This window comes from Mus musculus, chromosome 15, assembly GCF_000001635.26.
Source record: "Mus musculus strain C57BL/6J chromosome 15, GRCm38.p6 C57BL/6J".
Classification (NCBI taxonomy): Eukaryota; Metazoa; Chordata; class Mammalia; order Rodentia; family Muridae; genus Mus; species Mus musculus.
In genome coordinates, this window is record NC_000081.6 from 7681362 (window position 1) to 8168534 (window position 487173).

At 42.6% G+C, this 487173-nt stretch overlaps 3 protein-coding genes and 3 pseudogenes across 9 annotated transcripts; 5 read left to right on the forward strand and 1 right to left on the reverse strand.

The window, feature by feature from the left end:
- Positions 97587-98120, forward strand: Gm19227 (predicted gene, 19227; annotated as a pseudogene).
- Gdnf (glial cell line derived neurotrophic factor) lies at positions 128687-156219 on the forward strand. 4 transcript variants are annotated; one of them, NM_010275.3, is made up of 3 exons: positions 128687-129753; positions 134228-134404; positions 152987-156219. In NM_010275.3, the coding sequence occupies exons 1-3, from the start codon at positions 129693-129695 to the stop codon at positions 153469-153471; spliced, it is 723 nt and encodes a 240-aa protein (NP_034405.1). In that variant the 5' UTR covers positions 128687-129692; the 3' UTR covers positions 153472-156219. The 4 variants fall into 4 exon arrangements, with proteins under 4 accessions (NP_034405.1, NP_001288261.1, NP_001288262.1 ...); NM_001301332.1 differs by having other exon boundaries at positions 134228-134326; NM_001301333.1 differs by lacking the exon at positions 128687-129753 and adding an exon at positions 132366-132716.
- Positions 156220-191693: 35474 nt separating this feature from the next.
- Wdr70 (WD repeat domain 70) lies at positions 191694-417848 on the reverse strand. 3 transcript variants are annotated; one of them, NM_001081402.1, is made up of 18 exons: positions 417758-417848; positions 417595-417660; positions 412315-412398; positions 401101-401221; positions 397799-398003; positions 365069-365128; positions 361350-361483; positions 354370-354523; positions 338228-338304; positions 295607-295781; positions 242847-242946; positions 240708-240792; positions 239126-239264; positions 207715-207815; positions 205968-206047; positions 204202-204318; positions 202920-203082; positions 191694-191892 (listed from the first exon to the last, which is right to left on the reverse strand). In NM_001081402.1, the coding sequence occupies exons 1-18, from the start codon at positions 417780-417782 to the stop codon at positions 191805-191807; spliced, it is 1974 nt and encodes a 657-aa protein (NP_001074871.1). In that variant the 5' UTR covers positions 417783-417848; the 3' UTR covers positions 191694-191804. The 3 variants fall into 3 exon arrangements, with proteins under 3 accessions (NP_001074871.1, XP_017172190.1, NP_001345717.1); XM_017316701.2 differs by having other exon boundaries at positions 397799-397911; positions 417758-417825; NM_001358788.1 differs by lacking the exons at positions 191694-191892; positions 202920-203082; positions 204202-204318; ... (10 more) ...; positions 397799-398003; positions 401101-401221 and adding an exon at positions 410316-411754.
- On the forward strand, positions 212426-212913 carry Gm7686 (predicted gene 7686; annotated as a pseudogene).
- Positions 293688-294387, forward strand: Rpl19-ps6 (ribosomal protein L19, pseudogene 6; annotated as a pseudogene).
- Positions 417849-427901: 10053 nt separating the features above from the next.
- Nup155 (nucleoporin 155) lies at positions 427902-478498 on the forward strand. Of its 2 annotated transcripts, none has more exons than XR_003951358.1 (35): positions 427902-428241; positions 430922-431059; positions 432283-432379; positions 434118-434188; positions 435069-435161; positions 435873-436039; positions 436621-436726; positions 437818-437891; positions 439073-439164; positions 440102-440199; positions 440695-440847; positions 442862-442962; positions 447047-447217; positions 448764-448874; positions 450101-450195; positions 452714-452802; positions 453302-453364; positions 454397-454544; positions 455272-455338; positions 456493-456608; positions 458490-458587; positions 459868-459998; positions 461607-461798; positions 462690-462828; positions 464127-464262; positions 465782-465935; positions 466137-466241; positions 466936-467090; positions 469397-469526; positions 470352-470465; positions 471755-471875; positions 472104-472389; positions 473555-473691; positions 475325-475431; positions 476265-476469. XR_003951358.1 is itself a non-coding variant. In NM_133227.3 (35 exons), the coding sequence occupies exons 1-35, from the start codon at positions 428085-428087 to the stop codon at positions 476401-476403; spliced, it is 4176 nt and encodes a 1391-aa protein (NP_573490.3). In that variant the 5' UTR covers positions 427952-428084; the 3' UTR covers positions 476404-478498. The 2 variants fall into 2 exon arrangements, 1 of the variants encoding a protein (NP_573490.3); NM_133227.3 differs by having other exon boundaries at positions 427952-428241; positions 472279-472389; positions 476265-478498.
- The last annotated feature ends 8675 nt before the right edge of the window (positions 478499-487173 follow it).

Consider the following 487173-nt stretch of genomic DNA (forward strand, 5'->3'; position numbering starts at 1 on the left):
TGAATTTAAAAACAATTTGTAAGTTACTTAGAGCTCCATAGAGATAGGAAAATATATAAATACATGGCACTACTATTGCTGAACATACTTAAATATGGTTAAGCTCACTCACTTGCATGCATGCTAGCCACACTTGAATATTTAAAGTTTTACACAGAGAGAGATTACCTGAAGATTTCTTAGTGTTTTCTCCAGTCAGTTTTTCAAACTGCAGAATGGTTAGCATGATCTGGAATCTCACTATTTCCATATAGATCAGAACTTGGGATACATTTAGAGCACCTTTCACATCAGTAATAATGGAAGAAATTTCAATACAATATGTCTATTCCCACACACCCACACCTACCACATTACAGTATTTTTTGGAAGTGTTGTCAATGTGAGACTTCAGTACAGAAAGTCTGGTCACCCAGTGGCTGGTATCGTTGTTTGAACTTCGAAGCTGCTGCTTATGGTTGTACTGGTGTAGATGAGCCTTTGGGGACGGTGTTGTACTGCACTACCCCTCCATCATACCTAGCTCCTTCAATACCAGAAGAAAACAGTGATGTGGGATAAAGGATGGGAACCGTGAGCACACAAGGATATGAGAGTATCCAGAATCTCTAGAAAAGGACATATATATTCACATAATAGTTTTGTATAATCTGTATACAAAAATATATTACATGTGTCTATGTAGAAACTATATTGCATTTGCCCACATTAATGATATACATTAACACATATATTATATGGAAATATTCACTGAACCTTAGTACTAGGCACACAATACAAATTCCATAGATATTTGTAATCAGTAAATGAAAATATACAGGGTATTATGGCTACACACAGTGGTAACGAATCCCTGTTGATCAAGATAAAGACAGATAATTGTTTAACTTCTTTCCAGTCAAAAACTCTCCATGGGCTTCAAGAGACTATAGAAAACCAGTCACTGTGATCTACAAACATGACCATTAGGTATGACCTAACCAACATGGATGAAATGCTTTGTAATGGATATCAGATAGTCATTTTTAAAAGTCTGTTCCTGGAACTGGTGAGAGGGCTCAGCTAGTGAGGGAGACTGCCACCAAGCCTGTGGGCCTGAGTTTAAATCCAGGACCTAAATGGTAGAAGGAAGAACCACCTCCAACAGACTGACTTCTGACCTCCAAACATGCCCCATGGTTCATGTACACACAATAGTAACAATATAGAAATTTTAAGTAAAAACTTCTATCTTTAATTCTAATTGTTTTTTATTTTGTTTTAATTTTTTAATTGTTTTAAAACTTCACAAAGACAAATCTATGTTGTCCTCATTGTCTCCAATATAACTTACTCTCTAACAAAAATGGTTATCAAGAATGGAGGGTTATCGGTGCCTGCTCAGTTCTCCAGGACCTTCTCTGATCTTGCCCCTTTCCTACCAACCCTAACTGGCTGTTCTATAAACTGCTTAGTTGGATTTAATAACTCCTTAAATCCTGTTAGGTTGCATATGCGTTTTTCCAGTTATTGAATTTATGAACACCTGACTTGTCATATCAACACAGGTGATCTAGCCAGAAAATATAACCAGGAAGTAAGAGGGAAATGGAAATACGCTGACAAGAAGGTATAATGTACTTGTCAATCAAATTTTCTGTTAAGTTCTGAGCAATCAGAAGAAACAATAAATGCAGATATCACAGCTTTCATGTTTGGGAAGGAAACGTTCTTTTCCTTGAGCAATAATGTCTGTGGGTGTCATCTCTGGCCTGGTGAAGAATATAGGGTAACCTCAGACTCACGGGATCATCTTCTCACCCCCCACCCCACCCCCCAAATCCTGAGTAAGGACTAAAGGTTCAGGTGACTCCATTTCTCACGGCTAGTGACAAGTCACCATGAGGTCACCCGGCTCCACATAACCAAAGAAATCAGAGCCCAGGGACATTAAATAATATTTCAGAGGCCACCCAAATAGCCATGACCGGCAGACAGATTAAAAACTTGAGGGTTCCTGACCTCAAGGTCAGCCCCTGGTTTTAGGTTACACTGTCTAGGGAGGAGGGCAGCTAGGTGCCCATGCATGAGGCTCAGTGTGTGGAATCAAGATGCACACAACCCTACAAGAGCTGAAAGGCAGCGATGCGCTAGGGACTTCGGAAGCGCATGCATGCTTCCTTTCTCTCTGCTCCATTCCTGTCACCACAGTTTGGTTTTAAACTGATGAATTAAGTGTGAGGCTTACTTCCTGTCCAGTAAAAAACTCCCCACACCCCAACTAGGCCAACTAGAAGGCAGAAGGATCAAGGGTGTCTGCAAGTTGCCACAGGGTGTTGTTCAAGACACTGATTGGTGACACCTTGTGGGAAAACTACAGCAGGTTAAGGGCTGGGAAAACATCTGTCTCCTGTGGAGATAGTGACAGCCCCCCACGAGCCTCAGACACAACCCAGGCCCATCAACTCCCAGCTGAAGAAGGTATCTTATCTCCCAGGGGAGGTGCCTCTGGGGGATGGGGTCACCACAACAGCGTGACCCAGAGAAAATAATGAAGAATACATTTGACAGCAATTTGTAGGAACAGCTCCCTCATGTTCTTAGTTTCAGGAATAGAGTACTAAAGTGCCTCCCTGGTAGAGTGAATTTTCTCTGATCTAGGGCTGAAGACGGGAGAAAGTCTGAGAAAAGTAATGGGACGCTGACTGGTCTCAGAGACAAGCCAGCATCCCTGTATTACCCTGGAAAGAGGTTTTTGTTAGGTTATTTAAAAATCAAAATAATTTGCCTACCTTTATCCCACCAGGCAGCAGGCACAAACCCTTTTAATAAGTTTCTAAAATGGTCACTTTACATCCATATTATTTGTAGTGGGTACTAAAAATGAGAGGAGTTTTAAGGGCCTTATACTAGAAAAGTAATGCATATGTCGTAGCCAGTTTTCAAAGAGAAGAGGGCTTGGCTCTCCCAACCCTTCTTTTGCGGTTCTCTTGTTACAACAGACATTTGCTGCATGCTTAAAAGACAATAGAGAACGTGGTCAGCCATGCCCCAGCTCTGAAAACTTCTGGCTCAGAAATGACATGCATCCTTTCCATTCACATTCCTTCAGACATCTAAGCAAGTCACTAGCCATGACCAATTTCAACAGGCAGGCATGGGTTATCCTCTCAACGAAAGGGCATGAAGTGTTCGTGAGCACGAAGATGCCCTCCATGAGATCCCAAGCCTTGTTTAGGACCAGCACCCGAATCCTCTGGGAAAAGCAGCAGGCACTCCTTCTTCCTCCTCCCGAGTGGGAAACATGCTGAAAACACACACACTAATGAAGAAGGCAGGCCTGGCACTTAGGATAGAAATCCAGGAGTCCTTTAAGCAAATGACCTGAAATGTTCCACATATACCCAAATGTCCAACCAGATGCAAACATCTGTTTCTAAGGATGAAACACACCATCGCAGTACTGCCCCTAGTATTCTAGAGCCCAGAACTCGGGTGGCTGTTTCTCTACTCTCCCCATCTTCCTGTGTACACCTTTCCATTCCTTAAAATATACCCATGGCTTCTCATTATTATTTTTTATTTTTTATTATATAATTTCTTTATTTACATTTCAAATGTTATCCCCTTTCTGAGTTTCCCCTCTGAAAATCCCCTATCCCCTCCCCTCTCCCCCTGTTCCCCAACCCACCCACTCCCAATTCCTGTTCCTGGCAGTCCCCTATACTGGGGCATAGAACCTTCACAGGACCAAGGGCTTCTCCTCCTATTGATGACCAACTAGGCCATCCTCTGCTACATATGCAACTAGAGCAATGAGTCCCACCATGTGTTTTCTTTGATTGGTGGTTTAGTCCCAGGGAGCTCTGGGTGTTCTGGTTAGTTCATATTGTTGTTCTTCCTATGGGGCTGCAAACCCCTTCAGCTCCCTGGGTACTTTCTCTAGCTCCTTCCCTGAGGGACCCTGTGCTCTGTCCAATGGATGACTGCGAGCATCCACTTCTGTATTTGCCAGGCACTAGCAGAGCCTCACAGGAGACAGCTATATCAGGCTCCTGTCAGCAAAATCTTGTTGGCATCTGCAACAGTGTCTGGATTTGGTGGTTGTTTATGGGATGAAACCCCAGGTGGGGCAGTCTCTGGATGGTCCTTCCTCCAGTATCTGCTCTGAATTTTGTCTCTGTAAATAAATATATTTAAAATTTTTTTCAGCCCTCGCCTCTCTTTTCTCTTTCAGTGCCTGGCACACCGTTTTTCCTCCAAGCACTTGAGTCTTCTCCAGCCATAGCGTCCTCCAACGTGATCCACTGTCTAGACAGCCTTTCCTGCCCTCCTCATCGGGTGGCTTCCTCTCTTTAGAGCAGTGGTTCTCAAGTTTCCTTAACGCTGCGACCCTCTAGTCCAGTTCCTCGTGATGTAGTGACCTCCAACTGTAACAGTATTTTGTTCTTACTTCATGACTGTTAATTTTGCTACTGTTGTGAATCATAATGTAACTGCCCCATATGCAGGATATCCGATATGGGGACCCCTGTGAAAGGCCATTCAATACCCCGAAAGGGGTCGAGATTCACAGGTTGATGACCACTGCTCTTGATCTTGCTTTGCTGTGATTGTCTTAAAAGTTTTCCTGACTCTCCTTGCAGCAAGTCGATGCCTAGGTTTTTCATTCGACAAATTCCCATTGAAATCCAAGCAATGTGTGAGCAGCTAGGCGCATAAAAGCAATAGAACAATTGGCCTATCAGAGAGGGAAAGTAAAGAGACAAGGAAAATAAACTCTGAGGTCTGAGAGGTGCTAAGAGCCACAAATATGAAAAGTAAGGATTAAAGGGAGAGCACAATTTTAATAATGTGACCCCCCCACCGGGGAAAGGAAACCCATTCCTGAGCCCTAAATGCAGAGTGAAGTGTAAGCTATGCTTCCTGGGGAAGTGGGGAGTACCAGGAAATGAAGTACAAAGATCTTGAAAACAGAATGTCATGACTACAGTAGTTACGATTTACTTTAGTACTTTGCAGCTTAGTTCACTGCTATCAAAAAAATCAAATAATGCTCTCTTGGGTTATCTGATTGACACACCTTGCTCCTCAATGGTGGTGTTCCTAAAGGGATACGGACCTGTGGTTTTTAATTCCATGTTGAGCATTGAATTCCCTGGGTTGGCCTGCCACCTAGCACCTATCAGGTCCTTGATGGTGAGAGTTTGTAGAGTAAATGAAAAAAAAAAAATGATGCTTAAGTGCGAGATCAAAGTAGCGAGATGATCACAGACCGCAGGTGTTGTCCGGGCCCCGCCCCTGTACATTCAGAACGTATCTCCACGTGCTAAAAGCTGCTTCCTGACAAATCTCCATCGGTGATGTTACTGGCAGTGGTGGCAGCCATGGCGGCGGTGGTTTGATGGTACTGGTGGTTGTTGTTGACCTGGATTGTCACACAGAGAAAAAAGGAGGGAGATTCTACTTGTGTAGAAATCAGAGGTATGTTCGCTATTGAACATCGAGCAACCCCAGAGATGGTTGTCTGCAAGAGAGACTTACCCATTCCACCGCAATCACCACTGGTGCTGAGGTGAAAAATCCTGCCTCCAGTTCCCATCCTAGCAGCTTCCCAGCATTTCCCAGCTCTGGTTGCTCAAGGTTTGCTACGCATCAGTTACCCACTTTCTTCCCTGCCCAGTCTCGCTTCCACACCCTCAGGGGGTGTTTCCTAGGATCAACTACCAAACAAATCACTTGCCTTTACATTCCGTTTCCGAGGGAACCCTTACCGTGACCATCCCTCCTTGTCCTTCTCAGCAGCCACCCACTCTCTTCAAGCCTTGGATCTGCCCTAGTAGGCCCCAGGGAATATGCAGCTATCACAGACATCTGAAACAGACATCAGGAAGTCAAGGAGAGCCCGTGCATCCCCATGGAGACTCTAGCTCATTGGAACTGAGCCTGGTTCTTACCTGGAGTCAGCCTTACGGTAGAAGAAAGACCTGGTCTAGAACAATATAAAGAAGAGTCTAGATAGGAAGATGGACATATTTGATCCTGCCCCTGGAGGTCACGAAATTCTTCCTGTGGACAAATCACACACTTGAATTTTTCTCGGCTTCCCTATGTCTTGCGTGAGTTAGCTGGTTATTTGCTTGCTGACGATTCTTTGAGTCCTAGCGTCCTATGACCATGAAACAACTAAGCATACAAAACACTACCCTTCCATGTCCCCAGCACTGTGACCAGAACCCCACCCCTGCCACGCCCCGATTAGTCCCAACTTAACAGTACTTTAGTGAGCAGCATCATAGCAGGGTTCTCTGTCCCTTCCCTCTTGGCATGATCCATCCTTGTGGTTCACTTCAGATTTAAATTTAGCACGGCTCTCATTTTCACTCCCTGGAGACAAACTAAGAAACGAGTGTTTGCCCGTTTTCTCAAGATTGAAAACTGTAGAACTCAGTTCCGAGCCCATAAGCTCCCCATGACTCTGCTCCCGTTTGAACACATGAACAAACGCATGCGTGCAGGCTCTGTACTAGAATCAAAATTTCAAGGGTAAAAGAGAAAAAAGATTTAAATTTTACTCCTATATAACAAAAACATTGATGCATGGGATGTCTTTTCTGACTGAGAATTACCAACTTTATTAAGAAGTGTCTTGCCACTGTAACAAATGTCTGAGACAATCATTGTATAGAGAACAGGTCTGTTTCTTGAGTTTACAACCTGTGGTTGCATGTGTGGGCCATGTGGAGACATGGTACAACAAATAGGAGTACCTAGCAAGACAGAATTACTCACCTTGTAGGGAGAACAAATGGGAGGCGGGGGCAAAGTCCTGAAGTCTCCCTCAGGGCATGCCATCAAGGATCTAAGAGCCCCCCACTAGACCCCCACCTTCTAAGTGTTCCATGGTCTCCCAGCAGTATCCCTCCCACCCCCAACCACGGCTCTAACGCAGGAGATGGCAGCAAGCATTCAACATCCAAATTATAGCATCTAGCATATGGCACACAGTTGATCAGTTTTAGAATTTAGAAAACAACTAGAAACTAGAAAATAAAAGTCTCATTGCCTTTGATCCCACACTGAAGTAAGTTTCCGGATGGTTCTGTGGCTTTTCAGGATTGCAGATATAACCAAAATGCTTGTCATTGGTTTAGCCCCACACCATTTGAAATTTGAGTTTTCAAAAGACTACAAGCATCAGTCAAGGCCACAAAATTAGGGAAAACAAATATTTCTGTGCCCTTTTTCCGATCAGAAAAATAAAGTGTATTTGTCTGTTTTATATTTATTCTTGACAAAGGAAGAGTTATTTAATAAGTGAAGAAACATCAAGGGTAAAATAGTCTTATACAGAAGTTTAAAGTACTGTAAACATGTTTTTTTAATTTGGAAAATTTATAATTAGTAAAATTTTAAGACAAGAAAATAGAATGAAGTTGCCTATAAATGCAATATTTATGCTTTTCTGGATATTTTCTCAATACTTTAATATATTCTAAATAAAAACTGAGGATATTACTTAGTATGTACAGTTTTGTGTCTTGCCTTTTAAATTTTTGTGTCATAAACATTTAAACAAGGATTCTGATTCTTTTAAAATATTTCATAATTGGGGCTGGAGAGATGGCTTAGCAATTATAAGAACCAGCTGCTCTTCCAGAGGACCCAGGTTTAATTCCCAGCTCCCACATCACAGCTCACAACTGTCTGTAACTATACTTTTAGAGGATCTGACATCCTTGCTCAGATATACATACAGGCAAAACACCAAGGCACATGAGATAAAAGTAAATTTTTTTTTAAAAAATTTAAATAAATATTTCATAATCTCCCTTTTATTCTCCTGGGAAATTTTGATTTATCCAGACACTCTTGCTAGATGACTCAGTGAATCTGATCTATAGAAATCTCCCCAAATCTCAATAAATCACCAGAAAGAAATGGTTTCATTAATGACTATAAATACCTACAAGGTTAAGGAACAAAGCTGAGGAAACGTGTAATCCTTCTCTAATTCATCCTAGACTTCTATCACGATTAGCCTGGTCTTAGACACAGATTTGACAGATGTTTCTTCCTTACCTTGAACTCTGATTTTGGAACTAGTCTTCCTTAGATATTTACCTTTTATCAAACTTAAAGTTTTAGGGATGGAGCTATAGCTCAGTGGTAGAAGGCATGCCTAGCACACATGGGGACCTAGGTTTAATCCCCAGTACCACAAACAATAAAATTGGAGTTTAGGATATTTTCATTAAGGGGGAAGTAGACTTTTGGTATTTGTAGTACTCTCTTGGTCCAGCTGGGATGGGAAATACATATTGTGTGAATATTCAAGGATCTCTATTATTGGGATTGGGGCAATACTATTTATTATTATTATACAGTGAAAGTGTCCTTGGAAGAAAGATTCCAATGCCTCATAAAATCATTATTATTTTCTCAAGTGAGTCTCAGTAGCCATGAATCCTAGTTGCCTTGGGAATGAGACTGTGTTATTTGAAAACCATGCCCTGTTTTCAAATTAAAAGGGTTATAGCCATCATCACCTGGCCTTAATCATTCCTGCTAACATCTGGCTGAGGTAACTCTTTTGGATGGGCATTTTGATTTTTTAACAAACTTTGTTCTGAAGAACCTGAACGGAGGAGCACAGAGCTTTTGGAATGAGATTCTTTCTTGTTCATACCTCTTCTGGTTCTCTCACCAGGGGAGTAAGCCATCTGGACCAAGCCAGGCAGACACTGGATTTAGACTCTAGAATTCTTTTTTTTTTTCAATTGAATATTTTCTTTATTTACATTTCAAATGTTATCCCCATCTACCCCCAAACCCTCTATTCCATCCCCCTTTCCCCTGCTTCTATGAAGGTGTTCCCCCAACCACCCACCCACTCTGGCCTCCCCATCCTGGCATTCCCCTACATTGGGGATCAAGCCTTCACAAGGGCCTTTCCTCCCACTGATGCCCACCCCGGCCACCCTCTGCTACATATGCAGCTAGAGCCATGGGTCCTTCCATGTGTACTCCAGTTGGTGGTTTAGTCCTTCCAGTCTAAGCCTGTGTCCTGAGCAGACCTCGGGTGCTGGCTCCACACCCAGTCCCACAACACCCAGAGGAAGCTTGACTCCCAGGTGCTCTAACATGCCCAGGAGTCTAGAATTCTAAATATAAGAACTCTGAAGGTATATCCTTTGACACATTTATCAATATGGAAGCTAGCTGATCTGCTGTGACAGTCTGTGCAGCTCTTACTTAGGTGAGAAGCAACCACTAAGCAGGGTATGTTTCCACAAGTAAACAGCTGGAGAGGACAGAGTCTATGGAGTCCTATGTTCTGGATTCTTGTGACAGCTACTCTCACATGTCACTTTGGCTCAACAGAGGTGTCCAGTTAATTCATCAAACACCAATTTAGGTGTTACTATGAAGGTATTTTTCTAGATGTGGCTGATATGTGCCGTCAGTAGACTTAAAATAATGCAGAGTTCCCACCATGAGATGAGCAGGTTCCATTCAAGCAATGGAAGAGCAACTTGTAAGAGCAAGTACTGAGGTTACTGTCTCAAGATCACAATATATTGCAGAAACCTTGCCTTACATTTCAAGCTGCCAGGCTGTCCTGTGGATTTGGTACTCCAAATTATAATATCAAATTTTTGGAAGTTTTTTTTTAATTATGGGTATATGGAGCTGTAGGGACAGCTCAGGTATTAAGAGCATGCAGGACCCAAGTCTGCTTCCTAGAACCCATACTGGGCGACTCACAACCACCTGTTACTCTAGTGTCAAGGAATCTAACTCTCTCTTCTGACCTCCAGAAACACTGCATTCATGTGTACAAACCCACACACAGACACCTATGCTTACATAATGAAAATTTTCAAATTATGTGTGCATGTGTATAACTGTATAGTTGTGTGCAAATGAGTGTGGGTGCTCCTAGAGGTCAGAAGAAGGCATTGGATCCCTGGAGCTGGACTTAAAGGCAGTTTTGTGAGATGTCAGGCATAGCTGCTGGAACCACTGGATATCAGATGGGAACCGAGCTTGGGTTCTCTGAGAGATCAGTGTATGCTCTGAACCCCTGAGTCATCCATCCACATGTATTTTATTACCTCTTGCTTGAGTGTTCAGCCCACTGGCCTGCCCTACAGGTTGGAGCTTGTTAGCTTCTAAGTACTCATGAGTCATGAGCCAATCCCCCTTGTTTCTCCCTCTTGCTCTGAACAAATGAAGAGGGAAGGAGAGACAGACCCTATACCATACACACACACACACACACACACACACACACACACACAATTACATAATGCATGTGCATGAGTGTGTGCGTGCGTGTGCGTGTGCGTGTGCGTGTACGTTCTCTGCAGAACTCTGTCTAGTGCAGCCCCTGAGACTCAGAGCCCCTCTAAGGGCAGGGTCTGCTAAGGAACCTCCTATGCTCAGGCCTCTCACTGGAAGAGCAGAGATTGGGGACAATCCAAAGGAGATAGAAAGCTCTCAAGGCAGGACTCATTTTCCAGGTCTTTGTAAAACTTCTAATTGCTAATGCAAGCTCATAAAATGGGCTATTTTAAGAAAATAACCAAACAGAAAACATAAGACTTTGGGGGACAGGATCTAAAAGTGATTTAATGATCATTTTAATCCTTTAGAATGTGCTTTTCCATGCAGGATTCCACCGAATCTGGAAATACCTCTCAGGAATATGGTCATAAATTCAATTCTTATTAAGTTCTAGTTATTGAAGTCATTGGAGTAAAAGGAGAGAAAGAATCAGGCTGTGCTCCACCACCAAAGCCCTTGTCGTTTCATCAGAGTTCTCTGGGTCTCCGGGATTTGTGCTTTTTAAAATAATTTATGTCATTCAATGATACTAAAGCAAAGTGGATATCTAAAAATAGTTCAAACAAGAACGTGATGTTTTCATGAGCTGGTCCAGAGTTTAAAATAGTATGCACACACACACACACACACACACACACACACACAATTACATAACCCACTTTCCCCCATGCTGTATTATACCAAAATAAATGTGTCATGAATTCATATAGACATATGTACACTCTTATGAATTATCATCAATCATTTTCTTTCCTTCACTTCAATCCCTTTGATTATTTTAACAGAGTCACATGAAAAATGTGGGCCCAACCACCTCCTTTACTTTGTGAGTCCCCTGAAGACTCAGACAAGCAAATCTTTATCACCTCCAAAATGGTGATGAATCTCATGCAATTTCCACTTTCTTCAGCTCTGAGAGACTCTCCTTGACAATGTGAGATCTTGTTATTTTCTAGCACCGTTTACTGTCAGGTCTGCCTTTGCCCTGTTGGAATCCTCTCCTCACCCTGACAAAGGGACACTTCTGTTCTGGCCTTTCCTTCTGTTAGCAGTTGTGTGACTCATAGGGAAATACTGGTAGAGTAGCCCCAAGTTATCAGCTATTTGTGACAGTGATGACATCTTTCATGAAGGGGATCCACAGAGGAAAAGAAGGAAGAGGAAGGGACCAGAAAGAAGTGGAGGAGGAAAGGGAGGAGGGGGAGGAAGAATATGGAAGAAGAGCAAGTCGGAGAGAATGGAGCAAGAAGCAAAGAAATCTGCAATTCTCATGCAGACAGGACCCGGTCTGTTCACCTTTGAGTCCTTACCTATTGATGTCCTCCCTAGAACATAGGAAGTACTTATGCCATTTTGGGACTGCTATGTAAAGAAGGAGCAGAAATGGAAAAGAATCAATCTATAGAAGAAAGGAAGAAGGGGGGGGAACGTAACAAGGAAGAGGAGGGGAAGAAAAGGGCAGGACAGGACTTGACTATTACTAGCAGTATGAGGAGACACTAAGTAAAGCACATTTTCTGGATTCATAATAACTGGCTTAAATTCCAATCCTGAAAGTCACTGTCAGTCACCTTGGGCAAGTTTGTTAATCCTTCTCATCCCTCTGTCCCCATGAGTAAGATGATTACTATAGCTCCTACCTCACTGGGCTGCCATGAGGATTAAATTTGACAATATGAACAAATAACACCCAAACAATGGGAATTATTGTCCTCCCTCTCATCATGTATCTTCGCATCAGAGTGAACACATCTAGACTATTACATCCCTTGATCTTGGAACTGGCTCTCTCATTCTGGAAATAACCTTGATTTTGTAACCTGTAACTATTGAAAAATCTATCAGGAGGGTATTTACAAGCTTAGGAGGTAGTTTTAACAAGGTAACTTCATGTCAAATTGTGCTTTAAAACATGGTGAAGTATACTAAAAGTTACTGGTTTGTTATAGTTTGAATAATTTAACCTTGCTTCGCCATGTTCATGGACCATGAAAAAAGATGTATCCTTTATCACAGAATTGATTGACAGCAGAGAATTTTTCAGTCCCTGAATTAAAAGTGGAATGAGGTTTCCTTACATCCCAGAATATTTCCCAGAGTCCAGACACACATTAGTCAAGGGAGGCGCTTCCTGGCACTCACTTACCTGACAATCACACTTCCTTTGTAGCATGGAGGAATTCCCTTTCTGTGCTTCAGGGGCACACCTGCTGGGCTGGGCACAGGCTCAGGAGCACCCAGGGGAAATGATCCAACAGGTATGCTCCGAAGCAGATGAGCACCATCCCCGTCAGAGTGCAGGGAGCTCAGGGATTGGGAGGTGGGGAGGACAAAGGGAAGAGGAATTATGGGAAAGTGCAGAAGGAGGCCTTAGATCTGAAATTGAAGTCTATGTTCAACATAGCTTTTCCATTCTACCCATTCATTAATATAATAAAGTCTTGCTTTAAAAAAAAAAAGAGAGATGCTGACTCACCATCTAGTCATACATCTGCTTCACGAAGTCGATACCCTTAGGCTATAACTTTTTACTGGTCTCTGCCCCTCCCATGCATCTCTTAGCCCATGGCACTAGTCTCATTACATAACTTTTCACCCATATGAAAACTAGCCAAATGATCGAGACTTGTTTTCAGAATGAAAGAAAGACTAGCAACCGCCTGTGTCATGACAAATAGGTCTTGCAGACTTTAGAAAAGGCACGGCTGTTCATGTGTGTCTGAATTTAAAACCTTCTCCCTAGGTGGGCGAGAGAGATAGTGCAGTGGTTAGGAGCACTTGCTGACCTTCTAGAAGATCCGAGTTCAATTCCCAGCACTTATGTCAGGTAGCTTGGCTCACAGAAGCCTTTCACTCTAAATCCAGGGAGATCCAACACCTTTTCATCCCCACATACATCTGCACACAACCTAACAGACACATACACGTATACATAAATAAACATCTTAGACAGGGCATGGTGGTATATATCTTTACTCCCAGCCCGACTTCAGGGATGGAGCTGTGAGTGGCAGCAGCCTGCCTTAGCTATACATCATAACTAGAAGAACAATAGATAGATAGATAGATAGATAGATAGATAGATAGATAGATAGATAGATAGATAGATAGATAGGTATAATAAATATATAGACATATAGATATAATTTTATGTATATGAGTACACTGTAGTTGTCTTCAGACACACCAGAAGAAGACATCAGTTCCCATTACAAATGGTTGTGAGCCACCATGTGGGAATTGAACTCAGGACCTCTGGAAGAACAGTCAGTGCTCTTAACTTCTGAGCCATCTCTCCAGCCCAAAGGATAGCATTTATAGCTGATGAGTTCAATTTCCAAGCAAAGAATTCCATTTACATTTACACTTACAAGTATAAGAAAAAAACATAAAGAATAAAAACTAAATGCTTTGTGGCTAGGAGATCCATGAGAGAGAACTCTCTTTTGGCACAGATGGGCAAGGTGAGGGCTGGCATGGATCTAGGATCTCCCAGAGGCCTGCCCTCTTCACCTGAACTCTGTTGGAAAAAAGATAATATCAGAGGCTATTCACTAAACTAGCAAAAGCTATGACTTTCAGCAAAAACAACTGAAGATGGCTTCATGGCAGAAGCAGCCTGAGTCTTTAAAGGACAGAGATCCAAGCAAGTGTGAGGATCGAAAGGACATGGACGGTACTCTTACCCGGAGGGCAAGTCATTAGGCGCAGAGGCCGAGTCACCGATGTGGTAGACTCTCAGAGCCTTCAGTTCAGATATCCACTGGCATCTTACAATTAACAATTTATAGGGTCACATTTTACATGATAGTGTTTTGGGGTTTTTTGTTTGTTTGGTTTGTTTGTTTGTTTGTTTGTTTGTTTGTTTGTTTTTTCGAGACAGGGTGTCTCTGTGTAGCCCTGGCTGTCCTAGAACTCACTTTGTAGACCAGGCTGGTCTCAAACTCAGAAATCTACCTGCCTCTGCCTCCCGAGTGCTGGGATTAAAGGCATGTGCCACCACGCCCAGCTCTTTACATGATAGCTTGACTAATGCTAAAACCATACAAGTTTCCAATTGTCCTCTTAAGACCTGTGAACTCCTGTCCACATGAACTGACCAACAATTCTCCCAATAACCCTTTGTGCTGTCTTTAAGATCATGGAAGCGGAGGTTCTTGATACAAGGAATTGAGATATAGCAACTGTATCTATGATCTGCTGTCGTAGAAAGATCAAAACTGAACCACCCCCAAGGTGTCTCCCTCCTCACCCGTGGGAGCTTTGACTTTATTACATTGTGTAACAAGGAGAAATTACAGCTTGAAGATACAATTAAAGCTGATAATTATTTTAGTTTAAATTAAGAAGTAGGACTGAGTTTAGCCCCCAGCCCTGTATAAGCAGGCAGTTGTGACACACCTGTAATTCCATACTTGGGAAATGGAGGCAGGAAAATCAGAAGTTCAAAGTGATCCTTGGTTATACGGTAAGTGTGGAGTCGCCCTGGGCTACATGAAATCCTCTTTCAAACAATAAAAACTAGAATAGATGGCCTTAGATTATCTAAGTGGCCAGGGTACTAAAGGTGACTAGGAAGGCAGAAGATTCGGAACCAGAGGGACGGGGCATCTAAGAAAGCTTCAAGAGACTGCTTTGGTTGGCTGCTGGGCTTTCAGATTCAGTAGTTCTGAGAGAAAGTCAGAGATTTTGCTTTCTTAGCAAGTCCTCAGGTATTTTCTGTGGCTGTTGTGACAAATTAGCCAATCGCTGCTGACTTTGAAGCTGGAAGTGGCATCCTGGGACAGGAGCCACAAGATGGGTGTAGCAGCCCCTAGAATCTGGCATATTAAAGGAAACAGAGTCTTCCCAGAGCCTCCAGAAAGGAAAATATTCCTGCCAATCTGACCTTGGGAGACCTATCTTAGACATCTGACCTCCATAAATGTAATAAATTAACAGTGTTTTAAGTCACTAAGTTTGGTAATTTGTCACAGCAGCAATAGCAAACTAATACACTGAATATTTTTGTTTGTTAAGAAAGACAAACTCTTTGGCTTCTCCTAAGATCAATTAAATCAGAAGTTTGGCGGGTAGGGCCCAGTCTGTCTTTGAACAAGCCTCAAGGGCTTTTGGTGCATGCTAAAGTCTGAGACGCACGCACTAGACTAAGCAATCATAATCGTTCTCTGAAGAAAATCCATCCAGACACAAATCCCCTAGGAAACTCAACACGAGCAGTCAATGACTTGATTAACCGTGATAAAATCTACCAGGCCCAGTCTCTGCCTTGACACGCATGCTGCAGAAAACCCAACCAAATCTCTGATGATTCAACCTCCTTGGGGCTCCAGGTCCTCATCTGGAAAACCATCCCAAAGTCTATCCTGGAAGTCTCATTTTGAACTTGTTTGTTATCCTAGCTAGAGCTTCAACAATGGCAGCCACTTGCCTCTTCCTCAGGTTAGAGGATCCAAGATTTCAGATGCCCCATTCTTGGATGGAGAGGTGGATTTAAGAGACGGAGACATGGAAAACCAGAAATTTGGGGGTTTGTTTTTCATCAGTGTGGTTGTGCCTATCTATCTGTGTGAAAGTGCATGTGTGTGTGGAATGTATGTGTGGAAGACAATCTCCTGTACGGTTCCCTAGGAGCTGTTTGTTTTTTTAAAGTAGGAACAGAGTTTCTCACAATCATGGACCTCACCAAGTAGGCTCAACTGGCAGTCCAGCAAGCCCCAATGATCTGTCTGTCCCTGTATCTCCAACACTAGGGTTACAAGTGTGCATCACCTTGCATGGCTCTTTTATATGAGTTCTGGGGATGAAACTCAGGTGTCTGGGCTTACAAGGCAAACACTTCAACAACTGAACTATCTCTTCAGTCTGGAGTAAAGGCTTCTATTGTCCACAAAGCTGGGTCTTCCATCATGAGCCACAGGACAGGGTGTGCTTGCCCAGTTATCTCAGCATGGTCCCTAAGTGGTCAGTCTGCCTTTGCTTGAATTCTCTAAAGACTTCACCACCTCCAGTGACACACTCTTCCATGCTGAGAGCTTCTATGGTCTGATGTCAGGTCCCTTTATCTGGTGAACAATTTTCTTTGGACCTCACGCTCAGTTTTATTTGTACCTACCCTGTGATTTCAGGTGCACACTCACATGTAAGAGTGAACTATGACTAGCTTGTAGGCTCACTGGGTACATCCGTGTGTTTTCTCAGGGCTGTTGGCCTCCATTGACCTCAGAGGGAGGCATGTGTGTAAGCTGGGCAGGAGGTAGGCATGGGCCCTGCAAAAAGCAAAGTGCTTTAAAAGCCTTTGATGAAAGGCATTAAGGCTTGAAAGGGTTGTTTCTGAAACACTATACCTCCCTTTTAAGAACTCTTAAGATCTTGAGGGCGATACTCTCTCACCCCAGAAGAATTCAAGCATGAATGTTCTCAGAGCCTCCAATTAAGAGTCCAATTCCATGTCCCCAGATGCTCATTTCCGCCAAAATTACCAACTTGGGCCTTTTTTTCCCCCGTTAAGGAAGAAACTAAGCAATACTGAAAAAGATCTCAGAGCTAAATAACCATTACATGGTATTAACAAACTGAGATATAAAAGCCCAACAGCTCCATCTAATATGTATAAAAGGTAAATAGAAAGAAAGCCCCAAGGCACTCTTCCATTACTAATTTATTAGCCCAATTGTTTTTTTATAACTACTATGTGTCAGACACAATATTTACCCTCCTGGGCCTTAGAGATTCCAATTTAATGTCTACTTACCTACATCCATATAGTGTTATGGATTAAACCATCTCACAAAAATAATTTAGAGAAATTCAATTATTACACTGGAATGGACTGGATCCTTGACTCAGATAGCCACATAATATCATTTATTATCTTTAGAGAAGAATGCTAAAAATCTAAGAGAAAATACTAAGTTTTCTAGTTGTTGCATGTTAACTACATAAAGGAATCTTGTTATTATCCATATTTTTTGAGGCAGGATCTTACTATGTAACTTTGTTGCTGTGGAACTCACTATTGTAGACCAGGCTAGCCTCTGACTCACAGACTCTCATATGCTTCTGCCCTTACGTTGTGGAGTTAAAGGTTGTCTCCACCATGCACAACTCCTTACCTATTTTTCAATGACTTGCCAATCAAGAAGAGATAATTTAGTAGAGTGGTTCCACTCTATGTTCATGCCATCTAAAGTTTGGACTTGGTAGCCAGGGTCACTGGCTGATGGCAATGGTTTTTGAACATACATCATTTCTTGTGACCTACTCCTAGGAGCCAGGGGTGCTTACTCCACTCAGTGGGGAAGTATAAACAATCAACCAGAAGCATCACAGTACCCCACCTCCTATCATTACCCCCAAAGGGCTATTCTAACCGATGGGTTGATCTCTGCAGCTGGTTATGAAAAAAATCAGAAAATGTTTCAGGTGTCAGAATTCTATGAAAGGAGAAAACTATCCTGTTGATCATGATGCTGACTGTGACAGAGATCTCAAGAAAGGCCTTAGTGTTGATAGATTCCTTCTTTTGTGGGAATTTTTTGAGCATCAAACTTTTTAAACTTCAGCTCAAACAAATGTTTCATAATAAAATCCAGACAATACCTCAGAGCTTTCTCCAGTCTTGAATAGTGTGAGATAAAAGTATATTTTCCGACATGGATCAGGACTTCTTTATATGACAGACATTGTCTTTCATATTAACCTAGCTTCTTCAAACCAGAACCAATCTATTATACATATAAATATATTGAGAGAGAGAGGGAGAGAGAGAGAGAGAGAGGGAGAGAGAGACTTACATTCATGGGTTAGCTACTATGATTATAAAAGCTAGAACATCTAGAATCTTCAGGGTAGGTCAACTCACCAAAAGACTCCAGGATCTTTGACATTGCTGCTCATGCGCAAAAGCAATTGGGAGATTTCCCTTTTTCAGAAACCTTAGTCTTTTCCTTAAGACCTTCAACTGATTGGTTGAGAGCCATCCACATAATAGAGAGTAATTCACTTTACTCAAAATTTACCAATTTAAATGGTTATCATACCAAAAAGAAAAAGAAAAAAAAAGAAAGAAAGAAAGAAAGAAAGAAAGAAAGAAAGAAAGGAAGGAAGGAAGGAAGGAAGGAAGGAAGGAAGGAAGGAAGGAAGGAAGGAAGAAAGAAAGAAAGAAAGAAAGAAAGAAAGAAAGAAAGAAAGAAAGAAAGAAAGAAAGAAAGAAAGAAAGAAAGAAAAACTGTATTTACGGGAACTTTTAAATGGGTGCTATAGATACTTTGACCTAACTGTTTAAATAACACACAAAATGATTGTCACATCTTACAAAGGATAGTCCTTTAGAAGACCAGAATTCGTAAACTCTTTATGGCTGCACCCTCCTGACCTTTCTTTCCTGAGCTGAGTAAGACTGCCCCGCTGACTAATAGATAGCAGTCCCTGACCCCCCCCCCCCAGTCCTCACCTTCCTGCATTCACACTTTTATTTCTCTATAGCTTTCTAGTCTCTAATGCATTTGTTGCTTTCTCGTGGCCCAGTGTTTGGTTCAAACACAAAGCATCATACAAGTGAGCCCAACCCAGTCTTCTATACTAGAAAACCAGTGTTTTCTACTTAGTTACCAGAGCTCTGAATTAGTTGATGGGAATTTGCTGGCTTTCAGGAATTCGATGTTCCTTTTCTGCAGTGTACCCAGTACCTAGAACCTGTTATTCTAACCGAATAATTTGTACATGATTTTTCTACAAACTCAGTGCCTTCATCTTTTTTTAGAAAAAGAAAATAATAAGTTGTTTCTTCTATCATGTTATATCTTGAGGAAGAATCTAGGCTAAGAGGGAAAGTGGCTAAAAACATCCTCCTTATAACTAGGCATTGTGTCCTGGGGGTGCTCAACAGCTCTGTAGCCCAGAGACAGAGAGCTCCATGTAGAGAGGAACAAACTCTCCAGTCCCACCTTGCCAATTACACGAGTCAACATTTTGGAAGTAGAGCATCCAGCCTCTGTCATGCCTTCAAAATGATTCCTCAAACCACCTTTAAGACATTATTGAGCAGAGACAAACCATTTATAATGTGCTCCGTCTGAATCCCTGACCCATAATAAGTAACTTTTATATACTACATGCTATTATATAATGTACAACTGTGTGAAATAACTTTTTTGGGGGGACAGGGTTTCTCTGTGTAGCCCTGGCTGTCCTGGAACTCACTTTGTAGACCAGGCTGGCCTTGAACTCAGAAATCCGCCTGCCTCTGCCTCCCAAGTGCTGGGATTAAAGACATGCGCCACCACCCCCAGGCTTGTGAAATAACTTTTTAAAGACAAAATTAATAATAATAATAATAATAATAATAATAATAATAAGATTGGTTCAAGGTAAGAATTATTTCTGTAAAGGACAGAAAATAGTGAGACAAAGATTATTCAGTAATTAGTGAAGCTTTAAGCTTTCTGTGGGTAATATATTCACTAGATTGGATGGATGGATAGGTGACAGACAGACAGATTTTGTAGGGGTCAGTAATAATAATACTGTGAGCCATGAGTGCGTATTTAATACAAGTAGACTGCATTAACCTGACTTTAAGTACTTGTGGTCCAGCAAATTGGGACTTAAATTTGACCTAGTAAATTTTAAACGTGTTTCTATCCTTCATTCAACATGACTACTTCTGAGTTCACACCCTGGAGAAGTTCTTAGATCAGAAGACAGATGCAATATGAGTAAAAGTATTTCACAGGCGCAAACAGCCAACCTCATAAATAAGTACCTACAGATGTGCATCTAAAAGAAATTCCCACAATGATGGGATGCTCAAGGACCTAGTGTGGAACAAAAACAACAAGATGTAAAATCACTATATTTCTGTAATGTAATGCCAGTCAAGAACAAACAAGATAGTGGTTAAAGTTCCCAAGTTTCACCTCTCCCTGCTATCTATATAGAGAGCCCACATTTATAAACTAAATATTCTATAACATTATAGCAACACACCTTCATACAAGCAGCTCCCTAAGTCAGATTTGTGTGTCTGCTGGGTACAATGTGTAATTTCACAGAGTTCAATGAACAAAGTATTGGACTAAGCATCAAGGCTGGGTGCTGGGTGGGGCTGTAACCTCCCACGCCTTGGTGAATTACTTCTCCTAGCTGAAGCTCTCTAGGGTTAACATGAGCTACTGTGTTTTTAAATGGCTGTTAGCTAGATTTCCTGATTGGCTAAAGAAGAGGTTGTATGCCTTTTTAGAGGAGAGAAAAAGGGACTGCAAAGATCTTGAGTGAAATGATAGACAAGTAACCTTTCCCTTTGCTATCTGTTATTTTGCATTTTGTTTGAAAGCATAGCATATATTGTTAGGCCTGGTATAGTATCAAATGGTTAGATTTAAAACATCTTAAAGTTAAATCTAAGCCTTGGCATCCTACAAGAGAGATCTATATGTTTATTGCCAGGATGAAGTAGTTATCTCAGAAGACCTGACTAGGTGCCTACATTAGTTATGTTTCTCATTGCTGCAACAAAATGCCTGACAAAAGGAACTGAAGCAAGGAAGGTCTGCATTGACTCAGTTTTAGGATATACAGTCCATCAGGGCAAGGAACAATAGCACCAGGCATGTAGAGTAGCTGGTCACAGCATGTCTACAGTTAAAAAGCAGAGAGTGGTTCCCGGATCCCGCCGAGACTAGTCTGCACAGGTGAGAGTGTGGACTACAGAAGCTAACAGCTTCTGGGACAGGCAGAAGCCACACAGCTTCTGAGACAGACACCATTTCGGGCTCCAGACATCCAGGCACCTTCCCTGCCAGAGGAGAGGTGTCCATCCAGTCCAGGAGGGCTTTGCTGAAGCACCTGGGGGAGCCATCTTGGTACGGGGATCCCTCCAAGTCTAGTCTGCGCAAGTGAGAGTGTGGACTACAGAAGCTAACAGCTTCTGGGACAGGCCTGTTTTGGGCCTTCATCTTCTGCCAGTAGGCAGGTCCAAACACCACTTTCATCAATGGACAGATCGTGGACACAGAAACTAAACAGGGACACAGTGAAACTAACAGAAATTATGAAACAAATGGATTTAACAGATAGCTACAGAACATTTTATCCTAAAACAAAAGGATATACCTTCTTCTCAGCACCTCATGGTACCTTCTCCAAAATTGGCCATATAATTGGTCACAAAACAGACCTCAACAGATACTAATATATTGAAATTGTCCAATGCATCCTATCAGATCACCATGTACTAAGGCTGATCTTCAATAACAACATAAATAATAGAAAGCCAACATTCATGTGGAAACTGAACAACAGTCTTCTCAATGATACCTTGGTCAAGGAAGGAATAAAGAAAGAAATTAAAGACTTTTTAGAGTTTAATGAAAATGAAGCCACAACATACCCAAACTTATGGGACACAATGAAAGCATTTCTAAGATGAAAACTCATAGCTCTGAGTGCCTCTAAAAAGAAACTAGAGAGAGTACACACTAGCAGCTTGACAACACACCTAAAAGTTCTAGAACAAAAGGGAGCAAATCCAAGAGGAGTAGATGGCAAGAAATAATCAAACTCAGGGGCAAAATCACCAAGTGGAAACAAGAAGAACTATTCAAAGAATCAACCAAAGGAGGAGCTGGTTCTTTGAGAAAATCAACAAGATAGATAAACCCTTAACCAAACTCACTAGAGGGCACAGGGAAAGCATCCTAATTAACAAAATCAGAAATGACAAGGGAGACATAACAATAGATCCTGAAGAAATCCAAAACACCATCAGATCCTTCTACAAAAGGCTATACTCAACAAAACTGGAAATCCTGGATAAAATGAACAAGTTTCTAGACAGATACCAGGTACCAAAGTTAAATCAGGATCAGGTTAATGATCTAAACAGTCCTATATCCTCTAAAGAAATAGAAGCAGTCATTAATAGTCTCCCAACCAAAAAAGGCCCAGGACCAGATGGGTTTAGAGCAGAGTTCTATCAGACCTTCAAAGAAGATCTAATACCAGTTCTTCACAAACTATTCCACAAAATAGAAGCAGAAGGTACTCTACCCAATTCATTCTATGAAGCCACAATTACTCTGATAACTAAACCACAGAAAGACCCAACAAAGACAGAGAACTTCAGACCAATTTCCCTTATGAATATCGATGCAAAAATACTCAATAAAATTCTCGCTAGCTGAATCTAAGAACACATCAAAACAATGATCCATCCTGACCAAGTAGCTTTCATTCCAGGGATACATGAATGGTTTAATTTACGGAAATCCATCAGCATAATCCAGTATATAAACAAACTCAAAGACAAAAACATCATGAGCATCTCATTAGATGCAGAGAAAGCATTTGACAAAATCCAACACCCATTCATGATAAAAGTCTTGGAAAGATCAGGAATTCAAGGCCCATACCTAAACATGATAAAAGCATTCTTTTAACGGATAGTTGTGATCAGACACTCCAGAGATTCCACCAGAGGTTTTTTTATCCTTGAGCAGAGTTTTTGCTATCCTAGGTTTTTTGTTATTCCAGATGAATTTGCAGATTGCCCTTTCTAATTCGTTTGGAGCTGAGACAAAAAGATGGACCATCTAGAGACTGCCATACCCGGGGATCCATCCCATAATCAGCCTCCAACGCTGGCACCATTGCATACATTAGCAAGATTTTGCTGAAAGGACACTGATATAGCTGTCTCTTGTGAGACTTTTGGGATAGCATTCGAAATGTAAATGAAGAAAATACCTAATTTTTTTTTAAAGCAGAGAGCTAAATGCTTGTACCTAGTGGCCTTCATTTTTTTCCTCCTTCTTAAAAATTCATTCTGGGGAATTGTCAATAGGATATGGTACCCATATTCAGGGTGGATGTGAGCATCTCAGTTAAACTTCTCTGGAAACACTAGGAAATATGCTGACAGGTGTTTCTCCCTGGTGACTCCAAGTCCAGTCAAGTAGAAAGTGAACATTAATCACCACAATGTCCCAGCGTTCATTGCCTTCCTTGCTCCTACTTCAGAACCACATGATCACGTCCTACTATGGGGCTATGGCTGAAGTGGGCAGGGGATGGGGGCAATAAATAAAAACAAGCAAACAAACAAAACCACCCAGCAAACTCACCAATCACTAGCAATGACAAATCATGGGGCAGGAAGTTACCGTTTAAGGATGTTTTCTGCAAGGGACAGAAATGGATGGAGATATTCACAAGAACTCTGGCAGCCTACAGTTCCTTCTCTCACCTGACAGTGTCTTCAGCACTCAGGGAAGAAGGGCTTCTCTGCTATATCAGCCTCAGATACTTCCCTCACTCTCCTCCACCCAGTCCACTTGATCAGTTTTATGGCTTAGTCAACTACATGTTCACACCAAACATTGTTGCTGGACCTACTTCCCCAAAATGTCCTGAGCAAGGTAAATTTTAGGTACCAGGTAGCAGTGTCCACTGAATGCAAAACCCTTTTGTTCCTCTATACAAAAAGTTATTCCTGCCTACCATGATTGGTTATCCAGTACTCAGGATTACCTGACAGGAGGACAGAGGAGATGTATCCTCTGGCCAAGTGTCAAGCAGAGCATCTTCAAGGATTGGCCACTGATTTTTCATCGCATTCTGGAATTTTTCCCTGTGTCCCAACACATTCTCATTTTCAACCTTGCCAGCCCCTGCACTAGAGAATAATGGGAGGGAACAATTTTTAGAACACGATGTAGGCTTAATAGTCTCCCTCTAGTTCCTCCAACTGATCCTATTAATGAGATACTGAAGATTCAAAATCACAGAGACTTTTTACAAGGTGCAGTTTTAGCGCATACTTCAGACATGTGCTTGCTCTGTGGAAATGAAAGCTGTCATTCCTCCCTATTTCTCCCTCCTGTGCTTCTCCAAGGAGATCAGAACTCCCAGGAGACCTGTACAGCCCTAACGTGTCGATTTCCAGACAGTCACACTGAGTTTTAAATGGGAAGATTTTAAGCATTAGCAGGAAAGATAAGTAATATTCTCCATGGGAGAGAGAAATCAGCCCAGGAAGAAGCAAAATGTCTCTGCTGCAGCTGGCCCTGAAAGTCTTAGTTCCTTCAACTCACAAAACTGATTTTGCTCAGCCTACTCCTATTGCAAATAGCTTCTTCATTTGTTTATGGGATCGCTACTAAACATACTAGCTTTCCCCACCCATGGTCTGGAAAATAATTCTCTTGGATTTTTATAAACAAGTTAAGTGGAAGAAGCTCAAAGAAATTCTCTCTTCTCTCTTCTCTCTTCTCTCTCTCTTTCTCTCTCTCTCTCTCTCTGTATGTGTGTGTGTGTGTCTGTCTGTCTGTCTGTCTCTGAAATTATACCCAGACCCTAAACCTCAGCATGCTAAGAATTCAAACTAATCCACCCCACACTCAGTGCTACGAATGTTGTTGCATATGCTCAGAACTGAAGGAAATGGGCTCCATCTTCTCACTGAGCCTGTCCATACAAAGTGGGTAAATACCTTCATTTTCCTATGCAGTCACTTAAGAGAAAGAATGCAGAATTTGATGGTTTTAGATTCTTGGAGAACTTTAAACCATTCTCTTTCACCCAGGATTCTGTTCTCTTTATGAATACACCTTAGAGGCCAGGGTGTTGTTACTCCCCACAGCTCCCTATGCCTCTGGCTAGGATTTGTCTGCATCTACTACTTACCTCTTTGTATGTAGTAACCAGACAAAAGCGTATTGATAATGTCTAAGAATCAGAAATTCTAGAAAGGGTAGCCCAAAGTAGGTTTTCAAATTCGGAATAGGGTCCTCATTAGAAAAACAAGCAGCTCATATACATCTTCACTGAATTGAGGTCAACAGTAGAAAATGGGATGTCATCAAACTAACACATAGCAAAGGAAACAATCAACCAAGTGAAAGGGAATCCCACAGAGGAGGACAGCATCTTTGCCATCTGTACATCTGGTAGAAAGTTAATATCCAGAATATATAAGAACTAAACACAGTCAGGAAAACAGGAACAAATGAACAATTGAAAAACTGGGCAATGGGATCTGAACAAAGAATTCTCAAAAGGATAAATAAAAATTGCCAAGAAATGTTTTTAAATGTGCTCAATATTTATAGCAGTAATAGAAATGCAAATGAAAACTACTTGGAGATTTCATTTTTCCTGAGTAAGAATGGCAAGGACCAAAGCATCAGACAAACATACTGATGTGGATACAGGAAGGGCGACTCTCAGTCACTCCTGGTGGGACTGCAACCTCCTGTAGACATTAAGGAAATCAGGGTGGAGAATTCACAGAAAGCTAAAGGTTCATCTACCATATAACCTAGCCAAGCACTCAACATCCATATTTGGATGAGTCAAGTTCACTGGCTCTCTATTCACAATAGCTAGGAAATAGAAACAAGCTACATATCCTTCAACTGATGAATGGATAAGGGAAATGTGATATTCATACACTCTGGAATTATAGGCAGCTGTAAACAAAGTGAGATCAAGAAATTGAAGGTAAATAGGTGGAACTAAAATTCATTATACTGAGAGAGTTAACTTAAGCCCCAAACCATAAATGTCATGGGTATCTTATTTGTGGCTAGTAGCTCTGGATCTTTAGATGTCAGTATAGGGTTGAGAATCCTATGGTCAATTGTTCTCTGCACTGGCATCCATTGTGGATTTTTGTTATAGTCTCTGCTGCAAAAAGAAGCTTCTTTAATGAGAGGGGAAATTTCCACTTATCCATAACCATAAGGATAAATAAATTATTGAGAATAAAATGTTGGCCTAGGAAAGTGGCAATAGTAGGCTCCTCTAGGGTCCATGGGTAGTTGGCTAGGTTTATAGTCTCAGGTGTGAATTCCCTCCTTTTGAATGGCCCTTAAGCTCAACCAGTCAGTTGCTTATTAATTTCAAGATAAAAATGCCATGATTTCACCACTGGGAACATCTTACCATCCAAGCATCGCTGGGGCCCATAGGCTGGGTAGGTACTGGTTGCTTTTTCTTCCCCAGCAGCTTGCACAGATGCTTTGCTCCTGAGAGCAAGTTCTTGGGAGGAGATGTGCAGTTCAGTTCCATCTCTGTACCTCCAAGTCATGAGTGTGAAGTGTGTGATGTCATCAGTAATAGGCTCTTAGCCTCAAGTTCCAGGAGATAACAATGAGCACTGGCAACAGCCTATATTGTTTGGGGAGTCTCTTGGACTCCCATTACTAACACTCTTGAGTTGTTGGTCATGCCTGGCACTAGAGTTTCTGAGAAGTTGTCTATGGCTCCTAGGGACAGAATTATCACTGCAAGTGTTGTAAATTCATTCAGATTGTGTACACACACACACACACTTAAGTGCACATATAAAATATAAGATCCTTAGTGTTATCTATCTCATCTCTTCCTGTCCCTCCATATTGTCCTCCCTCCCTCATTTCCAGAAAAATCCCATCTATCTCCCCATTTCCCCCATTATAACACCTGGCTACCACTCTCCCTCTCTCTAGAGTACCTCTGCTCACCACATGGCCTCCTCCTACTTTCTTGTTTCTGTGGTTATTTTAGGTTGAGAAGTTGTAACAAAATTAAAGGTAAGAACGAAAGGACCTATAAAGAAACAGGCGTGATCCGGGCCTCTCTGCCTCTCAGAGGCTCCCTTTGGGTTCTCAGAATGCAAGCATCTCAGGCTCACCATGACCTTTTAGTTATTTCCTTTAGTATCAGCTCACATCCAACAAGCCAAAACATGTCATTCTTGGCACCCCACAATTCTCCCCAGCCTGTGTGAATTTTAATTTTGGTATGACATCCCTGAAATATTTCTATTATAAAACACATCACCTTTCCCGAAGGAGATTCTAATCAAGATGCAGAAGAAAACAATTATGGGGTTATTCGAACAAGAAATACACGGCAGGTCATAAACATAAATCTAGTTAATCAAAAGAAAAATAAAATTTAATGGGGACAAAAAGGAAAAACAATACAAGGACTCCTTGTCTGTAGAGGAAATAAGAAGCCCCTCCACTCCATTTCCAACTTGCATCCAACACCCTGCCCTGCAACACAGGGGTATGCTTTGGTGAGACTTCACTTGGACCACTTCTAGCAAGTAAAGAGAGTTCATGAAGGGACAAACTGATGACCTGGCTCTGAGCGAATAAACGCTCTGATTTGTGATGTTTGCTCAACTCCAATGGAATGAAAACTCCCACTGTCCACCTATTTCAAATTACCAACAGTTTCATAACTGGCCATTGACATTCCTGAACATATGAGCTAGCTCCTGTACACGCTGCGTGCCCTGAATGTGAGCAGCTGCTGCTCCAACCCTAGCTCGCCATCAGTAGGTAAGGAACAGAGCCTTTGGATGGAGCTGGATAAACCTTGAGACCCCAAGCTAGCACATCAGTGATGGTGTGCTTCTTCATTGCTGTAAAGAACCCGAGGGTGGGATCCACTCAATGGCTTTGGGAGTGGACTCAAGAAGAGGTGTACAGGAAGAAAGCAGGACTCCAATGGGCATTGTCCAGACACTGCTGAGCAGAAAAGGGGGGGGGGAGGTGATCACAGTGAGTCTGTGGGTACAGAGGAGAGAAAGGGGGCTTATAAAGGGAAAGATGGGGGCTAAGAGGTGAAGGAAATACAGCATAGGGAAGCGTCCTCATAGAGGAGCCAAGTATAACTGACTTCTTTCACAGCTTTACCTTCAACCCACCTGTCTGTGTGCTGCTGAGCTCTCTGAGAAGTCCCACTTAGTTTTCAAGAGAGGCAGCCATAGAGAAAAGTCTCTGTCCAGCGACCTGCCCCTAACCCTGAGAACCTCAATCACACCAGAGTGAACTCAAGGGCTAAGGCAAAGTCACCCAGCATGCCACTCAGGAGGGTAAAACAGGAGGACTGACTACAAAGACTTACTACAAGGCCAGCTTAAAGTACAGAGTGAGTTCCTGAATTACACTCTGTCTAAAGGAAAAAAAAATAAGAATGTGAACTCAAGTTGATAGTACGTCTTTACACATATGGAACAGTTTTGGGATGGGGAAAAACTTTTTAAAAGACCAGAGGGAAAAATGTCCCCAAAGCAACTTGGCTTTATGTTAATAGATTTGATGATCTGAGGGAATGAGGAAAAAGTGACAAAAATAGGTCTTTGAATCCTAAGTCTTTTTTTTTTCCTTTAATAGGGATTTGCTATTTAATAAGTAAAGTTTCCTTTCCAGCCCCTGGGCCCAGGAACTGGACCCCACTTCTCTAGACACTCTAAAGAAAGTATGGCTCCCCCAGTTGCTTCTCAAGTGACTGCCCACTCACCCCGCCCCCATCACACATGCCTTCCTCTTATTTTTAAAAGACATTTACTAGATAACTCAAGGAATAGAAGAATTGCTTTGAAAAGGACCTCTAAAAAATTTTAGTTACAGAAAGACATTTTCTTAAGACAGAAGTTACTATAAACTCCTAAGCACCTTATCTTTTGGGGGAAAAACTTCATCATACTAGCAGGTTGGTACTTCCTGTTTATGCATCTATTTATAGAGACTGCCTTGTCATATTTAGAATCATTCAGTAGAAATCTATCTAAATACTGCATTCTACAAATTGTCTAGCTCATTTCATTTTTCCTGGTTATAACTTTTACTGAATTGGGTTTTTTAGAGACACAGAGAGAGAGAGAGAAAGAGAGAGAGAGAGGGGAGAGAGAGAGAGAGAGAGAGAGAGAGAGAGAGAGAGAGAGAGATAGCAGTATATATGCCAATATGCCAATGTATACATGCCATGGTGCAGGTGTGCAGGTCAGAGGACAACCTCAAGTGTTCATTCTCATCTTCTGCCTTGTGTGATACAGGATGTCATTTTAGTCCCCCTTTGCAAGCTGGTCCAGACCTCCCAGGATTCTCCTGTCTCTACCTTGTCTTGCTATAGGAGCCCTAGGGTTAGAAACAGATGGGGCTGTGCCTAGTTTTCTCAGGACTAAAACTCAGGTCCTCATGCTTGTACTGTAAGTGTTTTCCCCACGGAACCAACTCCTCTGTGCCAACTTGTCTTTAATATAGAAAGTTTAAATTTAAAAAATTTTATCAGCAAAATGAATGAAAAGTGAATGAACAAATGTGCCTATCAAATACTCATCTCTTCTCTCATATTCCCTACTCCTGTTCTAAGAATCCCTAGTCTCTCATTCTGACTGAGCTGCTGGGATGTTAATCTGAAGTAGATTTAGCCATGTACTATTGCCAGGTCTACTGGTATTTTAAAGAACCTGTTTGCGAACCTTCCTACTATAAGTGGTATAGTTTTCAAGGTTCACTCACAAATATATATATATATATATATATATATATATATATATATAGAGAGAGAGAGAGAGAGAGAGAGAGAGAGAGAGAGAGAGAGGAGGGTGGAGGGAGGGGGAGAGAGAGTCATATTTTAAGGAATTTGCCTACTCCGTTGATGCAGCTGGCAAGTCACTTTTGTCAGGTAGACCAGTAGGCTAGAAACTTGACAGTAATTGATACTGCAATTCTTGAGGTAGAATATCTTCTCATAGAAACCTCAGTTCTTGCTCTTGTGGCTGTCATCAGATCAGATGAAGCCAATGGATAGCTTCAAGAGTTGTCTTCCTTAAAATAAACTGATGGCAGATTTCAAGCACATCCACAAAACACCTTCTTAGCCATATCAGGAGTAGTGTTGAACCAAGTAGTGTGGTTCAGTGGGAACATGCTCAACAACTCCCTATCTCTAGTCCCGAATTATTCTACCACGTATGTACCCCACCCCAGGGTCTGTAGCTGAATTAGTTTGCGAGTTGCTACATTAGGCCACATCACATTTACTCTCTGTGGTTCATTTCTCCCTGTCTCATTATGAAGAATGGCTCCGGCTTTTCTGGAGGCTCTGTCTCGCTCATCTTTTATCTTCATTTATGTCTGGGTCCATAGGGACAAATTCAGAGAGGAAAGAGGAGGGTGATCACATGCCACAGAGCACATTTTAAAGTCAGAGGACAGCTTGTGGGAGTCTATCCTTTCCTCTTGCTGTGCGAGTCCTAAGGATCACACTCAAGTTGTCAGGCTTGAAGTCACGTGGCTTTACCCACTGAGCCCCAATTCATCTCCTTTTAAATCACTGTAATAGGCAACATTGTTTTCTTACATGTCATTAAACTCTATTACTGAAGTAAGAAAGATCCATCTCATCCTGTTTAAGTAATTAAGAAAAGAAAGGTGGGGAGCTAGAAGAAGGAAGCAAACATCGTAGATTATTACAGCCATCCTGGAAAACTAGCCTACCATGATAACTGCTCCATTGCCAAGCTCTCCACTGCCTCCACAGAGCCAATGGGACGCCGTGTGCCCTCCTCCTGTGGAACTGATGTCAAAAATATGTGAGTATAGAATGTGCTAGGAAGTTGGGGTGGTATGCATGACAGACACAGCACATAGGGTAGCCCTGCCTAATAAGATGGCACCTTCAAAAGCCTGAACATTACCACAGGCCATCACCTAAGGGTAGATGCAAATTCTCAAACTGGGTGGAGCCTGTGTTCATCTAAGCTGGGAAGGGGTTTCCTGGTGTTGAATACAAGAGTAGACTATGTACAGCCCTATCAGATGTGCAGTTGCTAGATGCTCTGGGATATTTTTTCTATAAACTCAGATAGGAATATGAGTTCTTAAGACCCAAACCTTCCTATTGTCCAAAGAGAAGGAGACACACAGGTTTTCTGAATTACTTTATGAATTATTGTATGTCATGTCAAAGGATAACAAAAAGCTCTTTTTAAAACTTGTTTTTAATTATGCATATCTGTATCTGTATGCATGCACACATTTGTGCAGTGCCTGAGGAGTCCAAAAGAGGGCACTAGATGCCCCTCAGAGCTGGAGCTACAGGCAGTTGTGAGCCATACACGTGAGTGCTAGGAGCCAACTTCCAGTCCTCTATAAGAGCACTATACACTCTTAACCACTGAGCTATCTCTCCATCTATAGGTGCCAGCTTTTATGGTTAATGTGTTGACTGGATGGCACAGGAGGTAGCCATGACAAGGCCAGACAAAGCCAGCAGGCTTGGTCTGGAATCCCCTCTCACCTGTGTGGTAATCCCATTCCTAAGATGCACCATCCTTTGTTAGGCTTGTTAAATGACTCAATAGCACCCCATTTAGCTTCTAAAGGTATCTTCTTGGCATGCATTTAAAGAAACATTAAGTTTTCAACAATCCCATTTACACACACTCATAGATGCCAGTGCTTTAAGTCTCCCAGAGTATCACTAGCAGAAGGCGCTGGAAATCATCCTTAGGGAGAAAGCAAGAAAAAGAGCCAGCCTCTAGTGTTGCTCCTAGGACCACTCCCACTGGGCTTCTCTGAGCATTCAGGCATACTCCTACTTCCCAGAGCACACAGCCTAGCTACCTCCTAATCCCACTGACTGCAGCTCCAGGCAGTTCAGACAGCAACAAGCGCTCGAGAGCTGCAGAAGCCCTGGATTTCAGGCCTTGCCTTAGGTTCTGGTGAGTGCCCAAATTGGAAGCTTAGCTTAAAGAGGGAGGGAGGGGGAAGAGGGAGTCAACCCTTCCATTTGACACCAAAGTCTAATAAAGGAAGTATAGAGCCAGTGGGTGCTAGTCCAGACTCGAACTTCCTCTCCCTTGCTCAGCCTGGGGCTAAACTCAAAGGCCTAATTACCACCATTCACATTCCAAGTGCCTTAGCAACACTGAAGCTGCCTCGAGCAGCAGGTGGAGCTAAACTAGCAATAAAACCCAAGGTACAGCAGCAGATTAAGTCTCTAATCCATCAGCTACCAGCGGGATGGCCTGGGTAAGGCTCTGAATAAAGCATGAATGATAACACTGAACCCAGGCTGCTGAAACAAGGAGTGTATGATACAAGAGCCCCTGGAATTTTCTAGTCCAGACACTATAGAGAATCGCTTCTACTTGTACAGGTATTGATCATGTAGTCTTTATGATTTCTATTCTATGCCTGCCTTTCTATCTTGAAGGTGCTCATTGGCCAGCTAAGGCCCACCCTCCAAGTATACCTAATTCCTAGAGATAGCAAAAGCTGACATTGCACGCCATGTTTCCTATGCAACCAAGAAACCCTCCTTTACTCTCATCCATCTGACCCCCACCTGCCACGTCGGTTCTGCTCCTAACCTAAATCACTGCAGCCCCCCCCCCAAAATTATAGCCCAGTGCCTACCAAAATGATTCAAACTTATCAACTCTAAACAGTTGACCATGCCCTGTCGCTCTTCAGGCTGTTTTCCCCCTCACATTCTGCCTCTTGACCCATCCTGGTGCTTCTTCTCCATGTGGCTGCGTGTGCTTTCATGTATCTCCTCTTCTTGAAAGTCATTCTAAGATCTTCTTTCAATATCATTTACCCCTCACCTTTCCTATTACAAAGGAAACACCCTTACTGCCTATCACTCACTGTTCACGATCAAAACTCGAGAACCAATTAACTTTAGAAATTTTACTACTCAAATCAACACTTAAATATTTGTACCTAGCAAAGGATATTTGAATAGAAACCCCAAAATGCTCAGACATTAAGAGCATTTGTTGCTTTTGTAGAGGACCTGGTTTCAGTTCCCAGCATACACATGGTTGCTCACAACCAGTTATCATAACTCTAGTTATCTAGGGGATCTAACACTCTCTTCTGACTTCTGCAGACACAGGCATGCACATGATACACATACATACACACAAGCAAAACACTCTGACAAATAAATTTAAAAAAAAATTTTTTTTAAAGAAAAAGCCAAAGTCAACATAGAGACAAGTGTAACAGCTTAAAGGAAAGAGATCATGGCCAAACCTTAGATTCACACCAACCAGAGAACATACTCTCAAAAGTTACCTCTTGTAGTTTCTTCCAGACAGGAAGAAACCTGTAGCTGGTAGATACTGCCTTTCAGCCCTTTGCTTCAGATTGTATTGCCTCCCTCTCAGAAGCTCTGTCCAGCCTTATGTGCCAGCCCTTTTGCTGTAGTCATTTCAACAGCCATGGTACTCAGAGCCATGTCTCTGGGAGACTTGTAGGGTGTTCATGAGAATCCACTCTTGGCCCACTTCAACTATCCAGCAGCTGCCTGAATATCCAGCTGACATAGCCCCAAGGGAATACATGGGGTGGGGGGCGGGGTGATTCTGGAGCTAACAGTTATGGCTAATGGCTGATGTCTTGTCATTCTTTAGTAAATATTTGGAGACTATTAAGAAACCTACTCCAGAGGGCAGCCTTGCCATTGAGAGTTGGGCTAGACCAGCTGTGCTCCCCAATGGTTTTTGAACCTGCTACAGTTTTTGTTTAGTTTTTGTTGACTGTGTTATATATGGTTGGCTTTTTCTCAAGAACTGGAAAATTTCTAAAGAATTCTCCATTTCCCATCAGATACCAAAAAAAAAAATGTGTTTCCAATTTTGGTTATTTATTTACTTGACTCATATTTGATTTGTTCAATGCTTGTTTTATTGTCCTTCACTAGGTTCATGACAGGAGTGTGTGCCTGGTAGACAGAGGTCTTTGTTACTCCTAAGACACCGTGACATGGAATGAGTGTAAACTTAAAACTCACAACTCCTGGGGTTTCTGTCATATTATATAGTTATATTGAGTAAATCGCCTAGTATCCCTCCATAGGGTTGAGATTAAATAACATTAAATAACATGTATAAAATACTTACCAGAGTTACAGGTACATATAGATGTTTGAAAAATTATACTTTTAAGTCCTTTTCTAAAAGGGCTTAAAATATGCAACAATTGGGGTCCTTAGCTTCAGGTCAATAGTAAACTGATTAATAATTGGCTATTTGAAGGGATGTTAGCCAGGACTAGCCATTTATGTTGTCGTGACAAAAATCCCAATATCTCAATAGTTCAAAACAATAAATGTTTCTTTCTCACATTATATTAATAATTCATTGTTAGGAGCTCTGTTCCACCTCACCCCTGTTCAAAGACCCAGGCTAACAGAGACTTCACCACACGAACTATCATACATTGTCTTGGGAGAGCAAGGTAAAGCATTTCATTCCTGGTCTTAAATATGCTTTAGCACAACTCCATTCACACACTAGCCAGACAGAGACACATGGTATACACAATTTCAAAGGAACATGAAGATGATCTCCCTATACACCCAGAAGTAGAAGAACCAGATGCTGATGAAAGTGTTTGTGCCTCATGCAGAAGGAACAGAAAGTTATCTAAGGCAGATAGAGGGGCTTCCATGTGCTAGTTCTGAGATCCCAGAGCTGGTGCTTCCTGGATTACTCAATGTTATCACTGTTAACAGGAAAGAAAAAGGGGGAGCCAGATGAGGTAGGAAATGGGAATGAGCTGGTGACAGATCATGGATCAAGGAATTTAGGCTTTATTCAGGTTTTACTATGTAGATGATGGAGCAGCTGAAGAGGAAGATACATTGAAAGATTCTGTGCAAAGGAGTGACAGGGTCAGAATTACTTGCTCATCTATTCAATTGACCTTTTTTTGTTTGTTTGTTTCATGGATGTCTACTAAGCACAAAGCATTATTGTTGGAATACAGTGGGGAATAATCTCGCCATTTTAGAGTTCAAATTCTAACATCAGGAAAGGCATTCCAACAGGGTGTGGGGATGAATTGGAAGAGGCTTGTTGAGATGGGAGGCAGAAATGCCAGGGAAGAAAGTATGGTTAACCACAGATGAGTAATAATAGCATCAACCTGAACAATAGCAGTGGGGCTCAAGTGGAGGGGGCAGATGAAGGAAGTGTCAGAACTCAGTGAAAGAATAAAGAAGTATGGGGACTTACTGATGACTCTGTTTCCTTCCCCCTTAGACTTGGATGTCAGTGCCATTTCCCAAGTCAGAACCCAGAAGCAGACATGGTTCTAAAGGATGGTGGGGTTTGCCAGTGATGAGCTGACTTTTCCCCCACAGGAATTCTGATGTATCTGGAATTCAGGTGGCTATACACTGAAAGAGTACACTTGGAAATAAACAGAAGGGAGGAACTAGCACAGTGGTACTCCTACACCACATAGTAGGGCATCAGGGGTATGGCAACTGCAAAAGTAGTAGCAGTTTGAGGAGATTGTTGGTGACTAATCATTTGCATATTTCCTGAGCTTAAAATCTGAATCTACTGGAAAAGAAAAGGTACTATAAAGGATTCCATCCAAACATGTGCAGAAGCAGCGGAGTGTCGTGTTGATAAATGCTCTCCAAAGAAAAAGAAAGTTGTCACAAACAAACACAAAGACCCAACCTTGATAAATGTGTGTGCAGAACAGAAATTGTCATGGACCATAGAAAATACTTAAGGAAACAAAATGCTCTTGGAAACCAATAATAGTAGCTCATGAAACAATCACTGGGAAAACAGAACATTGATGTTAAAGACTTCCCCCAGCAAGTATATAACAAAGCAAAGAAGATGAAAAGATTTTATTTTTTCAAAATATTGGACAATCAATTCTGGAAGACTGACTGCTGACTTTTAGAAATTCTAGAATGAGACTGGAGGAAATTATCAACAAACAGTCCCTCAAAAAATTCAAAACGTGCAGAGCAGTTTTCTAAAACACAAGGATCTTCCTTAGTAGTTATATAGTGACCGCATGCAACCTTGCATCAGACAAAATAATGGTGAGATTGCATAACATCTAAAACTAAGATTCCTATGGCGAGAAACAAACTAACATCAATGGACTGAGGAAGGGCCCTCTCTAAGAAAGAAACAAGAATCATGATTTTATCAGAAGGTGGATCACAGACTAAATAGCAGTATAAATCAAAGATTCCAGAAGAAATCATTTGAGAAAATCTCTGTAAACTTAACTTAAGCAAAGATCTCTTTGACAAGGGACAAAATGCACAAACTGTTTTTTGTTTGTTTGTTTGTTTGTTTTTTGTTTTGTTTTGTTTTGTTTTTTTTTAAATAAATGTACTGGTCTAACGTGGCTTTGAAACACTGTCACCAGAATCTATACACAAATCAAAGCTTGTGACAAGAGTCTCAGCAAGTGCATCTGGCATATGACTTGTACCCTTATACAGCATACTCCTTAAAGAAAATTAACGTTTAGAGGGTGAAACACAGACACTTTACGAACCAGTGATTCATAAGCACAGGGAAGTGTTTGAAGAATTGCTTACTAAGAAATGCAAACTATTTCAAAGAGCTCACAAGGATGGCTAATATTTAAAAAGCTGATGGTGCAGCTACTCAGTCCCTAACAATAGAAACAATGGTTGCTGTCTCTGGGAAACTATCCAATCAGTAAGAGTATCTGTGACTTAGTCCCCAATTCCAAACCTGAGAGAAAAGAATACAAATATTGTCTAAAAGACATGTACAAGAATGTTCACACCTTCATTCACAGTAAGCCACATCTGGAAAAAACCCAAATATCTATGAAAAGAACAGATAAACTGTGGAATACAACACAGCATAAAAATAAATGGGCAACTAATATTCATAACAACATGGTAAATCTCAGACAAAAAACATGAATAGACTGGAGTTGAATAGCATCAAGATATTGCTAGCAAAGTCCATTAGCAAAATCAGGCAGGCTCAAAAGAATGGAATTTCATATTTGAATTAAGAGTAAAGCTTCCAACCACGCAGTGCACTCTTATAATCCAGCCACTCAGGGGGCAAAGGCAGGAAGGTCATGAGTTTGGAGACAATCTGGGCTACATAGTAAGACACTATTTGCAGACAAATTGAAGAAAATAGGAAATAAAGTAATGAGTGAAATAACCCAGTGGCAGGGGGAAAAAAATCCCAAATATTCTATCTTGTTTGTAGATGTTCTTTCCAAATATTTAAATGTGAGTATATAACTTGAAGTAACCCCTAAAACCAAGCAAGGACAAAGGGACAATGAGATGGGGCATCTCTAGAGAGAGGTGATAGTAGGACATTGGGTACTATAAAGTGGGGATGGGAAAAACGGAGAGCTTCATATGAGAAGTGTAAATGTGTGTGTGTGTGTGTGTGTGTGTGTGTGTGTGTGTGTGTGTGTGTGTGCTTGCGCGCACATATTTTAAATGGAGCCATGCAACATGGGGTGATAATGTTTTCCCCAAGGGCCACAGATGATTTAGCAAAAGCCCCCGGGACAAGAATGGTAAATCTCTTTTTGAATTGTCATTCAGGGAAGACTAACGGGCTCTACAAACAAAACAGTCTATTGTCACTGCCCATTGTTGCCTCCCAGAACTTGAGGCTGAGAGCTTATTGCTGATAACATCACACACTTCACACTCATGACTTGGAGGTACAGAGATGGAACTGAACTGGACATGTCCTTGAACTTGCCCAAGAACTTGCTCTCAGGAGCAAAGCATCTGTGCAAGCTACTAGGGGAGAAAGAGCATCCAGTACCTACCCAGCCTATGGACCCCAGCAATGCTTGGATGGTAAGATGTTCCCAATGGTGAAATCATGGCATTTTTATCTTGAAGTTAATAAACAACTGTGAAGTTGAGCTTAAGGGCCATTCAATTGGAAGGAATTCATACCTGAGACTATAAACCTAGCCAACTACCCGTGGCTGGGGACTCATGGACCTTAGAGGAGAACCTATTATTGCCACTTTGCCAAAGTAGCTTCATTTCTAGCTGTATTCTAAACACGTATCCCTATACCTGTGAATACGTGTACCTCTCACCCCTCATTAAAAAAACACTTATCTAGACCATAATAGAACCTCTGATTGGCCAAGCTGTAGAGAATAACTGACCATGGCATGATCCCCTGTAATTAATAGATTTAGGAAAATCCAACTCACCACCACTGGGAGCACAGAGTGAGGCCAGCAAAGTTTAACACAGCTCTGCAGGCAGAGCCCTGGGCTTAACTCTGAACAGTGAAAACTAGTCTTGAGAAGTTTCTTATTCTGATGTAAACCCAATGGTGTGTCAATGAAAGGGGAAAAAAACTATAAAGTATACTTCAAAAAACTGAGTCTGCTATGTAAAAGGATTTATACCCATCTTTAAGAAAATATTTTTCATAACCACCTATGGTGATTTGAATGAAAATGGAACTCCATAGGCCCATAAGGAGTGGCACCATTAGGAGGTGAGGCCTTGTGAGAGTAGGTGTGGCTTTGTGGGAGGTAAGTGTGATAGGCTTTGAAGTTCCAGAAGCTCAATCCAAGCCCAGTGACTTACTTGCTCTTCTGCCTGCCTTTCCAGAGAAAGAAATCTCTCCAGCCCCATGTCTGCCTGCATGCTACCATGCTACCATGCTTCCTGCTATGAGGATAATGGCCTAAACCCTCTGTACTGCAAGCCAGCTGCAATGAAATGTTTTCTGCCATAAGAGTTGCTGTGATCCTCCTCCACTGCTGGTGGGATTGCAAGCTGGTACAACCACTCTGCAAGTCAGTCTGGCTCCACTATGTTCATAGCACCCCTATTTATAATAGCCAGAAGTTGGAAAGAACCCAGATGTCCCTCAACAGAGGAATGGATACAGAAAATGTGGTACATTTACACAATGGAGTACTACTCAGCTATTAAAAACAACGGATTTATGAAATTCTTAGATAAATGGATTGATCTGGAGGATATCATCCTGAGTGAGGTAACCCAATCACAAAAGAACTCACTTGATATGCACTCACTGATAAGTGGATATTAGCCCAGAAACTTAGGATACCCAAGATACAATTTGCAAAACACAAGAAAATCAAGAAGAAGGAAGACCAGCACGTGGATACTTCATTCATTCCTCCTTAGAATAGGGAACAAAATACCCATGGAAGGAGTTACAGAGACAAAGTTTGGAGCTGAGATGAAAGGATGGTCCATCTAGAGACTTCCCCACCTGGGGATCCATCCCATAATCAGCCACCAAACGCAAACACTATGGCATATGCCAGCATGATTTTGCTGAAAGGACCCTGATATAGCTGTCTCTTGTGCGGCTATGCCAGTGCCTGGCAAATACAGAAGTGGATGCTCACAGTCATCTATTGGATTTAACACAGGGCCCCAATGGAGGAGCTTGAGAAAGTACCCAAGGAGCTGAAGGGGTCTGCAATTCAACAATATGAACTAACAATATGAACTAACCAGTACCCCCAGAGCTCATGTCTCTAGCTGCATATGTAGCAGAAGATGGCCTAGTCAGCCATCATTGGGAAGAGAAGCCCCTTGGTCTTGCAAACTTTATATGCCCCAGTACAGGGAACACCAAGGCCAAGAAGTAGGAGTGGGTGGGTAGGGGAGCAGGGTGGGGGTGGTGGTGAAGGGTATAGGGGACTTTCAGGATAGCATTTGAAATGTAAATGAAGAAAATATCTAATAAAAATTTGAAGAAAAAAAAAAGAGTTACTGTGATCATGGTGCCTCTTCACAGCAATAAAACCCAAACTAAGATACAACCCATATGTGACCATGAAAGACCAGCTTAAGAGGCAGTTGTCCAGCTGCAGCCAGATGTACCTTTAGATAATTCGGGGTAATAGCGCATCCAAAGACAACCCCCATCCAAGCCACATTGAAAAGAACCCCCACAGTTTTGTTGGCATCAGCAGTATCAGAGTCCTCATCCTGCATTGTTTTCAAATCCTGACTCATTTGAAAATCAATCCAAATGTCCCCCACCAGTCTCTCTCCCTCCTAGTAAATTTTATTAAGCAATAACTTCACATCAAACATTATTCACTTGGAAACTTCAGACAAAACCAGTCCAATTCACTGTACTGTGGGTCTCCACACCCCCCCCCAAATCAACATATCCCATATTTCTTCACAGAGAAAGTTTCTGAGATCTGTTGTCCCCAGGGCATTACCTCCTCCAGGAAAGGAGCTTAGTAACAACATAAAGCAATACCCTTGCAGAGATGAAACTTCAGCATTAATAAAGTCATGTGACCCTAGCCATGCTCCAAGCATAGTGGGCTCACAACCTCCAGTTAAGGTTGGCTCCTAAAGAGAGATGCTAGCTTTCATGCTGAAGGCCTAAAAGGCTTAAAGCTAAAGTGCTTCCTGCCCTGACTTGGCCAGTACAGAAGGGTACATTGGCGATGGTGGTACAGAAGCTGCCCCCATCTTTGCCCGGGTGTTCTGGAAAGTATTATCCTACCCAAAAAGGATGAAAGTCTCTTTGAAAGCATTTATCCTAGTCTACTTAGGGATTGAAGACAAAACCCATAACACATGGGAAGGGCCAATATCCCACTCACACTGACTGATACTATCTGAAGTTCCACTTGCAAAAAATTTGCTTGTAAAAGAAAAATGTGTTCCCATCTCCCATTGTCCCCAGAGCTAGTCATCTTTTCTTTCATCTTAAAGACATCATCTGTAAAATGAAGAGCTCATTAAAATGATTGTTGATCTCCAACATCACCTAGGAATGACAACTGTCAAAGGGGATTGTGTACTGGAATTTCACATGGTTTAATACACACATGCATTCATCCCACACGATGCATACAATCTCACAAACATTTATTCATTTATTTGATAATGGTTGTTTTCTATAACAAACATTCTGGTCCTGATGAAATACTAGAAAACAACATGAACAAAGACCTGCTTGCATCCAGCTTACTTTTCAGCAGTGATAAAAGTAAAAATAACAAACAAGACATGCCTTGTGGTAATGATGGCTACAGAAAGACATAAAGAGATGGAGACAGACAAGAAGAGTCTAATAGAGTGGTGTGTTACATTTAGGACTAGAGAGGACAATAATAGAGTGTAATAGAGCAGAGCTGGGTGAGAAGTGTAGTAGAGGCGGCAGTCATTGGATACATTTGGCAAGAAGGTTCTAAGTAGGAGCAATATCATGTTCAAATATACCAGAAAGACTCACCTTAACCTGTTCAATATCCAAGGTGAGAAAAGTCAGGAGAGCATTACCAAGGGCTTGAAAGTATTGCTCCCACTCTGGGTAAGATGGAAACCCCACGAGGGTCCTGAGCTTTGGTGAGACACAATCATATATACCTGTCGTTTTCAGTTCTCTGTGACAGAGGTTTATGCAGACAAAAGTAACAGCAGGGTGACCAGGCAGGACATTATGTCAACAATCCTGTTGCCAAAAGATGGTAGTTTGGACCAAGTGGTGCTCGTGAGACTCATGAGTGGGATCTATCTTGAACTGATCTCTCTAGATCTATCCGGTCTGCAGCTGTACAACTGTGAGGTGAGAGAGAAAAGGGCCAAAGACAACGTCAAGATTTTTCATGTACATGAGTGAAAAGATAACATGTGTGGAACTGGGGAAGATGTGGAATAAATCTACTTGAGGGAGGAGAAGCTGGGAATCTGAATGTTTGATTTTAGATACATGAAGTTCAAGGTGGCTTTTAGACACTTTGTGGGAGAGCCATGTTGACACCAGCAGCTTCAGACTCTTCTCTGAAGAACGGAAATCCAATCTCCTCTGAAAATGCTCCCACTTTTCACTGAAGAACTTTCTAGAGACTACCTGTGCATGAGGCATGCTGGGAAACTGTTAACCGCCTGCTTTCCAGTGAGAAAAACAAATCCCCAATTTGCAATATCTGCCAATTTTCATGGTGTAAACGTTCCCACTGCATCCTACCAGGGAATGCAGAGAAAGGGAGATCTTCCTGAGCTGGGAGTAGAAGACTCAGGCATGCTCCCAAGGTAGTTCCTTTCCCTAGCCCTCCAGCCTCCCCCCAAAAGAGGAGGAAGAGGAAGCAGCACTGCTCGGGGGCGGGGGCCTGGTGGCTTTAAGTTGTTACCCTTTAAACACCTTTGCTGGGCTTTGGAAACACGAGTTGTGAGAAAGCCCAGGGCATTTCTATTATAAACAGCTGCCTTATTGTAACACATAGATTTGAGATCTGACTTTAATTATCTCTAATGCAAAACAAATTTGTTCTCAAATTTCAGTGGGGGGTAGAACAGGACAGGGGAGGAAGGGACCCCTAGTCCTCACGAGGGTCCCCTCCCATCATTTATGAAAAAAGAGAACATCCTTTATGCTTTTTTTTTCCTGGTTTCTGAACTCAATATTCCTTTCTGAATGAGTCAAGGAAAAGTTGAATTGCTTGTTAGTTTGAGGGGGAGGGGGAACTGCTTTAGGCTCTAACCTGCCCTGAGAGGAGAAGGACATTAGGTTTACATTAGCAAGCTCTGTTGTCTGGTCAGCAAATTAATTCTTAGGCAGGGCTTTATTTCCTCTCCCACCCTGGAACAGGGATCCTTATCCGCTCTGCATTTTATAATCCAATGGGGATATTTTAGAGGTTCATGCAGGCCCCACATTGAAAGATTCAGGTTTCACCGGTCTACAGTAAGACTGCCCCAACCCCACATCCACCACCCCACCCTCTTCTAATTCTAATGTGTAGCCAGACCTGAGAACCTCATTCTAGAAGCTCAAGTGTTTGGTTGGAATCTACCTGGTCAGTCATCTCAGTTCTGAAAACAGCAATCACAGACATAGTAAGTGGCTGGGAATTGGCCAGGTTCTCATTCTGTTTCTGCCATTTGATTTAAAAACAAACAAACAAACAAACAAAACCTATTAAGCAATATAGATTTTAGAGGATAGGTAGCCATTTGCAAATAAAATTAAGGGAGCGATGTCATAGGACCTCACCTGGACATCTGCTCAGGAAGGTTTCTGCAGAACTGAAGCAAGAACATGTACTTGGGAACAATGGCAGCCACGCTGGTTACTGATTGTAGCTAATCAAGTATGGGTCAAAGGATGGGACACGAGGCTAGGCCAATGATACACTGCACATGGAATCTGTGTTTGGCACGGAGGAAAACATGGATACACGGTCTGAGCCTTTGCCAGTTGTCACACCAGAGTCGTTTCCTGCTTTTTCTCTCTCACAAGAATGCAGCAAAATGAATGCTCTCCAAAACACCCAAACTCCACATAGATGCTGACCAAATAAGGCAAATGACTCCTAACTGCCCAGTCTTCTCAGTCATGAGCAGTCGACAGTCAATTGCATCAAAACTCCCACAAAGTCTATACTGTCTCTTCCCTGGCCCGTTCTTTCAATCAGAACAATCCTACCTTCTCTCTCTAGTACCTGCACACCCCCCTCACCCTGCCCACTCAGATGGATGTCACCTTGGGGTGGGGGGGTGAGGAATCACAAGAAAGAACACACTATAGAAAACAGACAGAGTGGATGCAGAAATGAATGTAGGGACTAATGCTCCAACAAAGACCAAGGCCTAGAAAATAATCACAACAACTCAAGGACAAGGTTATAGGAAGCTCTTTAGCCAAAGGGTTACAGCTCTCCCCAAGGGCATCCCACAGGGTGTGCTGCTGATGCACCTGAAGGGCAGCATCACTGAAGGAGCCTCAGATGTCTCCAGGAAAGAGTGGCAGCCTCCAGCCTATGTACCAGCCACTATCCATCCTAGCTCCATTTGGGGGAGGAGGGCGGGGAGGAGGAAGGAGCAATGAATGAAATGCCAGTGAGGCTTTAAATTCAAGGAAATAGAATGAATGGAAGCTTTGTCTTATAAATCTCCCCCAGAAGAATAAGAAAGAGGGAAAGGGGAGCTGGAGAGATGGCTCAGTGGTTAAGAGCACTGACTGCTCTTCCAGGGGTCCTGAGCTCAATTCCCAGCATCTACATGGTAGCTCACAACCATCAGTAATGGGATCCAATGCTCTTTTCTGGTTGTGTTTGAAGACATCAACAGTGTACTCACATACATGGAATAAATAAATCTGGAAGAAAGAAAGAAAGAAAGAAAGAAAGAAAGAAAGAAAGAAAGAAAGAAAGAAAGAAGGGAGGGAGGGAGGGAGGGAGGGAGGGAGGGAGGGAGGGAGGGAGGGAGGGAGGAAGGAAGGAAAAGGGAGAAGAGAAGGGAGAGAAAAAAGAGAAGGGGAAGGAAGGAGTGAGAGAGAGAGAGAGAGAGAGAGAGAGAGAGAGAGAGAGAGAGAGAGAGACTGTCTCTTAGTCAGGGCTTCAGTCTGGAAGACCAGATGGGGGGAAGTAAATAAATTCAATGCTTCTAACAAGAGAGTGAGTCAACGCTGCCAAATGAGACAGGGGACAGGCTTCTCTGTTTTCCTTACCTCTCTCTTCCTCCAAGAACACACGTTACAAATTTCATGGAAATAGATGGTGCAATGAATCTGTTCCAGCCACCTGTTAACCCTTTTCCAAACACAGCAGCAGTGTAGCTGCTGTGACTTGTGTCTGTGCTGGGTCCTCTGTCTTCTGCGCGCCCTCATCCATCAGGAGCATGCTTTCATGTTGTCTCCCTTAGGGAAGCTCCTGGCCTCTCTGAGACAGTCTGTGGCCCAGTCCTGAGACTTCACCCATGCTTTCTAAAGACATTTTGTCATATTGTGATCTAAGCATATGTCCGACTCTCCAAGTACACAGAGATCCAGGAAGAGGAAAGCCAGGCTGCCTTCTCATCTGTACCAACTAATACATCCCCAAATGGGGAACCGGAAGAGAAGACAGACACAAAGATGCAGGAAGTCAAAGGGGCTACTGCTCAGAAAAGGAATATTCATCAACAGGAGGGCTGTCACCCTTGAGACAGAGTTTCCTATAGGCAGCGAGTCATCTTTTCTGGAAGTTTAGAAGAGCTGTCAGCAAGATCTCTGCCAGTCTCCTCTGTCTCTCTCTATTTATACCTTGGGGCCAGGACAGGAGGAGGCCATCTGAACTTAGGGACAGTGGTCACCAAGCAAAGCCATCTCTGCAGTTTTTTTTTTCTTGGCAAGAAACCCCAGAGTTTAAGTTTCCTCTAGAACTTAGTCACCAAGAGAGAGAGAGATTCTTCAAAAAGAATTCTGCTGTTTCCAAGGAAATTGACAGAAATTTTAAAAGATTGGCTGTGTAGTCCATAAGTCACCAAAATTCACCCGTAAGCAAAGTAACTGGAGCTGACTCCGAAGGTTGCAGTCAAGTGTGGGAGGGTAGAAATCAAGGAGTAGAGAGTTTTTAAGTTCAAGTAAGAGGATTCGAGAGTACCAGCTTTGCTGTACTTTAACTGTACAGTGAGCCAAGGAAAAAGAAGGCTGAGCAAAATATGTGGGCTTGTAATAATGGGGCTACACACACATACAGAGAGAGAGAGAGAGACAGAGACAGAGAGATAGACACAGACAGACAGACAGACACACACACACACACACACACACACACACACTACTTGTTAAAACATTCAACACCTTTCCTTTTGAGAAATGAAGCAAAAGCCCCAGGAAGCATGCATGTGTAAGTGACAGACAGACCTCATTTGAATCTGACTCCATAAAGGGCTACCAGTGTGACTCTGAAAAAAAACTTCCTTGTTTACTTAGCTGTAGAGTGGGTTTTCTGTGCTCATACAAGATCTTAGGCCATGCCAGCCACAGGAGGGAGGGAGTAGCCATAGGGTCACTAGCAGAAGCTTCAGAGCCTTTAGCTACGTCAACATCAAAGCAAGAAAGCACTGAGCATCCGGAATCCAGCTAGGGAGGGAGAGACTGCACAAACAAGCTGCTGAGTTCTCTCTCTCCCACAGCTGCATCATGCTGACCAAACACCCTGGGCTGCCTTTCTGGGCAATCCTGAATAATCAATAATCAATAATCAATGATCCAGTGGGTATGCTGGATCCAAGAATTTACCAGGAGGAACACATCCCTTCAAGCCTCTCAGTCACGTGGTTGAGACAGAAAGGATTTTTCTGGTGAGTATTCAGTTACCAGCAAAGTCTCACAACCTCAGCGTGTACTTCTGTAGACTCAGAGTTGCTCACTGGCTGCAAGAGGCCTGAAGACCTGCTAAAAACAGACTTTACTGCAAAAGAGCTTTTACTTGCCAGGTCTCCCAAAGTGTAGAGGGGAGGACAGAGGGGAGGACAGGGGAAAGGACAGAATGCATTCAAAATGAGGCCTTAGGGGGCAGTCAGTTTTACAAAATGCCAATGTCCAATACCAACCCCAAGTTCATGGACTTTACTATCTTGAGCTAAACAGACTGTTCAATCAGTAGGACTAAGTCCTCCCGCGTCAATTTCATTATAGTTTTGCAATACCAATTCGAAGACATAAGCACATGGTGTGAGGCATGCATGTGTCTATACATGTGCTCTGGCATCTGTGTGTGCACAAGCAGCAAGAGTGGGTGAGAAGATCATGATATGTCCATACCTGGATCTGTCTGCCATGTTAAGGCTCCTGCAAGCTTATGTAAATCCGTTCACCTATGATGAGAAAGAAAGAAGATAAGCCATCTTCAAGCCGTCACTGAAAAGATGCAAATAAATTCAAACAACAATTCAAATTACTACACCCCTCACTTTTCTCTGGCTTTAAAATGAGGAGTAGAGATTGGTATTTGGGTCAGGACTTTTTTTTTTTTTTCTCGCACAGAGCTAATCCATCTTCAGTTGTTTTCATTTTAAATAGAAATTATAATATAATTGTACTGTAAGGCCAAGTGGTGATTGACAAATTGTGTCAGTAAGAGAAGGAAGCCATGCTTATATGACAAATGTGCTGGATAAAAGAGTGGATAATGGTAGACAATTATGGCTCATCATTTGTCCATCTCCACATTACAGATGTGAGTTTGTATAGCTCTACAGGTATAGGTAACAAATGAACTCCAAATTTGTGTATGTATGTACAAAACTCCATGTGATTGTCTTTGTTTACATAGCTTTGCTGTGACAAAACACCATGGCCAAGGCAAGTTATAAAAGAAAGCATTTAATTGACCTTAGAATTTCCAAGGGATCGACTCCATGATTGTGGAACAAAGGTTTATATAAATATGTATTTGTATAGATTTTTACATACAGATTGCATATGTGCACACATGTATACACTCACACTTATAAAGGCATTGAACCATCAATGCATGTGTACAATATATGTGTGAGCTTATGAAGTTTCCTCTTCACAAAAAAAGTGTCTCATGAGCCTGTCTGTGTTGATGTATGATCTTGTTTTAGGAAACATGTTTTCCATTTACATGGTTGGTTATCCCCTGGTTCTTTCTTTCCTCAAACAAAGAAACCCTAAGTCTATAGCCCTTTCTCCCCTCTACATCACCTGTCACTTGGGAAGGCCAAACTCCCCAACATTCTTAGAGGACTACCACTCCCACAATTCTTGTCCGTAGATGTCTCAGAGCAGCCCTTCTCAGCCTTAGGTGGCTTGCTGTGGGGATTAGTCTTTCTCCATAGGGTTTCTCTCTGCACTAGCAGAGAAAAGGTTTTGGTGGGAAGGCTCATTCTTTATGGAACATGGAACATCTGGACCCAATAATGCCTTGCAATGAAGTACCACCTCTAGCCTGAGATCAAGTCACACCTCCACTCACAGGGGAGGCCATCAGTCTCCCTACATTACAGGCTCTTAAAGGGTATGGACTTAAACTCTGTCTTCTCTACAAACAACCCTGGTGCCCTTGAGGAAATGTGGGAGATGCTCCATCTGTTGAAGGACTACGTCTTCTATCAGGTCACTCTCCCAGAGCTACTTGTGTGGTCAGCCTTCCCTGAACACTTATCTCTCCTATGCCTGGGAGATGCCTTGTAAGCAGAGGATGGAGTGCTCTCGCAGGGAAGAATGACTCTGCTGCCACACCAATATTTCTTTTCTAGTCACACTCTAAGTGAGATCAATAGCTTTCCCTAGTGCACCCTAGGTGAGGTTATTAAGATATCATATCCCCCATCACCTTGCCTGTCCTCTGATACCTTCTCCAGGGCCCTTTCTAATACTTCAAATCCCAGCCTCTGTCCAGGGCCCTTCCCATGTCCTGTAAAACCCAGGATCCTGATGTCTTCTCCTCCTTTCTCATTAATCTTCAGCAGTCTTCTAAGACCTCTATTCCTAGAGGTGAAAGGCTATGATGTATTAGTTGTCAGATAGTTGTCTAATTCCTTTTCTAGCAAAAAAAAAAAAAAGTTATTCTTTATCAAGAAGAAAATCTGTAAAGGGTAAAAAGCTTACTAGAGATTCCAAGAACTCGATACGATATAGGCTAAAGACAAGATGGTAGAAGGCAAAGGGATATTTTGGCTCTCCTATGCCACCCTATATAGCTGGATACCAACTCCATATCCAGCAAAACCAAATAAGGTCATGGACCCCTGAGAAGTATATTTTTCCAAAGACAAACAAGTATTCTGGAACTCTCTCAGAACCACACATGTGGATGCTTTTGCTCCCATGTGGTATCTGGGTTCTTTGTCTAGCAGCATGGGAGTCCAGCAGACAAACAGCACATCAGGGCCCAGCAAGCCTTCTGAGCTTTCCCTGGGGGCATCACCAAGGAGCCAGAATGCATGAAGCTCAGAGGCCAAGTAATCAAAAACACTTTTGGCAGGAATACAAGGGCCATTGGGAAGCTAATTTAGATCCTGCCTGGCTGACTTGAGTCTGGAAGGAACAGAGAAAGAACAAGAAAATTATGCAGTGAATTGTTAGAAACCAAGAGAGACCCAAGGCCTTGGTCTTAATCAAGTTCCATGAGAAGAAGTTCTGGCGTGGTGCATGCCTGAGACCTGCCAAGCCTTGAGTAATGAGAACGAACAAAGGAGGAAAGGGGGGGGGGGGGGGCTAAGAGCAACTGGTGGGGAGAGGGAAGTTAGGCCATGTCTAGGTGGTGCCAAACATCTGGGTAAACTGTAAAATGTTTAAGCCAATAGCTGGCCATTTTGTCTACCGAACAGCACACACCACATCTGAAAATGTCTAGGTCATATCATGATGAATTTAGGCAGATACCTGAATGTTGCTCAAGGGCCTACCTAAGCTTTATTTACTTCAGGTGTCTCCATTTAGTACATGCTTGGTGCCTAGTAGGTACTTCTGAATATGTGTGAGGAAGGAAGGAGACAGAGAAGACACATTAAGAAGACCACCATCCTCAACTCAATAATAATAAGTTGACCAAAGAATTCATTGTTGAAACCAGAAGATGAGAAACCTTAAGATAAGAAAGTGCTGATACTAGCCCCGAAAAACATGGTCACTCTAATAATGATCAGTTTTGTGGGGATGAATGAAGCATGGAGGGACATGTTTTTGTGGTTGTTTTGCCAGATACTTTAAGTGAGGCAAGTTTGGCGTACACATGGAACAGCAGGAGTATCAGTGTGACTCAAATAGAAAGGAGGTAGAGGAAGAACAGGAAGCAGGCAAGATTCACAGGAACTCCACTCCATTTGGACAGTAAACAATGCAATCTCATTTCTGTTTCAGAAGACCTGTCTGCAGCCCTGTGGAAAACAAGTGATAGGATGCACAGGCAGATCTGTCAGTCAGCGTTCTGTTACTATGACAAAACATCTGAGGTAAAGAGTAAAGCTTTATTCTGGCTCATGGTTTCAGAGGTTTCGGTCCACAGTGACTTGTCCTGTGTTACGGTAGAACATGATGATGGGGAGCCTGAGGTGGAAAAAAGGTGCTCTCTTCAGAGTGAGAGAGAAGCAGAAAGAGAGAAAAAAGAAATGAGAGGTAGTATAGTTCTCAAGTTATATCCCCCAAGAGCCCTCAACATAGGTCCCATCTCCTAAGTTTTTATTGACTTAAAAGAGCTCCTCAAACTATGAGCACACCAACAGACTCACCCATTGATGAAGTAAGAGCCCCCAGGTCTAATCACTTCTCAAAAGCTTTGAGCACTGCTGCATCGGGACCAAGCATTTACACATGTGCCTTTAGGACACATTCCAGACCTAAACCACAACATTAGCATCAGGCCACACTGTGGTTGTCTCAAGAGCTGGGGCTGCTGATGGCTATTGAGAAGGATCACAGATGTGGAGGAAAGAAGGGACTAGTCTTAGCATAACTAGTTGAGACTGAGTTGATAGGGCAACGTTGACACAGTAGTAAAATAAAGGATGTCTGCTAATGGCTATGCCAGTGTGTATGGTGACATCTTTTACCAACCTGAGAACATCCAGGGAAGTCAGAAGCCTCAGAACATCTTCAGTGACCTCCCTAGACACAAAGTTCCACCACATGTGGATGCTTTCTATCTCTTCCCGGTGTTGATCTCCTTCATGGCTCTTGTCCCCATCTGTAATTATTTATGTGCTTATCTGGTTAATAACCCCCTCCTTCAGCAGACTGCCAGGCAGTTGAAATCATGGATTTCCCCATTTCATCAATGTGTCTTTGCCTAACACTACTTGTCTAATTGTGCTTCGTAGTTTTTAATACTACTTAACTCTAGAACATCTTCAGGGTCTAGGAAGCTGGAGACACTGGCCAGGTAAGTCACTGGACCTCTCTGGAGCTTATCTCTCATTACAATGAGAGACCTAAGTAAGATGCCTAAGATCTCTTCCATCTCAAACATCCTAGCACATCTCCTTCAACTTCAGGACCACTCACGTGCCCAATGTCACCATTTTTCCAGAGCACATTTGCTAGAGAGCAACCACATTCTTTTTCTACATTTCTATTCCCACAATTCATGTTTGACACATGGCATCTATGCAAGAAGCCAGATTGCACTAACATTGACTAATTCTGCAATATTCCAACCAAAGAGTTCACTGGTTTATTCGCTCTTCTCTTTCCCTCTTCCAGCTCCATATCCAAGAGGGAGCTTCAGAAGGAGCTCATGAAAGCTGCCAACAACTCTATGATCCCTGGACCTGCCTGGCCTTGCTTTGACATCCTACAGTCTAACACTTCCCTGACCTTTCCTCTCACCATGCTAACAGGAAAGAGAGAGTATGATAAAATGAAACTGACAGATAACCCCTAACTCCATGTTAGTCACTAATTAAAACCCTTTGAGCAGCTAATAAGACCCAGAAGTCTGCATAAAAAAATGTTGTGTTCAGGCTGGATTGGTAGTTACAGTAGTTTCTACTGCAGCTGTGTGGAATCACATCCTGTGCTGAGAGACAAAGCTTACCCAGGAAAAAAAAATCCCTGAAAGCCAGGGCAGAAACCTGAGTCTGTACTTGACTCTCATGGGCCATAGGGACTGCTGGGAGGTACACCCTGCTGCAAGCTCTATCCCATAGCTGCCCATCTCTGGCCTATACTTCTTAATGTGATAGGTGCATTTGCACTAACTATGCATGGAGTCAACAAAAGCCAGTCTCCATTAGAGGCCAGCTCTGCCCCATTTTTATGCTCCTCCCCTGTTGTCTTAGTTAGGGTTTTACTGCTGTGAACAGACACCATGACCAAGGCAACTCTTATATGTACAACATTTCATTGGGGCTGGCTTAAAGGTCCAGAGGTTCAGTCCATTATCATCAGGGCAGCATCTAAGAAGACATGGTGCAGGAGAAGCTGAGAGTTCTACATCTTCATCTGAAGACTGCTAGCAAAATACTAACTTTCAGGCAGCTAGGATGAAGGTCTTAAAGCTCACACCCACAGTTACACACCTACTCTAACAAGGCCATACCTTCTAATAGAGCCATTCACTAGGACAAGCATATACAAACCATCACACCTATCTGTCTTCTAACCTGCTTCCTGATCTCTTTTGAGATCTATCTCTGATCTATCTCAGGCTAATCTGAGACAGGAGTCTCTTCTCCCAAAATCCTATGTCCAAGTTCCAAGGGAAACTCCGTTTTCTCAGTGAAACACTCTCTTAGTTAATTTGCTGCTCCTAAGTGTGTCACTGTGGAGAGACTTAGCTAAGTCTCCAAATCTCTTTAGTCTTGCTTTGCTCAATTTGAAGAAAAGATTAACATAATTTGTAGTAATAAATGCATTCTCTGGATGTATCCACTACCTTCCAGCTCTGAACCCCCCACCCTTCTCTCCCCTCACCTGCAGCAGGGCCTAGGTATGTCTGCCTCAAAGCACGGATAACTGCTCTTTCCTAGATTCAGATATTCTCCATAGCTGTGATTCTATGGAAGCAGAAGTCTGGCCATGTCATGCCTATGCTCAGAATCCTGCACCTTCCTTCCCATTCATCCCAAGGAAAAAACAAAATCCATAAAGTGCCCTAGAACCCCTCCACTACTGTAGTTGTTTTAGCCTAACCATGCTATCATAACAACACGCTGAGACCAGGGGATCTGGAACACAAACACAGCTTCTCCCGTTGTTCTGAAGGTCCCAAGATCAACATGCCAGCAGGTTTGCTATTTGATGAGATCTGGGTCTCTGCTTCCAAGACAGAACTTTAACAGTTGTGTCCTCTAGAGGAGGCAAATGCTGTTTTCATATATAATAGAAGGGAAGGGACAGAAAGAAAGGGGGCAAAGGCATTCCCTCAAGCCTTCTAGAAAACACTAAGTCACAAGGACACAACCCTTGGCCTAGTCATCTCCTAAAGAGTTCACCTTCAATTGGGGATGAATTTCCAACATAAATTAAGAGACACAGCATACAAATCATACATAATTGTAGCAAATAACTTCTCTATCACCAGGCATGCTTCTGCCTCAGGGCCTTCACATTCAGGAATAGCACACTGGCTTTTATTCTCTGCCTAAAATAATATTCTTGGGATAACAGATAGCTTACTACCTGCATGCCTTCAGATCTGCCCAGATGACCATGGCAGAACCCTCCATTTACAAATGTCAACCTCCACCGAGCTCTCCGATTCCCCTTGCCTCAGACTTTCATTTCTCACATTCTAAATTGTGATAATATTTATCTACTCCCCTCTATTTCTATGTTCTCTGATGAAATTTACATGCCAAGAGGAAAGGAAACTGGGTCTCTCTTCTTCAGTGTGCCTAGACCAGTGACAGCCACTTAATATGATTGAAGAGATTTCTTAATCAGAAGCTCACCAAGTGCCAGGGAACCAGCCCAGCTAGAAAGACCCTTGCCTTGCAAGCATGCCAACATGAGCTTAGTACCCAGAATCCATATACTTTGTTTGTGTTTTGTTGTTATTTTTCTTTAAGCCAAATAGGGTGGTGAGTGTTTATGATCCCAATTTTGGGGAACGGGAGACAGGTGGATCCCCATACTCACTGGATCTACTATTTTTTTTTTATGTTAAGTCAACAGGGGCTAAAGTTATTTGGCAAGCAGGAGTCTCAATTGAGAAAGTATTTCCACCAGATTGACCTGTGGGCAAAGTCTAGGGTGCATTTTCTTGATACATGTGGGAGAGCTCAGCTCTCTGTGGGTGGTGCCACCCAGGGACCAATGGTTTCATGTGCTATAAGAAGACCAGCTGAGCAAACCATGAGGAGTAAGCCAGAAAGCATCTCCCATGACCTCTTCATCAGCTCCTGCATCCAGGTTCCTGCTTTGACTTTCTTCAGTGATGAACTGTGCCATGGAACTATAAGCTGAAAAAAAGCCTTTCCTTCTTAAGTTGCTTTTGCTCATGGCATTTTTTCATAGCAATAGAAACCCTAAGATACTGGCCAACAGTGAAGCCTACTGGGAGAGTTCTAGGCCTGTGATAGACTATTGCTAAAATAAAAAGGCAAATGGCAAAATACAAGGTTGCACACATATACATATACATATACATATACATATACATATACATATACATGTTGTCATATTTGCACACAGAAATATGTACACACACTCAAGGATAGGAAGCCAGAGGCAGAGGCAAAGGGAGAGAGAGATACACCAATAATTAGAGTCTATATAGTTCACCAACAGTTAAGACTCAGGCTTTAATGCTAGATTTGCATCGCAGGTTCACTTTTAACTAGCTGAACAATTTTAAGTTTCTTCTTTGTTTACACTTCAATGTATAAAAATGGAGAAAATTAACTAGAGCTAGTTTGTAGGATTATTTTCAATGAGAAGTCTTTGGAGTCCACTCAAACCAGTGCCTGGAATATATGAAGTTCGCTGTGCATGGCATCTTTATCTTCAACCTTGGTGAGTAAATTAAGCAATTAAACAATCAGAGGGCCACCTGGACTGAAGCTGGTGAATAAAATTGGTAACTAGTGTCCATGTCCAAAAGCAAGCTGGGAGGAGAATGCAATATAAGTGGTCAGCCCTAAAAAACAATTCCGAGAAAAAAAGAGGGTGGGACAAAGAGCTATACTTCTGGCTGAAGCAACATATCTGAGTGTTATCTATCTGTAAGTGAGAAACCCTCTCGGCCTACATACATTCTATAACACTTATGTGTGGGTCCCACGGGGCCCTAACAGTAGCTAAACATACCTGTGTGCTTCTGCTGTTCCATGTCCCCCTTCATGGTGCTTCACTGTCACAGAAAACCAACTATATCTGAGTATCTGGGTCAAGAATCTGTGGGGAGAGCTTGCCCACTGTGGGGGGAGGACAAAGAAAGTGAACCAGACCAAACAGTAACATGAGTATCCTGAAGGTCTGGAAATCCAACACTGGAACAACAATAAGACATGTGGATGACTCCTTTGTGGAACAGGCTTTCTGGGGTACAGAGTGAGGAGTGTAGACTCCTCTCAGGTGGACTAGACTACTGAACCCCATTAGTGTCTACAGCCTTCATCCTCTAATCATTTATCCCATCAGAAAATAAGGGTAAGGATCCATGGGAGTCTAGGGTGACACTCAACATGGCTTACCTAAGATGTCAAGTGTAGGACTATTCCCATTCAGTTCTCCTACCAGCCTCCAACACCAAAAATATTCTTCAAATTGTATCAGAAGCTCAAGGAGGGACAATAGACTCTGTCCTCCTTTGTTTTAGAAAGGAAACTGCTGAGTCCCATAAAGAAGAATGTTGGTGTGACAGTCATCAATGGTAACCCACTCATGTCCCCTATGTCCCCCTCAGAGGACTCCTGCTGACAGTTCTACTGCCGGTGACTTCCTGCACTATTATGTCCAGGGGTATTCCCCAACAGCAAGAGAGTGCTCAGCCCACAGGCAGAATACCTGATAATAATGTAAGATGCCTCTATATTTTCTTACAGGGTCTCAGTTCTAGGCATGGTAAGGACTTGGCAGTTCCCAAAGGCAGATTTGCATATAGCATCCTCTCTGTTAACTTTCCTCCCTTCCCTGGCTCACTTCCTCTCTGCTTGCCGGGTATCAGCCACCTATTACCTCAGTGTGCTATATAAATACAAGTGTCGGAATGAACTGCCACTGCTTTCAAGAGAAAACCATAAATAGTCAATTTTGTTAACCTACTACTAAATAGAACTACTATCAAAATCAATTTATGTGAACTGCTACAGTATGAATATCCTCCAAAAGCTATGCATTAAAACTTAATCCCCACTGTGGTGGTGTTAATGGAGAGCCTTTGGGGAAGTAACTAAGTCATGAGGTTGGAGCTCTCCTACTTCCTTAGAGCCTTTTTCAGTCTTCTGCCTTCCACCACATAGTATACCAATTGCCTCCATCACAATGCAAGGACACAAGAATGCTCTCACCAGACATGGAAAGCCAGAACCTGTTCTTGGACTTCCCAGCCTCTAGAACAATGAGAGATGAATTCCTATTGTTTATAAATTACCTAGTCTGTAATGTTTTGTTATGAAAGCACAAATGGGCTATGACAGCCTGACAACTATATTTCAAACAATAATAATAATATATAATATATAAATATAAATATAATCAATATAAGTATAAATAAAATAAATAATAATAAATATTTACCACAGTCTAGTTACTGTGTTTTTCTATTACCTATGCTCTAAGGTTACTAGCACAGACTATATGTGACAGAACACACACACACAACTGAGATATATTCTCAATGCATATGCCAGTTCCACATTCAGTGACTTTGCATTGGTGGCTTAAAATCAGCCACAGTAAGAGTATAACACTGAAAATGAGCAAATGCTTGAGCTAGTGCTTTTTCAAGTCAAAGAAGAAAAGAATATGTTAATGATATAGATTAGACTTTAAAGTGCCGCATACTGTAGTCCTTACATTGCAAATAAGGACACATCATTCCAATTTGTGGAAACTATTGTATGATTCTGCAAAGAAATCACTCTAGTGATTGACCCATGGGTGAAGTTTTCAAGAGCTTAGAAGTTCTGTGATAGAAAGCAGTGGAACTTGCTGATGAGCGACTCCAAACTGGGTTCAGTACATAGTTCCATTCTTCCCTGAACACTTCATCCCTGAGGAGAATTAACTCTTAGAGAGTCAATTGCTCCCCAGTCTGCAGGACAGAAAATCCAACAAGAACTTGGAGCATCACATTGTTTCAGAAGGCATTGAAGAGAAGGATGGGTTTCATGTGAAAAGAAGAAAGAAGTCAGTACAAATGATAGGCCATTGACCAAACCAGGGACAATGTGAATATCAGAATAAATAGGTAATTAAAATGCAAGCCATTATAGCATTTAATTGAACAGAGATGGAAATGTGGAAATCCTTGCTGATTAACCATTTTCTCTTTGTCTTTTAATCGGGCATCATAATTTCTCCACTACTAACTAAAGTATAAAGAACACAGTAAGAACTGCTGTTGAAAGAGGATTGACAGGGTTTTCTCATGAGAGCCATTTCAGGAGTTCAACTTCAACTAGCACTGTGCTTGGGCTAATGAGTTCTGCCCTATTGTTTGTCTTTTGTTTTTCTGTTTGCTCTGTTTGAGCCACAGGTGAAGACTGGCTTTTAACTATGCATTTTCTTGCTTCGCCTCCCTACATACCAAGATTACTGGTGTCTTCATCACACCATATATGTATGTATTTTTTAAATTTATATTTCTTTGTAAAATAGTAAGAAGTAAACTTTGATCAGACTAATATTTCTATATAGTCTCCACACCACATTAGATAGGAATTTTGACAACTAATGAAAGTGTTCTGGTTTCACTTTCCTGTGTATAAAATGGAGAAGAGCATTAATATGGCACAGATCACCACATATATTATGTAAACTATTGTAGGCAGCACCCCTGCCAATTCAGGAACATATATGTGTTCAAATAAACATCCACTCTATCTCAAAAAAATAAATGCAAGCCAATCAACTAGAATAGAAAACCTTAAGACTAAACCAATGTGAATGAGTAGATAAGTCAACTGAATGTTAGATAAGAAGTGAAATGTTTATGTGGTTTCAGAATACCTCCTCATGAAATGTGTATCAGTTATGCAGAGGTAAAAAAATTATCTTGGAAAATCCTGATCATTTTTGCTCACTAAAATGACATTGGTACCACTTGACAGAAGGCAATGAAAAGAACAAACCATGCCCTCAGTGACATGACTGCCAAAACACATAATCTGAAAATAGTCACAAGGAAACATCATACAAATATAACCTGAGACATGCTATAAAACAAGTGATACTTCTATGCCATGGTGATAGAAGTCAACTATGTCCTAACCTGAAGGAAACCTGAGTATGGCATCTCAATGTAGCCTGGGGCTCTGAATAATGGAGGTCCTTGCTGTTGGTACATTATTAACACAATTGCCATAACATGAATGATGTGTGAGGGTTAGATGATAGGAAGGTGCCGGTCAGCATTGGTCATGTTTTCTTTATTTAAGAAATGTCTCATTGTAGGAGATGCTGTCTGTAATATTGTAGAGTTACAGAGGAGAGGCTCTTGATAGGATTCAAGAGAAAAAATTGTCATACTGGTCTTCCAGCTTCATTGAAAGTTCGGGATTATTTCCAATTTTTGAAAGGAAGAAAAGCTGCTTCTATAACCTGAAATCCACAAATTGCCTCATCAGAAGCAGAGATGGGAAAAGTGCAGAAAAGATTAGGAGGCAGCGTATCTTCAGAATTGGGACATAACATTTAAATAATCATGTTTATCTCCATTTGGGAGCAGGAAAAGATTCCTCTTATGTACTTGAGATGCAGAGAATGGATTTCTCTGCCTGAGAGGGAGGCTGACATTTCACCATCCTCAGTTACAACCTCTACCCCATTAATAGCAAGACTAACGGAGCACTTGATGGAAAGAAAAGTGACTGGCAATAGCTTGGTAGGCAACCCAGTAAAGAAGAAAACAGAGATGGCATCCGGGTTCCCCACCACCATCCTGCTGATTCCTCAACAAAGCCCCTCAAAAAGTGCCCCTCACTGAGACCCAAAATGCAAGAGACCTCAGTATCACTTCATTGTTCCTCGGTACGGTATGTTGGTCTTCATGAGCACAAGGCATGAATTTGTGCCCCAACTTCATTTGAGGGTAAGGAGTGAGTGGTAGCCACTAGGAAAGCCCAAAGTGAGCAGCAGACACCAAGGGAGGATAATGCAAAAACACTGTTATTTTGCTTGTAGTGGCTACCTGAGAAAACCACAGCTCTAGGGAGGATTAGCAATCAGGGGTGGGGTGCTTCTTACAGACTCAGAGAGAGCACATCATCAGAGAAAAAGGACCCAACAAGAGGGGAAAGCCAGCATTGGGGATGGTCATAAGCCAAGGCTTTTGCTCAGTGGCTGGCAACTACACTATATATGGGCATTACCTAGAAGAGGGGAGTGGCCAAAATCTTTATACCTACACCCTAAATGTAGAGACTGGAGGTACTGGGGTTTTCTACAATCACTGCCAAATTCTTACATACATCATAAGCTAGGCATCATAGCTCTGTTATGATGGGCTTTGTTATTAATAATCATGAGAAAATAGGACAAGAAATGTTTATCTGAACAGGAGTCTGAACTCTGATTAACATGGAGTAATATACAAACACATTAGTAAGGAGTGAGGAGTGCATTCATTTGCTGGGTGTAAGAATACACACAAGGATAGACATAGAGACTATTCGTCACTTCACCTTGGTTCCTCCTGCAAGGAAACACACATTAGGTATCAAGATGTAACAGAAAATATCAAATCCAGGGGACCCTCCAGGGTATTGATCAGGAACATTCATTTATAGCCTTGTTCTTAAGCCAGCTAAACCTAGTCATTAAGCATCTATCTGCCCACTGGCAACTATGTCAATACCTCAGAAAGCAATCAGAGCATTTTTTCCAGAATCACCTCATTGTTCCTCCATATATTAAGGTCTTCACATTATTCAGCCTAAATATTGCTTTCAACTTTCATCCTGCTTTCAAATTATTTCTAGTGTTCCCCTGTTATTCGTGTTAAAAGAAACAAGGTTTAAAATTGTCTGCTTGGAAGCCAAAGTCCCTTGGTCTCTGTCTTTCACTAAAGTAGTGAAACTCACTATCCCACATTTTCCTGACATGATTCATCATCTACAAAAGGAGTTTTGTAAAAAGTTTTCTTTCTAAAAGTAATTATTCATAATTGTTTTCCTACTAAAGACAATAATGCATGCTTAAACACACACACACGTGTGTGTGTGTGTGTTGTCTATTGATTACAAAGAAAATATCAACCATATTGTCAACAGCATCTTAACAGATTGGTTTGCTAATGTCTCTAAGCCTTCGTTTGCAATGTCAGTTGGCTACATATCAAAAGAGAGAGCATGTCCCCTATTCCTTATCTCTAACTTTGGCCAATGGGCAGATGTGACTCAAGGCAGAATTCAAACCAGGGCTTTACAGGCAGCATTCCAGTGTCTCCACATGTCCTACTCTTCTGTGACAGCTTGGCTCTGGGCTTGGAGGACAAGCAGCATACGGACCAGGGACTCTAACTAGTCTACAGCCAACCAATACCCAGACAAGTCAGAGGAGAACTCAGTTGATGTTAGAACACCCCAACCAAGTTCATTGCAATTCAGCTGAACCTTACACCTGCCCAGTGAGCCCAGGCTGCACTTAGAATTGCCCAAATAGGTTGCCCTAAACTGCCACTCTCATATTCATAGGTTTAGTAAATACTGATAGCTCAGCCACTGAGTTTTGAAGTAGTTTGCTGCATAGGATAGTCTTATTACAGACACCTTGTGTAACTGCCCTCCATAATCTACACTGGAATGATTTAAATGAGGTGAAAAGACCTGGAAAAGACTAAGTACCTAGTGTTGGGGGTGAGGCTCTGCTGTGCCATTCTTCACTTTGTCTGGCAAAGGACAGTCTAGGGGTTCAATTATATGTGCTGAACAAAGGGAACATCTGGTCTTAACAGATCCTCTGTTCCTATAGTTCCACAGAGCTTCCAGACAAGGAAAAATAAAAAGAAAGAAAGAAAGAAAGAAAGAAAGAAAGAAAGAAAGAAAGAAAGGAAGGAAGGAAGGAAGGAAGGAAGGAAGGAAGGAAGGAAGGAAGGAAGGAAGGAAGGAAGAAAGAAAAAGAAAGAAAGAAAGAAAGAAAGAAAGAAAGAAAGAAAGAAAGAAAGAAAGAAAGAAAGAAAGAAAGAAAGAAAGAAAACAGGGCTGACCCATCGCTACATTTACTTTTGTTTATTTTCTCTATCCAAGTCAAAATCATTAGCCAGTGCACATAAACTACACAGGAAAAACACTATTTCTGCAAAAGGTTTCCCCAAACACTGGGATGACTCTGGTCCTCATAGGAAGCCATGTCTCCCCAGCTGCCAGGCTGCTTCTGTGAGAGCCTGAGAGTAGCCAGCTACAGTAGCTAGTGTAAAAGCTAATCTTAGAAGACAGGCATCACTTTCCCAGCCCCATAATTAAGACCAGAAATCTGTAACTGAGACACCCATAAAATGGGGTTTGCTAAGTGCCAGCTTTGCCTTAGCAATTCTTTAGAATTGGACAAACTTGAGGAGGCCTGTCCGGGACAGGGTGGGCAGAAGACTGGGCTCTGAGTGATCAATGAGCTAGTGAGGAAGTCACAGCTTGGTACCTTACATAGCCTCCTCCCCTCCTGGGCTCATGGCTCAGTCCTTCCTTATCAAGTGCCAAAGCTGACTGACTCCTAGCAAATCAAGAGAGGAATGAAATCCTAGGGGTAGCTTTTTGGAGTTCTGCTTTTATTCATGCCTCCAGTGGCCACTCATAAATGAGAAAACTTTTAACTTCTTCAAGGATATGTCTACTTCACCCATGTCATCTTATGCAGATGGGGCCCATTTCAATCAACGTTTTCCAGTCCCGATCCCTGGAATCAAGTCAGAGTCAGTTATTGAACTTATTTAGACTATGCTTATTACTGAGTGCTGGTTTATTAACATGTTTACTTAGACACGGGTCTAAAACAGGACAGGAAGGTACAAGCTCTCCTTCTCAAAATGCAAACTTCGCTTCTGACTCCAGACCTCGCAATTTGTCTGGATGAAGTGCTGATATTGGCAGGTTCATCCTGGATACATTTTAGGAGTCTGTCTTTGATATCGCTATGAGGGCAAAACTGCTAGATCCACATATGTCTCCAATTGCTAGGATATTCATTTCCCTGCTTCCTACCATGGAGACTTTTTCAATCTGTTTAATACTAAGAAGGAGCCAGGTTGCTATTTTGGATTTAACTATGAAATATTTATTGAGCTCTAATTTGCCCAGAGCTATTTGAAACCCTTCAACCTTAGGAATTGGATTTTCTTTTTTAAGGAAAAAAAAAAAGTCCAGAAATTGATCACATGATGGGAGGAGCGAAGGAGGAAGCCAGCGTGATGTGAAGGAACTGCACACAGGAGTTTCTGGATTAGAAGCATCTCAAGGGCAAGACAGTAGCTTTGGAGAATCTTGTACACTTCTCTGCACAGACTGTGCACACCAGAAAGCATTCTTGAACTCCTGGGTCTCAAGCTGGCCTTTGACATGATGAAGATCAGTAGCCAAGCTGACAGGTAGACAGGGGTAGACAGGGGTAGACACGGGCAGACAGGGGTAGACACGGGCAGACAGGGGTAGACAGGGGTAGACAGGGGTAGACAGGGGTAGACACAGGCAGACAGGGGTAGACAGGGGTAGACAGGGGTAGACAGGGGCAGACAGGGGTAGACACGGGCAGACAGGGGTAGACACGGGCAGACAGGGGTAGACACGGGCAGACAGGGGTAGACACGGGCAGACAGGGGTAGACACGGGTAGACAGGGGTAGAATCAGGACTCATCTCTCCCCTCATTAAAACTGTAGCAACTGGCACAACTGGCGGTTATCATGTAGAAGAATGCGAATTGATCCATTCCTATCTCCTTCTACTAAGGTCAAATCTAAGTGGATCAAGGAACTCCACATAAAACCAGAGACACTGAAACTTATAGAGGAGAAAGTGGGGAAAAGCCTCGAAGATATGGGCACAGGGGAAAAATTCCTGAATAGAACAGCAATGGCTTGTGCTGTAAGATCGAGAATCGATAAATGGGACCTCATAAAATTGCAAAGCTTCTGCAAAGCAAAAGACACCGTCAATAAGACAAAAAGGCCACCAACAGATTGGGAAAGGATCTTTACCTATCCCAAATCGGATAGGGGACTAATATCCAATATATATAAAGAACTCAAGAAGGTGGACTCCAGCCAGGCGTGGTGGCACACGCCTTTAATCCCAGCACTTGGGAGGCAGAGATAGGCGGATTTCTGAGTTCAAAGCCAGCCTGGTCCTACAAAGTGAGTTCCATGACAGCCAGGGCTACACAGAGAAACCCTGTCTCAAAAAAAAAAAAAAAAAAAAAAAAAAAAAGGTGGACGCCATAAAATCAAATAACTCCATTAAAAAATGGGGCTCAGAACTGAACAAAGAATTCTCACCTGAGGAATACCGAATAGCAGAGAAGCACCTGAAAAAATGTTCAACATCCTTAATCATCAGGGAAATGCAAATCAAAACAACCCTGAGATTCCACCTCACACCAGTCAGAATGGCTAAGATCAAAATTTCAGGTGACAGCAAATGCTGGCGAGGATGTGGAGAAAGAGGAACACTCCTCCATTGTTGGTGGGATTGCAAGCTTGTACAACCACTCTGGAAATCAGTCTGGCGGTTCCTCAGAAATTTGGACATAGTACTACTGGAGGATCCAGCAACACCTCTCCTGGGCATATATCCAGAAGATATCCCAACCGGTAAGAAGGACACATGCTCCACTATGTTCATAGCAGCCTTATTTATAATAGCCAGAAGCTGGAAAGAACCCAGATGCACCTCAACAGAGGAATGGATACAGAAAATGTGGTACATTTACACAATGGAGTACTACTCAGCTATTAAAAAGAATGAATTTATGAAATTCCTAGGAAAATGGATGGACCTGGAGGGCATCATCCTGAGTGAGGTAACCCAATCACAAAGGAACTCACACAATATGTACTTACTGATAAGTGGATATTAGCCCAGAAACTTAGGATACCCAAGATATAAGATACAATTTGCTAAACGCATGAAACTCAAGAAGAACGAAGACCAAAGTGTGGACACTTTGCCCCTTCTTAGAATTGGGAACAAAACACCCATGGAAGGAGTTACAGAGACAAAGTTTGGAGCTGAGACAAAAGGATGGACCATCTAGAGACTGCCATATCTGGGGATCCATCCCATAATCAGCCTCCAAACACTGACACCATTGCACACACTAGCAAGATTTTGCTGAAAGGACCCTGATATAGCTGTCTCTTGTGAAACTATGCCGGGGCCTAGCAAACACAGAAGTGGATGCTCACAGTCAGCTATTGAATGGATCACAGGGCCCCCATTGGAGGAGCTAGAGAAAGTAACCAAGGAACTAAAGGGAACTGCAATCCTATAGGTGGAACAACAATATGAACTAACCAGTACCCCGGAGCTCTTGTCTCTAGCTGCATATGTATCAAAAGATGGCCTAGTTGGCCATCAATGGAAAGAGAGGCCCATTGGACTTGCAAACTTTATATGCCCCAGTACAGGGGAATGCCAGGGCCAAAAGGAGGGAGTGGGGTGGTAGGGGAGTGGGGGGTAGGTATGGGGGACTTTTGAGATAGCATTGGAAATGTAAATGAGGAAAATACCTAATAAAATTTTTTTTAAAAAAGTAAAAATCATTACATGCAAAAAAAAAAAAAAACTGTAGCAAATAACTATAAATGGCTTCCACTTAAAGCAGCTCTCAAGCTGTGGCTCGTGACCCACTTGGGTTTGAATAACCCTTTCACAGGAGTTACATATCAGTTAGTTATCCTACATATCAGACGTTTGCATTATGATTCATAGCAGTAGCAAAATTACAGTTATGCTGTAGCAATGAGATAATTTCATGGTTAGGGGTCACAGCATTAGAGGTTAAGAACCACTGGGTTCCACTGGGTTTGAGGCTGGAACATAGTGACCCATGGGTCAGAGTGCAGCATCTCAGCGTTGCTTAACTCAGGCACCAAGCTCCACACACTGATATCAATAATGGTTCCTTACATACAGAGGCTCTTCAAGAACTCATGACGTACAGTAGAATTTCTTAGTCTCTGCCAGATGAGAAGTTTTATTGGCATACGTTTATCCATAAAGGCAACTTTGTTCAGCTATATCATACACTTTGACCATGTCCACCCCAACAACCCTCCTTTTCTCCCTCCAACTCTACTCCTCCCACTTTTCTCCAGTTTCACTAAGCTTTCATGTCTATATATGCACCCATATGGGGTCTAAGGCCCACCAATGTGATATCAGTCTGAGTGTGGCTTGTTTCAATTAATATGACCAACTCTGTTTGTATCTGGTTTGGAGCAAATGACACATAACTTCCTTCTTCTTTATGACTGAATAGAACACTGTTGTGTTTCTTATCCCTTCCATTACTCCACTTCCAAAAGAGCCAAAGGGCTCACTCCATAAATAGGCTAGTAAGCCAATTAAACATTTCCCTAAAGTCCAAAAGACCAATAAACTTGTGAAAAGAAATGTTCAACATCCTCAGCCATCAAGGACGATGCAAATGCAAAGTACACTGGTATTCCATCAGAATCTAGTCAGAAAGGCTACCAAAATAAAAGCAAGTAACAGCAAAGGCAGGTGGGAATTCCCAAACTCTCACCCACGGCTGGATGAGAGCAATGTAAATTATGACAACCACTGTTCACATCTCCATGCAGATAAAGGCTTTGGGTTCTTGTTTCTCAGGGTCTTCAGCATCTAATAGCTTCTGAGTGATTCTTCAGACAGACCTCGTCAAATCCCTCTATTGCAAAGCCATGCAACTTTAGGGTCATTGCTTTAAAGGGAAATCTACCCCAATCCAGCTGTGAGTGGCCTGATATTTGTGTGTGGCATATATTTGTGTCGACATATATGTGAGTGCACATGTATGTGTACTGCACATGTGTATGTATGAACATTTGTGCCTGTGGAGGCCTGGAAGTGCTCTCCACCTTGTTCATTAATCAGGGCCTCTCTGAATCCACTGTGTCCAGCAATCCTAGCTTGCCAGCTTGTCTCCAGAGTCCCGTTCCTCTGCCTCCTAACTGCTGGGACTGCAGGCAACACCATTCTTGCCCCAGCTTTTTATGTGGATTCTGGCTATTTCGACTCTGGCTCTCATACTTGCATAGCAAGGAACTTATCTACAGTACTATCTCCACAGCCTCTAACCTTCAGTTAGCAAAAGTCTTCTGAATATTTCTGATTTTGTTCAAATAATTTTTTTTGAATTTTCTCACTTGGAATACATGTACATACGCTTTTCCTATGCATTCCTTTGGAAAACTCATAGCCTCAAGAGAACACTGAAGTCACAAACAGTAAAAGAAATGCCTCCAAGTTTAAAAAAAAAAAAAAGAATAAGTAGAAAGGCAACCTTGTTGACAGCTTAGCAAATGTTCTATTATTGGGTAAAGATGCCATGACCACACCATCTCTTATAAAGGAAACCATTTCATTGGGGCTGGCTTAGTTTCCGAGGTTCAGTTCATTATTGCCAGAATGGGAAACATGGCAGCGCACAGGCAGACGTGATGCTGGAGAAGTGGCAGAGCTTTATATCCAGTCAGCAGGCAGCAGGAGGAGAGAGAGACACCAGGCCAAAGCACATTCCCAGTGACAAGTGTGTCACCTCCAACAAGACCACATCTATTCCTAATCCCTGTCAAGTAGGACCACTCCCTAATGACCACGCATTCAAATATATGAGCCTATGGGGGGCTCTCCCTATTCAAATCACTATAACTGATGTGTTACCAAGCTCCAATTCATTCAGATTTATGAGCAAACACCTGGGGTGCATTAGTTTGGATGCGCCTTTCCCAGCAGCAGTTATAGAGAAATGAACAAAGGCCCTAGGTATTTTACAGGCCCAGCTTCATTTCATTGCAAAGTCCCATTGGGAAGCAATGCCAAGAGTCTCTGGGTCATATTACAATCTGTAGTTCTGTCCAGGTCTCAGTTTGAGGTGGTGTGCCTGAGACACAGTCAAAGGCACAGAGCCAGGCGACAGTGTTCACTGCAGGGTCCAGGTCTGTTGCTCTCTACTCAGAGAAGCATGCCATGTACCCGGCAGATGATGTTTCAGATTTTGTTTCTGTGTTGTTTTAAAATATGGCCCAGTGAGGAGGAAAAACTGGTCTGGTGAGGGCTGAAACTTCAGGGAACACTGGGAAGGTAGTTAGCTGTAGTTGGTGAGGACTGGAAGGGTCGGACGGAACAGGGGCATTCAGTTCTCAGTGGAAACAAGAATCCAAAGAAAAGCAGGGACTTACACATTCTCTTATTTTCACAATCTTCACATTTAGGGAGTCAGAAAGGACTTGAAGTTAGTTATTTGGGATACTAAATACCAAGCACACTCTTGCTTATTCAGGAGTCGGTACAAGAGAGATCTGCTGAGTGATGGTCCAGCCTGGTGGGTTCTGTACTGCCTACGACCACAGACCTGAGGAGGGAAGGGCCAGAGCAGAATCCAAGGATATTTCAGATCTACTTTCCTAGGAAGCTCTCAGAAGTATGGGGACAGAGGGCTCCAGCCACAGTGAACTCACTACAGGCTGCCAGATGCAAAGGGACACTCAAAACTCAGGGATGGACTTAAAGTCTCTGCTTGCTTCAGGTAAAAACCCATAAATATAGATACAGAAAGCAAGATCCAAGGTGGGGAAACTATATCAGCCCTGAGGAGACCTGGGAAATGACCTTCCCAGGAACTAGTAGGAGGCTTGAAGGTGGACCTATTCTCCAGCAAGACCACAGGCCAGAAAGAATGGCGAGCTCAAAGACCCACCAAGCTCTTCAGATTTCCTTCTCTCAGAGGGCAGTTACTACCTCTCCAAAAAAATCCAGATCCACAGCCTTGGACTATGCAACTTCCTTTCACCTGCCCTTCCCTAAAACTTGGATCCAGGCTACTGTTGCATATCTTATTTCAGAGGGGCTGGGGAGCGAAGCACCTGCTTAATTACAGTCCCCGAAGCCCTAGACCTCTGGCTGGTTATGGGTTTCTCTTGGGCCAGCAGGTTCCATGACCATTTCACAAGATGGAGAGGGCCCTCCAGATGTTCCCCGACAGCAGCCTCGAGTGCAGGTGCTTTCTTCGGTACTGTTTATACTTCCTAACAGCCCTGCTTATAACAACACAGCAAAGTGCATGTTTATAAATGGGGAAACTACATTTTGGAGAAGTTAAGTAATTTGCCCAAGTTACATAATCCGTAAGTAATTTGGCTGGGAGAGTACCAAGTCTAAATCTTGGGTTCTGCCTATGACAGTAAGGGATGTTCAAGATCTAAGAAAAGATGCAATGTTTAGGACAAGTCCAAACAAGATGCTAAGCCTCTCTGATGGGTATTACAAGCCCAGACCTAGCAGCTGGGCCAAAGCCATAACGCTTCATGCCACCCACCATCTTGTTGCCCGGGCTTCCCATGGCACCCTGAAAATAACCCCAAAGTGTAAACAAGTGCACCCCCACCCCTTAGCCTGACCCTCCATCCCTGACCTCAGAGCTTCAGGATCTTGGACCTTCAGTGCAACCAGCTACTCAAAGACAGCCAGCTCACATCCTAACCCCAGACTTTAAGGTCAAAGACTGCAGAACCTTCTTGTAGCTGTAAGGCCAAAAGACAGGATTAACCTGAACCTCATTTACTAGTTCCATCACGGCTGATGTAACAACTTACTCCAATTTAGTGGCCTGTTTTATTCAATTGTGTGATCTTACGGTTCTGTTTGAGAGACTGGCACGGTTCTCACTGGACTACAGTTGTTAAGGGTACTACTGCCTGAAGCCCTGGCATAGAAACCTTTGCCTTGTCTTTGTTCAGCTTTGAAGCCGTCTACACTCCATGGCTCTTGGCCCCATTTCTCCATCCATCTGTAAAGTCAACCACAGTGAATTGAATTTCTACCTGGCATTACGCTCCTTCCATGGTCACGTGATGCTGCAATGTCCCTCTGTATCCCCTTTCATTTTTAGGGACCTCTGATAGTTCACTTGGGTCTTTCCACTCACATCCCTCACATCAAACCCATCTACACACTCCTTCCACCATAAAAGGTAACATGTTCATGAGGCTCCGGAACTAAATATTGATCTCTAGAGCCCATTGGGTCTGACCCCTCACAAACCCCTGAAGGCTAGAAGCTCTCCTGGGTCATCCTTACACACAGAAGGACTGATAGTTCTACAGCTCTGGCCTGGAGCCACCTTGGCCAAAGAATTAATAGAGGTCAGGACCATCCCTTCTTCATTAGCCAATGTTGGACATATAGAAGGCACTCAGTGCCAACATGTCCAGGGAAAGGCCTCTCCCAGCTGTCTTTAAACCCAATGACCTTGATTGCGCACACCACCCCTACCCCCACTCTCACCCCTACCCCCACCCCACTGGCCACGAGTCCGCACTCTATCCTGGCAGGTGACACACAGCTCAGGTATCATTTTGCCCAGTTGAGTTCATCAGCCTTCAGTAGAGGCAATACCATTTGCGATAACCAGCTTGTAAAATGATGCTGCCTCAGGAGACTTGTGTAAACATCCTATAGATGAAACTGTGCCAAACCATCCTTCGTCTCAGGCACTCACATCCACGGGTGAAGTAACCTCCCTCTCCGGGAAGCATGGGGCGGCTCAACATTGGGAGACTGACAGGGTCAACCTGCAAAACTGGCTAGATACAAAATGACTCTGACAAGGGGTTGTCATAGGGAGAACTGCAATGCCCCTCAATGTCTGGGGCCTGCCAGCTCTTCGAGTCCCCTTGTACATTGCCCCAGCCTTCTGGTTGTGATGAACTACCACAGCTTGCCCTGGCTCCCAAGGGTGAGTTAGTATTTTGATGAGTCAGAGTTAGTAAAGACTCAAGTCAATAAAGAATTGGCCCGAGGTCAGAGAGCTTACGATGAAAAAGCAGAGCTGAACCAAGTCTGACTCACGAATTCATGTATGTCCTACATCATTGTGCATCCTACAGAGAGTGAGGACGCCAGGCTTCTCCAGGCAACCAGAAGCACCCACTAAACTCAGAGCCACCTGGCATGCCAAGGCACATACATCCTAGGCAGCCCTTTCCCTTCCATGCCCCCTTTTGTGTGTGAAATTTGGGACCCATGTTTTGGGGACAGAAGTTGTTGTTTTCTAAGGTTGCATTATCTCAAGATTTGAGTGTAAAGAAAGGGCTCTGGTCAGGCACCTAGAGGACCTCGCCCAAACTTTGAGGTCTGGGCTATAACTGTATTAAATTTCTGATACCTTTGGAGAATGAGATGGTGAAAGAGAATTACTTTCCTTGGAATTCTTCATGCCAAGTGGTGAATTCATATTATTCACTCTAGACACTGGAAGAAAGATACCTTGCATCTTCTGCACTGCCCTAGCTGGCCATTCCTCTGAAGATTCACATACCCCAGGTGCCTGTCGTAGGCCCCAGGAGGACAGGCTAGCTCCTGCTGCTTCTCCAAGGGAGTTGATAAACCAGGGTCCTCAGAGTGGCAATCAGAGCCACTGGGACTACTCAGTAAAACACACGTTTCTGGCTCTGGCCCTGTTTCTCGTTCAATAAATATGGGATGGGAAGTGGACATGTGTGTTGCTTGCACAGCCCCGGGTGATGCATCTGATCTGGGATCACACTCTGGGAAGTGCATTCCTGGATTTAGGTCAGATCTGTGCTCCCTCCCATCCAATAGCCTATGACATTCCCCAGGATCTATGAGATGGCCCAGGATACTTTTCCTAGCTTGTCTTCAAACTTCCTCTCCAGGTCTTGTTGGGATCTTTCATAAAAAAAGACTTCACTTCATCCCCCTCCATACCTCCTCTGAGATAGCACCTGGCTTTTCTCTGAAAAGACGCTAATCCCAAATGCTCACCCAGGATGTGAGCTGAGCTGCCTGTTTACCGAGCTGCCTTCCCGCTTGGCACTGAAGTTTGCTTAACCATTGCTCACCTGTTCACTTCTGAGGATTTTCTTGTCCCACCCTTGGCCAGCCTCAAGTCTTTCAAGTTGAGTCCTGAATGTCCCTCCTTATTTATCAGTTGAGAAGTGTTTTCTTCCTGCATCTACTGTCTTCAGGAAGATCCCTGACTAGGGATGTCCTCTACCACACACCTGAGCCAGACCAGAAGGTAAGGACAGCTTCCACTTCCTGCCCCGCAGATGAAGGACTTTGTCACTGACAGTTAGAATTGTTGGCATATAATGAAACAAAAAAGCAGTTAGTTTGAGTTCATTGTATCTCTTGTTTTTAAATTCTCTCTACAAGTAATTCCTTCAAAATTGCCAATACCTGACATGGGCAGGGTCCTTCCCAACACACACCTGGTGGCACTTTTGCCATACAGGGCTTCTGTTCTAGAAATGTTTAAGAACCACTGGCACAATGTCTAAGGAGGGATCCACCTTTACAAAGAGACGGGATGTTACCCTACCCACACTCATCCTCAGGCGCTCTCAATGCCTTTAAATTCATTAACATGCTAGCTCCCTGCTCTGGACACGGCACTACCACCTACACCTGCTGGATTGGTGGGCAGGTCTGTTCCAGTCACTCTACTGAGGTCCCAAGGCAGAGCAAGCCTTCTTTAAGTCTAGACTTTACCAAAAAGGCAGGGCCCTAGGAAGATTGGTATCTGCTCCTGAAAGATCATGGCTGGTGGTAGCAATGAAGCAATTCAAGGTCCCAAGGGAGTTGACATGGGGAAGGTACACCCTGGCGAGGGCCTCTCAGGTCTTCTTGTGACTATCCTAGGACACCATCTTTCAATATGAAACTAAACCACTTGAGGCCCATCGCATGCATGTGTAGTGCTCTCTCTTTCAAACCTCTAAGGCCTGAGGGGCTTGCATTCACTTGGCCACATCACCTTTAAATGCTCTCTTCCAGGCACTCTGGGTCTGCCTGTCATCCCACATGTATTGCCGCTGCGTGCATCTGTTTATAACTATCACCTATGAGCACTTCCCATTCTCCACAGCATTCCCCAAATAACAAAGAACCACTGCTATGCTCACTCATGGGTTTACTAAATTTTAGGTAGAACTCAGAACAGCAAATACCTTAAAACGTAAGTATTAGTTATCAGTGTTTTTATAAAATTGCTATCACTCACATGGGGAACTAAAGGCAACACACCTAAGGCTGAACATTTGCTCTGCAAACAGGAGGAGTTGAGTTCAAATCCGAAGAACTGATGTCGGGTTCACTGATGGCTGTATGGAAAAGAGAACCTTGCATAAACAGCGGAAGAAAGAAAGAAAGAAAGAAAGAAAGAAAGAAAGAAAGAAAGAGAGAGAGAGAGAGAGAGAGAGAGAGAGAGAGAGAGAAAGAAAGAAAGAAAGAAAGAAAGAAAGAAAGAAAGAAAGAAAGAAAGAAAAGGAAGGAAAGGAAAGGAAAGAAAAAGAAAAAAGAAAGGAAAGAAGGAAGAAGAGAAAGGAAAGAAAAGGAAAAAGAGAAAGAAAAGAAGAGAAAGATAAAAAAAAAAAGAAAGGAGGGAAAGAAAGAAGGAAGGACCTGTCTAACAAAGTAGAAGGTAAGAACTCAGTGTTGCCCTTTGGCATTCATGGCTTTCATGCCCATGTGGAAGCACTTGTGCATACATGCACACAAGATCAAACACTCAGTATACCTGGATGCAGAATGGCGATTCACCAGAATGGCGATTTATACAGGTTGGAAAGGGGAGGTGGATCTCAAGGTGGTATTGGATCCTCAGTTCAATATGCAGCGGCAGAAATGCCACATTGAGCATACGCAATATTGAGTAAGCACAAAATTAAAATTTAAAAATAAAATAAGTTACTGGTTCACCTCTACCATTCTCACCTACTCCAGCCATACCCCTCTTTTCTCATGTTCTCCCTCTTCCAAATTATATTTCCCCCCTCCTATCCCCTACCCCCTACTGCAGAGGGGAACGGAAAACTCCTGCTGTCACTATAGACATGCTTAACTCTGAACTCTCTCCTTTCTCAGGGATTGTGGCCCTTTTTAACTCATCCGTTTCTTAAGGCTTCCTTGGCAGAGAAGCATCTCCCTGGAAGGAATTCCATTGCTCCCTGAGCACAGAAGAACTGAGAGTCATTTCTGTTTGGAAATATCCCTGTCATATAATCAGTTTTCTCTTCTGCCTAAAGACTCATGCTGATTCCTAAACCATAAGAATTTTCCCTTAATGCCAGTTCATTTTTCTCCATTGCCCGCAAATACATGTGGATTCTTATATCCGGATACATCACATCAAACCCTTCATAAATGATTGAAAAAACAAAACACAATTGCATGCCTGTTAACAGCACATCCATTTTCAAAGGCTCCATCCCAGTCTGTCTGCCCACACATATTGTTGGGCCATTAATATTTTCTGCTGCTGCTCTTTCGTTTTACATGATACTAGTTCATGTCTTCGTTGCTATTCAAAAATGTTGTACAACATTCTTCTCAATCATTGCTTCGTTTTAGCTACACACTTCTCTTCCTGAAAGCAGAGGACTTTGTCTACCTTGCTTACTGATCACATGCGGTATTTTCCTCATTGTAATCAAGCAAGGGGAATGGTTTATTTTGGCTCACAGTTCAGACAGATGTAGCTCATCTGGACGAGAAGGGAGAGTGGGCGGAGCCTGAGGCAGGCGGTTACATTGTATCTACAGTTACAAAGTAGAGAGAAGACAGGAAGTCGGGACCAAACCTCAACATCCACCTGTAGAGAGAATCTCCTGTGCAATGTATAGAAGCATCACCTGTCAATAAAATGCTGTAAATAGATAGGTGGAAATTTGGGTACAGAAAGAGGATTTTCTGGGATAGTCGGGTAGGAAGAACTCACCATGAACTCTGAGAAATGCAGTTCCATGGAACTGGAGAAGCGGTAACTAGCCACATGGCATATCTTAGACTAGTTTAAGTAGGATGATTGAGTTATGAGCTAGGAAAATGAGCCAAAGCTATTTGCCTAGGCATTTATTCATGAATAAGGAGTCTCAGAGTCATTATTTCTGGGAATGTAGGCACAGGTGGAAAAGCCCATGGTTACACCACCCTTAGGGATCAACGTCCTCTCGAAAGGCTCTACCTTCTAAAGGTTCCACAACCTTCCAAATCAGTGTTATCCGTTAGAGACCAAAGGTTCAAATATGGTGCTCGACATGGAGTCATTTCATACTCAAGCCACAACATTGACATATTCCAAATGTGATATGATCCCTGGCAGACAGAAGTAGCTCAATATGTCTTTGTGAAATGGGTGAATTAGTGAGACAGGAGGACTAATTTCCCAATGCTGACAAGATGCAATAGGAATCTTTATGTATATAATATTTTTCTCTGACTTAATTATTTCCCTGGTAGAGATTAATACAAGTAATAACAGTACCACCACTAGGCCTTTTGGCTAAGATCAAGTGTTGAGAAATGACAATAGCATCAGCAGCCATTACAAATGTGCTCTGGTCTCCTTTCTGCTGCTGTGATTAAACACTCTGACAAAAACCAATTTAAGGAAGAAAAGTGTTTACGAGGCTCACACTTCAAGGTCACAGTGTGTCATTGAAAGAGGTCTTAGCAGGAACTTAAGGAGAGACTAGGCAAGAAAACCAATTTGGAGTTTTCTCAGGATCCTGTTTAGTTGGCTTTCTAATTCAACCCAGAACCACCTACCTAGGGATGGTGCTGCCCATAGTGGATTGAGCCTCCCCGTATCAAGTAACAATTAAGATATTAATTTCCCACAAGCTTGCCCCAAGGCCAGTATGATCTGGACAACTTCTCAATTGAGGCTCCTCTCAGATGACCCTACTCTGGGTCAAGTCACCAGGAAACACTAACTAGGCAAACCGCTAATATACTGAATGGGCATTTCATGCCAGACTCCAAGCTACGCCCTTTACCTCCTTACCTCATTGGCTGCTCACAACATCCCTACAGGAAAGGTGCCAATTATCTCCTTTGTACAGATGAACACAACTGATTCATTTGCCCAAAGCCACACAGTGGCTTTGGTTCAGGGAAGAGACATAATTTTAACAAGGCTTATCTCAGACCAGACTTAAACCATTTAAGTGACATAGGCTCAAAGTGTGCTGATGGATGCTTAACTCTCGGCACATACAGCCATGTTGTTTTTGGAAAGGGCTCTGGTTTTCAATGACAGAAATTAAAGGATTATATGTTCTTACTTACTTGTAAAATGTATATATTGTTTTTTAAATCTGGTTGAATAACTATTACCTTTCAATTGCAATATAAAGTTTATCATTTAAAGTAATCATTGCCCTATTTGGATCTAAACATAGCACTGAACTATTTGTCTCTTGCTCTATTCTCTTTATTTAATCTAGGTTGATCTTATATTTTTAATTTCACCTTCTCCTTTGGTTAGCTAGATAGGCACATAATCTTTGACTCGTTTTAGAGTCTACCAAAAAAAAAAAAAAAAGGTTTCTATTATCAACTCCTCTGACTTCCTTCCAATAAGCACTAGGAATGAGCTCATGTTTCTAGACATGAATGGTCCATAGCCAACTGAAATCACTTGCATCCTGGGGCCAATTCTGCCCAGACAGCACTGGGGGCACAGGCTTAGATGCCCTGGGTAAAGGCAGTAGAATTCCCTAGGCACAGACACTGCCAAGTGCTGCCTCTAAAATATTAAGCAGCTCCTGTCGTCCTCAGGGGAGCTGAATCCAATACAACCAAGCAGGCAAAGCACTCTATACCCAAATGCAGATGCCATCAGTCTAGAGACACAACCTGAGCATAGGCTGATGACAGAGATAGCCCCAACCCCAGTGCAGCCACAGGCAAGCGCCTGCCCTGTGATGGCCTCAGAAACCCTGTAAGGACTCTGAGAAACAGAACCATTCTTCTGTGATCTGCTCTAAAGTATTGCTCAGGCCTGACTGTGTGATAGGGTGTCTCTTCAGTCCAATCATTGGAAGAAGAATAGCCAATGGTCCCTTATTCTTATATTTAGACCAGTGGTTCTCATCCTTCCTAATACTGGGACCCTTTAATACAGTTCCTCAAATTGATATTTATAGTTAAGTTGTTCTACAATTTTTAACATAAAATCATGCTGCAAACAGAGCAAGGAGGGCTTGAAAATTACCTCTAAGCATCCCTTATCCTCTTTGCTCCCTTCAGTATGTATAATATTAGTGAGCAACATGTATGTTCAACACTTGGTATGGAGCACCGTTCATTAAAGACCCAAAGTGCAAAGCACACATCACAGCAGTCAAGGAACCCAGGAATCACTAAAGATACTCTCAAGCACGTGTGTGACCATGGACACTAATGATGGGAATGGAAACACAAGCCTGGCCAGCCAGCTTGCAAGCAAGGCCTTGCTGCCTTGTCTGGAATCAGAAAGGTCAGTCGAGGTTAAGCCCAAGTGAATGGCCCATCAAGAGATAAACACAGCACAAGCAAGAGCAGTGTGCAGTGTTGTTCCTTCACCTTCTTCCTGGAATTTCAGAGATCGTACAAAACTCGAAATACCAAAGTGGACAAGAGAACACATCAGACCAAAATCATGCCTATGGAGAGGACTACACTTAAGATTCAAAAACAAAGAAAAGAATCTTACTTTACTTTTGGCTGTGGCTCCTTCCATCCCTCGTCCATAGACTTTTCCCTCCATCAGAAAGGATAGCCTAGAGTTATCCTTACTTTTCTCTTTCTCTACAGGATTTTATTATTTCTTAAACTCCTTCTCCTAAGCACAGACAGATAAAGAGCCATTGGATGATCTATTGGATAGGAGAGTGGGAAAGCCATTAAACTCAGAGCTTTTCAAACTTTACTAAATACAAAAAAAAAAAAATCTTCCTATGAATAAATCTTAGTTGTAAGCTCTATCAGACAGCAGCTGCTGCAATATTTCCATGTTAAAAGCAAGCACCCTGAGTAGAACAGTGTATAGCAACATTTGTTGTCATGTCATCATAACTGAACATTGTCTGCAAGCAGTCCTACAGGAATTCTAGGGGAGAAGCTGTAGTTCCTGCAGTCAGTGACACTTGGGGCTGTTCCACAATCTTTGCAGACTCAAATGCATTAAAATTTCAGTCTTTAAAATTTCCAATCTCTCTCAAATTCCAAAATCTCTTTTCAAAGTTCAGTCTTTCATCTGTGGGCTCCTTTAAACAATCAAAATTAAATTAAATACCTTCTTCAAGAAGGAAGAACCAGGGCACAGCTCACAGTATAAACCAAGCAAAACCAAACTCCAGTTTAAATAACTCAATGCCCAATTATCTAAGATTCACAAACAATCTTCTGGGCGCCTTTAAAGGGCTTCGGCCACTTCTCCAGCTCTGTTCTCTGCAGCACACATAGCTTGTCTTCTTGGGCTCTGGCCAGCTCCACTCCGCTGCTGCTGCAGCTCTTGGTGGGCATACCATGGCATTGCCATCTCCAAAATGGCTCGGGTTCCTTGCTGTAGCTGGGCTGCACTTTTCACCAATAGCCTTTCACGGGCTTTCTTCCTGGTGCCAAGCCTCAACTTCTCTGCATGACCCCTTCAGTTCTGGGCTTTCAACTACCACCAAGACTGCAATTTCACCAATGGCTTCTCCTAGCCTCTTACAGTGACGAACCTCAGCTGCTCTCCATGACTCCTTTATGCCTTCAAAATCAGGACCACCTGGGTGGCTCTTGCCAACATTACCAAGTTCAGCTGCTATCTCGAGATACAGCCCTGGCCAGCTCTGGAACACAGCTTTTCTGTGCTCTCAGAAAACACTTTTCCAGAAGAATTCACCGCAATGCTGCTGTTTTCTTTTCAGTCACCATTAATCTCTCAGCTCCAGCTACCTGGCATCAATTGTTCCAGTAATACAAAGGTTTCACTCCCATGGCTCTGATCACTTGCTAATCACAGCTGACTCCTCAGCCCCAACTGGCCAGAATGGCAGAGTCTTCATTCAAAATAGCAAACAGCCCTCAGAGAGTCTTCACACTTCCCTCTGAAACTTCACAAGCCAGGCCTCAATCTTTTGGACTGCTGTCAACATTCTTATCTTCCAAGCTCCTAGAGGGTATCCCACTGAGCTCCTGACCTGCAATAGCTTTTCTACCCCATAAGTCCTTCCATAATCTTCCCCAGAACATGGTCATATCTACCACAACAATACCTCCACAGTCCTGTTACCAGTTTGTCTTAGTGAAGGTTTCCATTACTGCAATGAAATGCCATGACCAAAAGGCAAGTCTTGGAGAAAAGGTTTATTGGGCTTACACTTACATATTGCCATTCTTTATTGAAGGAAGTCAGACAGGAACTCAAACAGGGCAGGAACCTGGAGGCAGGAGCTGAAGGCAGGAGCTGATGCAGAGGCCATAGAGGGTGCTGCTTACTGGCTTGCTTCCCTTAGCTTGCTCTGCCTGTTTCTTATAGAACCCAGAACCACCAACCCAGGATGGTACCACCTACAATCACTAATGAAAAAAAAAAGCCCTACAGCCTGATCTTAAGGAGGCATTTTCTCAACTAAGTTTCCCTTCTTTCATATAACTCTAGTTTGTGTTTCAAGGTGACATAAGACTAGCCAGCCCTGGAGTGGAACTTAAGGGTTCTTTGAAAAGTCAGTTATATTGGATGGTGTTTTGCTTCACATGGGGCAAACATGTGAAGGAACATTTCGCTGAAGCAGACACAGGTGAAAGGCTAAGACAGACTCGTTTAGAAGGATTCTCTGCTAATAACACACATGTATTGATCCGCCTTATAATGTGTAGTTAACTCAATTTGTCTGGACTCCATAGGGAGGAACACACCAAAAAACTTCTGGGGTTATGTTGCAGCTTCTTGCCACCTCTGTGAACTCAGGCAGATTGACAAAGTGATGTCAGCTGAGACAGATTCATGTGCTAAGATAAGATACATAGTAAGGCAAGACCCATGGAGGTCATATGATGTGTGGACAGAGTCTAAATAGGACTCAAGTGCCTGTGAGAGGAGCTTGGCTTGCCTGTAGAGCTAGCTGTACAATGCTTGTTAGTCTTGCATCTTCACTGATCTTCAATTCGCTGAGAAAGGCACCGCCAAAAACTTTTCCTGGCATTCCTATTGACCTTGGTCCCTCCTACTGACTCGTGCCAATTTGGCGGAGGCCTGGTTTTTCCTGCTAAGTCGTGCCACCACTGCTACTATCCCCACACTACTGAAGTGGACTGCTGCTATATCCATAAAGTGTTTACAAATAGATTAAGCTGCCACTGCTGACCTGTAAACTGGGCTGCTCCTGACAACACAGATGGGATTTGCTCCAAAGAACAATTTCTAAACAGGTCTACTTCCCCTGTATCCTTTCTTTTCCACTACCTCTGGTGGGTGATAGGCTAACAGAGAGGTTAAATCATTTATGAATCATCATTAAAAGTAGGCTTTTTAAAAAATTAAAGGTACACAGCACACTTATCATAGCTTGTCCACAATCTTAGGCTATCAGGAGTGAAGCCAGGAGTTGGCAAACCCTCTCTCTGAGTTTTCACATCTGACAGCTGGCATTTTTCACTTCTAGACAGCATCACCAGGATTGTTAAAACTGCATAGTCTACAGCCTTTGAAAAGCAGTTGCAGCTGAAGAAAATGCTCACCACCAGGTAGCACAGTCGATAAAGAAAAAGAAGAGCCATGGGATTCTGCCCACCTAACATCAAATTACTCATCTAGCAGAACAGACCTCAGAGTCAGCCACTCCCATTCCTCCCATCCATTCTCGGGCAGCTACAGCAGTGACAGACAAAAACACAAGAGAACACACTGGAGCTGCCTTCTAAACAAACTCCTGATAAAATGTGCAAGTGAAAGATTAAAATAGAATCGTATTTCTATTTTGTTGTTGCTGCTGTTTGTGTTGTGCTGGGGATTGAACCTAGCAGGGCTTCACACATGCTAGGCAAGTGCTCCATCATGAACTAGATCTGAAGCCCAATTTTTTGATGGCTGCTTACTTTGAGGGCATCAAACAGACCTTTGGCTATGGTGCATGCTTGTTTTAGGGCCAGCAACAGGGGTTCTGGCCCTGTTGAAACTTTAGTCCAGCCCTCTCGCAATGGCTTGTGACTCACAGGATTGCACCATCCCCACTGCTAACTTGGGGCTGGGGCCTCCCTTTCACAGATACCTTGGGTTTGTGCATGTTTTCTGCTGGGTGGGATCTGAGGGTGATTTCTCTTTTACCTGTACATATGCTAAGTAAACAGAATTTTAAAGGCAAAAAAAAAAAATATGGAACGCTTCACGAATTTGCGTGTCATTGAACCCCTCAATTTTCTGGAAAGCAGAGCATCTGTAACTCATAAGCAGCAGAGGCTCTGAAAGGAACACCATGGTCAAATACAGCAGCTCTCAGCCTGAGGCAGGAGTCACACATCAGATATTCTGCATATCAGATATTTTACATTATGATTCATAACAGTAGCAAAATTAGTTATAAAGTAGCAGCAAAATAGTTTTATGGCTGAGGAACTGTATTAAAGGATCGCAGCATTAGGAATGCTGAGAAACACTCTTCTAAGGAAACTAGCCACCAAGGAGAACCAGCAGGTCCAAATACACATATCTGATTTACAACAGGACTATTCCCCAATGAGCCATTGTGTATTGAAATACAAGCCTGAATACCATAAATGCATCTACACCAACACTGCCCACTCCCAGGAGTGAGCATCACATCACTTGTCACTAGCCAGGATAGGATCAAAATGAAACAGCACAAGTACAGTTCCTATTGGGTTCTTTAGGCAGCATCACGAAGTTAGGAGAATCCCAGATAGAATCATCCTAAGTCAAGGGCTATCTGTAGAGGAGTTAAGCAGGAACGCCTGCCAGAAACAGAATGAGGTTGACTCCAAGAACAATTGCCACTTAGGGGAAGCAAGATAGCTTGGCAGGTGGAAGCACTTGCCGCATGAGCCGGGCAACCTGAGTTGCATCTGGAAGCCACAGTGGAAAGAGACAACTGACACCTGAAGAGAGCCTCTGACCTCCACACATGTACTGTGGGGCATGTATGCCCTCAGTCACCCATATACATCATATGCACATTTGTGTGCACACACGATAATAACAAAAAAAGAAGACTATAATCACAGTGACATCGGAGTGAGGCTAAACATCAGGATCCTCAAGATGGCCAGATGTTCTCAGCCTTACTATGGCCATAATTCCAAAATAAAATGGGTTCAAAATGTTCGCCTTCATGGTCGGAGGACAGAGGGGTTGAGATGAACTGGCTAACCTATTTGATCTGAGCCTGCAAAAGGGGCCCCTTGTCTAGTCCTTCGGTGAGTGGGCTCAGCTCTGGCTAACCTTGCCTTTCCAAGCTTAGACTGTTAGCGTGCACTGGCCACCCCACCCTTAAGCATTGAACCCCTCTAACTTGTGTGAGCACGTCACCATAAAGACTTGGCTCAGAACTAAGCTGGAGTTAGATTTCCCATAATTCCCTTCCCCCATGGCAATTAAGATTGGAAAGAAAAGAGATGTCTGCAAGAATTTTGAAGGGGTTCCTATCCACGTTGGGACCTACAATCCTTCCTCTTATTCTTCCGCAAGAGTCCCCAAGCTCCATCCACTGTTTGGCTGTGGGTGTCTGTATGTATCTGAGTCAGCTGTTAGGTGGAGTGTCTCAGAGGACAGCATGCTTCCATCTGCAAGCATAACAGTGTCATTAATAGTGTTAGGGACTGGTGCTTGCCCATGGCGTGGGTCTCAAGTTGGGCCCATTATTGGTTGGCCATTCCGTTAGTTTGCTCCATTCCCCATCCCTGTATTACTTGTAGACAGGATAAATTTGGGGTTGAAAGTTTTGTGGGTGGATTGGTGTCTCTATCACTCCACTGGGGTTCCTGTCTGGATGTAGGAGATGGCCTTTTCAGGTTCCATATCCCCAGTGTAGTGAATTACAGCTAAGGTCACCGCCATTGATTCTTGGGCACCTCCTTGTCCCAGGCCATGTCTCATCCTGGAGATGCCCCCCACCTCCTCATCCCCATCAGTTACAAATGTCCATTCATTTTCAAGGCCATCTGGCCCTCTCTCCTGTCCTTCCCAACACCTGATCCTCAATCCCCCATTCCCCTCCCTGACACCGCCTCGCAGTTCCCTCCCTCCATCTGCTTCCTATGACTACTTTATTCCCTCTTCTAAGTAATATTCAAGCTTCCTTGCTTGGGCCTTCCTTCTTGTTTAGCTTCCTTGTGTCTGTGGAGTGTAGGATTGTACCTGTATTTTATGGCTAATATCCATTTATAAGTAAGTACATACCATAAATGTCTGTTTGGGACACCAATGTCACTACCAACCCACCACCACCATCCTGAACATCATCACTGTTAATGCCATTACATGCCAAGGACCAGCATCTCCTTATGCAGCCATGCTCGACTCAGCTATCACAGTCACCAGCACAAGTACCATCATCAACATCCCATCACCATATCACCATACCACCATCATATTGCCCACATGACCACAGTCACATGACCACCACCATCCCTAACACCACCACCATCACCGTTAACATCACCAACATACAACCACCATCATCAACACCCCATCTTACCACCACCACCATGGTTATCACCATCACCACCACCACACCACCACTGCAGCCACCTCTTGCCGCACAGTCCCCACTAGAATGCCATATCCCCACCATCAGCACTGCCATCGCCACTGCCATCATGGGCATTGTCACTATCCCGACTGCCACCACCACAGCTATCTCCTTCAGTCAATCCCCATAACAACAGCACCAGCTTCGTGAGATTATTCCTGTTCTACGAATAAAGAGAGAACCATTGAGTGATCAGCAGCTGAAGAGGAAAGATCAAGCTCATACCCAGCTTCAAACTTCCCATTGTTTTATTATACTATACTGCCTCGGATGCTGTGTTTCTCAAAGCAAAAGAAGCGAATCAGCAGTCAGTAGACAAAGGGTTCAGGACGAAGCAAATCTGTGCCAATCGATTATGAGAGGCTAGGAGGCATTAAGGAGTACAGACTAAAGGGCTTTTATGGGATCCCTTGGAGCAGAGATGGGGAGTACCCTACAGGTGGCAATTCCAACCCAAGCCTACTTAGAGATCAATCAGAACATGGGCTGCGTTCCTTCAGTTCCCCAGAGGAAAAGTCATCCAGTGGAGGCAGAAGCTGGGGTCCGAAGGGCCGGAGAAAGAAAATAGATGTGTGTCAGAAATGGTCCCATAGCACCAGCAATGCTGCTGGGTTCCTGGGTGAAGTTGGAGCACGCCTCTGGATACATTTTTGAGAAGCGAAGCGTCCAGAGAGCAACTTGCAGAGGCCCAAGCCACGCCCTCAGGGCCGCAAGCCATGCCCTCAGAGCCGCAAGCCACGCCCTCAGGACCATTGTGGTTTTTTTTTTTTTAATTAGGTATTTTCCTCGTTTACATTTTCAATGCTATCCCAAAAGTCCGCCATACCCACCCCCCTAGTCCCCTACCCACCCACTCCCCCTTTTTGGCCCTGGGGTTTCCCTGTACTGGGGCATATAAAGTTTGCAAGTCCAATGGGCTCCTCTTTGCAGTGATGGCCGACTAGGCCATCTTTTGATACATATGCAGCTAGAGTCAAGAGCTCCGGGGTACTGGTTAGTTCAGGACCATTGTGGTTTTTAATGTTCCCTTAAAGTGCAGGAAAAATGGCAATTCCCTTGTGGCAGAGCCTCGGGAGTTCCTTGACACTGGATTTTGGTTAGGTGGACTCTTGCACTAAGTGTCTGAGGATGTCTGATAGGAGTAAGGCAAGTGGGCTGATTTCCTAGGATGGAAATAAGGTGCACCCAGCTTTGGACCAAAGGATCTATGTGCGGTTTATTTGGGGGAGTGATGAAGTAAGACATCCCCCAAGCTGAAGCTATAAAGAAAAACAGCAAACTGAAGGAGATGTACTGTAGCTTTGTGAGAGAGTGACCTTGACTCCTCAGGAGGTGAAGTTGAAATGTCCAAAGACTTGATAGAAGAGAAGAGGGAAACTTAGAAACAGCAGCAACAGCTGTTAGCTTTTGCTTAACAATCAGTGTATGCCAGGTACTAGGCTAAATTCTGTTATGGTTTTATTTTCAATCGTGTGTGTGTGTGTGTGTGTGTGTGTGTGTGTGTGTGTGTGTGTGTGAGTGTACACATACAAATAAGTGCAGGTGTCCTCAGAGGCCAAAGGAGATCATCATATCCCCTGGAGCTGCAGTTATAGGTGTTTGTGAGCCATCTGATATACACATGGCCATAAGGCTTGGGTTTTTTGTTTTTTGGTTTTTTTTAGTGTGCCTATTTAATGTAGATAGCTGTGATAATTGTGGTGGTAGCGGTGACAGCAGCTCTTGCACAATGCGAGCATATCCCATGTACCTTGCCTATTTAAACTTCACATTCACTCTAAGTTGGGTTCTCCCATTAAAGTCTAGACATTGATAGGCCTTTACCCACTGTCACGTAGAGGTGAGCATTTGAACCCGAAAAACCTACCCAAACACTGTGGAATAACCAATTTTTTAAAGATTTCTTTTCTTTTAAATTACGTGTGTGTACACATGTGTGCAGGTGTTTAAGAATCTCCTGAAACTGGAGTTACAAGCAAGCTGCGCTTAGGCGCTGGGATCAGAACTTGAATCCTCTGCAAGATTAATGTGTGCTTTTAACCACTGGACCATCTCTCCAGCCCCTGGGTTAAGTTCTTTACATATAGGAGACACTCAAAATCCTCAAGGGAACCCTATATGGTGGACCCTCATATTGTCCCATACGACAGCTTAGTTCTTAGACACTCCCCTGAGGCCCAAATGCACAAAGCTTTGTGTCTGCTGTTGGGCAGTGTTGTTGGAAGGTCCCGTTGGAAGATGAGACTTAGTGGAATTTAGGAGATTAGGAGCTTGAATGTGAAGGGAATATTTGAATTCCTGTCCCCTCCCTCTCTCTTTGTTTCCTACTGCCATGGGCCCAGCAGAACTCTCCTCTGAACACTCCTTGCCATAATGTACAGACTTGCCACAGGTCCAAAACACTACGGCTGGTTGAGCACGGACAGAGACCTCTGAAACTGTGAAGGAAAAACTAAAGCTTTCTACTTTGAATTTATCTCAAGTATCTGTCACTGCAGTGTAACTCTGACAAATATGTTCCATTGTACAGACTGAGAAAGCATGAAGGGACTAAAAAGCTTCCCAGATTCCTACAAGTGTTAGAACTAAAGGGCTGGATCCCAAGAACACATCTTTAGAGGCCATACACCTGGACTCCACACATCTATATTGCGGAGACTACTGTAATAAATTACTGTGCTTCTTTCAGAGATGAAGAAACTGAACTTGAAGTTCTTCCTCAAGTTACCCACGTTTCCCTATCACAGCCTGGATTTGTGGATCTACAAATGGAATATTCCAGAGAAGCCATGGTACCACTTGGCCTGGAGATAGAGGCTTGCAAATGCTCACCTCTTCCTCAACATCTCTCCAGCCTTCATGGGCAGAAGTCCCCGCTTCCAAATAGTCACACGTGATGGCCTTCCAAACAGTTGGATATATACCCATCCGTCTAAGACCCAAGCCAGCACTGGCGTGTGAGCTGAGCAAGAAAATGACATGTAAATAGAAGGAAAGGGTGAATCCAGCCACACTCTAGGCCGGGCAAAACATCTCAGATTATTTATTTCAAGCATTTTGCAATTGGCAAGACCCAAACCACATTTTTCCAAGCAATCCCTTTCCCTCCACTCCAACAACAACCCTATTTACATCCCTGACCCATGTGTATTTCCCGCAAAAATATGGTCCATATGTCTCTGATCCATTTACACTTAACTCATCAAATTATTGTATGCTAAGAGGAGTGTGGTATCCATAAAGCCTCCTAGACTGTCTGTGAGGCCATTAAGAGGGCTCTGGTCTCTTTTCTTAGAAACAGGAAGCTGTGTTTAGCCAAAGGCAAAGGAAATTGAAAAGGGTGGCAATGGCTGCGTGGTTCACTGAATGTTAGGACCACAAGGCCTCTGGAGGGGCATTCCGAGATCCTGGAGCAGCAGCCCAAGGTTGGGCTCAATTTTGTTTTCAGCCTTGTTTGTGGTCCTTCTCACTGCCGCAGTCCCTAAGGTGATTGATAATGGAATAGAGAGCAAGTAGAGCCCTTGACCTGGGTCATGGGTGGATCCTCACAGTCTCATGGATTCGATTTCAACCATGGCAGCCTAAGAACTTGCAAGGCCAGCTTTTCTATTTTCCTTCATATGCATGCACACAAAGATTCACATGCAAACACTCTCTCTCTCTCTCTCTCTCTCTCTCTCTCTCTCTCTCTCTCTCTCACACACACACACACACACACACACACACACACACATGAGAATACAAGCACACAAAAACATACATACACACACCAAGCCAAACACTTCTCAAAACAAACAATTACATCTGATATGGTTTAACTCATCCATATTTTTTTGGCTTTAGCAAAAGAGATCTAGTTTAGTTTTTTTTTGTTTTTTTTTCTAATTGCTCGAGTTCAGCTAACTTAGTGTCCCATAGGAAAACTGATCTATGTAAATGGGATTTGACTAAAGGAGGGCTGATCATTGCGCATATGTTTCCCATTTTCTAATCACCCTGCGCTCTGTACATGGTAAGCAGACAGAGAACGATGGTGGTCTCATTTCAACATCAATTTCTATCCATTTTATCTCTCAAGAATGCTGAACGATGCTGGAGAGAATATCACTTCCTATCTCCAGACAGCCAGAAGCCAGGATTCACGGAAATTTGGGCAGTATGTTAAACTGAATGCGTGGATAGAAGGCCCAAAGGAAGATGGCAGCTCTCTGTCATGTCTGCCTTGTTACAATTGGCTAAAATATTAGTCAAGATTGATTTTAAATATTATACTTCCCTGACTCATGTCAACAAGCATTTACAAATTGCAAACTGTATTAGTTTTCTTGCACTGTGTGGCGAACAACCACAACTTCTGTTGCTTAAAGCAACCGGTGTGTGTTACTTCCTAGTCTTTGAATATCAGGATCCCAGGCAAAACTGAACCTCTGCTGGGGACTCATACAATTAGAGTTGAGGTGTCTGTTGGCTGTGTTCCCATCTGGAGGCTTGACTGGGGAAACCACTTATAAGCCCATTCGGGAGTTGGCGGTGCTTATTACCCTGTGGCTAAGTAGCAGGGCTTCCTTTTTTCTTGCCAACTGTGGGCTGAGAATTCTTAACTCTTGGAAGTCTCCTTCAGGTTCTTCCCTGTGGTTCCTTCCATGGGCCCTGTTAAACCACGGCTGTTTGCCTCTGCAAAGCCACCTGAAGCCATTTCAAACTCTGTGAAGAAGGGCACAGATCTTTTTAAAAGTCTTTCACCCAATTAAGACATGGTAAGGAGACAAAGAACGATGGTGGTCTCATTTCAACATCAATTTCTATCCATTTTATCTCTCAAGAATGCTGAACGATGCTGGAGAGAATATCACTTCCTATCTCCAGACAGCCAGAAGCCAGGATTCACCCACCGTCACTTCAAATTAACCCTACACCAACTTATCTGAGGCCTGAATTTTATCTTCAAAGCCCCTTGGCCTTATCCATATAATGTAACCAAGTCACAAAGTAACAGCCCCCATATTCCCAGATCCACATTCACATCCGCATCCAAGGAGACGATATCTTACAGGGTATGCTGCATGGGAGCTGTCTGAGAATCCAGTTCTTCATATCTCCCCTCCTTCGTGCGAGCATGTAGTGAACCTCTTTGTAAATCCTACCTTCAAGTAGCAGATGGGGTAAGAGAGGTGACCTGCAGCCATCACTGTCCTATGAGATCCACCCTATAATAGAGTCGTGTTTGGTGCTCAGCAATAGTGCAGGGGAGGCCTTGGTAAGAAGGCTACAAGGCAAATGGCTTTGGTAAGGGAATAGGTGGGCCAAATACTGTTGGCTTAAAATGGAATGGAGGGCTTAACAAATCACCATTAATTCAACTTTACTAAGATATCAGCAATGGTTTGAGTATTCTTATGTGATTTTTAATTTTTGGCTTCTTTTGAAAACAAAGAAACTAGTGATCTCAACGCCTACTTTGTAGACCAGGTGTATATGTGTGACGCATTGCACACTAAGTATAATAAGCAAAAGACTCAAGCTCTTTGGGGAAGCACACCCCTGTGCCCTTCTGTAGAAATATGCCCTTCCACTCATGAAGGAATCGTGCCCTGCAGAAGGGCAAAAATGAGCCCATGTCTGTGAGCACAACAACACCAGCTGCCACGGTGACTCCAGATTCCCCAAGCAGCCACCAAAGTGGAGACAGAGCTAGATGCCTCACACCCCCTTGAGGGTCCCGTGACCAACTTCATATAGGGAATGGTCATGTCTGTCACTTGACAGACACCGTTCATAGTTTTCACTGCTACAATCTGTATATGTGTCTATAGAAAGTAAAGTAGCCTTATGCCAACTCCCAGATATCTCTGGAATCATGAAAGATGACAACACTACAACCAAAACTGAAACTGTCCCACAGACAGCTCTGGCCTGGGTATGTCCCTTTCCTGCCAGAGCTGGATGCCTTTTCCAGAGAACACTGATGAATGGCCCTACAGCCTTCCTGGAGAGCCGTATGGCAGAGACAAGACATGGAGCTATAATGCCAAAAGGCCTGGACCCCCGGCTCAGTTCAGTTTCTTCTCTCATCTCCAGCATCATTGGATAACAAGGGAATTTTCCACAGCGTGGAAAAGTGAGTTTCGCAGACAACACAAGATGTTTGGTAGCCACAATGCATTTGGACTTTTATTGTTTAAATATGGACAGTTCTCCTAAGATGTGGAATCCATTAAGACCATGGGCCCTGCAGCCAGGATTCCTGAGTTTGAATTCCAGCCTTACCACATGTTTGCTGTGTGGTGTTGGGCAAGCGACTGAACATCTCTGTGACTCTGTGAATAATTATAGCTCCTATTTCATAAAATAGCCGTTGAAGGTCAAATAACTTTAAAATGTTGAATGCATACATGGGATCTGGCGGGGAGAAACCACTTCAGTGCAGGCTTGACAGATAGCTCAGCAGTTAAGAGCGTGTGCTGCTCTTTCGGGGGCCCTCAGTTCAATTCCCAGCACTCACATAGCAGTCACACAACTACCTATAACTATAGCTCCAAAGAATCCAGTGCCTCTGGGTCCCCCCAAATACCTGCATGCACTGTATACACACACACACACACACACACACACACACACACACAATTAAAAATACAACTCTTCTCTACAGAAATCATTTCAGCATTACCATTTTATCATCAAACAAAATTATCAGGTTGAGAAGATGGCTTAGCAGGTAAAGGAAATGCAAACCTAAGGACATAAGTCCAATGCCTGGAACCCAGGTAAAGGGGGAGGAAAAGGACCTGTTATACAAAGTTGTCCTGTGGCCATCACACACATACTGTGGCATGCATATATGCATATATGCTTATACACATGGGGCCCATCACATACACATGCACACATGTACACGTATGCAAATGCTCCCCCATAGGCTCATATGTTTGAATACCTGGTCTCCAGTAGGTAGAGTTATTTGGCGGAATTAGGAGGTATGGCCTTGTTGGAGGCAGTATGTCCCTAAGGGTGGGCCTTGGGGCTTCAAAAGTGTACACCGTACCCATTTAACTCTTTCTCTACCCTATGTGTCCCAAGATGTGCCTCTGTTACTGCTCCAGTGCCATGCTCCCTGCCATGATAGTCATGGATTCTACCCCTCTAACTGTGAGCCCAAATTACATAAGTCCCCTTTGTCATGATACTCTTGCAGCAATAGAAAAAAAAAATACTTAAGACACCATTTAAAAGATAAAATGTTAGCTAGATGAACAGTTAATGTTCAGCCATGAATAAAGTGATGTCACTTCGGGAGCTGGACAGAACTGTACATCATCCCAGTCAGCAGTTAAGCCAGTCTCAGAGAAGAGGATATTACGAGCTTCCTCTTATACAGAATATAGAATTCTAAGCTAATGCTATATGTGAAATATATTTGAGATGCAAATGTTGAAAGAGGACATCTTGGGAAGGGGAAGAGGATCGATGGACAGACAGCACACAAAAGAGGGTAGTGGGGAAAGAATGATGGTCAGAGTACATTATATATGTGCACTAAAGTCACTCAATGAACATGCCAATAAGTGTAAGACAGAAAGCACAAGTGAAGCTTATGTGTAGAAGCTTATATAATATATATAAATACATAAGCTGGCATAGTATATATAAATATACTTACTATACACAACTACACACTTTTAAACACATATGTATTCACATACATAGATACACATGTTTATACATATACATGTATATGCACTATATGTGACTATTAAAATGTATTAACCTATTCAATAAAGTATATATAAATGTATATATAAAAGCATGAACCATCGACAAATATTAGGAAGGTAACACTGACCTGAAGCAACCTCCAAGGGTTAGCTTTGTTCCTCATTGATCTGACTGTGGGTGAGTCTGATACCATCCATGATGAGCTGTTCTATTCTTCTGGGATTAGGAGACAAGATGACACTGCATCAGGACAAGGCTAAACAAACACGCAGATCTTGGAGGCCACCTGGATGCTCGATGCATGGCTTTGGTGTCCCTGCTTTGGCAGGTCTGAGGACAGCACTCAGATCGCTTTCTGGATCTTCTATACATTCTGAATCTGCTCCACTAGGGTGTGTGGAGAAAGGACAAGAGGGGCTGCTTAGTAAGGCTCTGGCTCCCTCTCCCATATCAACTGGCAATGCTCTGCTAAATGTTTTACACAATGGGAGAAGCAAAGGATGCCATGAGAGGAAGGGTTGAACCTGGAATCAGTAAATGAAGCTGAAGACCCCTGAACCAAAGCATTGTGTTTGGCAAAATTAAACACACACACACACACACACACACACACACACACACACACACATCTGCACGCATGATCTTTAATGTGTGTGTGTGAAATACTCCAAATAAAGAACAAGAGGATAATGAGCCACTACACCACTAGGAATCGGCCATCACAAGAATTCATATGAAGTGCTGAGGCTGGGTGTGTACAGAAAACACCATCGTGCCCCACACACACACACACACACACCTGTGTTTGTGTCTGTATGCTTTATTAATGAACTTAGGACAGCCCACATCGATCACAAAGCCATGAAGCTGAATATAAACAAATGTCAAGATCATTATAACTATAAGAAATCTAAAATGTGAATGATGACTTCAATGGACAAGACTGAGTGAGCTACATGGTTGGAAAGAGCTGTTAGAAATGATCTGCCATGCCACAGCCAAGAATTGGAACCAACTTGAGTTTTCATCAACTAATGAATGAAGAAAATAGATACCTTTGGAACACTTGGTGTTCTGTCAGACGGAATACCATTTGGTCATAAAAATAAGATCATGTCTTGTCATTTATGGCAATAAGGTTGAACCTGGGTAACATCAAGGTGTCACATGATCTTACCATTATGTGGACTCTAGATAAATTGGCACATGGGAGTTGAGAGTATTACGATGGTTGGTAGGAGCCAGGGAGAATTGAAGGGCAGGGAGAATTCAAGAACAGCTTAACAATGGGTAACAAAGAGCTATAAGACATTCTGGTGTTTCTCTGCACAGAAGTTGGCAAAGAACTCTATGTTTTAAAACTCCAAATATCTTTACTCTAAAGAAATAATGTTTGAAGAGTTAGGTATGCTTCCCTGGTTTGATCATGACATAGCATACGTATGAATTGAGACACCAGATGGTGTCTGCTCATGGAAGTAATTTTTATGCCTAGATTTTTTTTTGTTTTAGACTTAAAATGATTAATAAAAGAATGATTCTCCAGAGCTCACAAAAAGCTGATACCACACTTCTAGTCAGATCTCCCCCTGTTGTGAAGCTGGAGGTCATCCCATGATGCAAGTCTCTCAGCAGCATGGAAATGCTTCTTACTGTAGCGTTCTCTGTCCTCCTCAGTCTGATTCGCTCTGTCCTCACCCCGGCGCCCTCAGAATTGTTCCACGGCATGCAACAGAAATGTACTGAAGAGCAGTCATTTCAAGGGGATGGAACTAAGCAAGAGAAAGTTATTTCTCTCCCACAGTCACCAAGTCTGGAAGTCATTAGTTCAGGTCTGGTGTGGCACTCTGCAGTATCAGAAACCCAAGCCTGCCCTTCCTTACTTCTCTGCCACGAGGGCTTCCCATTCTCAAGGTCCTTTCTGGCCCAAAATGGCTGCTAGATCACCAGACATCGTGATGGCTGCAATCTAGACAGCAGGGCTATGAAGAAGAGCAAATCCTCCTCCGAGGAGGAGGAGACTTCTAAAAAATGTCACACTCCCCTTCTGCTTTCATTCTGTCAACCACAGCTCAGTCACATGACCACACATAGCTTCATAGAAGGCTGGCAAATAAAGTCTCTATTCCAGACAGTTCAGTGCACACACAAAAATCAGTTATTGAAAGGAGATGTAACAGAGTTTGGATGACAAGAAAGATCCCCCCACCCCCGCCCCGTGCCTACTCACCGAATGCCGTTCTGCCTTCCTGAGTGAACCTACGCTCACAGAAGAGAGTTGTACCCCGTTGTCTCATCTCCTCTTCCTAATTATATCTTCAAGGATTCACCTTTCAGGTCTGTGAAAAGAGAGCAAGTAGCTGCTGGGGGTTCATGCAATGGAATACTATTCAGCAGTTAAAAAGAAACTATTAGTCTATAATGCATCAGTGAGTCTCTAGGCAAGCATGCTCAGTGAAAAAGAAGCAGACCAAAAATTAGAGAATGTGTGTGTGTGTGTGTGTGTGTGTGTGTATAAAATTCTAAAACTATGAAAGTTCCCCTGTAGTGACAGAACTGGACCAGTGGTTATCTGGGAACGGTGGGAGGAGGTAGAGAAGGCTAGCATAAGTTCTTAAGAGCACGTGAATCTGGTGGGTGTGTTCACAACCTTGACCATAATATTGGCTTTCTGGTTGTAGATGTTTACCAAAACCCATCAATTAGAACTCTTGAAATGTATGTGGTTGACTCTTTGTAATTGTTTTTCAATAAAGATGCAAACTTACTTTTAAGACAAGGCCCCCACATGTCTGCCCCTATGCTAGGAGCGCAGAATGAGCTATGTCCTGACTTCTGGTGTTTCCCAAGTCAGCAGATTATCCTAAGGAATAAATCAGGGATTCTAGTGTAAAGGGGGTGAGGTGTAGCCCCTAATCCCCTAAGCAACTCTGAGATGAATTGAACCAAACATCTACAAGTTGCTGCCCCCAAGCCAGCCCCAAACTCCAGTCAGGTGTAAGGGTTTCATGGCCAGGAGTAATTTTCAGGCACACTCGACTGCCCAGAGCTGTTGCTACAGGAAGCTCCAAGTGCTCATGGGGATAGGGTGTTCATATTTTAAACATCCCATGGTAAACTGTATATTTTCCACTTTTAGAAATGCGATGCGATGGCATGCTCTCTTCGTATTTCACATCTGTGCTGCAGAGCCGGGAAGGATTAAATGACAGAGACAAGTAGCCAGCACAAACGAATCCTATGAAGGAATTGTTAGTGGGGCAGCTGTTCAGAATCTGCTCTTTCCAATGACCAACATACTCATGTCTCGACATCTCTTGGCCCTGGCTTTATGCTTGTGTAAAAGTGTATGCTAATTTCTGGAAGCCTCAGATGTTGGTCCCAAGGCCAACTATGGAGACAATACTCCATTTTCTCCCCAGTTTTCCCATCTGGCTCCCATGACGGTTGGGACCTGTCCTTCCAACACAAAGTTCTTGCTCCTTCCTTCCTCACTGAGGAAAAACAAAATCACAGAGGCAAGTTCAAAACCCATGTCGAAGAAGACAAGCTATCTTTTTGTTTCAACTTCCTTGAGCCTTTCCTTGTTGGTCTGTGTAGTCCGGCCACTACTGAATTCGTAGTGTCCTGAGTCGAGTTCTCTGACCCCCCCCCCCAACAACCCAAAATACTTCCCCACTAGCCTGATACATGCCTGGCCCTCATTTAGATAACGACACTGGAGTATCTACCTACAAGGCCCATATTACCCAGGAAGCCTTGCAATGTCAGCAATTCAACCTCTGAGAAGAAGAACTGGGCAGATATAGGCAGGTCCACATGGCCTCAGAAGACCAAGTGGCAGAGGACATATGAGAAAGGCGAGGCTGTGGCTAGAAACTTTGGTAAGGTCAAATATCTCCAGGAGCTAGTACAATTGACTCAAAAAGCTAGCCTGGGTGCAGTGGCTTGTCCCACATCAAATGCCCAGTCATCTTCATATATGTATATTAAGTAAATTCTTAAGGCATGTGATTCAGAGCACTTCTTTCACAGGCCTGCTGTTGGTAAGAGCAGGTCTGCTGAATGAACTGGTATGTGAAGTGTGTTGGCCTGAAGGTGCAACTGCCTTTGTCACCCCAGAACTTCTCATGCCGAGGACCTCTGCATCTACAAATGATCCCCTAACTAGTTTTTTTCCTTTTGCTGGATACCCCAATATATTCAAACTGCTTGTTCTCCCTCCTAGATAGTGACTAATAATTGTTCAAAGTAAGAAGTTTCATTCCAAGGTATGAGGCCTTCCTGTATCTCTCTCTCTTTTGAGGCAGGGTCAGCTGGCATTGAACTCATGGTAATCCTCCTGCCTTATCTCCCAAGTAGTGAGATTACAAGCATTCACCACTACATCATGGGTTTTTTTTCCTATGCGGGAGAGGGAGGAAACTGTATACTTTATTCATTGTTGATTTCAGCTGCCTGTGTTACTTTCTTATAATTTTCTCTCTCAGAGTCAGTTGATGTTCTTTTATGCTCCTGTGTGCTCTGCCAAGCATCCACAGCTCCAGCATCATAGGCTGTATTCTCAGCACAAACCAGGAAGGGTTTTCTTAGTTCTCACCACACTTAACCTTGTCCTCTCGGGTTTTCTCCTGAAAAGTCAGTTTCTTACATACATCATTTCCTTGGGTCATCTTGGAACTGGCCCAAGATGCTTTGTCAATGAGACCCAGAGCAGCTGCTGAAGGTAAGAGACAGAGAGATGAACGATGTCCATTGTTTGTTCTTTGAATGACAAGCAAAGTCTTTGAATGTCCCTCCTCAATAGACCACTCCTTCCTTAGCTGGTAGGAGTACATCTGTGAGACAGAAGCCTGTAATATAGTTTGTGCCCTCATACTTCTGAGGGGCATAGGTGGGAATGGAGATGTCAGAATGAGTCCATCCAAGCCCAGCTTGGCAAAGCCACAATTGCACATGTCTCAGAGGCATATCACTGTTTACTACGTCACTTCTATAACTCTTCCCAACATGACTACACCTTGTGCCTTGCTCTTTGCAATATAGACCAATAATAGTGTGTGTGTGTGTGTGTGTGTGTGTGTGTGTGTGTGTGTGTGTGTGTGTGTGTGGTGTGAGTGTGGTATGTATGAGTGTGCGTGTGTGTGTGTGTGTGTGTGTGTGTGTGTGTGTGTGTGTGTGTGGTGTGAGTGTGTGTGTGTGTGTGTGGTGTGAGTGTGGTATGTATGAGTGTGTGTGTGTGTGTGTGTGTGTGTGTGTGTGTGTGTGTGGTGAGTGTGGTATGTATGAGTGTATGTGTGTGTGTGTGTGTTGGTTTATTTTTTTTTTTGGTTTTGAGACATGATCTTATTATGTAGACCTGGCTTGCCTAAAATATACTATGTAGTCCAGGCTTGCCTTAAACTCACAGGGATCCACCTGGCTCTGCCTCTTGAGTGCCGAGATCAAAGGCATGTCTGTGTTTGGTGGTTTAAATGGGAATCATCTCCCATGGGCTCAGACATTTGAACATTTGGTCCCATTAGCAGTTTTGTTTGGGAACATTTTGGAAGGTATGGCCTCACTGGAGGAAGTGCATCACTGGAAGAGAGCTGTAGGTGTTCATAACCACACAGTAACTCTCATTTCTCTCTTGGTTTCTCACTTGATATTGATGTGATTCTTAGCTTCCTGCCCCTATTGTCATGCCTACCAGACGTTGCCACACCTCCCCGTCATGTAGGGCTCAGCCCCTCTGGAATAGTAAGCTAGAAGAAAAACTCTTCCTTTCACAACTTGCTTCTGGTCATGGTATTTTATGGCAACAGAAAAGTGACTAATACAGTGGATGAGCTCTGAAAAGCAAGGACATGTGCACTTCTACTCAACAGCAGTGTGGGCAGAGCTGGACCATTCTGCACCCCTGTGGGGAGCCACCTGCTTCCTCTGGCTTCCAGAGCTCCACTGCTGCACACACTAATGCTGGGATGCCAACCAACTGGGGGACTGACTGTCATAAGCCAATCCATACTCTACCTTAGAGTATTTGCTGATTTTCCCCCAGAGACATGTTTCCTTGTGTAGTTCTTGTCTAGCTTTCTCTAAGGCTTTTCATTTGAAATGTTGTTTCTGGAATCTCCACCTTCCACGTGGGCCCACATTATTCTCTCAGTCACATCCACTGACAGTCTCTTAGGCCAGCTTTACACGTGGAAGAAGCATTGCCACCCTCAGAAAGAAGCAAAGAGATTGGGAAAGTCCTGATAGGCTGATGGTGTGACTGGGCTTCCATACCACAGAAGGCTGCTGACCAAAAGCAAGGGTGTGGCTGAGAAGAGCATCTTATTTGTCTTTTAAATGCTCCCCGGTTTCCCATAGTGTTCCCTAAAGCCCTGCCCCCACCCTGCCCCCAACAAACCAGGTCTGTCCCATCAGCTCATCCCTCACTATCCCTCACATCCATTAAGGGCACTCCTGAAATACTGATAAAAACATCTCATCCTATACGGCAATGTTTACTTACCAGAATTCCTCACAGAGAATATATTTGGAGGAAATATTTAGGTTAGCTACATGGATAGGAGAGCTGTGGTCTCAAAGATGCCCTCATTCAGCAAACAGTGGCCAATGAACTAGCATTCATAAAATAAGAGAGAGAAAAGTCTGTGGCTAAGAGGAGGGCGGGCCACTGTTGGCAGGACTGACCTGGTTCGTCATTACTGTCAACTTGGCAAAGTTTGAAATCACCTGGGAGATACACTTCCCGGCACGCCTGTGAAAGCGTTTCCACAGGAGTTCAACTGAGGTGAGAAGATCCGTTCTGTGGCTGTACCATTCCACGGGCTGGAGTCCCTCGTTGAGCAAAAGACAAATCGTGAGCCAAGGAACAGCATTTATCTCTTTCCTTCCTGACTTCAGACAGAACCCAAACAGCTATTCCATACCCCTGCTCCCCGCCCTCCCCACCATGATGGACTGTACTCTCAAATGATGAGACAGAATAAACCTTCCACCCTTAAGTCACTATCATCAGACATTTTTCCTTAGCAAAAATAAAAGCAATAAAGAAACCAAAGCAATACTGACAAAAAAAAAATATCAGTTATCTGCAAGCATTTGTAAGTCTCGCACTGCTGCAACCTCCATTTATTAACTTGTATAACTCTTACGGTAACTCTATCTAATCTGTCATCCCTATTTCACAAATGAAAATGACAAAGCTCCTGGCCAAGCTCCTGCCTTGACCAGGGTTACCTGACACTTAACTGATAGAGATAGGAAACAACTGTCTGACTCTAGAGTCAGGGCCAGGAGCAGGTCCGCTCTGTTGCCTCAAAGGGAAGCCTCTTATGTCAGTAGAAGACAGCAGACAAAGACTCCAAGGGTGTGACCAAATATAAGCAACTAGAGGGCTAAGACGCCACATTCTTTAATGAACTGCAAGAAAGGGAAACAGAAGTTACCTCACAGTGAGAAACTAGACATTCCCGTATGAGGAGACACAGTGTAGAAATGAAGATGGAGTTAGCTAGGAAGCTGCTCTGTAATGACACCCTCCTCATCGCCCCTTTGAAATCTTCGCTCATGTTGACATTGCTCATTTGGGGAGGGGGAGGTGTAGGACCCTTGAGGGGAGGTAGCAGCAGGAAAAGGCTTGTGATGTGTTTGTGTGTTTATCTGTGCATCTGTGGACAGTTGTGGGGCAAAGACAATACTAGACAGTTCCGTTTTTACTTACTCTACCTTTAGTTACACAAAGAACACGCATATGAGAGACAGCTTCAATTTTGCAATATATATGTATATGTATATGTATATGTATATGTATATGTATATGTATAATATCTAAACACACTCAATGAAAACCCATAGGAAACATCAGTCTGCCCTGGAAGCCACCACTCCTTCCCCGTCTTTCCTGCAGGGACATGTAGCATTATAGCAGAATAATCCCTTCACCAACAGCTGGAACCATCAGTTCAGGATCCTTGGGATCAGAGTCCACAAATGTGGCTACCCTCTCTCTAGGTCCTCTGGATGCCCCAGCCCCTCCAAGGCAGATCGATATAATTAATTCCTGTGTATAAGGATTAGCCTTGCTGGGCAAAAGTCTCTTTCCAAGACGTGAGGTGGACAGACCCATTTGGCGGATCTGGAGGAAGTATAGAATCAGAGCCTGCTGGTTCTATTCAGCTGTTTGCTGTTGTCCCATTACTTTGTTCTGTGACTTTAAAGTCAGATGACCACCCAGATGATGCTTACAAAATAATATACCAAACCTTAGCTGCTCAAGCCATCGTTGTCATCCTTTGAAGAACAGAATCACATTTCTCAGTCACCTGTGTGTTTGACTGATCCACAGAGATGGATTATAAACCCCACATTCCCATTACCACTCATACCATACTTCAGTACATACGTCATACAGTACGTCACACGCCATTACCACTCATACCATACTTCAGTACATACGTCATACAGTACGTCACACGCCATTACCACTCATACCATACTTCAGTACATACGTCATACAGTACGTCACACGCCATTACCACTCATACCATACTTCAGTACATACTTCATACAGTACGTCACACGCCATTACCACTCATACCATACTTCAGTACATACGTCATACAGTACGTCACACGCCATTACCACTCATACCATACTTCAGTACATACTTCATACAGTACGTCACACGCCATTACCACTCATACCATACTTCAGTACATACTTCATACAGTACGTCACACGCCATTACCACTCATACCATACTTCAGTACATACGTCATACAGTACGTCACACGCCATTACCACTCATACCATACTTCAGTACATACGTCATACAGTACGTCACATGCCAGGGAAATGAACAACTTTGGGGATTTGTTCTCTGGACATCAGGCAAAAGAAGAAAGAGGAATTTGTCATCAGTCTGCTACATATCTGAATCATACAGCTGAGGACACTGAAGCTGACAATGTGAACATGTGCAGTCCTGGTGGATTTACTAAACAGACAGCTTTGTGTGATGGGATGGGTCGTAGGCCATCAGAAAACAAAAAGAAACAGAAAAAATAGCAGCCAACAGAGACTGCAATGGCCTCCGGGAGAACAGTCAGTGGAAGGTGACTTGGAGCTCACTTTCTAAAATGGAGCTCACTTTCTAAAATTAATCCCCCGCCCTGCTCCCACCTCCTGAACCTTTGACACGGCAGAGAGACAAGGAAAGGCAAGTGACATCCAAGCCAGCACATGGTCCACCACAGAAAGGTCATGGGAGACGCTAAATTTTCATTGTGTATCCATTGTACCTGGCACTGTGTTATGCAAAGACACTGTCATACATGTTAATATGTTAAATATATGCCCATATATCATAATCATATATGATAAGTACATGGCCAGGTCCTTCTAGTCTCCCCTTTCTCAGCCCTCACCACTTCTTTGTCCTAAGAGTTTTATTTCTGTTTTCATGTCATATACATGTATCTATATGAAGTCTAGGAATCACAAATAAGAGGAAACATGACACTTCCTAAAGCTGGTTTGATTTGCCATATGGTCTCTAGTTGCACACATTTTCCTACAAGCGACATAACTTCATCCTTTTTTGGTTTGTTTGGTTGGTTGGTTGGTTGGTTGGTTGGTTGGTTGGTTTTTGTTTTTTGTTATTTTTCGAGATAATGTTTCTCTGTGTAGCCCTGGCTGTCCTGGAACTCACTTTGTAAACCAGGTTGGGCTCGAACTCAGAAATCTGCCTGCCTCTGCCTCCCAAGTGCTGGGATTAAAGGCGTGCACCACCACGCCCAGCTTTCATCCACAAGTACCGGGACACTAGATCCACTCACCAAGAGGTCACTGAATCATTCTAATGATTCTAGCCTAATCAATGGAATAATACACTGATGGATTCATTTGCTACAGAGGGATGCCCAACTTGAAGGAAGTAGTTTCCTGAGAAGACATCCTAGTCCTTGGATGCCATCTTGCCTAGCTCTCTCTCTCTCTCTCTCTCTCTCTCTCTCTCTCTCTCTCTCTCTCTCACTCTTACTCTCTTTCCCTTTTCCTCCTTCCCTCCTCCTTTTTTCTTTTTCTCTCTCTTGTCTCTCCTCTTCCACCATTCCCAGACAGCACAAAATGAACACCTTCACTTTCAACATCTTTCTGCTATGATGCTCTGCCTACTTCAGGTCCAAAAGCAATGGACCCAGAGATCATTCCATGTATTCTGATAGCAAGAAACAAAACAAATTCTTCTTCCTTTTAGATGGTTTCAGCAACAGAAGGTCCGAGTAACAAATTGAACAGTCTTCTAGATCATTCAGTCTCATGGGTTTCCTCTCTGACTTTCGCATCCCTCCCCAATATAATTCTTGAGGAAAAATTGGTTTAATGGAGAGAGGAGAGAGGGCTTAGTCTGCATTGTCCCACCCTCAGGCCCCTATAGCATTCCCCTTAGTTTCTACTAAGAAAACCTTCAATGTGGAAGTCTACGGCTGAGCAACATTTTCAGAGCATTCTCTGGCATAGCCAGAGACCTGCTACCTTGGCCCTCCATGAACTACCCACTCTTATTATCTCTGGCCCATGTTTTCCATTTCATATCTATTCCGTCAGTCCCTGTGATGACAGCTTCTTGGAGCATTCATCAGCCAGAGCTGCCCATGGCACTCATAGCACACTCGCTCAGTGGGTTTGGGTGTGACTTCTCATTGCAGGACCCTGCCAGCCACGACACTGAATCTGTCATTCTGGAGCTATTGGTGATCCCCTAAGAGGCATATCTCTTGGCAGCGTTCTGTGCTCAGGAGACAATAATCACCTGAAGGGTAAACATACCCATTATACACAGAATCTTTATTGTATAATCCTGCGATTAATCCTAACAGAGCTAATAAAGATCATTATCCAAGTACATTAGCATGTAATCTAGAACTTGTGGAAATCCAACAATTTTTAATCCACGATCACTTCAAAATCATAATCATAACTAGCAATCTAACTCCACCTGAAGGATCATGGGAAAATGCAGAGTTCCTAGACCTGCATAGAGAACAGATTACCAGCTACCACAAGCAGAGGGACACCGAGCATTCTCAAGTTAGATACACAGCTAGAGTTGTCCTTGGGCATCAGTAGTGATCTTGCTGGCCTGGCCATTTTGGAAGTGTGCCATGGCCCTCACACCATTCAAGCCACCTTCTCTCACCTTCCCAAAGTCTACATACTACTTGAGCACTCAAGCTTGGTAGTGCAAATGGGTAAATGAAAACCTGGGACCTGTCTGTGTTGGGTCCAGCATTTGCCCTGGATAAGATGCCTGGACGTGTATACTTCAGAGTAAAGTTCACTCAAATTCTACCTGTAGAAACATTTGCCACTATGGTGGTTATGGCATGGGAAGTCACCAGCCTGGCATATAAACCCTCAAAGTAATTCTATAAAGCAAAAGGCAGGATAAAGGAAGAATGTTGCTGTGGGTTGGGAGGGGTGGTGTAAATACAATACTCATATATAAAATCCTTCCCAGAATTTATAGCACAGACATTTAGCAGTCACTGATTTTTTTTTGGTTTTTTTTTTTTTTTTGCAAATGATCTGAAAGAGATGTAGCCTAAGAACTTGTCATCAGTGGTGATGTTGAGGAAGCTGCCATGGTTGACTCCAGGAGAAAGAAACATCTGCAAAACTGGTCCATGGTTCAATGCCATCTACATATGAAGTGACATTGGCAAATATTTATCAAATACCCATTAAAGTTTGATAAAGAGAGAAAAGCAAGCTCTCAACATTGAAAGAACATGTCATCAAAGCCAGTGTTTCTTAACGGGAGATAATTTTTCCCCCTGGAAACATTTGGCAACACAGAAAATGATTTTAGTTGCCACAGTGAGGAGGGTGTCCTATGGACATCTAGTGGGTGGTGGCCAGAGATGCTGCTCAGTAACCTACGAGGCACAAAACAGACCCCAATAACAAACATTTATTTGGCTAAGAATGTCAGTAATGCTAAGATTGAGAAACCCCGAGCTGAAGACCAGAGAACTATAAACAGTGGCGCACTGGTAAACATTAACAACAGGATCTCTGGGGGAGGGAGGCAGTCTCCATTTGCAATGTTTACCAGCTTACATGGTATTCAGACTTCAACCGTGGCTGATTTCAAACTTACACGGGGTGGCATGAGATGCAGAGCTAAGAAAGCAGGACGCAGCAGGGCTCGACTGCTTGCCACTTTCTCGTACAGTCACAACAGGTCTAAACCAGCCCGGGGGCCTATAGAGCAGTAAAGTCCTAAGAGGAACAGATGATGGTGGATTCCTAGCATTCTACTGTGGTTTAAGATGAAACTCATTTAAACGTGTTCACGTAATTCATTTTTATAATGTATTTATTGAATAATTGGCTTAAAAAACTACTAAGAATTGAATGTAGGCCTCTGTGAGCCCACAGGAACCTTTGAAAGCATCCCTGGATAGAGATAAGAGGGCTGAAGGGGGCAAGAAGCCAACATACAATATAAAGCGGTGCCCTGCACCAAAGCTGTGACTAGTGGAGAGGTCCCTTGGGAGATGTCCTGAACCATGTGGTACCTTGTGAACTAGGTAAGAGCCACCCAGAAAAGGAAAGAGGTGGGATGCACTCCCTAATGCTGGACCCCACTGCCTGTGCTTTAAAATGTCTAGACTCAGCCTTCCTGTGCAATTGCATCGAATTATAAAAGCAAAGAGGAGTCCCATTTACCATACATGATAATGTTTGCTGTCGGTGCCAATTTGGATAAGCTAAGGGACACCTAGACAGCTAGTAAAACAATTTTGAGTATGTCTTTGAGAGAACTGGCAAGAAGAAAAGGCGCAGAGGAAAGGGAATTCTCCCTCTTCTGACGAGGGGACACTTATTTTTCTGCCCTTAGGCATCAGAGCTCCAAATGTTCAGACCTTGGTCTAGGCTGGGTTTTACCACTGGCTACCCTGGTTCTCCATTCTTTGGATTCAAATTGAATTGTTCCACTGGCCTCCATGTTCTCTAGCTTACAGACAACATGTTGAACGACGTCTCAACTTCCATAAGCCAGTTCTCATAATAATCTCCGCATCCATCTACTTACCTGCCTCCTATTATTTGTGACTAATACACTATACTAAAAACACAGTACTCCTCCATTCCCTCCCTAATGCAACAGAAAAAAATAGATTTCAAAAAGGGAAATATTGATAAGTTTAATATTGATATAACTATTGATAAAATTGATGGTTATCAAGGCCATTCACATACTTGTATCACAGCTCCACATTACAGTCCACCCAGGGCCACCTGCTCACAGGAGAACCTCTGGACCCTCTCACATCAACCATCAATCAAGAAAACATCCTACATACTTTTCTTTTTTTTTTTTTTCTGGGATGAAGCGTTTTATTTTTTAGACAGTGGTATCTAGGATGACATTGTTACTCTGTCATAGAGTAGCAATTTTAAATCTCTGTCTTTTTCTTTTTTTTCTTTTTTTTTAATTAGATAATTTCTTCATTTACATTTCCAGTGCTATCCCAAAAGTCCCCCACACCCTCCCACCCCACTCCCCTACCCACCCACTCCCACTTCTTGGCCCTGGCGTTCCCCTGTACTGAGGCACACAAAGTTTGCACGACCAATGGGCCTCTCTTTGCAGTGATGGCCGACTAGGCCATCTTTTGATACATATGCAGCTAGAGTCAAGAGCTCCGGGGTACTGGTTACTTCATATTGTTGTTCCACCTATAGGGTTGCAGATCCCTTTAGCTCCTTGGGTACTTTCTCTAGCTCCTCCATTGGGGACCCTGTGATCCATCCAATAGCTGACTGTGAGCATCCACTTCTGTGTTCGCTAGGCCCTGGCATAGCCTCACAAGAGAGAACTCTATCTGGGTCCTTTCAGCAAAATCTTGCTAGTGTATGCAATGGTGTCAGCGTTTGGAAGCTGATCATGGGATGGATCTCTGGATATGGCAGTCTCTAGATGGTCCACCCTTTCGTCTCAGCTCCAAACTTTGTCTCTGTAACTCCTTCCATGGGTGTTTTGTTCCCAATTCTAAGAAGGGGCAGAGTGTCCACACTTTGGTCTTCGTTATTCTTGAGTTTCGTGAGTTTCACAAATTGTATCTTATATCTTGGGTATTCTAAGTTTCTGGGCTAATATCCACTTATCAGTGAGTACATATCATGTGAGTTCTTTTGTGATTGGGTTACCTCACTCAGGATGATGCCCTCCAGGTCCATCCATTTGCCTAGGAATTTCATAAATTCATTCTTTTTAATAGCTGAGTAGTACTCCATTGTGTAAATGTACCACATCTTATGTATCCATTCCTCTGTTGAAAGACATCTGGGTTCTTTCCAGCTTCTGGCTATTATAAATAAGGCTGCTATGAACACAGTGGAGCATGTGTCCTTCTTACCGGTTGGGACATCTTCTGGATATATGCCCAGGAGAGGTATTGCTGGATCCTCTGGTAGTACTATGTCCAATTTTCTGAGGAACCACCAGACTGATTTCCAGAGTGGTTGTACAAGCTTGCAATCGCACCAACAATGGAGGAGTGTTCCTCTTTCTCCACATCCTTGCCAGCATCTGCTGTCACCTGAATTTTTTATCTTAGCCATTCTGACTGGCTACACACTTTTCCTAAATGCACACCTATGGAGGCATTTTCTCAATGAGTGTTTCTTCTTACAGGATATGGTGAAGTGATGCAGGCCTCTAATCCCAGCACTTGGAAGACAAAGATAGGTGGATCTCAGTGAGTTTGAGGCCTACATAGTGAACTCAAGGCCCCTAGAGCTGCACAGTGAGATGTAGTACCAGCAAAGAGTTCACTTCCTCCCAAGTGATCCTAGTTTGTGTCAAGTTGGCATAAGAAAATAGCAATCAGAATCCCCAGGAAGGCTTTTGCTCTATGCAGAGGGGGCAGCACTTCATGATCCTTCCTTTGGCCTCCTCAACATTGCCAAATGTCCTCTACCTCCGCAGTAAATGCTGATAATGTCACCACCTAGGCCCTTGTCACATCAGCACTGAGTAGCCCAGTTGCTGACTGTCAACACCAGCATGTCTTCTGTAGGACATCCTGGGTACTCCAGAGCCCACGACAGTGACAGCACTCATGTGACTGGGAGGAGCAGGGAGAGAGACTCTAGCCCACGCACTCCTGGGACAATAGAACTCTGAGAACTAGCATCTACACTGGATCCCAGAGGGATAATTCTCTGGGTACTTGGGGCTACTTGATAACAAACAATAGAGTTCATGGGAGACAGGAGTCCAGCAAGGTCAGTTTCTTTGCCCAGTGCCCCTTCTAACTGCTGTTTTAGTGCCTTGTTCCCTTATTGGATATTATGAAATTTCCCCCTTGTTCCTATGGCCTGCTCCAGTGAATGCTTCTTCAGAAACAACAATTTCACCTTGCAAGCTAATATTTGTTATTTCTTCTCCTTCTTCCCACAATGGATGGCAGCAAGACTCAACAGTGAAGCAAGAGAGGACAGACAATAAGCACTCACTTAATGCTCCCTCCTTCCCACAAAGGCCAGTAAACATAGTATACTCTTGTGGATGTTGTCGGAAAGTTTCCCAAACATGGAGGCATGATGACGCCTCATAAACTAAATACAGCATCTTCTTCCAAAATTTTTGTATTGACAACACCTCCAACGTTTGACAAACCCATTGTCTTCCTGTTTTGTTTTGTCTTTCAGAAGGTGAGATATGTGTCAATAGCCCTGATATGGGCATAATGAAATAAAAACTGTGTCCTAAGTATAGAGAAGGCAGAAGTCAGACCAGACAGTTGTTCATCTGGGCAGCTGTTTGCAGTTAATAAGCACAGCATTTCTAGAGTCTCTTTGCAGATCATCCATACACTGGCAAGTTTGCTTGTACTGTTCACCAACTGATCTGAATCCACAGCTGAACACCTGATATTGATGTAAGTGTTATGTAGTGCTCACAATGTTAAGTCATTTTCTCCAGATTCTGGTGTAAACATTTCAAATGTCTGAGAAGACGTCTTTGCTGGAAAAAAAAAAAAAAAAAAAAAAAAGACACAGAGAGGCTCCAGACATGCTCCAGGCTGCTCCCTCTTGCATTCTGTTGAACTGCCGATCTCTAGGCAAGAGTAAGTTATCAAGCAATGTATAGTCAGTCAAGAAAGCATGGAAGAGCATTGTCTAATGTGACATAAAAGCTAAGTGAGGATAAGAACCTTGTGGGGTTCGTTATCATACCCCTGCTACCTAGTTCCTAGACTGGGACGTAGCAGGCCTCCAACAGAACACTGTTAAATGAATAAAGCAGTGGGTGAACAGATAGGGGGAGGGCACTTAGTGAAGGACTCAGCAGATGCATGATGTCATGAAATGAATAAACTACAGACGTATGCTAGGAAAACACAAGCCAAATTCCCACCTAAGAGTGAGTGACAAGAAGGTGCAGAGGAAAGGACTGACCTAACTGGTCTGGTGATTTTGCTGACATGCTGATGTGGGGGATAGCTTCATTTTGAATCTCTGACAAAAGTTTTTGCAGAATATACTGTTGCAGGATGCAGGTACAGAGTCCCTGGAATATGACCAATAGAAAGTAAATGCTTAAAGACTGAAGAATGCAAAACAAAAAAACAAACAAACAAACAAAACCTAAAATCCTGCACAATGCTTTGGCTCCATAGTCCCTGATGAGACGCTTGCCCATCCGACTAAGCACGTGGCACCTGTGTATTTCCTCATCTTCTCATGTGTCCTTGCTCACAGTAGGACCAGCCCCCACAGACTTTCCCATGTGTCCTTGCTCACAGTAGGACCAGCCCCCACAGACTTTCCCATGTGTCCTTGCTCACAGTAGGACCAGCCTCCACAGACTTTCCCATGTGTCCTTGCTCACAGTAGGACCAGTCCCCACAGACTTTCCCATGTGTCCTTGCTCACAGTAGGACCAGCCCCCACAGACTTTCCCATGTGTCCTTGCTCACAGTAGGACCAGCCCCTACAGACTTTCCCACGTGTCCTCGCTCACAGTAGGACCAGCCCCCATAGACTTTCCCACGTGTCCTTGCTCACAGTAGGACCAGCCCCCACAGACTTTCAGAAGAGTCAAGGATCTCTTTTCCCCTTCCAGGCCTCAGCTCTGAAACAGAAGACCCAGTGTTTTGCTTTGTCACAGACTTTTCATTTAGAAGATGCCCTGTGTTCTAAATAGACAGTGAGATCTAGGCTGTGTGCTAAAATGTAGACTCTAGAGCCAAGACGATGGCTCAGTGGATAAAGCAGTTGTCCTACAAGCATTAGGGACCCTCAGAGTTTGGGACCAAAGAACCTATGCAAACACTGGGCAGGCTCCTCTGTCATCCCAGAACAGATTCAGCGAGAATCTCTGTTGCAAGCTCGCTACACCAACCAAACCAGGTAGCTCCAGATTAAGCAAGAGGTTCTGCCTCACAATGGAGAGGACGGGAGAGATGGCTCAGCAGGTAAAAGCCCCAGCCGCACAAGGTTAACAAGCCAAGTTCCATCCCCAGATTCCAAGGTGGAAGGGAGAATCAACCCCTGGAAATTATCCTCTGACGTCCACATATGCATGACCACTCCTAACACATCCTCCTCCTCATCATCATCATAATGTTTAAAAATTATAAAGAGGGAGAAATTGAGGAAAGTACCTAGTATTATCCTGTAACTTCTATATTCAAGAGCACATATGCACATACACATACATGCAAATACACATATGTACATGCATATCAAACACATCTACACACCAAAAATGAATAAAAACAAAATGTAGACTTTGGGGTCTTAACCTCAAAAAGCTGGAAATTTAGGACCAGGATACAGCCCAGAAGTCTACATAGTAAACATATCCCACCGTGATTCTACCCTCAGTAGTGAACGATTGGAGGCACCACAAGAGAAAACCATTCTCGACCCAGAAAACGTTTCATTCCAGAATACTTCCAGGGAAGCAATTCCAACATTGGGGTAGGTGATGCCATCCCGGGGCGTCCCGGGGAACCTCTCAAACCTTCTCTGAATGGACTTCACCTTACTGTTGCCCAAAGGGGAGGGCGGGACACATATTCTCTCTTCTCTATGATAGAGGGGATGAGAGAGAGAGAGAGAGAGAGAGAGAGAGAGAGAGAGAAAGGCTTTAGCAACTGAAAAATGGGCCCTTAGGTGTAGTTTATGCAGTGCACCTCTCCCTTAATGTAAAATCTGGAATTTAAAACTACCACTGGGAAGGGAGTCTGGGAGATTGCCCAGTCAGTAAAGTCCTTGCCTTACCAGCACAGTGACCTGAGTTCAATCCCCAGAACCTACAGAGTGATGTCACACATTTGTAAATCTCAGCAGTGGGAGTCAGAGGAAATGGATTCCAACACTCATTGGCAAGCCAGCCTTGCCTCCTTGGTGTGTACCAGGCCAGAGAAAGATCTTAAAAAGTCAACAGTGCCAGCAAAATGCCAGTCAACGTTCTCCTCTGGCCTGCACGTGCACACCAGTGCACACACACGCGCGCGTGTGCGCGCGCACACACACACACAGAGAGAGAGAGAGAGAGAGAGAGAGAGAGAGAGATACCAACATGCACAGACACACATATCATAGAAATGAAAAGAAAGAAAAGCAGTTGGAAATGTTGATGCTGAAGGAACCAGGAAACCCCATGGAGCCTTTGCTATCCGAGTTGCCCTCAGGGGGAGCCTTGATTCAGGGAGGGCTGAAGCAGAGGGAGAGCCCACTCAAGTACTGGGATGGCAAGTTCCTGCAACTCCATGATTTAAAGACTTGTAATATGCCCGTCCATACCATAGCTGCTCTGAGAGTCAATGGTGTATGCCTGGAAGACAACCTGGAAATCTGGAAAAATCAAGACAAACGGTCTGTTAGCGTAAAGGATCTTGGTGGTTTAAATCCTTGATATGTCCTGCCCGCATGAAAGGCTCTCTCTGTAAACAGAAGCAAGACCACACTGTCTTACACCAAGGCCTTTCAGCTTGTTTTAAAGGGGGCACTATTTTCCACTGGGCGTATGGTTTCTTCACAGTGTCTCACACACACACACACACACACACATACACACACACACACACACATACTGCCTACGTGTGTAAATGGCAGGAAGCTCTTTGGCGGGTTAAGTAGTAAACTCCTGCTCCTTTTTTGATCCCACTGGAAAGCCTAATGCTGCAGACCAGCTGCTTCTTCAGCACCATTTAGTGACCGCTCTCTGAATGAGTTAGCTGGCAACATCCATTCTCTCTGTGCCTCCCTCTCACATACGCAATGGTCTACATGGTTTTAGGACCACTCTGGGTAAACAAAAGTACTTACTGCTCCCTTTGCTTTCTATCAAATCTGTTTCTTAAAGCTGACTGGTAAATGTATATCACTTTACATCAATTATGTAATATATGAGCTTCAAATTTATTTCTACTGACTCCCAACTCTTAGGCAAAGACCTTATAGACTGGGGCGTGTTCGCACAGATGCTGGGAGGACCAAAGGCTAGGGGAGGACTGAAGTCAGAACAGCTATTTTGTGCTGTGGTGACACCCCTATGTTAATCTGGTTTTTTCAGTACTATCATGAAATCCCTGAGGCAACTTAGGGTACAAAAATATTTGTTTTTGTTGTTTTGTTTTTTTTTGTTTTGTTTTGTTTTGTTTTTTGACTCAGAGGTTTGGAGATACCAGTCCATGACCAACTGGCTCCATTACTCTGAGTCTGTGGAGAGACAGCATATTATAAAAACCAATAAAAGAGCAAAACCTAACAGCCAGGAATAGGGGAATGGGAGAGAACAGAGAGAGAGACAGAGACAGAGTTACAGAGGCAGAGACAGAGTCACAGACAGAGACAGATAGACAGACAGAGACAGAGAGATAAAGAAAAACAGAAACAGAAAGACAGACAGACAGAGACAAACAGGCAGGCAGAGACAGACAGAGAGATAAAGAAAGACAGAAACAGAAAGACAGACAGACAGACAGACAGACAGACCACTGCTGCAGGACATAGTCTTCCAAGGACTTGGCAGGCCAATTAGTGCAAGTCTCTTGCCTACATGACCTCTTTTAGTCAGTTTTATATATATATATATATATATATATATATATATATATATATATATATATATATATAATTTTATTTATTTGTAATTAAATGCATTGTGTCCAGACAGAGATGGGCACATATGAATGCAGTACTTGTGGAGACCAGAAAAAAAAGGTGTCAGATTCTCTTGAGCTGGAGTCATTGTGAGCCACCTGACTTGGGTACTGGGAACCAGCTTCCCCATCCTCTGCAAATGAGCTCTAACCCTGAGGCATCTCTGGAGCCCTCAGGCAGCTTCTGCATAGTGTTTAGGCTTCCTTTAGGGGCGTTCCATGTCATTAGCACCTCTACTTTCCTGGGGTACCTCACTCAACTTCAACTGCATCTTCATTCCCACTCTTTCGCCTGCCAGAGGCTACTCACAGGATCTGCCATCCTGCCACACACTGCCTGGTTTCCCAGACTTCCCTCTGAATTTTCAGTGCCACCCTCCATGGTCCCATAATTCTCACATTCTGCATGCCAGCAAACCAACATCATGTGAGTTACAGCAGGTTTTATGCCAACACCAGCCATCTTGGGCATCCTAACCACAGCTGCAATAGCTTGTCTGTGTCTTGCTGGTTGAACATGTGAAATCATTCACTAGGAACTCTTAGGTGGACGTCGCTCTCCCCCTCCCCCCCACCAACCCCAAGCAAGTATGCCTTGAAATGTCATTGAGAGAATTGTTTTATTTCTACATTTATGAGCAAGAAGACTGAATGACAAGTCTGACCCAGCCTTAGTAAAAATTATTTATGCATGCATCCTTGAAGGTGAAAAAAAAAGAGAGAGAACCCAGAAGCTAATACTAGAATTATTTTCTAATATTAGAATTATAATTGTTTTCAGCCTAGTGAAATGCATTATTCACCCATACCAGGATAAGTTACATTTACAAACCTGACAGGGCCAGTAACAGGACTCAGAAGGTAAAGACACTTGCTGCTAACTCTTGTAGCCTGAGTTTGATACATGATATGCACCTGATTGGAAGATGGATTCCATATTGTCCTCTGACTCTTTGAGTTGCATATAACATAGCACATGTGAACACACACACAGTACATATACAGTACAGTGCACAGATGGATTAATGGATGGATAGATAGATAGATAGATAGATAGATTTTTGAGGACTAGCAATATAAAGTATTGGTAAGAATGAAGAGCAACCCCAGTTGTCATGAGTTGCAAGTAAGAGCATAGAATGGCAAAACACTTCAGAAAACCATTTTGTTTCTTTAAATGTAATTCCACTTCTAGATATTTATTTCTAACAAATTGATACATACATATGTCCACCAAAAGACTTGTACAGGGATGTCCATGCTAGCTCAGATTTGTACCATGTCTCCTTTTTCTGTGGTGAGAGATTTCCCATCACAAGGAGGAGTCTGGGGACAGGGAAAACTTGCTTCCCCTGTTGAAGTCTTAGGCAGAACTGACACACAATTGCTTCTGTCCTTTGTATCCATCAAAGCACTTTCTGAGCATCTGCTACCAGGCTGACCTTTGAAAACAGTTTAATCTTCGCAAACATTAGTGCCATGGACATAATCATTATTCCTTTACTGAAAACAATTTCCAAAACTTGTAAATACCAAAAACTGAGTGCACTCAGATTCGGGTGTCCTCTGCATTGAACCTGCAGAGTCACTGCAAGAATCTGTTGTAAGCTGGGCTTACATTTTTAGATGATTTAAGCTGCTTAATCTTACTGGCCTTCTAGTTCTTCTTGTATAAAATGGAGTTAAATTAGCTTTATCTCTAGTCTCATTCCCAGGTAGATGCTTAGTGCCAAGAGTCTGTGAACTCAATGGGCCATTTTTCATTCAGTCTGACAACAGCTATAAAGGGACACCATGCTCCCTCTCACTGCAGTTCTGGTAACTACACTCTTGGAGGTCTCAACGAGACTGTGATATCCTTCTACATAGAACAGATACTAACCTAGTTCCAATTTAGGCTTTTTTTTTTAAGTTTGCTTGGGGGATAATATACTAAAAGCACTAAGGAAAAAGTAATTCACTGTAAAATTAAATTCCTCTGATAATGTAAGAACTTTCTTCAATTCATAGCTGCAAATTTCCGTTCTCATGGGAGCACTGTAAGCCTGTTGGTGGCGGACTCTCACCCTCTGCATGCTGCACCTTCCACATGCAAAAAACACAGAGGGAGGTCAATTCCCAGAAGAGCTGCCTCTAGGTATTCACCCAGACAAACCTCATTGCCACAGGAGTGAAGGCAAGTGCTGAAATTAACTCACATATCCTGTTGCTTAAAATATCTTCCTAACATTTTCTGAGAAATTTTAAACAAAATTTGACCTCTTCAAATGAACTTACAGATTTAGAAGCTATGATCTCTACCTATTTGTTTCTCTGTGATGACTTGTTAGTGTATGCTAAAAACACATAGGTGTGTGGGTAAGTGAACGGATGGATGGATGATGGACAATGGACAGATGAATAAATGGATGGATAGGTGGATAGATGGACAGATGAATGGATGAGCAGGTAGACATATGAATGGGTGGGTGGATGGACAGACAGATGAGATGATGGATGGACATACAGATCAATGATGGACAGAGAGGTGGGAGGATAGACAGATGAATGCATAAACAATTAGGTGAGCAATTCCTTTCAGGAATAGAAATGTGTTTTTCATCCTACTGTGCCCCTCCCACTTTCTTAACTTCTGTCACATTCTGGTTGTCAACTCAAGTATTACTTCCTCAAAGAAGCTCCCTCTGACCCCCATGAGAATCAAGTTCTTCCATTTTTCCCTGCCCTAAGGCAGTGGTCCTTGCTTTAGAATGTTAGTATTACATACTCATGCATTCATCAGGAGAATTACTTCACTTTTAATGTTTATCTTTTCTGAGCTATAAATTCCTTAGCAGAGACTATGTCTGAGATTTTAAACAAATGAACCAATGGTTGGATAAATGTATGAACAATGGACTTTAAATTTGGAACCTTGGTGCCAAGATGCTTCTACTATAAATGTAGAATGTTAGTATATTAGAAGAGAGACTAAAGGTCAAAGACATTTATGGAATAAAAGAGTCTCAGGGGCTGAGGGGACTTCTATCCAATGGAGGAACACCTGTATTGTAGTATATTTGATCTGTATGAACAGTTTGACTGGCCCTTGTGATACTTTGGGAACAAGAACTTGATTCCTTGGAAAATATCATTTGCTGTATAGTCCTTGAAAACACTAAGATGTTTGCTGCATATGAGTGCATACCTTACTCTAAGAAACTTTACTCATCATTTTTCATTAATCAGTTTGTAGGTCTTCTTAGCTCATTGTACTAACTGAGCTGTGTCTGTATCTACATCCACAATTTATACATACATGAACATTAAGTAACATGATGTCGCATTTATTAACAAAGTCATTTTAAAATGTTCCAAAATGTTTTAGTACTAAAGAGGAAAATCAAAGTCATGTAAAGTGAGGAATAGTTTAAATTTCAAATGAGTTGATGTCTAACTTGCATCTCATGAGTTTAGATTTTTGGATCTAAATGTTCTGAAGACAAGGAGGGGGCCAGTGAGATGGCTCAAGAAGTAGAGAGTTACTCACACGAGCCTAACAAACCGAGTTCAAACTCCAGAATAGACATAGCGGCTATGGGGAGAACCTACCCCATAAAGTTGCCCTTTAACCTGCACATGTGTGCTCCATGGCTTGTACACATGCCCACACATATGTACTAAATCATCTCCACAGCACCGCTATATTTTCTAAGCTTTCAGGGAGCTACAGCGACAACTCAATGGTTAAGAGTACTTGTTGCTCTTTCAGTAGATCCAGGTTCAGTTCTCAGCATCCACATGTTCACTCCTAATTATCATAGCTCCAGTTCCAGGGAATCTGATGCCCTCTTCCGGCCTCTCCGAGCACCACGCATGTACATGGTGCAGACATGTGCAGACAAACACTCACATACTCTTTTTTAATCTCTTAAACAAAATTTTCTGAGGATGGTACTCACCCACAAAGCTATTCTTTTCTAGTACAAGATTTTGCAATGAAAATATTCCTTGGGGCAATGACTGTGGATCATTTTATCATCGCATATATTCGAGTATTTAATTGCCTCTGTCTATTGTGCTTCAGAAACCATATGGAGACAACGTTCAGATATCTCCCTTTGCTTCCTTCTCAGATTCGTCCAATCTGATGTGGAGATCCTATCCACAAATGGGGGATGTCTCAACTCCCAGCCTAGCCCTGCCTGCTGACTACAATCCCTTCATCTACACATGTCTGTGAAGACAGCTTGTACCACCCCTGGAATGATCTCAGGAAACACAAGCATCAGTAATCCTCTCACCTGGTGCCAGGAACATGTTTTGAAATAGGGAAGAAAAATCATGTACAACATCATTGATTGCTACACCCATCTTCTTGACTGTCCAGTTAGTGCAGGGCCTGACTCGGGGAATTCACTGTTCTTCCCACTTGCTAGTTATTGGTCTAGGTGGGGCCTCCTTTAATCAAGGGAATGTGAGGTGAAGTCTGGGGGAGGGGTGCTACCAGAACATACTTTCTCCATCAATTAAAGAGATCCTCTTCCACTCTGTCTTAGTCAGGGTTTCTATTGCAGTGACCAAAAGGAAAGGGTTTATTCAGCTTACACTTCCACACTGCTGTTCATCACCAAAGGGAGTCAGGACAGGAACTCAAACCGAGCAGGAGCCGAAAGGCAGGAGTTGATGCAGAGGCCATGAAAGGGTGCTGCTTATTGGCTTGCTTACCCTGGCTTGCTCAGCCTGCTTTCTTCGAGAACCTAGGACAAGAGCCCAGGGAAGGGACCACCCCACCATGGGCTGGGCCCTCCACATTGATCACTAATTGAGAAAATGCCTTACAGCTGGACCTCATGGAGACATTTCCTCAACAGCGGCTCCTTCCTCTCTGATGACTCTAGCTTGTGTCAAGTTGACATACAAAACCAGCCAGTACACTCTCTTCATACCCCTCCATGTTTTTGGATCACTATCATGTGAAGACATGGTTCATGAAATTATGACTATATAAATATTCATCTTGCACTGTAAAAAGAACTATCATCAATATCTATGTATTAACAGGATAAAAACAGCAAATGTCATTGGTAAGCCTGCAAACGTGTACATCCAGCTAAGAGAACCTCAGGCATTTTTCTGGCTTCAGCCACCATTAATCCAGGCCTCAGCTACTTGTAATGAAACCCACTCCTGATTCAAGTCATAATATAGTCGGTATCTTACATCAGTATGGTGCTCTACGGTCTCCAAAACACATTTATATCCACCACCCTATTCAATCCTGCCAACAGCTTGGAAAGAGGCACTATAACCAGTGTGAGCCTTCATAAAAACAAATATAGAAATTCAAGATATAGAAAGAACTAGACTCTTTGCTTCTGCCTCTCTTGGAGTTCACAAACTATGATCCATGAGCCAAACAAATAGATGGATAATTTTTGCATTTCCTGAATAGCAAAAATTTAAAATGTGGAAGACACCATTTCTTGGCATGACCAGTTTAGCATTGGGGAACGGCTACATGTGATCATTCCCATGCTGTCTACGGCTACACCAGAGCTACGGTTACAGAGCTAGGTAACTATGGCAGACTGCATGGCCTCACAGCCTGAAATAGCTATTCTCTAGCTCTCGACAGAAACTCTTTAGAACCCTGTTTTACCCTTGTCATAATCACTGAAAGAAAGAAAGAAAGAGAGAGAGAGAGAGAGAGAGAGAGAGAGAGAGGAAGGAAGAAAGGAAGGAAAGGAAAGAAAGAGCAAGCAAAGGAAAAGCCTCCTATTCCAATAAAAACTGTATGAAGTGGTTGGGACAATGTATCGTGCACCCTAGCACAGTTATCTAACTTTTGGTTTGATGTTTGTCTTGGGTTTTTTTGTTGGTGGTGTTTGGCTTTTTGTTGGTGTTTTTGTTGTTGCTGATGTTGGTTGGTTTGGTTTTGGTTTCGGTTTTTTTGTTTTGTTCTGTTTTTTTAAATCCTCTATAATCTATGGACAGGACCACAAGATCCAAACTGCCCAGAGAGGAGCAAGCAAATGCCTTGACTGATAATCAATCAGCTTGATTTGTAGTTTTCCTTTAGTAAGCCTCAGGACACACCTGTTTAAGACAGAGTTTTGATGTAATGGCCCCTCAATCAAAAACAACACTCTAACATCCCATGCGGGCCAGGTGGCCGCAGCTTTTTTCTTCTCTCAGATTTGCCATCCTGTGAATGTCGATTAATTGGCTAAATCTGGTAAAATGCTCACAGAGAACTTCCTGGGAGATTATGGGCTCCTGTATTATGTAAACAAAGATTATACAAACCAAACATAGCCGGCAAAACAAGCAAATCATTCTATTTCTTAACTGACTTCTAGTTTCCATCCATGTAGCATATCCAGTGAGTGAAGCATTTAAATATTCACTGGGCGAGAACATTTTTATCTAAACGTTTAACACAGAACCTGATACTTCTTTGTTTGTTGTTTGTGGAGTTTTGTTTGCTCTGTTTTGTTTGAGCCAACTTCTCCCATAACCCAGGCTGACCTCAAAGTCCCCCTGGAGCTGAATCTAGACTCAAACTCTTGATCCTTCTTGACTCCACCACTCAGAGGCTAGAATTTTAGGCCTGCGCTACCATAGCTGCCTTCCCAATACATGTGTTACATTCATTAAAAATTAGTTGAAGGGAGCTGGAAAGATGGCTGTGTCTGCAAGCACTTGCTGCAGAAGCAGGCAGACCTGAGCTCAGATCTCCAGTGTGTGTGTGTGTGTGTGTGTGTGTGTGTGTGTGTGTGTATTCTTTTTGATTGAGGGGCAGTTACATCAAAACTGCCACAATCTGCCACATGCCTGTAATCCTAGATGCTGGGAGGCAGAAATTGGTAGATCCTGGGGGCTCGTTGGCCAGCCAGTCTGGCTAATAGGTGAGCTCTACATTTAGTGAGCCACCCATCTCAAAAGAACCTTTCTGACAACTGCAGAAATACATTCATACATGCATGTCCCCCTGAGCACACACGTATGCATAAACACACACACACATACACACACACACATTCAAGTTAATTGAAGGCTGGAATGCTACTCAATTGCTTGCCTAGCATACACGAGGCTTTGGGTTTTATCCCCAATGCCACAACAAAAAACAAAAACAAAAACAAAAAAAAAAACACTCTCAGAACAGTAAGAGAAAAAAGAACAAAAGGAAAGAAAATAACAAATTAATCGAACCTGAAAGTTCATGAACCTTGAGGAAGAGTATTTTAAACTACTTATCAATATGTGTATATATAAATGTATACATCTTTAGCACATAAATGCTCAGAGTCTATAATCTTGTAAGATTTAACAGAAAATTTGTTTTATATTATTATGGCTCTGGCTTAAACCATTTCACAGATCCTCTACAGGTCCCTTGAATGATAGCAACTTAATCCCAGAGCATGTCAGCCGTTTTACCAGCTTGTAAGTCTTTTTGTTGTTATAAGGCAGAAGCAACTTACTGGTCACTAAGGAGGTTCTTAAGCTTTTTAAATTAAAATTACACTTGACTCATTACTAGCCACCATCAGACTGAGGTCACAGATCCTCCAAGGTTCATTTCAGTGTGTCTGAACTCCCAGCTCCCTGTTGCCTGGAGAACTTGGTGTTCTTAGCCTATCAGCTGTCTAGCTCTGTGGTGATTACCAGGACCCTGGAGCTGGCCTGCCACCTCATGTGATACCAGTATACAGCAACAGAACCAGCCCAGACAGCTGCATTAATTCCAGCAGTTTTGACCTTGCACAGGCTAAGAAAGAGTTGTTTAATCAGAAGGGGACAACTTCGGGGAGGGGGGGCGAGGGGGGAGGCCCTTGAGACACACAAACAAAGAATCAGGCTGCACCCAACTGTCTCTACCACCCAACAGAAAAGGAATTGTAAAATTGTAAAATGTATAGATATTTTTTAGTGATGGTTTAAAATGCTTTTTGCCTCCTACATAAACACTCATTTTAATGATAGTATATTCTCTGAAAAAAAGATTTTTAGGAAGACAGGAAGCTGGTCATTGTGTTACTGGAGAGATGAAGGTTCGGTGATGATGTGAGAGACTAACTCTTTTATAACTAAAACGGAAAGATGGTGTGTGTTTGTGTGAACTCTCATCAAGTAATTGTCCTACTTAACTAAGAGCTACTCGTGTTTTAATACTACAGGTTACAGGCCAGATATGATCTTTAAACTAGAGTTAGTAAAACGCACAATTGGAGATCTGACCTCTAACCTGCGCCTTGATTCTCTCATGTGCTAGTAACTACTGTCTATGTGATAGGCATTACAGAGGCACAAGAAAAAGATGTGGTCCCTGCCTGCACCAAACATTTTGTTTAATTAACAGAGCCATACATTTTATGCATCCAATCAAGTGACCACACAAGTACAGAACACAGGGCACAAGAAGGATGCCCAGTAAATACCCTACAGGTGCGTCTAGAAAAAGGTCACCTAGAGACAGCATTCACTTACTAAAGGAGTATCATGAGAGTTCAACACTTAGAGGTCTACTCCTGTAATCAGTGTCTAAGCAGTATCAGTTAGCTACTGTCAGAGCAATGCTGAGGAACAGCCACAAAGTCCCAGTGGCATAAGTGTTTATTCCTCATCTACCCTAAGAGGCCAGAGAAGCGTCTCTGCTGATCGTTACAAGACTCACATGTCTGGAGCAATGGGGGACCATCAAATGACTGTCTAAACTGACCTTGGCTGTAAAAGATGGAGCACCACTACTTGGTTTTAAGTGTCTTACAGCTCCCACCGGGCTAGTCTGGGAGTGCTCGCAAGGCAATGACAGAAGTTTTAAAGAGCAAGCAGAAACATGTCAGCCCCGTGGATCTTGCCTCAAATGGGCACACCCTCAGTGCGACTTCATTCCACTGGCCACAACAAGTCCCCGTGCCAGTTCAGATTATGGGATGGAGAAACAAACACCACCAGCTTTAGTTTTAGTACAAGGAACTGTAGTCACAGGACAAGGAACAAACACAGTTGCAAAAAAGGAAAGGAAAGGAAGGAGAGAGAGGGAGAGAGAGAGGGGGAGAGAGAGGCTGCACCACTGTGATTTGCCACTAAACTGTGCCACTAGAGCGGCCTCTGAAGAACCTTCTGTTAGTTTTAATCATGGTCTTTCTTCCACTGGAGTTGATTTCAGACGATTTGGTTTATGCCAGAAATTAAACCAATCCTCAACCTCAAGGTGGTTGTTCCCTATGCATGGGCAGATGCTATCTCACATTTTTATGAGTCCTGGTAACTGCCAACACAGAATCTTATGAAAAGAAATGCCTAAGGGGCGTTTGTTGGATAGCTGAACAACCATGAATACATATCATAAAAGCGTTTTGAGTGACAGCCGCATATTAAGAATCATTTGCCCCCCTCAGGCAACCATTTTGACGTGGATCACCCCAATATATGTGTCCCTGAGGAGTGTGTGTTTGTGTGTGTGTGTGTGTGTGTGTGTGTGTGTGTGTGTGTGTGTAGGTCAAAGGTCAACATTGGCTATCTTCTATTATAATTTCTTCACCAAGCTTCTAAATAACTGAATCATCTCCCCCAGCCCATTCCTGAGTCTATATTTTTAAAAAATAACTGATTGTATTCAAATCCTACTCTGACCGTCCAACATTGCAGAGACTAGTATCCACCTTACTGCTCCAGCATTTGTTTTTACCCCACTTTCTAAAGCCCTCTTCCCATTGTGATGCCATTATTTCTCATGAAGCAAAGTCATCCTGCAAAGGCACTGCGTGCTGACCTCACACTGGGGACATGACAGTCTGAGTGCCACTGGACACGGAGCTGACCTCACACTGGGGACATGACAGTCTGAGTGCCACTGGACACAGAGCTGACCTCACACTGGGGACATGACAGTCTGAGTGCCACTGGACACGGAGCTGACCTCACACTGGGGACATGACAGTCTGAGTGCCACTGGACACGGAGCTGACCTCACACTGGGGGTGTGATGGTCTGAGTGCCACTGGACACGGAGCTGACCTCACACTGGGGGTGTGATGGTCTGAGTGCCACTGGACACGGAGCTGACCTCACACTGGGGGTGTGATGGTCTGAGTGCCACTGGACATGGAGCTGACCTCACACTGGGGGTGTGATGGTCTGAGTGCCACTGGACACGGAGCTGACCTCACACTGGGGACATGACAGTCTGAGTGCCACTGGACACGGAGCTGACCTCACACTGGGGACATGACAGTCTGAGTGCCACTGGACACGGAGCTGACCTCACACTGGGGGTGTGATGGTCTGAGTGCCACTGGACACAGAGCTGACCTCACACTGGGGGTGTGATGGTCTGAGTGCCACTGGACATGGAGCTGACCTCACACTGGGGGTGTGATGGTCTGAGTGCCACTGGACACGGAGCTGACCTCACACTGGGGGTGTGATGGTCTGAGTGCCACTGGACATGGAGCTGACCTCACACTGGGGGTGTGATGGTCTGAGTGCCACTGGACATGGAGCTGACCTCACACTGGGGACATGACAGTCTGAGTGCCACTGGACATGGAGCTGACCTCACACTGGGGGTGTGATGGTCTGAGTGCCACTGGACACGGAGCTGACCTCACACTGGGGGTGTGATGGTCTGAGTGCCACTGGACATGGAGCTGACCTCACACTGGGGACATGACAGTCTGAGTGCCACTGGACATGGAGCTGACCTCACACTGGGGGTGTGATGGTCTGAGTGCCACTGGACACGGAGCTGACCTCACACTGGGGGTGTGATGGTCTGAGTGCCACTGGACATGGAGCTGACCTCACACTGGGGACATGACAGTCTGAGTGCCACTGGACATGGAGCTGACCTCACACTGGGGGTGTGATGGTCTGAGTGCCACTGGACATGGAGCTGACCTCACACTGGGGACATGACAGTCTGAGTGCCACTGGACATGGAGCTGACCTCACACTGGGGGTGTGATGGTCTGAGTGCCACTGGACACGGAGCTGACCTCACACTGGGGGTGTGATGGTCTGAGTGCCACTGGACATGGAGCTGACCTCACACTGGGGACATGACAGTCTGAGTGCCACTGGACATGGAGCTGACCTCACACTGGGGGTGTGATGGTCTGAGTGCCACTGGACACGGAGCTGACCTCACACTGGGGGTGTGATGGTCTGAGTGCCACTGGACATGGAGCTGACCTCACACTGGGGACATGACAGTCTGAGTGCCACTGGACATGGAGCTGACCTCACACTGGGGGTGTGATGGTCTGAGTGCCACTGGACATGGAGCTGACCTCACACTGGGGACATGACAGTCTGAGTGCCACTGGACATGGAGCTGACCTCACACTGGGGGTGTGATGGTCTGAGTGCCACTGGACACGGAGCTGACCTCACACTGGGGGTGTGATGGTCTGAGTGCCACTGGACATGGAGCTGACCTCACACTGGGGACATGACAGTCTGAGTGCCACTGGACATGGAGCTGACCTCACACTGGGGGTGTGATGGTCTGAGTGCCACTGGACACGGAGCTGACCTCACACTGGGGGTGTGATGGTCTGAGTGCCACTGGACATGGAGCTGACCTCACACTGGGGGTGTGATGGTCTGAGTGCCACTGGGCATGGAGATATGAACACTATCACCTTTAGTAAGAGAAAAAGCACACAGGAGAAAACACAATCGCACACACAAAAAGTGTCACATTAAACCACATTATTATAATGACAAGAGAATGACTATAAAAAGGATGAAATGATTGAATCAAAGCTTTATTCCTGGGGAAGAATCTTATAAATCTTATAATCATATATATATCATCTTATATATATCTTATAAATCTTATAAAGAATCTCCAGAAAAATTTGTAGTAGACATTTTGGTCCTTGTCAAAAGAAACTTCCTGAAACCATCGATAACTTTCTCAGTATCAGGGTTAGTGCTGTACCTCACGGAATCGCTCAGAGAAGTTTACAGGATGGATTCTTTGAACAATATCCTGCCGAGGTGCGTTGTGTACTATGAATTCTCTACACTTCTAGAGACTGCCGGCACTGCACATATGGTGTGTCAGTGTGAACGATGCCCTGGTGGACGGATGGAGAGAAGCATGAACTCGTTCAGCCGACTATGCTTCCACCCAGAACACTGCTGCGGGACAGTAATTCACTAAATCGGACCCCGGTGGCTGGGAAGAACAAGAATAGTATGATTTATTCCCGGAGATTACTTTGCAAACTGAAAATCACGTTTATTACCTCCTCTGTTCACACAGTATCCCAGTCAGAGGGAGAGAAGTAGCAACATGGTGAGGCAGGGAGGAGGAGGTGAGGCCAGGATGCTGCCTTTGCTGTAGCGGCCACAGCCGGCTAAGGGCAGAGCTGCCTCTCTGAGTACCTGAGCATCCTGCAGGACTTCTGCCCAGTTGGGATTTGGGGCTTTTGAGTTCAACTTTCAGCTAAATGGGGCTAGCATTCCAGTAAAGTGAGTGAGGTCCCAGGATGTAAAATAAGGAACCCCACTCCCAACGTTGCTGCTCATTCAGCCTCAATCACTCAATCACTCAAGGGAGATCAAAATTCCATTTGTTTCTATAAACCCAGCAATGTTTACAAGGACTCATTAGGTGGTTAATTCACATTTTCAGCATTGAAGAAAAGCAGAGAAGGTCTTTAGGGGAAGGGGTAAGGACAGAGAGAGGGTCTACCCTAGCGTTCCTTGCCTACTTTGGTATTGCGGCCGGCCTGCAGCTCACAAGGAACGGTTCAACTGAGATGGCAACTCGGGCTGAAAGAGAAGAACTAGACGGGTGGAAGAAAGAACGGAGCCAAGTCAAAAGTCACTCTGATCAAAGCTCAATTTTTACTGTTGCAACACTCAGTTATGAAGGAAGGGGAAGGGGACCCGATTCCCGCCAAATAATCTCGGAGTCCAGTAGCAGGGTGAGCAAGTGATGGCTTCGGAACAGCAAGGCGGCAGGTTCCAGCAGTGGGCGTGGCAGAACGAATGAGCAGGAAGCTCCACCCCAGAGCAAGCAGGTTTCAGGCTGGGGGAGGGGAGACTACACTTTGGAAATGACCATAAGTCATCCATTTTCCAGAAGGAGAGATCAGTCTACATTGAAGTCTGCTTACTATGCAGTTAACACATGGCAGGTTTAGCTTGAGGATCTACATACCAACTCCCTATCTCACAGTCAGTTTCCCATAGTGGCATTACTCTCTAGCTACCTTGTGAATTCTGGCTTTGAAGGAAGGTGCCAACTGGTTTGCAACAGGCATTAGAGACTCTGCAAAACAATAACAGACTGGGAGGCTGCAGCATGAAGACTGTCACAAGTTTGAGGCCAGCCTAAGCTAAATAGTGAGACTCTGTCTCAAAAACAAACAAACCAAAAAGGAAACAGGTGTCTTGGCTCTCTACTCACAATATCTACTTACTGTACTCAAATCTCCCTGCTCCCATCGCGTGCGCGCACATGCGCGCACGCGCGCGCGCACACACACACACACACAGAGAGAGAGAGAGAGAGAGAGAGAGAGAGAGAGAGAGAGAGAGAGAGAGAGAGAACGTTCAGTACTCTCTGTGCTCTACTTGGGAACTTTGCTACTTTCTCAGCATCACAATCAAACAATTGACCCTGAGATACCCCACCCTAATAGATACAATCCAATCCCTATCCTAAGGAGAAGTGGTTGGAAACATTGTGAGACTCAGACCAGTACGCCTGCTTCCTGGTGGCATCCTCCACAAATAACAGGGAAATCGCTCCCAAGAAATCTCAAAACTACAGCCACCTAAAGAAGACCTACACAATGACACCAGTTGACAAGGCAGCATGAATGGGGAAATCTCACAAGCCCTTTCCCTGAATAAAAAGGTATAGGAAATTAATGGCTACTAAGAGAGAAAGATTTCAGTTTTCTCTAAGGATGAACCCCTGGTGTATGTGTGTGTATACATATACATATACATATACATATACATATACATATACATATACATACACATATACATATACATACACACAGAAGTATCACTGAACAGGGCTCAGCAGACTATATTTAGGGGTGTGTGTGTGTGTGTGTGTGTGTGTGAAACAATAATTAATGAAGTCAGGACGTTGAGAGGGAGTGGAGGGCATGAAAGAAGTTGGAGTGGGAAGAAGATATGAAAATTATGTAAATGTCATACTTATATAAGAAATGCTAAAAAACAAAAACTCAGTTCAATTTTTTTAAAAGGCAACCATCAATTCCTTGTCAAAAGTTTGCCCCCCATTCAGCTTGTCATCAAGTGCTGCTACCAGTAATGACACCAATTGATTTCTGTGGAATCTTGCTTCAACAAATTACACTAAGTCACAAGTTCAAAAACAGAGAACACCACATCCCTCTAAGTGCCCCCTCCCATACATCATATATACATATACATATACATATACATATACATATACATATACATATACATATACATAATCACGGAAGCAATTTAACCATGCTTACTCAGATGGTAGAACTGGGTTCTTTACCCAGTGTGACCTTGAATCTACCTCTTAACCACGCGTTGCCTCTACTCTCTGGGTATAATGCAGCGGCTGGACTGGAAGACTCGGCCTTTCCACCTCAGCATGTCAGGGCCCCACTTTCTGTAAGCACAGGAACAATGTGAACATCACACTCTCTGATCAAAGTCTTATCTCTGGGAAAAGGTGAGTCTCTTAAAGTAATCTCAAGAACCCAGAAGAAAATGAACAGAACATTGTCCAATCTGATCCTTGTCGAAGAAACTGCTAGACCTCATCAGTAACTCTTTCCCAAAGCTATAACTGACTAATTATGAAAACCAGTTTGCTCCAAAGAGATTGTCTTATTTCAGCGTTTTGGAAAAATAAAAATAAAAGACTATTGCAGTACCTTTTCCTTTTTTCTTTTTTAGGTGGCCTAAAGACAAATTTATCTTCTTGTCATGAGTAAGAATATCTTCAGGGAAAATGGCAGGTCAGGAGTAAGCAAGCACGGGACAAATCCCTGCCCCATAAAGCAATGACTTTGAAAAGGAAATTGCCCTGCTTAATGATGGCTTCCATTTCAGCCATCACGACCCCAAGTTTCCAGGTACTCAGGTCATAGGCACAGCAGCTGAGAAATCCCATTGAGAACTCTCCTGGGACTGTCTGTGAGTGGCGACCACAGGCTTGCCCACCCCTCTGCTCTACAGCTCTGAGTAAGAACGCAGGCACAGTGTGTGTGAGTCTTGCTTGCCTTCCTCTGAGAGAGTCTTACTTGGCTGTGGTCTTTCCATACTCACGTGCTACACTGACCTAAGACCCTGGAACACAGACCTTTGTTTAGGTATGGTTCACTTAGAGATCCAGAGAAATCCCCAGGAAGGTAGAGTGACGTAGTAAGTTAGCCAGGGCTTCAAATATTAGCCAGAATAAATGTGAACATTTATTCCTTCTGATCTTTAAGCAGGGTTTTCTAGATGAAAAGCAGAGATTTGGGGACAAAGTAAGAATTCACAGCTGCTGTTACTGCTGTTCGGTTAGAGGGCATTAAGGAAGCCAGAACAGTCCTGCAAACTGGTGTCTTCCAGACAGTGAGGAGGGCCAGGTTCAAATCCAGCATACCCTGTGTCCTCAAGATGATGGAACCTCAGAGCTGTGTGTCTTTCCCTTTCAATTTCTTGGGGTGCAGAAGTTATAACATCAAGCCATATACTTATTCCCAAGACACCAAACGTCTACTTCTAGCTTTCCTGTGTCTGAAGTGTTCATTTCAGAAGAAAGTGCTCTGCTCCTGTGTACCTGGAGTAACCCTGGACATGACTGGTGTTGAAAATATTTTAACTCTAAAGCTAAATGCTTTCAGTTTCGCCAGGCATAATGGCACATGCTTTTAATTCCAACACTCTGTGAGTTCAAGGCCAGCCTGGTCTCATAGTAAGTTCCTGGACAGCAGAGAGACAGTGTCTCATAAAAAGAAAAAAGAAAGGAAGGAAGGGAGGAAGAGACGGAGGGAAGAAGGAAGACAGAAAGGAAGGAAGGAAGGAAGGAAGGAAGGAAGGAAGGAAGGAAGCAAGCAAGCAAGCAAGCAAGCAAGCAAGCAAGCAAGCTTTAATTTTAAGAATAGTGGATATTCTTCCCGAGCCCAACACTCTATCCTGGTGTATAGCACCTCCATACACACAAACAAAAATCAAATCAATCTTTAAGCAGGCATAGGGGAGATGTTGAATTCTCCACTCCAGGGCCTAGGGCGATCTGAGTATGTGCTGTGCTTTCTCCAGGGCTTCTGCCAGCAGCATACAGTACAACTCCAGCACATGAGCCCATCATGTACACGCCCATCAAACCAGTTCTCACTTTATTTTCCACACCAAGTGCACATGTCTGTGGATGATGCTATGGTATGAGTGTAAAAGCCCCCACCCCCCAAAACCCCTGTGTTTAAACACTGGAAGTTCTATTTTGAGAGCTTGTAGAACCAACTGGACTTTATGCCCAGTTAAGCAGGGCAGGAATACTGCTCTAGTGTCATAAGAATGAAGCTTGTGGGCTATCTCTGCTTCCTGATCCACGGATATGTTATGCCTCAAGCTCTTGCGACCATAGCTAGAGCCCCAGCCACGGTGCCTACCTCGCATAAAACCAAAATAAATCCTTCCTCCCTTAAGTTGCTTCTTGTGAAGCATTTGGTCTCAGTGATAAGAAACTAATATGAACGGGTAAGCTTATGAAGGAAGGAAGTTGTTGAACAGAGGAACAGCTAAGACTCCAAGTGTCTGCCACTGACACAGCTTTTTCTGTGTGAACAACCACTGTACAAGGAAAGTGGAAAGGGACCCCAGACAGGGCCCTCAGCAAAGGGCCGAAGCTGTTGTTTCTGAGACATGAACAATTTGGATTCAGATGGCTGGCCCAGGCATTGCACCTGATCTGAGGTCTGCGCATCTCCAGGGCGACCTGGCATCTCCGAGGAGGCCTGATTAAGAAGTTCAGTCCAGCTCAAATGTTTTGTGAGTGCCTAGCAGCAGATACTTGCACTAAAGAAGTTTAAATGGGAGATCAACAGAGAGCTCTGCAGTTGGTAGCAGGAGCAGAAGCCAAAGAACACCAGGAGGAAATCAGGGAGTGAGCGAGGAGCTGAATAGTCCAGGCAGCTAAGCCCCGTTAGTAGGGACAGGCAGATGCCTGGTTTTGAGGGGGCAGACGGATAACCCCAGCCCAGAGCTGCATCCTGAATGACCTTCCAGTTCCTGGACTTCAATCCAGTTTTCGTGAGGCCTGGCTGAGTGGCCTTTCCGGAAGGCTTTTGGGTGACACGTGGCTGAGTGGAGGAGATTCCGGTCAGCCTTCCTTCCACAGTTAACTCAGTGGCAACTGTCCCCTGGAGCCCCTCACCTGATCAACACACTACTCAAGGCCTAGCACACAGCAAGAGCTAAATAAGTCCAGGCGTTTTGTTGTTACTGTTGCTGTTGTTTCGTTTTGTTTTGTTTTCGGGCCTGCCTAGTGAAAAGCTTTAAAATGAAAAATTAAAAAATTAAAAATCATATATGATTTAAAAAAAAACCCAGCACTGATTCAAGTCAGCTTTGGATTCCAAAATAATGCTGGACTGAACATGGATACATTTTCCCTCAGCCCATTTCTAAGCCCATGTACACTGCTACTATGCATCTATCAAAGAAGGAAGCACCCATCACACTCTGTAGACAACAGAGAGCATCCTTGCTTCCCTGCAAGGTGTTGTTGAAAGAGCTGGTTTGCACTAGGTTTAATCTCTCAATCACAGTAAGTTAGAAAGAACAATTTCCCTGCCCACAATAACTTCACTGATAAGCCTCTAAAGTGGCTGATCTTTGACTCTGGGTACTTGTAATAATATGTCATCTTCCCCCCCACATTGCCACACACATTACCCCTATCTATTGTCTCAGCTTCTTCCAGAACACATACTCCCCAACAACTGGATGAGTCATAAGAGGAGAGGGGTGTAGATGTCAATTGAGCCTGTTTATGCTTTCACCTTCTCCGACTAATAAAATTAAGGAGGTCCTACTACATTCAAGCCCGGTCGGTGGCTGCCGGTAAACAGGTTTCCCTAGCAGAGACCTACCTTATTTAGCACATATCAAAGACAGACCGGATTCCATACCTATGTGGATGGGACGTATTTACAGTTCAGCCATATGCAAAGGGTGCAAGAGCCTGTCCTCCTCTTGTCCTCTACAAAGAAGGCTCCTGGCTTCTGGTGTTCAGCTAACCAACAGGAGAAAATGCAGAAAAAGGTCTGTCCTCTCCCCCTTTTTTCAGAGCGCTAGAAGGAAGGCTGAGTCCCTCTCGCTGGAAACTGCACCCAGTCCTTGCTTAGGTTCGCCAAATAACTTTTTCAAAACTCTTGAACAAAGGCAGGTTTATGCCCTACCTTCCCTGACCTCTCCCTGATCAAGTGATCTTACGCCTCTGGAATTGTGATTTTGAATGTATGTGCCTACCCCACGTCTGGTATTGTATTACAACAGCATGGAAATGAAGCCTAGGTCTGAGAAGCCGGCCAACCTCAGAAGCCTTCTTCATTGCCGGCCATGTAATACATGATATGCAAAGCCTCTGACTTCAGCCAGCAGATATTTGGAGACCGTGTTGGCCCTAGCCTGGGGACTAAACTAATGTGTGTTTAGGTCAGAAAGCGAATCAGAAAAGCCACTGGAGGGCACGTCACGCAGTGAGAGCTCTATAAATGCATCCCCACTTGCAGCGTGCCCTGGCAAACACTCTGTTCTCCTCTCTCGGCTGTTCCGCGCTTCTTCTTCTCGGTGCTGGGAAAACTTCTCGGTGCAGGCTGCTTGTCTTCTCGCCCCTGCCTTCTGTCCTGCAGAAAACCGGGAGGGCAGGACACTCGGAGGAGGAAGGACAGCCTTCGAAGGGGACGAGGAAAGCGCCGAGGTAGCCTCCAGCAGGCAGAGCGCCCTCCCTCGGAGCGCCAGACGCTTTTACCAAGTTGCGATTGCCCCCTGGGGCTGCTGTGAGCCGAGCTCAGCGCACGTTCCTGTGGATCTACCCTGCTAGAAAACGCGAGCCCCGCCGCGGTTCCTGCAAGCCCCGTGAAGAGGCTCTCGGAGTCACCCACTCGCACCCCGCACCGGGCTCCCGCAGCTCCGGTGCCTTTTGCCCGGATCTCCGTCCCTCCCCCACACTCAGGCCGCCGTTGCCGCCGGACCCCCTCCCCTCCCCCCTCCCGGTTCGGCGCCCCCCTACTCCCCAATCCCGGCCCTCTGGCCCGGGCTCTCCACGGCCAGCCTGCGCTCCTGGCGCCCTCATGTCTTCAAGGGACTGCCAGCGCGGTTTGACGTGGTGTCTCGTTCGGATCTCCAGGCAAGACCTCGGCAGCATCAGACAGGCCCGCCTCGCACTCGCAGCCACCGCGCCCCGAGGAGGTGCAGAGTGAGGCGACCGCCTCGGAGCCACCCGCAGCGCCCGGGGCCCCGTGCTGCTCCAGCCCAGAGCGAGCGCCGCGCGCGCAGCCGTGCCACTCCTCAGCCAAGGCAGGGGCGGCTGCTCAGACTTAGTCTTCTTGGGGTCCAGGAGGCCGGTGTGCGAGGTGTCGGCAGCCTTCGCCCTCCTCGCGGCGGCGGCGGCGGCGGCTGGCACGGTGGCCGCCGCCTCCTGCGTGTCCTCGCTGCCCGGCGCGACCCCTGGATTGCGTGCTCTTGCTCCCGACCTTCTGGGCGGGGCCCCGCGCTCCTGCCCGAGGTCCGGATGGGTCTCCTGGATGGGATTCGGGCCACTTGGAGTTAATGTCCAACTGGGGGTCTACGGAGACCGGATCCGAGGTAAGAGAGGGAAACGTGCTGGAGGGGACAGGGCGGGCGGCGGTTGCGTCGTCTGAAGGCAGAAGGGCGCGGCTGGACCCCAAGCGGGCGACCGAGTGTAAAGTAGGAAGGCTAGGAACCGGAGGGAGGCTAGACTTGCGGAGGATAGGTTGTCTTTTCCGCTTGAACAAAAAAAGTACAGACAGAGACCCTGGTGTCCTGGAACCCTGAAAAGCCAGAGAAGGGTAATTCCCCTACCTCGCTCTGTACAGTCCTGGAACCCAGCGTGCGAGACTTGGCTAGCTACTAACCCACCGCAGCCAGCGTCTTTTCCAGAGTGCAACTGCAGCGTTATCATAGCTCGGAATGTTACTTACTGTTGAGCTTGTTTGGGTCTGTTCTGGGAGAAAGCTAAGCCCTGGGAAGGAGGGCTGCAAAGGTGCTGTGAACCTAAAAATAGAGGGCTCGCCTCCTCTAGAGAGATTTTGCAAAGCGGAATTCCTCCCCTCCTCTGGCCTTTTGCTTCAACTTTGTAAATGCCCTTATGCGGGGTCGAGATTAGGGAAGTAGCTCCTTACAGCGAGCGCCTCGGCCTTAGGATTCTGTCTGGAAAGACTCTTAGGAACCCTCCAGGTCCCCGCCAGGCCTTGGGGTGATTGTTTTAATTACCTCTTCCTCTTCTCTTTGGCACTCTGTGTCTCTTCCCCCAACACCCCCTCACCCCCACCCACACACTACTTTGTACCACTTCAAGGCAGATTTTGAATGGGGATGGTTTCCAGCCCCACGCAGGGAAAAGGAACCCATGAATCGGGAGTAGGAAGGCACTTTAACAGGTTCCTCCCTGCTTGCAATCTTGCCTGTAGCAGAATCTGCCTGCAGGGCGGATGGGTACACCACGGGAAGCTTGTCTAACTTAGCCCTGAGTTCGCCAAGTTTGTGCTCTTTGACCGGGATAAAGGCAACTCTGCCAGTTCCTTTAGGGAATATGTTAGAGAGCGCTCGACTCACGCTTCCTCGGTGTTTTGAATACGTGTTTAAGATGCAACTAGCCCAGTAATTATGCTCCTCCTCTCTCCAAACCTCCAAAGACGGATTCGCAGTTTCTTTCTTGCCCTGACCATGCCCTCCCTCTCTCTGAGCTTTGGTGGGGGAGGTGTCTTTTAAACAAGTGACAAGTGTGTAGTGTCCGGTTAGCCCGCGGCGTTTCTAGCCCGCATCTGCACGAGATTCTTGTGCTCTGGGGCCTAGAACTCTACCTTGGCTCCTCTAATAAACAGAACCACCCCTGGCTTTTTTCCCCGGGAAGCATCCCATATTTTCTCCCTTTCTCCATCTTGGGCTGGCCACTTATAGGGCAGTGGTAAGAGAATGCGTCCTCAGTCAAGGACACTGAGCACAGTGAATACAAGCAACAGATCTTTTAGTAATTTCTGCCCAGACCCTACAGGAAACACCCGAATTTATAGTAAACTCTCCTCCCAGGCCACCAGGTCTTGAAAGCAAATCCCAGACAAACTTTCCAGCCTGCTAGCCCCAAAATGTGCGGGGGGGGGGGGGGCACTGGTGGCAGGGAGCGGCCACCCACTGCAGAGTTTTCTAGGTGATAGAGGATTAGGGGGTCTAAAAGTAGGTTGCCAACCACCTCAGGTGAAATGAGGAGACAGGATATGGGGAAAGAGAATCAAAGAATAGAAACCCGAAAAGTGAGGATTCACATAAGGACGTCTATAGGTCCCTGCACTAGTATGGGGATATGTGGTAGAAACATTGGTTCTTCTACTGTTTTATATTTTTAAATGACAATCCAGCCTACCCGCCGCGGGAAGACAAGGCCCGAGCGGTTTCTAGTGCCCCCTGGTGCCGGGAACTCAGAATTGGTGAGCGGCGATTTGGCAGTCCCTACCGCGGCTTTTCTGAGCATCCTTCAGCCCCCGTCCTAGGTCCCACCTGGTGCCCAAATGCACAGAGCGATCCCTCTGCCCCGCTGGGATGAGTTGATCCCAGATGCAGAGTAGAACCGGCTTTCCAAGTCCGAGAGAGAATGGGGTTCACTTAGCAGAGTCAACCTCGGAGTAAAAGCTTGGTACCCCGCGCGGGCCGGTGCCTTAAGCACGCGCAGCAAAGGCCACGCGCGGCGGGAACTGGTCTGGCCAACGCTTCAGGGTAGAAATCGGTAAAAAGAAAAGTAGGGATGCGGGGCGGGGCCCAGATGGACTCCTTGGAAGAGCATCCAGGGAGATGCACACCCCATCCCCACCCGGGTGTTGGGGGGGAGCAAGTGCCACCAATTAAAGAGCGGCTCAGAGAGGAGCGAAGAGCGGGTCCCGCGTCTCTCAGAGAAGAGTGTTCCTGCACCTCCTCGGGATTGGGGGCGGGGTGCTTTCGGGAAGCCCGATGCTGCCCGCTTACAATAAGATGGAGAGTCTCCTTTGGCGAGGCAGAGAGTGAATGTTTCAAGTGTTTTCCTCCTTTGCCAGCGTCGCCTCGCTTCTGATCGAGGCTCGCCATGTCCAATTTTAAAAGCTTTCCGTGAGCCAAACTGAGATAGATAAATAAATAAATAAATAAATAAATAGGAAAACCCTCTTAATGCGGAAGGGAAATCTGGTGCCTCCGCCGCTTCCTGCCGACCGGCACGGCGATCCAGGACCGCGCCTTAACCCCGCGCCTCCCTGCCGCTCGGGACTGCCAGCCATTTCGCACGCACCCGAGAGCTGGCAAAGCTAGCACCCCGGAGGCCTTGCCTTCCCCCCCCCCCCCCGCTCCCCGCTCGCGAAGCGCCTCTCTGCACTGCTGCGTGAGGGGCGGGAGCCAGGGGAGTCTTTTTTTTTCCCCCTCCTCTGGGGTGTTCGAGCCAGCCCGCGCAGCCGGAACCCCGGAGCTGTGTGGTTCCGTCGCTTCCCAATCTCCGAACCCAACAGCTGCGGAGAAAACAGACGCCCAAGGGATGGAAAATGAATTCGTCTCCGCAGCAGTGGGAGGTGGCAGCCGAATTAAATGCTTTCCTAGTGGCCTTATCTAGGGACCTAGACTGGAATTCTGGGTGGAGATTGTGAGGGGCGGGAGGGATGTACCCCGGAAAGGAGAGAGAAGCAAAAGCCTGGAGACTAATAGGAAAGGTGCAGGGAGGTGTGTGTGTGTGTGTGTGTGTGTGTGTGTGTGTGTGTACCTGAAAACTGATTTGCCCTCCCCCATTAAAAATGTCAAGACTGTTTTCTCAAAATGCATGATTTACCTGATTTGAGAATGCTCCCCAGCCAATTCCCCATGCTGGAACAACGGGACTTGTGAGTGACAGAGTACCACCATACCCGAAGTGATTCAATCTCTCTTCCCCCGTCTCTTTGGATGGGACTTTTCGCCAAGTGAACATAGCCTTCTTTATTAGCAAGCTCACCCCAGACTGCAAGGCCTTCTTCCTTTCTAGAGATGTGAGGTCTTAAGAGTCCAAAGGACTCGGTGTTCAGGACTCTTACTACGGTCCTGGGTCCTGGAGTAGCTAGGGGAACCGAAAGATAGCATCTCTGCTGAGAGGGACAGAATTAGGACCAAAACTTCACAAAGCTGCAAAACTAAAATCAAGGGCGTGTTCGGGTATACCACGGAGGGCTTTAAATGTCAAGATAGATCCAGTCGCCGCCTACTAACAGTGGTAAAACATTTATTGGGCACTTTCTGGACTTGTTCGTGAGTTAATGATCCTAAGAAGTGGAACTGGTATTTTAAGCCAAACCGATGCTTCCGAAGTTAAGTGACTTAACTTGGCACTTTTATGCAGGCCAGAGTCTGCAAAGTCACATGAACTTGTTCTGGTGACATTTTTTTCTTTCACTTAGCCAGGATGTTTAAAAGGTAGACAGAGGGAGGGCAAGTGTTTCCACCAAGCCTGAGCCTACACCCTGCCTAGTTAGAAGAAAGGTCCAGCCTGGGACAGATAGGTGAGCTTGATTTTAGTCCCAGAGGTAAAAAGCCTGTTGTTTGCATCAGCGAAAGGATGGCTTCCAGAGCTCACATATGGGAGTTGCTGGGGAGGGGAAGGGTGGTCTCTGTCTGTCGAGGGCCGGGCAAAGGTAGCCAGATGGGGGCTACCCCGTGCGCCCCCGCCCCCCGGGAATATGGGATGTCGCGCGAGCCAGTAGAAGCAACGGGCCCGGAGTTGTGGTATAAATTTATGTCCATAATCTGACCTCTGGAAGTTGGAGGCTGGAGGACCGAAGAGTGGTCAGCAGTGCACCCGTTGGGAATGCGAGCTGCACCTGGGGTGTACCAGGGATGAAGGAAGATGGGCGGGCAGTAAACCAGAACAAGGGCGGGGTGCTTAGGGAAGCACCGATCAAAAGCAGTGCGGGCGGAGAGGCTGTGAGTTGGGAGCAGGTTGGGGGGGGGGGCAGGGAAGTGGTGAAGAGGCTGCCCTGCAGTCAGCACCAGGGTCCTGGGCGTCTGAGCCTAACTTGCCTGGTGCGGTTCTCTTCCCCGCTGCCCGCCCGCGCAGGTGCCGCCGCCGGACGGGACTCTAAGATGAAGTTATGGGATGTCGTGGCTGTCTGCCTGGTGTTGCTCCACACCGCGTCTGCCTTCCCGCTGCCCGCCGGTAAGAGGCTTCTCGAAGCGCCCGCTGAAGACCACTCCCTCGGCCACCGCCGCGTGCCCTTCGCGCTGACCAGTGACTGTAAGAACCGTTCCCTCCCCGGGGGCATCATCCGGCGGACCCCAGGGCACCCTACCGCAGCATGCACGCACGCAGTCACCCGGGCCAGCCGGGAAGGTTGTGCGCCTCTCCACTAAGTGGGAAGGGCTGGGAGGCCCTTAAGGGTACTCAGCTGCATGCCGCTGCCCAAGGGTTTCCAGGCGCCTTGCAAATACAGAGGATGTGGAATAGTGTCCCTTTATCATTCTCATCAACAAATATCCCACTATCGCCACCATCACAACCACAACCAGGGCACACACACATTGCCCCCAACCCCTTACTTCCCTGCCCCTCTAAGAATACACAGCAGGATCTTTCTTTTAAGGCTATTTTACTGTGCCTTGCTAAAACCCTCTTGCATTTTCATCCTGAACTGCACTTGCAAGGAGTTTTGTGAGAAAGGCCAGCCAGAGAGAAAACACAGAAGGACCTCCATTTCCAGAGCTAGCATCTGCCTAGTGTCAATTCTGTTCAGAAGAGTTCTGCTATAGGAAGAGTCCAGGGTGACTAGTGCAAAGTGGACTGAAAGGGAGAAACGTTCAGAATGCACAGTGCTAACTCAAAAACAACAACCACAACAAACGCAGGGTACTCTTAAAACAAGTCTGTGATTTACTGCTCCAAAGCTAATGCCTTCTAGAAGCGAGCAATTACAACCTATCCTCCAGTCCTCAGAAGTCCATACGGGTAAAGTCAGATAGACAGGAAAGGAGTTACAGAGAAAATGAAAGTATCTAGGTTAAAAGGTGGCAACAGAAAAGTTGATACAATCTCAAAATACTCAGCGGCCACCCACCTCACCCCTTAGAACGAGTGGCTTTGAAGGTTTGCATTTGAAGTGCCCTGTGGTTATGACCACCAGGGAAAGCTTGAGTCAGCCCAGGACGTACAGAAACCCTTGGCCCTGGACAAGAAAACAGGCAGAATGTGGCAAGTGTTTCATTTCAACAACAAAAATGGCTTCTTGTATAAGGGTCAAAAAGGGGCGGGGGGGATAGAATTTTATAAGGATTTTGGGAGTGATTTGTGGTTTAAAAGGAACGTAGTTGGTCCCTTGAAATTCAGACCCAGACCTGTCAATTAAACTCATCTTTAAAGAGCCTCACTTCAATCCCAAGCTTAGGGCGTACAAATATTTCTCTGATTGAAATTCTAAATGCCCTCTGTTGTTGTCTTCATTTAACCATTGCAAAAGGGCAAACCAAAGGGACAGGGGCAGAGTGGCAGATAATAATAGTTCTCAAATTCAGGTATCAGTGGAGAGAACTCTGACTGTTTGATTGCATTCTGATTAATTCATGGGGGTTTAATTGCTATATTAGTATCCTGTCTACCGGGGCTTGCTTCCCACTAATTCTTCCAAGTTAATGGCTTTAGAACTCAGTGTGAACAGTTTACAGCTCCACGGAAGGAATGCCTTTCTTCTCCCACGTGCCAGTAGCTACCAGGATTGCTCCTTGGCCTCCATACTCCTGTCCTAACCATCCTTGGAGAATAGACTCATAAAAAGAGAGTGGAGTCTTCTAAGAATGCTAAAGGTTGTTGATACTGGATTGCATGCCAGGAGTCTAATTTAATGGGTTTGAGGTGTAGCCTGGGTGTTCAGACTTTTAGATGTTTCCCAGGTGTGTCTAGTGTTGTTCCCAAGGTTGAGTCACCAAAGTTTGATAACACCCTAGGAAAAACCTGAGGCTTCTGTGGGTTAAGCAGCCGTTTAGCAACCAAAATAGTATTGAATCCCATTGACTGCCTGGATCCCACTGGGAAGTGGGCAGGATTGCATCTCCCTTTCTCAAATGATACTAAAGCATCTATGGACAAGATTCTGACTACGATTTTGTTCAGGACAGCAGAATGCATCCAATTCTGCTTTGTCTATGGAAAGACCCAGTAGAACCTAGACAGAGAAATTACCCAAAGAGAAACTGAGCTGTGTTCTAAGCCAATTGACTTCTTTCCAGGTATGTTCAATTCGGCAGCAAGCTGTCAGTGCAGGGAAGGCAAAATAACGACAGTGTGCAGACTTTAAATATTCAACTAATGTCAGCACACCCCTAACACAGTGCTGACATTTATATCCTCACTGTACACAGAGCAACTGGCTAAGTCTTGTGTAGAAAACCATTAAATCATTGCATTTCATTTGAAAATAAAAGGTGCTATAAATTTTGGTCACTGTAGTTTCCTTCGGGTGCTTGGGATTTCATAATTAAGCAAAAGAGCCTCTGTCACAGTGACAGTCACTGTGCACTTTCCATAGAGACACTGGAACTGTGTCTTCCACTGCACACATTCACTCTTGAGACAGCATCTGTTCCCCTGGGTCCAGGACAAGTTAAACATCCCAAGTTCTATTCCAACATAGGAAAGCCAAGCAGATAGAATTAATAACTGACTTGCTTGTCTTGAGGTTGGCTATAAAATAAATGCCCCATGACCATTTTTAACTTACTCGGAAACTTGCTTGTAGCTTGCTTTTGGAAGCATCCAAGACTTTGTCTCTAGCCCCCTTGTTCATTTGTCTTTCTTCCTGCCTATCTTCTCCAAACGAAGATTAGAGATTGTGTGAGAGGTCTGTCGTTCAGGTGTCATAGCATTTTAAAGCTGAAACAAAAGGTTTCTGGTTCTGAGAGCTGAAAACATGAAATCCAAAGTGCCAAGTACCCCCGGTGGCAGTAGACAGGTCTTGGGACTCCGAGGCCAGTGTTTACCCAAACCACTAAGATACATTACGTATGGAAGGAACTCTATGGGGGTGGATGCCCTTCAACCAGTGACTAAAACTGATTGCTCAAGATTTTCAGAACTTATTGAAGATTCATTCATTATCGTCTTATGCTACATCTTGACTATCACTCTAACAACTAAAAGCATAAAATACGTACAATTTTAAATGTTTACATTCGTCAAATAATGTGTGCCTGTTCATTCCAGAGACTGACCAGAGTGCCACAAATATCTGGTATACGTAACACAGAGATGTCTCTGACTGTATAGAACATCCTTCCATGAATGTACATATTTGGTTCCAAAAAAATTAAGCATGAAGGAAACCTGGGCAGGTAGCATGGACTGAACTTGATTAGACACCAACTGGGAAAGGACTTATTAAGTGTGGTGGTAGGGCTATAGGTCAGTTGGTAGAGTGCTTGCCTCACATGCAAGAAAGTCAAGTTCCTGGGTAATTGGGAAAGGGCACCCAGTACTTAGAAAGAGGCTCTTGAAACTAAAATCTGTGAGGATAACTCTTTTCAGAGACACTGATCCCTTATTTGAGATCAGAGACCAGTATCTTCTTTCTTTTTTTTAATTAATTAATTTTTTTAATTAGGTATTTTCTTCATTTACATTTCAAATGCTATCCCAAAAGTCCCCCATACCCTCCTCCCCCACACTCCCAAAAAATAGTTGTCCAGAGAAATTACTTTCAAGGCTCACTTATAATCTGCCAGCCAGGGGACATTGCGTGTGCCCGCCATTATGCTCAAATGGGTTAATACTGGCTGATACAAAAGTGAAATGTTGCTGGTACTTTCCTTTCCTTACAGTAGGACCTTGTTTCTCCAGGGCTCGTGGTCTTCACTTAATGAAGACACTTACTATATAATTAATCATTTCAGCTCCAACAGAAGCCATCTCATACACCTCTCACATGCCAGGCATGGACAGCATCCAAAAGGCAGAAATTAATCTAGCTGTAAATTATAAGTAGACAGGCAGGCAGGTGGACAGGTGCGTGGACAGGTTGTTACCAGGAAAGATAGACACATATATCCTTTGGCTAGAGTCATACTGTAATGAACTCACTGGGATGTGGCGAGCAGGAGAGGGGGAAAGTTCAAGGGAGTGGGATCTGAGCGGTGCTTGGAAGGAAAGGGAGGGGAACAGACTAGAGAGCAGCAGGCAGAGTTTGTAGCCATGCAATCAGGGAGGTGGACATCAAGGAGGACAGGGCAATGGGCATGTGGGTGATGAGGTGCTGAGGCAGGGGAATTGGGAGACGTCTTGGGAGAAGATTGTGTAGTACGCTCCTGAGATCTAGAAAAATGAGTTTGCCCCATTTCCTATGGCAGGCAGGTGACAGCAAGTGCCGCCTGCTACACAGCCGACATGTGCCAAATAATAGCCAGCTACCAGAGGGTGGGGCATTCAGCACAGGCTGTCCTTACTCGGGGCTTTGGGCTCCTGTTTTCAAAAGGCTTCAAGGCATGAGCGCAATCAAACCAACCCACTCACCCTCAAGGGCACGGAAACATAAACACCATACTAAAGTTCGTGTCCCTTTTGACTATTCAATGAATAACCTAGCTGAGAGCAAATTTTTAGCATATTTTTGTAAAAAACAAAACAAAACAAACAAACAAACAAAAACCCAAAACTTTGGCCAATTTCACTTCAACTCTTCCCCCAATAAAGATAAAATAAAATAAAATGAAACAAAACCTCTCAAACTAATGAAGTCAGATTAACCAGCTTTTTGATGTTAAAAAGTCTGACTTCATCATTCAAATGTATGTGCTAATAAGAACTCCACAGTGGAAATGCCACTTCTGGATCTGAACTATAAGAGGACTCAGTGAATAGACAGATAGCCTTGCCAGCTTGGTCAAGAAGACGTATGGACCCTCCTGCCTCAGTATTCCTGGGCTTCTTCAATGCAGACCCCTTCCTGAGAAGCATCCATAGAATGGAGGTCATCCATCCACCTCTCAGGAAGTTTTGTCTCTTTGGAGCACTTTGCCTCTTTTTCCCCCTTCAAGCCATCTAAGAACACATTAAGACAGTCACAGCATTAAGTACTTTCAGATATTCCCTCCAAGAGCAACACAATGTCTTACACAAGCACAGTTCAGCTACAAAATCAGGAAATTTGACATCAGTGTAAATGCACTTCCAACCGATGTTCCAGCTTCATCAGGCCCGGTGGGAGTCTCCTCAGTACTATTTTTTGAGCCTAGAATCACAAGGTCCATTTGCTTGCTTCCTTTATTCTTCTTTAGCACCTCCCCCTGCAACCCATGATGCTGGAGTAGGGTGCATGGGGTGGCTTCTTTGTCAATCCTTTCCCTGACTTTGGACTGATCTGATTATTTCTATATGATTAGATTTAAGTCATGCCTTCAAGTGAAGTGCACCTTACACCATAAGGAATTAGAAGGGCTCAAAAGGGCAGAGGATCATCGACAGAACTGTCACAGGCCTGGTTAGGGGCCACAGCAGATGTGGAAGTTGAGGAATAGACAAACCCCCTTGAAGCTAGCCCTTATCCCCAGAGCAATAGAAAGCTTTCTCCTAATACTCCCAGAGGATATGTGCACCCAGATGAAGACAGGAGAAATCCCATTCGCAGCAATCTATTGAGTCCGTTGTTGCATGGAAAGTTCATTGTCAGCATGTCTAGGAGCACAGAAGAGGCAGCACACACACACACACACACACACACACACACACACACACACACACACACACACAGAGCACATACCCCCCAAAACAGTTGGTTCCCTCTGCCCACAAATCACTGAGCCGGGGCCTGGACAGAGGTTTCTCCTTTGAAGAAAATGCTCTAGAGTCTACACCTTGAGGAGAGGCCAAGCCTGGCTCCCTGGGGCTTTGTTTAAAGAGGCACAGTGGCCTTTGTTACCCTGCCTCCAGTGTACCTATCAATGAAGAATGATCGCAGACACAGTGCGATTGTTTCCGTGCTCCTAGATCAAACCTTTGCTTTGTTAATCTTGACTGTTCCCGTCTTAGGACATCATAAAGAGAGGACCTTCTAGAGGAACCACAGACCCAGGGTCTGAGTCTGGGCAGCCTGAGCTCATATTCACTCTTGTCCGTACACAAGATTACAACCTACTACTCCAGGACACTTACATCTAATGGCAGAAGGAAAGAAGGAGGAAGGGAGGGAGGGAGGGAGGGAGGAAGGGAGGGAGGGAGGGAGGGAGGGAGGGAGGGAGGGAGGGAGGGAGGGAGGGAGGGAGGGAGGAGAGAGAAATGCAGCACTGAGGTTTTGCAAATGTATTTATCTCTGAGTGATCCTTGTGCCTGGCTCTCTGAAGTCTTAAAGGTTTCTGTGAGCTCATTCACAGGCTAGGAACTCCTTCCTCATATCCAACTAGAGCAGTGGTTGTCAACTTCCTAACTCTGTGATGCTTTAATCCAGTTCCTTATGTTATGGTAACCCCCAACCATAAAATTATTTTTGTTTCTACTTTGTAACTGTAATTTTGCTACTGTTAGGAATGTTGATGTAAATAGCTGTATCTGCCAATGGTCTCAGGTGACCCTGGTAAAAGGGTTGTTTCACCCACAAAGGGGTCGAGACCCACAGGATGAGAACTGCTGAACGAGAGTAAATTCACCCTCTTAACTTGACTGCCATCTCCTCTTAGTCTCTGCTTGTTCTCATCTGTGTGCCTAAGGTCCTCAAAGTTACTCTTATTCACTTCTTGCCTCTCCTCCCCACCCCCACACCCCCACCCCAGAAGATCCAGTGGCTCATGGTGCTTTTTAAGGTCCTGTGGCCCCTTGCGACTAGAACAGTGCTTTGCAAGATGGAGAAAGTAGAGACTTCCCACCAAATTCCTCTGAAGCTCCTCCCTCTGTCCCCAGTGCCACCTGCCACTGATAATGCCACAAAGGATTATTTTTCCTAGTGGCTTTTTTGCCAAATTAATTTTACTGGGTAATTTCTCCCCACCCCTTGTTAAGTCGTTGTGTTTTGTTTTTTGTTTGTTTTTTTTTTAACAGAGTTCATGGTGTGTGCTCATTAGTGTGCTGTATTTATTGATAGCTGTTAAGTGCTTTTAGCTCACACCAGGTGTTCATGGATTAGCTAACAAATGGGCACCCTGGTGGGTATTTCCCTGACTTAAAAGCAGAGAGTGGTCATTCCTCCACAGGGAACCATTATTACAACTATAATAAAAGTACAAGCCTCATACATAGAAATCAGAGCAAGTAGAATAAGAATAATGAAATGAATATACTGTTCCCTAAGTGGGTTTTTTTTTTTTGGCTACTTGTATTCCTGTGCAGTTATTATTACATTTTCTTAGTTGCATTGTAGACTAACAACTCAAAATTTGTATCACTAATAAGTATGTGCCATATTGGTCAAAGTAGATGCAGATCTGAGTAAAATAGCCTCTAGGTGGGCAAGGTGGCTTTTAAAATATACTCTGCACTCTTTTCCTATATTCTGATGTGGCATACATTCTGGTTCGTCTTCTTCTTCTGACTTGATAGTATCCAGAAGTCCCTTAAAAGAACTACAACAAAACGCTGGTGTTTTTACTGTGCAGAAAATGCTTTAAATAAACCAGTGTCACCGTTGGTCATGAGAAAAGAACACCAGTCACTCTGGAAAGGCTCGACTGCCTTTGTGACTTGCCTCAGCTGCTGATTGTCTCAGGAAAAAGAGATGCTCTTGAACCCCTTATGACTTAACCAAGAATAGCTCTCATTTGGATGATCTATTCTGTGCCCCAAATCAGAAAGAAAGGACGGTGCTTAGATAAAGGAGAACACACCAACATATTCTCTCTCTCTCTCTCTCTCTCTCTCTCTCTGTGTGTGTGTGTGTGTGTGTGTGTGTGTGTCTGTCTGTCTGTCTGTCTGTCTGTCTGGTTCAACTATGTGATCAAACAGTGACTTTTAAACAGTACCCAATGAATTATAGAGCTATGTAGAACTCTTCGGTGCATTGAACATTGTTCTACGCTCTTAGCACACTTTTCAAAGGTCCCCCAAAGGCAAGCAGGAACAAGGGTTGATGGACAATCTCCTAGGTCTAGGGCAAGTTGTGGAGCACCCACAACCCCATCCATTTTTTTTGTGGCAGTTGCCATGAGCGGTCCACTGAAGCAGTGAGCTGGAAATGGCTCAAACAGATTTGACACACAAAAACACATGGATAAAGCTGAAAGCTTTAAGAAAGTATCTGGCTTTTAAGTGCTAAGAGACTGACGTATTGGTGCATCCTCTAAGAAGCCCATGGGGCCAACTCTACCTCTACAGATAGAAAATGTTTAGCAATGCTTGGACCCAGGGCACTTGCTGGTACAAATACAGGATCCTACATGTCTTTCTGGGTCTTTTCAGATAAGGGGTGGGATGTGACTTGGTTTAAGAGAAGATTAGCAAGGCTTAGTTAAAATTTCACAGACAGGTTCGGCTGAGCCAGAAGGTAAAGTGAAGAGGCCTTCTAGACCCCAGAACGCCTCCTGTGGGGCTTCGCAGTGTAGGGGGATGGGGGCCAATTGTGGTAGCTGAGCTGGATGCTGATCCCTGCATAGGTGGCAGCAAGCCAGTGCCTGCTTGCACTTTCAAGCCAAAGCTCAGACTGTCCACATCTTAGGGCTTCCGAGCTAGAGAGCCCCACAAGACAGCAAGTTGCCCTCAGGAGGGCTAAGCCACTAGTCCAAGGTCACACGCTGGTCAGGGACTGACCTGGGCCTGGAATCTCAGGCTCTGTCCCCAGCTCCACGGCAAGAGCCTGGTCGCTGGTGCCAGACTGAGTGCGAACAGCTTCCGGACATGGGGCCTCTCTGTCTGAATCTGCCCCCACTGCTGGCTGCTGGCGTTCCGGTTGTGACTTGGGAATTGGCAGATCTGCCTCCGAGTGATATACAAGAAGAAGATGGGGGAGAAGTGCCCCCAAAAGGCATGGCTTTTTCCTTCTCAGAGACTCATAGCTCTGTTCTGTGGCCCATGGTGGCCTAACTTTGAGATCTACTTAATGTACCTGAGTTCATACTGAATTTTTCCCATGGCAGGTGTATTTTCCTTGTCCTGTTCCAAGTCTTAAAACTGGCATATCTTACCCTTGTTTCTGTATTAGCCAACATCTTCCACCAGACTTAAAAAGCAGCATGGTAGTAGAAATTTTCTTAGAAACAAAAAGGCAGCATTCAGGACAGCCACGTTTATGCTTACTATCCACTTGGTCTTAAGCAAACATGTCTCCTCTTAGCCGTGGCTTCTCGGTCTGTAAGAAAGTGTGCAGAGATGTTTAATCCCAAACTAACAATCAGATCTACGGAGTGAGCATTCTTCAGCCATCAGAGCAGGTCTTTAGTGTAGCAGAAGCAGCTCTCCCCAAAGGGGCTGCTTCAGGTGATAAGCGAGATGACAAAATGCTCCCCAAAGTCATGCAAACTCTGAACTGTAGAAATGAACAACGACAGGATAGGAGCAAACTTAAAGAGAGATATTAGGATAGTATGTTGCTGGCAGTGATAGAGTCAGGTTTCACCCTTACTCACTGCGAGACTGTAAGCCTCCTCTCCACCTTGATACATCGTTACGTGCTTCAAGGAAGCTATGATTTAAGACAATACTGTAACATGAAGAGTTTTTAATGTAATAATAGCTGTGGACTTCTTGTAATTGTCTTTCAAAATGGGTGAAAGAAAATTGTGCATGTGCCTTTCTAAAAGATACCAAATGACTTTAGTCTTACTTAAGACATTACACTGGTCCTAGGCTGAGGTCTACATAGAAATAAGCATTTGTGTATGAGAGCACACAGTAAGCCTATGCATGTGTGCAAGAGTGCATTTCTGTTTCTCAGACATAGCCTACATAGAGATGTGGGTAGAGGTAGGTTAGGAACTTCAGGTGGTATCGTCCTTCCCTGAGGGGTTTCTGTGTCCCCTGCCTATGGAGGTCTCTTGTGGGTATCTGCACACATTACCCAGCTTCTCACTCCTCAAGCCAGGCACTCCTTACCTCCAGGCTCTGAGTTCTGCCATATTTCTGAACTATATGGCCAGCTAGGCCTTGTGAGCTCAGCACATTTGTCCTCACTGCTCCAAAACACAAGCTGGAGGCTGTGCAGTGCTGTAGGAAGGCAGGTCCTCCCACACAATGTGCCCTGCGCCTTCCATAGCAGACTTGGCAGGTCTCAGTTAGGCCTGGAAAATCTCTTCTTTCATAGAGACACTACAGTGCTAGAGTCAGCCCCTCCCCCTTTCCTGGAACATCCCTAGCTGCAGAAACCCTCCGCCAGTCTCTGAGTCCCGTCACCAAGTGGGAAGGAGCCACGTGCCAATATGTTGTGGACAGCCTTCTGTTACCTCCCTCTCAGACACAGGCAGGAGATAGCTAAAAGTCTGGCCGAGATTGCCAGCCTCGTCAGCATCAAGAGGACACACAATTACCAATAAAAACGTGATCTTTTGGTTAACATACAGTTGACCTACAGCTTGAAAGAAAAATTTGACATTTTAGCCATCTTAGCCAAGATAACACTTTGAATTTTGTAATTTTTTTAAATTATTATTTTTTAGCTTAGTTACAAGGAATGTCCAGAGCTGTCACTACTGTTCTGGTAAAAACTCAGTTGGCTTTACAAAATGGTGACTACCCCAGTCCTTAGTTCTTCAGATGACATTACTATTTTTCTCCATAATCAAGGGAGGCATAGCCTTTGCAGTGAGCGGTTTGTTTCCAGAGTCATGCCCCAGTACAAGGTTTCATTTGTTTAAATAACACTGTTTATACAAAGGGCACATCAGAGTTAAAATATTTGAAACCAAATAATGCCAAAATATTTGGTTATACTCTGAAGGATGACTTAAAACAACTGAGAATTTTGAGATATCAAAACTTCAACTTTCAAGCAGACATATTTTTCAAAATATAGCCCCCACGTGTATCAGGGAAATAAACAAGTTTTTTGACCTGCTTGCTTTCATTGTTTTATCTATTTGCATGACTTTTTATTTTATTTTGTTTTTATTGGTTGTTCAAATTGTGGCCTTCTGTTGTGGTTTGCAAGTATTTTACTGTAACGTTAATATTAGTAGGGATCTTTGTATAGCTGACACTATTCTGTAAACTCTTCATAGGGTAAGAGTGTGCTATACCATTAGGCCAGACTATAGGACATGATATGAATGCAAGCCCCTCTTTCCTTCCCTCAGCTTAGCGAAGCCCTAGAAGATTAAAGCAACTGTGGGTCCCTGAATTCAAGATGTGGTGTTACTTGCCTAGACAAGGCTAGAAAGTTCTGTGGAATTCTTTAGAACAGGCTGGGGAGGTTTACCCAGCACCCTTCTACAGAATCATATGGCTACTAACATCCGTTAAATGCTAAGCATGACAAAGTGAGCTTGTCTCTGCCAGTGAAAGTCAGTGTATGTGCACGCGTGTACTTTTAAGAAAGATTACACCAAAATTCATAGGAAGGTACAGAGGTTTTCCACACACCTTCTGCTTCCATATACACAAGTCTCCTCTTTTATCAATATAAATTCCTCTCATGTGAATGGTATTTGCTACAATCACTCAAAGTCCATAGGTTACACAGGAGTTTATTCTCGGGGTTGTACAAGATGTAGCTTTGAAACAGGTTATTATGGGATAGATTCAGGATGAACATGTAACCTTTTAGCCAAGGTTCTACCCTGGTTCTGTGGAAAGGCCAAGGAGAATTTAAAATTAAACTGTCTCATAATGACATATAGCTATGTCCTAAATATCACAATATTTGCCCCATGCTAGATTTGGAACTCTTGATTTACTACTATGACTACTACTATCATTATTATTATTATTATTATTATTATTATTATTATTATTATTCAGTGTTTATCCCAGATGCTAACCTAATTCAGCATCCCATGCTATATCTGCTGACCCCAGTCTATGACAAAGCTGTGCAGTACAAGGTCTCGAAAACAGGGAGATTTTTAAAGAAGATTGAAGATGTTAGAGCCAAATTATGTCACTGGGATTGGTTCAAATTGTGTCTCATGTACATTCATTAGTTTCAGAAGCCAAAAAACTTAATTTTTTTTCTTTTTTAATATTTTTATTAGGTATTTTCCTCATTTACATTTCCAATGCTATCCCAAAAGTCCCCCATACCCTCCCCCCACTCCCCTACCCACCCACTCCCACTTTTTGGCCCTGGCAGTCCCCTGTACTGGGGCATATAAAGTTTGCAAGTCCAATGGGCCTCTCTTTCCATTGATGGCCAACTAGGCCATCTTTTGATACATATGCAGCTAGAGTCCAGAGCTCAGGGGGTACTGGTTAGTTCATAATGTTGTTCCACCTATAGAGTTGCAGATCCCTTTAGCTCCTTCGGTACTTTCTCTAGCTCCTCCATTGGGGGCCCTGTGATCCATCCAATAGCTGACTGTGAGCATCCACTTCTGTGTGCTAGGCCCCAGCATAGTCTCACAAGAGACAGCTCTATCTGGGTCCTTGCTAGTGTATGCAATGGTGTCCCTGTTTGGAGGCTGATTATGTGATGGATCCCTGAATATGGCAGTCTCTAGATGGTCCATCCTTTTGTCTCAGCTCCAAACTTGTCTCTGTAACTCCTTCCATGGGTGTTTTGTTCCCAATTCTAAGAAGGGGCAAAGTGTCCACACTTTGGTCTTCATTCTTCTTGAGTTTCATGTGTTTAGCAAATTGTATCTTATATCTTGGGTATTCTAAGTTTCTGGGCTAATATCCACTTATCAGTGAGAACATATCATTTGAGTTCTTTTGTGATTGGGTTACCTCACTCAGGATGATGCCCTCCAGGTCCATCCATTTGCCTAGGAATTTCATAAATTCATTCTTTTTAATAGCTGAGTAGTACTCCATTGTGTACATGTACCACATTTTCTGTATCCATTCCTCTGTTGAAGGGCATCTGGGTTCTTTCCAGCTTCTGGCTATTACAAATAGGGCTGCTATGAACATAGTGGAGCATGTGTCTTTCTTACCAGTTGGAACATCTTCTGGATATATGCCCAGGAGAGGTATTGCAGGATCCTCCCGTAGTACTATGTCCAATTTTCTGAGGAACCGCCAGACTGATTTCCAGAGTGGTTGTACAAGATTGCAATCCCACCAACATTGGAGGAGTGTTCCTCTTTCTCCACATCCTCGCCAGCATCTGCTGTCACCTGAATTTTTGATCTTAGCCATTCTGACTGGTGTGAGGTAGAATCTCAGGGTTGTTTTGATTTGCATTTCCCTGATTAAGTAAGGATGCTGAACATTTTTTTCAGGTGCTTCTCAGCCATTTGGTATTCCTCAGGTGAGAATTCTTTGTTTAGCTCTGAGCCTCATTTTTTAATGGGGTTATTTGATTTTCTGGAGTCCACCTTCTTGAGTTCTTTATATAAATTGGATATTAATCCCCTATCTGATTTAGGATAGGTAAAGATCCTTTCCCAATCTGTTGGTGGCCTTTTTGTCTTATTGATGGTGTCTTTTGCCTTACAGAAGCTTTGCAATTTTATGAGGTCCCATTTGTCGATTCTTGATCATACAGCACAAACCATTGCTGTTCTATTCAGGAAAATTTCCCCTGTGCCCATATCTTCTAGGTTTTTCCCCACTTTCTTCTCTATAAGTTTCAGTGTCTCTGGTTTTATGTGGAGTTCCTTAATCCACTTAGATTTGACCTTAGTACAAGGAGATAGGAATGGATCAATTCGCATTCTTCTACATGATAACCACCAGTTGTGCCAGCACCATTTGTTGAAAATGCTGTCTTTTTTCCACTGGATGGTTTTAGCTCTCTTGTCAAAGATCAAGTGACCATAGGTGTGTGGGTTCATCTCTGGGTCTTCAATTCTATTCCATTGGTCTATTTGTCTGTCGCTATACCAGTACCATGCAGTTTTTATCACAATTGCTCTGTAGTTCAGCTTTAGGTCAGGCATGGTGATTCCACCAGAGGTTCTTTTATCCTTGAGAAGAGTTTTTGCTATCCTAGGTTTTTTGTTATTTCAGATGAATTTGCAGATTGCTCTTTGTAATTCATTGAAGAATTGAGTTGGAATTTCGATGGGGATTGCATTGAATCTGTAGATTGTTTTTGGCAAGATAGCCATTTTTGCAATGTTGATTCTGCCAATCTATGAGCATGGGAGATCTTTCCATCTTCTGAGATTTTTCTTTAATTTCTTTCTTCAGAGACTTGAAGTTCTTATCATACAGATCTTTCACTTCCTTAGTTAGAGTCACACCAAGGTATTTTATATTATTTGTGACTCTTGAGAAGGGTGTTGTTTCCCTAATTTCTTTCTCAGCTTGTTTATTCTTTGTGTAGAGAAAGGCCATTGACTTGTTTGAGCTAATTTTATATCCAGCTACTTCACTGAAGCTGTTTATCAGGTTTAGGAGTTCTCTGGTGGAATTTTTATGGTCACTTATATATACTATCATATCATCTGCAAAAGGTGATATTTTGACTTCTTCCTTTCCAATTTGTATCCCCTTGATCTCCTTTTGTTGTCGAATTGCTCTGGCTAGGACTTCAAGTACAATGCTGAATAGGTAGGGAGAAAGTGGGCAGCCTTGTCTAGTCCCTTATTTTAGTGGGATTGCTTCCAGCTTCTCACCATTTACTTTGATGTTGGCTACTGGTTTGCTTTTATCATGTTCAGGTATGGACCTTGAATTCCTGATCTTTCCAAGACTTTTATCATGAATGGGTGTTGGATTTTGTCAAATGCTCAGAAAACTTAATTTTTTGTAATGTCAATGTTTTATTTTTAACTTCTGTTGAACATTTTGCATTTTGTCCTCACTTTTGATTAATCTTCAGTTGATTAGTAATCAATCTTAACTTTCCACCTTCCCAGGTTCCTAAGTTAATCATCTACCTAGGAATTTTTAAATTGAGCCTGAGACCTCATAGTGTGAGTCCTTTGTTAAACAAAATCTTTTTAAAAAATTAAAGCAATGCTATATTTAAATTAATCACATCAATGGCATCTATTTTAGAAGTTTGGATTTCTTATAAATATAAGAGAAAAATATCATATAATTAAACACACATTCATTTATTTTCTCACCAATTTCTTTGTGAAAAAAATTTTTAAAGCACAACCAGTTCATTTTAAAATCAGTCATTTTCCACACTGTGGCAGAATAATTTAAGGATCTGTTTTCTTTTTACAAAAACTCCCTGACGGAAGTGCTATGAAAAAGTGGTTCTGAGGAGATGGGAGCCAGGTGCATGCTTCTGGTCCAGCCTCTGGAAATGTGCCCCTTATTCCTCTTGAGGAAGTCATGGCTTAGAGGCCATTGCCTAGGATTTGAAGCTGTGGGGAACGGGGGAGTGTGGAAATGCTTCCCTACCTCTTAGGCCTCACATATCAATGCTGCTCTTGCCTCCACCAATTCCTGAGATTTGGGTTATTTTAGACACTTAGAATTTAGAGCCTTTCATTTCATGAAGATGCAATTTCCCACAGAAGCCATACCATCATCTTGAAAAACTAATTTTCTTTCCCCCCTCTAAACACGACCCCCATCCCATTATCAAGGCCTCCAGATTCAGAGTCCCGCCCCAAGCACTTGCCTATGATCAATCAGTTCCCATCTTAGTGGATCTCAAACTCAAGGTCAGCCTGGGCACAAAGCAAATGTGTGCCAGCCCAGACTACAAGGCAAGAACCTGTCTCAGAAAACACAAACAGTTCCTGTACCTTCTCATTGCTGTCCTCCTAGAGACCATGGAGAAGAAATGACCAACAAGACCAGTGTGGTTAGCATATAGGGGACCACAATAGGGGTGAAGGAGGAAGGCGTGGAGGGAGGGGTTAGAGACTTGAGACATTGAATTTTCAACAAAGGTGTCAGCAAGGGACATAACAAGCCATACTTACAGAAGATGTGGGAGAGGCTTAGAGTGTTGTGAAGAGCCATGGTCCAGGCAGAGACAGCCCCACAGAGGCCTGTGTTTGAGCTGTACTTGTTAATCTGGGTGATTTAGGCCCTGTGGACACTTGGCCACATCTAGGGACACTTCCATTGTTTTGTTATTAGCATGGAGGGGTGGCATTATAGTTGGCTTTTCCATTGTTGCTGTGATAAATGCTATGACTGAAAGCATCCTGGGGTGAAATGGCTTACTTCATCTTGTAGGTTATGTTCTAGCACCTAGAGAAGGCAAAGCAGGAATGAGAGGCAGACGATGAAGCAGAAACCATGAAGGAACCCTACTTCCTGGTTTCCTTTCAGGCTTAGCTTCAGCTTCCTTTCTTATATACGTCCCACCTACAGGGTGTGTCTTCCTACATTAATCAGTAAGAAGAAAGGAAGAAAGAAAGAAAGAAAGAAAGAAAGAAAGAAAGGAAGGAAGGAAGGAAGGAAGGAAGGAAGGAAGAAAGAAAGAAAGAAAGAAAGAAAGAAAGAAAGGAAGGAAGGAAGGAAGGAAGGAAGAAGAAAAAGGAGGAAGGAAGGAAGGAAGGAAGGAAGGAAGGAAGGAAGGAAGGAAGGACCCCACAAATATGTCCACAGGCCAGTCTGGTGGAAGTAATTCTTCTAATTGAGGTCCCTTTTCTCCAAGTGTGTCACATTGGCCATCTACATGGTACTACTGGCATAGCCTGGACAGAGGCAAGAAACTCAGTTTGGTGTCCTTTGTAAAAGACAGCTTCCTAAAGCAAGGGATGAGCTGCCCCAATATGGCAGCAACACATCAGGAAGTGAGAACGCAGAGAAATAGATAAGATCAAAGAGAACCAAGTCTGGGATGTGGCAGAAACCAGGTCAGGTACAATCTTTCTGCCAGTCTAGGCTTTGGCTCTTATGTAAGGGGGCTGACAAGCGTTGGAGCATTCTGGACACATAGAAGACATGAGTCTAAGAGTTTACCATTGAGTGGAAAATAGAATCATAAGAGGCAAAGGGAGTGAGAAGATGCTCAGCCGGTAGTGTGTGCTGTGGAAGCCTGGGTATTTGAGTTCAATCCCCAGTATGCATACAAACCCTGGGACATGCAACACACCTGCACTCCTGGTGCTAGGAAGAGGGGGATGGGAGGATCCTTGTATCTTGCTGGCCCAGACAGCATAGCCCAGTTAGTGAGTTCCAGTGTGTCCCAAAAATAAGATGGCGAGCAGCTGAGGAAGACACATGTGTTGACTTCTGGATTCCGTGTATACCCTATACTTGCTCACACGTGTACACAGACATGTACACACATCTCAAAAACAAAGGTGAAGGTAGGTAAAGGAGATGGTTTAGGGGCCAGGTTAGGTTTTAGGCAAGAGATAAAGGGGGGCTTACGTTAGTTCTGAAGCAGTTTATCCCTTACAGGAGCTAAGCATCCAATGCTAAATTGCACGAAACAGTTTCCAGTCTTTCTTATCATGTATCACACTAAAGGTGTATGTGTATGTAAAATCTAGTAACTGAGCTAGGCAGGTAACCTAGCAACACACACACACACACACACACACACACACACACACACACACACACTCAGATTCTTGCTGCATTTCAACAACTAAATGGGTTAGGTTTATGATAGTGTAATTTGAGGTAGAATAGACACAATGTAATCTTTCTGAGCTTGCCAAAAACCAACCAGCCAACCAACCAACCAACCAACCACTAACTCTTTCTAACAATCCTTTTGAAGTTTATTTTTCTAAGGCACATACAACCCAAAACTACTGAATTGCATGAAATGGGATGAAATGACCATAAAAGCTTAATACTTGACTTCAAAAATGAGTTGGGGGAGCTAGATTTCCCCTCCCCTTGATGTGTATTAAATCATCCCAATGACTGTTTTCCCCTTAGTTAGTCATACAAGACAAATGCTGGAATACTCAGAATCTCAGATAATTGTAAGCCTGTCTTCCCCAGAGGTTTCAGACTTCTTGGTTCACATTCCCTCTGTGGGGTACCCCTAGAACTCACAGCTCTTGTCCTGTTTGTAACCACACAGGGGGAGCCCTGTGGCAGCTGTGACATGGACTGGTTTTACCCCTAGACCCAGGATGGCATCTGTCCCCAACAGCCTCTCCTTTGTATTTAAATCATTGTACCCTTTCATTAGAACCACCATTTGCCATTCGTTCATGTCAGTGAAATATAAATATAGTCTACTTTTCTGTTTGGGGGATGGGTTTTAAAATAGAGTTGAGTTTTAGAGCTCTTTGTAGGTGCTGTTTGAATCTGGTCCTGCTCAGCCAGGTGGAGTCAGAGTAAACTTCCAGAAAAGTAGCAAGGCCGGGAGCTATCACATCTCCTCAGCCTCTGAGAGCTGGTTTCTCAGTTTGCTATGACACCCACATACATCAGAATCCTGCAGCAACTTAATAAAATGCAGATACATTCATGTCCCCAAACCCGAGCATCGAGGTGTCTAGGCATGGAAGTGCATCTTAACCGCAATACCCTTAAATGTCGCTGCATTTCAGGGAGCATTTGAGAGTGTGTCCAAGTGAAAGCTGTATCCAAGGCTATAAAACAAGACATTAGAAGTCAGCCTGGTTAGTCACGTGTCTATGTGCTAAACCTGTCAGATGTTGTTCACATGAACAACTCACTCTTAGAGACTCATTTCCCACAGGGAACTGTGTCTTCCTTACCACATGTCTCCTCTCTTTTGACAGCCATATTTTGCAAAGTGTTAGAGCGTACATTTTAGCCTTTGCTTCTAGAGGGCCACTGTGAACACTTAGTGTTTGTCAGTGGATAATCATTTTGCCATGGGTCGGATTCTAGCGAGTTCCCGTGACTTAGAAGACTGCCCGAAATGATCATTGTTGTCTCACTTGACATTTCTGTTTTGTTGGACAGCCAATATGCCTGAAGATTATCCTGACCAGTTTGATGACGTCATGGATTTTATTCAAGCCACCATTAAAAGACTGAAAAGGTCACCAGATAAACAAGCGGCAGCGCTTCCTCGAAGAGAGAGGAATCGGCAGGCTGCAGCTGCCAGCCCAGAGAATTCCAGAGGGAAAGGTCGCAGAGGCCAGAGGGGCAAAAATCGGGGGTGCGTTTTAACTGCCATACACTTAAATGTCACTGACTTGGGTTTGGGCTATGAAACCAAGGAGGAACTGATCTTTCGATATTGCAGCGGTTCCTGTGAATCGGCCGAGACAATGTATGACAAAATACTAAAAAACCTGTCTCGGAGTAGAAGGCTAACAAGTGACAAAGTAGGCCAGGCATGTTGCAGGCCGGTCGCCTTCGACGACGACCTGTCGTTTTTAGATGACAACCTGGTTTACCATATTCTAAGAAAGCATTCCGCTAAACGGTGTGGATGTATCTGACCCCGGCTCCAGAGACTGCTGTGTATTGCATTCCTGCTACAGTGCGAAGAAAGGGACCAAGGTTCCCAGGAAATGTTTGCCCAGAGTGGAAGATAAGGACCAAGATGGCGGAGGCAGAGGCAGAAGAAGAGAAAAAGAAGGAGGAAGGTAGCCACCGTGGGAGCCTGGTGGAAGAAGGCCCAGCTACAGAAAACTGGATAGGAGTGAGAACAGCCGTCTGAGCACTTCAGGGTGGCAGCTGATGTCACCAGAAGCTCAGGGCTGGTGTCCTTACTTAGCTGTTGCCAGTGTTTATCTGATACAGTCCATGGTCACCGATGGCGGTCCGAGTCGTGGATGCATGCAAAGAACCAAGCCAGTGTATCTCCTGTGGTTTGTTTTCACGTGTTTGAAGACGCCAGGGAAATGTGACGATTCCGGTGTCACCTCTTGTCACTACATTTTACTGCTGAAAATAAGAAAGATGTATTTTCCTGTCACTCAATGGATTCATACCCTGGAAAGGAAAGGGGGTGGGGAGGACAAAGGCAGAGACGATAAAAAGATGACAACCTTTGAATTTGAAAACCGGGGCCTGAGGTCTATTACATCCAGCATTTTGGGGGACGCTTGGTGGTTGATTCTGGACACAGAGTGTGGGGGTATGGAGAAGTTGGCTAGGAACCCAAAAAAGGCTGTCCTCATACTTAGAAACAAACCTGGAGGCATCTCCTTCGTGCCCTCAGAAACAGGAAGCAAGTTGTGGTTTTCGGCAGCATTCTCATAGGAGAGCCAATGGGGAAAGCCCCCAGCTGCCCCGGCCAGGGAGACCCCGGGGCCTGTTGGTTTACAAAGACGGATGTTACATACACAGCTCCGTTCATGCGTGGTCACCAGTGACCACAGAAGCTCCTCGATGCAATGCATCTGTTTCAAATACAGAGATATAGAGAAGATATTTATTGAGATTTTAAGTTATTATTATTTATTACCATTCACTAATGAATATCTTTTTTCTTCCCTTATTTATTAAAGTCTCTTTTCAAAGGTGCCAAAGTATATGTGCTCACAAAATACAAAGGTGACAGAGGAAATATTAACATTGAGAACAAGGGTCCATTCTCTTCAGAGTATAAGAGGGTTTTTGCTAGGCAAAAAATCACTTACTTTATAAGGCAGTCCTTCACTAACTGCCACAGATTTCAGCATTTCCCTCCCCCTCTTTCTGTGGACAGGATCTCCTGTAGCCTAGGCTGACCTTGAACTTACTGCTTGGTCAAGGACGACCTTGGCCTTCTGATCCTCTGACTTCCTGTGGTCTTGGCATGGCAGACATCAATCACACCGTATCCACAGGACTAAGTATAGAATTCAGGGCTTCATCCATGCCAGGCAACTGTAGGTACCAACTGGGTTACACCCAGCCCCTGCTTTCTATCTGCTAAAGGAAAGGGTCAGGAGGGCCATCTCAGCTCCACCCCCTCACTGGGAGTACCAGTGGGACTGCCACCTGTTTGCATCTCCTCTTCTATCCATCTGAGCAGCAAGGCCCCAGCTCCACTGCCCATTGAGTTCAACTCTTTTTCCCCCTTCATCATGGGCAATATCATAACCACGCATTCAGAAGGCTGAACTGCCCTTGGAAGCCCTGAACATATTGTCACCTGAAAGTGCAATGAAGGCCCCTGACAGGCAGCCAGGGTTTAACAGCCCCCTCACCCCCCCGGGCAGGTGGTACCTCTTCCTCTATCCTTGCCCACCTGCTTCGTCCCTATGGTTACACAGACAGGAGAACATAGGGGAACTGTGCAGGGAGAGGCCATCTGCCTTGTCCTTTGCCAGGGCTCAGTTGTCACCTGGGCTCAACTTTTGCTACCCCCTCAAACCCAATGGATTCCAAGGAGAAAGATGGACAGGAAGAGACATCTGACTGGCCATAGAACAAAGAAGAGGCCCTCCCTCATTGTTTGGAGGGAAGAAGCAGAGGGTGGGAATGGCAACTCTCCCTGCACCCCATAATGTCCTTGTCTGGCAGCCAACAAACAGGTCATGCCTTGAGTCCTATGTTAGAGCCTTGAGTCCTATGTTACAGATTTCATAAATGGAATTTTTATGTAGAAGTTAATGTATCACTCCCTTTGTGGCTGCTATCCCCCGCCCCCAGAGTAGGACAGATAGATCTAAAATAATAAATGACCAATTAATTGGCCTCTCTCGAATAGTCATGTCAAATTTTCAAAGTAACCAAGAGGTAAAAGTTACTAGGTATCCTTTCCCCTTCCGTGGCCCTAAAGACCCACGTTTCGCATGGTTCCACACCCTCTGCAGGACTGGGAAGTGGAGCTACGTATGCGCTGCTCTCTCCGCTCCTCCTGCTCAAAATTGTGACAACCTCAGCTGCCCAGCACATTTCAGATGTCGTTCCAGACCCTCTGTTCACTCCAGAGAATCCTGAAAGATGTGGTAGCTGATGCTCCCAGGTCCAGACACAGCCTCTAGCTCTTGGGGGAATCCCTGGAGAACTCAGCATCTCGAGCAGGTTCGAATGGGAGCAGGCTGCCCCACCCAGTCCGCAGCAGGGTAAAGTTTGCGACGGTTCTTTACTGTTGTGATCAGCATCTGCCCCAGTAAAGAGCACACTTCTTTGGAAGTTCTGACCTCTCTGATGTCTCGGTCGTTTGTGTTATACAACCAAAGTTCTCTACAAACTTTATTTTTGTACAATATCATTTTGTAACTTTTTACAAATAAAAGCTCATTTCTATTGCTTTCTGTGCTTTTGTATGTATTTCCTCAAGAGCCAGCAAAGTAGGCCTTGGCCGGGCAGGCATCAGATATTGATCAAGAACTGTGCCCTTCACCACCATTCAGTGCCATGATTGGTCAATGACCATACTCCCCCCCATTTCTCAGGACCAGTCACTACTCAGGTGGAATAAGGCTTGTAAGGTTGTTCTTTACTTATTCATTCAACAAATATTTATGGTGTGCCTACCTTGTGCCAGGTACCATTCAGAGCACTGGCAATCCAAAAGTGGCAATACATACATACATACATACATACATACATACATACATACATACATACATTTTTGGCCTTGGGGAACTAAGATTTTGTTTGGAAAAAGACATGGTAATTGATATGGTAGTCACCAATGCAATGGCTATTATCAGGACTGCAAGCAGGACATTGTGGTCAAAAATAACAGTAGAGCCCACTTTACAGGTAACCTTGGGGCTGAATATAAGAAACAGTGTCACCCAATCAGAAGCATCCCAGCAGAAGCAGCAACTAATGCAAGACCCTGAGGCAGCCAAGAGCAGACAGAGCTCCTGACTGGCACAGGATGCTTCCACATGGCAATGCAGCCGAATTGCTAGAACTGTGCAGGCAGCCTTCGTTTACTGTGTTCTGGTAGGAAGAGACTAGAGAAGACATGTGACCATCCTGGATTGAGTGAAAGGAGCAGACAACACACACACACACACACACACACACACACACACACACACACACACACACACACTGTATTTGGGCATTGTGGTTTCTGGCTCACCAAGAAAAACAAAACAACCAGTAGACAACTTGGGAAATGTCATTCAACCAAGAAGAGTGGGTGTGTTGAAAACTGGGAAAACCTTAAAAATAAAAAAGGAAACTTTCACCATACCTTGTAAGACTCTCCCCAGGCCCAAGCTGTCTCAGTCTAACAGCTGGTTCTCTTCCAGGTGTGTGTCCTCGGACAGAAGCTGCTCTGTGACACCAGGCTCTTCATGCTCATGTGACCATCTTAGGAGGGGTTTTCCTGGGTTAAGCAAGGAATCTGGGGTGGGTGCCAAGTGCAGTAGGTTTAAAATCACTTTTAAAAGAATGAGTCCACTCTTTGCGGTCTGTGGGGGCATGTGCTTTTAATCTCATCACTTTCTGAACCCGAGACTCAAAACCAAAAAGGAGTTCTGTGTGAGTTACAACCGAGTCACTTTGGAAACAGAATCTCCCAAGGACAGGGAACCTGAGACGTTGCCACCACCACCATCATATAGCCCACACTTGCAAATAGCAGAGAGGGATTCGGGTCTCAGCTAGGGGCCTCTGGCTTTTTTCCCCTGGGTGATGACACCGTTGATTCCTGAGTGTCTTGTTGAGACACGTTAGCTGGATTGCCACCGTCCTCCCATGCAATAGTTAACTCATCTTCAGCCTGAGCCACACGACATCCTGAATGAAATTAAAACCAAATGCTGCCAAGTCATCTCTGCCAATAAGCCGAGAGTTGGGGAATCAAGGGAAAACACACACTTAGTCACACATAACTGCTCATCCCCTGCCACATCCCTAGGCCATGGCAGGTGAATGTAATGGAGATGGGACTGTAGACAGGGGGTGTGGGGACCAGCCAGTGACACTCCCCAGGGAGTACGGACATAGAGACGTAAGTATGTAGACAGGAGCAACATTTAGACCAAGGGCAGAGTGAAAAACACTACAGAATAAGGTTGTCAGATAAAATACAGGCATTCTATCCTGCGAAAGTTAAATTCAGATAAACATACATAATTTCTTAGTATAAGCATGTCTCCTGCAATATCTGAGATGTGTGATACGTAAAACATACTCATATTAAGAACATGGATTATTTACCTGGAGTTCAAATTTAATTAGGTGTCCTGTAGTTTAATTTGTTGAGTCTGGCAAAAGAAAGTAACGTTGTAGCTGGACCTAGGGTGTGGGTAGGGCTGGGCAAAGAGGGAGGCAGAGGCAGAGGCAGAGGCAGAGGCAGAGGCAGAGGCAGAGGCAGAGGCAGAGGCAGAGGCAGAGGCAGAGGCAGAGGCAGAGGCAGAGGCAGAGGCAGAGGCAGAGGCAGAGGCAGAGGCAGAGGCAGAGGCAGAGGCAGAGGCAGAGAGGCAGAGGCAGAGAGGCAGAGGCAGAGGCAGAGGCAGAGGCAGAGGCAGAGGCAGAGGCAGAGGCAGAGGCAGAGGCAGAGGCAGAGGCAGAGGCAGAGGCAGAGGCAGAGGCAGAGGCTGGGCTGGGCTGGGCTGGGCTGGGCTGAGAGACAGACATTTCAGGCAGAAAGGATTGTGTCACCGCAAATGACAGAAAAGCAGTGTGTGCATTCCTGTGACAACGAGGAGACTCAAGGTAGACTGCCATTAGGTAGAGCTGATGCACTGACCAGGGAACACAAGTCTTTTTGGAAACCCAGGGAATATTTTGATTCAAGGGCATATTTTAAGATCTATTTTATTTTTGACATAATAATAAGTGTGTATGATTATGAATCCAACCTGTATTAAATTAGTAGCTATGGCAAGACAGGAAAATATGTTTTTTTTAATATGGAAAAGAGGCTCACAAAGGTACAAGTGCCTAGAGCCCACAAGAGTCCTGCTGGAACCTGAGTGGACCACGGGCAACATCCTTTCCTATCCTAGCTCCCATTCCTTCGGGTTTCCCCTCCTTGTTAACTGCAAATCCAACCTCATCCTTGACAAGGCTTCTTCCCATCCTACAGTGCAGACTGACTTCTCAAGAGATTTGCATTTATTCCCCACCTAGGAAAATGCAGACCTAAGGACAGGTTATTAATATCCAGACTTCATTCATGAATTCGTTCGTTCTTTTGTTTGTTTGTTTTGCAAAAAGCCAGAATAAATGTTCTAGGACATAATAGCCACTGAGGGAACAGAAACTAGGAGGCAGGTCAGAGGGAAAATGAACCCTGGATGTGAACAGTGACCGAGGTTGAGAGAGGAAATGTGCCCCAGGACATTGGATCACCCTAGAGTTGTATAAAGCTAGAAAGGGGACAAGTTTCTGAATGTGCAGAATAAGGTCTTTGAACTTGGGAAATTCCATAAGTGTGTAAGAAATTTTAACCCAGTCCCTGTTCCATTCCTGATTCTCCATTGCTCAATTCATTTGTTGGGCATCTATTACCTGCAAGGGGAAGATACAGTCACCTGAAGACAACGCCCTCTGGGGCCTACCAGATTAGAAGAAGCATCATGAAAACCCTAGGGGGCCACAGAAATATGAGGTCACCAGTCAGGTGAGCCAGGTGGGGTGGAGAAAGCAGTCAGGGATGGTGTCCTAGAGGTGACTGCCTAGATGACTACTAAAAGATATATAGAAATGTTCCAGACCGGAGCGGGCCAGAACAACTGAAGAGTGCAGCCATCAATTCTACCAACACTTTTGGCTGGATCTGGGCATGGTATCAGACTGTGGACTTTATGGAGCAGGAAGGGATTAAGCAGCATCCTACAGTCAGGACGATGAGGTGGGGCATAGGGCCATCCTTGGGAGAGGATCATGTTTGGTCTTCCCACCTGCCTCTCTCTCTCAGGCTCTCTACCTCCCCAGCTGTGAGGGTTTAAAGAAGAATGGTCCCCCATAGGCCATTCCAAATATATAACTATCTGAATGCTCATCAAGAAGTGGCACTATTTGAAAAGGATTAGGAGGTATGGCTTTGCTGGAGGAAATGTGTCACTGTGGGAGATGGGCGTTGAGGTTTCAAAAGCCCACATCTGGCCCTGTGGGATCTTTACCTGGAGATCCAGAAGTAGCTCTCAGCTACTGCTCCAGTGCCATATGTGCTGCCATGCTTCCTGCCAGGATGAAAACAGACTAAGGCTCTGAAACTGTAAGCAAGCCCCAATTAAATGCTTTCTTTTCCAAGTTTCCTTTTGCCTTGTTCAGAGTGTCTCTTCACAGCAACAGAACAGTGTCTAAGACACAAGCCCTTACTCTCCTAAGGTCTTGACTGTGTAACTTTCATTCGTTCATGTGGTCTCTTCAGTTAGGAGAATGCTAGGGTTTCCAGACAAGACTGTCTAAACGGTGCCCTTGAGCTATAGAAGGCCTCCAGAGACTCAGAGCTTCTTTGATTCTAACAGTGCAGTAATCCTGTCATGTCAGTCCAGTCTGAAGAGACATCTCCATTAGAGTGTTAGCCAGGCTTCTAAGGAGGCTGTGGGGAAAAGATTCATTTCATCTCATTTAACACCAGCATTTCACAATGCTGCTTGACCAAGGAGTGTCTCTGTCTTCTAATAGAAGTGTTCTGGTGGTTGCAACATAGGAAATACTATCCTGGAATCAAAGGAATGTCTCTCTCAGGGAAGAACCACAGAGAGACTGCAGGTTACTTCTGTGTAGAAGACTCTTCCCAGAAGCCAACCAGAGTTGACAGAGTTGACAGAGAACAAAAAGAGTCCGGGAAGAAGTGTCATGTGTCTCTTTGGAGCTGAGCATTTCATTGCTATTATGAGCCCTCCCACCCCAAGGCCTTTCCCTCTGTGCTAGCAACATTCAATAGGGAAGCTATTCTGTCCATGTTAAATGACTGACAGGAAGCCAGAAGCGTGCCGATCCATAACTGCCATGATAACAGAAATGAGAAGCAAAACTTGGTTTTTGTAACCCACTGAGATTGGGATGTTGTTTGTTACTTTGAGTACCTTGACTTATCCACACAGGTACACACATTTATGGTGATGAGGTACCACAGGACCATGAAGAAAATCGAAACCACCCATAGTAACAACTGGGCCATAGTACTGATTTAAGATTTGATATCAAGTCTGATGGGAAGACGACTTCAAGAAAGTGGGACATTCTAAGGCTGCTGGAGCTCAAGAAAGGGCTGGTCCTCCAAAACCAAAGCTGCAACATCTCAATGACACGGGGCAACAACAGGATATCCGAAAGGAGTCCTGGTGTCCAGTATTGATGCTGTGGCAGAAGCCAGTGGCCTTGAATCAGACCAATGACTCATTGCAAGGGACATTTGCAAGTAAAACTGTTGGGCAAGGGTGTACTGTGTGACACACTGCAGCTTCCGTGGTGAAATTTTTTTCTTTAATTTTATTTTTTTTTCTTTTGAAGGGGGAGGTTGCAAAGGTGGAGGGCAGATAGGGAGGGACTTGGAAATGAGTGTGACTGGGATGCATGATGGGAAATCCACAAAGAATTAACAAAACATTTTAAGAAATTAAGTGGGACCTATCTAAAGAATTGTTCCAGCTGCTTTGTTGAGGTTAGATGGTAGAGATGACAAAAGAATCAGGGAGGCTAGCTGAGAGAGTCCATGCCAGTGGCAATAATGACTTGGACTAGAGCCTAGACAGGCTTGCTCAAGGACTGGGTGTGAGGAGAGCTGGGGTGCCAGGAGTTGATGCCGGACCTAAAGTGCATGAGTCTGACACCAGTGCAGCGATGCTTTTCATGTGGGTGAGAGCTGGTGTCTCACCTTGGACCTCTTGTGTTGGGAAGGTCAGACCTTCCTAGCATTCTAACCCCAGGTAAAGCAGGGGCCGGTACAAGGCAAGGATCTGAGAGAGCCTGCCAGGCCAGAGCTCTGGAATGCCATTAAAATCATGCATGCCAGGCAGGTTGACTAGGGTTCTGGGATGAATCTACCACTGCTCCCTCTGACAATGTTTAGCATGAAATAAAAAGTATGGCTTTCAAACATTGCCACATGAAAGAGTCTTGAGCAAATATGGCCAAAGCTTGTCTGCAGAGTCTTCCCAGTGGCTGGATCCCAGTCACCACTAGACTTATTTTTCTGTCTGGTCGTTCCAAGTCCTGCACCATGGTTCAACAGGACAACTGATTGCCTCCTAGTAGTCAGATTCTCCTGCCAATCAGATCATCCAATCCATCAGATCCCCCACAGCATAGTCAAAGAAGTATTTTCTTTGGCTAGAAGTTGCTTTCGGCCCCAACTCTTCCCCCTTGAACTTAAACTCTGTATGTTTACTTATGAATGTTCCACAGAATCTCAAAACACATGCTGAGCTTCTGACCCTTTGTCTCTGTGGCATCATTTTCCAAGGCATGCCTTCTTCTAGAAAGAATGTTCTATCATAATGCTCCAACCTCTTCAGCTGGTATTTATGACTCTTTGCTGGGCTCCTATGATCATCGCTCTTCATGTGAACTGATCAATCCGATGACTGGACTCTTAATAATTTCTTGGCACATATAGATAAAATACACACTGATCTTGTGTTCTCTGATCTGAGGATCCCTAGGAGAGGGGCCAGTTCTGTAGAGTCCTGAGCACATATCTCATGTGTTGCACATGCTCAAAAAATTACCTGTATTTGTCAGGACTTTGGGTTAAGTGACATACACATAGTACAGCATGTTTATACTCTAAATGAGAATGGATGAGCTCAAACAGCTCCGGAAAATGTGATCTCATGGTGCTATGAGGCATGGCCCCTCTCGAGCTCTCCCAGCTCACTAGTTTTCTCTGTGTTAGTTTCATTCTCAAGCTGTCTTTCCCAACATGGGAACAGAGATGTGTGGTGGAAGCTACAGGCTTATATCAGACTCTACACTTCAGTAGAGAGAGTCAACTTCCCAACTGATAATTACTGAAAGAATCTTTGGGGAGATGCTGATTGGCCAACTAGAACCAAGCACTAATTTATTGATCAGTCGGGAGAGAGTTGATTTTTCTCTTCTGGTCTTAGGGCATGTTTCTGATGTATAAAGGTAGATTCACTCTACCTAAATCACATGGACTGAGAACATGTAATGGGCTAGAGGGTAGTCTGGATGAGAAATATATGTCGTAGGCTCATGTATTTAAATACTGGGTCCCAAGTTGGTGGTACTGTTTGGGAAAGTTACAAAAATTTTGTAAGGGTCCATAATTTGCCAAAGAATGATAACCTGGACTCAAATAGTATGTAAATGCAACGAGTGTTTTATTCTGCAAAAGTCCAGCATGCTGGGGTCTACACTCTGCAAAAATAGAGATGCTGAAGTGAACTCACAGGCCCGATTTAAAGCACATTTGGGGAATTCTGGGGAGTGGTAAGTAACTTCTATCTTAATCTGTTTGCTCTATCTCTAGGGACATTCCAGAACCATTGCTGGGGCATGGAGGAAGGGGGAGGCTGGAAACTTGCTAGGGAAGTCTGAAAACTGTTGCTAAGGAAGTCTGGAAACTGCTGCTCACCCATGTCCTTGTCTTAGGCCAGGTGTCGGGCAGCTCCTGAGGTCTAGACTTGCATGGATTTGCGCAGTTCTTGGAAACAGAGATTTAGGTCTAGTCTCCTGAACTGCCAACTTGAAGCCTGTCATGAAGTTAGCCTGTCTCACTTTTAGAAGGTAAAGACTTGCTGAAGGAAGTGTGTCACTCATGTCACTCAGGGTAAGTCCTTTGAGTTTCGTGGCCTGGCCCCATTTCCTGTTTTTTTCCTCTCTCTTCCTCTGCATCTTGGTCTGCTTTCTATTGCTATGATAAAGACCATGACCATCATTGAGGAAAGTCAAGGCAGGAACTCAAGTCGAAAACTCCAAGGCAGGAACTGAAGCGGCTGCTATCTCATATCAACTATTAATCAAGAAATTGCTCCCAAAGACTGTCCATAGGCCATTCCGCTAGAGGCATTTTCTCAATCAAAGTTCCTCTTTTCCAGATGGAGCCTGGCTAGTATCAAGTAACAAAAAACTAACCAGCACATTACATATGGATGAAATACACTACAAAGAATGAAACAGCTTCCTGTTCATGCTGCCATGTCTACTTGCTGCTTGCCATGTCTTCCTGCCATGGTGAATTTTATCCTTCTGGAATTGGTAAAGTGTTTACTGCAGAAGCATGTGGACCTGATTCGAATCCCCAGCACCTATGTAAAAAGTCAGGTGTTGTAGTGGGCACCTGTTATCCTAGTCCTGGGGAGGCAATAACAGGAGTGTCCCTGGAGCTTAGTGTCCTGCTGGTCTTGGTAACTCAGTGAACCTCCAAGTTCAGTAAAAGACCCAGTCTCAAAAACCACCTAACCACCCCCCCTCTGTCTCACACACACACACACACACACACACACACACACACATACACACACATACACACACACACACACACATACACCAAAGGGAGTGAGACTCTGTGAAGGAGATTTGACACTATGATCAGAAGGAGTAAGAGATACCAAGGATTCAAGAAGAGCAGATGTCCATAACAGAGTCAGGTTTTGATGATGACATATTCCAGTAAAACAAATTAACAGTTCCCTTTTCCATATCACTTTTGACAACCATCTGCTCAAAGAAAGTAATGTTATCATCTTGGATGGCTGATTTGGCCATAACATAAAGTTTATATAACAATTCAACCCGATCAGCAGGGAATAGGGCAAATGGGTAGGACACATTTGAGATAAATATAAACATTGGCCCCCTTAATTATTTTCTGTTACAAGAAAATAGAGAGACAGACAAGAAGGGTAGGAAGGTGGAAGAAGAGGAGAAGTTGGAGGAAGAGGAGAAGAGAAGAAATCCGTAAATGATGGGTGGATGGATGGATGGATGGATGGATGGATGGGTGGATGGGTGGATGGATGGATGGATGGATGGATGGATGGGTGGGTGGATGGATGGATGGATGGATGGATGGATGGATGGGTGGATGGATGGATGGGTGGGTGGGTGGATGGATGGGTGGATGGATGGATGGATGAGAGAGATAAATGGATGAAGAAGAATTTACCTATTTGGTTATAGCATTCATCATAGTAAAGTTCTGTTCTAACAAATCCAGGTATAAAGACAATTCAGAGTACTTTCAATTAATAGAAAACTCTATTAACCCATCTCATTTATATTTGTAAGCATATACGTGGTATATGCCACAGTACTAATTTCATAGGCAGGTCTATCATTGGTTGTTAAAATAAGTGGTCAGATGTTGTAGAAGAAAGTCAGTCGTCTGACAGCACAGAATGCTTCCGAGAGCAGCAGAGAGGTCCGCCCGAGTGGAAGCTTCCTGACCGTGGTCACACTACGCTGATGCTTTGTCCTGACTCATTTGTGCTGTGAGATGTGGGAGCTGAGCCCTTGAATTTCTTACATAAATATGTCATCACGCATCAGCTCTTCATCACTAGTGACCTGAACTTCCCCATGATCCAGGAAAAGAATTTGAAAGCCTCATGTCACATCAACAAAATGTATACAAATCATCAGGAGCTGGGAGGAAGGGAAGGGTGACCCTTTGCCCTCTACCACAGCTAATCACTCCTCCACTGAGGGATAGGTGAATTCTACTTTCAGTCTCCCTCATTTCTCCTATCCATTGGGAAGTATTTGTATTTCATGTTGGTATCTGGAAGGCCAGAGACTTCCCTGTGCCAGATCAGAAGATATGCCTCAAAGGACTAAAGCAGTGAAGTCTTGCTTTCTGTAACATGTGGTAACCAAGACGTGGCCTCTGCCCTCGAGGTCACTGGATCTCCAGGGAAAGACCCAGGGGTGACTATTCACAATACAGTATAAAACCAGAGGCTGAACACAAAGGTGCAGGAGCCCAAAGGAGACCGATCCCTATGGTCCTGGCATTGTAGTTCTTCCTCATTACTGGGAGTGGTCCTAGACGATGCTTTAGGAGCAGAAACCTGTGCTCCTAGTGCCCAACACAGACTTGTTGCATACATATGTTCTAGGGTAAATGAATGAATCATCACCTTTGTAGTCAGTTCAATCTTATTCTTGGGAAAAAACCACATCCATATAACCAAATTGTAAGTCGACGAAACTTGAGCTCTTCTCACTGCCCTGAAATTTTTATCTCTTATCATCTTTTTCCTTTTAGTTGATGTAAAACAAAAGCTGGTATAAAAGTAACCATTAACATGTGCAGCTCTCTATCATTTAGTTGTATAATGGCCTTGTCTCTAGTTTCAAAATGGTTTTAGTACCTCAGAAAAACAGTCTTATTCATTAATAGTCATCTCCCAGTGCCTCTTCTGCTCATCCCTCGTTGGCCACTATCTGTTTTCTTATCCCAGTTGTACTGGCTGGCTTTGTGTGTCAACTTGACACAAGCTGGCATTATCATAGAAAAAGGAGCCTCCCTTGAAGAAGTACCTCCATAAGATCCAGCTGTAAGGCATTTTCTCAATTAGTGATCTAGTGGGGAGGGCCCGTTGTGGGCGGTGCCGTCCCTGGGCTGGTAGTCTTGGGTTCTATAAGAGAGCAAGCTGAGCAAGCCAGAGGAAACAAGCCAGTAAGTAACATCCTTCCATGGCCTCTGCATCAGCTCCTGCTTCCTGACCTGCTTGAGTTCCAGTCCTGACTTCCTTGGTGATGAACAGCAGTGTGGAAGTGTAAGCTGAATAAACCCTTTCCTCCCCAACTTGCTTCTTGGACATGATGTTTGTGCAGGAATAGAAACCCTGACTCAGACACCAGTGATTTGCCCGTCTTGGATGTTTCAATAGAAAAGGGGTGCTTCTTCCACAGGACCTGTTTTAGACGTTCATTAGTGTTGCAGGATGTACCAGTCTTATGGCTGAGTGACACATCTTTGTATAGAGATTTACCTCCCTTTGTCCCACACCCATTAATGGACAGCTAGGCTGTCTTTACTCTTGTATAAAGAACAGTCGTGCTGAAAGCATTTGGATACAAGCTTCTGTTTGGACATATGCTTTCTTTTCTCTTGGGTCTATTCCTTGAAATGCAATTTCCAGGTTGTATGGAACCTCCTGACTTTCTCAGGTCTCACCAACAATTTTCCATAGCAATTTCACCCCTTAACTCTCCAGTATTGCCATCAATGTTATGATTACAGCAGGCCCAAGCACTATGCTTTAAATTAACATTATGAGGTTAACATCATCATTGTCCTCACTTTGAAGATGAAGACCTAACATCACTTGCCCAAGATCATGTAGGTAGGAGGTGTGTGTGTAGGTAGAAATCTGTGTGCAGATAGAAGAGTAGTCAGAAAGGCAGGAGATGTGTAGGGCATCTTTATAATGGAAAAGATCCTAAACTAAGTCTTGAACATTACGTGAGTATTTGTCAGTAGCTGTGGTGGAAGTCTACAATCTCAGGAAAGCAGCAGAGTTGAGTCAGCAAGCAAAGGCTCTAATGTTTGGGATAGCCTCAACCTGTGATCAGCCTGGGATAAAGGGATGGGTGGAAGAGCCAGTCTCCTGTGGGTCCAGCAGGTCATGTTTCTTTTTCTTGCATTCTCTGCCAGATGTACTGCATTTAAATGCCCACTGGACATGGTGGCAAAGATGAGAGGAAGGCAGTTAAGTCCCAAGGAGATAAACAAAGTTGTCACCATAGCAATGCTTCTAAAAATCAAAGAGTCCCAAGCTGTATAGTAACTCAGCCCTGAAATCCCAGCATTTAGGATGCTAAGGCAGGAAATTATTTCAAATTTAAAGTCAAGCCTTGTTTCAGAGGAGAAAAACAGAGTGAGCAAACAAACAAACAATCCCAGAAAGGAGAGCAGTTGTAAAGAATTGTTCACCCTGGTAATTGTCTCAGCAGAGTTGCAATGCCCTTCTGAAGAAGATTGGTTGCAAGGTGGTTAGGAAATGAGGATTTTGCAAGGAAGTCATCAAGGAATAATCTGATTAGCAGGGTTGGGCTGGAGGAGAGCTCTTGATGCTCCAAATGCTTTTTAGTTACTGAAGAGATGAAGAGCAGGCGGTGAGGAGAGGAGCCACGTCACAAGGTTGGGACAGAACCCAGTGCAGACCAACTCAGATTTATGGGTCATCAAGAATCTGACCTGCGGCAGCGGTCGCCATCTTGGTCCGGGACCCGCCGAACTTAGGAAATTAGTCTGAACAGGTGAGAGGGTGCGCCAGAGAACCTGACAGCCTCTGGAACAGGCAGAAGCACAGAGGGGCTGAGGCAGCACCCTGTGTGGGCCGGGGACAGCCGGCCACCTTCCGGACCGGAGGACAGGTGCCCGCCCGGCTGGGGAGGCGGCCTAAGCCACAGCAGCAGCGGTCGCCATCTTGGTCCCGGGACTCCAAGGAACTTAGGAATTTAGTCTGCTTAGGTGAGAGTCTGTACCACCTGGGAACTGCCAAAGCAACACAGTGTCTGAGAAAGGTCCTGTTTTGGGCCTTCTTCTTCGGCCAGGAGGAGGTCCAAATACAAGATATCTGCGCACCTTCCCTGTAAGAGAGCTTGCCAGCAGAGAGTGCTCTGAGCACTGAAACTCAGAGGAGAGAATCTGTCTCCCAGGTCTGCTGATAGACGGTAACAGAATCACCAGAAGAACAATCTCTAAACAGAGTCAACTATAACTACTAACTCCAGAGATTACCAGATGGCGAAAGGTAAACGGAGGAATCTTACTAACAGGAACCAAGACCACTCACCATCACCAGAACCCAGCACACCCACTTCGCCCAGTCCAGGGAACCCCAACACACCTGAGAACCTAGACCTAGATTTAAAAGCATATCTCATGATGATGGTAGAGGACATCAAGAAGGACTTTAATAAATCACTTAAAGAAATACAGGAGAACACTGCTAAAGAGTTACAAGTCCTTAAAGAAAAACAGGAAAACACAATCAAACAGGTAGAAGTCCTTACAGAAAAAGAGGAAAAAACATACAAACAGGTGATGGAAATGAACAAAACCATACTAGACCTAAAAAGGGAAGTAGACACAATAAAGAAAACTCAAAGCGAGGCAACACTAGAGATAGAAACCCTAGGAAAGAAATCTGGAACCATAGATTTGAGCATCAGCAACAGAATACAAGAGATGGAAGAGAGAATCTCAGGTGCAGAAGATTCCATAGAGAACATCGGCACAACAATCAAAGAAAATGGAAAATGCAAAAAGATCCTAACTCAAAATATCCAGGAAATCCAGGACACAATAAGAAGACCAAACGTACGGATAATAGGAGTGGATGAGAATGAAGATTTTCAACTCAAAGGTCCAGCAAACATCTTCAACAAAATTATTGAAGAAAACTTCCCAAATCTAAAGAATGAGATGCATATGAACATACAAGAAGCCTACAGAACTCCAAATAGACTGGACCAGAAAAGAAATTCCTCCCGACACATAATAATCAGAACATCAAATGCACTAAATAAAGATAGAATACTAAAAGCAGTAAGGGAAAAAGGTCAAGTAACATATAAAGGCAAGCCTATCAGAATTACACCAGATTTTTCACCAGAGACTATGAAAGCCAGAAGAGCCTGGACAGATGTTATACAGACACTAAGAGAACACAAACTGCAGCCCAGGCTACTATACCCAGCCAAACTCTCAATTATCATAGAGGGAGAAACCAAAGTATTCCACGACAAAACCAAATTCACGCATTATCTCTCCACGAATCCAGCCCTTCAAAGGATAATAACAGAAAAAAACCAATACAAGAACGGGAACAACGCCCTAGAAAAAACAAGAAGGTAATCCCTCAACAACCCTAAAAGAAGACAGCCACAAGAACAGAATGCCACCTTTAACAACTAAAATAACAGGAAGCAACAATTACTTTTCCTTAATATCTCTTAACATCAATGGTCTCAACTCGCCAATAAAAAGACATAGACTAACAAACTGGCTACACAAACAAGACCCAACATTTTGCTGCTTACAGGAAACTCATCTCAGAGAAAAAGATAGACACTACCTCAGAATGAAAGGCTGGAAAACAATTTTCCAAGCAAATGGTATGAAGAAACAAGCAGGAGTAGCCATCCTAATATCTGATAAGATTGACTTCCAACCCAAAGTCATCAAAAAAGACAAGGAGGGACACTTCATTCTCATCAAAGGTAAAATCCTCCAAGAGGAACTCTCAATTCTGAATATCTATGCTCCAAATACAAGAGCAGCCACATTCACTAAAGAAACTTTAGTAAAGCTCAAAGCACACATTGCACCTCACACAATAATAGTGGGAGACTTCAACACACCACTTTCACCAATGGACAGATCATGGAAACAGAAACTAAACAGGGACACACTGAAACTAACAGAAGTGATGAAACAAATGGATCTGACAGATATCTACAGAACATTTTATCCTAAAACAAAAGGATATACCTTCTTCTCAGCACCTCATGGTACCTTCTCCAAAATTGACCACATAATAGGTCACAAATCAGGCCTCAACAGATTCAAAAATATTGAAATTGTCCCATGTATCCTATCAGATCACCATGCACTAAGGCTGATCTTCAATAACAAAATAAATAACAGAAAGCCAACATTCACATGGAAACTGAACAACACTCTTCTCAATGATACCTTGGTCAAGGAAGGAATAAAGAAAGAAATTAAAGACTTTTTAGAGTTTAATGAAAATGAAGCCACAACGTACCCAAACCTTTGGGACACAATGAAAGCATTTCTAAGAGGGAAACTCATAGCTAGGAGTGCCTTCAAGAAAAAACGGGAGAGAGCACATACTAGCAGCTTGACAACACATCTAAAAGCTCTAGAAAAAAAGGAAGCAAATTCACCCAAGAGGAGTAGACGGCAGGAAATAATCAAACTCAGGGGTGAAATCAACCAAGTGGAAACAAGAAGAACTATTCAAAGAATTAACCAAACGAGGAGTTGGTTCTTTGAGAAAATCAACAAGATAGATAAACCCTTAGCTAGACTCACTAAAGGGCACAGGGACAAAATCCTAATTAACAAAATCAGAAATGAAAAGGGAGACATAACAACAGATCCTGAAGAAATCCAAAACACCATCAGATCCTTCTACAAAAGGCTATACTCAACAAAACTGGAAAACCTGGACGAAATGGACAAATTTCTGGACAGATACCAGGTACCAAAGTTGAATCAGGATCAAGTTGACCTTCTAAACAGTCCCATATCCCCTAAAGAAATAGAAGCAGTTATTAATAGTCTCCCAGCCAAAAAAAGCCCAGGACCAGACGGGTTTAGTGCAGAGTTCTATCAGACCTTCAAAGAAGATCTAACTCCAGTTCTGCACAAACTTTTTCACAAGATAGAAGTAGAAGGTATTCTACCCAACTCATTTTATGAAGCCACTATTACTCTGATACCTAAACCACAGAAAGATCCAACAAAGATAGAGAACTTCAGACCAATTTCTCTTATGAACATCGATGCAAAAATTCTTAATAAAATTCTCGCTAACCGAATCCAAGAACACATTAAAGCAATCATCCATCCTGACCAAGTAGGTTTTATTCCAGGGATGCAGGGATGGTTTAATATACGAAAATCCATCAATGTAATCCATTATATAAACAAACTCAAAGACAAAAACCACATGATCATCTCGTTAGATGCAGAAAAAGCATTTGACAAGATCCAACACCCATTCATGATAAAAGTTCTGGAAAGATCAGGAATTCAAGGCCAATACCTAAACATGATAAAAGCAATCTACAGCAAACCAGTAGCCAACATCAAAGTAAATGGAGAGAAGCTGGAAGCAATCCCACTAAAATCAGGGACTAGACAAGGCTGCCCACTTTCTCCCTACCTTTTCAACATAGTACTTGAAGTATTAGCCAGAGCAATTCGACAACAAAAGGAGATCAAGGGGATACAAATTGGAAAAGAGGAAGTCAAAATATCACTTTTTGCAGATGATATGATAGTATATATAAGTGACCCTAAAAATTCCAACAGAGAACTCCTAAACCTGATAAACAGCTTCGGTGAAGTAGCTGGATATAAAATTAACTCAAACAAGTCAATGGCCTTTCTCTACACAAAGAATAAACAGGCTGAGAAAGAAATTAGGGAAACAACACCCTTCTCAATAGCCACAAATAATATAAAATATCTCGGCGTGACTCTAACGAAGGAAGTGAAAGATCTGTATGATAAAAACTTCAAGTCCCTGAAGAAAGAAATTAAAGAAGATCTCAGAAGATGGAAAGATCTCCCATGCTCATGGATTGGCAGGACCAACATTGTAAAAATGGCTATCTTGCCAAAAGCAATCTACAGATTCAATGCAATCCCCATAAAAATTCCAACTCAATTCTTCAACGAATTAGAAGGAGCAATTTGCAAATTCATCTGGAATAACAAAAAACCGAGGATAGCAAAAACTCTTCTCAAGGATAAAAGAACCTCTGGTGGAATCACCATGCCTGACCTAAAGCTTTACTACAGAGCAATTGTGATAAAAACTGCATGGTACTGGTATAGAGACAGACAAGTGGACCAATGGAATAGAATTGAAGACCCAGAAATGAACCCACACACCTATGGTCACTTGATCTTCGACAAGGGAGCCAAAACCATCCAGTGGAAGAAAGACAGCATTTTCAACAATTGGTGCTGGCACAACTGGTTGTTATCATGTAGAAGAATGCGAATCGATCCATACTTATCTCCTTGTACTAAGGTCAAATCTAAGTGGATCAAGGAACTTCACATAAAACCAGAGACACTGAAACTTATAGAGGAGAAAGTGGGGAAAAGCCTTGAAGATATGGGCACAGGGGAAAAATTCCTGAACAGAACAGCAATGGCTTGTGCTGTAAGATCGAGAATTGACAAATGGGACCTAATGAAACTCCAAAGTTTCTGCAAGGCAAAAGACACTGTCTATAAGACAAAAAGACCACCAACAGACTGGGAAAGGATCTTTACCTATCCTAAATCAGATAGGGGACTAATATCCAACATATATAAAGAACTCAAGAAGGTGGACCTCAGAAAATCAAATAACCCCCTTAAAAAATGGGGCTCAGAACTGAACAAAGAATTCTCACCTGAGGAATACCGAATGGCAGAGAAGCACCTGAAAAAATGTTCAACATCCTTAATCATCAGGGAAATGCAAATCAAAACAACCCTGAGATTCCACCTCACACCAGTGAGAATGGCTAAGATCAAAAATTCAGGTGACAGCAGATGCTGGCGAGGATGTGGAGAAAGAGGAACACTCCTCCATTGTTGGTGGGATTGCAGGCTTGTACAACCACTCTGGAAATCAGTCTGGCGGTTCCTCAGAAAATTGGACATAGTACTACCGGAGGATCCAGCAATACCTCTCCTGGGCATATATCCAGAAGAAGCCCCAACTGGTAAGAAGGACACATGCTCCACTATGTTCATAGCAGCCTTATTTATAATAGCCAGAAACTGGAAAGAACCCAGATGCCCCTCAACAGAGGAATGGATACAGAAAATGTGGTACATCTACACAATGGAGTACTACTCAGCTATTAAAAAGAATGAATTTATGAAATTCCTAGCCAAATGGATGGACCTGGAGAGCATCATCCTGAGTGAGGTAACACAATCACAAAGGAACTCACACAATATGTACTCACTGATAAGTGGATACTAGCCCAAAACCTAGGATACCCACGATATAAGATACAATTTCCTAAACACATGAAACTCAAGAAAAATGAAGACTGAAGTGTGGACACTAGGCCCCTCCTTAGAAGTGGGAACAAAACACCCATGGAAGGAGTTACAGAAACAAAGTATGGAGCTGAGATGAAAGGATGGACCATGTAGAGACTGCCATATCCAGGGATCCACCCCATAATCAGCTTCCAAATGCTGACACCATTGCATACACTAGCAAGATTTTACTGAAAGGACCCAGATGTAGCTGTCTCTTGTGAGACTATGCCGGGGCCTAGCAAACACAGAAGTGGATGCTCACAGTCAGCTAATGGATGGATCACAGGGCTCCCAATGGAGGAGCTAGAGAAAGTACCCAAGGAGCTAAAGGGATCTTCAACCCTATAGGTGGAACAACATTATGAACTAACCAGTACCCCTGAGCTCTTGACTCTAGCTGCATATGTATCAAAAGATGGCCTAGTCGGCCATCACTGGAAAGAGAGGCCCATTGGACACGCAGACTTTGTGTGCCCCGGTACAGGGGAACGCCAGGGCCAAAGGGGGGGAGTGGGTGGGTAGGGGAGTGGGGGTGGGTGGGTAAGGGGGACTTTTGGTATAGCATTGGAAATGTAAATGAGCTAAATACCTAATAAAAAATGGAAAAAAAAAAAAAACAACAACAAAATTTCAGGGGTGAAAGGCTTTAGTGCTCCCATTTCCCACATAGCTGTATACAATCCATACAATACAAGTCATACAATACAATCACTGTCAAAGTCAGAGGTTCACAGGCACCATGGTGCATAAGACTGGCTTGTGAGGTGGAACTCTAGAAAGCCCTAGGAAACTGAGAGATAATCTAAGATCTAGTTGTCTCCGAACATAGAAGACTTTTGAAATATAACCTAGGAACTTGAGGCCCATGCCACGAGAGGGAGCCCACATCTGGCATTGCCTGGATGGCCAGAAACCAGAAGTTTGATAGCCCAGAAACCTAAGAGAAAACCAAAAATTACTGGGAAAAAAAAAGGGGGGGGGAGGAAGGAGGGAGGGAGGGAGGGAGGGAGGGAGGGAGGGAGGGAGGGAGGGAGGGAGGGAGGGAGGAAAGTTAATGAAATAATTCCTACGAATGTTCTGCTATTCTCATAGATTGGTGCCTAGCCCAATCATAATCAGAGAGGCTTTATCCAGCAACTGATGGGAGCAGTGGCAGAGACCCACAACCAAACATTAGATGGATCTGAGAGAACTCCAATGAAGAGGGGTAGAGGATTGTAGGATCCAGAGGGGTTAAGGACACCAGGAGAAAATGGCCCACAGAATGAACTAAGCAGGGTTCATAGGGGCTCACAGAGGCTGAAGTGACAACCACAGAGCCTGAATGGGTCAACACTAGATCTGCTCCATATATGTTACAGTTTTGTAGCTTGGTGGGTTGTGGGACTCCTAAAAGTAGAGGCAGGAAGTGTCTCTAACTCTTTTGCCTACCCTTGAGACCCCTTTCTTCCTACTGGGATACCTCATCCAGCCTTGATATGAGGATCTGTGCCAGTCTTACTGTAACTTGTTAAGCTGTGTTCAGCTGATGTACCCAGGAGGCCTGCTCTTTTCTGAAGGAAAACAAAGGAGGCATGAATCTGGGGTGGGGGGCGCGGAGGGAAAATGGGGAGGGAGGCTGGAAGGAGTAGAGGGGGGAGAAAACTACGGTTGGGATATAATGTATAAGAATAAGTAGAAATAAAAAAAAAAAAAAAAAAAGAAAAAAAAAAAGAATCTGACCTGCGAAGGTACACAGATGCCAGTGGAAGGCTTTAATCTACCCATTTCCACCCCAAGTTCTCCAAGGGAGCAACTGGCTCGTCAGAAAGGTGAAGTGTGGGTTTTCTTAGACTGGTCCAAGGACTGGTGGTAATCTAAGTCTCTGTCCAGAGTAGTGACGGCGGACAGAGCTTAGGGGTGCTTAAGAGTTGGATTGTCCAATGTGATAATGATTGGATATGAGAGGAAAGAAAAACGGAAGGAAATCAATATACTGGGTCTTCACTGTGAAGGTTCAGCTCTGTCCCTCCCAGAGTTGCATGTTGGAAGCTTAATTCCTAGGACAGTGGTGCTGGGAGTAGTTGGGTCTCATGAGTTCTGCCCTCACAAAAGGATGAGTGTGTTACTACAGAAGAGGGTTAAAGACCATGGAGTGGGCTTCTGACAGATGGATCAACCCCAGCCTTGACCCCGACCTCTCTCACATGTTCACTCTGCCATGGGAAGATGCAGCAGAAAAGTCGTTGCCAGGTACTGGCATCTTGAGATGGGACTTGTAAGCTTCCAGAACAGTGGGAAATGGATTTCTTTATAAATTACCAAGTTTGTTATGGCAACAGAAAACACACTCACCCAGCCAAGACTGTTGGTACCAGAACCCCCAATTTTCAGACAAAACAAACCTTTGGAAGACTAGGTGACCAAGTAGTTAAAATGTGGGTTTCCCAACCCTCTCGACACTTGAGCTGTCATTATTTCAGGTACGTATCAAGTGACTCATTCTAAGGCTGTCATTATCTCACAAAAAACCCCATGGCCTGACCTCACATGTTTTGAATGCTGGCACACCGTGGCAAAAGCCATATAATGAGAAGGCACCAGAGAGCGCGAACGACGTCATGAGCCAAATCGAGTCGCTATTCAAACGTGCTCTGTGAACTCCTTACGTGATCGCCTAATTATAGCTCCTGAGGAAGTGCCGTACAATAACATGCTGCACAGAGGCCACTGAACACTTGTCAGGGGGCCAGGCAGTCCTTCTCATCCAAGCTGATATTTGGAAGATAATGGGTGACGGGTTCAATGAGGCACTTGCTGAATGGCTCATCACTCTTCCACCTCTGAATCAAACAGGCCCATCCGGCTCACAGCTCACTCCCGACCGGACAAACGAGCATGACCAACACCACAGCTGACCTACAGATTTCTCTACCTGTGTCTCCATGAGAGAGAGCTGAGAGGTCAGAGTTCACGTAAATATGTGTATATCGGATATGCACCAAGACACCCACATGCCCATGGCTCCTCTGGGTCACTAATTAGGTAGGATGGATATCAATTTCTTTCCAAACAGTTTGATTTTAGTGACTGAAATGGTGACTTAGCTCCCTCACACCCCCAAACCTGATGCCAGGTTTCGAAACCCAGTCTCTCTCAGCACAGAACCAGGAGTTTCCATGGCTCTATGCTGCTTTGCAGCTGGCGAGTCATCGGGTTCTTCAGCAGTCCCTGGACACTGTCCCTCAGAGCACCAGGGCATCCCACACAGGGTTTGAATTGAGGCAATGGTCAATGCAACAGACTGCATGAAAATCCAGCTGCAAGTCCACGTCTGGGATAAGTCCTATGTTCTAATATGTTCAAAATGGGAGACACTGATGTTGGGGGGGTGGTTACACTAGTGTGTCTGAGCTACTGTTTAACATGAACAACACACAACAAGCTCTTCGATGAGTAAAATTGTACTAACTGTGTTTGCTTCCCCCTTATTTCCCTGTATAATGCTTTCTTTGTGATTCTTCAGACCCTCCAAGGTCTTGTTATGCTTAAAATCTGTGCCGTTTGTGTAACATGCCAATATTATCAGTGTGGCTGGGGACTATTTTGTGCCTTCTTATGCCCCTTAGTGATGGGTACTATTTGTACTGATGAGCCTTGAGACTCTGGCCCCATAAGAATGGAAGACACCTTAGTCACTGCCAACATGTATTATAGTTCACATTATTGCTGGAACCCTCCAAGTTCCACTTAGGATTCTTTGTAATAAGAGCTATTCCCCCACTAAAAAAAAAGCCTCACCTGTGGGGGAAAGAAATGAAGGACCATTGACTCTGCTTCAAGGGTTCAGGGACATTCTCAAAGAGTATGCCTTCTCCTCAGTTTCGTAAGGAAGATGCAAAGTTAACCTTCTCTCCAGAGGGTAAGATATGAGCTCATCCTGCCTAGTGGGAGGAGAGCACCGTGCAACCACAAAAAGAGCCCCCTGAATCCCGCTGTGACTTAGTCACATTTGCTTCCACTTTAGATAAACATAAGAGAGGCAGAGCTGGCTTCTCACCATCTGTGGAGTCTGGCCAGGCCCGGCCTCTTCTCCTCACCTCACCTGACTCTCCTCGGTGTATCACTTTCTTTCACCCTATCCTTAGCTCCTGCCACCTAGAAAACTTTCTTCAGATGGGAACACTGGCAATCAGTACCCTGTCTTGTGTAATCAAATAGCTCACCCTGAAGACAAGCTCAGTCTCCCTGGCCATGGCCCTCACCAGCCCAGTGCCCACTAGCCTCACAAGAATGGAACAAGCCTTTCCCTGGACACAGAATTTCTTGGAGGAGAAACAGCAGAAGCCCCTAAGGGTTAGCCCTTGAGTCACACACACTGATGAACCGTCTGAGCAAAAAGGCAAGAGGTCTAGGGATTTGAAAGGCCATGTAGATTTCATTGAATTATTATTAATTACTACAGTTATTATTTTAGCTGTACAGCTACTACCTGAGTCTGACTACAAAGAATTTGAATATGTCCCTTGTGGCATTCCATAGACAGGGTGAGGGTGGGAGTGGGGGTAGAAATCACATTATTTTAATGGGTTAGAGCTGAAAAATAAAAAATAATTTCCTGTCTCCCTTAGGCTATACATTTTTACATAAGCCTCTGTAGATTGGCCATATTCAGAATCATGCTATAGAAAAGTCAAAACTTTTTTAAAAAATATATTTTTTTAATAAGCAAAGTGTTGGCATGAAAATCAACCTGAACCCTGAGGCTATTTAAGGTTGAACCCAACCCTTGCTCATGGGCTTCTCCACATCACTGCTCCATGAGCCAAGAATGGTTCAGTCCCCGGGTCACACACAGATTTATTCCCTAAAGGCAAAGGCAACTTGCTTCCAAATACTTACAGCCATTATGAAGCCAGGCCAGGACTAACAGGTTATTGTGGTGTGTGCCTGTCACACCAGTGCTTCAGAGGTTTCTCACAAGTTTGAGGCCAGATTGAATGGCATAGTGAATATCAGAGTGGCCAGGACTAGGTATTGAGACCCTGGCTAAAAATGTGAGGGTGCTCAGGGGGCAGAGTGAGGGGAGCATAAATTGAATGTTGGACTTAGCACTGCACTGGAGACCTGGGGCCTCTGTCTTTCCAGATGGATTTTTATTATATCCAGATTGTGGCGAAGTAGGCAGAGAGGTGCCTTTGACAAATGACCTGGAGTGGTAGGACACCCTGGGAGCTCGGAAAGCTATTTGCCAACCAGAGCAGAACTATTTCACCAACTCACAGCTTGCACACTGGGGCCAGGACATGCCCACTAATATCATTCCTGCCCAAAGGGACCAGAGAAGAACAGAAATGAGGGGATAGCCATGACTCAGCTCCTGCCTACAGCTGATGAGAACTTGTTCTCCTACAAGATGCTAAAAAGTCTGTATTTCAATTTAGCAAGGACTCCATGCTCAAAAAATGTCATGTGAGTCACACCAAACAAGCTTGCCATAGAGCATCTTACTAACTCCAAGGGGTTGAGACCACCTGGGCCAAACCCTACCTGGAAACACAAGCCCATCAGTTTGTTCACAAAGCCCTCCTTTTCCCTCCATGCCATAGCTTTATCCTACGATGGGATACTTCATGACTCACCCATTTGATCACAAGACTGTAAACAGATGATCTTTTCTGAATGCATGGCCACCTCCTGCATCAGTGACTTGTGTCATCCAGAGGTGCCGTTTTATTATTTACTGCTGTGTCTGCAGAGGCAAGCAGAGCTTGACATTCAGAGGACAGAAAATGAAAAGGAAGGAAGGTATTCCATTATTGTCAGGTCTTTACTGTCATATCACACAGTAGCACCAAATGGCATTATGTGGTCCTACAACCTAGCTTGATTCGACTCTGAACATAATTTGCATAAATATGAATAACGGTGTAAATATTTCATGTCAGAAGAGTCTCAAATGGAAAATTGCAACCAATGCATCTCTGGTAGACATGGCCTTCATACTGACTTCTTTTTTTTCAACTAGAAATATTGAATACTTTGTTAAGCATAAGAAAATAGCTCCAATTAGTAAGCTTTTTGTTTTGTTTTGTTTTGTTTTGTTTTTGTATTTTTACCAAACTATCAGGAATTGTCTTGAACAGAAATGGTCAGGGAGCCACCCAGCCAGTAAAGTTTTGCTAGCGTGAGGACCTCAGTGTGATCTCTAGAAACCATAGGAAAGAAGCTGCTTGTAATGGCAGCACTGGGACATGGAGAATCCCCGAGGCTTGCTGCTCAGACAGCCTAGTCAAGTTCCAGACTAGTAAGAGAACTGCACACAGAGAGAAAAAGTGTGGGCGGGGGGGAAGAGAGGATGGTGCCTGAAGCATGACACCTGAAGTTGTCACTGACCTCCATAAATATGAACATACATATATACATATACATATACATATACATATACACATACACATACACATATACATATACATAAGGACACATACAAACACACATGCACACATAGTCACTCTCTCTCTCTCACACACACACGTACACACACACACATGTGCACATACCCATGCACATGCTCACACACATGTGCACACTCATGAACACTCACACACATGCACATACTCTCACATACTTGTACGCACATGCATGCATGCACACACTAACAAACAAACATGTTCAGACTTGGCTGTAGTCCAGCATGTGTGGACCCTCTGTCCCATCCCAGCATGACAAAAAAGGACACAGTCTTTGTGTCACAATGATGTGATTATATTTAACATTACTAAAGTTTATATACTTAGAAAGTGGTTAAGATGGTAAACTTTATGATGTGTTTTTATCATAACAAAAAAGTGGAACACATACACTTCTAAGAAAACAAAAATGGTTCCCAGTCGCCCTTCTTCAGAGGAGGAAGCTCACTTCTTCAACACCAACAGAAGATAAACCAGGAATAAGACATTGAGAAGAAGTCTAAACCCTTGGTGCTGAAACTCCATGGCACAGTCATGGGAAGCTACATTGAAGGAAAATTGTTTACTCCTCTCTAAGTTTTTGCCGACTGACTCTTCAGGGATAAAGTAACATGGAAAACGTCAGCACAAGATTCCAGAAGACCACCCCACCCCTATCCCCTACACCCAGCCGTCACCACAGCCAAACACCACAAAGTCTTCAATGAGATCATCACACAATAGATTCTCCAATAGCCATTTTCAGATCAGGTCCCCAGGACATTTTTCCAGACCGCAGGATGCTGCTGGCGGTCACTACTGACTCTAGAACACATCTCTGAGCCTCCATTTCGTCATGAATGAAATAATTTGTTGTAACGTTCTTGAGGAGGTGAAGTGGCCATCCAAAGATAAAGTCAAAGCCAATGTCAAGTGGTGTCTTATTTTAAGACAGCACATATTTTACTCAATATTGCCACTACCATACAGCACCCTCAAGAACCCAGAGAAAGAACTACTTCATTCATAAAGCCAAATTCAAGAGGTTGCAATGGGACAAGGTTGAAGCATCACTTGTGCCTCCTCTCGAATGCTCAGCCATATCCCTGCCAGGTTCTTGAAAGGACCTGAATAAATACATCTCATACTTAAGTTCAAAATCAGAAAGAATATGAGTGCTGCACATTGTCTTGATTGTGCTTCTTGAAGAAGTACCTGTGACATCCAGTTCTAGCATCATCCAGGGCTCAGGTTGAAAGTTAATTAGCTGGGGATGGGACCCAGGGTTGGGCATTTCCAATCATTACCCCCAAATGACTAGTGCAGCCAGAAGCTTCAGAACACAGTTCTGCTTGCGTTGGCTCACCTCCCTGTGCTGAGCCACTCCTCTGAGGGACTGACTGAGTGCACAGCTTGTCTCTAAGAGCCTCCCTCCAGGCAACAGTTTTTTTTTTTCCCAGCAGCTTGTAAGATTCCCACAAGCCATGAGAATGGGCTGTATAAAGAAGAATATCACTGATGGAATTTTGGGTTTCAAAAGAGGGAATGACCCAACTCCTATTTCTTGAAGAATGCCTGCTACGACAAATGGCTGACTGTGAGGTTAGCAATGCAGCCATGACCACAGCTATGTGCCACCCAGACAGTGTCCATGAGGATGACTTACACCCCAGTCACGACTTTGACTTTTGCGGGGTCTCTGGTCTGCATTCTTCTGAGACCAGATGGCATTCCCCATGTTTGAGATATTTATGAACAATGCCCACAAAATGCCACCTCGGGGCATAGAAGCTCTTGATCACAGAGTCAGCTTATCCACACCTGCTCACTTAAGTCTCCTGGTAAGTCCCGGTGCCTTGGTTTCTTTAGAAGCAAAACAGAAACTGTGCTGCCTTGCCTCTGAGGAGAGTGGCCGGGATCAAGAGACAGGATTTGCAAAAGGCTGGGTGGCACAGTGGAGAAACCTCAGCCTACATTCAGATGCCCTTGTGTGAATTACACTCTCCGGGATTTGGGTGAAATTCAAAGTGGGCATGTTATGCCACCTGCTGTGCCTCAGAGGCTGGGTCTTGCCAACACACTCAGGGAAGAGAACTGAAGAGGATCCAGCTGCTGCTTCTCATCCTACACAAGCATTTCCGAACTTGGCCTTGGGCTGTTTGGATCCTTCCATACACTAATTCAAGAGCCCACGTGCCCACCCATCTGGAGCCATCAGCCTAGGATAATGGCTGCTGTCTCCAACAGTGAACAATCCTGGAGGAAGGGCAAGGGTCACTTCAGGGGACAGTACCGGGAGGTGACGGCTTCATAATCACCACTGAGACATTCTGGATTTTCTTCTCTGCTGCTTCTGGGCAGTGCCTCCTTCCTCATTTCTAGACTTCCCTCTTGGGGTGCAGTGTTTATTTCACCCCAGAGGGTGGGGAAGGGGATGGCTTAAAAAGCCAGCAAAGGCAATCGCTTGGGAGAGTGACCTTTGCTCAGAATCCTGCAGAGTCTGAAGTCTTCAAAGAGGTCTCAGAATAATTTGCATTCACCAATGTCTATTTTTAAAAGAACAATCTGAATGTTAAGTAGACTTCTGAGCCACGTGAAAAGACTCCGATATGACTAATTACGGCTGAAAAAGTTATCAGGATAAAATGAGGAGTTGGATTTCAGTTTCTCTGGTCTGCGTTTAAAAGACAAAGGACTGACTCTACAATTCTTTCAAGGACCAATAGAAGGCAAACGAAAACCACGAGAAGATGGAGAGTTCAGTCCACAATTACAGGCAGGGTCATTTTAGTTAGGCCAAGTTGATATTACAGTGGAGAGATTTAGGTCTATTTTCCTGACCCTTTACATAACCAAATCACTGCTACTTGCTGTCCTGGCCTACGGTTAAGTCTTTTTCTTAGGTTGAATATCTCATTTGATTTTGACAGCAACCTCCGTGAGCTCAGCGTTCACATCTCCAGTTTTATGGGAAGGGGGTTACATTCACCTTTTAAGGCTACTGTAGGAAACTGCCACAGATGGGGTGGCTTTACCCCCCAGAAATGAATATTTTTGTCTCATGGTTACAGAGGTGTGCTAGAAGTCAAAAATTAAGCTGGTGGCAGGTCTGGTGTCTTCTGAGGTATCCTTCTCCCTCAGGGTGTCCTCACGTGACCTCTCCAGGCATGTGCGAATGTCCATCTCTGCTGTCCTTTCTTGTGTCCAAATTTAATTTTTTGTAGGGGAAGGCAGTAATTCTGAGGATTGACTTCAGGGCTTTAATCATACCACCCAAGTGCCCTACCCCTCAGCTCTGTGTTCATGTATGAAGAAGAAAAATGTTTATATTGGCTCACAGTGCTAGAGGTGACATTGACTGGTCTCATTACTTGGGAGACCATAGTAAGACAGAACATTGTGGCAAGGATGCTATGGTAGAACAAACTGCTTATCTCATAGATGCCAAAAAGACTGAAGAGCGAGCTGGGGTCTTACCCATAGCTTCTTTCAAGGGCATCCTCCCAATTACCTGGAGAGCTTCCTTAGCAAGACTTTCCTAATGATGTCACCCTGGGAACCAAACTTTCAACATGTAGGACTTTGAAGGAATCTCAAGATCAAAACCCTAGCAAGGCAACATTTGTAAATAGTTACAGTCTTAGGTACTGGGGTGAGAGATTCCTATAAATGTATAGATGGCACAATTCAGTCCATGATAGGGGCACCGAGGCTCACAGACAGACAGAGATAACTCAATTCAGCTCACACAGTACATGACAGAGCTGGGATTCCAGCATAGGCTGATAGCATTCCAATGTATGATTAGAGAACACGGACCCAAGGATGGAAAAGCTAACAGAACTCTGCATAGCTACTACAGTATATCCTAGTACCAGTGGCTGAGTGCCCCTACCCACTCAGGGACTCCTGTTTCTGGTCTTTAGAACACAAGGGCTTTGAGAGTAGGTTTCTAATGCTTCCTCTAAGGCTACTCATCTTTCTGACATGGATTTGCTTAGACACAGCATTTTGGAGACCTTTTTCTGCCTTTGCTGGGTTTCATGAGACATGAAGATCCTAACTATGACTTGCGCAATGCCCAGTCCTTGATTGCCTAAGCTCCCCAGTTATAACATTGTTCTTATAGGTAAATACAACCTGCTTGACAAGTGTCTGTCTGCTTTGCCACAGCACATGTTATGATGCAATGCTCGGGTGCACTGAGGCGAAGATGCCTGCCAAATATCTCAGTGATAAAAGATCATCTGTTGTTTTTGTGTGTGTGTGTGTGTGTGTGTGTGTGTGTGTGTGTGTTCTGCTGTTTTGTTTATACTTCTATAGCACTCTATAAAGGAGAAAATTGAAAGATGACTTCACATAAATTAAAATAATAATGCTTACTGTTGAGTTTAGAATGACCCAAATCTTGGAAGACCCAAATTCCAGTCATAGTAAGGTTAGGATTTCACATCTGGCCTTGAAGTAGATGCTTTAGGCTTCACTGTCAGGCAAAGGAGAGTTAACTCTCTTAGTTGACAGCCAGTCTGAGATCTGAGTAGAGAAAAGAACAGAAGAGAGAAAGGCTCAGGGGATGGCCCAGAGGCTAGCCTCTACTTCCTCAGAGGCTCCTTGGCTCTGAGAAGGCCCTGATCAGGAAGAGGCTAAATTCCAAAAGGACTACACACTTCTGAAGTGAACAGGGAGGTCTATAACATGTCTTTGTTGTGTTTTCTTATTTCAGATCACACACATATTTATATTTAATTAAAAAAATACTGAATTAGAATCTCAGAGGGAAAAAGCCTATGTATTCTTCCTGCTGGGGTCTCTCTTCAGAGAGACATAGAATTAGATCATTTGTCACCGAGGAGCCATAGAGATTATATAACTCACCCAACCTGGGAGTTGAACCTGGGTGCCCTACCTCCAAAGCTTTTCTCTATACTTTGAACCTCAGAATGATAAGGACCTCCCCCCGCGCGCACATATACACACACACTGAAGGAAAGCCAGATTTCCTATTTTCCAAGCAAAATCAGGGGAAGAAACAAGTCTCTGTACTTCAGAGGCAAGATTGCTGCTGGCCATTTGTCATGGTTAACTTGCTGTTTTTCAAAAACAAGAGGCAGTAGAGTCAAAGGGACCAAAGAGCTCCCCATGAGAAGAGCACAATACTTGTTCAAATGGGGAACAAAACAAGGGCAAAAAGAGAGAGGCAATATCAAAATAGCCTATGAGAAATGCAGAAGACAACTTTCCCATTATGCTAAATTTGGAAAGGTTTCAGATGTTGTCACAGCCGGCATCGTGAGGTCCCTGGTGTTGAACATGGCCAACAGTGGGGCTGATAGGCACTGCTAAGTCAAGGTCCCAACTGGCTCCCGGAGAAGCTGGATCAACCAGACCAGAACCTACTCAAGACAATCTTAGCTAAGTCCTGGATAATTTTCACTGAATGATAACCTCTCAAACATACGGAATCCCAAGTTCCCTGGTAACAGAGCATCCTCTTGGCTACCACAACACATTACGACTATGGGGTTGATACAGACTGGAATTGCTGTCCAAAAATAGGACTTTCATGCACATTTACTGAGATATTAACAATATATAAGCCCCAAAGCCAAAACTACTAACATTTCATAATTTGACAACCTCCCTATATCTCCTTCTTCCTTTCTCCTTTTCTTTTAATTAAGCCGTAAAATATTCTTCTGGGTGCTAAAGCGATGGATCAGGGGCTGAGAACATGTATTGCTCTTACAAAGAACCTGAGTTTGGTTTCCAGCACCCATGTCAGGCAGCTCACACATGCCTATAACATCAGCTCCAAGGGATCCAATGACTTTTGACTTTCATGGGCACTTGCAATCATATGCAGATACTCTATCCCACAGGCACAGGTATGCACATTATCAATCAGTTATCATCCTCATCATATAGTACTTTGCCTGAATGCAGATCTGTGTACCACTTTCATATATGGTACCTGGGAAACCAGAAGAGTGCATCAAATCTCTTAGAGCTGGAGATGCAGAATGTTGTGGGCTACTATGTGGGCATTGGGAATCAAATATGGGTCTTATGGGAAAATAGCTAGTGTCTTGACAGCTGAGCCATCTCTCCAATCTCCAAAATTAAACTTAAAAATATATGTAAAACAATCTTCCTGGAAGTTGACTCAGTGGCTAATACTGTGCCCATTGTACAGACAACCTGAAGGATCATAGTTTGTCTTTAATAGCCTCACACAATCATGACACAGCAAATATGCATCAGTCCCAAACTCATGATTTCCGATTTCAAATGAATTCTAAGACACCAACCATGCTACTTCAGACACCTTGATTAATGGAATAAATAGAATTCTTCTTTCACTGTGGCTGATGGACAGCAAAGATCTGAGGAGAGGCACCAGGTATCTGGTGAGGACCTCTCTGTCAGGCAGCCTATGGGAAGAAAGTGTACTTGTTGTCAGGCACCCATACTTCAAAGTAAATTATAAACAGTAATACCATCTGTAGTTACTCAGCAGCGAAGATTTGTTCATAGGTTTTGAATGAATCTTTGTCCCAAGGATACTGGAGATTAGGAAACTCCAGTGTTAGCTGTGTACATCCCAAGGATACAATTAACTGCAGAAGCTACCATGGCTTCTGAACCACGATCCGGTAAACTAGTGGGGTTTGTGCAAGTGAGGAGAGGAAAGGGAAGGAGACAGCAAATTTGCTGCCTTAAAAGAATAGAAAGAAAGAAGAATACAGTTACCTTCTTGAGCTATAATCACCAGGCCAACCCAAGTCATAAGACTGATGAAAGTTGTTCTATCCTGGAGAGCAAACGGTCTAGAGGTGAGCTAAGTAATCAAGTTACATTGCCATAGAAAAATTCGTAGTGCATCACCTCAGAAGACTGAGCAAGAAGTACCAGGCTGGGGCTATGTATTCAAAATGTAAGAACAATCATGCAAACTTGAAAATGTATTGTTTGTTGCTATATAGCAAAATTTCATCAAGATTTAGTGCATTAAGAAAATCATTATCCAAGCCCACACTAAAGGAGATTGGAGAGAAAATTTCTGAATCTTGATGTTGGATGCTAAGTGTCTCTTGTATGTGTTTTTGTTTTTATTTTTTATTCATTCACTCTCTTCTGCGTCTTTCGTAAAGTGGTGAGACACAAACCTTGTGTGGCCTCATCTGGATCCAAGCTTTTCCTCATGGCTCGTTGCTAAGTGTACTTGTTTTCTAGGACTTGCTGAAAATATTACCACAGATGGAACGGCTTAAAACAACAGAAATTCCCTCAAAGTTTATTCTCTCATAGCCCCGGAGGCCAGAAATCAGAAATCTAGGTGTGGGGAGGGGAGTGCTGGTTCTTACAACTCCAGGGAGGAATCCTTCCTTGCTTCTATGCCTCTTCCTAACTAACTTGTGGTTGCCAATCCTTGACTAGTAGCTACATCACTATAATTTCCTTTGTTTTTTCCAGTCTTTTTCTCTGTGTATGTGGCTCTGGCTGTTTTTATATGGACACTAGCCATTGGATTGCAGGCCTTCCTTAATCTAGTATGATCTCATCTTAATTTAATATCCGCAAAGAGTCTTCCAAATAAAGTCATATTCTAAGGTTCTGGGTGGATATGGACTCCAGAAGGATACTATCCAATGCACTATGCTAGCTGACCTGCCCAGAACCATCTTCCTTGATAGTTGGGCATCCATTGGCAAAGCACTAAGATTGCAATGATTGTGTTTCACAAAGATGAGACAATCTTCCTGAGCTTCCATAACTCCATTTTTTTGGTATCAGCTTCTAACAAAACAATTCTAGCATGAATAAAATGCTTAAGACATGGAGCCATTGTAGTCAGCATTATCTTTAATAGCCAGTTTAAAAATAATCTATATTTATAGAACAGGAGAGTAAAGATGATACATATATACATAATGGACAAAAAGCTATATATACTATTTACATACTGTATACATACATATATATATATATATATATATATATATATATATATATATATACACACACACACACACATATATATATAAACTATATAAAGTTTGTAGTACTGCAAATTCTACATGTTTAACAAGTAGAAGATAAGTATTTTATTCCAATAATAAGTACGTTATTGTAATTAAGCTTTAAGAAGCAGAAAACCTTAACTCTCTAAACTCCATTCAAGAAAACCATTCAGTTGCATCATCAGAATATTAGTGCTCCTTGTGGTCTACCGGTTGAGTAAAGCTATTCTAGTTGTGTATTTCTGTATCACAGCTTCACAACTCAGCAGCTCCAAGCAAGGCCAATCAGTTATCTTGCGCATTAATTTACATCTTGGTCAGGAGGAGTCTATATGGGCTGATCCTCTCTGCTCCATGTGATCACAGCTGGTATGACTCAACCGGGACCAAATGATCTGTTTTATAAAATAGAATAGAAGCCCAAATGTGGTAGCTCACATCTATAATCCCAGTGCCAGGGGAGGCCGAGGCACCAGGATCATGAGGGTTTGGCCAGACTTGGATATATAACACGATCCTTCCTAAAGAGAAAAGGCGTTCTGTCAGATGGGGAGCTTGGTTGTCAGCAAGCCTTTACTTCCTGCCCCGTTTAGAGTCCTTACCTTTTCTCACATCATGGCTACCTCATTGTTAGAAAAGAGGTCCCAAGAGAAAGAATGTGCAAACTTCTTAAGGCCAGGGCCTCACCTGGGTCATGTTTAACTGGTCAAATTGGTACAGAGCCAGTACAAATATCAACAAATTGTAGTCATGTATTTGTGAGTAGAAAATGAGTAGTTAAATCTATCAGTATGGCCTATTTTCCTCCATTTTTCCCATTTTATTTGATATGTATGAGAGTTTCGTATGCATGGATGTCTATATGCCATTTGTGTTCCTGGTATTCATGGGGGGCAGAAGGAAGCATTAGATCTCCTGGAGTTATACACACACACACACACACACACACACACACACACACACACACACACAAAACTTCACAAACCCATGCACGTGTGTATAAACGGAGGTGACAGTAGGAAGGTACGTGCGCAATCATGAGAGCAGAGGAAGAGACTGCTCGAGTGAACCATGCTCAGGGAAAATGATATGGACTCCCACCTCTAAAATCAGTAAGAAATTCTCCAAGCAGACAGGGAAGGGAGAGGGTAACAAGGGCAAGGATTCGGGAGTTGGAGGTTAGCATACCTTCTGTACAGAATGAGGCTGGACCTCAGGAATATGTGAGATTGGTAGAAGTCTATACAAGGAAGGCACAAGAATCTCAGTTGTCTATGCCACACAAATGGATGAGAACTGCTGACTCCGAAAGGTTTCTGGCAAAGGAATAAGATGACAGATTTAGGGTTTGAATCGATTTAATTTAGCCAGATTTTTGGTTTAACTCTGAAGTTAATCATGGATAGACTTGAGAAGGGCCAGATTGAAAACAGAAATTAGTTGGGAAGGAGACTCTGGAGCAATGCTGATGGCTGAAAGAGGGTCTAAATTGTAGTTAAGAGAAGGGCAAATGTAAGAGACTTACAGAGCATGTGCAGAAATGGTGCATAGTTAATGAGTTAGGAAATGGGAGTTAGCATAATGACAAGGGCTTCCAAGTTCCTCCTTCGAGCAAACAGTTAATCACAGTAGGGGGCATAAGGTTTTATGGTAGCAGGCAATGAGTTCTGAGGCTTGTATAGTTGGTCAGTGATGTCCTGACAGAACCTCAGGTCAAATGAACACTCTCTCTTTGTTCAGTCCTGGTTCTAAGGTCCTTTCTCAAGAAATTCAAAGCTGAAATCCTTATATGTGTGCCACCCTTCTAATGGAAGAAATAATTCTCTACTCAGCTCCAAAGGGACACAGAATCTCAAACACGGAAAGGCCCACCCACATGTGAATAGTAGTCAGAAATTCCTGCTCACGTTTGTCTTTCTCTGTCCTGCAGTCAGAGTAGATGTTGCCATGACCACTATGATCAAGTGTTTATTCGCACTCAGGACCACCTCAGCAATCTCTGGATGTACATGCTGAATACGGTGTGATGTTTACGTTGGCCATGGGGTGGTGGTGGTGATGACATTATGTGGTAACCTTTGATAAATTTCATCCTTGATGCAGTAAGTTTATAAATTCTAAGCATGTGGAACAAAGTATTGGTCTGATATTGAATTCAGATACAGTGCATCTCAATGGGAACAGGAAATTGGAGGCATTTGTTAATTACTCTAGAGAGAGACCCCAAGTCTTCACAAAGCCCTCCATGGCTATGACCTTGTATAGACTGACTGGAATCCCTTGTAACTCATCAAAGCTGATATAGTAGTTGTACCATCATGAGGTTTTTGTGGGAATCCAGCTGTTTAATGCAGGAAGGCATGGTAGTACTTACCTTGTATCCCATATTTAGCCAACACTAGTTCTTTCTCTTATCACCTTTGTCATGTCGTTATAGGCTTAAGTCCCAAGGAGAAGAAGATGGGTCGTAAGTGAAGGTAAAAGGACAAGAATGAAGTCTCTAAAGTTTTATCTTTTGATAAAACATCTACTCTGGTCTATGGCCACCACCATCCTTGGAAACTTTAGTAATAAAAGAGCCAGGTACAAATTTGCTAAAATAGATTTTTTTTTTTTAAGAGGAGTGGGATGAAGTGCAGAGAAACCAGGATTTTGGGGCATGCTTTTGGCTTATAATGAATTTTATAATTATTTAATTCACTAGAGCAATATAAAAACAGGAAGGTAAAAGACAAGAATTAAAACTCAATTGCCTAGTGGGGCTTACTTAACATGCAAAAATGACCCATGTGTATGGGAAAGTAGCCCACAAAAGTTTATTCTATTGACTCATTATTACTTTGGACAAACTACCAACATTTGTTTTCATTTTTTACTCACAAATACAACTTTTAGAATGATTCTTGATTTTTTTTTAATTTCTACAGCCCTTGTACTTTCAAAGCACTCCCATGCCTTTCTAATTGACTACTGACAAAAATATAAGACAAAGTGATATTGCTAATCATATCTGAAAATAGCAAATATTTAGTATAGATTTACTATACTATAGGTGCTGTGCCAAGCCTCTATACCAGCATTTCCTTTAACCCTCCTGACAAACCCACGGGGTAAGTATTACCATCATGAGGCCAGAAGAGAGACCCCCAAGGCAAAGCTCCCCCCATCCCCCTCCCCCCCTCCCCATCCCCCCGCAGTGGTCTGACTTCAAAGCACACTCTTCTGCTCTAAGCATCGCAGGCTACAGTGAGGCATAATCAGATGCATGCTCTTTCCTAGCACAGCCATGGGCCGGTTTGATCTCATCTAATTATTAACAGTCATGTAAACAGCTCTGTGACACTGGATGGAAATATTAAGCCTTTTGATTCCCTATTTCCATATTATGTTCCTAGATTAGTTCAAGATAGACATACAGCACATTTGTACACGTTCCCATCAATGGGAATCTGTACAAGATCAGTAATTGTTATCAAAGACTCAAAATACCTAAAATACTTAGTAATAGGCCGAGTCTGTTCTTTTTTACATGGAGCACAATCTAATGATCGTAGCTAAGAAATGTAAGAAAAAGCAGCATCAAGACTTATAAATCTTTGAGCAACTCCATAACAGAAAGGACAAAATCTGTTTGTAAAAATGTATTTTTATTTCATAAGCATTGGGGAGGGGGTTGAAAAAAAAAACACTGTATCCTATCCTGTTGCTCCATGCAAATAGCTCTTCAACGAGATTCTTCAAATTTTACGTTTTTTCCATTCTGGTTCATTCTTTGACTCTTCATCATCAGACTCCACTTGGGCAAACATGGTTTTTGGCTGAGTTCTAAAACAAAAGTTAAAAAGAAGAGGAAAACGTGAGTTGGTTCTTGTATTAGATATTGTCTCTTTGATCAAGCAGGAGCAAGTCTGGGGCACTGATTGCATTTCAATTATTAAATATAAATCATTAAACTTCTGGCAAAAGAAAAGCATAGTGAAAATTTAATTATGTTCAGGAAAAGAGCCAAATATTTTTTGAAGGTTTTCCCTCAGTGGCAGACACTTTATGTTTGTCTTTCCCCAGTGGACCCTCGTGCATCTCTGCCACACTGAGCCCAAGTGTGACCATTTGGAAGGATACGCCATATGGTCACCACACAAGACCCTACATGGCACTTACCTGCACCTACCCAGGCTTTTAGACTTCAGTAGTGCACGTGACTGTGGTGCAAATAGGAGAATTTGAAATCACAGTTTTCTTATCTGGCAAGTTTCAAATAATAACAAACATGCAGTGGCTCATACTAGTAAAAAGTGAAACAAATGGGCACCAATTGATTCTTCTGCCCAGATCAATGTATGGAAATGCCAAGCACTTAGGACATATCATGCCATACAGTGTCACTGCTAAACACCACAGCAGCCATCAAGCCAGCCTCTGGCAGGATCTCCAGTGCTCTGCAGGCTCCATGACATTCCCATTTCTCCATTCAAAAAAAAAAAAAAAAACCCAGGAGAATGGCAAACGGTCATAGTGTAGCTCCCCTTAGCTCAAGCTCCCTCCGCCCCTACAACTCTCTGGAGCCAAGGCTTGCCCCTTACCAATCCAATCGGTTCACCTCCTAATTACTTCAAGGCACTACTAATTACTTTATGGCATCTACACACAGGTCTAACATTTCAAAAAACAGCTACGGACTTTCATAGACCCCAGTTACTAGAAAGCAGGGCCATGGGCTTTCAAATGTGCCACAGCCAAGCAAGCAATTTGGTGTTTGCTCTTTTACCTTCCAGCAAAGATGCTGGTCCCTGAACAAATCCACAGAGAAACAAATGTGTAAGCTTAAAAGAGCCTTTGAAATAAATATTTAACTTCTAAGGGTGTGTGTGTGTGTGTGTGTGTGTGTGTGTGTGAGAGAGAGAGAGAGAGAGAGAGAGATCTAAGGCTATCTGGCTATATTTCACAAGTCAACTGTAACGAGACATAAGTACTGAGATGCAGCAGTGAGCCCCTGGAGATATATTATTAAATGAAACTGCTATGGCGGACCCCAGACAGAACACCTAGAGCTGCTTCACTGCAGGGCTTGCTTTGACATAGTCCACCACTCCCAAAAGTACTTGAAGAAGGAAGGCTGGTGGCTAACCTGGCAGGGCACAGAAAAACAGCAGGCAGAGAGTCATGCTGTAAAGAAGCAGGAGTCAATGCTCTTGTGGACAGAGATTGAAGTATGGGTTACACACGTGTGTATTTCTGCCAAAACTTGAGACGGCTGCACTTTACACTTTACTGTATGTAAACTCTGTCTCAATAAAGTTGATGAGTGAACATAATCAAAACAGAGCAAAGCATAAGGCGGCTCAGCACCAAAGGATGATGGGATGTACAACAACATGAAACTTGGCACTGGAAGCTGAGAAGACAGCTCTATGGGTAAAACTGCTTACTGCAAAAACATGAGGTCTAAGTTCAAATCCTCAGCACCATGTACGAGCTGGACACAAGTATGCAGATGCTACAACTCAAGTGCCTGGCAAGTAGAGGGATGGGGTGCAGATACAGGAGGGTGGCTGGGATTGCTGACTGTTAGTCAAGTTCTAGGTTCAGTGCCAGACTCAGTGTCAAGGTAACAAGGCAGAGAATGGTATAACAGGACACCTGACAGTTTCTAGCCTCCAAACATATACCTGCACACCTGCACAAATGAACATGCCTGTGCATGCACATACATACATACATACATACATACACACTCACACACTCACAAAACATAGAAGTAGGAAGGGAATTTGTTGGTAAGAAGGGTTCAGAGAGAACTAGGGGAGAAGAGAGGTGACAGGGATGAAGATAACCAAAATACAGTATATACGCATAAGATGTTATCAAATAATAAACTAAAATATTTTTTAAATATTTTGTTAGATTCATCAAATGTATCAAAATGCTAGAAAATATCCTAAGTGCTTACTCTGAAGCCCTCCAGTTTCCTCACTGGACAGTGGACCCAGTGGTCACATCCAAACCCTCCACCCTGTTCATAGAGTGGGAAGCAGAGAAAACAGCAGGACTCTGCAATGAGGTAGATGCATAAGACCACGGCTCCTTAACTGGAGGCGTGACTAGCTCCAGCTAGGAGGAGGTATTTCTCCTCTGGAGAAGCTGTAGGAAACTACTATGACAAGGCAGCCCGGGCTTTGCTCTCGGGCCATCTTTAAGGAGTGCCCTTTCTTCTGGAGAGTGCACCATAGAGAGTGCTGGGAAGTGGAAGGCCCAGCTCACAGAAACAGCCCATTCTGCCCCAAACCAAAACTCTAAAAGAATAGTTTAGAACCTTTAATAAGAAAGAGCTCTTTGTTTTTTTGCTATATAAAGACGAGGTCCTTTAAAATCTTTTTTCCCCAGGTAGCTCTCGGAATATCTATCTCCTAATGAATGTGCTTTGCAAGGACAAACACAGCAAGACAACCTGGCTTTCAACCTCGCAGCTTTCTTCCAAGCAACTGTTGCCTGAATCCGTTTCCACAGTTATTCTTTTTAAAAACTTTGTAACTCCACACATGAGAATGATCTTAACAATTCAATTCAGGTCTATCTTGGGGCATTTTAAACAGTTTTTTTTTTCCAGTCACCGCTTGACCAAGACAATGAAGAACAGGGGCGATTGTGCAATCACACAGTTAAGAATAGAACGAGCAGAGTTCTTCTCTAGGGAATGGCCTAATTTTCCCTTAGCACACGAAAGCACTATAAAAATAAATCAACAATGACAAAGAAGAGTGATGTGAACATGCAGACAGACAAAGTGTTGATGCATTTGAAAACAACTTAAAGCTGGTCTAGAAACCCCACTTTGGAGCCAGGAGGGGACGAACAGCAACAATACCTCCTTTAGGCCTGTTAAGTGTGGATTCTTTTCTGAGCTGCTTACACAAATGGAATCAGTACACTGCTCTTAGCACAGTCTCCATCCTGTATGTCCACGAGAGACAGTGTGGCGAGCCAAACCACATGGACAATGAAAACCCAGCAGCAATTCTGAGCTACATACGTACATGACACAGAGTGCAAGAGAGACATTCTTCAAGAAAGCATTTACCATCATTCCTTATCTTACACTTGCTTATTTTAAAAAGATGTGTGTGTGTGTTTTCCCTGTATGCGTATCTGTACACTATGTGCATGCGTGGTGGCTGTAGATGCCAGGAGAGGACATTGAATGCTCTGGAACTAGGGTTCTAAGTAGTTGTAAGCTACCATATGACCTGTAGGAATTGATCCTGGGTCCTCTGGAAGAGCAACCAATGCTCTTAACCTCTGAGCCATCTTTGTGGTCCCTTATTCTCTAATTATTAGTAGGCAGTTCCTTGAACTTACAGCCTCAAGACAGCTTCATCTCCCTTGCCCTAACTGAGAACAGATAAAGGCAATGGCTTAAAAGAAAGGGAGATGACTCTGTAATCCAGCAGATTCATAGGGATGCCGCAGTTTCAAAGGAGAACCTGTTTGGTGAGTACTTTACTCAAAGCAACTTCACCCAGTTCTGCCACTGCCTAATAGTGGCCATTTTTATGTGTTAACCATACAGAGGCTGATGTGGAACTTACATCTTCCAGTTTAATGAACTCTTTTGAGTAAGAATTTTTCATCTGATTAAATTTGGTAACAGCTCACTGGATTATTAAGGACAGTTAAGTTTTAGTATAATGACTGTTGTCAACCTCTAAATAGACTATTCAAAGGAATGCTTTTTTGGGCTTTGTCTTGCTCTGTCATGTTTCCAGTATATCCTGCATTTCTTACATGTAAATATGATTTCATGAAGCTAATACAGGAGCTTATGCAAATGTCTACCAAATCTACAAGGTGTAATTTGGTGATGCTTTGTGCTAATTTTTCAAAAAAAATTAGTCTAAAACTTTTCTATCACTTATTTTTGAAATTATAATATAATTACATCATGTACCCTTCCCATTTCCTCCCATAATGCCCTTCAATATACTCTTCCTTGTTCTCTTTTACATTTACGGTCTCCTTTTTCATTAGTTCTTATTATATGCATATATGTACATGTATATGCTTCTATATATCATCTGCTCAGGTTACTCTTCTATGTTTTCAGGGCTGACCACTAGGTATTGGATAGCCATTTCTGGATAGCCAGTGGTGTGCTCTTCTCTGGGGAAGACATTTCTCCTGCTCTCAGCATTCCTGAGTTGGCTGAAGTTCTTTTTGGGAGTTAGTATACAAAGGCTTTCCCCGAAGCATCTACATGGTACGCATCACTACACTCAATTCTTAGTCGTCTCCTGCCCTGTGACCCGGCTCCCTTCTCTCTTTCCCCCAGAGTAGCCTTCCTCCCTGCTTTCGTGGCTCGCTGACTCTATCACTCCCTTTGGTACTTTAAAAGAAATTCTCCAGATTATTTGTACAATGTGAGTCATGGCAAGTGCGCGCTCCAGCACAATGACAGGAATCCAAGGAAAGTGAGTGCCCTTCAGGGTTTCCAGCCAGAGCAGCCAGTGAGAGCAAACCCATCCCCACCCACCGCAGTCTTCTAAAGGGTATTTAGAGTGCACTGTCTGTGTCAGAGACTCAAAGTGTCAAGGGGACTTCTATTTTCTTCTGACTAAGCCCTAATCTATGCCTCTGCAACTCCTTCTAACACTCAAAGCAGAGTGAAGTCATCAGTGTTTTCGGCTGCGATGCAAAGTCCGCGCACGGGTCACAGTCTCTCTAATTACGGGTGTGCTTCTGCTGTGATTCACCTAAGATGCAGAAAGCAAGCTCGTGGGTGATGGGAAGAATATGAGGGGAAATCACTTGCAATATTTAATCATGAGGATGTGAGCACAGACCACGAGGTCTCTTGGCTCGGGGCCCGTTGTTTATTATGAACGAAAACCTCAAAGCCAAAGCCAATAATAGCCATGACTCGACAATCTGACACACTTGTTAACCCCGTTAACATGAATCCAGCCTGGCTGAACTCTGACCCAATCATCACAATTGCAGAATTATTGTGATTAAACAAAAGGATTGACCAAAAAGATTCAGCTTGAAATGGCTGCTTCTATCTGTGAGTACCTAACCAAAAAATAAAATAAAAAATTTAAAACACTGGGCATGTGTAAGAAGCTTCCAGATAAAGCAGTAGATGCCTTAGATAAAGAATCTTCTTCAGAGAGTGCAGACATAGCATTTGAGAAATAAACACTTCTTGAAGTCATAGAGTGCAGCACGCTATGTTTGAGAATTCAGCAACTAGAAAAAAGAACAAGTGTGAGATGTGGGTGAACAAATGTGAAATGTGGTATGGAACACAAGAATGAAGGACCCAGAAGAGTCCTGTAATGTCTCCACTAGCTCTTTTACTATTAAGTGGTACACAGGAAAGAAGACTGAGACTTGAAAACAGTAAGCGGAGGCGGGCCAGGTTCCCCGAGATCTTTCTGATGTCTCAGGTACACATTTCTAAGGACCGGTACTCGGGTGTGGCTGGATCCTACCCTCCTACCGTGTGGATACGGTGAACCGTGAACCGGCTCAGTAAGGCAAGCCCTGCCCTTAGCAGGCTGTAGCAGAACTGGAAGTACACTCAGGACTTCTGACTCTTAGTCTAGGGTTCCCTCTGCTAAGCCATGCTGGCTCACACAGACATCTCAGCATCCCAGTAGCTACTATTAGCTGCCCATGAGGAGAAACAAGCACAGGGCATAGAAGGCAGCCTCTCTGTACACAGTCCTAAGTCGGCCACCTGCTACCTGTGGGGCACTGGTCAAATTACACATTTCCGTTCCGTCATCTACAAGGTGGGGACAGGAATACTGTCTACCTCGTGGGTGATGAGGATTGTTATGCTAACACATACTAAGCTTTCTAGCAAGTCCATCACGGTGTTAGTACAGAAGAAGTGCCACGACTGTTTACATAACACGTTAGATAACAGGGTTCCTCGCCTCAGATGATTGACACCTTTTCTAAAGTCCTAGGTATAACATACTGAGCATAAGAATTCATGTGTTAAGTACAACATTGCAACATGCTATGTTCTCAAATCCTGGGGAGATTCTTTTTCTATGGAAATGATTTGCTATGAGTCTTTTATAAATGAAGCTGTCTGGCCTTTAAGCATGAAGTTTCTTAATGAGAAATAGTTTCTGATTCTGAGTAATTATGTTATTTCCAAGCATTTGTGTGCAAAATCATCACTTTAGGCACTTCTTAGAATGTAGATTCTCAGACGAAATCTCTCAGGGTCTATTAGTCTGGAGTGGACCTAGAAATTCATTCACATTTCAGTCCTCTCCCCAGTACCCACCCCCCAGCTGCCTACACGACAGGCAGTTCACAAAACTAGTCTATGAAACTGTCCTCCACAAAGCAACATGGCAGATAGTGACGATCAGCTAATATTAAATATTAGCTAATATTTGAAGATACTTAGTGCGTGGGGGAGGGGGAAGATATTTTTCTCTCTTTCCTCGTCTACAATGACTGCTTTTAATTTGGCTTATGAACTCAATATGACTTTTAATAGGCTCTTTATAGGTGGGGACGATATACATACACACACAACACATCTTAGACACATCCTCACATCTTGTATTTCAAAAGATATGCACAGTGAAGCTAAAGTGACTGAACCGGCAATAATGGCAGCCATGGTTGACAGAGCTGTCATCCTGGCAGGCTGCTGGCCGGGCTCCGAGCTCACACACACATCTATCCTGTCTGATGTGTAAGCTAATAGCATTCTGGATCTGCATCCTGCCCCCTCCCCAGCCAGCTCTCTCCCTCCCCCCAGCAGCATCTCTGAACAAGAAACTGTAACTGAATCTGCCCGTGTGCGGCTGAACAAGAGTCCTCTGTAATCCTGCTGTGTTTGAACACTTTCATGGCTATTACACTGCCAGTGTCACACTGGGGTTTCGATCCTCAAGTGACTCCTGTAAAGCATCCAGGCATCATCGGCACTCTGGAGAATATAGGTGAGTATATGCTGTGCGTAGCACGAACACTTACGGAATGTCTTTCTGACGACCTGCTTTTCCCTGTTCAAGCGAGACACAGTAAATACACCTTCACTTCATCACTGACAGAAGTCAATTGCAGTGGAGAAAAACAACCAGACACACGTTCTCAGTTACCGTGACCTTTAGGAAAAGATCCTTTTAAATATTAGCTTCCCTTCACATGCTTTGCCACTTGGCAGTAAGCAGTATCCTGCAGCAGGTGAACATAGGATCCCAGCTAACACACTACAGGCCACAGATGGGCAATGCCTTCAACTGAGTTAGCAGGCAACAAATCTAAGGCAACAAGAACGGGTGGGAGGGATGAATGGGAAGAAAACGCAGCAGAAAGGCGGACACCCGAAAGAGCACCGTGCTGGGGCCAAGGCACTGAGCTGAGGGCTAGCCTCAGGCCCTGGGGCTGCAAGCTCCAAGCAGCAGTCTTCTCACGAGATGGGCAGCATGGCAGCAGCTCCTTCACACCCAGCACGTACATAAAATAAAAATAATCCACTTACAGTGAAAAAAAGCAGTCTCTAGGTAGCTGAGCGAACACCGTCAGCTTCAATGACCTCTATTTAAATAAACTTGAAAGCCAGGATGGATGACTGACCAAGACATATATTAATTATGAAGCAGGCTTGTGCTGCAACAGGAGAAAATGGGACAGGCTGGACGGGGATGGTGGATAAAGACATTACTCTCTGCTCTGCCCTCCACCGAACAACCACACTTTGGCAGTTTTATAAGGTTTATTAAACATTTACAAAACAGGTAAGCTGTTTAAAGTTATTTTGTCAGGAAGCCGGGCTAACAAGTAGGCAATGCACTACAGGAAGTCGGTGTCAGAGGTCCTCACGTGTAGGTTTAAGAAGGGAGATCATGTCACCACTTCAATAGAGATAAAGGAATTAAAAAAAAATTTAAGGGGCCAGTGAGATAGGTAGAAGCAGTCACCATTTAAGCATGATGACCTGAGTCCAAATGCCAGACTCCAGGGTGGAAGAGGAAAATCTACTCCCAAAAGCTGTCCTCTGACTTCCACACATGAGCTAAGACATGAGTGCTCACAGTCACACATCATGATGATGATGATGAAGAAATAATTTTTAAAATAATTTAAAAGTGGCTGAAGGAATGAACAGGAGTCAGTACACAGACATGCTTGCCTCTGGCCTCTGCAGGCTGCTTTCTCTCTATGGGATACTCATTCCCAGGGTATCTGCAGGTTCCACCCCTCTACTTCAGTCAGGTCATGACTCTGACAGCCATATTTAAAATAGCACCTGGGGCTTGCAGCGATGGCTCAGCAGTGAGGAGCACTGGCTGCTCTTCCAGAGGACATGGGTTGACTCCTAGCACCCACATGGCAGCTGCCTACCATAGGTAACTATAGTCCCAGAGGGTCTGAAGCCCTCTTCTGGACTCTGTGGGTAGTGCACACACATGGTGCCATAGACAGACAGACAGACAGACAGACACACACACACACACACACACTCACACACACACCTGATCACTCTGGTCCCCTTTACTTCCTGAGTTTCCTTTGTAGCATATCATCTGACATTGACAGAGTCCTGCATTGCCTGCCACTGAGTATCACAGCATGGGTCCGTGAAGACGGCTATGGCCCCACATCCTACAGCACTATCTCACACGGAGGAGGCTCTCATTAACTGTCATTAAGTGAATGAATGAAAGAGAGCGATGGGCTCTTCCTTAAACTCTTACGGGCGTACTCTCAGAAGTCTATTTTATATTTTACGGGAAAGAAGATGAGATTAAACAATAGGAAGCTGCTGGTTGGATTTCCTCAAGTACAAGAAGGAAAACTTCACAGTTTACAGGACTCTTTCCTGCTAAAGTTCAAAGGGAGAAAGGTCTGCTCACTCCCAATGACACAATTTACTACTGCTTGGAAATACCAAGGCAATTCCATGAGAAAAAGAAAGACAGGTATAAACATTAGACAGGAGGAGGCCAACACCACTTACATATAATTTTACACCTAGAGATCCCAGAATTTTGTATACAAATTATTTAAAATAATAAAAATACAATAAGCAGCTGGACACTTTTTTATCTTTTCTTTATCTTTTGACAGAAAATAAAGCAATATGGTTTTTATAAGGGATATCAGAGGTAGAATAAATGGAAATGATACCAAGAGTAATAAAGTCCTAAAGGTTATAAACAAAATTTGTTAACAAAATAGGAGGCACTGTTCATTAACATTTCACCCACCGAATGATTCCTTAACACAGGTAGACAGAACACTGAATGGAGAGGGGGTTCCAGAGGTCAGATGATGCAAACGCAGTTTAGATAAAGCTCACTAACTCCAAGGGGGATATTTGAAAAGAAATCCTACTCATAAAGACATTGTCAGGTTTAACAGTTGGCCAGGGGTGGCTACTACAGAGAATATTAAACTACATTACGGTCATGTAAGGTATTAGAATGTGCCAAAGTCTAAAACTAGTTGTAGTAAAAAATTTCAAAACTCAGTAATTAAAAATTCAATAAGAGTACTTTCCTTGGTGTAAATGTGGGTGGTGTGGTAGCACTGAAAGCTGCTACATACTCACTCAGGTAAGACTGTTTGAGGAACTTTCTAAAAGGCTGGATTCATTGTACATGGATATATGTATGTATGTATGTATGTATGTATGTATGTATGTATACACACATACACACACATATGTATATATATATCCCCTACCTGAGAACTAGCCTAGTCAGGAGCAGGAGGATTGCTGCAAGTTCAAAGCCAGCCTTGTTACACAGTGAGCTCTCAGCCAGCTGGGACTTCATATCGAGACTATGAAAAAGCAAAAAGACACCAACACACAACACCCCGCCCCCAGTTCTTCTTAAGAGACAGGCAGGTCACGCCTCTTTGCTTGCTTTTAACTCCCCTCCACTGAGAAAGACAATCACTTTTAAAGTCTCTGGAAAGAGAAGCACACAAGGCTTACTCTTGGCTTTAACTATGACAACAAACTATTACAGTTTTAAAAATTTCACTGTTTTTAGAGTCTTAACAATATAAGCAAATGAATTCCAGCTGGGTAGTGGTGGTGGAAGCCTTTAATCCCAGCACTTGGGAGGCAGAGGCAGGTGGATTTCTGAGTTCGAGGCCAGCCTGGTCTACAGAGTGAGTTCCAGGACAGTCAGGACTACACAGAGAAACCCTGTCTTGAAAAACCAAAGAACCAAGGGGGGGGGGGAGAGTTTGAATTCCCAATTCCACTGTTGTTTAAACAAGAGCAGGGCCTCTCATAGCTCAGGCTAGCCTTGAACTTATTCCATATCTTCAGCTATAGCTCAGGCTGGCCTCCAATTCACCCATGTGCAATCACCTGTTAGATGCTTGGATTGCAGGCACTGCTAATCATACATAACAATTCTTGGTATCAGACCTACAGATCTTGGCCCATTCTTTGTGCTCAAATAGAAAAGAAGTTAAACCCTCAAAATACTATTGCTATGTTCTTCTCAATTCATTGGGAATAATAATTTCTCTATTTTTTTATTTACCTTTTTTGGCTTAAATTTATAGCTTTGTAGACACTAAGCAATACTCTACCACTGAGCTACACTGCCAGTCCCATTTTTCTATTTATTTTTAATTTATTATTACTATCATGTGGGAGAGGTGTGCATGCGTGCATACACGAATATGCCATGGCCTGTATATAGAGCTCAGAAGAAAACTATAGACTCAGTTCTCATTGCACCTTTTCGTGGGTTCCAGGGATTGAACTAAGGACGCCAGGCCTGTAGACCAGTGCCTTGATGACTAAGCCATCTCACAAGACCCCACTCTTCTGTTTTAAACAGCCTTTTCCTTACTTGGAATATGCTGGCGAAACCCAATATGGGTTATCTTCTGCTGCTTTGGCATGGCGCAAAATGGCTTCCCGGGGATTGCTGTCGTCGGTCTTGTCCAAAGCGATGTTCTTCACAATGTAGGAGGACAGGGTGCCCCCGTGGGTTCCAACTCGGCCACCACGACCTGTTTCAGAGAAAAAGCCCCGATTAGAGAGAACATGAACAAATCTGTGTCTGCTGTGTCCTGAGCTCAGATCTCAACAGTGCTTTATCATCAGCTTGTGTTGTCAAAGCTAAGAGCCATCTGCCTTTAACATCCCTTTAACATTTAATAACAGGAAGAGACATTAAAAAAAAATGCTCTGGCTGCTTAATTTACAAAATGATACTGGTTTTTAAAAGGTGGGGAAAAACCCAAAACATTTTCTTAAGGACTGTACTAAAAACTGCCCTGGCATGGACTTACTGATATTCAATACAAAAGGTAACTTCTAATCATTAGCTGCTATTTTAGCTGTAAACAAATATATTTTAGAGGGTTACTCCTTGTATATTATAGGTACTTTGCTCTCTGTCCTGAGGGAAAACAAGCCATGCGAATGCACGGACTCTCCTTACTTTTTTGCTACGACTGCCTTGGCAGACAACAAGCTTAGGGGCGAAGATCTGTGTCCTGCTGGGTCTCTCATAACAAAAAAAATGGGCTGGCATTTTAGAAAATTCTTTTCAGAAATGATGTTTAGAAAGATAAACACATGACTAAACAAATAACACTAGAAGATAAATTTCCTTAATTAGGAAGAAACCGTTTTTTAAAAGACCAATTGCTACCGGCTTTCTGTGCCAATAACTACCAGGGCTCTCAGAAGGGAGGAGCCGGCCCTGCAACATCTCCTACTTACGGTCTTCCTTCTACCTTCCAGTGACATGGGCAGCTCCTCCATCTTACCACACGGAGCTAAGCCATGGCTACTCTCTGCCTCGGGTGAAACCTAATCCAGCTTAAGCCACTACTGAGAGCAGCAGTTTTAGCCCTGGCTTCCAAGGAGCCCCAGAGTTCAAGTGAGGTCACCGAAGGCTCGAGCTAGGGAGGGTAAAGCCCCACGTATCTCTCTGTTTCAGCACTACATCCCTGGAAGCTCTACACATTGTGACTCCGGTGCTAGCCGAGAAGACATCTGAAAGCCACTAGTGTCCCTGAAGATCAAGAAGATCTCAGGCCCTGAAGCTCTCTCCACCTCCGTATCAATGACACTACCCTGACCCCTCCTTCCCCTGCAGACAAACCGGCTGCTTCAGTCACCTGGGCCTGCTACAGGAGGCTCTGGTTTGTGGGACTTCAGGGGGTCCAGTCTGTCCTTCTCCAGCTGTTTCCTCGTACTTCGCTGGCGGGGCTCACGGAACATGGGCAAGGCATGAGCTGTGAGGAGTCACATTTGAAAATTTTCATTATAATAATAACCCTTCATCCAAAAACATAGCTAATGCATGACTAACTGAAACATGAAATGGAAATCATAATGACAGCCTTCATTTAATAATAAAAGACAGGCTTACTGTAACCAATTAGCCAATTCTGTTTGATACCAGACTCCTTGTTCACCTCGGCTGGCAGCGAATGACACTCAGGAAGCGCCATCAAACACTGTCTTGGAAACACTGGGAAGGCTCATCTCCCTAGCCACGGAGAAACACTTCATAGAATCACTTTCTTATTTTTGCTTAGAGGGCCCAAATATGAGTAACCCCAAGAACGTGCCGGTCAGTCCTTGAGGTTCTTCAGAAACCTAATAAATGCCGGAATCACGTCACATGTGTCTGAGGTGTGGCCCCCTCTCGGCAGAGGCGTGAAAACACAGAGGAGTAACCACAGAGGAGAGCACTTAGCCCTGCTTCCACTCGGCTGGCCCATAGAACAAGGGGGTGACACAGGCACATGTACTCAGCTACTGTCAAGCGTTCAGATAAAAAGAATATGGACTTAAGGGGAAACATTTAACATTTGGGAGGATAGGGTTATTGTAGAGTATTAAATAGCTATCTTCTTCTTGACCTAGAATTTCTTCCAGCCATTAGATATAAATTTAAACATGTTTTAAAAGAGAAAACACTTTCAGAGAACTGGAAAAGACAGGTTATAATCTAAAGGAAACATCTCCAAAACCCTTCCAGTCCCCATCAGATCCTCTGGCCCTACTTCTGATTGCAGCCAGGCAGTACCACTCACCTTAAACCGTGCCTGCCATGATAGGGAAGCTAAGCACATTACTCCCCTTACTCTTGTCAGGCCGTGAGACACGCAGTCCTTTTAGGTGGGAAAATTGCCTTTTACTTCCCATGACTGGGGGCGGTGTGTGTGTGGGGGGTGTGTGTTAAGAAGGCCGCATGTAATCACATGAGCTGGACTGGCTATGACCCCAACTTTAACACTTCTACTCTTGCAAAGAGTGTCTTGGGATCTCTTGACCGACCACAAGCCCCGTGGAACTTGGTCTCACAAGAGACCCATCACCGGGAAGAAGGCCAGCAGCAGAGCACCCTGGGCCACTCTATTACTCATCTCTGTGGCATCCGAGATTTCCTTCCTGGCCTCTTACAGGTCTGAGGCTGTGGTTTTCAGAACATAGACCTGTCGGATGAATAGGGTTGTATGACCCATCTGAGAAAAACCATTCTGCCCCAGACAGTTCGTTTGATACAGAAATTCCTCCAAGTATGTTAGTACATGGTCATAGATTCCTTGTCTAATCTCCCTGATGTTCAGAATCACACTGCAGGCCTCCTGAATCTTGTTGATTCACAGAATAACATGTTAACCTAGAACACTGTAATAGAATAGTGTGTTCAGCTCAGGAAGGCACTTCCCATTTAGGCGAGGAGTTACATGAGGCAAGCCTCATTTTTGTAAACGACCAAGAAGCTAAAGTGATGCTGTCATGTGACTTGTACCTGTGTCCACATGACAGGACATAATGTAATAGATGCCACCCTTTCTGATTTCAAACCAAGTAATGAACAAGACCACAGAGAAGAGCACCGGAAGACAGAGGGATGCTGACAACAACTTACGGGTGATGATGTAGTCCTGGGTTAGTGTCTCAGCTTGTTTTGCCTTCCTCTGGGTTTTAACCACACATAGTTTTGCTCCCCTACGATGAGTTGGAACAAATTATTTTCTTTAGTGCATTTTAGGAATAGGTAGAGGTGAAACACTAAATTTCTGGTCCCATCAGAGAGTCTCAAAGCTCCCTCCTCTCCCCCTCCCCCTCCCCCTCCCTCTCCCTGTATGTAGTAGACCCCAGCAGAAATTACTCTATGATAGATGCAGGAAACACTGGAAGATCTTGGCCAATTCATTTAAAAAAATTTTTTTAACCCATGCAAAACACGGCTGTAGTATTTTCATTAATCGAGAGATTTTTTTAATCTGTGCAAGACCCTGCCTTTCTGAGATGGGGTCTTAGTGACAATGAACTTTCCAGAAATTCACATCTACCAGTGTCACCCACCAAGTGAAAGATTGGGAGAGGTACCAAGGCATTCAGGACACTAAAGAGAAATCCACAAAAGTAATTTAAGAACATAAGGATGTTAAAGAGATTTTGCAAGTTAAGCAAGGTCACAGGATTCCATGTTTAGCCTATGTTCCAGATGAAAGCAACCAAGGTCCTCCACTCAGCGGGACCTAGCATGGTGTATGTCCATATCTCAAATACGCCGTTTTGAGTGTCTAAGCTGGAGTATGCTTTGTGGCATTGCTCAGGAGCTACAACCTGATTAATGGAAGGTCTATTTAAGATCTTACCTCACCTTAGTGGTACAGAGCTCTGAAGAAAATATACATAAGCAAATCTTATAGATCCCAAGTAAAGATAGCACTTTCCAAATGGGTGTCATAATATAAGGCTGGCATTCTTTTTGAGTGGATTCCATTCACACTAACTAGCATTTTTACTTTATTAACAAACAAAATCCTACTTCTTCTTAGATATCATTTTATAATGTTATTTTATAGGACAAAGGTTTCAACACGGGCTCAGGAACCTCTGAAGACAGGATGGTCCACTTCTTACTAGAGCAAAATTATGGTCAATGAAAGTTCATTCATAAAGATTAGCTTTACTGTCCTTAGAAAGCATGTAGGAGCTCAAAAGAGAAGGGCACAGGCTCGGCATGTGACTCTGTATACAAACCAGAACAGGAAGGACCATGCTCCTTGGGGTGGTAGCCCATGTCCATCTCATGGAAAAGAAAGTGTTAATACCTGAGGAGCTAGGTGAGCCTCTCCCAGTTTCCAGACCTTGGGATTAAACTGGTATGCTTATGTCTGACCTGGGGCGAGCTAAGGGCCCGGAAAAGTCCATTCACAGGCTATCCCTTTCAGTCGATACAGCATAGCCTCATCAAATACACAAACTAGTAACTACTAAAAGCTCCCCACAAAAGGTAAAACAGGCAAGCTGCTGCTGTGTCTTGTGAGTGGCCACTCCTGTTTGCTAATACCTCACATGCATCTCTGCTGATGCCACTGTCCGGGGAGTACACGGAGCAAGCAGGACTCCCCCCACCCTGCACTCAACATTTCAGCCAAAGGACTGCAAATCCCTGGGCAACTTTCCCTTTGAATTTGATGCGGATCAAGGGTGAGATCTAAATCCCATTTAAAGCACAATGCTAGGAGTCTAAGGCTTTACTGGGTACCAGCTGCCTTTTCTAAAAGGGCGGATCCCCATCAAAGGGGGATGAATAGAAGCCAGGGTGAACCCAAGCCCTCCCCAGTTGTCATCCATCTCAAACAGGCTTTTCCAAGAAATACCTCTGACTCTTGTTGGGGTCGTAGTACACTTTTGCCAGTCCATTTCCAGTTCCAACCATGATCTGGTTCAGCTTTGGATGCCACAGGCAGCGGACCACACTCTAGAAAGAACAGCCATACAAGTCAAGTCAGGTGACCAAATAAAAAACTGAGGGGGAGGGAAGAGTCCTGCTGGGGCTTTGATGGTCAGTTTACTAGGGAGTCAAGTACTGGTGGGAGAGAAACCCATAACTTTCCAGATCTAAATCATAGCATTGTGTTCTCTGTGAGTGAAATCCATACCGCCTCTTACCACCCACTCAAAGTCCCACAGAAATACAAGATGTTCATTTCTGGACCTGACCCTGTTCCTGAGAGCCTTGGAACCAGGGCTGGGCAGTCCAGTTCCGATGTGAGGCTGGCACTATGGAGCGCTGGCTTCCTGTGACGCTCCCCACCGCGGCAACCTTAGATCTGCTGTTCATGCTTTGACACACACAATATGTTCCACTGGCCTCAGACTGAGGCCAGGTGCTTATTGTTTTTAGTTCACAGAGATCCAAGTCTCATTAAGATCTTTTTTTTTTTTTTTTTTTACAAAGAGCACATATTGGTAGACAATTAATAATCTCTCCCACCTATGAGACAAAACAGCAACGCCATGACAGAAATAAAGCAGATATCAATTGCAGAGCCTTGATATTAACCTGATGGGAAGCTATTTAAAGAGGTGCCTCACTGGAAGCTATGGTCTGAATTCATGTCTGGTGATGAATAACTGGTACTCTGGGGTCCCAAAGAACCTGAGTCCTGAGTTCTCACAAGCTGTTTTCAATTTTCTTGGGGTTAGGAGGAAAGATGGGAGGGACAGCATAAAGCGAATCAAGGGGGGAGGGGACCATGAAGCTGACACTGGGAAGCACAAATGCCACACACTACATTCTACAAACCTCATTTGGAGCAAGAGGAGGGGAAACATGAATTCATCGTTGACTAACAGCCCACTTCCTGCACGCATGCACACGGACTAAAGGGAAAGAGGGACAACTGACATCTGAGGTCCTCGAGAGAAGATCAAAGCACTGCAGCCCTGTCTGCTGCACCGCAGCCCTGTCTCCTGCACTGCAGCCCTGTCTCCGCAGGCTGGCCTTCTTTAGCCCTTGCCTCTAACATCCCGCTCTTCCATTAAGAAGGAAGACCTGCAAACTCTGAAATCCCTTTGGTAGAAACTCTACTCTCACCTGACTGGTGATGCTTAAATGGCTGCAAACCCTTTTCTGATACTCCAGAACTATGGAGAAAGCTACAAAGAGCCTGCAAGTTGCTAATTCACATCCAACAATACTCCAAGGTGGTTTGTAAGCTGTGTGCCACTGAAGTGGGCTGAGTCATTCCAGAGTCAGTGTTGGCATCCTCCTGCCCCGCCCCGTGGAGGTGAAGGTGGGGGTGGGGCGGGCTGAAAGAACAGGTCTCCACATTTCCTTAGCTTTCCTCAAATCTGGGGCGCTGCTCTCCAATGTCGGCTAGCAAGCAAGTGTTAAAAAGCAAATCAAACAACAGTGACAGTAGACACACTTGCCCCATTTGAACCACTGGAGTCCTTTACACTTGATGGCTCAGTTTTCCTTCCTAATGTTCTCTCCTCTACATGCATTTGGTTAGTTATGAGGAGGGAGGATGTGTGCACCACAGTGCATGTGCAGAGGGCAGAGGGCAGAGGGCAGAGGGCAGAGGGCACAGGAGTCCATTCTCCCCTACTCAGGCCCTAATGATGTTACCCTTTAAGCCCACTTTATTTAAAGCCATGGCCCTTTAACTCCATTCACTCTGCTTCCCTTTCGCCATAGCATATATCTTTAATACAGAATTTGATTTTTTAAATTAATTTTGCTATGCCTTTCTCAACTAGAATTCATGTTCCATGGCCAGAGATCTGGATTAGCTTTGTTCAGCAGTATATTCCGGGTCCTTAGATTAATGTCTGGTACTCTTCAAGTAAGTTAAAAGCTATTCCTGAATGGGTTACTTTGTTAAGCAGAGTTGGAGACAATTTTCAATTTAAAAACTATCCTTTTCCATCAGGAAGAATTTGATGTCTGTGTATTATAACCAACCATCATACAAATCCAGCAGGGTTGATTCTTTCTGTAGTCCTGGAGAGAATAGACACCTATGAACCAGAGAGCAAGAAAAGGGGCCAAGGGGCTTTCAAGTGCCTTCAGAAACCCCAGCCACCCACGAATGGTCCCAGGACAATGCTAGCGACATGGCTTTAGAGTTCTTTCTCTTCCTTGGTTCTCTACAGGTCTGGCTAAGCAGTTACTGGTTCTCAAGTGAGCAGGGTGCAGAATTGGAAAAGATCCACAATGTAGGCCTGATAAATTCCAAGACACCCAGCCAAACAGGCAGTTTCCAGGGGCAGCAGGTTACTGTTACTCTCTCCCTTTCCACAGAGGGTGTAAATGTTAGAGAGGCGACTGCTCAGGCCAACAGACCAACGTCTGGTTGCTTTCCAGGGAGTCTGAAGGCATTTCACCTCTATTCCTGCTCCAATTCTTTATCTCCAGAGCTCCAAGACACAGCCCACAGGACTGCCCAGCAGTCGCTGGCAGACAATCACATTTACCCGCTTCTCACGCACAAGCAGGGGATTGCAAGTAAGAGCCCTTGACCTAAACAGTTAGTCCAGAGACCACTCCACTGTGGCAATGAGTCACCCAGGCAGCCAATGGGAGGCCGGCGAGAAGATCAGCTTAGGCACAGGACACTTGAGGCTCAATTACCTTAAGACTGGTTATTAATCAAATCCTACAGGGATTCCAAAACACAGAGTGAAGAAACAAGAGTTCAAAGTCAAAGGTGGGTGGGCCTTTTTTGTTTATTAATATTTATTGTATGTGTTTAGCTGACCTTTGCAAACTTTGCAGCTAATGTGCCTCCATACTTTGTCCTGTCAAGGAAATGCATCTTATAGCAGAGAGCTGGCCATTTGCCAAACCAAACAATCCCTGAGTCCGGCGGCAGCAAGCAGAGTTGCCACACTGCTAATTTGTCAGACATATACACTGGGCTTTGCTCAACAACAATGGACACGTGCCTGCTAGGAGCCCAGAACCATCAGAAGACAGATGAGTTATAAATACAAAGAAAGAGAGTGCAATCACTCATTTAGCCAAACAGCCCAAGCTCCTTCATCCTCTCTTTAAGAGATGCCTCTTTGGTTAACATGCCTGGACCTTTGACATGTTCTGAACAGTGCTGCAAAGCAAGGGAAAGACATTCCCAAATCAAGGGACGAGAGACAGTCCCAGGAACACCAGACCTACAATACCAAAGAGACAGCCTTTACCACAAACTGCACTGGAAGGACTTAGCTCTAGCAGCTGGCACCAAGAGCTAGCAAGTAATGATGGCACTCATAAGCAAGATGGCCATGCTCAGTTACAATACACAGATGTCCTCAACACAGAGATCTTCTATCCCTGCAGATACCAAAAGGAAGAGGGGAGATGAAGAGAGTGGCGTACACTACCAACAGTGTCAGGATTCCAAGGCAGCGATTCTGGAACTACGCCTTAGCAAAAGTGAGATGGCCACAAAAATTCCAAGTAATTATTTCTATGGTTTTCTGGTTTACTTTAACTGAAACCATGGAGACGAGCAGGGGAGGAAAGAAGAGCAGGGAGTGAACGTGAATTTTAGGACATGTGAGAAAGGAACTGTAGGTACCTGGAATTTTATATTATTATTCATTTATTTTTATTACATTTACTTGTTTATGTATGGGGGGCGCATGTGCTATGACAAAAATAAGAAAGTCAGAGGATAAGTTTTGGAAGACAGTCTTCTCTGTCCACCGTGCGCAGCTGGGGTACTGCACTCGGGCCATCAGGTTTGGCGGCAAGTGTCTTCCCACTGAGCCCTGGAGGTCTTTACAAAAGTAGTAACCTCATTCATCTCATAGATAAAAAACACCAAGCAAACAAACAAAGTAAACTGAGACCGGGAGAGGGCAGTGCTTGCGTAACTTACAGAGGGGAGGGAACGGGTACCCCGACTCTCTCGTTTATTTCCTTATGCTATGTACTATGCAGTGGAGCCTTGTATTGAACAGTGAACAAAACTGGGAGGTTTTAAATCGTTCCCAAACCTTTGCAACGTAGAACTAGAATCTTATCAAGTTGATTTTTGAAAGGAAAAAGGAGGCTGAGACCGTGGCTCGGTGGAAGAATGCTGGCCCAGAATTCAAGTGCCTTCCACTGAACCCCAGCAACGCCAGGAGACGGGGAGCAGATGGTACCAGTAAATCAGGGTTCACAAACGTTGCTATAAACGAACTCAATGCCTGAGCAACACCTTACATGTGTGTGATGCATATATCTAAACAGAAGACAAGCCCAGCATCCTTATAATTTTATACCTTAAACGGGATTATGTTCAAACACCACTTCCTGGTCCTTCCTAGCTGCTGACCCTCACTGAACACCACACACCATCTGTGATTTTCACCTTTGGTTTCTGTCTCGTGGAAGAAGGACAAAGAAGCAAACCTGATTCCTTGGAAGAAGCAGCAAGTTCAGTGACTTCCCATAACCCACCTGGTACCTATTTGGAAAATAGATGTGCACAGTTGTGCAGCCCTGTGTATAAGAAGCCCTAGTGAGTCTGCATCCCTGAGTGTGTGCGCCTGAACCTTAGTCCCCCCGAGCAGCCCCATTTCCACTCTGACAAGATGAAAGAAACGATCATGAACCAGGAAAAACCCACCAAGTGTGCATTGGTGGGAAAGGAACCCCTCGGAGAAAGAAGAAAGTGGTTCACACAACAGCCATAGCAGACGATAAAAAAACAACAACAAAAACAAACAAACAACCTGCATTTCTCCTTAAAGAAGTTAGGGGTAAACAGTATCTCTGGTGTTGAAGAGGTGAACATGGTAACAAACCAAGGACCAGGGATCCATTTTGTCAACCCTACAGTTCTGCAAACATCTCCACCATTACAGGCCATGCTGAGACAGAGCACCTCACAGAGCTACCTCCCAGCATCCTAAAGCAGCTTGGTGCAGATGGTCTGACCAGTCTAAGGACAGTGGCTGGTGCTCTACCAAACACTCTGTGGACGGGAAAGCACCACTTGCTCCTTGGAGAGAAGAATGATGGTGAGGTTCCAGATCTGGTGGAGAATTTTGAAGATGCTTCTAAGAACGTGGCAAACTGAATTGAAGCAACTTCTGAAGAAGTTACAGGAGCTCCTGTTTTATAACATGGCTGCTTATTTATTTATTTATTTATTTATTTGCTTATGGATCTGACAAAAATCTAAATCTCTAATATTGTGAAGCCCAAGCCCCCTGGACACTGTACCTCTTTTTGGTTTTTGCTCATACCTGATTCATTCTTAGCGGCAACTTAAGCTGAAGAAGCCTGGGAATAAAGTTTGGAAAAGGTTAATAAAAATCTTTGCCTAGTCTAAAAAAAAAAAAAAAAAAAAGCCTTAGCACTGTGGGTGGCCATCCCCAGGACTAACCACTACACTTAACCATGTGTCCTGATCACGCTGTCAGCCCCAAACAAATGAAAGATGACAGATGCAAACAGGAAGGTACCAGAGGAAAAGCACTTCAGATTCACACACGCCCATGACTCATTTCACAGAGAAAGGAAATGGTCTTCTGTATTAGAATACTGGGCAGGGGAGGCAGAGGAAGAAAGTGGGAACTGCTTCAGCTCTTCCAGGCTATTCATCTCCCACAATGCCAAGGACCAGCCTTGGAGACAGGTTCTGAGAGAAAGAGTGTCTGGGAGCAGCGAAAACAAATGGGCCCAAGCTAGCGGCCTATGTTCTGCTCAAGATGGCTCCTTAGATAACTCTCTGTAGATAGCTCTTGGCTCTGAAGTCTGCTCCAGACAGCCTTTGAGATTGCGCTCTCTCTGTCTCTCTCTGTCTCTCTGTCTCTCTCTCTCTCTCTCTCTCTCTCTCTCTCTCATGTGTGTGTGTGTGTGTGTGTGTGTGTGTGCGCGCGCGCGCGCACGGCACGCGTGTACGTGTGTGTGTGCGCGTGTTCTGCTCTGCTCTGCTCTGGACAACCCTTTCTTGCTATTCTAAAAGACTGATTGAGACAGCTCTCTCTGCTAGTAAAAATTCTAAAGCTCTCTAGATAGTTCATGGGCTTTCCAACCAAAGTCAGAAAAGCTACTATAAAAAAAATTCTTGGATTTTTTTTTTTTTTAGACCAAGTCAGAAAGCCTGTTAGAAAATTTCTAAAAGTAATTCTTAGGTTTTCCTATCAAAATCAGAAGGCCAGAAAAAAAATTCTAAAACTGTTATGTTCGCTCTTCAGAGAAGCTTCTCTGGCTAGCTGCTAGGAAACACTCTAAAACAGCTGTGTCCGCTCTCTAAGTAATTCGGAAACCTGCTGGAAAAAATCTAAAGAGCTATGAAAAATCCTAAACGACCTGAGTTCACTCTCCAGAGATCTCCAGACAACTCAGTTGTTGCTTTTGGTCTTTTGAGACAGGGTCTCGCGGTGCGGCCCTGGCCTGGAATTTGCTGCATATCCCAGGCAGCTCTCACACTTACTGTGATCTTCCTGTTTCCACCTCTCAGGTTCTGCAACCAGAGGTGAGGCCGCCACAACCGGCTTCTATCCTTTTATTAACGTACACCCCGATGTCAAGACAGTCCTACCATAAGCCAGACTTGTCATTTTCCTTGGCAATCTTTTCCTTTCTCTGTTCCAAGTAAGTTTTTTCTTTGATAAACCAGAGAGAAGCCTGATGGTGACAAGAAAAAGGGCTGGAGCAGCTCTCACGTGGCAAGAGAAAGGAGTGGGATGGTGTTGTTCTGCATCTGCTGTAACACCAGATAGTGCAGAGGTTCCCAGCATTCCCAGTGCTGCGACACTTCAATACAGTTCCTCATAGTGTGGTGACCCCCCACCCCCAACCATAAACTTATTTTCATTGTCACTTTATAGTGATAATGTTGCTACTGTTGTGAATCATAATGTAATTATCACACTGTGTTTTCTGATGGCCTTGGGTGACCCCTGAAAAAGGGTTGTTGAAAACCCACCCAGGGGGTCATGACCCATAGGTTGAAACTGCTATAGATACTATACTTTCAATTTTTCAATAATCATACACTAATTTCCATCACACCCATGGAAAACATATCTATTATGATCGACTTACTTTAGATTGTGCTATAAAGTTGAGGTAACCACTAAAGCAGCAAAAATCTGGAACCTGGTAGTTGTCCTTGATACTAAATGAACCACATCTGTATCTGATAATAAGCTTGCTTGAAGAATTTCATCACAAGAAAAAGTTCTCAGAGAAAATAGAATGTCTCTTGGGTAAAACAAATTAAATAAAACTTCCCTCATCTAATTCAAAACAACCAATGCTGGTTTGCTCCAACTGCAGAACTTGAGAAGAAAGTGTGACGACAGAGGAGGAAAAGAATTATTGGAGGAAGTCTGGTAATTGCTTTTATTGATGAGAGCTGGGGAGCAAGAAACAAGAGGACCCTAAAGCTGCAACCCACGGGGGCACAGATGGGTGGTCTGCCTGATCGGTTCGGAGACCAGAGGCCCTGACGGGGGGTTGGGGGGGACCGACCTCACACATCTCCACAGTGGGCATGGCATGGGCTACTGATATTCCAGGATGTGGAGGCCTCTCAGACCTGAATGGCATTTGAGGTACTGGAACCTCAGGGTACTCACCTCTAGCAAGGAATGGTCACATCTCTGGGTAGTACATGTCACCATTCATGAGGACCAGGTTGCAAAGGGGACAGTCGATACCCTCTGTTTCCCTGAAGGCTACAAAGCTGATGTTCATACTCTTCTAGTTGAAGTGAACCAAATCTAATCTTTCACTATTTTTTTTAAATCTTTCTTTGTGAATTATGTTTTTAAAATGTGTTTTCACTTTATTATGAAAATTTGGAAGTAAACAAAAACATCACACACCCAAATTAGCCAGCTCCAAAACCGACGATACGACATAAAGAGCTATGTGCAGTAAGAACTGGTCCTGTGGCTGGTTTTGCAGCACTTCCTTATCCTGGAGTATGGTTCTTCTTGTAATCAAAACTTTCCAAGTGTTTACAACCTGATCAAAATTGTTCCAACCCAATCTTCACAGACCCAAGCCCTTTATCTCTCATTTGCCACTATTTAGAGATAAACACAACAACAACAACAACAACCCTCAGGCCTTTGTTTATCTGAATAAAACACAAATGTATAAAGCATACTAAATCTCTAGCCACTAAATAAAAATATATGTGTGATCAAAGCCTGGAAATAATTGAGCAAGAAAAACTTTCAAGAAATGAAAAGAGAGCAGACTTTTGCTGAATAGGTGAGTTAGACAAGGTATTAAAAGAACAGCACTTATCCAGTAGTACAAGTAAAGGTGTTCTAGATATCAGATTGTTTTATTTAGCCTTCGGGATCTTGGAAACCCTTTCAATGAGACTATTATCTATGATTGCAGAAAAGGAAAACATGCATGAGATATGTGCTAACTATAGACATCTTCTATATTAAGTGAACGTTTGGCCAGAGGTCTGATAGAACAGCTAGAAAATGGGTTAGCACATTAGACAGACCCTTCATCGGGGTGGAGAAGAAAACCTCAAGAATCCCTACAGGACAGCGAGCCCCTCGCTGGCCCACAGTGAACATACAGTATGGCGGCAGCTGACTGAACAGGCTATCATATACACCTGTGCATTATTTACAGGCCAGCACCTTGCTCACCCCTGAGCATCTGTGAACGGAGATGCACTGATGCATGCTACCTGCACACACGTGCTCACAGCCACACAGTGGCTACCTGCACACACGTGCTCACAGCTCACAGTGGCTACCTGCACACACGTGCTCACAGTGGCTACCTGCACACATGTGCTCACAGCTCACAGTGGCTACCTGCACACACGTGCTCACAGCCACACAGTGGCTACCTGCACACACGTGCTCACAGCTCACAGTGGCTACCTGCACACACGTGCTCACAGTGGCTACCTGCACACATGTGCTCACAGCTCACAGTGGCTACCTGCACACACGTGCTCACAGCCACACAGTGGCTACCTGCACACACGTGCTCACAGCTCACAGTGGCTACCTGCACACACGTGCTCACAGTGGCTACCTGCACACATGTGCTCACAGCTCACAGTGGCTACCTGCACACACGTGCTCACAGCCACACAGTGGCTACCTGCACACACGTGCTCACAGCTCACAGTGGCTACCTGCACACACGTGCTCACAGTGGCTACCTGCACACATGTGCTCACAGCTCACAGTGGCTACCTGCACACACGTGCTCACAGCCACACAGTGGCTACCTGCACACACGTGCTCACAGCTCACAGTGGCTACCTGCACACACGTGCTCACAGCTCACAGTGGCTACCTGCACACATGTGCTCACAGCTCACAGTGGCTACCTGCACACACGTGCTCACAGCCACACAGTGGCTACCTGCACACACGTGCTCACAGCTCACAGTGGCTACCTGCACACACGTGCTCACAGCTCACAGTGGCTCACAGCAGCTACTGTGTGGGTGCTGGGAATCAAACCCAGGGCCTTTATAAGAAAAGCCAGGGCTCTTAACTGCTTAGCCACTTCTCCAGGACCTCTTTGTCTGGTTTTACAGAGTAATTAAGGACGTTTGTCCCTATGGTGTCTGGTTCTTTATCTGGCTTTGCCATTCATGGTCAGCATGTCTACACAATGAAATGTCGCCAGTTTAAATACATAGCTGCTAAGTAAAACAGAAGCTTTTGTGGAAAGGACAAAATAAAAGTTTCTACTTAATGAAAAAGAAATAATGCTTGCAGGTTTTGGAGGCCTAGAAACAGAAGCAGAAAGCATTTCCTTGTGAGTACTGGACGGGAACTCTGGCGAGCAGCTCTACCATCCATCCAGTCAGCGGTCAAAGGCCCCAGAAGACTGACAATAGGGGCGGGGCCTCTTTCTCCTCTCATTCCTTGCAGGCTGCCATCGGCTCATCTCACCGGGGCCTTCTACAAGGACGTTACTGTCAATCCGAGGACCCTGAAGTCACTCAGCTACAGGATTAAATCTGGATTCTACAGGAAACACTATTGCAAAGGAAAATGTTGAGGTTCTAATAAGTGCACGTGAATTAAGAATTCACTTGTTAAAAGACACTAAACATTGTCCTTTTAAAGGAGACTGAGGAAATGGTGAGGGGACAATCAGGGATTTGTCTCCTAGTCTAAGAAATAAATTGATTAGATATTTTAATTTAAAAAATCTAATTTAATGGGTCTTTTTAAAAGTATGTCTGTGCACCATGCATATGCAGTTCCTACAGAGGCCAGAAGAGGGCAGTAGATCCCCGGGGACTACAATTGTGCATTGTTGTGAGCAGCAGTGGAGGCTGGGAATCAGGCCTGGTCCTTCAGACCTGCAGCTAGTGGTTTCAACCAACGAGCCACCTTCCCAGCTCCTTGACTAGACACTGTAAGATGTCAAATGCTAACAATATTTACTTCAAGCTCAGCATGGCGGTGCGTGCATACAGTCCCGACACTCAGAAGAATCATGAATGTGAACGCAGCAAGAGCTATATATGATTTCCCCCCTTTTCAAACCACAGCGGATTGTACAATAGCTCACACTCATTAATAGTTTAACAACCAGAGCAAATTATGTTAAACAGAGTTTAGATTACCAAGATTTTTAGCATCTGGAGAAAATTTAAGTTTCTTCCACTGAACTCAAACACAGCTATTTTAGCTACGTGTAAAAACCGATAATCACTGTCAAATTTTAAATAAGCAGACAAAACCAAATGTGCACTTCTTTAATCAAATCTATAAGTAAATATACTTATGTTGTGACATTCCAAAGTATTTTTGAAACTATTAAAAAATAAAAGCAAAAGAAAGTGAGAGGGATTAGAACATTTAATGCAAAACTTGGTAAGAACATTCTAGAATCAAGTAGGATAAAAAGTAAAGCAAGTTATTTAGCAAACACCTACCATATGCCATGTGCTGTGCTAAGCAATAAATGGTGTGCACTTCCCACACTCATAGCACCTGCAGCCCCAGGGGCCTTCCCAGCCCAATGTGGTCACTGAAAACTTAGAATGTCTGAGAAAAAAATATCAAAGATAATGGAAGCACCGAGAAAAACTGATCCACAAGGAAAAGGTTTCTTTTCTTCTTCTTCTTCTTTTTTTTTAATGTTTGGTTCACTTACACAAGAAAAGACAGAGCATCGACCTTATAATCATCAAGAAAGCAGAGGATACTGACCAGCTGTTCTCCAGGTCCACGAGGACTACAGTAAAGGATGGAGGCTCGGAACATGAGAACGAGAGGCTAACGAGAGGGGAAAGGAACTCTGCGGGGAGGCTGTAGCAGGGAGGCTGCAAACATATTCTGGAAGTGCAGCTCTAACTTTTACACAGGGCAGCTAGATCATAGTCCTCAGGCAGAGACATGGGGTACTATGGAAAATCTGCAGGAACATGCTTGATTCCAGACAGCTCTGGGGTGGTACTGCTGCGTCAAGAGAGATCCCGCCAGCGTCAGAGAGTAAGTCGCAGTGAGATCAGTGACATCGTCTCCTACCAAGGCACATCATCTCCTAGCCTGCCCTGGGCACATCTGCGAGGTCTGTACTGTGTCACACTGTGCTTTCTTTCCATCACCAGTGAACTGACTGTGAATTTAAAGAGCTCCTGTTTGGTTTTGGATAGGACAGAGGAAACACACGCATACTGCTCAGCCTCTCCCTCTGAGTGTGGTCACAGACAGACAGATAGACAGCAGGACTCAGGGAAGTAAGATCAGTAGGTAGACCTGGGATAAAATTCAGAGTTCAAAATAATTACTAAGGCAAAAGTGGCCCTCCACCAAAAAGTTAGTAAATAACTAATAAATAACTAATGCCTGTGATCAGCTAGTATCAATTTTTTCGATGAGGTGAGAAGCAGTCCAGCTGAGCTCTTCTTCACCTCAGGTTCTAACTCTAGCAGCATGTTTTGTTTTGTTTTGTTTTCTTGTGTTTCACTTTGATAGGAACCACACCCACAGCCTCCTATGTGCTAAGTTCAGCCCTGAAATATACATAATCAAGATAAGTACCTCCATGCAACCTTTTTTTTAATTCACAGCTTGGCTCAGTTGGTAATACGCTTGCATACAGCCTGGGTCTCAGTTGCCAGCACAGCACCATGCCTGTGGGTGTTCATTAGTAATCCTAGCACTTAGGAAAGGAAAGCAGGAGGGTCAGGGGTTCAAGGCCTTTCTTAGCTGCATAGAAATTTTGGGGTCAGCCCAGGCCACATGAAAATTCCATCTCAAAGTAAAAAGAAAACAAAAGCCCAACTGAATATAAGAAATACACAATGTATAAAATACTGAAAAATTTAAAACTATTCTATTTTAAAACTATTCTATTTTTAAAAATAGAACCAATCATGCTATGGGATGTAAACCTAAATGTAAAACAGAAAACTATACACCTTGTAAGAGAACATCTGGGAGATCTAGAGTTAGACAAGAAGTCCTTGGAAGTGTCACCAAAAGTAGAATCTATTTCTAAAAATTAATACATTGACTTGGTTTCAACAAAATTTTAGACTTCTGCTTTCTTAGAGACAGTTAAGACCTGGCAGTTGAAAGTCCTTGACTTCCAACGATGCGACTCTGAAGACCTGAGCTTGATGCCTGAGACCTAGGAGGAGGTGGAGCAGAGAACTGGCTCTACAAAGTTGTCTACGCACGCGCACACACACACACACACACACACACACACACACAGACCGGGGTGGGGGGGGCGCACTAGGGGGGTTGACAGAGGGAGATGTTGAAGGAGAGAGAGACTAGGAGAAAATGTCTTTAAATCACATATCCCACAAAAAGTCTGGTATCTACAATATAAAAAGACAATCCTAATCTCAAAGAAATGAATCTTTACATTAATTCAAAAACCTGCATTACAAATGCTTATATAAGCCGGGCATGGTGGTGCACGCCTTTAATCCCAGCACTCGGGAGACAGAGGCAGGCGGATTTCTGAGTTCAAGGCCAGCCTGGTCTACAGAGTGAGTACAGCCAGGGCTATACAGAGAAACACTGTCTCGAAAAACAAAAACAAAAACCAAAACCAAAACAAAAACCAAAAAAAAGAAATGCTTATAGAAATTTTATCTACAATTTCTAAAACACTGAAATGATAAAGATCAGTTAATTATGCTGAATATGGAACACACTATTGATACTCATAACCATCTGGACTAATTGTAAAGACATTCTGTTGAAGAAAAGCCAGCTTCAAAAGGTCACACCCTTTATGAAATTAAGAAGACAACACAATACTAAGATAGAAAAAATAGTGAATGTCAACCGTTAGGATGGGGACGGGAGAGGGACACAGACGGGGATGGAGCATAAGGAACCGGGTTCTGGGGAGCTGATGGAACTGTCCCGTGTGCTGATTGTGTCCTGCTGAGCACATAAACCCACACGTGTTGCAGGGATTCCCTCCCTGGGGAGATAGAAACCTCTTCCCCTCCTTACACAGCACCAAATGACAATCCTAAGTATGACTCCATCAATGTCCAACTTCGCAAATAGAACTACTTAACAAGCATCATAAGGGGGGTTATTTAAAGAAATGTGAGTGAGTCTGGAACAGCCATACCACTGAAGTCTCACCCCCGACGGGTGATGACTTCTCCATAGACACATAAATGGGAGCGCCACCCCAGTTAATGCTTCACAGCTTATAAAGGAACTACAACAAGCAATGCGTCCATTCTCAGGGGTGTCTTGCAAGTGGCCATAGATGTATGATGAAGACGTTGGCTCTTAGGCTCGTATACAGTATGTCTTACAATCACTCAACTATCTGTCCTCCTTAGAAAAACAAGGTGCATTCATTGTACAGTAATTTTTAAATCAGTATAACAGAATCAGCCCTGGTTCCTATCATCTTCCTTTTGTAAAACACTTCAAGACTTGCTAAGGCAGACAGCAACAGACCAGAACTTTACACCCTGTGTACTGCCGCTGCAGAACACCCGCAGAATGATACCCTCAGATCTTTACACCCTGTGTACTGCCGCTCCAGAACACCCGCAGAATGATACCCTCAGATCTTTACACCCTGTGTACTGCCGCTGCAGAACACTAGCAGAATGATACCCTCAGATCTTTACACCCTGTGTACTGCCGCTGCAGAACACTCGCAGAATGATACCCTCAGATCTTTACACCCTGTGTACTGCCACTGCAGAACACTCGCAGAATGATACCCTCAGATCTTTACACCCTGTGTACTGCCGCTGCAGAACACCCGCAGAGTGATACCCTCAGATCTTTACACCCTGTGTACTGCCGCTGCAGAACACTCGCAGAATGATACCCTCAGATCTTTACACCCTATGTACTGCCGCTGCAGAACACTCGCAGAATGATACCCTCAGATTCTGTGAGAGCAGAGAGGTCATTTTATCAAGTCTTAGTGATGCTTGTCCTTTTTGGATATTAGGAAGTGTCTTAGTCAGGGTTTCTATTCCTGCACAAACATCATGACCAAGAAGCAGGTTGAGGAGGAAAGGGTTTATTCAGCTTACACTTCCATACTGCTGTTCATCACCAAAGGAAGTCAGGACTGGAACTCAAGCAGGTCAGGAAGCAGGAGCTGATGCAGAGGCCATGGAGGGATGTTCCTTACTGGCTTGCTTCCCTTGGCTTGCTCAGCCTGCTCTCTTATAGAACCTAAGCCCAGAGATGGTCCCACCCACAAGGGGCCTTTCCCCCTTGATCACTAATTGAGAAAATGCCTTACAGCTGGATCTCATGGAGGCATTTCCTCAACTGAAGCTCCTGTCTCTGTGATAACTCCAGCTTGTGTCAAGTTGACACAAAACTAGCTAGTACAATTGACCCCTTGTCAACTTCATACACAAACACATCAGTAGTAATCCTCAACCCTTAGTTTCTTATTCATCCACAAGACCTAAACAACTTTAAAAGTCCCACAGTCTTTACATACTAAAAGTTCAATACTTTAAAAATATCCAGTATTTTTTAAAATTCAAAGTACTTTAAAATTCAAAGTCTCTTAACTGTGGGCTTCACTAAAAAACTTCCTTCAAGAGGGAAAAATATCACGGCACAGTCACAATCAAAAGCAAAAATCAATCTCCAACTGTCCAATGTCTGGGATCCAACTCACAATCTTCTGGATTCCTCCAAGGGCTTGGGTCACTCCTCAAGCCATGCCCTCTGTAGCACACACGTTCTCTTCTAGGATCCAACCACCTGTACTCTACTGCTGCTGCTGTTCTTGGTGGTCATCTCATGGTACTGGTATCTCCAAAATGCTGCTGTCTTCCACTGTAACTTGGTTTCAACAATAGCCTCTCATAGGCTCTCTCCATGGTGTCAAGCCTCAACTCCTTTGCATGACCCCTTCAGACCTGGGCCATCAATTGCAACTGAGGCTGCACCTTCACCAATAGCCTTCCATGGCCTCTCACAGTGCCGAGCCTCAGCTGCTTTGTGTGACCCCTTCATGCCTTCAAAACCAGTACCTCCTTGGTGACTCTTACACATTACCAAATCCCACTGCAGCACGAGGTACAACCTTGGCTATCTTTAAAATACAGCCTCTTGTGCTCTCAGGAAACACTTCCCAGAAGATGTCACCTCAACGATGCTGGTCTCTTCTTAATCACTGCTAATTTCTTAGCTCCAGCTAACCAGCATCAATAGTCCCAGTAATGCAAACGTTTCACTTTAGTAGTTCTGGTATCTTGTTAATCCCAGCTGATTCTTCAGCCCCAGCTAACCAGAACCACAGAATCTTAACAATCAAAATAGCAATGGCCCTGATAAGAGTTTTTAATCTTCCCTCTGGAAATTTTACAAGCCAGGCCTCCATCTTCTACACTGTTCTCAACATTATCTTCCAAGCTCCTACACAACATCCGACAGAGCTCTTAACAACAAATGGATCTTCTAGCCCAAAGTTCCAAAGTCCTTCCACAGTCCTCCCCAAAACATGGTCAGGTTGTCACAGGAATACCTCACTATGCTGGTACCAATTTGTCTTAGTCAGGGTTTCTATTCCTGCACAAACATCATGACCAAGAAGCAAGTTGGGGAGGAAAGTGTTTATTCAGCTTACATTTCCACATTGCTGTTCATCACCAAAGGAAGTCAGGACTGGAACTCAAGCAGGTCAGAAAGCAGGAGCTGATGCAGAAGCCATGGAGGGATGTTCTTTACTGGCTTGCTTCCCCTGGCTTGCTCAGCCTGCTCTCTTATAGAACCAAGACTACCAGCCCAGGGAAGGCACCACCCACAAGGGGACCTCCCCACTTGATCACTAATTGAGAAAATGTCTTACAGCTGGATCTCGTGGAAGCATTTCCCCAACTGAAGCTCCTTTCTCTGTGATAACTCCAGCCTGCGTCAAGTTGACACAAAACTAGCCAGTACAAGAAGCTACCTAAGCAGGCAATTCAAGCTAAGTTCTAGCTCCATACAAATATGTGTAAGCATGTTCCTCCAGGAAACCCCAAGAAGGCATTTGGTGCCTGTCTCATGGCCACATCGTTCATATTCTGAAGGCAGATAAAAACCAGAACACTGTCTTTCACTATAGATCTGATAGTATCTTTCTGCTTTGGCGATTAACACCTACTCCTAGATAAAATTGTACTGACTGATCACTGTGGCCATAGACAGTGAAACACTGTCCTAAGAGACATGCTAGATGTTATTGGTTTCTTGCGCGCGCTCGACTGGCCAGGAAGAACGACGCTGCAACAGGATCCTTCTGCACACGTTTATTGGGAGAGCTTGATTGTAGAGGCGAAAAGACCCTGAGCCCAGAACTGGCGCTGCTTACATAGGCCTAGGAGAGGCGTGTCTCACATCTGATTGGTTAACTTGTCTTGGCAAAAGAACCTTCACTGCCTATGTAAGTGTAGTGGCCAGCAGTAGCCAACTGCCACTCTGCAACTGCCACTCTGCAACGGCTTCCCACATTGGTTGACCAAGAAAAAATAACGCTAAAGAAAGCATGCCAGTACTACATCAACAGATTTATGCTAAATATCAGCATCTTCTATCCACTCCCAGGTTCTTTATCACACATCCTGAAAGATCAGAAAACAACCTTGTAAAACCTGGCTTTCTGCAGGGTAAACTGCCCCATCCCTAGGCTGTGGGCAAATATTACAGACTCTATTATATACAAACATGTTGGTCAGGTTCCTTCAAGGGTTTGTATTCTTTAATTCTTCAAAAAATGAATCAAAGTGAAATGCCATTAAGCTGATATCATTTTATTCAAAAATAATACATAATTCAAAGCAACTGCTATTCTCTAGGCAACCAGCAGCCTGATTGCTCTATAATAGAAATCAGATAATGGAAAGCTAGTTAATTCAAAGCCCACGTTTCCCCATGTCTTTGTGTTTCACACTAAGAAGGTTTCACTATATTCGAGAAGGCAGATAAATGCCAAATGCAGTCATTAGGGTTTCACTTCTGGTGGCATCTGCACTGCAGGAAGCTCTGTGTATTACTCCTCACATGATCCTGACCTGGCAAAAAACGCTTCTCCAATCCTGAGCTCGTAGAAGCTTTCAGGGTGGAGCAATTCTGCCTGAACTGGGAGTCTGTGTCTGTAAGACAGGATTAGTTTATTCCCAGTAGCAAAGGAAGAACAGATGGAGCCCCTTGCTCCTCCTGAGACTAGCTCTCACATGTATGGGCTTCAATAATTTGTTTGAAGTGAACTCCCAGATCACATATATCTATATTCAAATGTAAGAACAAAGACACATTCCGAAGCCAACTCTGTGCACTTCTGGAATATCCATTGAGTTGAATCACCTTCCTGCTCTCCTCCACAGGCATAAATAACAGAAGCTGACTACAGTCTGAGTGGTCATCACTTATAAATTAAGGCAAATAACTAGCTTCAGGAAGGGTCTTTTATTTTATGGCCCTTTCATATTTATCTTTTCTTCCTCTTCAACCTCTTCAAACTTGACATATAAGTGTTCTCCCCTAACAAGAACACACATGAAACAAAACTGTTACATACATGTTATATATAATATGATATTAAATATATTGTATGTAATACTTTTACAGGATATTGGCATTTTATATGCTTAGGTAATACATACAGCAATTTTCTTAAACATCAATGTTATTAATTTTAATTTCACATCTGGAATAACCTATGGTAGTGGGAGTACTTTCTTCATAATCTTCTGTCTTTTCTAAGATTTTGTATATACTACTTTCAATAAGAAAGGGGAATTAATATATAAAAAGTGATCTTATTCCAGTTGGGATGTGTCTGAAGGATTAGATCTTGTAGGGTAAGGGAAGATGCAAGCCCAAGTTCCCTTCAGGAATTCACACAATTAAGAAAGAGTCAGCCAGTATTCTTGTTGAAAACATTAGTTTTTAAGACAGGGCTAACTCTGCAGCCAGGCTTTCCTGGATCCATACAGCCCAGGCTGGCCTCAACTCACTGTGATCCTCCTGCCTTAGCCGCCCCAGAGCTATGAGCCACTATGCCCGTCTCTCTTTTTGTTTTATTAAAGAGAATTCTGTAACTTTCTTCTCAGTAGATGTAGAGGACAATTTCCAATATCAGATTAATGGACCCTAAGGAAGAACTCTGTCTTTTTCCTTTGGTTAATCAGATGAACTCTGACACAACAATGATAGTGAAAGTTATAAATAATCCAGCCAATATTCGTGAAAGTGAGACAGTGAGGCGAGTCGATAAATAAAACCCTTCTTGTGGAAAAGCCTCCCGGTCCCCCTTACTGCACCTGCCCCCAGTAGCTGAGGTGAAATGATAAGCTGCAGGAAGGCAGGTTCAGGGCATCTCCTTCCTCAGACCCCAGATGTCGCTCATTCCAGGTAAAAACCACCCTGGAGCTTCAGATCCATCCCAAGTACTCCATACTCACGTACCCTGGGCATATGGAACTGCACATAGAGGGTCTACACTTCAGTTCATTCGGGACGTTGTGGAGAATGGCAGACGAGAAGGAAATGGACACCTAGGGTAAGCCTTGGCCTTTGTTAGCCATTCTCTCTAGTGGCCAGAAAACATCCCTTCAAATATTTTACAAACCTGTACTCCATTGAAAAATATAAAAGAAATGGACACATCTCTAGATTCTTTCAAACCAAGAAATTAAACCAAGAAAAGATTAATGACTTAAACAGATTGGTAACAAACAAGGAGTCTGAAATAGTAGGGGTTTTTTGTTTTGTTTTTTGGGTTTTTTTTTTTTTTGTTTTTTGTTTTTTAAAAAAAGAGCCTTCTAAGTTAAAAAAAAAAAAAGGTCTAGGCCCAGACGGATTGATAAGAGAATTAGACTAGACTTTCAATGAAGCCAATCCTTCTTAAACTATTCAGAAAGAAAGAAAAGGAAGGGAAGGAGCCAAGGAGAGACAGGGTGGGGGTGGGGGCGGTAAGTGGAGGAAGGGAAAAAGCAAGGGGAGAGGGGGAGAAAACTTTCTGAATAATTTAGAAAAGAATGCAAACACTACTCTGCTATACGGCAGGTAAGGATGCAGCTTCTAGCACTCCAGACCAATATCCCTAATGAACACAGATTCAAACACCGTCAATAAAATATTTGCAAACTGAATATAGACATGCATCAAAAAGATTATATACATCACGACCAAGAAGACGCTATTTCAGAGGTGCAGTGACAGTTCAGCATACATAAGTCAGAAAATGAAACAAATGATATAAACGGAATTAAAGACAAAAACCATATGATCATCTCAAAGGCTTTCGCAAAATCCAATATTCCTTCATGATACAAGTTCTAGAGAAAGTAGAACTAGAGGGAACAGACTTCAACGCGATAAAGGTTATATATGGGAATCTGACGGCCAACCTCATCTGAAACAAGGGCAGACTTGAAGTAAGCCACTGAAATCAGGAATGTCCACTGGCCCCACTACTCCTTTTCAGTACAGAGCTTGAAGCTCTGGCTGGAGCCACAAAGCAAGAGAAGGGAAGTAGAGGAATGCAAGCATGAAAGGAAGTCAGAGTACATTTATTTGAAGATGACATATTATACATCATAGATACCAAAAATTCTACCAGAAAACTTCTAGAAACTATCAGTAATCTCAGGCGGGTGGGAGATACAGAGCATCAGATGCTGCCTTTTATGAAAAGCAAAACTCAACAAGAAGCTCCTCACTATACTGAACGAGGAATTAGGAAACGAATAGTGAGTGCTGGGTGTTTTTAATGCCTTACAAGATTTATTCATATTAGTAATTGGAGACTTTGTCAACTTAATTTTTCATTCATTCATTCACTCACTCATTTATTACACTCCAGATTTTATTCCCCTCCCTGTCCACACTCTGACTGTTCTACATCCCATACTTCCTCCCCTGCTGGGGGTTTTAATGACAAAACAATCATGCAATAAAAGAAGTGGTCCCCAAGGGACTGGCGAGATGGCTCAGCAGTTAAGAGCACTGACTGCTCTTCCGAAGGTCCTGAGTTCAAATCCCAGTAACCACATGATGGCTCACAACCATCTGTATAGCTACAGTGTACTCATATACATAAAATAAATAAATAAAACTTGGGTCTTTAGCCCAGTGCCCACTCTAGTCTCTATTCCAAGGATGTGTTTATTTTCTTACATTCCAAGGAGACAAAACTTGAAGCAACAGGTCACAGGGCAGTTTAGAGCCCCTTTAGCCTAATATTCTACTATATAAACAGACAACTAAGCTGTTTGGTGTTAACGATACCGCCCACAACCACTACCACTCAATCAATGATTTTAACAGACCTTTCTTTCCAAGCTGTGTGGATTTGTCCAGGCAGGTCTCTATGTCTCTCTCCATCTGTCTATTCAAACAGTTCTGAAAACCTGTTTCTTAGCTCGTCCAACATCATCATGTATACTTCACTTAGGGAACCTTTTCCTTGTTAATGTCTCTTGGTTTGCTCATTCCTCTTGTATGCTATTATTTAAGGGTAATCATTTCAATCCTCTATCAAATCAATCAGCCTTTCCCATTAAATCCATCAGGAACCAGCATTTCCGTATGAGTTATAAATGATTCTCCCAAAACTGTATGTACATTTTCTTATGCCCTAATCTGTTTATCTGTAGTAAGAACCTATACACAAAATATGATAAAAAAAACTTAAATATTTTTGAATCAACAATTAGTACTCAGTGTCTTTCCTAGAAATACAGATATAGGTAATACATAAATTTGTTTTGGCAGTAGGGTTTCATGTAGTCCAGATTAGCCTCAAAGTCTATGTACAGCTGAGAATATCCTTGAACTCCTGGCCTTCCTACCTTCACCTCAAAATTAACTGCTGGAATCCCAGGCATTCACTAGCATATCCAGTTTATACCATTCAGTTCTGGGTACTGAACCTAAGGATTCATACATCTATACAGGCATACCACTAACTGTGCCATATCCCTAGCTTCAAGATAAGTTATTATCTCAAAGAACATTCACTAAGGTTCCAAGTAAGAAACCTCATTTCAGGGGTTGGGGAGATGGCTTGGTGGTTAACAGCACCGGCTACTCTTCCAGAGGACCCCGTTTCAATTCCCAGCACCAATACAGCAGCTCACAATTGTCTAATTCCAGTTCCAGGGAATCTGATACCCTCACACCAATGCACTAAAAGAAAAATTAAATTATGAAGAAAACCATTTCATATACTAATGTTCACCAACCATTATAAATCTATGTTGGGAGCCGCGCCCACATTCGCCGTTACAAGATGGCGCTGACAGCTGTGTTCTAAGTGGTAAACAAATAATCTGCGCATATGCCGAGGGTGGTTCTCCACTCCATGTGCTCTGCCTTCCCCGTGACGTCAACTCGGCCGATGGGCTGCAGCCAATCAGGGAGTGACACGTCCTAGGCGAAATATAACTCTCCTAAAAAAGGGACGGGGTTTCGTTTTCTCTCTCTCTTGCTTCTTTGCACTCTGGCTCCTGAAGATGTAAGCAATAAAGCTTTGCCGCAGAAGATTCTGGTTTGTTGCGTCTTTCCTGGCCGGTCGTGAGAACGCGTCTAATAACAATTGGTGCCGAATTCCGGGACGAGAAAAAACTCGGGACTGGCGCAAGGAAGATCCCTCATTCCAGAACCAGAACTGTGGGTCGCGGTAATAAAGGTTCCCGTAAAGCAGACTGTTAAGAAGGATTCAACTGTATGAATTCAGAACTTTTCAGCTGGGGAACGAGAGTACCAGTGAGTATAGCTTTACGAGGTAAGCCTGGCCTTGAACTTTCTAAGGAAATTCAAGACAGTCTATCAGAAGTAAAGTGGAAAATGTTTGGCCTTGAATTTTTTCTAGTGTTAGAAGCCCTTTTGTTCCTTTTCACATGTTATCAAGTGGTTAAGGCAGGGAGGATTCTAGAGGAAATTCAGGACAAGCTATCAGAAGTAAAGCGGGGAGAGAGAGTAGGAGCAAAGAGGAAATATGGTACACAAAATAAGTATACAGGCCTTTCCAAGGGTCTTGAACCCGAGGAAAAGTTAAGGTTAGGTAGGAATACCTGGAGAGAGATTAGAAGAAAAAGAGGAAAAAGGGAAAAGAAGAAAGATCAATTAGCGGAGGTCTCTAGGAAAAGGAGCCTGTGCTCATCGCTGGATGGGCTCGGGGAGCCAGCTCTTAGTAGCTCTGAAGCAGATGAAGAATTCTCCTCTGAAGAAACAGACTGGGAGGAAGAAGCAGCTCATTATGAGAAAAAAGGGTACCAGCCAGGTAAAGTGCTAGCTAATCAGTTAAGGAAGCCAAAAGCGGCTGGCGAAGGCCAGTTTGCTGATTGGCCTCAGGGCAGTCGGCTTCAAGGTCCGCCCTATGCGGAGTCCCCGCCCTGCGTAGTGCGTCAGCAATGCGCAGAGAGGCAATGCGCAGAGAGGCAATGCGCAGAGAGGCAATGCGCAGAGAGGCAATGCGCAGAGAGGCAGTGCGCAGACTCATTCATTCCCAGAGAGGAACAAAGGAAAATACAACAGGCATTTCCGGTCTTTGAAGGAGCCGAGGGTGGGCGTGTCCACGCTCCGGTAGAATACTTACAAATTAAAGAAATTGCCGAGTCGGTCCGTAAATACGGAACCAATGCTAATTTTACCTTGGTGCAGTTAGACAGGCTTGCCGGCATGGCACTAACTCCTGCCGACTGGCAAACGGTTGTAAAAGCCGCTCTCCCTAGTATGGGCAAATATATGGAATGGAGAGCGCTTTGGCATGAAACTGCACAAGCGCAGGCCCGAGCAAACGCAGCTGCTTTGACTCCAGAGCAGAGAGATTGGACTTTTGACTTGTTAACGGGTCAGGGAGCTTATTCTGCTGATCAAACAAACTACCATTGGGGAGCTTATGCCCAGATCTCTTCCACGGCTATTAGGGCCTGGAAGGCGCTCTCCCGAGCAGGTGAAACCACTGGTCAATTAACAAAAGTTGTCCAGGGACCTCAGGAATCCTTCTCAGATTTTGTGGCCAGAATGACAGAGGCAGCAGAGCGTATTTTTGGAGAGTCAGAGCAAGCTGCGCCTCTGATAGAACAGCTAATCTATGAGCAAGCCACAAAGGAGTGCCGAGCGGCCATAGCCCCAAGAAAGAACAAAGGCTTACAAGACTGGCTCAGGGTCTGTCGAGAGCTTGGGGGACCTCTCACCAATGCAGGCTTAGCGGCCGCCATCCTCCAATCTCAGAACCGCTCCATGAGCAGAAATGATCAGAGGACATGTTTTAATTGCGGAAAGCCTGGGCATTTTAAGAAAGATTGCAGAGCTCCAGATAAACAGGGAGGGACTCTCACTCTTTGCTCTAAGTGTGGCAAGGGTTATCATAGAGCTGACCAGTGTCGCTCTGTGAGGGATATAAAGGGCAGAGTCCTTCCCCCACCTGATAGTCAATCAACTGATGTGCCAAAAAACGGGTCATCGGGCCCTCGGTCCCAGGGCCCTCAAAGATATGGGAACCGGTTTGTCAGGACCCAGGAAGCAGTCAGAGAGGCGACCCAGGAAGACCCACAAGGGTGGACCTGCGTGCCGCCTCCGACTTCCTATTAATGCCTCAAATGAGTATTCAGCCGGTGCCAGTGGAGCCTATACCATCCTTGCCCCTGGGAACCATGGGCCTTATTCTCGGCCGGGGTTCACTCACCTTGCAGGGCTTAGTAGTCCACCCTGGAGTTATGGATTGTCAACATTCCCCTGAAATACAGGTCCTGTGCTCAAGCCCTAAAGGCGTTTTTTCTATTAGTAAAGGAGATAGGATAGCTCAGCTGCTGCTCCTCCCTGATAATACCAGGGAGAAATCTGCAGGACCTGAGATAAAGAAAATGGGCTCCTCAGGAAATGATTCTGCCTATTTGGTTGTATCTTTGAATAATAGACCTAAGCTCTGCCTTAAGATCAACGGAAAAGAGTTTGAAGGCATCCTTGATACCGGAGCAGATAAAAGTATAATTTCTACACATTGGTGGCCCAAAGCATGGCCCACCACAGAGTCATCTCATTCATTACAGGGCCTAGGATATCAATCATGTCCCACTATAAGCTCCGTTGCCTTGACGTGGGAATCCTCTGAAGGACAGCAAGGGAAATTCATACCTTATGTGCTCCCACTCCCGGTTAACCTCTGGGGAAGGGATATTATGCAGCATTTGGGCCTTATTTTGTCCAATGAAAACGCCCCATCGGGAGGGTATTCAACTAAAGCAAAAAATATCATGGCAAAGATGGGTTATAAAGAAGGAAAAGGGTTAGGACATCAAGAACAGGGAAGGATAGAGCCTATCTTACCTAATGGAAACCAAGACAGACAGGGTCTGGGTTTTCCATAGCGGCCATTGGGGCAGCACGGCCCATACCATGGAAAACGGGGAATCCAGTGTGGGTTCCTCAATGGCCCCTATCCTCTGAAAAACTGGAAGCTGTGATTCAACTGGTAGAGGAACAATTAAAACTAGGCCATATTGAGCCATCTACCTCACCTTGGAATACTCCAATTTTTGTAATTAAGAAAAAGTCAGGAAAGTGGAGACTGCTCCATGACCTCAGAGCCATTAATGAGCAAATGAACTTATTTGGCCCAGTACAGAGGGGTCTCCCTGTACTTTCCGCCTTACCACGTGGCTGGAATTTAATTATTATAGATATTAAAGATTGTTTCTTTTCTATACCTTTGTGTCCAAGGGATAGGCCCAGATTTGCCTTTACCATCCCCTCTATTAATCACATGGAACCTGATAAGAGGTATCAATGGAAGGTCTTACCACAGGGAATGTCCAATAGTCCTACTATGTGTCAACTTTATGTGCAAGAAGCTCTTTTGCCAGTGAGGGAACAATTCCCCTCTTTAATTTTGCTCCTTTACATGGATGACATCCTCCTGTGCCATAAAGACCTTACCATGCTACAAAAGGCATATCCTTTTCTACTTAAAACTTTAAGTCAGTGGGGTTTACAGATAGCCACAGAAAAGGTCCAAATTTCTGATACAGGACAATTCTTGGGCTCTGTGGTGTCCCCAGATAAGATTGTGCCCCAAAAGGTAGAGATAAGAAGAGATCACCTCCATACCTTAAATGATTTTCAAAAGCTGTTGGGAGATATTAATTGGCTCAGACCTTTTTTAAAGATTCCTTCTGCTGAGTTAAGGCCTTTGTTTAGTATTTTAGAAGGAGATCCTCATATCTCCTCCCCTAGGGCTCTTACTCTAGCTGCTAACCAGGCCTTACAAAAGGTGGAAAAAGCCTTACAGAATGCACAATTACAACGTATTGAGGATTCGCAGCCTTTCAGTTTGTGTGTCTTTAAGACAGCACAATTGCCAACTGCAGTTTTGTGGCAGAATGGGCCATTGTTGTGGATCCATCCAAACGTATCCCCAGCTAAAATAATAGATTGGTATCCTGATGCAATTGCACAGCTTGCCCTTAAAGGCCTAAAAGCAGCAATCACCCACTTTGGGCAAAGTCCATATCTTTTAATTGTACCTTATACCGCTGCACAGGTTCAAACCTTGGCAGCCGCATCTAATGATTGGGCAGTTTTAGTTACCTCCTTTTCAGGAAAAATAGATAACCATTATCCAAAGCATCCAATCTTACAGTTTGCCCAAAATCAATCTGTTGTGTTTCCACAAATAACAGTAAGAAACCCACTTAAAAAGGGGATTGTGGTATATACTGATGGATCAAAAACTGGCATAGGTGCCTATGTGGCTAATGGTAAAGTGGTATCCAAACAGTATAATGAAATTTCACCTCAAGTGGTAGAATGTTTAGTGGTTTTAGAAGTTTTAAAAACCTTTTTAGAACCCCTTAATATTGTGTCAGATTCCTGTTATGTGGTTAATGCAGTAAATCTTTTAGAAGTGGCTGGAGTGATTAAGCCTTCCAGTAGAGTTGCCAATATTTTTCAGCAGATACAATTAGTTTTGTTATCTAGAAGATTTCCTGTTTATATTACTCATGTTAGAGCCCATTCAGGCCTACCTGGCCCCATGGCTCTGGGAAATGATTTGGCAGATAAGGCCACTAAAGTGGTGGCTGCTGCCCTATCATCCCCGGTAGAGGCTGCAAGAAATTTTCATAACAATTTTCATGTGACGGCTGAAACATTACGCAGTCGTTTCTCCCTGACAAGAAAAGAAGCCCGTGACATTGTTACTCAATGTCAAAGCTGCTGTGAGTTCTTGCCAGTTCCTCATGTGGGAATTAACCCACGCGGTATTCGACCTCTACAGGTCTGGCAAATGGATGTTACACATGTTTCTTCCTTTGGAAAACTTCAATATCTCCATGTGTCCATTGACACATGTTCTGGCATCATGTTTGCTTCTCCGTTAACCGGAGAAAAAGCCTCACATGTGATTCAACATTGTCTTGAGGCATGGAGTGCTTGGGGGAAACCCAGACTCCTTAAGACTGATAATGGACCAGCTTATACGTCTCAAAAATTCCAGCAGTTCTGCCGTCAGATGGACGTAACCCACCTGACTGGACTTCCATACAACCCTCAAGGACAGGGTATTGTTGAGCGTGCGCATCGCACCCTCAAAACCTATCTTATAAAACAGAAGAGGGGAATTGAAGAGATTTTACCCCAAGCACCAAGAGTGTCTGTGTCTTTGGCACTCTTTACACTCAATTTTTTAAATATTGATGCTCATGGCCATACTGCGGCTGAACGTCATTGTTCAGAGCCAGATAGGCCCAATGAGATGGTTAAATGGAAAAATGTCCTTGATAATAAATGGTATGGCCCGGATCCTATTTTGATAAGATCCAGGGGAGCTATCTGTGTTTTCCCACAGAATGAAGACAACCCATTTTGGATACCAGAAAGACTCACCCGAAAAATCCAGACTGACCAAGGGAATACTGATGTCCCTCGTCTTGGTGATGTCCAGGGCGTCAATAATAAAAAGAGAGCAGCGTTGGGGGATAATGTCGACATTTCCACTCCCAATGACGGTGATGTATAATGCTCAAGTATTCTCCTGCTTTTTTACCACTAACTAGGAACTGGGTTTAGCCTTAATTCAGACAGCCTTGGCTCTGTCTGGACAGGTCCAGACGACTGACACCATTAACACTTTGTCAGCCTCAGTGACTACAGTCATAGATAAACAGGCCTCAGCTAATGTCAAGATACAGAGAGGTCTCATGCTGGTTAATCAACTCATAGATCTTGTCCAGATACAACTAGATGTATTATGACATATAACTCAGCTGGGATGTGAACAAAAGTTTCCGGGATTGTGTGTTATTTCCATTCAGTATGTTAAATTTACTAGGGCAGCTAAATTGTCAAAAAGTCTTTTTCAGTATATGTTACAGAATTGGATGGCTGAATTTGAACAGATCCTTCGGGAATTGAGACTTCAGGTCAACTCCACGCGCTTGGACCTGTCGCTGACCAAAGGATTACCCAATTGGATCTCCTCAGCATTTTCCTTCTTTAAAAAATGGGTGGGATTAATATTATTTGGAGATACACTTTGCTGTGGATTAGTGTTGCTTCTTTGATTGGTCTGTAAGCTTAAGGCCTAAACTAGGAGAGACAAGGTGGTTATTGCCCAGGCGCTTGCAGGACTAGAACATGGAGCTCCCCCTGATATATGGTTATCTATGCTTAGGCAATAGGTCGCTGGCCACTCAGCTCTTACATCTCACGAGGCTAGACTCATTGCACGGGATAGAGTGAGTGTGCTTCAGCAGCCCGAGAGAGTTGCACGGCTAAGCACTGCAATGGAAAGGCTCTGCGGCATATATGAGCCTATTCTAGGGAGACATGTCATCTTTCATGAAGGTTCAGTGTCCTAGTTCCCTTCCCCCAGGCAAAACGACACGGGAGCAGGTCAGGGTTGCTCTGGGTAAAAGCCTGTGAGCCTAAGAGCTAATCCTGTACATGGCTCCTTTACCTACACACTGGGGATTTGACCTCTATCTCCACTCTCATTAATATGGGTGGCCTATTTGCTCTTATTAAAAGGAAAGGGGGAGATGTTGGGAGCCGCGCCCACATTCGCCGTTACAAGATGGCGCTGACAGCTGTGTTCTAAGTGGTAAACAAATAATCTGCGCATATGCCGAGGGTGGTTCTCCACTCCATGTGCTCTGCCTTCCCCGTGACGTCAACTCGGCCGATGGGCTGCAGCCAATCAGGGAGTGACACGTCCTAGGCGAAATATAACTCTCCTAAAAAAGGGACGGGGTTTCGTTTTCTCTCTCTCTTGCTTCTTTGCACTCTGGCTCCTGAAGATGTAAGCAATAAAGCTTTGCCGCAGAAGATTCTGGTTTGTTGCGTCTTTCCTGGCCGGTCGTGAGAACGCGTCTAATAACAAATCTAACCCTTCCATTTCAACAAGAGTAAACAAGTCTAAAACTCAGATCCAAATGTGTCATTCCTTGTTTTTCTTTAAAAAGGGGGGGCCCACAAAATAAAATCATTTTTATATTTGAGTTCAATTCAATATTCCTGATTGTAAATGCCTCTGTCCTGTTTTTACTCCTCAAAGATACAACTTTGTTTTACATTATGCATTATTGTGCTTTTTAAAAGTTATCTATGCAGCAGACCCCAAGGATTCTGCAGGGAGGAAAACAATGTTTCTACATGCATGTGATTCATAACCTGGTCGAAGACATGAAACACAAGTAAGTATATAACACGAGGTGATGAAAGTCCCACGGAGAGAACACTGTAGGATGGTGTGTTCTTCCAACAAGCAAGTGAAGCCCAACCCGGCCACTGTGCAGCCTGCAGTTACTCGCATTCCAACCCTACCTGCACTTCCTGCAGTTACTCATATTCCAACCCTACCTGCACTTCCTGCAGTTACTCTATTCCAGCCCTACCTGCAGTTACTCGTATTCCAACCCTACCTGCACTTCCTGCAGTTACTCGTATTCCAACCCTACCTGCACTTCCTGCAGTTACTCTATTCCAGCCCTACCTGCAGTTACTCGTATTCCAACCCTACCTGCACTTCCTGCAGTTACTCGTATTCCAACCCTACCTGCACTGCCTGCAGTTACTCGTATTCCAACCCTACCTGCACTTCCTGCAGTTACTCGTATTCCAACCCTACCTGCACTTCCTGCAGTTACTCGTATTCCAACCCTACCTGCACTTCCTGCAGTTACTCGTATTCCAACCCTACCTGCACTTCCTGCAGTTATTCATATTCCAACGTCCTTAGAGTTGAAAAACGCCACACCAAGAATGATATTGAAAATGTACAGTCAGCCGGGCGTGGTGGCGCACACCTTTAATCCCAGCACTAGGGAGGCAGAGGCAGGTGGATTTCTGAGTTCGAGGCCAGCCTCGTCTACAAAGTGAGTTCCAGGACAGCCAGGGCTACACAGAGAAACCCTGTCTGGAAAAACCAAAAAAAAAGAAAGAAAGAAAGAAAGAAAGAAAGAAAGAAAGAAAGAAAGAAAGAAAGAAAGAAAGATTGAGAGAGAGAAGAAAGAAAGAAAGAAAGAAAGAAAGAAAGAAGGAAGGAAGGAAGGAAGGAAGGAAGGAAGGAAAGAAAGAAAGAAAGAAAGAAAGAAAGAAAGAAAGAAAGAAAGAAAGAAAGAAAGAAAGAAAAGTTGTACAGTCATTTAAGTTGGGTACATCAGAAATACTCAACTATAATAATTTTACATGTTTAAGGTTTTTTTGAGAATTTCATACATGAGTACTGAAGTTTCACTTTTTGAGATTAAAGTTGATGCAGTCAATTATTTCTCTTAGACTCTAGTGGTTTTGGTTGGCTCTCAGATGTACCCCTACAACTGTATCGTGAGCTCCAGGCAGCTTCTGTAGCGCCGTGGCACTGGACTCCATGAGAGCTGAGTGCACAGCTAGAATCTGCTTCTCTGCTGCTAACACTCTGTCACCTTGCTTGTGACTCACAGTCCAGCATGGCTGCAGACTGGGCCGACACACTACTGTGGTGCTGTAGTTATAGCAGACATTAGAGACAGGAGCTCTGGGATTCAGAGCAGTTGTTCGACTGTCTGAGACACTCAAGTGTGTGTCTCAACTGACTAAAAAGAGCTGAAACAACTGGAGAAGGTGACAGAAGAACCCCGTGGGAGCCGAGTGTTACTAAGGCTGGAGCCAAAGGAAAGTGACACAGACATTAAGTGCCCTCTTTCACACTCAGAAAATTACAATGGTTTGCTTTACCATCTAAATAATAAGATACACCTTCAAAGGATGCAAGGTTCTTCTTGGAACCATCATCACTACTCCAGTCCACAGTGGCTCCAGTCTCAGGATGCACGTGTGTGAATGAATGAATAAATGAATGAATGCTAATATTTTAATGTTCCTATAAGTATGCCCAGAAAACCAGAGGTTCTGGGTCTTTTTTCAAAAATGTGTCAGAGTTAAACATAAATGTTTTAATCATCCAAATACATAAAGCTATGAAGTCCACTGGATGGTGGCCTTCTCTTATTGCCATGGTCTTCACACACAGGATCCTTTCAAAGTTTTAAAGGTGAACTTCCTTCTGTCGCAGGGGATAAGCTTTCACAATTGCTCAGAAATACACAGGATATGAGCAGCTCCTCCTATGGACTGCATGGCCACCAGGCTCGTCCTTTCTTAACTAAAGGCTGGGCCCCTGGGAAGCACTGGGTTGGGGGAAGGGATGGTGTAGATCAGCCAGTCTACAAGGCCCTAACAAGTCTTATGGAGAGAAAACAAACAGAAACTACCACTAGACTGTAAAGGCCAGAGCTTATGTTCTATTGGAAACAAAACATTACAAACATCAGATGCAAACTTCATTTCATTGTCAAGACTAGGGAAGAAAAAGAAGCTACATACCGCATCTGTGATGTGGATTTCATAGACCCTTTGGAAAGTCCTGCGCTCCAAGAAGACAAGTTTGCCACTGCCACACCCCCTTTGGACAGAGGTACCGGTAACTATGAGTTTGTCGTCAGGGCTGAAGCAGCAGTCGGTCCTATACACAGAAGAGTGATGAGTACAAACTCGTGGCTCTAAGACAGCAGGCAGCATTAATGAGTGAATTTAAAACATACAAACATCCCCTCCAAAGAGCTAATGCCCAAAACAATGTAGACATCAGCGTTTTAAGTAACTGGATGGGTCTTCACAATAATGTTATGAGGTTGGTGTTCTCCTCACATACTAATGAGGAAGCGGAGACAGAGAAGTTAAATACGCCTTGCACAGTGGCATCCAGGATGATACTTCTGGGGCTCAAATGTAGGCAGGTGAATGGAATCTTTGCTCTTAACTTCCACATTAGGACATGTTTTAATGTAAAACGAGTATGAGAAATGTTCATTCCAGGGTACCCACAGACAGACAGACAGACAGACAGACAGATCTGATAAAGCCCTGGCCACTCTTAAGAACTATCTGCACTTGCTCCATCACCACGATCACCTTCCAGAAGTCAGTGATATCAAGTCAAGCCTTGTGACAGAAGAAAACTGCACTGTGGGGAACAAGCTGGTGTCTTTGATGACACGGCTTCATTTTAGGAGCCTTGGCCACTTAATTGTGAATAATTGACATTTTACTCAAAGAAGTTATGTAGTAGGCACTGTTGTAGCAGGTGTGATGGCTCAAAGGCTCTTGTGTCTATTCTAAGCTGAGGTTCCTCGGTGAGGTTTGTTATCAGGCGACAATGCCACAGGCGGTGGCTCTGCTGGAGTGGGCAGGCTGCTACCACACAGTGTCTCATATTTGATGTGTCTATTACCTTCATACCCTCCCTGTTGGTCATTATTTAACACAGATGTAAAGTTTTACTTCTTCCAAAATAGAAACCGTTTCCTAGACACCGATTCCAGGACTTAGCAGTTAAACCCTACCTCAGCTGCCCCAGAATAATCTCCAAAAGCTTCAGTTGCCAAACTTAGTGGCCTGGACATAATGTGTTTGGCCATTCCAGACAAGACAGTGTGAATGACAAAAGGACCTCGTGTTTACATAACAAATATACACACAACATCATGGACAAATCAACATCATTTGCCCCCAAAACAAATACACAAAATTTAAAAAAAAACCAATAAACAAACAAACAAAAAAACCAAACACTTCTCAAGTCCCTTCCCTAGAAAACTTAAAATGCTCGATGCAAGGTAACACTAAAGCAACTGCTTTTCCATTCTCTTATGTTAACTAAATAACAAATATGCTACTTGAGGGGCTGGAGAGATGATTCAATGTTTAAAAGCACTGGCTGCTCTTGCAGAGGACCCAAGTTCAATTCTTAGTACCCATAGGACAGCTCACAACCATCTGTAACTCGAGTCCCAGGGGATCTAATGCCCTCCTCTGGCCTCCTCAGGTCTCAGGCACACATGTGGTGAACAGACAAAACATTTACACACAGACACATTAACAACTTAGAAAAGATAATATAACTTACATTGGGAACAAGGTAGGAAGGTCTGAGGCTGAAAATAATGGCTTATTAAATTGCCGGACATCCCATAATTTTAATGTATCATCGCCTAATTGAGAATAAAAGAGAAAAAAGGACAAGTGAATTTTGTACAAAAGATCTCGGGCCAGCTTAAAGTTTGCCCAATAGTATATAACTATACAGAAGGGAATATGGAAAAAAGTAAAGAAAAATGGAGAGGGGGAAGGAGGGAAAACCCCATGCACCTAAGTATATTTCCCCTTTTAATTGTTTAGGGAGTTGCAAAAAATAGTATAAAATTATATGACGGTGAGTTATCCTCCCAGCAATTACTTTCCGGATTGATTAGCATCTGCCGGCAAGTCTGGAGAATGCACACCAATGCACTGCATTGGAGCAGATGGCGGCTCCCGGTGCTATGCGTGTATAACCTGCTTCCTGCGGAGGCCTTAATTTCAGAGCCAGCAGGACTGAGAATAGTTCAGCTCAGCACAGATTATTTTCCATTAGCACGCGGGTGGAATGCTCCATCGACACTACTGATCTAGGCCATGGTGGTCCTTGCCCCTCAGAGTAATCCCGCCCTGGCTATTACTCTTCATTTTGCTGGGAAAGTACAACTTCCCATGCTACTTAAAGAGTAATGAATATTCTTCTAAGAATACTGTTTTTATATTTCTATAGAGCTACTCACAAACCCCTGACTAGAACAAGAGCCAAGCTCAATGTCTTTGCTGTCCTTTGTCCCAATGCCCATAGCCTACGACTGGCCTCAGCCCTTTGGGTCCAATAAGGAATAGGATCAGCTGTAGTTGAGAGTGGAGAGTTAATAAACGCCTCTGTCCCCAGGGACTCTTCCTCTGAAACCTGGCTTTGGGCAGGGACTAATCTGTAACTTGTTGAATTCACAACTTTGTACTCTAAGAACTTCCTAAAATTCACCTTTGGAATGTCACCGTATTGTCACAAGTGAGTTCTTGGGCTGCCCCCATTGTTCTTCATCCCCTCTGCTAACACACTGTCTTACCCATGTGAACTGGATATGGCAAATACCAGGAACAACCAACATGCAACCAGATGAGTAGATATAAGCTGATAATCCAATAATATAGAACAAAGCATAGCAGTTAGATACTAGAAAGTCTGCCTACAATACTAAACTGTACTAGTGTTTAAACTCAGAAGTGGGGCGCATACCAATGGCCAACGAACAGAGGATTTGAAATACCAGGCATGGAATGATAGAGTAGGAGAGAACAAATAAAAGCACATAGCTGGGCAGGTGGATATACATTTGTGTAGCAACCAGCATCCGAAGGAAACAGGGGAATTGAGAGTTTGAGGCTAGTCAATTGAGTTCCCACCTGAGCTAACTGACACCATGGTTTACAGACGTGACTCAGTGGTAGAGTGCTTGCCAAGAATGCATACCCAGAGAGTAAAACAAATGTGGATGATCATTTACAAAAGACGACCAAAGACCAAAGCAAAAGCCAGACACAAAGACCAAAGTCCTATTAAATTTGATGCAAAAAAAAAAAAAAAAAAAAAAAAAAGAGCTGGGCATGGTGGCACACTTAATCCCAGCACTCAGGAGGCAGAGGCAGGCGGATTTCTGAGTTCAAGGCCAGCCTGATCTACAGAGTGAGTTCCAGGACAGCTAGGGCTACACAGAGAAACCCTGTCTCGAAAAACAAAACAAAACAAAACCCTAAATGAAAAAACATAATTTATAAATTTTGACTGGTAATTTTTTATATTGTTTCTTTATATATGCACTTCTTTATTTATTGCATGTATGTACAAGAACAAGCATAAGCTTGCATGTGAAAGTCAAAGAACAACAATGTGGAGTTGTATTCACCTTCCATCACACAAGCTCTAAGAACAGAATGACCTTGGTTAACAAGCTTGACAGCAAGCACTTTAATTGCTGAGCCATCTTGCAAGTCCAATTAGCAACTATGGATGCAGACAATGCTGCCAAGTTGAAAACACGTTTTCATCATCATCATCAGACTGACAAAGGTACATTAACAAAAACACAGTCCCACTAAGCCTTGGGACATTAGTGTGACATTTGTTAAGAGTTAAAATTATCTTCTTATATACAGGAACACATAGCAAGAGCTGGTTACCTACCTCCACGAGAGGCAAGGACATTACCATCATAGGAAAAAGCCACACAAGACGTGTCTGTGCCAGGGTCGTGAGCCTGCTTGTAGTGGAATTTAGGGTGAACCTGTGAGGAAACACAAGCAAAGTGTTATCTTTTTTATATTCAGGCAAGACTAATTTTGTGCAAAGAACATTTTATTTTATCATTCAGGAAATTTTATACATATTAGATAAAACACTAATTTCATCTGATTATAGTTTTGCTCCTTTAAAAAAACTGAAAGGCTCTAACAAATTTTACTTGCTTTAACAGAGATAAGTCTTAGCAGGAAGCATTTTTTTTAAAGCAACAGGAAATAACAATTTTTTTGTATTATGCTTTTGAAGGTATTGAGATCATTCCCCACCTTACCTGAGAGATATTTAAATAAAATATCAAACAACCATATTACTTATTTAATACAAAATGCCCATTTTATTCTTAGTATATTCCAGACACAGTGCACACAGCTGTGGCCCTTGGACTAGCTAATGTGCCCATTTGGTGGATGGTGGATGGTGGATGGTGGGTGGTGGGTGGTGGTGGTGGTAGCAATGGTGAGGATAGTAAGTCTCACACGATGCTTAGCATATCCTAGGCATTGTGTCTACAGTGTCACTGACAGAGTCTTAAACACATCAGCGTCTGAACGTCTCAATCATGGTGGCATCAAGAATGAGAGAGTTTCCATCCAGTAGCTTCTAGGGTTCTCCCCCCACTATTTGGGAGGCTGAGGCCTCATTAGTGGAGTGAGACCCTGTTTGAAAAACAAAACAGAATAAACAAAACCAAAAATTCAAAGGACAAAAAGCTCTCGAAATGCTGAAAATAAATAGGAGGATGGAATCAAATGCTTTAAGTAGAGAAATCTAAATAAATTAGATAAATGAAAATGGGGAAAATTATTAGCAAATACTGGTTCTAGAGCAGGGTTTCTAGCCTCAAGTGTGAACCTTACCAGTTTACTGACCTTTCAGATACACACCTATGCCTTTCCACCATTCACCCCAACTCATTAAGAGATCAAGTCACTCTGAATCTACTAGCTAGCTCCCTTCCTGGTGTCAGAGCCACAAGCTTAAGAAAACTAAAGCAGATACTACTTCCTAAAAAGATGGTGAAGCTCAATTATGCTGCCTAGATGTAGATTCTGAGAGTAAGAGGAAGCAAGCGCTAGGTTAGCTCACGAAGCGAGCTTACTGACATGTCCCTCTTTCTAAGACCCTTAGTAAGTAGCAAATCTCTTCTCACTGGAATCTATTTTCAAGTGTAATTGTGAGCAAACAATTACTTCCATTCTCCTAGGGTGCTCAGTAGTGCCCCAACTGGTAGAAATGTCACCAGAAGTGAATTGCATGAAATGACTGTCCTCATACATGCAAAGCAACAGGAAGAAACCCTGTCTACAAGACAACAGTATTGGTTGGTTAGTGCTCAGTTTCACTGACACTCTGAAAAGACAAAGTGAGAGAGGAAACCACAGGACTGCTTCAGCAACTTTCAAAGAGGGCTCCTCTTTCAGCAGCAGAGCGAGCTGAGCAGTATACACATTTAGCTCTCCAGATAATCTGCTGTTCTCTGGTCAGGGCTCTAGCTGGGAAAGTCTGGGACCCTGACACATAACTGGATATTTGGCTTGCTATCTCATAGAAAGCTATAGATACCCTGCCCCCAAACTCCGGGAGCTCTCTGCTTAAAGACTCATGTCTAGGAAGATCAAGAATGTTTTGTGTCCTAGAAGACGCTGCAAATGTCATCCCCCAATAAGACAGCAAATATTTCTGATTAGGATCTGCCCCTGCCTCCTATCTTGGCTGCTAAATCAATAGGTAGGATTAAATCTCAGTATTTGTCAGCTGGTGAAGTGTTGGGTCTAATAAGGGAGAAACTAAAAGAGCTGTTGGCTAGCAGCTACTGGCAGGGGTCATGGCATATCTTGACTCTGGATTTGGGAGATGCTTAGTCAAGGGAGCTGGGATGCAGGACTAGATAAACAGCTCTTTGTTTTATTTTTTTTTTTTTTTTTTTTTTTTAGAAATAAGATCTTTTTTTTTTTTTTTTTTAATTAGGTATTTAGCTCATTTACATTTCCAATGCTATACCAAAAGTCCCCCTTACCCACCCACCCCCACTCCCCTACCCACCCACTCCCCCCCTTTGGCCCTGGCGTTCCCCTGTACCGGGGCACACAAAGTCTGCGTGTCCAATGGGCCTCTCTTTCCAGTGATGGCCGACTAGGCCATCTTTTGATACATATGCAGCTAGAGTCAAGAGCTCAGGGGTACTGGTTAGTTCATAATGTTGTTCCACCTATAGGGTTGAAGATCCCTTTAGCTCCTTGGGTACTTTCTCTAGCTCCTCCATTGGGAGCCCTGTGATCCATCCATTAGCTGACTGTGAGCATCCACTTCTGTGTTTGCTAGGCCCCGGCATAGTCTCACAAGAGACAGCTACATCTGGGTCCTTTCGATAAAATCTTGCTAGTATATGCAATGGTGTCAGCGTTTGGATGCTGATTATGGGGTGGATCCCTGGATATGGCAGTCTCTACATGGTCCATCCTTTCATCTCAGCTCCAAACTTTGTTTCTGTAACTCCTTCCATGGGTGTTTTGTTCCCACTTCTAAGGAGGGGCATAGTGTCCACACTTCAGTCTTCATTTTTCTTGAGTTTCATGTGTTTAGGAAATTGTATCTTATATCGTGGGTATCCTAGGTTTTGGGCTAGTATCCACTTATCAGTGAGTACATATTGTGTGAGTTCCTTTGTGATTGTGTTACCTCACTCAGGATGATGCTCTCCAGGTCCATCCATTTGGCTAGGAATTTCATAAATTCATTCTTTTTAATAGCTGAGTAGTACTCCATTGTGTAGATGTACCACATTTTCTGTATCCATTCCTCTGTTGAGGGGCATCTGGGTTCTTTCCAGTTTCTGGCTATTATAAATAAGGCTGCTATGAACATAGTGGAGCATGTGTCCTTCTTACCAGTTGGGGCTTCTTCTGGATATATGCCCAGGAGAGGTATTGCTGGATCCTCCGGTAGTACTATGTCCAATTTTCTGAGGAACCGCCAGACTGATTTCCAGAGTGGTTGTACAAGCCTGCAATCCCACCAACAATGGAGGAGTGTTCCTCTTTCTCCACATCCTCGCCAGCATCTGCTGTCACCTGAATTTTTGATCTTAGCCATTCTCACTGGTGTGAGGTGGAATCTCAGGGTTGTTTTGATTTGCATTTCCCTGATGATTAAGGATGTTGAACATTTTTTCAGGTGCTTCTCTGCCATTCGGTATTCCTCAGGTGAGAATTCTTTGTTCAGTTCTGAGCCCCATTTTTTAAGGGGGTTATTTGATTTTCTGAGGTCCACCTTCTTGAGTTCTTTATATATGTTGGATATTAGTCCCCTATCTGATTTAGGATAGGTAAAGATCCTTTCCCAGTCTGTTGGTGGTCTTTTTGTCTTATAGACAGTGTCTTTTGCCTTGCAGAAACTTTGGAGTTTCATTAGGTCCCATTTGTCAATTCTCGATCTTACAGCACAAGCCATTGCTGTTCTGTTCAGGAATTTTTCCCCTGTGCCCATATCTTCAAGGCTTTTCCCCACTTTCTCCTCTATAAGTTTCAGTGTCTCTGGTTTTATGTGAAGTTCCTTGATCCACTTAGATTTGACCTTAGTACAAGGAGATAAGTATGGATCGATTCGCATTCTTCTACATGATAACAACCAGTTGTGCCAGCACCAATTGTTGAAAATGCTGTCTTTCTTCCACTGGATGGTTTTGGCTCCCTTGTCGAAGATCAAGTGACCATAGGTGTGTGGGTTCATTTCTGGGTCTTCAATTCTATTCCATTGGTCCACTTGTCTGTCTCTATACCAGTACCATGCAGTTTTTATCACAATTGCTCTGTAGTAAAGCTTTAGGTCAGGCATGGTGATTCCACCAGAGGTTCTTTTATCCTTGAGAAGAGTTTTTGCTATCCTCGGTTTTTTGTTATTCCAGATGAATTTGCAAATTGCTCCTTCTAATTCCTTGAAGAATTGAGTTGGAATTTTAATGGGGATTGCATTGAATCTGTAGACTGCTTTTGGCAAGATAGCCATTTTTACAATGTTGGTCCTGCCAATCCATGAGCATGGGAGATCTACTCAACAAAACTGGAAAACCTGGACGAAATGGACAAATTTCTGGACAGATACCAGGTACCAAAGTTGAATCAGGATCAAGTTGACCTTCTAAACAGTCCCATATCCCCTAAAGAAATAGAAGCAGTTATTAATAGTCTCCCAGCCAAAAAAAGCCCAGGACCAGACGGGTTTAGTGCAGAGTTCTATCAGACCTTCAAAGAAGATCTAACTCCAGTTCTGCACAAACTTTTTCACAAGATAGAAGTAGAAGGTATTCTACCCAACTCATTTTATGAAGCCACTATTACTCTGATACCTAAACCACAGAAAGATCCAACAAAGATAGAGAACTTCAGACCAATTTCTCTTATGAACATCGATGCAAAAATCCTTAATAAAATTCTCGCTAACCGAATCCAAGAACACATTAAAGCAATCATCCATCCTGACCAAGTAGGTTTTATTCCAGGGATGCAGGGATGGTTTAATATACGAAAATCCATCAATGTAATCCATTATATAAACAAACTCAAAGACAAAAACCACATGATCATCTCGTTAGATGCAGAAAAAGCATTTGACAAGATCCAACACCCATTCATGATAAAAGTTCTGGAAAGATCAGGAATTCAAGGCCAATACCTAAACATGATAAAAGCAATCTACAGCAAACCAGTAGCCAACATCAAAGTAAATGGAGAGAAGCTGGAAGCAATCCCACTAAAATCAGGGACTAGACAAGGCTGCCCACTTTCTCCCTACCTTTTCAACATAGTACTTGAAGTATTAGCCAGAGCAATTCGACAACAAAAGGAGATCAAGGGGATACAAATTGGAAAAGAGGAAGTCAAAATATCACTTTTTGCAGATGATATGATAGTATATATAAGTGACCCTAAAAATTCCAACAGAGAACTCCTAAACCTGATAAACAGCTTCGGTGAAGTAGCTGGATATAAAATTAACTCAAACAAGTCAATGGCCTTTCTCTACACAAAGAATAAACAGGCTGAGAAAGAAATTAGGGAAACAACACCCTTCTCAATAGCCACAAATAATATAAAATATCTCGGCGTGACTCTAACGAAGGAAGTGAAAGATCTGTATGATAAAAACTTCAAGTCCCTGAAGAAAGAAATTAAAGAAGATCTCAGAAGATGGAAAGCTCTTTGTTTTAGGTTTGGGTTGGGACCTCTATATTGAGCCCAGAGACGCTTTCGCTCCTTCCTTCTTTCCTAAGGGCCTGGGTCACCATCTGTACTTGAAGACTATCAGCCTCGTCTGGCTCCTTTCCCATTTTCCTTCATTGGCATTTTGGAAATAGATTTCTTAACTGTCTAACCCTGCACTGGCATCTGCTTCCCAAAGAATCATAATACATACAGACATTAGGGAGCAAGCCAAGCAGAGGTTAGTGAAAGCATGCACGGCCTTACTGCTTTTGAAACTCAGTCAGTGGGTGAGAAAACATCCGCTACCTTCCTAGCTGATCAGAGACATGCTCCCAGCTAGCTTCTTAAAGCAATGGTTCTCAACCTGTGTGTTTTGACCCCTTTGGGGTTGAAGGATCCTTTCACAGGGGCCACATATCAGATATCCCACATATCAAATATTTACATCATGATTCATAACAGTAGCAAAATTAAAGTTATGAAGTAGCAATGAAATAGTTTCATGATTGGGGAATCACAACAACATGAAGAACTGTATTAAAGAGGCGCAGCATTAGGAAGGTTGAGAACAACTGCCTTACTATCAAGAGGCATGTGGGTCAGGGGTCAAGATGAGTGAGCCATCCTAAACTCCGTAGCTCTGATTTAACATCTAGCTAACCACAGAGCCAAAACCCAGCCTGGAAGAAATCAGCTGTGCTGGCCCAGACAAGTATTGTCTGGTGCCATACAATTTTCTCAGAATTCAACATTCTGCCAAACCATATTCATCATAAACTGGTCCTGTTTCCCTTCGGTTCAACGTAACTGTACTTCAGTGTGCCTCGTACTTAAAATGGTCATGGCACCTGTCTTTTGCCCATTTTGTGCCTACCTATGGGAGTAAGAATTCACTCTAGCAATGTTTGTTAACTCTGGCTATTGTTAGCTTCAGATAACCATTATCTCTAGATGTTGTAGTTTATTTCCAGTGATTATAGTCATTTCTTTTATACATTTCCTAATATCAGGTTAACATAATGTAATATGGATGATTAAACAGTGAGAGAAGAGATTGCCTGGAGACACCTCATCTGAAGACATAGAAGGATTCACCATACAGTGCTTTTCTTTATGGTGCTAGGTAGACTTTGCCTCATATTTCTGACGTTTCCTTTTTGATGTTTTTCCTGTCTATTTTCCTTTCTCTTTTAGTTACCTATTGCTGTGACAAAATGTCTTAACAAGAAGCCACTTAGGCAAGGGAGGATTTGCCTTGGCTCATAACTTGAGGTTACAGCCCATCATGGCAAGGAAGCTCACGGCAGCAGGAACAGCTCGCAGATGTGGCACGCCACACGGGTGGCACTAGGAGCTTCCTCACATTTGGGATGACCATAAAAGGCAGGCCAACTGGTTTTATCCTTTTTAGCCCTTTCATTCAGTCTGATGCTCATATTCTGTCTCTGTCACTCAATTCATCCTATCTGGAAAGGCCTGCCCTCTGAGACACCCCAAAATGTGCCTCACTAATTAATTTCTTAATCCAATCAAATTGAGAATGAACATTAGAGATCAAACATTTCCTCCTACCATTCATGACTCCCTTTTTCTTTCCTTTCTTTTAAAGAAATGATTTAGAGATAAAAGACAGTCATGGTGATGCAGAGATGACACGGGGGTTAAGTGATTGCGGTTGAAGCATGAGGACAGAACTTTGGATTCCAGCACACATGGATAAGTGCTACATGCTGTCCATCAAATGACAGTAGCCAACAATGGAGGACACCGAACAGTCCACTTATCATTCCTTAAACCGTGAAATGAATCAATGAAAAATTCAGGACCTACATTTACAATGCAATAACATTTACAGAGATTCCTTCATACATATAGCAAAGAACTAAAGGTAAGACATGAGATCTTCTTGACCTGATGAACCATTGGGAAGGCGAACACATGTTTGGCCACCATTCTACGAAGCATTTCCTAGTTTTAAGTCCATCAGGTCTGGAGTGTGACAGAATGCTTAAGTACTGATCTTGAGCTACTGGTGAGGAACTCACCCAGAGAGAAGGAGGACATACTTACGAGCAGGACTGCACCTCCCAGCAGAGCTCTAACTTAGTGCAGGGTCACTGCTGCAACCACCACAGCCCCACAGCAACCAGTGCGATCGAGCATTTGTTTTCTATCTGGGTTTGGCAAAAGGACAGTCCAGCTTTCATTCACAAACAGGCTATGTCGCAATGATATGCCTGTTTGGTCATCTCAGACCACGTGACTGCAGTGTATGACTACCTAGGGTTCTATCTGGTGGCCAGCTGGAAACTGCAGCTGCGGAGAACGCTCAGCCACTGAGCTATGTGAGTCACAGGCAGAATATGACGCCAGTGCTCTGGAATCTTCTGGCTCCCTGCGTGCTTGCAAATTGAAATTCAAGGTGTTTACTTTAGTCTATAAAACAAGCCCCTTAAGGCTAGGGCAAAAGCTACCTTCACATTAATCTCCTCTCTTATAAACCCTAGCTGAGATCAGTTGTTATACCAGTTAGGTGCTCTAGATTTATGCTTTAGAAGTGTGGGTGGGTAAAAAAAACTCACAAAGGGTTTGTACTTTTACATTTTCAAGAAGGCATGAAGTGAAGAAACAGCTTGTCTTGGACTTTGAGATTCTGGCTCATAATCATGAGATATCATAAGAATCATTTGAGTTGGGGATAATGTCTGATTAGATTGAATATGTGACATGTATGTTTAACTGTTCTGATTTTAAGCAAATACAATTTTGATTAGAAAAATGGGGTAACCAATACAGAATTCCAGAATCTTGTACAGGTCTCCAAATGAGGCTATCACTTAAATCACTAAGAGGAATGATTTAATCCTCCCAGAGACAGTCCAAGAACAGGGTTTCCCAGAGAATGAATGCTGTGTGTAACATCATCGTATTGGAGGGCCATGGCCAAGCAAGCCTGGGAAACTAGAGTTTATTTGCATACCATGGCCTCATCTTGAAGATTCACAATGCACATCAGTATATTAAAAGCCAGAGTCTTTTAAGTAACCGTCCTGGAATAAATCAACCTCTCTAACATTCCCCTAAGTTTGACTACGGAACTATTTTTTCAGATAACATACACCAGCATGGACTGAACTAGTACTCTCTGGTCCTTAAGTGGGAAACATGCGTCTTGAGCAAGGCTTGGTGGACTTGCCTGGAAAGGATAGATCAAACAGTAACTATTTTAGACTTTGAGAACTTTACAGATCCTGTTACAAGGACTTACTTCTGCTGAGTACCACAGACAGACACAGTACGTGGACAAATGGATACAAATGTGTGTCAATAAACAAAAGCCCACAAAACAGCATCCACACAAGGAGATGGCAAACTAGATTCGGCCCCAAACTAGCTGATTTGTGGATTAGAAAACATATATAATGTTTAAGGAAAGTCCTATGCTTACGAGATCACTGTTAGCCCAAAGGAAGGTATCCCTTGTAATTTAGAAATACTCTTAACTTGTTATACTGGTGGTGACAATAATAACACAAAGGATGATGATAATAACAGTAGCTACATTTATCTAATATGTTGCTACTTGGGACAGCTACACTATATTCGCTAATTTCCTCCTCTCTGAACTACACATAATTATCTCATTTGGCCAACAAGAAAACTTACCCATATATACATGACAAGAAACTGTCAGAGCAAAAAGTCAAATACTTGCCTCTGGCTCCAGGAGAAAGGCTACTCACTCAAATATCTACTTTTTGAAAAACTGTCATGTTCCTTCTTTGAGTATGCATGGGACAGCACAATAATAATAGCGCTCAGTGAATCCAGTCACCTTACAGCCCCAGGACCAGCAGTGTAGCTTGAGACTGGTAACACGGAGTAACTGTTCCTCCAACTATGTAATACATCACTTTACACTATTACACACTCATTGGTCTAAGGCAGATACTACCCGTCTCTTGTCTAAACAGGGGCAATAAAACAAACAAGAACAACACACACAGACATAGCTATAGAAGCTATCAGCAGCTAGCATTACTGTGAGCTACACGCTGTGTCTATTAAGCCTGTTCACCCATTGCATTTCCTCATCAGTGCTGCAGGTGCTCTCATTGCCAGCTGCCAAGGAGAGAATGGGATGCATAATAAGGTAGGACTAGCTGTCCTGGGTCGGCTCCTCCTGACACTAATGTGGATCTGGACTGTTCTCAGCAGCATCCTACTGGTCTCTTCCTAGGCTCTTTCTCTCTCAGAACACCCAGGAGAATTGGTAGGTGAGAGGTAGAGAGATGCAATAAGAACAAAGTGTGGCCCAGTGAGCACTGCACCCCTTTCTAGAAACCAATTAAAGTACCCCTCACAGGTCTATGTAAATTTGGTACATAAGCAAGCAGTGACCAGAATTTATTCAAGATCATATGGAAAGTCTCTAAAGTAACTTAAAATTTGGCAAAGAACAGAAAACAGGGGCTGACAATAAGAAAATCCCACTGTGTGGAATATTATTGTTTCTCCTGTAGCTCTTCAGTTTGGGGTGGGAACTTAGAGTGTCACAGATACAAATGTGAACACAAGGGTGACTCCCGATTCAGCTCTTTAATTGAAGGGGAACTTGGAAACCGCCATGCCAACGCCGGAAGCACAGTGCCATGGAATGACCTGCCTAGACAGGAGGGAAAGCCCGTCGGTGCCCCCTTTGAAGTCCAGCTGCCTGAGATTCACTGGCAGCCGACCTTCAAAGAGAGCCGACGCTTCCTTCCCTCAGCCTGGCCGCCAAGCTTCCCGGGCAGCTGGGCGACTTAGCCACTCTCTGCCCAGCTGTCTGTGAACTCTGGCAGTCAGTTCAAGTGAGGGATAGTGAGGTGGTGGAGAAGTGGGGGCGGGAGAAGGAAGAGAGAAGGCGGGTGGCCGGCCCAGTGGCGCCAGGGAAAGGAGGATGCTGGGGTTTCCTGGGAGTCAACCTTATCAAAGTCAGTCAAAAGACCACGCTTCCAAAGAGAACGCAATCCAACTACGCTACCAAACAACCTGCCAGGGACCAGAGAAATTTCAAATCTGCATGCTTACCATCACTAAGTAAAGCTTAAGTGTGCCCTTCTAAACTCTGGTCTGGTTCCTACAGAAAAAAAAAAAAAAGTCTACTCCCGAAATGGGGAGACAGGGAATCAAGCCAGCAGCCAATCAGCACTGTACAGCCCTTCCCTGATTCTGACTTTCCAGCGGTATGAAGTCAATGCCTCTTGAGGATGTTGGGGGCTGTTTGTTTTGTGACAACCCTCTGTTCCCCCGGCAGCCAATAGCTGGAACAACTTTTTTTGAGCCTGTGCAGCAGATGCCTGGGGAAGATTGGCTCCTTTAACATAAACAACACCAGTGTCCAATGATGTTTATCCTCAGGGACTGTGTTCTAGACACGGAGAAGAGTGTTATCAGTTACAGGTGCAAAATGGATGCTAGCTGAAAATAAGCTCTAAAGAAGTCTAACCAAGAACAAAAAATAAATCTGAACTCAGTAAAGACAGGAGACCATCAAGATGGCTGAAACCATAGATGAATGGGAAGGAAAACGTACAGGCTATGAGCACAGAAATAAAGAGAGGGATCTGCAGTTTAGAGGTCTCTGCAAACTAGAGATTAAAGGGAGAGCAGTGGTTAAAAGCTGGTGGGAAAGTTTGTAAATTCACAGAAGACTTTCTCTAATTTATTACAACTTGAACAGAAAAGAAATGCATGGATGGGCTGATCCTGGACACTACCACAAAATGAAGGAAAGACCTAAATATTCAGAGGGACTAGCTCACTAAGTTACTAGCTACAACATCTTCCCTGCTGAAAACCAGAACCAAGCAACCAGCTTTCAGGTTGTCACTGTTAGAGACATATAATCCAAAACGTATTATTTGGATTTTAAGCTATAATACTAAGGCCACTAAGTGGAGTACCAAACAACATTTGGTGGAAGTCGCCCATTGCACAAACACTTGTGTAGTCCTTAGATTCGTAAGGCATGCCAGGTATGACAGGTAGCAAGATGGGCAAGATGGCTCCTTACTAACAAGGAGCTTTAAAAAATACTGACAATAAACTGCATATCAAATAATAAGTTTAGAATAAACTGTACATTAAATAACAGCAGTCTGCACAAGCTATAGTAAGATCAACATTTGACGGACACTTCACCACTGCAGTATAACGGAGCTGACTTGTGAAGGCAGGAAAGAAAAGCCAGGCTAAGCCTGATAAGGATGCTTAGTCATGGTCTTTGAAACATTAAACTATACGAGTACAGAAAATACTGCTACACTTGAAGATCAAAAATATCAAAGATTCTGATGTGTGACACAGCCCAGTTCTTTGGGCATGTGGGTGGGACTCCACAGTGCTGTGGAAACAGACAAAGCTGTAGGGCTCTCATCATCCAGGACCTCATTTGTCTTTGCACAGAGCTTGGATTTTCACTGTGGGTGATGCTGACAGACCATGTGATCATATCAGTATCGTAAAAGATCACATTGTTGTCGTTAAGAAAAGCAAGCGGAGTGAAGGGAGACTGATTGCAAGGAAATAAGTCAGAGATGCCCACTGTGGGCCAGGGGAGGGCGTGAGTCTGAGCCCTGGAGAAGTAAGGATAGAGCACTATTGATTTCATCAAATTAAAAAGAAAAAAAATCCAGTCAGAGGCTTGGGTACAGTCAACTCTGGTTAACTTGTAAAGGGGATCCAACAAATACAGCCTGCCACAGACAATGGAAGGCCAGCGGCAATGAGGTGCACAGGAGAGTCCAGCAAAGCTTGGGGAAATGGACATTCATCATGACAGAGTGTGCTGAATAAGAAAAAAAAGAGAGGCTGCCAAGATGAGGAGGATGAAAAGAAACATGTATTTAGAAGTCTGGAATAGGATTAACCTGAAAACCAAGGGTTTCTCAAGTTTGGCTTACAGTCAGAGCACAGGAGAAACACACACACACACACACACACACACACACACACACACAAAATAGAGTTTCAGAATAAAACAGAAAAATAAGTACTGCTTTAAAAGTATAATGTAGAAGTCAAATCATAAAAAATAAAAAGAAAAAAAAGAAAAAAAAAAAGAAGTCAAATCATCTTTTTCTTGTCTCTAGAAATTGTTCCAGAGTTAAAAGTATTAAAAGAGCAATTTTGCCCCAAAAGTCAAAGATGTGATCAGTGTAATACAATTTCAATCTAGTACTTCTATTAAAACGTTATACCCCCCGTTTTTTAAATGTACAGCTTGCTATAGAAAATGTCCCTATTGCAAATGCATCTGGAAAAATGAAAAACCTAGGATAGCAAAAACTCTTCTCAACGATAAAAGAACCTCTGGTGGAATCACCATGCCTGACCTAAAGCTGTACTACAGAGCAATTGTGATAAAAACTGCATGGTACTGGTATAGCGACAGACAGGTAGATCAATGGAATAGAATTGAAGACCCAGAAATGAATCCACACACCTATGGTCACTTGACCTTTGACAAGGGAGCTAAAACCATCCAGTGGAAAAAAGACAGCATTTTCAACAAATGATGCTGGCACAACTGGCGGTTATCATGTAGAAGAATGCGAATAGATCCATTCTTATCTCCTTGTTCAAAGCTCAAGTCTAAGTGGATCAAAGACCTACACATAAGACCAGAGACACTGAAATTAATAGAGGAGAGAGTAGGGAAAAGCCTCGAAGATATGGGCACAGGGGAAAAAATTCCTAAACAGAACAGCAATGGCTTGTGCTATAAGATCAAAAATTGACAAATGGGACCTCATAAAACTGCAAAGCTTCTGTAAGGCAAAAGACACCATCAATAAGACAAAAAGGCCACCAACAGATCGGGAAAGGATTTTTACCAATCCTAAATCTGATAGGGGGCGAATATCTAATATATACAAAGAGCTCAAGAAGCTGAACTCCAGAAATTCAAATAACCCCATTAAAAAATGGGGTTCAGAGCTAAACAAAGAATTCTCAACTGAGGAATACCAAATGGCTGAGAAGCACCTGAAAAAAATGTTCAGCATCCTTAATCATCAGGGAAATGCAAATCAAAACAACCCTGAGATTCCACCTCACACCAGTCAGAATGGCTAAGATAAAAAATTCAGGTGACAGCACATGCTGGAGAGGATGTGGAGAAAGAACACTCCTCCATTGCTGGTGGGATTGCAAGCCTGTACAACCACTCTGGAAGTCAGTCTGGAGGTTCCTCATAAAATTGGACATAGTACTACCAGAAGATCTAGCAATACCTCTCCTGGGCATATATACCCAGAAGATGTTCCAACTGGTAATAAGGACACATGCTCCACTATGTTCATAGCAGCCTTATTTATAATAGCCAGAAGCTGGAAAGAACCCAGATGTCCCTCAACAGAAGAATGGATACAGAAAATATGGTACATTTACACAATGGAGTACTACTCAGCTATTAAAAACAATGAATTTATGAAATTCTTGGACAAATGGATGTATCTGGAGGCTATCATCCTTAGTGAGGTAACCCAATCACAAAAGAACTCAAATGATATGTTCTCACTGGTAAGTGGATATTAGCCCAGAAACAGAACACCCAAGATACAATTTGCAAAACACAAGAAAATCAAGAAGAGGGAAGACCAATGGGTGGATACTTCATTTCTCCTTAGAATAGGGAACAAAATACCCATGAAAGGAGTTACATAGACAAAGTTTGGAGCTAAGACGAAAGGATGGACTATCCAGAGAATACCCCACCTGGGGATCCATCCTATAATCAGCTACCAAACCCAGACACTATTGCATATGCCAGAAAGATTTTGCTGAAGGGACCCTGTTATAGCTGTCTCATGGGGCTATGCCAGTGCCTGGCAAATACAGAAGTGGATGCTCACAGCCATCTATAAGATGGAACACAGGGCCCCCAATGGAGAAGCTAGAGAAAGCACCCAAAGAGCTGAAGAGGTCTGCAACCCTATAGGTGGAACAACAATATGAACTAACCAGTACCCCCAGAGCTCATATCTCTAGCTGCATATGTAGCAGAAGATGGCCTAGTTGGCCATCACTGGGAAGAGGTGGTCTTGCAAACTTTATATGCCCCAGTACAGGGGAACGCCAGGGCCAAGAAGCGGGAGTGGGTGGGTAGGGGAGCAGGGCGGAGAGGGGAGTATAGGGAACTTTCGGGATAGCATTTGAAATGTATATAAAGAAAATATCTAATAAAAAATAAATAAATAGAATAAAAAAAGAAAATGTCCCTATAAGAACTAAAAATTAGAATAGCAATATGTTGTTTATTCTAAGCATTGTGTTAATTTACTTGCTGAAAAGCAGTTCTAACTTCACTGGTTTTTTTTTTTTTTTTTTTTTTAATGATTTGCGAATCTGGAGAGATGGCTCAGCAGTTCCAAGCACTGGGCATTCTTGCAGAGAACCCAGGTTCACTTCCTAGCACCCACATGGTGGCTAACTCCCGTTCCAGGAGGCCTGACTCCCTTTTCTGGCTTCTGTGGCATCAGGCAAACATGTAGCATATACATAATATGTAAGCAAAATACCCATACTCATACAGTAAAATACAAAAAAAAATTCGGAAAAGAAATTGATTTGAAATGAACTTATTTGGTTTCATAAGAAGGAGACAAAATCCTAATGTCTGCTTTTAAAGAAAAAATAAACTTTATATTATTTTTCTAAGTCTTTTAATAATATTTTTCAACTGTTTTAAAAACTTCTTACAGAAAACCACAGCCAATGAGAATGCCTAGTTGTGCCGGCTAGCTCAATTGGACACATCTACAAAACACTTCACCCTTACAAAGAACTATAGGCAACTGTGGCAATCTGGGAGCAGTGGAGGTGGTCTTCCCCTGGGAAGAGCGCAGTGCCTGTTGCTCAGCACCAAATGGTCCTGGAAACATACATACAGGTAACATATGGGCGGAGCAGGGAATATTCAGGAATACATACCAACATAAATATTCATATATGCATGCAGCGACAATCAAAGAAGAGGCCACAAATTTGAAGTAAACTTGGGAAGGGTATATGGAAGACTGTTGAAGGGAGTAAAGGCAAGGGAAAAATGTTACAATTATATAATGATCTCAAAAATAAAAAGGAGAGAGAGGAGAGAAACTTCTTAAATATGATTATCCTGTGTTCAACCCAAATAAACACACATGTGGAGTACCTAAGCACTTCCGAAGTCAGGGCTAAAGAGGGCACCTATTTTACAGAATCCACAAGGGAGTTGCATGACAACCAGGGGTTCACACCACTGCCTAGTAAGCAAAGGAAGAAGGGGCCTAATTCTGCTCAAGGGGCGAGTGTTTGCTTGTTTGTTTTACAAAGGTGGCAGCCTGTAAGCAGTGTCTGATGAATACTTAGTGTCTTAGTCACTGTTCTACGGCTGAGAAGAGATACTATGACCAAGTCAGCTCTTACAAATCATTTGACTGGAGGCTTGCTTACAGTTTCAGAGGTTTAGTCCATAAGCAGCAGGCAGGCAGGCACTGGAGCTGGAACTCAGAGCTACTTCATGATCCATAGGCAAAGAGCGGTAAGGCACTGGCTTCTGAATCTTCCAAGCCCATTCCCCAATGACACACTTCTTCCAACAAGGCTCCATCTTTTAATCCTTTCAAATCATTCTACTCCCTGCTGAGCAAGCACTGGAGTATATGAGCCTGTAGGGGCCATTCTTAGTCAAATAACCACAATGACTGCACACAAGTGATTATGTACAGAAAAGGGGGAAATGCACTGTAGGCAAAGGTAATAGTAGATCTCTTTCTTTTTTCTTTAATTTTTGAGATTATAGCATAACCACAACATTTCTCCCTCTCCTTTCCTCCCTTCAAGCCCTCCCATGTACCCCTTCCCACTATTGTTCAAATTCATGGCCTCCTTTTTCATTAATTGTACTTATGTACATATATATGTATGTGTGTATGTGTGTGTGTATGTGTGTGTGCATGCATATTGGATATATATATATATCCAATATGCTTTTTTCTTTGACAAGGAATAGAAAGAACAGAGGATTTAGACACAATAAGTAATTGTTTAGAAGCCTGCTATTAGAGCTCTTTTCACAATTATCTGGGCCTAGAAAATTAGGACTAAATACTTGAGCTTCAACTTAAAAGGTACCTACTATGAATATGAGCCTTTTAAAAACAGTGGTTATAATGCTTTGTGCAGTAATGAAGACACATGAACCTAAACATAAATCTTCAACATAAATACCAATCTATAGCCACATTAACCTATTTGGATGATTTGAAACTTATCCATATTAACTTTTTAAACAAAGTGACTCACCGAAACAGAAACACATTAACTAGAGTAGGCTTCCTGTCTATGGTCTACCTGGCTTCTAGACTGACTCCGGGTTGAAACTCATCTCTTGAATAAACACATTATACAAGTGCATTGAGAACTCTATATAACACAATTAAATTGTGCTAAGCCATGGCAACTGTCATGAAAGGGTGTCCTGGGAAATCAGGCAGTCATCTTAAAGGAGATACAATTAAAAGGTATCCCTTTAAACTTGGGATAAGACAGTGGCTGTTGCTCCTCTATAACACCTAAGTGCCTACTCAGCTACACTACCATACAAGCAGTGAATCCGCCTATGAGTGAGGCACTATGCCAGATGAATAGAAACCCAAGGGACTATGAAAGCATTCTTGATCACTCTACCTTACAAAGATGACCAACTGCACACAAATGTGGAGAATCAAATCACAATATACAATAGTAACCATAAGACAATATTTATTCTTACAAGTACATTTCCAGCTTGAACCCTTACAATATTTTATTTTAAATTCATATACCCCCATTTCACAAGTGAAAAAAAATAGGTTGTATAGTTAATTAGATGCAATTAATTAAAAACTTAAATCTATCCAGTTTAATTCTGATGTGTAATCTGTTACCTAACACTGATGGAAAATGTTTAGGGAAATTAAAGAAAGAACCATCACTTCTTCCCAAGACACAGACACCACTCTCATTAGGCCTTGAAGGAAAGTAGCTGCTCATAAATGTGGGAGGAGCTGCTGAAATTGAGGGAAGTACCAAGTCAGAGGTCTATGGTGGGAATCACACTGCATGATTAGAAACAGTCCTTGGGTAGGACACAGAGCATAGAATGTAAAGCAGGAAGATTAAGCAGTCAGATTACAAGGGCTTTGACATGGCAGTTGGGACGACTGCATTGACTGCTAGGGGACTTGGATTCTGATAACTCTCTTGTCCTGGGTCTACTCGGGTAGGCTATTCTTAGCTTCTAACTCTCAAGCAATGTTTAGCAGCAGGCTTTCTGAATCTGCAGAAGAGGAAGCTATCCAGAGATAAAGGGCCCCTCCTCCCACTTCCAAATCTATTGGCAAACAGCTGGTTAACTCCTTTAGCACTTTGACCCTATAAAATAAAAGAACATCTGTTCAAAAAGTGTTGCTGTTTCAAGGAAGGGTTTAAGGGATGAAGAAAGGATGGGTGGATGACGTACAGGGAGTTAGGAAGACCAGTTTCCTTTCTTCCTTAGGTAGGAAGCTGGGTACAGTGCAATCTCACAGCTCGGGAGCAGAAGCAGGATGACTGTACCAAGTTCAAGGGCAGCCAGAGCTATACAATGAGGCACATGCACACACAAACAAACACAGCTATACAAGGAGGCACATATGTGCACATAAACACAGAAAGACAGAGGGGCGATTTCAATTATTCATGATGTACATAATTCTCAAATTTCAATCTCACTCCAGTCCATGCCAAAAGAAGACAGCCACACAAACATCATTCCACCTCTAACAACAAAAATAGCAGGAAGCTACAATCACTTTTCTTTAATATCTCTTAGCATCAATGGACTCAATTTCCCCAATAAAAAGACATAGACTAACAGACTGGATACATAAAGAGAACTCAACATTTTGCTGCATACAAGAAACGTACCTCAGTGTCAAAGACAGATACTACTTCAGAGTAAAAGGCTGGAAAACAATTTTCCAAGCAAATGGTCCCAAGAAACAAGCTGGAGTAACCATTCTAATATCGAAAAAAATCAACTTTCAACCAAAGGGTATCAAAAAAGATAAGGAAGGACACTTCATACTGGTCAAAGGAAAAATCTATCAAGATGAACTCTCAATTCTGAACATCTATGCTCCAAATGCAAGGGCACCCACATTCATAAAAGAAACTTTACTAAAGCTCAAAGCACACATCACAACTTACACAATAATAGTGGGAGATTTCAACACCCCACTGACCAATAGAAACAGAAACTAAACAGAGACACATTGAAACTAAGAGAAGTTATGGACCAAATGTATTTAACAAATATCTATAGAACATTTCATCCTAAAACAAAAGAATATACCTTCTTCTCAGCACCTCATGGTACCTTCTCCAAGCCTGACCATATAATCGGTCACAAAACAAGCCTCAACAGATACAAGAAGATTGATATAATCTCATGCATCCTATCAGATCACCATGACTGAGGTTGGTCTTCAATAACAACAAAAACAACAGAAAGCCCACATACACATGGAAGCTGAACAATGCTCTAGTCGATGATAACTTGGTCAAGGACAAAATAAAAAAAAGAAATTAAAGACTTTTTAGAATTTAACGAAAATGAAGGCACAACATACCCAAACTTATGGGACACAAGGAAAGCAGTCCTAAGAGGAAAACTCATAGCTGAGTGCCTCCAAAGAGAAACCGGAGAGAGCACACACTAGCAGCTTGACAGCACACCTGAGAGCTCTAGAACAGAAAGAAGCAAATACACCCAAGAGGAGTAGACGGCAGGAAATAGTCACACTCGGGGCTGAAGTCAACCAAACAGAAACAAAAAGAACTACACAAAGAATCAACAAGACCAGGAGCTGGTTCTTTGAGAAAATCAACAAGATAGATAAACCCTTTGCTAGTCTGGCAACCTGAATGCATTTTCTGTTAGAACAGCCACCCCTCCACTTTGTACCTTTGCCTAAGCCATTGGTTGAGATCTTGACTCTTTCTTCTCTCTTGTACATTGTAGTCCAGACATCTTTTCCTACATGGCTGTCTTCTAATGTAAATGCACAGTACATCTTAAAGTGTTTTCCCTTCTAATTTGACGTTTATAAAGTTAGACAAGAAACTATACTTTTTGAAAAGACCTTACCAATGAAAACTCAGTGTTAAGTCTCAGATGCTTTCTAGGGTCATTTCAAACACCATGCAGAGTCAACGCAATGCTCCTACTAAAAATGTACATTAATGTCTTTTTAAAGTTAAAAGAAAAATCTACTCATTTGGGAAAGTACAGGATACAGGCAAGGGCACACTTTTGAGATCAGGGGACACCCTGCAGAAGTTGGCTCTTTCCCTCCACCATGTGGATTCCAAGGACACAGCACAGGTTGTCAGGCTCCACAGCAAGTGTCCTTACCCGATGAGACAGCTTGCTGGCCCTAATGTCCCATAGCAAAAGTTTAATGGAACCAATTGAATTTAAAAGCAATAAATGTTTAAAACTTGAGCTTGCCTAGTATAGAGGAACTCCTGAGTTTGATTCCCAAGCACCATTTTATTAAAAAACAGGTATGATGATGATGATAATAATACTAATAATAGCAAATTATTGCTTCACATGATTGTTTTTATAAATGAAACAAGATTGCATTACTTTTTCCTTTAATAAAAAAAGGCATATTTATTCTAGGCATGACTCAAAAAAATCCCATGACTAACAAACTGCAGAAAATAGGAGGTATTCCACTGTCTTACGTTTATGGATTGGTTATTCTGGTGCACAGGAGTGGAGCTGGTACACAGCACTGAACCTAGGACTGTGAACATGCTAGAGAGTGTGCTAGCCCCAAGCCGCACTCCAGCCCACAGTGGTGTGTTATACAAAGCCAAAGAAAATTTCCAAATTTCCAGTTTTGTCCAGTAATTCCAGATTACCAAAATGGTTAATCTGATGTTTTATTTTATAGACACTTCTCACAGTTGAGCTGCCAAGAGACTGACATCACAGAAGTTCTCTTGTGTGCTCTCTCTCTCTCTCTCCTCTCTCTCTCTCTCTCTCTCTCTCTGTGAGTGTGTGTGTGGGGGGGGTGCATAAATTTTTATTTTAAAATGCAAAATTTTCATTATGTAGTTTAAGTCAATACAGGAATAAATCCTACTGGGTTTTTAAGTGATGGCATCACTCTTTATGGTGGAGTGACTTCCTAAAGGTAGAGGGATAGGTAAGGAACTTAGGCATAGAGTGGGAGGAAACTGGCCAAGCTGAAAGTGATGGAATGAAGATTTTTCAGGAAGGGCTTGGGGCTGGAGCTACAGAGCTGACAAGACACGCACATTCTCCATTTTTATGGTACTCATTGCACATCCTGAAGTAATCTGCCCTTTAATTTGGAAGTAAAATGCTTTGCATGCCTATTTAAATTATTTTAACATTAGACTTAACATATTCAAGACAGCAGAGCCCCGTCCCTCAGCCTTTGACCATAGATAAAGAATACAATGGATTCCTCCCATCACACATCCATCTCCCATATGATGGTTTAGAATGTGAACACGAGCTATCCTTTTGAAATATTCAGAGTTAGTTCACATCCCAACACTACATAAGATGATAACAAATTATAGAATATTTTAAAACATGTTCCACATAAATGGACAAAGTAAGAATTAAAAGAAATATGGCAGGTGACTAAGTAGCAAAAAAAAAAAAAAAGAAAAAAGAAAAAGAAAAAGAAAAAAAAAAGCACATTACACAAAAACTGATGACCTAAGTTCAAAATACACACGCACCAACTCCCACAAGCTGTCCTCTGAGCTCCTCATGCGTGATGCACACCCACACTTGCACATGCACACAGATAACAACAGCAACAACTTGTTTTTGTTTTTGTTTTTCAAGACAGGGTTTCTCTGTGCAGTCCTGGCTGTCCTGGAACTCACTCTGTAGACCAGGCTGGCCTTGAACTCAGAAATCCGCCTGCCTCTGCCTCCCAAGTGCTGAGATTACAGGAAGAAAATTAGAGTGGGATGCTTTCCTTAGTGACAACTGTATCTTCCTCTCATGTGTGAAGCCCTGAGTTCAACTCCCCAAAACTATGACATGAATGAATGAATGAATGAATAAATAAATAAATTAATAAATAAATAAATAAATAAATATCACTAAGCTAAATTGTGATTTCTAAAATAGAAGTTACTAAGAGCTACTAGGAACTGTTGGGGTTTGCTCTGTTGCTGTGTGCTGTAATGTTAAATACTGTCACTGGTTTCCTCAGGGATGAGAGAATCTGCACTTACACCAAGTAATGCTATGTGAACTTGCTCCTTAATTTAAAATGCTGGGATGAATAAAGGTGCCAGCAGCTTAGAGCTTGACAGAAAAGAGGTAGGTACATTTACACAATGGAATACTACTCAGGCATTAAAAATAATGACTTCATGAAATTCACAGGCATGGAACTAGAAAATATCAACCTGAGTGAGGTAATAGAATCACAAAAGAACACACATCATATATATCCACTGATAAATGGATATTTGAAAAAAAAAAAACTTGGATACCCAATGATACAACTTACAGACTATATGAAACACAAGAAGAAAGAAGACCAAAGTATAGAGGTTTCAGTCCTACTTAGAAGGCAGAACAAAATACTTATGGGAGGTAGAGGGTGGAAGGAACTTGGGAGGAAGAGAGGATGGGGAGAGGAAAAAGGGGGCAGGGGCAGGTTTGTGAGGAGACAGAGGAGATGGAAAGAGGGTCAAGAAACTGAACAGAGGTATGTAGCAATGGGGAGGGGGAACAGGGATAGCCAACAGAAAGTTCCAGACTCCAGGAAAGCAAGAGGCTCCCAGGACCCAAAGGGGATGACATTATCTGAAATACCCAACAAAGGTGAGAGAGAACCTGTAGAGAAATATCCACAGGTTAAACATGACCCCAGGTTGAGAAATGGGGTCACCCACGCTTCTCAAAATTTAGATGTAAATTCTTCTAATGATTTCTATTATTTATTAACTTCATCCTCAAATTGAGATAAGATTCATTGTCCAAATTCATAAATATTATGTATATATATATGTATATGTATACATATATAGCATTTACTAAAGACAATCTCAGAGAGAATGGGACGTTTTCTCACACTTTCTCCTGCTTCTTATTCATTATGCTAGGCTGACCCATGGCCTTCTTCCAGTTACTGTCTTTAACTATAGTACCATACTTTGGCTTTGTGAAATGTATGGGTACACTATAAAAGTGCTGTATCGTTTTGATTCTGGATACTGCTGTCTCAAAGTTTTGCATAACTATTTAGTGTTCATTGAACCCTAAGAATATTATTTATTTTTATTTATTTATTTATTACGTATTTTCCTCCATTATATTTCCAATGCTATCCCAAAAGTCCCCCATACCCTCCCGCCCACTTTCCTACCCACCCATTCCCATTTTTTTGGCCCTGGCATTCCCCTGTACTGGGGCATATAAAGTTTGCAAGTCCAATGGGCCTCTCTTTCCAGTGATGGCCGACTAGGCCATCTTTTGATACATATGCAGCTAGAGTCAAGAGCTCCGGGGTACTGGTTAGTTCATACTGTTGCTCCACCTATAGGGTTGCAGATCCCTTTAGCTCCTTGGGTACTTTCTCTAGCTCCTCCATTGGGAGCCCTGTGATCCATCCAATAGCTGACTGTGAGCATCCACTTCTGTGTTTGCTAGGCCCCGGCATAGTCTCACAAGAGACAGCTCTATCTGGGTCCTTTCAGCAAAATCTTGCTAGTGTATGCAATGGTGTCAGCGTTTGGAGGCTGATTATGTGATGGATCCCTGGATATCGCAGTCTCTAGATGGTCCATCCTTTTGTCACAGCTCCAAACTTTGTCTCTGTAACTCCTTCCATGGGTGTTTTGTTCCCAATTCTAAGAAGGGCACAGTGTCCACACTTTGGTCTTTATTCTTCTAGAGTTTCACGCGTTTAGCAAATTGTATCTTATATCTTGGGTATCCTAAGTTTCTGGGCTAATATCCACTTATCAGTGAGTACATATTGTGTGAGTTCCTTTGTGATTGGGTTACCTCACTCAGGATGATGCCCTCCAGGTCCATCCATTTGCCAAGGAATTTCATAAATTCAGTCTTTTCAATAGCTGAGTAGTACTCCATTGTGTAAATGCACCACATTTTCTGTATCCATTCCTCTGTTGAGGGGCATCTTGGTTCTTTCCAGCTTCTGACTATTATAAATAGGGCTGTTATGAACATAGTAGAGCATGTGTCTCAAAATTTTAACCCAGAATTGCTCATGTCTAAAGGAAATACAGGGACAAAGAGTGGAGCCAAGATTGAAAGAAAGGCCATCCAGAGATTGCCTCACCTGGGGATTCATCCCATATGCAGCCACCAAACCCAGTCACTATTTGTGATGCCAAGAAGTGCTTGCTGACAGGAGCCTGATATGGATGTCTCCTGAGCGGCTCTGCTAGAGCCTTACCAATACAGATGCTTATAGCCAACCATCACAAGCACAGGAACCCCAATGGAGGACTTAGAAGGACTGAAGGAGCTGAAAGGGTTTGCAACTCCATAGGAAGAATAACAATACCAACCAACTAGATACCTCCACACACAGCTCCCAGGGACTAAAACACCAACCAAAGAATACACATGGAGGGACCCATGACTTTAGCTGCATATGTAGCAGAGGATGGCTTTATCAATGGCATCAGTGGGAGGAGAGGTCCTTGGTCCTATGAAGGCTTGATAGATGCCCCAGGGTAGGGGAATGAGAGGGTAGGGAGGTGGAAGTGGGTGGGTGGGTGGGGCAACCCCTTAAAGAAGCAGGGGTGGGAGGATGGGATGGGGTTTCCTGGAGGGGGAAAGAGTGAAAGGTGATACCATTTGAAATGTAAATAAAGAAAATATCCAATAGAAAGAAAGAAAGAAAGAAAGAGAGAGAGAGAGAGAGAGAGAGAGAGAGAGAGAGAGAGAAAGAAAGAAAGAAAGAAAGAAAGAAAGAAAGAAAGAAAGAAAGAAAGAAAGAAAGAGATAAAGAAAGAGATAAAGAAAGAGGTAGGTGAGTTTTCCAGTCCTGGGCTTTGGGTCTGAGGAGGGGAAGGAGAAGAAGGTAGAAAACAGAGAAGATGCCATGCGCTTTATAGCTTATTATTAATATAAAGGTTTTGTGTCTTTTATCTGGGAACTAGATGATCTATGAAACCCCGGATTGAGAATAAATATTTACTACCCCCCCCAAAAAAAAGAGCTAATGGAAGGTGGCAGTATTAATGTAGCTATCTTTTAAATTTTTTACTCTTTCCCTTAAATTTTCATACATGTATACAATGTATCTTGACCATATCCAAGGGAACTCCTCCTGGCTCCCTTTAATCCCCCCAACATCCACCATCGCATGTCTTTCTCAAGTTCCTGTCTTCATTTAACACACTGAACACAAACGGGGCTGCCCATATGCACATGGATGTGAAGTCATCCCTGAGGCCTGGGGAAACTCCAATGGCCACAGGTCTAAGAAAAACAGACTCCATCTCCTTGCAGCCCTCAACTGCCAATCGCTCTTCAGAGAGTGTGTCAGCCCTCGGGAGCCCCTCCAATGAACACACAGAAGCTGTGGTTCTCTTACGAGACTGTACAAGAGCAAGCCAGTTAATGCGGTTATTTTAAAGACAAACGAACAAACCAGAAACATAAGATTTTGGCTTCTGAACTGACTAGGAATCCAAGTCTAGATGTGTTGACATTTAAAATTAGTGTGCTTTTAAAATTCTTGGACATAAACATACAAGTGACATATGAACTGAGCAGGCTGCATATGTATATTGATAAATACAAAATGACTATTTCAAGTAAAGATGTTTTAAGATTTCCATATATAAATTACCCACACCAGAATCTTCAGAAAGGCATTATCAGCATTATTACCAAAAATCAAATTCTATTAACTCAACTCTTGTAACGGTAACAATCAAGTCTAGACTAAAGCTTAGAGGGTACCTCCTGAAAATCTGGTGGGCAACTGAGAAAACTGAAGTTGCAGAACTCCACTGAGAAATAAACACCAAGTAGAGCCACATTTGGCCAGGATCCTGACTGGTGCTGCCCAAACTGTAGTTCTCAGGCACAATGCCAGCATTAAACTTATTCTCTAATTGGCAGTACTTTTTATAAATAAATGCTAGTAGTGACTAAATTTCTTTTACTAGGAGGCATAGCTCAGTGAAGTTGCAAATACCAGCAGCTTATCTGAAGTAGAGCTACGCTCTTCTTTTATGATATTTTAAGCTACCTAAAAAAGCAAGCATCAACTCTGACTTCAGGCCTCCTGAGAACTATAGTTTGGGCAGCACCCTTTCAGGGGGTGGGTGTGGTTACAGTCTACAATGTCAGGATGGCCACACACTATAGAAAACAGACTTGCCTATCTCACTACTTTCTCTGAAATCACTTACAGGCAACAACCACTGAAAGAAAGCTTCACCTTTCCACTGAAAATGCTGGGAAGGGGTTTCTTGAAACCCTGTGTAGCCCTGGCTGTCCTGGAACTCACTCTGTAGACCAAGCTGTCCTTGAACTTAGAAATCCACCTGCCTCTGACTCCCAAGTGCTGGGATTAAAGGCGTGCGCCACCACGCCCAGTGGGAACTGGTTCTTACTCCTTCTCTTCACTTTAGGAAGAATGAAACCAAACTATTATTTCCCATAATGCCAAAAGAAGCTATAAAAGTTGAAACATGACAATTAGGAAAGTGTTAGGTTAGCATACAGTAGTAGGTTTCGTCATGACATTTTCACATATACATGTGCCACTTTACCTTGTTCTCACTTGCTCCCTCCCTCACTGTCTATCCCATGCCCCTCCCATGCCCCTCCAGCTGGTTCCCCCTCTTCTCCTAGTTAGTCTTTACATTTTCTGGTTATGTATACTCCATTACTCTATTTACCACATCCCTTGACATGCATTCCTCTCCTCTCAAGACCCCTTTTACGGTTTTATGACCCACAAACATATACATGAACACACACATGCACACGCACGCACGCACGCACCACCACAGACAGAAAACACCCAGCATCTGTCTTTCTGAGTCTGGCTTATTTTACTTAACAGAATGAGCTCACATCCAGTCATTACCTCATCCTTCTCACTGCTAAACAAAGTCCACTGCGCATGTGCACACAGTTTATCTGCTCATCTGCTGATGCACACAAGGTTGGCTCTACTCTCTGTATGTAAGTATCTGTAAGCTGTACTCCCAGGTAGTTAGTGCTCACCACAACCAACCATTTCCAATGAAAATAATAAAGTCGGTTTTGAAGTACTTTCAGTTTTACCTGGATCAAAATCTTAAGAAGTCAATGGGTCTAGTAAATATTAGTTTAATTAAGGATGTTGAATCATTTTATCTATTAATAAATATTTGATGAAACTAATCTAGTAATAAGGAAAAGATCAGTTTAATAAACAAATAGAAATATTTCCAGAATGATTCTTTTCTACTCTCTTTTCACTGAAGCTCTTCTTCCAATGTCCTACCTCCTACTCCTGCCTGTCTATTTCTTATAAGCAGGACAAAGGCAACTTTCTCACTTTTTCTACTTTGTCAATCAGTATGAAATGTGTGCTCACTGTGTACTGCTAGCTTTTGTGATTCCAACAGGGTTCTTATTCTGATTCTAATTATACTTCCCAATCTCCGGGTTGTCCTGTGTACCTGGTACTTCATCTATATAATAACATACTGGAGACATTCTTTTTTAGTCTATTTAAAGTAGAAATCCTTAAATATATGGGCATAGAAATGCCTATGTGTTTCTGTGCTTTCAATTTTCATAGTCGAGATTGCAGTTCTATACACAGACACAAAACTTGGTGAATTTATCAAAAATAAGGTGCCTGTAGGTGTGTAGACTCATTTCTGGGTCTTCAATTGAATCCCATTGAGCAATATGCCTGCTTTTGTGCCAAAACCATGCTGTTTTTAATCACCACAGAACTGTAGTGCAGTTGGAGATCAGGTATGGTGATTCCTCCAGCAATTCTTTTACTATTCAGGGTCTTTCTGGATATCCTGGGTTTTTTGTGTTTCCCTCTGAAGCTCAAATTTTTCCTTTCAAGATCTGTGAAGAATTGTGTTGGGATTTTGATGAGAACGGCACTGAATCTATAGATTGCTTTTGGCAGGATAGCTTTTTATTATATTAATCCTTCTGATTTGTAAGCATTTTCTGATATCTTCTTCAATTCCTTTCTTAAATGTCTTAAAAGTTTTTATCACACAAGTCTTTCACTTGGTTGGTTAGAATTAACCCTAGTATATATGTGCTACTATAAAAGGTATTGTTCTTATTTTCTGTAATAATTATTTTCTCAGTCTGTGTCATTTGTATGTAGGAAAGTTACTGATTTTTGTATCCTGCTACTTTGGTGGTAGTGTTTATCAGCTGTGGGAGTTTCCTAGTGGAAATTTTAGGGTTACTTATTCATACAATCATGCGTCTTCAAATAAAGATACGTTACCTTTTTCCCTTCCTATTTCTATGACCTTAATCTCTTTGGTTGTCTTACTGCTCTAGCTAAGACTTTAAGTGCTACGTAGAGTACGTAGGCAGAGAGTGGACAACTTTGTCTTATTCCTGATTTTAGTAGAAATACTTTGATTTCTCTCTCCAGTTAGGTTGGCCTTAGCTGTGGACTTGCTGTAAATCACTTAAGATATGATACTTGTATCCCTAGTTCCTTCAATACCTTTATCCTGAAGGGGTGTTGGATGTTGTCAAGGCTTTTCTGCATCTAATGAGAGCATCGTGAGGTTCTGCAATTGAATTTAAGGCCCACTCCATGAGAGGGAACCCATCCTTGACACTGCTCGGAGAGCCAACAACCTGAGCCTAGATATGCCAGGGACCTAAGGGAAACCAAATACTATTGTTCTGTAAAAGAAACATAACAAGAAAAGTGCTCCTCACAACACTCTGCTCTACTCACAGACCTTGCTCAGCCATCATCAGAGAAGCTTCCTTCTGAAGTGGATGAAACACAGAGACCCACAGCCAGGCAATGTGCAGAGAGTGAGAGACCTTAGAGCACTCAGCCCTAAATGAGATGCCTGCATCAAATCCCGACCCTCAGGGCTCAGGAAACTGCAGAAGAGAGGGTGGGAAAACTGTAAGGGCTGTGAGGGTGGAGGACACTGAAGAAACAAACAGGTCTTCTACACACATCGGGGCTGAGGCAGGTAAGAACTCAGAGAGACTGTGCTCCACGCAGAGGTCCAGAGCAGGTCTGCACCAGAAGGACCCAGAGTAGAAAGGAGAACACAGAAGCTATCTACAATTATTAACCACGTGCACATGACGCCAACAGAGTCTCATTGGGGACTTAAACTACTCTTAAGAAAAGGTCTCATGCCCAGCAGAAAACAAAGGCCACAGCATCCTTGCAGGTATGTCTCATAATGGTTAGTCAGGCTTCTCTACCGGACCCACATCTGTGTCTCTGCCTGCCTGACTACCTATAAGTTTTTTTACATATATTTTATGGCTTCTGGTTTTATGTTGTTACGGGATTTCTGTATCTGTGAATATGTATGTCTCTGTATCTCTATTGTGTTTCTTGTGCCTTTTTATTTGGCTTTTTTCCTTCTGCTTGTTTTGTTCTATTCTATTTTTTTTGTTTTATCTCATTTTATTTTTATTATTATTATTTAGATGCCTATTTGTTTTCTAACTAGAGGATGAGGCTGTGGGTTCAGATGGGAGGGGAGGTGGGGAAGATCTTGGAGAAGCTGGTATTTTATGAACTACACTGTATTAAATATATTGTATGAAAAATATATTTTCAATAAAAAAAGAAACTTGAGTTAATATTTTCAGTAAATAAAGACATGAAAGATAGAGGAAGAAAGGAAATAATAAACTCTGCTAACCATTGGAAGGAAACTATTGTGCTAGAAAGACCAAGGACATACAGGGTGCCTGGGGCTGTCCAGCGCTAAACGGTGGCTGAGACGCAAACTGAAATGAGCCAGCCACTTACTTAATTGCTCTTGAAATAAATACTTGCTATAAGGTACCCATTATCAATCTGCTAAAAAGTGCTTAGTTATCAGAAGTACTAGCAGAGAATGCTTATTCATACTTGCTAGACCTAGACTGAATGGGCTAGAATGGTATGAGAGAGAAATCCTACATATAAGAAAGTACACAGTGAACGAAAGAGCTGACGTCACGTTTCTCAAAGGTCAGCGGTAGTGATCACAGTAGAAGTACTGAGAGCACAACTCAGTCCAGAGATGAACAGCAGTGTGCTTGTCATGACTACAATCCCAGGAAGCAGATGGACGAACAGTTATGCTGGCTCAGTAGGGTAGCCCATGTTAAGTAGGTAGCACACATCTTCAGACTCCACTGTCCTCTGGTCCAGGAAAAGTAATCCGAAAGAGACTCTTAAGGATATTACGTATAAGTCAATCTTCTTCCAGTCAGTGTCAACCTCTGTGCTTTGTAAGTATCGGATAGTTCTAGCTGGGATTCCCTGAAGGAAAGCTCCAGTTGCTTTTAAGGCAATGGAAGTGCCTCATTTGCTTGTTTAACTTTCTCATCCCCTACACTTTTTTTTTTTTTAATTTGAAAGGACAATTTACAGCTTACTGAAGTCAAGAATGAGCACTGCTTTAAGATCAAGAGGTAAGCCGACACAGAGGGCAAGAATCTGGTCAGAGTTGAAACCAAAGTGTGAGCTACTCTCAAGACATTTTAGCCTAGAGGGACAGTCCTCAGATCTAAATGTCAGCATGGCCTTTTAAAATTATTTCTGTGATTATTTTTAACTCCATCATTCTCTCAAAGGAAAAAAAAAATACAATATGGTCTATGTGCCAGGACTAGTGGACACATCAGAAAAAGTAAGACATCTACAGAATTATCTAGGAAGATAAAAAGACTAAGAATCTACAGAATTATCAAGAAAGTAGAGTGACAATACAGGAATATTCACGGTATGTTCCAAATGGCACTGGCAATAAAAACAAGTTTTCATTGTAGAGTCTTTCATTTCCTTGATTGCATTCATTCTTGAGGGAGGAGGGGGAGGGGAAGAGAGTGTTTCACTGGTATATGGACTTGTACATGCCTTGGATAGTTAATCCTTATAGCCACAGAGAAGTGTAGCTCTCATCCCCATCAAGAGACTTCTTTTTGCAACAAATACAAAACATCACAAACCCACAAAACCCCTCAAAATTGTGGCACCAGTCCCAGTGAACACATATCTAACCCACATGCAAGGTTCAGGGATAAGACAGTGAAAGTCAGAAGATCTGGGACTTTGCTGTGAGACTGTAGCTCCTAGGAATGTCAAAGGCTACACACTGAAAGTTTTACTAACATGGCTGTCTACACATGACATGAGTGAGGATGAAGGTCGATGGGGGAAAACCATGAGGCCTCAGCCCCACACAAAGAACTCCAAGCAACTAAAGAGCACTGAGAGTGGGAGAAACGTCTTCCCAGGGAGATGACACTAACTGGTTATCCTATTACCAAAAGGTCATCCCTGAAAACAAACACACAAGAAATATTATACAGGCTGAGCAGGTTATATACAGGAATACATAAGCATAGGCATGTAACACAATTAGCAAAAAAAAAAAAAGCCATTCATTTCAAAGAGAGCAAGGAAAGGGATATGGGAGACCTTAGAGGGAGGGAGCTGTACGTGTGCCACAATCTCTCTGAGTTCTTCCGTGCCTCAGCCCTGCTGTGTGTTCATGGGTCTTGTGCTCACTCTGGAGCCATTGGAAGACTCTGTTCTACGACTCTTCCAATGGCTCCACCCTCTACTTGACTACGATGCCGGCATCTCCTGTTGTAGAACATAAACTCCAAAGGGGTCGGTTCAACAGTCCTCCGGTGGTGAGCATGGGGAAGAAATTGTTGCATTTCAGGGACAAAGGAAACCCTGACTCCTGACTAGCATGTTATGGGGATAATAAGGCTACTGTTTCTCAAACTCACCTACTTCAAATTCCCCGTGTCAATATACATTGAAGGATGTGGTATGGTTCGGGGTAGAGCATTTCACTGCAAATGTAAGGGAATATCCTTGGCATACAGAAGTGCTCACGAGCATTCTACATTATCATGTTGTCTAGTCCAACAACTACTGTTATTAGTCTCAGTTTACAAGTGTGAAAAACTAAGTATTCCAAAGGAGTCAAGCCTTGGTGTGGCGGCAAACACCTCAATCCCATCAGACATGGTAGGGAACCATCAGCTACACAGTGAGTCTGTATAGCCAGGGCTACACAAGACCCTGGATCAGTAAAACAATAACAAAGCTCTTAAATACTTGTTTACTGCCATACAACCAGCAAAATCTTTATACATGAGAACCCTAGATCTAGTTCACTTAAAGGCATTGGCTTCAACTAATCTATCATAATTTTCTTTGAGTCCTTGAGGACACTTGCTAATGACTCCTTTATGTTTCTGAAGTCTGTACTTAAAGAGGGACACATGCACACCACACACACACACACACACACACACACACACACACACTCTTAAGCCAAAAGTGCAGTTTGCATAACTAGCCTGCTCCGAATCACACCTTAACAGTATGCTGCAAAACTTTATATGCCCCAGTACAGGGGAACGCCAGGGCCAAAAAGTGGGAGTGGGTGGGTAGGGGAGTGGTGGGGAGGGTATGGGGGACTTTTGGGATAGCATTGGAAATGTAATTGAGGAAAATACATAATAAAAAATATTTAAAAAAAAAAAAAACAGTACGCTGCAATACACAGCACAGGGTGCTTCCTGGTGATCAATTGCTGATGGAGGACTGAGCGCTCTAATGCCCATACCAAGGGAGAGGGTCATGCTGCCAGCTCATGCAGACATCTCTCCTCTGTCCCCACACTTGTTAGCACAGCTTCTATTGAATGCTGATTGGACTCAGGTGGTGGGAGAGTCGGAAGCATTCCATGTTAAACATCTAAGGCAGGGGCTGTCTGCCTTGGGTAAGAAGTCCACTTTCTAAGAAGGTAGCTTCAAGAATACAATGGCTCACTTTTGGCTTATAATTTGTGAAATAAAATTATTCATAACTCATCAATGTACACAAAAAAATGACTATGGTAACTGAAGAAATGGCTCAGTGGTACTAAGAGTTCCGGCTGTTTTTACAGAGAAGTGGAGTTTGATTCTCAGTACCCACATGTCTGCTCACAGCCAATGGACCTGACACTCTCTTCTAGCCTCTGTAGGCATTGCAATGCATAGAATGCACAGACATACACGCAAATAAAAAGCCAAAATATATATAAGAATTTTTTAAATTTTTAACAAAGTAATCATCACGAATTTTGCTGTGGCCCCTTTTTTGCTATAGTCAGTGAGCTGTCTAAGATAGCCTTCCCTTGCTGAACACAATTTATGTGTGAGAAAACATTTATGCCCCATCCAAGTATATTTAGTATCTCCATATGTTTTAACTCACAATTTGGAAGGCTTTGTTCTGCTACTAAATGCTTTATAGGCAACTCTTCCTAGGTTTAAAAATAAAAATACCAAAATGTCATCTGGCTACTAGATCTAGTCAGTGATAACTCAATTTAAGTTATGGCCACTTAAACTTAGGAAAATATTTTAATTTTATGCCATTTTTATAATCATGATTCACTATCTCAGTGATAAAATATAATACATAAATATAGTACAGGATGAATTAGTGCCTTTAATGTATATGGATGTGTCACTATATATTTCTGAAGGGAAATATATATGAAATTTAGAAGTACTTTTAGTTTAAGTGTTATCACTTAAAAACACAGCTAAGGAGGGAAGGCTTCTGAGTGGCTCCTTGCCTGAGTGCTTGAGACCAGGTGAACTGATCTCTTCTCTCCTTCAGCCTCTCCTCCATTTCACACGATCCCACCCTGCCTACACTCCTTCCTGCTGTCTCTCCTGGTTCTCTTTCCTCTCACTCAGGTTTGCTCATTCTCTGTGGGCCAAGAGATAAGAAAGAGGATTTTCCTATGTAACCCAGAGCTTCTGTCACGAAAGTCAGCCCCCCAGTGGTATGTTTTACCTTTAACAACCTCTCATAAGGAACCCTCAAGTCTTTCCCGATGCCAACCCTTACAGTTGCTCAGAAGGCTGGCATCCACTCCCGAGAGACCCTAGAGACCACATCTGAACATACAGGATCAGACTTCTGGGAGGAATCCGAGGCCTACTCAAGTTCCGTTAGACATAAGAACACTAAGCTCATGGCGCTGTAATAACCACGGACACTGAAAGCTTTGGAGCACTTCCTGAGGCAGAGGGGATGACGGTGTTCACTGCTATGTGGTCATCACTCCTCTTTCTAGCAAGGCTAGTGCTGGTTCTGTTATTATTATGGATGCTGAAGTGGGCAGTGCTGGCAAGGAGAAGAGTTCTCCAGTCACACTCGGTATGTCACATTCAAACAACGCTAACTCCTTTAAAATTTATTTATTTTTACTTTTTATGTGTATGAGTGTTTTGCCTGCATGTATCTATGTGCACTGTTAGAAGAGGGTGCTGGATCCTCTAGATCTAGGATTGTCAACAGTTAAGTCACCTTGTGGGTGCTGGGAACCAACCAAGCTCAGCAAGTGCTCTTAACTACGGAGACATCTCTACAGCCCACCCCCAATTATTTTTGGAGGGGAAACAACACATCTTGCTGAACTTCTATAACATACAAATGCAATTATGAATGTGTACTGAATAAGTGAATGGATGCTTATTGACCTTCAACTTAGTACCAGGCATTGGCCTATGCTCTTTCACAAAGGTGAACTTATCTGATCCTTATTACTAGGGACACGTGAAGGACAATGACTTTACATGATAAACTGAGGGTTTTTAAAATCAAGTTGAAGCTACTTTTGGAAGATATAACAACACAAAGATGAGCTATGTTGGGTTAGTCCTGAGTGTTCATAATAATAGTTACATATCAATTTTTTTCTACAAAAACCTATAGGTTCCAGACAATGTAACCCAGAAAACTTTATCAATACAATCCACTTGTCAGTAAATTATAATTAGTTTGATGTTAAGTCTTAAATCGTGAAAATTTGATCTTGACCACAAAGCTTCATATTATTTGAGAGTAGTACCTCTAGTCGACTGTTACCATGTTCAACGACAACAAGGAAAACGGCATTGACGGTGCTAAGTAAAAGATGTCAGGCTTCAAAGGTCAGTTATACAGAACTCATAGGACAGTTGGCAATCTCTTTAATAATCATGAAAAAATGGTGAGTCGAGCTACAATATATTTAGATGGAAAAGCATAAATACAAATGAATTTCATGATGAGAAACTTGTTTGTAAAATTCCCCATAACTAATTTAAATAACCCAGCCGGAAAGTCCTCATTTAGTCCTAATTGCTCTTTTTATTTGGGTGAAGGGATATTAAGACTGAGTCTCATGTAACCCAGGCTGGCTCTGAACTGCCTATGTAGCTGAGGTTAGCCTTGAACTCCTGATCCTCCTGTTTCCATCTCTGGAGTGCTATAAGTACAGGTGTACACCAACGTGTTTCACTGCCATCCTCTTTTATACTTCATGATATTTGCTAACATCCCCCCTCTTATAAGCATCTATTAACTGTAAATCTAAGGGAATTACTGATACTTTCATATGCGTATTAATATGCTAATTATCCCTTAGTAGAAAACTCTTGATTTGGGACTTGACTGCCAACTGTATTCAGTTGGTACTTGTATTGCTTTATTTTTAGTGCACTTTAAGAACAGTTATGTTCTATTTTCTATTTGTGATTGTGTTACTATGTTTTCTTTAGGAATAAGGGGTAGAGAACAATTACTTGATAGTGCCTGGATGCTTTATGGCTTGAGAAAACAATTTTTAACCTAGACAGAGCCAATGGCTGCACAATGCTGTTAGTGCACTAAACCCAGAGGTGTGCACTGTAAATAGTTAATTTTATGGTAAGTAATTGCCACCTTGATTTTGAAGTACTTAGAATTTTTAAATAAATTCGTTTTAAGAGTAAAGTAAACAAAAGGTGGTATATAAATAATCCAGGAGGAATGGTAGCTGCAGCACACCGACAAGTGACCTTTGGGACATGGATTCCTTAGAGAAACCAAGGTGCAATGGTTCAGGTGAGATTTCTAAGACGAACTGTGTGAAACTGAGGGGAAGAGTTCTCGAGCTACAAGCTAAAGGAGTAGCTTTTCAGGACACCATACCTAGCACATCCCATAATGTGGGTGACTCCTGCTGTTACAGCACAACTCTTCCTAGGCTTAGGCAAAAAGTCCAAGGTAGACAGCGTATCTTTTGCCTTCACCTACCTCACAGTCTAAGTCCCCGCACTCCCCTTTCTCTCCAATGCTCAAATGTCTTTCTATTCGTGATGATCTATTCCCCTCCAAGCATATGTCCAGTTATTCTGTATAACATCCTCTTTTCCAGGTGTATTCAGCTGTATTTTGAAAACATTAATATAAGCCTCTCCTATTTAATAAGGCTGCTAGAAAATTATATACTTGGGGTATGCTACAGATGTGTTTCTCAAACTCTGGTTCTAAGTCTATGGGTCATTTAAAAAAAAATCAATGGAATAGGTTATAATCTAGCCCTTTAAGAAACAGAAGAGTGTGGAATATAAATACTGTAATATGCTATCTATTGCAGAATTTTTAAAGGTTATGGTAATTTTTTTGTTGTTTTTGTGTATTTGTATAAGTATTCACACACACATGTTCATACCACACAATGTACTTTTGGAGGTCAGAGGACAACAGTGGGTTTTGGGAATCGAACATGTCATCAGACTTGGTGGCAAGCTCCTTTACCCACTGAGCCTCAATGACAGATGTGTTTTTTCAATAATCTTTTAATAAATAAATTTTATTTATATTTTAATATTTTATTTATGATTATGAATGTATTTAATATTTTATACTATATATAAATAAACTTATTTATACATTTATTTATGTATACTGATGCTTTGCCTGCATGTATGTCTGTGTATGGATGTCAGATATAAGAGATACAGACAGTTCTAAGCTAGGATGTAGAGGTGGGATTTGAACCTAGGTCTGTGCACTTAACTGCTGAGCCATCTCCCCAGTTCAGTACATTTTTTAAAATTTTTTTCCTCTTTTATCTTTTAGTAAATTTCTTTTCAAAAGAATGCTTACATTTGTTTCCTTGGAGACTGAACTGAACCCAGGACCTTGAGCTTGCTAGCACTCTAGCCCTGAGCCACACTCCCAGCTTCATTTTCTCCTCAATGTCATCTATGCATGTTTACGCAAAGACATGTCTGTATTTGGTCATAATATAAACGTAAAATGAGCCGGGCGTGGTGGCGCACACCTTTGATCCCAGCACTCGGGAGGCAGAGGCAGGCGGATTTCTGAGTTCGAGGCCAGCCTGGTCTACAAAGTGAGTTCCAGGACAGCCAGGGCTACACAGAGAAACCCTGTCTCGAAAAACAATCAATCAAGCAATCCATAAATAATAAATGTAAGATGTACAGCTTCACAGAGCACTGCTCTCTAGTCAATCTATGCTGGATCCTTAACTACTAGCTCTCTGCCCATCAGTGCTCTTCCCCCACAGAACACCGGTGACCACAGTAAAGCGACAGCTATCTATAAAGAAACCTGAGCTGGGAGTGGTGCCAAATACCTTCAGTCCAGCACTTAGGAGTTTGAGGGAGGCAGATCTCTGTGAGTTCAAGGCCAGCCTGGTCCATAGAAGAAGTTCCAGGACAGCCAAGGTTAGAGAGAAAAACCCTGTCTCAAAACAAACAACAACAAAAGACAACTGGTAAACGGTTAAAACATTTGGAAGCATTGAGGTTTAACAGAGTTTTGTTAAACCTTTAATTTGACTCTAACATACAAAGTTTCTGAGAAGCTGCAAGAAATGTGACCACTTACTAAGTCTTGGGTAATCAGCAGAAAGAAAACACAACAAAAGAAACTGAGAGGACTCGCAGAGCACTGAGCACTAAGTGCTGAGCAAGCTCCCCAGCAGCTGCAGCCCTCCTGTGGCGACCAATCAAAGAGCAGGTTAAGCCCAATGCACACAGGCACACCAGAGAACCCCTTCACAGTTTTGGCTCAGTCTCTGCTTTCTGTATATAAATGCCCTACTAGTGCATCTATTAAATGAACATTTAACATTTACTGTTTTGTTTATAATGCTTAAAACAGTAATGTTTGGCCTTGTCAGCTTACAAAATAAATCAGAGATGTCCTGCAGCTGAGAAACATGCCTCAGGAAGTATCTGTCTGAGACAGAGGTGTCCCTCCCTCATGTAGGCCTTCTAGAAACTACAGCCCTCAGCAGAGTCCAGCCATGTTAGACAGAGGACTGGAACAGCCTTACCTAGACAACTGCAAAGGACTTTACTTGTGCCTTAAAAAATGCCAAAAGATTTTTATTTAGTTATTCAGTTGGTTAGTTTTACTGAGCATTATCCCATATTACTGGTTGAAATAATAACCAAAATAAAAATTGTTCAAAAATCAGCTAAGAAGCACAAAATCAAGGCAAGTGTTCTCCATTTACTGGGATCCAAACTCTCAGCTACCTGCGTCTATTTACAATTAGAGCATTAAGTAATATGACAGGAGACAATAAAGTGTGATTTACACAATCATTTTCCAAATTAAGGCCATCTATTTTATTTTGTAAGGCATGATTTATGGCTGACAGTGCTGGTGTACACTAAGTCACTGCAGCCCTTGGGAAGAAAAAGGCCAGACAGGATTATACAGCTGCTTCCAGGCTAGTCTGAGATATGAAACCTATCTCAAGCAACAACAACAAAAGCATATTTTAATGTGATTTATCTTTAATACTCATGTGTCAACTTTAACCTCAAATATTCATCACATCCAAGTATCAGAACACCACCATTTTCATCCAGCAAACTGAACCTGAAATAGCTGCCAGTCTCCATGATCCATCCTCTCTTTATAATAACTCTCCATTCAGAATGGTTAGAATCATTCTTTGTAAAATATAAGCCTGACCATGTTATATTCTTCTCTTCAAATCCACCAATTTGACCCTTGGGAGAATCTCTTACCCCAGTCTTCTGCCCACTCCCCTATTCACCGTTCCCTTAGGATGAAGCTAGTTTAACAGTTTGACTCTAAGAGAAAAACAAAAGTTTGTGAATGTGGGAAGAATACCGGGCAGGCCTTGGCAGCCCTCTCTTTCCCCGTCTTAGACACAAGTTGCCCCACGGGAGTAATTTTCTGTTCCTGCCCTGTCTCTCTTCAGCAGCCCTGGCTAAGATCCCTGTGGACTACTGTCCCATTGCAGGAGTTAGTCTACAGGAATTTCTGCCTTTTCTCTATTCTGCCTCTAGTAGTGGTAAATTCTGGCCTTCATCCATCATGCTTGAGTAATGAGTGTTACTTTCCAATCTGTTTAGACCTAAGCAAGGAAGAAGATGACTAATTATACAGGCAACTACAAGCCCAGAACCCCCGAGCACATAAACGCCAGGCACATCCCCCTTGTGTGACTATACAAGATGATTCCTATTTCTTCACGAGGTCTTTAGAGCTGACACATCTTCTCCATAAACTCTTCTATTTTTGATGAATATTTGTCCAAATAAATTCGGACTAGCTTTACAATCAGGAAAAAAAAAATTAGCCAAACCAACTTTCTTTGATGGCCATTAAATAGAGCAAAGCTGGAGATGGGTTTCCAGAGTTGATCATGAGCTATGCTTTGGATAGTCTAATGGAACTGATGACAGGGCTATGAAATGACTGTCTCTAATTATGGTCACACATAATGTGAATGAGAATTCAAGGCCAGCCTGGGCTAAAGAGTAAGATACTTAATTTAGATACAAGTATGACAGCACATTCCTACAATCCTATCACTCAGGAATATGAAGCAGGGAAGTAATATGAGTTCAAAGCCACCCTGTACCACATAGTTTAAGGTTAGCTTGGGCTACATAGCAAGATCCTGTCTCAAGAAACCAGGGCAGAGGCAGGGGAGGAGAGATTTTATCCTGTCTGAATAACTCACTTTGTCTGAATTCAAAAAAGTCATGACAAAACAGTTTCATCATTCTTTTGAAATTAGTTATTTTCAGCACATTTCCACAAAATTATTTCTTTTCACTTCATAAAGTGATTTCCTAGGGCCACAGTTTCTGACTCTACCACTTATGGTCTGTGTAATCCTGGGAAAGTCATTATATTTTTAGCTTCTGTACCTGAATATTCTTATCTGAAACATCAGCTAACAATAGCACTTACTTCAGAGTATTATCCTACAAAGATCAAATGAATACACATATACGTGTGTGAGCATGTGAGTGAATTAAACACTTGGAACATACCTGGCACAAAGTTAATGTTTAATAAATGTTATCTTTTATGAATACCATATGTTGTGGAACACAAGTTGAAAATGCTCTTAGCACACTCAGATGATAATAATAAAGTTTGATTAAGCAATTTTAAAAGACCAATATAGCAACTGAGAATCAAATCAACTACATACAAAACCTATAGTGCTCTGATATTTTTTATTCATTTATTCATCGTCTCAATAAATGGTCTTGTAAGACATAAAGAAGCATCAGTTAAGGCACAAATCTCCTGACCTTATGAATCTTAGTGAAAGATGAAATGTCTAAGCCATTAAACAATAAATAAATGAATAAACAAATAAATAGGGCCCAGTGAGATACTCAGCTTCATTCCATCACGCATGAAGACCTAGTTGGAATACCATGCCCTAAAGGGTGAAAGAAGAAAGACAATTTCTGCAAGTTGTCTGTGCTGATCAGTTTTATGCAAACACAAGATAAAGTCATCTGAGAGGATTGAACCTCAGTTGAAACCACGTCTCCATAAGACTGGGCAATAGGCAAGCCCCTAAGTCATATTCTTAATTGGTGACTGATAGAAGAGGACCCAGCTTATTGTGGGTGATGACATCCCTGGACTGGTGGTCCTAAATTCCATTAGAAAGCAGAACTGAGTTAGCCAGAGACAGGCTGGGAGACTAGGCCTAAGTTTCTGCTTCCCAGAAATGAGAACCCAGATTCAGGAACCTATGGTCAGCCAGCCACAGCTATGAGCATCCAATCAAAGGATACCTTGTCATCTGGCCCAAAGTAAAAATAGGTAGGTAGAATGAGTAAGCAGCCTCCTAGGAAGTCTCCAGAGTCTAACCAATTGTAGAATCAGTCAGACCACTACAGATAGAGCTAACCAATCAATGTAAAATAACACATACCCTTCCCCGGAATTCCCTGCAAGTCCACCACGGGTCTCCACCCTCAAATGGGGAGACCCCTGAATGCAGGAAATTCAGCTGAATAAATCCTCTTTGTTTGTGCATACAATTTGAGTCTGGGTTATCACTCTTCAATGATTCTTGAATCTTAAGAGAGTAAGCCATGATGAGCAAGCCAGTAAGCAGCACTCCTCCATGGCTTCTGCATCAGTTCCTGCCTCCAGGTTTCTGTCATGCTTGAGCTCCTGTCCTGACTTCCTTCAGTGATGAACACTAATGTGGGGAGAGTAAGGCAAATAAAATAAACCCTTTCCTACCCAAGTTGTTTGGGTCATGGTTTTTCATCACAATAGAAACCCTAAATAAGACATGGTCTTCTTTTGTTTTCTTACTTTCCATACACTCATAAACACACACACACATACATACACACACACATCCCCCCCCACACACACACACACAAATAAATAAAATTGTAAAACAAATAAATGGGTAAATGAAACAGTTACACAGAAATGGTTGTTATGAAGAAACTGAGCCAGGCAAACCAAACCGGATGGTGACATGGGGACAGGAGAGAGTTCAGGCACAGCTCCTGCAGGCAGTTTGATGTAGCCTCCCCCAGCCTGAAGTGGGCTTGTGCAGACCTTGTCACCACTGAGGTGGGGCCACCTGCGGTGCAGCTTTCCAACTTGGCTGGCTTCTTTTGAAGTGTCAACTGCCCTGCTCATCTCCAAGATCCTGCTGCCTGCTGAGACACCAACAGGCACCAAGATTGGCAGAAGATGGGCCTTTCCCCTTTATAAGCACAGTCTTTTAGTAAACTCGCGGGCCTTGATCAGAGAAAATTTGTCTTGGCTTCATTCTTTTCTCGCCATCTAGTCTCTCTTTCAACCCCAGCCTGCCTTCCAGGAGTACCCGGTTCATGTAGGTCTCGGGCGGCTTACAACTACAGTTTGACTCTAAATCCGTTCTTAATCTATATTCTAGCTACAAGGTATCGGAGTTATTTGAAATGGTATTCTAGAAGCCAGCATAAAACAACATATCACAGGCAATAACTGGTGCAAAGGCCTAGGAGTAGCAGGGGTTAACAACTGCAAAGACCTCATGGTACAGGCAGTCTCTCAACAAAGTAGCAACTAGTCTGGAGCACTTAACCTGAGGAAGGCAGACATAACCAGATCACTGCCTCACAGTTTGAATTATTTCTTCCCTATCTGTGGGGTGTTGAGTTGTGCACAGACAGCCTGGTCTCTGGTCAAGCACAGGCCTTGAACTTCGGTGACCCTAAGGGACCCCAGGTGTTCGGCCATGCCTCCTGTGTCCCCAAAGCTGATGTGGGAGGCTGGGGCTCCTGGGCCCCCAACTACAGCCTCCCACAGCAGGTGTGTGGCCATCAGACAAGTAGGCAATGCCCCAAGCTCCTGGTAGTCTATTTGGACTCCAGGTAGCTGGCCCACTATAAAAGGGGCTGTTTGCCCTCTCCTCTCTGTCTTACCCTATTGCTCTTACTCTCACCTCTACGGTTCCCCCTCCCTTCACCTCTCTCTCCACATGGCCTGGCCTGCCTCTACTTCTCTACTCTTCTCCTTCTCTCTGCCTTTCTACAATAAATGCCTTAAAACCCCGGACTGTCTCTTCTCATCAGGGTCCTCTGTGCTGGAGCAGTGTGTCTAACCTCCCAGAGGAGCCTTCCATGTGCTCCCAGCAAGCCACTGTCCAAACAAGCCTAGGACTGTCGTCCCTGCAGTAACCAGCCAGAGCTCTCTCCTCCTGCCCTTTTCCCTTGTCCCTGGGCCAGAGTCTGCCCACAGGCCCACACTCTGTTCTCAGCTCTTCCGCAGTATACAGCGGCGTCTGGGATGTCTTCAGAGTAAGAACTTGTGGTCCTTAGCCTCTGTGCAAACCCAGGGACCCCAGCCAACTCTGGCAGGTTCCACAGGGAACCCAGACTGCGCCTTCCCCACCCCCGGAGCGGGTCCCCTGGCTTCTCATTAGCCGTGGGGTGCAGCTGCCTGCAGTCAAACTTACTACATCCACCTTGCCAAGTGGCCCGAGCCCCGTGGGACACCATTTTTGACCTACACCTATCTGATACCTTGAGCCAATTCCATCTGGGTACATCTGCAGTTTAAGTTAAGTTCCCCATCACCAAGGGCCAAACTACAGCAAAGTATTTCTCATTCACTAAATAGATGATATCTTAAACTTTGGAAGCTTTGGTTGGTTGGTTGGTTGGTTGGTTGGTTGGTTGGTTGGTTGTGTTTTTTAACATGAACCCAGTAGTTTACTAGACTATTTCAGGATTCAGACACCTCTGTGCAGACTTTCCTGGCCCACAATAAAGCACTGACTTTCAAGAGCATTCTGGAAGGTACAAGTCTGATTTAGGGGTTGTTCAGTGGATGAGATTCCCATCAGAAATGGGGGTTCTTTCAGAAACAAGATCTGAGGACTGAATGGTCAGCATAGAGAAAGGTGTCTAAGCCAGCAACTGACAGCATTACTCACAAAGAAAAGGAGATAATACAGCCAAGTGGGCATGACAACCCTCGCCTTTAGTCCCAGTACTCAAGAGACAGAGGCAGGTGGATCTCTGTGAGTTCAAGGTCAGCCTAGTCTCCAGAGTGAGACCTTGTCTTGAAAAAAACAAGCAAGCAAAAAACTACTTACTGAGAAGTCATGGAAGACACTCAAAGTCTGAACAAAGACAGACCCAGAAGAACCATAGATTCCACCTGAGGAAATGTGATGCTCGATAGGGAAGTGATTAGCACTGAGCAGTGACTGGAAGCTTGACATGACTCAGTTTGGGGCCAGGCATATCAAAGGAGAAGGTGGGACTGTCAACCAACCCCAGCCAGAAGCAGAAGTAGGCAACAAGAAAAATTGTGGAAGCAGATTCAGAGACACTGAAACCAACTTTGTAAGCCAGTCACTAAATGTAGGAGGGAGAGGCTACTCTGAAGTGCCAAGAGAAAATAAAGAAAAATACTAAAGTCAAAGAAAGAAGAAAGCCTGAGTTCTAAAAGAGCTGAGAAGCTGTGCTTGGTACACTGAGCCTACATTCTGGATTATCATCCTGTCAAAGTCATTCCACAAGAAGTTGAACTCACATCTTTTGCCACAAATGCTGAAGACACAAGAAAGACCAATTCCATCATCAGTCATTAAAGTGGTAATGACATGACATAAAATGTTCATCTCCTTGGAGACTGAAAAGATGACTTCCTTTTATATTAGTAATGGAGGCCAGTGAGACACAAGACAGAGAACATGGCTAAGAACAGTGAGAATACAGGTAGAATCATACAAGCAGAGGGGGAGGGGGAAGGGGAAGAGGAGGGGGAGAGGGAGGGGGAGGGGAGGAGGAGAGGGAGGGAGAGGAAAGACAGAGAGAGAAAAAAAGAGAAAGAGAGAAAGAGGGAGGAAGAGAGCTGCGCGCACATAGGCGCGCGCGCGCGTGTGTGTGTGTGCGTGCATACATGCATACGTGTGCACACACACACATACACAGGAGATGGTCCAATGGTTAAGAGCACTTGTTTCTCTTTAATTTTTTTTATTTTTTTTTGTTTTTTTAATGTTGGATAAGCAAAATCCAAAAATATCTAGCTTCTATATATACAAAATCATTAGAGTGTAATTTCAATATATACACATTACCAGAACTTAAAAACTTGATCCCCTTTTACAAAAATATTTAACTGGATTTATTCTCTTTATGAGGCCCACAACTGCCTGTAGCTTCAGATCCAATGTCTTCTTCTAGCCTCAGCACACATGTAGACACTCAAACATAAACACAGAATATAAATAAATAAATCTTTTTAAAAAATCATTTTAGTAGAAAGAATGATTGATACCTTGGAAGATCGCTACAGACTGCTTCCTGGGATCTGTAAGACAGCTCACTGGGATGGCAACGGAGGAGGAAAGTTTCAGAGTAAACTAATGTTGCTAATCAGCTCATGTTCAATGAAAGAGATTACACTGAGTGAGCGTGTCACCACAATGCCATCATAAGGACCTGTAACAGTGGCCAAACGAAGAAGAAAAGACTGTCACAGTGCGAGAAGTGCACCCGTTCTCCCTGGCCTTTCAGCCAGAGGAAGAGGGGAATAAGCTGAGGAATCTGTAGATCCTGAAAGGGACTGGATCCTCCCTTGAGGCCTTTAGGAAGGAACATATCCCTGGCAACACTATGATTTTAGCACAATGTGATGTCTAAAGTACAGAACTGTGGGAAAATATCTTTTTGTTCTTTTGAACAAATAAATTGATGATAATTTGTTGAAAAAAACTGTAAAACAAATAATACAGTAATTTGAAAACATAGAAACAATTCTTAGCTTAAAGTCGTCATGAGTGGGGAGATGCCTCAGTGGATAAAACCCTGGCTGCACAAGCATAAAGACCAGCAATCAGCACATACACAAAAGCCAGGCAGGCATGGCAGCCTTCCTGTAATCCCAGCACTCAGAAAGTGGAGGTAGGGCATTCCCCAGGGCAAGCCTGCCTAGCGAAGCTAGCCAAGTCAGCAAACTCTGCGGTCAGCAAAAAACCCTGCATCAGGAAATAAGATGGAGAGTGATCAGGGAAGACAGCCAACAGCCACCTCCAGCCTCCATGTGCACATGCCCACACACTTACACACATAAGTGAACACTCTTACAACAAGTTGAAGAAGAGAAGGCGTAATAGACGCTGTCAGGAGCATCGTCAGTTCAAGTCTGGTCTACTTTGAAAGTTCAAGACCACTTGAGAGATACTTTGAAATTCTGTCTCCAAAAGAAAAGGGGAAAAAAAAAAAAAAGGAAGGTACACAGAAGTGGTGTACAGCTGCCGTGATAAAAACACCCTGACGGAAAATAACTTAAGGAGGTTTATTTCAGCTCATGGTTCCAGAGGATATGAGTCCATCATAATGAGGAGGAATGGTCAGAAAACAGCAGGCAAAACTGAGAGTTCGTATCAAGGGCGGTGGGGAGAGGGGGGTGTCTATGAACACTCAAAGCCCAAACCAGAGAGCATATTTCCTCCAGCCAGGCTCACCTTCCAAAGGTTCCACCAACAGCACCAGTAAACAGGAACAAAGTATTCAAACACCAGGGTCTTTGGAGAGTTATTTCTAATTCAAACTATCACAACGCTCATGGACCAGACTGTCTAGGACTGGCTTTGGTTATGCTACTTACTAACTGTGAGATTGGTTAGGCAACTCACTCTCTTTGTGTCTCAGTTTCCTAACCACAGTAGCATTCATATCTTAGGGTAGCTATAAGGACAAAGTGAAACATCACATATAAAGTGGTGAAAGTTTTGCCCAGGCAGTGACAATGCTCCATAAAGCTGAAATGATGACCAACAACACCTGAAGAGAAGGAACGGCAGGTCCATGTAAGTAAAGATTTACAGCTTATTTCCCTTTTACCTGGAATATGGGGTCTCTCTAAAACCTTATTAAAATCTTTGCAACTTTTATTCAGTATTTGACAACTTGGAATTGAAGTAATTTTGGGCAGTCTATGCAGCTGTTTTTGTTTTTTGATATAAAAGGTTAGACCAACTACCTACCACATAGGTTATGAAGTTTGTAACTGATCATATATTCAAAGCACTTAGACAGGGTGTACACACAGTGGAGTATAGTAACTACTGGCTATCCTCCTTTTCCCCCCGTTTAGATGCTGAACTAAAAAGTTCCTGAAGGTTACTAGCATTCGGTCTCAGGATACTTAGGTTAGCCACACAGTAAGGGCTAGTAACAAAGTCATGCACACTTTGCCTGACGTCCTGGATGGCATCTACAGGCTAAAGAGCTAAAGAGCCACAGGATCTGCTTTTGCTGTGTCTCTTCCTAACTTTCCAGATCCTCAGTACGAGGCCTAACAAAAAGACAAACATCAAGATTTAGGTTTCTAACCTTTATCTTTTGCATTTTTCAGGGGTAGATCATTTTTTCCCCTCAAAGTAAGATACCAGAAACATTTTCCAAATAATTTGGTATTCAAAAATTATTGAAAAATATTTACTCTCCTCCATAACTTACTATAAATTCCTTGCCCCTTACTTGCTTGTTCTTGCCTCTCTAAGGGGGAAAGGTTGTGATTATTATTAACAGGTCAGTCTTTGTGGGAAGGAGGGAGAAGACACCTGGCAGACGGTCTGGGACATGAGACTAGGCTGTAACTGAGCTTAGTCTCTGGGGGTCCTGCTTAAGTGATGAATCTTTGTGCCACTACCACTATCAAAATGACAAAGTTGCATTCATAGACTATACAGTAATTAGATACCAAAAGGTCCTCCATACATTATATCTGGGGTTGACACAAAGTGGTTTGCCACTGAAATTTTAAAAACAAACTGAAAGCAATTATTTTTGGTTTATACAATCTCAAAGATAAATTTTTAATGAACTCCTCACACATTTTCACATTTGTAGATAGTAGTAAATGATTAATAACTACAGAAAAATATTTTCCAAGTCAAAGTTTATGACTCTTGAAAAATGTGCAATAGGTGACAGATTTATCACCAAGTAAACTGAGCATAAGTATACAATATAATATGGCAAAATATCACAAATTTCCGAAATCTTTAATATTAAGATGTTAGCATTACATTTGAAAGAAAATCTTTAATACTGCCATGTTAACCATCCATTTGAAAGAAATTTGGGTTACTGCACTTGGCTATTAGAAGGGTGAAGAAGGTAGGTGGAGATGGCACAGACCTTAAATCCCAGCACTTGGGAAGCAGAGACAGGTGAACCTCCTGAATTCAAGGCCAGCCTGGTGTACAAACTGAGTTCCAGGACAGCTAGGACTACTTGGGGTAACCTTGTCTTAAAAACAACAACAACAACAATAACAAAAAGAACACTTATTCATCTCATTCATGTTATTTTTTCTTTTCCTTCATAGTCAATAATTACACACACACACACACACACACACACACACACACAAAATGGAGAAACCTTTACAAAATGAAATGATGTTCGTATTTTCGGGAGCTATGATAGCTTTAGAGGAATATCCAAACACAATAAAAATGGCGCAGAGGAAATCCTGTTTTAGTTCACCTGATGCTTGCCATACAAGTGTAGGAGCCTGACCTCAAGGCCCTGCATCCATGTAGAAAGCGAGGAGTGGTGACATGAGCCTATAAGCACAGTGCTGGAGGGAGAGCTGGGGGGGGGGGGGGGGGGAATGGGACTCCCTGCTCAGCAAGCCTCGCCTAAAGAGAGAACCCCAATCCCAAAGACAGACCCTGCTTCAAAAATAAAAGTAGGTAGTCCCAGAGGAACAACACCCAAGGCTGACTTCTGGCCTCTGCACATATGCAAACACTCCCCTCCCTGATAACACACGCTGCAGGAAAAGTTACAGTACACTACAGAGAGAAGTTAGCAGGTGGAATTTGGAGCCAGGAGTGAGAAAAAAGGATCCCATAAGATGACTTACAGAACTGAAGATCATGTTACACAAAACAGCTAGACTCACAGAGACATACACTACCCATTTTCTCTCATGAGGAATTTAAGATTAATTTACCAAAAGAAAGAAGAAAGAAAAGGAAATGAAGAAGAAGGCTTCTATCTGAAAAGAAGGCAGTGACGTGAGCAAGGCAGCACGTATGAAAATTCCACAATGAAGCCCAAAATCTTAACCATGGATATATGCAAATGCCGGGAACTTCTAAAAGGTACTTTGTGAAATTTTAACAGAAAATACTATTGAAAATGTTAAAGCCTGAAAACTATTTTATATAAGGCAGCAGATGGTGCTCATAATAAGTCTGGGAGCAACTGGAAAGCGCCCAGACCCAGCGCCACATCGTGTATGAAATACTGTTGATTTTATTTTACTCTTCTCTGTAGTAAACACCCTCTCAATTAGTTGGCTGCAGACTGTAAAAGTAATTATTTAACACTGTTTTGAGACCTCAAAAAAGGCTCTCAGTATGATTTTTGCAGGCTCAGTGGCTTTGTTCTGCTCAGTTTGGTAAATGCCAATATTCTTACACTGTGATCTCCATCTTACATCTTATCCAACATGAACACCGCTCTAGAGGCCACAAGATTGCCCTCTCTGGTCTCTGACTTCACCAATTCTGGGTTTTAAACAAGAAAACACGTTGCTCAGAGATCATCCCACATATTATTCTCATTTAAATTTCTTTTGTCATATTCTCAGTGATGCAGCTGGTTCTTAAGTATGTGGATGAAATGTTCCTCAAGTGAGAACATGTCCTAAAGAGAACAGCTACTAGGTAACTGAGGGACGCCGGCACAGCAGACAAGGAGCACAGAGCAGAAGCAGCAAGCAGTAGGAAAACAAGTTCTTTGAGAATTAAACTTTATGTACACCGTAATTATTTTAAATTTATATATATATATATATTAGTTATAAACAATAACTAATTTAATTACGAGATTTTCGTGTATGCGCAGTGCGTGTTTCTTACCACATTACCCCCACTGCCTATGTGTCTTCCACTTCTGCTGAACTGTATGGCCGACAGCACTCTGGGCATGCGGATCTATCACTAATGGAGTTACATGATCTGTAAGGAAGGGCTTTGTTACATGTGTGGTGAAGTTGATTAAATGAGAGCCCCAGGATTAACTGTGACAACTAAAAAGCTTTACTAACTCATCACAAAACGCATGTCCTCACAGTACCTTCGGTCCCATGTCAAAACTGCTTCTAGTATGTTTTCTCCCTTCAGCCTCCTGGTTCTATGATGTTCTTGTTTATACTTTTGAGATAATAGTTCAGAATTATTTTAAAACCTGTTTTAAATCAAGGAGGATAGTAGAATTTTTTCTCAATTTAATTTGTTTTCAGTTTACAATAATATACTAATATAAAAATGAACAAAACATAGCAAATAAGACTCAGCATAGTAAATTATGTGTTCCCATGTCACACATCGCAGCAGAAGAGAACTAAAGACTGGATTAGCAGTCTGCCTTGGGCCATGAGCCTTCAGCAGATGACTGAGGAAGCTGGCTGCTGCTCACACCTTGTTTTCCACAAAACTGAAAAGAACACACTGCCATTACTTCAAGATACGCAAGACTGATCTACAAATCTATACCCAACTTCACTAAAAACAATAATAATAACAAATGCAGGTCCTAAGAGCTAGGCACATGTGTAGAGAGCACTCTGAAAACATGACTAGGAAAGCTGCAGAAGAAACCCACCCATTTTAGAATTTCTGTGTTTAAGTTAGCAGTACCCAGAGACGACGAAAGCCAGTTACTAGAAGATTTACTGCTTAGTTAAAATTCAGTTTACAAGTCAAAGGCATTTTAAAATCTCTGTGCTGTTATGAAGCTTTATGGAGTTTACAGTGGAGATGAAAACAGAAATAAAAAGATCTGACAAACAGAAAATGCCGAAGATACTTCCAGCATTATCAGTATGAAGTTCCCTCCCACCATTGCGCTCTACCTTATTTCAACACAACTGTCTCAACTCCCCGAAAAGACAAATATGCTCCCTAGGGTCCTGTTCAAAATGTAAATGTTTTAAAGTATAAATGTTTGGGGAACGAAGATGAGCGGTTCATTTTTGCTTTATATATATTTTATGTACGTGGATGTTTTGCCTGCATGTTTCTGTGCTATGTGTGTGATGCCATCCAAGGCCAGAAGAGGGCACTGGAGTCCCTGAAACGAGAGTTCCAGGCAGCAGTGAGCTACGTGGGTACTGAGAATTGAACATAGGTTTCCTGAAGAACAGCCAGTGCTCGCTCTTGCCTGCTGAACCCTCTTGCCAGCCTCCTGTCATGTACAGTTTTTTAAAACCTCAAATGTAAACTCTACACGGGCAGTGATAATTTGAGTAAAAGTGGTCCCCATAGACTACAGGGAGTCTGGAGGCGTTACTGGCGGTGTGGCCTTGTTTGGAGGAAGTGTGTCACTAGGGTGGGCTTTCAGGTTTTCAGATACTTGAGTCAGGCTCAGTATCGCTTACTCTTCTTGCTGCCTGGGATCCAGATGTAGAACTCTCAGCTTCTCCAGTCCCATATCCACCTAAACCTCACCATGCTACCTGCCATGATGATAATGGGCCAAACCTCTCAATTGTAAACCAACCCCAATTAAATGTTTTCCTTTATAAGAGTTGCCACGCCTTTCGCTGCTGCGGCCGCAGCCATGAGTATGCTCAGGCTACAGAAGAGGCTTGCCTCTAGTGTCCTCCGCTGCGGGGGAAAAAGAAGGTCTGGTTGGATCCCAATGAGACCAATGAAATCGCCAATGCCAACTCCCGTCAGCAGATCAGGAAGCTGATCAAAGATGGGCTGATCATCTGCAAGCCTGTGACTGTCCATTCCCGGGCTCATTGCCGGAAAAACACCCTGGCCCGACGGAAGGGCAGGCATATGGGCATAGGGAAGAGGAAGGGTACTGCCAATGCTCGGATGCCTGAGAAGGTGACCTGGATGAGAAGGATGAGGATCCTGCGCCGGCTTCTCAGGAGATACCGGGAATCCAAGAAGATTGACCGCCATATGTATCACAGCCTGTACCTGAAGGTCAAGGGGAATGTGTTCAAAAACAAGCGCATCCTCATGGAGCACATCCACAAGCTGAAGGCATACAAGGCCCGCAAGAAGCTCCTGGCTGACCAGGCTGAGGCTCGCAGGTCTAAGACCAAGGAAGCACGAAAGCGCCGGGAGGAGCGCCTCCAGGCCAAGAAGGAAGAGCTCATCTAGACTCTGTCCAAGGAGGAAGAGACCAAGAAATAAAGCTTCCCTCCTGTCTGTACATAGCGGCCTGGCTGTGGCCTCACATGGATCAGTCTTTAAAAGAAAACAAGCCTTTGTCTGTTTAAAAAAAAAAAAAAAAAAAAAAAAAAGAGTTGCCACAGTCATGAAGTCTCTTCACAGTAATAAAAATAACATAGGCAGGAATTTTTAATCAATACTCATAAAACCTAGAATACTGTCTGGCTTATCGTACACATTCAATAGATATTAATTAATAATTTGACAAGAACCTTTTATTTGAGTAACAAATACAAATTGTATTATAACATTAGAAAGAGCTGGTAAGATGCACAGTGGGTAAAGAACACATGCCCACAAATCTAAATACCTGAGTTTGATTGCTGGGACCCATGGTGGTCACACATGTGTGTGTGCGCTCACGCGCGTGCACACACACACACACATGCATGCCCCACAACAAACAAGCAAACAATATTTCAAAACATTTGTATACAACTTTAACATTGGTAGCCTCAAATCTTTTCCTTTTCCATCTACGCCTAACACAAAGGCCTCTTTATAGCTTCTTGGTAACCCGCAGAGTGAGACCCTCAGAATGAGTCACAGGCTTTCACCGTTATTATTTCTGGGGACTATATGATACTTGCCAGGTCTAAAACTTATTCAAATAATGAACTTTAACTGTAGAAAGAAAACTTGAGCCTACTGAAATAGACTGGCATAGGAAAGAATATTAAAATAAAATGTATTAAAATTATTATAGAATTATCATAAAAGAACTGTCATAATTCTAGATTTTTTCATAATTTTCTTACATCCTTTGAAACATGTTTTCTAGTTCTCTGTTGAGTACTGTTTCATATTATTCCTAAAGTTTTCTTTTCAAAGTCAAATTGAGATGTCATATAATAAGCTATAGTATGATTTTTAAATTTTATGTCAAAAGAGTGAACTTATTTTAAAATTATATTCTAAAAAACTCAGAGCTGGAGTATTGGCTGAAACAGTTTACTGAGAAAGCCCCAGTGCTTGATAAACTAAGACTGCAGTTTAAGTAACTCGAAGATCAGGAAATGGAAACTCATAGTGTCTTCAGCTGTTCTTTGCAGAAAGAACATTTAAAAGTCATTAAACTTTTAATCTGGACATGATGATACACACCTTTAATTCTAGTACTCCAGAGACAAAGGCAGACCAATTGTTGTGAGTTCGAGGCCAGCCAAGTCTACAGAGTGAGTTCTAGCACAGTAGGACACCCAGAGCTACAAAGAGAAACCCTGTCTGGAAAAATAAAACAAAACAAAAAGGGCTTTGACTCACTGTCAGGTTCCGGTCCCAGATCTGAATGCTTCCGTTCTGGCAGGCAGCGGCCACAAGGTTCCCGTCTCTGCTGTACGTGCACGTCGTGGGAATGACCTTTTTACCCTGCATTGTCCGAGGTTTAAAAACACTTTTTTGCTTCTTTGGATTTTCAACTTCCCAGAGCCTCACAGTACTAAAAAGAAAGGACACAATATCATTTATTTACAATAGCCTGAAGAAGCAGGCCCATAAATACTACTTTGTCTTTTAGGGACTTCTTATACATTATAAGAAAGTCTTATTTATTAATATTCATAGAAAATTATATAGAATTTGAATAATGCCATCAAATTCAAAGGCAAATGGCAAATTCTACTCCAATCTATCAATTACTTACAGTCAATGCCCTACAAAGCAGTGGACTCCAAGCTCTTGTGTGTATCTTGATAAGGAGGCTGCTGTTGGTCATAAGCCTCCTATTCAGTGCACATTAATTTATAAATTATTTACAAGTGTCAGTGGATTCCTCTATAGTAGACACTAGAAAATGCACTAAATAAGCAAACAAAACAAAAATAAAAAACAAAAAAAAAACACCTCCTGTTCCACTCCAGAGTCCAAGCAAAACCACATGTCTCTGGGAGATGAGTAGACAGAGCTCTCTGACCCCAAGCTTGAAGCAGGCCACAGGTCCTGGCAGCGCAGGCCTGGGCAGGGGCACAGCAAACTCCCCAGACAGGGAATGGAGGGGTGCCATGAGGGGATTAAAGCCATGAGATTCAGAACCCCAAAAATGAGGTCAACACCTCCTGGTAGAAGCTACGCAGCCAAGGGTACGCTCAAGTCCAGGGAGAAGAATATCTGATAGTTTACAGCCAATGAAAATATAGTTTAAAAAAAAAAAAAAACCTGAAATCAATGCCTTTTCAAGTAGATAAGCCTGAGAGAATTGACTGCTATTCAATATGTGATACAAGATAGATTAAAGAAAAGTTCTTAAAAGTTAAATTAAGAAACAAATAGAAGTCAAAATCCACACAAAGAAAAGCTGAAGGCAAACAGCATGATTGCAGGTCAGAGGCCAGCCTGAGCAAGACCCCAAAAAAGAGGGGGGAAAGCAAAAGAAAGAAAGGAAGGGGGGAGGGGAGGGGAGGGGAGGAAGGAAGGAAGGAAGGAAGGAAGGAAGGAAGGAAGGAAGGAAGGAAGGAAGGAAGGAAGGAAAGAAGGAAAGAAGGAAAGAAGGAAAGAAGGAAAGAAGGAAAGAAGGAAAGAAGGAAAGAAGGAAAGAAGAGAAAGAGGTCATACTGCCTAATGTCTGCTCAAACGGGGTCTGGAAAGATTCTCAGAAAACCAGAAGGGACAATGGGACTGCAGCGTTCAGACTAGTCTCCTGGGAAGTAGGGAGCCCCACGTTACAAGGCACCCGGCAGCCAGCCAGTCAGATGTCCTCAAGACTAGGACAGAAACTCCTGGCTGTGTGTGCTCTTCAATATCTGCTGATCAGTTTAAGCCTGTATTTCCCACACTCACATGCAGCTAACTTGGACTAACAGAGTGTAATTGAGAGGATTTCAAGGAAACATCTGAGATTCCTTCTTCACGTTCTTAACACTTTAGTCTGGCAGTTCTCTGAATATGAAATTCATGAGTACTGTGCATTATGGATTTAATTTACAGTTCCAATGCCTAAGTGATGTGGAGGATTGGTCCACACACCGTTTCTCTTCTTTAGGGAAGGACCTGTTCAAATGTTTTCCTGCTTTCAATATTAAGTAGTTCATTTTCTTTTTACTAGATGCTGACAGCTCTTTATTCTAGATACAAGTTTTGTTGCTTTGGTTGGTTGGTTGGTTGGTTGGTTGGTTGGTTGGTTTGGAGGAGTGGCAGGAAGTGAATGTGGGGACACAAACCCAGAGACTTGCACATGCTACCACAAACATACTGAGTTAATCTCCAGCTCTGGATCTCATTTCTTGATGAGAAGTGTATTTGTAAAGTAGCAAGTATTATCTAAGTATTATCATGACCTTTTTTTTTAAAAAAAAAAAAAGTGTTTCAGTAACAGATTTAAAAAAACATGTTGGTGGACTGGAGAAACAGCTCACTAGTTAATCACACTTACACAGGGTTTAGGTCCTCTGCAAGAGGGCCAGGGTTCAGCTCTCAGTACCTACATAGCAGCCAACAGCCTCTGTGCTCCCAGTTCCAAGCAATCTGATGACTTTTGACACCGTGGGCTCTATAGCTACGACATGGTGTATAAACATTCAGACGGGAAAGACAAAGATTCACATAAAATAAATGTCAACTAATCTTTCAGAATTCTTTGAGACAGGGTCTCGAACCTCTCAGAAGACCTGGAAAGTCTTCCTATGAGTTAGTATTCTAAGTGAGTGTGTGCTACTATGTCTGGGCTGTGTGGCACTAGGGATAGACTACAGAGCTCTGTACATGCTAGATCAGCAATCTACCAACAATGCTAAATCCCCTCCTTAAATTCCTATACAGTTTAATTTATTAGTATTTGGGAGCCACATAGTTAAAAACTTCCTACCTAACCAAAAAATCATAGAAATCCCCTTTATTTCTTCTCTAAGTTTTATAGTTTAAATTTTATGACTAGATCTGTCATCTACTTGAACTGATTTTAATACACAGTTCAAGGTCAGGATCAGGCTAATGTTTTTGTACGTGGATGCCCACTGTGACAGCATCATTTGTATTATAAAGCCTTCCCCTTACTAAAGGTATCCTGTATTGTCTACTTGTTCCTTGTCTCTGTTAACTGTTTCCCACAGTTAGCAATCACAAAGAACTGAGAAACACTACATGTGTTTCTATTTTTCTGGTCCCAGTTCTGCAGTGGTGAGGATAAATTACAATAGTCAACTTCTCCTTTTTATAACTGAGCATCCCCAATGACAGATGGTACTTTAGACTTATGGTGCGAAAGACCCCACACAAGCACAAACAATCATCGTGTGGCTTGTTTAAACCTCATCTTGTCTAAAACTGGGATGATGATAGCAACATTGAGGGGCTGTGAAGACAAAGTGAGATTAGGGAGGTAAACATATCCAGGACAATACTTGGAACATAATAGGCACTCAATAAATACTTGTTCCTTTCTGCATTTCCCCTTAGATCATAAATTTTTTAAAAAGCTAATAAATCTAACAAATAAGTATTTCTGTTTATTTTAATTTATTAATAGGTTGGGCTAATTATCAAAATAACAAGAAAGTAGAAATTAATTCACCTAGAATATAGATGTGTGAAATACAAGTTCATACAACATCTAATAGTGACTAATTATGCTAAGGTTTTATGGCCCTGATTCTCTGAATGTATGCCTAAAACTTAGATGCTAAAGTAATCGGCCATTAGGTATCTGTCAGAACATTTTATGCTGAAGAACAGATATTTTGAAACTTGGAGTGAGATCTGGTCTTGTAAAATTAAAACTGTGTTTCATAAGAAAGATTTAAAAATAGAAGAGGGACCTGCCTGGGCCTTTCTGGACATAAAATGAAAACATCCAGAAGACAAGAAAAAGACACAGGTGGGGTCATTACATTGCCCCAGGCACAAATGCTTTCTGTCTTAGAGTTCTGGATTGTGTCCAGATACAAGTTCTAAACTTTCTGGCATCTGCTCTGTAAATGCATCGCGGCCCTCGGCACAAGTCAGGGGAAGCATTAATTCTGCACGGAAATCACTTAGATCTTGGCTTAATTTTTCTCCAAAGACTACACAAGCAACTCAACTAAGAGTCTGAAACTTACATACTCTCTTGGTAGGAAAAAAAAAAGGCCTTCTTTTTAAAAAGTATTAAGGATTCGAGTTCCACAGATATGAGGACAGTGCTCTAGCTTTTATGTAAACACACAATAATCTTTATGAATACACACTTGACAGGAAACTCATATACATATACTTAGAAACTACAGCGAGAAGACAATAGTCCCTTTTTTCTTTCCCAGTTTCTGCAGTCACTGCAGGCTATGTACTCAAATCTGAAGATCTGGAGCTAGCCGCCTCTGATGAGCGAGAACACAGGACATTTGTCTTTCTAGGTCTGGGGTCTAGATTTCATTCATCTTTTCTAGTTCTACCCATCTGTCTGCAAAGTTCATAATTTCATTTTTCTTTGCAGCTGAATATTATTCTATAGTGTATATGCACATTTTCCTCATCTGTTTTCCTTCATCGGTTGAAGGACCATTTGGTTGTTTCCCCTTCCTAGCTATTGTAACTAGTACTGCAAGAAACATGGCCAGCCTGTACGACAAAGTGAGATGTCTGACTTTAAAATAAAACTTTTTTAGGGCTGGAGAGATGGCTCAGCGGTTAAGAGCACTGACTGCTCTTCCGGAGGTTCTGAGTTCAATTCCCAGAAACCACATGGTGGCTCACAACCATCTGTAATAAGATCTGATGCCCTCTTCTGGTGTGTCTGAAGACAGCTAAAGTGTACTTACATATAATAAATAAATAAATCTTTAAAAAAAAAAAAAAGACTGCTTGGTGGGTAAAGGTGTTTGCTCCAAGAGTAATGACCTGAATCCCGCAATACCTCTCCTGGGCATATATCCAGAAGATGTTCCAACTGATAAGAAGAACACATGCTCCACTATGTTCATAGCAGCCTTACTTATAATAGCCAGAAGCTGGAAAGAACCCAGACGCCCCTCAACAGAGGAATGGATACAGAAAATATGGTACATTTACACAATGGAGTACTACTCAGCTATTAAAAGGAATGAATTTATGAAATTCCTAGGCAAATGGATGGACCTGGAGGGCATCATCCTGAGTGAGGTAACCCAATCACAAAAGAACTCAAATGATATGTTCTCACTGATAAGTGGATATTAGCCCAGAAACTTAGAATACCCAAGATATAAGATACAATTTGCTAAACACATGAAACTCAAGAAGAACGAAGACCAAAGTGCGGACACTTTGCCCTTTCTTAGAATTGGGAACAAAACACCCATGGAAGGAGTTACAGAGACAAGTTTGGAGCTGAGACAAAAGGATGGACCATCTAGAGACTGCCATATCCGGGAATCCATCCCATAATCAGCTTCCAAACGCTGACACCATTGCATACACTAGCAAGATTTTATCAAAAGGACCCAGATGTAGCTATCTCTTGTGAGACTATGCCGGGGCCTGGCAAACACAGAAGTGGATGCTCACAGTCCGCTATTGGATGGATCACAGGGCCCCCAATGGAGGAGCTAGAGAAAGTACCGAAGGAGCTGAAGGGATCTGCAATCCTATAGGTGGAACAACAATATGAACTAACCAGTACCCCCCCCCCAGGAGCTCGTGTCTCTAGCTGCATATGTATCAAAAGATGGCCTAGTCGGCCATCAGTGGAAAGAGAGGCCCCTTGGTCGTGCAAACTTTATATGCCTCAGTACAGGGGAATGCCAGGGCCAAGAAGTGGGAGTGGGTGGGGGAGCGTGTGGGGGACTTTTGGGATAGCATTGGAAATGTAAATGAAATAAATACCCAATAAAAAATTAAAAAATAAAAAAAAAAGTGATGACCTGAACTTGATCCCCAGAATCCACTTGGTGAGAGGAAAAGAACTGATCCTCACGAGTTTTCCTCTGACCTCCACATGTGTGCTGTGGCAGGCATGTCTCCCAGGCTGAGTAAATACAAGTGTAAAATCTAAGGCGAGAGTAGAGATGTCAACAGCATAAGTTACAATGTGCCCTCATGGTCGCTGGCCTCAGGCTCAAGGAATAAACCCCCACCTATAGCTAGAGTATTGAGCCAAGGTAAATAAGACAGTGTCCCAGAACAACATGAGAATGGTGCTAGTGGTCCCATTAAGTGGAGAACTTAAGAGGAGAGAAAAAGATTGCAACGTAGTTCAAATATTAAAGACCCAGTGCTTCAAAGAATACCTATTTCTGACTAATCAGAAATGAGAGTAAGTAGGCTTCGGAGACCCAAAACAGAATTCTGCAGTTCTCCAATCAAATCCCTAAGTACTCAACTGGACAACAGGGAACTCAAAGTGACTCCACGTGGGTCATAAGGCAAGCCACTCCATTCTGCTCCACTATTGACTTCCTTTTGTAACATCATCTGAGCTAGGAAGTCAAATGAGGGTTTAGACTAAAATGTGAGGGCTGGTGTCTGTGATTGCTGATGGCTTTTAGTCAGAGAAAGGAAGTAACCTGACAACCGTGGGCAGAGGACAGAGATGATGCTAGCCAGCCCAGGATAAAGGGAGTATGACAGATCTTACAGCAATGTGTCTTCACCCACTCTTTACTGCCAGGGCTTACCAGTAGTGTGGACCAACTCCCCCAGACCCACCGGGTGCCAACAGGCTGCCCAACGAGCTGTGAAACATGAACATGATCATTGCTATTACTCTCATTTTTAAAGGCTTCTAAAACGGAATACATATACAAATTTTTCACTTAACCAACCAGATTTAAAAGTAGCAGACTCCACATCTGCAAAACAGATTCTAAAGATAAAAATGCATTGCCAAAAAGTGATTCAGTGCAAATTTGAAAATGAGATAAATATTCGTCTCTCGAAAGGGAATAGTTTCTCCTGACCGAAGAACTAAACAATACTTAATCAAGTTGTAGAGTTAAGTCGTGAAGTCAATGCTACTTTAAAAGTTTACAGTAAAAATAGTGAGTCTCTTCAATATTTCTAACAAATTAATCCACAACAAAACTCTGGAACTTGCAGGATTTTTTCCTCAGGAGTCATGAAAAGTCAAAATGTGTTTGGTAGTAAATTCAAAATACCATGCTAATGGTCTGAATAGGAACTGAGTAAGAAGTTAAGTTTGGACTCATATCATGTCAGCTGGCACGTGAGTGCTCGGTGTGAATAAAGCCGGTACTGTCTGAGCACAGCACCAGTTAGTGCACTGTGCTGCTTGGAGTGAAAGTAGCCCCACAGGCTCCTAGGGAGTGGCATTATTAGGAGGTATGGCCTTGCGAAAAAAAGTGTCACTAGGATGGGCTTTGATGTCTCAAGTGCTCAAGCCAGGCCCAGAATCTTGTTCTCCTGCTGTCTGCCTGAATGCAGAACTCTCGGCTCTCCAGCATCATGTCTACTTGTGTGCCACCATGCTTCCCGCCAATAGGTCAATGGACTAAACCTCTCATCTGTAAGCCAGCTCCAACTAATTGTTCTTCTTTACAAGAGTTGCTGTGGCCATGGTGTTGCCTCACAGGTACACGATCCTGACTAAAACAGGTACAAAAGGGTTAATAACGACTCTTACGTCATTTGAGTAGAATTTGAGTTGAATTAACAGACTTGATGCCATGGCAGCAGCATCCAGGATGTTGCAGCTTCTCTATCACTGAGCCCAAGACGCCTGATATCAGTCCTTCTGTGTGCCTGAGTGTTTGTCTTCTTCAGTCTCTCTCCACCACAGTCAGATCAAACCCCTGGAACCATGCAAGAACATCAAACTCTGACCACTTGGGGCCTTTATGATGGGCTGAGGAGTCTACTGTATGACCACTGAACATAATAAATGCTAAACAAATGTCAGGCTCACATTACATCACCATTACAGCTCACCATTATGAGGAGAGAACTGATTTCAGGTTCATATCAGAAAGAGACATAATCCGCCCATGGTCACAGTCAGCTTTAATGGAGCTAAGATTTGCTTATCTGTGATTGGTCATATTTGTTGATTGACGATAGCAGGGTCTCAAGCAGCCTTAGCCCCGCCTCCGCCTCCTGAGGACTGGGATCACAGGTGTGCAGCAACATGCTAGACTCATGAGGCAGCGGGTACTGAATCCTAGATTTTGTGCATGTGAAGCAAGCACTCTGAGTTATGTTCTCAGCCTCAGAGGTAAGATTTTTAACTCAGGACCATATGGTCTGTAACATATGAAGTATGTGTAGGAATGTCTAGTTGTATGATCATTGTGTAAAATTGGGCCAGATCCTGCTAAGTGAACAGGACATTCTTGAGGTACATGCTAGATGCCATGACAAACAGTACTTACAGTTGTTAGTTTCTAGAGACCAGAACTCATTTCATAGATCCCTAAGAATCACAAAATTTGATTTCATCATTTGGTCTTCACCTATCCCTACAGCAAATTAGTCTAAACAAAGTATAAAAGAAATGAGGGCAATGACCGACCCCTCCTGTAACTGACCAGCCAGATCACCAAACGTAACGTCAAACATCCTGGTCAGGCAACTACTACTTTAATAATTTTTTGGTAGTTTTATCTGCTCTGTTCACTGCACTCCCCAGGAGTTATTTAAACTGTTGTGAGAGTTCTTGGGTCAGACTTTGCTTTACATTTTATTGAAAGGAAAAAAAAAAAGCAGATATTTCCTCTGGGGTTGGAACGAGCAGGGTACAATCATTTTGGTTACTAGTAAATTTAGAAGCTAACTGTCCAGATCTAACTCCTCCTGCTGAGCATAGCTCTCTCCCTAAATAACTCACACTATCACTACCCTGCCCTGTCCTCCTCAGCTTTTATTTTTTTTATAATGTTGTGTTACATATATTACTCTGAGCTTCTCAAACTGTGTGTGCGTGTGTGTGTGTGTGTGTGTGTGAGGGAGAGAGAGAGAGAGAGACAGAGACAGAGACTGCATGTGTAGATGTGAGAGGACAGTTTCCAAAGGCTGAGATTCTCTCTAGCATGGGATCTCTGGGTGAGCTCAGCTTTGCGTGCACGGCCTTTTACTCACTGAGGCATCTCACCAGCTCTCAAGTCATTGGAAAGGGCTAATTAAGTTGAAAAGCAAATAAGCAAACAAGTAAGTCAATAGAAAAATAAATAGTGCTGGCTTTGAGGTCAGTATAGAGCAGAGTGGGGCTGCTTTGCTAGCTGAAAGATATTTACTACACAGAAGAAAAATGAAAACACTTTCAAAAGTAGGATCTAGACTGGTTTAATCCCTCAAAAAATTGCTGAAGCAAGACTTATGAACAGAAACCAAAACCCTCATGGGGTATTTTTTTAAGGATTTATTTTACTTTTTATTCTATATGGGAGCAGGGTTTTTGAACACACAGGTACAGGTTCTCCGGAGGCCAGAAGCCAGGGGTGCCCCTGGGGCTGGAACTACAGGCAGTTGGAAACTACCTAACATGCGTGTTGGGAAATGAACTCAGGTCCTCTGCAAGCGTGCTATGACTCTTAGCTGCCGGGCTGTCTCCCTGCCCAGTCATGAAATCTTAATATGAAAGTAGTCAAATAATGGGGGAATATTGGAACTGGCTATTACTTTGGGGGGAGTGTTTGTATTACAAAAGTTCAATAATGTCTAGAGATCACAGAACAAGCTATCAAAAGAAAGATACCCACAATAATGTGTCCTTTGTATCAATCCCTGGGAGAAAGAGAAAAACTCTCTTTCCTTTTTGGACCCACCACATGGTAGGTAATATCCAGGCTGACTTATAGAACTCTATTTTCTGACCCAGATGAATGGAGCCGTGCCACAGCTGCCGTGTGTTAAACAGATGGGGAACCAAAGGGGCTGAGCTGTTGGCCAAAGACAAAGGAAAAACTCTGCAAGTGCAGGCGCTGAAGCCTTCCATGGCTGCTTGGCAATTCGGCCTCCAAATAAACCTTCTTAATTCGCTTCACATGTGAAGAGCAGAAAATGGAAAACAGGGAAGTGAAAAAATTACGAGAATTTACTAAATAGATAGAATAACAAAAGAGTTCATTGTTCAGTGTTGATATCAGGAATGACTGGGTTTCTATGGATACTGGAGCTCTGTACCCATGCGATGCTGGGGGTTGCTTTAAGCATGCAACAGGTAAGAGATGTTTTTCCAAGGCATGACCTCCAACGAATCTATAAGGCAGCATAAAATCCTGGGGGTTTTAAGCATGTTTTCTGAAAATCCTAGAGAATTTAAGAAAATGAAGAAAAAACTATGATGACAAAGCAAAGTGATTTTCTTAAAAAAACATTCTATGAAATGGGAATTTCTCACTTGCCATAAAAACTATCTATTCTTTTCTCTCTCTCCCTCTCCCTCTCCCTCTCTCTTACACACACACACACACACACACACACACACACACACACACACACACCTGTCCATTATGACAAGTCTACTGAAAATCTTAAGAAAAAGAGAAATTGTATAATTATTCACAATAATAAAATACATAAGAGTTAAGTATATAGAAAATCAATTCCTTTCAGATTATATTCAAATGTCTCCTTTAAATGTTTAATTTTCCATAATTATTCACTGTTAGAATTGTATTTTGTGTTTTTTTTTTTACTATCCCAGAACTAAATACAAAAGCAAAGCAAAACAAAACAAACAAATAACAACAACAACACCAAGATTTTACTATGTATCCCTGGCTGGCCCGGAACTCACTATTGTAGAACCGGTAGGCTTTGAACTCACAGAGAGCTGCCTGTTTCCAATGCTTTTTTTCTTTTTTTCACTTCTTCCTGTCTTTCAGTCAGTCAGACGATATTTATATACTAGTTGTATGCCAAACACTGGCCAAGTGTTGAAAGTAAAGCACCAAGCAAAACAGCCACAAACCCACATCCGTCTGAAGCGGTCAGTGGGGTACATGCAGTGATGGATTCGCTTGCTCCTTCATGACAGCACCTCTCCTAATGGGGTGCCTTCAAAGAACATAGTTGAGAACACAGAGAACTGAATAGCAGCTTCTGGGCTACAGTCATGCAGGAAAGCACCTATTTAAATAAGGCACATCACGTGGGAGCCTTTGCTCGGGTTCAGGTCTACGCAAGCACTTACTAGCTTCTCCGGCAAGGGCTTCCAAGCTGCTCACCACCTAGCGTATCACACGGGTGATACATCATATTCTACTTAAGGCCACCTTTCTCTCCAATAGTACACTCTGAATTCTCTATGGACAAAGTAATATTATAAATCTTTGTACCCCTAACGCCATTTGTTTTACAAATAAGCCCCCCAAAATTTGATTGATTAATTGCATTTAGAAATTAAAATTAAAATGTTGTCAGGCAGTGGTGGCGAACGCCTTTAATCCCAGCACTTGAGAAGCAGAGACAGGTGGATTTCTGGGTCCAGCCTGGTCTACAGAGTGAGTTCCAGGACAGCCAGGGCTACACAAAAAAAAAAAAAAAAAAAAAAAAAAAGTCTCAAAAAACCAAACAAATAAATAAAAATTAAAAAATAAAATAAAATAAATTGTTATGTCTTAATCCAGACTTGTTTTAATCTTCGATGAAACTAAAAATCATTGCAATAAAGAAGAATTTTTTTATTAAAATTCATAAGTCAGGTGCAAGTTTGGCCAATGTCACCTAGTGAAAAGCTGCCTCTACTTGTTGACCACTCTGCTAGTCTACCACATTCATATGCATGCCCGAACAGTGGGTTTCTTATAGTTAGTGCTGGAAAAGAACATCAAAGTGTCCTGAGTTGGAGCCCCAGACAGACAGCATGAAAACCCCAGGATACAGACACTATCATCCTCTCAGTGATTTCAACCTTCTGGAAGCTCTGCTCTCGTCTGCACCTATGCACATCCCTCAGGCTGCTACTGTCTCCACCGTCCAGGACGCCTCCCTTCCCCACCATTTCCCCGTTTTCCATGTCCTCCTGTGTTTGTCTGTACTACTCTACCGAAATGAAATCCCGTATGGCCTGGGCTGCCCAAATGAACAGTTATGCACTATCCTCCAACAGGAGGCCTCCTCCTCTCCTTCAGTTTTTTGTCTCTTCTCAAGTACATCTGTGTTGTCTTTTAAAAGCTGGTACCCCCATGACCTGAGTGGCTGGACGACTCCTTGTAGTTCAGGCACTACCTATAGTGCAACTCTTAGTGCTCAATGTCTTGTCTGTGGACCCAGCTAGTGCCAGAGACCAGTGCATTCCTGTAGCTGTAGGATCAACTACAGATGTGTTCTTTAACAGGGTGAACAGGGAAAGAAGCAAAGGACACCAGGAGGAAAGAGTTAGTCGAGGATGTGGTAGCCACTATGCAAGACATGGGGTATGCAGCTGGGATCTCCCTTCAGGAAACAATCTGCTATTTAGCTATACAGAGTGGTTAATTGACAACCTCATCCTGTAGGCTATGGATCCACGTAGCCTCTGAGTGACAGTCATACTCTTGCCCAGCCCCCATTGCTGAGTACACTGTGTATCTAGTGTGGTCTGGTCATCTCTATCTATCATAAGCATCCTCTAGTGAGCAACCTTTTCTCCCAGACACCAAGTTAGGTTATCAAAGACTGTTAGATTAGTGTCATGGTCTTAAGTTTGCCCTGTCCAATCCTGCTTCCCCTTCATATCACATAGGTATCAGATCTTGGCTGGAAGGCTTGACCAATACTAATTCCTTTGTCCATGTCTATTGCAAGCAACCTCATCTCATCACCTATGTTGTTGTTGTTGTTGTTTCTGAGACAGAGTTTCTCTGTGCAGTCCTGGCTGTCCTGGAACTCACTCTGTAGCCCAGGCTGACCTCAAACTCACAGAGTTAAAGATGTGCATCACCACAACCTGCTCCTACTACCTCTTATCAGCTTCATTCCATTTTTGCACCTTCAGCCTAGAAGACCACATTAAAAGCATGCTTTCCAGTGAAAGGTGGCCTGCTACACCGGCCTGCTTCCTTAGAAATTAAGGAAGGAATGGAGAACAAACTGAGCAGTGAAATTGGCAAAAAGGGCACTGAGAACCCTGAAGAAGGTACCTTCAGCAGCCTGAATCAAAGCTTAATTGGAAGGGCTAGTGTGAAGAATGCCAGATGAGGAAAGGGGCAGGGAGTAAAGACAACGTTGAAAGTTCTACAGAGAGTGAACGACAAGATGGCAATAACGGAATGAGTATCAAGTATGAAGTACATGAGTCTTCAGTTTCTTTCCAGGTAACCTTGACTGGCCTGAAACTCCATGGATAGAGCTCTCAAACTCAGAGACCTGCCCGCCTCTGCCTCCTGAGTGCTGAAATTAAAGTCATCCACCACAACACAAGGCCATTTCTTTTTGTGGGTGGTGCCACCCCCAGCCTGGTGGTCCTGGGCTCTATAAGAAAGCAGGCTGTACAAGCCACAGGAAGCAAGTTGGTAAGCAGCACTCCCCAATGACCACTGCTCCAAGTTCCTACCCTGTTTTAGTTCCTGCTCCTACTGCTATTGATGATGAACTGTTATATGGAACTGTGAGCAAAATAAACCCTTTCCTCTCCAAGTTGCTTTGGTCATGGCATTTCAACAGAGCAATAGTCCTAAATAGGACACAGGCTTACACAGCATACTTCTCCTACAGTCTTCAACTATCTCAGTTTAGGCCTGAGGGAAAGATTGCCTTCTAGAGTTGGAATCTGGTCATGCATATTAATGTTGCTCTCTTGACCTTCATATATAATTTTAGACATACTTCACTGACAGGCCATAATTCCTCAACCCAGCATTTATTTATGGGGAGTTTCTGAGGCTGTTAGCACTGGCTTATCCCTTTAGCTTTCACAGGAACTAAAAACTCTCATTTGATCTGAGTAGATCCTTGTTTCTATTGTTTAAGACAATCATTAAACTCCACACACCAGGTGCCAATATCTCTGTCTTTTCATTTTCACCACACAGATCCCTCTTATTGATATATAATTCTGAACATCTTTTAAATAGAAATCCAAATAAAATAGTAAAAATGTTATAACGGCATAGAAAAAGCTGCATTCATTTAAGCACATTTAAACTGTCAGTCATGAAGGAGAAACATCACCAACTTTCAAAGTCCCTGTCCAGAGTATAAAGTATGTGTTTGTCATTCAACATGATGAGTGCTCATGCTAAATCAAATGTAACTAATATAACGAGCACACCCAGCCCAATTCTTACATATGTGTATATGTACATGTGCAGGCCTGTGCAAAGGCCCGAGAACAACCTTGGCTTTTTTTTATTTGTTGGTTTTTGTTTCTCAGAGAAGGTCTCTCACTGGCCTGAGGACCACTTAAATGATAGGCTGGCTGGCCGAACGGTCTCCCCAGTGCATTGAGAAGCATGTTACACCTATACCTGGCTTTTTCATGTGGGTTGTAGGGACTGAACTAGGATCTCAGTGATCACAAGGCAAGCCCTTTACTGACAGCTACATTCCAGCCCTCCCTTGGTTTTAAGAGCAACTTTCTTTAGATGTGAATCCACTGAAAGCCTAATTATTCCACTTAAAGTGGTTTGATGGACTCACCCCAAATGGTTATATGATCTTGATTCTCTAGAAATTATCAAATCTATTCCTAACCTCCTGGCAAGAGATTCTTTGACTTTAATATTCTAGCAACTTTCTGAAGGATCATTTCTGATCCAGAAACTTACTAGTGAGGACAAAACTAGTCTATTCATAGCCAATGACAGAAAACTACCTATCTTCCCCCATTCTTCAGTGTTATGTAATAATATATATTTGGAACAGGATATCAAATGTATAATGAAGAATATTAGAGAAAAGAATAGAATAAAGTTCATAAAATATGTAGCTCAATTTACAAATTTTGAGTTTGAGATTATTTTCATGTGAACTTTTGAAAAGTTGCTTTGTCTCGGATTACGTCCAAAATCAAACACTCAAATCTATAACCATTTACTGAACACTACTTACTTACAAGGAGTCCTATGGAACATTCAGCTTTTATAAAAGGGTGTGATACAAGGCGCCAGTCCTGAAATCTACAGTCGTGCCTGACAAATTCGAGAACTGACCTTGTTGTCAGAGCACACAGATGTGGCCCCAAATCAACTCTGTGGATCTCACAAACTGTGCAAGAGCCATGAAAACTAGGCAAGGAAGTTACCCTGCTCGGAGACAGACTCACAAGGAAGTAACCCTGCTCAGAGACAGTCTCACAAGGAAGTAACTCTGCTTGGAGACAGTCTCACAAGGAAGTAACCCTGCTCGGAGACAGTCTCACAAGGAAGTAACTCTGCTTGGAGACAGTCTCACAAGGAAGTAACTCTGATTGGAGACAGACTCACAAGGAAGTAACCCTGCTTGGAGACAGTCTCACAAGGAAGTAACCCTGCTCGGAGACAGTCTCACAAGGAAGTAAGCCTGCTTGGAGACAGTCTCACAAGGAAGTAACTCTGCTCGGAGACAGACTCACAAGGAAGTAACTCTGCTCGGAGACAGTCTCACAAGGAAGTAACCCTGCTCGGAGACAGTCTCACAAGGAAGTAAGCCTGCTTGGAGACAGTCTCACAAGGAAGTAACTCTGCTTGGAGACAGTCTCACAAGGAAGTAAGCCTGCTTGGAGACAGACTCACAAGGAAGTAACTCTGCTTGGAGACAGTCTCACAAGGAAGTAAGCCTGCTTGGAGACAGTCTCACAAGGAAGTAAGCCTGCTTGGAGACAGTCTCACAAGGAAGTAAGCCTGCTTGGAGACAGTCTCACAAGGAAGTAACTCTGATTGGAGACAGTCTCACAAGGATGAAGATATTTGACAGACATCTTGAAAAATGAGGAGTTCAGAAGGAAGACAATTAGGTAAAAGATAGTCTGCATTGAAAAAATAAGGCCTTACAAAGGGTATGTATGTGTTTCCCCAACCAAATGATATATTTTCCTTGGTATCAGAGAAGTTTTGACCCTTATGCATATTAACTCTCTTGAGTTTCATGACACTTTTATTAAAATATGTTAATTGTAGAAAGTAATTGTGGCATTTTATACCTGCATATAACTTACTTTAATTCCATTTGCCCATAACTACTCCTCTCACCTTTCCTGCCAACTTCCTTTTCCCAGCAGTTCCTTCTCTTCCAGGTCTTCCCTGCCTTCCCTGGGTACAACCTGGGATACTGTAACACTGCATGGTTCATCATTTTCCTACCTCTGGAGTTGATCTCACTCAATATTCTCTGTGTACTCTTCTTGGTCTCTTAAGCACTGTCTTCTTGTCAGAGTTAACCTCTGGTTCTTTTATCACAAGGGAAAAGCTTTCTGCCTGGTTGATTTCGACCCCTTCCCATATATCCACGAATCTTGAGCCTGTCTTCCATAACATGTTTTCTTAACCTTTAGAGCCCAAAATGCTGGCAGGCCCCTAGACACTAACAAATTTTACATATACTTAAAATTCAACATTTGGAAATATGTCTTCCTCGCAAACATCACTTCCTGCTGGGATCCACACTTGCCTTGCAGCACCATGAAGATACCCATAGTGATAACTCAGACACAAGAAGGAGCTAAACGATACTCAGTGTACTCTAAGCAAGGAATTCGCTCTACAACGCCCCACACAGCAAGTGTTGAAGATAGGCCTTGGGTAGCTCACCTTACTGTAAATATCAGTGCCTTCAGACCACATTGCTCACATTGCATTATACTCTGCTCGGACACTGAATGCTATGAACAAGGCTTGAGAAATGTAATAGGCTAGTCCACTGTAAACTTGTGAATGGCTCCCTGAAGATAAACAAAGGATAACCCAAAGCTAGATCTTTATACTATGCAGGGGAAAGTATTTCTACAGTTCAGGAAAAGGGTTAGCCCCTGGCATCTCTCCCCAGCCACCTGCCACACAGGTATGGCTCTCTAGAGGATTCACTGACTCATTCCCTAACACTGTACCCCAAGCAGGTAGCTGAGTGGGTAGATGAAGACAGATAAAGCATCCCCCATGACACACGTAGCTTGGCAACCCACTAGAATTAAAATTAGCCGGAAATAGAAAACATGTTTATATCTGCAAACTGTCATTAGTAGAGCATTTTTCAGCGACCACACAGACTGCTGGGCTTGAATAGGTAAACAGAAACCAGACCAAATTACAGAGAAGCTTAGAAGCTGCAGATCTTCGCTTCCAAGTGACATTACTGGGTGCACTTGATCCTGGGACTATGTGGCCTACTTTTGCTGGATGACCCTCTAATTTCTGAAAAGTGCTACAGGGTCCTCCTGACAACGACCTCTCCTAACTCCAGCATGGGAACGCTGAGCATTTCCGATGTGGATTTTAGAGACAAAGATAGAACACTGAGATCTGCCAAGGCTGAAAAGGATATCACTTTCAAAGGTTAAAAAAAGTCCCCCTCCCTGTTTATTCTGATGACTACCCAATTACACAAGTCAGGCATGATAACAGGGCAGCGAAATCTGTCTTCTACAGGCACAGACAACCCTGCCTGTTTAGGCAGTGAAAACGTGTGAAGCATTGAAATAAAATACATCCTTCAGAGGTTTCTCATAGAGTGAATAACCTAGCATGAAAAAAGAATTTAGCATAAAACAAAAAATTCCAAACCTGACTATACTGTTATCATCTTGTGTCAAAACCTATTTTGTCATTTTTTAAAGTAGCATAGCTTCGTTTTCTCATTTTACATAAAAGCGTTCAAGTTATGCAATCAATTTATTCTTAAATTCTCTAGGCAGAAAAAAATGTTGTAAAGTGAAACCTATTCTTCCTCTGAGAGCTATTATAAAATGCAGCATGTGTGTCTATATATAAGCATACTCCCAAGACCATGGATTTAGGTTAGATTTCTGTGTGCCACATTAAAAGTCGCAGTGCGATGACCACTCGTTCTCCACCTGCCCAGTCCATCCAGGCCCTGAGCATCTGTTCTCAATGGCCGGCAGAGCTAATGTTTAGCCCTCTTGGTCATCCCTAATTCAAAAATAATATTTTGATTTTTAAATCTACAGAAGAAACCTAAGGCATTAATTCTGGAGTGGGATCTTTTCAACCTGTGGATTTCCCTCTTACTACCTTAGCTTTTGATGGTCTGTCTCTCCTGCTATCACCACTACCAAGGCAGCAGAAACATTTTAAATCGTCACATAACAATGGCTACAATTACCATTTGGGACCCTACAGTGCATGAGCACTGTCAGAGGGGGCGCCTGAGACTCCTTAGCGGGACGCTTCTTGAGCATGTCTTTCCCCTAGGATTGCTTCACAACATCCTCTTCACTACATGTGAGAGCTTTATACAATGGCAGGCTCACGGTGCTTCTAACAGTTCTTTCTTCCTTATCGTTGTATCTTCTTCAGTGCAAACTTGCACTTAGTGCAGAAGCACGCATGTGGAAGTCAGGGGACAACTTGCAGGAGAGGTTTGGAGATGTTTCTCTCCTCCCACCATGTGGTCCCAGGGGATTGGACTTAGGTTGTCAAGCCTGGTGGCAAGCACCAAGAGTAAGTGAGCTAATGCCAGGGGAACTATAAGCAGACTTCTATGTTAGGAATCCTCTACTCCAGACTAAAGACATGGCTCAGGGGTTAAAACACTTGCTGCTCTTCCAGGCCTGGCGCTCAGTTCCCAGCACTCATGTCAGAGAGCACAACTACTGTAACTCTAGCTCCGGGGGTCCAAGTCCCTCTTCTGGCCTTCAGGGGCACTTGCATCCATGTAGTATACACACATACACAGAAACATACACACAAACGAAATCTTAAAAAAAAAAAAAAAAGAAAAAACCTCCATTCTATTGCCAATATCAAGAATAATTACTTTATCTTTCACTCTCACTCCTTGGATTGAACTAAGCAAAACTAAACTAAAATTCAAAAGATATCCAAAAGTGGGTTAGCCGTTGCCAGAGGTCGAGGTCAAGAGGAACCAGGAAGTGGCCCTGGTAGATGGCATTATCAAGCTGATGAAACTGCTCTAAAACTTAGATGGCCATGGCCACACAACTCTGAGTATGGGAGAAGCCCCTGAGCACTGTTTTAAGGGGTAGGGCTTATAGTGTATGAATTACATCTAGGTGAGTGTGTTCTCAAAAGCCAGTGACAGCAATGTTTTTATTAACTATGTCCATTTCCAATAAAAACAATTACTTTTCCAAAGCAATATAAGCATCTTCAAATCTTATATGAGTTGCCCTATGCATTCATTCTTTTCCTTCATGGGGTTATCTAATTTACCTAAATACCTATAGAATTGTAACAACTTTTGAAAACATTAAAAAAGATGACACTAAATAACTGAAGATTTTGACATCATGATGGATCCACTTATTAAAAAAGAAAAATGTCTAAATTCCAGTGGGCTCAATAACATAAAGACACCTGTTTTCCTGGGCATTAGCGGCTGTAAATACAGCCAGGGTGAGTAATTTCACACATCAGGCTGATGTGTGATAAAATAAATCGACTCAAGGTTCTCCTTTCATCATGATGATAAATGACTAGGGTTCATCTTGTTAAGATCAAAAGAGGATGACTTTTACAGCAAAATATGCCTGCCAGCTAAGCTATTTCACCAGCCCAGTTAGTAAGGACACAGAAGCAGCTTTAGAGCAGGGTGACAGAAAGAAGAAACAGTGCATACCATGAAAGGCGGGGTTTGTGGAGACTATGGATTGCTTGTGTCTGTAAATTAGACTCTGAAGTATCGTGTATCCTGAGAAACTGCTGAATGCTGCTCACAAAGAACATGACAAACTCCTTTCGCTTCAGATTGCTGCAAGACATGTCAAGTTCTCCAAAAACAGCACTCTATTGACAGCCTCTTCTTACCTCTACCACTGAGAAATCAAACAGAGGCATGATCTACAGGGTCTTAGTCTCTTGCTACTAGGTATTATAATCTCAAAAAAACGAGATAAATAATTTTTAGAAAAGTTCATTTCGTGGTGTGATTATTTCTGAAAGGCTAGAAAGTTTTGTCTTTTAATCTCAATTACAAAAGTTACTATAAAACATGGGCTGCACTTAAATAATTGCTAGGAAAAAAAGCAATTAGAAAAATATCATCCAACGTCAACAGAAAAAAAAATTCTTCCTAGCACATAATTCAGAAATACTGCAATGTGGGGAGGGATGTAGCTCCGTTTCACAGTACTTGCCTAGTGTGCAGGAGGGCCTGGGTCTGAGTTAAAACACCAGTAAACCAGGTGTGGTGCACAAGCCTGTGATCTCAGCCCGGGAGGGACGGAGGCAGAAGGATGAGAAATTCAAGTCACTCTTGGCTACAGTAGGAGTGGGCAAAGGGGGAGGAAAGGAGAAAGAGGTAAGGGAAGAGAGGTGAGGAGAGAGAGAATACTGCAATGCAAGAAGAGGTGAATAACTCTCAGCTCCCTAACACGCCATCTGCACAACAGCCTCATTTTCACGGCGTAACTTTCCCAGGTCCTGTACGGCTGTGATGTCAGTGGGAGCCTCACAGTTTTTCATCTTCCATCAAAAGAGTAAGCATCCCTCAAAACCATTAGATTTGCCTACCTGAACAAAAGAAATTACACATCAAAGCCGTTAGTTGATACATAGTTTTCACACTTTGATCTTCAGATTTTTCTATTAAATTTATTTAAGTTATTAAAAAAAAAACAAAGGAAGTCACCCACCAAACTAACCTCTCACCATGAGATTAGCCGGTGAGACACATTAACCCTAAGACCATGAGCTCGCCTTAGGTGCCGTGTGCAAAGAGAACCGTGAGAGCCTACGTGTCCTCTCATGCATTTCTTTTTTATTATTTTTAATTTTTCATAACTATACTATAAAGAGGAAAGCATCACACACTCACATAAACCATGCTCCAAGTCTATACATCTCAGTGACCTTCAATACAGTTTGTATGGCTACTCAGAAGGACGCTGTGGCATGACACACTAGGTTTTATTATCACATATATTTTATGCACTTGCCCACCACCTAAAAACAAAAACAAAATCCACAACAGAGTTAGACCAGGAAAGCCACAATCTTTACGTCATCATCTGTCACACTGGGCTCATTGCCTACACTCAGTCCTTCTCACCCCCTAATTAAGCCTTTCTCGGTTTCTTTTCCCCATGTAACACTGGACCTGTATGTGTGTTTGAGTATACATACACATATATCATTGGCTCTATCCCACAAACGGAGAGCCTTGCTTAATGCTGCACATTGTAAGTCCATCTATTTTCCTGCAGATTTTGTGATTACACTTTGGAGGTCAATAGTATTCATACACACACACAAACACACACACACGAGCTAAACAGTATTCATACACACACACACACACGAGCTAAACAGTATTCATACATACACACACACGAGCTAAACAGTATTCATACATACACACACACACACACATGCACACGAGCTAAACAGTATTCATACCCACACACATGCACATTCCAAATTTTCAGTACCTGAGCACACATCTTCTGGTGGACAGCTACATTGATTCAATTCTTTGCTATAGTGAATAGAGTAGCAAAAACCCATGGTAAATCCAGCTATCTCTATGGTAGGTATGCAGTTAGCTGAGTATACGCCCTGGAGGGAAATAGTTGGGTCATACAGGAGTTCCGTTTTAGTTTTTTTATTATCTCCAGACAGATTCCATACTAGCTGCATTAACTTGTAGCTCTACCAACAGTGAATAATGGTTCCTTTTTCTCCACATCCTCTCCAGCACTTGTGGTCAGATTTGTTGATAAGAGCCATCCCAACCAGTGTGAGGTGGTATCTCAAAGTAGTTTTCATTTGCATTTCCCTGATGGCTAGGGATATTTGACACTTTTAAAAACAGTTATGAGCCATCTGTTGTTTTTGTTGAATTTTTTTTTTTTTTGAAAACCTCTTACTCAGTTTATTTGCCTATTTGTTGGTTTCCAATTTTTGTTTCTTTGGTCTTTAATTGTTGAAATTCTTTGTAAATTAGATATTAGCCTCCCCATCTAAAGGAAAAGCATAAATGAAGAAAGACAGCTATTCAACAAGTAGTATCAGAAAAACTGGATTTCTAATTGTAAAAGAATACAATTAGATTCTTATCTTCCACCCTGTACAAAAACCAATTTAAATGGATCAAGGACCGTAATGTGAAGCCTAAAGCCCTCAACTCCAGAGGCAAACCAAGAGGATGCCCTTCAAGATAAGCATAATGCAGTAAGCAATACATTTTGGACTAGTGCACCAATCGCAAAGAAACTAACCCAGCACTTCCTACCCTAGAAATCCAGGAAAACAAGTTCCCTGCGCAAAGTGGACAATCATCGGAGCATCGGCCTACAGAGCAAGGGAGAAAGCTAGGCCCCGCCCCTGCCTACAGAGCAAGGGAGAAAGCTAGGCCCCGCCCCTGCCTACAGAGCAAGGGAGAAAGCTAGGCCCCGCCCCTGCCTACAGAGCAAGGGAGAAAGCTAGGCCCCGCCCCCTGCTATCATGGTTCCCTTTAATTCCTTGAAGTCACACTAACACATTAAACAGTTTTTATACACGTAAGTAACAAATGCACTTATGACTTCATATGCTATCTTTATATTAAGTCAACAGATAATAGACTCTTTCTCGTTTAGTACTGAAAAGTAGTATGTCATAATGTGAACCATAATGAAAACGGTTCTACCCACAGAGGGCTTATCTTTGCCAATACAGTGAGGTCTATTTTATAAGAATAACTCTCACTATGGTTTGGCCCCCTGCCGAGACCCTTCCGAAGGAGAGGCTGTCCCTGCTGGGGAGCAGGTGCTCACTAGCAGCCCGCCAACAAACAGCTGCCAGACCAAGTCCTTCCTGACCCCACCCCACCATCCTTCCTTTGCTCCAGGAACGTGACTGCTCTGTTTACTGCTGCCTTTTAAGTTATGTGGCATGTAAAAATATCTTATATAATTAAACCCTTGCTTTAGCATAATACTGAGCATCTCTTCAGTCAGCCAGGAAGACTTATTCTCTTTCTTGAAAGAGGGTCTCACTCTGTGGCACAAGCTGGCCTCCGGGTGGCCATAAATCCACAATCCTGCTGCCTCAGATTCCAGAGTGCTGGGATTACCTGTGTGTGCCACCACACCTGGCAGAACGATAAATATTAATGAAAGAGTTTTAGAATATAGGCTTACATATTGACTATAATAGCCTCATCCCTGTTTTGTACAGTTAGTTCTACCCTCCTGACACTTGGGAGAGGCTATAGAGGAACCGGGGCATGAATCAAAGAGACAATAGTAAGAGAAAAGAATTAGGAAACATTTAAGGAAATGGCAGGATAGCCCACATACCATTACTAAGAGATACAGAGAAGCTAGAACAGTTAACCATGACTATCCCTCATAGGTCTACTTTGAAGGGACATATGACAGACTATACTCCATTGAGATGTCATTTAATAACGGCACTTCTATTCCTGACATGAGCCTGACAGTCATCCAGACTGCCTTAGCCAGAGTCAACATCTGAGGAGGGAGACTGATGCTTCAACTTTTACTTTTTGTCTTAGGCTACGTAAGTCTTATTCCTGTGATGAATAAATTGGCTGGTGGATTATCTGTGGAAGGCCCAGAGAAGATATAATTGTCTCAAAGCTTTGAAAAAAAAAAATGATTCTGTAGACCCTGTAACTCCCTCTCCCCCGGCCCTTCCCCCTCAGGGTGTATGAGGAGGTATATGATATATGTGTGCCTGTGTGTATGGAGGCCAAAGGTCAACCTCAGGGGTTATTCTCAAGAGTCTGTCAAACTGACCTGGGACTTAGGCTCTAGGATTACAAGTGCATGCTTAGCTTTCTACAAGTGCTAGGGACTAAACCCAGGGCCTGTGCCTATACCACAAACATCTTACCACCTGAACTATCTCCCTGGCCTTTGTTTTCTGGAGGGATTTTGTTTGCTTTGCTTTGCTTTGCTTTGCTTTGCTTTGCTTTGCTTTGCTTTGCTTTGCTTTTAGAAATGAACAACTGAAGCACACCAGTGAATTGTAATTTGAGTACATAGCCAAAAAAAAAAAATTTTGAATAAATTCTTGTAGGAACCAAATAATAATTACATACAGTTTGTTTAGTGAGCAAGAAACAAACAAAACTGGGTTCCAGAGAACCCCGGTTTGATTCCCAGCCCCTGCATGTTGACTCACAACCATCTGTACATCCAGTATAAAAGGATCCCATGCCCTCTTCCAGCCTCTGCAGGCACGACACACACATGGTGCACACAGACACATGAAATAATACACATGAAACACTTATAAACTAATAAAAATAAATTTTAAAATGTACTGAAGCAGCAATTTAAGAAAGAGAGGTTCTCGATCCGAAATAATCAAGATGCTGGTTCTTATGTGGCTTACCCAGCAGATGATCCAATTGATTTTCAACTGCAAGTCCCATAAAGGGATGCCTGTATCTTGGAAATGGTCCATGTTCTCAGGAGCTCAAGAATACTGGAGCTCAGAAAACTATACCCCAAAACTGATGATTTGACAAGCCGAGGGGGATTTAGAATTAAGATCCCTCAGGTCTTCCCTTGATTTTCCCACCTAAAATACAGACAGATCTTCTATAGTTTTCAGAAGAACATAATTGTCTTCCATCTTCTTAACTGAAATTTTAGTGGCCAGAAAACCATGCCTGGACAGACGTCTGTCACATGATTATCCTCTATTTCCATCTCATGGGACATCTTCACATTCTGTTGTCTGTTCAGCAGCCCAAGAAACTTCATCCCAAGTCAATGTGGAGCCTTTTGCCGGCTTAAACTGCTCCAGCAAGCATTTGGAGGGTGGAGGGGAACGTTCCCTTTTCCTCCACAGTCAGGTATTCTAGCTCTCAACAGAAATGCTCCACTTTGAGAAAAACATGCTGCACAGCGGACACTGAGATGGCTTTTGAGAGAGGAAAAGCGGAGAGTCACTTAATGGTAGTGCAGACCTGTGAGTCCAGAACACGCCCTCTGATCACTGAGTAAAGGTAGTAGCTGTCTCCGTCTCTTGAATTATGCCAAGTCATGACCCACACTAAGCAACAACACTCAGTCAATATTAGTCTATCGTCACTTTAAATTCCCATTATTACTTAGCACTAGTTTTAAATTGGTTAATCAAAATATCAGAGTCTTGTTCTATCAAAGATTTTTAAAAGTTATTAAAATATTTTCTAGAGATTACAAATATAAGCAAGAAATACAATGAAATGGACTTCACTAGTCAAAGCAGAAATAGAAACTAAAGCAAATGACATTTTTAAATATAAAAAGAAAAATAAATAAACTTAAGGTCACTAAAGATTACCAAAAGATAATTTATAATTTTTCAAGGCTTTCCAAAGAATTTGTATTTATATTAATTAACATTTTTGGTAAATAACATTCAAATTAATATTTCCATTCAACTTTACAGAAGTTGACTATGGATCCATATTTGGTGGTGAAATGAGAGATGGAAGTAAGAAACCAGATAAAGGTGAGGAAGGAGGGGAAGAGGAAGGCACCGAGAAAACAGAGGTAATACAAACCCACACCATAGAAAAGCTCAACTCATCTCTTAGTGGGAAAAATCGGGAAAATCAATATATGTAGTTATGAAAACATCAACAGAAGATGAGCTTTTAATATTCTTGCTAATTCTTACCAGATGCAGCAAGTTAGACATACTACTTCAATAGTAAGATTTGTGTATAACATCCTGGTTTTCTCTATAGGAGACTTAAAGTTTATCTCTATAAATACGTGTAAGTAGAAGATAAGGCAGAGAAAATAAACTGTGAGCATGAAGGAGGTATTTATAAACATTGCCATTACCCTGCACCCCTCAGGAAGAGCAGAGCTCTAGAAATTAAGAACCCAGTGTGAGCCGTCCCCTCCTCTTGCTGTAAGATGTAAAGCAGAGCTCAGTGATCACGGGCAACCACAACACCCGGAGAGTAAGGGCCGGGGGCTTCCCTCTCACTGCGTTCAGCTCAAAGCCTCGCACCACGTGCACAAATGAGATGGCTAAAGGCTGCATTTAACTGAAGATGCCAGGGAGAAAGCATTCAGAAAGCGCACTGTGTGGCTGCTGACACTGTCTATACCCCTACACAGTGCAGCATAAGTATTTACATAGCATTAGCATTTTGCATTGTTTAAAGGACCATATGATTCCAAACACACAAGAAGATGTATTTGTGTAACTTTAAATATAGCACCACTTTTACTATATTATAATAATGCAAAGAGATATAAACCGTCAACAAGGAAATTTTTTTAAGTGTCAAAGTGAAATATGATGCAAACACATTTGGGATGAGGGGGTGAGATGACTTAGCAGGTAACATATCTGTCTTCTATCCCTGACATGCTAAGTGGATCCCTGACACCCACTTCAAAGAGTTGACCTCTGTCCATGATCCTCTGACCACCACATATGTACTGTGACAAATACATATGCAACATACATACACATACATGCATACACACACACATACATATACACATACACACACACACACACAATCACAAACTCAAAAAAAATAAAATTTAGAACCAACTACATATACAACTTAGAAACTTAAAAATACTTAGCAAACTATGTCAGAAAAATATAGACAGATATCACAGTAAGTAATCAAAACAAATGATACTTCTCTTGGAAATTACATTCATAGGACAGGGGCTTTCTCTGCATCCAGAACCAGGAATTCCTACAGATGTTATTACTACTGGAACTGAGACAATCAGGACAGTAGTAACATTTGATATACAACTGTTTTTAGTTCTTAGCAAATGTAGAGTATTTAATAAAGGGATATTAGTGCCATGATATGTTCATATTCTGTATATTTCATAATATACTTAGTGAGATACTTAATAAAACATTCAGAATTGCCATGAACCAGAAGACAGTATTTTATTACATGAAGTCAAGCACTTAAAACTGCATTTACCTGTCACCACTGACAACACTAAAATCGTCCTCTTTTCACTGAGCCTGACCCACCTTCCACCCTTTCCTATCATGCATCCCAGAATGGAGTTTAAAATTTCATTTTTGTCTGGAAAAGAAGTACTAGGAATCCCCGTCATCTTTTGTGAGAGAATGAAGTGAGTTAATCAGAAGGACCCTGAGGGTGCACCTGGCGTGCGACAAGCTCAGTGACACTGGCTAGCACAAAAAACGCCTTGTGAAAAGTCTGTCTCCATACACTCACTGAAAAGCTAAATAGCCCATATTTAGTAAACTCTTGTCTGATTTACTCAGGGTTTGTGACTCGCCAGTGCTCTTTGGAGCCCATCGCGTTAATCACGATAGCTGCTTGGGTGGCCATCAGCATCAGTGATGTTGTTAAAGCTTCTTTAGAATGAACTTCATAAATGTCATGTGCAGTTGTGCAACAACGGCTTACAGTTCCTCTTGCTGACAGACCACACATTTCACTCCCTATCATACACTCTGTAACTACCACGGCCAGAAACACGCTGTTCAATTCAGATGATTCCCCCCGACCCCAAGTTACTTACAATCTATTGAAAACAAGAATTTCAATGATTTTCTAATTATGATTCCAATTCAAACAGGAAATAAAAACGTCAAAAAATGTTGAATCAGCCATTAGTTCCTACTATCAACAATGGCTCACCCTTTATTTGATCCATTTCACAAGAACCCTGTGTTTAATATTCTATCCTCTAGACAGCTGAACATTTGAGGACCCTCTTATACTGCTATTTCAGAGTCTCACTGTATCAGTAACCGACTGACACCTGGGTTCCACATATAAAGAAATTCACTTTGACTAAAGTTCCATTACCCTCACCTTGATAAGGGCTCCATTTACTCTGTTTTATAAGATTAACTGCCCCATCCCTTCTTATTGTCCATACACTGCAACTATAATTTCCCACAGTACTGAGACATCTTGTCTAGTTAAAAACAGTATTACTAATTTAGAAGAGATGACACCTGATTAAAATTACAAAATAAATTAAAAGATCATTTAATGAAATAATATTCTACTGAAAATGACATTAAAACAGTAATTCAAATAGCATTAGCATATGTACCTAATAGTATAGGAGGAGGGGTGGAGAGATGGCTCACTCAGCATTAAGAGCACTGACTGCTATTCTACAGGTCCTGAGTTTAATGCCCAGTAACCACATGGTGGCTTACAACCATCTGTAGTGGGATCCTATGCCCTCTTCTGGCATGCTAAAGAAAACTACAATGTTCTCATATTCCTAAAATAAAATAAATAATTCTAGAAGAAGAGGAGGACAAGGAGGAAGGGGAAGGGAGGGGGAAGGGGGAGGGGAGGGGAGGGGGAGGAGGAAGACTATAGAAGAGTCATGTATAAAAAGAAAAAAAGAAAAGAAAAAAAAGAATAAAGTCCCGCACATAGAGATGCAGAAGAAGAAGTACTTTAGCAGCCATGTGAGACAGTTGTGGATTCCTTCAAAGTGGCATCTTCTTGAGTGTGGGTAGCGTGGGATCCTGCCCCTTGAACCAGCCCTCCACTGTGCCTGACGCGGAGCTTTGTGCATTGCTCATGTAAAGAACACTGCAGGCTAAAAAGTTCCCTTAGTATTGGGCAGCTACCAAGTTCAAACACAGATATAAATTCTGAAATTTTTAAATTCAACTTAAAAAAATAAGTGGGCACAAAAGCTCCCAACTGTTTTCCTTAAAATGGCATCTGACTTCTTCTTCATCTTTGTCTTCATCCTCGTCCTCTTCCCCATCCTTTCTTTAAAAAAAAATCTCTGACAAAAACCTGACAGAGCCTTTAAAAGATTTATATATATATATATATGTATATATTATATATAATGTATATCTATATGCTCACTAGAGAAAACCACCACGTAGATAGTTTTCCTGCTGGCAGGAAATGCTCCTTTGGCTCCTTTGGCTCCTTTGGCTCCTTCTTTGGCTGCACCAGAGTCCTGAAGCACCCTTCCCCATCTCAGAAGGAGTGCTAAAACAAGCATGCAGGAGGGCCATGTGCTGAAGCTCATTTCTACTGTTTCATCAAGGACACTCGGAAGGGAAACTGGTGCGCTTTTAGTCCTCCTCTTCCACTTGGCTCTAAGTGCCCGGCAGTGCAAACACAGTGGCTTCCAGTACACGCTGCTGCCACCACCTGGATAGGGGCCAGGAGGGCTTTTCCCTGTATCCCTGGCATCACTACAAATGGCCACACAGTGGAGAAAATACCAAATGAAGGTTTGATGTCATTATGAAAATAATTCTGGCTTCAGGATCTCAGGGACCTCACTGATACATTTAAAAAGTTGCTGCGCCTAACAATCTTCTTCATCATTGTCTCCCATATATCCTCAGACAGTAGGTTTCATATACTTTGTTATCTACTACCCATATATCCTCAGACAGTAGGTTTCATATATTTTGTTATCTACTACCCATATATCCTCAGACAGTAGGTTTCATATATTTTGTTATCTACTACCCATATATCCTCAGACAGTAGGTTTCATATATTTTGTTATCTACTACCCAATTCACAGTTTGGAAAAAAAGGACATATGAATTGGTGGTTTTAATCTCCTAAATCTAAAACAAATTATGTCAAGGAATTGGGATGCTCTCAATTGCTTACTGTGACCAGTGGTGAGTCACCTCTGTCGGTGCCAACTTTTCTATTAGGAAAGCCAGGTAACAGACTGACTTAATGATTCCTGCCTCATACATCAGCATCTACAGAGAGATCTGTGAAACTCCACAGGCAGAAAAGAACCAGGGTGGGGCCACAGCTCAGGGGCAGAATTCAACTTCTTACAGTCAAAGGAAGTATCATTTTAAAAAGCAGCAGCAGCAACTGGGCACTTCTTGGGCTGAAAAATTTCTCTGACAAAAACAGAGAATTTTAGCAGGAGGACAGCTGTGAGTTTTAGGACAGGCTAGGTTCCATAACGGTTCCAAGCCAGCCTGGGTTACAGAGAAAAATCCTGTCTCAAAAAAGAAAAACAAAACAAAACAGCCACCAAAGACAACAAAAACACAGACCTAACATACAAAAAATTCCTCTCTGACCACCAATACAAAAAGATGCCACAGTCATTTTCACATAAATCTGATCATTATTTCCCCTTCTTAAAACTGCGAAGGGGGCTGGTGAGATGGCTCAGTGGGTAAGAGCACCCGACTGCTCTTCCGAAGGTCCAGAGTTCGAATCCCAGCAACCACATGGTGGCTCACAGCCATCCGTAACAAGATCTGACTCCCTCTTCTGGTGTGTCTGAAGACAGCTACAGTGTACTTACATATAATAATAAAATAAATAAAAATTTAAAAAAAAAAAAAAAAAAAACTGCGAAGGTTGACTAACATGTCTACCAAGAACCTACCTCACGCAGCTCTCTATTTTGTTCCCTCTTATTTAATAATGTCAGATTTTCTATGCCTGTCTAGGTTTTGTTGCTGTTTTACTGAGGAGTTTTTTGTTGTTGTTTTAAACAGGATATCACTTGAGCCCAGGCTGGTCTGGAACTCACTATGTAGCACAGGGTGGCTTCAAACTCGCAGCAAACCTCCTGCTTTAGCATTTCAAGTGCTGGGTTATACATCTGAGCACCATCACCCTCATCTTAAAGTGTGTCTGTTATAATATATACAATATATTATATAAAATACATAATATAATATATAATACATATACTATATAGTGCTGTTTACTACATCCAAAGAGGTATCTATCCTCTTAGCTGGGTGGTGGAGGTAGATGTTTTAATCTCATTACTAGGGAGGCTGAGGCAGGCAGAGATCTGTGAATTCAAGGCCAGACAGGTCTACAGAGAGAGTTCCAGGACAGCCAAGGATACACAGAGCAACCTCCTGTCAGTTTTTTTTAAAAGAAGAAAAAAGCACGCTCCTCTCCCTGAATACAAACAACCACTCTTTTTACCAAGCTAAGGCTAAGCATCGACTCCTCATAAACGCGCCCTCCAGACCGCTTTAGGCCCCTCGTAAATCTTAGTAACACATGGCATGCTTACACCTACTTGCTTTTTTTATGAGAATTTGTGAATGTCTACGGTATTATAAATCCTCGGGACTGTCTCATTTATCTAGTCTCTAGCTAAACCCATGCAATAGGCTGTCAATGAACATGCTAGTTGACAGGCAAGGCAGTTTTACAGCAAAAACAGAAAGGAATTGAGGAATCTAAAAACAATTTGGAAAAGCTATATTACTCGATAAAAAAATAACAAATCACGTAGATTATGAGAAAGGTTTGTAAGATGGTGCCTATTTGGACACATAAGGAAAGATGCCTGGGTAAGGTTAAATAGTAATTACTACATAGTTACATAGTATAAACAAAAAGCTGGTCCACTCCTCTGCTTATTAGATGTAAAGATAGACTTTTGTACATCAATTTCTGCTGGACAAAATATAATCTGTGAATCTTGATTTTTCCACAAAGATACTTTTTTTGACGGTTACTGTAGGACTCAGGGAACTCCGTGAGGTATAAACCAACCTGTATAATGCATATGTGCTTCATGATAAGCTGACACAGAGAACTTGTGTTTCATTCTAACTAACAGGTCCCAGCCCACTACAGAGAACCCAGTAATCAACAGTTTCTGAAACCTTCACATTTTCTCCTGCTTTGTTTTGTTACTAACAGGAAAGGTTTCTCCAGGAGAGAGCTGCTGGTTTTACTGGGGGCACAATTTTAAAGGCAGTAACAAAAGCTAACACTTCCATCAAGATAAATTTCAGAAGCATTATCACAGGAGGGACAGTTTACAAGACAGAAATAGCTAACCGAGTTGTATAAACTTACAAAGTTTAGGGAGAACTAGTAGAAAGGTCAACTCATTCTTCACACTTCCTTAAAAAGCGTGCCTGCTAACCTGCCACTCTAACTCATGGCAACAGGGAGCCAAAAGATGAGGACACGTGTCCAAGGAAGAGGTGGAGTCGGGGTTATAAGGCACAACAGAAAAATGGATTAAGAAATACAATGCAAATAAATTTGGTAATTTTGACAAGAATTCTCATTATATCCATGTCTTTGAGAGGAAAAATCCGTCAAAGCAAAAAGAACATATCTTTATCTTTATTTATGAGTTTCAAGAATTACAAAGTATATAATCTGTAAACACCTTTCATTCCCATTCCCATAACAAAATTCATTTTATGACTTCTCACAGGAGCACCATTCTTCCCACTCTCCTCCCCAGAAAGCAGCTAACACAGCACACACCGCAGCTGTCCTGGGAGCACACACGTTCATTTAGAAACGCAGGGACTGCGCCAGTCCATCTGATACTACCTTGACCAGTCCATCTGATACTACCTTGACCGAGAAATCCCCAGAAGAAATTCAAGCTACCTCTGTCAAATCCTGTTAATGGCATTCTAGTAAACAAACATACCCTACAATTTCTTGCAGACTTCCACATTCTTCTTTAAAAATAAACACGCAAATTAATGAACTTAAAACAACCATATAAAAATAGCTATTCTGAAATCTTAAAATTATATTGACATTTTTATATGAATCTCCAAAAAGAAAGAAAAATGCTAACTAGCATTTCCCCAGTTTATAATCCCTACATATGAATTATTCAGTATTGATGTTTCTTGGCCAAGAGAAATTGTTAATTAAAAACTGTAAAACTATATAGTGAACTACAAAACACTTGGAATTTATCAAACATTGATCCAACAGTTTTGAAGGTGTAAACATATTATGCTTGCTGCATACAGAATACAGCAACACAGAATGTGTGAGCATTCCCTGAATACATTGCATAAAATACGTAACGGTCAGTGTGGCGTTAAATGTCTTATCCCTGGACATATAAGGTAAAGTCTTATACCATAGTTTAATAAATCTCGAAAGTACTAGAAAAAGTATAAATTAAACAGAAGCTACTCAAGTATAATGGGGCCATGGACAAGGTTACTTCTAAATAACTTATCTGCTCAGAAATTCAATTCCTCCACAATATTTATTAACTTTTTTGAGTAAAAAAAAAAAAGTGAGTGGCAGCAAGAGTTCTCCATGTGTTTCGTTAGTAACCCTGGAAATAATGTCTCAGGTTTGAGTTATTACATATTAGATTCACAAGCAGACTCAATGATGTCACAAACAAGACATTTCAGCTTTAAAATCAAACATGAAATTCCTCTCTGCCTAGCATTTTAAAATACTTTAGGTTAGCATATATTTACTTTAAATCACTAAAAATCCAAAATACAATTAAAAAGTCTACAGGCAGTTCTTCTTGTGCACACATATGTGGTGCTAGAAACAGACCCAGGGCTCTGAACACATAGTACCAAAGAGGTTCTTTTCAAAGGACTTCCAGGGTTCTTTTCAAAGGACATCAAAATCGATGGGTAAATAAATCCCTAGTTTTGCTCTCACCAATTCCTAACAAAACATTTACTCTAAAGTCTCAACGTCTCAATAAACTGGCACTTTTCTAGGAACCAAAGTTTCACAGCAATGTGTTTCTTGATAGAAACTTTAGTGTTCCTTACAAAGTAAGTGAAATTTATAATGGAGCTAGGAAGATGTCATACAGCCAAGAGGGGCTGAGTTTGGTCCCCCAAACTCATACTGAGGGGTTGTGGAGCCAGACACAGCCGTACATCCAAGAAGTGGACACCGGAGGACAGCAGCGATGACTGACAAGACAGTCTAGTTCAATCAGTTCAATATTCATGAGAACCCCTGACTCAAAACACAGCAAAAGAAAGGGGGACTGATTCCCACTAAAGGATTAAAAAGAATAGCAGCGAGAATAACGCACATCTTACTGTGAGGGTGAAAAAATAGGATGCAGAAGCCACTGAGGAGACGCTGGGCACCAGTCTCTGGTCTCTACATACATGTACACACACATACATGCTAGTCAACATTTTCTCTCAGGCTACATTACAAGTAAAAATAAGTCCACATCCTGTCTTCTTTATAGCAAGTTAAATTGTGTACAAATAAATAACTTGGGGCAGGAGAGGTGGCTCGGCAGTTCAGAATGCTTGCTGCTCTAGCCTGAGACACAAGTTTGGTTCTCAGCATCCACAACGGAAGGCTCTCAACTGCCTACAACTTCAGTTCCGGAAGCTCTGACACCCTCTTCTGGCCTCTGATAGCACCTGCACATACACGGTGCACAGAGCGCTCATGCACATACACATAAAAACATATACACAGAAAACCACGTACACAGAAAAACACATAGACATAGAAAATAAGTACATAATAAATACATCAAAGCAAACTTTTATATAAACACCAATTTGGACAATCACTTTATACATCTGTGGTTAAATTCTAAGTGAAACATTAAAACTGTGGTGCTCACACGTTTACCTATATGGTGATATTTACAAGGCAACTGTAGTCATGAACCCTAATTATAAGTTCTAAGTACCACCTGTTTAAGAATTTCTATTTTTCTGATCGAATCCTGCCTGGTGCTACAAACACAGGGAGGTCAGAGGTCCTAGGGAGGGAGAGCCTATACTGCTGTTTTGCTAAGTGAGCATGTGTTGAACTGCCTTCAAAACATTTATGCTTATACACAGATTAATGCTTATCCACAGAGTAAGTTTGACTAACTTTGGTCAGAGAACTTCTTTGTGCCGCAGGCAGCAGTGAATGCCCACTCCTACCTGGTCACAATGCTGAGACTGAGTGACTTTTGAGTAGACATTTCTATCATCCCCCTGCCAAGGCAGCAGGGTACATGAATGAAAGGGATGACGTGAAATGCTGTACTCCACAGAGGAGACGCACTTTACACCCATGAACATCACAGTCCCTGTGCTTACACACGAAAACCTGCACAAAATCCAGACTGTCAATATTCCAGCATGGGATGGCGAGGGACTCTTGAGGGAGGCCCACCAGGAGCTGCTGAGGGTACAGACACCGATGAGCTGCATCATCCAATATGCAACCCCTCACACATGCTCACACAAGTAACTGTATTTAAGCTCAGTGGAAAGAAGGGTTCCAGAGGCGTGCGTGGGAGGACAATAAGAGAGAGGACGGGGGCTGAATATGATTAGAATATATTATATACATGTATAACATTGTCAAAGGACAGCTTAAATTACATTAGAGACAGAATGTGCTCTGCTAGCTCTGCGACATGTTATTATTGTCTCAAGTATACTGACTTTGTATCTACTGTGCAGTTCTCAACATAAAACTGAGTAAAAACAAACTATTTTGAGAAAGGAATTTTTAACCTATTAACACTTTAACTATACATGCCCATGCCACTCAGTACAACACTGCAACCCATCCACCTATGTAAACGTCCAACACTGGCTCTTACATGGACCAAATGAAGAACAAATTAAAGATGACCTACGTCTTTCTTCTCTTTTAAACCTTCAGTTTGTCAAACTAATACAAGTATGTGCACAGTTAAATTGTGGAATTAATTTCAAACAGGGCCCCATTATCGCCAGAACTCGTGCAGTGAGGGAACTTTAGGATGTGCCAGAGCAGCCAGGCACAGCAGTGAGCTGCTGACACCTGGAGTCCCAGCAATTCTGGACTAAGTCAGGAGAGAGCAACTGAGTGCAGGACTCTGGGCCTAGCCGAGGCAATACAGGAAGAATCCCATCTTACCCCCTCTTTAAAAAAAAGAAAAAGAAAAAGAAAAGGCAGCGTAGAACATCTTCTATTGGTTGTCTAGCAACAAATTTGAATGAGAAATTTTCAGGAATTTTGGCCCCACTGCTAAGCTAAACTAACTCTTCCCCAAAATTATCTAGTATATACAAATGTTTTTACGTCTAAATGAACATATATCCAAATAACCCAGGGAACAAAAATAAAAGCAAAGGTATTCACTTTAAAATGCTAAGAGCTGACGACAGTTTAAAAAATTCCTACAGTTTTAAATTATAAAAAAAGTATCAACTGAGAGAATAAAAAAATTTATATAGATATAAGCTAGGCATAACATGACAGGGCCATGTTATGAACCGTGCATTTTCTGTCTTAATGACAGCCTCACACACAGAACTGCTGGGAGTCTAACTCTGTATGACTCGCTCAGCCACCTAGACAATACAAATTCACCCCGAAACTAAGTCAGCAAAAAGCCTCCTAGTAGCCAAAGAGGATGGCAAAAGCCCATGTGCTAAAAAAAAATGTGTTATATATAGTCTTTTGTTTGCTGTAATTTTAAAAAAAGAAGGGAAGGGAAGAGGGGAAGGAGGAGGGAGGGAGGAGAGGGCGGGAGGAGAGAGCGGGAGGGAAGGATTGGATGGTTCCAGCTCTAGCCTTCTTGATAGACACAGAAAACTAATGGAGAAACAGGTGTTTCTGTCGGTCTAAAATGAAAAGCTACAACAGAAATAAGGCAGGGGAGCAGTCGGGAACCCAAAACCCTATAAATAGGTCTACACTGCCAAGACACTCTCAGGCATAGCATACCACAAGATAATAATTTACATTATAAATTTGTTAAACTATATTCCAAATACTCAAGAATAATGCAGAAAACTAATGTTTTAACGTTTCCCTCCAAAATATTTGAAGTTAAAAAAAAAACCCTTTGAGTTATAGGAAATTTACTTTTTTGGAATCCATTTATGTGACCCACCACTCTTTAGAGAATTGAACAATTATGGTTACATATGTTATTGATTATAAAAAGCCATCTGAAATCTGCCTAGCAGCTTTCCAGAAAAAAAAAAAATGTTCCACACACGTTCTAAGAGGAGACGCTCACCAAGCCGTGTAAGGCACCTTCACGTCCACACTGACCGGCAGACCTATGCATGAACACACAGGCTCTATACTTAGCCCAGGTTCAGATCTGGAAATCAGCAGCATCCTGTTTCTCAGAAATGTAAACTTCAATAGCAAGTTACTTGTTGGGCACCCCACCTCCTCTAGTTCTTACTACAAGTATATATTCTTTCCATGACGCCATGCCAAAACTTGGAAAATTTTTTACTGTCTAATTCGTCTTTAGAGCTTATAAAAATTTAATATTTATAATTTACTGAATTCAATCATCAGAATCATTTTTTTATTGCTGGTCTTCATTTCCCAAGGTATGTTCCAGGGAACTCTACCCCAAGAGCACAATACAGGCTATTGCTGTGAGTAAGGCAAAGAGCTGCATGGCTATGCTTAGAAAATACTTGGGAGTATGGAGGGGATTGTTTGGTTTGTCTTTAATGTGATTGCTCAGCTCTTTAATGCATCTATTCTTTGGTGCTGGCACTCTCCAAATGAAGACTAGAAATCTTTTCTCCACAGACATCTTATACACCCTAGCAATCTGAGACACACAAAGGAAACTATAGCATAAAAATCCAATGCAGAAAGTCCCCAATCACTCAAATCTCACAGTCTACACAACAGTGAATTGCAGGGCTTAAAACATGCTGAAAATATATCAAAAAAAAAAACAAAAAACTTAAGTCAGAAAAGGTTGAGCTATAAGTCTCATGAATTTCTTTTCTACATCTTAAAAATTAGTTTTTATGAGGGGAAAACAAAGGTGTGGGAGTATCATCTATATACGTAGGTATTAAGAAAGACCACACACGACTTTTTTTGAAAGCGTCAAGGAGTTTTTTAAGCTAAAATAGCCCAATAAACAAACAGCACGCGGAGTATACAACTCAACAGTGTCGCATCTGTACACACAGACCCACTCATAGTCTACTTTAGTGTGTCGCGTCTGTACACACAGACCCACTCACGGTCTACTTTAGTGTGTCATGTCTGTATACACAGACCCACTCATGCTCTACATTTGCTGTGCTATGTAAATCTTGTACATCTCATTATATTTTACTTCTATTCATATCAGTGTTATATAGGAACAAATATTTTTCTTTATAACCACAACCCTACATACTTCAATAAAATTATCTGTGTAGTTTATAGTTTGTACATAATAACTCATTCATAGAGCTCAATGGTTTAGAAGAACAAACATGTACCACTTCTCACGTGACTACTAGTCCACTGAGGTGTTCCCTCTTAACTGGATTAACAAGTGCCAGCCCTGCCAATGTAGCCGAAGCTCTCCCACAGGTCTGGCTTTCTACGCTGGTCTAGAATAGCCTAAGCTGACACTGAGCTCTTCTCCACCGTACCGGACTGCTCACCCTGCAGAGGGCTTCATCAGATGCTTGTCATGGCCTGAATGAATAGAAGCCTACATGAACACCATCATTTCTGTGATGCTGCTGGCTGCCTCAGATGAATGGTGTATGGAATAGCCCCTGCCCTTCTAATGGGAGTGGCCGCACAGTCACACTGCAAAGGGTGCCCTAAGAAAAGACGCAGAAACTAAATTAACTAAATCTTAATGTCTCTCCTCATTTCACAGTACATGAGATTAAACTTAGGGCTGGTGAGACGTCATGCCAGCAAGCATGACGACCTGAGTGCCAAGCTCACATGGTAGGAAGAGAAAACTGATTCTCTGACCTCTGCACACATGCCGTGGCAGGGGCATGCCCACACCCATGGACAGCATTAGATGGATGATAGGGGGATATGCATGCCTGTTTAAAATAATAAAATAAAACCTATATATCTTTTACTTATAAGTAAAATCCTCTGGATTCTTCATATATTTTTACCTGTGCTAGACAGTAATATCTTTAAAGATCTACAATATGATTTCCTTTCATTCCTTAGTAAATCCATTTTCTCTGTCATTAATTTCCATAAAGGCAACTTATAGAATTGGTCTTCAAAGTCCCATCTGAAAACGCCCCAGGTTCTCCCCAAAACAAAGCACTGGCAGCCTTCTGCTCTCCTGCCTGCTGTCCACCTGGTGCCCCTGCTGTGGAGTGTTAATATCTCACGTGTGGCCTGGCTTTCTGCAGACCACTGCAGCCTGGAGTGAGAGTGAACTTCTTTGTGTGTCTTAGCTTCTCCCGGTGGCTGCAGAAGGCTAGCCCTCAGCTTACAAACTGCTAGTCTGCGCTCACAATTTTTTCCTCAGTGAATTACTGCACATGTGCACTACCCGGCTGCCACTCTTCCATATTCCCTCTCTCTCCGTCCAGATGACTGATGGAGTCAGACATTTACTCCCCAGCTTAAAAACCCTGGAATTCATGGACAAACATTTCACAATGAGTTACTACAGAAAAGTAGATGGGATTAGAAGGGAATAACAAACACTGGGGAGATGACAAAACTTCACCAAAAAAAAAAAAAAAAAAGGCATTAAAATGCAAACACTTGAAAGCTTTCTTCAAGACACAGCCCTCTATTTTTGCTCAGAAAGCAATTTCCCACAGCTGAAACCATTTGCCAGCATTTCGCTATAGAGGGGAAACCTCACAAATTCTGAACTCAACGTCTGCCTTTCCCTTCACAACTCTTAAGTAAGGCTGCACGGAACAGTACACAGAGTGAACAGGGACTGTACAAAGTGAGGGAAGGGCACAGCCACGCAGAGACAGACCAACACAGGCACCTCAGCTTCCTTTATAGCCACGTAAGGTGACTGAGTCAGGTGAGATGCTCTCCGTTGCTAAACTTCTGTGGTTGTCACTTGCATGCAGAAGTGCTAATAACAGTAGGCTACTTTAACTGCTGCTGCCCAGCAGACAGAGGGAGAGCATCTGAGAGCTAGAGGCACGTGTGCTTTAATGAACATGTTGCACATAGACATCTTGGATAACTTTTGAGGGATTCTTGCACTCATGTACTGATTGGCTGACATACTTGTTTGGGAACGTGTACAGGTGCACAGGCTGCGGAGGACATATGGAAGCCAGGAGAGAAGAGTCTACTCTCTCCAACCACGTAAAGTCCAGACACTTAACTACCATTGTTAGCTACTGAACAATCTCACTAGCACTTTGTGGGTTTTGTTCTAAAAAAAGAATATATCAAAATATACAGATTCACAGACAAAAAGAAGGAAAATTCCAGTTATTTCATTATCATTACAAAAATCATCACAAAGTACTTTCAACTCTAAGAACAAGCAAGAACTGTTTTTGAAAATTATATTTTAAAAACATGCAGAAACATATGAAGTGGCAGCCAAATCTAACCATTTTAGCTGTGAGAATGCTTTTTAGTAGATGACATCTATCAACTGCAAGAAAAAGAGAGGCTTTGAACTGAACGTTAATGTTCACAGTGAGGCTGGAGAGATGCCTAGGTAATTAAGAGCGATGCTGCTCTTTTAGGAAAGCAGAGTTCTAAGATCCTAGCACCCAAATCAGGTAGCTAGCAGTCTCCTCTAACCTCAGTTCCAGGGGTCTGATGCCCTCTTCTGACCTCTGCAAGCACACACTACTATTAACAGACAGACAGACACACACACACACACATTAAAAATGAGATAAGCCTTCAGCGTGTTATACACTAGGTTGCTCAGCTGTAGAAACTCGTTTTGTAATGGCTCCAGAGGCTTCAAGGCTTTGGTAAAGAAGGGTTTGGGAAGTTCGTTTCTTCCAAGGCCATTCCTCCTTGGCTTCCTGACTGCTACAGGCTTCCTTACTGTGGCATCCTGTGGCCTTTCTCTCGGGATATGTACCCCTCACACCTTATTTATAAGGATACCAATCATGCAATATTAGGCTCATATTCACAGCCTCATATCCACTTCTCTTATGGCATTAACGCCAAAACGGTTGCATTCTGAAATCCTAAGAGTATTGAGGCACAAACTCCATAATATATATCCTCCCTACTTTAGACAGATTCTGCACTGAGGACTCAATTATACCAGTGCCATACTCTTACCCTGTGCCATACTCTTATCCTTGGTCATATTCTTATTGTGGGTCACATTCTTAACCTGTGCCATACTCTTACCCTGGGTCACACTCTTACCCTGAGGCAAAGCTACTACAAATTATAAAATGGCTCCCCATCACATTTTATCAACCCACAAGTAAAGATAAATTCCTCTCATGAGCATTTTTAATCTTCAGTGTTATCTGGTTTTCACAACCATTTTCCTTCAAGAGAATGTTATTAAAGGCTGCTTTATGTGGGCCACACTCTAATAAAGTTGACAAAACAGAAAAGGCTGCTATCTTCCCCTCTTCCTTCTTTCATTTCATTCCTAGATCAGATTAACCTCAGTCTCTGTTTCATACTGAATCTTCTGGAATGGAAGTGAGAGAACAAGATTATCTGTGACACACTGTCAGAGTTCCTCAATTGAATCTGGTAGAAGCTGGGCCAGAACAAAACCATAAGCACCGCCTTAGCGTCCACGGGACCCAGTTCTCACAAACATCAATTGTCCCTCTCTCCTAGTATATCAAAGTTAACTCACAGTTTTCTTCCTTCCATGAAAAACTGGCTACAGCAGTCACAACTCTACCCTCTACTCCAACACTGCTGTGAAGCCACAGGCTGGCAAACACTCCTGGGTGTGTTCAGCACTTAGTGCATAGCACAGTAACAAGAAAGGTAGCTGAGGTCAATGGCTGCCTATACCATGTTCTTTTTATGCCTATATCATGTTCTTCTTATAGAAACTATGTCTGAATGAGTTGTCCATAATGAGACAAGGAACAGCATAAAACAGTTCCTAGCACCCACATCAAGGGGCTGGTCTAGGGGGGGTCTAATGCCTCAGGGCATCTACACACACATGTACGCAGCGACACTCACCGCGCGCGCACACACACACACACACACACACACACACACACACACTTAAAAAATAAAAACCAGATAAATAGAAAAGGTCAGTAATGGTGATTTCAAACCAAACAAAAATAACCCAAGAAGGAAAGCTGCACCTTCCACTTGTCAATACAAAGTTAAAATCATAAATAAGATGTAAGTTTCCATAGAATAGTGCTTTCTTTCCTACCAACCTACAAAATGTCAACTAAGTCATCTTCTTTCCCTCAAACATGCTCTGTTGTCTTCGAATCTCAGGGTTTCAGGATCACTTTGGTCAGGAAAGCACCTTCCCTTGTAGCACCCTCCTCTGTGTGATTTAAATCTCAACTAAAAGGAGACTTTCTTAGGGTCAAGCTGTAGTTCAGTGATAGACTAACTACATGTTTGCCAAGGCCTAGGCCTGCGTAACCTTAATAAGATAACAACAATGATAACTGCTTTATGTGTGGTAAATCCTTCTATGTTCTCTGTTTGTTTTACATGTGTGTGTGCACAAGGAAACACACACACACACACACACACACGCCAAGGTATCCCTGCAATCCTAGACCACCTTCAGGGGGCTACTCTCTCCCTTCACTATGTGGGGTCCACGGATCAAGCTTGGCTGTTAGGCACCTGTACGCACTAAGCCACCTCACCAGCCCTCTCAACCCTTCATTTCCTTTAGTTTAACTTTATCCAACAATAATCACCACACATAAAACTACAGTGTTTATCTTTGGGTATTCCTGTCATTTCATCTTGCAGTATTCACTTCCAAGGGAACAAAGGGCCCAGAAAGGTGGAGCCTCAGAACAGAGTGTAATGGTCCACACCTCAGCTCAGAACTAACTGCCATTCTAAGTCAAAGGCCAAGAAAAAGGCCAAATTGCAATTGATGTGAATTTATTACTGACAGACCTCTCTAGGATGTGATAAAGGATATGGATAATGGAGTCTGTGCTTCAAGGTTAGTGATCCCCAACAGAACTGTGGCTGAAGAGCAGCCAGCTTGTACGGTGATACAGTCTCATTTCAGATGGAGTCAGTCTTCACTGCAGAGATCCTAGTCACACTTGCAAAGCCATTTAGGTCCTCTATTAGCATCAGTCTAATCCAGTGCGCCCCATGATAAACTCTACTGGAATTTACAAAATCTCTCATTTCCATAGCATCCCTATTTGTTTAACTAAACTACACTGCAGACAGTAGTCAAAGCAAAGTCAAGAATAGGAACACATAAACACCAAAATTCCTACTACTCTACTCCTTACTTTACTAGGGTTGCCATGATACAACTGCTAAAGAGAGCCTAGAATCCACTGAAGCATTCAAAAAAGTGCCAACAATACTCACGCATCATTTGAGCAAGTCATAAATTCTCCTTTTATTTTGGGATGCCATGAGCCAGTATGAAGCATTGCTGTGTGGCCCTTAAAGAAGAGAGAGAAGAGGGGTTAAAATGTAAATACACTGACATCATACATTTAAGAGCAAGAAGCCTTTGGGCACCCTGGAAATAGACTACCTTACTTATAAACTAGTATTATGTTGTACCAGCTTCATCCCATACACATGTTGGATTTCACTTGTTTTCCATCTCTGACCAGTCTGGAAACCAGCAGTGCTTACCTGTCACGGGTGCCTAATAAGGAGAGTAACTGGTATGTTCTCTTTAGGGAAAATAAGAGGCAAAACCTAAGGCAGACAAGGAGCTTTTTTAAAGTCATGATCTTTTATGTAATAGAAAATAATCAAAGAAATTAGGAAGCATTTACAAACAAGCAAAGCAAGACACCAAGGTAGAAAATTCGTACATCCTAAAACTATGTTAACAATACTGACTCCACATCCTAGCTGTAACAATGAATATAAGAGGAAAAATATTTCAAACTAGCAGGGAAATTATCTCTACCTAAAATAGAGAACAGGAAAAAAATACTAGAATCAAAGAAACATGATAACAATGTAAAAATTAATATACAACCAAATCAATAAGAATACACATCAAATACAGATGCACATACAAACACCTCCCACACCACACAATCCCAGGAGTGCAGTTAGGGGGAGTCTCTTACATATTGAGTCAGGAGGATCGGGAGAGGCAGAAAAGAGGCTAACAGTTCTTATAGAATAATGACAGGATCTCTAACAAAGTCCAAAATAAAGCTATACAAGAAAAATATCGCTCTTTAAGCTCTCACCCTTTCTTACTCTCATCTCTAGCCCTCTTTCTCTCTCTCTCTCCCTTCCCCCTTCTCTGCACGTGCCATGGCCAGCCTCTCTGTTTCTACCTTCTCTCCTAGCCCCTGCCTTTCTACAATAAAGTTCTAAAACCATTTTATATATATAGCAGTGCCTCTCTGGAAAGAATAAATTTGAAATCAAAATCTAAAAATCATTTCCAGCCTAAATTGACCACAATCCCTCAAATAGTATTTAGTGTCATCCTAGCGATTCTATGGAACAAACAGGGACCACCAAGGTAGAGTCTTGTAGAGTCAATAAGGAGACATGAACTAAAGCAATACCTATGGGGACTAGATAAAAAGATGAGGATCTCTTCTGTATCTGAACTTGCGAGCATGTTTCTAATTCCCCAATTGACATACCTACGTGCATTTCAAACACATATGTCCAATAAGGAAATTTTGATTTATAGTCTCTAACTCATTTTCAATTTGCTTCCCAGTGAAGCTATAAACTTGGGAGTCATCCTTAAATCCTCCCCTAGACCTAATCCCCTGGTCTTCTAGATATAATCAAATTCCATCTTCCAGCCAGTCTCTTGCCAAGTCTATCAAAAATACTTCAAATCTGGGGCTGGAGAGATGGCTTAGCGGTTAAGAGCACTGACTGCTCTTCTGAAGGTCCTGAGTTCAAATCCCAGCAACCACATTGGTGGCTCACAACCACCCTTAATGAGATCTGACGCCCTCTTCTGGTGCCCCTGAAGACAGCTACAGTAGTGTACTTAGATTTAATAATGAATAAATCTTTGGGAAAAAAATACTTCAAGTCTACATTTTTCTTTCAGTACTACCACTCCTCTAGAAGCCAACATTATCTTATGCTTCTTCATCAGTTATTTTTATGTTATCAGTCTCTTTACGTCCATTCTTATCTCACGTGTTCCATACAGCAATGAAGACCATTTAAAGAACAGTTCTGTAGTAGCTGATGCAGAGACTCAGAAGGACCACCAGAACGTACTGCATACACAAGAAATGTCAAAGAATACAGGATACAGTTCCAATGCGCACTCCTCGTCTCTAACCCTCTACTAGCTTCCAGCATCTTTCAATAAACTCAAACACACTACATTTCCTGCTTATTAATTTCCTCACAACTTCACTGAGTTCCTTTCTGCCCAACATGCACCAACTGCTGCCTGCCCTTCAGTGCCTGCTTTTCAGTGCCTGGCTTTTGCTTCCTCTACTATACAGAGCTCTCTCCACAGATAGCACAGTTCCCATCTACTGGAAGCCTTTCTATTTTCATTTTCTCATGATGGCTCTTCCATTCTTCCAGCCTCGACCGGAATGTCCCACCTCTATCTCCTGCCTAAGCCACAGGCCATAGGCTTTTTAATTAACAGGTGATGCATCCGTACAATACACAAGATGTTTTCTCTACAATAACGTGATATTCTTCATTCACTGATTTGGCTTCTGAAAAAAAAGTGAAATTTCACATATTCACAAACAAAAATAGATGGGACAAGCTAAGATCTAACATGAATGAAAACACATGAACCTTGCTGTGTTTCCAATAAGGAAGACATGAAAAGCTAAAAGGAAGTAGAGAGAAAAATGCACCTGCAGTGTACTGGGCGCTGGCCTCCAAAATATGTCCTTACCCCAGGTCCTGGAATCTCTGAAGCAGTATTTTCAGAAATAAAGGGGATCTGGATAGGTACATCTACAACGTAATTCCTACAGCTCAGGAAAAAAATTACAGAAGCCAGAAAGAGCCAGAGCACCAGGATTCTGCACAGCGTCTTCTAGACATGACAGGGAAGCTGCACCCAAGAATTCTCAAAACTATGGTTGCCTAAACATGACCTGCATAATGACACCAGCAGCCGGATATGCCAACCTGGATTAGAGAGAGTTTCACAAGGTGCCACTCCTAGAGAAGAGCTACAGGCAATCAATGGCTGATCAGAGGGAAAATCGAGGCATGAGCTCTCTGATGTGATAGCCAATCCCAAGGAGTCAGCCCTAAACACACCTACAGACAAGCAGCCCAAAATGGACTCAAGTAGGGGGTGGGTGGGTGGGTGCGCGCGTGCACGCGCACACATATGCATGTATGTCTATCTGTCTGCCTGCCTGCCTGTCTGTGTCTGTGTGTGAAACAATAATAACAAGGAAAAAGTAATGAATTTGAGAGAGTGGAAAAGACACTGGAGGAACTGGAAGAGGGGAGAGCAAGATGAAAATTATATAACTATAATGCTGAGTGTTCTTCTAAAAGAAAAGAGTAGATTGCACAAAAAGAAAGCCATATGAAGTTGACACTAGAGTTATCTAGCCACAAGTCAAGGACATCAAAATCACCTTAGGAGAATGAAGCAAGGAAGGAGTCCCCCCCTTCAGCCATTGTAGGGAATAGAATCCTGCTATACCTGTATTTTCTCATTTCTGACCTCAAGAATTGTGAAGGAATTAATCATGTTTAAAACCACAATATCTGTGGTAATTAATTACAGTAGTCCACAGAAAGTAGAAAATACTCTCAGCTTAAGACAAGAATAGTATTGAATTCTAATTAATCCATTTGTTTTCTCTTTGCAGTGGCATGCATTAACAATTCTAAACTGCTTTCAATACAGTGAAGAATTAATCTTGTGAATAAGTATGCTGAGGCTGATGTGAATCAGGTTTCTCGCTGTTGGAGAAAACAGCCAGAAAAAGAGGAAAGAAAAGGATCATAATGAACTCTGTAGTGTTTTAAACGTATGTGAAGATAAAATAAACAGAGGTGTTTATGTGTATACGGACATGCCATTCTCCTGCTCCATATGCTGAGTATCTGGAAACGACAGCGAGTCCGGCGAAGAGACCCTAAACTCTAACAATGAGTTCCTAATTAAAAGAACCAGAGCTTCCTGGAGAAATGACTGCCCACAGCACTGGAAAAGGAAGGGGACCATGAAACATCTCACTACAGGGCTCAGGGACAGGCTGGAGGGGCTTCAACTTCTGGGAAAGTTACAATAGCAAAACAATGATAGCAAGGTACAGTAAACCACTGGCTACAGTAAGAACCTATGAGTGCATACTATAAAACAAGCTAATTATTTAAAGTCTCAATTGTGGTGGGACTAATCCAAGCTCTCAGAATAAAGCAAAGAGATTGTAAGAAAGGAAGGAAGGAAGGAAGGAAGGAAGGAAGGAAGGAAGGAAGGAAGGAAGGAAGGAAAAAAGGGAGGGAGGGAGAGAGGGAGGGAGGGAGGGAGGGAGGAGGAGGAGGAGGAGGAGAGGGAGGGAGGGAGGGAGGGAGGGAAGGAAGGAAGGAAGGAAGGAAGGAAGGAAGGAAGGAAGGAAGGAAGGAAGGGAGAAAGCGGATAAAGCAAAGAAAATTACCAGTTCAAGTGTTCACAAGCAGAGAGAGAGAGAGAGAGATCTTTCTTGCTCATTTCCTTATCATATGATGTTAATTGGTGAATGTAAAATGATTTGCAATTGTCACAGAAATAATTTTTAAGGGAAGAATCATCAATAGATGCAGAAAACTAGTAGAGGAAAACTTGAAACAGAACATGATATTTACAGGACCACACACTCTCTCTTCTCTCTCTGCAAATTACTCATTAATTACAAAGAAGAAAAATCTTATCGTAGAAAAACCTGATATACACCATCTTATACAAGTAATCAGAGTTCACATCATTAATATGGTGCACATAGACACAGTACTATTTTGATGACCATCATAACATATAACCTGACCCTAGGTGGGGACTCAGATCACTGCTCGCCCCTCATCAGAGAAGCATGTTTGTACAGCAGATGTTTGGTGGTTATCACAGAGAGCCACAACTGAATGGTGTGCTTTGGAACACTCAGGCCTGCATGGAATGTCTATATCAAACCCCTCCATTCAAGGCTCAGGGATCTATATACAAGAGAAGACAGGAAGACTGTGAGAGCCAGTGATGGTGAACTCCAAGGAAACACTGTCTTTCAGACACAGCAGGATGGGTACACATATAAATTCACATATAAAGATTGTGAGTTAATGCCCCATATAAAGTCAACCCAGATAAGATCCCAGCACCAAGAAGGCAAAAGGGACACAAAGTCCCACCATAACCAAAAAGCTACTTGCAACTGATACCTGCTGAGAACGGGAAATCAGTTTTCTCCAATGGAGTGAACTGGCTATATCAACCACACTCTAGGGCAGGCCCCAGGACCATTACTAGTAGGTCAAAACAAAACAGACTCAAGATTTTTTCTACATGCTTTTGTTGGGTTTGTTTTATTGGTTTGCTTTTGCTTTTGCTTTTTTTTTTTTTCTTGTTTTGTTTGGTTTGTTTGTTTTCTGAGAAAGACAGCCCACACAAGTTGGAAAGGTATGGAGGTGGGAAAGACGTGAGAGCATTAGGGGAGGAGAGAGGTTCTCATCTGCAGCATCAGCCCCGGGCCAGTGCTTCTCTGCACTGGCATCAGCTGGCACACACGAGCCCTTTTAGTGTTTGTTTTTACCACCTCTTTTGCATATTAATTCATTTAAAATGCGAATAATCAAATCCATGTTCATCCCTTTCAAGGCTTAAAAACTAGGCAACATGGTGAGGTACTGTATATTTTATTGTTTCCAACTCATCCTATTAAACCTTCCTAACATTTCCACAAGTTGCCTATCACTGCACTTCTATTTGTTTCTTCCCTGGTGGCTTCCGGAAATTCAGACAATACACACTAAAGAAAGAACTGAAATAACTGAAAACATAAATCATGAATTAAATGAATAAGAAAAAACTTACCAAACATATAATCTATCTAAGAACTATTTGGATTTTTAATGTTTTAGAATTCATATGTGCAATGATGTGTTTTGATCAAGTCCATCCCCATTCCTTCAAATTCCCCACCAATATTCTAAATAAAGTGAGAATGGGGACTGAGGGTCTAGTTCCTCAGTTGATCAAAGGGCTATAATGTATTAAGAGACACTTGGGTTCATTTCCATTCAGGTAAAACACACACATGCTATCCTGTTCTTTATCTGATCATAACAAAACCACTGAAGAGATCATAGAAAGCAGCTATCCAAATAACAGACAAGAGAAGCAAGCAGAATGGTAGGGAATACAAATCTTAAAGATAATAATACTAAAGATATGTGCTGTGGAACCTTGGAAGACCAGATCAGAGTACTCGGTCATACAGTGAACTCTTTGATGATGCTGTCAATCAAATCATGCAATATCTAGAAGTTTCAAGATAATGATTCTCTGCTCTTTCAATAGGAAGTATGGATAAGATTTTCATGTAACAATTTGTTAGTGTGACTTTTGTCTGACGCAATATGAGAAAGATTTTTCTTTCCTATCCCTGAAGGTACACAATGCAAGGAATGAGCATGGATTCTAGTAGCTCAGAGTAGTACTCCCTGCCGCCATGGGTGAACAGCAGAGAAATGAGAATCTGAGCCCTGTAACCACAAGGAACATGGATTCTGCCAGCACCTGACTGTGCCTGGATGCAGATTCTTCCTCAGAGCTCCAAGAAAGGAATGTGATCGATCCTCTTGGAATCCTTACTCCAGCCTGAGAAACACTCAACAGAGTCCAGCCATGTTGTGAAATACATCATAATAAATGAGGAGTCCGATAAGCCACTAAATCTGTGGCATATGTTACACAACAATTGAAACATAACACAATTCTGCATAACAAAACAAAACCCCAAACATATTAAGTAGTGAGAATGATCCTTAAAGAAGTGGTAGGGATAATAATCAAGCGGAAAAGGAAAGTTTAGCACTGAAGGCGAGGAGAGAAAATTTTTATATTAATAATGGAAAGGATAGAAGTAGGTTCATCTGAAAACACGCTTACACCTAGCAGTAGCCTCAGACTAGAAATGGCAAGTGCCACCATCTCCTGACAGAGCGATTTTCTCTGCTTGTGTTAGAGTATAGTAGCATGGGCTTTCAGTAGGAGCAGAAAGACCTCGACTGTGGGGCCCTTGAGATGGCGCATTGGAGAACGTGTTTGCTAGGCAAACATGAGGATCTGCCTTCAGATCCCAGCACCGTATAAAAGCCAGGTACAACAACCTGCTTCTAATCTCAGTGATGCGGAGGTAAAGACAGGCGGATTACCAGAGTTGGCTGGCTAGACATTCTAGCCGAATTGGATGGATTCAGGTTCAGTGAGACCCTGTCTTAAATAATAACGTGGAAAGGAAGAACAGCAATATGAACTAACCAGTACCCCAGAGCTCATGTCTCTAGCTGCATATGTAGCAGAAGATGGCCTAGTCGGCCATCATTGGGAGGAGAGGCTCTTGGTCTTGCAATCATTATATGCCCCAGTACAGCGGAATGACAGGGCCAGGAAGCGGGAGTGGATGGGTTGGGGAGCAGGGCGGGAGGAGGGTATAAGGGACTTTCAGGATAGCATTTGAGTTGTAAATGAAGAAAATATCTAATAAAAAATCGTTTAAATAATAATAAAAAATCCTGAGTCCAATCCCCCCCCCCAAAAAAAAAAGAAAAGAAAGAAAAGAAAAGCAGTCTTGCTATATTGCCTAAGCTAGCCAAACTCATCATCCTACCATCCCAGCTTTTTCCAATAGTTGGAACTATGAAAATGCACCACCACGCCCGGCTTCAGGGATCAATTTTAAGTGGTCTCCTGTATAGACTAAATCTAACAAACATAATCTTTCTTTCCTATAGCCCTGTACCATATAACTTAATCAGGTAATTATCCTTTTATACTCAAGAGTTCATCGCTACAGTCAAGAGGAGTGAAGCTTCTTGGGAGACATTGAGAGGTCTCCCTACAAAAATAGCTATAGATGTAGCAATTCCAAAACTATGTTCTATGTATAACAGATGAGTAGATATGCTTATGATGTTGGAAGCCAAACTCCTCGCTGCTGGAGAAGTGATTTATAAATACTGAACTAAGAAAGGCTGTGAGATTTGATTAAATCAGATCTACCCATATGAATGCATGGTTTTTAATATACTTTGTTCTGTGTGTCCCCCCTGCTTGGTCTGTCCTCTGCGTATAAGAGAAAATGACAACCCAGTGACAATGCATACAGCTAGTACCCAGATCTTGATTTCTAAAAGGAATTTCATATTAACAGTAGACATGGGGGTTGAGGGCTCAACAGCTAAAAGCACTTACTGGGTTCTAGCCTCAGCACCCACATGAGCACTCAGAAACTATATCTGTAATTCCAGTTCCAGGGGATAGGATGCCCTCTTCTGGTCTTTGCGGGCGCCTGGCACACACAAGGTGCACAGATGTACATGCAAGCAATAAAACTTTTAAAATAAATTAAAATAAATCAATCAATAAAGGTAGATATGTATATTAGGACCTGGTGATGCCACATCTTTAACACCATTGCATGGTAGGCAAACAAAATAGGTAGATCTCTATGAATTTGAGGCCACCCTGATCTATACACTGAGTTCTAGAAAAAACTGAGTCAAGTTCTCTCTCTCTCTCTCTCTCTCTTTCTCTCTCTCTCTTCCACATCCCAAAAGGAAAGGTAAAGAAAGCAGCAATGAGTCCCTGGAGAAATAAAGAATAACAGAACAGGAAATGTATTAGAACTCTCTGTTGCGACGATCTTTGGATGGCTCAGGATTCAGGCCCCATGACCCTTGTCTGTCCCCTGTGGACCCTCTTCTAAGCTCGTCAACTTTTGGTCTGTATGTCTTTCTGCTCCATGATCCTGGAATGGCTCACCTCGGAGCTACCACTGCATCAGGTTATACAGGCAAACAGCAGATGATCGGCAAGTTGTAGGGGTGCCATGTCAGAATTTCTATCAAGAGCAGTTAGGGACAACAATTTGGTCGGAAAGAGGCCAGAGGGAGGCCTAGTGGCCTCATTTGCAAGTTGGGCTACCCTAACCGAACACCACCGACCAAAGGGCACCAACAAAAGTGCACTAGACGCTCCTGGAGATTACAGGCTAAGGATCGAGGTGGCAGCAGGGACTGTGTTTGTGGAGAGCAGTCAGCCAATCACCTGCTTGCTGAATCTTCATGGGACCTTTCCTAGCTGTGTATGGGTGGACAGAGAGGAAGGAAGTTCTCTATGCCTCTTATTATGGAAACAATTTCATTTTGAAAGCTTGTGCTTTTTGTAGCTTTGATCTTTGGCTCATTTTTTTTCTCTGTTTTTATTGCATTGTAATTATTATTGTTGTTGTTTTCTTCTAAAAAAAACAAAAAAAAAACAAAAATCAAAAAAAAAGATCGCTCCAGATTGCCTCCAACAACCCTACTGAGTGTCTATCGTTTCTTAAGAACTGATATTTTACCTGGTTTTATTAAAAGTCTACAGATGGCAAAAAAAAAAAAAAAAAAGAAAGAAAAAAGAAAAAAGAAAAAAACTCTCTGTTGCACCAGAGTGTAAGAAAGTAACCCAGATTCCCCAAAAATGATACAGATACATCCACAGCTCAGAATCCAGCACTAAAGAGTGTCTATTAGGTAAAAAGCTTTGGTTAACAAAATAAAATGAATCACAACATATGTGAAATCATTATGTGTACTTTTGCCAGGCATTGGTGGCACACATCTTTGATTCTAACACTCTGGAGCCAAAGGCAGGCAAATCTCTGATTTCAAGTCCAAGCTTGTCTACACAGCAGCTTTCAGGACTGCCAGGGCTACACAGAAATAGGCTGCCTTGAAAAACCAATTAAAGCCAGGTGGCGGTGTGTATGCCTTTAATCCCAGCATTTGGAAGGCAGAGACAGACTGACCTCTGTGAGTTCAAGGTCAGTCTGATCTACAGAGCTAGTTCTAGGACTGCCAACACTATACAAAGAAACTCAGCCCCCACTCCAAAGAGAAAAAAAGAAAGAAAGAAAAGAAAAGAAAAAGAAAGAAAAGAAAAGAAAAAAAGAAAGGAGCCAGACATAGTGGCTTACACCTTTTATCCCAGCACTTGGGTGGCAGAGGCAGGCAGAGCTCTGGGTTTAAGGCCAGCCTGGCCTACAAAGTGAGTTCTAGGACAGCCAGGGCTACACAGAGAAACCCTGTCTCAAAACAAAACAAGAAAGAAAGAAAGAAAGAAAGAAAGAAAGAAAGAAAGAAGAAAGAAAAAACTAAAAATGGAGTTTCATCTATTAGTAAGACCATCAGCTGTTGTTTATGGTGAGGCCTCCTCTTTGTAACATAACTGGAGCCATTTTGTATTCAGTCTCCATTTAGGTCATAAGGTGAAATTAAGTTCCGGTTCTGGGACTCTACTTCCCAGAAGTGATCATCCAGAGCTGACACTGAGAAATGTTACTAATAAGTCAAAAAGATTGATGGATCACTTGTCCTCGGGTATCTCAATGTACTGGAATCCGGGTTCAGTACCTGGACACCTCTTCCTTCCTTCACCTAGGACCAGTCAGCCCAAAGGACAGCTGATCATTCTTTGTCTAGTTAGCCAAAAACATACCACTTCCCTGCTTGCTTTTAAACTTTGGAAGCTAGCTTTTCCTATAAAAAAGTCTTCCCTGAGGAAAGGCTGATGCCACATTTAGGCTCTAGAGTCCTTTTTGTGGTCCTGAACATTCAGTATTAGGGTGTGCATTCAGTAACCTGTTCTTGCTTAACTGGTGTGCGTATGGTTTGTGGAACAATTCCTAAACTCCAACAGTTACAGCTTAAGATGGAACACTTGCTAGCACGTATGAGCTCCTGATTCTATCCCACCATCACAAAAAGAAAAGAAAAACATTAAATTGCTTAAGGAAAAAAGCTGCTTAAGGAAATAAAAATAAACCTAGAATTCACAGTTATTTTAATACATATTAAAATTTTTACATTTTAGGGAAAATAATTTACTACTAAAAAGATATGACTAATATATTTGCTCTCCAAGTAATAAGGGTAATTATTTGGAGTGGCTAGGCATCAAGGATGACTGCCTGTGTGCTTAAAAATAAATACAATCCCTTCAGTAGCTCAGCTAGTAGATCCAAGAACAGTAGAAAATAAAATAAAAATAAATAGAGCTTTTATAACATTCCTTCCCTTCTACTCCCCACAATGGAAGTCCACTCACTGAAAGAAAATTTCCCCTTAAAAGGTTCAAACATTCAAATGTTCACGATCGCCTGAACCAACCCTCTTCAGTTTAGTTATATAATAAAGAAACAAATGGTACAGACTTGCTTTTCTGTTGAAAGAAATTGAAGCCAATAATGGAAAGACGTGAGACCCTGGATGAATTTATACAAGAAAATTAATGATGAGATTATGACTACTTCAGTAAGTATTCACTTATTAAAAACCCACTAAAACACTTTTGCCTTTAACTCTGTAGAACTCTGTATTGGTGAGAACTTCTGGTTTACTATATTATGCTGGCTTAGCAGCCACACATTTCCAGGCGTGAGGCCAAGAAGCCCCATATGAACACCAAGCACAATGTGTGCTAGAGAGCGGAAAGTAACAAGGAATATGTTCTGACTATAAGAAATGTGCCCAAGTTCTGGTTTAGGATAAATGTATTTCATTATTCTATCACCACAGTTGCTAAAAGACTCCTTTTGAATGGTTTAAATATTGATTATAAAATGATTCCTGATTGCTCTTGTCCTGGCTACCTAAACCTGCAAAAGTAACAATCCACTTTCCTAGATAGACAGCAAGGTAGCTCATGAAGTCAAGCATACATGATTTGTTTCCCAGATGAGCTCTCCCTCTGTCATCCACACTGGCTCCACACTCATCTTCCTCCGCTTACTGGCATTTCAAACACACACCATCACAGAACCCGATTTTCAAAATGTATTTCATGGGGAAATCCAACAAGTATCAAACAAAACTAGTATTCTCTGCCTGAAGTAAGTTGTTCTATCTGCCCCTATTAGGGAATTCTCTATCCCACAGGCACGACACGGTTGCTACCCTCCTGAAATCAGACACTGTGGTTACCCACATGAAACCTCACAAGACTCGGCCCATTAACAATCCCTCAAGAGGCAGCACACTAACTGCATGAAGCTCCCGCCATGCCTGAGCTTATGGGAGCAGTGCAGAGTTTATTGGGAGGGAGAACTTTTCCTGGATAGTATGGCCTCTGATGAATTGTCGTCCATTATCCTGAAACCTCTCACCCATTCCCCAAATTAAACTCACGGGTTCACCAAGCTAGGTTTGGGTGAACTCTCCTCTTTGGTCTGTTCCTGGTGCCCTACCTACAGAGGGAGTCACTTATGCACATCTCCCAGGAAAGGCTCAAACACCACTCCATACATTCCACCACAGCCCTGAGGTAGGCATACCTAACTTCTCCAAGACTTAAGGGAGAGATCAACTCTCTGACATAAGACGAGTTTTCAGATGCATCAGATAAAAACAGACATTAAAATTAAAACTTTAACAGCAACTGGATTTGAGTAGAATTACAAATAATTTGGGGTTTTTCCATTTTTCCATGGTCAACAGGAACTAGTGTTAGACACATATTAGACTTTAGTGTACTACAGTCTTGTAAATATTGTCTATGCGCCCCTGTAAGTGCTGTTTGTTTGTTATGATATGGGTTCCTTCTGTAGCCCGAGTTGGCCTGGAACACACTATGAAGATCTGGCTGTCTTCTACCTTGCTGCAGTAATCTAGACTTAGACTCCCAAGTGCTAGATTACAGCCATGTGGCACCATGCCTGGCTCAATAACCCTTAAGTGCTCTTAAATACAAACACATATATTTATAATGTATATGTAAATAAACATAGAAATCATGCAAAGAATAGCAAAAATAAAATAAAAGTCTGTGTATGGTGGTTCATGTCTGTAACTAACCCCCATGAGGCTGAGTGAAACTTTGAGGCCTGCAGGAACTACAGAGTGAGACCCTGTCTCAAAGGACAAACAAAAACAGCCACTGAGATGGCTGGGCAGGTGAGAGTGTCACCAGCAATGCCTGACAATGTAAGTTTGATCCTCATGGATAGAAAAAAAATCAGTTCCCCAAAACTGCCCTTTGACCTCCACACACATGCAGTGGTATCAGTGTACATTCAAACTTCCTTTCTCATTCATTCATATTCTCTCTCTCTCTCTCTCTCTCTCACTCTCTCTCTCTCTCTGTTTCACACACCCACACCCACACACAGAAATAAAATCTTTTAACACTAAACTAGAAAAGCCTTTTCATACTTAAGTATATAATACTTTACCACAATAGATCTGCATATAAAACCACAATCTACTAATTTCTCTAGGAACTGGGAAGGGGGCTTAATTTTTTTTTAAGTATCCTATAAAACCTGTCATTTTTGTGAAACCCACCATTCAAGCCAAAGATAATGAGATCAGTAATATTTCTAGACAGTCAATTAATAGAGAAAGCAAAATAAGCAATTTTGAAGTCAGAATAAAGATAATATTGGTAGGATAAGGTGAGCTATAGTGCACAGCTACATATATAGTAATATTTTTAATATATATTGATAAATTAGTTAACATTTTGATGTCCTACATTCTTGACTAAATGTTGCTTAGGCTGTCATCATAAGCACAATTTCAAACCACAGGCTAAGGAAATAGCTAAGTCAATAATGTTCCTGCCATCTTGAGGTCCAGAGCCCTAGCTACTGTAATTCCTTACTTCTATTAACCCCAATGCGTGTTGATATGGGTGCACATGTGTCATGGGGAACATGTGCAGGTCACAGTACTATGTTTACTCGTTTGCTTCCCACCTTCCACCATGTGGGGCACAGGGATTGAAATCCGGTTTGCAGGCACAGTAGCAAGCACATTTAACCAGGGTCACGGTTTGAATGAAAACAGCGCCATCCGCCCACAGGGAACAGCACAGCGAGGAGGTGTGGCCTTGCTGGAGTAGGTACGGCACTGTTGGAGAAAGTGTGTCACTGGGGTAGGCTTTGAGGTCTCAGGTGCTCAAGCCAGGCTCTGTGTGGTACTCTTTTCCTGCTCTCTGCCGATCCAGATACAGAACTTTCAGCTATACTCACCAAGACGATAATGGACAGAACCTCTGGACTGTAAACCAGCCACAATTAAAAGTTTTCCTTTATAACAGTTGCCAAGGTCATAGTATCTCTTCACAGCAATAGAAACCCTAGTGATAACACTTACTGAACCGTCTTTTTGCAGGGTAATGATTTTAAAAACACTAGATAAATTCATTTTAAAAAAAAAAATAGTCAAACTGCCATATTGAGGGATCCATCCCATAATTAGCCTCCAAACAATTGCATACACTAGCAAGCGTTTGCTGAAAGGACCCTGATATAGCTGTCTCTTGTGAGACTAGGCCGGGGCCTAGCAAACACATAAGTGGATGCTCACAATCAGCTATTGGATGGTGGAGGAGCTAGAGAAAGTATCCAGGGCTGGTGAGATGGCTCAGTGGGTAAGAGCACCCGACTGCTCTTCCGAAGGTCCGAAGTTCAAATCCCAGCAACCACATGGTGGCTCACAACCATCCGTAATGAGATCTGACTCCCTCTTCTGGAGGGTCTGAAGACAGCTACAGTGTACTTACATGTAATAAATAAATAAATAAATAAATCTTAAGAAAAAAAAAAAAAAAAAGAAAGTATCCAAGGAGCTAAAGGGATCTGCAATCCTATAGGTGGAACAACATTATGAACTAACCAGTACCCCGGAGCTCTTGACTCTAGCTGCATATGTATCAAAAGATGGCCTAGTCGGCCATCACTGGAAAGAGAGGCCCATTGGACACGCAAACTTTATATGCCCCAGTACAGGGGAACGCCAGGGCCAAAAAGTGGGAGTGGGTGGGGGGTTGGGGAGAGGGTATGGGGGTCTTTTGGGATAGCATTGGAAATGTAATTGAGGAAAATACATAATAAAAATATTAAAAAAAAAGTCAAGTCACCACTGCAGTTTTAGTATAAAATTAATATTTAAATTGTATTCAAATGTTTGGAAAATTACCAAATGTTCAGGGTCCATTAATAATCTACCAATAAACAAAAGATTGTGATCCTACCCTGTAGACAGGCATCTCTACAGGTTCAACATGGGACAATCTGAAAACACATTATGTCGGCTGAATCTAATAATTCACCCACAGCAATTAAAATAGATTATAGCCAATTTTCCTCATTCGTGTGTTATCATCTTGGTATGCTGAATAAGCATTTAAATGGGCTCCGAAAAGTCTCTGGTCATACTTTCAACCGATCAATACATAATTTATTTGATATGTGTCTGTGTTTAAGGACACCTTGTTTAATTTATATTGCTGATTCATTAACATTGGGTTCATAGTCAATGGCAATTTAGCTTGTACCTCAATATAGCTTGACTGACACAAGCATTGTCTTTATAATACATACCACAGACTTGTGCTGGAGAACACCAGACAGCACCGTAGCCCTTTCAACGTCATGTCAGGGAGTCATTTAAAATACCAAAGTCATCAACAAAAGACATTTAAGAACCCTGACTAAAATCCAAGTTCTGAGACAGGAAATAAAAGATAGTGCTATCTTGTTCAGAGTCACATTTTCGCTGCTCTTTGTAAACACACATTCACATATAGCCAGGAAGGTGCAATGTGTATGAATCTGGGGTTATAAAAAGTTTAAGTATATAGGTGAGTTCACAAATACAGAACTCAAAATTACACTATGAAGTATATTATACTAAACAATTTCCAGCATGTTGGAAGAAGGCTCAATCTACAAGCAGATGACAGAGGGAAGGTGACTCAGAGTGAGAGCAGGCACATGAGGGGCAGGGCCTGAGGGAGAAAGGAGACAAAGAGGCCACGGGCTTGTACAGCAACTGTGACCATCTGAGGGAGGCCTGGTGACACTATCCTACCTAAAACCTCCCAAACAATCCACACAACTGTGAGAAGCAGCAAAGTAGCACTCACTTAACATACTAACTTTCAGGAGAAATTACTACATGACAACTGAAACTACTTGTTAGTAAATGTGCTGACCAGATAGGATAGGGTGCTGTAACCCCACACTCAGAAAACTGAGGCAGGCCCAGAATGGAGGAGAAGGAATAGGAGAAAGAAGTGGAAGAGGAGGAAGAAGAGGAGGAGAAGGAAAAAGAGGGAAGGAAGACGGGATGGTCAGTGAAGCAAGAGGAGAGAGAAAGGAGTGTAGAAGGGGAGGGAGGGAGAGGGGAGAGAGGGAGGGAGTGCATGAGGGGTGGAGCAGAGGAAGAAGGAGAGGGAGAAAGTGAGAGAATGGAATGAGGAGGGACGGCAGAGGGAGAGAAAAGGAGCCCTGAACTCAAATCCATTAAACACCGTCCATACTTACCTTGGTGTTGGCCATGTCTACGATATACTGGTCTCCCTTTATACACTCCATGACTTCAAAACCATCTCTGTCAATAACCTTGGCCTGTGAGCTTCCAGAAACAACAAGAATCATGTCTCCTGTGTTACTGTACTGTAACGACTTGATCTGATGGCTATAAGAAAGAAAAACAAAACAGTCTAATGAAACAGAGGGGTTTTTTAATACTTTTGCTACATTTAGCATAGTCAGTAAAAAATGTTATACAAGTGTAAAATTAATAATTCCAAAAAGCACAAAATCATCCCCCCATGTCCCACAGTAATTTACCAAAACCTCCTAAAACTTACACTTTCAATCCAACCAACTCATGAATATCCTGGCTCTTTTCCAATAAACTTATCTGCATAATTTTTAAAGCTGTATCTTATTTGTTAACTACAACATTTTAAAAAAGAAAAAGAAAAAAGAAATGAGGGTACCTTGCTGGCTGCCAAGCCTGAGGACCTGAGTTCATCCTAGGACCCAAGTTGATAAAAGACAGAACCAACTAGTAGCAATTTGTCCTCTGACCTCTGTGCATGTCATGGAATGTGTGGGCATGCATGCACACACACACACACACACACACACACACACAAAGTAAATGTAATAAAAAAAATTTAAAAAGAGCAACCTTGATGTCCTGAGAAGAGGTGACAACCACAGGAAGTCTAGACACTGACAAATGACACAAACAAGAGTCCCCAAGGTCAACTGACCCTGCCCACTACTGAGAACAAGCAACTCCGTCACCTCACTTTTGCTTACTGCTGTGATTCCTGGTTTAGAAATCACTGTACTGGGTGTTAGCAGTGGTTTTACTTTTTGTAGCTTTTGCATTTTGTATCTAGTTATTTAAACTCTGTGCACGTGTGCAGAAGAGGACCATATGGAGGTGGGAAACAACTTTCAGAAGCCAGCTCTATCCTTTGAAGACAGGTTCTAGGATTCGCAGCCAGGTTGTCAGGGTGGTTGAGCATTTACCATGGAGCATTGCTATTGGCCCTTATTATACTTTTAAACCTAGATGCCTTTATTTGGTTTTTCCCTTTTGTTCATTCACTGTTTCTCGATGCAGCCCTGGCTGGCCTGGAACTCGCTTTACAGACCAGGCTGGCTTCAAGCTCTTAGAGATCCACCTGCCTCTGCCTCCCAAATACTGGGATTAAAGGCGTGAGAAATTTTTTTTTCTTTCCCTCAGTTTCTTTCTGTTCTTTCCTTTTCCTTTGTCTCTTTCTTTCTTCCCCCTGCCCACTGAAGGCCTACCACTAATGGGGAAATTGCTATCAGAACCAGAGCCACCTCTCTCGATCCAGTGAGAGGCACAGCCATGCCCTTTCAGAGAAGGCCTGGATCTCAACCCAGGGCTCCTCCTCGAATGTTGTCCGTCAGCCCCAGAGACAGAGGATGCTGCTTGTGTGCTTGCATAGTCTTTACATAGCTTCTAGTAGAGTCAGCAATCTTATTAAAGTGTTTCTGATCAAATTACATCACATTTCTACACTCTAGTAAGACTCTGACAGATCAAATTTTAGGCAATCAATCAGGAACTGAGAAAATTAGAGTCTATTTAGACCAATTGTGGTTTTATACATAAAACACATCAAATCTTTGATAATTAAACAGTTGAGACTGCTCAACAAAGGTCTTTTAGTAAGACTGTGAGAACTTGCTAGCGTGTAAGACAGACCTCTGTTACTAGCACTCCCATTGGGAAGTGTTAATTTTCTTCAATCAAGCCTAAGAGATCTGGTCCTATGCATTATCACTGTTTTCTGGTGATTGATTTTTGTTTTCAAAGGGAAGTTAAAAATCTTAAAAATAGCAAACTTTAAGGAGAGGGAGTAGAAGCAGGCAGGGGTCCCATCTCTCTGGAACCACTCTACCAACACTGTTTATATTCAGAGGGAGACCTACATCTTCAGCAACCCACATGGGTACTGCTTTGCTTTTCGGCTAGGAAGAAAAACGTTAGCATTTTCGTGTGCTCTCTGTAGTCCACTTTGCCAGTGCTCAAATGAGAATGTTCAGTTCCAACCTCATCATTCCTGTCCCACTTTGCTCTTAATTCTGCTGGCCACAGAGTTAAAAGGACGGGATTAGGAGTCATTAGACACAGTACTGAGGAGAATGAAAGGGCTTGTCCAAGGGGTAGTACATCTGCTCTTCAAATTCCTGCCTATACTACTAAGATTCTGATCAAAGAGGGAACAGAGAAAGCCAATCTGACAGTAAAGTGGAGTCATGAGGAAGTGAGTGTTCTCAGGGAGGCACTCTGACACCAGATGATGGCTTAGTAGCATTGCACAACTCCTTCTGTGAAGTTATTCACAGGGCAAAGGGGGAGACTACGAGAGTGAGGGGAGTGGGGAGGTGAAGACTGAGGATCCTGTAAGTACCTTTTGCTTAGCTAGCAAAACAAGCTGGGACATGCAAGACAGATAAACACAGCTGTCCAGGGCCGTCACTTGGGGCTCATGAGCCAAGGTGTCCGGCTGTAGTGAAAAGTGCACCGGAATGTGAGTCAGAAATCTAGAGATCCAAACCCTCGCTCTGCTAACTGGCTGTATGAGGATGAGCAAGCCCTTCTGCTCCCCGCTGTCTTATATTACAGAAAACCCGCACACAGGAACAGTAGCAAGACTAGACAGAGATGTTCCTGGGCCACAGCATGCTCATGCTACCTGGGTCATTCTGCTGAGTCCCGGCTTCCTCCATTGAATAAGGAGAATAATACTTAACTCACAGGATTGGGATAAGTTGTAAAAACAGTATTACACAGTGGGGCTGGAGAGCTGCCTCAGTGCTTAAAGGCACTCTCTGATCTTCCAGAAGACCTGGGTTCACTTCTCAGCATCTGCATGGCTTCTTACAACCATCTGTGATGCCAATTCTAGGGGACACAATGCCCTCATCTGGCCTCTGCAAGCATTGCGTGCATGTGGGGCACATGCAGATAAAACACCCAACTATAAGAAATCAAACCAACAGTGTCAACTAACCCAGACGCCTGGGAGCTCCCAGAGACTAAGCCACCAACCAAAGAGCAGACGTGGGCTGCTCTGAAGCCCCCGGCACATTTGTAGCAGATGAATGTCTTATCTGGCCTCGTGGGAGAAGGATGCACCTAATCCTCTAGAGACTTGATGCCCCAGGGAAGCACCCTCTCAGAGGAGAAGGAGGGGCGTGAATAACTCTGGAAGGGGGGACTGGGGCAGCAACATTTGGAATGTAAATAAATAAAATAATAAATAAATAAATAAATAAATGTTGAGAATAAAACTTAACTTATAGATTGAAATAATATTATACATCAGAACTGGAGAAATGGCCAAAGGTTAAGAGCACTTGTTTACTCTTGAATAAGACATGGTTCCCAGCAACTACATCCATAAGTGCAGTTCCAGGGGATTTGACACTCTCATTGGCCTCAAAAACACACTTGATTCATATACACACATGCAAGCAAACACCTATATACTAACGTAACATTTATTCAAAATTAAATAATAATAATAATATGCATAAAGATACCCACTAGAGACCTTGAAACAAGTAGTTACTAGTATTACTTCTTAATTTCCAAAGAATAAGATCATACTTATATTTATAGTTATCATTTGATCATCCCTCGATTCCCAGGAAGAACTAACTCAAGGGACACTGCAGTTAGCAAAATCTACAGGTGCTCAGGTCTCTCAGGCAAGCTTGTCCAATACTTTGTCTTAATCTGCAGTTGACTAACTCTGTGGATATGGAACCTGTAGGCAGAGGGCTATGGACCCAACATGTATAATGCAGTGCCGGGAACAGGCCAAGGAAGTGAGTGGGGTGTGGTGCGACCCACTATTTCTATAGGACCTATTTCTATAGGATGGTGTCAGAAAACACCAGTTACTCCAAGCTAGATTACCTTCAGCTGCTTCAAGGAACTCTAAAGAACAGATTCACAGCACAAAAAGAAAGGGTTCTAATTGCAGGCCAAAGTCCAACTGCCATATTCAACTGTTGTTAGCTAAAAGAGATCTTACTGCATCTTCATTCAACTTCTAACTGGCAAAAAAGAAGGACTGGTCATTATGTACTGAGTGCTAGAATCAGGGGCTGGAATAATGACTCAATTCAGTTAAGACAGTGAAACTAAATGAAACATACACCCCCCCCCATATTTCACTTTTGAAGAATGCACGAGAGGCTGAGAGATGGTTCTGCAGTTAAGAATGCATGTTCCTCCCCACAGCCATGTGAAGCAGTTCACAACTGCCTGCAGCTCGGCTCCACGATGTCTGACACCCTCTTCTGGCCTCCGTGGGCTCCTACACTCACACCAGTACAACCTGGTAACTGTATTTCCAATATTCACTAGTTATCTGCAGTGACTGTCACAGAGGGTAGGGAACATAAAGAATACTTTCCATAGCACAAGAGGTTCTACTTCTCTGTTGTCTAAATACCAAGAACAGATCACTAGATCACTCACACTGTACGTGTGCTCAGAAGAGGAGATGCAAAACAGAATTAAAGACAGAATGAAAAACCCAGCGACACTGGGCTAGAATGAGAAGCACTGTGTGACTCATATAAGTTACCATCAATAATCTGCCTAAAGCTACTGATATTCCAGGACAACAAACATATTGAGAATCTGTATCTTGGTATTATCCTCAGTTAATAAACTTCATTTCTGAAATTTTAATGTCACTTTTCCATAAATAAAATTTCTAAAATTAGGTTTATTAAAAACGTTTAAGAATCAATAAGACTTTGTCATTTAAACACAGACAGACAGAACAGACAATAAGCTTTTAAATACATATAAAGTCATGTCAAAATAGTATTAAAGGTTTCTAGTGGACAAATCTGGACAATTTACAGAACAAAAAGAATGGCTGCAACTAACAACAAATAACTGAAAGTACAGAAGTCAAAGAAAAAGAAAACCAGAGGTGCCTATACTGTAGTTAATTTTCTATGCTGTGACAAAACACCGTGATCAAGGCAACTTATTTAAAAAAAAAAAAAACCTGCTTAACTGTCCTGGTGGGTCAGAGTCCACGATGTCAGTAAGAGCGCTGGCTCTTTACAAACGCAGAAATCTTATGTGGACATGTTTCTGTTTTGATCCCAGGGGTGGCATATCAGCTGCTTTAGATTCTCCACAAGAGCTCTGTATGATTTGTCTCGTGCTTTGGCAGGGGTGTGATTCTGCCAGGTGAAGAGAGTTTATTTTTGTTTGCAACTCTGGGGACCCTTGAGAGGATATAAAAATGCCAAAGCCACAGGCAGCGGCTGCTCCCCCGTTGCTACTGTTTGTCAAGTGGTCATGCGCAAACAGGGAAGAAGAAATGGGATATCTTGACAATGAAGACTGGACTTGCCCCAGGAACTTGATGCCCTTAGTCAGCAAGTAGTCTAACGAGATCTATGCCCTGCTTTCCCTCTAACCTTTCTCTCCCACCTGGAGTTGGGGGTTGGAAGGGATGGGGGGGTAGAGTCGGGGGAAAGGATGGTAGATATAAGAACCAATAAAGTAGCCTAAATGTATACCAACAACCACCAATATATAAGCCTCAATGAGATCAATAATCTATGTAGCAAACATGAATAGGTAATAAGTTCATCACTTTTTTTTTTTTTTGGTTTTTCGAGACAGGGTTTCTCTGTATAGCCCTGGCTGTCCTGGAACTCACTCTGTAGACCAGGCTGGCCTTGAACTCAGAGATCCACATGCCTCTGCCTCCCAAGTGCTGGGATTAAAGGCATGCGCCACCATACCCAGCAAGTTCATCACTATTATGTATTACATATTACCAAGTTATTTCTCCACAAAGGTCCTGTTAAGTATGTATATACATACATACATACACATATACATACATACATACATACACATATACATACATACATACACACACATATATATATATATATATATATATAAATTCACTTCACAGTGAAGTGATTCCTTCATTAGTATCAGCAATATTCGCTTAATGTAGGAACCTATCAGTACAGTATAAAGCCTAATCAAGTCTTTACTCTTCTCTGACTGTACTGGGGAGGAGACAAAGGAGTAAAAGGATACCACAAGGAGCAGCATGTGCGACGCCCATATATGGGCAGAAACAGAAAAGGCTGCTATCGGACGCACCTTGTCAAGCCTTTTTAGTGCAACGCTAACTGACCATACAGGAAAGTGACATGGACCACTGCTTGGATAAGGACTGAGTGTGTACCATAAACAAAAACACATTATAAGCCAATTGTGGTGGCATGTGTCTTCAATCTCAGCATTCAGGAAGCAAAGGCAGGGGCAATTCTATGAGTTTAAGACCAATCTGATCTACACTGTGAGTTCCAAAGACAGCCAGGACTACATGGAAAGACCGTGTCTCAAAAAAACAACAAAAACACCACATTACCAAGCCTTATTTGCTGGAATATTTTAAAGTAAAGCAAGGAAGGACTGAGTTCTAAATAGATGTATTTTTAAAAACCAAACAACTGGTAGAAAATGCCTTGAAAACAAAGGTCAAGGGCCAGGAGAGGGCTCAGTGGGGAAAGCGGCCTATGGCCAAACCTGAAGCTCTGTGCTAGATCCCCAGGGCCCCTGTGACAAAAGGAGAGAAACAGCTCCTGCAAGCTGCCCTCATTCTTCACGTGTACACTGGCACATGCACCTACACACATAACACATGAACATATACATGGAAATAATAGATGTATATATAGTTTGTATAATGCATAAAAGATGTGTTTTATATGTGTGTCACATATGTATGTGACATACGTGTCAATGAAGCTAAGGAAAAGAGATGTATGGTTTATTTTCATTTAATAGTTATATAATTTATATAAGTTCAATATTATTCATTGTAGACTGAGTTCAAATGACAACAGCATTACCTCCAAATATAAAAGCCAAAAGCTAACCATGGAGCTGTTAAGTAAATACATACCATTCACAAGGTTGAAGGGATCGAAATGCCTTGAAAGAAGCATCCATTCCAGCAAAATCCCAAAATTTAACATCGTAATCATATCCTCCAGTGACCAAACGGGCACCTGAGGGGTCCAGACCCAGAGCAGAAACCTGTTCAAAACAAACAGATGCAAGCTCACAGAGGAAAGGGGTAGACAAAGCCCACTTCTAGCCTCCAGCACCACTGTGAGAAAGGCACAGCAGATGTGGACCAGCAGCTGGTGCTACTTCTGAAAATGAATGGTAATGAGTTACAGCCTGCAGATTACTTCACTTTATTATACTACTTATCTTGAAATAAAGATATTGTTATCTATGTGTGTGTGGTGTTGCTGTTTGTTGTGTGTGTGTGTGTGTGTGTGTGTGTGTGTGTGTGTGTGTGTGTGTGTGTGTGTGTGTGTGTGTGTTGGAGGAAAGCAGATTCCTGGAATTTACTGGCCAACCACGCCAGCCAAATCAATGGGCTCCAGCTTAGTAAAGGAAGATAAAGAGCACCTGAGGAAGACATTTACTGTCTGTCCCAGGCTTCTATGTGCACACACACATATGTACACCTGCACATGTGAACCAGTGTACACACACACACACACACACATGAAACATGAAAATTTTATGTAAGTCAGTTGGGTATGGTAGCACATGCCTTTAATCCCAGTACTCGGGAGGCAGAGGCAGGTGGATCTCTGAGTTCCTGGATAGTCAGAGTTACATAGTGAGATGCTGTCTTTAAAAAGAAGAAAGGAAGGGAGAGAGGGAGGGAGGAAGGGAGGAGGAGAGGGAGGGAGGGAAGGAGGGAGGAGCAGAGGGAGAGAGTGAGAAAGGGAGGAAGGCAGGCCGGCCTTATACATAATTCAAACAATAAGACAGGGCAACAAATATGAGATATTTCTTCCTCTATCACAAAAGAACAACAAAGTAAATCTTTAAGTTTACTGTGCTACTAAAAGCAAAAAGATAACACACTCCAGGGCAAAACAACAAGATGATAGAGTTTGTTCTTGATATTTTTCAAGGTAACCGTGGTGGTCTTGTTCTAAAGGAGCCATTTTGGGGATTGGGGACAGTTTTTCGGGGGTACTTAGTTTTTTGTTTTGTTTTAAGCAATGTTTCAATAGGTAGACCTATTGGAACTCAACCTGAGATGTTCCTCCGGCCCTGCCTCCGCTGTGCCAGGGTTATAAGCATGCATTCTCAGCTTGGCTTCAAAAGGATGCTTTCAGGGCGAGCATTCAGACAGCAGGGTCACTGCCGATGCTTATAAACTTCACTAAAATATTAAAGCATTATTCCAAATAACCAAGGATACGAAAGTCTGTAAGACAGAACACAGAATTCAGTGCGGACAAAATAATCTGCCCCAGTTAGAGACTGTGTCTTCCCACAGATTAAATTTAATTCTCAAACCCTGGGTTTCCAAGAGTTAAAAAAGACAGAAAGTTTAACTAATTTTTCAGTGTATTTTAATCACAGATATGTCAGTATAATTCAACAGATACTTACTATAAACATATTATTGAAGAAATAATTATTTTTTAATTTAATTATCATAAAATGTAGAAACAGGTATCAAACTATTCGGAATGATGGTCTAGAGTATTCTGTCTGACCAGGACACAAAGTAATTTAGGCTTTCTGTTTTAGCTTTCTCCCCCAGGCCATACTTTTCTCCCTCCCCTTTCCTCCCTCCAAACCTCCCATATCTTGCTTCCTACTCCCCTTCAGACTCATGGCCCCTTTCTTTACTATTGCTAGTGTATTCATATATGTTTCTTTCAACCCAGCCTGAGAACAGGCTCTAGCATCTTCAACTTCAGCTCTCTCCCTCGCTCTTTAAAGGACATTCATCATTTTCTCAGTCTTGAGCTTCACATGTGAATCTAGAATTAGGCAATTTATTTGACCTGGCATCCAACTAACTGTATAAGTGCTTGAATATTTGACAGTTTTTTCTTGTGATTAAAGCGAAGTATTTTAAATACTGTTTTAATTTAAATTGGTTATAAAATCATGCCCCAAGGGAAATTTAATAAAAAAATTTTTTAACTCAAATTAAATCATTGATTTTATATTTTCCTTCAAAATTTAAAAGGAACCACTACAAAATTTCTACTTTTAAATAGTTCAGTCTTGGGCTGGTGAGATGGCTCAGTGGGTAAGAGCACCCGACTGCTCTTCCGAAGGTCCAGAGTTCAAATCCCAGCAACCACATGGTGGCTCACAACCATCTGTAACAAGATCTGGCGCCCTCTTCTGGAGTGTCTGAAGACAGCTAAAGTGTACTTACATATAATTAATAAATAAATAAATAAATAAATAAATAAAAATAGTTCAGTCTTTTTGTTAGATGGCCAAAACATCAATTTTAACTATCACTATGAGCAGTTCATTGAAGAAATATGCAAAGATAGATATGCTTATAGAGAAATGTATGAGTTTGATATACTTATAAACAGTGGAAAAGGAGAAAATCTAAAAGCAATAGCCTAACCTTCCACTCTTAAAAACTATCAAAAGCAACGGAAGCATAAAAGGGAAGCCGAAAGTTCAGAGTGGAAAGTGAAACACAAGAAGTTTGCACACACAGAAAAGGTCACAGACAGTCTGGTCTACAAAGTGAGTTCCAGGACAGCCAGGGCTACACAGAGAAACCTTACCTCAGAAAAAAAAAAACAAAAAAAAAAAACAAAAAAAAGAAAGAAAAAAAAATGAAAAGGTCACAGAGCTAGAACAGTTGGTTCTGTGAATTTTTCAAAGAAAATAAGAAACCTTTATTAGACTAAATAAGCAAAAAAGAAAGAATTCCTAATACTGGGATTGAAAGAAAGAATCTACTATCTGGGGCTGGGAGGGTGGGTCCGCAGTTGCAGGACTGGCACTAGAGTATCAGAAGGATGTGAGTTGCTGAGTTGCTGTGTAGGGAAGAGGGTTGAACCCAGGGCCACTGAAGCATCTCCCCAGCCCCACAGGATTTTTAAGCAATGTTAATAAGAAAATAACAACAACAGTTCTCAGCTATTTGGGAGAATGCGCCTACTTCTAAAAATCTGTCAAGACCGTTTAGACTCAAAATCTATTGAAAACCACAAAGTATATTTTAATGTAACATTTATGTACATTGACACTAAACACTAGAAATGAGAATTTTCATTTTATTTAAAATGACATTAAACTGATTATATTTAACAGAGATGTGTATAAAACAAATCTTTACAAGGGAAAAGTGCCTGTGGAGTGAATACACTATGTTAAGACTCCCATCGATCAATTCCCACAGTTCTGGATCTACCTCCACTGAATGTTGTCTTTCTTGACTGCAATAATGTTGAAGGCAATGGCAAGTTTCCCAAAACTATTAAAAACAGAACTGAATGTGTCACTTTATAATGGTCCTGTTTCCCAAGGAAAGAGGATCTTAAAGCCAACAATAACAATGACAGTAAGTGGACCCCAGGAAAATGAAAGGTGCTGCTATTTTGATTGACCGTGAAAAATCATCTTTCTAGTTTTTCATGATGTCTGTAGCTTTCATCAGTTGACCTTAGCAGCATGGTCTCAGGCTGTGTGTGTGTGTGTGTGCGTGTGTGTGTGTGTGTGTGTGTGTGTGTGTGTGTGGTGTGTGTGTATTATACCTTATCAGCTGACTGGTCCAGAAAAGCTCTGTTAATAAAAAAAAGAACAAGAACATTTTAAACTTACTGTTTTAGTGCCATGCCTCAGTGTTATCTCATGCGAGTCAGGAATCCTCTGGACAGGGTTCTGAAACAAGAAGATCCCATTACATCAATGAGTAAGATGATATAAGTGAGGACCCACACAGACACTATAGGGAAGACACTTCTGTGTGTGTCCCTGGGCCCAAGGGCTATCCAAGACAAGCATTCTACCACTCACTGAGCTACATCCCAGTCCCTCAGTCTCTTCCCTTCCCTGTCTCTGCACCCCAAATGTTAGAACCACAGGCATGAGCCACTGCTCCTGGCTCCAAGAAATTCTTTAGGTTAAATGAAATTATTTCTTGTTGTTATTATGTTAAACAATGAACAAGTACCTACTGATAATGTCTGAGAAATTAAGGATTAGTTTTTCCTTTAAGTTATAAATTACATAAAACAAAACAAAACAAAGCAAACCTGAAAGCTTCTATCCAGGCCAGTGAGACAGCTCAGTGTGTAAAGCACTGGGCCAAGCCTCACTACCTGAGCTCTAGCCCTGGGCCTCACAGGGGAGAGAATTGACTTCCACAAGCTGACCCCTGACCTCCGCAATATAGCATGGCATAAGCGTGCCCCACACACAAGTAAAATGTAATTTTAAAAAGTGTACATTTACAATAAAGGCCAGTGAGATGGCGCCATTGGTAGGGACACTGGATGGGTCTCCAGGACCACACATAAAGAAAAAGAAAGCGAACTCCCAAATGTCAGCCAACCCCACCCTGTCCCCAGTGTCTGTGTACACATACTGTGGTGTGCTTAGGGAGGTTGGCTGATATTTGGGAGTCCACTTCTATCATAATTTTGTGGGAATAATTTTCAAAATCTCTATAATAAAACTCAAAGAGAACACAGCGAGGGCAGAAGAGATGGCTCAGCAGTTTGGAATCCTGACTGCTTTTTCAGAGGTCCTGAGTTCAAATCCCACAACCACATGGTGGCTCACAACCATCTGTAATGAGATCTGACGCCCTCTTCTGGTGTGTCTGAAGACAGCTAGAGCGTACTTACATATAACAATAAATAGATCTTTGGGCTGGAGCGAACAGGCCTGGAGCGAGCGGGATTGGAGCAAGCCCAGGTCCTGAGTTCAATTCCCAGCAACCACATGATAGCTCACAACTATCTATACAGCTACAGTGTAGTCATATACATAAAACAAAGAACTAAATCTTTAAAAAATATTCTGACAATTAAGATCACCATAACATGGAGGCGGGGACTTTTGGGATAGCATTTGAAATGTAAAATAAGAAAATACCTAATAGTAAATAAATAAATAAATAAATAAATTCAGAGTAAAAAGAAATCACCATAACAATCATGTTGGCTGACAAATTTAAAACGTATTTTTTCATAAATTACTACTCTCAGATAAATAATAAAATAGAAAAATAATTTATATCAAATTCTGGCTGTATCTTACTAAAACATGGTCATTTCTTTCTTCTCTCTCTAGACACATGCATACATTTAATACATAAACAGTACAGATAGAAACCTCCATGTGGAATGTTAAGTCAGTCCTTATTTTAATAAGCATTTATTCAGGGAGGTTATACTACACAGGAGGTTATACTACACAGGAGGTTATACTACACAGGAGGTTATACTATACTAACCTCCCCTTTCAAGAAAGCATATGATCCAAGAGGCAGAGACCATGACCATAATTTAATAAATAAATGACTGTAGTGTGGAGGGGATTAAGTGAGAGATAGAAGAGAGGGATGCATACATCAGATGTAAGAGTACACAATAAGCATTGCATTATGAGTTGCCATTATTGAATCAAATCCTCTTATTTAAGAACAGGGTATTACACTAACATCCTATGTCCATTACAGAGACATCCATTAGAAACTAGCCATGATGGTTATGCCTGGGATTCTAGCAACTGAGAGACTTAGATTAAAGGATCTTGAATTCAAGGCTACCCTGGGCTACATGGTGTTTAAAACCTAACCTGCAGGGCTGGAAAGATGGCTCCTGGAAGTATTTCTCAACACTTCAGAATATGGGTTCAGAAATAGCACATATAAGCTATCCTATGACAATCTCTCATTACTTCAGACACTAACATCATGGGACAGTGTAATGTTACCTAGCCCCTCCTGACCACTCTCTATCCAAACTGCAAAATAGTGTCTTAAAGTGTATATATGTATCTCGCATTTCTGGATCCTCGGGCCACAAAACAGAAAACACATGGCAAACACAGAATAGTTGTGGGAATGAATAAATAATTTTTCATTTACAGTGAAACTTTGGGATTGCTGGTTATGACCATAAAAAGAAGCAGATGCTATTCCACCAGGTCAGTCCAATCAGAGGCAGAGAATAACAATTCCCCAAAATGAAAACCTTGTAAGAAAATTATTCTATCACAACTAAATACAGATCAAGCACTGAGACAGCAGAGAAGTGCAGGCAGAAGGTTCGGGCTATTTCCTCCGAGAGGCTGCTACGGTCTATTACTGCAATAGTTTAAAGAAGGCACTCAGAAACCAGAGGGGAGCTGAATACCAATAAACAAATAGCTGGGGATTTTCAGCTTATTCTAAAACAAAGATACTACTTTAAGATGTAATATTTTCTGAGAAGTATTACACATAACCTATTTCAGAGGTGAAAACATTCCAACAAAAACTCAAAAACAATTAAAAGGCCCAACAAATGGATTTGCGGCTTTCTCCCAATTGAATTATATAGGATTTTCCTGTATCTGGCAATGAATTTAAGCAAGAAAGCATGTATAAGTGCTAAGAACCGGGAGAGCATTTGAAATGTCTCACTTAGAAAGGAATTTATCGTAACCCACATCTCATTTCATAAGTAATACTTAAAAGAAGAAACTACGATAGTCTGCCTCTCATTTCATAACTAATTACTTTTTAGTCACTCAGCAAATAGAAATACCATTGCAAAAAAATAGCTGTATGAGAATTATTTCATTTAATTCAATGCAGAATGTACCTAAATATAGACAATTTCTAACACTTCAGCAAAAAACTTAGGCCATATTTACATTAGGAGTGAATTAAAAGTATTGTTTACATTTAAAACCAACATTTTACTGGAAATCAAGTGGGGTATAACTCAAACAAAGCCCAGATAATTGGCATAACTTAATCATCTAAAATAGTAGCAATCCATCTTTTGGAGCATATCACTTGATGACTGTATTTTTCCAGAACTTTTTGCTAATGACTTTGAAATATGACTTAGTGTGAAATTCACAATTACAATAAAATATTTTCAAGATTTTTCTGCCAAGGAACATCACAGATTAAATTACTTCAGTGCAGTAATTTATTATGAGAACTCATAACAAAAGTTACAGTTAATGGAAAAAAAAGAAGATATTAATTCTTGTCTTGGACTGGGTTTAAATATACCACCTAGAGTGTTATTTCCAGGCTCTCAGTTCTGCCTCAATAACACTTCTGGAAGAGCAGTCAGTGCTCTTAACCGCTGAGCCACCTCTCCAGCCCACGAGCAATTTTTTATGAAGAACATTCTACAATGTTTTCAAAAGATTTGCAAACCCAAAAAAAAAAAAAAAAAAAAAAAAAAAGCCAGGCATGATGGCGCACTGCCTCAGGAGGCAGAGGCAGGCAGATTTCTGAGTTCGAAGCCAGCCTGGTCTATAAAGTGAGTTCCAGGACAGCTAGGGCTATACAGAGAAACCCTGTCTCAAAAAACAAAAAAACAGCAACAAAAAAAGATTTGCAAATTATACTCATTCAGGTGGAAAGTCAAGAGTCAAGAAAGTTGTATAGTATAGCAGTATACTATAAGCCATAATAAAAAGACCACTTGGAAACAAATAAATCAGAATTAAAGTAAATTCTAAGATAACTCTGAGGAGTTGATAAAACTGACTTAACATTCATTCATTTGTTAGTCATACTAATCATACGTTATGCATTAAATACAAAAGTTAAGGTAAAAATCCAGAAAGATTCTGCTCGAGACCCATAGCCAAATATTAGGCAGAGGGAGTGGGGGGATGACCAAACAGGAGATCTCCATCAGGTCCCTAGCCTTGGGTCTCTCCCCTTGGAGCTCAGGTAACCCTGCTGAAGGGAGGGAGGAAGAACTGTAGGAGCCAGAGGAGTCAGCACACATGAAGAGCAGGGTCCGCCTACATCAACAAAGCAGGGCTCATAGGGGCTCGCAGAGACTGAAGCAGCGATCACAGAGCCTGAATGGCTCTGCACTAGGTCCTCTGCATATATGTTATGCCTGTTAGCACAGCCATTTTGTGGGGCTCCTGACATGGGAATCCCTGACTCTTTTGTCTGCTCTTGGGATCCTTTTCCTCCTACTGAGTTGCCTTGCCCAGCCTTGAAGTGAGGGCTTGTGTTCCACTGATAGCCCTGAGAAGCCTTGCTCTTTTCTAAAGAAAAACATAGGAAGAGTGATCTGGAGAAGGGGGGGGGGGGGGGACAAGTCCAGATGTACTGGAAAAATAAATAAGTAAAAAATTAAATTAAAAAAAAAAAAACCGCTTCTGCTCACTAGGGCCAATCATCACAATGAGGAACAGACTGGTAAACTGGCAAATGTAAGTGCTGCAGACGCTGGCCAGCCCAGCATGCAGTGCTCAGCTCCACTCTGCCTGATGGAGCAGCAGGTGCTTAGAAGACAGGTATCGGAGACGGCTTTAGAAACATGAAGAGGTCCTCGGGAATGTGGTGTAAGAGTTGGTTTTAATACACTCTAGACTCGCCAGGGAAGAGTCTCCTAGAGGACCTGCATAGATCAGGCTGGCCAGCAGGCATACCTGCAGGACTACCTTGACAACATTAGTTGAAGTGGGCAGCACTGTTGCATGGCTGGGCCTGGGGCTATGTCACACAGGAAGAGGTGACTCATGCACAAATGGGCACGCACACATTCACTCCTATGTGTTGACCACAGAAGCAGGTGCCAGCTTCCAGGCCACTGTGACTTCCCCACAGTGACAGACTGCAACCTGGACTGTGAGCCACAGTGAGCCCTTTCTCCCCTAAGCTATTTGTCAGCATATTTTGTCACGGAACAGAAAACAAAACTAAGCAAGATAACTCTTCTGTGTGTGTGTGTTCCTTTGCACACTCAGTCCTAAGTTGCAGTGAGTTACACCCCCTTCCTAAACCCTCATATCACCGTCACTCAGGGCCTTTCTCCATGCTGGGTTGTGCTGTCCTTAACTCAGTCTCGATGTCTCTACCACAGGCACAGTACTACCGTAACAGTCAGCAGGTACTTAACGTTGCTAAGCACAAGCCTCTGAGAGGTCTGCGGTTATCATGCCTGAGTCTGAGACAAGACCAGGAAAACAACAACAACTTGGTTGACCAATGAAGCAGATGTGAAAGAAATAAAAGTTTTCAATCTCTCTGGATGCACTGTGGTCTACATACATCAAAACCTTACCCATTAAATTCTTAACACTGTTCCATGACTCCTTTCTACTCCAGAAACACTAATGCAATGATTAGAAACGAGGCATCTTTCTAGTTCCCTAGTTTCCACACATGAAAACACATAAGACACAGGAAACATTGAAAATAACATGGAACTAGATAGCTCAATGATTAAGAGCATTCCTTGCTGCTGGAGAGGAGCTGGACTCAGTTCTCAGCACCCACGTGGTAGCTTACAGCAATCTATGACTCCAGCTTTATGGGACCTGCTGTTCTCGTCTGATCTCTACAGGTCAAACATACAGACTATTCTCACCCGTTCAGACAAGGGCTGAATGTAGAGCCTAGACGTCGGCCTGCTGAGACTATAATCTGGTACTATTCAGAGAGCTCTTAGAAAATACAAGAACTTTATACCCACTGGCTGGTAATGAACCACTCTCTGTTTTGTGATGTAAGCAGACCCCATATGCAGACCTCTACTGTTGGTAATGAAGCACACTATAGCCAGTATGACTAGAGGGTACTTTAAGCAGTCCAGTGGAGAGTCAAGACTCACCATCTTCTCATGGGAACAGAGCAGCGAACATAAGCATCAGCAGAGACCAGGTAGGGACATGGAACTCCCATCTCACCAATGCAGTGAGATTGCCCTCCTATCCCTCCCGGGGTTCACAAAGAACATGTTGACCCTCACCTGGCTACAATGCTGTATGTTCCCTCCATCTCACTCCACCAAAGTAGGGACAGATAAATACAAGACTTATGTAAGGTGCAGAAATCAAAACATTTTGAAAATCTCCATTATACATGCAAAAAAAACAGGAAGATCTCAGAAAGGAATTAAAGAAAAAAAGACAGCCAACAGCTGGAAATACTGAGGTAACAAAGGCATCAGAATTATTAGACAGATTTTAAGGCATCCAAAACAAAAACAAAAAACAAAACCTCAGCAAAGGAATGATATGATTAGAGGCAGAGTGTGATTTGAGCACCAGAAATGTCAAGCTCAGGTATAAGCTCGACAACAAAAGAATGATCAGAAGGAATGGCCCATGAGCCAGCAGTAAAAACAACTGAAATGTCAGCCTAATAACAGTCTGAAAGAGACTTGGCAATCTTGGAAACGACAACAAAGAGAAACCTTTGTGTAAGGTGAGTCTCTGGAAGAGAGGAGGGAGAACTGAAAAGCTCTCTAAAGAAATACTGACTGCAGAAGCCCAATCTACAGACTGGGCTCCAGGCCAGTTATGGCCACACAGGAAGACCCTCTCTCAAAAAAAATAAATAAGATAGAAATAATGACTGAAAACTTCCCACGCAGAAAAACAAATCAAAGACTGGAGAAACTGAGTAAAACCTAGACAAAATAAAATCAAAGAAATCTGTGACTACACATATCAAAATTAAACTTTTCTTAAAAAATAAAAACCTGGGCTGGACGGTGGTGGTGCACACCTTTAATCCCAGCACTTGGGAGGCAGAGGCAGGAGGATTTCTGAGTTCATGGCCAGCCTGATCTAGAACATGAGTTCCAGGACAGCTAGGGCTACACAGAGAAATCCTGTCTAGAAAAACCAAAAATTAATTAATTAATTTAATTAAAAATAAAAACCCAGGGAGCAACCAAAGAAAGATCTTATCAGTGGAGCAATAACTACTGGAAAGATAGCAAATCGCTCACATGGAAGAATGGAGACGAAGATACAATACAATATTTTGGCATGCTAAGAGGATAAAAATGTAGAATACTATCACCAGTGAAATTAAAACGAACCACAGCAATAAAGTGGGGGCAGGGCACAGCTATAAGGCCATGTACTTGGAAACCTAAAGCAAGATCATGACTGAGGTCGCTGTCATGACACAGTGAGTTCAAAGCCAAGCTGGCCGGGTGTTGTGGTGCACACCTTTAATCCCAGCACTCAGGAGGCAGAGGCAGGCGGATTTCTGAGTTCGAGGCCAGCCTGGTCTACAAAGTGAGTTCCAGGACAGCCAGGGCTACACAGAGAAACCCTGTCTCGAAAAAAACAAAGCAAAGCAAAACAAACAAACAAACAAACAAAAAGAAAAGATATAATCAAGGCCAAGCTGGACAACTGAGCAAGAAGTGTCTGAAAATGAAATAAAGAGCTGGGGATGTGGCTCAGTGGTCGTGCCTGCCCAGCACACAGCTGTGCTTCCAGCACCCAATTCTAGGAGAAGGGATGAAAAAGAGAAGAAGAAAACATAAGGGAGGGGGAGGAGGTGGAGATAGGAAAGAAAAGAAAGATTAATAAAAGGGATGAGAAGCATGTGGATGGAGGAAGACAAAAAGATGAGGAGGACGAGGAGGGCGAGGATGTGGGAAGGAGCAGGGAATGGAGAAATAAAGACCTAAGGAAATGTGTCTCCAGCAGACTCACTCCAAAAGAATGATTAAAAAAGAATGATTAAAAGTTTTATGGAAAAGATAGAAAGAAAGAAAGAAAGAAAGAAAGAAAGAAAGAAAGAAAGAAAGAAAGAAAGAAAAAAAGAAAGAGAGAGAGAAAGAAAGAAAGAAAGAAAGAAAGAAAGAAAGAGGGAAAGAGAGAAAGAAAAAGAAAGAGAGAGAGAAAGAAAGCCAGCCAGCCAGCCAGCCAGCCATGGTGGTGCACACCTTTAATCCCAGCACTCGGCAGGCAGAGGCAGGCGGATTTCTGAGTTCGAGGCCAGCCTGGTCTACAAAGTGAGGTCCAGGACAGCCAAGGCTACACAGAGAAACCCTGTCTCAAAAAAAAAAAAAAAAAAAAAAAAAAGAAAGAAAGAAAGAAAGAGAGAGAGAGGGAGAGAGGGAGAGAAAGAGAGAGGGAGAGAAAGAAAGAGAAAAAGAAAGAAAAGGAGGGAAGGAGGGAGAGAGGGAGGGAAAGGGAAGGAGGGAGGGAGAGAGTATGTGACAGAAAAGTGGCTCAGAGGGTGAAGGCATGACGGCATACACGTATAATCCAAGTTCTCCTGTTGGGAGATGGGAGACAGAAAAAGGAGAAAACCCCTAAACCCTCAGGCCACCAGCCTAACACACACAGTGAGATCAGCACATATCCTGTCTCAAGCAAGGTAGAAGGACCTGCAGTTATCTCTGACATATACATGTAGCAAGCACACATATATGCATACATGCACATATCACACATACACACACACACACAGCATGTTAGTTGTCAGAAATTACAGGAAGGCCAAATGTGGAGCTATTTAATGAACACACTTCCAATCTTACAAGTTGCAATGGAATTAGCTTGTTTCCCTTTCTCAGTGAAAGCTGTGTTCCAAGACATCAAGCAAATTTCTGAAACAAAGACAGCACAAAACCCCATACTTGAATGCCTCCCCATCATAACTAAGCGCTTAACTACACTTTGTGGCCACATTAATTAACTAATGGTCAGGTAGTAGATCTTCTGTTGAACAAAGGGACAACTCACCTCTCACGCTTAGTGACACATGATTTCACCATGCCACCCAAATCACTGCACACAAAAGTTATGGGCTGTTTATTTCTGGAATTTTCCATTTAATATCTTCCAACTACAGGTGACAATAGGTACCAACCACAAATGGCAGGACCACAAGGAAGGATAATTGTTTTTTAATTGACTAAATACTTGTAAACTAACCCTAAATATTTCTAAGTGTTGTAATAAATGTTATTCAAGCCTCAATATGAACAACTTATCAAATATTTAAAACCTTCTTTAAGAAAATGTAAAGTCAACATGTCAAAAACATTGCAGGAGGGAAAAACATGTCCTATGTTGCTCTCACAGCTTGTTGCAATCATTCAGTTAGTACCAGTCCCAAGCTACCTCTAAATTACTTGCAAGCCATTTTGCCCCATCACAAGCTGCTATTTTGTAGCACATTCCTCAGTAATACAGCTTTAGAATACACTGTTGAATAACTTTCTTTTTTAACTAAAGTGAAGACTGACAAACTTAAAACAGTGTAGCTATTTCATTCTTACTTTTACTGGAAATTATTCTTTTCATTATTTTAAATTTTCTTATTTTTAATAAGGGGGCATGTAAATGTTTAGGGGTTCGTGGAGTCCAAAAGAGTCAGATCCCTGGAGCTAGAGTTACAGGAGGATGTAAGCCCCCACGTGAGCCCTCCAGAAGAGCAGTAGATGCTTTTACCTGCTGAGCTGCCTCTTGACCTCTGGAAACTATCTTTTAAACCCTATAGAGCAGACTGGAGAGAAGACTCCGTAGTTGAGAGTATGTGTTGTCTAATGGAAGACTGGGATCAGTTTCCAGCACCCACCTGACAGCTCAAAACCACCTGTAACTCAGTACCAGGGAGTCCAACTCCCTCTTCTGACATTCATGGGCATGAGGTACACTTACATACAAGCAGTAAAAGACTCATACATATAAAATAAATCTAAAAACAACAAAAACAAAACATTACAGTGAAAGACTCCATGAGGAGCCCCTCGCTCAGGCCTCGGGACAATAGTGGACACCCAAGAACTCACGAGAGACCAAGCTTGATGTGAAAGAAAGAAAACTAAATTCAAGACTTCAAAGCCCTAGCCAGAAAGTTTATTCAAGGTCCATGACTCATTCGGCTTGCTAGTTAGGAGGGCTTTTTGGGCTTAGAACAAAGAACAAAGGCTGTAAAGTCATCCCAGGAACCAACTAGCCATAAAGATAGGGAAGACATACAAGAATGTCTGGACTGGCCCGGCGCCTCCCTATCTCCCTTCCTTCTGACCTAAGTTAAATGTTAACCAGATGCTCTGCTGTTACCTTGATCTGCATGTACAGTCTGCTGATGTTTAAATGGACCAATCATGTGAAACAGCGTCAATTCCTCCCCAAGCCCCAGACCCTTTTCTATAAAAACCCCTAGCTTTCAAGCCTCGTGGTCGAATCCACTGTCTCCTGTGTGAGATACGTTTCAACCCGGAGCTCCGCCATTAAACCACCTCGTGTATTTACATCAAGACGGTCTGTTCGTGATTCTTTGGGTGCACGCTGAATCGGGAATTGAGTGGGGGTTTCCCCACTAGGTTCTTTCAGATGCAAACCACATGAGGCTTTATTCGGGAAAAGCCAGAGCTCTGGGGACGACTCATATCCCACGCAGGGGTAGAGGAGTCGACCTCGAGGGGAAAGAGGTCCCAGATTTTATAGGCCCTCAGGGGGGAAAGTAGAAGGGGGGAGTAGGGGATTTCCAGATCTAAACAATATCTATTCTCAAGAAAATGGGTATGGGAGGGGTACAAGGAAAGAGTCTAATGAAGGTGCAGCAATGGGCACACACCTGGTCAGAACATTGACAGACACACAGGTTCAAGGAGCGGCCAGAGCATTGTGCACCTCTATTTTTCTAAATCAGTGAAGCTACTTCTACTAACAATGAAATCTATTTTGCCAATTTCAAGGCTTCTGTGACCTTTTACATTCTGTCAGGATCTTTCAACAGCATCATGAAAGAGTACATCTTGTATATCTGTACATCAAAAACCAATGGGAGGGGGCTGGAGCAGTGCCTCAACAGTTATGAGCACTACCTATTCTTCCAGAGGACCTGGTTTCAACACCCAGCACCCACCCGCTAACCCCTGCGTTACAGTGACATAACTTATCTTGAGTTTATTCACAACAGGAAGTCACAGAAGGCCTTTCCTAACTCCTGTTTGTGCCTCTCCCAACACCGAGCAACACAAAGACAATACTCATCAATACAAAGGCAGTTCTTAATTAAAAACTTTCATTCTTTACTAGCAATCAATACCTTTACAGCATTCACAAACATTTAAATGTTTGTATGTATCTCTGTGTGTATGCTGCTTATGTGTGCAGGGCTCTTAGAGGCCAGACTAGAGCACTGGACCTGCTGGAGCGGACCTTCATACATGTGTATACATTAATGAATGTGAGCACACAATAAATAAACATAAATGTAACCGAAACTGCTATTGACCGGGCCCAGTCGGCCCCCCTCAATCCATGGGATTCAGGGTCCAGGACAGTCGGCGAGAATGGGGTGACAAACAGACTCGACACAAGGGAGTGTGGATCTAAATGTAATTTGTTGAATTGAGCATCAAACTTTTTATACAGAAGAAAATAGGGAAGTTAGGTGACACACTGGCAAGGTACAAGGAGGCTACCGGATTCTGAAGGACTGGCAGGAACCAACTGGGATAAAATCAATGTTAACAACTGGGATCAAAAGCAGCCCCACCTAAGGTCAGCTTAATCTTAGAAGCCCCGGCAAGGGCTTCAAACCCTTGCCATAGTTCCTATTCTAGTCTATTGTACAGTCCACCTTCCCCCTAGGCCATTGTAAATGCCTGTGTACAGATGTAACTCAGCTATCTACAGTTCTAAGTATCTACTCTGGTTCCTCCCTAGACCACAGCCTTCCTTCTTCCTAGATAATGGCAAATTCCTGTGTAGGGCTTAGCTATCCATGCCCAGGGTCGGCTCGAGGACTGACTGCCTAGGACTGGTGAAGAATCTAGCTTAGCTATATGTCAAAAATTCAATCCTTAGAAGCACTTATAATAAAGCAATATTAAGGGAAAGCACACAGACCCATTTACCAACTAAAGCAAGGACACTGGAGCATTCCATATACAGTATGCCACGGTTCCAGGAGACTAAGTTTCCTTGAACTTTTCGCCTCGGGACTGCGCCCAGGCTTTTCAGCCTGTCAGGCAGGTTACTACTGGAGTGGATGTAGCACAAAACCATTTTCAAATCATATATCTGAGACAGGTGCCAACATGTATTAAAACCCAGATAAGTCAATGATAAAATGATTACTAACTAAAGAATGGGAAAAATATCTAAACACCACCTTCCTCTAGAGAAAATAAACCAGTATTCAGTATTAGCATGAAAAGATATACAACATATTTCACTAGAAAACTGGAATACCACTTTGCACATCCTGGAATGGTTACAATGAGAAAGACTGAGAAACACTGGTCAGGACGTGGATCAGCTGGACCTCTAATTAACACTGGTAAATATTAAATGGCTCAACCCTTTGGAAAACAAATTTACAGTTCCCCCAGGTGTTATAAACATTCTTACTACTTAATCATGCAATTTCACTTTTAGACACACCTCTCTCAAAAAGAAAATACAAACCTATATAAAACTTGCACATAAATGCTCAGAACCGCATTACTCAAAATAGCAACAAAAAAAAGTTTAAGCAAGAAAATGTCGGGTCTGGAGAGATGGCTCAACAGTTAAAAGCACTGACTGCTCTTCCAGAGGTGCTGAGTTAAATTCCCAGCAACCACATGATGGCTCACAACCATCTATAATGGGATCCAATGCTCTCTTCCAGTGTATCTATCTGAAGACAGCTATAGTGTTCTCATATACATAAAATAAATAAATCTTTAAAAAAGAAAAGAGAAAATGTCTATCAAGTGATAAATGGACAAATCAGGTTTATTAGACAACAATATTATGTGATAATCAAAAATCAGTGAAGTACTGATTTCTGTAACAACACAGACGAACATGAAAATGCTAGGCTAAGCCAAAGAAGGCAAACACAAGACCTCAAGTGTATGATTCTTATGTTAGAGAATATCCACACAGGGAAACCTGTGAAGACTAGGGGTAGGGTTGTGAGAGGATAAGGAATAGAAGCTAAATATCGGAGTTACCTTTGAGGGGGATAAAAATGCTTTAAAACCAGATACTGAAGGACTGGAGAGATGGCTCAATGGTTAAGAGCACATGCGGTTTTGGGATAGCATTGGAAATGTAAATGAGGAAAATACCTAATAAAAGATTAAAAAAAAAAAAAAGCACATGCGGCTCTTCCAAAGGTCCAGAAATGAGGACCTCTTCCGTCAGGTTCTTCACAACTGCTAGTAACTCGAGCTTCCGGGGATCACATCCCTGCAGTCACATGTACACACACACACACACACTTTAAAATAATAATCTTTTTAAAGAAGAAACTAATGTGGTGATTATACCACCTATCGAGCATCCTAAACCCTGACAGATAAATATATTTGAAAGTAGCAAATCTTAGGATATATGGACTAGACTTCAACAACCTACTATTAAAATATAAAAGAGGAAAATAGCAAACAGATATATAGCACAAAAGAGGAAAAAACTAGATTGTAAAAACTAAAGTCTTTCTTGATCAAGGAGATAGGCCTCCCACAGTGTTCCTCACAAGGGTCACTGCTCACACAGGCTGCCACACCAATGCTTGTTGTGCTAAGCAATGACCAGCATCCAGACATAAGGAAAAACATGTTACAATAGTCCTGGTCAGACTGTCTCCAGCTTGTATGGCATGACGCATAAGACGGGGAAGGTGGAGCAATGGGTCGCCCTTAGAGGCTGAGAGGAGACTAGAGGTAGGACATAACGGTCCATGAAGCACACAAATGGGAAACCCGACACACCCTCTAGTACTAGGTGTCCATGAGAAGCTACTTAATACTTGAGTATGTTTCTTGTCGCTCAAGAGAAGAAGACTGTGCTTTGACGTCACGGGAACTCTGAAAAGCCTGGGCAACTTAATTCATTTCAGTACTTGGAACTTTGCTATGGCAAGGAAGCATACATTGTGGTCCCATAGGCACTTAGATGAACATATACTCATTGCTTTATGATATATGAAACAAAAGGGAGCTAGAAATGGGAGCCCATGCCTGTAGTACTAGCACTTGGAAGGCAGAAGCAGCAGAAATGACTGCAGGGTGGGGACACTGTGAGATGATTTACCAGGCTCCTGCCACCAAGCATGCTCCCTGGGACCCACATGGCTTAAGCAGAGTTCTGACTCCCTGGCAAGTTGTCCTTTGACATACACATGTGCACCATGGCACATGCATGTCTACACAGATACACACAACATATATATAAATGTAAAATACAACACAATAAATAAATGTGAAAAAATATTTTAAAGACTACAAGGTACACAGGCGGGCCTGAAGACTTTATCTCCAAAACTAACAAAAAAAAAAAAAAAACAACAACAACAACAACAACAGGGAGAGTGCTGTCAGTAGGCAGAGGCAGGCAGATCTCTCTGAGTCGGAGGCCAGCCTACTCCTCTATTCAGTGTGCTCAATTCCAGCCAGCAATTATACATAGTACAATTCCCTACACAGTAAGGAATAATATAGACACAACACTTAGCCTGCCAGGGACTGGTGGCTGGCTGCTTGAAGCATTACATTGTATGTCAGTGAAAATCAAGACTGTACCACCTGCCAGGCAGTGGTAGCCACGCCTTTGATCCTAGCACTCAGGAGACAGAGGCAGGCAAATCTCTGAGTTCCAGGCCAGCCTGGTCTGCAGTGCAAGTTCTAAGACAGCCAGAATTACACAGAAAAAAATTCACTCAAAAAAAAAAAAAAAAAGTAAATCAAAAAAAAAAAAAATATTGTGCCACTAATTACTTCATTTAATGGAAAAAAAAAAGCTGATTGTAGTCTACAGCTTGCCACACTGTGAGAAAAAAACACCTATTCGGGAATGGCAGGAGACAGTGAGACCACATCAACATGGCCTGGGGGCCATGGAGTCATGCTGCTGGTCTTGCTCTTGTGTCAAACTCACAATCAGCTGCACTCCTAGCAAACAATGAAGCGAACAAATGTTCTTCCAGACAAGGATCAAGGTCTGGAGACAAATTTTAGAAAGTTCTATTGGAACAGCTTTTACACAGGTTTGCTAGTCTCTAAATATGGAACTTTAGAAATATAAAACTTAAATAAGAGAGATGGCTCAGTCAGTAAAATAACTACCATGTAAGTATGAGGACCTGAGTTCAAGTTCCCAGCACCTACCTTTTAACTACTTAAAAGGCAGGGCAAACATATCCAGGGATCCATCCCATAATCAGCCTCCAAACGCTGACACCATTCCATACACTAGCAAGATTTTGCTGAAAGGACCCAGATATAGCTGTCTCTTGTGAGACTATGCCGGGGCCTAGCAAACACAGAAGTGGATGCTCACAGTCAGCTATTGGATGGATCACAGGGCCCCCAATGGAGGAGCTAGAGAAAGTACCCAAGGAACTAAAGGGATCTGCAACCCTATAGGTGGAACAACATTATGAACTAACCAGTACCCCGGAGCTCTTGACTCTAGCTGCATATGTATCAAAAGATGGCCTAGTCGGCCATCAATGCAAAGAGGCCCATTGGACTTGCAAACTTTATATGCCCCAGTACAGGGGAACGCCAGGGCCAAAAAGTGGGAGTAGGTGGGTAGGGGAATGGGGGGGGGCTATGGGGGACTTTTGGGATAGCATTGGAAATGTAAATGAGGAAAATACATAATAAAAAAATATTAAAAAAAAAAAAGGCAGGGCAAAGTGCTGCGTGCCTACAATTCCAAATCGGGGAGATGGAGATGGGGCTTGTTGACTGCTGGTGTAGCAGAACTAGCTTACACACCCACACATGGGGCAAAGGGCAAAGAGTGCTTGTTCTGTTTGACTTCCACACACTGTGCTTACACCTGCCGAACTGAAAAGGTGATGAGTCAGTTTCCGTGGGCATCTTCTCCAACAGTCAGAGAAGCACATAACACAGCATCCTATGACTTCCATTCTTTGGGAATGGTCACTAGCTGAAAAGATCAACTCATAACACAACTAAAACAACTGAGACAGAGAAACAGGGATAACTTTGATTACACTATATCCAGTTGTGAAAACAAAACAGAAGAGCAGCTGCCACTGCTGACACCATCTTCACTGAACGTCGGGGATTAACCTGTAATACCAACGCTTAGGAGGCGGAGGCAGGAAGATCACAAACTCAATGCCAGCCTCAGCTACATACTGGGACCCTGATTACCCACACCCAAATGAAACCTTTTACGGTAAAATGAAACATAAGTAAAGTAGCCAAAAGATGAGGAATATACAGGAAGAGAACAAGAACTGGAAGAGGCAAAAACAAGAATAAAAGATGAAGAGAAAGGAATTTAACACAGTGTAAAAGATGGTGGTGGTAGGAATTATCCTTAGGTGCAATGGGGAAGGTTCAGTGAGAGCAGACAGGGCATGCCACAGGAAGAGAAGCCAAGAAGGTCTTGAGTCAGAGGACAAGGCGCACTGTGGGGAGAAATGAGACGATACAAACCAGATGCCCAAGGCAGTCTTTCATGACCATGAGAGGTGGTCAAATGGAAAACCACATTTTTCTCAGAAAAACACAAGGTTTGATTAAAATCTTAAAAAGAAACCTAAACTTTTAGATAGAAGTGTATTTCCTCTAAAAACAGAATTTTAAGTTATCATTTAAAGTACACAGTGAACTTTTTAACTAAATCATATTTAGGAGCTGAAGAGGCCCTGCAGGGGGAAAAGGTATACTGGGGTAGATCCAAGATTCCACAGGATGGGAGGGAGAACTAACTCCTGAAAGCCACCCTCCAAACCGAGTGCACAATGAATTATGGATTGCAAAGTAACATTATTATGACATGGGAACTGAATTTTATATAATTTACTTTGGCAGGATTATTATCTAAAAAGCTACCTTTTGTTTGATCAGTTATAGTTTTCATATCTTGTTTGGTTTTGTTCTTCTGTCTTTCTATTTGTATTTCTGCGAGGTGGTCTTTTGTAGCCAAGGCTGTACTCATACTATTACCAAAGCTGGCCTTGAACTCTTAATCCTCCTGCAGCATGGCTCAAGTCCTGAGATTCCAGGCAAGCACCACCAGAATAGAAAACGGAAGGTCATGAAAGCCCTCACGCAGCTCCCTCTGAGCCTCTTAGCCCATACATTCTAACACACTCAACCATGCTGTTCTTCAACTAGCCACTCTAACACAATCAGGTCCTCCTCTGACATGGTTTTGATGAAGCAGAGAACATCTCAAACACCATTTCCACATACATAGTGAAACTTTACATCAGCAACATTTGCAATTCACATACACATTATCTTGACAGATGTTTACCACAATGTAGGTTTGGATATTTACACGTTAAAAAAATTGTATTTGAAATATGCCTTGTATTATCTACATGCACTAGTGCACCCTCCCCAGAAGACCTTGATCACTGAGAATAAAGGGGCTAGTGAAGTCGCTGAGTGAGCGAGAGCTAGGCTAGGCAAGCATAAGGACTTGGACTTAAAGCCCACATTAAAAATAAACCCTGTGACCTAGCGCTGTGAGACAGAGATGAGAGGACTCCTGAGGACTGCTGCCTGTAAGCCTCGCTCTAGATTCAGAGATAGAGAGAGAGAGAACAAGTGAGTGAGTGAGTGAGTGAGTGTGAGTGTCTCAAGGGAATAAGGTGGAGTATGACAGAGCAGAGCACACATACAGGTGCATATACCAGACACCACACACATACATACACACTACACAGACATGCACACTTAAAACGAATAGAAGAGGGGAAGGGAAAAGAAAGGAGAAAGGGTCCCGACGATCGTGGTACACTCAACAGAAGGTTACTAGATGATTGGTGAACAAAATCAGATTGCTCAGAGGCAGAAAGAACTTGACTGGATAAGGGCTTAAAATGGCATTGCCAAGATAACTGTGGTAGAGTCATCCTGCCTGAGTGCCTCTAAGCAAAACTGAGAAGAGACCAGATTTGGCATGATTTAGTGAAGTACCTAGAGACAAAAGTGACCAGTAGCAAGAACGGCCATTCTGTCATTCAACAGTATTTCTGAGGGGCCTCCTTGATGCCAGGTACCTTTATGGCCACTGGAGATAGAGTAGTCCCAAGACAATGTGAATGCTTACTCTGGGTAGAAAAGAGACAACGGGCCAGGAGTCAAGACCTCCAGAAGACTGAAGCACTGTCGAGCACGGACAAGAGCAGTAGGCCAAGGGGTCACTGACTTGAACTACAACGGAAGCAAAGATCCAAGCGAGACAAGGGGGCACCAAGAGCTTTGGGCACCATGCAGATACAGGACAGAAAAAAGCAGAGGCTCCACCTGGACCATTCTGCTGCTTAAAGGAAAGCAGAGAGGACAACATAGCTAGAGAGACATGAACAGGTCAGGAAAATAAAGGGGATAAAGTCTAAAATTTCTGTAGGAATCAAGTTAAGCTAGACCTCAGAGGCCAAGGCAAGGGACCTGGACTGCTTACAAATGATAGGCATGAACTAGAGGCTTGAGAGTAGGGACATGACAAGATTAGACTTCCGTTGTTTAGTGTGAGTAGAGAAATGAGTATCCTCTGACCTTACAAATAACATCATGATATAAAGTGCCCATGTGCCGATAAAGTGTACCCTAAATAAGAATCTATTAGCTAAAACGCTCTAAGACGAGACAATTATTCCAGCCTTTGTCTCAGTCTACAAGTCACTTGTGACAGTTTATAGAAGTTATTATTTATCAAAGGTCTGGCTAGGCACGATGGTGTGAACCAGTAATCCTAGCACATGGGAGGGAAAGGGGAGATTCACAAACTCAAGGCCAGCCAGACCTGGCTCTAAAAAAAAAAAAAAAAAAAAAAACACTTTCTCTTCCTCTCTAAATAGGAGACAATTGGAATAAAAATGTCTCTCCTTCCCCCTAGTGCCCACTTCGGAGAATGAGGTCTTCACCCTCAGTGAAGCCCAGTGGAAACAGAGTTCTCTAGAAGAAAGCCTCTAGCAGCCTCTGCTGACAGCACTTCGCAGGTGTAACGTTTTAAATAGTAACTATCCTTTGAACTTAAAAGTCAGTAAGCTTCCTCACGGTGTTTTAAAAATAAAACAACTCTTCAAAGTCAACTTCGAGTTAAACTGACCAAAAGCGATAACGAAACCAACAGGTCTGGCAGACCGTCAGGAGGAGCGGGCTTCACCGCCACGCCTCGGAACCTAAGCTCAAGACCACTGCGGTGGTGGCAGGGAGAACCGACTCCTCAAAGCTGGCCTCTGACTCCACGTGCTCCTGCTTGCACACATGCACACACTCACCATATTTACAAGTAAATTAACAGTCTAAAACAGCAGAGGATGGCAGTGACTCAGGGCAGTCCGGTCACACGCGGCGACCCTCACTCTGCTCCTGTGAACTGTTTCACTGTCACGGCGCCTCAGAAAGACTTGACGAGACCCCCGCAACTTCCAATCCTCACCCTTTCTTTCCCTACCCATGAGGAGGAGACTGACGGATACAGGTGGTTGGCAGTGGGCAAGGCCAAGGGGATGAAAGGCTTCAGACAGAAGACAGAGAAACACAGTGGTGGCCCAAACTTGGACTGTCATCTACCAAGAACGTGCCAGCCAGGGAGTCAGACAAAGTTCATGGATAACAGGTGTTCACCACTCAAAAGTCACTGTTACATTTAGCCTTTAGTTACAGTCATAAAACTCAAACTGGCCATTTTCTGTAGTAATGTGAAACAGGATAGCAACGGAAACCTGAGGACAATGAAACCCGCAATAATTCCAAAGTCTCCGTCCGTTCCATTACGTGTTGTAACCTCCTTTGCCTTATAAAAGATAAGATTATGTACAAACGGAAATTTTTAAAATATGATTTTTCAATTCTTTTCTCTGACATTTTCCATCTAAACTGTTGTTGTTTATTTAATTCGAAGAAAAATATAAATAAATCCTCAAGTTCTATTTGAATGAACAATTACCACTAACCTCCACATAAGCAAAGCCTAATAAAGAATGAGTAAAAAGCAAGTTTGACATTAAAAGCAAATAATATATTAACATTTCTAATGCATTAGCTTGAGCAGTGACGGCAACCACAATGCTAGCTAACTACTGAAGGAAACGCACATATTTAAGAGGGTTGCAGATGCTGACCCTTGCCAGAATGCTTGCCCAGCATGGGCAGTGAGGATGTCTAATCCAAAGGAAACTCCAAAAGGCTATCCAAATATCCACGATGGGCTCAACCTGGACTGTAAGAGGATTTCTGGCAGTCAGATAAAAGCCAGCATTCCTTAGGAACTTGTGAAACTGTCTCCCATCTACCAAAGAAGTCATTTCCCTTATAGGGACATATGGTTACCTGTGGTGCCTATGAGCACTGCAAAGCTCATGCTGGCCTCCAGCTGCCTCTAGCTGTCCTCTCCCTCATATCTACAATAAACCCTTGCCCTGAAAACATACCACACAACAGTCAGGTCTTCAGTTTGCACAGAGGCCCTAGGTTAAATTTCCCCATTGAAAAGTAAGAGAGCTGGGCATGGTGGCGCACGCCTTTAATCCCAGCACTTGGGAGGCAGAAGCAGGCGGATTTCTGAGTTCGAGGCCATCTTGGTCTACAGAGTGAGTTCCAGGACAGCCAGAGCTATATAGAGAAACCCTGTCTCGAAAAACCAAAACACAAACAAACAAAAAAAGAAAAGTAAGAGAGAGCCAGCCACAGGGGTTCAAAGCTGTGATCATCAAATTAAAGGGTGGGGGGGGGTGCTTTTCCATGTCCCAGGGCAGTGTGGGCTGGAAAAAAGGCAATGCACTGACACTTTACTAGTGCAGTCTGCAGTGTCCTAGTGCAGTCTGCAGTGTCCTAGTGCAGTCTGCAGTGTCCTAGTGCAGTCTGCAGTGTCCTAGTGCAGTCTGTAGTGTCCTAGTGCAGTCTGTAGTGTCCTAGTGCAGTCTGTAGTGTCCTAGTGCAGTCTGCAGTGTCCTAGTGCAGTCTGCAGTGTCCTAGTGCAGTCTGCAGTGTCCTAGTGCAGTCTGTAGTGTCCTAGTGCAGTCTGTAGTGTCCTAGTGCAGTCTGTAGTGTCCTAGTGCAGTCTGTAGTGTCCTAGTGCAGTCTGTAGTGTCCTAGTGCAGTCTGCAGTGTCCTAGTGCAGTCTGCAGTGTCCTAGTGCAGTCTGTAGTGTCCTAGTGCAGTCTGCAGTGTCCTAGTGCAGTCTGCAGTGTCCTAGTGCAGTCTGTAGTGTCCTAGTGCAGTCTGCAGTGTCCTAGTGCAGTCTGCAGTGTCCTAGTGCAGTCTGTAGTGTCCTAGTGCAGTCTGTAGTGTCCTAGTGCAGTCTATAGTGCCCTAGTGCAGTCTGCAGTGTCCTAGTGCAGTCTACAGTGTCCTAGTGCAGTCTATAGTGTCCTGGTACAGTCTATAGTGTCCCAGTGCAGTCTATATGGTCCTAACTAGCACTGTTCTAGCTCTTCCCTGTCCAGCCCTAGCCATCAAAACTCACTTTACAAAGGGAAGTGGTTAGGACATAGGGACAGGATTCCATCTCATTCTCCCTTAGGGTAGCGCTAGCAATCACTAACTGCATTTATAAAGAAGGCTGGGATCCTGGTTCTTACAGAAACCTTTTGACCTACATTTCTTCATTTTCTATCTCTGAAATGATCCAATCAACTCAGGACACCCCAAGATCAACTTCTCAATACCAAGGAGACAAAGAACAGAGAATAAGAAACAAGGCCATGAGACAGAGAAAGAAAGAGAAGGGGAAGGGAACAAGGGAGGTCCAAGAGTAGGGGACAAAGGACTGCCTCTGGATACAGGAGTCAGATGTGACCCAAAGGAAAATGGCAGTTTATAAAGGTACAAGAGGAAACCCCATGTTAGGGTGAGGTGTTTAATTTTAATTGGGCTTGTTAATTAGGTGAGCCAAAAGGGGCTTTTGATTGCTAGACTTCAATACTTTGATAGCTGGACCTTAGAAGTCAGCCTCAGGAGAAGGAAGTGGTCAAAATGAGGGAATGGACCTTGATGGCTAGCTTTAGGAATGTGCTCTAGGGCTGGAGGATGGCTCAGCGGGTAAGAGCACTGACTGTTCTTCCAAAGGTCCTGAGTTCAATTCCCAGCAACCACATGGTGGCTCACAACCACCCGTAATGAGATCTGATGCCCTCTTCTGGTGCGTCTGAAGACAGCTACAGTGTACTTATGTATAATAATAAATAAATCTTTGGGCCTGAGCAAGCGGGGCCAACCAGAGCGAACAGATGTCCAAAAAAAATTCAATTCCCAGCAACCACATGAAGGCTCACAACTATCTGTACAGCTATAGTGTACTCACATACATAAAATAAATACATAAATAAATAAATCATTTTTTTTAAAAGGAATGTGCTCTAAAGGCAAGAGAGAGAACGGGGAAGAAGGGCGAGCCCCGCCAGAGCCGTGCTGGCCACGATCAAGCACTCAATCTCTACTTCCATTCTGATGTATGATTACAAAACTAAAAAAAGGCAGAATACCAAAAAAGTAACAGTTTTAATATAAAAACATTCAATTCCACTTGACCTCACACACAGTGGGCTAGTCCCTCCCACATTAAAGAAATGACCTCCATACCTGACACCCAGATCTCACCTGAAGCTCCCTCCTCTCTGATGACTCTAGTTTGTGTCAAGTTGACAGAAAACTAACCAACAGGAAGGGAAATGTGAGACAAAATGTTAATCAACATGGAAGACGGAAAAGGGGCACTGAGGATTTGACTGGGATCCACTGGAAACCAGCAAACTCCTTTGTCAGAGACATCTAGTAGGCGAAAGGAAGTAAAGTCTGACTGGGCTGTCATTCGGGGCTTCTGTTTTAGCCTATTCTGATGGAAGATTCAGACATGTCCATAAGAGAATTGGGCACTTAGCTGCATGTTAGTTTTAGAAACAATGGGGTTACCATAAAACCTCCTTTAAAAAAAAATTAATCGAATTCAACTGAGGGAAAGTTATGTTATTTACTGCTATAACTTGTTTCATTAAAGTGTCACTGTCCCTAAAGGAAGCATTTAAAATGCACATTCTCTGTTGAGACCTCTTACTTGAAATTCTCCTGTAAAACAAACACAACAAAACAAAAGAATCATGCTGGAGAGATGGCTCAGCAGTTAAGAGCACTGACTGCTCTTCAAAAAGTCCTGAGTTCAAATCCCACAACCACATGATGGTTCACAACCATCTGTAATGAGTTCTGATGCCCTCTTCTGGTGTGTCTGAAGACAGCTACAGTGTTCTTTTTTTTTTTTTTTTTTTTTGGGTTTTCGAGACAGGGTTTCTCTGTGTAGCCCTGGCTGTCCTGGAACTCACTCTGTAGACCAGGCTGGCCTTGAACTCAGAAATCCGCCTGCCTCTGCCTCCCCAGTGCTGGGATTAAAGGCATGCACCACCACTCCCGGCATGTTCTTAGATATATAATAAATAAATCTAAAAAACAAAACAAAACAATCTCTGCCTTCATTTCCTAAAGAAGAATTTCAGTGATTTCACAAATGAAACAGACACATATCTAGTAAGCTTAAGCACACTCTTTGCTGGGGCTCGCTCGCTGTATGGTGCATTCCCGCAAGTCAGTGAACTGCAAAGACTGCACTTCATTTCTCAAGAGAAGAAGCAAAAAGCAAACCAGACAGACACAGGAGAATTCACTTTAAATTCATGCATTCTGGTATAGTAACCAAATCTAAGAGTCTGAATATTGGTTTAGAAGCCACAAACTTTGTTTTTTTTGTATTTTTTGTTTAAGACAAAATCTCACTGTTTTGCTCCAGATAAAGAGAGAAAAAAGTATGCCAGCGTGCGTGTGTGAATACGAATGTGTGATGTGTGTGGTGTATGATGTGTGAGTGTGTGCATGTGTGTGCTCAAGTGTGTGTGTGTGTGTAAGTGTGTGTGTGTAGTGTTAGTGTGTGTGTGTGTGGTGTGTGTGTGAGAGTGTGTGTGTGTATGTGTGTGGTGTATGTGTGTGGTATTGGTGTGTGTGTGTGTGTGGTGTGTGTTTTAGAGACAGGGTCTTACTATATTGCCCTATGTGGCATGAAACTCGCTAGACTTAAAACTCCTGGCCTTCCTGCCCCCACTTCCCAAGGGCTGGGAAACCAGAGAGGTCATCAAATCCCTTGGCACTGGAGTTACAGATGGTTCTAAGTGCGGGAAATCAAATCCAGGTCCTCTAGAAGAGCAAGTGCTCCTTACAGCTAAGTCATCTCACTAGCCCCTAGAAAAACCTTTCTTATAACAGAGAAAGGGTGCCAATGATGGCAAAAGTTTGGTGCGGCCCCCTACCCTGCTGCCTCACCCAGCGAGGGCACAGCGTGGTTTATAATAATAGCCTGTGTTCACTTTATCTTCAGGCTTCTGTTTTTCTCTTCATTCTTCCGAGTCTGTGCTCTCCTACACAACTATATCAAGTCATTTGGAGCTCGGTAAGATAAGACCACTCATTCATTGTGAGTGTAGTACCTGAGAATTAGTCTACTCTAATACTCCATGTTGTCCCACTGTGTCTTTCCATCTGTTCTGTAATGTGAACTTAGCTGCTTTCCTATAAAATACAACAGTGCTCTGAAAATTTCTGAGCACCAAGAAGCCCGATTTATCCTCAGACATCCTCGGGTGAGGTGCTGCTCCTGCACTGCTCTACTGGCTGGTATTGTGTGTCAACGTGACACAGCTGGGGTTATCACAGAGAAAGGGGCTTCAGTTGAGGAAATGCCTCCCTGAGATCCAGCTGTAAGGCATTTTCTCAATTAGTGATCAAGACTGAAAGGCTTGTGGGTGGGACCATCTCTGGGCTGGTAGTCTTGGTTCTATAAGAGAGCAGGCTGAGCAAGCCAGGGGAGGCAAGCCAATAAAGAACATCCCTCCATGGCCTCTGCATCAGCTCCTGCTTCCTGACCTGTTTGAGTTCCAGTCCTGACTTCTTTGGTGATGAACAGCAGCGTGTAAGTGTAAGCTGAATAAAACCTTTCCTCCCCAACTTGCTTCTTGGTCATGATGTTTGTGCAGGAATAGAAACCCTGACTAAGACAAATTGGTACGAGCATAGTGGGGTATTCCTGTGACAACATGACCATGTTTTGGGGAACTGTGGAAGGACTCTGGAACTTTTTTTTTTGTTTCTGTGTTAAGAGCTCCGAGGGATGTTGTGTAGGAGCTTGGAAGATAATGTTGAGAACAGTGCAGAAGATGGAGGCCTGGCTTGTGAAATTTCAGAGGGAAGATTTAAGACTTTCTTCAGGGCCATTGCTATTTTGATTGTAAAGATCCTGTGGTTCTGGTTAGCTGGGGCTGAAGAATCAGCTGGGATTAACAAGATACCAGAACTACTAAAGCAAAAACTTTGCATTACTGGGTCTATTGATGCTGGATAGCTGGAGCTAAGAAATTAGTGGTGATTAAGAAGAGACCAGCAGGGCTGGTGAAATGTCTCCACAGGTAAGAGCACTGACTGCTCTTCCAAAGGTTCTGAGTTCAAATCCCAGCAACCACGTGGTGGCTCACAATCATCTGTAATGAGATCTGACACCCTCTGGTGTGTCTGAAGACAGCTACAGTATACTTACATATAATAATAAATAAATCTTAAAAAAAAAAAAAAAGAAGAGACCAGCATCATTGAGGTGACATCTTCTGGGAAGTGTTTTCTGAGAGCACAGAGGCTGTGTCCCAGAGATGGCCAAGGTTGTACCTTGTGCTGCAGAGGAACTTGGTAATGTGTAAGAGTCACCCAGGTGGTACTGGTTTTGAAGGCATGAAGGGGTCACGAAGAGCAGCTGAGGCTCGGCACTGTGAGAGGCCATGGAAGGCCATTGGTGAAGGTGCAGCCTCAGTTGCAATTGAAGGGGTCATGCAAAGGAGTTGAGGCTTGGTACCATGAAGAAAGCCTATGAGAGGCTATTGATGAAGCTTATAGTTACAGTGGAAGACAGCAGTGTTTTGGAGATGACAGTACCATGAGATGACCACCAAGAACAACAGCAGCAGTGGAGTACAGGCAGCTGGAGCCTAGAAGACAAGGTGTGGGCTACAAAGGGCAGAGCTGGAGAAGTGACCCAGGCCCTTGGAGGAATCCAGAAGATTGTGAGTTGGATCCCAGACATTGGACAGTTGGAGTTTAATTTTTGCTTTTGATTGTGACTGTGCCCTGATATTTTTCCCTCTTGAAGGAAGAAATATTTTAGTGGATCCCACAGTTAAGAGACTTTTAATTGTAAAAAGACTTTGGATTTTAAAAGATATTTGATATTTTAAAAGGATTGAACTTTTAATATGTAAAGACTGTGGGACTTTTAAAGTTATTTAAGATCTTGGGGATGAGTAAGAACTAAGTGTTGAGGCTTACTAGTGATGTGTTTGTGTGTCAAGTTGACAAGGGGTCAATTGTACTGGCTGGTTTTATGTGTCAACTTGACACAGGCTGGGGTTATCACAGAGAAAGGAGCTTCAATTGGGGAAATGCCTCCACGAGATCCAGCTCTAAGGCATTTTCTCAATTAGTGATCAAGGGGGAAAGGCCCCTTGTGGGTGGGACCATCTCTGGGCTGGTAATCTTGGTTCTATAAGAGAGCAGGCTGAGCAAGCCAGGTGAGGCAAGGCAGTAAAGAACATCCCTCCATGGCCTCTGCATCAGCTCCTGCTTCCTGACCTGTTTGAGTTCCAGTCCTGACTTCCTTGGTGATGAACAGCAATGTGGAAGTGTAAGCTGAATAAACCCTTTCCTCCCCAACTTGCTTCTTGGTCATGATGTTTGTGCAGGAATAGAAACCCTGACTAAGACAACTGCTCTGCACCTCTCCTAGGCAGGATGTGGGCTTGCGTATGACTTGTGCTATGGAAAGTTTAACCCTGCCGCAGCAAGATAACAACCCCACTGCTCATTTAGCAATGAGTCCAGGTAAAAGGAGTGTTCACCAGAGAAACGACATTGAGTTTGGTCATAGATGTGTTGTCTTTAGAACATGGACCACAGAGCTTCAATATGAACATGTTTCATGAGTAGTCAGAAATTAGATCTAATTTAGACTATATGATACTACCCTTAGTTGCCAGGAGTGAACATGAGTTATGAGTACAGGAGACACAAGGAACTCCCAAGGAACAAGCCATAGGGAGGTAAGGAGAGGGCCTTAGGCCAGACAGGGCAGAGAACTAGGAAGTAGCAGCAGGATGCCAGTGCCATGGAGTTTGTCTGCTGTATGTCCTGTGTGTCTTCTGTAACTAGGAAGCGCCTGCCTCGAAGCCGGTGTTTGATTAAACAGTCAAGGGAAAGGCAGCAAACCAAAAGCTTCAGGGAAGGAATAAAGAGTTTCAAGGCACAAGCCAAAGTGCTCCACTCTACAGACATGATAGAATGAGACCTGAGAAAAGATCTTTGGAATTCGATTTTTCCCTTTTAATTCTGTTTCGTTTTGCTATTGGTTTATGTTGATATAGCCTTAGCTAGTCTGGAATGCCCTATGGCCAGACTACCTTCAAACCCAAAGCAATCCTCCTGCTGAAGTTTCCAGAGTCCTGAAATACAGTGTATACCACCACAGCACACTGGATTTGCACGCTCAGAGCATCACTGATCCCTGTAAGGCGGAAGCTGACAGCACAGGCTCAGAGGCGAACAGTGAAATCAGAAGCAGTCGCTGCTTCAGAAAATTTGGTCTTAGAGAAAGGTAATTAAGAGAGTGCATGGAGACAAAAGCAGACTACAAAACGACTTCAGTGTGCTCACAAGTTAGGGCCAAGAGGAAATAGACAGGAAACAGCTGAAAACAAAAAGAAGAGAAGATACAAAAGATCGATGATATGATGAAAACACAAGAGGGAGCAAGGAAGGACTCAAGAAACGCGACGCCCAATACATCCAAACCATGAAACCTAGACATATCCTGGAAATACAGCTCCCTGCTCAGGGAATGGGGGATGTCTTTAATCCCAGCACTTGGGAGGCAGAGTCAGGCTGATTTTTGTGAGTTCAAGGAGAACCTGCTCTACAAAGTGAGTTTCCGAACAGCCGGAGTTACATAAAGAAACCCTGCCTCAAACACAAACACAAAAAGAACAACAATAACCAAATGATGACGATGATAACAATAATAAGTTATTATTAGTAGTATTATTTCTTCTTGTACTTTTACTGATTATTACCTTAAGACAGTTTTCTGGTGTTTTGTTTTTTGTTTTTTTGTCTTTTTGAGACAGGGTTACTCTGGGTAGCCCTGGCTGTCCTGGAACTCACTTTGTAGACCAGGCTGGCCTCAAACTTAGAAATCCGCCTGCCTCTGCCTCAAAACAGTTTTCTGAACCAACAAGCACAGCACTCTAGACTTTTAAGTACAAATGGACAAGATAAAATTACTTCTAAAGTCAGAAATATTTGAACCCAATATTGAAATACAGGCCAAAGACTGCTACCCAAAGCCAGGCATAATGGAGCACATTTAATCCCAGCACTAGGAGGCAGAGGCAGGCTGATCTCTGAGTTCAAGGCCAGCCTGGTCTACAGAGAGAGTTCTCAAAACAGCCAGGACTACACAGAGAAACCTTGTCTGAAAAACAAAAGATTGCTACATAAATCATCTGTAATGTATATATGAAATTATCCACCTATATCCTATAGTAATATTCATGCCGTCCTCTGGCCATAGCTCCATTTCCATTGTTACTTGACCTAAGAAGTTGTCAATATTCCAGATATCTGAGTTAATGAGAAAACAGAAAAGTTATATGCTCACTTAGAGCCTTAAACACAGCATGAAGTTTCTACTCAGCACAAATGAAGCTCTCTCATCTGAAAACTGGAAGCCTTCATTTGAAGGTAACATAAATTCTGGGACTCTAAGAAAACCACTACAACTGTTACATTCCCATTTCAAAATCTTCAAGCTAAGACAAATTGGTACCAGCATAGTGAGGTATTCCTGTGACAACATGACCATATTTTAGGGAGGAGTGTGGAAGGATTTTGAAGCTTTGGGCTAGAAGATCCATTTGGTGTTAAGAGCTCTATGGGATGTTGTGTAGGAGCTTGGAAGAGAATGCTGAGAACAGTGCAGAAGATGGAGGCCTGGCTTGTGAAATTTCAGAGGGAAGGTTAAAGACTCTTATCAGGGCCATTGCTAGTTTGATTGTTAAGATTCTGTGGTTCTGGTTAGCTGGGGCTGAAGAATCAGCTGGGATTAACAAGATACCAGAACTACTAAGTGAAACCTTTGCATTTCTGGGAATATTGATGCTGGTTAGCTGGAGCTAAGAAATTAGCAGTGATTAAGAAGAGACCAGCATCATTGAGGTGACATCTTCTGGGAAGTGTTTCCTGAGAGCACAGAGACTGTGTTCCAGAGATAGCCAAGATTATACCTTACGCTGTGGCTGGACTTGGTAATGTATAAGAGTTACCCAGGTGTACTGGTTTTGAAGGCATGAAGGGGTGACGCAGAGCAGCTGAGGCTTGGCACTGTGAGAGGCCATGTAAGGCCATTGGTGAAGGTGCAGCCTCAATTGCAATTGATGACCCAGGAGTGAAGGGGTCATGAAAAGTAGTTGAGGCTTGGCACCATGAAGTGAGCCTATGAGAGGCTATTGGTGAAGCCTACAGTTATAGTGGAAGACAGCAGTGTTTTGGAGATGACAGTACCATGAGATGACCACCAAGAACAGCAGCAGCAGTGGAGTACAGGCAGCTGGAGCCTAGAAGACAAGGTGTGGGCTACAGAGGGCATGGCTGGAGAAGTGACCCAAGCCCTTGGAGGAGCCCAGAAGATCGTGAGTGGATCCCAGACATTGGACAGTTGGAGTTTGATTTTGCTTTTGATTGTGACTGTGCCCTGATATTTTTCCCTCTTGAAGGAAGAAAATATTTTAGTGGATCCCATAGTTAAAAGACTTTTAATTGTAAAAAGACTTTGAATTTTAAAAGAGATTAGGTGTTTTAAAGGGATTGAAATTTTAATATCTAAGAATTTACAAAGACTGTGGACTGTTCATCTACCACCTCTGTCCTAACTTCTCAGAGATTCTGCACTATGAATCAGAGAGAGAGAGGCGATAAACAGACATAGGGAATTCCCCAACCCATTCTGTCTCCTCCGAGTCTGATTTAAGTCTTCAGTGATACTAATACGCTTTGCATTACCATTAAGTGTACATTTTAAAATCAAGCTGTCACATGTCACTAGAGCCTTGCTTTGACTGCCATGTAATTTGATACATTTGTAGAACAGCTATGAATAGCTTAAGCTTACAAATGGACTTGTAAAGCCCTTAACTTAACCACACTTTGACTTTGCAGAACAGCAGTAATTTGGGCTTATTCACACATCGGTTCCAAGGCCAAGGTCTGCTCCTCCTCATGAAGTTTCTCTGATAGACAGGCTGATGTTCCCCATAATCTAGTATTGTGCCCAGTGCCTTTGTTACTTCCAATCACTCTTGCTAGACTATAACCTACCCTGAACCATGCCCCCCTAACAACATAACCAGATACAAAGCTCCATCAAATTCTGCTCCTAGACAGCGTGTCTTCATGGTTTCTGAATTTGTTCTAATTGGCCTCATCTTCTATTCTCATAAAAACATAGTCCTGGGCTGGAGAGATGGCTCAGTGGTTAAGAGCACTGACTGCTCTTCCAGAGGTCCTGAGTTCAAATCCCAGCAACCACATGGTGGCTCCCAACCATCTGTGATGGGATCTGATGCCCTCTTCTGGTGTGTCTGAAGACAGCTACAGTGAACTCATACATAAATTAAATAAATCTTTAAAAAAAAAAAAAAAAAAAAAAAAAAAACATAGTCCTATGTTTTGATCATATGACATCTCAGCACTGTATTTGTACCTGCATACTACAGCATGTATATGTGTGTTATCCTGCATACTACAGCATGTATACATGTTTAATATCCCTTTTCCTCCTCAGCCCTGCAGACTCCTAATGGTCAGCTTGGTCCGTCATAATACACCCCGCACGGGGTAACTTAACCAACAGAACCACGTTCCGCAGACTTCTGGGTGCTGGAAAGCTATAGTCAAGGGGATGGCAAGCTTGGACCCTGGTGACCTGCTATATCCTCAAATTGCTGTTCTTTCGGGTTTCAGGAGGAAGGCAAACACAGATAAGCATACACTGTCTGATGTCTCACATTCGTTTGTTCTCTTATTTTGTCGGCAGGGCCTTACCATGCAACCTAGAATGGCCCCGAACTTGGGATTCTTCTGCCTCATTCCTGAGGACGAGGATTATAGGCCTGCATAGCCCACACAGCTCTGATGGCTCTTCATAGAACAACATAAGTTCTAGCGGCTCTTTCGATACATTTTAACCTGGACTATTTCCTCCATACCTCACCTCCAAATATACCTGGAGGTTTGGGTTTTAGCGTAAGAATTCTGACCAGATACAAACATTCACTCTGTTACAAAGCCCCGTCTGTCTCACATGTCACAGTGCTCCATGACTTAGCACCTCTTCACCTTGGTCCCTTCATGTTTCCGTAGCACTCTGTGGCCAAGATACGGCTGTGGGTTTTGACTGCCTATGTGTGCTGAAAGAGAAAATGCTCGAAAAGGGTGCTCCCCTTGCCCGAGTCCGTCTGCCTGCATTATTCAAACCTATGCTTCTTACTCATGTCCTCACACATCTGACTCGATCATTCTAACAGCGGACTCCTCCCCTTCCCCTTGTAATTCTGTCAGTGTTCACGTTACACATCTGCAGACACTTCAGATGCACAAAGACTAGGGGCTGCCAAGCTGTCCTGAAGAGCAAACTTCCTTTGACCATCATGTAAAGTCACTCTTATCACTAATTATAATGACTAAAGATTATTTGATGTGAATTTTGTGACATTAATCATCTAACTTGCTTTCCATGTCTCTGCAATATCCTTGTATATTTCTTTACTTTTAACCTTTCGTTATAATTATATTTTAGATATACCACCCATAATACAATAGCATCACAGAATTATTCCCAGTTCTGAAACTGAGGATTTCTCAGGTTACGCGTGACAAGTTAAGTCTGCTCCCATCTACATTTGAATTGAGGCCTGTCATTGTATCCTGTAATATCCACTTAGCAAAGTCTGCTGCATCTTCCCCTTGCCTACCTTTTACTAAAGTCACTGTTTCTGAGTGGCGTGTCAGGACAGTGATGCTGTAAACGACACGGTAGGATGCTGTATTTTCAGGAGAGAACCTGGAAACTGTAATAAAGTCAGCTGGGGGCTGGGGACCTAGCTCAGTGACAGAGGGCCGGGTTACCATGCCAACACTGTGGGTTCAAGCTCTAGCGCCACAAAATGAAACAAATATAAAAGCTAACCAAAAATAAATCTGCTTTTTAAAAAAAATTAATTTATTACATCTACTTATTTGTGTGTTGTGTATGTGTGTGCATGCAGAGGTCAGAGGGCAACTTTCAGAGTCAGCTGCCTCCTTTCTACCATGTGACCCTAGGGATGGAACTCAGGGCATTAGACTTGGAGGCTAGCACCTTTCCTGGCTAAGCCATGTCAACAGCCCAAGTCTGATTTTCATACTCAACAGGTGGTGGCTATCCTACCCATGACTGTCAGCTTAGCAGGAATTTGTTCTCTATACTACTTTTAACTTACAACCTCTCTGAATTCATACAAAACCTTTGAATACTCACATCCTCTTCTCCTTCATCGTCTAACTCGTCATCATCATCATCTTCTCCTTCTTCACACAGAGGTGGAGGTAAAGGGCCAAGGGTGCCTTCGTCCACAGTAGTTACGGATTCTCCTACCATTTTAGGGGGTAAAGGAGGGCCGATTAGCTCATCGTCAGATGAATCAGAACTGTCGTCACTCTCACTGTCACTGCTGCTTGTGTCCCTGGAAACACAGAAACAGTCACTCTTTCTTCTGCTGCTGCAGACCCTTCACCGCTCTAGGCATCTCTGCGCACAGCACCAAGTTCTCAGGAAACCCCACCTGTCCTATAATGACTGCGATTTCCAACTACGTTTAGATTTGCAGTTCAAGCACTACGAGAGTAAAGGCATTGCTTAAATCTTACTTTGTCTCGGCTGGCATGCTGGCTCACACACCTTTAACCCCAGCACTCAGAATGGAAAGAAAGAAGTTTTTCTTTTTTTAATGCAAAATTATCTGGCCACTGAAAACATTAAACTAAAGTGTTGGTCCTTAGCGGCTACGCTAAGTTAACTACGTTACCTAGCTCAAAAAGAAGCATTAAACTGAGGACTAAGCTAATCCACGTTATTTTCATGGTTCGTTATCTAAGCCTAGTTCTCCCATAAAATCTGAACGGAATGTGTTAGCTTCTCCTTCCATTTCTGGCTTTGTACTTCTAATGCTAAACTTTTTTTTTTTTTAATTTAACATATTTTCAGTAATTTGAAAACCAAAGTCCACAGGGCAGTGGTGGCGCACGCCTTTAATCCCAGCTCTTGGGAGGCAGAGGCAGGCGGATTTCTGAGTTCGAGGCCAGCCTGGTCTACTGAGTGAGTTCCAGGACAGCCAGGGCTACACAGAAAAACCTTGTCTCAGAAAACCAAAAAAAAAAAAGAAGAAAGAAGAAGAAGGAGGAGGGGGGTGGGGGTGGAGGAGGAGGAGGAAAAAACAGGGAAAGAAACTACACTCCATGTTCCATGTATAAAGCACCCCTGACTCAATGTGGTGCCAAAGCAGGAACAGAAGCCTGAGGAAGGTACAGACGGTAAAGCTGCTCAGAGTCACATCCTCCCTTCCCGTCTCCCAGGTCAGCTTGGAGCCAAACATTAACTGATAGCCACAACCAAGTTTAATTTACGAAGTAAGTTCATAAGCAAAATTCACTCCTTTTACTGTGATTATTTGTTTTTCGTGACAGGGTTTCTCTGTGTAGCCTTGACTGTCCAGGAACTCACTCTGTAGACCAGGCTGACCTCAAACTCAAAGATCCCCCTACCTCTGCCTCCCAAGGGCTGGGACTAGAGGTGTGTGCCACCATGCCCAGCCTATGAATTGCTTAAAAAGCACATAACCAACAGTTTCTACCTTACAGATGTGCACGACATTTCTCTCCTAACTGAAGTGATATTCCACAAGCTCAATGACACCCGTCTTTCAGGTTCAGAACTTATGAGTGGCAATTTATATCCACATAATAGTGATTGGGGGGGGGGGGTTGTCCTTTTGATTTTGGTTTTTGATTGAGAAGAATCTCAAATAACCCTTGAGCTCCCAATCTTCCTGCCTCCACTTCTTTGGGTTTTTTGTTTGTTTGTTTGTTTGTTTGTTTTGTCTGTTTTGTTTTGTTTTGTTTTGTTTTTTTGAGACAGGGTTTCCCTGTGTAGCCCTGGCTGTCCTGGAACTCACTCTGTAGACCAGGCTGGCCTCGAACTCAGAAATCCGCCTGCCTCTGCCTCCTGAGTGCTGGGATTAAAGGTGTGGGCCACCACGCCCGGCCTCTGCCTCCACTTCTTACAAGCGACATTTACATGGGCCACCAGGGCAGATTCACATAACATTTTTCTTTGGTTTTGTTTTTGAGCCAGGGTCTTACTCCTGGAACTCACAAAGACCCACCTGCCCCACCTTCCAAGCGTTGGTGCTAAGGATGTGCACGGCCACACCTAGCCCATACGCCTCTTCTTTAAAGCCAAGACACATGGAAAATACTAGGTGATTATCTTTTCCTAAATTACATTTCAGTAACATTCCACATTTTTAGAAACTATTTACAAGGTACATGATACTGATTCTCAACACACCACAAGGCAAAATAATAGTAATAACCTAGTTGCTATTTCAGGATATATTAATAGCTAGGTGGGGTGATGTATACCTTTAATCTCAGCACTCAGGAGGCAGAAGCAATCAGATCTCTGTGAATTCAATGCCAACCCTGTATACATAATGAGTTTCAGGACAGCCAGGACTGCCTAGAGAGACCCTATCTCAAAAGACAACAACTATAAATATATAGATACGATATACTAATGACAAGGCATAGTGGTATACATTTGCAATGCTAAGATTCCAAGAGATAAAGACAGAGGGTTTGTTGTGAATTCCAGGACATTAATGGTTACAAAGCAAGCCTGTGTCTCAAAAGTAAGTAAATAAACAAAAGTGAATAAATAAAAATAAGCTAATACGTGTGAGTTGTCCCTATGTCTGTGTATTTCCGTCAGGAGTGCAGAAGGATGATCGGAAATGAATTCATATCATAAGCAGCAGTTTACCATTACGTGCGTAGCTAGGCATAATGGCACATGCCTACAATAACAGTACTCAGGAAGAAGATGCAGAAAGAACACAAGTTCCCGGCCAACCTGTCTCAAAACCATACAGCATACACACAATATATAGCATGCACAAGCTCTTATTGATTTCTAGAGTATCCTCCCCTAAACCTGTGCACTAAAAACTATCACCGACTCCGTCACAGTGGCACTTACTGTCAATCCCAGCTAGCTACTTCGGAGACTAGAAACAGAGACGCCTCACCTCAAAACCACTAAGGGCCTCCCCCCAAATGAAGGAAAAGAGGGAGGGGATGGGAGGCTTGTGGAGGAAACTGGGAAGGGGGATCACATTTGAAATGTAAATAAATAAACATAAAAAATTAAAAAGAAATTTAAAACAAGAAAGAAAATGATCAAAATCACAAACCTGGCACATCCCTAGAACAGTGTTGGACGCCTGCCTGCCTGCCTATACAACGTAGCCATCAAGAGGAGCCAAAAACAAACTTTACAATGAATGGCTTCTACTTCAACAAAATGCATGGGACAAGTGTTTCTACATCACTTTCTCTTAAAACCCTGTATCACAAGATCCCCAGCTCCAAAGCTGACTCAGCATTTCCATGTCCTAGGTACACAACTGTCTACGGTGGAGAAACAGTTCATCTTTTCTCACTACACTGCATTATGGCCACATGGAGAATGGGCGTTGAGAAGCCTTGCGGAAGCCCAGGCACCTGCATGATGACTGTGAGCGCTCTCTGGCTGCACTCGAGCTTGACGGTGCTGGCTCCATATCTTCAATTTGTTTTCTTAATTCTTTTTCTCTGTTCATTTCTTCCTCTTTTTCTCTTGCTTCTGTAAGTTAAAAGTAAACACAATTTCCATCAGTCGGATTTATCAATATTAGGCTGAAAATTAAGTTACAAAGACAGTGTGACTAGAAGGCCTGCCCAAAACAAACAGAGCTGGGTCTCATCCTGAGCAGAGCAAGAATCAGGAGAGGTGGCACACATCTGGAATGGAATCCCCCGGGAAGCAGAGGCAGAGCCACAGGTGGCTCAACAGTAAAGGATGGTGTGGTGGCACACACACGGTTAAGCCCAAAGCTAGGGAGAAAGAGGCAGGTAGATCTCTGTATGGTGGAGGCAAGCCTGGGTGACAGAGGGCCACATAGTGAGACCTCTTACAAAGGACCCATGTTTGGTTCCCAAAAGGCAAGCAGGCAACACACAACAGCCTTTAAGACCAGCTCCAGGGGCGTCTAATACATTTAGCCTATAAGCAATCTGCACTCAAGTGCACCTACCACACTCAGACACACAAAAACTATAACAGCAAAAACTAAACAACCTGTGGCACAGGCACCACAAGAAAAGCTGAGCACAGTGACAATATGACACAGAAATCTGACTTCTAGGCATATACAGGAGAAACTGAAGAGTGTCCAGGAGTATTTTGTTGCTGTTTGGTTTTTTTTGGTTTTGTTTTTTGAGACATGATTTCTCTGTATAGTTGTGGCTGTCCTAGAACTAGTTCTGTAAACCAGGCTGACTTCAAACTCCATCTGTCTCTGCCTCCCAGGGGCTAGGATTAAAGGCATGTACAACCACCACTGCCTTACTAGTTTTAGTTTTTTTGGGAATTTAGATCTGACTGCATAGTCTTGGCTAGCCTGATGCTTGCTGTGTAGATGAGGCTGGCCTCAGATCACCAGCATATGTCCCTGCTCTCCCTCTTGTGTAGTAGCACCATCATGCACCATCCTGCTTGGCTTTAAAAACAGAGTTTTTCAGAGGTAGTTTTTCACCCAAAATCATAGCATTATTGCAAACACCTAAAATGGTGCAACAAATTGCCCATCAACAGATGAATGGGTGAGCAAAATGTGGTATCCATCCATACAATGGAGTATTATAATTCAGTCTTTAAAAGAAAGGGTACTCAGCAATGGGTGAATCCCTATTCTAAGTGGAACAAGCCAGTCACACAAAAGATAAATACTGAATACACTTATGCAATAGTATAGAATATATAAGATAACCTAGAACAGTCAAAAATCAAACAGAAAGTAGAAAAGAGCTAGAGGAAAATAAAGTATTATATAATGACATAAAGTTTCAGTTTCATAGGGTAAAGAGTTATGCTGATGGACTGTGACTACAGCTATATAGAATTAAACACTTACAAATGGGGACCAGGGGCTGGAGAGATGGCTCAGTGGTTAAGAGCACTCCTGCTCTTGCAAAGGTCCTGGGTTCAATTCCCAGCAACCACATGGTGGCTCTCAACCATCTATACTGGGATCTGATGCCCTCTTTTCTGGCATACAAGTGTACATGCAGATAGAACACTCAAAATAAACAAATAAGTCTTTTTAAAAAAAAAATGGGGCGCAGTGAGATGGCTCAGCAGGTAAAGATGTTATTACCAAGTCTGACCACCGCAGTTCGATCCCCAAAACCCAACTCCTTCAAGTTGTCCTCTGACCTTGTGCAGTGGCCTGAACCACTGCCCACTTACACACCCAATCAATCAATCAATCAATCAGTCAGTCAATCAATCAATGCAATTCAAAAGGTTTTAATGGAGCTGGTTGGTGTTGGTGCCGAACATCTTTAATCCCAGCACTAGGGAGGCAGAGGCAGACAGATCTCTGAGATCAAGGCCACAATGGTCTACAGAGTGAGGTCCAGGACACCCAGGGCTTCACAGAGAAATGCTGTCATGACAAGAAAATGTTCTAATAGTTAAGGGCCTGCTCTGCATTTAGAGCCTCAGAACCCATGCTTTTAAATCTGACCTCAGGTGGGTTCATCCGAATCTCAGCTATGCAGAAGTGGAGACAAATTAATCCCTTGAGTTTGCTGACCAGTCAGCCTACCAGATTCAGCAGCTCCAAATCAGACCTTCGCAAAGAAAAGCCAGATGTGGTAGTGCACATCTTCTACCCCAGCGCTTGGGAGGCAGGGATAGTGAATCTCTAAAAGTTCACGGTTCCCTGGTACACAGTGTGAACCAGTACAGTCAAAACTAAATAGAGACCATGTGTCAAAATAACAAAATGATGATGGTGGTGGTGATGATGATAATATGGAGATTAATGCAGGAGAAATCCAACTTGACCTTCTGACTTCCATGAGCATACACAAACACACACACACACACAACAATTTCTTTAAATGGTTGAGCTGGCCAGGTATGGTAATGTACATCTGTAATCCTAATACTCAAGAGGTAGAAGTAGGGCTACAAGTTCAAGGTCAGCCTGAGCTACACAGCAAGATCTAGTACCAAATAAAGAAAAAATATTGAGGCTGAGCAGTGGTAGCACACATCTTTAATCCCAGCACTTGGGAGGCAGAGGCAGGCAGATTTCTGAGTTCCAGGCCAGCCTGGTCTACAGAGTGAGTTCCAGGACAGCCAGGGCTATACAGAGAAACCCAGTCTCAAAAAGAAAAAAAAAAAAAAAAAAAAAAAAGCTGAAGATAGTAAATTTTATGTTGTATTTTATCACAACTTTAAACACTGGAAAAAAATTATCAACCTAAATAACCAACAATCAGAAAAGAATTAAACAAAATTATTACATAAAGTGTCTCAATATAGTATAAAATATAGGCAATAAAAATAGTGATGAGGATTTATATTACAGTCAAGAGAGAAAAAGTGATCAGGACTGTTAGAACGAATCTTTTTGTTCAGCAAGTTCATACTGCTGAAACAATGGGATAGCAGTATTACACATGACTGTAAAGAAAATAGTGATAGAGAATACAGATCCAATAAGCAAATGCTATTGGATGCTAAACAGAAATGCACAGACCAAGGGACTCCGAGGAAGAGGGTTGGGTAACTCCCCTCTTGGTGGCTCTGGCTGGGAGCAGCACTCGTCCGTCTGGATTCCCTACCCGGGACCTTTCACCAGAATGCTAAAATCATGACAGGTTTTTTAACTACACTGAGCCTCTAGAGGTTGGCTGGTTTGCTTTTAGACATAAAAAACTTATCCAAAAGAATTTTTCCTCTGCTAATCTCACTTGGCATCTGGGAAGGGGACATGAAAAGCAAAGGAATTACATAAATACTTTGGCTTTCTTTTGCTACCATCCCCATAATTTAACTTTTTTTTTTTTAAATGTTTTGGATTCCCCAAATACATATTATTATTATTTTTATTTATTTATTTATTATATGGAAGTACATTGTAGCTGTCTTCAGACACTCCAGAAGAGGGAGTCAGATCTCGTTACGGATGGTTGTGAGCCACCATGTGGTTGCTGGGATTTGAACTCTGGACCTTCGGAAGAGCAGTCGGGTGCTCTTACCCACTGAGCCATCTCACCAGCATAACATTTTTTAAAATGAGTTGTCCCCTATGCTTAAAATCCTAGCACTGGAGAAACACAGTCAGGAGGATTGACACAAGCTCAAGGCCAGCTCGTGCTACAAAGGGCTGGAGAGATGGCTCAGTGGTTAAGCACACTGACTGCTTCTCCAGAGGTTCCAAGTTCAATTCCCAGCAGCCACATGGTGGCTCACAACCATCTGTAATGGGATCTGGTGCCCTCTTCTGGTGTGTCCGAAGAAAGCCAACTCTGTATTCATATATGTAAAACAAATAAATTAATCTTTAAAAAAATTTTAAAAATTTTTTTTGGTTTTTCGAGACAGGGTTTCTCTGTGTAGCCCTGGCTGTCCTGGAACTCACTTTGTAGACCAGGCTGGCCTCCATCCAACTCAGAAATCCGCCTGCCACTGCCTCCCAAGTGCTGGCATTAAAGGCATGTGCCACCACGCCCAGCTAATAAAATTTTTAAAGTCAAAATTTCAATTAAATCTATACACCTGAAGCTAAACAGTGGCAAATAGCTTTGTAACAAGAGTATTTTCTTCTCTGCAGTTTTTGTTGCTGGGCATAGAAGACATGGGATAAGGAGATACCTGGCAAGTATTTAAAAGAAACTAATGTTCCAAATTAAAGACAGAAAATAAGTCTTCAGGAAGAGACCATGTAAATGCTTGCTCTTCGCTGAAGAGAGCCAATCAGGACAGAAGAGTAAGGCAGAAATTATTAGCTGCCTACACAACTGCTATTTGCCCTTTATCCTTGCTAAGAAACTCATTCTTTCTTCTGTCTGTAGGAGGCGACATGGAGCCTCTGGTCATGGGGGGGGGGGACCGTCACGGCCCTCACACCACGACTCACAGGGGGGGAACCATCACGGCCCTCACACCACGACTCACAGGGGGGAACCGTCACGGCCCTCACACCACGCCTCACGGGGGGGGGGGGAGCGGGGGGGAACCGTCACGGCCCTCACACCACGACTCACGGGGGGAACCGCCACGGCCCTCACACCACAGGGAAAGCGCCAGGCTAGAGTTCATGTCCTAAAAGGCACTAAACTGTTCTTACATGAATCAATCTTAACTGGGCCTTCTGTCTCTACAAGGAACCAAATGCATTTAACCATCAGCCTTAACACACATTAACAGGTAGATGGAGGCTACCAAGTGCAAGGAGCCTTTAAATTTGTTCTGTAAATTAATCTGTGTGGCAATCTCTGAAGCAAATACTACTACCCTACTTTACAGCTGAAAACTTGCCCACTTAATAGAAACATTAGTTGCCTTAGCAACAAACTGGAGTGTAGGCCCACTACAGCATCCTTCCTTGATGTGGCTGGACTTTCTAGGGGACTGTTTCTTCAGAATTCCCTGACAAGCATCCCTGCCTTATACAATAGCTAGCACACCTCTCTTCAAAGGCCTATCAAGTATGACCTTCACTAACAGCTAGTTGAGCAGACCCACCCACTATCAGAACTTCACAACAGTGAATTGGTCCTCCAAATTACTCATCTCATTCTAGGAAACAACTTTAGCCAGGTCTGGTGCTGTGCGCCTTTAATCCCAACGCTCAGCAGGCAGGATCTCTGTCCAGGTCCAGCCTCGTCTACAACGTGAGTTCTAGGACAGCCAGCATTTTACATAGTGAGAACCCCTTTTCCAGAAACAACAACAACAAAAAAAAAAAAGCAGTTAACTTTTTTTTTTTACTACCAAACTTCAACATTTCAGTTGAGGGATGTTTTGTGCCAATCTATTGCTTCATTAAAGGAAAAAAATGGGGGTTCAATGAAGAAATTGCAGAGGAAAAATATTAGTGTTTTCATGGTGGGCTGATGAGAAACCAAAGGTAAAGAGATTTCCTGAATGTAGGTGCCCGGGCATTTTTACCCAGTACAAAAACAAGTACAGCAAAAACTCTAAATATGCCTTCTCTTTACAAAAGCAAACCCATTTCCCACACGTTTTTTCTTCCAAGGATCTCAATGAGGATTTTGGATAAGCATTTCTCTAAAATCACACCATATTGTACGCATGTTACCCCCGTGCTCACAGGGCAGAGTAGGGCTACTTTACACCTGAAGTCAGCTTCGGCTACAAACACACCAAGTTCCAGGTTAAACTGGCCTACAGAGACCTTGTCTCAAAATAAAAACTAAGTCAGAAAAACAAGATTACTAACTATATAAATCTGAGCATTTTCTAATGTGAGTTACCCATAGGAATTAAAAGTGAAAATGTTTCACTTCTTTGTTTGTACCAATTCACTGACCTACCATGTCATGAAAATTTATACTTAACATTGATCTATTTAATAATAACATACTAAGAGAAAAAATTGGATGTGGGCACTTAAACTCTATTAATCACATTAAATATTGATAATGTAGCTACTATGAATCAAGCAAAATATCCTAATTATAAAAGCAAACAAAGAGGTTTAGCTTCAAAACAGAAAATATTAAACTTACAGTGTTCTCTAAAGTACTTTGGAACACAGATGTGAGATAATTCCAAGAAAAGTTAATCTACAATCCAGGTCAGTAGAAGATATAAGACTTAACTAGAGAAAAGGGAGTTTGAGGTTTAAAAAAAAGACATAAGTTTAATTTCAAAGTTTTTCTTTAGTATTTTCTCTTCTCAGATATTAAATCACCCATTGAAATCATACTCAAAGCCAGGCACGGTACCACACATCTACAAGCACAGGATTGGAGAAGGCAGAAAATCAGGACTTCAAGGCCATCCTCAGTCACACAAGCAGTGTGACACAAGCTTGACCCCTACGTCTGACCTGAGTAAGCAAGGAAAGACTTCACTATCAGCAGTAAGAATCATGATGCAATTCACCCACTTGTAAACAAGTCAGAGCCAGCAAGCCAAGAGCTTATAACAGCACCAGCTGCCAAGCCTGCTGACCCAATCGCCATAACCAATGTGATAGGAGAAAGGACTCCTGAAAAATCACCCTGGCCTCCACCCTCTCCACACACACACACACACACACACACAAATATTTTTTAAAGATTTATTTATTATATGTTAGTACACTGTAGCTCTCTTCAGACACTCCAGAAGAGGGAGTCAGATCTCGTTACGGATGGTTGTGAGCCACCATGTGGTTGCTGGGATTTGAACTCCAGTCAGGTGCTCTTAACCACTGAGCCATATCACCAGCCCCCACAAATATTTCTTTAAAGTCAGTAAAATTATGTATCAACTTTAATTTTATAATCTGAATATAATTTAATGCTCCAGGCTGGGAGAACACAAAAATAATCTTACAACTCCTTTTTTTTTTTTTAAGATTTATTTATTTTATCTATGTGAGTACACTGTTGCTCTCTTCAGACACACCAGAAGAGGGCATCGGATCCCATTACAGATGATTGTGAGGCACCATGTGGTTGCTGGGAATTGAACTCAGGACCTCTGGAAGAGCAGCCAGTGTTCTTAACCCCTGAGCCAGCTCTCTGGCCCTTGTTTTTCTTTTTCAACTAAATGTTCAATAGAGGTTCACATGTTGAGATCAGTAGAAGCCGCAGTTGAAATGAACAAAGAATGTGGTACTAGGCCAAGAAAGTTCCACACAATGAATTTACCCTCTTTTTTAACTTTCTTAAATGTACAAACCTAATAATTCCTCAAAACCACTCTTCTTTTTTTGTTGTTGTTTTTGTTTTTGTTTTTCGAGACAGGGTTTCTCTGCATAGCCTTGGCTATCCTGGAACTCACTTTGTAGACCAGGCTGGCCTTGAACTCAGAAATCTGCCTGCCTCTGCCTCCCGAGTGCTGGGATTAAAGGCGTGCGCCACCACTGCCCAGCTCAAAACCACTCTTAAGTGGTATGTATACATACTTTAGAAAAAAAAAATATCCCACAGAAAATTTAAAAGATATGTAAACAGTACTTTACAAGGTTAAGATGCCCAATGTTTTAACCTACCCAAGAACCTGCCGAGGTAAATGGTGTCATATCCACGTGACAGGGAGGAAAAACTATAGCTGTCCTCCTGTCCCGTTTCCTTCTATGGTGGAGCTGCTTTGAAACCTTGGCTCTCCAACCTAGAATGCCAGGATCTAATAGGTTAGGCCATTTAAAATCATCTCCACGTAAGGACTTATTTTTAAAGCAGTATTTGGGTTACATAGACCCAACGTAAAAAAACCTGTGCATTACTGGTATAGCTCTGTAATCCCAGCACATGAATGCAGGCACAGTAGGGTCATGGCTATACACGGTTCAAGGCCAGCCTGAGCTACATGAAACTGTGCATCAAAAACAAGTAAGCATATAAATAGATGGTCGATCGATAGATCCACGGATTTTAGTTCTAAATTCAATTTAATCTCAAATGTGTATTGAGAACCTATGTTGCCAGAAACAACTTATTTAAATAATTAAAAAAACTCACTGTCCAAAGCATTTTGAATGAGATGTTTACAACACAAGATGCCTCTGATAGTCTAAAAACTCACTAAAACCTTTGTTTATTTCCAAATACACTCAAGATAGCATGCTTTGCTTTATTTCTTTGTTACTGCTGACTTTTTCAGATGAACTGGAGTACATACAATGTTACAAGCATTTTGTCCCAATGCTCCTAAAATCCTTATGATTTCCTCAGTGACAGGAACTGTCTTTTATTATTCACTAGGAACTGTTTTGGTCATTTACATCACTGGAGTTAGGGAGGGTCCCTACTACTCAGAGAAAGTGGAATAGACTCATTGTTGAATCTAAACCTGCTGAACATTCAGGGTGGGTTTAAACAAAGGCGGCACACCTCGAACCCACTGAATCACTTCACCTGGCTGCTCACCTAGACTCTTTAGACTCTCACAAACCAATCAGCCTAATTGCTTCCCAGGGGATCAGAGTCAAGGTCACACTCTAGGATCTGTGATTAGCATGGGAAGTTGAGGAATCCTATGGTATCTTTAGATAGAGGATATCCAAACTGAACTAAATTACTGGTCCTTCAGTTGATGTCAAGAGATCACCTACTTACTTTATGATGAGAAACTCTCACGCATTCTGGTATTACAAGTCCGGAGTAGGGAAAGCAGTTCCACTTATCCTTTCAGAAGATACTGATGTTCTTTTTCTGCCCCCAGGCCCTGTGCATATGAAGGTGAGACAGCCCTTCTGCCATCAGTCTTTGCCCTCTACATCATTGCTGCATGCTTTCCTTTTGCCACTGAGCACCTCAGTCTAGGTGGCCCGTGAGTTCCAGGGATTCTCCTGACTTCATCTCCCATCTTGCTCTAAGAGCACTGCGGTTGGATGCATGCTACCGCATCTCGCCTTCCATGTGGACAGATACACACACACTACCAGACATGGTGTTACAGCCACATGGCCTCAAATTTGCTAAAGTAAGATGGTTGAGAGTTTGAGGCCTGCCTAACAAGACTTCCAACTGTCTTTAAAAACATGAGCAAGGATGTACATCACTGGCAGAGGCTTACCTAACCATATGCAAGGAACTGGATTCACTAAACGGTTAGAGTGGGAGTAACGGAAGAGGGGTAAGATGCAGACTAATATTTATTAATGAGACAACATAGCCAAGCTTTGCTTCAAAATAATCAGAGAGGAAAAGCAAATAAAAATGTTTATTATTATAGCAATAAGAAAATAATAACTAACCATGAATAATAGTAGCTTATATAGATAGTAATACTTATAAGTTTATAATTTCTCATAATGAATTTTAAAAAGCAGTAGCAGCCAGACACAGGGTTACACGCCTTTAATGCCAGCACTTGGGAGGTAGAAGCAGGTGGATCTCTTTGAGTTAGAAGCCAGTCTAACCTACATACCAAGTTTCAGGCTACCTTGTCTTAAAAAAAAAAAAAAAAAAAAAAAAACAACAAAAAGAAGGGGGGAGAGTGAGGGGGGCACCTTAATGGCACATGTCTTTCATCCCAGCATTCAGGAAATAGAGGCTGAGGATCTCTGTAAGTCTAAGGCCAGCCCAGTCTATATGATAAGTTTTAGTGAGATCCTGTCTCAAAAAAACCATACGTACATATGACTATATACACATCGACATCTTTACATCTCACCAAAAAGGCTTACTTCCAGTGATATTAGCTTCAAGTTCACTAACCATATAGTATATGTATTGCTGAATAATGCACCATTTTAACTTTTGAACATTTTATTTATTACTGTTACATGTATGAATGCTTTTGCCTGCATGGATGTCTGGGCACCATATGTGTGCAGTGTCCAAGGAGGCCGGAAGAGGGTGTCCTATCCCCAGACTCTGAAGGTCAAGGGGTTGTGAGATCTGGTGGATGCTGGGAACTCCACCCAGGTGCTCTGGAAGAATATCTAGTCCTCGTAATCGCTGAGCCACCTTCCAGCCCCACAATTCAGCATTTTAAAACCAAAACTAACTGCTGGGCACAGTAGTGCACTCCTAAATACTTGGTACTCAGGGAGCTGAGACAGAAGGATAACTTGGTCCATGAGTTCAAGCCTCCCCAGGGTAATATTGTAAGATCCCATATCTCTTCTTTGTCACTAAAATTGAATTTGGGTCAGATCTAGGTATTGGTAGCTCGTTCCTCTAATCTGAGCATTCAGGAGGCTGAAGGAGATACCCTGCCAGAAGTCAAAGCCATCCTGGTCTACACAGAAAGTCAGCCAGGATTACAGTGTGACCCTGTCTCAACTGCAAACAAAAACAAAAATAAACAAACATGACAAGTACTATCACAGCACTGATTTAAATCCAGCTGTTCCCAGACTCCAGACCGTCCTCTAGTACAAGAGAGATCTGAGTTAGAGCCAAAAAAAGCACACTGCCAGTGTTCTCTGGAGACCCTAAGGTGGTTCCTAGAACTGCCAACCATCTGGAAAAGCCATCTGGAAGTAAGGCTTCATTAAGTATCTCCTACAGCTCATTAAAGCAGGGATTCAACAGCAGCAGCCACATCAGTGTGTGTCACAATGTTCTATACTGTCTGGGTCAACAAGCAATGGTGACAGCCACCTCTGGCCCAGCCTTCCAAATACTGGTTCCGCTGTAAGCAGGAAAGAAAAAAATGAAATCAAAGTCAGACAGAGGTGGGAGGAGAGATATTAAAGAAACTGTTATTCTGCTTCGCTTCCTGTAAGTTATAACAGTGGCTCCTTGCTTGCTCATAAATACACTTTGTGGTTTACATTTCGTGGCCATGGGTGTTTTGCCTCATCTCTGTGCATCACATGTGCCTACTGTCCACAGAGAACCAAAGACAGTACCAGGTCCTCTGGGCACCCATGTGAATACTACAGATCAAGCCCCATGCTCGTAACCACTGACTCATCTCTCCAGCCCCCACAGGCCACACTTTTACAGGATTCTGGTGTATAGACCTTCTCTATCCAAATAAAATACAAGTTTTGTCATGTTTAAAAAGGAAAATAGATAATTTACATTCTTTTTCGGAAGGAACCAGAAATTACAATTCTCTCAGCAATTCTGATTTAAATGGGAGTTTGCAAGTAAAAACAAAATTTTTGTAGGTTTTCTCCTGCTTTCTCACTGTATAATGTTTATACAGCACTGAAGCCAATAGAGGAAAATACATGTGCTGCTTACCCAGTGTTTTCCGGCTTCTTTCCACCGCTGTCCTTCGAGTTTGCTCGAACATGGCCTCCAAGTCAAATGTGCGAGCTTTCTTCCCTAGAGCAGAGCAAAGAACACTGTGAGCACTGAGCTGGCCCTGAGCTGGCCAGGCGCTTTCTGTGCTCCAGCTTCACCGATGGAGCAATAACCAGGCCATGTGTCTACCTGACCGCATGTTTCCAAGACAGTGATAAACAGTAAATATACAAATTCACTATTACCTACAATGCTTGGACCAGAAGTGTTTCAAGTATCAAGAGGTGGTGCTGTTGTTTTATTTTGGAATATTTATACACAGCTTAGCCTCCCTAATTCAAAACAGAAAATATAAAACTTTTTTGTTTTTTGTTTTGTGGATTTTTTTGTTTGTTTGTTTGTTTTTGGTTTTTTGAGACAGGGTTTCTCAGTGTAGCCCTGGCTGTCCTGGAACTCTCTCTGTAGACCAGGCTGGCCTCGAACTCAGAAATCTGCCTGCCTCTGCCTCCCGAGTGCTGGGATTAAAGGCGTGCGCCACCACCGCCCGGCATAAAACATTTTTTTGTTGGTGGTTTTTCTAGAGTTTTTTTACTCTTGCTTCCGACCACAAATTAGCCTTGAACTCATAATCCTGCTGCCTCAGTCTCCCAAGATCTGAGATTATTACAGGTATCCACCAAAACAGAGCCAAAATCCAAAACTTCTGAGCACTAATATAATGTTCAAAACATACAAATTTCAGATTCTTAGAAGTAAGATTAGCCAGGCATGGTGGCCTGGTCTACAAAGTGAGTTCCAGGACAGCCAGGGCTACACCGAGAAACCCTGTCTCGAAAAACCTAAAAAAAAAAAAAAAAAAATTGGACTGTGAACCTACTTAATGTTAGCCAGCCAGATGTCTCCTCCTCCTCTAACTTACCTAGATGTCTACATCTTGAAACAGCATTGCTCTGTTGGGGAAAGACTCTTAGAATCTGAGAAAATACCCTAACACATGACAAAGCAACTCCTCAGATAGAAGCAGAATAAGGACTTTAAACAGACTGCCTGGCTCAGAGATGCAGCACAGTTAGCAGAGAGCCCGGCTAGGACTAAAAGTGCTGTAGCTGACTTAAAGGTCACGAGACTACAAAAGAATTAAAGGCATTTGAAGAAGTGAAGAAATAGCCAGAAACCAAAGAGATGCTACAGTCTACTGCCAAGAACTGTGTTGTTCATAGAACCAGCGCTCTCACTCTAAACATGACAGAGCTACCAGATTAGAGCATATATGTTTACACCTGGGTTCAGCCCTGACTATCTAGAATAGGAAAATCAACACAACTTACATGAGCTGATAACGTACAGAACTCCCAGAAAATAAATGTAGGGGCTGTTGTATTTTTTGGAGCTGTGAGTGGAACCCAGAGCCTTACTTATGCTTACTAGGCTTACAGCGGACTGAGCCCATAGCCTTGATGTTGTCTTAAAATGCTAACTCTATAGTGACTTCTTACAGAAGCACTTAAATACACACACTGGTGACTATGTCTACTTCACTATCCTAAATAGAGCATAAAGTTCTCAAAGAACCAAACACCAAATACGACAGGTGGAGCTGTAGAGCTGGCCCTGATCCCCCAACTATGTTCAAAATCTTGAAACTTCCCCTGCTTAGGAGGGAAAGGGGCCTTAAGGGAAGGAAGAGACAGAACAAAGTTGTGGGCACACTGAGTTAAAAGCTTACGTGGGAATGGGAGGAAGGGAACTGGGGAGAAGAGGTAGTTTCAAGTAGGTTAATTTAAACTAAGGACGTCTGAAAAAAGCCTCGAGAAAACCTTTTGTTGAGATTCATTCAGTTTTGAGTGTGTTTTGCTTACATGTGTCTAATGCACCATGTGTGTGCCTGGTGTCCACAGATACCAGGAAATGTTGGATTTTGGAACTGGAGTTACAGTTGGTTGTAAACCTCCCGGTGGGAATTAAACTCAAATCCTGTAAAAAGAGCCAGTGATTCTAATCACTGAGCCATCTCTCCAGCCACAGTAAACTAATTTTTTAAATATAACTTTTAAAAGAGTTTAAACAGAAGTATTCTGCATAGGTGGACAGTGCTTCTCCAGGAGGACACCATTACAGAGAAACCTCAGTGCCAGGAGGCCCCAGAGACTCCCAAAACAACACAAGCTATTGTCATTGCTCTTAGTTGCCGACCACATAACCAGATGGTAAAACCTACTGCTGAAGAGAAGACTGACTGTGGCCGTGGCACAGACAGACAGCAAGCTGGAACTGACCTGGAACGCCTCCCGGCTGGCTCACTTCTCATAGTGCCATAAATGACAGGTAGGCCAGTCGGGGATTAAAGTCATGAGCAGACTACCCAGCAGTGGACTCTGCATGCTACAGAGCTGACCTGCCAGACAAGACATGCCCACTGGGGAAACAGAAGCAGGAAGGCTATGAGAGTAACCAACTCTTCTGACTGGACTTAAAGCCGACCCATAGAAGGAAATACTTAGTACTATGAGCCTAGTCAAAAGTCTCTGACTGAGGAGCTCATAGTGTCAATAGTGGCAACCTGCTTCTAAATATTTATGTTTATACCCATAGATTAGCACTGCTTTCAACTTCAGTCAGAGAAATGCTAATACAGAGATTCATGACTGTCAAAGCACTTTGATAAGGGGCTGCTGGATGCTCTGTCCTAAGAGGCATCTGGACCAACCCCTGTGGTGTTTACAGAATACATAGAAGAGGGTGTAGGAAGAAAATCAGGGCCAGGGGAGAAGGGACAGGACATCTGTCCTCTAGCTGTGACATGGACATGCTCTCTGGACTCACATGAGCTACAACTACCTTCACAAGACCCACAGAGAAAGAGGCAGTTGATAACTGCAACATGGACAGGGAAGGGGCTCATAAGGCTCCACCCCCCAATTGAGGACCTATTCACAACTAGGGAAGCTGGAGGAGGGGAAACATTTCTCTCCAGGGATATGGTCAGAGGTAGAGAGCCCACATAAATGCAGGCAGCACTACCTGAATGCAGAGTATAAGAGGAGTCTGAAGAGAGCAAGAGGGAAGAGTTCCAAGAGGAGTGGCCAGATGATCAAGATACACTGTAGATATGAATGAAACTATCAAAGAAGAAACAAAATATTACAAAATATCTTAAACACACAGTATGAAAGCCAGGTGGTGGTGTGGTGGCACACTTTGATCCCAGAGCACTTGAGTTCCAGGCCAGCCTGGTCTACAGAGCACTTCCAGGACAGCCAGGGCTACACAGAGAAACCCTGTCTCAAGCAAAACAAAACAAACAAACAAATAAGGTTATCTTTTAATTGGTCTATTAATGAGCTATGATAAATATACATGAGAGCTAAAAAAAAGAAAAAAATTCCACCTACTAACATAATCACAGACTATCCATCCCTCCTACTCTTGAATAAGGTATCCATGGGTTTTTGTTTGTTTTCCAATTTTTTAGTTTTTTTCTAAATAGCAACAAAAAGACAGTATCTAACCAGGTGCATACTACACGGTAAAATCCCAGAACCAAGGAGCTAAGAGGAAAAAGGGTCAGAAGCACACGGTCATCCTCAGCTTACATACAAAGTCTAAGGCAAGCCTGAGCTGTGTCAGGTCCTGTTTTAACTAAGAAATAAAAATAAATAACAAAAAATAAGTAAAGACAGTCTAACTACATAGTCCAGGCTAGCTTCAAACTTGAAACCTGCCTCAGCCACTCAATTAGATTCTTGTATCAAGTTATTAAAGTTTTTAATAACTCTCTCAACAAACAAAAAATAAAATTTAAGTGATACAAGATCTCTGGACACTAAAATAAATCAAGTTCTAACAGTGCAGCTTAGTAATGGGACAGGTAGTTAGCATGCAGGAAGCCCTGTTGAGTCCTCCTACTACCAAAAATTAAATCATGTTTTGGAGGCCGGGCATGGTGGCGCATGCCTTTAATCCCAGCACTTGGGAGGCAGAGACAGGAGGATTTCTGAGTTCGAGGCCAGCCTAGTCTACAAAGTGAGTTCCAAGACGGCCAGGGCTATACAGAGAAACCCTGTCTCAAAAAAAAAATCATGTTTTGGAAGAATATAATACATGAAAATCGCAAAATACTGTCTTAAAAAGCAATGTTTACTCATAAATATGATATTAAATTTTAATATGCACCAGGAGATCTAAAAAAAAAAAAAAACAGATTTGACTTCCTTTTCTTCGTGATTCTCCTAATTTTCTGAAGTCAAAAACAGGAGTTGGAGAGATGATTCACAAGTTAAGAACACTTGTTGCTCTTGCAAAGGACATGTTTAGTTCCCAGGGCCCACAAGGTGGCTCACAACCATCTGTAACTCTAGTTCCATGGGACCCAGTGACCTCTTCTGGCCCCCATAGGTACTGCAGGCAAATGGTGCACAGACATAGAGGCAAAACAACCGCTCAGAAATATAACTATATATACATTTATCTTTTAAAAAAATAAATCCACCGGGTGGTGGTAGCTCAAGCCTTTAATCCAGGCAACCGGGAGACCGAAGCAAGCAGATCTTTACGGGTTCGATGCCAGCCTGGTCTACAGGGTGATATCCAGGACAGCCAGGACTGTTACACAAACACACACACACACACACACACACACACAAAACCTGTCTAGAAAAAAACAAAAAACAAACAAACAAACAAAAGAGGAGAATGAATAGGAAGAAGAGGAAAAGAGGAGGTGGAAGAGGGAAGGAAAAAGAAGAAAAGAAGGGAGAAAAGAAAGAAAAAAAGTAAATACTGTAACTACCCTTTTATCGACTAATTACCTAGAAGAAGCTAAGTAGATGAATAAATGAAACAATGAATGAATGAGAACTAGGTACATCAGAGAGACATTTGTTCCCAAAACAAATTACAGGTCAATTTCCATTTGATTTTTCTAGCACTGATACTATTAACAGATGATTATGTCTTTTGAGACTGTTTTTTCTTTTAAATCACCTAATAATGTGACAAGACCAGGGTATACATTAAGACTGAAGAGGAAGAAACGCTATATCCACCAAAATGTTATTTAATGGTCGCCACTAAATGTCTTTCTCAGACTGGGTCACCATAGTAATCCCTTTCCGTCAAGGTTTCCAACTGTCACCTGAACTGGTCTCAACAGTTTAAATGGGACCGATTCGGATTTGGCACGGCGGAAGGCGCCGGTCAAAAGTGGCAGCTCTCCTACCCTTTACTCGCAAGCCCCGGGCGAAGTCGGGCTGGGCTCTGCCCCGGGCAGTCACTCACCGAATCCTGTGAAGCCCATGGTGACCGCCAGCTGAGGGTCGGGTCCCGCCGTGTCTGCGCCTGTCACTGGAGCAAGAAACAAAGGACAGACCGGCCGTCAGCCCGGCGCTCCAGTGCCCAGCACGGCCCTCCACCCCGGCTGGCCCGCCTAACCCACACCCACCTTCGCTGGTTCCCGAGTGCTCCATGACTGCCCGAGCCCACCGCCTCCGTGGATGCAGCAGCGCGCGACTCCCGGCAAGCCCGACGGAAGTGTCGTCACCGAGACCGCGTCGCCAAGAGCGGCCCGGCTGCGTGGGTAGGCAGGCTTTCGGACTCTCGCCCCCTAGCGGTGCGGAGGGAATGCGCTGACAAGCCACGAGGAGGTCTAGTTTGGGAGTTCCCTAAAACCTTTCGGTGGTTTCAGATGCGTTCTCAAGCAAAGTCCTGGCACGTTTCTAAGGAAATCAACAGAATCTTGTTATTTGCATGCTACTTTTATCTATATTCGTAATGTACTTGACGTACATGATGAAACTTCCACTGCTGCCCATCTTCTCAGTATGCTTGAAGAAACCACTATCTAGTTATAAAGATGCCAGAAAACTGAAGAGTTGTTAGGAATGTTTAAAGCGCTTGCCCTCAGTCTCCACTCTCTAGGCTAGCCTTGTTTACTAAGGGTTCCAAATGTTACATGTTACATAACTACTGTGTTTCCAATTTATTTTAGTTTCTTTACAACTCTGTTCCTATTCTTAATGACACATCATTTAATATACTTTTAAAGTCTAAAACAAATACTTGGTTGAATTTTTCTTTTGTCAGAGTCTCTCATTTTGTAATCCATGCCTGGCCCAGAACTCAGAGACCCATCTAGATTCCTCTGCCTCCCAAGCTTTTAAAGATGTGTGCTACCAAGCCAAGTGAAAATACTTCATTTTCACATGCACTCAATGATTGTGGACGTGGTATAAACATGCCTTACTGTGCAACCTGCAGACCTATTCTTCTACTATGTGGTTCTGGGGGTGGACCTCAAGTCACAAGCTTAGCAGAAAAGACAATTTCCTACTGAGCCTTGTAGTCCACTCAAGAATGAAAATTCTTTGATAAAATTACTCCTGAGCCCCAATATTAGACTCCTGTCTCTGTCTATGGTTCATTGATAATGATTATCTAATGCTTCCATTGTCCTTAGAGTAAAAGAAAAATTTATTAGTACAAAGAAGCTGTAGATCTGTGGTTGCTTAGCATAGACAAGGCTAAGGGTCTGTATTGGATCTCCACCACAAAAAAATACAAATTTAATAAAAGGTTAGCCTGACTTCCAAAACCTTTCTATTCCAATCTTGTCATTTTCAACATTCCCATTTAGTGCAGGGAGCGGCCTCAGAACACATAGTCCTGAATGCTTTAACTCTTCACCAAGTCATTGATCCAACCAGCTCATCTCCAACTATCAAATTAAATCTCTCCTGCTTTTGAAAGCATCTGTAGAACTTTGTAGGCCTCCAACTAAATAAGGCCCACCTACCATGTGATACCCTAGTCTGTCTTCATAATATAATGGCTGGGCAGGCACTCTTGAGTGGTTATTAAATGAATTAATAAGAAGAAATGGTTGTGAAGGCAAGTTACTTTTCCTATGCACAAGATGTATATAATTTGTAGCAAGGAAGTTTGGGTTTGCCTCAAGAGATTACTAGTGACAAATTACCCTGAACTTCAACCAGTAAGGCTAATTTATTTTGCCTACTCTCAAATATGTTATTATTGGTGCTAATATTTCTTTTCTGAGCATAAATAAGCAGCCATTAGATACTGGAGTAGAACTTTATGAATGATATTATGTATCCATAACCTTTAAGCTCATAAGTAATAGTTTCAGCTCCTCAATTGTCAAGGAGAAGAAATTTTGAGATTCATGATATATTAAACTTTAAACTGAAAAGCACTAGAGAAAATGAAAAAAAAATAGCTATTCCATCACCCCATTAGAATTGGTATTTATCACCATAAACATCATTTTAAAAAGACACTCTGCTATCAATCAATGATGACAACAATGCAGCTTCCACATTAAACTATTTCTGTTGAGTATGCGTGAAACAACTTCATAAACATAACTGTAAAGTGTAATGGAAGATTTTTATTTCTCTTGAAGAAAATGAATTTATTCATTAATCAAAACAGGAAGCCACTCAATCAATGATTCCCAGTGCAATCTGCAGACTGTTTAAGAGTGCCCATATGATCAAGACTCTTTGGCAAATAATCTAAGATACCAGTTGGGGATTTCTTCACTATATTGATTATATTGACTGTTGAAGCAAAAGCAATGGCGTACTAAAATAGGGCACATTAGAATATTAGTTTTTCTGAATGATTCATCAATTGGGGAGGGCCAGACAGTAAGCCATTTAAGTCTCTACTGGACAAAAAGGAGCAAGGAGCCATAGCAAAGAAAACAATTGACTGGTGGAAAGTCCTTAGAGGTTAAATCACAGAACTTTTGGAATGTCTCTCTGTATTAAGGGAATTTATTGTAATGACTTAGTCTGTGCGCTAACTAATCCAGCGATGGGCAGCTGTGAATGGAACATCCAAGAATCTAGGAGTTGCTCAGTCACACGAGGCTAGTTGTTTCAACTGGTCTTCTGAATCGTGGTGCAGCTGGAATCCTCAAGAAGTATATTCCAACAGATGTGCTAGCAAGTCAGTGCAAGCAGCCTAAGAAGACTGAGTCTTCCCTCATCCAATGTCCTTATGTAGGTCTCTAGCAGAAAGTGTGGCCCAGATTAAAAGTGTGTACCACCACGCCTAGATTTGTAACTTGCTTAGTCCCAGGCTGGCCAAGATCTGCTTGCCTCAGTCTCCTGGGATAAAAGGCGTGTACTACCTTGCCTGGGCCTAAGCTTTTCATGGCCACTATGTCTTACACGCGTTCTCACGACCGGCCAGGAAGAACACAACAAACCAGAATCTTCTGCGGCAAAACTTTATTGCTTACATCTTCAGGAGCCAGAGTGCAAACCCCAAGCCCCCCATTGCTTACATCTTTAGGAGCCAGAGCGCCAGAGCGCCAGAGCGAGAGCTCTATTGTTTACATCTTTAGGAGCAAGAGAGCAAGCCCCCAAAGCCCCCCATTGCTTACATCTTTAAGAGCCAGAGTGCCAGAGCTTCAGAGCGCCAGAGCGAGAGCTCTATTGTTTACATCTTTAGGAGCAAGAGAGCAAGCCCCAAGCCCAAAAGTGAAAGCGAAACCCCGTCCCTCTTAAGGAGAGTTATCCTTCGCCTAGGACGTATCACTCCCTGATTGGCTGCAGCCCATGGCCGAGTTGTAGTCACGGGGAAGGCAGAGCACATGGGGTGGAGAACTACCTTTGGCACATGCGCAGATTATTTGTTTACCACTTAGAACACAGCTGTCAGCGCCATCTTGTAAAGGCGAATGTGGGGGCGGCTTCCCACAACTATGCCTCAATATCTCCATGTCAAGATCTAGGTCAGAAGCCTGTGTCTTCCTTCCTCAAGATCTGGATCACAGATGTGCCCTCCACTTTTGGATTGGAGTTCATTCCAGATGCAGTCAAGTTGACAAGCAGGAATAGCCATCACAGATGGCAATTCCTGACTGGTTAAGGTAAAGTATTCCTTGGGATTCCAGGATGGCTCAGTGGATAAATGTGTTTGTCACTAAGTTAACTACTTGAGTGCAATTCCCAGGCCCATGTGGTGAAAGGCAAAAACCAACTCCCACCTCTGACCTCAACATGCATTATGCCTGGGCATATATGCAATCAGTGCTCCCTGGGACTGGAGTTACCAATAGTTGTAGCATCAATGTTTATACTGGGAACGGTTCCAGCTAGTACTCTTAACCACTGAGCCACTCAAGCCCCAGATTCTTCTCAAAAGAGTAAATAGTCTTTGAAGTTAGTTCTCTGTAGTGGTTTGAATATGCTTGGCCCAGGGAGTGGCACTATTAGGAGGTGTGGCATTGTTGGAGTAGGGTGTGGCCTTGTGGGAGGATGTTGTCACTGTGGGAGTGGGCAATGAGACCCTCCTCCTAATGTGGGAATCAGTCTTGTCCTGTTTGCCTTCTGAACAAGATGTATAATTCTTAACTCCTCCAGTACCACACCTGCCTGGTTGCTGCCATGCTCCCACCTTGATGATAATGAACTGAACCTCTGAACCTGTAAGCCAGCCCCAATTAAGCGTTGTCCTTTCTAAGAGTTGCCTTAAGTCAGGCAGTGGTGGCACATACCTTTAATCCCAGCACTTGGGAGGCTGAGGCAGGCGAATTTCTGAGTTCAAGGCCAGCCTGGTCTACAAAGTGAGTTCCAGGACAGCCAGAGCTATACAGAGAAACCCTGTCTGGAAAAACTAATAATAATAATAAAAGAGTTACCTTAATTATGGTGACTGTTCACAGCAGTAGAAGCCCTAAGACATTATCAATTTTTTTTTTTTGAAACAGGGTCTCATGTAAGCCAGACACTTCAAATTCTCTCTGAAATTGGCCTTAAAATCTTTACTCTCCTGTCTCTGCCTTCCAAATGTTGAGAATACAGGACACAATGCTGGATCCAGTTCTCTGATTCTTTATTTTTAGATTTATTGTATGTATATGAGTATGTTGCCTGCATGCGTGTAGGGGCACCAGATGTATGCTTGCGACCCTTAAATTCTGGCAGATGGCACTGGATCTCCTGGGACTGGAATTACAGGTGCTTGGGAGTCTCCATGGGGGTGCTGGGAAGCAAGCCAAGGTCCTCTGGAAGAGCAACAAGTGTTGTGTCTGTACCGTGAGCATGCCTGGTGTCTGCAGAAGACAGAAGAAGGCATTAAATCCCCTGGAAATGGAGTTACAGACAGTTATAGGTCACTATGTGGGTGCTGGAAATCAAATGTAGGTCCTCTGGAAGAGCAATAAGTACTCTTTAACTGTCTTTCTAGCCATGTCATCTGCTTCGGATGGGTGGAAAATATGACTATATCAAACTGGAATTTTGTGGACCGTATAGTGTGTGTGCAAATGTGTGTACCCATTCATGTGTGGAGGTCAGAAGTCAATGGCAGGTAGCCTCTATTCCTCCACCTGATTTCTTTTTTTTTTTTTTTTTTTTTTTTTTTTTTGGTTTTTCAAGACAGGGTTTCTCTGTATAGCCCTGGCTGTTCTGGAACTCACTTTGTAGATCAGGCTGGCCTCGAACTCAGAAATCTGCCTGCCTCTGCCTGCTGAGTGCTGGGATTAAAGGCGTGCACCACCACGACCAGCTCCACTGATTTCTTGACACAGGGTCTCTTACAGAGCCTGGAGCAAGGCCCAGGATGCATCTGTTGGTCTCCACGTTCCCAGCATGAGATACCCAGCTTCTTACATGGGTACAGGGGAGCCCAACTCAAGGCCTTGCACTGGATGGCAAGCACTTTGCGAATGAGCCATCTGCCCAGCCCCTGAAATGGGTTTTGATCTGCTCATGTAAGAACGCAGGGCTCCAGAGCTACCCTGGTCTCTAGCCTTCCAATCAGTCATCGAGCCAGTAGGTGAAGCTGAGCTACAGCAAAAACCAAGGCATTGGCAGCACACTGCTGTAGTCACTATGTTTACTTCTAGCACAAATCTCCTACAAAGAAGCCACTTTCCACTAAAAATGACTTTAATGAAGTAATAGTCGTTAGGTTGTGACCCGAGTGCCTCTTTTTAGTACTTAGTCAGCAAAATAAAAATTACACATAATGTACTTCTGATAAGAATAAAAGAATGACTGTTATCTAAAAGAAAACAACTGGTAATTGGGTTGTTATGTGCCTCACGAAATAATACTTTTATCTGATAAACACTTTAATCTTTCTCTCTCTCTCTCTCTCTCTCTCTCTCTCACACACACACACACACACACACACACACACACACACATAATTTTTAAACTAGAATGGCTGAGTCTGGCCACTGGGAACATCATTACTACCCAGAAATATTAGACCAACAATATTAGATCATTTAATTTGTGTAGTAGAAATCACTGAAGCATCTATTTTATGTCAACTTAAAAAAAAAAAACCACCAGGGGTCTGGAGAGATGGCTCAGCTGATAAGAGCAATTTTTTTTGTTCTTGAAAAAAATCTGAGTTAGGTTCCTAGCATCCACATAATGGCCGCAAAACATCTGTAACTCAGTTTCAATGTATTCGATGCCTTCTTTTGATTTCTGAAGGCACTAGGCACATGTATTGTGGTGCATAAACATACATGCAGGCAAAACACCCATACCCACAAAGTAAATAAATCTAAGAATAAAAATAAAAATAACTGCCAGGCTAGAGCTGTGCTCTACAAAATAAAAGTAAATTAACATGGGAGAATATAACTGCTTGTTTTCAAATCAATCATAAAAGTTCTATTTTTTCTTAGTTTATTAAATTCTTTATTTTGTTTCATTTTCTCTAATGCCACATTTCTTTTAGTTTTTTGAGACAGGGTTTCTCTGGCTGTCCTGGAACTCACTCTGTAGACCAGACTGGCCTCGAACTCAGAAATCTGCCTGCCTCTGCCTCCCGAGTGCTGGGATTAAAGGCGTGCGCCACCATGCCTGGCTTTAATGCCACGGTTCTGAAAGGGTGTATATAGCAAGCACCTTGAGTACTATAGTCACGCTATCATAGAGTTGGCATTCTATGTAAACATAGGGGATATAAATATTTGTTTTACAATTAGACAGATTAAATTAAACGTCTCGTTAGTTATTCAGATTAAGGAGCTGGAGAGAGTGCTCCATGGTTAAAAACGCTCCCTGCTCTTTTAGAAGACCTGTCTGGTTTCCAAGCACCTACATTGGGCAGCTGACATCTCCTGTACCTCCAGGTCCAGGCTGTCAAATGCCCTGTTGTCTCCATGGGCATACACACATGCACACACGCATGAACACACATTCACACAGACACATAATAAAAATAAATCCTTGTTTTCAGATTAAATAAAAGATCCAAAGTATCTCTCCTTCAGCAGTCTGATTTCCTGAAAACAGATATAATTAACAGGGGTTAGCAGATGCTCAGGACAGCAGTATTAAGAAAAATAACAAAAATTTGGGAAGTCCAAGAATTTTTTTTTTAATTGAGGCTGGGTATGGCAGATGACAAGTGTAATCACAGCTACCCTGATCCTTGAGGGAGGGAGGGAGGAGGGCTGCAAATTTGAATCCTTTGTGGGCTACATTGTGAGTTGTTCAAGGTCAGTCTAAGCAATGTAGTAAAACCTAGTCTCACCACAAAAAGAAAAAAGAAAAGCCAGGCAGTGGTGGTGGAAGCTTTTAATCCCAGCACTTGGGAGGCAGAGGCAGGTGGATTTCTGAGTTCGAGGCCAGCCTGGTCTGCAGAGTGAGTGCCAGAAGAGTGGCCCACATCCATTACCATGGTTCCCTGATAACTTTTTTTTTTTTTTTTTATTATTATATGTAAGTACACTGTAGCTGTCTTCAGACACACCAGAAGAGGGAGTCAGATCTTGTTACGGATGGTTGTGAGCCACCATGTGGTTGCTGGGATTCGAACTCTGGACCTTCGGAAGAGCAGTCGGGTGCTCTTACCCACTGAGCCATCTCACCAGCCCCCCCCCTGATAACTTCTAACAGTAGTTAGAAATTGATTCCTGGTTCCAGAAACTGTTTCCAGGACAGCCAGGGCTATACAGAGAAACCCTGTCTCGAAAAGCCAAAATAAATAGATAGGTAAATAAATAAATAAATAAAGGCAAATCGTAACTGTTCTGGGCAGGTGGCTGCCTTGCCTACTAAAGTGTCTTTCTGTGGAAACAAAGCCTCTCTTCCCATTGCTCTCTATGCTACTGAATTCTGTATACACCCCATTAGAAAATCTACAACCAGCCCCATTATTATAGTACTTTTCATTTTCTGTTTATGAAAAAGTGTTGATCCCAAAGATGAAAGGACAAAGATCACCATGGCCAAATTAATTAAAGCAAGCAATTAATTAAAGCAAGCTATTTTATTCATGTACACTGGCTGCCTACCCCTCAGGACAGGTCAGCTTTGGATGTAAGGAAGACAAGGCTTTTTATAGTTTAGGGGTAAGCTGTTGGGTTTTTTGTTTTTGTTTTTTAACAAAATCTCAGCCGTTTGATTTTATCAATGAAGACTTGGGAGCCAGATGCTGGGGGGACAGCCTGCTAGTTCAGAGACCCAGAGAAAGCACCCAGTTGACCATCTTCCTCAGCTGATACTCCAGAAGCAATGCCCCTCTTTCTCCCACTCCCACTCAAAAGAACCTCCAGACAACTAAATGCTCCTCCCTTCTACTCCCTATGTGTCTCTGTCCTCCTGACTCCCTCTTACTCTCAAGACTTTTTTCTTAATAATCCTATGGTCACTTCCTGTCAACTGGCCGCTTGTTCTGCCTCCTGACCTATGGTTGATTTTATTTAACCCTGTTTACATTATTCAAGCAGAAAGCTGTTGAATTAAAAGTATATGTTTAGGCTGACCCATACCACAACTAAAACCAGGCTTTCCCAGTAAATAACACAATATCAGGGTTCATGGTGTGATCAAATATCCTGCAACAGTAGGGGGTTCACAAACGGGGGATTGGATGGACAGAGCAGGTTGGGTTATAGGAGAGGAACAGAGACAAAGACATGGTTGCAAGATGGGCATGACAAGGCGGTTATAACAAGGTAGGCATAGAACATTCTTGTTTCTTTGTTTGGGTTTTTCGAGACAGGGTTTCTCTGCATGACAGCTCTGACTGTCCTGGAACTTGCTTTGTAGACGGGGGCTGGCATTGAACTCACATTCGGCCTACGTCTGCCTGCTAAGTGCTGCGATTAAAAGCATGCACCATCAGCTCCTGGCCATGTAACCTTTTGAATCAAAGTAGGGTTGCAAGATGATTATAAACGACTTTTTGAAACAAAGACATGATTGCCATTCCTGGAACACTTGGTACAGAACCATTTGTAGTTAAGGCTGTGGGGAGCGGGGCATAGGCTAATCCCTGAGAAACAGAGGTTTGATTATAAACAGGCATGAACCTAGTTTGTTTTTTATTGTAAGCTGTCTTTTAAACGTAAGATGGAGGCAGGCTGATTCTTCGAAAGGTCTCAGTACATAGCCCAGTCTGGCTTCCAACTACAGGTGCCTGCCTCTATGCCTGGACCTTGAGAGGCATTTACTTTGTCTCTGTAAAAGTGTAGTAATTTGGTATTCCCAACAGCAGGCACGATTCCTGACACAGTACATACTCGGTTTCCTAGAATCAGACCATCTGTTGAATGCATCCATTATTTAATATCCTTGTGCTCTGAGATGAGAACAGATGGATCAGATGAGTGTTCTCCCAAGGCAACAAGGGAGAAAGGTATACAGCAAGAACAAACACTTTTTTCTTCTTTTTCTTGAGACAGACTCTCAAGTTTACTACAAACTTGCCACACAGCCGAGGATGAACTTATCCTCCTGCCTCCACTTCCTAAATCCGCTGGCAGGACCCATCACACAGTATCTCCCTTCCCGCCTCTGTTTGTTTTGAGTTAGGAACACATTCCGTAGCACGCTATCTGGAACTCACCAAATGACACAGTAATCCTTTTGCCGAAACCATAGGACGCGTATTAACAGGCATGAGACACCGTCCAACGCTGACCTCCAACCAAAAAATTTCGCAAAGCCACAAAGCCAATGACCCAGACACGCACATGGGAAAATTCAATAAATTCTTTCTTGGGGGCCGGGGGGGGGGGTGGTGGTTGAGACAGTGTTTCTCTGTGTAGCCCTGTCTGTCCTGGAACTCACTCTGTAGACCAGGCTGGCCTCGAACTCAGAAATCCGCCTGCCTCTGCCTCCCAAGTGCTGGGATTAAAGGCGTGCACCACCACCGCCCAGCAATCCAATGAATTCTTAATTCACCCCCATTATTTGAAACGCTGTGAGTTTCTGGCTCACAGGTAAACTTTCTGGAACTAGCGATCAATTTCTAACTACTGTTAGAAGTTATCAGGGAACCACGGTAATGGATGTGTGCCACTCTTCAGCCGTCGCCACATTCCAAACTGGGGGTGGGGCTCAAAGCAAAGAATCAGCACGCGCGATGTCACCACCGCACAGGCGACCGCAAGGGGACATCAACCCCACTCCAGCACCCGAAGTTCCTCTTCCCTCTCCCCCCCGCCCCGCCCCCAGTCCCCTCCCCTCTCCCGTATCCTCTTCCCTTCTCCTCCTCCCTTCCCTAGGCCATCTCCAAATTCAACTCTAGTCTCCTCCCTCACGCCTTCGCCAATGTCCGACACTCAACTGCTTCCTCTTCCCGTCCCAGAAGCGGCGTCTTCCAGTGCCGGGGAGGACGAACCGGAAGTGCGTCATGACCTGGCGCCCAGTTATTCGTTTTCCGCGCGCGTTCCGAGGAGCGGTTTTGGGCTCTCTTCGTTTTTCTCACGGTTCTCCACGGGTTTGGAGTGTTTCTATAAGGCGGTGGCCACGATTGCCGACATGCCATCGGTGCTGGGCTCTATGATGGTGGCCTCTACGTCGGCCGCCGCCTCCCTGCAGGAAGCTTTGGAAAACGCGGGGAGGCTTATCGATCGACAGTTGCAAGAAGACCGCATGTACCCGGACCTTTCTGAGCTGCTCATGGTGTCGGCCCCAAGTGAGTGATCGGTCCACTGGACGCTCTGTTTCCCCACCATAGGATTCTAGTCCGATTCCCCTGTCTTCTTCTCTGTACGTTGGTGCCCTCGTGAACATTCAGAGATTAGGGCTTGGTTTCTTGAAAACACGACAAACAGCAACCGACTTTTAGCTTTTATTGCTTATTTCTTCTTGTCTACACTTTATTTACTGTAGATACTCGAGGAGGTAAGAGCAAACTCATTAAGTCCAAATGAGAAGAATCCTCTGATCCAGATTCCATTTCTGTGCATTTTTTGCTTCGATAATGCTCGCTCAGAAAAGCAAGCGAGTTAATTTGGAAATCTGCCGCGTTCTCTCAGAGTCATGTCATACGTGTAGAGTTAGTATATTTGTGAGTGCCGGGACTAACTAGGAAAGAAATATAGGGGTCAGAAGGCTAACTGACAGGGAGAGCAGAACTAAGTTTATCTGCCAACAGAGGAGATAATTTGGAAGAATTTGCCTTAACTTTTAAAACTTGTTACCAGCTAAAGGTTTGTGGAGTTGCATTAGTTGCTACAAAATGTTTCTTGTGAAATGAAAGTTGGAGAAAAACAGAAATGTAACATGCAGGTGAGACTTGGTGAGAAAAAAAAATGGGTGGGAGTAACTTAAACAGAATAATCAATCAAAAGTAGCCCAAAGCACATGAGCAATGACTTGTAAAAATCTATTAAGAGATTTTTATTTTTTTAACCAGAAATACTGACAGCAGCCAGATAGTGGTTGTCCATTCCTTTAATCTCAGCATTTGGGAGGCTGAGGCAGGCGGATCTCTGTGGGTTCCAGGCTAGGCTGGTCTATAGAGGGTGCTCCACAGCTGCCAAAGCTACACAGAAAAACCTTTAATCCCAGCACTTGGGAGGCAGAGGGAGACGGATTTCTGAGTTCGAGGACAGCCAGGGCTATACAGAGAAACCCTGGGGGGGGGTGGGGTCGTTGAAAAACCCTGTCGTGGAAAACTGAAAAGAAAAATACCAGAAGCAAAGATAGTCTTTGTACTTGACAAGTATTAGCAAATGAGCTTGCCTTTTTTGGAGCAGGGTCCAAAATTTTATAAAAACTTGCTTGACCTATTAGCTGCTATTGTCTTCATATGTCCAACCCCCTCCCACCCCCGCTTTGCTTTCTGATCCTCTCAAATGTGTAATCTCTTTAATATACTTTCCTCCTCATACTAATCCCTTTCCCTTCTAGCATTTTCCCCCCTCTGCCTAACAGGCTCCTCCCAGACAAGTTTTCTCTGATAGCCCTGGCTGTCCTGGAACTCCGTCCGAGATCTGCCTTCCTCTGCCCCTGAAGTGCTGGGTTAAAGGCATGGACATGGAAGCCTGGTTCCATCCAGTTCTTAGTAAAAGACCCTAGTTCTAAGTCAGGCATGGTGCTACATGCTTTTAATTTCATGCTCTTGGAGACAGAGGCAGCGAGATCTCTTTGAGTTTGAGGTCAGTCCGAATACATAGTGAGTTCTGACCAGAACAATAAAGTGAGACCCTGCTCCAAAAAAGGGAAGTCTTTAGTTTCTTTGAAAATTTTCTTGACCACTCACATTGTCATTGTCAAAGAAGTTATTCTTCCCTTTTGTATTTCCACTTCATTTCCTATGTGCATTGTTCTATTGAAATTGTATTTTAGGGCTAAGATTTATTTTTAGAAAGAACCCAGTGGAGAGGTGAACAGGAATGGTTATGTGAATGAACCATGCTGGGGCCAACATATCTATGATTGTTCAGCCATGGTAATCAGTATTTTTTTTTAAAGATTTTATTCATTTTATGTACGCTTGTAGCTCTCTTCAGACATAACAGAAGAGAGTATTGGATCCCATTATAGATGGTTATGAGCCACCGTCTAGTTCCTAGGAATTAAACTCATGACCTCTGGAAGAGCAGTCAGTCCTCTTAACTGCTGAGCAATCTCTCTAGTGCAGTAATCAGTATTTAATGTCAGTTCTCCAAACATCCTTGTATTCTGAACTAGACCCTGATAAGGTACCTGGAATACTTAGGTTGTAGGTCAGGGCTAGTGTTAAGTGTCCTGAAGGACAGGTCAAGTAGACCAGCCCACTCGTGCCCCTCGGCTCTGAGTCAGAGAGCAAGAGATAGGAAGCACAAGAAGAATTCTTTATTGAGAGCAGTCTGGATCCCCACCAACTTCCAGTGATGTTTTGCATTATTGGTATTTATGTATGATGTATTGGTCTGGGAGAGAAATCCAAAGAGGACAAATAGATTGTTTGGTGTGAACCTTGTTCCGTTGTTTTTAGGAAAGGATCTAATGTAACTGGGGCTAGTCTCTAACGGTTGTCAGGAGTGACCTTGAATTTCTAATCCTCCTAAGAGCTACAGATAGAGGTTCCTGCTACTCCAGTCTGTTTGATGCTGAGCCAGGAGTCACGGCCAGGGATTCATGTCTGCTGCACAAAACCTGCTGAGCTCCATCCCACTCTTGATTACTTCCTCTCGTTTTTGAAACCAGTACCTGTCCCACCCTGTAGTGGTGAGCTTTCTTAGGTTCAGTTTGTGACAGGTTAGAACTCCTTCATTTCAGAGATGTCATAGGCACTGGGGTGACTTGACTGGCTTATCTATTCCTAGTTGATGAGTGGTACTTTATTGTTGTAAATAAACGCTTTCTTTTATCTTTTTTTTGTGTAGACAGTCCTACTGTTTCTGGAATGTCCGACATGGATTACCCTCTGCAAGGACCAGGTTTGCTGTCAGTACCCAGCCTTCCAGAGATCAGCACTATCCGGAGAGTTCCCCTCCCGCCTGAGCTGGTTGAACAGTTTGGACGTATCCTATTGCTTTGTATTTAGCTATTTGATAAATATTAGATTACTCAGTTTCGTTATTATAAATCTTTTGGGGGGGGGCTTGTCAAGACAGGGTTTCTCTGTATAGCCCTGGCTGTCCTGGAACTCACTCTGTAGACCAGGCTGGCCTTGAACTCAGAAATCTGCCTGCCTCTGCCTCCCAAGTGCTGGGATTAAAGGTGTGAGCTACCACTGCCTGGCTTTTTTTTTTTTTTTTTTTTTTGCATTATTATAATTCTTGTTCCATTTACATAATGTTTGTAAGTTATTTCAGAGTTCTCTTTTTAGAGCCACATGTATAGCTCATTTGTCTGGCATGCCTGAGGCCCAGCTGTTCAGACCTTTCATTCTCAGCCATGCATGGTGGTATATACCTATGATGCCTCCAGAGGTTGAAACAGGAGGATTTGGCACTCTTGTGGCCTACCTGGGCTGTTTAGTGAGACCTTTCTTGAAAATAAGAGTGACTAGGTAGTTTGCTTTCTTTCTGTTAGATAAGCATGGGCATGGTGGTCCACACCTTTGATTCTACCACTTAGGAGGCAGAGGCAGGTGGATCTTTATGAGGTCAAGCCCAGCCTGGTCTATAATAGTGAATCCAGGACAGATAGGCAGAGCTACATAGTGAGACTGTGTCTCAAAAAAAAGAAGAAAGAAGGGGGAAAAAAGAGGGAGGGAGGGAGGGATGGATGGATGGAGTAGTTGGCGTGGGTAAATGTGGTATAAGCCTGTCACCTCAAGATTTATGAAGATGAGGCTCGAGGATTACAGCTTCCAGGCTAGCCTGAGCTAACAGTGAGACTGCCTCAAGAAAAAAGAAAAGTGTTTGCAACTGGAGAAGATTCAGCAGTTAAGAGCATGGCCTGTTCTTGTAGAGGACCCAGATTATAGGCCCAGCACCTACTTGATGGCTCACACCTGTCGGTAACTCCAGTCCCAGGGGCTCCAATGCCCTTGTCTGGCATCCATGGGTGCAGGAACACAGATGGTATGCAGATAGGTATGAGGTGTGTGTGTTTAAAGAAAAAGGGAGAGGGAAGGAAAGAGAAAAGAAGGAAGCCTCATGGGTACTAGGCAAGCTCTGTATCACTGAGTGGTAAACCTAAAAGGTCACTTTAAATGGCAACTTTTAAGTCTAAAGCTATGGAACGGATTGAGAAAGCTAATTGCCCTCTGCACCTTACATCGTCCGTGCGTCCTCAGACATGCAGTGCAACTGCATGATGGGCGTTTTCCCCCCGATCAGCAGAGCCTGGCTTACGATTGACAGTGACATATTCATGTGGAACTATGAAGATGGGTACGTATGGGAGGCTGCTCTGGGATTCTGCTAACCTCGACTGCTTGTTGCATCTCGTGTTCTAGTCAATGTTTGCCCGTGTATACCAGTCATCTTGGGGGCATTGAAGTCTGGGTTTGGGGGCTAGGGAGATGGCTCAGTGGCTAAAGTGCTTGCTCTATAAGCAAGAGCCTGCACTCAGATGCTGGGGTCTTGCTGAGCAGCTGGTTTAGCTGAAACAGTGAGCTCCAGGTTCAGTGAGAGAAATTGTCTCAAAAGTAAAGAAGACACTCAACATTGACTAACCTCTGGCCTCATTACATGCACACACTCTAGCTCACCCATGCACACTCATTCACACATGCGGATTCTGTTGTAGCAATTTGTCACTAATGTTCTTGGTTTTAGTACTGCTGGAGCCTACTCATGGCAAGCACTCCATGGAGCTACGTCCCCTACAAAAGACTGCTCTTGTTTGTTTGTTTGTTTGTTTGGTTTGTTATTGTTGACTGGTTTGCATGTTTGTCGTCCTGGGGGTTAAACCTGGTGTCCATGAATGCTAGGCAAGTGTTCTCTCATTGAGTGATATCCCCAGCCTCCAGAGTACTTCTCTTAAGAAGCAAGCACTAGTTCTAACTTCATAGTCTGTAAAAGAAATTATACATTGGTACTTTTGAGCTAATATTTGACATTTTAATATTTTGTACATATGGGGGGAGGTGGGTTTAGGTGTGTGAATATATATATATATACCACAGTATATGTATAGAAATCTGAAATTCTTTCTACCATGTGGATCCTGGTGGTGGTCCCTTATTGACATTTTAAAGACTTTCCTTGCATTTCTATGGACTAGGAATCTGATAATTCAGGAAATGATTATTTGGTTATTTCATGGCTTTGACTTTCTGTGTAAATTAAATAAATAGAATGTATAAAAGCCAGAAGTTCCTTAAGTAGAGTAGTGTCTTGATCTGGCTGCTCACCTGGCTGGAGAGGTGAGTTTTGTTTTACTTGTACTTTATATTTCAGTTATTCAGTTCCCTATTTTGAGTAATCTAATTATCCTTATTGAGATAGCAGATGCCGCCCATGTAACTACAAGAGTAAGCTGTTACTCTTACATTGAATAACCAGTGCTCCTTTTAGAATCATGCATGTGCATGCAAACACATTCAAAATATTTAACTACATCAAAACTGATACCATATGACCACTTACATTCTGCAGAAAAGATACTGTTTTTACTTTCCAAACCTAACATGCATATTTAGGACCTAAATGAATATTTAGCAAATATTTATCCTGAGACGTGGCTATGCCTTGCCTCCCCTTAGGCTAGGATACAATGGGTAAGCCTTTATTACAGCAAGGGTTGGCTTTTGGATTTGTTTGTTGCTGTAGTCATCTCAGTAGCTTGGGTTTCTGAATTTCTTTAAAATTTCCCTGTGTCAGGGTGGAGAATTAACAGTAAACTCTGCGCTCCTTCCCAGAGTCTAGCCCCCGTCTTAGCAGGCCATTGGTGTTCACTTGATAGCCATTGCTTGCAGCCCTGATGGGCGGTTGTTTAGAAGGTAGTCCACCTTTACCTGTTTCTCTAGCTTAGCCTTACACAGCTCTATAGCCTGACTATTAATTTTTCCCTAGTTTTGTTTGCTGTTTTAGGTTTTTAGTATATATCTAAATTTTTTTCAACTAATAAAGAGCATTGTAAATATGATTTAATATATGTAAACATGTTTTCTTTACTTTTGGGCAGAGGTGACCTTGCCTATTTTGATGGACTCAGTGAGACAATTCTTGCTGTGGGGCTTGTGAAACCAAAAGCTGGTAAGAAGTAAAACTCTCAGGATGAGATTGTAACTGTTCAGTCTCCCAGTGTTTTCGAGCTGAATCAGGAAAGTTCTAACTCTTCTAGTGCCTGGCAGCGACCACTCTACTTTTCTCTATATGAATAGGTTTTCTCCGGTAGTAGTTGTCGTTTTGTGTCCGGCTCGCTCTTCACAGATAACATTTGTTGGGTGTGTCTGAATTTGCCTTTCCAGCGAGGTGTGGTGGCGCATGCCTTTGATCTCAGCACTGGGGAAAAGCAGCTCAATGTCTTCTTCAGCTAAAACACAATGTTGAGGCTACCTTGGCTACCTCACGCGCTGTCCCCCAAAACTTCCTCCTCTGTATAGCATGCATATGCTACATTTTGCTGGTTCATCTGCTGAAAGACACTTAGATTACTTTAATCTTTTAGACTTTTGGATAGTTTTTCTTTTACTATAAGTATACAAATGCAAATGTTTATAGTTCAGTAAACCAAAATCTATTAAGACACTTTTTTTTTTCTTTTTTTGGTTTTGTTTCTCTGTGTAGCCCTGGCTTCCTGGGACTCACTTTGTAGACCAGACTGGCCTCGAAATCAGAAATCCGCCTGCCTCTGCCTCCCGAGTGCTGGGATTAAAGGCATGCGCCACCATGCCCGGCAAGACACTCTTTTTAAATGACAGTAATTGTTGAGCCAGTTATTTCCTAAGTTAGTTTTTCCTACTGTTTATGTACTTTAATACTTTAACATAGTAATATTTAAGCATCAGAATTTGCTGGCCTGGATTCAGACCTTTACTGTTTGGTTAGGAGTTCACTTCAATGGTGAAACCGTATTTTATTCATGCTTAAATTTAGGTGAGGTGTTTTTCAGCCTTTGTCTGCTTTGCCATAGGCATCTTTCAACCTCATGTAAGACACTTGCTGGTTTTGGCAACCCCTGTGGATATAGTAATTCTTGGACTCAGCTATGCTAATGTACAAACAGGTATGGTAATCCACTCATATCCTAAATTTCTAAAAATAGCACTGTCTTGAAGATTAGTATTATAATGCTTACAATACCAGATCCTTACACTGGTTTGAGTTTGTTTTTTTTTCTTGGATATTTTATTGTGTGATATATATGTGTGCTATAGGTGCAGTTTAAGAGGAATTACCAAATTCTTTTGAGTGAAGCTCTGCATGCGTGCATTGTTAGAAATTGAGTTCGTTCGGCCTTACATTTAGAATGTAAGCACTTTACTGCTAAACAACATCCTGGCCAGAGTGTTAAACTCTTTTATATCTATTTGTATTTTATGTGTATGAGTGTTTTTGAGTATACATGCATTCTATTTGTATTTTATGTGTATGAGTGTTTTTGAGTATACATGCATTCTCTGTGTGCCTGGAGCCTGAGGAGGCCAGAGAATGGATGGAGTTAGATCCCTTAGACCTCAAGTGACAGGTGTTTGTGAGCATCCATGTGGCTGCTGAGAACTGAACCTGTGCCTTCTACAGCAGCATCAAGGGCTCCTTAACCACTGAGTCTGAGTCATCTCCAGCCCCTCAAGCTTTTATGGAAACTTTATAAAATATGTAATTTGGGATATTTTAGTAAGAATTTAGTAAAAGTACCAGTTTTTAAGATAATGTGAAAATCATTTTAGCCTTTCAAAAAGCTAAGAAACTGGTTTTTCCTGTTGCAAACATACAGGTTCTGGCATTCTCAATGACAGCATGTGTGGCGGCATGCAGCTGCTTCCAGATCCCTTATATTCTCTTCCCACGGACAACACGTACCTTTTAACAATCACGTCCACGGATAATGGCAGAATCTTTCTGGCTGGAAAGGATGGCTGTTTGTACGAAGTAGCATACCAAGTAAGCTTTAACATTTACAAACTTTTTTTTTTTTTTGTCTTTTACTCAGTCGCAAAGAAAAAGCAAAGCTTTTCTTTGAATTTTCTAATTGCATAGCATATATTATTAGGGAGAATATTGAAACATAAATGTCAGTGTCTTGGAGCTCAGCTCAGAACGTTCCAACTGTTAGACACGCACCGTGTCTCTGAGCTGCAGCGTCAGCTCTGTACATGGCAGCCCGACTGTCAGCCCGACTGGTGGGTGTCTGTAAAGGGTTCCTCATTGCTATATGTGCATTTACACCTGTGTACACGTGTTTGTGGATGGACAAGCAGACAGTACTCTTTGTAAATGTACGTCTTTACTTAGGTTGCCGTTATCTTCACAATTGGCCTCTCATTGAATTTTGTGTGTTGGAAGGCATTTGTTGTATTTAGTAGTTTTAATTATAAAAGAAAACTCTGTAGGTCATTTTGAAAAGTATGTTTCAGTGTGTTCACCGTCACTGCGGAAGCCTGGAGGCTGGCAGGCTTTACTAGGCCTGAATACAGTTGTCTTCTTACGTGGCATTTCAAGTGTTGTGTTGTTTTTCCTCCAAGGCAGAAGCAGGCTGGTTCAGTCAAAGATGTAGGAAGATCAATCACTCCAAGAGCTCGCTCTCCTTCCTGGTGCCTTCCTTGCTGCAGTTCACGTTCTCAGAAGATGGTGAGTAGCAAACACATTTGACAAGGAAAACAAGATTTTCATGCTTCAAGACCTAACGTTTTCTTCAGAACTTTTCATCCTTAGTTAAAAGCTTGTCATATTAAATTGCATTTTTTAGATGCCTATGAATTCACTTAAAGACTAGAGGCATTATAAAATGGAAAAAACATGGATTTTATTCTCAAGTTGTCTCCTAAAAACTTTGGTTGTTCCTGGATCATATGTTCAAAACAGCTTTCCTACCTTAACCAAAAAGTGTGTGTCTGTCTCTATGTGTGTCTTTCTGTCTTCATGCATACAAAAGTAAAAGAGACTAATTTGCATATGTGATAAAGGGTCAAGGACAAATTCCCTGCTAAGCTTTTTATCCCTAAGTTTTAGTGTTTATAGAAACATAAATTTGTAGGATTAAGGCGTGGGTCACCACAGTCTGGCTAGAATGTGCTCCATATCACAGAGTTCTTCTACCCAGATGTCATGCTTTGTTCTTATTGGAAAACTAGAAGTGTTTCTAGAATAGAGTAAATGATTTGTTAAGTATTACTGAACTAAGCAATAGTCTAAACTGGGCATAGTGGCACATACCTCTAATTTCAGTTCTTGACAGGCAGAGACATGATAGTTTTTGTACATTCAAGACTAGCCTGGGCTGCATAGCAAGTTTAAGGCAAGCCAGAAGTGCATAGTGAGACTCTGTCTCCAAAACCAAATTTTAAAGAGTTAAAAATTCACTTAGAAGACAGAATAAGTTGCTTTTGTTTTCAGACAGAGTTTTGTTCTATAGCCCTGTCTGGCTTTGTAATGCTGATGTATTTCTCAGACTGCATGCTAGGGTGACTGGAGAGCAGCGTGCAGCACTGTGCCTGACAGTGTGAGTTGTTTATGACACCCTACTTGTGTAACCTAATGTTCCTGGTTGGTCCTTATTGCAGACACTGTGTACGATATTGAGTATCACAGGCAAGCAGGAGAGCAGGAAGCCCCGAATGCAGATCCGAATGCAGCAGTTTTCATTTGCTGTGAATGGGCCCTGTGTTCAGTTGAGAATCCTCAGAGTTAGTTGTGTTTTTCTCTCTTGTTTTTTTTTTTAGATCCTATTGTTCAAATTGAAATTGATAATTCCAGAAATATTTTGTATACACGATCGGAGAAAGGAGTTATACAGGTAAATATGCATGTTTGCTATGATTTAAGATTAGAAAAGCATTCCTGTTTTGTTTCCTATTTTTTATTGGTTATTTTATTTATTTACTTATCAAATGTTATCTTCCTTCCTGGTTTCCACTCCACAACCCCCCTCCCCCTGTTTCTATGAGGGTGCTCCCCCCCACAACTCCCATTATTTTCTCTCTTTTTTTTAAAAGATTTTATTTATTATTATATGTAAGTACACTGTAGCTGTCTTTAGACACAACAGAAGAGGGCGCCAGATCTCATTATGGATGGTTGTGAGCCACCATGTGGTTGCTGGGATTTGAATTCAGGACCTTCAGAAGAGCAGTCAGTGCTCTTAACCGCTGAGCCATCTCTCTAGCCCCTCCCATTAGTTTCTAACTTTGAAAAAAAATATTGTTTTTGTGCGGACAAATGTGTGTATGCACACCTCTGTGACACAGCCCATGTGTGGAGGGAGAGGATAACTTAGAGTTAGGTCTTTCTCTGCTGTGAGATCCAGAGATGGGAGTTAAGGCGTGAGGCTAGAAGTGGCCCGTGCCTGTAGCCAGTGAATTATCTTACCTGCTTACACCGCTGTCTTATAAGGAAGACTTGAGTATTCAAACCTCCTGTGAACTGTGAACTTTGTTGTTGTTTGAGACAAGTTTTCCTGTCACTCAGACTGGCCGTGAGCTGCTTCTGTAGCCAAGATTGACTTTGAACTCTTCTGCTTCTGCCTCCCAATTGTCTGCCATTGCTCCTGTGTGTCACCATGCCTGCCTTCATCTGTGTGCTTTTGCAAGTAAACACCTCAAACCATTTCTTAGGCCATTTCTTGTTGTTTGTTTGTCTTAGTGAGATTTCAAACATTTTAATGTTCAGTAAATGCCAAATTAACTAATCTGAAAGAGAGCACTCGAACTTCAGTATACTGTGTATGCTGTGCATTTGTGTCTAAGGGAGAATCCTTATATAATCCAATATGCTGTGTGTGCTGTGTAATTGTGTCTAAGGAGAATCCTTATATAATCCAATGTACTGTGTGTGCTGTGTAATTGTGTCTAAGGAGAATCCTTATATAATCCAATGTACTGTGTGTGCTGTGTAATTGTGTCTAAGGAGAATCCTTATATAATCCAATATACTGTGTGTGCTGTGTAATTGTGTCTAAGGAGAATCCTTTATTCCCAGGTTTATGATTTGGGCCATGATGGACAGGGGATGAGTAGAGTTGCTTCAGTTTCACAGAATGCCATTGTCTCTGCTGCTGGAAACATTGCTAGGTAATGTGTGCTTTACTGTCAGGAATTCATTTGCAGACATATTTATGCTGTTTGTGTATAGTACCTATAATATGTTATATGTTCATTGTATAACATATAATGTGTAATATATACTATACTAAGATTAAATTACTCCTTCAAATATCTCTAATAGATTATTGAAATCTTGTCACTTCAGACTTCTCATGTTGGTTGAAATCATAAGGTTTCTTACTGAGTGAAAACTTGTGTTTTACCCTCTTGGACTTTTTCAAAGGCACTGAGAATCAAATCCAAAGTCTCCTTCATACTAGGCAAGCATTCTACCACTTAGCTAGACCTCTAGCCTTTTTCATAGTGCTAAACTCAGGTTCTTTGCAGCAAATATTGTAGAGGTTATAACACAGGCCCCCTACTCTCCCCTTACAGCAAGCCTACATGGTACAAATTAGAAAGAATTTCATAGCTGTAATATCCTCATATAATTCATGATAAAACTGAAACTAAAGGATATAATGGATTCCTTTGGCCTCTTACAGAGCTAGAATCCAATGTGGAGTCTGAGGAATTATGTGTTGGATGCTGAGCTAATTGGTGCAAACTTCCTAAATTCCTTAGTGATCTGCAGACATTCTCCTCACTGGAGGTCTCACGTTTGCTAATGGTCTTTGTAGTGGTTTGTAAAGAGGGCTAGTCTTAAAACCATACATCTACTGTAGTTGTGCTTCTCCTGCTGCTACTATGTTGCTTCCTAAGGGATTAATCTTATTATTTATTGAGATGATGCCTATCTATTTGGCCATCCTGGAACTCACTACATAAATCAGGCTGGCCTCAAACTCAGAGATCCACCTGCCTCTGACTCTATGTGCAAGGGCTAAAGGCATGAACTACTACACCTGCCTCAGACTTGACTTTTTATAAATTAGGAATAAACTTCAGTTTTTGTTTCTTAAAGGACTATTGATCGTTCCGTCTTTAAGCCAATTGTTCAGATAGCTGTGATTGAGAGTTCTGAATCCCTGGACTGTCAGTTACTGGCTGTCACTCACGCAGGTACGCTTGCTTCTCTATCTGCTGTCCTACCAGTTTTCATGATCCTCGGGTTGGAGGTGTATGGTTAGAAATGCTTCACTCTCTCATTAGTTACTAAGAGGATGTTGAGAATTCTTTATTAGTGGGGGGTAACTCTTTTCTCTCCTCCTATTGTGAGGCATAGCCAGACCAGGAAAGTGAAGTGGCTTATGTTTAGTGACAGAACCTTAACTGAGACACGGCTTGCCTTGACTTGTCACAAGTTCTTGCTACAGAAATATACCGAGTCACTGCTCAAGTCTGGACATCTTCTAGAACGTGGTTTAATTGGCTATTCTATCATTTTAAGCCAATGAGGAAATTGGTGTGTGCTTTTGCAGAAGTCTCTGTGTCTGTGTGTCTGTGTGTGTCTGTGTGTCTGTGTGTGTGTGTGTGTGTGTGTGTGTGTGTGAGATTCTTCAGCACACATGTACTACTTCATGTCCTCCCTAATGCATATGTTTACCTCCTCATCAGGTGTAAGGCTGTATTTCAGCACTTGTCCGTTTAGACAGCCATTAGCTCGGCCGAATACACTGACACTGGTCCACGTCCGGTTACCTCCTGGATTTTCAGCATCATCAACAGTGGAAAAGCCTTCAAAAGTGCACAAAGCACTTTACAGTAAAGGTAAGCCCTGAGATGCTGTAAGGTTTAAGGTTCTCAATGTCTCAGAAGGATGTACCAGATCTGGGACTGTAGTGCTTACAGCTGCCTTTGAGCTGTCACATGACGTGGGAGCTGGGAATTGAACACAGGTTCCCTGCAAGAGCAGCAAGTGCTCCTAACTGCTGAGCCACCTTTCTGAGCACCACGACCACCAACATTTTTTGAGACAGTCACACTCTATAGCCCTGGCAGGCCTGGGCCTCTCTGTAGACCAGGCTATGCTTGAACTTTTAGAAACCTACCTGTCTCTACCTCCCAAGTGCTAGGATTAAAGATGTGCACCACCACACCAGGATCTTCCTACGTGATTGGTCTAAACTTTTCCTTTGCAAGAAGTTTTTTCAAATAACTAATACCATGTATCATCACAAACTCTTTAAATTATAACGTTATTGACATTACTCAAATTTAACCTTCTAAAGTATGAAAATCAGTGTGTGTTAGTTTATTCAGACTTGTACAGTGATCACCACTGTCCAACTTAAAAATATTCTAACAATTGTTCTAGCCCTGGGAAACTTTAACGTCCCTTTCCTAATAATTTGTCCACTTGGGATATTTTATATAAATAGAATACATGATTGGCACTGAGTTGCACTAAACACGATGTTTTAAAGATCGATGATGGTATAATGGGTATTAGCACTGTGTCACCAATTTTAAAAAATTATCATGTGTGTAGAGGTGGGGATAGTTGTTTGTGGAAACAAGAGGACCTCTGGGGGTGGGTTCTCTTGTTCAACCTGGTAGGTTCCAGGAATCAAGTCAGGTTATCAGGCTTGATAGCTGGCACCTTTGCTTGTTGGGCTCTCACTCCCAGATGCTGGGACTACAGGCTAGAGCTAACATGCCCTGTGCTCCCTTTTTCTTGTTGAATAATGTTTATTTGTGGAAACTGTACGTTCACGTCATCTCTACTTTGTACTGTGAATTACCCTGTTCCTGTAAGTGTTTGTGTTCAAGCTTTTATAAGAACATCTGTTCATTTCTATGGGATTGAAATTGTTGGATCATGTCGTCACTTTGCTTTTTCTGTGATGGACTCTCAGGCTGTCTTTCTAGTAACTAGGCCAGCTAACATTTTTGCCCATTGTAGAAGGCATACCCACTTTGGCTACATTCTTGCCAATACTTGTTTCTGGTTTATTCCCATCTTACTAGAAGAGAAGTTGTTTTTTATCTGATGGCTAAAGTTGTTGGGTGGCTTTCCAGGTACTTACTAGCCAGTTACCTTTCTCCTTTGCAAGACAAAGCAAACCATTTCTAAGCCTTTATTTACATTTATTTCTCTTAATTGAGTTGAGAATTTGTTGTATTTTCTAGATAAAGGTCCCTCATCCAAAGACGTGATCTGCTGATATTTTTGACACTGGTTGACTGTCATTGCATCTGAGCATCCTCTGTGTGCTTTATCACTTCACTGTTAGATTTAGTAGGGTTTCCCTTTAATATGAAAAGTGTATTTTATGCTGGTCTCAGGGATAGCATGAAGGAGTTCACTCCTCCCTCCCCTGAGCAGGGTCTGGGGTCAAACTCAGGTCATCTGTCTCTGTGACAAGAGCTGTATTTGATCAAGCAGAGGAAAGCATGCACTGGTATCTATGTCTATTTTATTCACGATGCATTTAAATTCACTGTTACATAGACTATTTCGCCAACTGAAAAGTTATTGACTTAAAAAAGATTATACTGAGTAAGCATTTATAAGTTAATGAAATTGATAAGCCAATCAATTACAAAATATGTTTTAACCCAGACACTCTAAAAATAAATGTTCAGTTTATTTACAAACAGTTTTAGAAAGCTAGCTGATTTTCTCCATGCACCGTTTATTTAAAAACAACATCCTTTTCTTTCCCCATTAGACTTTTTCTGCCATTGTATAGATTGTAAATGTTGCTGATAATTGCTGAGGCTATTGCGAGGGCAGATTATTTAACATCATATAAGAGTATTCTGTTTGTTTACCTTTTAGGAATTTTACTGATGACAGCCTCAGAAAATGAAGATAATGACATTTTATGGTGTGTCAACCATGATACATTTCCTTTTCAAAAGCCAATGATGGAAACTCAGGTCAGTAGCTTTGAGACTTTTCGTAAAAGTTCTGTGAGGTGTTGGGGATCAGACCCAGAGTCTGTGCATGCTAGTCCGGCTTTCAACTGTGTAGAAACATCCATACTCCATAAGCATTATAAAGGAGAGATGTAATGGTTGGTAACTCTATCTTCCCCATTATGGCTTCTTCCATAGTAATATGTAGATAGAACTCTTAGAGTGGCTCTCATGACATGGCCCCTAGCTTGAGGCACTTGATGCTCAATCAGGAAGACTGGAATTCTGATCCCAGCGTTCTCATCAGGTGGCTTACAAACATCTGCAGCTTTAGCTGTAAGAGGTCTGATGCCCTCTTCTTGCTTCCTTGCATACTTACACACTAATGTGCGCATACACCTAACAGACACAGACCTGAGCACTCGTGCACAAAAAAAAATTTTTTTTTTGGGTTTTCAGATTTAATATGTATTAGTACTTTTCCTGCATGTATGAATGTGTGTGTGTCTGTGTGTATAGGTATGTATGTGTATGTATGTGTGCTCTGCGCATGCCTAGTACCCACTGAGGTTAGAAGAGAGTGAAGGGCTCTCTGCAACTGGAATTGCACCAACACATATAAATGCTGGGGATCAAAACTGGGTCCTCCCCAAGAAGAGCAAGTGGGGGTTTTGGAGAGGTTGGTTTTTTTTGTTTGTTTGTTTGGGGTTTTTTTTTTGGTTTTTTTTGCAAGTGTTCTTAACTCAGCCATCTCTCCAGCCCCAAAGAAAGCAATCTTTTTTGTTTGTTTGTTTGTTTGTTTTTTTGTTATTTAAAACAAGTTATATGTCTCTTTTTTTAACTCTTTCTTTTTTTTTATTTAATTAGGTATTTTCTTCATTTACATTTCAAATGCTATCCCAAAAGTCCCCCATACCCTCTCCCCCCACACACACTCCCCTACCCACTCACTCCCACTTCTTGGCCCTGGCGTTCCTCTGTACTGGGGCATATAAAGTTTGCAAGACCAAGGGGCCTCTCTTCCCAATGATGGCCGACTAGGCCATCTTCTGCTACATATGCAGCTAGAGACACGAGCTCCGGGGGTACTGGTTGGTTCATATTGTTGTTCCACCTATAGGGTTGCAGACCTCTTTAGCTCCTTGATTACTTTCTCTAGCTCCTCCATTGGGGGCCCTGTGTTCCATCCAATAGCTGACTGTGAGCATCCACTTCTGTATTTGCCAGGTACCGGCATAGCCTCACAAGAGACAGCTATATCAAGGTCCTTTCAGCAAAATCTTGCTGGTGTATGCAATGGTGTCAGCGTTTGGAGGCTGATTATGGGATGGATCACCGGGTGTGGCAGTCTCTAGATGGTCCATCCTTTCATCTCAGCTCCAAACTTTGTCTCTGTAACTCCTTCCATGGGTGTTTTGTTCCCAATTCTAAGAAGGGGCAAAGCATCCACACTTCGGTCTTCATTCTTCTTGAGTCTCATGTGTTTTGCAAATTGTATCTTGTATCTTGGGTATCCTATGTTTCTGGGCTAATATCCACTTATCAGTGAGTACATATCATGTGAGTTCTTTTGTAATTGGGTTACCTCACTCAGGAAAAGAAAGCAATCTTAGAGTAAAGAAATATATCTTGTAATTCTTTTTTTTTTTTCGAGACAGGGTTTCTCTGTGTAGCCTTGGCTGTCCTGGAACTCACTTTGTAGACCAGGCTGACCTAGAACTCAGAGATCCGCTTGCCTCTGTCTCCCAAGTGCTGGGATTAAAGGCGTGCACCACCACGCCCGCCATCTTGGTAATTCTTTTTTTTTTTTTTAAGATTTATTTATTTATTTATTATATGTAAGTACACTGTAGCTGTCTTCAGACACTCCAGAAGAGGGAGTCAGATCTCGTGATTGGATGGTTGTGAGCCACCATGTGGTTGCTGGGATTTGAACTCCTGACCTTCAGAAGAGCAGTCGGGTGCTCTTACCCACTGAGCCATCTCACCAGCCCCGGTAATTCTTATTTTTAACTCTGTCAGATCAGAGGTGATTATAGTAATCACTGAACAATCAGAAATCTTTCTTTTTGGCAGTTCTCATTAGATAACCCTAGATGTCTAGACTAGACTAACCTTGAACTCACAGAGACCCGGCAGTCTGCATCTGAAGCGCTGGGATTATAGGCATACCATGCTTGTTTCTAAAAATGTGTATATGTTTGTGTGTGTGGCGGTGGTGGTGGTACCATGTTTCTCTGTGAAAGAGAGCCATTGCTGTCCTGGACTTGTTTTGTCGACCAGGCTGCCCTTGAACACACAGAGTTCCACCTACCTCTGCCTCCCACACACTGGGATTAAAGATGTGCGCCATCACACCTGGCGAGAGTTAGTTTTAATACATTAAAATAACTCTTTGGGCGGCACTACTGTGAACCCAGCCATGCTGTCCTGAGATCAGTTCTTGGTCTGTGATGAGCTCTTCTTTTTCCCTCCTGTGTCCTCTGCTTACTCTGTCCTAGTTACCCTCTGAAGCTTTCAGAAGTGCTAACCAGGTCTAGCTAAACCTGTCGTCTCCTTTAACGTGTTCTGTTCTCTCTGCTTTTGGGGGGTTTGGGTCTTTATTTGTTTGGATTTTTTTATTTGCTTGTTTGTTGGCTCTCTATAATTGGCTTAGAACTAGATGTTTTCGCCCAGGTTGGCCTGGAGTTTATGGTAATCCTCCTGTCAGTCTTGGGAATTCTGGAATCAGAAGCTTCACCATCACACCTAGCTGAAGACTTACTTTTAAGTAAATCATTGTTTTCGACCCTCAGTTTGTTACTTTGTAGAAGTGAAGACACTAGTTACAGTAGTAACCCAGAAGGTGGTTGTGAGAATCAGGACTCTTGCCAGGTAGAGACCTAAAGACCACTCAGTACAACCAAATTCCAAATTGAGGACCTGATTTGAACCAGCCATCAATTGTGTAGAGAGACGCTTCTCACAGAAAGCGTTTTACAGGGGGCACAGGCAAGGAACCGAAAAACTACATCCTGGCTGGCGGTTGCAGGGGTTTTATAAGCAAGCAGGCAGTTTATCAGAAGACAAAAGCATTCAGTTAGCTGGGGCATTTTAACCCCCAGAACTTCTGGTGTAGGGTTCTTCTCCACAGGACAGAAAAGCAATGCCCAGTTTCACCTCTCCCAGAGGACCTGGGTTCAATTCCCAGCACACATACGGCAGCTCTCATCTTTCTTTTTTTGTTGTTGTTGTTTTTTGTTTTGTTTTGTTTTTTTGAGACAGGGTTTCTCTGTATCTTCCTGGCTGTCCTGGAACTCATTTCTCTGTGTAGACCAGGCTGTCCTCGAACTCAGAAATCTGCCTGCCCCTGCCGCGGCCCCCCCCCCCAGTGCTGGGATTACAGGTGTGCACCACAATGCCCGGTTCCTCTCATGTCCCGAGCTATCGCTCTCGCAGGCAAGAACACACTCGGACAACGCAAGCTTTATTGCTTCTTAAGGAGGGAAGACCCAGACCCTGGAAAATGGTGCTGCTTATATAGCCCTCAGCGTGGCGTTTTAGCACCTGATGTGGCATGTCAGCTTGCCCATCACCTCATTACTACGCCCTGAGATGGGCAGTGACTAGGTTTGAGTTCACTCTCACACTTGCGCACAAGGCTTGTTTACTAGTTAGGCACAGCGGAAGCCAGCGCCATCTTATAATGGCGATTGCTCGCGGCACAGCTCTCCACACTCTCATCTTTCTGTTAATCCAGCTCCAGGAGATCTGACAGTCACACAATGCAGGCAAAACACCAATGCTCATAAAATGAAAATGAGCAATCTCCCAGGCAGCAGTGGCGCACGCTTTAATCCCAGCACTGGGTGGGTGGGCTGGCAGGCAGATCTCTGAGTTTGAGGCCAGCCTGATCTAAAAGGCAAGATCAAGGACAGCCAGGCCTACACAGAGAAACCCTGTCTCAAAAAAACAAAGGGTAAAAAAACTATATACTGAGTAATTCATGTTGCTGGAACTAGGGAAGTTTGGTTGTTTTAATTTTGTGTTTTGATTTTTGTTTCCTAAAAGCTTTGGCATGTGTGACTTCAACAAAATATGAAAACAGTATATTTCTTTTTTATAGATGACAACCCGTGTTGATGGTCATTCCTGGGCTCTCTCTGCAATAGATGAATTAAAAGTAGATAAAATAATTACACCGTTAAATAAAGATCATATTCCAATAACTGATTCGCCAGTTGTTGTACAACAGCACATGTTGCCTCCAAAGAAATTCGTTCTCCTCTCAGCACAGGTATGTGCATAGCTGCTTGCCGTAGTGAAAAGAAGCCATAGTAAATATGCTGGAGCCGGCGTGAATTCAGGGACTGCTGCATGCTGAGCCAGCACTACTGCTGAGCCAACACTAGCCAGTCCCTGCTCTGCTTACTTCATGCTTTTGTCAAATACTCTCAGCTGCCACTTCATGGAAGTATTTTTAAGAGCTTTATAAATGTCTACTCTTAATTTTCTTTAACAGTAATGAATTGTCCTAGAAAGTATATAAAATAAAGTCTCCCATCCAGATATCTGTGTTTATCACTATCTGTAGATTTACAGATACATTAAGAGAATAGAATGTAAATATTTCTAAGTAAATGCTAACATTCTATATCCTGCATCTTTAAATTTCAAAAAATATTCTTTGTAGATTTTTCGACCTATGCTTCTATTTTGCATTTGGCAGTGATTTTTTTGTGTAAGTGTGCCCTGTTTAACTATTTTTCCTTATTTCCTGAGCATCCCTAAAGCTGTGGTGCTGATTCTGCTTATACCAAGCATATGTGTGTCTATATTTTAGATGGATGCTGCCAACTTTCTGTGTATATTCGCTAGTCGTTTCTAGGATTATGTTTCATTGTAACCTTCCCTAATACATTTTACTATCCAGGAAGAGTGAGGTTAACTACCTTTTCAAATGTTTATATTTATTGCCGTATACGTCAGGTCCTGTTCTATATATTGATGCTTCCTTTTCTATGGTTTTGCTTTCCAGAGTTTTAGTTTCTTCTCTTTCCCCATCAAATGTAGTCTGAAAATGAAGGGAAGCATTTGTATGCCCTAAACTGTAAGACTCTGAGTGCACAGTGCATTCACTGCTGCTGGGCCCCTCCTACAGCCTCATGTGATGTGTGGTGCTTCTTTCTAGTCACCTAGTGGCAGTCTTGGTTGTTACACCGTCTTTTGTCCTGGTATGGTTGTTTATAGGATGTGGAAAATGCAATGCAGTTTTGAGCATCTAAAGGTGGAGGAGGTACTTGGATCTGTGCCATGGGTGTAAGAGTAGACCACTGTATCACCATTTCTTTAGAGTTGTCATTTACCATGTCAAGGTTTGTTAAGATTTTTGTATCATAGATACTAAGTTTTTGTATTTTAGTCATAATTTAACTTTGCCCTCTAAACCTTGCATCTGTGTGGAGTATATCCTGGTATACTGTGTGACTAAGGATCCGGCTTTATTTCTGTACAAATAGACACACGTGATAATATGACCAGTGAGGGGCAGCGTGAGGAGGACAAGGTTAGTTTCTGCAGACATGGAAATTGAGTGTAGGTCGACTGTTGACATAAGATGGTCTTGTCCACCTCATTTTGTGTTCTCGGAGTTGCTTGTTATTAACTTGTTGTTGTTAGTCAGTTGGTTATTACCAGCCAGGTGTCTTGTGTGTGTTAGTGAGGAGAGAACTCATGGGCTGTGCGTGCCAGGCTAGGACTCTATCCTTACCTACGTTCCCACCCTTTACCAGTCAGGCTTGGTAATTGCTTTCTCATGTGATCTCTCCTTTTTTATTTCTTAGGGTAGTCTTATGTTTCACAAGCTTAGACCTGTAGATCAGCTGAGACATCTGCTTGTGAGTAACGTGGGAGGGGATGGAGAAGAGATTGAGAGATTCTTCAAATTACATCAGGTAACTATGCACTGCATTTATTTTAATTAAAGAAGCTGTATAATATTAAAATAGTTTGTAAACTAGAAGTAAAATACTGTAATACACAGATTATCTGTTCTTTTGTACTCAAATCAGCACATATTGACTATGAAAATAGTTATGTTACAGGACTCTTCCACATTTATTCTCTGATTTTGACACATTCTTTTTTTGGTGGGGGGGGGGAGGGTTTGGGTTTTTTCGAGACAGGGTTTCTCTGTGTAGTCCTGGCTATCCTGGAACTCACTCTGTAGACCAGGCAGGCCTCAAACTCAGAAATTCGCCTGCCTCTGCCTCCCAAGTGCTGGGATTACAGGCGTGCACTACCACGCCCAGCTTTGACACATTCTTATTAAGGTATAAAAATAAGAATATGATATTGAAGTTGTATGATAAATATGCTTTTTATTAAGAGCACCAGTCATTCCGTTATGAGCATGCACATGTGTGTACATTCCCAATCCCATGGAATAAATTGAGGTAGTGACTGGAGGCATAATATGGGGACATTAGTAGTTAATAGTCATATCAGAATTGACAGATTTAAAACTGGGGAGTCTTATTTAAAATTACTATTTTCTCATTAAAGCTAAGCTTTTAGATTCAGGATTCAGACTATCTGCTAAAAAAACTTTTTCCAGTGGAGTGAGATACTTGTATTCACTTTAGTTGTATGTAAACTGCATCATACTGCAGCACTGTGTGCTATAAGAACTAATAAATACTGCATTTAGTTTGTTTGTTTGACACGGGATTCTCTATGTATCCCTGGTCGTCCAGGAACTCTGTATGTAGACCAGGCTGGCCTCCAACTCGGAGATCCTCCTGCCTCTGCTTCTTGAGTGCTGGGATTAAAGGCGTGCGCCACCACTGCCTTGGCGACACTGGATTATTAAAATAGTGCCTAGCACATAATAGGTACTCAATAAATGTTGGGTTTTACTGATAATTTCTAAAAGATAGAAAGATAGAAATATACAATAATATAGAAAATATAGAAAGATACAAGAATAAAATAGAATGACAGCTGATCAGAATCTTACTAAAGAGAAAGTATCTTTAATACTGATGCCTGAGTTAAACTTTACTTCTGGGCTGTTTGCTTTCTTCATGTCCGTTGAATTCATTCCAGAGTAAGTATTTATTGAGCACTTGCTGTGAGCGCTGGATTTGTCTTTAATGCACTGACTTTTGCCCCCTTTCAGGAAGACCAAGCTTGTGCAACTTGCCTTATTCTTGCTTGTTCCACTGCTGCCTGTGACAGAGAAGTGTCTGCTTGGGCAACACGGGCATTCTTTAGGTATGTCAGGGTGGAGAGAGAGAGTGTGTGTTTATGTACTGGGCCACCTTTTAGTTGCAGGGGGCATTCTGAGAGTTGAATGTAGATTTGTTTTTGTTTTCCCTCATGCTATGTAAATACTAAGCATTCTACCAATGAGCTACATCCTTAGTTCAAAAGTGTTCATCAAATACTTTTAAAGTATTGTGAAATATTTGTATATAAAAGCCCTGCTCTTTTTGGTTTTTTGTTTGTTAGTTGGTTGGTTTATTGGTACTAGAAATTAAAGCTAGGGTCTTACACATGCTAAGTTCAACCTCAGGGCCACTAAAAAAATTATTTTGTGTGTCTAAATGTTTTCCCTGCATGTGTCTATGCAGCTCATGCATGCAATTCCATTGGGAACCAGAAGAGTGCAGTGGATGCCCCATGACTCCAGTTTTAGGCAGTTGTGAGCTCCCATGTGGGTGCTGAGTATAGAACCCAAGTCCTCTGCAAGTCAGACCTGTGCTGAAGTCTCTCTGCAGCCTGGTGTTTTCTGTTGGTGTTGGTGGTTGGCAGTGTTTGTTTAAAGACAGGGATTCACCATTCAATTCAGCCTGTATTGGCTGAGTGCTGGGATTAAAGAGACACCACTTCCAGGCCACTTTTAAAGACTTATTTATTTCATGTATGTGAGTACACTGTCACTGTCTTCAGACACACCAGAAGAGGGCATCAGATCCTCATCAAAGATGATTGTGGGCCACCATGTGCTTGCTGGGAATTGAACTCAGGACCTCTGGAAGAGCAGTCAGTGCTCTTAACCACTGAGCCACCTCTCCAGCCCAAAGCCTCGTGACATCCCTGGGTGGGCTAGAACCACTAACCTCTCCATTAACAGCTGAACATGCTAACTAATTGCGCCACAGAGACACTTGGGCCACTTTTTAGATGATACCAGTGTGATAGTTTAAGGCTTTGCCAAATGGGGGAAGTAGGCAAATTTTTAACCTTCATTAGGAAGAGTCTAATCTAGAAATAGAAAGATAGCAGTGCCCGTGGAACAAGCTGAGGAGCATGGTGCGCACATCACTGCTTTCTGGGTACCTTTCCTTCTTTGTCCTTTTGTTTTACACTTTTTACCATCGTCAGTCCTCCTTCCTTACTGCCTCCAACAGCCGCTTCCAGAGCATGGGCATCAGTGGTGCTGAGGGACTGAGTCACACACAGGAAGGAAACTTGGGGTCAGAGATGGTTTTTTAAATTCTGGGTTTTTTGTTTTTTTGTTTTTTTTAATGTGTTTGCTTGTTTTGTTTTTGCTGTATTGGGAATAAACCAGGACTGACTAGTGAAGCATTCTGCCATTAACCTATGCCCTAGCCTTCAGAGGCTTTCTTTCTATAGTATATTTAGCCAGAAGTTTGAAGAATACTTGTACTGTGTAATCGTTAAATTGGGGGGTAGGGGGATGCTGGAGAGATAGCTGAGGAGTTAAAAACACTGGCCGCCCTTTTAGAGGACCCAGGTTGAATTTGCTGCATCCACATTGCAGCTGAGAGCTGTCACTTTACTTCCAAGGGATCTGACACCCTGCTGTGGCCTCTTGAGTGCAATTGCACAGACATACATTCAGGCAAGACACCATACACAAAAAGATAAACAAATGTTTAACACTGTTTTTAAAATTTGACTAATTCTATTAGAAAGAAAGACTCTGTCATTTCTGCGTTAAGTAAACTATTCATTACATGTCTTTTTTTTTTTTTAGACATTAGTGGCAATTTTGGAAGTTTGGTTTCCTTTTTTTCTTTTTTTTTTTTTTTCTTTTTTTTTTTTCCGAGACAGGGTTTCTCTGTATAGCCCTGGCTGTCCTGGAACTCACTTTGTAGACCAGGTTGGCCTCAAACTCAGAAATCCGCCTGCCTCCGCCTCCCAAGTTCTGGGATTAAAGGCGTGCGCCACCACGCCCCGCTTGGTTTCCTTTTATAAAAAATGTATTTTCATTTTAATCCCAAGTGTGGGATATGATGCTGCTTCAGACTGTCCGAAGCAGCTGACTTTTGCCTCATGCTCTGAGGTGTGGTCTTACCAACAGTAGATAGTTTCTCCGATTGTGCAACATTTGGGATTTGGGAACTTTTCAGGGGGTATTAAATGCCAGGGCCTTGAGCGGTGGGGTGGGTTGTTGGTTGTTGAGGGGGCTGATCACATTGTTAGTACTTATGCTCAAAGAAGAAACAAGAAGAACAAATTAGATTCAGGGGTCTCATCCCTTTCCTTGCTTCAATTCCATGGAATTGAAAGGGTGGAAAAAGGGTGGAAGATGAAAGAAAGAAGAACCCACAAAACCAGCTACACTTAGTAGAGTTCCTTCTAGTTTCCTGGTAGCAATTGAGATCAACATTTGAAGGATTATCCTAGATACATATTTGCTTCACTATGAGCACCATACATTAAAGTTTCTACCAAGTGCATGAAAGCTAAGCAAGAACAGGGATTGTCCCAGGTGTACAAGATTGACAGTTCAATTGAACCCATACTCTTGTCACACAAACAGGTATGGTGGTGAGGCACAGATGAGATTTCCAGCTACTCTTCCTACTCCAAGCAACGTTGGTCCCATCCTTGGCTCTCCTATGTATTCTAGTGAGTACAAAATGATTTTTTATTAGGACTTCTGTGTTACTAGTGAATAGTCTCTAGATAGTGACTCTTGACTCTTTGGGGGTTTTTTAGGGGGTGGGGTGTTGTTTGGTTTTTGTTTGGTTTGAGATAAAGTTTTCCTATGCAGCGTTGGTTGGCCTGGAACTTGCTATATGCACCAGGTTGTCTTTGAACTCAGAGATTCCCCTCTGCACTGTCACCACCCCTGACAGTATGGAATCTTTAATGCATACTAAGAAGCAAAATAATATGTAACCAATATTATTTAGAGACCTCATTTAGTAATCAAAGGGAAAAGAGATTTTAAAAAGAAAAGAAGGAAATGAGTATTTGAAAATCTGTGTGCCTGGTTCTTGACTCTAGTAGGTAGCATCTGTCATTCCTCGGTCACACTGATATGTAGCTTCTTATATAGTCATCTTGATCACATTCAAAGCATTGTGAAGGTATTTTACATGTCTCTGGTTTTTTTCTTTTGCAGGTTCTCCTGTCCCTAGTGGGAGTCCCTATCCAAATCCATCCTCCTTGGGGACACCATCCCATGGTACCTTTTTTCTCTTCATTTTGAAAAACTAACATTATAATTCCTAATATTTAATGTTGAAAGGACTAATTTGCATGATCCCCCTTTTTAAAAAAACAAAAGAAAACAAAACAAAGGTTGAGGAAATAATGCAGGTGGTAAAATGCTTCACACCGCGAAGACCCGAGTTTGAACCTCACAGTCAATGTAAAACAGCTGAGAAAACCCATCCATGTCTATACTTCTTAACAAAACCAAATGGCTATCTATTCATTGTCTTTACATATTTTCCTTTTGTGTCAGGATATACCAAGTGGGCTATTGAAATTTCTAAACACTTGCAATTTCTTTTTAAACTATTTTTATTAATTTGAGAATTTCATACATTTATACAATGTGTTTGATCACATTTACCCACAATTCCTTCCAGAACCACTGTCCCCAACTCCTAGCCCTTCTCAACGTATGTCCTGTTTGTTTGTTTGTCTAATAGCCTATTCAGTCTGATTTGTACCGTCCACCTTCCACTGGAGCACGCAAAGGCCATAATTACCCTTAGATCCCAGAAGCCATGAACTGTTAATAGGGCCTCAGCTAGAGGCAGGGGCTTGTGAGCCCTTCTCTCTTCATGCTGGAATATTGACTGAGGTTGAGAGTGCAGCAGCCCTGGAATGTGCTCTCTCTCTCTTTCCCCTGGGTCTTTCTGACCTCTGGTTCTTGTAGGCTTTTCACACCGTTTTCCACAGTCTCTGTGCCTTCTGGTGGTGGGTTGGGGTTAGACTGTGTTATAGATATGCCGTTTGTGACTAGAGTCTCTACAGATACGCATTCTCTACATTTCAACCTCTGCTTTGTTAGCCACCATCTCTGGCACAAAGAAGCTTGTCTGGTGAGGCCGAGAGCTGCACTGGACCCTGTGCATGAAGACGTGAATATACAAGGCTGTCTGATAACTGTGTCTACTTAGCAAAGTAGCAGTAGGAGGTTGGATTTCTTGGCCTTAGAGATGAGCCTAGGATACACGTGTAAGGACTTTTTCTGATGTGTGCACAGGTGCTCAGCCGCCTACCATGTCAACCCCAATGTGTGCTGTTGGAAGCCCAGCCATGCAGGCTGCAAGCATGAGTGGTTTGACTGGGCCAGAGATTGTGTACTCAGGAAAACACAACGGTATTTGCATTTACTTTTCTCGAATCATGGGGTAAGTACCTTGTAAACTACCTAATACTATTTACTTTGTCCTGTTTGCAGTAGTGAAGTATTCCTAAATATGTATTTGGGACATTACTTACTGAATTTTACTTGTAGTTTTTTGTGTTTGGTTGGTTTTGGATTTTAATTTATTCTCTTTACATTCCTCTCAAAGCCTTCCCCACTCCTGATCCCCCTATCACTCAATCCCTCCCCTATTCCCTCCTTCCCTTCTCCTCTGAGAAGGGAAAGCCCTCAGTGTACCACCCCACCCTGATACATGAAGTCACTGCAAGACTTGTACTGAGGCCAGACAGGTTAGCTCAGTTAAGGGAGTGGGACCCACAGGCAGGCAACAGATTAGGGACAGCCCCTGTTCCAGTTCTTCAGGGACGGACATGGAACCATGTGCTCCATATGCCGCGTCGGGGCTAAGCCCAGCCCGTCTATGCTCTTTCATGGTGGTTCTGTCTCTGGGAGGACACTTGTGAAATCAGTTCTTCACTTCCACTCTGATGTGAGTTCTAGGGTGCCATTTAGGTCACCGGACTTCTACAGGTGTCTTGCTGAACCATCTCTCTAACCTCCTCATTGTCTGGGAAACTTAAAAATGTTAAATTAAGTTCTTACTGTGTTTGAAAAAACTGAATAAAGCCTTCATGTTCCTACAGACAAGTAACTGCATGTTATGAAAGGTATTCATTTACAGTGCAATAATCAAAACATTTTTGTTCCAGAAATATTTGGGATGCGAGCTTAGTTGTTGAAAGAGTATTCAAGAGTTCCAACAGGGAGATCACTGCAGTAAGTGTGTATCATGTTACCTCCTTGTTTGTATATAACCAGTTGGTGGTGTTAGTCAGTAGGCATTGTTTCTCGTGTCTTAATTGCTTTATGAACATGTATTGTGTCCTCAGCCAGTAAACTGTCCTTCTCTAGTTTCCAGTCACTTAACTGAGTAACGTTTAACATTTCATAGCCTAGTACTCCAGTGCAAAATAAAAAGGATAGCCTGGCTCCTTCTGAAGCTTGCTGTGAGGTCAGAGAGCCGGCTAACCTGACTGCCACATCTGCTCTCATTTGTACCTGGCTTTTACAGAAGTGTGATACTCTCATAATCTCAGCAGAATCAGTTCGAGCTCACATGCACTTCACATTGCTTTAAAGAAACATCCCAGGGCTTTGCCTTTACAGGTCAAGTGGCTTGCTCAAGCTCTCAGGATTTGGTTTGCTTTGGTTTTTCTTTCCCTTACTGTTCCTTGTTTTCTTTGCTATTCTGTTTTTCTGTCTATCTTTTTGTTGGGTTTTTTGTTTTCCACAAGATGGTCTTGCTATGTATTTTGAGCTACCTTTGATCCTGTGACCTACCTTCCAAACCCTCCAAGTACTGGGATTTTACACACACTGACACACACACACACACACACACACACACACACACACACACACTGACGTGCATATGCATTGACATGCACATACCCTGACATGCACTGATGCATACACACAGCCCAACCCAAATTTTGATGCTCTCTGAGAGTTCACATTTCTAATAGGATGCATTTTATCTGACATAGTATTAATCCACAGTGATAGCAGTAAAGAAAAGTTCCCTTGAGCTGATTGATTAGTTGGCAGTAAGGACATGAGGACATGGCTGTTAACCATGCTGAACTATCTGAGTGATGACCATGGAACTAGGGAAAGTAAGGTGTTCACTTGGTATTTGTGTTCTATATTAATCGTAAAAGAGGAGGGGAAAGGAAGGACGTGTGAAACTTTCAGTGTTCTTTATTTTGACTAACTGGATATTGAATGGATATGAAAAAAGAACTTTATATATTAATGATAAAGATAGCATAGCTCAAAACTAAAATTGTATGTATTTACTGCTGACACGAAAGAGTACTTTTTCTATGTCTTTAAGAAATGTTTGCAAACTGTCATTTCCAACCTTACAGATTGAGAGCAGTGTGCCCGTCCAGCTGCTGGAGTCAGTGCTGCAGGAGCTGAAGGGCTTGCAGGAGTTTCTAGACAGAAACTCCCAGTTTTCAGGTGGACCCCTGGGAAATCCAAAGTGAGGACCACATCTACTTACTTACTTACTTACTTTTTTATCTGTGTATGAAGGATGGTTTTTCTTATTCCTTTGAGGTACTGGAATAAAACCTAGGACCTCACACATTGTGGGCAGGTACTCTACCACTGAACTGCAGGCCTAGCTATTCAGTTTTTCTATCCATTGTATTCTGTTAGAACTTTAGAGCTATACCATACAGTCTTTTTTTTTTTTTAAATGTTCATTGGTGTTTAGCCTGCATGTGTATCTATTGAAAGGTGTCACAAACGCTGAAACCGGAGTTACAGACCGGTATGACCTGCCGTGTGGTTGCTGGGAATTGAACTGAGGTCTTCTGGAAGAGCAGCCAGTGTTCATAACTGCTAAGCCGTCTCTTCAGCCCCTAGTTTTTTTTTAATGCAGTATCTCGATATGTAGCCTTGGCTGTCCTGAGTAGACCAGGCTAGCCTCAACATCACAGATTTTCTGCTTCCATCTCCTGTGTGCTGGGGAGTAAAAGCTTGTGCCACCACACCCAGTCCAGGAGCTGCCCTTGTAAGCAGTCCTTTCCTGGAGATGTAGTGCTTCATAAGGTTGTCACCATCACTTTAGCTAAGCCTGGAGTAGTCTCCTTGTGCCAGAAGGGACCTCTGAGCTTATTTCAGTCCCTCTCCATTGACTCTCTCCCTGTTCCTGTACCCCTGGTGGATTTTCTACCACAGTGAATCTGCCTGTTATTTTACCTAAGTAAAGATATGCAGTATTATGTTTTTGTCCATACATTTATTTCTCCTTAAAATGTTAGGAAAGAACCTATAACATTAAAGTTTTTTTCTACTTTTTCCAAAATTGCATTTCTTTGGGGTTGTGCGGGTGGGAGGCGTGTGTGCTCTGGCGTCTGTATGGAGGTCAGTGTGTAAGCTGCCTGCACTGGTTCATTCTTCCACCGTGTGGGTTCTGGAGTCCAGCTCTGGTCATCAGACTCAGCAACAGGCACTGTTACCTAGGCTACTAAGCTACCATACCTGCTCGAGCGTGGTATTTTTAAAAAACATCTATTCAGTCTTATTATAAATCCCCACACTTTTTTCTCCTTTTTCACTCTGACCATCACTTGTGATACGGCCTCACAGTCCTATGAGTAAGCTCTTGAGTTAATTAAGCTCTTGAGTTAATTAAGCAGGCCCAGTGCTGACGTAGTATTCATAACAGTGTGATGGTTGTGAAGTCGAAATGACAACCTGACAGTAAATTGTGCCACAGTATTGACAAGTTTGTCTTAAGATATGAATGAAATCCTTCAAAAGACTGCTGTGAAGGGCTCAGGTTCTTAGTGTTTGAGGTGACTCTTGCTTACTTGTATTTGTTATTTTCAGTGAATTTCTGGTACATTTCAATCTTCAAAGAGGCGCTTATCTCTGTTTTATTGGTATATTTGATAACCTGTGCATCCAGCCACAGCATTTAAGAAAGTTTTGTCAGCAAGCAATATTTTTAGGTTCTTTTTTTTTTGGTTTTTCAAGACAGGGTTTGTCTGGGTAGCCCTGTCTGTCCTGGAACTCACTTTGTAGACCAGGCTGGCCTCGAACTCAGAAATCCACCTGCCTCTGCCTCCCAAGTGCTGGGATTAAAGGCGTGTACCACCACTGTCCAACTCAGTTAATGTATTAAAAATAAGAATATGTTTAAACTTGCTGAATGTATAGGTTGACCTTCAAGTCACTCTAACATTGTAATTGCTGATATTTTAAAGTATTAGTGCATGGGCTATGCACATTCTTGTCTTACTAAAATAAGAAATTTAACTGAAAAAAAAAAAAAGTACTGTACACACCTGTATTTTCTAAAGTCTGATCCATGCCCCAGTAAAACTCACACTCACTGTAATTTCGGTTTCAGTACTACTGCCAGAGTGCAGCAGCGGCTGGTTGGGTTCATGCGTCCCGAGAATGGAAACACCCAGCAAATGCAACAGGAGCTGCAGAGGAAGTTTCAGGGTAACTGACTTCTGTGACCCCACCAGTGCAGTGTCCTAAAAACACAAGATTTTTTTTTCTTTTTCTTTTGAATTAAAGTGCCATCTTTATGGTTGAGAAAATAGAGCAGCATGGAAATTATTTTTTTTTCATCCCCTCTGATTTTTGCTCCTCTGTCCTCAGAAAGCATGATACATTCTTTTTGATTAATTATTTTCTTCATCGTGGTAACATATCTATACCTTAAAGTTGACAGTTTTAGTGTTTGACATTTTTAGTCATTTCTATACATTCTGGTTGCTCCCTCCATCCATTGTCCCTCACTTCCACTACAATCAAATCCCCCACCCCCACCCCCCCACCCCAGGCCTCTTCAGGCTTCGTGACTGCGTTTTCTTGTGTAATCTTTTGGGCCGTCTGGGTCATGGTTGGACTAGGTCCGTCCATTGAACTTGGTGGGATCGCCAGTGGGTGCACAGGTAAAGAACTGATCCCCCTGGCTCTGAATCCATCACTAGGGAGCACTCGGGTTTGAGCCCCTGAGCGCCTAAAGTATATACAATTCAGCATACTCAGTATCTTCACGTTATTGTGACTATTGCCAACATCTGTTTGTTGAACTTCCTTATACCGTAGTTAAGCTTCGTATAACAACAGCTCAGAAACTCAAATTTTCCCTGTCATCAGCTCATGGCACCCACCGGCCTCCTTTCATTTTCTGTCTGTTTGACTCTGGGTATTTGGTGTAGCACTTGTTGTCATTGCGTTACTGGCTTACTTCACTTAGCATACAGTTCTTCACGTCCAACCATGCTGCAGCATATGTTAGAATTTCCAGTCTAAGACTGAATAACAGTCTTTTGTACTATACATATATAATGTTTATCCATTTTTGTCCCTTTTGATGTATTCTACTTACTTATAAGATAAGGCAAGTTATCATGACTGACCAAATTGATTTAATGTACTAGGGTATGTTATACAAGGCTTGAGAAACTCAGTCCTGGGAAACTTGATGATGCCTTCTAGAAGGTCCTCTAGGCTGTTGGTTTAGTGGCACTTAAGAAACGAGAGAAGGCACTACAGTGTTTTTATTTTTCACGTAGGCCTTTGCAAGTGTTTCCAGAGTGTATTCATGCCAGTGTATTTCATGGGGATGAGCACATGATTGCCCCAGTTGGCGGTGGTTGGAGGCAGGGGAGGAATGGGGGTGTCACTCTTAGCTATGCTGTATTTGACATGAGGAAGCAGTTCGCCCTGTGTCATTTGGTGAAATGTCATTAGTTGTATTTTGTCATTAGAGGCTCAACTGAGTGAAAAGATTTCACTTCAGGCGATCCAGCAGCTGGTTAGAAAATCGTACCAAGCTCTGGCTCTCTGGAAACTCCTTTGTGAACATCAGTTTTCTGTCATTGTCGGAGAACTTCAAAAGGTGAGGTGGGTTTTGTCCTCTGGGGTTATTTAATACCCAAAATGCTTCTTTCTTTTTTAAGTTTATGTGTTCTGTGTGTGGTGGCACATATCTTCGAGGCAGGTGGATCTTTCTAAGTTGTAGGCCAGCTTGGTACACATAGTGAATTAATTCTGGGACAGCCAGGGCTGTGTAGGGAAATGCATGCACATGTTCTGCCTATACGTATGTAAGAGCATGAAATGCTTGCCTGGTGGTGTTCCAAGGAAGCCATCAGATACCCTTAGAATTGGAGTTACTGATGGTTGTGGTCTTCCATGTGGGTGCTGGGAACTGAGCCTGTGTCCTCTTTAGGAGCAGCCAGTGCTCCTGACTGCTGAGCTGCCTCTCCTGTCCCCTACAGATTTAGCTTCAAGCAACGTTTCACAGTGATCCCCAGTTCTTTTCCTGGTGGCCAGAGAGTGGCTGTGGTTGTTGTTGCAGTCTTTCTTGATTTTTAAACTTACATAAACTTTTGTTTTCCCCTTTTAGAAATCTGAAACTCTCCTATTTAGTTGATGGAAACCATTTCATTTTCCCTGGCAGGTAGCTGGTGGCATGTTTTTGGATTTCATTGGATTTTAAATGTAGATTTTAAACTTCTTAGGCTCCAAGTCATTTGTGATCTGCCTTCAACCTTCCTGTCTTCCACTACTATATATATATACACTCAAGGAATGCAAATAAGTATTTGCCCCAAAAATTACAGTACTTTGTAAATATTTTTGTTGAAATTTAAGAAAAAAAATGCATCACTATAAAAATACTTTCTGGACTATAAATTATAAATGACCTTATCCTTTGAGCTAGCTTAGCAAGAAACTTTGTTCAAAATGCAGGTCAAATTCATGCATCTAATTTTGTAATCACAGCATTATCTAGGGAAAACAAAACGAAAGCACAAGATTCTTTTTTGTTTGATCTTTTGAGACAGGACCTCACTATGTAGCTCTGGCTGTCTTGGAACTTACTGTGTTCTCCAGACTGGCCTCCATCTTACAAAGGTCTCCCTGCCTGTACTTCCACATGCTGACACACCACACCTCGTTCCAGCCATATTTTTTTACGTGCAGCTTAGTGGTTTGTTTTTTTTGTTGTTGTTGTTGTTTTTGTTTGTTTGTTTTTGCCAATGGCCAAAAGCAAAGTGGCCTGATACTAGTGCTGGCTCTGCCTTGAGTCGACTTTTCTTATATGTAAAGTCAGATGGTTGAATTAAACCAACTATGGGCTCTGACTTTATGTGATTTTATTGCATTTTTCCCCCCTGCAAAGCTGTGTCAGTGTATTTGGTTTGTCAGTGCTGGGAATCGAACCTCAGCCCCATTCTTACTTAAATTAGAGTCTATTGGTAGAGTCTTTTATTACTAATGAAATTTCTGCATGGTGGCTCATACATTTAGTCCTAACATTTGGGAGGCTGAGGCAGGTAGTTCTGTGTTTAAGGCCAGCCAGGTCTTCATAGTAAATTCTAGGTCAGCAAGTGCTAACTAGTAAGACCCTGTCTCAAAAAACAAACAAACAAACAAATTCTTCTTTGTGAGCAAATAAAGTTTTCTTTGATTTTGATGAAGGGTTTTCTTCCCTTCCTAGGAATTTCAAGAGCAGCTGAAGATCACCACCTTTAAGGATCTGGTGATCAGGGACAAAGAGGTCACTGGAGCATTAATTGCTTCTCTTATCAACTGCTACATCAGAGACAACGCCGCCGTAGACGGCATTAGCTTACATCTGCAGGACACCTGTCCGCTTCTGTATAGCACAGACGATGCAGTTTGTTCTAAGGTATGATGTATCACTGCTTCTAAATTAGTAGTTTATATGTGAGGCTTCATAGTGATGAGTGGGAGTGGAGAATCAGGGTTTTCCCGTACATTAATATGGTCCAGTGTCAGAATCCTCAACTAAGAGATGGGTTGAAATACATGGTTTCTTAAAAATATATGTATACTCTTTTAAGTGTTACATATACAGTATCTTCGGCAGTATTTTTAGGCTATGGCTTAAATGACAAAGCCTATAGGACTAGACAGTGGTGTTTTTGGCTCAGGTGTTTAAGAGCACTGGCCTTTTCTGGCGGACCCAGGTTCAACTCTGAGCACCCATAAGGCAGCTCTACTGTCTATAAAACCAGTCCCAAGGGTTCTGCTGCCTTGCCCTGACATCCATGGGCATCAGGAACATGCTGCACAGACATACATGCAAGCAAAACATCCCCATACGTACATTTTAGAAAGGTAGAAGTTAGCAATTAAGAAAAAAAATATATCACTTAATTTAGTAATTGAGATCATTGAAGTTTGTTTCCTTCCTTAGAAAGTAAGGAAGATCACTAAAACTTTAAGTAAATTTGGAGTGACTCAAAGTTAATGAGGCAATTCTTATTGATCCTTTCCTACAGGAGAAAAAAAATTAAGTGTCACCTGCTGAGCTGCCTGCTGACCAATAATGTATTGACTAGGCAAGAGCATTCCCAGACAAGGCTATCTGGGAAAGACTAGCTAGGATTATTTTGGTCAAAAACTTTTCTGCCTAAAAGTAAGAAGTAAGTTTGTAGAATTTTTATTTATAATGATAATAAGCCACATGTAAATTTAGTAGACAGACTAAAACATATGGACAGCATCGTCTGCCTGCTTGACTTTGCCTCTGTTTAAACTGTTGTCCTCTCTTTAGGCAAATGAGCTCCTTCAGCGTTCCCGACAAGTTCAGAGTAAGACTGAGAGAGAGAGGATGTTACGGGAGTCACTGAAGGAGTATCAGAAGATCAGCAACCAAGTGGACCTTCCCAGTGTCTGTGCTCAGTATAGGCAAGGTCGGAACCAAGTGCTTCTTTGTGTCTCTTTCTTACCTGGGGACACAGGCCATGTGTGAATGCAGCAGTGATCTAGAGTCTCTTCTCTGGCAAATCTTCTAGCATCTTTGCCAAAGTGAGACTTTGAATTGTGTAGTTGCTTTTATTTATTTATTTTGTTTCCCTTTTTCCTTTTCATACTGGAGAACAAACTAGCACCTATACATATGAGGCAAGTGCTTATTTACTTTTTAGACAACTGGCCATGAACTGAACTCTCTCTGTAGTCAAGAGACTATGGCCATGAGCTTCTGATCCTACAGCCTCCTCCTCCACAGCCTGAGATTCTACACATGCCTCTCACACATGCCTCTCTTTCTGGCTAATATACTTTTGACATTTCAGTTTTTTGGTTTTTTTGTTTGTGTTTGTTTTTATTTTTGTCTTTTTCGAGACAGGGTTTCTCTGTGTAGCCCTGGCTCTCCTGGAACTCACTTCTGTACCCAGAAATCTGCTGGGCAGTGGTGGCGCATGCCTTTAATCCCAGCACTTGGGAGGCAGAGGCAGGCAGATTTCTGAGTGCAAGGCCAGCCTGGTCTACAGAGTGAGTTCCAGGACAGCCAGGGCTATACAGAGAAACCCTATCTCAAAAAAAAAAAAAAAAACCAACAACCAACAATAGAACTCAGAAATCTGCCTGCCTCTGCCTCCGCCTCCCAAGTGCCGGGATTAAAGGCGTGCGCCACCACTGCCCGGCAGTTCTTTTTAAGCTACACTACTACAACTGAATTATACTTAATTTTAAAATGCCTAGGGCTGGTGAGATGGCTCAGTGGGTAAGAGCACCTGACTGCTCTTCTGAAGGTCCAGAGTTCAAATCCCAGCAACCACATGGTGGCTCACAACCATCCCTAACGAGATCTGACTCCCTCTTCTGGAGTGTCTGAAGACAGATACAGTGTACTTACATATAATCAATAAATAAAATCTTAAAAAAAAAATGCCTAAAATTTTTGACTAATTTTAAAAGTAAAAACTGTAACTCAGCACAGATTTGAATTGCAAGTTTTTTCCTCTAAAACGTGTTTGTTATCTTATATATGAAGGTTCTTTTCTAAGAGAGCATCCATTAATATGCCTTGTAGCCATATTAGACCTTCTTCTTCATAAGTAAACACATCAGAACTATTTTGCCATGCCATTACTAGAATAATAAGTGTGTAATAGAAACACAGCATTCCATTCTTGGTTCCTTTATGTCTGCCTAGGAAAGCCTTTGTAGTGAGCTCTAAGCCCTTGGCCTTTGTCTTCCCCATTAGTGCGTTTTTATGAGGGTGTGGTGGAACTTTCTCTTACTGCTGCCGAGAAAAAAGATCCTCAGGGTCTTGGACTCCATTTCTATAAACATGGGGAACCAGAAGAGGATGTGGTTGGTCTTCAGACTTTCCAAGAGAGGTGAGCGCTCAACCCTTAGCTGATTGTTGGGCTTTTAGAGACAGACCTTTCTTTGTATAAGAATTTTATTGATGGTATAGGAAAAGAACATTTCAAATACAACCCTTATAAAATTTAAATATGTTCTCAGTTAGAAAGACCTGAGTTTTTATCAAGTCCTGAATCTGTAAGATTTTAGTCTTAGGAAAATTGAGACAGCACTTAGAAGTGTTTTGTGTGTCTGTGCAAGTGATATATGCACGTGTGTACATGGACACTTGGAAGTCAGGGGAAGACATCAGGTGACCTGTTTTCTGTCCCTTTCCAATCTGCTCTTTTAAGGGGCTTCTCCCTGAAGCTGCAGTTAGGCTGCCAGTCAGTAAGTCCAAGCAGTCCTTGGTCCTCACAGTGCTGGAGGTAGTAGCATGGAGAGATAGCCACCCCTGCCTTTTTGCATGGGACCTAGAGAATTGGACCCAGGTCCTCATGTTTGCTTAGCAAGCAACTTTAATCTGCTGAGCTGCCATCTCAGCCTTAAGAAGGTTTTTGTTAATTTTTATTTATTTGTTTGTTTATTTATTTGAAATATGTATCCACAGTCAGTGCAGAAATCTTTGTAAACCAATCTGGTCTCAAACTCAGTGATCAGTTTCTCCCTTCCTCCCTAGTCCTGAGATTAAAGGCCTGTATCACCGCACCTGTCATTTATAAATGGTTTTGGTCCAGAACCTGTGGGACTATCTTCCTTTTCTCTATTTATTTATTTTTTTAACTTACTGTAGTTTTTGAGATCTCTGATTTGAGAACAAAACTGGCTCCCCCCACACCTGTTCCAGGTGAAAATAAGTTGTTTTTTTTTGGTTTTTTTTTGTTTTTTTTTTCAAAAGGAAAAGTTTTTTAAATGGCCACAAATCTGTAGAGATTTAAAGAAATATACTGGGCTGGAGAGATAACTTAGTGGTTAAGAGCACTGACTGCTCTTTCAGAGGTCCTGAGTTCAATTCCCAGAAAGCACATGGTGGCTCACAACCATCTGATGCCCAATTCTGGTGTGTCTGAAGACAGCCACAGTGTACTCATCCATACTCATACATAAAATAAACAAATCTTTAAAAATAAAAGAAATATACTAATTTTATAAATTCTTGTTTGTTTAACCAAATAGTTTTCAGATCTTTTGAAAAAAAATATGTTGGATTTTTTTGAGGGAGGGATAGAGGATATAGGGCGCTTGGGTGTAAATTTTATCATCATCATTATTTTATGTGTATAGGTGTATCATTTTGTGTGCCTGGTATCTCTTAGACTGCCTTGGAGGTACTGTAAACTGAAGCCTATGGGAGGTACTGTAAACTGAACCTGTGGGTGCGGCGAGTTCTTAACCACTGAGCCATCTCTCCAAACAAGCTTCAAACTCAAATCTGTCTTAGCCCATGAGTGTTAGATTTAGAGGCACATATTGTGTCTGTCTGTTTGCTTGATTGTTTAAATATTTTCTGGTTAAACAATGTGATGGATCACCCCACCCCCCCTTTTTCAGATTAAACAGTTACAAGTGCATTACGGATACTCTGCAAGAGCTGGTAAATCAAAGTAAGGCAGCTCCCCAGTCTCCCAGTGTACCCAAAAAGCCTGGGCCTCCAGTGCTGTCATCTGATCCCAACATGCTGAGCAATGAAGAAGCAGGACATCACGTAAGGGCAGGCATGCTTCCCCTCTGGAAGAGGGTGGGGTTTGAACTGCTGTAGGGTAGTGGAGGCATAATCCCTGGGAATGGTGGTTGCCCTTCTACTGCTAAGCTTGTTTCCTTCCCAGAGGTCGGAGGAGGTGGGATGGGGTATGTCAAGCAAGTTAGCCTTTAGCCATGCTAATCTTCACTGTTTTCTTCATTTTAGTTTGAACAAATGCTTAAATTGGCACAGCGGTCCAAGGATGAGCTCTTCAGCATTGCTCTTTATAACTGGCTAATACAAGCTGACCTTGCAGATAAACTGCTACAGGTAACAATACTGTTTGTGCAATATAGTTTATGTCAATTTATACTTCTAAGTTGTATAACAATAGCTTTTGTAGATATAGGAAATTAATATTTTTTCCTGTGTATAATATTAGGTGTTAGCATATGGCTAAGTATTTTTATTTTTCTAAGAAGCAAAATGCACAGTTTTGATGTCTAGAGGCTGATTTGAATAGTAGCATTGTTGAGTAGTACAAGTCTTTGGATTAGTAATGAGGCTCTGTCTTTAAGTCATTGGGTGCCTGGAACTCAATCTATAGACCAGGCTGCACTCAAACTCACATAGATCAGCCTGCCTCTGCCTCGTGAGTGCTGGGACATGTGTCAAAGATTTTTTTTCTAAGTACCATTGTTCATTGATGTATAAACTTGAAACTTGGGATTTGTTAATGCCAAGTCAGCAACTCTTTTATGAAAGCTCATTAAAAGAATTAGAATTTTACAGCAAATTTATTTTTTAATTAGTGTGTTACAAAAAGTTCTTCATTAGTTAGTAAAATCACTTGTACTGAGTAAATTTTCTCCTTCACCTACTGGTGTTAGATTCAGTTTTCCATATTTTCAGAATACAAGGCACATGCGCACATGCGTGCGCGTGCACACACACACACCACTGGTTTCTACTTTAAAAGCACCTAGGTGATTACAAACATTTTCTGTGTGGCTGCAATTTCCAGATTGCGTCACCATTTCTGGAGCCACATCTTGTGCGAATGGCCAGAGTGGATCAGAACAGAGTCCGCTATATGGATTTACTCTGGAGGTATTACGAGAAGAACAGGAGCTTCAGCAGCGCCGCTCGGGTCCTATCCAAGTTGGCGGACATGCACAGGTAAGGACGACATCCGAGAGGCTGGTTGACGGAGTAGGACAGAGCTCTGTGGGTGTGGGTGTTTTCATCTACCCAGGGGCTGTAGAGGCATCAGATCATCTAGAGCTCTGGACTCTTGGGAGCCACTGACTTGGATGCTGAGACATCTCTTTAGGCCTTTAGTTAGTTACTTTGAAAGTATCTAGTTTAGGGGAAGGGAGAGATGGCTCGGCAGTTAAGAGCACTGGCTGCTCTTCCAGAGGCCCTGAGTTCAGTTCCCAGCAACCACATTGTGGCTCACAACCATCTGTAATGGGAGCTGATGCCCTTTTCTGGTATATCGGTGACAGCGTGCTCATATACATAAACAATTGGTTTTAAATTTTAAAAAATGTTGAGTTTAATTGGGTTAGATAGTGTTTTTAAAAATGTCGAGTTTAATTGGGTTAGATAGTGACTACAGGGAGAGAAAAGGAACAGAGTTCCTAAGTGCACAGAGAACTTGATGTGTAACTCCAGTTAAAGGGGGAGCAGTTAAAGGAATGGAGCACCCCTAGCTCGTGAGGCCTTGAAAAGAAGAGAACGCAGATTAGACCTGGATTTGTGGTCTATTTTCTCTTCACTTGTGTGTCAGTATGGATGCATAGGTGCCACACTTCATGTGAAGGTGAGACGACAACCTGAGGTAGTCAGTCTCTCTTTTCCACCCTGAGTCAAACTTGAGTCGAGGGTAGGTGGAAATTGCCTATGTCTGCTGAGTTACCTTGTTCGCACCCTGCAAAGGGTATTTTCAGACTGGTTGATCTGAGAAGTTCCCAGTGAGTGAATCGAATCGGCTTGTTTGTTTCTTTACTGAGACAGTTTCGTGCATCTGCAATTTCATCCTATCTCTTAAATGATTCTAGGATCTCAGCTGTTCAGGGGGGTGCTAAAATAGTCTTGGGAGACCATTGAAGAAGGATATCAGGACTCTGTTGAGTCCCATTAAGGGAAAGTTGTGTTTGTTTGTTTGTTTGTTTTAAGATGTACTTATTTTATATATGTGAATACACTGTCATTGTCTTCAGACACACCAGAAGAAGGCACCAAACACCATGTGGCAGCTGCAAATTGAACTCAGGACCTCTGGAAGAGCACTCAGTGCTCTTAACCTCTGAGCCATCTCCAGCCCCCAAGTTGTTTCTTACTCTGGCCAAGAAAGTCATGACATTCTGATCTGCTCCTAAGATTTAATGCTACATGCTATTATGTGACAGTAAATGTCTTAATCCAGTTGTCCTGTGAGTTGTCTGTCCGTGAGTGAGGAAATCTAATTCACCTGAAGACATGCTAGGAACAGGGAGGAGGAATTGTCCCTTAATGAGACAATGCGCTTCTTGAAGAAGCCACTGCCTTGCTATGGTCATTTTTCTTGGTTACAGTTTTTCTTTTTTGTCTGCCTCTTATTTTCCCAAAGCCTTGAATCCCCAATTCCTTGGCCTTTATCACTGTCTGTGCCTAGCCTCTGCATCACAGAGATCTACCTGCCTTTGCCTCTGACTCTCCTAGCTGCTCACACAACCACTTCTAAGTAATACTGGTTGTTTTCCTCTGATTTCCTTCATCCTCCTCCCCAGCAGCTCCGGGGTTGGCAGCTTACCTGCTCTGTTGTCTTTCTTTTAAACCGTGATAAAATTGTCCTTAAGGCTTCTTCCTAATCCATTTTCTAAGTTCTTTTATTAATGAAATCAGAAACACAAAAAAGGGAACCCCAGTAACATGCTTCCCAATGTAGGATACCCAGTGATTCCAGTAACAGCAGAATTTCATGTTTTTCACATAATCATGAGTATTTGTTACCCAAAGTTAGGATCTTATCGCTAGAAAATAAAGTATTGGCCAAGCATGACAGTGAACATCTGTAATTCCGGAACTTAGGTGGAGGCAGGGCGACTCCAGTCCAGTCAGGGGGTCTGCACAGTGAGACCCGGTGTCAAAAAGAATTTATATTATTATTATTATTATTTGCATTTCTTCAAAAGCCTTTTATGTTCTGGTCTTAAAATAGTGTGTCTTACTTGATATATTTGACTCTTAAGAAACTGTAGCCAACGGCCATCACTGGAAAGAGAGGCCCATTGGACTTGCAAACTTTATATGCCCCAGTACAGGGGAATGCCAGGGCCAAAAAGTGGGAGTGGGTGGTTAGGGGAGTAGGGGGGAGGGTATGAGGGACTTTTGGGATAGCACTGGAAATGTAAATGAGGAAAATACCTAATTTAAAAAAAAAAAAAAAATATATATATATAAAAGAAACTGTAGCTAAAATTACAGATTTTTCTTCCTAGCACAGAAATTTCACTTCAGCAGCGACTAGAATACATTGCTCGAGCCATCCTTAGTGCGAAAAGTTCCACTGCCATCTCATCCATAGCTGCAGATGGTGAATTCCTGCATGAGTTAGAAGAGAAAATGGAAGTAAGTACTAAATACTTAGGCTTCGCCGAAGAGTGGCTGCCACGGTTACACCACTGTCTACTCTTAACCATGGCTTAAGTTCAGCTGAAGTCATTATTAATTGTAAGTGTGTCTGCCTGTGAATGTTGGACTCACGTCACGTTTGGATGCAGATGTTAAGGAGTCAATGTTTGGGACAGAAAGGCTTAATTTGGTAGATTCTCCCTTAACTTATCAATAATTTTTATTTTTCATTTTCTCAACTGAATAGCAGCAGTTGGATCACGGGGCATTTTTCACGTATTCTGGGTCTAATAAGTAAATGTAAGGAATAGACTGAGCTGCTTAAACTGAGATTCAAATATCTTCTGGTTGTCTGAGGAAAAGAAGTTATTTCTTACAAAAATGAGGTCAGTGTCCTGCTGGCTTCCCTTTTTTCTGATGCTACAGTTCCCAAGGAGGAAGAAAAGATAAACCTTACAAGATGCACATTTACTCTTTGAAAACCATAGCCCTGACATAAAATGGTTGGCTTCCTTTCTCATTTCTGGAGTGACTTTGGTGCAATGGCATTGGCAACTAGAGATCCAGCCTAGAAATTTGTCTGTCAGTGATCATTGAATTACTGATGGCAGTGACTTTGGGGAGCAATATTCCTTGTCACAGCTCATTTCCTGTGACATCAGTTACCTTGAGAGGATAGTCTCTTACAATAAAATATGTAGTATTAATACACTCTCTTCACTTTTGCAAACTTAAACTTTTAGATGAGAGATTATTTCTTTAAGTACCTATTGAGTATTATAAAGATATTAATACATCATATTTATTTTCTGTTGAAACTAGGTTGCTAGAATCCAACTTCAGATACAAGAGACACTACAAAGGCAGTACTCCCATCATTCTTCAGTGCAGGATGCAATTTCTCAGCTGGATTCTGAGCTCATGGACATTACTAAGGTAATAGAGATCCCGAGAGGGGGGAGGAGAGGGAGAGGGGGGAGAGGGAGAGGGGGGAGAGGGAGAGGGAGAGGAGAGACTGAGACTCACTCTTCATGGGAAAGTAACTAAAGTTCTCTTTGACAGCTTGTCACTGGCCAGACAACACATGACTTTAGTCTGACTCCTATAAAAGGCAGACCAGTCCCAATAGCAACCTTGTTAGCCTCATGTGAACCCTGTTCAAACGAACATGCTTGGTTGCTATTGCTGTTGGTTTTGTAGTTAAAGTTTTGATTTGGTATTTTGAGACAAAGTCTCAGTGTGTGACCCTGCTGGTGTTGAACTTGTGGCATTCCTGCCTCTGCTGGCATTTCAGGCATGTGCCGTCACACCAGCTTAAAGCCACATCACTGAAGCCTTCCTTCCATCCTACGTGGTTTTGCTTATCTGGTTGAGTGTCTTTTGCTCTCCGTGTTTCTTACAGAGTCTTCTGGAGACACTCTTTATTTTGTTTGTTTGTTTGTTTGTTTGTTTGTTTGTTTGTTTGTTTGTTTTTTGAGACAGGGTTTCTCTGTGTAGCCCTGGCTGTCCTGGAACTCACTCTGTAGACCAGGCTGGCCTCGAACTCAGAAATATGCCTGCCTCTGCCTCTGTCTCCCAAGTGCTGGGATTAAAGACGTGCGCCACCACGCCTGGCCTGTAGACACTCTTATGTGTGTCTACACATAAGTGCTTTTTGTACATGGTTTCTCTGTGTAGTGTTGGTTGTTCTGGAACTTGCTCTATAGATCCCGAATTCCCAGATCTGCGCCACTGTCACATCCTTTGCCATGGTTCTTAACCTGGTTTAGAGGACACTAATTCTAGGACCTCAGCAGCACCCTCCTCCTAAAATAGCACATGCGTGCTGAAACCTGTTTGAGGGTGCCAATGGAGACCCTGCTCAAAAGACAAGTTCCAAAGCTGAAACTTTGAGCACTGCAAGTGGAAAATTCCACACATGATCTTATGTGATGAGTCACCATCAAAACACTTGGTGTTATTAGAATTTTGTATACAGTTTCCCTTGGACTAAGTGTATTTCACATTTAAACTGGGGTCCCATTCCCATTGCATCTTTTGTGTATGCACATATTTTTAAATACTTGTTTCTAAATATATTGTATAATGGCTACTCAACTTGTAATGTATTTTATATACTTTAGATAAAATATTTCATTGTTTTTCATTGAAAGGTATACTTCACTTAATATCTCTAAACAGTGAGCTGAAGTTGCATGTTTAATTTTGGAATTTCTTTGCCACAGCTCTATGGGGAATTTGCTGACCCGTTTAAACTTGCAGAGTGTAAACTTGCAGTCATTCATTGCGCTGGTTACTCAGATCCCATATTGGTGCACACACTCTGGCAAGATATCATAGAGAAAGGTGAGTGTTGAGTTGCAGATACATTGCTATATAGTACTCACGTATCCAAATGAACACAAGCTGCTAGCAGTATGGAAATGGGCTATGTATACCTACTAGAAAGGATATGGAGGACATGTGCATACAAGGGCAGCTGATTGTACAGTGTGACGCTGGGGAATATTTGTGGTAGGGTATATAGTTTATTTGATGTATACCATCTCATAATGAACTATTTACTTCACTCAGAATCTTGTAACCAGTACCATTAACCGACACCAGTGACACGTCCGTGTTCTCACTCAGAAGCACAGAATCTGTTAGTTAAGTCAATGCAGATATCGGTCCTGAAGTATTTTGTATCTTTAAGCAATTAAGTAACCAATGTAAACATCTCACATTTCTCCTGACCTGTCTTTTCCAGAATTGAACGACAGCGTAGCATTGAGCTCGTCAGATCGAATGCATGCTCTCAGCCTCAAGCTTGTCCTCCTCGGCAAAATCTATGCTGGGACGCCTCGGTTTTTCCCTCTGGGTAAGCAGTGACTTTGCTATCTTATCTTCTGTTTAATAGTTTTTCTCCATTGGGAAACTTCACTGGCCCATAGAGATTCTTTTTGCTATGCATCTGTTTACTGTTTAGTTCAGCAGTGTTAATTCTGATTCTCCAGGGGGAAAAAAAATCCCTGAAGGGTAACACATTTGTTAATGAATAGCTGACTATGAAATTTTTTTCTTGAATAGATTTTTAAGTTTCTATATCATTTTTGGAATTATGTTTACTGACAAACTATATAGTTTAAGTGATTATACAGTTGGAAAACTGGTACAAGTATCAAGAAACAAAAATGGCCTATGATTTTGTGTATTAATAGTAATTTGAGATTCAGCTGTTCTCTATTGCATTAAAGTGACAGTGGGTGGGTTGTGTGTCTCTGTGTTTCTGTGTGACAGCATTTTGCCCAGATTGACCTCAAACCCAGGATGTTCTTGCCCCAGCCTCCTGAGTACAGGAATTACAGGTGTAGGTGTGCACCATACCTGATCTTTCTCTGCATCTCACCCTCTTTCTCAGGCTTTCCTCACGTCTTTCCTCTTCCATGCGTGCGAGCGTGAGAGAGTGAGAGACAGAGACAGAGACAGGCAGGCAGGGAGAGTGGGAGAGCAGATAGCCTGAAGTGTTCCTGGTTCTTGATTGGTCAGCAAGGCCATAGGAACCCACCTATCTATCTCTGCCTCAGTGATAAAATTACAAGCTTATACCACCATATCTAGAATTTTTTTCCATGGTGTCAAAATCATGTTTTGATGCTTTAAAGAGAAACATTTTCCCAAATGACCTACTTCACTGGCCCTCAAATATGTTTGAAATTCATTTTCAGATAGACACTTGAAACTACTCTTATTTATAAAACAATTAGATAATTTGCTGTATCAAGAGTTAAAAGTCCAAATTTCTGGGAAGTGATGGCTGGCTTAGCAATGAGAACGCTTGTTCCTGCTGAGGACCTGGGTTCAGTTGCCATCGTCCACATGGGTGCTCACAGAAGTGTGTGACTGCAATCCTAGGCTCATTTCTGGCTCATTTCTACACCAAGTATACATGTGGTATATATGCGTACATGCAGGCAAAGCACTCATATCGTTAAGCAATAAAAATGAATCATGTAGTAATTCTTATTTTTGACTTTTCCCCCCAGATTTTATCGTGCAGTTCTTGGAGCAGCAAGTTTGTACCTTAAACTGGGATGTGGGGTTTGTGATACAGACCATGAATGAAATCGGCGTGCCTTTACCTAGGCTGCTAGAAGTTTATGATCAGCTCTTCAAATCACGGGTAAGGCAAACAAAATGATCTCCCCAGATACAGGTGAGATTTTTGACTCCAGGTATAGGTAGGTTATCATTTAGGTTGGATGTGTTGAGTGCAGATATGCTTCATATGCAAGGGGAGTGAACTAGGGACTCTTATCTGAGAGTGTCTTTGCTGTGTATCATAACTAAAATGAAGTGCTAATACTTTATATCGGTGAGCATAATTATTTGTATTTACTCTTGTCTTCATGGGTAATCCAAAGTGGGGACTATTTCTGGGGTCACATCCCACGGCCTTGCACACTTGACATGTGCTGTACCATCAGACTATGATTCTCAGCTGCTCGCTTTAAGCACACAAAATAACAGTACATTTAGACATGTGACTTCATTTTAGAAAATCTTTTGTAAGGGATAGGGAGATACTCAGCCAATAACGTGCTTCTCATTCCAAGATTGCTTCCCTGAGCCCTATAAAAACTAAATGCAATGTTGTATGTTTATAATCCCAGCACTGGAAAGGCTGAGATGGTAAAAGGCATCCTGGGGCTTTCTAGCTGTGCATTCAATGAGACACTGTCTCGTGTGTGTGTGTGTGTGTGTGTGTGTGTGTGTGTGTGTGTGTGCGTGTGCGTGTGCGTGTGCGTGCGCGTGCACATGCATGTGTGCAGGTGCAATAGTGTTATCTATCAGTGCTGTTTGTTTTCCTGAGACAGGGTCTTGCCATATATAGTCCATGCTGGCCTTGAACTTGGGATCCTCTACCTAAGCTTCCTAAGTGAACTAGGTGACACAGCATCTGCCTTGTAACCATGTCTTCCAAGGCATCTTTTGCTTGTTCAGTAATAACTCAACTTTCCCTCATAATGAAAATAGTACTTCAACTTACAATGAGTCAGCGTGTTCTAGTCGTAAAGTTCTGTAACTCTTACTCTGTGTTCAGAGTGCATAAATTCAAAGGGAAGTAGGCTACAGCCCATAGAAATAGTAGTTTTTCCTTAATTTTATATTATATTGTCTAATGATAATTCAATTTTTTGTAAAAAAAAAAAAGTTATCAAAATATATTGGGGTTTTTAAAAAATTTTTTTAACTTTTGTTTTTGTTTTCTCAATACAGGGTCTCACTATGTAGCCCTAGCTTAGCCCTAGCTGTCTTAGAACTCACTATATAGACCAGGCTGGCCTCGATCTGCCTGCCTCTGTCTCCCAAGTCCTGGATTGCAGGTGTGCACCGCCAAGCCCACCTCACAAATATGGTGTTCATTTCAAATATTGATCTTAATCTTATATATAATTTAGAAAGTACATTCAATATATCTGGGAGGTTTTTTTGGGTTTTTGAAACAGGGTCTCAGTATGTAGCTTTGGCTGATCTAGAAGCTGAGGTGATCTCAAACTCCCAGAGATCTGCTTGTCTCTGCCTCCAGGGTGTAGGGATTAAGGACATGCACTACCACGTCCAGCTTCTAATGCTTTTTAATAGAAATTTTGAGTGGGCTCGAAAGACTTTAATTAACATAAATAATTAGGATAATACATACATACACATTTGATAAGTTATAAGAAAAACTGTGTATATATGCATACATACATATACATACATGCATACATACATATACATACATGCAGTCATGCTTTTTTTTCTCTTCCTAGGATCCATTCTGGAACAGAGTGAAAAGCCCACTGCACCTTCTGGATTGTATCCATGTACTGTTGACAAGATATGTTGAGAATCCTAGCCTAGTTTTAAATTGTGAGAGGTAACTATAAATTAAATATTATATTGTGAAAAAGTTTTAATTATTGCTACTAAGTACCTGGGAGAAGGGTTGGGAATGGATGTGGAATGCTCCAGACATTACAGAGGAGCATTGGGGAATATCTTAAGTAAATTAGCAATAACTATTTGAGTGATAACCTAATCGTTAGCATTCATGAAAAAAAGTTTCATGAAAGTTTCAACTGTGGGGCTAGATTTTCTAAAGTAAAAGTAATTTCTGAAGTACTGTATGTTCCTTCGTTGTGGTGTTATGACGTAGGACCTCAGGTCTACGTTTGTGGTAAAGCCTCCTCAGGAACCCGAGAGAGTGTAACTCTGTAACCGCAGTCGTCCCTGACTGCCCCTGGCCGGCAGGCTTCCGGTTGACAATGGTGCTTAGGGTAGATGACCTTGCCAAGTCCCCTTTCTGTTTGGAAGCACTTACCGCTTACTGAGTAATCTAACCCTTGCTTTTCATCGGGACTCTGAGAAAGTTAATCGAATCTTGGTCTGAAACGACTCTTTGAAGGAAATGGGTTTCAGTATAGCTGGTTGAGGGCCTGAAGCAAGCCAGGGCTCCGTGATTCTGAACGCTTTCTGCTTTTGCAGAGGTTCTGAGTTCACTTCCCAGCCCCCACATAGCAGCTCAGGGCCATTCATAGCAACAGTTGCAGGGTGTCTGGTGCCCTCTTGTAGCTGTGGGGGGTCCTGGACAGGTGCATGGTGTGCACACACACACATACACACATGCAGGTAAAGCACTCAGACACATAAAAATAAAGGAATAATAATAAACAAAAGTCAATGAGTGACCTGAAGTCTTTCTCCTTACAGGAGAAGGTTTACAAATCTCTGCCTGGATGCCGTCTGTGGATATCTGGTGGAACTTCAGTCAATGAGTTCTTCAGTAGCAGTACAAGCCATCACTGGGAATTTTAAATCGCTCCAAGCAAAGCTGGAACGGCTCCATTGATTACTGTAGTATATTTTCTTGTTTGCATTTTGGTCTGTAAAATAAAAGCTCAGCTGGGTCCAGAAATCAGGTGTTGTATATCTAAGAATTTTGGTAGAACATTTTTTTAATGAATGATAGTTATCTACAAATAGTACATTTGCCAAATGATTTAGTTTTTTTTTTTATGATTAGTATTTTTTTTAATTGATAAGTTGGGCCCAGATATGTAGCTCAGTGGTAAAATGTTTGTATAGTGTGTAAAAAGTTAGTAGTACCACACACAGACACAGCAGTCTATGAACAGCTGGAATAAGACTGTGTATGATTATGACACACAAAGATTTTGAATTTCACTAGTGGTAACAATTTTGACTTTGTATTATTTATCTACAGGTTTATGTAGGATGTTAGTATTAAAACTTATAGGCTATGCCAGGTTTGGTAGCACATGCCTTTAAGTCCAGCACTTGGGGAAGCAGTGGCAGGCGGCTCTTTAGAACTCACTGAGATTTCCAGGCCAGGGGCTACACAGTGAGACCTTATCTTCAAACAAACAAACAAACAAACAAACACCTTATAGGCTGGGTCTGTTCCCTTAGTGCTAGATTCTGTAACAGTCTTAATTAGTCATTTTTAGGTTAATATTTTATCAATTACAGCCCTTTATGTTCTCTCTTCCTCTTTTTTTCTCTCTCCCTCTCACCATAAGTACATACATTAGATTTTATGTATACATTTATATATGTGTGTGCAGGCTATATATGTATGTTGTATGTATATACAGGATTGTTTGAGCATGTGATTGTAACACTTCTATGTACTTAAAATCTTCATGATCACCCAGCTGTAATGGTGCTCCCCTTTAATGGCGGCACTCGGGAGTGTGGGGGAGAGTCAGAGTGGCCAGTCTGGTCTACATACTGAGTTACAATTCAACCACAGCTCTACAGGGACTACTGTTTCCTTAGAACCCTCACTGTCTAACTGTATGCTTCAAGCCAGCAACAGTAGCAGCAAATTAAATTACAAATTAAATTCCTGGCTCTCTGGTCAGATCTACCAAGCCAAAAACTGTGGCATAAATGCCAGTCTCTGTGTCTTAACAACCGTTCCAGTAGATGCAGATTTATGTCTTATTGACTTGTAAATCCTGTTTTATCTAGTTTGTTTTTGTTTTTTAATACTGATGGGTTTTCATGCTAAACAGGTAAATGTGCTCCCACTGAAGTTTAACATGTTAAAAGAACTTACTAAACTAAGTGTTCCAAATTATTATCAAAGACAAAAAAACCTGAGAATTACTAAGGCTAACCAAGAGAAGAGAGAGAGAAAAAGTGAAAAACAACTGGTTTCTACTCCTTAGTTGTTTTGTTATTTTATTTTTGCAGCAGATTGTGACATAGCGTAGGCTAGTGTCAAACCTAACTGCCTAGAGTGATGTTGAAATTCCGATTATCCGGCCCCTACCACCTGTGTGCTAAGACTGTAGGCAGGCTTCACAGTGCCTACTTTTTGTGATGCAGGCTGTTAAATTAAGCGAGCACCTTACCTACTGAATGAGTTAAGTTCACAGTCCTCAACTCCCCACCCCCACTCCTTTTTCTTTTTCTCTTTTCTTTCCTTTCCTTTTCTCTTCTCTTCTCTTCTCTTCTTTTCTTTTTTTTTTTTTTTGCTAGGTCTCACTAATATAGCCCAGGCTAGCTGCAAACACATGTTGATCCTCCTGCCTCAGACTTCCAAGTACTGGAAATCCAAGCATGTGCCACCATACCCAGCCTCCAGTGTTATTTATACTGTTGGAAGTATTCTCTTCTGTTTGTTGGCACTGGTGGAAATTGGGCAGTTTGTGAGTACACCTGAATATATTTCTACTTTTATCTTCTCCTGCGATTACGGATTTCTTTTTCACAATACCGTAGAATGCAATTCCGTTTTCACTTTGAATGTGTATTTCCTAAAAGATCAACGTAATGCTCATTGGGTGTCACTACCTCGTGTTTCTCAGTTTTTCATCTTATTAAGTAATTTTATAGCATTTGATATATTAATGGTTTTATGCATTTATACTTCTGTCATGCTCATTTTAAATGAAGGTCTTGTTTAAATGCTTTAATCTAGTTGTGTTTCCATTTCTGCTAGACATACACGACACTGTCTCCAGTTCTGTGGTAAGCGTGTTTACATATTAGCATGTGTGTTACATACACTTAGTCATCTGGGTGAGGTAGCTCTTGCATCTAATCACTACATTCAGCATGTTTAGGTACGAGTACTGAAAATAGAGATGTGGCTCTACACACATATGCACAGTACCTTAATAGATCTGCAAAATACTATATTAAAAAAGATGTAATTAACAGATACTTAAACACACTCTCCTTTATTCTTAAAGCACCTTACAGGGAGCTTAAGAATTCGCCTTTAATCCCAGCACTTGGGAGGCAGAGGCTGGCGGATTTCTGAGTTGGAGGCCAGCCTGGTCTACAAAGTGAGTTCCAGGACAGTCAGGTCTACTCAGAGAAACCCTGAATTTTCACTTCACAGCTAATGCTTGCAATGGCCTTCCTACAAGAACAGACACTGCTAGTCCATTGCTGCTAACATTTCTCATCCGTCAAATGAAATTATCTAAATGGCCTGTCCATTCAGATGTCTGATTTGAACCTCCAAAGGGGTGCCAATTCTGGAACTCGGTGGTCAGACGTAGCAATGGCAGCGTTCTAGCATATTATCCACTATGTAAGAGTACTTTGTTCCTGGACTTCGGTCAGTGCATTATCTTTATGCTGTATGTAGTGCGTTTGCGCAGGCAATGAATGGTTCATTGGTAGAACATCTTGAGAAAGTGTGTTTATTGTGTCTGCGAGGGTGTTGATTGTGATGTAGTTTTAGGTAGTTTCAGTATGGCTGAATGGTTAGGGAAGAAAGACACTATGCCTTTCTGCAGGATACACAATACTGACCTGGTTTGCATGCAATATGCATTTGACAGGTTTTCAGTTGTTAACTAATGACTTCTTCATTGAACTTGGAGTCACATAAGCTCCTCTTTATGTCTTATAGTTAGTTTCATCTCAGAAGTCTATCACAGGTTATTTGTATATTTTGTTTCTCCATGTTGCCCTGCTCCTTCACTAGTGGTGATATAGTCATAGCAAATAAATTAATCAAAACCCCAAATCTGAGTTTTTTGAAAGAGATTAGTGTTTTTTTAATAGTCTCTATTAATATCTTTTCTTAAATTATCTTAATAAGACCTTTTATACTTTTGAGTTCTCTACTAAAACTTTTAAACTCTTCACAGAGTTTTGTTTTCTTCATAAGTGAAGTGGTTGAAGCTAAATAAGACTCTTAAAGTTTTGTAAAAACTAACGCTATTTCTAAATTGCCTTACTATTTTTCTTCAAACAGTAGATGTTAATTGACATTGGCTTTACTTTCTCATTTTAAATCATTTCTAAAACACTATACAGCATATTTGAAATTAAATATCTCACAGTTGCCATGGTGTTTGTATACTACATTAATCTGCTATGTAGGATCCAGGACCCTGATAGGGAATCTCCAGCCCAAGCTTGACTTCTGAGGCTCGCTGTGGAAGCTGACCAAGCCGAGTGTGTACTTCTTTCTCCCTGGACTCTGCCCTCTGTTTTGATCCTTTATTTTCTACCTCAGTCCTTACTACCTGGTATTGTGAATTAGGAATATGATATCATCTCGAACATCTTCCCTCCCTCAAAATGTGTTCGTCATCAACTTCTTTTTTTTTTTTTTTTTTTTTTTTTTTGAGACAGGGTTTCTCTGTATAGCCCTGGCTGTCCTGGAACTCACTTTGTAGACCAGGCTGGCCTCGAACTCAGAAATCCGCCTGCCTCTGCCTCCCGAGTGCTGGGATTAAAGGCATGCGCCACCACGCCCAGCTCTTCATCAACTTCTAAGCAAGTCTATTTCCTACTATCCCCATATCTGTTCTCGTGTCATTTCAAAGCCTGCAGTCATGTGAGTTGTAGTTCTTTGGATCATTAGTTTGACCCCTTCCTTCATGTTTACCCATGGAACAATAGAGTGGCATGTGATGATTAGAAGATTAACAATAAAAGTAACACAAATCTGGGGCTAAGCACATGATGAATGGACCATCAAAACCACATCTATGAGACCCCTTAGAACTTGCAGTTTTTCCAGGCCATGTGCTTCTGCTCCACTTTTCTCCTTCTTCCTCCTCCTCTGTGTCCTCACCCTCTCACCTTCCACTTCACCACCCCTTTTATCTGCCCAATCATCAGCTCTCCTTTATTTTACAAATTAACGTTGGAAGCAGGTTTACAGGAAATCACCTGAGTGTTGACTCATTCCTTGCAGCCACTCACAGGAGAATGGAATTAACATCAAATAAGTCCCAGGGCTATCTACAACACCCTTTGGGCTGCACTTTTGATGTTTATTCTTTTTCTCTTTGCCCCATAACTCTTGGAAGAGTTGTGGGTAGTGTTACTGTGTTAGCTCTTCCCTAGAAGTGTAATTAACAGAAAAAGATCTGTGATGGGCTCAGACTTATCTCTAGTCATGGACTCAGTCTTGGAGTTAGAATTCTCACTTAACCATATGGAACTGGAAAAAATTACTTTGCCAAAAACAGGATGCCAAGCATGTAAGATCTGTCTATCCACTTGCAAGACCACTTCCTATATTTTATGAAAACTGCAAGCTTTCGGGTCCAAGAAAAATAAACCAGAGCTGGATATGCAAGAAGCATAATCAAATTCTCAGCAAACTGAGGAGGAAATCATGGAACTTAGCCCTATAAATATGTGACCCCTGTAGCACATAGCTAGACGCACAGGGACGGAAAATGAAGGGATGTCTCCTGCGGAGACTAGCAACATAACAATGTCTTTGCTTTGCCAACACTTATATCCTGGATAGTGAATTCTCAACCAGTGTGAATATGACAGATGAAATGTGAGATAAGGGAGTAAGAAAAGTAAGGCTGTCTGTCTAGGAAGGCCTCCATTTCATCCAGATTCTCCAGTTTTGTTGAGTAAAGGCTTTTGTAATAGGATCTGATGATTTTTTTTTTTTTAATTCTCTCCGTTTCTGTTGTTACGTCTCCCTTTTCATTGGAGGATTTTCTAGACAGTTACCAAAGTTAAATCAGGATCGGATAAACTATCGAAACAGTCCTGTTAACTCCTAAGGAAATAGAAGCAGTCATGAAAAGTCTCCCAACCAAAAGAAGCCCAGGGCCAGATATGGTTTTAGCGCAGAATTCCGTCAGACATTCAAAGAAGAGCTAATAGCAATACTTCTCAAACTATTTCACAAAATAGAAACAGAAGGAACACTACCCAATTCGTTCTATGAAGTCGTAGTTACACTAAAACCTAAACCACACAAAGACCCAACAAAGAAAGAGAATTTCAGATCAATTTCCCTTATGAATATTGATGCAAAATACTCAATAAATTCTCACAAACTGAATCAGAGAACACATCAACACGATCATTCACCATGATCAAGTAGGCTTCATCCCAGGGATTGCAGGGATAGTTCAGTATATGGAAATCCATCAACATAATCCACTATTTAACAAACTCAAAGAAAAAAATAAATAATCATCTCATTAGATGCTGAAAATGTCTTTGACAAAATACAACACCCCTTCATGATAAAAGTCTTGGAAAGTTCAGGAATTCAAGGTTCTAAACATAATAAAGCAATGTACAGACAACCAATAGCCAACATCAAACTAAATGGAAACTTGAAGCAATCTCACTAAAATCAGGAACAAGGCTTCCCACTCTCCCACTATCTATTCAATATAGTACTAGAAGTTCTAGACAGAGCAATTCTTATTTATTTATTTATTTATTTTTATATGTAAGTACACTGTAGCTGTCTTCAGACACTCCAGAGAGGGAGTCAGATCTCATTATGGATGGTTGTGAGCCACCATGTGGTTGCTGGGATCTGAACTTCGGACCTTCGGAAGAGCAGTCGGGTGCTCTTACCCACTGAGCCATCTCACCAGCCCTAGACAGAGCAATTCTACAACAAAAGGAGATCAAGGGGATACAAATTGGAAAGGAAGAAGTCAAGATGTCACTATTTGCAGATGATATCATAGTATATATAAGTGACCCTAAAAATTCCACCAGAGAACTACAGCTGATGAACAACTTCAGCAAAAAGACTGGATATAAAATTAAATCAGTAGACTTCCTCTAGTCAGAGGATAAACAAACTGAGAAAGTAATTAGGGAAATGACACCTTTCACAATAGTCACAAATAATATAAAATACCTTGGTGTGACTCTAACCAAGCAAGTGAAAGATCTGTATGACAAAAACTTCAAGTCACTGAAGAAAGAAATTGAAGAAGACGTCAGAAGATGGAAAAATCTCCCATGCTGATGGATCTGCAGGTTTAACATAGTAAAAATGGCCATCTTGCCAAAAGCCATCTACTGATTCAATGCAATCCCTATCAAAATTCCAATTCAATTCTTCACAGAGATAGAAAGAGCAATTCTCAAATTCATCTGGAATAACAAAACCTAGCATAGTGAAAACCATTCCCAATAATAAAAGAACGTATGGGTTCGGTAGCTGTATATGGGATGGATCACCATGTAGGGCAGTCTTTGAGTGGCCTTTCCGTCAGTGTGTTCAACGCTTTGTCTCTGTATTTGCTCCTGTGAGTATTTTGTTCCCCTTTCTAAGAAGGACTGAAGCACTCACACTTTGGTCTTCCTTCTTCTTGAGATTCATGTGGTCTGTGAATTGTGTTTTGGGTATTCCAAGCATTTGGGCTAATATCCACTTATCAGTGAGTACATACCATGTGTGTTCTTTTGTGACTGAGTTACCTCACTCAGGATGATATTTTCTAGTTCTATCATTTGCCAAAGAATCTCATGAAGGCAGCATTTTAGCTAGCTGAGTAGTATTCCATTGTGTAAATGTACCACATTTTCTGTATCCATTCCTCTGTTGAAGAACATCTGGGTTCTTTCCAGATTTTGGCTATTATAAATAAGGCTGCTATAAACACAGTAAAACATGTGTCCTTGTTATATGTTGTTGCCTCTTTTGGGTATATGCCCAGGAGTGGTATAGCTGGATCCTCCCTGGACCATAGCTGGTATGCTGTCTTTTTTCCACTGGATAGTTTTGGCTTTTGTCAAAGATCAAGTGACCATAGATGTGTGGGTTCATTTCTGGGTCTTCAATTCTATTCCATTGATCTACCTGCCTGTCTCTGTACCAGTACCGTGCAGTTTTTATCACTATTGCTCTGTAGTACAGCTTGAGGTCAGGGATGGTGATTCCCTCAGAAGTTCTTTTTCTTTGCATTTTGTTTGTTTGTTTGTTTTTGAGGGTTTTATTTTGTTTTTTGGTTCTTCGGGACAGGGTTTCTCTGTATAGCCCTGGCTGTCCTGGAACTTACTCTGTAGACCAGGCTGGCCTCGAACTCAGAAATCCACCTGACTCTGCCTCCCAAGGGCTGGGATTAAAGGCGTGCACCACCACGCCTGGCTTTTTTTTTTTTTTTTAGATTTATTTATTATTATATCTAAGTACACTGTAGCTGTCTTCAGATGCACCAGAAGAGGGTGTCAGATCTCATTACCGATGGTTGTGAGCCACCGTGTGGTTGCTGGGATTTGAACTCAGGACCTTCGGACGATTCTTTGCATTTTTTTTATTGGATATTCTTTATTTACATTTCAAATGTTATCCCCTTTCCTGGTCTTCCCCCATCCAAACCCTGAGATTCCGCCTCACACCAGTCAGAATGGCTAAGATCAAAAACTCAGGTGACAGCAGGATGTGAAGAAAGAGGAACACTCCTCAATTGCTGTTGGGACTGCAAGCTAGTAAAACCACTTTGAAAATCAATCTGGCGGTTCCTCAGAAAATTGGAAATAGTTCTACCTGAAGACCCAGCTATACCACTTGGGCATATACCCAAAAGGTGTTCCAACATATAACAAAGGACACATGTTTTACTGTGTTTATAGTAGCCTTATTTATAATAGCCAGAAGCTAAAAACAACCCAGATGTCCCTCAACAGAAGAATAAATACATGTGGTCATTTACACAGTTACTCAGCTAGTAAAAATAATAAGTTCATGAAATTCTTAGGCAAATGGATAGAACTAGAAAATACCATCCTGAGTGAGGTAACCCAGTCACAACACACATGGTATGCACTCACTGGTAAGTGGATATTAGCCCAAAAGCTCAAGAGTACTTAAACGATAAAACCTTCAAAACTTATGGAGCTTCAGAAGAAGGAAGACCAAAGTGTAGATGCTTCAGTCCTACATAGAACAGGGAACAAAACAATCATAGGAGGTAGAGGAAGGGAGGGACCTGGGAGGGAGAAAGGAGGGGAGGTTGGGAGGGGCAGGATCAAGCATTGGCAGGTTCTGGGGAGAAGTACAGAGTGTCAGGAAACTGAATAGAAACATAGCAGTGGGGAATAGGGAGCTGGAGGTAGCCACTAGAAAGTCATAGATGCTAAGGAAGAGAGAGGCTCCTAGGACCCAGTGGTGATGACTTTAGCTGAAATATCCAACAAAAGGGGAGATACAACCTGTAGAGATCACCCCCAGTAGTTAGGCACTGCCCCCAGTTGAAGGATGGGGCCACCCATGCATCTCAAAATTTTTAACCCAGAAATGTACATGTCTTCAGCCCTGGCCCAGAACCATTTGACAGACCTTAAGAGAAGCAGGAATTACTCTGTCTTGACAGAGCTAAGCTGTCAACTATCCCATATCATGTGTCCTTTCCTGGACAGTATTTTTTGCCTGCAGATGAACTAGGGCAATTCTGGCCCAGTGGCTACTTTGCCACAACTGGAGCAACTCTCTATGGAGGTTGTGATGCTCAGTATCTTCTTTGTACCGTGAAGGGTGAGGGTACTGTCAACAGCAGACATGTCTCGTAGTCAAAAATCTATTAATAATGCAATTATTTTAAATGTCATAATCTGTGAATTTCTGATGCTTTTGAAGACTAGTATATCTGAACTGTTAAACTACTGCTCTTAGGTATTTCTAGCTGAATAAAAATGAAAGCACCTAATTATAATTAAATCAGAATCGAATATGACTATGAGTTTACTGTCTGGCATCTGGCCCTTACCTTGCATTACTTAATTATCCTAGACCGTGTGTAATAGCAGCTATAGAAGGATCAGGTCAAAGCTTTATATTCTCGTTTTGTTTTTTTTGAGACAGGGTTTCTCTGTGTAGCCCTGGCTGTCCTAGAACTCACTTTGTAGACCAGGCTGGCCTCAAACTCAGAAATCTGCCTGCCTCTGCCTCCCGAGTGCTGGGATTAAAGGCGTGCACCACCACGCCGGGCAAAGCTTTATATTCTTAAGTGAGTTGCATAGGCACAATGCCTAAGTGTAACAATATTAATTTCAAGTTTTGTAACAATATTCAAAGATTTATACGGATGGAAACCTTAAACCTATATCAATTTATAAATTCTGTACCAATATAAGGAATTATAACTTCAAGTTTGCATCAAATACAAAGATTTCTACCAATGTTAGATTATGGCTATGCAATGCTTTGTTTAAGAATAATTTTAGTAATCCATCCCATATATCTAACTTTCTATACTATCACTCTATCCTCTCTTTCCCTTTAACCTCCTTCCTTTTACCTCGGAAGGAAAGGAGAGAGGAGAGGAGAGGAAAGACAGAAAGCTCCAAGCCTAAGCCCTCTATTTAGTTTCCTCCCTATTCAAAATTATGACCATTTCCAAATTATCCCTTAAAATGATAGCCTACCTATAATTTATGAAATAACCATAATCGAGAGATAGGGATAGCAACTGTCCACAACTTCCTCCTGCTGAATTGGGTTGACAAATATTTTTAAGGGGTGGGAGGAGGAGGGAAAGTGGAAGAAGTGGTTAGGCTTAAGAAAGCTAGCACTAGCATCTGTTACCCAGTCGTTGTATACGTAGAAGGCTCAGGGCTTGACAGGTTCTGACTGGAGCTGTCTGAAAGGCTGGATGAACCTAATCCGTCTGGAACCTGGGGCTATTCCTGAAGCTGCTCTAGAAGCAAGTCTCTGGAGACAGCATCAGAAGGGAGGGGGCTGGAGCAGCAGCTCATTTCAGCGTCCATGCGGATGAACCTTGTCAGAGCTGCACATTCAGCAATACGTGAATCTTACAACCAACAGTTTAGTACTGTAAGATACCTGTGTGGATTGTGCAAAGTGCACAGATGAGTTAAGGTTGAACTTTTGCTCCTTGTTTGAGCAGGTAAAAGACGAGTATTCTTTTTATGAGTTAATTTGATCGATAACCAATTGTGATAAATCCTTCATGACATGTGAAGAATTCCATGACCAACACGATTTATTGTCTAATTTTAGCTGAAGTTTTGGCTAGAGACTTTTTTTTTTTTTTTTTGGTTTTTTGAGACAGGGTTTCTCTGTGTAGCCCTGGCTGTCCTGGAACTCACTCTGTAGACCAGGCTGGCCTCGAACTCAGAAATCCGCCTGCCTCTGCCTCCCAAGTGCTGGGATTAAAGGCGTGCCACCACTGCCCGGCAAGTTTTTGTTGTTGTTGTTGTTGGTTTTTGTTTGTTTGTTTGTTTATTTATCTATTATATGTGTGTGCACTGTTGTCTTCAGACACTCCAGAAGAGAGCATCAGATTTTTGTTATGGATGGTTGTGAGCTACCATGTGGTTGCAGGGATTTGAACTCAGGACCTTTGGAAGAGCAGTCGGTGCTCTTAACCGCTGAGCC

Coding starts and splice junctions, on each gene's coding strand:
- Wdr70 (NM_001081402.1), bottom strand. CDS start 417,782: ATGGAGCACTCGGGAACCAGCGAAG. Junction 417,661..417,757: donor GCACTCGGGAACCAGCGAAG/GTGGGTGTGGGT, acceptor TTCTTGCTCCAG/TGACAGGCGCAGACACGGCG. Junction 206,048..207,714: donor GACCCCAACAAGAGTCAGAG/GTATTTCTTGGA, acceptor AACTCATCGTAG/GGGAGCAAAACTATGTGTGG.
- Nup155 (NM_133227.3), top strand. CDS start 428,085: ATGCCATCGGTGCTGGGCTCTATGATGGTGGCCTCTACGTCGGCCGCC. Junction 450,196..452,713: donor GCAACACGGGCATTCTTTAG/GTATGTCAGGGT, acceptor TCACACAAACAG/GTATGGTGGTGAGGCACAGA. Junction 464,263..465,781: donor CTTCAGACTTTCCAAGAGAG/GTGAGCGCTCAA, acceptor CCCCTTTTTCAG/ATTAAACAGTTACAAGTGCA.
- Gdnf (NM_010275.3), top strand. CDS start 129,693: ATGGGATTCGGGCCACTTGGAGTTAATGTCCAACTGGGGGTCTACGGA. Junction 129,754..134,227: donor CTACGGAGACCGGATCCGAG/GTAAGAGAGGGA, acceptor CCGCCCGCGCAG/GTGCCGCCGCCGGACGGGAC. Junction 134,405..152,986: donor CTTCGCGCTGACCAGTGACT/GTAAGAACCGTT, acceptor TTTGTTGGACAG/CCAATATGCCTGAAGATTAT.